This window comes from Centroberyx affinis, unplaced genomic scaffold (genome assembly GCF_046629955.1).
Source record: "Centroberyx affinis isolate AG114_WGS23_722 - 3 ecotype Tasmania unplaced genomic scaffold, CSIRO-AGI_Caff_v1 ptg001486l_1, whole genome shotgun sequence".
NCBI lineage: Eukaryota > Metazoa > Chordata > Actinopteri > Beryciformes > Berycidae > Centroberyx > Centroberyx affinis.
In genome coordinates this window covers 1-561,992 of record NW_027279952.1, presented here as the reverse complement: position 1 = coordinate 561,992, position 561,992 = coordinate 1, and the positions used below count along the sequence as shown (strand labels likewise).

The 561,992-nt window shown below is 44.1% G+C and overlaps 25 protein-coding genes across 39 annotated transcripts; 15 read left to right on the top strand and 10 right to left on the bottom strand.

Annotated features, from left to right (window-relative positions):
* The first annotated feature begins 35,811 nt into the window (after positions 1 to 35,811).
* On the top strand, positions 35,812 to 56,028 carry sema3c (sema domain, immunoglobulin domain (Ig), short basic domain, secreted, (semaphorin) 3C). Its single transcript, XM_071527069.1, has 16 exons — positions 35,812 to 35,916; positions 36,737 to 36,799; positions 39,849 to 39,968; positions 42,413 to 42,503; positions 43,828 to 43,947; positions 44,107 to 44,249; positions 44,350 to 44,464; positions 45,095 to 45,164; positions 46,652 to 46,796; positions 47,017 to 47,239; positions 49,662 to 49,750; positions 50,347 to 50,388; positions 50,639 to 50,796; positions 52,080 to 52,147; positions 52,899 to 53,029; positions 53,834 to 56,028. The coding sequence occupies exons 1-16, from the start codon at positions 35,827 to 35,829 to the stop codon at positions 54,278 to 54,280; spliced, it is 2,115 nt and encodes a 704-aa protein (XP_071383170.1). The 5' UTR covers positions 35,812 to 35,826; the 3' UTR covers positions 54,281 to 56,028.
* Positions 56,029 to 57,177: 1,149 nt separating this feature from the next.
* On the bottom strand, positions 57,178 to 61,361 carry cd36 (CD36 molecule (CD36 blood group)). The gene is made up of 12 exons (XM_071527075.1): positions 61,239 to 61,361; positions 60,724 to 60,884; positions 60,357 to 60,501; positions 59,412 to 59,567; positions 59,196 to 59,287; positions 58,950 to 58,999; positions 58,758 to 58,827; positions 58,163 to 58,350; positions 57,932 to 58,050; positions 57,643 to 57,716; positions 57,513 to 57,567; positions 57,178 to 57,357 (listed from the first exon to the last, which is right to left on the bottom strand). Exons 1-12 carry the CDS (start codon positions 61,359 to 61,361, stop codon positions 57,178 to 57,180), a joined length of 1,413 nt encoding a protein of 470 aa, XP_071383176.1.
* Positions 61,362 to 64,492: 3,131 nt separating this feature from the next.
* On the top strand, positions 64,493 to 81,579 carry gnai1 (guanine nucleotide binding protein (G protein), alpha inhibiting activity polypeptide 1). Its single transcript, XM_071527068.1, has 9 exons — positions 64,493 to 64,943; positions 72,422 to 72,464; positions 74,886 to 75,027; positions 75,666 to 75,823; positions 77,424 to 77,552; positions 78,342 to 78,471; positions 78,693 to 78,846; positions 79,537 to 79,765; positions 80,330 to 81,579. Exons 1-8 carry the CDS (start codon positions 64,826 to 64,828, stop codon positions 79,725 to 79,727), a joined length of 1,065 nt encoding a protein of 354 aa, XP_071383169.1. The 5' UTR covers positions 64,493 to 64,825; the 3' UTR covers positions 79,728 to 79,765; positions 80,330 to 81,579.
* A 30,195-nt stretch (positions 81,580 to 111,774) lies between these two features.
* magi2a (membrane associated guanylate kinase, WW and PDZ domain containing 2a) lies at positions 111,775 to 268,405 on the top strand. The gene is made up of 22 exons (XM_071527040.1): positions 111,775 to 112,075; positions 157,974 to 158,090; positions 213,455 to 213,574; positions 216,932 to 217,147; positions 219,317 to 219,527; positions 221,539 to 221,618; positions 232,122 to 232,179; positions 233,660 to 233,781; positions 235,465 to 235,647; positions 239,542 to 240,222; positions 249,596 to 249,627; positions 252,641 to 252,848; positions 255,262 to 255,353; positions 255,686 to 255,878; positions 257,590 to 257,850; positions 258,363 to 258,548; positions 258,966 to 259,038; positions 259,123 to 259,224; positions 260,586 to 260,805; positions 261,957 to 262,100; positions 264,830 to 264,968; positions 267,651 to 268,405. Exons 1-22 carry the CDS (start codon positions 111,775 to 111,777, stop codon positions 268,403 to 268,405), a joined length of 4,494 nt encoding a protein of 1,497 aa, XP_071383141.1.
* An 8,076-nt stretch (positions 268,406 to 276,481) lies between these two features.
* On the top strand, positions 276,482 to 318,206 carry LOC139650393 (fatty acyl-CoA reductase 1). Of its 2 annotated transcripts, XM_071527045.1 has the most exons (12): positions 276,482 to 276,642; positions 293,277 to 293,567; positions 306,341 to 306,516; positions 310,243 to 310,422; positions 310,907 to 311,084; positions 313,032 to 313,076; positions 313,166 to 313,284; positions 314,361 to 314,428; positions 316,177 to 316,348; positions 316,466 to 316,595; positions 317,093 to 317,220; positions 317,762 to 318,206. In XM_071527045.1, exons 1-12 carry the CDS (start codon positions 276,634 to 276,636, stop codon positions 317,922 to 317,924), a joined length of 1,659 nt encoding a protein of 552 aa, XP_071383146.1. In that variant the 5' UTR covers positions 276,482 to 276,633; the 3' UTR covers positions 317,925 to 318,206. The 2 variants fall into 2 exon arrangements, with proteins under 2 accessions (XP_071383146.1, XP_071383147.1); XM_071527046.1 differs by lacking the exon at positions 317,762 to 318,206 and having other exon boundaries at positions 316,466 to 316,658; positions 317,093 to 317,221.
* Positions 318,207 to 320,312: 2,106 nt separating this feature from the next.
* Positions 320,313 to 326,473, bottom strand: LOC139650394 (endoplasmic reticulum-Golgi intermediate compartment protein 2-like). Of its 2 annotated transcripts, none has more exons than XM_071527047.1 (14): positions 326,340 to 326,473; positions 325,586 to 325,719; positions 325,377 to 325,485; positions 325,199 to 325,245; positions 325,005 to 325,072; positions 324,767 to 324,807; positions 324,378 to 324,479; positions 324,182 to 324,277; positions 323,925 to 323,980; positions 322,900 to 322,998; positions 322,339 to 322,463; positions 321,772 to 321,934; positions 321,209 to 321,288; positions 320,313 to 321,019 (listed from the first exon to the last, which is right to left on the bottom strand). In XM_071527047.1, exons 2-14 carry the CDS (start codon positions 325,701 to 325,703, stop codon positions 320,948 to 320,950), a joined length of 1,176 nt encoding a protein of 391 aa, XP_071383148.1. In that variant the 5' UTR covers positions 325,704 to 325,719; positions 326,340 to 326,473; the 3' UTR covers positions 320,313 to 320,947. The 2 variants fall into 2 exon arrangements, with proteins under 2 accessions (XP_071383148.1, XP_071383149.1); XM_071527048.1 differs by having other exon boundaries at positions 320,318 to 321,019; positions 322,339 to 322,436.
* Positions 326,474 to 328,930: 2,457 nt separating this feature from the next.
* Positions 328,931 to 353,661, top strand: kdm7aa (lysine (K)-specific demethylase 7Aa). 3 transcript variants are annotated; one of them, XM_071527064.1, is made up of 19 exons: positions 328,931 to 329,035; positions 337,600 to 337,685; positions 338,246 to 338,363; positions 338,677 to 338,837; positions 341,115 to 341,256; positions 341,771 to 341,957; positions 342,434 to 342,596; positions 343,923 to 344,010; positions 344,152 to 344,258; positions 345,000 to 345,091; positions 345,302 to 345,388; positions 345,801 to 345,902; positions 346,032 to 346,292; positions 346,897 to 347,024; positions 347,367 to 347,527; positions 348,649 to 348,743; positions 349,072 to 349,253; positions 349,560 to 349,945; positions 350,800 to 353,661. In XM_071527064.1, exons 1-19 carry the CDS (start codon positions 328,938 to 328,940, stop codon positions 350,886 to 350,888), a joined length of 2,733 nt encoding a protein of 910 aa, XP_071383165.1. In that variant the 5' UTR covers positions 328,931 to 328,937; the 3' UTR covers positions 350,889 to 353,661. The 3 variants fall into 3 exon arrangements, with proteins under 3 accessions (XP_071383165.1, XP_071383166.1, XP_071383168.1); XM_071527065.1 differs by lacking the exon at positions 345,801 to 345,902; XM_071527067.1 differs by lacking the exons at positions 328,931 to 329,035; positions 337,600 to 337,685; positions 338,246 to 338,363; positions 338,677 to 338,837 and adding an exon at positions 340,017 to 340,140.
* A 207-nt stretch (positions 353,662 to 353,868) lies between these two features.
* On the bottom strand, positions 353,869 to 356,038 carry ndufb2 (NADH:ubiquinone oxidoreductase subunit B2). Its single transcript, XM_071527078.1, has 4 exons — positions 355,847 to 356,038; positions 355,504 to 355,648; positions 355,066 to 355,141; positions 353,869 to 353,983 (listed from the first exon to the last, which is right to left on the bottom strand). The coding sequence occupies exons 1-3, from the start codon at positions 355,930 to 355,932 to the stop codon at positions 355,067 to 355,069; spliced, it is 306 nt and encodes a 101-aa protein (XP_071383179.1). The 5' UTR covers positions 355,933 to 356,038; the 3' UTR covers positions 353,869 to 353,983; position 355,066.
* Positions 356,039 to 359,567: 3,529 nt separating this feature from the next.
* kmt2e (lysine (K)-specific methyltransferase 2E) lies at positions 359,568 to 392,428 on the top strand. 5 transcript variants are annotated; one of them, XM_071527057.1, is made up of 26 exons: positions 359,568 to 359,861; positions 370,941 to 371,125; positions 375,252 to 375,363; positions 375,886 to 376,115; positions 376,393 to 376,532; positions 377,240 to 377,421; positions 377,536 to 377,574; positions 377,675 to 377,875; positions 378,119 to 378,249; positions 378,418 to 378,535; positions 378,718 to 378,827; positions 378,958 to 379,210; positions 380,421 to 380,519; positions 382,268 to 382,339; positions 383,017 to 383,202; positions 383,886 to 383,945; positions 384,578 to 384,904; positions 385,815 to 386,117; positions 386,522 to 386,672; positions 386,863 to 387,089; positions 387,192 to 387,248; positions 387,713 to 388,261; positions 388,985 to 389,250; positions 389,753 to 389,832; positions 389,932 to 390,011; positions 390,130 to 392,428. In XM_071527057.1, the coding sequence occupies exons 2-26, from the start codon at positions 371,055 to 371,057 to the stop codon at positions 391,183 to 391,185; spliced, it is 5,100 nt and encodes a 1,699-aa protein (XP_071383158.1). In that variant the 5' UTR covers positions 359,568 to 359,861; positions 370,941 to 371,054; the 3' UTR covers positions 391,186 to 392,428. The 5 variants fall into 5 exon arrangements, with proteins under 5 accessions (XP_071383158.1, XP_071383156.1, XP_071383160.1 ...); XM_071527055.1 differs by having other exon boundaries at positions 375,249 to 375,363; XM_071527059.1 differs by lacking the exon at positions 382,268 to 382,339.
* A 5,547-nt stretch (positions 392,429 to 397,975) lies between these two features.
* On the bottom strand, positions 397,976 to 423,225 carry lhfpl3 (LHFPL tetraspan subfamily member 3). The gene is made up of 2 exons (XM_071527071.1): positions 422,793 to 423,225; positions 397,976 to 398,250 (listed from the first exon to the last, which is right to left on the bottom strand). The coding sequence occupies exons 1-2, from the start codon at positions 423,223 to 423,225 to the stop codon at positions 397,976 to 397,978; spliced, it is 708 nt and encodes a 235-aa protein (XP_071383172.1).
* A 1,457-nt stretch (positions 423,226 to 424,682) lies between these two features.
* On the top strand, positions 424,683 to 432,541 carry orc5 (origin recognition complex, subunit 5). Its single transcript, XM_071527042.1, has 14 exons — positions 424,683 to 424,797; positions 424,967 to 425,142; positions 425,730 to 425,822; positions 426,307 to 426,492; positions 426,977 to 427,051; positions 427,894 to 428,005; positions 428,386 to 428,516; positions 428,641 to 428,689; positions 429,067 to 429,157; positions 429,375 to 429,430; positions 429,969 to 430,081; positions 430,190 to 430,348; positions 431,435 to 431,547; positions 431,722 to 432,541. The coding sequence occupies exons 2-14, from the start codon at positions 425,029 to 425,031 to the stop codon at positions 431,765 to 431,767; spliced, it is 1,338 nt and encodes a 445-aa protein (XP_071383143.1). The 5' UTR covers positions 424,683 to 424,797; positions 424,967 to 425,028; the 3' UTR covers positions 431,768 to 432,541.
* Positions 432,542 to 433,859: 1,318 nt separating this feature from the next.
* Positions 433,860 to 436,318, bottom strand: guca1aa (guanylate cyclase activator 1Aa). The gene is made up of 4 exons (XM_071527044.1): positions 436,005 to 436,318; positions 434,515 to 434,664; positions 434,332 to 434,425; positions 433,860 to 433,998 (listed from the first exon to the last, which is right to left on the bottom strand). The coding sequence occupies exons 1-4, from the start codon at positions 436,200 to 436,202 to the stop codon at positions 433,871 to 433,873; spliced, it is 570 nt and encodes a 189-aa protein (XP_071383145.1). The 5' UTR covers positions 436,203 to 436,318; the 3' UTR covers positions 433,860 to 433,870.
* Positions 436,319 to 436,857: 539 nt separating this feature from the next.
* Positions 436,858 to 456,066, top strand: golgb1 (golgin B1). Of its 2 annotated transcripts, none has more exons than XM_071527038.1 (20): positions 436,858 to 439,072; positions 440,411 to 440,471; positions 441,111 to 441,302; positions 441,445 to 441,558; positions 441,776 to 441,940; positions 442,054 to 442,176; positions 442,608 to 442,721; positions 442,978 to 443,701; positions 443,845 to 443,921; positions 444,832 to 444,901; positions 445,703 to 450,818; positions 450,966 to 451,377; positions 451,517 to 451,750; positions 451,903 to 452,757; positions 452,940 to 453,133; positions 453,249 to 453,408; positions 453,652 to 453,752; positions 453,841 to 453,912; positions 454,210 to 454,291; positions 454,411 to 456,066. In XM_071527038.1, exons 3-20 carry the CDS (start codon positions 441,183 to 441,185, stop codon positions 454,546 to 454,548), a joined length of 8,871 nt encoding a protein of 2,956 aa, XP_071383139.1. In that variant the 5' UTR covers positions 436,858 to 439,072; positions 440,411 to 440,471; positions 441,111 to 441,182; the 3' UTR covers positions 454,549 to 456,066. The 2 variants fall into 2 exon arrangements, with proteins under 2 accessions (XP_071383139.1, XP_071383138.1); XM_071527037.1 differs by having other exon boundaries at positions 440,393 to 440,471.
* Positions 456,067 to 457,222: 1,156 nt separating this feature from the next.
* hcls1 (hematopoietic cell-specific Lyn substrate 1) lies at positions 457,223 to 463,089 on the top strand. Its single transcript, XM_071527041.1, has 17 exons — positions 457,223 to 457,492; positions 458,375 to 458,458; positions 458,614 to 458,687; positions 459,655 to 459,784; positions 459,984 to 460,094; positions 460,198 to 460,252; positions 460,374 to 460,484; positions 460,580 to 460,690; positions 460,781 to 460,891; positions 460,982 to 461,092; positions 461,174 to 461,229; positions 461,320 to 461,389; positions 461,549 to 461,697; positions 461,801 to 461,935; positions 462,135 to 462,306; positions 462,390 to 462,458; positions 462,559 to 463,089. The coding sequence occupies exons 2-17, from the start codon at positions 458,375 to 458,377 to the stop codon at positions 462,690 to 462,692; spliced, it is 1,683 nt and encodes a 560-aa protein (XP_071383142.1). The 5' UTR covers positions 457,223 to 457,492; the 3' UTR covers positions 462,693 to 463,089.
* A 73-nt stretch (positions 463,090 to 463,162) lies between these two features.
* On the bottom strand, positions 463,163 to 465,179 carry llph (LLP homolog, long-term synaptic facilitation factor). The gene is made up of 3 exons (XM_071527063.1): positions 465,094 to 465,179; positions 464,490 to 464,712; positions 463,163 to 463,765 (listed from the first exon to the last, which is right to left on the bottom strand). Exons 2-3 carry the CDS (start codon positions 464,698 to 464,700, stop codon positions 463,605 to 463,607), a joined length of 372 nt encoding a protein of 123 aa, XP_071383164.1. The 5' UTR covers positions 464,701 to 464,712; positions 465,094 to 465,179; the 3' UTR covers positions 463,163 to 463,604.
* Positions 465,180 to 465,273: 94 nt separating this feature from the next.
* On the top strand, positions 465,274 to 467,576 carry pex26 (peroxisomal biogenesis factor 26). The gene is made up of 6 exons (XM_071527079.1): positions 465,274 to 465,309; positions 465,542 to 465,756; positions 465,865 to 466,005; positions 466,123 to 466,448; positions 466,538 to 466,678; positions 466,805 to 467,576. Exons 2-6 carry the CDS (start codon positions 465,554 to 465,556, stop codon positions 466,915 to 466,917), a joined length of 924 nt encoding a protein of 307 aa, XP_071383180.1. The 5' UTR covers positions 465,274 to 465,309; positions 465,542 to 465,553; the 3' UTR covers positions 466,918 to 467,576.
* Positions 467,577 to 468,123: 547 nt separating this feature from the next.
* On the top strand, positions 468,124 to 471,915 carry LOC139650407 (ubl carboxyl-terminal hydrolase 18-like). 2 transcript variants are annotated; one of them, XM_071527072.1, is made up of 10 exons: positions 468,124 to 468,358; positions 468,847 to 468,943; positions 469,252 to 469,394; positions 469,516 to 469,595; positions 469,674 to 469,808; positions 469,884 to 469,979; positions 470,053 to 470,217; positions 470,298 to 470,429; positions 470,811 to 470,854; positions 471,243 to 471,915. In XM_071527072.1, the coding sequence occupies exons 1-10, from the start codon at positions 468,226 to 468,228 to the stop codon at positions 471,310 to 471,312; spliced, it is 1,095 nt and encodes a 364-aa protein (XP_071383173.1). In that variant the 5' UTR covers positions 468,124 to 468,225; the 3' UTR covers positions 471,313 to 471,915. The 2 variants fall into 2 exon arrangements, with proteins under 2 accessions (XP_071383173.1, XP_071383174.1); XM_071527073.1 differs by having other exon boundaries at positions 468,125 to 468,458.
* Positions 471,916 to 490,790: 18,875 nt separating this feature from the next.
* On the top strand, positions 490,791 to 502,422 carry LOC139650400 (G1/S-specific cyclin-D2-like). 2 transcript variants are annotated; one of them, XM_071527061.1, is made up of 5 exons: positions 490,791 to 491,142; positions 492,092 to 492,307; positions 495,235 to 495,394; positions 497,454 to 497,602; positions 499,173 to 502,422. In XM_071527061.1, the coding sequence occupies exons 1-5, from the start codon at positions 490,948 to 490,950 to the stop codon at positions 499,335 to 499,337; spliced, it is 885 nt and encodes a 294-aa protein (XP_071383162.1). In that variant the 5' UTR covers positions 490,791 to 490,947; the 3' UTR covers positions 499,338 to 502,422. The 2 variants fall into 2 exon arrangements, with proteins under 2 accessions (XP_071383162.1, XP_071383163.1); XM_071527062.1 differs by lacking the exon at positions 492,092 to 492,307.
* Positions 502,423 to 502,900: 478 nt separating this feature from the next.
* On the top strand, positions 502,901 to 506,238 carry tigarb (TP53 induced glycolysis regulatory phosphatase b). The gene is made up of 6 exons (XM_071527070.1): positions 502,901 to 502,970; positions 503,295 to 503,332; positions 503,651 to 503,772; positions 504,297 to 504,374; positions 504,481 to 504,591; positions 505,248 to 506,238. The coding sequence occupies exons 1-6, from the start codon at positions 502,939 to 502,941 to the stop codon at positions 505,659 to 505,661; spliced, it is 795 nt and encodes a 264-aa protein (XP_071383171.1). The 5' UTR covers positions 502,901 to 502,938; the 3' UTR covers positions 505,662 to 506,238.
* A 1,271-nt stretch (positions 506,239 to 507,509) lies between these two features.
* Positions 507,510 to 511,065, bottom strand: fgf23 (fibroblast growth factor 23). Its single transcript, XM_071527074.1, has 3 exons — positions 510,794 to 511,065; positions 510,590 to 510,693; positions 507,510 to 509,653 (listed from the first exon to the last, which is right to left on the bottom strand). The coding sequence occupies exons 1-3, from the start codon at positions 511,026 to 511,028 to the stop codon at positions 509,213 to 509,215; spliced, it is 780 nt and encodes a 259-aa protein (XP_071383175.1). The 5' UTR covers positions 511,029 to 511,065; the 3' UTR covers positions 507,510 to 509,212.
* Positions 511,066 to 516,166: 5,101 nt separating this feature from the next.
* On the bottom strand, positions 516,167 to 518,759 carry LOC139650411 (fibroblast growth factor 6-like). Its single transcript, XM_071527076.1, has 3 exons — positions 518,417 to 518,759; positions 517,802 to 517,905; positions 516,167 to 516,343 (listed from the first exon to the last, which is right to left on the bottom strand). Exons 1-3 carry the CDS (start codon positions 518,757 to 518,759, stop codon positions 516,167 to 516,169), a joined length of 624 nt encoding a protein of 207 aa, XP_071383177.1.
* An 11,939-nt stretch (positions 518,760 to 530,698) lies between these two features.
* rad51ap1 (RAD51 associated protein 1) lies at positions 530,699 to 534,950 on the top strand. 4 transcript variants are annotated; one of them, XM_071527052.1, is made up of 9 exons: positions 530,699 to 530,991; positions 531,093 to 531,142; positions 531,470 to 531,608; positions 533,056 to 533,162; positions 533,249 to 533,338; positions 533,549 to 533,671; positions 533,775 to 533,960; positions 534,054 to 534,194; positions 534,317 to 534,950. In XM_071527052.1, exons 1-9 carry the CDS (start codon positions 530,975 to 530,977, stop codon positions 534,442 to 534,444), a joined length of 981 nt encoding a protein of 326 aa, XP_071383153.1. In that variant the 5' UTR covers positions 530,699 to 530,974; the 3' UTR covers positions 534,445 to 534,950. The 4 variants fall into 4 exon arrangements, with proteins under 4 accessions (XP_071383153.1, XP_071383152.1, XP_071383154.1 ...); XM_071527051.1 differs by having other exon boundaries at positions 534,051 to 534,194; XM_071527053.1 differs by having other exon boundaries at positions 531,466 to 531,608; positions 534,051 to 534,194.
* Positions 534,951 to 538,009: 3,059 nt separating this feature from the next.
* Positions 538,010 to 542,968, top strand: LOC139650387 (probable polypeptide N-acetylgalactosaminyltransferase 8). Its single transcript, XM_071527039.1, has 11 exons — positions 538,010 to 538,242; positions 538,714 to 538,960; positions 539,169 to 539,335; positions 539,775 to 539,958; positions 540,127 to 540,324; positions 540,428 to 540,542; positions 541,186 to 541,371; positions 541,570 to 541,707; positions 542,000 to 542,095; positions 542,186 to 542,353; positions 542,482 to 542,968. Exons 1-11 carry the CDS (start codon positions 538,050 to 538,052, stop codon positions 542,614 to 542,616), a joined length of 1,827 nt encoding a protein of 608 aa, XP_071383140.1. The 5' UTR covers positions 538,010 to 538,049; the 3' UTR covers positions 542,617 to 542,968.
* A 155-nt stretch (positions 542,969 to 543,123) lies between these two features.
* Positions 543,124 to 547,969, bottom strand: ada2b (adenosine deaminase 2b). The gene is made up of 10 exons (XM_071527050.1): positions 547,862 to 547,969; positions 547,137 to 547,523; positions 546,752 to 546,971; positions 546,451 to 546,661; positions 546,089 to 546,216; positions 544,806 to 544,896; positions 544,506 to 544,614; positions 543,986 to 544,143; positions 543,620 to 543,822; positions 543,124 to 543,522 (listed from the first exon to the last, which is right to left on the bottom strand). The coding sequence occupies exons 2-10, from the start codon at positions 547,429 to 547,431 to the stop codon at positions 543,435 to 543,437; spliced, it is 1,503 nt and encodes a 500-aa protein (XP_071383151.1). The 5' UTR covers positions 547,432 to 547,523; positions 547,862 to 547,969; the 3' UTR covers positions 543,124 to 543,434.
* Positions 547,970 to 548,149: 180 nt separating this feature from the next.
* On the bottom strand, positions 548,150 to 552,015 carry atp6v1e1b (ATPase H+ transporting V1 subunit E1b). The gene is made up of 10 exons (XM_071527049.1): positions 551,913 to 552,015; positions 551,742 to 551,803; positions 550,850 to 550,915; positions 550,196 to 550,305; positions 549,874 to 549,940; positions 549,682 to 549,771; positions 549,511 to 549,579; positions 549,339 to 549,433; positions 549,117 to 549,204; positions 548,150 to 548,955 (listed from the first exon to the last, which is right to left on the bottom strand). Exons 2-10 carry the CDS (start codon positions 551,772 to 551,774, stop codon positions 548,893 to 548,895), a joined length of 681 nt encoding a protein of 226 aa, XP_071383150.1. The 5' UTR covers positions 551,775 to 551,803; positions 551,913 to 552,015; the 3' UTR covers positions 548,150 to 548,892.
* Positions 552,016 to 561,992: the final 9,977 nt, after the last annotated feature.

Sequence of the window (561,992 nt, the reverse complement as noted above, 5' to 3'; positions counted from 1 at the left end):
TACCTTCCTGCATATGTTCTGTCCTTTGTAACCTACAAATTCTGCATGTACCTAACCCCTGTCTGTGCTTACTTAATGACACCAAAGAAGTTAAAAATTATAGAAAATGTTATTTTCTGGCTTTACAGCTGCTAAAGACTATCATTAGAAACTGGTTTACCCCTAATATTTGCATGAAAATGATTTGGATACACTCTTTTCAAAACATTGTAAATCTTGAATGTATGACTGCTAAACCTTCAACTGTGGGTGCATGAAAATGTATTAGATCTAATATTTTTTTCTTTATTGTATCTTCTTCTATGCAATAACATAATATCTGTGATCTGTAATGTTTGTATGTTTGTATGCAGACTGACAAAAAATAATAAAAAATGTTGATCACAAAAAAAAAAAAAAAAGCTGTCCCACACTTAGAACCTGTGTGTTCCAGGTATGTGACCCTGATCACAAAGTGTTTGTAATCACATGTATAAGCCTCATCCTGCTGGTTGGTACTGTTATGCTCCAGTACCTCACAGATGCGCCCACCTCAATTGCCAGAGGATAAAACTACTTTAATATGCAGCAGACATATCCTTGTATCCTTGTAACAAAGTATGAGGTGAGTAGCATGCATAAAATTGCATTTCCAAACAGCTCTTCACATTTGTTTTAACCTGCTTGGAGAACCTCTTAATTTGAGTTTACATCAGGACAAATTAGACTGTCAGCTAAGTTAGAAACCACAGAGAAGTAGGCTATATTATATACTTTCCTGAGATTATGTTATTATTCTGGCACTCATCCCCAATGCTACTGTCTTGCAAATTAATTATTTGCAAATTCTGTTTGATACAGGTCTGACAGCATGATACATCTCAGTTACAGCCTAGGCTTAGTTGTTGCTTCATTAGCCTCCTCTTTATTTTTCTCTTCAAAAAGAGCCCTTGAATATTTTTACAGTATGCCTTTGTAGGCTGAGTTGTACTGTACTCTTCAATTGAAAATTCAGTATAACTTTTCAAAGTCCAAAATCTCAAATGTTAAAAATCCTTCTGTAACTCGTCTGCTTGTCTTCATCTATCTTTAGAAAACTAATGGGGCTCCAAATAAACAATAAACAAGCTACACCTCCTCCTTTGTGATTGGTATTGATTTAATAAGGGAAATCAATAAGGCTTAATGGATTTTACCTGGATTCACCTCATCAAGAGTAACTATGCCTAATATTTTGTACATTCAGAAATGTTGTGTATCACCTTTAGGAGGTTATTGCATGTTGAGAGAGCTCCTCCATGTGGCTGAACACAGAATTGCTTTGTTAGTGTTCTCCATCTGAAGCTGCATGTTCCTGGTTTTCAATTTGATCATATGAATATCCTCCTTCCCATCCTTCTCTTAAATGTGACCTATTGCACCCAGTAATATGAGACAGCTTTTCTCATTCTGGTGTTTTATGTATCGCTTTGTCTCCCTGCCCAGATTCAGTGGTAACCCTGCATTTAAATTCAAAGAAACCCTTTGTGAGATTTACACGTAAGTAAACTAATGAGTGACCTTGGCCCTGTTATAAATAAAAGTAATTTCTACCAAATTCCCATGGAACAATTCTGATCACAATAGATGCCGAGGAATCTGCACAAGGCATATTTTGACAAGAACAATGCTGTATTACATTTAGATGGGTTTGACCTGCCAATCAAATTAAACCAAGGTAGATATGATGGCCTGTGTTAGTAATAGAAACCCACAATAATTATGTCATGTAAAGTATGACATCATGTAATGTAACATGACCTGACCTCTTGCCCAACAGATGGAGAGGTTAAAGGGACGATCGCTGATGACTTTTGGTGAGGATGATCGGTGCTTTTCTAGACTCAGTCCAGGATGGAAGTTGGAAGTTCAGGATTTTCCTGCATTTAGTTTAGTTCATGGACCAGACATGACATGAAAAATGTTAGCATCAATATTCAAGTCAAAGTATTTCAAAGTCAGCCTTTTTCCAGTGTGGTCCAGGCAATCCATGATATATAATTACATCATACTTGATCATGCCCACTTCCCTGCTGTGTGATGCACCCTCCACACCCCCCAATACCCCCCCATACACCCCTCATACAATAATACTGTAACTACAACCTGTATGTTATTAGTTATCAGTCTGTGCTCACTAGGTGGGAGCGTTACCAAGTGTACGACCTGCTTCCCTGCTGGATCCCCTCCAGTTTATTTGATTTATTGTGTTGTGGGGCATCATGGGACAGAGGGAACTGCTGTTAGTTAAAGCCATAGTGCAACATATCTGTAAGTCCTGTCTTGCCTGGGTTTGGTTGATTCGAGTCTTATTACTCTTTGAAATCCAACGTCCTCAGTCCATGTTGAGGCTAGAAGCACACTGTAAAATTTCCCTTAAGATTTCTTGAACTAATTAGGTACATTGTTGTTATGCCAGCCAAAAGTATAGGCTGCCACGAGAGAAGAAAAGCTATGATGTGGCATTTTCACTTTGATTTCTTTTTGTTTGTTTTTGAAAGGGGGGGGGGGGGGGGTTGTGAGGTGGCTTAATTGGAGCTGAATCTTGTCAAAATTGTGTATTGTGTGTCTACGGTTGAAATATTTTGATATCAGCTGAACACCCTGCTGCTTTTACTCAAGCTTATCAGCTGCATATGTTTTCCCCACAGCTGTCAGACATATTTTCATGCCTCAAATCCCATTATTCTGGCAGAAAGAGACCAGTGAGAGAGAGAGAGGGACCAATGAAACATCTCAATGTGTCACAAGTGCACACACTGTACTTTCCTGCAGCAAATTAAACAACTCAATACCTTATCCATGTGGTTTAATAAATGAGCGCATGGCAACCTGCCACGACAAAACCTCTGGAAGACTCTGCGGATTCTCTCCTGTCTGCCAGTCAGATGACTTGCGGTATGACTTGGCGTCTTCTCCTCCGTTATTATGAGAAAATAATTCAGGATCCCTATCGGAGGCATCAAACACACTCCGGACACACCATTAAAAACATTCCTCTGGCAAAAATCAGCAGCAGCCCATACAGGGCCAGATTCCATCCTTTTGAAAAGCCTTTGAAAGAATATGTTCATGTTAAAGCAGGAATGTGGAAAGTGGCGGATTAAAGTGTTTGTTTTTTTTTTATAAGCAAACGTTTTTTATCAGGCTGATCACTGTCATTCCCAGTGGGAGTAAGAGGACAGAACGAAGGCTGTGACTCAAGCACTCCAGATGTAAGCCGAGCATGTTGGGAGGTGATTTATGAGCTGCAGCCGCAAACAGGGTGAGGTCATCAATGTGCGCCCATCAGCACCCTCCTTTGACCATGCCAATGTCAAAGATTTTGTATCAAACAAACTTGACCCTACAAAGTCAATCTGAAATTTCAAATGACTACCTTAAGGTGCTGATAGTATGGCTTCTAAGCATTTTGCATGATAGCGTTTCATCAGTGTAAGGCACCTGGCACAGTAACTCCTTCTCCCCTGTTATTCTGACAGGCTAATGTGGCATGTATAATAGCAGCTGAGCATAGCTTAGAGAGAAGAGAGAGGGTGCCAGCGGGGGGGACTGTGGAGGGGTTGCATGGATGGGGTGGGATGCGTTAGTCAGGGAGTGGGATACCTCACTGTGTCAAAGAGCCAATTACACAGCGTGAGTGAGGACAGAGGAGGTCCGACTCAAAACAGCCTGCCGCGACCTCACGAGAAGATCAACACGGTGTTAGACAAACACACCAGAGCAGCTGGGGGAAAACTCCTGGGGAAATCACAAAACATGAATGAAAGGAAAGAAATAGCGTTATATTTAGTGATTTAGTCTTGTTATTCTGAAGTGGTGTGTGGATCATTTTTGTCATGATTGGATTCAGATCGGTGCTTCACGTTCATTGGAAAACATCACTTTTGTTGTTAACAATAGTCATTTAGCATTCTCCCAAGCACTTTCCCCCTTTCATGTGGTTCCATTTCATCCAAACAGTGCAAGTCAACTCTCACAGTTCTTGGATACCGTTCAACGTTCCCACCAGATGGATTTGTTGGGCATAACAAGGCCTGGAGCTTCCGATAAGCGATGGGAGAGAGTTGGGAGAGAGTTGGGAGAGAGTTGGCAGAGAGCGGTGAAGCTGGGGGCATGGGATGGAAGATAATACTCTCCTCCTCTCCCAAACTCTTATCGGACATTGTTATGAAGAGGTGCAGGGTTCACATGGGAGTTGTGGTATGTTGTGTTTCAACACAGCTCCCTGGGTCCCTAATTTGATTTAGCTCGGTGCAATCCAGCCGCAGGTGGGGAGGTCTGGAAGGGAAGCCTCACACAGCACATGAAAGGCTGATAATGGCAGCGCATGAGTGATTGATAATGGCTCTTCGTGCTGAAGATGTCCTTGGTTATATTAGCATCTCACCCTCTAACAGGCTCTCTTGAGATCGCTTTTTCATTGGGAGGATGAAACTTGTCTTAATCATCCAGCCAGCCTCTAAACAGCCCATTTCCCACACTAGTTTTCGTGATTTAGCTACCGAAAGATGCAGTCATGAGGCCGGTATAGATGAGACCTCTCTTACTTTCTCGGAGTAAACAGCATCGCACCCATTTGGCGGAGGGCCAAAAGGCGGGAGAACCACACGCACACTGCAGTAAATTCACATTTAAACTCGTCACTGTCGCTGGAAACGCTGGCCGTGACAAATGGCATTTTCCATCTCATGTTCTCCTCACAGCCCTTCGCCTCGTCATTTACTTACAGGCACATACGATTAATGGAAGAAATTTAAACAGAAAAAAGAAACGGCTACAGCAGATCTCGTCCTAATTGCGACATGCTTCAGATGAGTCAGAAGTGTGTGTTTGTGTGGGTGTGTGTGTGTTAAGCCGCCCTCTCTAGTGAGGGTCTGTTGATTCAGTCAAATGGCTCTTGTCATACTTAAATCCATTGCCTGCTGATTAAATGTTACAGCAGAGGGTAAGAGGGTGAGACCCAGGATCACTGTGGCATAAAGCCATCTAGAATCCCCCACCCGCCCTGTAATTGAATGCCAGAAGATCTTCAGCAGTGCATCACATAGCCGCTATGCCATTTTTTGCCCATTCCCCGTAATAGAATGCCTGTGTGCTATTTCCATATGGTCACATTGGCAGGCCTGCTTTTGATATAAAGTCTCATAGACACATCATATAGCAGAATTGTGGGCTTCATGCAGAGAAACCTTGGCCAGGATTCCTCCCGTTGTACCTTGGCAACTTTGAGAATAGCTCTTATTCTAGCAGTGATTTCTGAACTGGTTGTGGTCCAAAGATAGGTCCTGGCGGAACTCCGTGGAAACAGATACAGCATGTGTGAGTAATGTGTAAACAGCCAAGGCGTGCGAGGCGGACTCGTGGGTAGTAATCCGCCGTATAAACAGAACAAAACGTTTGATTTCCTCCTAGATTTGAGCAAACGTAGGCGTAACGAATGTTTGTTGATACTCGGTCTCGCTGCTCTCGCATCCGCTGAACTCTGTGATCAATGGTAAGTGATACAGCAGCAGCAGGTGGCCGGGACTCAAACACTTGACTGTAAATGAATTCAAGTCAACGGCGCTCGGCTCCCTGGCAGATTTCCATGTTTAGAGAAGAATTAATCATTAAGTGACTCAGAGGGTCTGCGGTCGGCGGGCTTTGTTTTCACGGCGGCCACCTTAGTTCGGTTTTAATGGACGTTGCGCTCTAGTGTAAACACGCTCAGGAAACGAAGCGTTAGGCCTTCAGCATATGGGGAATAGACGTGTTTGTTTCTCACTGAGCAAACCGTGAAATGTGCCGTGTTTGTCTATGTCTGTGTGTGTGTCTCTCCGAGTGTGTGCGCATACGTTTCGCTTTGTTTTCTCTGTGTGAGGACTGATCCCCCTAGACTTGTCCCCAGCGAGTCAGCAGAGGCCGCCTGCCCGCTCCATTCTGTGTTTGGTGTCAAACTGACTGTGAAGAAGTATAGGGGGCCCCTGGGAGTCATATACCTACCGTTAACTCGCACTCTGCTTATCCTCTCATTTCAACACGCAGTCTGATTTGTATATCATCTGTATACACGCCTAAAGTAAAACAAACCGTGTCACCAGAAGTCTTTATCCTCATGCTGACCTTATCGCTTCAGGACGCGTCATCGCTTCCCCAGAAGGCTCGGCAGCTTATTGAGAATTACGTCGAAAAAAAAAGGTTTAATTGCACCTTTTCTGTCTGGACCTCATATGTCTTTGTTTTCCTCCACAGTGAGGAAACATGTTTACGACATAAAAAATGATAGAAAACAAATAAAAAAAGATTTGTTGGCTTGGTGACTCCCCACCCCCCCACCACCCCCCTCCCCCTCCCCCTCCAGTTACATTTTATGACGGTCTAATTGGAAGAAGCAGATGTTGGTGTAGTCACAGAGCGGCTCTGCAGATGCTTTCAGTTTGGAAGTTGGACTGCTGTCTCCTGAAGCAAAGTGAAGCTCCACGCACCACACAGCATAAACAGACATGTGGAGACTGACTGAACATTGTCTTGCTTCACAATTCAGCTGCATTCAACTCGGATCTACTGAACTTTTAACATCAGTGTCAAAATGTGTGAACAGTCGGATTCTTGCGTTACAGAAGAATCTATGATTGACGTTTCATGAACTAAGGTATGCATAGCTCTGGGCATTCCTGTGAAAATACCAGCGTACAAGACGGAGCTGAACGCTGAACCTGCTCCTGCCCTCCCATCAAACCCAGCCAACTTTACCCAGGAAATCCTTGTCTGGTCGCTGTGCCAAGACTGCCCAGAGTCACAGAGCATGTTCTCCAGCCTCTGCTCTTAGTCCAACATGCGGAATACAACACAAGCCCCTCATCTGCCTTTCAGGTGCCGCAAATCTTTAAAAAAAAAACATGAAACATCATAAAACATTAGATCATCGAATGCTTAACATTACTGTGATAGATGGTTTGTTTTTTGACATGTATTTGACCTTATGGAAAAACTCTATTTGTGCACAGTTTGTGTTTAATTCACATTCTTTTTCAACGATCTCTAATACCAAACAGAACTGCTTTGCTATGCCAAGAACACTGTTTTGAAGTCTGTGCAGAAATGTGCAATCAATACTGAACTGTCAGTGCTGTTACTACTGTCTGCAGATGGATTGTGCTAGTGCTGCATGCCCTAAAAACAGTTATCTCCATAAATAATAGCGCAATCAGTAAGTCAATATTACCAGATACGGCAATTCATCTGACAGTGTAACTTCATAAATCCCTGCATTAAATCTTCGCTGAATCATAATTACATCTGCTAAATAATACTGTGCTATCACAATGCGCTATGACTGACATGAGGCGCTGGATGAGGAGATACAGCAAAGTGACTGGCCTACTTCTGTAGAGATGGCCACACATGCGGCAGATGGACCTCCAACCTATTCTAAAATTGTGACGAAGATGTCCGCCCCTAAGCCCCCTGGGAAAACGAGTCCACAGGTTAATGCTGACCGAATCAATTAGAGCACTGAATGGAATTACCTATGCATAGTTCTGGTTGTTCACTCAGCTAATTAGCACTATTCATCTAGTGGGAGGGGAGACGGTCCCTTGGCACTCACCGGGTCGACCCCAATTAAATATCTCGGCTCTATATGGCCCCTCGCTGCCTCCCTCCTTCTCATTTACTTAAAGTCTGGAGGGCAGTTCTTTCAGGTTATAGATGTATACAGGGTTTGACTATTGATCTGGACCTGATGTCATCCCCTTTCCAATGTTTAGAAGTCTGTAGGAGGGTCACCCTGCAGAAGTAATAATGAAAATTAAGAGTGGCAGGTCCCAGACCTTGTTGTAATTGAATTGTGGCAGACTGAAACAACCAGCAACTCAAAATGATATAGGGGAGGGGAGGGGCTGGCTGGTGTGGATATTGCTGAGAGTAAGGAGTCATTATAGCATGAGTGATATTACCGTACCCCCAATGATTGCTCTTCGATTGGCAAGCAACGATCGGTGCTGAAATCAAAAACAAAATCAAATCAAAAAAGAGGGTTGATGAACTATGTTGTTTGTGTATGGGTGTGTTTGTTTTGTTCCCATTTTTGAATAACCACCAAGTCCTCAATGATACCTTAATAATGCCCCGTCTTGTTCACATATGTTTATAATCCCAGCGATTGCCTGATTGTTTGGTGTAATGAGCCTGTTGCGTATGATGAAGAGCTGACCTTGAACGCAGCAGCAACCCTCCCTGTGAGAGTGAAGTCATATCTGACCTTTTATCACGCAATCTCCTCTCCAAGTGATTCCAGCATCGAACTTAGACGGTATTACCATCAGCAATGTGCTTGCCTGAGTGATTAAAAAAAAAAAAAAAAAAACTTTAAGGAGGTTACGGATAGTTTGATTCCCTCTAGTGCATTCTCTCCCTGTTACACTCAGTTGCTGAAAATGCTGCATTTCCAAGAAGCCTGCAGTATCGCTCTGGCACAGTAAACGAGTGAATATCTAGGCTGGAATGAGAAGAAAAACCTGGTACAAACTGGAAATGATACTTTACCACTTATCTTTCTCAAGCCTTTCTGCTTCATTGGGTCTGTAATTTTTTCTGGAAGCTAGTATGGGACTTTTTGAAATCACCAGAAAATAACTTTAGGCAAAACTGAGTTCATTTTGCTTATCTAAACTGATAGAGGCTCATATATCACTGGAAGGGAAAATAGACTAGGCAATGTTTCAGCTTCCGTTTTAGGTCTGCGGTTTTTATTAAAAAGCACCGTCAGTTCCAGCAAGCAGTAACGTTAATTAAAGGTACCAATTATTCAGAGGACACCGTCTAACTGCTAATCCTGAGGATATTGATTGAACTGTCTGGGCGTCACCCTGACTTTGATTGGCTTGGTCTTTAGGGGCCTCCGGATTGAAAGGTAGGCACAGATAAATAATGGCATACTGAAGCCATGTTAATAAAGCATGTCAGCCACCTGCATGACTTCATTCAGTCCAACCGGCCAAACCCACAGCATAACATGTCAAGCAGCATTTCAGGTTGAGTCTTTGTTGAACACATTCATAAAATAAATTTATGTTGCTTTATTTAAAGAGAGCACTCCAGTTTCATCAGAACAGAACAAACAAGGGGATTTAGAAATGGTTTCATATGGCAGATGAGACGAAAGGAGGAAAAACAGTCACAAGTTAACCTATATTCTAAGAAACATTTGAATTTGAAAAGTGCCAAGCTATGAAGGCACGCAATGTTTGGACACTTTGCACCAAGGGACAGATTTGAAAAAGCTGATGACGTCAACGCAGGCAGAAAGTATACACAAAGTTTATTCAAAAGTGAGCTGGTAATGTAACTCTCCGCAGAAATCAAGTGTCACATTTCTCCACTTTCTGTTAATGCAGCGTCTGCAGAGTGTATGTGTGAGCTCACTGTTAAAAACCTCATCCATCAAGATGAGTAACAACAGAGCCAATCGCAGCTCTTTAAAATGAATTAAAGCTAATTGAATTCTACTATGCCGATGACAGAATGCTCTCAGATGCTGATTTATCTTGTGATTGGTCATGCTCGTCAGCTGACCCCTGACCTCAGGAAGCATATAAAACAGCAGGAAGTTTACACAAGCCCGATTCATAAGTGATGGGAGACACAGGGCCAATATACCCTCCCGGTTCCTGCGGTCCAGGCAGTCCACTTTAATCTGATAAATGGGTCTTTGTTTCACATTAATTTATACAACATGTGGATGTGGGTCTTTCACAATACATAGGCATCTATGCACACTTACTTATGGAGAACAGTCGTAAGGTAAGATGAAATTGTATGACAATATTGATCATGTGAGTCCTGTCCACAGAGGACATAAAACACAAACACTGAAATTCAATTTGTTCAAATTAGAAATACTTTTTCACATCATGCAACAAGACAGCGGTTAGAGGCATTTTCTCAAATTTATTTTGTTCGATTCCAGGAATGGAATTTGCTGGTAAATATAGTTGTGACTAATGCAGTGGAAAAGCAAAACCATAATGTTGCTCTGAAGTGGAAAACAACCCACAATTTTTGGAAAGCGAGTATATCTGGCAACGCAGCGCAGTTTAGATTGGAGGCTCGTTGTGCTTCCAATGTGAAACCAGCTGCATGAAATCAACTTTTATCCAATAACGGTGCAGATAACACACCGTCAAAATCGGAGGTAATATTGTGCAGATGATTTGTGGTGGAGATGTTAACCTTTCTTGAATATCCCATTCAGCCTGAAAGTTGTAACACAAAAACTCAAAGGACTGGCTGCAGAACCATTCGTTACACCTTCTTATAGGTGAAAAGACTGGAGCAGTGCGCTGCTGTTTGAAGCGTGAATGCGTCTAAGACTTACAGGGCCAGGACATATTGAAACTTTGACCTACAAGATGAGAGATAATTTTGAACCTCTCCTTCTATTATGGGTTTCCTTCCACAGGTGAGTGGCTTTGGTGGGTATCTGGGGGGCGGTTGGTAGGGGAGAATGGGGGGGTGAAGGTGAATGGAAGTGAGCTTGTAGCTCCTCTGGGACGGGATAATTCGAGGTGGGTACCTGGGAACGGCTGGGGGTTCATGGTTCACGGTGACTGGTTATTGGGATTGCGGCTCCACGGGGAAGTCTTTGGCGTGTCAAAGGCTTTGCCGCCGTCTCCCGAACCGCTAACGCATGGGAACTGACATCATGCATCTGTGTCTAATGCCGGGGTCGGGTAAGGGATACGACTTGACCCCTGGCCTTTGGTGAAATTCAGCCATTCGTCACGCATCGCTGGATCAGGGGCTCCTGCTCCTGGCACATCTGTTCATAATGCAGGTAGCGTGTGGGGGCCGGGGCTTCTGTGAATCCGAGGCGATCTGCTGATGTATAGAAATTGATGGCAGTTGAGCCTTGTGCTTCGTGAGAGACCCTCAGTCTGCTGATGTTGTATATCTTAGGAGGTTTAACCACTCTAATGACTCAGAGGAAATTGAACTTTGAACTTTGAAAAGTCTCAAAGAACCGTGATAAGATGCTTTGAGAGATAGTCGTCAATGCTTGAGCGATCTAGCTAAACCGAGGGATTTATTTTTGTCTGTTGATGCACTCGGCGTCCATCCATCTTCACACTTCAAATAATGTCATGATTGTTGCGAAGTGTCCCATTTAGCTGTCTACTGGTGTTTAAAGTGATTATGAAAAAGAGTCTTTAGGGAACATCAGGTGTTTACATTTTCCAAGATGGATGGCACTAGCTCTCTTCGGCTTGAAAACTTTGTGTACATGTTACTTTTCTGTTTGGCTTTCTGTAATGCCAGACTTCCATATGCCCACATAGTGCTTTTGATTCACACCATTAACCGTCGCTGTGTTTTGACTTGTTGAAGGAGTTACGGCGACAGCAGAAAAAATCTACATCCTCTCCATTTCTCCAGTCGGTCAGAGAGGTCAACCCTCTGATTGACACTGGGATTGTGACAGGCAGGTGACCCCTGACCTTTAATGAAGGCTCAATCGGAGAACCATGACCATTCAGGATTGACATTGACATGATCTGCTTAGGGGTGGGAACTCCCACAGAATGCATTTTCCTGTTTGCCATCAGCTGCATTGAACAGAACGGCAACTATTGAGTGACCTTGTTGCTCTGAGCCGATTGAGAAGGAAAGCCCTGCGGAGAATCCTCTCTCCATCTGATTGAAATTCTCCTAGAGGGGCTACAAGAAGATCTGAAGTCACCAGCGGTGATCCACAATGACAGTTAAATTACAGGAATTCAGATGAAGAAGATACAACGGGCATCAATCCCCCTCAAGGAGACGCCTGCCTCTGTCTCCGTCCTAAGCTATCTGCTTAAGTCATGTAAATTATGATAAATGGTGCTGGGGTGGAATTTTCGTGCTGCAACAGGCTTTTTCCTCTCCTTTTGAGGAGTGCCTCTGATTGGTTTGCAGGATCTCATCAGCATCCATCACTGAGGGTGTTCACTGTCAAAGTAATCACTGTAGATCTTATCAAAGTTTTGATCCGCTGGCCAAATCGCAACCACACTGCTGATCGGAGAGTTTAGCTGACAAGAGGGAAAGTTGTTTTTCCAGCTCTGGAAACCACCAGGTACCCTAATTTTAAGTGGAAGTCTGGGAAGCTACTTTGATAATAAGGAGGAGGTTGATTTTGCTCTGAAGTCATTTTCTTGACACCATGCACCAACTATGAAGTTAAATTATTTACCAACTATTTAATCATACTCTAGCTTGCAGCAAATAGGAAATAGGAAAGCCTGGCTTATGTAGACCAGTGAACAGTCTTCATATCTAGCTACATTATTTCCATTGGATCAGGTTTATGCATTTATCTCCATATTCCATAAACTGATGAACAGTCCAACCCTCCACCTGTTTCCATCAGAGAGCCAAGCCCTGTCCCTTGCGCTCACTTGGTTTTTCCCTACTTGTGGAGACACCCGGTGCACTTGGGTTCCTGACAGCAGTCATGTTTTGTGTCCATGTCAGATTCTGGGAACTGATAGACGAGGAGAAGTTGTTTTCAAGTGTTTTTTTTTTTTTTTTGGACAAAGGAATAGACTGCAGCTGTGGCAGTTGTAGCGTTCAGGCCTTTGACACTGTTTTGATTCCCACACACAAAGGCAGAACACTGCAGCAATGCGTCAGTGTACACATGCAGGATAAATTGAAAGAGATGGACACAGTCACAATTTGGGGAAATGAGGGATGAAATTCAATAAAACGCAGCAGAAGGCACAGTAACGGAGTTGAAGTTACAAATGGGACTTGGCATGGGAAGTTAATGAGCTGTGGCACGTGCCTGACAAGCCCAAGTGGATTCGGCTCCGTGATAATGATGGTGGATGAGAATGGAGCGGGATGAGCTGAATTGTCTGGCGTGTAGCGTAATGTGCCGTCTTTACAGCGCTCCATCTTCTAGTCTGTCTTTGTCTCGCTGTCTTTCTCTGTCTTTTTGGCACGCTCATCATTTGAATAACTTATTTAGCTGATAGCATCTGCTGAGTAATTCCACACAGCTATTTGTTTGCACTGTGAATAGCCGTCTTTCAGTAAGACAAGCATGGATGGATATGGAGAACTACACGAATTGTCCCCTTATTAGGTAACGCAAAAGTGACAGTGTAAAAGAACATCTGCACTCTAGAGGTGACTTACTGCTGATCCATAAGGATAGATGAGTGTGATTTAAAGCTTTGACATATCTATATTGTTATCATGAATTGAGGTGCATCAATAAATGAAGAAATGATCATCGCAGAACCCTCCTTTGTCCTGATAAAGAGCTTTCTGGTGTCTCTGTCAGACACAAAAAACATGAAGCTTGTATAGCTGTTTCCCAGACAGACATACTGTAATGGTGTTTTAACAGATGATCAATTATTTAGGTTCACATATTCCTTCCAGCTGGTTATTCTTTTGCTCAACATGGCCATATTCCCCATGTGGAAGATGTACTATGAACCTTAAGATTGTAGGTTTGAACTCTGTCCTGCTGCTCATGGAGCTCAGGATCACAGACAGCAAAGTAGCTGGAAGCAGGAAGTGGGATAAATCATAGCCAGACTCTGGTATGTTTTTTTTTTTCTATGGAGGTAAATGCCTAGACTAGAGAAATGTAATTTGATTTATTATTTCCCCCACCCACTGAGATAGAACTGTGTGACAGGAAATAATGGGAGATGGGAGATAAGATGTGCGTGTGTGTGTAGAGAGAGAGTGAGTGTGTGTGCTACTCACCCTGACTGCTATGTTCATAATGAGTAGTAATGCTTCAAATTTAAAACTTAAACCCTACCCACAGAATGGACAAAACATGGTAAAAGAACTAAAATAGTAACTGTACTGCATTAACTCTTCACTTTTATCTTAGAACTTCAATAGCGACTGATTCCACTGCCTGTTTGATCATAGCAAACATTCCACAATTTGGTAAATCCTCTTATGTGGTCCCACCACAATTTAAGTCATTGTGTACGTTTGGTTAATGTAGAGTGTTCCTTTGTTCCTTCGTGCCTCGTTCACGTAACCATTTTGCGCTGGGAAAACAGAATTTTAACATGCCACCTAACAAGTCGTGTTCATTTCACGTATTTGTGTGAGATCAGGTTGACCTGCTTCTTAATGCCTGTGGCTTTACAGATGCTGGTTCCTCCAGCCTCAGGCTATGAATGCCGTTTCATCAAGATGAGTGGCACGTGTTGGGGCGTCACCTTGCCCCAACTGAGGGGCAGGAGGACTGGACTAGCAAACATGTTGTTGCCTCAAGGTCAAAAGTTGCATATGTGTAGCTTTAAACACAAGCTCGTCAATGTCACTTCAAAGACTACCTGATTGTCTCTTTTCCTTCCCCTCGCTTCATCACTCTCTCCTCTCCTCCTCTCCTCTGTTCTTCCCCTCTTCTCTATACCAGGCTGTGTAGCAGTTGTTATTTCTGGACCTGCCGCTTCATCCGCAGCGTGAGATCATGCACCGCTGATGTCCTTCTGTTATGGAAATGGACCTCTCGCTGAGCAAGTCACACTCCGTCTCCTCCTCCGATGCCGAGTCACTCCACATTACAGAGACGGACAGCCTCAGTAGTGCTGACTCCAACGCTGTACTTGTGCAACTATACAGTAATGTATGGATTCCAGTCGACGGTTTCAGAGACTGAGCAAGAGTCTCCAGCTGCTTTGACGTGGAGCGTGACTACGGCAGAATTCCTCACCTCTCTTTTCAGGGGTGGCTAACCCTCTCGATTAATCTCTTGGAGTGAGCTGTTGAAAGTGAAGGAGGGCGCCTATGCGGTTCAGCATTTATCAGATCCGCCCTTTGGTGCCTGGCAGCTTATTAGCAACCCCATTATTCAAGTTTCTGCCTTTTGTTTTTCCTCACTTTCACGGGCTTGTAGAAGTGTCGGCCACAAGCATGCGCTGGGTTCACAGATGTTATGAGTGCACGCAAAATCAGAGCAGCTGCCCCGATGGAAAAATAATATGGTTTTATTTCTAGTGGTAACATGTGCAACACACAAATCAATCAATCGGGGGTTCAATCGTGCATCAGGCTGGAAAATGCCATGCCCATTGTTCGCATGCTATTTCAGTAATGATTGTCAAAAATCTGCAACCAGTTAATTGGGATCTTGTTCCATTACTTTCACTGGAGTGTAGGATATGGCAGCCTGTTGCGCTCTTTGCATGTTTTTTGAATTAGATGATTTCTTCACTTCTTTTTGCCTTCTGTACTAGTTGCTACAAAGAGGTACATTTCAGACAGTATTTCAGACAACCTTGGATACAACCGATCTTCAAGCATTGTTTTTGAGACGTTTATTCCTGTAGTCTTTCAAAACAAAGTTGTAACTGGGAAGCTTTGAATAGCTGCAATCAACTTTTCACCTCTTTTGCAGTTGCCAGGTGGAACTATTGTTCATAGGAAGAAGTCACATCAGTAGGGAAACAAGGAACTCGGATTGGCTGTTGACAGCCAAAAGTTAAGCCGTGGCCAGCTTGTCTTGGCCGCCAAACTTGTTGACTGTCCACACACAGCTCTATACGAAATGAATGGACTTTGATGATTTGTTGATCTTGTTGCTCGCAGTCTAAACGCACAGTTCAACAAACAAGCAAAGAAAGAACAATGTGTTATGGAGACAAAATAAAAAGCTGTGGCAGTAGTGACAGTATATTAGTATGTTAGAGTTGGCTCTGTGAGAAGATCATATCCCATGTATGTGGAATGACGAGAATCACAGGTTAACCACCCTGACCCTGGCCTTTCCCCAGTGCATTTAACATCAGTGTGACAAATGCATAACATCTGCAGCACTAATAAGGGACAGGTTGTTCAGAGGTGTGTGTGTGTGTGTGTGTGTGTGTGTGTGTGTGTGTGTGTGTGTGTGTGTGTGTGTGTGTGTCTGTGTGTGTGTGTGTGTGTGTGAAAGATTGAGTTAGAAAGAGCACACATACACACACACCACCCCAACAAACATACACACACACGCCACAATCCTCGCCACCTGCGTCTTGTATAACAGAGACACTGTATCAGGTGTTGTGTGACAGGATTACAAGTCAAACGCAAGGCAAAGATTGATATATTTTTGGAATGCATCAAATGAACCGGACAAACATTTTATCACCCGTATCTTTATGGAGGATTTACGTGCATCTTAGAACGGGCCAACGCTTACACGGAAACACATTTCCTTTTGACAGCAGGAAGAATTCAAGATTTCTTATACACTTAAGTCCAAGAGAGTTGTAGCTGCAAGATCTATGGTTTTTCACAAGGGCAATCCCTTCCCATGTCCCCTATAATCATGTCTCATGTCAGATATTACGCTTGTCTAGTATTTGTCACCCAATGACGCGCTCTTTGGCTCATCACTCTCATTAAGTTAATTTACTGCTGAAGCTCTGTAGTGGGGATAGTAAGGGATACACCTCATCTCTCTTTCCCTCTCACCCAGCTCTCTCTTTTCTCCCTATTCTCCACCAGTGAGGAGCACAGTGAGGCTTTACAGCTCAATGAAAAGCCTGTAGCGCTCGGCTGGGCCATCGTGACAGTTTAATTGGAGAGGCGTAAATCAGCCCCGCGTGTCAAGGAGAGGGGTAATTATTTCCCTCTGTCTCAGCTACCAGCAATCCCCTCTTTCCCTCCCACATTTTAGACACTTTTTCCTCTCTGTCTCTATCTGACTCATGCATCACAAGACTCACACACTCTTGAGCTGCGATTTTACCAACAGGCCCGGCTCTCGTTTTACCTTTTAGCCCCGGCGCTAAAGTGTGAAATCCTTCACATCCTGTTTCCTACCTACAGTAAAATGTCACGAGCGACAGTCGGCCCCGGAGCAACACAAATGCGTCCATTCATGGAAATGCAAACGGGGCATAATTTACCTCTCTGGAGCTGAGTATGGAAATAGAATACGCACAAAGGCATGTGGCTAGTGGACAACATGCGGTAACACATATCATTAATTTATCCAGGGGCCGAAAAATCTGGCCAAGTTTTTCGAGACCTCCTCTGGTTTGGGTTTGGCACTGCGCTTCAGTTCTAGATGTACAAGCGAAGTGATGGGATAACACACACAACCCATCTTGAGGTTTGTATAAGCTTTTGTGTCCATGCAGGTTTGGCATTGATTAGCCCCTCTACATAGCGCTTTTAACCCCCTTTGCTGAGCAAGCGTTCCCCATTTAAAGAGGCGGTGCGTTCAGTGCAAGGTTTTTTTAAAAGGTCTGAACATGATACACTCTCTACACGGGGGGTTTGCGTGCTCCCGGTTGGAAATGGAGGGAACCTCTCCGACCGAAAGCATATAAACATCTCTGTTAAAGCTGACCGCATTGGATATGAAGCCTCTCCTACAGTATGGCATTTCCTTGCTATGTAAATTGATGATGAAATCCATAACTTCTGGAGCGAGGCTAGCCATGATATTACAAGGAGGAAATTTGAATGTATGAGCAGTTTGGGGAAGAATGCATCCGCAAAGGGAAAACAAATGACTCAGTGAATTTTTCTTAGTCATTTTCAGTATTAAACTTCATATCTGAGCTATAATTTCTTAGCGCAGTTTGAAATATGTTGTTGCGGTTGTTCCAGCACATCGGATTTATCATTGCGGAAAAAATGGCAATAATGATATTTAATATGTGGGTGAAAAGAGAAATGAATGGAAAATGTCTGGTTGATTTAATTCATATCATTTAAGGGAAATTAGATATGACTGGAGCAAGAATTTGAGTGTCCACAGATAAACAGCCTGGACTCTGAAGGTCTGACCTTACTGGTAGCACACTGCCTTGTCTCTGTGTATCTGCCTATGTGAGGTATAAGTCCTCCACCTCGCTGCTGTTTGAGCTGCTCATGTTAAAGTGATCTGTCCGCTGTCTAGTTAGCGAAGGGAGGGAGGGAGGGAGGGAGGTGAGAGAGGGAGATCATGGAAGGGAGGGGTTGTCGAGGAGGAGGAGGAGGAGGGGGACTTCAGAAGGGAGTGTGTAATAGGACACCAGCCCTCTCTCTTTTCGCTCTCCTCCCTCTCTCCTCTCCTCTCTCTCCTTCACTCTCTCAGTCAAGCCTGTCCTGTGGGCAGTTAGATGGACTAGCAGCATTTTTCTTCTGTGGCAGAGTCACTGGAGGACCTGCCTGGAGCCAAAGTGTTTCGAAAGGGGGATAAATAAATAAGAGCTGGGTCTGGTTTGGTACCTTGGGCAGTTGGAGTGGGACCAGCGCCGAGGGAAACCCCCCTATAAGGTGAGTCCTGGACCAGGGACCGGTCTCTATAGGTAGTGAGTCTACTTACTGTAATAGAGGGGATCACACAGCAGATGGAGAGAGGAGCTGGTAGGCAGGAGGCTAACAGGTGCAGGGTGTCTCTGGTGAGAATTGATGAGATCAGAATTGCTGGAAGCATTAAGACTGCTCCAGAGTCTGCCAAAAGACTTCATTTCACTTGCTGCTACTTCCTCTAAATCATGTGTGGTTAATGTTACATTAGACTGCTCTTTGGTGCATTTCCCTTGTGAGGGAGTGGTGACGGGTGGTGTATTATCTATTTTAAATATGAACTAGTGCCTGTTTTTTATGAATGTCTGCCACTGATGTTTTAGCGTTTTCTCGGAGAATATCCAAAGTATGAATCATGACTTTGTTGCAGCTGCTGTGTTGTCCTAAAGCTAAAGCCAAAACACACAGAAGAAGGAAGGTTCTTATTGGGTTATTTGGTTAGGGCAGTGGTTTTCTATCTAACTGTAATGACTCAGAGAACCCTCTTATTTGTGCAAATCAGAATAACCCAGTGCAGTTCTTAAAAAAGTTCCTTTAAAACTGCTGGTTTGCATTCTTAAGGGTTCTTTTAGAATGTTGCTATAAAAACTTTCTAAAACTTTATTGCACCAAAAAGGGTTCTGCTATGGTAGAAACCTAATAAACCTTTTTCTGGTTCTATGTAAAAGCTTTTTTAAGAACCTTAAAAGAGTTGTTTCTAAGAGATCTAAGATTTGAATGCTGGTTAACAGAGGATTCACATCTTATTTCTTACAGTAAGCCAGCTTTTCATGTACTCTTCCAGCTTTTCTTAGCTGCGCCTGTTAGTCATGTGTGTGTTCGGGAACGTGTGGCTGTAACAGAGCTGCTGACCGCTGAGTGACAGGGTGTGGTGTGAACACACTCCGTCCCGTTAGAACCAGGGCAGAGTGTGTACAGACAGCAGTTCCTTTCTCTATATGGGATTAACTTTTTCTACCATCCGTTTTTATTCATGTTGTCCAAGTAACACCTTAACAAAGTTTGACAGAAAGGACTATTAAAAATAATAAATCTATGAAACCTTGATCCAGATGGGATGACCTCAAATTCTCAAGTGTAATCGTACTGAAACAGGGACAGATGGGAACCAAACAATCACATACTCCTTCAGGGATTTGAAGAAAAACAATTTGGCAACGCAGCCATTAAATGTCACACTTTCATCAATATTAGTTTTTGAGCGGTGCCTCTCAAATGGCGAGATGGAAAATTCATTAGGCTGTGCGCCAAGGAACACACAATAAACACAATTATCATTATACCCCTCTGAAAATACATCTCTCCACTCAAGCTGACCTCCTTTGTGGAGACGTTTAATTGTCGTAGCTGAGATTCCTGGCAGCGTCGGCTCTGCTGGTATTTCTGGGCTGTGCAGGGCTCAGCAAGACAAATTAATTGGAGGATTTATTATTTGTGTTCATGGCTGCAAAAAGTATTAATTGGGAGACCAATTAATCCACGCAAGCGTTATGGTTCTTCCACAAGCAGCATCCTAAAGCGAGGAAGCTTGGGGGTTTGGGTTCAGGTCATTCATTGTGGGTCCGCCATAATGAAATTGGGGGAGGGACTATGGATTAGCTACATAATTTGTTCGCTCATCCATGTGTCATGCACAAAATATCAGACACCACAGAGCCGATTTTGACAAAATCTGGGGGAATGATGCATCTCACCACTGCATTCCAGCATTGAAAGTCACGCTGATTGGCCCAAGGAGAAACTACAATTAGATTAGAATCAAAACAAGGTGACATTTGTAACTGATTGGCCCAGAAGGGGACTTCATCATTCATGAGGGACGACATGTTTACTGCCTTGTATCTTTGGTGTAGTGATGGTATCACAGGGCAGCGATCTGTCTGAAGCAGAGGAACCTGGTGGGGTGTCATGGGAAGCCTGTGTGCTATCTCAGCCTACAAACTCCTGACACTCACAAGCAGCCAGCCGGGAGCCCGAATCCCTTCTGCGACGACTTTAGCAGCTGTGAGAGCGATGTTTCCATGCCAGAACGAAGAGCTTCTGCCTGGGAGATCACCCAAGATCTCTCTGGGTGTGGAAGATGAGCAGTTTCAGGATGAGGGCTGAAGCTGAAGAGTAGAACAAGGGGTGAGCCCTGGGAGAGGGTTGGAGGCTGGTTGTGGGTGAGGAAGGAGGGACTTGGGGTGGGTGGGTGTGTGTGTGTGGATGATGCAGGAGGATGAGTGCTGCAGCTGAGGGCCGGGGCGGTCTGCATAAGGAAACCATGCTGTTTTATTTCTCTCAAGTGCAGCCAAAGAGATCTCACTCTGCTGCAGTTTTCCATATGCTATCCTCCTGAACACACACACACACACATGCACTTTTACCACATGATCTGAACAGTAGAATTTCATCTCAGCAATATATCACCCATGCCTTGGTCCACTACACACACAAAACTCAACCTATTTGTACACTACATCCCAAACTGAAAGTTTCATAGTGATCATGCAGCTTTCTTTTTTCTTACCCATCAATCTTTCATCGCTCATCTATAAACCATGAGGGCAGAGATCCATCCTCTTGTACAGACATCGTTTTCTGCTCTCCGTCCTCCATTTTTATATGTAGTTCAATGCAGCATTGTACAACACAGGTAGCATAGCAGCCAATTTAGGTGGTTAAGACAGCAAAGCCTTCCTGTAGCAGAGGAGATTCGCAATGCAGGAGGTAGCGCCCCCGGCAGTACCTGTCCTTATCAATAATTGAGCTGCTCTTGTCCTGTAATGGAAGCAGAGCGAGAGGAGGCAGAGGGGAGTGTTTCTCTGGCAGCTCTTTTGTGCAGATTTATCTCATCCATATTTAAGAGAGATACATCTGCAAGGATATAGTGAGTGACGGAATTTAACCGACATGTTATGCTCTGATCTGTTTCATTCAGCATTGCTTCTATTGCTGAGTTTGCTGTGCTCTTCATTATTGAGTCGGCATTGCTGGACTTATCAGACTGATAATTTAACTGTAAATGTTGATGAATGTGTTGTATATCTATATGTCCATTCTTGGGTATGATGCATACGTTTTTCCCTTGCAAACTGGATTCACTTCAAAACAATGAATGGTATTGTATTTAATTGAAACAAATATAAAGAGTAACATTTTCATATGAATAAATGTCTGTTTTCCTAATCTCTGTTGCTGCAATAGCCACCATGGCTGAGCAGACAAAGAAAAACAGAAACTCCAACTTCATCAACAGAAAATCAAAAGAAAAAGAAAACGACATCACACTGTGTGCCGGCAAGTGATCTCTGGGAAGTGCAGTGCAGAAACACCACAGACGGAGACAAAATAAAAGAAAAAACTAGGAGGATGACCACTTTAAAAGGGGACGGGACATGCCTAAAGGGACTGACTGAATGTCCAAGGAAGGAACTTTCGAAATAGTCTGTTTTCGGTTTATTTGTACAAGGGAAACACTCATCTTCCTTGATGCTCATGCTGTTTGTCTCTGAATAATATCATGTATCCCCCTCCACACACAGGCAGTGGTGACTGGGTGTGGTTCCTGAGCGGTGCAGTCATGGGCAGGCCGGAGGGGTTGGCCAGACCGCCTCTGGTGCCGGTTATGGCGCTGTCCCTCCTGGCTCTCTCTCTCCTCTTCGCCGGCGTCTCCAGCCTCCCTCAGCCCCAGCCAAGAGTCTTCCTTCCCTTCGAAGGTAAAGAGGAAAGCACAAAAACCCCAAGCACACACACACACACACACACACTCACGCAATGCATGCAAAGCATTCAACTGGCCTTCGTCTCGTTGAGTCTTTCTCTGCAGCTGTAATGAGGTTGCAGTGGTGCCTTTTGTTTGGTGCGTTAATGCTGAACAAATGGTTGATAATAAAGAGATGCCAGAGGCTATACTGTGAATATCATTATGGAGTACTATTTGGCTTACCTGGACTTTACAGATATTGTGCAACTATACTTCTTGTGGATCAGATTAAGGTTAGATTGGATTATGGAGAAGTTTCCAAACATGTACGCACTGATTGAATGCACACACACACACACACACACACACAGCTCCTCTCTTACTGTCCTGGGAGCTCCGTGACAAGAAGATCCTTATCCTTCCATTGTCCTGCTGTGTGTGAGCGGTGACGGTCGAACCTGTGTGCGAGGTGGCTCCGCTTGTCGGGACTAGCCCGAGTCTGGTCCTAGTTAAACTTTAATCACACCACTCTGCACTGGAGGCCCGTGGGCATTGTTGCTGCCTCTGGTTTTGATTCTCTTGTTTTATTTAATTTCTTTGACAGAGATGATTATATGAATTTTTGATACTCCCTTGAACTGAGAGTGTGGGGGTAAGCAAGTTTACTTTGTGCGTGTGTGTGTGTGTGTGTGTGTGTGTGTGTGTGTGTGTGTGTGTGTGTGTGTGTGTGTGTGTGAGTGAGTGTGTGCCTGTGTGGATGGGCTGGGGGATCACTCATGCCGCTGCACTGTGAGTTGTGCAGTAACCTTTTAGCAGAGGCTGGATACTGTGCAGGGGCTGAAGGAGATGTTTGATCACCTTTCACTACCTCTAGCTGTGGATTAGGCAGCTGAGTGCAGCTGAGGCTGTCCGTCAGAATGTTTCTGTGGTCAGACAGTTAATAAGCCTCATAGCATGCGGCTGAAGCAGATGTAATTTTATCTATCTTTTATCTATCTCAGACTTTGACTAAATTCGACCTACTCGCCCCACATATTCTTTTCTCCTCATTCTTTCCTTATATCCTTCTGTCTTCCCGTCTGTTTCACTTTTCCTTTCATTCTCTCAGGTTTTTATCTCTGATTTTTCTTTCATTCCAGCTGTCAGAGAGACAGTGATCTGGCCTACAGGCAGGGTGAAGGCTGTCTGAGCTGTGTGGGGTGTGTGGCAGCTCGGAAAAAGCCTGCAGTAATGACTGAATATGAGGAAAAGACTACACCAGCACTATCTTTGGTTTTGAACACTCAAGTCACATTATTCCCCTCACTCTCCTATGTTTCCAAATGGCTGAGTTAAAAGGTCAAAGGTGGCTGTGCTGAAAATGAGCCAATCTCTATAATCCTGGAATGCAATTCCTTTTCCAGGTGTGGATTTGATTTGACTTGTGTTCACTCACTTACTGTAGTCGTGTTTTGCTGCAGGGAGAACCATAAATGGAGTGTTATTAGCAGTAAAACAGTCCTGTTTGACTTTGGTAACTGCAGTGTACTAATTCTTTAATAGGCTAGGGACCTTATACCTAATGAGTGTTTATCATTATGATGATAAAACTGTGTGTATTTAACTGTGTCATAATTACCGTGGGATACATTCAGGTGAATTTATGAGAAAAAGAGCAGCAGAGGAATATGCTGAGTGGGAGGACGTTTCAAGAAGAGAGTTTATTCAGAGCTAAACAGCTGACTTCAGGTGTGGTTTGCATTCCAGCTGTGATTTAGATGGCTGCACTTAGCACCTGAGCTGAAACACCAGGGGAGTCTTGATTGGATTCACCTTTTTTCTCTCTCAGTTAGAAATCATTTTGAATGGGGGAGGATGGGGTTCATATTTCCCCCCTGGTTGGAGGAGGAAGTTCACCAAGGCTGAGCAGCAGATGTAGGGAGCCTGCAGAGACACTTAGGCCCAAGGTGGAGGCTCATCTCTCCCATAAACACTCGTCTGGAAGTCCTCAGTGATGGAAGCATTCGGGGCGCCTGGGCTCCGTCCAAACCGGTCAGGAAGATGAATGAAGAGAGGTGGAAGAGAGACTAGAAGAATGGAGGGGAAGAAGGTGCAGGTGGTTTGGCACCTGCTGGGTGGCCAAAGGGTCAGTCCTGGTCGTCGGATTGTGCTGCTCCCAGATGTAAAGACCTCTTTATTATTAGGGTCTGGAATTAACTAAACCAAGGTCTTGAGAGAAAATAAACCATAGAGCGGGACGCTTGGGTTGTACACGGATTTGGAAGCTGGAATAGCCTCCTCCTCTTTCCCCTTGTATCGCTGCTGAAATCCTATCTAGGGGTAAGGCAGGTTCACGGGACTCCCAGTGTAGCCTCACGTCCCGCAGAGAAGTTGCTGCCTCTGACATTCCTCTCTCCCTCACACTGCTTACTCTTGTCTTCCAGAGGCGAATGCGGCGAGACGACAACTAAAACCGCATAATAAATGCCGCCCGAGAATGCAGCTAACCCAAATAATAAGCACTCAGACACTGCCTTTCTCCTCTGGGCCTCAGATAATAAACACAGGCCTCCTTTCTTACAGCAAAACTGTTTAGGGATTACCAGTGTGATAAAGGATATTTGCACTTGTGGATTTGCTCTGGATATCCCTTTTCCTCTCTGTATTTGTTCTGGCCTCTGTTTTCATGGCTCACATGACATATTTGGTGTCTTAGAATAAGGTTAAACTCCTAATAGCATAGAGCTCTGAAAGAGAAACTTAACTGCAATTAGTATTGCATTAAAGTGTAGCAACTTTCAAGGAGACTGACACCCAAAAAGACAATAGAATGTATCAGAAATCAGGTTGATTTCTCGAGTTTTTTGTTTTCTTTGTTTGTTTTTTACATTTCTGAAAGCCTACAACTTGAATAGACTTTACTATGAATATTTTGATTGATATATGTAAATATTTGATTGATTTTGAAGTGATTTTTATCATTTTCCTTCCTTTTTTTCCTGTAACAGGAATCCACAGCCCTCACCAACCTCAAGCCAAATTAATTGTTAATCAGATGGTAGAAAAACATATTTTTTCTACCAACAGAGATCCACCATATCCACCTGTTTGTAAAAACAAATGTGATGAATTGGTAAGAAACTAATATCAAGTATATAACTGATTTTAGTGGCATCAGATTTTGATTAAACCAAAATGAAAAGTGATACTTGGCTGACTTTTCTTTCGTAAAACGATGCCAACTCTTCCCAGAAGCCTGACTTGTTTAGAAAGATGGGGAAAATGTTTTGACTTGCTTCATAGCATCCATGTCAATGCATTCTTACACTGTCTTCACCCATTTAAGGTATATACTCTCTTTTATGTATGGTACCTCATGCTGAACCTCGTATCAACAGCTAAAAGCTCTAGCCTGTTAGTGAGCTGTGGCTACCTGTGTACAGTGTTTCTCTTTGAGATGACAGACAGGATTAACACACTGCCTGCTGTTCATTTCAGACATTGTCACACAGCTCAGTGTGTTGGTTTAAATACTCAGAGGGGGCATTGTTAGAAATAGTGTTATACATGCTGAGAGATATTGTTTATTGTGTGGTATTACCAAATTACCTGCAGCAAGGCATACACACTGTTGTGCCGCTCACAGTGCTTGTGTTTACTGTAAATTGGGAGGAGGGTATTGCTCAAAACAAGCTAATGAAAGAATAACAGCACATTTAATATGCTACTGATTAAGCGTTGGTGGTGCTACTGTATTAGAGTTTGGCCTTACCGTTGCCAAAATGCCATTCCAGGAATGGTGGGATGAAAAATTGAGCCTCATTCATCCCGCTGGTTGGCAGTGGGGGCAGTGGTCTGTGTTTATGATCTGGATCATTTAACCTCATCAGTGGTCTCACCCTGTTCTGGCAAACCTCCAGCATTCTATACAGTATTAACTTAGAAATATACAGTATGAATGTCAAGCCATGAAGGATGTTTATTTGAAAGTGAGTGCGTGTGCGCGAGTTTGCGTGCATGCTGTGGATTGTGCACACCCACATGCGTTCGCTCACATACTTGCGTGTCTTTTATGTCGGCGTGCGCCTCTGTGTTTGGCCGAGAGCCTGGCCGAGCGGAGCGGCAGTTGAGACGTATGAGAGATTGATTTAGACGATGTCTGTAGTTTAACGAGTGCTCCCTCACGCTGGTATGAGCCACGCGGGCTTTTTTTTCAGCCGGAGCGCCTGAACAGAACCAGCCGTGGAGATCAGGGAGCAGGCATCCCAGCCTCAGCCCCGGCCCCGGCCCAGCCTCAACGCCCCCATCAGAGAGCGGATACACCAGATCCCTCTGCTTCCATAGATTAGTCCTCGCTTTTATCATGCCTCATTACAACCTCCACTCACCCCTCACTATTCATATGGGATGGATGCTGTTCGTGCTCTGTAGGTGGACGTCAAGCTGTTACGGATGTTTACTTAATGGGACTCTGGGAGTGTGTGTCAGTGCTTAATTTGTGCCGGATCCTGCCGGAACAGGACCTCGCGGTTTTGGACTACCTGCATTCTGGTACTTATTTGTGTGGACCCGGCACCTCTGGTGGCATGGAAGTTTTTTGTAAAAGTGTTACAGTTCTCTGCTGGGACAATAACATCTAAGTTCATATTTGCATAGATGAAAACAGAAATTATTTGAGTGCAGACCTGTAAGTCCCGCAGTTAAATATGTGGGCAATTGCGCATGTTATGTTGAGTGCCCAGAAATAATTGGTAATATAATTGGTTGAGTGAAGGGCTGTAAGCCTCACATCAATGTGGGCATTTCAAAACCAGCGTGGTCCAGCTGAGTCTGCGCATTTAGGTCGACTTCTAGCTGCATGGCATGACCATGATACGTTTTATTTCTGTCATTTCATTATTCACTGACATTGTTTCCTACGTTCAAAATAGATATCCTATGAAAGTATTTGTGTTGAATATTAATGCGTAACTACTCGAGCCAGAATTTGTCTGGTAAATGGTTGAAGCCATTGCAGTTTCCTTGATGTGTTTATGTATGATTAGGATATCTCACAGCCAAGTATGTGGGTATTTTTATGTTGTGCACAGCGCAGTTATATCTTTAGTCCACTACTTGAAGGGCAGGTTTGTAAAAACCCATCGTTTTGGACAAAATGAGCATTATGTAGCCTATGTAATAATCAAATATTGTTATAGGTCCCCAGTAGTCGGAGTTCTAAGGTCATATAGTTGGTCATTTCGTAATGTTTAGGCTGTTAGGTCTACAGTAAGCTGTATGGCTGCACTGAGCACCACCGTGTCTCCAATGCGCTTGTTGTCTTGATATGTTCCGGAACCTTTTCCCTCCAGACCGACTCGCGGGAACACCGAGCCCTTGGTGTTCCGGGACCTCATCATTTACAAAATAAGCACTGGTCAAGGAGTATTGTATGTTGCGTGTGTAGGTGGGTCAGAGAAAGAAAGAGTGTGTGTTTGCACGTGGTAAGTGGTTCAATGCGCATTCCTTAGACTTGATTACATTTTGGTGGCAAAACTTTCCGCTGAATCACTGTTAAAACTATGTGGTTTTCCAGCTCTGCGTAACATTATAAAACAGAGTCTACAAGGTATTTGCTGAGTGGATTCTTCAAATACCTGAAAACTGCCAAAACCATTTGACCTTTTTGAGATTTTTATCAATCTAAATAGCACAGTACTTACTGTATTGTGCTTACTAAGACTGGCTTTATATCTGAAGATAAATCACCTAACTTTTCACAGCTCTTTGAGGGATTTTATGGAAACGTCTTTGTATGGCCTTTTAACTGAGCATTCATCCAGTGATACAGACACCAGACCTGGGTGGGCAAAGGCATGCAGTAGCCTTTTGGGGTCAACAAAAGGTCAGAGATCATGGGGTCAAAGGGCAATGCTGACAAGCAGCCAAAAGTGGGCAAGTATGTCTGTGTTTGTGCTTTCAGGTTTCAAAGTGATTTTGTGAATTCTTTTCTAATGTAACAAAGCACCCCATCTCTGTTTTACATTAGACCTGCTTTAGTAGATGCATCTCCATTTTCCAGTGGTAAACATAATAAAGCCTTTGAAGTAAAATCAGTGATGCTCTGTGATCATGGGGAATTCCTGGCAGTGCAAACCAGGGACCTGTCAAGGCTGTCGGCAGGGGAATACAGAGACGTACAAATAGCTGGGCTGACTGTGTGTGTATGTGTGTGTATGCGGGACTGCCTGTGTGTTCTCTGTGCCTGTGTGTATACATGCATTCATGAGAGTGTGCTTGTATTCCTCAGTGCGCATGCGTCTGTGTGTGCAGTTTCCTTGTGTCCTATAGGACTTCCAGCTAATTGACGGCGTTACAGCGCAGACATTCTCTGCCGGAGGTGAGCGGGTGCAGTGAGCGACAGCTTGCGATGCCTCGGGGCGGACAGTGTGCGAGATGTTTGACAGCTCCTCTGTCAGCCTGCCTTTCTCTGCCTGTCTCTGTGTTTTGCCATTCCTGCGTCTGACCTTGCCACCCCTGTTGAATGTTTTATTATTCCTCCTCCACAACATGTTGAAAGGTAATCAATGGACATCAATATGAGCAAAGACAGTATCTTTCCGAGGACGGACAAGGTCAAATGGAAATTCCTTTGGTCAGAGCTTTGCATTATCACAAATCAATTACATTTGCTTATGGAACAGTTTTTGCAGATGTGTTTTTGAAGATTCTTTCCTCTGCAGCGTATTGCAGGTATTTTCCAAGTTTAAGTTGTTGGATTGTTCGACTTCTCTTATACTAGTACTATTAAGCTTTAGAGCTTTTCCATTGGCTGAGCAGCAAGTCAAGAAAAGGAAGAAAAGTCTAGAGCAACACTATAACATTCACTATCACTGGAAGAAGGCTTAAGGCAGATTCCTTTTCCATTATTACAAATATTTAATGGCTTGGATAAATTCTCTTTAAACACCTGGATCAAAAAGAGAATGTAAACATTCTTTTTCAAGAGCCTACGGATGTCTGAGAGACTTTCAGAGAAAAATGCCAGAAAAAAACAGGTGCATTTGGCATTGTCCCCCTCCCCACAAATCCTTACCATTACTCAACACCACAGAAACAACCTCTCGACCCTGGTGATGTCATGATGTCACTGAGGAAATGTAGCTTTTTAACGTGACAAAACGTCTCGGCCTCGAACGCGGCAGAGGAGTCCCACCTGGTGTAGTCTTTCCCCCCTTTCCCTGTGGCTCTCCTCCATGACTAGTAAATCCATCCACTCTGAGAATCCTCTGACCCATATCTCCTGCCAGTCTCCCCCTGGACCTGAGAGTCTCCCTGAGCCTCCATGATCGTAAAAACACTGTGATTTACCGGCCGCTGGAGGTGAGGGGTAACTGGAGGCTCCTGGTGTGGGCAGGTGAGAGGTCATGGCTCGGTTGGCCAAGAGACCGAGGGCTGGGTGGATGAGTGGAGGGGTGGGGGGGTGACTGCCTGTGACAGGTGAAGGAGGGAGGCCAGGTGCTAATTAGGGCATCGGGAACGCAAACTAGCTCGCTGGCGGGCTAGCGTGATGGACAGGTTAGCATCTCGGGTTTCAGGTTTCCTGCAGGGAATATTAGCCAACACCTTAGCGAGTCGGCCGTGCAATCAAGCCCCCAGTTGACGTTGGTACTGGATAACATCACTCTGCCTCAGTCACACACACACACACACGCCAGTGGGGGAAAGTATAGTCTTGGCTCACATGTCGTATTTAGACATCGTGTCTGCTTTGGGAAGTCAATGTGAGAGAAGGCATACATAAGAGCTTAGGCATTCCATGCGGCCATATGATTCCCATTACAAATGTCTGGATATAGAAAATAGGCGACAGACAACAATAGGAAAATTAATGAGACGCAGTAGATATAGAGTGTTTTCCGCTCTGAGCCTAACACTGGCTCCTCTCCATGACAAGCAGTTGCAGTGCAGTGAGTCTGTGGAGTAAGTGCGTGCTGTTGATGTTTGCGCGGTGAGTGAGCGCTCTGTGCAGCCTGCCTGGGAATGCCGAGTATGCCTGTTGGATAGACAATCGGACGACTCTGTCAGCCAGCACAGGACGTCCTGGGTGGTCTGCGGACAGGGGAGCTCCTCGCACTGGCATGACACCTTAACTTCCCCTCTGCCATATCTGAAAATATACCACCAGTCGTTACTGTATTGCATTGGGCATACCAAGTCCCCAAAGAGAAACGGACAGACACCCCCCGCTCGGGCTACTGCCATTTTTTATCTCTAGAGGGGCTCTGTCAGTTGCCAGGATAAAGTCTTTTACTGGCGCAGTATGTGCAAGTGGGCCAACACTGTGTTCGGTAAGTGCAGCCATCCAGAACTCAACTGAGGAGCTCTTGGCATTGTCTGGACAAAGAGCAACGGTATTTGGCAGAGGGTTTGAAGTCAGGCTTCTGTGATGAAACCCACTCCATCTTGTGAGGAGAGATGAATTGCGAGGGGGCGGTCTAAGCCCCTGCTCCAATATTTATCGAGGCGGGTGATTTAGGTCCTCCCACCGGCTGCCCCTGACAACCACAGGACAGGTTCTCCTCAAACTGAATGGAGACCGAGCCTCATTAGCATGGAGTTAATTTATTCATGCTGCCCTTTCAGGTAGCAAGCCAATTGAGGAGGGCTGATTTGCATGGGAGACACAAAGACTGGTTTGTAATTGGCCCGCTGCCCAACCCTGAAGTGTTAATGGGGTGCAGAGACCTTCTGGCTTGTGTTCAGACACTGGTGTTAATCAAAAAGACAGACCACTCCACACACCCAGTCAACTTAGTTGCCCCTGTTGATCTCTGCTTCTCAAGGGCTAAGTCAATGTTCCACACTGAGCGGACAAGATAATCCCATATTGTTTCACTGTGGTTATTTTATCACCTTTTCATGTCAAGCAGTAGTCTCCCCACATGCTAGTAAACTCTGCAGATGGATCTTCATGTGGTCACTGCCTCGTGTGGTAAACAGTAAGGGAAATGTGCAAACTATGTTATTCCGTCTAAACCACTTCTGCCACATTTCCTTTCAAAATAAACCATGATGCTACACAGTCAAATTTCTCGTTCTGCCACCTCTTGCTGTGTCCCGTCAGATACTGTAGGAAAAGGAGACCCAGACAGTTGGCACCAGTCCCTCAACTCAGCCTGGGGTGATCCGAATCTACAGTCCCTCTCATAAAGATCCCCACATACTTTCCAGCCACTGTGAATCTCTAATTTTTACGATCCCGCATTACGATGTACCGCTCCTTGTACGGAGATCCCAAACCAAAACCATGGCAGTGTTGTTTACTGCTGGAAGCGTTGCTGTAAAACTCAGTCATTTGATCACACAAACAATTTTAGGGGCCTAGTCTGTCAGAAAGTGTTATGGGCTGAAAACCTGAGGGACGCTTCCTTGCGGTGTTGCCTTTCCCCTCGTGGCTATATAATCACAAGAGCAAACAGCAACTCCCCTCTCTCATCTCAGAAACGGCAAAGTGAGCACTGCAATCTCCTCTCCACTTTAATTGCTGCCAAACCAACAGGGGTACAATGACAAGTCTCTTCCCAGTGCCCACATTTCTTTCTATTTCCACTTGGCTGTTCACCACAATCACAAAAAAAGAGAATGTTCTTTTTTTACTCTGTGGGACTTGGTAGCTTGTTGCCTCTCTGGGTTATTACCCCAGAGCTTGTGTCCTTGAGCGATCAATTCTCTTACAGTTTACAGAACACTGGATTACACGCCACAGCGATCGCAGCTTGTAGTTGCCTCAGATACCTTTTGTGTAGAGCTGTATTAACAGCGCACACAAAATGTACATCCTGCAGTCTGCGGTCTTGGACCAAAGAGCCATCTGTGTTTTATGTTGGAATGCAGAGAAGGACCTCAGTTAAGCATCCACTGACACAGCATGTAAAGTTGAATGTGCATGTGATATCACTGACTGCTACAAAGCTAATCCTTTAGCTTTCTTTTATGAATTTACATGACATGACTTCCAACATGTCAGGCATGTATTCTGCCTTGAGATTAGATACCACTGCGGCCGCTCTGCAGCAGTGTAGCAAAGACCGCAACCCGCTGTTTAATATTGAATGACCCCTGCGGTCTCCCTGCCCAACAAAAGGCTTTTGTGCTGCTTCCGCTTGACCAGTTCACACAAATAAACCACTTCAAAGGGAGAGAAAGTCTTAGCTCTCCGGTCGCCACCTTGGCCCATCCGCTAACCCCGCTGTCTGGTGCATGGATCAGTATGGATTGTATCACCACCCAACCAATGGGGCACCATGGGTCAAAGCTCAAAGTCAACAGAAAGACGTTGGGGATGCTGTGAGGTCTACAGGGAGCTGTAAGGCCCACCTGCCCACATACATAATAGAAAACCCACCAACTGCCAATGCTCAACCCCTGCTTCCTTGCTCTCTCTCTCTCTCTCTCTCTCTCTCTCCCTCCCATGCCTGCAATGAGGACAGCAGCCCTGTTTCCATCCTCCCAGCTGTGGCAAAACAACACAGAATGAGACATTTCATAGCTGACGTGAACTCAGCTTGTCCGACATGCCAACCCGCCCTCTTCCCTCTCTTACTGTCAAGGGTGGGGTCCTCACATCCGCATTTTTTCAAGGAATGTCACCCCAAAAGGCACAGATCCTCTTGTTTACACAGAGGGGAACAGGTCTAGTTATTCTATCCCTCGGCATCATCGACATGCTGAATTTGCACCCCAAACCACACTGTCCACAACAAGCCGTTTGAGGATGCTTGAGCAATGATGTCCACAAACACTTTTGACACTTCCCCCTCTTAAGTGATCTCAACTAGGAGGAATGTGTATAAACTCATGACTGATGAATCACATGTGGTCAGGTGATTTATTCATCATCAAGATAAAAAAAAGAAAAAATACCAAAGCCCCAATTCCTCTTTTGTATTTCAATAAATTGTTCCACTGTCTTATTGTTACAAAAGCATTGTATTGATTATATTATTATTATGTATAACAGCAGTCAGTATTAGTGTATGACCATAGAGTCCATAGAGTTTTCAATGACATTATAAGATCTTATTTTGAAAATACATGAAAGCTGGTAGGTGTTTGAACAGATGACACTGAGGGAATATATTGGTTAAAGGACACACACACACACACACACACACACACACCCTCCTCACTCACTCGCACACAAAACACTAGTTGCAGCCATATCCCAGTCTACAAAGACCTCATTCGTGGGTTATGAGCTGGCATTGGTTTTGTATACAGTCTGGTATATCCCAGTCCCAATGGATATATTGTATGACTATGAAAAACGTTGACAATTCTTGAGAGCAGCCCCCTCCCTCTGACAGAGCAGGTGCACCATTTGCTAATGTAAACTTTTGATGTTGGTCTGCAATGCTGTTGCAGTGCAGGCATGACTCATAGGTTTGTGTGGGACTGGGGCTGAGCACTGAGAAGATACTGGATCCAATGGTATGTGCAGAGGGTAGGCTTCTCTCTCAGGGAATAAGCTGGGTTGTTGGAGGGGTCCATGTGACACACACACACACCCCTGCTGCGTCCCATCTCAGCACCGGGCTTAGAGGCCTTCCACCCTCACGAGGGAACATGAAAGTCTCCTATTTCCCCCCACTGAGAAAACAATACAAAGTTCACCATAATATTAACAGTTATTTCACCCCATACCACACCCCTCTGAACAAATTGTTCCCCTTGTGGAATGTTCTGGAGGGACGCTGTCAAAAGGAGAGATGGAAAGACAGGAGTGTATCATATATAATGTATAATGTGGAAATGAAACAGTAGGGTTTTAGTTTTGATTCTACAAACATTTCTCAGAGGCAGAGCTGCTCTTGAGGCAGAAAAAAAAATTGTACTGGTTGAGTTAAACCTCAGTGGGGGTGGCAAAACTTGAATGGCAGAGAAGAAACTCTGGTTAAATAACGTTATATATAAAATATAGAAATGACAATGACTTCATTCATTCATGACCATGGCAGTCATGATGTTGGAAGGTCAGTAGGCTAGCTAACTAGCTTACCTAGGTAGCTACAGGCTAGCATGGCTAATTTGAACTTGGAAGGTCAGCTAGGCTAATTAGCTAACCTAGATAACTTATATGGCTAAATTGCATTTTTTTCAGTTAGTAGCAAGAGCACTTCATAATATTAGCTACCTCCTCTTTACCCCTTACCTTTTCCACTGGCTTCAGTCTTACAGAGCCGTTACTTAGCCAGAAAAACGGAGGTTCTTTGGCTCTGCCCACAGAGGTTTAAGTCATGAGACTATCTGCCTCCAGAGTAGCTCTGCCTCCTAGAAATGTTTGTTTAACTAAAACTCCAATCTGCAATTGACAAAGTCAGACCAGCCATTGTAAACAGCCATCATTAATAACTGCATTCTGCTACCGTGCGCTCCAGGAAAAACAGAAGCTAGCTGAAAGGTTGTTAAATCAAGACCTCCAAGCATAAAAATGAAGTATAAAGTGATCCAAAAAGTTTGAATCTCCCTCAACTGCTTATTTTGGTAGGATGTAAGTAATGCGTTTTTTGGCAGGGGTTTAGAGCCCTGTGTTTTTAATTAGCTGTTAGAGAGTCCTTCGCCCTTGGTGGCACGCCTCACTTCCCAGTGCTCTGGCAGAGCTAGGCATGTAACATCTTTAGCCTCTCCAGAGCTGGGATAACACCGCGCCTGCACACAGCTCTGTACGATGCTATCTCCTCGGCTTTGAAGCTCCAGGCTGATGCCATCTCTCTTCTAGACGTTTCTCTTTATTAAACACACACTTGCTCCTCCAGCTTGACAGGACCCTTCACTTTCAATTTCATTTGTGCCGAGTCAGGTGAAAACAAAGCGTCCTTTGTGAGCGTGTTCTTCATTACTCTCCAGAAGATGCTCTGCGATGAAACAATGTTCAAAAATACCGCTGTGCCATATAAGGTGATTTACCTCAACATTGGGGGATGAGAGAGCGGAGAGTCGTGGGAAACGCTCAACTCGCCTGCGACTGGAGTGGTTAACTCGTCTTTGTTTGAAGTTAAACACTTCAGGCTTTACGTGGCAAACGCGCCAAACAAAAGCCTGTGATCAGAGAGAGGGGTGGCACAGAAAAGCCACTTTCCTTCGAGATAAAAGGCCCCAGCCTCAAAAGCGTATGTCGCACAATAATGAAAATGTGACTTTAGCCCGAGGCATTGAGGGAAAGTATAGGCAACCTGTTTGTTGATTAGAGGAGGGAAAACAAAGAGAGCTCGGAGAGGGTCAAAGGAGGGGAGGAAATGGAGGGTGTAGATCTACATTACTCCCCCCCCCCCCCCAAAAGCTCTCAGTACAGATTGAAAAAGTGATAAATATGCATGAGTTTGGCTTCAACAGTGAAGGGCTTTGATGGTATGGTGGAGAGTTCTCTATATCTGGAGCGAACAGGCTCAAAATAACTGTCTGAGGATGTTTACTCCGTATGTGAGAACAATATGCGCTTTTAATGAGTTGGAGAGACTCTGGAGGACGGCTTTTTTTATACAGTATATATCTCCCGCAACATATACTCTGTAGTCTGGGCTTCCCTTGAATCTGCTGGGTGAAAGTGAAATAAACAGGATCTTCATGTAGTAATAAATTCTTGCAAGAGCTGTTTTGATAGTTATTTATTCAGTGACTTTGCATTCAGACTTTCAACACTGAATGTTTGTCTTGAAACCTGAAAATCCCAATTTAACCTAGTCATGCACAACCTTAGTGGCTATGGAGTGTTTTTCTTAGCCTTTTTCTGTGTGTGTCTCTCAGACCTGCAGGCGTCCCAGTCCTTTGAACACTACAGTCTGTCAGACAAAGCCATGGACTACAGGATCCTGCAGATGGACGAGGACCAGGACAGGATGTATGTGGGCTGCAAGGACCATGTCCTCTCCATGGACATCAACAACATCACCCACGGCACACTGAAGGTCAGCACATCCATCTCATTACGGTCTATGACTAAGGGGTTCTTCCTCATACAATTGATTCTCCACACATATATTCTTGTTAACATATGAATATAAATTTCAGGTGGAAAACGTTCTCATGCAGCACTGGCATCTGGCATCTCTTCTCTCCAGCCACAAAAAAGGGGAAAATAAAAATGAAATTGTCTATTCAATTTAGCAGTGTATTTAATGGCTGAAAGCATGACACACATCATAAGACTGCTACAATGATGTTATTATCATCTGTGTGATTTTATGCAAATTACTATATATTTGCCATGATCAGAACCATTTTGGGGTTAGTCAGAAGAGCCTTTAAAATGGTTCAGGTCCCTGAGATGGATTCATAAGCTGTCTGATAACGCAGACTCAGTGTGCAGTGAAGGACTTATCGTCAAAGTAATTGACAGGCATGGAGAGCATAAACAGATGGGAAAGCATTTAGGTTCCCCCAGGGAGTGCTGCGCCACATCCATTTTGCCAAGTAAATTGCTTGATATATTCATTGAGCGAGACCTTAAAGCACCTCTCCCAGGTTTGAGTACGTTGCATTTTCCGCCAACTGTCACAGGCTGTAATCACCGACTGTTCCACTTTGAAACTTCTATCAAGATTTAAAACTTTTTATAACTCATTTTCAAGGTTTTGTTGTGGTTGTTTTGGCTGTTTTGTTAGTTTTCCACACAATTTGACTGTGATTTTCTTTCATTCTAGTCTGATAGAAACCATCTTTCTCAGCTGGCCTCAGCATGTTGTCCACTGGTCCCTTATTAAGCTGCTGTACTGTCTCTCCTACCAGGTGTTTTGGCCTGCGTCCACCAGCAAGATAGAGGAATGTCAAATGGCTGGAAAGGACCCAACGGTAAGGACACTCAGCCTCCCAGAATCCTGATCGTGGATAACTTGGTGCTTTTTGGGGTTTAACCGATATGGGTTTTTGAAGGCTGATACAGGTACCGATACGATACGATACGATACGATACGATACTTAACAATACTGATACTGATACCAGTACCAATACCAGTACCAATATTTTTAGATTTAAGCTGGTAATAGTGGTTATTTTGTGCAATATTCAGTATCTTTAAAGTTGACCATTTCCATGCCCAAAAAAAAAGTGTTTCAGTGTTTTCACCAAAATTCTATTCTTGTAGTGGAAGAGCCTCTGAAGTAGCAACCATGGGACACTAAAACTCTCTGCTGAATTAATAATAATATGAAGAAGTAGCAGCAGAAGAAGAAAACATTCTTGCATATTTGTGTAGAATCAAAATGCATCAGAATCAGTTCAGGTTAAGGGCTTCCCATAGATAACCAGTGTAGTAATTCCACAATAAATATGCAATCAATCTGCATCATATCCACCTTTTTTGCCACAATGGTCTGATTCTAGACTTGAGGTTGTGTCAGCTGTTCCCGGATCAGTTCCTAGAAGTTGGTCTACACCGGAACTCTGTGCTTGCTGCCTCTGGGGATTTCCTCTCCCATCTGCGAGCTTGTGTCAGTATCCTGGGTCCGACCACATGTGTAGCAGGCTGCAGATGTCTAGCGGGTCACCGCCTGGCCCGGCTTGACTGAGTCCTCCTGGCATCGGCCCTGTTTGTCAAGACGAGAGAGAGAGGCGTGGGAGGAGGGCCGCGGACTGCCGTAGAAAAATAAACCAGAATCAAAGCTCACAAATGGGACACAGCTCATCGCTCTTCTGTCTAAGGATTTCATAACCCGGCCTGATTTCCGCACAGAACTGAGCGCCGCTTCTGAGCCGTAACAAGATTTGAGGAAGACGTAAGACTCTGAAGACTGATTCCTCCTCCGCCTCTGTTTTCTGCTAATTGGGCTGCTCTGAAGAAACAACATGCACAGCGGTCTGCAGAGATCGCAGTGCAGAGTGCAGCGGAATATTGAGTGCAGAGGAGTAGAATAGAATAGAATAGACGTTCGGAAATATTACTTCCAAAGAAGAAACTACCGCAAGAAACTGTTTACATGAACTGAAAACCTAACGTGTAAAGTTACAGTGCATGTTACCACAAAAAGCATTACGCTGCCACCAACGCTGCCCATTTTGTTCTTACATGGGCCAACATTTCTCCAGCCTCTGACAGCAACCAAGGTACAGTGCCAGGGATTTATACAACATGGTATTGTGGAAGTAGAGGAGAAGCTGTTTCTAGTCACTGGGTGATTTGTGCCGCTGTGGACAGGCTCCCACAAATATTTGGGTGAGCCATCTCTGTGTGGATCCCCTTCTCTCCTCTCCTCCCTTCTGTCATCCCTTTCTTATTTGCACCCCTGCCAGGCCAGCTCTCTTTCTCCAACAGTTTCTACTTTCTCTTCCTGTCTTACCCCCCCTCTTTCTTTCTCTGTCACTTTTTCCTACTCTGTGCTTTTCTACTCTCTCTCTCTCTGTCTCTCTCTACCTCAGTATGTTCCATTCTCTCTCTTCCGTAATGCCGTTCTCATTCCTCACAGGGTTTCTTTATTTGGGGATCTTGAATCCGAGCCCTCCGTCATTTTGTTATGGTTACCCTCCCGATCTGTATATATTAAGTTCCTCTCCTCCGATAGAATCTGTGGCCACCGGGCCTCCAGAGAGCGACCGCACATTGTTTCCGCCGGAGGGTGGCATGTAAGGAGAAATATAGGCTGAGCCTCTCCATGCAGAAGACCTAACCCAGATTGATTAAGTCTGTTTGCTCCTGGCTCAACAGCCTCCACTTTAAACTCGGTGCGATCGCCACTTGAACTCGGGGCCGTGAGGCGATGCTGCTCATCTGGAACAGTCATAAAGGATGTGTGTGTGGATAGGAAACGCAAGAGGAAAACAAAACAGGACGCGGCTGCATATATATGGCTCTGTAAAACTGACATTAGATATGGGCAGACCCCAGGGTGTGTGAGGGTTGAAGAGTGTGGCGGAGATGGATGGGTGATAAAAGTCAGGAGAAAGGGAGACAGAGCGAGCGATAAAGAAGGTGAAAATAACAGATATGGGTGTGTGATGGCTGGAGATGCAGTTGTTTTTTCGGCGATGGCTCTCGGCGGACTGTGAGCCGCAGCAGCTGCCGTTCCTGCAGCGATGGCCAAGTTCCTGACGGCTCCCTGGATACTTGTTCTTCTCCTCTCCAGCTCTCTTCTCTCCTCTACCCCCTTCTCTCTCTTCTACTTTCGATCCCTCTCCTCTCTATCTGCAGGCTCCGACTTAAATACCCACAAAGCCCAGCACTCCCGCTGCTCCCGGGTTTTGGGAAGTGGAAGCGGAGATGGAGAGAGATCAGTAATCGGCCTCACCTAGAAATGTTGTATACGCCACTGACGCTCTTTTTCCACTGGCCTTAATACCAGGGCAGGGAGAGCTGGACTCGTTTGATTGTGCAGCATGTGATTGTATAACCGTTTCATAACAAGCAAGATAAGTTTGAATTACTTCACTCATGTGGAATAGGATACTTCAGGAGCGATAAACAGGTTCTGGATTTGGCGTACACCCTGGCCCTGGACCAGGAAATAGACCTCATCTACTGCTGTGCCTGCCTCAGGATTACTGATGTGTCATTGCTGAAATTAAAAAAAGATATTGAATGATAACATGAATGACAAATATTTTTTCTTAATTGTACCATGAGAGATAAGTTGAATGGTTTCATTGCAAAATGCTATATATCTATATTGGAATATTATTGTTAGCTATTATTCATTCCTCAATATCTCCAAAAATGCATTTACTGTTCTATAAGAAAATGTCTGAATACATATAAAAAAGATAACATAGAAATAGCCAATAGTGCATTTCAGTTTTAGAGTAGGTGAAACACTGTAGGTTTAACATTTCACTCGAATTAAACATTTTTATTGTGATTTCTCACCCACTTTTTGTATTTACCTCCTCGTTTGCCTGTGTTTTTTCCAGCATGGCTGTGGGAACTTCATCCGGGTGGTGCAGCCTTACAACAGGACCCACCTGTTCATGTGCGGCAGTGGAGCTTACAGTCCCGTCTGTGTCTACATGAACAGGGGCCGGAGACCAGAGGTGGGACACTCAACCTAACTCCTGCTACGGTTTTGGGAGGCCGGCCTGTTGGTCAGCTTAGCAGTTAACTGATAGCATGGAATACTGGAGTATTAATTTACTTGTTACACCCTTGGAGCAGTAATTCATTACTCTACTCGGTATATTACATTTCTGTTACACCCTCAACATTGGCATCGCGTCCTCTCTTACCTTCATAAATCAGGATAACTCTGCTTCAACTCCTGTGGACGATCAGGGAAACCAAACCAGTGTTGGTGTTGAATGCTAATGTGATCCCTTTGCTCAATAAAAGCAAAGTAGTGGGAATACTGCCACCCAGAGCAAGTAAACTTTGCTGCCATTTCTCATCTAAACTCATTTAGTGTGTGAGAGGATGACTAATTACGAAAAAGCACTGGGGGATTTGGGTGGAATATAGTTTTTGGATACGTTCTGGTTATTTAGAGGGGGTGGAAACAAAAGTAGTGAGTTATATTATGATTGGTAATTACAGTATTATGACTGAAATGATGTTATTGGGAGAAGTAAGTAATGTCATTACTGTAATGTGCACCACCCAACACTGGAACTGTATGAATTGGGTGTCCGCCACAGCAGTTCACACCGGATTGCTGTAATCTCATGTTTAGAGAGAGATCATTTCTTACAATAGCACATTCTTTCACAAAACTATTAGGAATTTGTGTGTCATCGTATGGTAAGTTTCAGAATGCACAACTTTATGCAAAAAGTCACTGTCACCTTACTCGTTAGTCTCTCTGATACCAGTTGAGAGCAGATGCTGAGGATAAGAGGGAGAGAAGGGAATGATAGAGGGATGGTTGGGGGGCTTTTTTCTTTCTTCTCTGGGCACTCTGCTCTCATCTCCGGCCACACAGCTCTGGAAGTGAGAGCGAGGAAGCCCTCCAGGAGAAAAGTGCTCACTGAGTGAACAACATTTAGCCACAGACTGCGGACGGCTGCCAAACGCTAATAAGCGGAGAGCTCCCGACCAGGCTCTTTCCGCACTGCGGTGCCTTTTGTCATTCGGGGTTTTTGTTTGAAAGGAAGACTGCTCTGTTTTCAACCTCTGAGCTCTAACATGTCAGTGTCTCAGACAAGGGATCTGTTAAGTATAACAAGCTGCTGTAGCGGGAAAGATGACGGCAAGCTCACCATGTAAACCTTTACCCTGTGAACGTGTGCCAGACCTTTAGCCTGTGAACGTGTTGTCTCTGAACCCACTGGCAGGGCAGGTCAGTGGTGTGTGTTTTTGTGTCTTATAATTATGTCACCACTGCTCAGACACATGATGAATGGCACACTGCAATAAATGTCCATCTAAACAAGTGAAAAATTCTGCCAATGTAGGAGATGCAGTTTCACTTGTTTCAGGAATTTTCTAGAAATAAGTGTCAGTATCTTGAACCAAGACAGAAGAATAAGGCAGATCACTAGTACATATCAAGAAAATGATACTTCATTAAAGAAAACACTTGAAACAAGTTGATTAGAGCTGCAACGGTAAGTCAATTAATCAATTAGTTGTCAACTATTAAATTAATCACCAACTATTTTGATACTCGATTAATCGTTCATAAATTCTATGATTTCAGCTTCTCCAATGTGAATATTTTCTGGTTTCTTTAGTCCTCTATGACAGTAAACTGAATATCTTTGGGTTGTGGACAAAAAAAAAGACATTTGAGGACGTCATCTTGGGGCTTTGGGAAACAGTTATCAACATTTTTCAAAATTTTCTGACATTTTATGGACCAATCAACTAATCCATAATGAAAATAATCGTTAGTTGCAGCCCTAAAGTTGATTATCATTGATGTTGTCTCACCCATCGGAAGATCTTTCACTTGTTTTAAGAAAAATAAGATTTTCAACACTGATCGCTAGTTTAAATGACTTGTTAAGATGAATATTTTTTGCAGTGTAGAGTTTAGCAGCCTACCAGACAGTGCCAGTCCACCTCCAGACCCTCTCAACTCTTAGACACATTTTCCTGGAAGAGTGTTCCTCGGTTGACGTCACTCACATCCCCATTAAAAGAAGCTGCACCGGTCAGGAAGCTCTTCAGTTTACCCAGGTTACTGCAAGAGCCATCCGGACGGTCCAAATCCTCCACAAGGAGGGGGTTGAGGATTTGGCAGCTTCCCCACCTGAGATGGAGAAATGGCTATCCAACACATTAGCAGGGGAATTCCTCCTCCCCTCCCAGATGGAATGTTCTTTTTTAAAGTCCCACATAGGCCAGTTAAGGTAGACTGGCCAGGACTGTCTCTTCTTTTAAACCAAAAGGAAGGGAAAGTTGAGCAGGGCTACCTTGTGGAACATTTGGTATGCTCATAATGACATGTTTATTGTGGTAGATGGCACTGGGCAGAATATCATCGAGTTCTCATATAAAACTATCTATCTCTCTATCTCCCTATCTTTCTCCTCTCTGGCAGGAGCAAATCTTCCACATCGACTCGAGGAGCGAGTCTGGCAAAGGACGCTGCTCCTTCAACCCCCAAGTGAACACTGTCTCCGTCATGCTCAGTAGGTGCCTCCTGCCATCCTCAGTCTGTTTTTCTGTCTCTCCACAAGCCCAACACCCTAATACACTGCAAAAAACGACAAGCTGTCCAGTGATTTTAACTTGTTTCCAGACCTATCAAGGTTATTTTCATGATATTTTTAGTCAGATTATCTCACTGCGCTGGCGGATAATCTTGCTTGTTTCAATAAATTTCACTTGATACATGCTAAAATGACTTCTTTCAAGGAATCATCATAAAAGAATGAAGAAAACAAGAAACTTTCTCCAAGACAATTTCACTTTTACCAAGTAAATGTCCTGAAACAAGTTACATTATCCTGAAAAAGAGTCAGAAACCAGTGCAATATGATGATTTCACGCAAAAAAAAAAAAATCCCAAAATAAGCTTGATAAATCTGGATACAAGATAAAATAACTTAACAAGTTTGTCAGACCATCATGTGGCCGTCCCTATCTCCTTATCAGTGACTTCACAGGCCGGGCCGCACCCCCCTCACCCTCCTTGTCCTTTGATCTCTGATTGGCCGAGGGGTGTCGGGTTGCTGTTGACACGACTTAAGGCGACACGTTGCACGGACAGCTCCGCTTTCCGACACCCGAGCGTCGCCGTGTCAGCAGCAGCCTCGCCCGGCCAATCAACAGGCTCAGGATGTCCCGTTACAAGGCGGATGGGATCCAGAGGGGGAGAGTGGAACAGATAAGATGGGAGGGTCTGCCAAATAGAATCAAGGTCAGTGGCAGCGCTGTGGAGGCAGTGATGCAGCGCTCCAAGCCTTTGTGACTCAGAAGACAATCCGAGCCAGTGTCTGCGCTCGATAAAAAAGGCTAAAAAAAAACAGGCTCTATCTGCTCTGTATCTCCTCATCCTCGAGTACAAGACCCTCTGCGGTGCTGTCGACACTCTCTCCTTAGAGCAGGCCGGCTTGGATGCGGGCCGTATAACCCCCCCCCCCCCTTCCCCTAAATCCCCCTACTTACCCCACATCCTCCAAAACACATGGCCTGGAACTGATGGAATGATGAAGTGAGAGTAAAGGAAAGATAAAAAGCATAGCACGGCTGTGGAGAGCACACAGTCGTTTATTAGCACACTGAGAGAGTCAAACACACAGCTTGTAAATCTAATGGTAATTCTGTTAAAATTTATGGTCATCATTTAAAACAGCCTTAGGCATATTAATCAATCGAGGGATAAAATGCTGCTGGATTTTAATCGATATTCTGTTGAGAGTCTACGAGGCTGTACAGTTTATATATAGGGCCCATAAAATTATGCAAGCATATTTTTGAGTTTGGTGTGTGTGTGTGTGTGTGTGTGTCCAGACCAGGAGCTGTTCTCAGGCATGTACATCGACTTCATGGGGACAGATGCTGCCATCTTCAGGAGCCTGACCAAGAGGAACGCAGTGCGGACAGACCAGCACAACTCCAAGTGGCTGAGTGGTGAGCACACACACACACACACACACACACACACACACACACACACACACACGCCAAAAAATGAGGAACTAAACCTTTTCAATTTACACAATTATCTGAGTTTATTTTGGTGACTTTATTTATGAGAAGTCTGTCCATTTATAACTTTCTTTCATGCAGAGCCAATCTTCATTGACGCCCAGCTGATACCAGATGGAACAGACCCCAATGATGCCAAACTGTATTTCTTCTTCCGTGAGAGGCTAACGGATAACAGTGGAAATACTAAAAATATCCACACCATGGTGGCCAGAGTGTGTCCGGTGAGTGTCTTTGTCTGTGCCCAAATGAATGAATCCTGTATGTACTGTATTGTCGTTTTGAGCTGTTTTGTGCAAGTTTTGTTTTGCTCTTTGTGTGCAGAATGACATCGGAGGACAGCGGAGCCTGGTGAACAAGTGGACCACCTTCCTCAAGGCCAGGATGGTGTGTTCAGTCCTGGAGGAGGACGGCACTGAAACCCACTTTGACGAACTGGGTGAGTAAAATGGAGGAACACGCACTTTACATTTGGACAGTCTGCTCTCATGTGGTGGTTTTGCTTGTGTTGGAAAGCGCACATGATCCTTCTATTTGCTGAGTGACTTCCCTGCCCCTATTTTATTTTCACGGCCCATGTAACAAGTTCAACACAAACTTTGTAATTTCAAAAATACATGGCTGAGAACTGGAGACCGCCCTAATTCCTGAAAGCTTACTTTTTGCACATACACGGTTTTCAGCCATGACTTTCTCCACAAACAATCCATTGCACTTTCTTTATTTGGTCTGGATTAGGATATAAGACTTTTATCAAATTTCATAACACTTTTTGTGTTGTCTTTGGTCAGTTTGTATTGGTGTATGAGCATAACTTCCCAGGGCTTTCTTAACCTGGGCCTCGGAAACTGAAAACATCAGCTCGCAGCACTTTAGTCCAGCTTTCCATTCAGTCCGCCAGACTAAATCTGTCAACATGACCATTTATTAATTCATACATCCATCACTTTGTGGTTGTCTTTGCTCCACGGATGGGGTGATAAGGCATATAATGAATTTGTTGAAGCAAGCGTCTGTTTCTGTGTATGTGTGTTTGTCCATGTGCGCACATGTGTGTTTTCCCTTCCAGAGAGCGTGTTTTTGCTGGAAGCCGATCAGCCCAAGGGCCTGTTGGTGTTTGGAGTCTTCACGTCCACAAGGTAAGACCGGCGCTGACGAGGCCAACCGTAACATTCCTGCGGCCCTCGGCGGTTATGCAAATCACTGACTGGATATCAGCAGGAGCGGTGCGCTTGTCAGAGGGACTATGAGATAGAGCCGTCATGTGTCTCGCTGCGGAACGGCTTATTCAGGTGACGGCCTATCCATTACAGTGTGGTGGCTTCACCATATGGCCATCCCCTTGATGTTCTCTCCTTGTGACCTAGAGGTGCATCAGTACCATTTCACTGGCTGAGTTCAAGCGCTAAATTTAGAGTACACATTGATACGGAATATATTGCGTGCGATGTATTGATGGATTTATTCCACCAATATTGAGTAATGTATCTCAGAGGAATTTTTGGGTGCAGAGTGGATTCATTACAGAATATTCCAGCATAGATGACATTGGAGTACCATTCCTTAGTTTTCAAGGAAGAACGCATCTCTCTCCTGACATTTTATCTTCAAATCTCCTGTCAAATTGTATTCTGTGGTGTTCACTTTGCAACTGAAGAATTTAGACAGAAGATACTCACTGCAAGTGCACTCTCCTTAAAAATAGATTCTCCAAAACCCCTTATTGCAGCCTGAGGATGAGGAAGAGCAGCGTGTTTGAAATATTGATCAAAGTTTTACTTCGGGGTCAATTTAACACAAGCTGAAATAAACAGTGATTATTATTCAAAATTCAACAAACGGTGCCTAACTCTCACCTACCTCACTGAATCCCTCAACATCTAAGTGTGCACACATCTTAGGATTTTCATCTTCACAATCTTTTTTATTATTATGTTCCTTGTGAAATAACAAATTGTGACACCCTTCAAATATTTGGACTCCTTCTGATCCCGTATGTGCTGACCTTCCACATCCAGGTGAAGTAATTCAAGATAACCGCACTGATTAAATTCTACATATTCAACAGAAAGTCATAGCCGGTAAGGTTGCATGGCAAGTTTGGAAGTTTACAGGAATGGTCACTTGATCCATGTGTTCTGATCTGTAATTGGTTTCATCTGGTTAACCCAGGGTGACACAGCCACAGGCCCCTGATCCACTTGTTACCCCCGGATCATATGAAGGCTGCAGTAGTGCAGCCCGGCTCGCCGAACACAGCCAAACCAAACAGCGAGGTCCTTGAGGTCTCCCTGCACTTTGTTATTCCTATCTCCGCGCTGTGTTTCTTCCTCCCTCTCCGCTTTGCGCGATATGCCTCTGTTCCCCTTCAACAAAGCCTCTTTTATGTGTGGTTTTTAAATGACTGGGTCAAACCACATCAGGTCCTTCAGGGGGGGAACGAGGCGAGGTGTCCCCGCTGGAGTGTGGCAATGGTTCCACCCAGATTGTATGGCTTGGACATCCTCAGAAACAGCAGGGTTGATGAAGAGCTGCAGTGTAATGTTTGAGCTGGGTGGGTCTCTAGGTCGTGGATGTTGCTTCTCTCTATTGTGTTTCACGGAAAGTATGCGCTTCATTTCCGCAGCTCCGTGTTTAAAGGCTCGGCGGTGTGTGTGTACAACATGGCCGACATCCTCACCGTCTTCAACGGGCCCTTCGCTCACAGAGAGGGGCCCAACTTCCAGTGGGTGGCGTACCAGGGCCGCATCCCTTATCCACGGCCTGGAACTGTGAGTTCAATGTTAGGTCATTCATGTACTGACATGTATATATATTTCATCTGTTAGACTCTCAATATCATTCCATGAAGTCTCATTGTTCATTGCTCAACTTAATCTGATCGTTGAATTAATGCAATATAATTAAAGCCTGTAATTTCACTGGTCAAAAGTGGAAAATGATATGAGAATGAGTTCATTTTTCACACACACTCCTCCCCTCTTTCTCCAGTGTCCCGGTGGAGCCTTCACCCCCGACATCCAGACGACCAAGGAGTTCCCAGACGACGTGGTGACGTTCGTCAGGAACCACCCAGTCATGTTCAACCCCATCTACCCGGTGGGCAGGAGGCCTCTGGTTGTTCGCACCAACGCCGACTACAAATACACCACCGTGGCTGTGGACCAGGTCATGGCTGCAGACGGCAACTACCAAGTCCTGTTCCTGGGCACAGGTAGGGATTCACACAGACCAGACAGTATCTAGCAGGACACAGCCAACCGTAAGGCTTTCTCTACGCCTGTCAGCATTATAAACTGATCTTTTCTTAATGTATGACAGTCTACTGACCACAGAGACAGGCATAAAGTCATGGCAAATGTTGTGACATGATAACATAAAAGCAAAATACATTTTTACACTGCAAAAATTATCCATCTTAGTAAGTCTTTTGGTCTAACATTGAGTCTTAAAGTCGTATTTTTCCTGAAACAAGTGAAATAATCTGCCATTGGGTCGAGACCAATTTCACTTGATTCCAATGCAAATCAAATTGTTTCAAGAATTTTCATGAATCTTGAATCTTGAATCACACTCAGTGACATTGTCAGGATGGCCGAGTGGTCTAAGGCGCCAGACTCAAGGTGATACCTTCCAGTGTAATGGGGTTTCTGGTCTCTGAATAGAGACACACACTTTCCTGAATTTCCCCAACGGGATCAATAAAGTGCAATCTTATCTTCATATGTGATCTGCCTTCTTTCAAGATATTGGCATTTGTTCCAGGAAAATTCACAAAAAGGTGAAACAGATACAAAAAAAAAAATCCTGCTTAGCTGCCCCACCTCTCTGTGTGTATCTAAACTACATCCAACACTGTACTAAATGAAGTTGTGTAGTGACAGTTGCAGTTTCACTTGTTCCAGGAATTTTCTGTATCACAAAACAATGCAGAATATCACTCCACTAGCATCAAGATATTTTCACTGGATTCAAGAAAATTCATGAAACAAGTTGATTTGCATTGGAAACACCAATTATCTCACTCCAGGGGCAGATTTCACTTTGTTTAAGGCTTTAATATTGGATTAAATGACTTGTTAAGATTAATATTTTTTGCAGCGTAAGCAAATCTAACCATATTGACCACAACCTGCATCTTGGCCTCAGCATGTTAAAACATGGCAGCATTCCCTTTTTTGTAAGGCAGTGGCGCCACCACAATAACCTCAATCACATAATTTTTAATTTAACCAGGCAGGTCAATTAGAAACAAGCTCTAATTTATAACGACATCCTGAAATAGCTGTAATCCACTTTAATAAGTCATGTTAACGCAATCCTTCTCTCTCTTATGAATCATTACTGAGGTGTTTCATAAGCAAATGATTATAGAGGGACGTCCCATCGCCACAGTTGGTTAGTAGAAAAACAGATAACAGAGGGGATTTGACACAGTGGGTGTGTCAGCAAATTCCAAGACTTGACAGATAGCATGGATAGCGTTACAAATAGGTCACAGATAGGGAAAGGTCCTTTGAGAGAGGACTTTGAGCTTGCTAATGCAGTAGTACACACTGGAAAAATATACATATAACAAGTCATTTAAACTAGAAAAAAAATCTAAGATATAAGATAATATAAGATAATTTCACTTGGCAAATAAACTTGTTTCCGGATTTGATTAAGTGATATTATCTTCATACTAGTAATTCAAAGATGTTTTTAGGAAATTCCTGAACCAAGTGAAGCTGCATTGAAAACAAGTGGAATTATGTCACCTCATTGGCAGAATTTTTCACTTATTTTAAGAAAAACACATTTTTTGAGTAGAAGACTCAATGATTTGAAGATGGACATAAACAAATTTCATTCTGGGGGAAACAGAGAATATAAACCTGAAATTGTTTACAGTGAAAATGCTGGGGTTAAACAGAATAAAGGCGAATCCATCTTTGTGTGTGTGCGTGTGTGTGTATGTGTGCGTGTGTGTGTGTGTGTGTGTGTGTGTGCGCCCGCACGCGCGTGAGCACATGTTAGCATTCAGCAAAGCGGCCCAGGGACTCTCTCTCTCCCTCACAGCTGCTTGTGTTTATCAGGCAGCCTCCCCATTCTGTTTCTCCTGCCTGGATTCTTGACGGGGAGCCAGAGCTTGTCTGGCCGCGGCCCGGGCCGGAGACCAGGCTTTGTCTCTGGGACGGGGGGGAGACTCTTATCAGCCGCTTCCAGGAGCCGCTGCTTGCCGTAACTCCCTCTCCCCACGCTGCTGCTCACACTCCCAGGACAAAGCGGTGTTATTGATGATGGTAGCGTTGTGTTTTTGCCCTCTCCGCACCCCTCGTCCTCCCCTGTGCGTCAGTTAAAGCACTTGCATTCCCGGTTCCCGCCGCAGTTGGTTCTGCTGTGGATGCTGGTCATGACTATCATATCCAATTCAAAAGCAAACACGAGCGAGGGAAAACAGACTTGAAGTTTGTTTGTTTTTTCACAGGCGGTTTTTAAATTGTGTTCTAGTTTCACTGACCTCAAGCATTTCTGGGCCTTCTTGGATGAGGGTGTGTGTGTGTATCTCATGTGGTTGTTGAGTGACCGTCCTGTGTGTGTGTGTGTGTGTGTGTGGTTACTGTTTGTGACCCATGTCCGCTCTCTGCCCCCAGACAAAGGAACAGTGCAGAAGGTGATCGTCCTGCCATCCAATCGTTCCCTGGATGAAGATCTGATCCTGGAGGAGCTGGAAGTGTTTAAGGTCTGCCGTCTGTCTTCCTGCCTCTCTCTCTCTCTCTCTCTTTCATTCCTTTTCTTTCCCAGCACACCTCACATCAAAGGCAGGGAGGAGGGCGTGCTTGGCTGCAACACAAAGGCCAGGGGCAGACAGACAGAGACAGGGTGGCGTTGGGGAGATGGATGTTCTGCGTACTGCAGGATAGAGTGATGGGAAACATGCTGACAGACCGCGAGAGCCTGGTCGTTGGCCTGGGTGAACCTTCACACATGCCGCTTTATCTTTGCCCACTGATCCAGCTCAAACCGCTAAAACCTGTGATCACTGAAAAACGAAAGGCCACGGCTGCTTTAATCTTCAAGTGCACCTGGGCCGCGCCGGTCCTTCAATCGGAAGAGCAATTTTGATTTATTCTCAGAAGACAGAATGAAATTCTCCTAGAGAGCTACAGACATCTGGGGAGGGAGTGATGTAATGGGGCTCCCTTTGTTATTCAGGGAAAGCCTGAGAAACTGATGTGTGTCCAAATAAATGAGATAAAAGTGTGAGAAAGAATATTTTGACAGAAATCACAATCAACAGTCTCAGTGCTGAACATGGTGCCTGTATGTGTTTTTCAGAACCAAGCTCCCGTTACAAACTTGAGAATATCCTCGAAAAAAGTAAGTATCCATCTAATTTTGGTTTCTCCATACATCAAGTACAATTTTATTGTTTTAATATGCTATTGATTTGTCTGTGGCTACTATGTAATGCATGAACCAGAAATCTCCTGTGCATTATAAGCCTCCTAAAGGCAGGAGAGGGGACTAATAAGGCATAATTGTTTCGGTGCTTGGCCTCATTTTCCTGTCAGCCGGCCACTTATTAAGACAAACAGGGCGGCTGACATTTGAACTGTTTGCATTTCAGCAACAGCTGTACGTCAGCTCGGAGTTCGGGGTCTCCCAGGTCTCCCTGCACCGTTGTCAGGCTTACGGCTCGGCTTGCGCTGACTGCTGCCTGGCCAGAGACCCCTACTGCGCCTGGGACGGACTCAGCTGCTCCCGCTTCTACCCCACCGGCAAAAGGTACACACACGTTTACACGTTTCTGCCAAAGTTCAATATCTTTAAATTCGACCAGTTTCATGCCAAAATGTGTTTTAAATTGCCTGAGAACTCTATTCTTGGCAGGTTGGAAAATCCTCTGAAAGTGCTTTTAAACCACACAGCAGATTTTCCAGTGTTAATAAGTGTTACATTTACAATGACAATTATTTTGAGTTGACAAGTGTTGATTAGAGAGTTGTTTGCCCACTCATAGAGCTGATGTGGCTTTTGAACGGCTGTTCAAAACTAAACTAAGTGTTAAATTAACTCCGGCATAGTAATTAACACTGACAATTTTGCAATGCTGAGACATTAAAACTCTCATTTGAAACCCAGGATAATAATAATAATAATAATAAAAGTATATTCAGGTACATAATCTGATCGACATGTTGAATCAGAATTAAGTCAGGTTAAGGGCTTTCCATAGATAACTAGTGGTAATATTTGTCAATATTGGTCAATATTGGTCAATTATACAATAAGTATGTAATCAAGCAAACTGCATCATATCCATCATATCGGAGGTGGGTGGCCAATTTCAAATTTTTAATTAAAGGCCAATAAATTGTCAAACTGATATATCAGTCTCAGCATTAGTTTACACCAATGCACTGATTGGCTCTATTGCAACCAGTGAATAATTTATATACATCAAAGTATTTCTCATACGTATATAGGTAAGATGCATGAACTTGGCACAACAGCTCTGAATACTGTTAGGGCAGAAAGGTCACAGCATTGGAACCCTTCAGCATACACTTTGATGTTAATGTCACTAATTCTGCGTTTGTTGTATCCCCTCCGTCTAGACATAACACAGACAAGGAGGTATGAGTGGCACCTCTCCTCTAAACCGATCCCTCTCTGGTTTCTTTTAGGACCAGCTGTGTGTCTCAGCATTCCAGTCAGACGCAGGTCAAGTTTAGTTTGGTCGCAGAACAAACGCGCAGCCCCCGTTTTCCTGCAGAAAATGTGTCTGAAATGTGTCAGCTGTTTACGTCCCCTTTTCCTCTGGCTGTTATATACGAGCGTTGCACCGCGGAGTGGAATAACACAGTCAAATGTTACTCATACTGTTTTGGCACGGGCTACTCCTTCTCCAGTGGCTGACAGTATCACATTAACATTTGAGGAGGAGGGTTGGGATAAAAGTATTTGTAAAAATCTGCGCGTTAGAGTGTAAAAAGCTGCATTTAGCTATTTAGTGTATCCCATGCAATTGTATTTATTCTTTTCAACTGTGAATTCTTCCTTTTCAGGAGAAGCAGGAGGCAAGATATTATGCATGGAAATCCACTCACACAGTGCAGAGGATTCAATCTGAAAGGTAATTTAGCACTTAAGTACCTAAGATATATATGTATGAAGTGGCATTTTTTGTGTGGCATCGGCATGTCATTATGCATACTGCCAGTGCAGATTCACATTAGCTCCAAGACACATATGTCCTCTCATTGTAAACACTGCACATCTGATGGGATTAACTGTCAAGAAAAAGGGATTATAGTGGTTTATGTAGAAGCTGTATCTGCAGGTGTGTGTGTGTGTCTGCATGTGTCTCTGCACGTGTGTTCGAGCCTGTTTGTGAGCACAGGTACTACATACTTCACTCTGAATATTCACCCAGTCGACTGGCAGGGTGCAGCTTAATGAGAGGAGAGGCTTCGCTCCCCAGAGTCCTCCATTTCCGCCAACGGTTTACATCTCTAAATTAACATGAGCTTGTGGGACCAACCATATGGCCATTACCACTAATTAGTCTCTACCCTGTCATTCATCCAGCTGAGTGATGAACCATTCCGCTGTAACAAAAATAACAAATGACGGCTAAAAAGACAAAACTGAGTTAGTCCGATGCATGAAAGCTTACATTACTTCATGATCCGTAGAAACTAAAGTGCGGCGGGTGGAGTTTGGTTGTGCTGCAGGTGTTAGCCTAAGCCCTTAAGTCAACGCTCCACCCTCACTGCTGGGACTTGAGACAGATATGCATCCATCTGTGGGGTTTGTGTCTGTCAGCAAATGACGTGTGATGTGCCTCCCTTGGCTGTGTGTGTGTGTGTGTGTGTGTGTGTTAGCTTACAGGAACGCGGTGGAGATGACGCAGTACGGCGTGAAAAACAACACCACCTTCCTGGAGTGTCTGCCTAAGTCTCCCCAGGCCTCTATCCGCTGGCTCATCCAGCGGGACAACGACAGGAGGAAAGAGGTCAGTTCACGGTCAGAGAGGTCAAAGGTCAACATCGCAGCCTGCCTGAGCTCTGAGACATCACAAACTAATGAGGAGCCAAGAATGACATGAAAAAATCCCTAGAGATCTACATGAATAGATGTCTTTTCTTCTCTCCGTCACAGGGGGTTGCTTTGGTGTCTCAAGGCTGTTCACATGCTTAAATATTGCATCAAACATTAAACATGTCATAGCAATCAAATGAGCTCACATGCTTGATCAAGGCTTGTATTGCCTGAGGAATGACATTGTGAGCGTTTATTGGCAGCGGAGCATTACAATGGGTGGTGATACAGATCAAACATGATACGGACCTTGACTAATGAGTGGATTCCCAGCGGGGAGACATTTTACAAATATTTGACACCCCTTAAACAGTTAGAACACCTCGGAAGGCTGTGACAGATTAAACAGAGCAGTGCAAGAGAGCGCCTGCATGATAAAGGCACATCTTTTATAGATTTAGCTTTCAGTTCTGTGGAGTAGGTTCAGGATAACAACTATTTTATAGCCATTTCTCCTCAAGAATTGAATTTGGCCTTGAAATAAATCATTATAGCTCTCTGGTGTATTATCACTGCAGATTTTATAGTCTACAGAAGAGGAGTAATCAGTGCATGTAGTTTTGGGTCCAAGTTTAATCTGAGGGTTGTTTTAAATCCCAAAATAGGTTTAGTATGTGCTGTGAAAATCAGTCTTTACTCAGAATGGATCTCTGGTCTAGTTCACTTCTACAAGCCATGTGGATGGGGTTATGACACTACCTCATTGTGCCCTTCCCAGGTGAAGCTAAGCGACCGCGTCGTCTCCACCGAGCACGGCCTCCTCATCCGCTCCGTCCAGCTGTCGGACCAGGGCCTCTACTACTGCCTGACCACCGAGAACGGCTTCAAGCGCACCGTGGCCAAGATCCGCCTGCGGGTGCTGAGCGAGGCCATGGTGAGCGTGCTGACGGACAAGCAGCAGTCGCCCTGGGCGTGGGCCAGCTCGCTGCACCCCAAGGCCCTGTTAGCGGCCTTCAGCCCCGCGGAGAGCCTGGCCGTGCAGCAGTACTGCAAGGAGAGGAGGGAGCTGCAGAGCCTCCAGCTCCGGCAGCAGCAGCAGCAGAAGCCTCAGCAGCCTCAGCAGCCTCAGCAGCCCGGGCCGCTCAGGGGCGACCTGGCCAAACTGAAGCCCCTGCTGGACCGCAGGAAGAGCCGCAACCGCCGCAACCACCTTCCAGAGGTGTGACGGGGTAGGAGGGGCGTTCGCGGCGTGCTGCACAAACTGATACACACGTCTTCCTCTGACTCTGTACCCTACCCAGAATTTACGGCTGCTGCAGATGTTACCAACTCTCAGCTCAACCCGCAGAGCCGCACTGTGTGATGTGAGAAGAGGATGTGGGTGTGGGAGATGAGGGCGTTATTCGGGGGATATTTCTTTTCTTATACAGAATGCATGAGGAACTGTGACCAGATGACTGTGAGATACACACACACACACACACACACACACACATCCACTCACACACACACACACACACACACACACGGCATTTGTTTCCCATCACAGTCACTCCACAAGCTGAAATGGCCCTGTTGGTTTATGAGCCACTTATAAACGGCGGTCTCAGCTGATAGTGCTTATGATAATACACCTTGAGACGCAGCTATAGGCAATGATCTTATCATATTGTAGATATTAGAGGGGAAATTGGGCTGGCCGGATATTAGCTCGCTATGGACATTTGTTCTATGTCAAAAACAAAAGGGAGGTAAGTTGAAACCTTGCTAATATAGAGAGGAGATTGAGAAGGGAAGTAAGAGAGAGAGATAAATCTGCATGTTTGACAGTGACTGCCCTTTCTCTTTATGCTAAGTGTTCTAATAGTATTTTATTAGATTCTACTCACATTTCTACATTAACTTTTAACTAATAAACTATTTATGCTCAGCAAAAACGACAGGGCCGTTCTGGCTCTCTGTGGGCACATGTTAGTTAATATTAAACCCACTCCAGAGAAACAGCTGTCATTGTAGCCCTCCCAGCATAATATAATATACTGTGTTATAAGCACTGTCCGTACAAAGCACAGATGGTAAGTGGTCCCAATAAAAAATATTACAAGGCTATAAATTTAACTTTATTAGTGGATGGGCCAAACTTACCCAAATAGACACTGTAGTAGAATACTGACTAGAATAATGAAACTCTGTGTGTGCCGTTGCAAACATCTTACATGATCTCTCTTGTATTTATTCATACTACTCCGACGTTGTACATTTACCTCGCAGTACATCGACTCTCTGTTCTCTGCATATTGTATTATACTTTCCTCGTTTCCAGCACAGAAGCATGTTTATGTGTATGTAGAGTGGCATAATCCTTAACAGACACGCACATTTTAGTTTCTGTCTTCAGGTAAATGGATGCTAGTGTCATACCTGGAAATGAGAGTCCTTATCATCGATGCTGAAAAAGGAAAATGTTCCTTCTTCGAGTCCATGTTGTCCACCTCCTGTACAGCAAGGTGGACGTGCTTTTAATTCTGAAATAATAACCGTGAGTGAGATAGCTTGTGAGATAGTCCGCTTGACTTTCTCCTTTTACATATGTGAATAGCCTCTTTTTTTTTTTGCATAGTAAATGTAGATAGAGATTATTTGTTGTTTGTGTACAGAGTTTTTTTTTTTTGTTTCATCCTTTTAACTTAATGTCGTGCCAATTTTTGTGGAAATGTGTTTTCATTGTGACCCTTGTGTATATAATTTCAACATATTTCACCAACTAACTATGAGCGTATCTGCAAATTGCAGAGATACAATATATATTTTCATTTGGAAACAACACACCCTTTCTAGTCTAACCTTCCCTCCTCCAGCCCCCTGCTCCCCTTTTAATAAAAATGTGTGACCAGCATCATGTCAAAGTTCAACTCAGTGTAATTTCAGTGTTATTATGAAACCTATGTATTTCTATTTATTAATGTAATGACAGCCCGAATAAATCTGTTTAAATGAATTTTAATTTCACACAGTGATCACAGAATCCATTGTCAGACATTGTTATCAGTATCATTTCTCAAAATGTCAGCACACTCTTTCTGTTAACAGTCATGACCTCATCCCTGTGTCAGCTCAGTAGATTCATTGGTGTGGCACATAATGCTACATGATAACAGGCACATTATATTGCTTTAAGATACATGATGGGCGGAATTTTGGCAGCCTGGAAAATGTATGGGTTTTATATGCGGTAGCTCAAGTGGGTTTGGGTTTTGCCATCCAATCCAATACATTTAAAAGGGAAATGTGCGGCCTACAGTATACCTGGGATACCCCAAGGTTGCAAATAGCCCAATCCCAGAGAGACGAGTAAGAGCTGTCTCAATGAAACACTTCCTTGTATGTGAGACTTGCATGCTCCAGACTGAACAGTGGAATCAAAGCAAGCCAGGAGGCTGCAGAGGGTCATTTAAAACCCATAAAACTAGAGAGGGGGCTCCTGCTGGGCAGAAATACTGCTTTCTCACCAAACAAACCCAAGCACCACACATAACCACAGCATAATCATCCCCTAGCACTTCGTATTTTGATTTATGGGCCACTCAAGTTGAAAAGGAAACTGAATCATTTTGCTTCAACATGCACAATAGAGAGGTTTGTTTCAGCCAGCCTCAGACCGGAACAATCCTTTGAGACCGACAGTAGGAGTATGGCACCCAATGAAAATCTCCTTTTCACCTTTTATTCATTCTGAAGGCGCCACTTCAGCACAGGATATTAATATTTCAGTTATGCAATTAAAGTTTAGCTATCATGTAGAGGTTTATTATTAGATTAATAACCTTACAGTTCAGAGGAGTCTCCACTTGCTCTCGAAATCCCTGATTGAGATTTAATGTTACAGTGATTATTGCAATTAAATGAATAATATATGAAATAATAATTGCCAAAGGAATTAATCTCTCGAACCTTACAAAATCACAGTATTCCCCCCCACTTGGTAAGAAAGAAAGAAACATTATAAATAACGCTGACGTTACAAAAAGTGCAAGTCAATATCAAAAGGTCAAAGGTCCGATAGCAGCGTGAGCGCACTGTGCTCCACACCTCCCACATTAAAGGCAACTCGGCCTGATTCACTCACACCGTCTTGCTTTGGTTTTTGTTTACACAGCTCAGTACCCAGAAGGAGATAGCACTGAGCAAGAAGACGGCCACACCCACGCCGATCAGTGTGTGCTGTACTGTCTCCAGCAGCTCGATGCGGCCGATGAGCTCCTTCTTAAACATGTCCGCTGTCGCTTCATCCAAAACAGCCGTCTGGTTCCACAGATGGAGAAAGAGGGAGAGAGAGAGAGAGAGAGAGAGAGAGAGAGTGAGAGAGAGAGAGAGAGAGACTGAGTAACATGCACTCCCCAGATAAATCTGCTGACCATAAATTATTGCAGGGCTTCATTTTTTTTTAAATATCTTACCTCATTCAGCCAGGCAACAGGGAATATGGTGTAATTCTTTACTTGCTTAAGCACCCTGGATGGAAAGAGTTGGTTATTTGTGCATTCAGTGCATGATTCTGCCTCGAACGTTGCTGAAAACTGAACTTACGTGATGACGTCTGATGGTCCATACATCATATTCACTTGCAGTCTCTTGGCGAACCCCAGGGTGAACCCAGTTGTCTGATGGAAAAACACCAACAAAATCAGGTTAGCATCGTGACTGCTGGAGCCGAAAGCCGAGGCAGCCATCCGCATGGAGAAAATGTACACTAGGGCCAAAGTAACTTATTAAAGCTGCTTTAAAGCTTTAAAACGTGAACATTTTGTGTGTCACAATCTGATAATTCACTTCATCAAATATATCTACATTAAGGTAAATGGTCATAGGCTCTTACAGGTTCCACATCCAGGTAGGTGACATGGTGCTCCTCACTGGGACTGAGGCCCAACACATCCTCTATCAGGTAGGAGCTGCCATGAAGGAAGTGGGGCAGAGAGATGTAGACGGGGGCCCCTGTTTAGACGACGAGGGAACAGTGAGGGTTCAAAATGCACAAACCAAATGCAAACACCTTCTCTTCCCCAATAGCAGCTCAGGTTCAGCAGTTGAACCTGCAGGTACTGACCGTCTCGACAGCTGCTGACGGGCAGGACTCCAGCCATGGCGCAATCCCTGGAGACCACTGGGTCTGTGCAGAAACACTGGTTGTCAGGGTTTTCCTTAGGGGAGGCCAGTGTGGAGCGAGGCAGGGTGTAGCGATACACCTCGATCCCCTTCAGATCTGCGCGTCCCTCAAATGTGGCTGACACAGACCTGAGGACCGTGCAACAGAGAGGTTAGTTCAAGAATCTTCCACCAACCATCATGATGTGGATCAACCAACCTAATGTACCCATGAATACCATGTTTTCCTGATCCAAACGCATGTGGTGTTGCACAGCTTGAGGGCTACTTCTCTAGTACATTTCTAATAGATAATATACATATACATACTTTATATACATTGGATCAGACTGACTCATTTCAGTAGAATGGAAGTCCATCGCTATGGTTTTGTTATTGGCCAGCTCTGACCTCTAGTGGTTACTGAGAGTAAGATGTCCAAAGGGTTACAGTGCTCAACATTAACATTACCAAAACACAGTTCATAAGGCTCAGGTAATAGAGCCATAATTACATATCAAATCACATTACTCCCACAGAATGAAACTCCTCATCACCTGCAGATGTCTGAAACGAAGAAATAGAGAGGCTTCTTCTCGTTCAAAAAGGGAGGGAAGAATGAAGCATCTGAGAGAGAGAGAGAAGTCTGTCAGAAAGGTAGTGCGTCTTTGTACAGAGCTATAAAAGCATGTTATAATTGTCATCTTTTCTATAATCCCAAACAGTAAGCACTGCTGCATGAACCGCACCTGTTCCGTTGATCATGTTACAGTATGTGTTGTTCCAGAAATCTACGCTCCTGTTGGACAAAAGTAGACTTGTCAGACAACCTTATCAATTTTTATCATTTGACATGACATGGCCTCATTTGCCTGAAGAGCAATGCTTCCTGGATACTCACTTGTCGAAATCTATACAACCTGATCGAGAGATTGTTGGGTCAACAGGCTAACTCTGCTCATTATCTCCTTAACTTGATCCATAATGAGACTCACCTCTTTCCCTGCCACCTGTCAATAATTCCCACTTTTGAGATGTCATCCTTTCCAGTGTAGACATTGTAGAAGCCATCAAAGGTACCATTGTACTAGAGAAAACACACAGGTATGTATGTATGGCAAGTGATTTCATTATTATTGTGCACATGGGTAGACTTTGTCTCTTCTATGTTGCATTATGGAAGTATAAGGCTATAATATTTGCTTGCTTACAGGTACAAAAAGGCCCACACTTCCTTTCAGTATGGGGTCTGGGTAACCCCACAGGAGTTCCTTGACTGTGCGGTGCTGGAACAAGGAGGAATTGCTTGACTTGATTAAACCCTCCAGAAGAAAGTGCAGCACTTTGGGAACCAGCTTATACGCACCCTGAGGAGACCAGAAACATCGATCTTTATCTTGGAAGACATTGAAAATCAGCAAATTATAACAACTTTATTGGTGATGTCAAATAAAAAAGCAACATTATTGTAGTGTAATGATACACATTACTGTAAAACTGCTGTGCACACAATTACTGCTGCTGTTGTATCAGGGGCCAAAAAACGAATCTTCTTTTATGACTACAGATACTACATAATTACTTGGAAATAGAGAGAGGCTCGTGTTGCAATTGCTTACACTCATCATTTGAGCCTTATCAATTTCTGAAGAACGTACACTGTACCCATGAACAAACACTGCAATTATTAGCAATGACTAGACTCCAGCACAGCAGCCTTTAACCACCTTTATGTCAATCTTATCACCAGCATCTAGTGTTGTTACACCACCAGTCACCATCAACCTTGTTCTGTTGAAACCTTTTTACAGTCTATGGTTGAAACATACTAAATATGGCCGACTGCAATTTGCATAACCCCTTTTTCACGTTTTTTTTTTTTTTTTGCCAATTTGAGCTGAACTGTGCTGGCACAGCTAATCCTTCTCTCACACTTTTTTCTCACTTCAACTTGCTATAGTGAATGGTTGCAGGCCCAAGCTGCCTACTGCAATGCAGCCCAGCTTGACTTGGCATAGCTTGGCTTGGCTGACAAAAGGTAACTATTAACAGTACAGCTAAGTGCATGGTAGTATGGAGTGGAGTGAACTAGAACCCCCTCAGGTTCAGGTATAGAAGATGAGCCATCGCCACACAGTGGGGTGACACTCACTTACAGCCACAGCCAGGTTCAGGGAGGTGATATTGTCTTCTTCTGGTCCCACAGACATGGATGGCTCAAAGATGGCACCCGCGGGCAGCAGGAAGGACACAGTGTGATTGGGGTAGGCTGTGATGTTACTTCTGGGTAGGTACCTTGTCCTGAAGGAGGAGGAGAGGGACACACTTATCACACAAACACAGACTTTTCTTAGATCATATGAAATCAGATTTGATGAACCAAATGACTTGAAAATGATTGGTTTTACAGCTGCCAAATGAGGAAGTGGACAACATTTGTGTGTATATGGTTCAAATCAAATTTAGAACACATGAGAAGCAAGAGTACATGCAAGACAAAGGGGGTAAATGAATCAACCTTACCTGTATGTGTAAGGACCTTTCTCCATCACCACTGGTTTAGCACCATGGTGCACAACATCCAGGGGGTTTTTCACGTCAAAGAGCCAGAACTGCCTGTACACCAATGCCTCATCAGACACCCAGTTGTCATAAGCTATCGTTCCGGGCTCGATGACAGCTTCCTGCACCCCACAGACACACAGACAATCTATTTTTAAACAAGCTTCAAAATTGCCAGCAGGCCAGCAGCCCCACTGCTGATACATCTGAACGATTTTGGCTCTTTTACCAAAGACACGAATGCCCTATAATTTACACAAAAAAAAAGGTCTTAACCATTCAAGTTTTTCTCTGTCGTGTTTTTAGCCTTGCTGTATCCTTGAAAATCACAGATGCTGCTTTCTGGAGCTTCTTGTTTACCAGTTGGAACGCCTCTCGCTCCATTTCTCCTGGTTCACCTTGATCATCGCACATACACACACGCACTCTCGCTGCCACTCCTCTGTACCGACCCAGGGTGAAACTGAGCACCATACCTTCTCCAGTGTCCCCTTAATGATGCTGTTCCCCACTGGGATCAGGATGCCTCCCAGGATGGCTGCCACCGACCCAAGCACCATTCCGGCGATCAGCCCACACCTTATGTTACAGCAGCCCATGGCGGTGTGCGTTTCCCTCCGTCCGACAGTCCGTCTGGGCACCCGGCAGTCTGTTCTCCGTCTGTCTCTGTGTTGGTGGTGTGTGCCTGTGTGTGTGTGTGTGTGTGTGTGTGTGTGTAGCCTGTCTGTGTTTGAGTCCCGGCTGCAGCGGCAGCAGCAGAGGCAGCAGTACCGTCAGAGGAGATGCCGGACCAGACAAGGCCAGGTAAAGGTACATACACCTTTGAAACTCGCCCAAGGGACTCCTTATATTGGGAGTTACATAATAGCTGGAAAAGGTTGAAGGTTCAAAAGAGAGATGATGCTGCCCCCCCGCCCCAGGTATCAGTAAGCACTATCTGAGAGTTGATAACAGCCACATTGGCTAACAGTGTAAGGCTGCAGGGGGGGGGGGGTTGGCTGAGAGGTGGAGCACAGGGAGGTAGTGGGTAAAACAAAGGTCTGGCATTTCTAATCCCAGCCACATGCAATTTTTCCATTTTATTTTGCTCAATTTTATTTTATTCTGCTCCTTCCTGTTCTGTTCTTCTATTGTATTCTCTTTATTCTTCCCTCCTCTCCTCTATTCTCCTCTCCTCTCCCATTTATGGCTCATGCCGCTCGTGTGCCTTGGTGGGCAAGATGTAATAGTTCAGCCATCAGAGAGAGATTAAAAGAAATCTGATAAAAACCAATTCTACTCAGGGAATTGCTAAATTTATTATCAGCACCAGCACACAATTCCAAAAGCATATCTATACTCGTGCTTATGAAGTTTCATGTGGGATAATAAAGTGAATTGCTCTCTGCCTCGTGCAGATTTTTTTCTCCAGGCTTATCTTGATATATCACTGCGACATGAATGAGATTTGACTGAGCGCTGGCACTTTATTGGGCAAAGTCCTCCTTCGCACTCTAAGAAAAAAAAGTCAATACATGTGTTGTGCACTATTTCCAGTTGGTTTTGAGTGATATTGTTCAATCATCATTTTCCCTCAAATCTATCCTTTCTGCTCTCTATCCCTTCCCCGAAATAATAATTGCATAGACTGGCATAGCATGCAGTTGGTAGCTTCATATGGTTTTGCCAGTGTGCAATACAAGACTGGGTGTCCCTTGTGATGGCTGAGCCTTTCTGGCCACACCTCCAGGCATACTCACTTTAAAATGGTAATGTAATGTTAAACCCCGGGCAATACAGTGCCATGCCTGTGGCCCAGCCCAAATACTGGCACCCCCCCCCCCCCCCACCCACCTCTGCAGCACTGTCAGTCTACTTTTTACCACTCGAGGGCAGCACCACCATTCCTTCACCTCATGTTGCAAGTCAGGCAGGTCTGGTTTGAATGTTTCATCTCACTCAGTCTCAGCCCAGTCTCAGTCTGTCTGTTTTAAAGCAGATTCTTGACGAAACAGAAAGCGTCTCACCTGACAGACTTCATCTTGTAGTTCTTGGAAGTGCAACTGCATCTGAATTGGATTCCACTGTGTGTGGGCATAGGCTATGGACTTTCTGTTCCTCTTCCAGCTGCTAAATGTGTTAATGTCTTTCAGTGAAAACTCATCATTGAAGTGTTTCCTGGTTTCCATTATAGGATCAACGAGAACCAATGTATTATTCATGTGACTCGGTTATTCCCAAAACAGAATTTGTGATTATGTCTGCATCTGTCTAAAAATAATTTTGCTTATGGCCATGCTAAAGATTTTGAATGGGTTGTTGTCTTGGAAAGGCCCAGTCTGCCTGCACTTCTTTCCTGTAATGCCAAGGAACATACTCCCTACTGAGGACCTAGTTGACATATCACTCATTTGACCATTTCTGGAGTATGGCAGTGCGCTACTGGTGGGGAGCACAAGAAAAAGAGTAGTGAAAATATCCCAAAACTGCAAGAGTATCTCACTGTAAGTCCCTGCCCTCCTTCCACAGGACGTGCAGGCCACTATTAGACTACTGACAACAGACTTTTTAACAAGGAATCATTTAAATTGATTTATTGTTAACTATTATTTTTAGTCATATGACTCAGTGAAGGAAATCTTGTGCATGAATAGGCAGCCATATGTCGATTTTACTGAAATGTGAAATGCATCCCCCTTGTCACAGTTGCTCCTGCCAGCAGTATACTGTGAGCCAGCTAATGCATCCCTGCACCTACAGATTAAATGTGTTACAAACCACTTTTTCTCAATCATCCAAAACGAACACTCTATATACATAAAAGGCAGTGTGCAAGGTTTTGATAACTGGGAAAACTGTCCATTTCCAAGAACATGCATAATCATCATAGTCCATATCTATGGTGTTTTCTATGCTAAATAAAATGACATAACCTTTTTTGCCTAGGGAATGCACTCTTGGTCTCTCCCCGCCGCACCTGGACAGGGCCTGGATGACAAAGAGGGAAATCTACAGGCAGCATAGGAGGATTAGAATGGAAAGGTTGCCACCACTAATTTGCATGTACTCTAAACACTAGCCTACACTAAACACTAAAAAGCCACATTTGAAAAGAAAATTGTATGGAAAGGCAATAAGAGATCATGTTTACACCGTAGGAGTTTATGTGGATCATTTAGCAGTTTACACCACCAACCTACAGAATGTCAGTTATAGGCTGAGTTAGGGGTTTGAGTCCCATGGATTGAGCAATCCATAATATCTATCAAATGTTGAATGCCAAGCTTCTTTTGTTCCATCTTTCTTTTTGTTTCACAATCAACATCTTTTGTTCAAACCATGCTGATTGTAGCCTGTGAACAACTATACTTAAATTAAAAAAAATACCAGTATAGAATGCTATGACCTCCAGTCGGGGATCATCAAAAGGCAATTCAATCACCAATAAAAACAAAAATCAATTATATTCTCAGAAAAGCGTAAATTTATGTCTTTCACTCTTAAAATGTCCTATGTCCGTATCACTTTACATCATTGTGATGCTATTTACTATGGTGTATAACCATAGTAAACCAACTGGTTTACCCTCCACCACATCTCTGGTTCTAGGCTATCCACTAAATTAACCTTTTCCATACGGATTGAGCTCTCTGGTGTGTCAAAATAAAAGTCTCCAGATCAATTAAGTAACATGGGAGCTTTTATTGTGTTAACAGGAAGTGAAGGTACGGGTTTGTAATTGTAGTCTGTGGGAGCAGCTCACACAACACAAGTCGCCGCTGCAGCGAATGGAGGCGAACGGGTGGAAGAGACATCGCCAAGGAATTGTTTTGCTATCGAAATATCGCTCCGGTGTAACGAGGAAATTGACAGTAACATTTTTCAGCGGATAGAAGAAACGCCACATCTTTCTGTAAAATTTAAATCGCTTCCTTTTTTTCCCCCTGAAAAGATCCATTGCCTGTCATAAAAAAAAGGGCGTGTGTGCGGGGTGAAAGCAGTTTTAACCCTTGAATGTGGGTATTGTATATAGGCTATTTTATATATTTTTTACACCATCTGGGTCTGAAGGACACACTCGAAGATGGGATGCACACTAAGCACAGAGGACAAGGCGGCGGTGGAGCGCAGTAAAATGATCGACAGGAATCTGCGGGACGACGGGGAGAAGGCAGCCAGGGAGGTCAAGCTGCTGCTGCTCGGTAAGGAGGAAGAAGAAGATGGGTGGAGGGGGGGGGGCTCGGTCGATGAACTTCGCTGTGATATCCACACAGCAGTGGTAGGATATGGAGAAACCCTGCCTGCTTTCGAAACCAGACACTCTTGGCTAATTTTTTACTTGATACAAAAAATTAATAGTCAGTGTTTAGGTGGTGCCAGTTTGAACTCTGAACTATTACAGAGTTTCAATTCCGCATAGCACACTCCCTACTAGCTATAACAGTCAACTGTCAACTTCGGTAACGTTAGCTAACCTATTCCCTTACCAATAACAAAATTATTGATTTAATGGCCAAACCTATCAACAATGTGACGTTAAGCTGCGTTTAATTAGATTTGTTTGAATACGTTTTCTGTTCTGTAGACAACTAAATGAAAGGCAAGTTATTTTTGCCATTGACTTTAGCTCCATCCAGCCATTGGACAACAGCAGCATTACATTGTAGCTCCGTTGTGTCTCTGTGGACCATTTGTATTGACTAAATCCTTTCAACAATGGCACATTTCCTCTCGTCTAGTCCAGTGCAATGCAGTGAAAATAGGCCTATGCCTCATTAGGGACCCAGACTTAACTGAAATGGGGAATGATGTGACCCATCAAAAGTCCTAAAAAGTTAATGTTGTGGCATTTGAGGCTGCTTGAAGGTTAATTCCGTGTTATTTTCATATACACCACTGGTGTGCATCATGTCAACATTTCACAATTAGCTGAGGGGCTGATGGAAAACTTTGGTTTCCCACTTGTATTGTCTGTATTGACAAGGGAACAGTTTTTTTCCTCCCAGTCTATATAAGCCCAAATTTTCATCTCACATGACAAACTTCATATGCAGTAACAAAAAAGTATCATTTGGTTTTCTGGTAGTAGCCACACAAACATCAGCAAAAAGTAGCTACCATTAAAGCGAAATAACCTGTTATAACATGTTATGCAATTCTGTGTGAAATTACAACATCAATGACATCAGCTTGTTTGATGTTAAATGCTGATGTTGTGGTTGCCCCATGACTCCCATTCATTTAGCATTAGCAATAGCCAGTAGTTTTTTGTGGCTACTACTGGAGGACCACCAAATCATTCCAGTGTCACTAGGTTCTTTGACTGCTATTAGGCCCAAAGAACTGTCTGAAAATTTGCATTTGGATTTTGTCAAAGGATTTTTACTTAAACAAAACTATCTTGGAAATGGGTTATGCAGGGTGCAGTACACCACCAATGTCTTCTTTGGCTTTCTACTTCCTGCACATTCATTGCACTTGAGGTTTGTCACTTTCTGGGTCGATCTGACAACTCTGTAAGTGCTGTGATGTTATAGTCCTGAGCTTAGATTGCTTGTATTTAGAGGCCATCCATGTGTAAAATAATGGCTTTACTTACTTGGTTTGGGGGGGGGGGGGGGGCACTGTTTTCCTTGTCAATACAGACTGTTGTTGAAAAACTTTTCCATCAACCCCTTAGGAGACTAGCTTTGGGAAATGTTGATATGCACACACATGGTATGTGGGTTACCAGGGCAAGTAGTACGAATACGATGCCATTAGGAAGCAAACACCTGACAGAAAGCCACTGAACAATAGCCGCCGATGGCTTTTCTGAACAACTTCTAACCCAGAGCGAGTTAATCAGCATTTCTTAATGTTCTTCTTTCCATAATTCAACAGCAAAATTGCATTACACTGACGTTTTATTGCTGTTCATTGGATTCTTGTTCTGGAGGCTCTGGAAATAACACACTCTTAACATTTCTTTGGAACTAAATCACATTTAGTATGAAGTTAGTATTGTTGGGTTTGGGCAAGCATATACATATTTTCTTGTTAAAGGTAGACTGCATTCCTCAGGTGTTTGTAGTCCAGATGGGGCTTGCTGATTCAAAGCAAGCAAGTTGGGTCAAGTTTCTGCTACGTTGCTGCAGGGTGGAACACGGGTTATCATCAACCGTTCTCCTGACACACCATATTGCATTAGTGAGCAATAAATGCTTCCCACTGTTATCTCAATTAACCATTCATATTGTTTTTGGTAGTATTCTGTTGTGTGATTACGGACCCCAACATCAAAGCACTTAATTTCCGAGACCTGTTGTTCTCCTTTTAGTGGTGTGCCAGGACGTGTGGCTTTATGGATGGATATTTTGGCACCATTACATGCCGTTTGTGTTTGATCCATTCATTTTGGTAGCCAGGTAACGCACACAGCCTCTTCAGGTTACTGCCAGAAGTGATATGTAACAGACAGACAGCCAGGGAGTCCGGGAGAAAGGAACAGAGGGCCCGTAAGCTGAGTATACTGCTAATGACTGAAGCATTAAAAATGGAAAAGCTCCACTGCAGTGAAGCAGGGGCCAGAGTAGGAGTTTGGTTTGTTTACCTTGAGAATAAACAGTCGGTGAAAAGATACCATTTCAAAAGTTCTTGATTTGTAAGCACTATCTCAGCAATTCTGAGGTATTCTCTTTTCAAAAAACTTGTCCACAAAGACAAAAACTCAATGATATCAGTGGTTTGGCAGTAACATAGGGCAGGGCTGTATAAATGTGTTGTATGCTACTAGTAGAGAACCACTCGTCTTGTGTTTATCTCACGGAGTCAACCCCCACCAGATGTTGCAGTGTTGGTGTGTATACACGGTACATGGCACAGGCTTGGTGATTTGGTGGGTGGCAGGGTGCTATTTTATATGGTGACTACCTAGTTATACAGCACTATCCTAAATGTTGGTTCCAGGCATAATAAGGTGTGTGAGCTGTCAGTGTCAGCGCCATGAAGTCATTACACTGACGTAGAGACCTTCATTTGCATGAAAAATGATTTGAATCTTTGCGAGTCTGTGTGCACACTTTCAAGTTCGAACAAGCTGGCAGGCTCAGGTGTCTTGTGCAGATAGTGAAGGTGATCTTTTCGCTGAAAAGCGAACATATTTCTTATTCAGCTCTTACTCTCTACTTGGCCCTCATTTTATTTCCATCATCTCCAGGCTCCAATTACTCTACTATTCATATCTACATGCTAAAATAGATTACAATCTCCTCAGCCTAATTACTCTTGCTATAGTTGTCTTACGACTGTGCAGAAAGGTTTTTATTAATAATCTTTGGCCTTTGCCTAGCTTTTGTCACTGCCTTTTCCTCTTTGTTAATCTTTTCTGATCAAATCCATATATTTTTTTTAGATTCTATAAGTGGCATTGACAAACATTTTACAGTGTAGCATGAGGGGCCTTCACATTAAACATGGACAATCAAAGCAGGTCAATTGCTCGTATTCCTTCATCACTGTCACCATCACTAGACATCTTGCTGAATAGTTTGGCTCGTGCCAGTGTGTGTGGGGAAACAATCTTTTACCCATTGATCTGCTTGTTGGCAGATCGATTCCAGTGATTTAGCTTGGTCATTTCTCCCAGTGGGTAACACTGCTTGGAGGCTTCTGGAATCCTTCATGAGTGACTCATACTTAAATCCCCCCAGAGGGAGAGGGAAAGAAAAAAAAAAAGGAATTGAATAGTGAGTGAGAGGGAACAATAAATCGTAATGGGAAAATGAAAGTGACAGAGAGAGAGAATGTAAGGGAATGTAAAAGAGGAAGAGTAATATATGTCCCTGAATGAGAGTGTGAAACTGAGAGAGAAATGGGGATTGACGAAGGAAGAGAGTGGGGTGGACGGTGCCAGCTTATGCTCCTAATGTGGCATCACTAATGTGGTTATCACACTGTTGGGCCAAACCTCATAAGCCATCGTCAGTCCTTATACTGCTCAGTAAACCAGAGTGGACACTGTGTTAGCCTGGCAGCCCCCCTCCAACCCCAGCCCCTAAATCTGCTGACCCAGACAGATGAGCCCTCATGCCATAGATCCGACCCCAAAGCCAGCATGAGCTGCAGTGAACGTGGGGCCTCAAAAGGAGAAATCCCTACTACCTTTAATTGTGTTTGACATGCAAGCTAGCATTACATAAAATTTCCAAGAGAATAGCATTGACATATGGCCAATCTATAAATGGAGAGGGCCCAGGCATGGTAGCCATTTTAATCACATTTGTCTCCATACTAGCATACTGCTATTGTCATCGCACATTCCTTATCCTCCCTCCCTTTGTACTCAGGGGAAAATCACCCAGGGGAAGTTCCAAGAGGAAAGATGCGTTGGTGGCTGCTTGATAGAAGAGTCTCTGTTCTCTGTAAAAACCCTCCATTTTCACTGGGAGGGTTGGCTTGGATTGTCTTAAAAATAGTTTCAACCACTAGGAACAGAAAACAGCTGCTCCAGTGGTTTTTAGGCTGTAGCTGTTTTGGGGTGGGTGTATCAAAGCAGTGGGTGTGTAACATGACTCTGCATGAAGGCCAGCAGGTCACGCCTGGGGTTCCATATATCCTTAAAGGTCTGTGTGTGTCAAATCAGGCGACTGCGCTTTGTGCTCCCCAGGCCTAGAGGCTTTGAACAGACACGGGCCACACCCCTATGATATCACTGCAGTTGAGAGGACAGAGCCAGGTCACTTACATAAACACATACCTCAAGCCCCATTGATTACAATGTAGACTTGGACACTGAATTTATGGGATTTGTCCAATTTGAACTGTTGGAACAGTTAATATTAGTAGGCGCTACTAATCCATTACCAAACTTGCTCAGCTGCTGTTTTAGATTTCTGTGAGCTGGTACTGTGTTCCTATGAAGGCTTTATACTAAGAACTTAAATGTTAGAAATTATTTTGAGTCTCACAGCAGAATAGAAGTTGTATTTCTCTGAAACTACCCTGGAAACATTTGCACTGTTAGAGTATGATTCATCAAACACCAATGGTATTCAGTCTGTGTGACACAAGATGATTACAATAACCCAGTATTTCTCAACACATCTTTTATGTCCACTGAATTTGCTGTGTGTGAAACACTTTTGTTTCAGCTTCAAATACGAGCGCGCAGTTGGAAACTAGACAACCTATTTTGTTGACTGTGCTTACAGGAAATTTGTAAAATAATTATATTTTCATGAAATTGTTGATGTGTGAGCTGCACTGGGCGACACTTTGATTGATATGGGGTCTCTCTTGCTTGGCAGCAAGCATTGCTCAGAGCACCCTATCATAAAAGAGCACAGCATTTAGAAAAAGAAGCCTTAGTGAAAGCCCTAGTTCCTACTGAAAAATCAAGTTAGGATCAGTTAGCTAAACGTTTCCTCTGGAGGGAGGGGCCTCTGAACTGCAGTGAGCTCATAGTATGCCTGAAGTGGATTTTCATGCGTTCCATATGAAAGGCACTGTGTCGGTATGTGAAGTGGCTGTGGCACTGTGAAAAAATGCTCTTGGGAAGGCCTAGGGATACAACTGTGCCTGCCAGCTCAGTGCCCAGCCAGTGCCCAGTGAAGCAGTGTATCTGCCGTCTGTCTGCGGGTCCCACAGGGATTCACACAGCTGAGTGTTTGGCCCCAGAGCACAGGGAGTTGCCACTGTACTGCCCCCCCCCCCCCCCCCTATGGCGCTCCGGCACCAGAGTGGTGACACGTAATTAAAATAATGTGTCCTCAGGTGAATCGCATCCAATTATACTGAAGGTTAGGTGCCAAGACTGTAGTATCAGCATGCAGTTATTTCTCAGAAAAAACGAAGTGTAAGAATTCAGACAGATACTATGCACACTGAAATAGGCTACATAGGTTTTTGTTATTTCTTTATGTTCAAATCTTTAGAAATAAAATTCTGTTGGCGTTATTAATTATGGCAGTTATTACTTATACTTATATATTACTTATTAAGCAGGCTTGACAGTGAGTGTTTTTGTGTCAAACACGCACTGTGTCACCACGTTTGTTTTGCGACATAAAGAAAAGTGGAACTAGATTAGAGAGATTTTTTACGGTATTGTGCAAGACCCTGCTGACAGTATCACGAGGTAACAGATAGTGCTAGATTTCATGATATGATCCTACTTCCCCTTTTTCTGTTTCTATTGCTGAGAGAAGCTGGGGGGTGTTTACTTGGGGAATAGCCATTCTCCAGTGGTTTGAAAACTCTCCCCTGGTGGGAGAGCTTTACGTCAATGAGGAACGGCCAATTGCCTTGTTATGGCCAAGTCTGCGCTGCTGTAATATGAGGACATTGAGTGCACATTAGCAGATCTAATATAGGTTATGGTAATATCCATTAGTGCACAGCAGTATGAGGGTAATGTATGTGGTTCATAAGACATCACAGATGGCTAAAACTGGTTCGGGGAACATTTCAATAAAACGGCTCATCCAAGTAACTGGTTATGGAGATATTCGGTGCAGTAGCTGAAAAAGTGTAGCAGATGCATAATACATGCTCCTGCTGGAAGCCAAAATGTTACACACACACACACAACCCCAAACCCTCCTCAGGTGACTGTGGCCTCACGCTAGAGATGTCCTGGGTATAACGAGAGCAGTTGCCATGACACTGTGACGTTTGAGAGAGAGCACCCTCGCTGGTCGCCAAGCAAAAGCCATGCCGTCTGTATGATCCCCCCCTTTACACTCTCTCTTTCTCTCCGCTGCTCTCGTTGCAGTATTGTCACGTCAGTCAGCTACACTTTCGTCAATCTAATTAGCTGGCAGCGATAAGTGCCTTCCCTTCCTGAAGTGACATGATGATAGTTTTTTGCACTTCACAACATTGTCAATAGTAATCTATTTTATCGTTGGTCATGTTCCATGTTAAGGCCAAAGCCCTTCATGCAAATAGGTGTGCTTGTGCTTGTGCTTGTTCATAAAATTCTAAAGACACATTGTGCTTGTACATGGGCAGATTGTACAAGCGCACACACACACACCCTCTCTTGCTGACCCTAGAACGCGTCAGAACCCATCAACACTGAATCATCAATACATTAGACGGGAGCTGACTGTTAAATGCCCGGAGCTGAGACCACATCAGAGCTTTAATGACTGCTAAAGCCTCTCATGACTTAAACACTCAAGTCATACTTGGCCTCTTATACACATGCTCACACACATACACTCACACACTTGTCTCTCAGTTTTCTCCTGACTGGGCTAGTTATGCTCAGACTAAAGTTGTATGGTTCCTGGACAGATTGTTTGGTCACATTACATCATTATATAAATCCTTTGTAAGTGCTGTTGTTGAAATGTGGAGATAAAGTGAGAGGGCTTGTTGTGCTACTGGCTGGTTAGCATCAGAGTTGCAATCTCCGGGTCAGAGGAGTAGAATCTCAGGCAGAGAAATCGTCAGGCCGCCAACTGACCACCATTGTTTTGTCTCTCTGTCATTAGCTTTATCTTTGTTTCACAGCGTCTTCCTCAATGCAGTGAAAATCTGACGATGTCTATCATAGGTTGGATAATTAAACAGCAGGCGTCTTAAAGGCAACATAAACTAATTGAAACATTTCCATTTTCTCATACTTCTCTCTTCCTCTTCACTCACTCTCTACCTCCCTCTCTCTCTCTCTCTTTCTGTCTCTCTTCCCCAGGTGCTGGCGAATCGGGGAAAAGTACAATTGTCAAGCAGATGAAGTGAGTTCATTTCGCTATTATCTCATCTAATCATTCTACACGCTGAACAATCAAAATAAACTTTTTTTTTTTTTTTTTCAATGAATCCACAAGGACTGGTCTCAGCAGATATGATTAATGGCACTGCACTAGATGTCATTTTCAAAGGGTATTATTCATTTACCACAAGATAAACAGTGTCAAACACCAGTTGTGCTTTTATACTGTATTTCTTAGTAATGTTGTGCTCTGTGAATCATGATACAAACAAGCATGATGCTTCATGGATCATAAGTAATATAGGGCAGACCACCCAGCAGAATACATTAGGATAGACAATGCTCTGTGTGAAAGCCCATACATCATCCACACTCTGTGTGTCACGCATATGAATGTGTGAATATGAATTATATTATTCGTAAACACCTTTTGGATAGACTCATCAATCAACAGACTTACAAATGTTCATATCACAGCTTTTGCTATTTTTTAGCAGCTGTTGAGCCGTCATATTGCTTTTTCTATTGGTTCTTCACTTATGAAAGACGGACATAGCAGTAAAAACACTATCCATGTAGAAATGTTATTTCCGGACAGTAGGCAGTGACAAATTGACTGGAACACCAGTGTGTCGAGTGGTAACATGGTGTCTGCCTGATTTTTAGGGGATAATTTGCAATATAGTGCGTGCTCATGTGTAGCATAATACAGCAGACAGATTTACATTTACATTTTGTGAGCTTAGACTTTATAAGGCTCTATCAGGGTAGATTGCAGCATATCAAAGATTTGATATGCCAGCTGGCAAAACGGTTAAGTACTTTCTATCTTTTTAAATATTTAAATCCAAATGATTCTTTTTTTTTTTTAAATAACACCAAACAAACATAAAGTAACATTGAAAGCTAATGAATGTGGATAACTGAATTTTGATTTAAATAATTAAAAAAGTCAGATAGAACCTTTCCAAATTCCAAACTCACGATTTTATATTTTATGCATTTAGCTGGCACTCTTATTCAGAGTATTTTACACCGAATGCAACAGTAGAATAAGCTTCAGCTTGGCGTGACACTATTTGTGCCTCCCGACCCGGGACAGCTGTTCCCCCAGAGCGTGTGTTTCAGCGGATGGACTGAACATGGACTGTCACCAGGCTGCACACTGGACTCATCCCTGACCATGCAGATACGCTCTTATTCTTAAACAAACCAGCAGATTGTCGTGCCATTGTTTCCAGTACATAAACTGTGGCAGCGCCACAATATCGACACGGCCGGCACAACATAAACAGTTGATCAATGTATAGAAAATTGTTTCGCCCTAGCAATTAAGTCAATTAAGTGTGGCCTGTAGGAAAATCCTTGCTTATTCTCTGACCACTTTCTTGTAGGCTTGTATAAAGAATGTATAAGAAATGAAAACCTGTCGAATGTTGTTGCGGGCTCTGGGTGTCACCCTTGCATCTCCCCCCCCCCTCCCCTGTGTTATTTCTGTTGTTGTTTTTGTTTTTTTGTTTTGTTTTGTTTTATTTTGTTTTGTTTTGGTTTTTTTATGCAGTGTTGTCTTTTGAATTTCCTTGTCTATTGTGTGTTTTGTATAATGGTAAAAATGAACAATAAAACTCTTAATATAAAAAAAAAAAAATGTATAGAAAATGATCTAAATCGCTCTGTAATGCGTCTAATGTGCGCATCACGTCATGTCTGTCATTTGGCGATGCAGTAGCTCTGTACTCAACCTGACAGTCCGTCTCTTGTTCTGAAAACGTTCGTAAAAAAAATATAAAATTCCACAATTTCTCAGAACTCGCATGTGTTGTAACGGTAAAGAGTAATTTCAATCGGACAATTGTAACGCTGCTCAACACTCAACATGAGTGCAGTGCAGAGACTTCACTGCATATTCCGCCAGTTGGGTTCCGTTGGACACAATGTAAAGACAATTTAAAGTAATGAACCCTAAAGAAAGAACATTTTCAGCCTGTGGGAAACACTGACGTCCATTGGTGGGGGGTCCCGACTCTTTTGAATTATGCTTGGTTGAGTAACTTGTTGAGTAGGCCTAAAGACAGGTGTAAAAACACGCATTTTGTATTTTGTATTTTCTATGCCAAAATCTGTTTTTTACACAATGATTAATCGATTAATTGGTCATTAACGTGACCGACGGTTGATTAAAGAAATTTCTGAAAATTTGCATCCCTAGGTAGAAGGGATTTTTTTTTTCAAGAAAACAAGTAGTCTACAATGATTAGAGAGGGAACATCATTCAGTGGTTAGAGGGTGACGTGAGGTGCTTCGTGAAAGGATGAGTTTTCAGTCTATGACAGTTAGCAAGATTTATAATTTTGGAACAATGTGGTTGAATTTCACTGTAAGACTCAAGTTCATTCAATCCAGGAAAATCTCTTGACCGCTGGCCACCTTTTTCCCTTTGCAGGATCATCCATGAGGCGGGCTACTCAGAGGAGGAGTGCAAGCAGTACAAGGCTGTGGTCTACAGCAACACTATCCAGTCCATCATCGCCATCATCAGAGCCATGGGGCGCCTTAAGATTGACTTCGGTGATGCTGCGAGAGCTGTGAGTGACTGAGAGGGAAATGGGATTTGGTCAACAAAGTAGAAACTTGAAGTGAATTTGTGGTCTTGGAATACAAGTGGATGACATCCCCAAACGTTTGATTGCCCCCTTGGAAAAAATTACTTTTGAATGCAATAACAGCAGTGTTATTTCAGGGTGTCTGCAGGTCCTTCAAAGCGTCTAAACGCGGACAGTAGGCACTAAATGTTTCTAATCTTTTTTTTTTAATTAGAGGCCTTAAAACTGTTAAATAAGGTGAAATGTTGCCTTTTGAGGCTTTTCCCAGTGAGAAAAAGTCTCTAGTGAGAAATCTCTGGCATTACAGATGTGTACTGTTAACTGTTTTGTTTTTTTTTGTTTTTTAAGTACTAATTTAAATTGGGATTAAAAAGGCCTTAGAAATAAGTTTAACTTAACAGAAACCTGTAGTCACGCTGTATTTTCTCTGTCCCCTCTGCCTCTCAGCCACAAGGAAATTAGGGAACAAATGATTTATTTGACGCCATATGTCTCCAGCTGTCTCCAAAATATATTTATAAACATGTTGGCATTTTGACTATTAATGTTGATTATGATGTGGATGTAGTGACTTTGATAGTTAATTCATGATGTTGACACTGACCCAACTCCTCTCTCAGGACGATGCGCGGCAGCTGTTTGTGCTGGCGGGCTCGGCGGAGGAAGGCTTCATGACGGCAGAGCTGGCCGGGGTCATTAAGCGTCTGTGGAAGGACGGGGGTGTTCAAGCCTGCTTCAGCCGCTCCCGGGAATACCAGCTCAACGACTCGGCGGCATAGTGAGTCATACACACAGACACAGACAACAGAAGCAACAGTTGCAGGACTCACCAAAATTGTGAGTCATCCACATATAAGACTCAATCAGCAGTGGTCCTACACACACAGGTCTATGTCAACAGCTTCTAATGACGTACTTGAACTACTTGTACTCGTACTTGTACTTTCCAGGTCCATTTGCAGCACATCAAATGAACCAAAAGTCCCAGCTAGAGCCATTCTATTGCAGACGCACACAAAGCTTCTACCACAACTAGCCAAACACAAGCTAGTCCGGCCTCCAGCCAAGCTCAGTAGGCAGAAAGCTACCATACCTCTGTCTGGACTTTGAGTTTTAGACTGTCAATATTTGCCCTCTCCTACCAAGCCGGCAGTGTGGCGGCTGGAGAGAGTATTTAATCTCTGACCTTACACTTAAGGCTAGGAGCATTTTGCTACACGGTTACCTGCCTGGAAATAAATAGAAATCACATCAAAACAAAAGATCAGCGAAATCCTTTGGAGCATTTTCTCTCTCCTACTGAACTATTCAGTTATTTTTCTTGAGCAGTTTGTATTGTGTACATATTGTGCAAGAGGCCTTCTCACTGGAACAAGTGATGTCATCACAAGGCAGCTCCTGTGTTTTGTTGGTAGAAACCCCATTTTCCTTGTTTTGCTGTTGCAGAACAAACATCACCAGTTACCTCGCTGGCCAAGAGAGCTGCAGTTGTTGGCCATTTTCTAATTGGTTCTTCTAATCCTGCTGTCTGGGAGCTTTTCATGAATAGGAAACACCATTACTAAACCTTTTTGTATTTTTTTTAGTTCACTAATACCTTGGAAGACAAACAAAAGGCTTGTTTGAGTGAAGGGGAGATTACTTGTGTGTGTGTGTGTGTGTGTGTGTGTGTGTGTGTGTGTGTGTGTGTGTGTGTGTGTGTTCTACATGCACACAGAGGTCACTAATCTCCTTCCATGGCATTTCATATGCAATAACCTTGAGGTTTCAGTGAGTCATAGTGCATCCAGAGTGTGTGAACATGTAGGCTTATGTGTGATGTGGGGTAACCTGTGTGAGCACAGCAATGTGGTCAAAACAATGAGGCACCCACCAGCTTGGTTCTCAGGGTGTCTGCAGGTCCTCGAAACTGTTTTAGATTGAATTATCTCAAAACAGTACAGTAGAATACTGCATTTGAGTCTTAAATACAATTTCAGAGTTCACATACCTTACTTTTTTGTATTCTTCAGCCTGATTTTTAGGGGAGATCGGTCTTAAAATTCTACTGCCATTAAAAAGGTGTAAAAAAAATCGTAAACTTAACTTGCAGAAACATGTAGTTATCCTGGTTATGGTGTTAAGTAGTATAAACTACAGCTGAAAGATGAAACATCACTTGTTTTCAGTCTGAAATATGAAATGGTTTTATCTGACGTCTGAGTCCCTATTGTCTTGTCATCCTTGAGAATATGTTGGGAGCTGTTTGTTTGACTGGCAGTTACATGCTTGACCTTGACATTCTTGACACTCTTTCTCCCACTCGCTTCTTCTCCTGCTCTCTATCTCGCTCCCCTTCTCTCTCCGCTGCTTTTCTTTCCTCGTGTCCCTCTCCTCAGCTACTTGAACGATTTGGACAGGATATCCCAGGCAACCTATATCCCGACTCAGCAGGATGTCCTGAGGACCCGAGTCAAGACCACAGGCATCGTGGAGACGCACTTCACATTCAAGGACCTGCACTTCAAGTGAGAACTTCCTCCCAGTAACCGCTGGGTTTGCTTAAAAGCGTCTGAGTGTTTTACAGGATGACTTAATTAGTTTTCCTTCCTGTTATTGACTCATGCACTCCCATAGAAATTCCCTTTGTACATGTACAGCTGTAAGGTATTGTGACACAACTTGTGGAGGTGCTGTGCACATCAGCGCTGACTCATTTCATTTCTGGCCCTCCATTGGCCAACGCAGACAGGAAGTGGAAGCAGTTAGGTCACAGCTCCATGCCTTTTTTGGCTATTCATTCATACACTGTCCTTGAGGGTATCTGATTTGAAAATGCTCTTGCGCAATAGTTTGAGTTGCCAGCTTAGAATGCACCCCACAATATGAGAAACCCATCTAGATGTACATCATGTCTGGCTGCATTATAGTCTATTCCACTTCAGTGCACCTTTAGTTAGAACGGCTCTACATCAAGCATTTCAAAGCAGGCGATAAAATACCCCACATTTAAGCCTTTTGGCTGAGCAAATAGGAAATATAGTGCATAGGGTGAAATTCTGCCCCATCTGTTCTGAATCTTGTGTTCTCTGCCATTACTCAGTCATCTGTGTGCGCAATGCACAAGCATTGGCCAGCCACTGTGTGCTAACACCGTTTTTCACTCATTAACACCACAACAAGACCAGAAACCCCCTTAACAGCCGCAGTCATGTTTCCAACCGTTTATTTTCGCCCTTGGGGCTAATAAAGGCTGCTTATATGCACACTGAGGAACGTGCTGTGTTTACATTGTGCTGCTGCTTTCCTCCCCGCAGAATGTTTGATGTTGGGGGTCAGCGGTCTGAGAGGAAGAAGTGGATCCACTGCTTTGAGGGCGTCACCGCCATCATCTTCTGTGTGGCCCTCAGTGACTATGACCTGGTGCTGGCTGAGGACGAGGAGATGGTGAGTGGTTCAGTCACTGAGATGTGAAGAGTGATGATAGCAGGCTTTTTATTTTGTCTTTGAGCACATTGCATTCGCCTGAAATGGAGATTGGTAAGAGTAGGAATATAGGAGAAGTCCAGTTCAAGCATCATTCCAAATTCATGAATCCGTGTTCACGCATGACTTGGCCGTTCCAGTGAGAAGCGCAGTGACCGATGTTGCCTTGCTCTCTCCTCCAGAACCGGATGCACGAGAGTATGAAGCTGTTCGACAGCATCTGCAACAACAAGTGGTTCACAGACACCTCCATCATCCTCTTCCTCAACAAGAAGGACCTGTTTGAGGAGAAGATCAAGAAGAGCCCTCTCACCATCTGCTACCCAGAGTACGCTGGTAAGACTGGCAGCACTTGACAGGAGATTTTCTGAAGATGGCAGATGGAAATTGGTCGAAATTCTCCCATCAAACTCAAGCAGTAAGCCACGAGAGGCTTTGCAGTGATTTTAGAACAGCGACGAGGGGTTATTAAGCATGACTCAAACTGCATCAAATGGCTTATTGGTTTCAGGAAATGGCAGTAATAAACTGTTGCATTAAAAAAGAAAGAACGCAAATGTTGCATAAATGTTATTTTATATTGATAACTGAAACTTACTTAAGCAACACATAAGTACTGATATGAGTGGTGATTTCTGATTAGTACATTAATGTTTACATTAAAAGTTATGCAGTCAAAGGTTCAGCCAATCAGACCTGAGGACCTGAACTATGTGTTTTATACATGAAAATTAATCACTGAAACTCGTAGATATGTTTGATTGAAATTGATGTAAAATGGCAACCTGTCTTAGAATCTCTTAAGCATATAGGTTTGCTAAGTAAACATGATGAAAGGAAAGCATCGAAATTTCACACAATTGTTAATTCTACCTTTTTTATCAAAACAAAGAGCGGAAAGCCCAGTTGGCAGGAAGCAGTCTACCCATGTCTACCCATAAATCCACAAGATTATCCCTTTTCAATGCCTTTTCCTATGTTGTGACTTCCCGACAATTCCGCTTCCTGCCCCCCCTTCTCCTCCAGGCTCGAACACGTACGAGGAAGCGGCCGCCTACATTCAGTGTCAGTTTGAGGACCTGAACAAGAGGAAGGACACCAAGGAGATTTACACCCACTTCACCTGCGCCACAGACACCAAGAATGTGCAGTTTGTCTTTGATGCCGTCACCGACGTCATCATCAAGAACAACCTGAAGGACTGCGGTCTCTTCTAAAGCCGTCGACGATGCCGACGGCGACAACTTTTTTCTTGGTGAGGAAACCTTTACAACCCCTGCTCAATCTTTCCACTGAGATATAACTGTCAAAACACACCCACGCCCACACCCCCTCACCCCTGGCCTGGCACACATGCGGCGGACATGTGTGAAGAGCCACGATCAATGTTTCTATCATGGATGAGGGCACTTGAAGTTCACCATAGTATCAGGACTTGCTGAGGAAAATGTGCCTTAGTTTCTAGCCCTAGGAAGAGTCTGTTTTCTTTTTTTTTCAACGCGTTTAAAGCTTCAAATGATTGTGTTTCCACTGCTTCAGCGTTTGAAATTATGGAGAGTTGTGGCATAGCTGGAGTTGGCCACAAAGATGCAGCATAATCCATCATAATCAAATGCTTGCATAATTTAATCACTGAATCACTGAAATCACTGCCTTCTTTTATTGGAGGCTTAATTAGATTTTCTGCTCCATTTAGATGTTTGTGAAATGATAGTGGCAAGGTCGAGCTCTCCAAAACCTCTCATTAAAATGACCCCCCCCCCCCCTTTTTCCCTTTCTTCCTTTTTCTCTCTCTCTCTCTCCCCTCTCCTCTCCTCAGGCAGCAGAGCCAGCGTATTGAGCATCTTTTGGTGGGGAAGATGAGAAGAGTCGGGAGGATCAGTCACGGACCAGTGCTGTACTATATGCCACTTTTAACAGCTTTATTTATGTTTTTTGTCTTGGAACATTTTGAACTAGCGTTACGACATTTGTGTAGGATGTTTGTATCATTGTAAAAGCGTCACTGCAATTTTTCACACACTTTTTTGTCCTTTTTTCCTTTTTTTTTGAGGAGAAGAAGGAGATCTTTTTTTTTTTTTTTTTTGCTGTTCCTTTTGCCGCCATCTCTGGAAAAGGAAACTTTGCTGTTGGTGGAAATACGCCTTTTCCTCCTTCCCTACAGCTAGGGGGAAAAGGGGTAGACTTTGAGTCCAGTTTGTTGGTACTTGTGCCTTCGCATGCCTTTTACTGCGGTCGTAGTCCAAAATGCTTGTTCTTTTGCCTGCTGAATTGTTCCAAACATAAAAGAGGTAAAAAACGTTTTCATATGTTGGTGTCCCCGCTATCTTCTATGTGCACACCACTGAGCTATAGTGGGAGGAGGAAGATTCCCTCTGGTCTAAAGGTACATGGGTCTCCATGGTGACCGACATGTAGCCCCCCCACAATCCCCTACCCCATCCCCCCGCCCGCCATGACGACGGAAGGCCACGCAGGCCGATCACGCAGTACAATACTGAGGTGTATATTGTTACATTTACCCCGCCAATATGGGGTTCTGGTTTTTAAACAGTGTACAAAATATCCATTCTCAACCATTCGGAAAATGGTTAGCTGAGGCGCTGAGCTTATATTACGCTCAAGTGTTGAAAAGAACTACAAAGACCAGAGTAGGCACATTTTACTGTATATTTTAATGTATTCGGAGGAGAGTTACGGAGCCTTTGGTGTCAGAGAGAAAGACTGAACCGCAGATGAGACGGTTGTAAAGATGAGGAGGAGGAGGTGTGAAATGTTCGGGGGGTTCAAACACCTTTCTTGGATCCTATTTATCGCGAATTTCCGAGTAGAAGTGCTGCTCTAGGATCAGGCGCGTCTTTCTGGTGATTATAACAAAGATGGTCAAAAGGGGGGGCCTGGTCTGTGATTCTGGATCAGCACTGCTATGCCAAGAAATGTGATAAATACGGTCTTGGGTCTGTTCACATAAAGAAACTGCCACAACTGTCAATGTATGTGTATGTTCTCCGCGGATGGAGAATCTTTGTAGACTCATCTCCCTTATTTTGCTAATAAAAACCATTTACAAACCACATGAAGTCGCTGTATCATTATGCATTTTCGACAAATACGTGATGTAGGTTTATGCCGATGAAAGCTAAATGATTATCCCATTAGTTTAATTAGCTGCTACAGCACAGGGCTGGGTATATGAATATCTTCATTCTGCTCTCCATCTCAATCTCTTGGGTCTTTTATTGTCATGCTGGTATCACATGCTCTAAATACCTCAGAGTGGTTGGTAGCGTCACGCCTGTGAATGGGTTGAGAGGGTTTCCTTTTAAACATTACAGAAGAGTCCTGTTTTCTTTCCCCATACATCTCAAGAACAAAATCCACTTTATTAGGAGCCACTTTGATCAGTAATAACTCCTTTAAGCATGGCTTTAAGCTGCTTTAGAATACACATTTTTATTTGTGTATGCCAGTTCACATGCCTGTGAACATGGATGTGAACGGCATTTCTCATGTGGAACAAGGAATCTTGTTCTCTCCAAACAGGGATTTTCAAGTCAAATCTGTTCCCACAGAGACAATTAGAGACATCGCTGTCAGGTCTACACACAACATCCCTCATTTGTTTTCCCCTGGTGTCTATAAAGCCAAATTGCTTGCAGTATTACCCAATGCATTGACTTGGTGAGAGAGAAATCAAGTTTGGCCACGCTGGAATGTTTGGCCACACAGAAAACGCTGACCTGAAGGGACTGATACATAAATCACCTATCTTTTTTTTTTTCTTCTTTGCTTATGACAGTGAGGCAAAGCGCTCATACAGGCTGACGTGAGGCTGTCTCCATACGTGTATTTGAGATGTTTATCCCCCTTATATAATTTGCAATGTAAATGTGCAATGCAATGACATTAACTGCGCATATCATCAGTGACGGCCTCCCTTGTGACAATACGTCATTTGACTCGAGGGATGCCTTTCTTTATGAGTTGTATGTTAAGCGATTTGGGGCGCCATGAATACTTTGCATGTGTTTGGACACACACACACATGAACGCGCTGATTTGCATCAGTGTGTGTGTGTGTGTGTGTGTGCTGGCAAGCACCTGTGAGGCAGTGTTATATATCCTGACATTTACACGTTTGAGCTGCTATTACCATTTGGCAGAGAGGTGGAAAGAGAGTGAGAGAGACAAAAGAGGAGAAGAAGAGTGTTATGCTGTATTTATGTGAAGCTGGGCTGGGGGGATTTGGCTCCCATGGGTGCTGCCAATTGGAGTTGGGCGTGTGTGTGTGTGTGTGTGTGTGTGTGTGTTGGGGCAGCGGAGGGGTGTTTATGCTGTATTTTTAGCACCTTCAAAGATGAGAGAAGAGAGGGAAAATAAGACAGAGTGAACGGGGGCGGCCATGATGTTGCAGTGTAAAAGCAACACGAGCGACACTGTTGAGGTTTCTCTCCGCACTAAGCAGAGGGTGGGGAACGTTTGAAGTGTGTGTGTGTGTGTGTGTATGTGTGTGAGAGAGAGAGAGAGGGAAAGAGGGTGTAAAGAGATGGAACAATAGAGGCATTATTTCCGTGTTGCTCCACTGCTGTGTTTACGGTCTGCTTTCCCCTCAGCTGGTTTCTCTGGGGGCAGCAGTTGGCAACAGAGATAAGACAGGCTTATCAGCTCTGCAGCCATGTTGGACAGGACGCATTGTAACACTGAACTAGACACACTTTCAGTCTGTGCTGCACATTTTTCCACTGCACACACACACTATTAGGCACACAGAAGCTCATTCATACAGTACACAGGCCTACAGTAGACGTACAGAAAAGCACAGCAGGATGTCAAATCATGTAATGTGTTGGCATGCTGGCTCTGACACCGGCATGCATGTAGGTTATTTATGGTCCAACAAACACTTTTTTTTTTTCTCTCTTCTCGCCTTATCCTTCGCTCTTGCACTTCAACCCAGTTGCTATTTTCTGCAGTACACGTTAAGTCAAATTAGCAGCGAGAGGCCAGCAGGTTCACTGTACACGCAACAGGCCTCCTCCTCCTCTTCCTCCTCCTTCTTACTGATATGCAAGACGCATGTTCAAGACACTCGTGCGTAATTTCCCGTCTTTCATCTGTGGAGAGTTGTGTAAGTCGTCACGGCTGAACCCGGCGCGACCAAGCCTAGAGGCATTTGAAACACTCTTTTTTTTTATTATTATTATTATTATCTGCCCTGTGTAATTACCAATCAGAATTCTGTTTGATGTTGTGCACGGATATTTATCTCGTGACATAACAGCAACTTCAGTCATCATCATTAACCCAATTAGCTTTTTCATGCATTTTGTGTGTGCCAGTGCTTGACAGATTGTGTGTGTGTGTGTGTGTGTGTGTGTGTGTGTGTGTGTGTGTGTGTGTGTGTGTGTGTGGGTGGTTTGTGTGGTTTGGGTGGCTGTACGAGCTGGATGTGTTTACGTCTGTTTGCCATGTACAGGCTATGCTTAAATGTGTCGTCTGTGTGTGTATGTGCATGAGTGTGTGTGTGTATGTGTGTGTGTGTGAGTGTGTGTATGTGTGTGTGATGCTGTGCGCTCCAGCTGGATGCCTGCTGTCTCTGCTCCTGCTCGTCACCTGATCTTTGTCGGCTGTGTTCTTTCAGTCCGCAGAATCCAGCTTTTATCTCCACACACATGCTCACACACACACACACACACACACACACGTACACCTCCCCGTGATGTCATTGATTCCGGGCTCCATGGCAACAGTGAGCGAGGAAGCGAGAGAGGAGGGAGAAGGAAACAGAGAGATATTCTTTTAGACTGGCGTTGCCTTCAGTGGAGGGGATGAAGTTGTTATAAATAGCTCCTGATGTTTCGAGGTGTCCGGGTGGGTGCTGGGTGGGTGCTGGGTGGGTGCTGGGTGGGGAGGGGGGCGAGACAGGGTCGAGGTATTTCATAGGGAACATTGTGTCTTTGTCAAGTGGCAATCTCAGCGCTTTCAGGGCAATCAAAAAATGACGCCAGTCGTCCGTGGCCTTTAGAGAGGCTGTTTGTCAGGAATAGGCATGTTATTTCAGGGCTCTATCAATGCGGTAGGTTGAGCAGAAAGCAGAAAGAAAGTGCTGTCAATGAAGTATAAAAAGTGCTTAGGACTAAAAATGTCCCGCAGCTGGCATGGGCTCCGCTCGGCTCCGTTCAATTGATACGTTTCTCTTTCTTGTCTGTGCTCGATTATTCCGTTTTTATCCATGTGATTAGTTTAATTCCTTCCAGCGCTCTAATTTGTTCTGCCTCGTCCTTGGTTTCTCTGATCCTGCTGCTGCCCGTGTTAAATTTAGTGTGGATTCTGCCTCAAAGAATTCCTTTCTGCACTGTAGTTCGGGAGGCAGTTTGTGTGTGTGTGTGTGTGTGTAATTGTGTATGCCTGTGTTGTATGTTTATATGAAATGAAGCCTGTCCTAACAAAAGCCTTGTTTAATAACTAGTAAAGGCCCGACTGAGTTCGGAGTTGAGTTTCAAAGCTCTCTCTCTCTCTCTCTCTCTCTCTCTCTCTCTCTCTCTCTCTCTCCCTCCCTCCCTGCACAGTCTGAACAATAGTCCAGTGAGAGCAGCACTGCGGACTTTGATGAGGACTGTTTGGGATTAAACAGCCCATTTCCACCCTCTTAACATTCCTGTGTGCCCACTGCTGAGGAGCACCAGTGGTCCAGCCCAGTCACATGAGCTTCCACCAGCAAGGCCGACGACTCCAGTTACAGTAGTGACACACTTTTCCCCCGGTATTGAGGAGTCTAACTGTACTATTTCATTTTCAAGTTACAGAGAAGCTCTGAGTTATTCTGATTTATGAAGGTAAGAGAGGATGCAATGCCAATTTTGGGCGTGTAACAGAAAAGTAATATACAGAGTAGTGTAACATATTACTGCTCTCAGGGAGTGATACGTTTTGAAATGAGTAATAATAGTTATCATGAGTTTTTTGAGCCAAACAAGGTCAGTGGCCTTTGTGTTCATTGCAGAGGGACGCAGGCCTTGTCCACATCAGAGTTAAGATAATTCCTGTCATGTTCCTATGCGACTCTGCTGTCTGTTCAGCAGGGCTCTGCTGAGAGGACCCCCCCCCCCCTCCAACACACACACACACACACACACACACACACACACACACACATAACTCCCCCCGCTGACTCAGTCTGTCCGTGGGCAGGCTTCTGCTGCTTTTCCCTGTGAATGAATCACTCCTTTGCAGGATCATGGCACAAATTATTGTTTTGTCCTACTTTTTTTTACAATCGGGACAAACGCGCAAACCTCCATTCATTTGCATGCCAATCGTCATTCCAGCGTGGCGACGCCTTCTCGCAGCATTATCCAGTCCACCTCCTCTGTCCACCTGCACCGGGTCAGTGGAACAGAGGCGCCCACTCAAATGTGCATAAATGTTATCTACGTACAGTAGATATGCTAATGGCAGCGCCGGTGCTTTCAGCTGAATACATGTTGTCATCTGTATTCATCAGCTCGTGATGTGGAGCATAAAGAGATATAGTTGTTAATGGAATGGGGAAGTGGGGGGGGGGGGGGGGGGGGGGCATGCAAGGTTCAGGCCAGCACTCATCTATATTTAATCCAGTAATTGGTCATTTAGAGGCACTTCCACTGGAATCCAATGCCTAATTACAAAGGGAAAAAATCTCCTAGGCAAAGCACAAAATCAATAGGAACCGTAATTATCAGCCTCTCTCTCTCTCTGTCTTTCTGTAACATTTTAGTTGCCACATCTGTGTTGTGCCAGAAAATTGGGTTTAATTATTCATCACTCTATGATTGCCCACCCGCACGCCCACACACCCAACACCCATCACCCCACCCCACCCACACACACACACACGCACGCACACTGCCTCAGCTCTGTATCCGGAAATTGCTGTCAGGGGCGTCAGGGCGAAGCAGTCTGTGGTCTGGGAGGGAGGAGGGGAGGGGAGGGGAGGGAGGAGGGGGGGTGGGGGAGAGGGGGCTGACTGTCAACAGTAAACAGTGCCAGAGTGAATGCACCATGCCCGCTGTCCACTTAATGGCTTTATGTGGTGCCACAGCACATTAGCAGGCTGCACTGCAAAAACACCCATCTTAACCAGTCATGTAATCTGCCTCTGAGGCTTCACATCGCTCCTCTCTGAGAACAAGGGGAAAGTCCTGCCAAAGGGATCAGATCATTTCACTTGTTTCCAATGCAAATTAACTTTCTTGGCTCAAGTGTTGTTTTACCTACTAGTGAAGTGAGCCATTTACATTCTGCCTTGTTTTTAGATACTTCCACTTATAGAAAATCCCTCAAACAAGTGAAACTACACTGGAAACAACTACACTTGGGCGGAGTTCTTCACTTCTTTTAAGAAGAAAAGAGAAAAAGATTATAGGACTGAATATGAGACTATATGACTTGAATGAATTGAGATGGATATGTATGGAGTGTATAGAAAGGGGAGTACAGCAGGGTTGGCTGGTGTTCTGTCCAAACTCTAATGTGTCTAAACAGTTTGGTAATGGACGCTGTGTCATATTTCTGGCTCATGCAGCACCAGACTCAACAATGGCTTCCTTCCTCATAGCTCCCTCTAGAGATTGTCCTGCTGCACTGCATCTGTGCAAATTACGACGTCACACTGTGGCTCCCAATTAGTGCAGTGTCCCTGAGCAATAACATCATAACTGTAGCGACATCATGGGGGCGTTCACATTCTGTTGGATTGCACTATGGTGACCTCCTACATTCGCGATTGCTGGAAGACGCATCTCTGCAACCAGTGATGTAACACCTCAATGTTGACACATCTCCGATTGATGTTTCCCACAACCGTGACTCAACCCCCACCCACCACTCACAGATAATCTCATCTGTGACTAAGCAGTGTAGCAGAGATTATATGTTTCCGTGGGGGGTTGTATGTGTGTGTGTGTGCGTGTGTGTATGTCTGTCCCATACAGTAAAAAAAAAATAAACAAACTTGTCATTCTTCGCAAATCTGTTTCCCTTGTTCAGAGTTAATCTTATCTGTTATCCCTAAATTATTCATCCATCTCAATCAAACACCCAGTCGTTTCCTCTGAATTCTGACATTTTCTAGATTACAGCAATTCTTTTTTTCTGAGTCAAAAGTATTTTTACAATCCTGTGAGCCCAGAAAAGGTTGGAAATCGACCCAAAAGACGAGCCACTATGTTTCGGTTTCAAAGGAGGTAAAGATCAGATTAATTTATACACCTGAAAAACACATACACACACATACACATACACACACTTGAGAGATGCAGGGTCAAAACAGGAGAAAAACAAGCTAACCAAGGGAAAAAAGAGGAAAGTGTCATGGGTCTGCATAAAAAGAAAACTGTCTAATCAAACTGCAAATGATGCTGGTATAAATAGTCTGAGTTGCAAGTGTGTTATTTGACTGGAGGAGCCGTAAAACCTCATTAACACACTTGACACCCTAACCTTACCTGGAATAATTTCTGAGGGTTTTTTGTTTTTGTTTTTGAAGAGGGAAGTAAGCTATTTATAGAACCTGTTGAGGTGTGTAAAATGCATTCGGGCTCGTCTGGTTTTAGATGTTTTCCCCTGTATCTGGGCGAAGGTCTGTGCAAGAAAATGACTTTAAAAAGTGGATTTTTAAAGTCGCATTTTAGATTTTGCAAGCTGAACGAGGAATTTGGAAGCCATGGTGTGAGCGCAAAATTAATCCTCAAACAGCTGCCATCCAGCGTTTCACCAAAAAATAAAGAATAAAAAGATGATGGCTCCAAAACAGGCCGGCTAAACGCTCTGCCGAGCAATTAACCTGTAGCGTTGCTTTGTCCCATGTGGGAGGGAGAGAACTCACAATTAGGGAATATGACTCAAACCCTTACATAAAAATGACTACTGAAGCGGAAACTTGTTTGAAAAAAGGCCCTTTTTTTAGTGCATTTGGTGAATGTTTGTGATGCTTGTGACATCCTTCTCTTGGTATTTTGCCTTGCAATCCATCATATGGTTAGGGGAGGAATGGCATAACAGTCCGGATAACATAATGATAGAAGGTATCAATTTATTATTCATATCCTCTTGAGAAAACTAATTCAGCATATCTACACTCCCATCACCTTCACTAATGAAAATTAGGCTACTAAACCCTACTATAACTGCAGTTTCTCATCCTGCCAGTGACTAATACAAAGTTCCGTTAAACTCCTTTCCTGGAAAACAGAGCATTGATTCATCATCCTTTATAGACTTTCTGCTTTGTTTACTCATTCCTACAGGTTGAAATCCTCTTCTTCCTCCGATGAAGGTGATCTGGGTTCTTGGAGGTTGGCCTAATCATGTACAGGGTCAGGGTGGAGTGCAGCTGTGGTAATCTGCTGATGGCTATTTAAAGCCTGCTGGCATTACCCAGCTCTCCGTGTGATGACGATAAAGACCCCGTGTTGCTGTGGAAACAGCACATCAACCAAGGACATGTGTGGTTGGCATCCATCAGAGGATGCGTCTGTGTGTGTGTGTGTGTGTGTGTGTGTGTGTGTGTGCGTGCGTGTGTTCTCGAAGCCCACTCCACCTGCTTTCCCACAGTATCATTTCATCACAGTGAAAGCAGGCGCCGGCCAATCATGTTTTCCGAGGCCCAGCGTGCTTCAGAGCAGAGAAAAGAGGCAGGGGAAACGAACAGATGTCCCCTTGAAGTAGAACACTGTTTTTTGATGTTCCACCATAAGCTGCTAGATTTTTTTCCCAGAACCCCCTCAGTGGGTCCTCGGGTTTGGAACGAGCGGTTTCGGCCCGTACCGAGCTGGAAAAGCGGGGTCAGCCCGTGAAATGAAATCAGCGAGTCAATATTCTGAAATCAATATGTCATCTAGTGGCTCTCGTCCCGCCGTGCAGCAGCAGTGTGGTCCCACCCGACGAGGGCCGAATGTGTGAGAGAGACAGCGAGGGAGAGACTAAGTGACTGATTGAATAAGTGAGGAGTGGGAAATAGAGTTTGCTTCTGACTGCCTGCTGTCCATCTCTCTTTCTCTCTCTCTCTCTCTCTCTCCCTTTCTCTGCCTGTGTGTGTGAGGATGTCAGATAAGCTGCAGCATAAGCCATCGATCTGTGCTGTGGGGTATGTTTGTTTTACTCCCCCCTCCCTCCCCGCAACGCCCCGCTGTTTGCCCACAGAGGGGATCATGCCTGCTGTAGCATAATCAAACCGCCGCCTCCCACATCCCGAACGATCGCCCTTGAACCTTGTCAGACAGAGAAACTCATTGCAAGTCATATCACAGGTTTTGCCCACAGGCGGCGGGGTGGGGGGTGGGGGGCGGGGTTTGCGGGCCTGAGTTATTCGTTATTTCGGCGTGCTGTGCACATCTGAGAAAACGGGAATTAAATTCTGCTACGTCCCGTTTTCTGACGCACGCCAGTAATTAGGGAGGCATAAGTGGACTAAGCTGTGGCCGGCCCGGGGCGGTGATATGGCTGTGAAATGTATCTTCAATCAGTCGGCTGATAGGTCGATCTCCGGGACGCTGTGAGGAGGTTAGGGATCAATAGGAGAAACTAACTAAGGCGTGAATCGCAGGCAGAGCTGAGGAGAAGCTTCTGGATCGATATGACAGTCACTCAGCTACGGCCTGCAGCCCTTCACCATGTCAATGATGAATTCTGTGTGTACTGTAGTGTGTGTGTGTGTGTGTGTGTGTGTGTTTCTAACCTTTGTTTATCCAGGGAAAGCTGACTGAGTTCGCATGCTCTTTTCCAGCAACATCCTGTTTCATATTTATACAGTGAAATGGAAGAATATCAGTGAACGGTGAATTTGAACCTCCCAGCTAATATTTATACAGTCACACACACACACACACACACACACACACACACACACACACTCACACCTGGCAGCTCCACATGGGCAGCTGGGGGTTCGGTGCCTTGCTCAAGGGTACATCAGCAGGTGTGTATGTGTGTGTGTGTGTGTGTGTGTGTGTGGATTCAAACCGGCAATCTTCAGGTCAAAAGCCCACTTATCTAATCTCTAAATCACTGCCGTGTATCTGTGAATTTATGTGCGTGTGTGCGTGTGTGTGAAACTCCTACTTATTGGTTTTCGCTGTGTTGTGTGTGTTTGTTTCTCCCCCTGCTACAGATTACAGAAGCAGTCACAGGGGGTCACTGCATCACAAGTTCCTTCCTGGCACGCCACTGGACTTTTCCACCAGCAGATGGCAGCATGGCTGCTTCGCTCCTCTGGAGGCGCTGGAGGAATTTCTACCGGAGCAGAAAACACATCAATCCCCTGAAACTTCCTCTTGTTAGCCTTTGAATCATTAATTTATAGGATTCTGGGAGTCTGTCTGTTTTTCGGCTTTGAAGAGAATAAGTTTGGGAGGCGGCGTTTGGGCATCGGTCAGTTTCAAACTCAAGGATGCCCAGTGCCCATGTTCAAACCTTAAAGACAACAGGTTTAACATCCAGCAGCACAGATCTTACAGCAGAACAGACACAGAGTGAATTGATTTCCTCTGCTGAGTTTCCAGCAGTACTTAGAGGTCCCGTATTAGGGAGGAAGAGGTTAAAACCTCCGTCTGGCCGACAGAGTGTGTTGGTTTAGCTGCCAGCCTGCTAGTCGACAGTGTTTTTCATGCTTCAGCGGAGTGGGAGGAGAACATGCGTTCTCCTCATCGGAGGAGCTCGCTCACACACTCGCCCATTATCTGACACACAAACACACGACAGAAGTCAATGACAAACTCACACTAATGCGCAGCGAGACCAGTTTGCTGCTCCCTGCACTCAGAACACACACTTTGTTGTTTGGGTAATGCTTCATTTTATAATCCGCCTTAGGCTGTAATGACTTGGTGATAAGTGGGAGCAACTTGTGTAAACAATATGGATTGCCCTCTGGAAGCAATTTAGACACTGCAGTGCCTCTCTGCTCTCTTTCTGCAGCAGATAATATGGGGTGAGTGAGGGCTGGAGGTTGCCAGTTTGAAACCTTTAGATTAGAGATTGGGAATGAGTGAATGAATGCTCTCCCCTCCTGCAGCAACTACCATGGAGGCACTCTTGAGCAAGGCACTTAACCCCTAAACTGATCCAGTGCGGTGGTACTGTGCAGCTCCTAGGTGTGAAGGAGTGTAAATGTATAGAAAGGATCATATGTGCTCAACAAAACCTTTCCTGGATAAGTAAAAGTTTACATTCCCTACTAAAGAACTCCCTGCTAAACCTCTACACTTCCTCACTTCATGCACATTGGGTATGAAAAGAATGGTTCATATACTCTATAATCTTCCAATGTAAGAATGAGCCCAGTGTGAACTACAGTAGCTGGGAGCGAGACCACGTGACCACGATAAAGATCAGTAATGAGTTTCAGAGAGGGACAAAGAGTTTTCAAGAGCAGGGGTGAGCAGAGTGGGAGATGAAAGAAAAATGGATACGGAGACGATAGCATTGCAAAGTTCCACCTCTCCTTGTGGCCCGGGATGAGGATCGTTCATCCAATCCTATCAGCGCAGGCCGCTCCAAAGTCGGATTGAGCCGCGGCTCTGATACTGATTCTCTCTGTGACTCTCCATAATCTCTGTGGATTACAGAGCCGCGCCTCGCTCCGATGAACCGCTGGCTGTTTCTCCTGGGGAGGCGAGGGAAGAGGCAGCCTGAGATTTAGAAACATTTGTAGATGGTAGATGTACACAAGCTCTTGATGCCTATTTGCATTATTCACAAGTGCAAATTACTTATTTCATCCGGCATATACAGTATGTCAGATGTTTGGTATATTTGCATATCATGCATATTCCAATTCATTTTTTCTTTATCTCAGTCTGTTATTTTGCACACCCTCCTACATTACTGCTGTTTTCATTCATGTAATTCTACTTAATACATTCCACTGTTGTAATCGTTGGTTCTGTTATCTTTAAATGCCCCCCACTGACTCTATTCTTTTTTTTTTTATTATTTCAATGCTGTATCCTATTACTGTTGGCTGCAATAATTGGGTGAGATTATTCCACTTGTTTCCAATGCAGTTTGACAGTAATTTTTTAGACACAAATGTCAGTATTTTGAAGCAAGGCAGAAAAAGAGAAAGAAAATAACACTTGATTCAAGAAAATTAAAAAGGTAATTCGCATTGCTTTTAGAAAAATGAGATCTTAAGGCTATCCTACCAACATATTTAACAGGACTACTGACTGGGGTCCCTGGGGACCCCAAGAATAAACTACTGTAAGAAACAACATCATAGCAAAATATTAACTTATTTATTCTCAAAACATTATTAGTTATGTACATAATTAATGTCAATACATTGGACTAGCACTAATTAAAACAGAAATAGAAAACAATGATATGAAGTCATTAGGAACAAATTGATTGACAAAGTCATGAAAAATTGGAATGATAGAATATGCACCTGTGAGATATGACAAAAGTATACCTCTGGGGTCTGTGGGTACCCCAGTCGGTAGGATGAGGGTTAAATGAAAAGATGGATATTTTTGCAGTGTAGATAGCTAGGGTCAAGTCTACCATTTCCTCTGTTATTTCTTGTCTCTTGGAGTATTATAGGGGCCCTCTAGAGGCCCGCTGCTTGAACACTAAACCTGACCCACTTGGCTCCCAACTACCAAGAGCACTACCTTGATTGCACCATCAAACATGAAAAAACGATCAATTTCAATTCATCATGTGTTCTCCTGCTTCAGGAGAATAAGTCACGCTCCCCACACACCTCTTCTAGCTGGTAGATGCTAGATTGGTGTAAAAACAAAATAAAATATTCCGAGCCTGACAAATGAGTAGTTTGCCTCCGAGTGCAATGACAGGAATATTTATTTTCCAGGTTAATGAAAGAAGAAAATTGAGCTTGGAGCTTCCGATGGCAGGGGTAAAGGAATTAATCTCAATTCAGTCATCACTATGTATAAAATGGTGTGGATTTAGCTTGTGACAGATGAGCGATGGGTAGAGGTGGAGTGTGTGTGTGTGTGTGTGTGTGTGTGTAGGGGAGGGGGGGGGTGCAACCTAATCACCAAGGCACATCAAACAGTATCACAAGATAGTGCAAAACAAGATTGGCCCAGAGCAATAATTCTCCCTTTACAGCCGTTTATTACCAGCTGGATGATGATGAGAAAGATTTTATTCTAAATGATCTTGGCAGTCTGTCCTCCAGCATGAAGCCGGTGGCCAGAAACTTCTGGGGCGAATTTTGACCCCCAAGTGACTTGAGTTTCAAAGAGCAGGTAAAGGCAATTGAGGAACATATCAAACATCAAGTCGTTTTTATCCTCTGCAGATTTAGAGAAGGTTGTCCGCGCTTTTATCTCATCTCCTCCCTCTCCTCCTTCCTCAGACAAAGTGGCTCTCATGTCGCCAGCTCATTAAGAATGCAGCCGCGAGGGTTTAATTGGTGCCATATATCCCCACTTTTAGTATCTCTACTCGCTACCAGTTAGAGCAAGATTTAGAGTTGCTTTTAAGATTTTACTGATCACGTCTAAAGCACAGGTAGTTCTGGTCCCTAGCTACATTGCAGACCTCATGCAGGACTCTTCTGACTGTTCAAGACGAAAGGTGGTTTTGTTTTTGGCATCAGGGCCGCTGGACTGCAGAACCTGTGGAACTTATTGGCTAAATAATTCAGTATAAACTTTTAAAGGCATGTTGCATTTTGTGTTTCTCAAAACACATTTTCCATTAAAGGATAAGTTTGGTGATATTTTTGGTGGAGATATTTTGACAAACCCCATTTGGACTCATTTTTAGCAGCAAGAGTTCCCCATTTCAACCCACAGCTGACTCAGGAGTGAATATTCTCTGCGGGTTCAAGTACTACAGGTATGGAAGAGACAAATTATATATAGGAACTTGTCCTTTAACCCTGTTGGCTCCTGTGGCAGCGAGGATGTTGCAACACCCCCCCAGGATTTAAGCTAACATGAAGTTGAAACTATGCAGTTAGAATAGTGGAACTGGAATGAAGTTGTGTATATTATTTGCAAAGTGAAAACTGTTTTGTGCAGTAAAGCAATCCAGCAGATTTCCCATGAAATCCAACCTGCTGGCACCTGCTGGCACTCAATGTAATAACGCAGTGTAGAGGCTGACAGGCTTAGCGATGGTCTCATTTGTTTATGGTAATTATACCATAATTATACTAATGTCTCAGAATTAATGCAGTAATGATTTATTGATGTTAAAATGCTACACGTAGCACCTTTTTTAAAACATAGACCTCAAGTAATGGTTTCGATTTTACCCACATTTTCATCTTTTCTTGTAAACCCCATTTTCTTTTGAACATGTTTCCCAATCCCACTCCTTTTAATTTAGCGCTGCCTTTTTGTAACATTATCATCATCATCATCATCATAAGGGGTTATATCTTATTTCAGCAGGAAGGGGCTGACTTTGTCTCCAGAGGGGACAACGGAGCTGAGTGTCTGCAAGGTATCAGTCTCTCTGTCCTGCCCCCCCACCCACCCCCCTCACCCTCCATCCACCCTCCATCCACCCTGAAGGCCATGGGTGTTTGACTGTTATGAATGCTTTGCACCGGACGATAAATGCGTCTCCGGGTAATTAATTAGCGGGGCCTGTGTTATCAGCGCACGCAGAGACCAGAAACACTGACAGTCAAGGGGAGAGAGATCTGTCATCCCTTCCCCTCCTCTGTGTGCTGCAGGGAGCTGCAGATGCATTTGGCACACACACACACACATACACACACACACACACACACACACACAGAGGACAGTCCTGTGTAGTTTGTGTGTGTGTGCATGACTTCTTTTGAGTTTGCCATATCTCATCTCCTGTTCACCTTGTCTGTACTTTCACCTCAGTTCCCTCTGAGAAAAAAGAAAGGAAAAAAAAAAAAAAAAAAATTCTCCAAAAAACTTGAGGTGAGTTTCGGCTGTCTCCCTCCCATAACACTCAAAGCCTCGGCTGGCCTTTTATGGAGCCGCCGCACAACCTATCCACCTTTGAAATATGACGAGATTGAGAGAGGAAGTCACCGGATTTATTTCCCTTTCATTTAATTTCTTTCTTTCTATGCTTTTATCCCTGGGAGATAATTGATTACATTTTACATTTATATAGTGCTTTTCTAGGTACTCACAGCGCTTCACATATCGGGGGGGGACTCAACTCATCCACCACCGATGTGTAGCACCCACCTGGGTGATGCACGGCAGCCAGTTTGCGCCAGAACGCTCACCACACATCAGCTATCTCAGTGGAGAGTAGAGGACTGAAAGAGCCAATTAGGTAACAAGGGATGATTAGGTGGCCATGATGGAAGGAAGGCCTGTTTTGGGGAATTCTGCCAGGGCGCCGGGGTTACACCCCTACTCTTGCGATGAGAGCCGATGGGATCTTTATTGACCACAGAGTCAGGACCTCGGTTTAACGTCTCATCCGAAGGACGGTGCTCACTCACAGGACAGAGTCCCTCTCTCTGCCCTGGGACATTGGGGATATTATTCATGAGACCAGAGGGAAGAGCACCTCCTACTGGTCCCCCCAACACCACTTCCAGCACCAGGTGGTCTCCCATCCAAGGACTAACCACAGCCAACCCTGCTTAGCTTCCCAGGCAGGCTAGCAATGTGATGCAGGAGCTATGGTGCTGGCGGAGATACAGGGAAAGAGACAGAGACAGAGAGACAAAGGGAGTTGGGAGTTGTTTTTTTCTTCCTCCCCCCCTCTGAATCCAGAGAGAGGAATGAGGCAGCGGGTGTGTCTCTATCCTGTCCATTGCAACACTTGTTAGACAGATGCACACTTTCACATTGACTCATCTTTCTGCATCGCCCTGTTCCTGATTTGCTCTTCATCTCTACTCCACTCCCTAGACGAGAGTGGAGTGGCACCGGGTGAAGATTGGAAACATGGCGTATGTTGCGCCCGGCACCCTGAGGCGGACCGAAGTGAAAGCCAGCGGTCCAGGCAGACAATTTGCGCCCCCGGCTGCGAGCGCGGCGTCTCGAGTCAGGACCTTTTACAGTCAGTGCTCTCGCTGACCTTTTCGCAGGCCAGCTAGGGGCTTATAGGATCCTGGCAATTTCCCACTGTTGTGTTGAATTTGTTTCCCTGACCTTCTGCCGGGGGGAGGATCCACCGTGGCTCCGCACTGGACGACTATTAGAAATCCGTGGAAGATAAAGAGACAGAGATAGCACCGAAATGCACCCACATGGTTAATGGTGAATAGGAGTAGGAATGTCAGCGTTACCTCAGGATCGTATCTCGCCACTGGCAACAATTCAGAAATCCTCCCGCTCCTCAAGCCTTATCTTATATCACTCACACTGATAAGCCGGTATCCACAAGGAGAAAAGAGGAGGAAAGGGTAGAAAACAGATATGTAAGGGAGTGTGAGCAAAACAAGCGCTGTAGAGGAGAGAGAGGGAGAGAGAGAGAGAGAGAGAGGGCAGGAGGGGTCAAGCGAGGCGTGAAAAGATGTGGGAGCAAGGTGACACTGCAGACACTCTAGGAGGCAATGCAGCTCCTTTCAAGTGAGCAGTGAACAAACAAAGCTCTCCAGCTTTTCCTTGATGATGAATTGTGCGCGAGTAAGAGGCTGTGCATTTGTGCTCTCTCTCTCTCTCTCTCTCTCTCTCGCTCTCCCTCCCTTTCTTTCTGTCTCTCTCCCCATCCACTTTTGCAGGCGGAGTGACACCCGCTCAGAGTGCTGTTTGCCTAGAAATGCCTTGTTCCTGATGCTTGACTAGAGAGCAGCAAAGTGCACCTCGCCGCTCTCCGCCGCTCTCTGAGCACGCATTAGCGCCCGGGCAAGATGCCGTGACGAGTAATGTGCATGACAAAAAAAAAAAAAAAAAAAAGGGGGACGGGGGACGGGGGACGGCTGAGCCTGCAGTCAAGGACAAGTTCAGGCATCTGTGTGTCGTTGTGACCCTGCCCTCTGGAGGGCGACATCACACACTGCAGCTCCACTTCAGTGACGAGCTCTGTTGCTGTTCGCACCGGGTTTCATCTCCCTCTCACTCTGCCCACATGGAAGAAGCGGAGGCGCTGGTGTTTACTTAAGATACTGTTTAACTGTAACTTTTTGTCGGGACTGCTGAAAACAAGCAAGATCGATTAAGTCTACCTCACTCTGTGCGGCAATAATGACTGTTTACAATAATTCACATTGCCAAGGAGCGTTTTTTAGACTCGAGTGTAACTTCACAGCATAATCATTTCTTTGATCTTTGGCTAATGTGCCCACTTAACCCCCTATCTACAGTCAGTGAGAGAAATGCAAAGAGGCCCTTCTACACTGCAAATTCATATCGCTCAGCCTCAGTACTTAATTCCAGCTTCTTATTACCGCACCAAGCGGGGACATCAGAGCCCATTTAGAAGGAGGCTTTGAGAGCTTGTTTTTGGCTGCAGTCCTAGTTATGCATTTCTCATTGGTATTCCTGCTCTACAGTTGTTGTTGACTGAAGTAAAAGCCATTCCCCGCAGAGTGCCTGCCTCTATCCTGTAACACTGCGAACTAACAGCAAGGGATCTCGCCTCTATTAGCTACAGCCACGATTCCTTCATTTGTTTATTCCGTTTTAAAATCGACGTTTCGTGCGAGCCGGTTGTCCCTCAAGGCGCTATTGTGGGACCCCAACAATTTCCCGTCTGCGCCCATGTTTTCCACCATGGCTGTTGATTCGTGTTTATCTAGCTCTTAATGTTGTCCCAGTCTGTTTTTAATCAGGAGCTGTGTTTGTCCGAATCTAATTCAATTATTCATCATGTTTGCTCACCAAGCTGCTCTGCCGCAATGACACTATTGATGTGAGTAAAACTCCATCAAACTAAGAAACAAGAATCATCTATTCATCAGACTTTTGGTTTTGGAGAGTTGTATTGTAGTATCGCTCAGGGTTTCATGTGTCACACACAAGATCAAGGCTCATGAAAATGAGATTAATAAGGCAGATTTTTTAAGCCAAAGTTTGTCTTGTGGGGGTTTAAGAGAGAAGCAGGAAGGAAAGACAGACCAAAAGAAACATAATGAGAGTAGGAACTATCTAGCAACTGGAGAAAAGGTAAAAATAGCCTATACACTTAACATATATATGTGAGTAAGTATATATATATATACGTATATATATGTACTGAGAGGGATGAGAGATGGGCAAAATTTGGCCTTGTCACTGCCTCTGTTCCATCTTCACATGAGATGTCAGTCATGCATTTTTCCATCTCCTGACAGCTTTTTCTCTGCAACTAGGTCACTTCAAATACGGCTGTAATGAGAGAGGTACAGTTTTATCATGGCTTGCCACACTTCTCCTCCCTAATTGACAAAATGACAGCATGAGTGACAAAAGGACATGCTTCTGTCTGTGTGTGTGTGTGCGCGTGTGCATGTCTGTCTGTGTTCCCAAACTAGTGATGCATTACAGCTCCGTGCAGTATGTCATTTCTCCCGAGGGCTTTCAGCCTCAATCTTCCTCATTCTCTGTGGGTCTAAATTGTCATGATTCTGGCTGTTATTTAATAAAAGATGCAATCCTGCACAGCACACAGCCAGACAAAGGCACTTTCATAATGATATATTCAGCCAACTAATAATAAGGCCCATGGGGGGGGGGGGGGGGGGGGGGGGGGGGTTAATGCTCTGAAAACCCAAAAATCCTTCTCATCTGTTTGCTGCATTGAGTACCATTGGGGAGAACACGCAGCCTCTACTTACTCTACACTCTACATTACTTTCCTTTTCTCTGTGTAGATACACCATTAACGCTGTGGGCCCAATTATACATAACACTAGAGCTGCCAAAACATCATTTCAAATATAGCATTCAAATATATACACTTTGTGAAAATACCCCGCTGCATCACAGACCATGACCTTTTCTTTAAATACGGTGTTATTCATCATGACAAAAGATGAAAACAAAAAAAATTGTTAAAAATATATATATATATTTTAGCCAAAAGGGCAAATTTAGTATTAAGTATTGACTGACCTATAAATCTTTAAAATGGGCTTTATTGTCTTTTACATAATAATGAGCAAAATGGGCACTCATCTCTCATTGTAATTATACAATGATTTATCATGTTGGTGAGTTTTTTTTGTGTATTACATGGTGAATTCTAATTCTTTTAAACATACGGTGATGAAACAAGCGCATAATTGTTGTAATTGTTCAGATTTTGTGTCAAAATAGAATAAAAAGTGGGAGGTAAAGCTGAGCTTTTGAGGTATGTGTATGTATGTGTGTGTATGCGTGTGTGTGTGTGTGTGTCTGTCTGTGTGCATTTTCATGTGTGGTTGTTGTGTGTTTGGTTGGATTTTTGCTGTTTACCATGAGAACCAGCATCAGTTTCAGCTCTAATGTCAGACTATGGGGCTTTTCATTTCTCTGTGAGGCGGAGGGGAGGAGAGGGGGAGCGCCCGCGTCTCCACAAGTGTGTGACGTCCGAGGGAATTAGAGATGGAGCTTTGAGGGCCATCGTTCCTGGTGTGGAAAGCAATCTGTCAGCACGGTATTAGGACAGGATATTTCCCTCATAACTGAGACTGGTGCGCGCTCGGTATTCTTTTATGGAGTCAGTGCAAATAAGGGGAAGGGGAGAGTGTGTGTGTGTGTGAGAGGAAGAGACAGAGAGAGAGAAAGAACCTGTGAAACAGAGATATAAAAATGAATAAACGGAAGCTTTTTACATTTGACCGAAATAAAGCCTGGATCAATTTAACAAATTTCAAAACACTATTTGCCTTATCCTCTGAAATTTATATTGACATAAGAGACAAACAAAATCTGTTTGTTCCTTTTCCAACTGTTCTTAGCATTGCTGCCCTGATCTGAGGTAAAACCTCCGGTGCCCTGGGTTGCTCTGATAAGAGCTACCGCTGTTCACCGGCTCTCTGCCATTTAGCCCATAATGCCTTTCTTTATTCCACAAAACAATTTGGTTCTGTGGCACTAAATGCTTGGACCTCCGCTTGAGATAAAACACAAAGACCCCCTAAGGTGTCATCTGAGCCCTTGTATGAGACCGGCTGGCTATGAGCTGGATGAGAGCATAATCAGTGTTGTGGCACCTGTCGGAGACGAGGATATGAGCCACAGGCTGTCAGGTCAGCTCAGGTGAAAAGATGCTGAACGGAAACAATTCTTATTCTCCTGCACTGGCGGTATATCAAGGAGAACTGACCTTTTTTTTAAGGATAACAGAATCAAACAATTAACAATCTTTTTTGCCAAGACATTACACAGACACTAAAAACTGCCAACACTTTACGCCACACATTAACAAAATGATTCTCAAGTGTTAAAAGCTGTAAATGAAGAGAGGATGTGTTGGATATATTGCTGCCTGCCTCACTACGGCTTTAACCTGAGAGAAGACTACATGGACACACAGTTCTTCTTTTAGGCTTATTTACAGGATATTTGTAATACCAGAATGAGACAGAATTTACCTTTTTAGTCAAATTTGTGGCGATTTCCTCCTAAAAAAATTTAATGTTATTTTGAGTACTTTGTGAGTAGATTCACTCTGCCTTATCAGGGTACGGCTGTAGTAGTAGTAGCAGTAGTAGTAATAGCTGTAGTAGTACATTAGATCAGATTAGATTAGATTAGATTAGATTAGATTAGATTAGATTAGAGTATATTAGATTAAACTTCAGTGATACCCGTGGGAACATTGATACAGATCTCCATTCACACGTTTGAATGAATCTGCAGTATTGGATTTATAGGTTGGAAGCGGATGTGCGTGTGCATATCACTAGCTATTCACATTATTAGGTGTACAGACGCGAGAACACATATACAGAAATGTGTGCAAATGTGCATGTATATATCCTACAGTGGGAACTTAAGCAAGATACAGACTGCAATAAATAGTGAAGCCACATAACAAGGCAGGTCAGGTCCAACAGGTGCAGGCAGTGTCCCAAACAATTTTATAACTTCTTGGTCCCATCCCAATCCCCCTCTCAATTCACGGCGGTGAAATGGGGAGGACAGACACAAACCGACAGGCTTGCGGTGCACGTCACCCTTACCTGTCGCCCTGAATGACGCCAGCTCCCGGGCGAGCTCATTGGTAAACATAAGGTGTGTGTCGGTAGCCAGATGGAGAGCAGGGGAGGCTATCTGCTCTCTCGCTCACTCACTCTCATATCGGCCTGACTGGATAAGAGCGGATCCAGACAGTCAGCACAGGAGTCCATTTAAAGAAGGTGATGGGACTGAAGTAATGAGGGTCCTTGTAGAAAATCTGGCTCTGTCCCCGCTACACCCTCCCTCCCTCTGTCCTCCTCATCCAGTGTAGCACCCACCCACCCCCAAACCTCGCCCCTGATCCCTGATCCCAGCTTCCAACCACCTGTGACATCCGAGTCGTCCCAAAACTGCAACAAAGTCTCGTATCGACCGTCTCTATCTGTTCCGCCAGTGCCCACATCCTCCTGTTTGAGTTTTCCTTCCTTCCTTCCTTGCAAGAAAAGTTTCTCTTGTTTTATATCCTCTCGTCTGAGCGGAATTTTAATTCGGTTGACACTCAAGGCTCGGGCGAGACAAGGCTATAACTCATCCTGTCTGAATGCTGATGGCAGAATTTAGCCTTGAATGAAAACATTGGGGTTCAACTCTATCGAATGTTCAAATTATCTACTAAGCTTTAACAACCTTCAGTCCCAGGTCATATGTAAATTTAATGAGATACTTTTAATGGACTTTGTAAAAGTCTGACATCTGTCTCACTCCAACATTTCCCGCCTGTGTCAATTGGTAAAGTCATTTTATACTGTAGCTGTTTCACATGCAACCAGTGATGTAGTGGCAAAACAAAGAGTGGCTAAATTATGACCTCCAGCCGGTCGTCATCATGAGGCAAACAAACTCAAATATAAACAAAAATCAAATGTACTTTCAGAGAAGCAATTTACATTTCATTTACATTTATTTACAATTTTGTTTCTTTAAAAGACCCTGTCCTTACATCAGTTTGATACTGCTCAGTATGATGTCTGCTATGAATTTACCTCATAACGACTTATGTCGGCCTATAAAGGTGCGGAAACTGAGTTCAGGTGGTTTACCCTCCACTGCATCCCTGTATATAACATATGCCTTTAGTACTGAGTACAGTTATTGCCTTAGATTTGAATAGCAGTTGAGGCAGCAGTAGACTAGACTGATATAGGCCCAAGAACATTAACACAATACAGGAGTCGCAGCAGTCAATACATGTAGTTGCGGACACATGTAGAGCCGTTTGAAGGTTATAGAAAAAGAATACAATGAAAAAGAGAAAATTAATTTCACACATTGGAGTGGCAAAAGTAAAAGTGTTAAAATGCAAATGTGAATATGTAGCAAATCTAACGCTTGAATGGAGAAGTAGGTTGGCAACTCAAAATTACTAGAAAGAAATATGAGAAATGCAGAGAAGTGATAATAAGGGTTTGTTAAGAATGAAACGCCTCGATTTTTTCATTCTTTTTTCTCACTTTTCTTTTTTGTTCGTCAGATAGTTTAGGGTGCTCCAATGGGAAAAAAAAAAGGTTGGAAAGGTTGTTTTGTTTTGAGAAGCAGGGTTGTGACCAGAAGGCTAAATTCCATGGATAAATACAATATGGATGACTGTAAACTCGCCTACATTACACAGGTTCAGGGTAAAGCAGTTTGCAGAGCAGAGTTTGCTCAGTTTTATCTGTCTGACATAGCTTTTAGAAAATCTTCCTTCAGCTTTAGGGCTTTTTTCCTAAATACATTGGAGCCTGGAGGAGTTAGCCAAATCTCTGTAACCCTCCTCCACCTGCAGCCATGTCTCCCCGCAAGCCCCCGGTGTCTGTTTAAACCAACATCCTTATCATTTAGCAAATTCATCACTGAGCAAACACCATGATGTATTTCCCTGCGTTTACACAGCTCAGTGAGAGCTCTGCCTGCGCTTTACTGTGGGGAAACCCTTTGATCTTAGCATTCCTTGTGATAAATATTCATCGCGATGGTAATCTTGTCAGCTCCTGTGTTTACGGTTGATGGATCTCTTAGTTATTTTAATTGCCTTTCAGGAATATTTCCCATTGACACATCGATTCATAAGCCATAATAGAGGTTAGCAGTGGGAGGGGATATGATAGGTGGATGATGTATACTTCCGCTGGCAGCCTCCAGGCAGCTGCTCCATTCTGAGTGACTGACGGCTCCGGCTGAAGGTAAGAGGACTGCTAAATCTTCACCGCTGCTGTGGAATCAGTGATTATTCTTTCCTGCAACAGGGAAGCATAAAGCATGCTGCCGGCGCTGACAAGGCTGGGGCTATATGGGTTTGGACTGGGGCTAGGCTCCGGGGAAACTGTCCCCTCTGGCACGGCATGGACACAAGGATTACATCTGTCGCTCACACGGATGGTCAAGGTGAGGATTAGGGCCCAGATTAAGTGTCCTGGATGAGCGGGCTTTGGGGCACGCTGCATTCCTTACATGCTGCAAGAGCTGACCACACGGACAGGCGGTGGCAGATAAGGGCCGGGCGCAGGCAGGCACTTGCAAATGAACGGTCACGCACCGAGTCACATCGGAGGAGATGTACTTGGGAAACAAGTCGGTGTATCTCGGCGTGGAGAGCGGCTCGCCACTCTGACGGCAAGCTGTCCTCGCTCCCCTGAACCGACACGCCTTCACACATGCTGTAGCTCTCTGCCCAGAGGCAAGCGAAAGCAGGGTGCAGTCTACAGCAGGGGTCACTGTTGAACTGAAGCACTCATCTGAGTTAACATTCATCCTTCTCTCTGTCTCTCTCTCTCCCCTTCCTTTCCCTCCACTGTCAGAGAAAATTTAGCATGACAGAGCAGGAACAATAACTTGATTTAATATCTGGGTCATGAGAAATCGTCTAATCTTAGCAAAGAGAATATTTATTGACTGGAGGGTGAGTGACTTGCAGTGTAAGCTGCTGTTAAAGGATAGATTGGGGATGAATAATTAAGTTGTGGGATGCATCTGCATGACACATGAGTACAGTACAGCACAGTGAGCTAGGTGCTACCTTGTCAAAAACGCTTGAGGGAGGATGGGAGCACAGTGATGAATAAAAATAAGGCAGGTGATTAATGTGGCAGGTTTGGAGAGGATCAGGTTTGGAGTTTTCAGGTTGTGCTAGTTAGTGAAAAGCTGATATGAGGGGCCTGGTTGATATCAGAGGTGGAAGATTCTCGCTTTTTAGCACAAATGCCTTCATTCGAGTTCATAAAGCAGCAAAGGTCTTCAGAATGCACAACTCATCTCCTTTTATTTTGAAAATCTAGTAAAAAATCATCCTTTTAAAACATGTTTGAAAACTGAGAAGTTGTAAAAATACTGCACAGTGCAGAAATCCATCTTAGCAAGTTACTGCGCTTAGTATTGAGTCTTACTTTTTTTAATACAAGTGACTAATGGGGTGAAATAATTGCTCTTGTTTCAAATGTCAATTGAATTTTTTATTGAATTTATTTTATTTTTTATTGAATTTTGATACTAGTGGAGCGATTCAAGATACTGTCACTTGTTTCGAGAATATTCCTGAGACAGGTGAAACTGCATTGGACACAAGTGAAACAATCTCACTCCATCGGCAATTTTTTTTTCACTCGAGGAAAACAAGACTCAATACTAGACTACATGATTTGTTAAGGTGGACCTTTTTTTTTTTGCAGTGTAAGACTTTTATTTACAAAATGCAATTATTTTTTTGACGATTGAATCTAATTTTTATTAAAATGAGCACATAGCATTCTGGAAAATAACCATTCAGTTACTGATAACGAGAGTCACCAAAAAAATGCCTTAAAGCCTCTAGTGACAATAGATAAGTGGAGTCACTGCTGACGGTAGACTGTTCATGAATTCATGGAGGTGTGCAGGCTGAAAATTGAAAATGTTCCACCAAATTGAAAGAGCTCTTTACCTTGAATATTGAGTTATAGTCTTTCAGTGAGTTATTTAGGTCTCTGAAACACAAATCTGTACCGCTTTATTTGCATAACACAATGTATAATGAAGTGCATCACATTTGATCACCTAACCCTTCAAAGTGACCAGTTCCTCGTAAATCAGACGACCTTTTAACCATTTTTGTGCGACAGTGATGTAACAGTTACTCCTCGCTGCATGAGAAGAGAGGCTCCTGGGGAGCTGATCAATGAGGGTCTTCAGACGGGCCACTGTGAGCAGAATACAGAAAAGGCCTCTGGGAAAACTGGCCTGGGGTCGCCTAATCATTCAGCGGCAGACTGAGGCTCAGTCAGTCCGCTAGCTGGAAGCGAGAGATCTGTCTTTTAAACACAAACTCCTTCGCTCCGGACAAACAAGGACTAGGGAGGGCGAGGGAGCACTACCATGCGCAGGAGTTACACGGCCTGAATATTAATCGGAAGGCGTTTGAAAGCCCCGCTAACCTCTTAAGCCCCTGCTCTCGCTGCTCTCAGTATTTTCTGAACTTCAAGATCAACTCTGCTCTCATAATGCCCTTGCATTCGCAGACGTGGCAGCCGGTGTTGTCGGTGCCACTGGCTGCAGGCGATACCCGAACTCTCAGCCTGCTGCATGAACTTTGGATGCCTCCTCTGTCTGTAGCAGTCGTTGGGGTACTTTCACTTCTAGACCCTGCCGCTCTGGTGTTTGCATGGTGTTTAACACAGGGATTAAAGAGTACTGCTTATCGCCCGACGTAATTGAAGATTACGTAAGGCTGTGATGAAACACCCACAGTGGAATGTATCTGTAAAAGAAGAGATGCTCCCATGTCATCTGAATAAGATGAATGCTCCCATGAATGTTTTCATGGCTGTTCTCTGTGCAGCCATGAATGTCTGCACAGAGAGCTGCCTCTCTATGGAGACGCTGGGGAATGTGGATGTGCATTCATCTAGGCCAAAAAACAAACACCTCCAACCATAAATAGCAAGATAGAGTGTATTCTTGCATTTGGAGAATATTCAGTGAATGAATGCATGGATGAATTTTAGTGTCATGCCACCTAAGTGTCACATTATATGAACCACAAATGAACCAAGCCCTGTGGGAAAGGCCCTGACTAATATGTCCTGGCAATGTCTCACGAACTGGCCAACCTGTGTATTCACCCAGCCAAATCCCAAAAACAAACCCAAATAGCCACTCAAAATGCAACTTCTGTAATAGTCCTACTCATTTACACAGACAAATAAAGGCACTTGCATTTAACCGCTGATACGATTTTATGAGAACATATAGCTGTATATTATTACTACAAAAGCTGGGTAAAGAGCAAACAAATTCTGTTTTACAAAATATTGGCATTGTGCATGGACATAATCTGTAAAGGATTGAAAGCCTGTATCTTCTAGTTTGATGACCTGTCTCGCCGGTTTGTCAGATATGCTTTGTGACGGGATATGAGGGGCAGCTTGTGAAAGTCTATCAAACTGTCAGGCTGCTGATTGCATGGCGATAGTGTCATTGCTCCACACTGATGGATGAGGGACCCTGTGAAGACCGACTGCCTAAGACAGATGACTGACTGTGATTGCGCAAATGTAACTTCCCCCCCCCCCCCTCCTCCCAGTGAAAGGGGAATAGAAGCTCCATGAGCAGTGGGACTCTTTCCACGCTTAAAAGCCGCTAAAAGCCCTCGGCGTGGGAATGGTACTTATCGCTCTGAGCTGGTAGGGAGGGAGGGATGAAGGACAGAGAGAGAGAGAGAGAGAGGGGAGAGAGAGGGGGGGAGGGTGAGGGGGGTAGAGAGACCAGCACCTGTGAAGTAGTGGTCTCCTGAGTGCCGGGCCCAAACTACACCGGGATGCTGACTAAATCGTCCTCTGTAAAAGCCCCAAATATATCCCCCAGTCACCACAGAATTGGGCTGCACTATGGAGCGAGGAGAGGGAGAAAAAAAAACATAATAGAGGGAGGAAGGGGATGGGGAGGAGTGTGAGGCAGAGGAGAGGAGAGGAGAGGAGAGGAGAGGAGAGGAGAGGGCAGCTGAGTAGAGAGAACACAATCAAAACAGTGGTCATGTTAAAAGGTAAACCAGTGTTATAATGGTACACTGTTATAGTGGGCAATTAAATCAAAACCATTACAGTGGTAGCCCCATAGACATGGATAATATCACTCTGGGGTGTTTTGTTGCTACTGGTAGTACTATTAGGTGCATACACTCTAATTCATCAGTGAATAGAGGGCAGGCTGCTCTGCTGTGGAGCTGCAGCTCCTAGTGTAACTTTATATATGTTATGCACACTGTTTTGAGGCTGGTTAATAATTGCTCTCACACTGCAAAAACACATCCATCTTAACAAGTCATGTAGCATTAACCAATACATAGGATTTGCAATCCTTTGTGCCATAATCCAAGGTGAGCATTCATACAGCAGCCCAATTCAGATGTTAAAAGAATGATGTACTAATCCTGAGATGGTGACCATACACCATAGTCTCAAAATCATATTCTTATTAAACCAAATGAAAAATTCTGCCAATGTGGTGGAATTTTGCAGTTTCACTTGTTTGAGGAAATACGTCTGAAGAGTTTGAAACAAGGTAGAATAAGGCAGATCACTCAAGCTGATTTGCATTGGAAATAAATACAATTATCTCACTCCATTGGGAGATTTGTTCACTTGTTTGAAGAAAAATAACATTTTAAAACTCAATACTAGAGTAAATGACTTAAGATGGCTACTTTCCGCAGTGCATTATCTATCACTCTGTCTCACTTTCTCACTCTGTACAGTATGTCTCTCTCCAACAGAGTCCCTCTATCCCTTTCTCTGCCAATTCCTGCAAAGCCAGAAATGATGTTGGCAGCTACATCAGGTTGAAACACACATCTCCTGGCTCCCCTTTATCCTTCGGGGGGGGGGGGAGCGAGGGGGGAGAGAGGGACGGGCCGGACCTTTCCTGGGCTGCAAGGTCGAGCAGATGGCAGCAAAGTAAACAAGTCAAATGCCTCCGACGCAATCCGCCTGATTAATACAACCAGACCACACCAAAGGCCTGGAACGAGCAGATTCTGCCATTCGGTCATTCTGCGCTGTATCAAGCGGGACCAACAATGACTCTGCTGGAGCTAGAATGGCCATATTCGCTCAGGCAAAGTGGATAATAACTTCCTCTTTCATTGGCAGTGGAAGCCATCACCAGGCAATTTTGCTTTATTCCTGACCGGCTTTAATTACCCCGCAATGAGGCCTGTCATAACCATTACATCATGTAGCAGCACAGTGTAGCAATCCCAGGGGCAGCATCACTGGCTGAGCCAATGAACTCCCATCTGGTGGCGAAGATGTGACTGATGGGCGAATAGAGTGATTTCCTGGAATATGAAACTCCAGAAACCAACGGCACCCGCTGTCGGTCCACTGTGTGTGTGTGTGTGTGTGTGTGTGTGTCACACTTCCAAGCAAATATGACAGCTATGTGGGCGGAGCAATTACAAAAATCTGGGTGCTCTAAAACATACACATGTCACATAGTCATACAACATATTCTAATCATCCCACGCTTGTGGCCTCACTGTCCCGGGACCAAAGCCCACCCAGTGTATCTCCCTCCGCTCGGTCCCACTCTGTTATTCCAGGCCTTTTGTTGATGCTGCCTTCTCCTCCTCAGCACCGATTCTGCCACGCGCAGAGCATTCCTCGCCTTGTTCAAACACTGCCTCCAGAATTCCTGTCCTTGTTAAAATACTCCCTTCTCTCTCTCTCTCTCTCTCTCTCTCTCTCAATCTCCTCTGCACGTCTGCGGTGCTCCCACCTCTGGAATGCAAAGGCACTTCTCCAAATCCCAGGGAGGAGAAAATGATGCATTGTCTGTCGCTTTATTGTCGTCACTGCTCAAGGAGAGCAAATTTGATTCCGGGGGGGGGGGGAGATAATAATTTGAATGCAGTATTGAATATGGCTTCATGAATAAAATCACCACGTTTACTGTTTTGTTTTTCTCCAGGGGACGAGACAGGAGGACTTTTAATTTGGATTTTTAATTCCCAGGTTCGACACGGCAAAAAGGTTCAGCAATTTAGTCTCATGTTCAGTCTTAATATCTTCCTTTTTTTCATATTATTCATCTCATATAGATGAATTAACGAGATAATTGCACCTGTTTCCAAGTGTGTTTCAAATTTTATAGAAACAACAGTAATTATCTTGAAACAAGGCGTAATAAATGACTCTATTCAAGAAAATTCTTTGAAACAAGTCTCCTTGCGTTGGAAACAAATGCATATTATCTCACCCCATTGGTAGAAATTTTCACTTGTTATAAGAAAAATATGATTTCAAGACTCAGTACTAGATTAAGGCAAACAAGCATCACTGTATCACACTTGATGACTTGAGCGCTTGAATAACTGAGTAAGACATTGTAAGAGGTTTCCTCACAAAGCGGATAGTAAGTGTTAAGGATGTCACTCCGATGAAGGAGAAGAAGCCACAGCACACTTTGTTTGAAGATGGATTATACCCAGTGAAATAATAACTCCAAACTCCATTTGCTTTTTGTCCCTTTTTCTCTCGCTGTAGATAAACGCAAGGGGATTTAGGTCTTAGAAGAAATTCACTGTAATATTTTTGTCATAAGAAATTGCTCTTGCTTTCTCTCTCCCTCTCTCTCTCTGTGATATTTGCATTAATGTGCATCACTAATGCGTTTTGAGCTATTTGGGAAATGCAGGGAGCGAGATGCCTCTGAAACTTGAATATCCTGAATGGGTAGAAATAAGTCGACTGTTAAATATTGAATGTCAACATTGGTGCCCTTGAAAGTGTCATAAAATACAAACACTTTGTTCACCAAAGAACGACAGTGTGAATGGAAAGAGAAATCTTTATTTTGTCAAGTTCACCTGGGGCTAGATGTTCAAACAATTAGTCAGAAAGGGATTTTTTTTAAAGACTGCTTTGGCAACAAACTATTTGAATAAAGTGACCTTTTGTAGCTCCTTGTCCAGCCAGAAATAGACTGTAATTGATGTAGTCCCACTTTCAAGGGGAAAGGAATGACACTGCGGCTGGAAAAAACAGTAATTTGAGTAGAGTCACATCTAACTTCCTAAAGCCTACACTTAATATTACATGTTACACTAGGGGAAGAGTTATACGCTGATACACCCTGATGGGCAAGTAGTTTGTTGCTCACTTCTTTCAGAAACTGAAGCATTTGAACTGTACTCTTTTAAAGCAGTGTCAAAAAGAAGAGACGTTTTTGTGGTATGAAAAACCCCTATTATTGCTGCTCCGCTGCCATGCCAGTGGAAATACCGCTACTTTCTCTCTTTTTTTTTTCCATGGAAAGCTGGATTTGGGAAAGCCTTGCTTCTCTCCTCCTCCAGCCTTCACATCCGGGTCAGTTGAGTTGGCCGGAGCTTGATGCTGCCTTCATGTGCACCTCGTAAACCCCGGTACTTCAGAGTTTGGAAGTTGTAATTGCTAATATCAGCGCATTTAATTACTTTTGGTCGAAAATAATATTAATAATAATGATAAAAGTAGTTTTTTGTGGCTGTTTATTTTAGAACTCGACATGTCTAGAACTGTTTTGTGCTGCAGTGGCGGACTGAAGAGGAGAAAATGCATGATAATGTAATTATCTTTTAATTAAACGAATAGCCAAAAGTTGTTGTGCACATTTTACTACTTAGTCTCAGAAACGTGTTATAGACAGTTATCAATGTTAGGCTACTATTGTTCCACTTTATTGTTTTGCTGATATAACCTTACCCGCTCCCCATCACCCCTCACCCTTACCTGGGTCTGTCTCTCACCCCCACCCTAACGGCTATATCATTGTTTTTTCTTGTTTCTCCATCTTTTGTTTGTCTTGATTGTGAAGCACATTGAAAACTCTGTATCAGAAAAAATCCATTAAATAGGTATTATTAAAATAATAATATTGTTTCCATGCTCTCTGCCACAAAAATCTCACATATTGGCAACTCGGGCAATGTCGGAAATGTCCGACTTTCTAAGTCGTATTTACCACTTTATGGGGTCGTTCACGTGAGCTGAACTTGTCAACTCCGATATTTCCGACAGCACGTGAAGGCAGCACAAGTTGAGCAGCTCTCAGTATTGCAAAGGCAGGCTGATCCAGCTGCTGTGTGTGTGAGTGTGTGTGCTGACATGGATACAACTGGCGTTTACTATTGAAACTGGATACGATACAGGGATACTGGGGGACTTACAAGAGCGATAAAACTTCTTCCATGGCCGCCCTCATGTGAATTTTCCTTGTTTCAGCCATGTCCAAAAGCCTGAAGAAGAGGAAAAACCACTGGACTAACAAAGTCCATGAGAGTGTCCTTTGCAGGAATGAGGAGGGGGAGCTGGGGCTGGAGTTGAAGGGCGGCGCAGAGAATGGACAGTTCCCGGTTATCGGTGAGGTTCTCCCGGGCGGAGCGGTCTGCCACAGCGGTAAACTCTTCCAGGATGAACTCCTGCTGGAAGTCAATGATACCCCGGTGGCTGGACTCACCACCAGGGACGTCCATGCTGTGGTCAAACACTGCAAGGACCCCGTCCGACTAAAGTGTGTCAAACAAGGTGAGGTTTTTGGATAGAATTATCACGTCAACTTGGCGAAATTTGGCTAATTTTTAGGGCAGTCCTTGGAAAACCGTTAATTTTGAAACACCCTTTTGTGTGTTGACAGCATGGCTATTGTTTCCCAAAACTGAAGGAGTCTCCTCTAAGCTCGATGCTAAAAGCAAAAGACGGCGAACTTGAAAAGGAAAATAAACTTTCCTGGGTGTTTTTCTGTTGTTATAAGTCTTCTGGGGTTTCGGTGTGCGCGGATGGTTATTTTGCTGCACAGCTGTTGTTAGAAAAAGGTGTTTTGGTTGTGTTTGGGTCGTGTTGGTAAGTTGCTGTTGCTATGTGTATGTACTGGTATCTGGTGCTATGGCTTTTAAGGGGGTGTGTTATGTTTGTGGCAGTCAGAAAATACACATTCCGAAGTGTAACACATTGTTGACAAATAATAATTGAGCTTGTATTGTGTTTTCTGAACACCCATCGCGAAAAAGAACTATAATCATATATTTTAGAGGGATGCTATGCTCACTGCAAAATGTCAAAATGACATGCAGCTGTCATAGCTCAACAAATTATACAACAGAATATCCAATAGCGCTATTACCATACGTGATTTAAAAAAAAATGCCATGAAGTAGCCTACTATATGGTCAGTACCACAGACACACAATTAGTCCTTTTAACAAGGTAGTGATACCATAGGAGATAAAGATGCCATAAAGTACCAGAAGATCTCTATAAACTCAATAGAGAGCACTGCAGACACTCATTAAGTGTCTATAGAAATATTAGTGATTTTTCATTAAGGATCAATTAATGTTAAATATGTGGGTGTGGCATCTAGTTGTAACCTATGAGCTTTTGTGGTTGCCAGTTGCTTTTGTGGTTGCTATTTTTCATGAAGGAGAAGAGTACACTACACTTGCTGTTTAAACTTCAAAATACAAATACTACTACTACTAAATTTGAAACCCAGGAATTAAATTAGACTATATTGTCCAATTGGTGCAGCTTTGGGTAGATTAATTTAAATGTGGGTGATTTATCTATCACCCAACCCTAACAAAAAATAACTATAATCCATTAATAGATTTTGAAAGGATGCTACAATTATAAGCAAATCCCCAAGTCCCCACATGAACATTATATTGATGCCGTACAAAATCAAAACACCATCAAGTATGATAAGGTCACTATAAACTTCAGTACCATAGACACAGCATAAATCACGTCAGGAACATTAGGTGTTCGATAGGGAACTATCGACTGTGCAACTACACCATGCAAGTCCTAGTGCGTCTCGATAAAGCCATATAATAATTTTGAAGATAAAGAGGGCAGAGATTCTCAAGCCTCCGACCTACAACACACACACACACACACTGCAGCTTATGATATCCACCAAAATAGCCCAAGCCATGTAAATTGCTAGCCGTAAGTCATGTAAGGCGCTAACCCCAAACCCCATCCGATGAAGTTTCTGCTTGTCAACTTGTCCAGTGGATGTAAAGCTTTTATGTATGTCACGGACACACTTCTCTGGCCTTCCGTCTGTTTGATCCTCTCAACTAATGACATCGGATGTCTTGCATTGGTAGCTGGGAGAAAGATCTGTGCGCTCTCATTTTGGGGTGAAAAATCAGCAAAACCCTGTAAGGAGCTTTGGATCAAAGTCTTGGCCTGTGTGTGTGTGTGTGTGTGTGTGTGTGTGTGTGTGTGTGTGTGTGCATGTATGTGATTTTGCATCGCACCAAGGATTTATTCAAAAGGCAGAAAGGCAGCTAGGCCTATATCAAACTAATGTGTTCGATTTTTTCCCCAAGAAACACTTATATCCTCTAGTGATTGCTGAAGTGATTGACATTCTCTCGTTGCTCTGCTTGTGTTCCTTGGATTGGTTGTTTACAGTGTCAAGTAGAGTTTAATTGATTGATGAGCAATAAAGACTAGTTAACAGATTCTCCTTGCATTTTGCTAGGGCAGTTTCCTAATGTATCCATACTCACAGTGGTGTGTACAATCACAGATTTTGTAAAAAAATTTTGTGGCATTGTAAAGCCCCTTGCAGTAACCGTGAACTCTTTTGATGCCATGGATCCCTTATCCAACAAGGAGCAGTAGTAGCAATATTATCACAGACAGCCAGGCCTGCAAGAGGCTACATAAGTCCACCCGCTCTGCTCTAATATAGTCTCAGAAGATTTTGTGAAATGAGCACAAACTGAAATGCAGATTATGTGTTGTGGACACAAATTATGTGAATATTACGTTCCTCCACTACAAAAGGATTATGTTACAATACCACAACTTGAACACACCATTTTCTTCTGTTTGTCACATGAAAAGGTTAGCTTACGATTATGTTTAGGCAACCAAAACAATTTGGTTAAGGTTAGGGTAAGGTTTTGGTTATAGTTACATGAGAAAAACTTGAGCTGAAAATAAAAACTTGACTCTCAGTGGAAAGCTTCTTTGCACAAGTTGAGAATTGATCCTGGGTCACTGCTGAAGGCAATTATATACACCCATCCACCACCCTGACCACAACACCCTTACTTTGCACCGTACTATTTCAATGTCAAACTTTTCTAGTTGCGTCACCTTCACGTAATCATTTTGTGGTGGGAAAATGTAATTCTCTCACTATTCGTGTACAGAGCTCATTTCACAAAATTTTGTGAGACCAGGCTGTCCCATTGCATATGTGTTGCATTCCTAATTCTGGCTTCCCATAAGGATATTTTCCTCTTTTGTCCATTATTGACAATAGCCACTACAACAAGTAGGTCTAGACAAAGTGCCAGCCATCACACTAAAAATCTCAGATCTTGGATAACAATAGAGCAGCCATGTCTCACTAAAACAGTCATAAATTCTCCCTTGGTTTCCCTCTCTTTTAGCCTCCAGCTAAGGAACAGGGTCGCTGACCAGTTTACATGCATGGTTGATCTCCAAAGGTTGTTCATGGCCTTTTTGAATAATACATCAAGTCTCTTTTTCAGTGGTCCACTGCTTTAGTAACATCACGATTCAAAGCAACAGTGCTCTCCCCTTCTTTTGGGATATCTTGTCTGGATTGCCAACTTTCCTTACGGCCCTCTGTAATTAAAAAGGCCAGGTCCCGATTTACACGCTTTATCACTTTTCTGTTATGGTGACTGTGAATCGTATTTATGAGAAAGATGAAGTGCGCTTAAGCATTCAATTTCCTACGCACTGTAATATGGCTTGAATTTTTCATGACATATGAAATCTAAGTGTCTTATCCCATTTTGTCCACGCGCACACACACACACACACACACACACATACACAATATTAGGTCTTTTATTAGTCCCCGGGGCGAGGATTAGATTAGATTGCCACCAGCAATCAAGTCTGCCCTGCAGGACATAATTAAGATCTCCACACCACACTGATGGGTACATTAGAGAACATAGGGCACAATTACAGTCCCAGAGACAGCCACTGGATTACACTGAATTCTCATTGGAGAAAGGCCTTATGGGTAATGCAAGGATAGGACTTCCTTCTTCCTGTCACTCGTGTGGCTATTGTGGCTACTGCGGAGTCGATGCCAGTGAAGGGTAAACTTGTATTTGTTAACCCTCTTTGCTAAATCCATCCACTCTTCCCTCAGGCTTGCCCTGGATAATCTGCGCGAAGGGTAAACATGACAGCTCTCCCTCTCTCTCCCTCCCGCTCTCTCTCACACACACACATACACATACACAGAAATGCCCAGCTCAGTTTCCTATCTCAGTCACAGTAAAGGATTAATGCAACCAGCTATGGAGACTGGCGCTGCATCGTTCACTGCCACTATAGTGAGAGGCTCCTACTGTAGCTCGCTCTGATAGAGCTGAGAACCATATGCTGATGGAGCTGAGAGGCGCCGGGCGCAGGTAAGAGGAGACATTTCCAGGTCAGCCGGAGGCGTTCGGTGTGCTCGCTGGGTGCCCACTTGGCATTGGCTGGTGTTGGGGAAAGTCGTTTTAGCAGCCTGGGAATGGGTGGATTTAGCAAGGCAGGAACAATTAGCGACCGTGGCAGCACCTTCCCAACATCTTAACACTTTGTTTTTTTGTTTTTTAAGAATGCATGCTGACTGCCTTTCTCATTTATCACAGTGTCTTCTCATTTAATGTGACGAGAAATTAAGGGTAAGGAGAGACTGTGGAGTTGGGAGGAATGGTGTGCAACTTGCTGTGACATAAATAGTGAAACTACTTGTCTATTATTAAGCATTCTCACCTGAAACTCCCACAGCCTTACAGATGTTAAAGCTGCACTAGGCAGGTTCGCACTTTGGGCGCCCCCAACTGGCAGTGAGAGACTTCATTACCCAGAAATCATGTAAAAATCTTTTCAGCAGGTTCAGCCATCTTTCTTGAGTTCAGCTTTCTCTTGGCCTAGCGCTTGATTGCTGCAGTTCAAGACAAAGTTTTGTATTTTGTTTCCAAGTTTCACTTAGCCACTTCTTGTACAGCGAGAAAATTTCCGGCCAGTGCCCATACCCGATTTCAGAATTTCATTTTGGCAAATCGGATGAATCTATGGCATCTTAGGTAGGGGAGACAGAATGGTCTTCTCAGTCGTTGCCTCATTTTGTGATTTAGGCTGATAAGGCAGATGTATTTTTACAGAAAAATCTTGCTTAGTGCAGCTTTAACGGTCCTCCGACAGACATATGAAGGGTAGCCTATACGACTCCCAAATTCTCTTTCTCTCCTATGCTCTGCTCATCACGAGAGTCCACTTGCAGCAAAACTCTACTCCACTAACAACAGTAGAAATGCATGGCCCCAACACTTGCATTATAGTATACTGTTACAGCAACACTAAATGTCAAAGCATCCTAATTATGCACATAGATGCATGTACAGTGAGTTTACTGTCTTGTGAAGTGCATGCTGTACAGCTGGAGGCTCTGTCTCAGAACCAATATGTAGGATAAAGTTATTTATACACCATCAGCTGAAACTGAAGATGTATCGTAAAGTAGGCTATCCGGACCGGCTCGGGGGAAAACCAGCGTGTTATGACACTATCAAGTCAATGGCCCATGCCCAAGTAATGGAATGATTGATGTGAGCGATGATGAGCTTGGACTGGTCACTGGTCTGCTGGGGGTTTAAAAGATGGGATGGGGCAATTCCTGAGAAGTTGTGTTGGAGAGTCGGCTATACTGTTGCGTTGGAGTGTGGTAATGATTCTCAGTGCAGTCAGACCCATCTATCTTCATGTCAGGGTCCCACTGAGAGTGTTAAGTTGCATCAGCAAGCGCAACACAGAAAGTGTTGATACACACACACACACACACATAGATACATAGAGAGCTGCTATACTCTAGTGCGTGTGTGTGTATATCAGCCGGTCCCCAAGGCCACGGCACCACTTACCACTTGCTGTTCAATCATGCTTGACGGAGGTTGGGTGGGGAGATGCTGCTGTCGTTGCTTCTGTTACACTGTCTGACTGCCAGGCTCACCTCTGGGGACAGGTAATGATAAGGCACACACACACACATACAAACATACACACACACAGACACACACACACATACACACTTAACTGTCTTTCCCTCCCTGTCAACCTCAGCCATCTGCTGAAGTAGGAAGGTTGCAAACTGCTGTGTGTGTGTATACACTCACCGAGCACTTTATTACACCATACTAATACTGGGTAGGTATCAGCTTTCAGCTCAATGTCAACCGGCTACCAAAGTGACATCCGCCTCAAGGATCGACGTGTTGCCTTCTGAGACGCTTTTCTGCTCACCACAGTTGTAAAGAAATTATCTGAGTTACTGAAGCCTTTCAGTCAGCTCTAACCAGTCTGGCCATTCTCCTCTGACCTCTCTCATCAACAAGGTGTTTCCATTCGCAGAACTGCCGCTCACTGGATGTTTTGTGTTTTCCGCGCCATTCTGTGTAAACTATTTCTGAAACTCAGTTTCAGAAATACTCAAAGCAGCCCGTCTGGCACCAACAACCACGCCACGGCCAAAGTCATTGAGATCACATTTTTTCCCCATTCTGATGTTTGATGTGAACATGAACTGAAGCTGCTGACCTGTATTTGCATGATCTTATGCATTATATTGGTGCCACATGATTGTCTGAATGGATAATTGCATGAATAAGCAGGTGTACAGGTGTTCCCAAGTGCTCAGTGAGTGTATGTGTATAGTTTTTCGTGAGAGCATGTGTACACTTGAATGCCTAACTACATTGGTGTGTGTGTGTGTGTGTGTCTTCTGCCTCTGTAACAGTGAATTAACATTACTTGAATGTCTCAAGCAATCATTCTCCTCATTGAAAGCCGTGGAGTTTCTCTCAGTCATTGCAGTGAATGGTGAAAAGAGCGAGACGGACTCTATGCATTCTTTATAGCGTGATCCTCTCCATTATCTGAGCTCTACAAGTGGCTGGAGCCAAGGAGCGTAGAAATTTATAAAGAAGCCCTTCACCTTTTCTTTATAACGAATTGTATGTGAGTGAGAGACTGTGTGTGTGTGTACCTATTTGTTCAGGAGTCCATTTCTGTTTCTCTCGGTCTCACAAGCCTTCTGGCTCTCTCTGCCTCTATTTTCTGCGTGCACGCTCAGGTTTATGTAAGTGCATGCATGTCTTTCCGGTTACCATGCAAGCCAAGTAGGCTACGCAGCTGTCATTTGTGCTTGACAGCAAAAATACTGAAGTGTTTTTGTCCCTTTAGACAACAGTAATCAGTCATTTACACTGACAGTGTCTTTGTGAGAGAAGGCCTGCAGGGATGTTAGGAATCCACTGGAACCCATCAGATGTTAAAAGCTCTGTAAATGGACCAGTTGCAGTGTGTTATATATGAGAACAAGATGTCTAACCTTTATTATGCATTGATGTGTAATATACTCAGAATGGCCTTTTTTCAAAGGTTTATCAGGTTTATCTTTAAGCCAGTAACAGTTAGATTCTGTGATTATGAAATTGTGTGATATTGTTTTGTGTGAGAGTCTCTCCAGATGGGCTAACATATTCCACTCAATAACTTGAATCTAAATTTGCATCGTACATTACAGCAATCTGGGTGTACTAAACGCAGGAGGATGCTATGCACTGGGATTTCAACTTCTCATTTATGATTAGAGGGATGCTGAGAGCGGTAGCAAACACCCACACATCAAACGCACCCACACACTGGCTTAACAGCACCACTATTCGCATCTCAACCACAGTTCAAGTCTAAGCAGGAGGATGTTTAGATGTACAGTGGTGGGAGAGGGAGCTTTGCTAGCTGCTTGGACATTGGACGAGCAGAAGCGCAAGAAATTTGAATGCCGATCCAGCGGGACATTAACAAAGCTGAGATTGCACACAGGCAGTGAATTTTAATGAGTTTAGGAGAAACCAGTGTAACCAGTGTTTACTTGAGAGTTTGCATCCACTTATGAAACAGGGCTGCTTATTTTCTTTTGACATTGACATTGACACTTAAGCTGGCAGTGTGCACATACTGTATTTTGAGCACTAGATGGACTAGCTGTGTGTATTTACAAATGTATCATTGACTGCCACAAGGGACGTTTGATTTGTCATGGTAAGGAAAGCACATTTGTCATAAAATAATGTCTGTTCCTGATGCTTGCCATCAAGTTTTGTGACATTTCTTCTGTCCAAAAGATAAGGAGATTCTCATCTTTGCAACCAATCAAAGCCGTCAGCTCTAGTAGAGTGTTTTTTTTCTTACATGTAAAAACACTGTGTATTCAGCCTCCTTTGGGCAGCCTCCTCACTATCAAAACCCAATCAAAGTCACCTAGAGGAACAGTGCAGACCCAGCACTCAATGCTGCTGTTGTGGGCAGATGATGAAGCAAGAGTAAACATCAGATTCTGGCTGTGAAGCAATGATGAATCACAAAGTGACTATGGATTGCTGTTTTCTAACCTGTAACAATTTAGCAATGCCCCTCTGGATAACACAGGATTTATGTAGTGGGAGATACTGTAAAAAATCATATTCCATGGACGTAGAAGTTAATATTTGTACATCCTGAAACTACCAGTGGTTTTAGAATGGTATGAATATAAATGAGATATAAATGGGATATTTTGGAGTGAAGGCATTGGGGAGGGTGAAATAAGCTGACCCGCTCACAGAGGGACAGAATATTCAGCAAACTCCTCGGCCCACGCTAGTTGTTGCTGAATCACCAAAAAAGGGAACAATCAATACGGAGCGATTCAAGCCTTTTTGAGGGCCTGGGGGGTTTAATGTCTGTCCATCCCTGCCTGTTTGACTCTCAACAAGGATGGGGTAGTGGCTTGTCTTTTTATTGTGTGTGTGTGTGTGTGTGTGTGTGTGTGTGTGTGATCCCTTAAAACTTCTAAATAATTTCAAGTATTCAGTGTTTCCCCTAGAAGTTTATTATCTTTAGAAAAGCCTCTGCAATAGCATTTAGACCAATGAAACCCAGGATACTACAACTGCTAATAATAAAAATGTGGAAAAGTGTGGAATATGATCAAAATAGACAGCCAGTGTAATATCGATCAATTGTACAATACTGAATCATATCCATCATTATCAGCAGTGGACGACACAGATTGACCGATATCTAATTTTTAATAGAAGGCCAATATAAAGCCTGATATATTCATCTAACCGTGTGTGTGTGATCTACAGTGTTGCAAGCAAAGATTTCAATACAGCACTGACAGAGCAGCGGTTCTGAGAAGATAAAGAACCTGCAATAAGAATGCAAGCAAGACATTGATTTAGTGCTGGGCAGCATAGATCCTACAAGGACCTATGGGACACATCATTAGCAACTCTGTTCAATAAAACTTGTAACTATCTCTGTGTTGTAACAAGTCAATAAACAAGTCCATAGATTGACCACATTTTTCTTCTCCTGCACTCCTGCAGAATTTATTGAACCCTAGTGAGGATTCAAATGTCCTTTAAGGCCATCCACTGTCTGTGCTTGGCTTTCACTTGTTTTGGGATTCTTGTCAAGTATCATACTTGGCTTTTATTTTCCTTCAGCAACCTCCCACCACCCACCCTGTTAGTTTTGCCTGCAGCGAGGTCACCTCCAGCTGCTTCAAGCCAACTCGCATTAACGCTCCTGGGAGGTTCACATATGCATCTATCTCTCTCTCTCTCTTCCTTTCTGCCTCTCTGTCTCTGTCTCTCTCCCGTTCACACACTCATTTCATCCCTTTTTTCCATCGGGAATCGAGAGAGGCACAGCATTAAATGGGTCCAGTGAGGGAGGGAGATGAAGAGGCCGACTGCTCAGCTCGGCCCGTCTGTCCTCGGCTCATAGACATTATTCATGCCTTCCTAATAGTCAGTGGGAGAGCGACCTTCCCAAAGACAGCCATGAGAGATAGAGAGACACACCTGATCCTCAATGGATGGAGAGAAAGGGAGGCAGGGAGGGAGGGAAGGAGAGAGTTGATGGACAGCGAGAGGAGAGGGCTTGGCAGTCTGCTTTTCACACCATTCTGGGTTTAATTCTATCGACAGCCATAGCAGTGCCATTTCCCGTGTTCTTTCTCGGTCCGTCGGATGGAGGACACATCAACTTCGGCTGTCAGCTTATGCTTGCTTTAACGCTACATCCCCCGACAAGTCATTTCTAACCTTTTCTGTGTGTTCAGTTGTATAGAATTCAAATTAAACTCACAGGACCCTCATTCCACTTCACTTTTAATTGGTTATTCATCATTTCATAAAGCTCTTCTTAGACAATGTGCTTTAAAAATAGTGATTAATCCAATGTTTAAAAAGATATCTCAAAGAGTAACCAACAGATTTGGATGGAATTTGGTGGACAGATAGCCCTTGGCCCGAGGATCAGCTGATATGTGTTTTCCTATGTGTTTCTGGGATATAAACAAGAGTAACATATATATTGATTTTCAGAATATTGAGAATATTGGCTACGCTGGGCACTATGTTACTACACAATGATTGATCAAGTTGATAGTAGTAGCGATATATGTGATATATGTTTTATCAACTGTTGTAATTCTTCACAGCTTTGTGGGTGTCTGGACTGTCCTAACGCCGAAGTGAAGAAGCTTCTTTGGGGCTTTGGCCATACTGTGCTGTGGCCATGCAATGTTCTAAATAACCCGTGGCTCTTGGCTATTATTTTCTCCCCTTTGCTTGGATTCTTTAAACATTGATTTTATGCTTCAGGAGCTCGGCGCACACCGAAAATATGCTGTCCAAAATATGCCCTCTCTGGCTTTACCCTCCCAGTGCGGTTGAGTCAGAGGCTCCAAGCTTGTGTTTGTACTAGAAAGCAAGACTTAGACCTCATGGCTGATTGAAATCTCTCTCCACTCAAGGCTACTGAGAGCAGATTTGTGCAGAAGTTCAGATTTCTATTGAATTTTAAAACTCATAGTTCTACTTTATGGGCCGGGCAAGATGAGCTAGTGATAAAGAGTGAGAGGAGCATCTAGCAGGCACACACACACCCGTCCCCCACGCCTTCTCCTTGCCCCAGGGCCGTAGAGCCACACAGTGATGCCTCTGAGCCGTAGGGAGTCAGAGGTAGGAGAGGGACCAGGCAGCCGTCTGGCACCGCAGCATCCACGCCTCTTCCAACCGGAGTCTCTGCAGAACCGCTGTTATTCACCACAAGGTATGCAGTAATTAGACTGAGGTCAAGGGAGTGTGTGCCCCCTCTCCCTCTGTCCCAACGCGGCATCCTGTCAGAAGTGGGATGGCAAGTGTTGCTTCGCTTCCTCCAACAATTAAAAAACACACTCCGGTTCTGTACTCCCCTCCCTCCAGTCCCGCTGTCTGCACTCCGCCTTCATTAATATCCCTCTCCCACCCCTCCCTCCCTCATCTCATTCCCTTTTTCTGCTCTTCATTTTGATTATTTTCCCTGTGCCTCCATTTCTCTTTCACTCTCTTCATTTCACTTAACTCTGTTTTTTTCCACTGCCTTTATACTCAATCCGCCTCTCTCTCTCTCTCTCTCTCTCTGACTTAAAGCCCACTCTTTGGTCATAACTATGGAATGTGTGCCTCTTCATCTTTTCAATGGAACAACAGTGAAAGGCCACTGTTTACAACTCTCATGTTGCTTGTCTAGAATTAATGCTATCTCACCATTCACACTCGCCATTTACACACACATATAGATACACACAGCTGAAAATGACTTTACACACTGACCACAGAGGACACTATAGTTCATGCACTGAATTACAAGCTTTTCCCATTATCTACCCAGGAAAATAATTGTGCCAACTTTGTTTGAGGAGCCTTTTGTTCACATTCTCAGTACGCTCAATTTCTTTCAGATTCTTGTGCCACTTGGGTCAAACAGCAAACATGACATTTGTTTTTACCTCGCAGGATGACTGTTGTGTATATATATCTACACATACTTGTTCCCTCTGTGCTCTTTGCATACTTCATCCATATGCCTGCTGCATATCCTCAGGGTAACTGATCCTGTGTAACCTATTGGTTCCAAAAAGCTTTCTTTTTTTACTGTAAGCTGTTGTTTTCATTTGTTTGATGTGTTTACAAAAGGTTTAGAATAATGCATTGTAAAATGTAAAAAAAAAATGGATGTCAGTGGGAAAATCACTAACACTCCCCTCAGTTCTTGAGAGATATAAAAAAACCCAAAACAAAACAAACGTTTTTTCTTGGGATCGGGTGCTTGTCAAAAAGGCTCAATAACATGAGAAGATTCTCACTCAGTGAGGACAGCAACTCCCAAAGACAGAGTGCAACATTTTTTCTCTTAAAATCCCTCTCTTCATTGTTGACATGTTTCTTCATATTGTCTTTTACAATATGTTGAAAGTGACGTGACACATTGTGTTTTACAATATGTCAAAATGCGCTAGATCTTAACACTTGCACTCTGTCTTTGGGAGTTGTTGTCCTTACTGAATGAGATTCTTCTTCATGTTATTGACTTTTTGCACCCCTATCCCAAGAAAAAACATTTTGTTGCGCCCGGCACAATACTAGATATTTTTTGTTGGAGAGGTTTTCTGTGTGCCGACAGCCAACAGTGTCGTCGTCATGTCTGCTCCCCTACTATCCTTGGTGTCAAACAGGGTGGGAAATTCACACCAGCCGCCAGACAAGTTCTGACAAATTTAGCCAGTGGTATGTTAGTTTGTCTACTCAACCTTGGCAGGTAACCAAGAATTGTTTCAAGTTTCTATCTTTTCTAAAAAAATCTATTTGACTGCTAAAATAATAAAAGGCAGCTGGTGAACTTTGGAATCTGCCAGCCACAGTGGCTGGTGGAGATAAAAGTTACTTCTCTGGTGTCAGCTGTTAATGTAAGGGCCTGACTGTTGTTGCTGGCATAAGATGCATTGACACTCCATTGTAATACCGGCTTCTCTAAGCTCTTTAAACTGTCCAGTAGCCCTGGGCTTCGATCCAGTGGCCCAGACCAGTGTCTCTATTAGTCATGTTAGCATGTGATCCAGAGGCTGACTCGGCTCCAGGTCCCCGTGGCAGACTGACTGTACGCTACATGGGTTCAGCCCTGGCCCAGCCCTGCAGCCATTATGATGACTGATGGGCCTCCATTGTTCTAACTTGAAAGGGGCCATAGTTATTCTAATGAGGCGTGGGAAATCAGGGCCGCATTGCTGGGCTTCCTTTCTATCTCTCCACTCATTTCTCTCTTTTCTCTGTCTGCTCTCTCTCTCTTGCTTTCCCATCTTCTCTCCGCTTCCCTCTCTCTCTTCCTGTGCCAGCGTGCTATGCGGGTGTTGTCATCCTGTCCCCGCAACACCCGGACCCCATGCAGAGTGGAGTTATATGGCGCTTTGCTGTATCTGTGAGTGAGCACTGCAGGGAAAACCTTGGCACGGAGTTGGCCGGTCCCGACTCGGAGCTCACTGCCAGTCACAGCATTACCTCTCCTGAAAAGGCGCTTAGCTAAATAAGTGGAAAGCCCCCCTCGCTGTATGGGACACAAAGCAAAGTAGTTCTGCATCTGCATGGCAAAGAAAGTGTCCACTGGCACCTAATGCTTCTTATTTTTCCAAGCAGGATGGGAGTAAACACAGCAGTTTGACTTGCTAGATACACTGTAAATCAACTGTGTTTTGATCAAAGCTGCTTACATCATACTTGCATCCAGGTGCACCATATAATCTACCTGCCTGTGTATGTGTGTGTGTGTGTGTGTGTGTGTGTGTGTTGTAGTCCGGGCTGAGTGGGGCAACATTCTGGTTGAATGCCAGTGACTTAACTGGGTCCCAAGGTTTAATTAGATCCTTGTTTATTGAAAGGTGGCCCCAAGCCCAGACCTGGGGCCTGCGAAGGAGAATGTAAATGTTAAACTAATTTGGAGAACACCATCAGACAGCAGTTCCCCAAATAAATCCAATCAGTGGCGCATTACCCAGTTGACTGCCATACACCAGAATGCCAGCAGAGAGTGATACTATTGAGAGCGCGGCCCTGTTGCAGTGGCTTTCGGCCCAGGATCACTTGACTATTAAACATCTCCCTATTCCTCTTATCGCACATATTGAAATAGACACAATGCCACACACAGGGCCTTTGATGCGGTTCCAGGCTCTTTAGCAACATTAACATTCACCCCTGGATGAATCGGTGTTGTTAATGACTCAATATGTCAGTTTCAAAGATGCGCCTTTCAGACTGCTAATAATAGACAGTAAATCACCACTGCGTTGTTGGCCATACCACTACCCAGATTTCCACCTCTTCTAGATTGTCAGAACCAATTTGGGCTTCTCCACTACACCTACCTGCATCTACCTGACTGGTACACACTGAATGTGCCCTCTCCAGTTAAGTTATACAATGGCTGTCTGTGCACAGAGGCATAGAGACATCTCTAAATGCTCTGAAACAGAACGCTCTTTCTCTCCTCTCCACTGAATGTCTCTCTTGAGAGCTGGAGGAAGAATATGAGCCTTGGCCTCCTGTCATCACACATTACAGTCTTAGTTGATTTTGCACTGTGCCCCTTGCAGTTTCACACTGGTTTGTGAGGGAGATGAGGTGTGTATGTGTGTGTGTCTGCATGCACATGGCAGCTATTGGGATTGTGTGTTTGTGTGAAAGAAATAAAAAAAAAAGAGAGAAAGCGTATTCCCTAAAATAATTTGCCAGACCTTAGAAGAACCTGACAAGTGTGTATTTCCTGCTAACACACAGCACACCTCGTCTGAGCAAAGGCATGGTTATTATGTCTACAACATGTTATTAGTATGTCAGGGATGCTGTGTGTGTGCGTGCGTGTGAGTGTGTTATTTGTTGTGACACTTACTTGTTCACTCTCTAGCCCTAACATCCAAATCCTCTCATCTTACAACGGTGGTGTATCAACATGCCAACAGAGTAAGGAGTTAATCCATGTGGAAATACAGGCATACAAGCTCCTCTCTCCTCTCTCTCTCTCTCTCCCTCCCTCTCTCCCTCTCTCTCCATCCCTCGTGTTGTTGTAGAGTAGTAAACGAGCTTCCTACCACTGACGTGTGTAAAGTAGCAGGGAGAGTACAGACTTGGCACATGGACGGTGCAGCCTTAGCCCTCGCTACTAATGAGGTCAAACAGATATACTCAGTTCCCTAAACAGCCCTGTCCAAGACATTCCAGCACGGCCTGAGCGCAGCGCTATACACCGGAGCAGCCAGCCCCGAAGGCATGAAGGGATTTCTGCTTGTCGGAGAAAGCCATGTTTACTGTAGTGCGGCAATTTATCACAGTACACAGGCCTAAGGCGAGGGAGTTTCATGCCTAAACACTGTTGAAGAAAGAGTGGAATTTACTGTCGTGATCCTGTAACTTATCATAGCCGGCTACGAAACGGCCACTTAAATGCATGAGAAAATGTTTTTTATTCAAGATTAGTACTAAGCAGTTTATAGCCAACTGATGTTGACTGCCAAACAGCGTAGCTTCCGGTCACAGTGCTTGATATGCACCTGAATATCTGGGAAAGCTTGCTGGTTGGCTGCAAAACAAGATGCTGTTTGTTGTTGTATCTACATAACATCTACATTCCCAGGCTTTCATTGTAAACAAGAATTGATTCTTCATTGGCCTGCTTGGTTAAATGATGGTTACATAAATGTGATTTGTTAAAATATTAGACCATATATTATTTACAAGGCAGCAGAACAAGTTGACTAACCATTTGTGAAGTTTTCCAAAATGCTGTGTAGCTTCCTAAAAGCTATAATCTAGTGAAAAACATTATTTACTCAGATTTGCTAATTTTCTTTGATTTTTGCCTTGCACTATTTAATGAGAGAATTATCCAGGGAGTGTAGATTTGAGTGAGCTTAACTCTAAAGGAAACAGAGTGTAGACTGCGGCACACACAGGCAAGCACCCTTGCTAATATTTATTTAACATTTTATTTAAGAATTATGCAATTCAGTGAGAGCACATTCTGATTCAAAGCAGTGGGCTGTAGAGTTACAGGAGGAGGGAGGGTTGATACCTTTGCCACTATTAATTCAAATTCTTTATCAACCATTTTAGTCGTGATCAAGCTTTCAGATAATATGTCCAGTGCAATGTGAGATCCTCCTTGCTAGAATGACACCTTACAGTGAGCCGTATAAGAAGTTTACTGAGTCTATCCAGAGGAGTGTCTTGTCCCCTCCTCCTCCCTCTCTGAAGTCAAAGGGAGTCACAGCCACTGGAATGTGAAGAATGCAGCCGGAGCAAAACAATGGAAAGTGAGCGCTTATGACAGATGTGCAACCTCATCTAAGCTTTAGAGAAACCATCCAGGCAGTATATTGTTTCCCTTCTTTTTCCAACGAGTAATAATAGGACTGAGGAGAATTTACATGACAGCAGTCAGTGCCTGCAGCAAAGATATCTTGAGGTTAAACGACAATTGCTCTGTGAGATGGTTCTTTGAGGAAAAACTCTACGGTTTTATTTGCTCCCTTTCTCAGAAAGCAAAACGCCTCTTTCTGCTCATTATACAGTTTTATCATTTTACAGGGTTTTTTTTGCCTCCTTGTATCTTAAGTCATCACGTAATGAATGCCTTAAATCAGGTCTGTGATCCAGAAGTGAACGCTGAGTCATTTGTACCAGACTGTTGAGATTTAATCAAGCTCAACATTTGCCCATGGAATGAAAGTTTGTCTGCACAAACTTGGCTGTGTCTGTCACATCAATAACTTGGCCCGGAACATGAGGGAATCACCAGCCCCTGTGGGATATGTGAGTCATGTGGTGGGTGGGCCGATGTTCGGATGAGATCCAAACGGCTCCGGAGTGAGACCTCAGGAAGCACCCTGACAGTGAGTAGCCATAGGGCGAGCAGGGCCACCCGCAGTGCCGTAAGGGAGGGACGAATGGGTAACATGTCCTGAACTGGGAGAAATATGATGGTCTATGGTCTGTCGTTTGTATGGCACTGTGGGTGAGGTGCTGATGTGTGCCACAATATTCTGTGTTTCTATGTAAGTTGCCCATATGTTTCTGCACGAGTGCCACCAAGACAAATTCCTGCACATTTATTGTACTTGGTGAAGAAAGTGATTCTGATCCGCATTTGGATTCTGATGGTTGACTGGTCGACCACATGGGGAACAAGCTTGCCGCTCGCCTATGAGTGATCAGCTCTCTTTTAGCCCAGATGGCCCCACCAGGACAGCAAAACGGCAAGAGGCTCTGGGACCCAAGGATGATCCATCCTCTTTCCAGCTCCCCCCAGATGGACAGATTCATCACCAGTCCGACAACAGAGAACTACGGGCTATGAACTCATTAATAAGTGCTCAGCAGCCGGGATGAGCCGAGAACAACAAGGCAGTCGTTTTATTTCACATTGCCTTATTTATTGCCTCCGCTGTTGATTTATTCATATATTTTTTTATCTCTGGTATTATTAACTCGGTTATGGAGTCTCAAGGCTCTAAACATTCAGGAACGATTGCATTGATTCGGGCTGAGGAATGGGAGTCCTGGGAGCAACTGAGCCCGAATAAAATCTGCTCACTCAACTTATCTCTCCTCTCATTCTTCATGCTGTGACCTCGCTATCTCCCGGTCTCACTCCGGAGAAAAACAATGAGACGGTCCGTGGGATTTAGCCATGAGGAACTCTGTGTGAACAGGAGGGTTTGTTGTGCTGGTGTTTTGCGCGCCTGTTTCGCCTGGTAAGCACATGAGCCATCCACTCCCTGCCTTGTGTTTTCTTATTGGCTTAAAGCAATTAAAATCCCTTGGTGGTAGCGAGGGCTCACCCGGAATCAAGTTGAGAGAATAGAGAAAAGGGACTGTCTGTCTGCTTATTGTGGAGGGATTACAGCCTGGTGGCTAATAAGGAGACCTACCTACAGTCAGGCAGATAGTTTGAGGCACTGCATTGATTATGTTCTACCAACTTTACTTTCACTTTGTGGAATGGCACTATTGGTCGCTGAGAAAATGCTCTTTTTTTTCCTTAATAGATGCTTATTTTGCTATACTGAGCTTTATATCAATACAGCTTTAGAAGCAGCAGAACAGCCTATATACACTTTGGGCTCGGTTCTACAAGTATCTAAACTATTTGAAGAAACTATTTGAAAGATGCTGCGCTATTCCTCCGCAAGAAATGTAATCCTTTGGTGTTGTGTTGATGATGATTGAACATGCCGTCTCTGTTGACTGGGTTAGCCATGGCATATGGTTTACATCATATTGTATCATTATTATTTTTGTGCTCATTAAATCATTCAGTGACATACAGTATCATGCCCTTCAGATGGGACATTTTCATCTTGGAAGAGAGGAGCCTGCTCCCGTCAGGATGAATCTGCTTCATCACGGGATGAGGGCAATCTGTCAGAATGTGTTTGTATTAATGGGCGTTTACCATTCCCTCCAAGGGCTTGTACAGGCCAAAAACTTGCAGTTTTAAAAATGCTGTTTTATTTCGGTGGTGAGTGGGGTAGAGACTGACATTAGAGCTGCAACGAGAGTTAAATGTTTGAAAAATGTGAACTTCAGTACCCTGAAATCATATAAGGTGACCTCAGTAATCTGCACGCTCATGTTTACCAGTCTGGCTGGTCTTTGATGCTTTATACCAAAGGGATGGAAAAAGGGAGAAAAAGAGAAGAAAAAGATCTAACGTTGGTGAGTCCAGCTTTCTCTGGACGGAGCACTCACTGCTGTTTAGGAGACAGTTTGCATTTCACTCTTTCGAATTGTCACTTCTTGTTCCACCAACATTTAATTTTAGCAAATAGGGCAAATCTATGGCATCTCAATTAGGGAGGATGGGGCACTCTTCTCTATTGCAGCACCACTCTGTGATATAGGCTGATGAGACAGGTGTATTTTTACATTGAAATCTTGCCTAGTTCAGCTTTAATAAACTTTTAGCAAGACAGATTTGTTTTTTTAACCTTTATTTATCCAGGGAATGTCAGCTGAGCTTGCTTTGCTCTTTTTCAGCAATGCCCTGTTTCACATTCACACAGTTCCACACATTCACACCTGGGAGCTGGCCAGTGCAACCAGAGACTTCTCCTGTTAGGCAGGCACTGTGTGTCTGTGGCCCAGTTCTTTCCCGCGGAGCTGAAATTTGGGTTGGGATTCAATCAGGTAGAGGTGCTGTTCTCAGCAGATCGGATTTGGAGAAAGCAGTTCATCCCAAATTTCATCTGACAGAGAGAGGCGGGCAGGCTGCGGCTCTAAAGAAAGTGAAAATGAAGGTAGACATTTTTCAGAGGGCCGTAGAGGAGAACAAAGTGTTCTGCATAATGTCAAACGGCTGCAGGCTGTTATCTTTCCATGAATACTGCATCTCTGTAACCTTTTCTGGGGCTACTGTCTTGTAGGGCTGAAGGAAGGTCAGAGTGAAAAAGCTGTGTTTCTGTAGACAGCACCGGCTTTCTTACCACACACATTTACAAACACTTTCTTTTTCTCCAGTTGAGACCCTGTGTCTGGTTGCTGTCTTCATGGAGAGGTGGCCACACACCTCAGGCTGTCCAGGTCACTTCTAATGTATTGACGTCTCTCTGCTTCTCTCTCTCCCTCTCTGTTGCTCTCTCCCTCTTTTTGATAAAAATGGTTCTTCAACACTGTGACTCCATTCTCACACAACCTTGACGTGGAATGAATAGTTAGCTACACTGTGTTGCACATCTCAAGTTACATTTTTCTCTCTATCTCCCCCTTCTCCTTTCTCTGTAGTAGAAGATTTCAAGGTTTCTGTTGTGCCCGTCTGTCAAGTTAATTTATGGCAATGTAGGCAAGTGACTGCTTCACTCAAAACTCAGCACAGTGGCCAATACAGTGGTGACTCAACCCTACTTGTCCATTTTTCAGGTGACACAGGTGGCACAGGCTCTTCATGCATCGTGGCAGCTTTCCTCATGATGTATGGCAACACCTGGGCAGTGTATAGAGTTTATACTGCAACACATGGCGAGTGTATAGTATTTATATTGAGACAGGGGAGCATTTAGTGTTTATAGTCTAATGTATGGGGAGTGTTGAGGTTTTAGCATCAGTAGAACACTCTTAGTCACTAAGCAGCTGGCACTGTTACTCAACAGCTCCCAGCCCATGTCAAGGCATAGCAGATCCCTTTAACACGCTGCTGGAACTGCTGTTTTAGTGTTGTCGAAACAGATGGGTGTAAGACACACACACACACGCATGCACATATATAAACCGTGCAAATTATGCAAGCTCACACCCACCCACTCTGATTCTCTGCGGGGATTCAGATGGCAGACCTGGGACTGCAACCTTAGCCCGACCCCCTCTTGACATCGGCGAACAGCAGCTTGCCTTAGCCTGTGGCAGAGTAACCTCTAGTCTGTTTCACCGTAAGGCCAAAAGACCACCAGAAGTGATTTTTCCCTCGGCCTTACACTCATTCCACCATCTGCTATTGCAAGAAACTCTGAAAGCTTTCACTCCGTTTGTGCTGGAAGAACAGCGGCCCTCTGCCTGTTTTGTGCCGTAAAGCAATATCTCTTTGTGCCGTAAAGCAATGCAGCAGGTTTTCCTGTGAAATTCCAAATTCGACCAGTTACCACACAATGTAAAATGCAGTGTAGAAGCATGTAGAGGCTGCTTATCAGGAATGGTCTCTGTTTATGGTAACTGCACTAATGTCTCAAAATTAATGTGGTAATTTAAAATTAATTGTTTGGGCTCTTGGCTTTGTCTTGGATCATAAAAAACATACATGCAATACAAGAAATAATGTCAAAATCAACAGTTACGAAAACAGACATCTGTATTAAAATTCTGAGCTAAGTTGCTCTTTACAATTCAAATCCACACCCCCAAACACTGTCTCTGTGCCTGCTGTGATGCACGCATCTGGTGAATAACTGTATGGTTTCAGCAAAATGACTGGTAATGGTTTGTTGCAAACCAAACACTTCAATATTTGCCTTTCACTCCCTCCGCTCCCTGAGACCCCCTGAGGCATCTGAATCTAAATGCATATGCCTCACTCTCTGCTGCTGCCTCCTGCATATAGTGTGGCAATTCATCGCGATTCATTTCCATAATCTTTAGGCTGGGTTTGTGTGTGTGTGCGTGTGTATCTGCATGTCAAAACATCATCTGTTTGAGCTGCGGGGGTCAGAGCAAGTGATAGGAAGCTCTCATCGCATCTCCACTCCATAGGTAGTTTCCTGTGAAGTTGTGATAGGATGCCACTCATGAATCTCCATCTGCTAGTCATGTGTGTTGGTGTGTGGGTGTGTGTGATGAATGGTGACATAGTCCACAGGTTGGCATTTGCATAGCTGCTAATGGCCTGTTATAGCTTGGCATTTGGGTAACAACAAGAGGCTTTTAGCCTGTGCCCATTTATGAAGTGACACACACATTTTATATTCACGGATGCACCGCACATACAATGGACTCTATCCAAGTGCCTATTTGTGTAGGTGCACAGGTTGTGTGTGTGTGTGTGTGTGTGTGTGTGTGTGTGTGTGTGTGTGTGTGTGTGTGTGTGTGTGTGTGTGTGTGTGTGTGTGTGTGTGTGTGTGTGTGTGTGTGTGTGTGTGTGTGTGTGTGTGTGTGTGTGTGTGTGTGTGTGTGTGTGTGTGTATCTGACGTCTCCTCCTTCAGACAAGTGCTTACACCATTCTCATTACCGTGGTTACTACCTGGGGGGGTCATCTTTGTGAGTAATTAATCACCCAGTAGCATGAATCCTGGTCATGTAATTACAGATAAATTAGACGGAAGTAATGTCTGAGAGGGAGATGAAGACTGTGACTGGCTAATATGAATCCCTACAATCTCTATTCCAGTGTGTGTCTGTCTGTGGCTCCATGCTGTAACTGTTCAGAGGTACTATAGCGTGGAAATGGGAGTCTCTCTCACCATCTTCCTGTTGCCTTTTCTTGCTTTCTCCTCTCGCTTGCCTCCCTGTGTGTCCCATACTCCCAGTGTGTCGAAAATACTTACAGGAAAAATCCACACTTAAACACTATTAAAAAAAACAGTTGGTGATGTATCTTCCATTCCTGGATCCATTTTGTTTGTTGGTGTATTTTTCTTATTCCCATGGATAACGTGGGCAAACATGGTCTAGATATTTCCAGTGCAGCTACAATGAAATTTAATAGAAGAAAAATCTTCAGCGTTCTAAAACATCAATGGTAAATGTCAGGTTTTGGTGTCAGTGCCTAAGAATCAAAGAGTGAGGGCTTCTTTCTAGACTCATGATTTTGCACTGACTTTAAACTTTCATACAGGGAGAAATCCATTGTAGAAGAGGCAGCAGTCTCAACAGACCAGAATGCAACACAGCCGCAAAACATTGCTTGTTTCATAGCGTGTTTCCCATATGAACAGGAGGTTGCATAAGAAAAATAGCTTCTCAAATATTAATGTGCTTTTTACTTGTTTGCTTTACAAGTTATTTAAGGTGGAAAAATAAATATCCACAGAATATCCAATATCAAGATAACTTAACTCTGTCATGTACACACATACTCCAGTCACAGCTAAAGTTCACATCCGTTCTCTGGGGGTTGTCGAAAGGCATTCTGGGAAATGTAGGAAATCACTAACTGAAGCAGAAGTAAACAAGGCAGGTTGAGGGCAAGCAGATACGACAAAATTGTAAATTATAACACTACATCACAAAATAATTCCTGGAATGCATTGAACCTCACAGATTGTTGATGGATATCAGTGTAAGAGTATCTGAGGGTGGAATTTCCCTTTTAATGTGATACCTCTCCCCACACACACACACACACACACACACACACACACACGCACACAGGGTGAGAGAGTGTTTCAACTCGGTGGGTACATGGTTGGAGCCCTTGCTGTGTAAGCCTCATAAGCTTTGGTTGCTGGGTAACGCTGGCTGGCTTTCCATCCAAGTATTTTTATGCAAATTATAATGTATGAGATTACAAAAGCTGAATAGAGACGGCAAAATTTGATACAAACTTCCCTGATATCGGCAAAAAAAGTTTTTACTTTTGCTTGAGGCGGAGAGGCTTTTGACGATAACGAAATTATCTGATAAAGAGAGATGGAAATGCATTTGAAGAATAATGACGTAGACTTGGCACGATTGCTCCAACGAATGGTTCAATCTCATTGCAGAGCAGTTCAAAAGTGGCTTTGGGCAGTCTGAAATGTGAAATATCTGCCCAGCATGATGCCTCAGAATGGTCTCTATCATGTGTAAGGTGCTCATTGTGGTCGTATGGCCATTAATGGTGAATTAGCCAAGTGCATTTATTTGTTTTCGTCTTCAGGCAGCACGGAATATGACCAACATTACCTGACACCGAAGAACAATAACAGCTTTTTACTAATCAATTCTTGAACGAGGCTTTCTATTCTTCTCATGGATGTGTTTTCTCTAGTTCTATATTCAGGAAGTCTATTTATTTGCTTCAACTCGGCTGGTAGGAATGCAGGTAATTTGTGTTTAATTTTTTGCGACATTTCAAAAGTTTGCCTTAAATTAGCTTGACAGCTAGATGGAAACACAGCTACTGTTGGTGAAATAAGTTCACTCCCAGCCTCCAGGTGCTTTGCAGCCGCTCTCTGTCTAGCTCACACACTCTGTCACACACACACACACACACGCACACACACACTACCATTATAACACTTAATCTATATCCTTCTCTAATGTTTCTTTCCTCTTACTCCCTTTCTGTGTTGTTGCTCTCCCCCGCACCCTACATTTCTCTCCGTTTCAGCTCTCGTGGAATTTTATTTTCAACCTTCTCTCTTTCTCTGTTAATTTCTCAGCTTAACCTCCTGTCTGCACGTGTGCCTCGTTCTGTCCCTCTCTGCCAGTGTGGCAGCATTACTGAGAGGAGAGGAGAGGAGGAGGGCTCGCCTGTTGCCAGTGTTTAATAAGCAGGTTTGCGCGGCACTGGGACTGTCAAAGGCTCTGCTGGTGTAGCAGCGCCACTGGCAATTATGGCACAAGGCATCCAGGGCCAGGGCTTGTCCTGGTGGAGAGAGTGTGTGCAAAGAATTGTGTGTATATTTGTGTTTTTGGTTGTAGATGTTTGTGAGATTGTATGAATAGGACTGTGTGTGTGAGCATTCAACATACCAGACACTCATCTACGCTCATCCCATTATGAAAGCCCTGCAGAAACAGGGCAAGACGCCCACTCTCTGACTAAGAATAGTTTGCAGCTTCAACAATATACCATGCATTCGATTGTTTTTCAATGCCTTCTCTGTCCAGAGAGGGCATAAAACATATTGCTTGATGGTTTTGCATCGGGATCCATTATGCAAAGGGATGTTGATGCTGTTGGCCGCACTGCATCTTGTTCTGTGTGTGGTTCTGGCTGTTAGCATGGCTCTTAGTTATGGCTTTGCTACTGTGGTTGCCCCCAGTGTTGGGAGACACACAAGACACTCTCTCTCTCTCTCTATCTCTCTCTCTATCTCTATCTCTATCTCTATCTCATCTCTATCTCATCTCTATCTCTATCTCTATCTCCATCTCTCTATCTTCATCTCTGTCTCTCTCTCTCTCTCTCTCTCTCTCTCTCTCTGTCTCTCTCTCTCTCTCTCTCTCTCTCTCTCTCTCTCTCTCTCTCTCTCTCTCTCTCTCTCTCTCTCTCTCTCATACACACTCACACAAACATGACATAGTACACCTGTGGTGCTGTGTATGCGCTGCCTGGCATTCCCAAAAGCACAGCAGGTGCTAAAAGTTGGATGTAATTATTTGACATTCACTTTTTCTGACACATATAATCTTTCACTTCTCATGCACAAACACACACACATACACACACTCACTGTCATATACAGTGGATAACAAAAAGTCTACACACCCTTTCAAATGTCTTAGCTTTTATTGCCTTATAGTAAGCAGCAAAATCAAGGTAAAAACAAGAGACTACTTATTTCTGAGTCTGACAGTGTATTAGACATGGAAATACGAAAGAAACTTGACAGGCTCTGTAGACTTTTGATATCCACAGCGGATATCAAAAGTCTACAGAGCCTGTCAAGTTTCACATAATCTCTCTCATACACACACTCTCTGTCTCTGTCACACACAAACACACACAGTCACACACATTTCACTCTCATTTAAACTAAAACAACATAATCTCATCAACATGTCTGTTGTTGTGAGCCTATGTGTACCTTTCCTCTGGCGCAGTGTATTGGGGCAAGGCTTCTCTTATCCAACCCGATCATCATTCTGGCACTATAACATGACCTCAGTGAATCGCAGTGAAAAAAAATGTCATTATGCCTCTAATGCTCAAATTGAAATCACTGGGAAAGATTGTGAATGTGGAGAATTATCTCACTGTGAAGACTGATGCATGCACATCAATGTGTCCCAGTGCTCAGGTTCATGTTTTTTTTTTTTTTTCATAAGCATATCTTAATGGGATTGTTGCTGATTTGTATGTGCTCGCTCGCTACTGAACGAGCATGCTTTTATGTTAAGCAAGCGTCGGGATATGAAGCACTGTCGAGTGCCATTTGTCTGGAACAGACACACTGCCTACCTCACCGGTGATAAACAATACAGCCATAACAGAGAGCACAGTGTATCTGCTCCATCCAAGTCTTTCAGGTGGAGGATTACGGGCCTAAAGGGGCTCTGTATTGTTCCTAGACAGTTGGCCTGCGTCTGAATTAAAGCCTCGAGGCGCATCAGTGCTGAAGGTGACCTGAGGAACAGACTTACTTAGTAAGAACTGCTGTTGCTGCTGCTGCTGCTGCTGCTGTGTGATGCATCAAAGCTGAAGCTCTGCCCAAAGGACGAGTTCATCTAGCTGCAACAGCAGAGGCAGCAAAACACACACACTTGTAGTGAATTTTACATATTTGTTTGTGTTTTGTAGGTGCATGTGTGTTTCTGTAAATCCATATAGTAATGAGCATGTATGTGTACAGCCTCCTCTAATCATGTGTTTCCATGAATCCATGTATGAATTACATGTGTAAGTGTGTGTGTGCATGAATTATTGCTTGTGTCTACAGTTGTCCAATTGTGTGTTTCCCTTAAAAAAAATACCTATATGAATGAGAATGTGTGTAGGTGCATGTGTCTGCAGTCTTCCAGTTGTGCGTATAAACCCATATATGTCATGAGCATGTGTGTGCATCAGTGTGTGCGCGTGTGTGTGTGCGTGCACGCGTGTCAGATATGACATCCCCATCCATAACAGCATGACTTCCAGTGAACCGGCGTGTGTTTGGGGAGTTCAGAGGTTGAGGACACCCGGGGACAGCTGGGGGAGTCTGCTGAGCCAGCGTCTGGTCGCGGCACCGTCTACCGGGAGGTGAATAATATCAGTGTGGTGAGGCTACGAATATAAGCTGCTCATTTGCGAGCTAATTGCGCTGCCGCCGCCGAAAACGAAGCCTCCGAGCGGCGGGCACCGACTGATTAGGAGCGATTAGGATTGTGATGTCACACGAGCCAAGGAAAAAGTTTGACACAAAAGGAAAGGGAGATGGTTTCTGGGATCAGGGAGTTGGATTGAGCTGTACTGCCTTTCGCTCCGTAACATAACATAACTCACTGTTTTATAGGTGTCTGTCATTTTCCAGTGGAGGGATTTTATGTCGGATTGACTATGCAGCCCATTGACTTTGAAAGGAGGACACCTGAGATGTGTTGCCTGGAGCTAGAAGGAGAGGGAGGAGAGGTGGGGGGGTATTACCTGGAGTGGGTCCACTGGGCTTTCTCTCTGTCTCTATATATGTCTCTCTCTCTGTGTCTCTCTCTCTCTCTCACTCACATATGTATGCCCACGCACAGTCGGTTTGATGTGGCAGAGAAAATGAGCGTGGAAAGTGATGATAAAGCTCGGCAGGGGAAGCCAGTGGAAGGCCAATGAGAGGATGGAGTCTATTTTTATCAGAAGTGATTATTTCACTATTTGAAATTCAGGTTCTTTTTTTTTCCCCGCAGACATCAGTTTTTTCTTCTTCTAGGTTGAGAAAAAGACATCAAAGTCTTTTTTGGGGGGGATGGAGAGAGCTCTGCATTATCACGTCCACTCTGTTTTACTCTATAAAGACATCCCATTCAGAGCTCCTGAATAATTAAGGATATCTAAGAGTAGCTCTCTAATAAAAGGTAAAAGTCTTCTCTGCTTGAGTGGAAATGGCCACAACAGCCTCTCCACTCTATCTCTATCTTGGAGGGAGCTAAAAAGGTCATCCTAATGGATACGCTCAACCTTTTGTTAAGTTATTACAATTCTGCTGTCACTGCCTATTTCCAGTGCAGGTAGTCAAATTGTTTTGCAATGTGAGTGGATAGTGCGGACAAAAGAGTAGGAATTCTGTGTTTGGAGTATGAGCCATTACTCCCCCTGCTGTGTTTGCCAGACTGTGATTACCGTCCCCAGCGCTGGCCTTATTATAAAGGACTCTAGAGGTAATCCACAAGTAATGAGAAAAGGACACAGGGCGGCTAAATAAAATGGCCTCCTCAACAACACTCCGGCGCAAATTTACTCATATAAAATCAAGTCACAACTTTGTTTTGCTTGCTCATGGACTTGGATAAAAAAGAAACTTGGATAAATAAAGTCAGTTTTTTCAGGGAGTTGAGTTTTTGGAGAGCCTTTGGTTTCTTTGCCTGTGTTCTTCCAAGCAGTCTGGCTGCCGTAAGACCTGTGACTTTCGAAGTCTGGACTTTGATGTTTGCCTTGAAAGAAAGAGCCGTACTGCTTGTTCTCGTCTGAAGGCGCCCATGATTACATACTGAAGACTGTATTTGAAATCATGGATCTTGGTAAATCCTACCAGCAAAATGCCAAACTGACTGCCTTTGCCGATAGTAGTTATATCGTGAAATGATTTCCTTCAATTCAGGGTGGTCAGGGTGAGTTTGTGGGTGTTAAAGTGCTTCCTGTTTAATATACTTCATATTGTAATGTCTGAAATATTAAAATATAACTGTATAACTCCTATACATCTTCAGTGCCGGAGCTTTCACCCTACATTCCTCTGTCACCTTAGTAAGAAAATAAATGCACACAAATTCATTTCAAATCTTTGGTCACATTCCCAAAAAGTGTAGCGCCGGAGGGTCTATCAACCTAAGCCGAGTGATAGGGAGAATGTAAATAATTTAGAATAGATAGATAGATAGATTGTTTATTAGCCACACGACCAAGGCCGGTGGAATTTGTTTTTGGTACAGTGTATTAAACTCTGCAGCACAATACATACATGGACAACAACAGCAGACACTCCACATATTATCGTGAAACAATACAGCAATAGCAGAAACAATAGCAGAAACATATTACACACAGCCACATACATTAGGTGAATGGTATGCATGCCAGTAGTGTGTGAGGAGGGGACTAAAGGGAGGAGTTCAGAGTTGAATCAGGCTGAAAAATGCTGCACGACAACGTTGTTTTAACACCTAAAGAAGAACTGATGAAGCACATATAGAGGACGGCACCCATCTCACCCGCTGTCCATTCTCTCTCCCTCTCTTTCCATCTGGTGTGTGTGCATCAGAGAGGAACTGATGGTCTCGTATGCAGAATGAAGCGGAGGCCGAACCAACAGCGAAGGCCAGGCCTGGCCCTCGCTGGCCAATAACGGCACTCTTATTATGGAAGTAGTACTGGCCCCTCTCCAGAATATGTGCGGGCACGAAAGTGTGCCGTGTTCCTGGCAGTTGCAGTCGCATTTACAGTCTGTTTTTACCGAGCTGCATCTCAGTCATTTGAGCCTGTCAGTCCCCATAGATGGCAGTCTCGAGCCACAGTCGGATGCAGCCACCCCTCCTGCAATGGGAAGAGACAGACATGATGTAAACGTTGAACACACACACACACACACACACACATTCCCTCTCTGTCTCTTACTATCATACTTGCACAACCCCCTTTTACACAAACGCACGCTTGCATGCAAATTTAGCCTTTGCCTAAAAACGGATAGAAGTGGGACAGGAGACATGAGGCAGAGGAATTGTTTTGCGTCTCTGCCAAGTCAGTGGACAGAGTACAAATAAGAGCTGAGAAGTGGTCTGGGTCTTAAACAGGCTCTCAGCCTCACATAATTCTTTCATCTTGTGTGCTCAGCTGTTCAACAGATAATAACAACTCTGTGTGTGTTTTTTTTTTTTAAATCTGCTTGTCTTGAGCATGAATTAAGAGAGTTAACCAGCGAGGGGCTTGGGTGTTTCTCTGCAACCTGGTTGGTCAGTATAATAGGAAAGGATGGTGACAAGCGTAATCGATCCCTGTGAAAGTGGGTCTGACTCTGGAAGATACTTCAGTGCTATATCCCCATGACAGCAAGCATCTTCCCTGCTGATTAGTCCTTGAGCAAGACACCGAATCCCTACCGGCTCCTGGGTGCTGTTCTGTCACTGATCCTGTGCTGTGGAGCGAGGCACACAAAACAAAAACGACAAATTTCTCCCTCGAAGGATCAGAAGCTTGAAACGATGACAATTGTGAAAAAGGGCCATGGTAAAGAGGCATAATCACATAAGATGTGAAAGTGCTGTGAAGGAGGGCATATCAATATTATACTGCACTGTACATTTACAGTTAAGCAAAAAGCCTTCATTATGCCCTGACCTTTCCATTACTTTCTTGTGAGTGTGAAACGCCACTGTAATTTCATTCCATTTGAGAAAGCTTTTTAGCTGAACAGAACAAACTTAGTCTTTGAAAAGATGTGTTGCATGTGTATTGGAGAGAGAGAGAGACATAGTTAAAGAGAGCAAGGGAAAGAGTGAGAATGTTGAAAAAAGACTGAAAAAAAAAACGTTTTCTCAATCTTGAAATGTTGAAAAATCTTAAAGAGAGCAAGGGAAAGAGTGAGAATGTTCCAGATATATATGTGAGTGGGTGCAAGTTAAACATCCGAGCCAATCACATATTGCTTTCAACTAGTGGGTGTTCCTCTGTTCAGTGTCAGTTGTTGATGCTGCAGCCCCTGGAGGCCCCTTGTATGCCCACCATGCCATCATTACAGGCATGTGTCAATTGCACTGACACTAATTCATTGTGATTGGTTCCTTCTAATGAGGTGAAATGGGCTGACATTTCACTTGACAATCAATCATGAGCCAATTACCCATTTGTAAGCCTGCCTGGGAGTTCATGTGTCGTTGGTGAACAGTAGGCTAGTTGATGGTGCACTAGGGTGGGGAATCCCCCGATGACGCCTTTTTGATGGGGTTTAACAATCAATTACGGGTAAATGGTGGGCTAGTTGAACAGATGGATACAATGAGGTGTTAATACACCTAATAATAATACAACTGTCATGCATCTAAATTAACTGTTGACTTTGAAATTACTGCTGAAATAACATTTTAACCGGTAAGACAGATATTTGTTTTTACCCATTTAATTCTCATTGTCTTATTCTTCTGTAATCTTTAATTCATTTCTAACATTGTCACTGTTTGTATTATTGGCTTTTATTTGCTGTGTAATGCACTTTGTAACTATTTTAAAGAAGTGCTCCACAAAGCATACTCATGCGTGTTGAAGCTGTTGTCTTCATCCATCTCCCCATACCCCTCCTCCAATTCCTGTAATGCATTTGACCTTGTGCCTGAATGATGCTGGCCTGAGCGAGTCTGTGCGTGTGCGTGCTTGCGTGTGTGTGTAGTGGAGTGTGTAGGGTTAAACGGGGCTGGGGTTGATCCTGTCTGCCCTGGGTTGGCCCAGCTCTCTCCTCTCCTCTGTCCACTGAAGCTGAAAATAGGACTGGGGCTGCAGGCTCTCTCTCTCTGTTTCTCTGTTTCTCTCTCTGTCTCTCTCTCTCTCTCTCTCTCTCTCTCGCTCTCTCTCTCACCGTCTCCCTCTGCACAGCTCACTGCTGGAGCACAGCGCTGGACAACATTGGACTCTCCACATAACAAACCATATTTTCACAACCGATACAAGCACTGAGTACTTTATTTCGTTGACCATTACAGGAACTAGCATATCAATTTGTTTGATCAAATTATGCCCTGACTGTTGAATAACAATCTTTAATCAAATTATAAATGGTAGTAAAATAGATATAATAGATTACATAACATAGACAAGAGGATATACCTACTCTCTTTTTTTTCCCATTGGTTGAACACAGCTCTCTACCTCTCTTTCTCTTTCTCTCGCTTGTCTCTATGGCACTTGACTATATGTTAAACCTCTTGATGTGAGTTGAAGTGAGAGCATAATCTCTCCCACTTGTCACCCTGAACTTGAAATGTATTTACTGCATTTGTACCTACGCTGAAGCCACTCAGAGTCAAAGTAATTAATGTTTTTTCCTTAATTGCTGTGAGCTTGACAACGTTCCTTCTGGTCCTTTAGCTAATGATAGTCACCTGCAGATCGGTAGTGATTTGATCACACGCCTGATAGCCAGCTGCATTAAACCACAGCAGACACAATCCATCGGAAAATTAGATGGGTGGCTCAATTTGAGTAAGACGGCAATCAAATAGATCTGCTGAGATGAGGAACAATGTATGATATGAAAGTCATTGATTCCTCTTAACCTATCCAAGAAAAGGTTTTAATGAAAAGAACTTTGGAATCGGTGCATTGCAAGCTATCATGTGTGTACGTTCTTCACTCAGCTATTCCCTTTTACATACAGCACAAGTCTTTTGGAATTCATCCATGTCTGATGACGGGGCTTTGAGATATTTTAAAACTTTTAATATCTGTATTCTCCACACAGACACCCACCAGTGAATCATCTCCGGCAGTCTCTCTAATGTCTGTGTGTCACTTCAGTTCATTTGTTTTCTTTGTTTCAGGGGGCTGTGCTGTGTGCCGTCTGTCTTCACTTTTTAGTGCTTTCTCTGTCTTTGTTTTGTACGAGACAAGTCACATCACCAGGCGAGCCTCTTGCCAATAGTAATACCAAGCGCAAGTGATACAACAGCGCTGGCATCAATTAGGCAAAACACGATGAGAGCGCGGCAGCACATCAATATTTATTTCATCTGCATATAGATGAGATTGGGTTTTAGGGAGCCATTTGCTGATGAACCTCTCCCTCCCTCCCTCTCTCCCCAGACACTCACTACTGAGACCGCTCTTGTTATGACAGGGAGGGGAGGCGGAGGGCGTGGGGAGAGAGCTGGAAGGGGAGAAAAGAGCCAAGGTATAATAAGATAGAAATTCCAGGGCCAAAGGTGTTCACTCTCAATGAGGTGGTTCAATTTGCTATCTGACGGCTTAGGCTCCATTTCATTTCTCTGTTGCATCGCGGTAACTGGAACTGACGCCCCACCCTGTGCACAAACATTTATGAAGAAGAGGCTAATTCAGAAAGGTCAAAGGTCATCTCCCGGCAGCTCGCCGGTCCAGGCACTGGGAGCGGTATCAGGGGGTTTTGACATTGATGCTGATGGACTGTGGACCGAGAAGCCATGGCTGCAGAAGGGCCGGGGGGCTGGAGACTCAATCGCATGTCATGCTGCCTGTTTTCCATTGGCCTCGGGGCGACTGGGCCGCGCTCGCAGCCAGCATGGCGTCTCACTGGGAGACTGCGCGAATTTCTGCCCCGGCCCGAGACGGCGAGGGGAGAGCGAGTTGCTTGTTCAGGGAGAGACGTTAGTAAACCAGTCGATGGAGCTGTCTCTGGAAGTTTGAGTCCTCGGCAGCCCTCAGCTACTTGAACTACGTGAACCAGCATGCAACAGTGATGGGACATGACAGGTGGAATTTCCCCTTGTGGTGCCTAGAAAAAGAACATGAAAACAGAACTACTACTACAAAAAAAACACACAAACACGCTCTCGTGTCATGTATACACCTGCAGTTATTCCCTCTTCTTGTACACAACACACGCACTCTCGCTCACACACTCAGAGATTTTCAGTGCATCTACAAATAGGTCAAGAGAGTTATGTCGATTAATAGGGAGCGAGATTGAGAACACAAGAGAAAGATCCGGGGCTAAGTCAAAGATGAGCTACGAGAACCGCTCCTCAGAGAGGCTCATTCTCCTCTGCTCTTGAAGCCGGGGAAGCTTTTATGTCAAGTGCTCTTTCTCCAAAATGCCCTCCCCGCAGCTGGAATAAGGATCGAGCGCTTTAGGGAGCCCTAGACAGTAAATGGGCAGTATAGATCAGTGGTGGAAAAACACAGTGTTTCTCTTTTCATCAGCTGCATTGCCGCAGCAGATGAAAACAACTGAGGTCAATTTGCTCCCGGCCCGCCCTCAGCGGAACAGAAACCGGCCTCAACTTTTGCGGAATGGAAACTTGTGTGTTGTCTTCTGTTCTCCGCACTTACGCGGAGGGAGACGGAGAATGGTGTCGCGTCTTTTGTAATTACCTCCAGACGAATGGATGGCACTGACCGCTGCTGAGTAATTAACCTCTTCTCAGACGCTGAAAATCAATGCGGTGCTTTGTGCGATCATTATTGTGAAAATAGACAGTGCAGCATTGGCTTGTTTAATTGTTGATTTTCTTTTGTCACTGTCTCTCTATTTGATGGCTTTCCAGGTAGTGATTTTCCCTCAGAATTTAAGAGCCTTAGCTGATCAATTAGTTGATGTTTGCTCGCCTGAATTTTCGGAGATAAATCTACTGCACTTCTGTCTCTGTCATTCGCCTGGATCCGGCCCCATGAATTGCTCATTTTTTGTTTTCGCTCATATTCGCTACATGACATTTTAAATTTTGCGATTCGTGGGACACACACAGCTGGATTTGAGGCTGCTTTTCTGCATTCATTGTTGCCTGGGATATTTCAGTCCTCAGTCAGGGTCACTACTGACTTATCAGGCTGTAAAGATTTTACATTTACATTTTAGCCGTTCAGCTAAAATTCTAACCAGAGTGACTTAAAATGATAAGCAACCAGTAGTAGGGAGTGCAAGGGTCCCTGACAACAACATACTTCTGAGTCAAGGACGATCATGTAAGAGGCAAGCGCTAGGAAAAGAGATAAGAAAACAGAAATGATTTTTCAAGACAAGGGTGATTAGTTGGGGAGACTGGCTTGTGAAGCGTGTGACAGAAGATGGGGAGTGACTCTGCTGTCCTGATTGGACTGCAGGGCATAGGCTAGAATGTAGAGCTGGACCATGGCTTAGAGGTATGGGGATGCAGCTATTTTAGCAGCCTTGTTCCTATGCAAATTCAGTGCAAGCAGCCACAGGCAGCCACTGATGGGAATGTTTGAGGGGGGTGACATGGGAGAATTTAGGGGGAATGAAGATGAGACAGGCTGCAGTGTTGACCTGGATGAGCCGGGAGAGTAAGTAGTTGCTTTACTCACGTGGGTACATGTCAGTGTAAGCTAGCAGCATCCAGTGACAAATTGGTGAGTCCAGTCAGAGTGTCTCCAAAGGAACTACCAGTCCTATAAAATCTAAAAAACAAAATCAAATGGTTACTCGGTTAACAAGCAAATGTGAGCGATTCATGGGGCTGGAGCTTGTCTGTTGAAGCTGATTTTAAGTCTTCTTTAGAATGGTCAAAGCATTGCAGGCTTAAAAAGCAGCTTCAGGATTTTCATGGTTTTACTTTTTGTAGACCCTGTGTGAAAGTACATCCACAACAAATCTTCAGAGTCAAGCTAAGACCAAAAGCGGACACACATCTTCATTCCTATGCAAATGCGAAGCAGTTGAATGTACATTTGCATGATGCATCTTCAAACTATGCAGATGACCTTTTACTTAGGACTGTGTCCCAGATACTCTGCGTTTAATAACGCACTGTAGGCACTGAGGCTTCTGAATGCATATCCCTTCCAGAACTTCCCAAATGGCTGCTCGGTGAGTGGTTCCTGTACAGCGGCGGAGAGCTTTAGATGGATTCATGTTGAAATCCTGTTGAAATCTGACCTGACAAGGGTCCCTCTTGGAGTTTGATTACCTCAGATGATCTGCACACACTACAGCATCTAGTCCGCGCTGCACTCCAAACATCCTCAGCCAGAGGGTTGGAGGCGAGGGGGTTTTGTGTTGGCTGTTTGTGTGTGTGTGAGTGTGTGTGTGAGTGTGTGTGTGTGTGTGTGTGTGTGTGTGTGTGTGTGTGTGTGTGTGTGTGATCTCTCTAGTGCATGATAGTTTCCTTGCAATGTATGGGTTTATCCATGAAAGGCATTCTACTGGGGGATGTTAACTTAGAAACATGACTGAGGAGTTCTCTGCTTTGCTCAGTAAGCTGTGATCTGGAGTCGGGCTGCCAGATGCAATTGGGTGAAAAGGCCTTTGAAGTGTGCTGTGATTGGCTGTGTGTGGTGGCTATTTTGACAGCGCAGGTTGTGTGTGTGTTGAGGGGGGGGGGGGCAGTTGGTGAAGCAATAGTAACTCTTTTGGTCACACCAGCCTAGCTTTCCATAAATGTCAGATGTAAATTTGTGTGTGTTTGTGTGTGAGTGAGTGAGCAAGAGAAAGAGAGAACTGGTAAATCACTTCAGACCTATATATGTGTGTGTGTGTGTGTATAAACAGAGAAAGACTAGGCACTTGGCAGATTACTGTCAGCCCTTGCGAGTGTGATGCGTGTGTTTGTTGGTGTTTCTCTGTGTGTTTGCAGTTGTTCCCGTGTGTTTGCATGTGTGTGACAGAAAACGCATCACATCACAAAGCCAGTATCTGTGTACATTAGCCCTCTCACAGCTTCCTCTTTTCGAAATTAAATTTCAAGCAAATATTTCATCAACGTTTCCCCTCTGAGCCTCACAATGTCACAGTTCATTAAAATGTAATTGAAAAGGAATATTCAACAGCTTACTTTGCACATACACCACTTTACCCCATTACACTTGCTAAAAAAACATTTACATAGAATATCATCTCAGCTCTATTTGCTCCCAGGAAGCTACATGAGCTGCTTACACGGCTGCCTTATCATTTCCCATAATTCATCTCTGCCACCACAAATAAACATAACAGGGAACGTGGGATATGCAAAGCGTGATTCAGCAGCAGCGTTTTTAATCTTTCTTCCATCAGCCTCCATTACCAGTGCTGCCAAGCTCAGCGGACCAGAGCACTCCTGGGCTCTGATTGGGTTAGTTCAATTAGATTGTCCCAGCAAGGTGTAATAAGAACTGTGCTATATCAGTGACAAAGCGTAGGAGTAAGCCCAGTGGCAGCCATTACGGCTTGGCTATTAGCTAGCGACCGACCCATTAATATCAATAAGCCCCAATTTCCTGGTCTTGCAACTGTGTTGGAGTCCTCATGACTCATCCATCACTCAGTTCAACCTGACACCTCACGCCGATGGCCAGGCTTGAAAAAACAAACTGTAATGTCCCATAGCCAGCCCACAACCAAAATGGATCACGTCTGATCATCCTAGAAAAATAAATTGTCATGGTCTGTTAGCATTAAAGTAAACGACAATCATTGGTGGGGATGAGCTGTGTATATCAGAGGTTTCTCCCCTCCCACTTCTCTACTCTCCTTTCTTTTCCTCTCCTCTCCCCCAAGCATTCTGTGGACCAGTATGGATTTTTACACAGTTCAATAGACGTAAATGGCTCTATCATGGGACATCAGTGATTACTGGATGTGGGCCCCGCCTTTAAATGAAAGCCCAATTAAGAAGTAAAATATTGATCCTCCCCGGTCCTTTCCCTTCCACCCCTCTCCTTCTCTCTCAGAGGGAGCGATGGATCTGTCTGGGTCCCGTCCATGTCATCGTCTCTTTGTCTGGATTTTCTTGTCTCGATCCAGGTTTTCTTTGTGTTTGATCATGAGTTAATTGATGCAAGTGTTGCTAACTGCTTGATTATTCCACCTTCTTTATAAACCTGGGGCATGCCTGTATTACCAACCGGGCATGCAGGGCACATGCCCCGGGGCCCTAGACCACCAGGGCCCCAAAATATTCCCCGCGTCCGTGTTCAATGCATTTTGCAACATTTCACTAATTTCAATTGAAATGTGCAGCCAAGTGGGACCCTGACACACACTTACCTGCCTCAGGCCCGTAGGCCACAGTTTAAAATGATTATTGGGGCCAAAGTCACAGCCTCTATTGACATTGGGGGCCCTAAACATGATTTTTTTATACAGAGGCCCCAACCACAATTATTAAACTGCCACCTATTGATTGTATGTTTATGGGCACATTTAGTGAATATCATCCAACTAAGATACAGAGCACTAATTATATACACAGGTGGAGCAAGGGGGTCTAGGTAAAGACATAGTCAAACCTTTTCAGTAAATTTCAACATTTAACTTTTTTTTTTTGGTGCTTCATTCTCGCCACCTGTCACCTCATATCCTTAAAGCCACAACCTGTAATCCAAATGTAAACAAATAAAAAGGGAATAAAAGGAATAAAAGGGAAGCCCCACCACCTAAAACTAGAATCTAAAGCTTGCCTTGGGGTTGGACAAATGTTATCACTCTCAAATTGAATGAGCAAGCTCTAGATAGAAGGAATGGCAGTTTGTAATAGCTAAATCTGAGTTTCAGATTACTTTGAACCTGTAAAAGGTTTACGTTTGTATTGTTTGTGCTTACCGAGAGGTGGGGGGCCCAATAGGACATGTGTGCCCAGGGGCCCTGTGGTTGGTTAATCCGGCCCTGACCAGGGGTTTTACTGTTAAGGGGGTGAGTGCCTTTTTGCACTCTGCTTTCCAATCAATTCTTTGTTTTACTGCTTTGTTCTTTGGTATATTTAAGCAGTTTGCCCTGAGAGGTCATGCTTTACAGTGATTTTAGAGCAGCTTAGAGGCGTTGAGGCCCCATGTGAGAAAGAGAGAATGCTATATTTTTAAGACAATTTAAGGCAGTTCTAATGAAATATTCTTCCACCAAGCAATTCTTGAACAGTAGCTGAACAAAGTGGGCACAGCATGTCCTTGTGGTCAAAAATAAACATCTAAACATCTAAATATCAGTGTAATAAAATCTCAGTCTTTACTTCATTTTAGAATTTTAACTAATCATTTAAATTATATGATTCAGAAGCACATGTGCATACTGATTATAGGCCTAATTAATTGTGTCCAAAAATGTGTGTTCAAGAGCACTACATCATCAAAGAATGTAGAATTGCAGGAAGTGTGATTAAAAAATGTCACATTTTTCTGGAGGAGGACCAGACCCCCTGCCAATTTGTGTCCTCACCACCTCCCAAACCAAACTTACAGCCGTGAGTCCAGTGAATTAAAGTCAGCCAATAATCAAAAGAATGCGCTGCTGCCAAGTATAACACATGAGAAAAGTCTTGTAACTGTGAAAATTAAGTTATACTTCACCTCTCCTTACCTCCACTTTTAATTCTAGAAATGTCTAATGTCTGTGTGGCGTCTTTGCCTTTTAGGCATAGACGTACCCAGATAGACAAATGGGAGTACATGAAAAGGGATAACAGTGTGTGAGAATTGTCTCTGAGTGCTGTCTTTACTGTGTGATGGAAGTAATATTGTTGTCAAGGCAACCAAATTGTTAAGCACTGAGTTTGTCTGCATGGCCTTTTTACCGCTCTGTCCACTGCATATGCCTTTGGAGAGCTCCAGTGCCTTGGTGGGGATGAATTTCTTTGTCTTCCTCAAGCTTTGAAATCTTTCAAACAAATGATGTGTTTTTGGAGAGACACTTTGACATGTCGTCTGTTCACTGGCTCATCGTTTGGCAGGATACGGATCCTCATCATGAAAAATGTAGTTTTTCTCCTGAATGAGCCGCTGGCACAGTGACATTAGCATGTTCAGTCCGGATGCACTGCTCCAGTCGGCTAGGGTGAGGCTATTTCATCCTCTCTTGAACTTCACAGCCTTCATATGGGAGCAGCGACGTGTTCACTATGTATGGCGTGTCTGCCCATCGTTGGTTCCTTACTGGGACAGCGCTCCCATGTCAGTATTAGAGGTGAACAATTACACCTCCTCCATCTTCCTCCCCACCGTTTTCACATCTTCACAATTCACATCTTCTGGATAGCTGTATTATGTGCTGAGATGAGCGGCCTAGTGTCAGACATGCATTGTACATGATGGCAGGTCTTTGATAGGCCCATCTGTCTCGTCAATCCATCTAACCTCGTTCCCACCGGCTTTATCAGGCACACGAAGCCCTTCCACTTGCTCCTTTGATCTGCTGACACTACAAATGAATAAATAAATACCCACTTCTGTGGATAATGCCGCTCTGCCTCTGCGAACCAAGAAACAAGGAGAACGAGAGAGAGAGGGGGGGGGGGAAGGGAGGTGGGAAGAGAAAGAGCCTGATAGAAGAGAATGTGAAAGAGGGCGGGAGAGACGGATGGAGAAAGAGAATAGCAGAGAGGATTGAAAGGAAGGAGATAGAAGAGACAAGTTGGGTGAAAGTCATTACACAGCCACATTCGAGCAGTGGCTGGTTTTGAAGTTTAATTCTATTTGATGTATTATTGGTTGGCCATGCAACAGCGGTTTTTACCGTGCTGTATGGGTTGACATTTTAATGCCTGTCTCCCTTGAAGTATGCACCCTTGAGCACTGAAAAAAAATTTGTTTTTTGCATACTGCAAACCGTAAGCTTTCCTTCGGCCCATTTGCACATGATGCATAAGGAGTCATACTGTGAACGACAGATCCAGTATTCTACCAGAGTGCTACCACCAAGAACCCATCTGTGACCCCCTTTATACATAAACATGTGTCCCCGTTGATCAGATTGTGACTGGATGGTGCAACAACACGCAATATCCAGGTGTAAATGCACCCAAGATGCATTGAAGATCTGATCACCCAAACCAGCTCTGGAGATGTGCAGAGATGCAATATAGTATAAATACTGTGTGTCTCTAATACACATACAGCAACTATGTAAATGGAAATAAACTTCAGCACTTCAGATCTATCAAAGAATTGCATGCAAAATCGAACAGGCGGCGGGCAGCTTGGATAGCAAAGAACTTGTCAATAATGGATTATCAAGATACTAGTACCAACAAGATGAGGCTTTCACTGTTTTAATTTATAAGAATATTGTGAGGAAAGTGATGTGTGTGATGAAGTGATGTGTGAAGCAAAGAGTGTTTCAATGCGTATACTGGAGACGCATTTTAATGTCAGGTGTAAAATCTAGGTGCAGTCTGGATGCAAGACGCTGTCACTTGTACCCCATTTACACCTGGTGTTAATCCCTACAGTTTCTTCGCATTTGTGAGAAAGTACCGCCTACGCAGTGGAAACGCCACGACTCTTTCTGAGGTTTGCCATCCACTCAGCTTCACCGAAGGACTCCGGCACAATCTGCTCCTACCAGTCATCGCTCCTTTCCCGCAGCCGTAGTGAAGGAGTCACTGTAGTCGCGTTCACAGCAGCAAACACTATTTGGGCAGAACCGACCTGCTGTCATTTCTGTTGCCTCCTATGAAAGAGTCGTGAAGCCGTTTCCACTTCCACTAAAACGTAAATACAGGCTGTGTCACATACAGTGTCACATCTATTGACCATACCTGCCAGGTTTGTTTTTGTTGATGCCACCTCCTTATCTACTCGCCTGCAACAAATGAGACCAATTACAATACGGACAAAATTCAGGCAGTGAGCGCCAACTGTAAATGCAAAAGGTGTGATAGGATTGATCATTATCCAGATAGCGTATCCGCATTTTGCCTTTTAATACCAGGTGTAAATAGGGCTGTATTTGTCTGAGTGTGTGAGGCAGGGTCTGTAATATGTGAGCCAGGTAACAGCCTGCTCTGCCATGCTGTTCCCCATCGATCCGCTGCGCAGTGCGGCCATTGGAAGGCACAGCGGCATGTGAAGGACATATTCCATTTCCTACTCCAGCAGCACTATCATTGCAGGAGATAGCCTGTCTCATTCCCAGGCTAAAATGGACCAGGGCTCCCCCCGCTAGGAGACAAATGCTGCACACACACACACACACACACACACACACACACACACACACAAACACACACAAACACACACATTACAGACACACGCAGGTCGACAACGGGTGGGCTGAGTGAATTTCCATGGCAATGGGTGAGCTGAGACTGGTCAGCATAAAGCAACAGCAGGAAGGTGTGCTAAGAAATCACCTGTGGGGGTTGGAGGGATGGAGAGACTGTGTGGGTGTGTGTTTTCGCATGTGTGTCGGTGTGTAGAGGTAAACCGTCATGAAAGCCAGTTGGTATCAGTGAATTCCAGTGCTTTCACCACAGCACTGGCATCATACATGTCTATTGACAGACTAATCAACAGAGCGCAGTGTGTGTCTGGTGGAATTGGCAAGGTTTTAAGCCCACCCTGATCTTCTAATTAGTCTGATTATCCAAACAGCTGTCTGCTAGTGCCCCCTCTCTCTTAAACATGCGCGCACACACACACACACAGTCAATATGTTACATATGTGGGTACCCAGGGGTGCCCTCAGAGCAGGGTGTGATAAATATTGTCAGTGAGGCTCTAATGACGGCGCTCCAAGCGCTGACTGACTGTCGGCAGACCCTTGATGCTGCATTTTGCTGCATAGAATAGAAAGTTCTCTGGCTTTAGTAGGAGGCTTTGAAGAGGTGATTATCACAATACTGCTGAAATCTTTATTCAATACTGTGTGTTTGTTGGTGTGTGTGTGTGTGTGTGTGTGTGTGTATTTTCCATGCACATGCGTACCCTGCATTTATGCCCGTCTTAATGACCTTGCGGGTTTGTTCTGAATGGCTATTCAGCACAGAGCCACTTTTGAGCATAGAATTCGACATAGAAAGCTGAATTTTATTGTGCCAGTGTTGAACTGTGGGATGCATTGTGCTTTTAGCTGGGTTCAATAGACTCGTACATTTCAATTTACTTTAGTTTAGTGTATTGCCTCTTTTAAAGCACCGCTCTGTAACTGCAGTACATTATCCCCCATTGAAACATTGTTCCCTCAGAAGTGATTTATTGTTTTGAAAAATTTTTTCACTCTGAAGTTCAGTGTCTGATCCAAGGATTGATGGGATGCGACAGCTAAGCATAAGCACACAATTTGAGGCTGTTAAAGGCTTGTTTGCATTTGTTTATTTCTAATCACTTTTTGACTTTCACAAATCATGTTCATCTGCAAATCAAACATATGTGAATAAACCAAGAATGATCAAATAAGATCCCCAATGCTTCTTTACACGTGCCATCTTACTTTCCGATGTTAAAAGAAAAGGAAGCTGGCGATTTGTGCGGAGCTGCCGTCTCCGTGGGGATGAAGGCTGTTTCCGAGGGCTTCACCTGAGTTCACATCTGCAGCGCAGCAGCTCCACTAGGCTGGGCTGGGCTAAGGCAGTTAGCTGGTGTAGCACCTCTATCCCCAGGAGGAGCCAGCTGTTCTCTTGTTTTTTGACTCTCCACAGGCTGTTCTCTCTCTCCCTCTCGCCCTCCCCGGGGATTTTCGTGACACCTGCTGAGCTTAAATGGCGTATTCTCCTCCTCTGCCGAGCAACAACGGAGATTTTCGTTCACCCATCTGGTTAGGAAACTGTTATCATGCCTGCTTGTGGCTCAGAGCGTGCTGAAAATGCTACCTAGACTGCAAAGAATTTCCATTTTAACAAGTAATTTAATCTTGTACTGAATATGAAAATATATGTAGTATATGGTTCCAATGCAAATTTACTTGTTTCAGGAATTTTCTTTGTGTCTTGATTGAAGTGATCTGCCTTATTTCAAGACATAAAATTTCTGAAACAAATGAAACTGCATTGGAAGCAAGTGGAATTATCTCACCCCCATTTGCAGAATCTGTAATGTTTAAAAAAAAAAATCAGATTTTAAGACTGAATATGAGCCTGAATGTCGTGCTAAGACGTTTTTTGTGGTGTAGATGATGTCTTCTCTGCATGCCACCGTTTCTGTTGTGTGACTTCCTTCAAGGTCAGACTTGAAAGAGGCGGATCATTTTATATGAAAAGAGAAACTCGTTGGTATTCCTATGCATGGATGGTCCACAGGGATTGAGATTATTGTCTTGTTCAGCTGACACACTGTTCTGAAGTGCTGTCAGTCCCTAGCCCGTATTGGCTCTCGTCACCTCCTCTTCCTCCTCTTTCTCCCTCCTTCCCTCCGTTGCTCCTGCCTTCCCCCACCGGCAGCGTCACTTATCAGTCGTGTAATGATAGCCGCACTGTCAAGCTGTAAGAAGTGATGAAAAACAATCTGGAGAGAAGAAAAAAAAAAAAGAGAGAGGGAGAGAGCATCACATGTGTTGGGATGACCCCCCTCCAGCCTCATACACCTCGCTGACTCCAGACCCAGGGAGCCGCTGCTGGAATTGGCCTCTCTCACGCTGTCTCACACACACACACACACACACACACACACACACAGAATCTATTCCTGGATGCATGGCACCATATTGTGCCATACTGAAGCAAGCGCACAGTCACCAGTGTGTCCTAGCCGTTGCTCAGGGCCAGGGAGAGGACACTCATTCTGACTTATTATTACAGCTCACCTCCTCTGAGGGTCACATACAGTATTTGACAAAACACACAAATGTCAAAGAACACATCTTTGATTCATATGTAGCTGTGTGTGTGTGTCAGTGGATATCAAAAGTCTGCTCACCCTTTCAGATTTTCTATTTTTTATTGCCTTGGGGCCTGAAATGAAAACCCATTAAATCACACTTTGTTCACTTCCATTTGGATATAGCAGGCGGCAAAATCAAGCTGTGTTTGTGCGCTTGCAAATGTACATACGTAAATATAGAAAAAAAGATATACAACCAAAGGAAAAGGGGGAGCGGAGAGGGAGATGACTGGAAAGATTGCATGACCAGAATGGCTAATATCGGAGACACAGGAGAGTCACCAGACTCCAGAGAAACTGCTGACGCTCCTGTTATGATAGAAGTCAGCTGTGTTTTCTGATGGTGCAGCAAGCAGAATAAACAAACAACAATCTAATTAGCAGGCATACGGTTTTGAGGGAATAAGACAGCAGCTGTCGGCGTCGCCCCGTTCGGCTGAAGCGTTACGGCATTTAGTCTCGCCACGTGGTCGACGGCGGCGGTAGAAGGTCAGCGCCGGGCCATGTGGTCCCGCTGAGCCAAGGGGAGGGGTGGGGGGGGGCATCTGGTGTGGCAGGGGACGGCTTGTTATCTAGCAGAGGCACATAAAACGGCCGTAGTGCCTTTTGCTGCAGACGGGGGGCGCTGTAGGACCTGAGAACGCAGGGAACCAATAGAAAGAGGGCTCTCGGTGTGATAGGTCCCCACCGCCAGAGCTGCACTTCAGCGGTCGCTCTCCCTCTCTCGCTCACACACACGCACACACACGCACACAGTCTCACACTCACACACACACACACTTCCCCCTCCCCTCCTCTCCTCTTTCCCACTCACTCTCTCTCTCACACACACACACACGCTCTCTCTTCCCCTCGCTCTCTGGCTGTCGCTCGTTCTCCCGCGCTCTCCCGTTTCATCTCCCCTCTCTCTCCATCGTGGAGTGCAGAGAGAGGTGATTGTGCTCCCAGGCTGCCTCAGAGTGAGTGGCTAGACCAGGGCAAACAGAGACAGAGAGTTGGGGACCTGAGGAACGGAACAGGACAGGACAGGACAGGACAGGAGAGGGGATCCTAGTGGAAGATCCAGCAGAAGATTTCCTTCAGTGGAGATTATATGCAGCACGGTACCTGTGGAGAGAGGACACTGACACTACTGCCACTGGCTGCCAGGCTGCACAACCGCTGTCCGTGCAAGAGGTGCCATTTAGTGTGTCACTGTCTAAATGCATGTGTGTGTGTGTGTGTGTGTGTGTGTGTGTGTGTGTGTGCGTGCGTGCGTGTGCGTGCATGTCCCTCTGTTCACCTTTTCAGTATGCAGATTTATTGGCTTGGGTTCTTTTCTCATGCAAATGTGAATTGGCTGGTCGTGCTGCTCCGTGTCTTTGACAGAGACGCAGATGCAGCCAGGTCTCTGTGATTCAGGTTTGCATGATTATACCGAAACGCTCCGTCAATTAGTTCAGCTGTGATGGATTTGTGTATGCTGTTTGTGTATTTTTGCGTGTGTGTGTGTGTGTGTGTGAGACCTCTCTTGTGCACACACACGCGCACACAGTGAGTGACGGTGAAGGAACCAGAATGTGCTAAATAATACATCTGCCCAATATGCCAGAAAACTTGTACTCTCAAAACTAGGTTATCTTTGAATCAATCAGATTATGCTAGCCTCATTATACACATTTTCCTACAATTATATGTACAATTTCATCTACCTGCTGTATGTGCGGTTTAGGTTTTGATTGCATGTGTATTAATGTATGTACGCATCTGTCTGTACATGTGTGGTGACATGCATGCTCTCCAACATATCATGCTTGGATGTCATCGCCTTGAGATGTGTATGTGTGTGTGTGTGTGTGTGTGTGTGTGTGTTGGGGGGATGGGGGGGGGGTAGGCTAAATGCTATCTGGCATTGTGCCAAATCACTGCTTTAATGAGGATGTTGAAGGTTAGAGGAATGTCTCTTCAGTCTCCGTACTTTCTCTGTCCATCTCTGTCCATCTCTCTCCTTCCTCACCTACAGTATATGCAGAGTAACAACAATGAGTGCGTTTGTTAATATGGCACCATGAGGAATCCCTTAAGTAATGTCAGTGGCGCTACCTTTCCCTTGGCTGTCCTGTCCTGCCTCCATTTGAAATGTGATTATATGAGTGTGTGGCAGAGTAGATGGATGGAGTATCAGGGGGGGAGGTGGGGGTCGATGCTTGTTTTAGCTCTCTCTCTCCCTCTCTCTCTTCTCCCCCATGGGATTTGCCCTTGCCTTCCCTCTCTCTTCCTCCCGCCCTCCATTTCTCCAGCGTTCCCTTCCGTCACTTTTTTCCCTCTGTCCTGCTGAGCAAGCAGGATGGAGGACGGTTACTGGTGGAGAATGATGGTCCATTCACAGAACTGGGACTGGTGGTGGAGCGAGAGTGGGAAGGAGGGATTGGGGTGAGGAGGGGAGGAGGTGAGAGGAGAAGAGGAGGGAGGTAAAAACGGCCCCCTGGGGGACTCTCTGGGTGATTTATGTGTAGACATTTCTCCACACGTGTTTGGCCACCGCTCCAATTAACACCTCCACCAATCCGTGGCTGCGCTTGACAGATGCTGAATCCAAGAGAGGCCAAAGTGTATTCATTAGTGTTTGCTGTTTGTTTATAAAATTTAGTAAATGCAAATCGTTTGTGCGCCATGCTTTTCTGTGATTTCTGGGTCATTTGCCGCTGCAGTATTTTGTGCCACCTCTGCTTGCTCTTAAAGTTAGGGATTTGCAAAATTTCTCGTGCACGGAAAATAGTGTGAGTCAAGCATTTTTTTTTTCTGGATAACTTATGAACATGTCCAGGTGTCCCCATTTTCTGTTCAAGGGCTGAATAGGTTTACCTCAAGCCATTTTTTTTTCTCCCACAAGAAAAAAAAAATGGTTCTACATCTACACAGCAGCCTTTAAGAATGTACAGCCATCCAGGTGGGAGTGATGGATTTGATGGAGTGTTGTTGTCCCATGTGTTCCTCCAGGGGGCGTGATAGACAAGGACCTGCGCCACTACCTCAACCTGCGCTTCCAGAAAGGCTCGGTGGACCACGAGCTGCAGCAGATCATCCGGGACAACCTCTACCTCCGCACCGTCCCCTGTGAGTTACCTTGTCCTCCCCCTCACCCATCCCTCCCCTCCCTCATGCCCTTGTCACCACTGGCACCTCCCCTCTCCCTTGTCATCAACTCTTCCGAGTCACTTGAAGTAGTTTGTGTTGGGAAGTGGCTGACTTACAAGAGGAAACCTGAGACCTTCCTGTTTGAACCTGAACATGAATATTCCAGCTGAAATAACCATGACATATGCATGTTCATTATAATAGATTGTGATGGGTTACTCCGCTTCCCTTCCTGCCGCCATGCCCCATTAACTTCAGTCCCGAATCTCCCTAACGATCTGGCTGTGGTTGTAATCGATTAGCTGCTGCAGTGTTGGTTTAGCTGGAGTCAAGCTTGGGCAGTGTGTCTCCGGCCGAGGGGCCTTTTAAAATTGGGAGTCGACTCCAGCCTTCTGTTTCTAATTAGCATAACTGCATCACAACAGCACACGCTATTAAGGCATTTTTAAACGTAATCAATGTCAGTTGGGCAGCTGAGCTTCGGTGTTATGCAGACAATCTGAGATAAGGTTTGAATTGACAATGGGTGTTTTTAGTTGATGACAACATGTAGAAGGAATATCTGAATGGTAATCTGGGTCTTGTGTGTGATGCTGGAATGCAATATAACCCGACATGCAGGCCTTTATCAGGCTTATTAAGCCCCACTGCTTATATGGGCTTAGACTTAGTGATGCTTAATCCATATTGGATTCTTCTAATGATTCTTTTATGCCATTTGTCCACACAACATATGCTCATTGCCGTCAGTCAATGGGCTGTGATATTAAAGTGCATGTGTGCTTATCTGGGTGTACTGTGTTGTGTGTGTGTGTGTGAGAGAGAGAGAGAGAGAGACTGTGTGTGTGTATGTGTTAGCGCTGCATTAGCCTAGCCGTGCCATTAGGCCCAGCTGTCTGCTGGCTAACTCTCCCCTGAATCCTTAATGGAGGTGCATTCTTCAAGGCAGATTTCACTGGAACCACTTTTCCCTTTTCCTCCTCCGAGCAGAAGACATAGGAGGAACAAAAAGAGCTATTTGTTTGCACCAGCAGCGCAATTTTCTCTGATAACCGCACACAGAGCCGCTGTCAGACAGACACTGGAGATAGAGGAAGAGGTGAGCGGCAAAGACTGAGAACAAATGGCAGAACAAATAGAGGGAGAGAGACTCAAAAGGGAGTGGGAAGAGAAGAGGAGAGGCATGATGGGACATAGGCTATGATAACCGCAGAGTTAAATGGACGTTAGATAAACTGTGGCAGACACAGAGAGAGGCAGAGAGAGGTTAACTGGGCCATTTAATGAAGCCTCAACAATGGGCCTCACTCAGTGCTGTTTGCTGCTGCTGAGAGGAAGTGGCTTAGTCATGACTGAGCTGGGCCTTTTATATGTGAACGACCAGACAGCATACAGACATGTGGATAGATGGATGGTGGTTACTTTTAAGTGGGGTATACAGGAAGACATCAAGCAACCTTCAGTTTAAGTTGACAGACAGACCGATGGACAGATAGATACAGTAGATTGCTAGACACACTGATAGATGGTTAGATAGGCAGATAAATTGACCAATAGACAGAAGGGGGGTGGGAGTCAAGACAAGACGCAGCCTTTATGGACAGATGATGTGGAGGCTCAGGAAGAAGGGATGACACCAGACCAGGGCAGGAGAGAGAGAGAGAGGAGAAAAGCGATCTAAAATTGAGAGACAGGGTTAGATAGGAGCCTGGTGAGATCTAGGATAACTGATGAAGCTAAGGGAGACCAAGGGGAGAGAGAGAGAAAGAGAATTGCAAGTGATAGATCTGAGGTAGTTCATCACAGCAATTTAAACATAACCCTTGAGTGGTGAAGAGAAGACATTTGCAGGGGGACGCAGGCTGACAGGCAGACAGTAGGAGAGTTACTGCCACTCATACCAATAGTATTGTGGAGCTTGGATGGAGCCGGGGAGGGCAGCTAAGGCTGTGCCAGCTCTTAGACAAATTGCCTGGTTGAAATCCAAGGTCAGAGCGTTAATAGCCTGAGCCCATGTGAAATCAGGCCTATCGCCTGGTAATCCACATAGATTTGATGGGGGAGATAGAGAGGGGAGAGGAATAAGTGTGCGTAGATTAGTCGTGATGCCTAAGTGGGCTACAGTGAGGCAATGAGAATGCTTTTTCAGTGAAAATTGAATTGGAAAACAGGGGGAAATTGCAATGTATGCATTCGCAATGTATTTGACTTTCATACGAATTCACACCTGAACCCACACTTATTTCTAGACAGTGTGTGTACTTTATTCTGAAGACTCCCAAGCTGGGCAGAGCTATATTTGAAAGCGGTTTTAAATATTTGAACTAATTTCAGAACGCTTGACTTAATGTACTTAGTGTAAACTAGTCAGACATTTAGAGTAAATAACTTCAAAGTTGGGCACATCACTTGAAAGATAAAAAAAACAAGTGTCTCATGTTTTTCTCAAATGCTTAATAGATTCATCTGGTATTTTGGCTGCCATATTCTCCGTCTCACACGTACGCGTTTAACCCACGTTCACACAATCTTTCCTTTTCGCTTGTGTGCAGAGCAGCTGTTGCAAGGGAAATGAATGACTTGAGATTAAAAAATGTGAAGGTCATCAGGATTATGCTTCTCTTTTTCTCCAGTTGCCAGCCACTGTCTCTTCCGTGGCCTCATTATCTGTCTTTCTCCGTCTTTCTATTTTTCTTTTTTCAGGTTTTCTTGCCTTCTTTCTTGCTTGCTTCCTTCTTTCCTTCCTTTTCTTCACACTAATGCACGCATAGTTGACGTTCTCGTCTCTGCCTTTACCGCTCTATTCTTGGCTCCATCTCACGTTGATACATTGTGTGTGTGTGTGTGTGTGTGGAAGGTGGACACAGTAAAGCACTTAGTGGGCAGCAGGCTTGGTGTCTATCTTTGACTGTCTCTGAATAACAGAGCTGATGATCAAGAGGGTAGGTGGAGGTAGAGAGGTGGAGAGGCGGTTAAAGAGAGTGTTGTTCGTAGAGAAGCTCTCTCGGTTTCTGTTTGCCCTCTCAGCTCTCCTTCCCTGACATGGCACTGGCATTGACTGGCGCTCATGGTGTGTGTGGAAAAACAGTGATGGCTAGTATTAGCCATACATCATGATCCGCTCGGGGATCCGCTCGGCCCCATTGATTCTTAATGGGCGATGCTAGCTCGGCTAACCTAGCATGTCAGTAAGGCGGGCGGCTAGCAGCCAGTGGTTTGATAACAGAGGAGGGAGGGGTGCTTACGGATCAGCCCAGTGAACATCCGCTAATGGAGAGTTAAGTTTTATGAAGGGTGTGATTGGAGATTCCCACATCTGTCTTTAAAGCGTTTGAGTGTGCACGCTTTTGTGTGTGTGTGTGTCTGTGTCTGTGAGTGTGTGTTAGCGCTGTGTGGCATCGCAGTGCTTGCCTGCGTGAGTGAATGTCTACTGTATTGTGCATGGATGGGCTTACGTTCATTCATATATGCATGTGTGTTTGTGTTGTATTTACATGCGTGCACAAACAGCATATGTTTTCATAGCAGGAACTAGTGCGTGAGCCTGAGAGTTAATGGGGAGTTTGATGCCCACAGCGACATTGAGTTTGTGGTAATGGCGGGGGCAACTGTGCAATACTGATGGTGTTTACTAATGAGAGAGAGAGAGAGAGAGAGAGAGACTGCCAGTTTGCGTGTCTATCCAGAACCATTGGTTTGATCATCCTGGACTCTTGCATCATAGCAGGAAATATGAATCTCTCCCTCTCCTCCACTTTGTCTCCTGTCCCTATCTTTACCTCCTTCATTTCTTGTCGCTTTCTGTTCCCGTGACTCTCTCTCTTTCCATCGCTCCCCTCCTCTGTGCTTTGACGTGTGCATTAAGTTACCAGCCAGATATCTGATGAGGATGTGTGGATTGAGTTACCAAGCTCATTAATTTTCACTGTGCTCAAATTGGTGCTCACCAGTCCAGAATTGATTCCATAAGTGTGAATTCTGCGTGAAGTTATTGGCCAGGTATCTGTGATGCCCCCCCCCCCCCCCTTTACTCTGTCACATGTCTGTATATCCGTTTAATAGCCTGATGTCTGATGGATGACAGTAATAATCAGGATAATAACAAGAATAACGGCTCCCCAGTGCCCCTTCGTTCATTATTTAGCGTCTCTGTGAGAAACCTAATAAACGTCGGGAGGGTGACACTGTGAGCCTCACAGTGGAGCTGGGACAGAGCAGCGGAGCTCCGAGTTGGGGCTCAGCATGGAGATGAAAAAGGAGCAGATTGAGGCATCTAAGACAGAGGTGGATTTGAGGTGATGTTGCAGTGTAGCTTTTTGTATTTTGCTATTTGTATTGTTGAGAGGGTGAGAATAGCACCTGCCATTTGTTTTGCTTATGCTCTTTTGTGTATTAATTTCTCTCCATCTCTCTCTCTCATCCTTCTCACTTTTGCTCTATTTCTCTCTTTATTTCTCTCTCTCTCTGACAAAGGTTAGGGAGATCAGACAGATGCCCTTAGTCACGAAAAGCTCACTTTCTTTCATCCCTCCATTTACTCTCTCTTTCTCTCTCTCTCTCTCTCTCTCTCTCTCTTTTCTCTCTTTCTCTTCTCACTTACTCATTGACTCATTGGAGGCAGGGTGGGGTTTCCATGGCAACTGTTTCCACTCCCCGTCTGCGTCAAAGGCTCGACTCCTCTTAAACTCTCAACCCGCTTTCTTTTTTTTCCTCATCACCCCTCCTCTCGCTATCCCTCTTTCCCCTCTGTTTCTCTATTTCCCACTCTTAGCAAGCAGCGACTGCATGCCTGGAAGGAACAGCAGAGTGTCAGAAAAGTCTGGAAACATATGGAAACTGCCAAGTAAATGAGCATCAAAACTGCTCGTCAGAAGTGGGATTTGAACCCACACCTCCGCTGGGACGCCAGAAACCGGCGAAAACAAGCGCAACAAATTATTTCTATGATTCCTGACTTTTTGGAAACCCTGTGCTGTGACAGGTCTATGAAGCCATACATGATCTGAGCTGTCTGCTGCAGGGCTCCAGACTAACTTTTCCTCATGCGCCAACAACTTAAAATATTAGTGGCAATCACATAATATAGTGGCGCACTGGCACCAAACCTATGTCAGCATAAATGTACAATAAATTCAAATTTTTTCACCTCAATTGCATTTACAGATCTCCTAATTGTTTTGGTAATGAAATACAAACCTACATGTGCGGAAGAAGATACTTTGTTTTATACTTTAAATATTTTTATCCATTCTTTTCTTTCTGTTTTGGTGATTCGCCTACCTGTTTAGCAAAACCCTCAATAGTATTGCACATGCTGGCCACTCTCAAATTTCCCAAATTATCAATGTTATTATACCCGGCATTCAGTGTCATTGAATATCTATCAATAAATAATTACCCATAAGTAACCCATCAAAATGCTGCTTTTGATTGGAATTCTTAACTTCTTTAACGGCTTTTCAAATTATCCAGTAGTGATGTAGATCTATATATAATTAGTGCAACTTCTATGAAAATTAAAATTAAAAATGAATACCTATCAATCTCACTATCAATTTTACCCCTTACTCCATGAATTATTATTATAAAAATTCAGTGAGACTAAATCATGCAAAGAAATCACAACTCACAGCCTCTGAAAACCAGCAGAGATGTGATTTCAATATATTTTGCATCACTTTTTGAATCTTTGTTTTCCAGCCGACTGTTATTTTACGTTGACAACAGCAAGCTATTGAAGTACGTGTGATGTCACATAATCACTTCCTGGTCTTTGGTGGCAGCGATGGGCAGGTGAATTGTGTGCAGTATTGACAGTTGAAAAGAAGTCCTTTGTAATCGTTCTGCATGCATTAGGTAAGTGGAGACATGTCTGTTTTTTCCCCTATTTTGCTTATAGCGGCAAGTGTGCGTTTCACAAGACAGACAAGAATAGGCGCTGAGATGCTATAGAATTACAGGGTGAAGGAAGGCAGTGTAAACAATTAACAATAACAAAAATTGTCCTGAACTTGCAAGTCGCACAGGTGCGACCTGTCACTTTTTTCCCCCTCACAAAGTCTAGAAATAATCTAAAAAATGTGACCAAATGGTCGGACGCTGGAGCCCTGTGCTGTCACTCATCCTAGCTGTGTGTTAGAAGGCGGGCTCTGTGTGTGTGTGTGTCTGTGTGTCTGAAGTTTGACTGACAGGGCGGGACACAGATGTGGATGCGCCGGGTGGTGAGCATGAGATGATGCCTGATGCTCGTCAGCAGCTGTGGCCAAGAGAGAGATGAGGGAGAAGTGTGAAATGTGCTCCTTAATTGGCCTTTATCACGCAAAGACCCCCGACCCTCCCCCAATCCCCCTCCATTTTATTTGTGTGTCTGTGCGTGTCAGTACAGTAATCAAGTAGGATACAGTACAGTTTGAATCCATTGGATGCTCTGCCCACAGCGACTCCTCCATGATGCTGTCATGTGAGCTGTCTGCACGCTCCTGTGTCCTCTTCAGTATAATGATCTGAAGTCATTGGGGGAATGAGAGAGAGACAGAGACAGAAAGATGTGAAACCTTGATCCTTCTCAAGGGATTTGTGCTGCATTCTGCCTCTAACCCCTGTTGAGTCCAACTCATCTGGGATTTGACATGAACCAAGACACCTGCAATGCAGTCACTCGCAAACTTTTAGTAATGTAATATTTCTACTTGCAAACTTTTTTTGTACGAAAGCATTCGTGACACCTGGAGTGTCTATCTATCTGGACTTTGGGCGTGCCAAAGCATTCATTCTGTAACTTATTCACCCAATTTGAATGAGAGCTCAGGCATCCGCGGCTCAGCACTGGGATCTTAAATGGAGCCCAGTTGCTCTTTGCCTCCTCGCTCCTATGACATGTGACGGCGCGCTGGATTTTTCCTGGCATGCGTCTGTGAGGTAGCAGTGATCGAAAATGACAGCTCCTTTATGTCCGAAGCTGGAGATGATCAAAACTGGTGTCATCAGTCAGCGGGAGAGAGTGCGAGAGATGGACCTTGGCTTACTTAATTGTGTCCACAAGGAGTAAGTATGTCTTATTTGCACAGTGCCATCGCCACAGAGCCGTGGGCATAAAGAGATAAAATTCAGCTCAGTCAGTCAGAGATGCATTCACTTTTTTATGCCTCTATATCAGACTTTGTCAGTGCGCAGCACTTGAGAATCGCACTACAAATCACGTCTGTTCTTTATTGAGCCGTATCGAATTAATAAAAGAAAGTGTTATTTTGTATTTGTATTGTGAAAATTTAACTTGATCTATGAATCCTCGCACCTTAGCTGCCAATTTTCACACAATCTTCTCATATTTAGAAAGAGCAATACATGCTGTGGGAGTGTACTGAGAGTCTGTGCTTATTTTGGACACCCAAACCCTCCATTCCCTCCTGTGGTAGAGACTGCAGTTATTGCCTGCAGCCTTATTACCCACCTGTCGAAAAAACTCACTGAACTAGCGGGTGGAGAAATCCCTTTCATTAAGTGTTCCTACAGCGTTGTTTTTTTAATCAGTCGTCGGCCCGCCCCAAAAAAAATTCAAGTCCCAGCTGCGTTTTTTCAACCCGCCCTCACAGCTCTGCCTTCGCTCTAAATGCCTCCATATCCGTTTTGGCAGGGCGGCGCAGCGCAGCGCAAATCCACAGTTCACCGCCGGGCCGAGAGTCTGCCGGCCTTATCTCCGGAAAGGTAAATGGAATTCCAAACCTCGAACCATCGCTTTAAAGCCGGCCTTATCTTGACAAAAGAGTTTTCCCTCCTTTAAACAATGACACAGAAGAGATTAGGATCGAGGTCGTTCTATCAAAAAACAGCTTGCAAGTCCTGGTACATTGTGACCAGTCATCTCACGTACCTGCAAAGAGAAAAGCAACAGAAGTGTGTGTGTGTGTGTGTGTGTGTGTGTGTGTGTGATTGTTTGCAAGCTACTGTTGGGGACCTGGCATTGGATTGTGTTTGGTGGTGTTGTTGGCTCTGGAAAATATAAATTGCAGAGAGTTTTTGAGTCTCAGGTACGCTGCTGTAGAGGGGAGGTGAGCTATATTTTATGTGTTGGGCAGGAAAAAGAGTATATTGCAGGAGAGATGGATGAAGAGGGAACTTCTGCACACTAAACAGTATGGGTTTATGTGTGTGCGTGTTTGCATTTGTGTCGGTCATCTGTGCCGTAAGCAGGGTGAATTCAGAGGGAGAATCAGATGAGTGGTGCAGAGACAGACTGTGTGTGTGTGTGTGTGTGTGTGTGTGTGTTTGTGTGTTTGTGTGTGTATTTGTATGAGGGCGTAACAGGTTGCTGCGCATGCACATGGCACAGTATAGCCCCACACACTAAGATACCATCCTTGCCCGCCGCTTTCCATCCCTCTGTGAACGGCGGCCCAGGTCTCTCCCTGTAGAGCGAGGACAGAGTGGGGTGTTTGATTTGGTTCACAGAGCAGCTCGGGGCCACAGGGACCCGGGGACCCGGGGCACTGCAGCATTAATATTCATGGACGGAGCCTCCGTGGCTGAGAGGGGCGTTTCGTGGCGAACTGCGGACCGAACCCTCCCTCCTGAGTGGAACCGCCCGCACACAACCACACAGGCAGATATCTATATTCAGCCCTGCTGGAGCCACTGATGCACACCCCCACAGACACAAATACACTCAGCAATACACCACATCTCCCCATCATCTGTTGCATGATTTCTGCTTATTTGTGTGTAAGTATGTGTGTGCTTGTGCGTTTGTGTGTTGTGTGTACGCCTGTGTGTGAGACATGAAGATGAAAGCGTGACAACGTGATCGCCATTACTCTGAATTGAAATATTTTTACTCCTCTCGTCGTCCCCCTCAGCATGTTTTCCTCTCCCCTGGAAATTCCCTTCATGAAAGTATGGACTCTGTCACTCCCTCCCATCTGCCTCCCCACTGATCTCAGAGCATGCGATGGGCCTCAACCTGAAGCAGAAACCAGTTTGAATCTCAATGATTAGCGCCATCCACTATAGAGACGGAAACAATCAGCAAGGCCACGGAGGAGAGGAAGAGGATCCCCAGGGTCTGTCTCATTAGAGAGAGTTTTACTGTCGCAATTCTGTAGTTTTCGCAGCATTAGCTTCTCCATCCCTCATGTTAATTACTGGGGCTGCATGAGTAATTGGCTCTTTCCTGGATGCTACCCCTAAGGGAGAGGAAGGGACTGAGGAAGAGGGGGAACGGGGCAGGACAGGGAAGAGGGCGGTCCGGTGGAAAAAAGGGTATGAGAATTTCGCCAAGAGCAGCAGGACTCTCATTTTTGGGACTTTACACAGGTATTAAGTTTCAATATTTGCGGGTAAGATTAAAGGGATCATTCTCTCCCCAATCGGCCTCTCACCAAACTTCCTCCACCCACCGTTTCCAATCCTTTGCGGAGATAATATTTGTTCTTTTCCTGATCCCTCCTCCCTGGTGTTTTTCCATCGACTCTGGTCAAATGAGCGGGAGACTCCAGTTGACAGAAAGGCGCGCCGTCGCCCCGGCTGAACCGCAGATGATGAACCGGAGGGGGGTGGAGGAGAGACTTGACTGAAGCCCTGCAGCTCGGGCTGATTTTCGCCATCATGTCCCCATAATATTGAAGCAATAATCTAGTCGGCGAGGCCTCCGCAATCAGAGATCCAATCTGTCTAGCCGGTGCTCTCTGTGGCTTTGGGTAATAACAAGACACCGCTTGGTCCGCTTAGCCACCGTGCCCACACAGACTATCACGGCTCTGAGTCTGTTTATCCAAGCCTCTAATGAAATATTCCATCTCCGCCACATCAGTGGGACGGGGAATTGAATGTGCAGGGGCCGCGACGCTGTCTCAAACTGTGACCCGCTGAATGAGGAAAAGCTATCAGAGTGTCAGATTGTCTATGATAGCATTACGCGCAGCGATCAGCGCAAATAAGCTTGACACTACCAGTATTCAATTTGGAAGGTAATGATATTACGCTGGTAAGTATATGCACTTATCTCAAATAGCATTACTATGCATGACACCAGCGTGAATTGAATAGATTGAAGCTCACCGCACCTTATTTGATGTCATGTTTTTATGTGTGTAGGTCTCTATTGGCGCAGGTGAAGTGGGTGGTTCAGGAAGAAACCCGCACGCTGTCAAAAGTGAAGGATGGGAGATTTCTTATGTGAGATATGAGTCTGTTTTATTCCAGAGAGCTGGTGCAAACCAGGTGTTTCAGTCAAGCAGCCATCTTCAGTGCGTAGAGAAAAATCCTAAACCAGAAAATATGTACACAAGTCACTTGTTAAGGTCACAGGTCAACGCCATACAGCCAACCAATACGTTCAGTTGATGTGTTTCCTTTTTATCTTCAGTACTCTCTATTTGTCTTATTCTTATCTATATCCTGTTTTCTGCTGCTGAGACGACCCAATTTCCCCACGGGGATCATTAACGTTTCATCCCATCTAATCTTAAAACACGATTACAGCATAGCTCTCCCACAGGTTAAAGTGACAAAATAGGTAGAGCATGGTGCCTGTATATGAAGTGCCTGGCTATTGGTGAATGGGGATCTGACCTTCTTACCCATAACACAATGTTTTTTTTTAATCCTTTATTAGCAAAACTTTTGTAGACACCCACATCTCCTCCATGGATTACGTTACTACGCTCTTTAGGTTTGGTTTTGATATCGTTTGGAGTTAAATGAAAGCGAATGGCATCCAGAGGTAGGGGAATAAGTCGCACGATAACTGTTTCTGTGATAATGTAAGAATCCACAGTAGGAAATGGACATTAACTGTGGCTGAAATTATTATCTTATTGATATAATCCACCACCAACCTGAGACATTCCCATTACGGGACAGGATTTCTAATCATTAGTCTTCCCTGCTGCCTCAGGTCCTGGTGGTTGCAGTCATTGCAAACAAGTAACTTGGCCAGCAGTAACTGACAAATGTAATGATATTCTGCCTGTAACTATAAGCTCCTAACTCAAACGGCTCATGGTTATTTCATAGTTTACAATACACCATGCGAGCGGTGAATTGAACAGCGAATACCAAATAAGCAGCACAGAGCTGAACGGTCAACTTTTATCACTATGTGCAGCAACTTATCTCTCAATACTGCTTTGTTTATCTTTTAGTTTTTTTCTCTTTCTGTTTCACTCTGTTATCCCTCCTTGGCCTAGAATGTTTCCACTGTGCAATATTAGATGGGGAAAACGGTGAGTTGTTCAATTTTCATGTAATCATCCAATTCCACAAAATGCATGCCAGTGCTTGTTTTGATTCCTGCACACACAAGAGAAAATTTGCGGTGTCTTTTTTTTTTTTGGTTTTTGATACTCTGCACATTCTCCTACCAAGGAAAAACTTTCTCCTCTTTTCTCATATTCTGCTGCTACCTAGAATATCGGTTTATTGAAGAAATAAAGGATGGCAATTTACTTCTCTCTGCTCTCCTTTACCTCCCTCCTCTGCTCTCCTCTCTTCAATTTTGTTTGCTTTGTTTTGCAATTCGCTTCAGTGCACAGGAAGATGCTTTTGTTGCTCAAGGTTAGATTGTTATACTGATCAACAAAGAGCAAGTCCTTGTTTTCTTTTGTTTGACATGAGCAGCACACCTCCCAAGACAAACACATACAGTACACTCGCTCACAAACACACGCGTAAACATGCAAGCAAACACAAACGCGCACACACACAAACACAATTACTGCTTCAGGGCTGGAATTGAATGTGCTGTCCAGGCCCAGGAACAGAGTGTTAAGTGGCTAACATGTCTGGATCAGCTGTGAGGAGCCATGTTTCTGCTCATAAGATGGAAGGAAAGGCAAAATCCCTTGAGCAACACACACACATCTGTGCTGGAGTGAGGTGCACACATCTCATCACAGTCTCTTGTCACACACGCCCACACGCTCATACACACCCACACACACAGGCATGCGTTCATACACATCCCTAAACATTGAATTCTGTCAGCCCTAGTGTTACACCTTGCGCCTCCTGCGTTTGGATGTGTGGGCAGGCGTTTGTTTCTGCAAGTTTGCTGCAAGTGTACGTTTCAGTGGATTATTTACTCATGGCCTGTTTACTGGATAATAGCATGACTTTCAGTGTGCGCTTGTATGTATGTGTGTGTTGGCGGGCGCGCTCTCGCACATGTGCACCTAAGTGTCTGCATGTGTGTGTGAACTCAGCTGAGATATCAAAGCTTAATCTACTGTGTGCGCTCCCTCCGCAGACAGACCTATTCCTCTACCGAGGCAGCTGAGATAAGAAAGCGAGCCAATGTTTGTATCTGAGATGCGTGGGAATAATGTTGTGGCTTGAGTGATGGCATCTGTAGGGAGTTGATGAGAGCCAATTATGGGCCAATTATGCTGATTAATGGGATTATAGCTGGTGCCTCTCTTGATTGATACTTGCATATGTAAATGGCTTCTTTCCTCCTCAAACCGGTGCAGGGAAATCCAAGTGTGCATGAGTAAGCCTTACACTTTCCCTAAGTGCTGAACAGTATATACACTGCTAATGGAGAATAATTGTCGTGTGTATGAAACAAACATTTATGGCTTTTTGAAACTGAGCTAGCCACTTTTTTGCAGTGGAGAGGTTTGCTTTGAACAGGAAACTCCACACAAGACCAGAATGATCAGTAAAGCCCTTCCGGCTGTTCTCCACCGGGCCGTTTGACTTTGCTCCACCTCGTCTCGTATTTTAAAAACCTTAAAGGTAGAGTCGGGCATTAGAGGCTCCGCTCACGTACAGAAGTGGAGCTCTCTCCCAGAGAAACAAGGACAGCAGAGAGCGGCCCTGTCCTCACATCTTCTCTCCTCTCTCCGCTCCCGACGAAAGTGATACCTCGCTCATACAGAGAGACCTCTAGTGGTGTTTTCCCCATGCTGGCTGTGCATACATGTTGGTCAGGTGTGTGTGTGTCAGCGCTCACGTATGTTTGAGTCAGTGAGAGTCAAAGCGGTGATATCTGCCTCCTTCCCCTGCCAAGCCACAGCAGCTCTGCCAACAGTCATGTGTCTGTCAACCAACAAACACTGTTCTGCTTGCACTGGCTCCTCCAATATTTATGACAAAAGAAAAACAAGACATACACTCCTATTGGAGAATAATACAATTGAATGGGGAAAATGGGAAGGGCCACCTGTGTGTCTGTGTTTGTGCGTTGTATGCACATGTCCATATGTTTTATGCGTGTCTATGGCTGTATTCAGTGTGCATGTTTATCCTCATACACATACATGTATACAGCAGTTGACAGATGTCTCCCATCATGCATCTATGCTGCAGCCTTTTCTTTTTTCAAATGTTAAGAATTGCATTATAACAGAACCATGAAACATCTGTCTCTTAAAGCAGCTGATTGGTAGATCATTCCTTGTACCTTCTGGCAGATGACAAGAAAGACAATTCAACAAAAATACAAAAAATAAATAAATAGTCCCATCAATTGAAGGTGACAAGAGAGCATCAGTTGGTAAGCATCTTTATATGTGCATTATGAGCCTACAGCAGTGCTGGTAGTAATGTGTGGAGCAGCATGGCTGACCCTGAGTATTGTGTACAGTGCAACAGGGAGTTTGGCTCCAGGCTACATTCATTATTGATGCCCACATCAGGGCTGGACGCCTTTCACCAGGAGTCAGGTAGACCCAGGTGAGCTAGCCTCTGTAACTCACACCAACTCTCCCAAAATATGTGTGAGTGTGTGCGAGTGTGTGACATGAGACAGATCAAAAAGCGGCAGCATCCGCCACTGTATACGTTTAATGTCATCACAGAAAAAGTGCGTCTCAGAGTTGATCCTGGCACATTAGCTCTCTAGTGGTGTACAGCTTTCTTGGAGACAACTTCTCTCATCCGTTTGTGTGTGTGTGTGTGTGTGTGTATGCGTGGGCGCTGTACCTTGCTCCTCTGCTCTATCTATCCCTCTGAGAGGCATTGTACCCACAGCGTGACTCATTTGGGCGCTGGGCAGCTCAGAGCACACACTCCCTCTAATCTCCATGCTCCCCGGAGCAGAGAAAATGGCTGCACTTAGCCAATTAGAGCACTGGGACTGGATTAGGTGGACAAGCATTAGGCCTGTGGGAGGAACAACACTGATGGAGGATGCGCGCACGTGTACAAGAAGGCAAACACGCACACAGACACATATAACACGAACATCTATCAAGACATGGACATTCTCTCATTCGCTCTCACAGTAAATAGCATGCACCCACACACAAAAATGCTTACGCACAAAAAAACACACAAACAGCTACCTGGGAATTATCTAAAGTGCAACCACGCAAAGACACTCTCGAGCGAAGGAGGAGTTGTTTGTATAGAGGAAGGCGTAAGGTAACAAACCAGCAGAATCAATACCTCGATGCTTCTAAAAGGGAACGAGAAGAGGATGAGGGCCTGCGGAGGACACTTTGATGAACCACCAAAGTGTTTGGTGCGGTAAACAGGTACAACACAACCTTCATCTGCTCAAGTCAACGCTCCCTCCCTCCTCCGACCAGAAATGGAAACATAACGCTCCATACTTCAGAGGCCGTTAGCAGCCCACTGCTATCTGGAGCAAAAAAAAACAAACACAATGAGAATGTGAAAAAAACAACTGGAAGCAGCGAGAACATTATCGAATTGTATGTGACACCAAGCAGGCCGACGCTTTCTGTTTGCTTTGCTTTCTCAGCCTGATCTATGTCTCAGCTAATTTTCTGTTCCTTTCCCCCCGTTTTTCCCTGCTTTCTCACATTCCGTCTTTCTCCGCCCCTCTTTTTCTTTTTTCTGCAGAAGAAGTGGATTTAATTCAAACTGAGCCAAACCAGAAAGAGCTTTGATAATTCTTGCCTCTTCCTCTTCCTCTCCTCCCTGTCTCTTTCTATCCCGATGCCTCTATATTTAGACGGGTGACTTTACTAAGCAAATAGGTCAAAGCTGTTGAGAAATACAAGAACGTCACATTGTGCGGGATTCCTCACGACTCTTCCTGGGGCTTAAGTCGAGGCTGAATGGCTGGCCTCGTTTTGCTGTACAGCATGTGTCACGGCTCGCGTATGGGTGGATTCAGGTTGAATCTCGAATGTGGGCCCAAATATAAATCTCCTTGAATCTCAGTGTATCACTAACCCAATCTCTGTGGTTAAATCCTCTCAACAGTTGCCAAGATGCACAGCCAAATCAACCAAGAAATGGCTGAAAAAAGGGAAGATGAGTATCCCGGAATGGCCTAGACCTTAATCCTGTACAAAATCTGCACACTGTAGAGGAGATTGCCTAGAAAAGCCTGTTGCAATTTGAGTGAGCTTGAACTCCTCTGCAAAGACAAATGTGAGAAAATTTCTAAATCCAGATGTGCTCAGTTTGCAGACAGACTTACCGCTGTTATCAAAGTAAAAGGTGCTTCTACAAAGTACTGATTGAAGGGTGCGCTCACTCACAAAACCAGAAATGAATACCCTTTTGTTTTTACAGTCAAAGTGAAAGAATGTCTGATTAATAGGTTTTCATTTCAAGCCTCAAGGCAATAAAAAACCAGACAGTTTTTGAAAGGGCGTGCAGACTTCTGATGCTCGCTGTGTGTGCGGGACAGAATGACCACAAGCTCTCCATCGACCGTTTTCCCCTCGCTGGGAAATTGAGGCGCGGCACCGTGCGCTCGTACCGCGGTTCTGGGACAGATCTGTGCAGAGGTTATCGTTCGTATTCATCTGTTTTCCCCCTTCCCTCCCCTCTGTCCTCCTCTTCCCTCTCTCCTCCCGCAGCTGTCTGCTCTCTGTGGAGGGAGCAGTCCAAAGCTTTAGTCCAATAGGCTTTAATGTCACCATTGGCTCCTGTGACATTTGTGCTCAAAGGCTATTTTTCACTTGATACCGACTGACTGTTGACAAAACTGAGAGAGACACCGGCAACGAGCGCGGCAGCGGCTGGTGTGTGTGTGTGTGTGTGTGTGTGTGTGTGTGCGCGTGCACGTGCTTGTCCATCCAGCTATAGAGTCTCCATTATTAGTATTCAGAGCCGGTAGCTTCCTGACACTATGTTCCTTCACGCCTCTCCTAGAGGATTTCCGACACTGTCTCTCTCTCTCTCTCTCTCTCTCTCTCTCTCTCTCTCTCTCTCTCTCCCTCTCTCCCTCTCTCTCTCTCTCTCTCTCTCTCTCTCTCTCTCTCTCTCTCTCCCTCTCTCCTCGTACGCCCTGCTTCCAGACACCAGCCTACGTTTCCTCCACATTGCCATGGAGACAGACGTGATGTCAGTGCTGGTCTGCGGAGGTTTGTCAGACTATAAACTCATTTCCATCCCCCCCCCCACAATCACCGTAAAGATTGTGGAAGCACACATTACCTGTTTGGCCTAACTGGCTCAAAAATCTCCTGTTTTCACAGAGCCCAGGCAATCGATGATGTCCCAGATGCAACGAGACATCTTATTTGGCAGTAAAGGGAGCCAGGGATTGGTCATTTGGTATGATTCTGTACTCAGTGGAATAGACACAGGTGGTAGAGTGCTACTATGTGCTATTATGAGAGAGGTTAGGCTGGAGAGACACTACACGACTAAACAGACTTCTTTCATTCATTCATTCTTTCATCGTAAGGGAAACACACTTGACAAGGAGTTGGACTCTGGTGAAAACATGATCGCTAATGCTACTACAACACTGAAGCAAAACAAACATGAAAGCGGAGCATTTCTCTTTCCATTCTTCCTGTATTTATTCTGTTTCTCACACTTACCGGCGCATTTGCTTTTGGTCTCGGTTCAGGTTTCAATCACTGACCTGTTCACACTACAGGAGCACGGCCAGATGCCCAGATGCGAGTCGCAAAAATCAAACATGATTGAAATGATTGCGACGGTCCCGACACAATCGGCAGGCGTCATGTCGTGCGTCCCCAGCCTCAGAGAAGGTAATTGTGCTCTACTGCAGGGTCTCGGGTGTCGAGGTAAAGATGTTACCTGAAACAAATGGCAAAAACACTGCGCTCAAGACTGAATTAGGTGCCTGCCATCGTATGTAGAATGAAAATCGTGGAAAAAAGAAAGGCTTTGCACACTGGGAGATGACTGGCACACAGGTTAGGGTTGAATGAGGAATTGCTTCTCAACTTCTTGTAATTTCGAGACTGATTTATGAACGGTTCATGGTCTGATGTTTGCAGTATCGAATTGTGAGAGATTCAATAGTATGTTTTTATATTTAAGATTTCTTTATTATTATACTGTTTAAAAGTGTTTTTGGCAGTGATTGAGATCCCTTTTGTTTGGATGGCGATGTGGTTTTGTTATCTCCAATGTTATTTATTCATCTAGTCTTAGTCATATGTCCTTAGTTGATCTAATTGTTCTTCACCCGATTGCCACCACCTGTGAGAAATGCATTAATTATCATATATGGAGGTTGTTGCCTATTCTCACTTTTACACTGATGACAGCTTTATGCTGTCTTCTACTGCTGGTTTGTTAGAAGTACAAAACCCCACTCAAAAGAAGAGTGGGGATGCAGTCTTTTTTAACTACGCTCCTAAACTGTGGAACACGCTGCCAAAGAATATTAGAGCGGCGGGCTCTGTCAGCATTTTCAAGCAACTGCTTATATTTTCAGCTTACTTTTTAATCAGCCTTCACTTTACCAGTTTAATTTGATTGTGTTCTTTTATCCTTCTATTTTACTTGATTTGATTCTTTTAATGCAATCGCTTGTGCTTTTATTTATATTTTATCTTTTTATCTGTTTTTTACCTGCCTTCTATTGATGTAAAGCACATTGCATGTTGCGTATGAAAGGTGCTATACAAATAAAGGTTATTATTATTATGATGAAGCATGTGTATCCTCATGCTGATCAATTAAATGGTTTTCAGAGACGCTACCTCAGCCAAATTGACTTTCAGAGACCTATTTGTTTCAAATAGCCTAGATCTTCTATTCTGCTTTGTACTGGTCTTTGCTCTTGTGCTAATACAATGTTTATCCCCCATGCCTTCATGTATTTAAACTGATTAAACCCGCGCGCTGTGTGAAGTCAGCCTCTGTCTGCTTTGTGTCAGACACCTTTTGCATCAAGCCCCACGCAACATTTCAGCACACTTTGTAAATGTTTCTAAGGCTTAATTTTCCCAGGTGAATCAATGAGTCAACAAATGGTGTTTTCAGCACGGAGGATTGAATATTGGAATTGTAAATCTGCCTCCTAGGCACACTTTAATCGTGCATAATTTCTAAATGCACTTCAGCGGCAATCGATATTAATGCTGTTAACATGCATAGCTAACCTGGCCATCAGCAGTCACAGGGATGCTGCCGTTACTTCTGCTAGTGCTTAATGGGATCATGGGATTAAAGCAGCCATAGCACAGTCAACAAAACAAGACACGTAACACGCACTACACACACACACAGTGCACACTGTACATACATGCATACTCACTACACACACAGTAAACTACTCACACATCCACACACACACACACACACACACACACACACACTATGTACAGACACATTCTTCTTATTGACACACATGGTACACACACAAACTATACAAATGAAATATAAGAACACTTTTCTGACACACATAATCATGACACGCACATAAACTACGCACACACAATACACGCATACGTGCATACACACACACACACACTGAGGATTAATTTAGGCCATTGCCATAGTGATGTAGACAGCTGAGAGGAAGAAGATGAACTCTATAGGGTTCATGTAGATTAGTGCTCAGGGGGAGGTTTCATTGACGACTGGGTGTGTGTGGGGCAGACGTCGTATGCATTGGATATGTGTATGTGCGTGTGTGTGTGTGTGTGTGTGTGTGTGTGTGTGTGTGTGCGTGTGTGTGCGTGTGCTGTTCCGAATGAGAAGCTAATGATGAATATATGCTGCTCTCCAGGGCTCCTGTGAGTCGATTCAGCCTGCTGCTGTTCTTTGATGAGCCCACACACACACACACGCTGTCTCTCGCTGTCTCTCTCTCTCTCTCTCTCTCTCTCTCTCTCTCCCTCTCCCTCTCTCTCTCTTTATCTCACATATTGCACAAACTTGAAGGGTTTGCAATCGCGCGCACACAACCGCACACCTACGAACACACAATAAAGGTGAATACAGACAGGTGAGTACGCAGGCAGGCGGAAACCCTCACAAGTGAATGTGAATACGCAAACAAATCCACACATCCTGAACAGTGCTGGGCTTGTTACTCATTACTCATTACTCAGTTACTGCCTCAGAGCCGTAATTCATTACTTTTCCATTGCAGCCCCACAATTGGCATTGCATCCTCCCTTATCTTCAAAAATCAGGAAAACTCAAGTTTCTGTTCCTGTGGATGGATCGGGGAACCAAACATGACCTTGATGTCCAATGTTCTTGTCAGCCTTTCGCTCGATAAAATCAAAGTAGCGGTAACACTTTTATCCACAGAAAATAAACTCTTCTGCTGCCATTTCTCATCTAAACCAGTTTAGTGTGTACCCACAAGAGAATGATTTATGAGGAAAACAAACCGGGGGATGAGGGTGGGATGTGATATACACTCACGGAGCACTTTATTAGGAACACCTGTACACCTGCTTACTCATGCAATTATCCAGTCAGCCAATCATGTGGCAGCAGTGTAATGCATAAGATCATGCAGATACAGGTCAGCAGCTTCAGTTCATGTTCACATCAAACATCAGAATCGGGAAAAATTGTGATCTCAATGACTTTGACTGTGGCATGGCCGTTGGTGCCAGACGGGTTGGTTTGAGTATTTCTGAAACTGCTGATCTCCTGGGATTTTCACGCACAGCAGTCTCTAGAGTTTACACAGAATGGTGCGAAAAACAAAAAACATCCAGTGAGCAGCAGTTCTGCGAACGGAAACACCTTGTTGATGAGAGAGGTCAGAGGAGAATGGCCAGACCGGTTGGAGCTGACAGAAAGGCTTCAGTAACTCAGATAATCAGCAGAAATGTGTCTCAGAATGCACAACACGTCCAACCTGGAGGCGGATGTCACTTTGCTAGCTGATACCTATCCAGTATTAGTACCGAGCACTTTATTAGGAACACCGTGTTCCTAATAAAGTGCTCAGTGAGTGTATATTGATATTTAGAGCGGGTGACAATACAAGCAACAACTTATTTTTTGCTTGGTAACTGTAATATCACTGAATTTAAAATAGTAATTTGTTACAGTACTCGTTGCCATAATGCACCCAACAGCGCACCTGAATGCCTCAGTCGGGCGATTACTGAAGTTAGCCTCGGGGCTGAAACTCAGCCAAACTCTCCCATAGGCAATATATTATATATTCACCATAATTCATGCGGTGAGATTCCCTATTATTCCATCTCCCTCTGCGTTTCTTCACAGAGATGGGCCTATTTATGGCCGAGGCGAAGAAGATGGTCCTTAAATCTATCTCCAATTAAAAACCAGGCTAGCCCCACAGTAGCAGGAATTGCGTAACGCCCGGGTTCTGCCATTATGTAATACAATGCAGACCAAACAGAGAGGACTACAGTATGTGGCATGATTACTGGCACAGATGTCCCACTGTATCATGCATGGCCAGGAAGCCAAAACCACTCCAGCTTTGTGTCTCTTTTATACAATATAGTTTATACAGTCTGTAAAACAATCTGTCACAGTTGTTATACTGAATGAAATCAGAGTTATCCAGTGGAAAACCTACACTAAAATTAGAAAGTACCAGGGACATCTTCTTGATACTGAGCTGCAGCCGTTTTGCACAATCCACATCTAATTAATCTGCTTCTCTTTATCTACATCTCCTCCTTTGTGATTGGTATAGATTTAATAAGGGAAATCAGTAAGTGATAATGGCTTTTACCTGGATTCACCTCATCAGTGTCCCTAACATTTTGTATAATCAGTGTATATTTTTCTGGATATGAAACAAACACTTACAGCTTTTTGAAACTGAGCTAGCCACTTTTTTTTGCAGTGGAGAGGTTTGCTTTGAACAGGAAACTCCACACAAGACCAGAATGATCAGTAAAGCCCTTCTGGCTGTTCTCCACCGGGCCGTTTGACTTTGCTCCACCTCGTCTCGTATTTTAAAAACCTTAAAGGTAGAGTCGGGCATTAGAGGCTCCGCTCACGTACAGAAGTGGAGCTCTCTCCCAGAGAAACAAGGACAGCAGAGAGCGGCCCTGTCCTCACATCTTCTCTCCTCTCTCCACTCCCTCTCCCCGGGGTTTGCTTGTGAGAAATGAGACAAAGTGAAACCTCGCTCATACAGAGAGACCTCTAGTGGTGTTTTCCCCATGCTGGCTGTGCATACATGTTGGTCAGGTGTGTGTGTGTCAGCGCTCACGTATGTTTGAGTCAGTGTGAGTCAAAGCGGTGATATCTGCCTCCTTCCCCTGCCAAGCCACAGCAGCTCTGCCAACAGTCATGTGTCTGTCAACCAACAAACACTGTTCTGCTTGCACTGGCTCCTCCAATATTTATGACAAAAGAAAACTTTGTACAATCTGTGTATATTTGCTTTGGCTCACGTGCCCTACAAAACTAAGCACTGGATTGCAAATGCTTATAGTTTGTCCTATAAAACTAAGCACAGGAGTGCAAACGTGCATAGTTTATCTGTACTGCCAAGAGTTATTAAGCTTTATATTTTCCTCTATCTTTCTTTCACATGCAACCGTCAACTGAAATGCTGTTTGAGTTTGTTCTCCAGCGGATTTACTCGTACCATAGTTTCCCCTTTTAGGCATTTTTTTCACCAGATGTGAATTGGACATGATGGAACGGGGAAAGAGCACAAATTGCGCGTGGCTTGATCAGATTTTCAACCAAAAGAGCCACTGAAGCACAAAACTGTCACAGTCGCTGTCATTCACTCTGTCCCTTTTTTGCATTTGAAACATGCAGCCGTAGCCTGAAGGAAGGGACGAATCAAATAGGAGAAAAATACTCCCATTAGTGTGTTCACTGTTCAGCCTAAAATGTCAGCATTCTTCTCGGAAATATTTAGCAAACTGAAAAACACATCCGCACAACTTCACCTGTCAGAAGCCTCCTCTTCCTCAAGTCCCAGAGTGTGTGCTGTTCATCTGCAGGAGGGATAGTGACCCCTTCAAGTTGCACTGGAAAATAAAATATCCACTGATGGAAATGTGACACCCTCTCTTACAAAATGATTCAAAGCACAACATGAAAGCAAAATCTGGTTCTTTTTAAATTACAATAAATGTAATATATTACACTAATAGCTGATGTATCTATAATGACACAACATCTTTCTTAAATTTTTTTATTAAAGATAGAGCCTACAGCAGTTGTATTTACCACTTTGTTGGCTCGTTTATGTGCGCTCTACTCGTAATTCTGATATTTCCAACATGACTTGAAGGCAGGATAAGACTAGAGGAATCTTTCCAAATATAGTACGCCAATGAAGAGAGTAAAAAGGCAACAACCTACCTGTTCAGTCAGTAACTGTAAAGTGATTACTGAAATTGGAAGAGTAATGCCTTACTTTACTCTGTTACAGGAAAAAGTAGTGTGATTACAGTACTTCTTATTTTGTAATGCGTTACCCCCAACACAGATAGTAGGAAGACAAAATGATGGATCCTCTATATGTTAGAAATGTGAAATTATTAAATCCAGGTAATGATATTGTTGTAAAATAGATATTAAGCATTTTGGAAATTAACTAATTTCTTTAACCTTTGTTCAACTCCCTAAAGTCACCCATCGCAATAGATTTCTCAACTGGCAAACTGGACCCACTATGTGTTCCAGGTCAGCAGGCACCAATGTTAAAGGTGTCATTAATGCTATAGCAAAAACTAGAGTCACCTTCCCCGACTCCAACCCCCGGTTTTGTGCTTACCTGCTACCAGCCGAGCCAAATCAAAAGCCAATTTAATCTCCAGCTCACTTTCATTAGTGAGGTTGTCGATATATAGCAGCGCAGACACAATGTTCCCTGCCTTCATCATCGGCTCCCTCACAACCTGCTGTTCATTCAAACTTCAAACTTTCCTGTTTTCTGCTTTGTTTTGTTTTGTTTTGTTTTTAAGAGGGGGGGGGAATGGAACGAGACTTAAAAGCTTCCTCTCAAGCATTGATTGTGTTTTGGGTTTTTTTGGGGTTTTTTTTGCCTAGCTGAAGGTAGTTTTTGCGTGTGTGTGTGTGTGTGTGTGTGTGTGTGTGTGTGTGTGTGTGGGTGCATCACAGCTAAAAGCGGGCTGAGAGTTGAGTCCTTGTTGCCGAGTGCAGTAATGGTTCACGTGTGTGTTTCTGCTGAGAGCCACTTGAGGAGAGGGAAAAGCAGCGATGGCCTGGTGGAGCAGGTAATAACGGCAATGGCGGTGAGATGCGCTGTTGTTTCGCCTCCTCTAATCATTAGACATTCTGCTCAGAGGCATCCAGACTTTGCTCAATGACTCTCAAGGTTGGAGCGACGAGGGGAAGGGACACCACAGCAAGGGCTGCAAATCCATCCTGATACATTTTCTAGGAATAGCCACTCCTGGTTCTCTGAATCTGTGTGTCTCTCTCTCTCTTTTTTCCTCTCATTCCTCCTCTTAGTCTGCCTCTCTGTATTTCTCCCACCATGCCCCTCCCCACCTCTCTCTCGCTGTCTTTATTCTTCTCCCTGTCAAATACTAATGAAAAGAGCTCCTCGGCTGTTAGGGACTCTGTGGACAAGGTGCAACATGAACATGTGTTCCTGTCCTACACACACACACACACACACAAACACTCACACACACACACACACACACACACACACACACACACAGCCTCTAACCCTCTGTTCCTGGCAAACAGATCTATCTAATAGCAGTTCCCAATAGAAATGCAAGCAGTGGCTCATTTGTCCGAGGCCCAGGTCTGTTCCCACAAGGTCAGCCGCTGCGTGTAAACCAATACTGGCTCTGTTAAGGGACAAACAGCACAGAGACAGGAACGCCACCTAGATTCCCTGCTGGGGCTCAGAGCTGATAAGCTGCTTCTCAAGATGTATGGGAGCATTACGACCGCATCTGGTCGAAGTAAAGGAGTTCAGTTTGTTTGTTCCATTGGCTGCTTTAGCAAAGTGTGTGTTTGTGTGTGTGTATCTATTTATGCAGTTGTGTGTTGGTGTCTCATTCTCTTGTTCTGTCTCTGTGCTTGTGTGTGTGTGTGTGTGTCTGTGTGTGTGTGTGCGTGTTTAGATTCTTTGATTAATCCGTTTATTTTGGCAAGGGAATCTTCCTGAGAACAGTGCTTTTGTTTTCAAGAGAGCCCTATGAAGATGAAATGCTACATAATGCAAAGTACCTGTCAGTAAGTAGGAAAGAGAAAACAAGGCGCAAGCAGAAATTCAGCAGAATAGTCATATCAGTCCAAAAGAATCAGAAAGGAGATGACACGTTTACCTTAAACAGGGGGCGTTCCTATGGCAGTCCATCAGCTATTGCCGAGGTGAACTGTGAAAACTGAATGAGTAAATTTCATTTTCTAGTTTCCTACAGTTAGGTGCATAAAATATTTGTTAGGTGCATAAAATATGAAAGCTGATTTTTATCTTTGTTCTAGTGGTGACAAGTTCTGTGGTGACGAGCTTGCATTTCCATAACTAGATAAAATATATTCCTGACTGAATATGGGAAGAGAGAGGTAAGGTGGTATGGTAATTTCTGCCGCAGTGCTTAATAGATAAATAAAATAATAGACAGTGCCGGTCTCTCTCCTCATCATAAAAGATGGCCATAGCAAAGAATGACCTAACTTATGATACTAGTACAATGTCCATCAGCCAAAATGATCCGAAATACACTATTTTATACGGGATCCAGATGTTTTAAAGCAGAAGATGCTGCATGTATGGTGTGCTTTATGGTCCCATTGTGTAAACCAAAAAGGTGTGAAATAGAAGCACAGCTGTATTATTCATATGAAAGATATTGCAGTTTTTCACACTGTATCATATACTACAGGTAAATAGAAGCAGACCCAAAACTGAGCCCTTTGGTACTGACTATTGGGAATTATTGGTTTAAAGTATTAACTACTAAAGACTCACTGAGATAATTATGAAGCCACACAGGCCATTTTGTCTAGTCCTATGTTGTCTGATTTATTCAACAAGATTGTCGAAAGCCTTAGAAAGGGCAATACATTTTTGCTTTTGTTTTTTTACTCAGGGTGGTAGTTATGCCATCAGTTTCCGTGGAGGCAACAGTTTCAGTGTTGTGCCCAGGCCTGAAGCGTGTATCTGCCTGCATGCCTACATTTATATGTGCACATGCATGTACAGAAGTGATGTGCCTTGTATATGCATGATGCTCTGCTCTCCTGTATCTGCCTGTCCTCTGTAACGTTAATAAGAACATCGGTCACACAGATCAGAGACCACTCTGCTCGCCACTCTCCAATAACTCTCTGACTGACTGACTACTGAGGAGGGTGTGTGTGCGTGTGTGTGTGTCCATGTGAATCAGTGTGTCAGAGAGAAGAGGAAAAGAGCTAAAAGAGGCATGCGAGAGAGCTGAATGAAGCCAGGAAGGCAACGAGGGAGAAACTCGACAGCAAATGAAGCGAGTGAGGAGGCAGGTTAGTTGGCAGGAGAGGAGAGGTAAAAGGCCGGGCGTCGATTGAAGAGCTGGATGAAGGAAAAGTAAGATGCTTTTAGGAGCTAAAGAGAGAAGAAAAGAAGACCAGAGATATAAACTATAGAGTTTGGACTGAGTTGTGGTAGAAGGGGAACCACGGTTAGAGGCTCCAGTCTCCTCCATGAGGGTTCACATCGCTTCTTTATTGCTCTTTCATCTGCATCCCATAGAGGAGTTTGGACCAGGCGGGGAGGGGGAGACTGGGGAGGAGAGAGATGGGAAATGGGAGGCAATAAAGGTGCCATTGATGTAGAGACATCACAGAGAGAAAGAAGCTCCATGAAGACCGGTGAAAATATGGCTCGTTACCATTATCATTATTATTATCTGAGTTGGTACACTGCGACTGGAGAGTGATACTTTTGTAGTGTAAATGGACCTTTAACACAGTTTTAGTCCATCTACAGAGAGAGCAGTTAGAGGTAGAGGTCTATTCAGTATTTTGTCTCTTTAAAAAAAATCTCTCTTTGGTTTGGTCTCATTGAACCTATACGTATAAAGCCGTATTTTTCACTACAGCAAATACAGCCACACTAAACTTATACGTGCGCGTGTCGTTTTCATGTCTGTTTGTCTGTGCAGAGGGAGTATATGTGCTGCATGGAGGGAAATAGCTGGGCAAAAGAAGAACAGGACAGGGGTCCTTGCATTATTCATGGTGAGAGCCCGGGGAACTAGGAACAGCGCGTGAAACGATGTCTAGACGTCCCACACTATAAACTAGTCTGGGTTAGACTAAGCTAGTGCTGTCTCATGATTGGCCCAGATATAGGAAGAAGATTAACACCAGCAGACAGCCGTGGATCAGTCGCCAGTGTCGAACACAGAGCTGGGAGCCGAGGGCTCTGTTCGGATATATACCATTACCAGCAATTTTTATTGTACTGGCTAAGAGATAAGAGGGGGAGCAGAATGGAGCAGACTTTACCAGAATACGGCTGATTCCTCTCTGTTTTTTGCACTTGAATGGAGCCGAAAATAGAACGAAAACAGTCACAGGAAGAGAGTAATCCTGCGAGTTACCTGTTTTTCAATCACATCTGGTCTACACCAGGGCGAAATACAAGCAGACTATTAAAGGTACTCTATATATGCAGTGCCTTCTATTGGCAATTCTCCTATAATGCATACATCCTGTACAGTGTACATACAGTATATGCTTCATTCCTCTCCCCAGCACCACGTTAGCCAACACTACCTGCCTATTCAATGAGTGCCATGTTATTTTCTCACATTAGGTTTTCTCATATTGGTTAGTGCAGTCGGTTTTCTACCAGTCAGGCCTTTGCAGAACAGGACTATTCTAGGGAAAAGGCCTGTGAAGTCCTCACAAGTACTGTATGAAATATTATCTGAGCGTGTCCATCAGCAAGATAGAGCGGGATGGAAGCGAGAATTAGACAAGAATGAGAAGGGACAGAAAATAGAAAAAGAGATGAGAAAGTGAGTGAACAAGATAGAGGAATCGGAATGAGCGAGAGAAGGAGGGGGAGGAAGGATATTGCACTTGGCTCCTCACCCCGTCAGGAACCGTCTTAAGATAGAGAGTCATCTGATAGGCGAAGGAGGGCGTGAGAGAAAAAGAACAATTGGCGGATGAACAATGTGTGAGGGGAAGAAAGGCGCCCATAATGCAGTCAACCTGTCAGGACATCTGCCAATCACCAACCTCTAGCAGCTATTTTCACAGCGAACAGGTGTATTTAAGGATGAGTCACATCGAGACGTAAACAAAACCCAACTCTCGTTTTTGGCTGTTTGTTCCTACCAATATAAGTCGATACCGACCTGCGAGGTAGAGGCTGCAAAATCAGTGTGTTTATAAGCAGCGGTGTGTGGTGTGAAGGAGCTGTGTTAAACAGAGAGGAAGCCTTCATTACCATGGTGTTTGAGCCTCCACCCCCCCCCCAGTGCCACGCTCTGATTGCACCCAGGATTGGATCATTTAGGCTGGGCTGCACACAGCCTCACCCGTGCTCCCCTGCAACAGCCTCCATCCCTCTCTGCCAGTGCGAAAGTGACATGCTCCCGTGCTCTTTCCTGTTTGCCCACATCAGGGGAAAAAAGGCAGCGAGGAGGAAAGGTCCATCCAAATGTCAAGTAGTTTGTGCTTCTGTGAAAAATGCATGTCGGGCCACGTCTCTGCTGAATGCTGCCTTGGCATCGGCCTCTGTTATGTCTCTTGACAACTAAGTCGGCCTCTCTCTAACACTCTCTGACTCACACTCTTTTTCGCTTTGCCAATGACAGGCCCAAGTGCTCCGCCGTGGAGAGCGGGACTGGTGGTTATTCAACTTTTTTTCTTTTTTTTTTGTTTGAATCGAGCACCGAAACACAGGGTCTTTGAGATGGCTGCGCCATAAAAGAAAGGTGAAAGAGGTGGGAAGGAGAGGTACTTGAAGAGGTGGAGAGGAGAGAGGAGGTGGAGTGAGGTGGATAGCGTTGAAATCTATTTCTTTTCCAAAATTCCATTTCGTTTTGTCTGGGTTAAGGTCTCTTCATTTTTAGAAGAGGTCAAAACTTGTGATGACATCATTTTTCTACACTGGCAGTAGTCACAATATGTATGTACAAGATTTTTTGTTTGCTTAATTATTTGATAAATGTGAGCAGTGCTATTGAGTGTTATACAGCACTCAATAATTGTTTTTTGTTAACTTGTCCTTTAATCAAAAGTGGTTTGGCCTTGTCTGTGATTCTGCCCTTTGGAATAATGAATGGCTTGTCTTTCAGAGTTCACTCTGAAAAGACGACAAAGCTCTTTGATCTGTAGCCTTGATGGTGTGCATGGCAGCCATGTTCAGCAGACCGTCTCACAACAGTTATGAAAACATGGCTTATTTGATCAACACTGTGGGAAGTGAGTGAACTGATATTCACGAGCTAACTGTTTCAGTTTGTGCAGCTTTTAGTGTTTGCTCACGTGGAAATAACTGTCTGCAGAAGAGTAATTGTGATATTAGTTTAACAAGCACTTTTGGCTTTCATCCATTTTGACCTCGGTATTTGAAGGATAGAGAAGTGAAGGGGAAATGGAGAGGGAAACGGTCTTTGGAGGCTGCACTTCATCAAAAGAAACACATTTTGTTTCGTTTTTTTCAGGCCCTTCTGCTCAACTAGAACTGATTGTTTTGTTTGTCTTTTTAACAGAACATTACGTCTGCTCTCCTAGTGTCTGCTATTCAGGAAGTTCATCCATTGCTTTGTTTCAACACAACATTTTGTGGCTCTTTATCTGTAAGCTACATGCTCTCCATAGTTATGTGTACATGGCTTTACCTGCATGAGACCATGAGCAGTATCAAGCAGGTTGAATTCTTTCTCTCCCTAACTTCTGACTCAGGTCTCTATGCTTTAGCACTGGGATTTGACCAATATGGGTTTTTGAAGGCTGGTAGCGATACCAATATTGCTAAGTTGGTAATATTTTGCACCAAGAGTCAATTTTACCATTTTCATACCAAAAAAATACAAGTATTCAGTGTTTCCATGGAAAAGCCTCCGAAATAGCATATAAACTATGGGACACTAAAAATCTCCATTGAAAACCAGGATGATGATAATACTGAGAAGAACAATATTCATGCATGTGGAATCGAATTAAAATGTCATATTAGAATCAATTCAGGTTCAGGGCTACCCATAAACAACCAGTGTGTAGTATTGATCACTTCTACAATAATCAGTCACACTGCATCATATTGGAGGTGGATGATGGTGACTGGCCGATATCTGATTTTTAATAAAAGCCCAATATTTTGACCTAATTGACCTAATCCTATTTAGCACATTATCATAGATCAGCATGCTCATTGGCGATTTACCTAATTGTATTGCCCATCCAGTGAAGTATGTTAGTTAAGTATTATGGCACCAGGAAAGGACTCTATCTATATCCCAGAGCTCCCAATCATGATGATCAGTGTTGGGTGTATCTTGTAACTTACGAGTAGTGTAACAAATTACCATTTGCATTTTAGTCACCAATCAAGCAGTTATTTTTGTAATCAACCCCCGCTAAATATCAAATTGTATTTTAATTATCCTATATCCCACCCCCAGAAAAGTGTACTTTGTTGAGGTGGGAGTCTTCCCACTACATTGGACATTAATGCTACTTGGCTTCTCTTATCATTAACATGAGGGGTAATTGTGTTATCCTGATTGTTGAAGATGACAGAGCATGCATTTGGAGTTGTAATGGAAAAGTAATATTACTGCTCCCAGAGAGCTAAGTAAGTACTATGAATAAGTACTAATGATGCTATGTTTGTAATGACTAACATAAATAATACATTACTTTTTTGAGTAAGAAGCCGAGCACTGACAATGATGAGGCGGGTGCAGCGGCTGCCACAGAGCCAGGCTGTATCACGCTGAGGGCGAAGGGTGAATCAGTAGCCCAGCAGGTAAATTATTCAGGTGATGAGATGTAGACCCTCAGCTCTGAGACCTGGCCAAGGCTAACATTCATTTAGACCTGCCAGGCTCTATTCGGCTCTGCAGCCCTCTCACATGCTGCTCCCTGCCTCTTTTTGCTGTCTCTTTTTTTTTCCTGGGGTGTGAGCTTATTAAATTGTTATTTTTCGTTTTCTTGCCCTCTGATCCTCCACCTTCCCTCCTGCTTTCTCCTTCCCTTGCTCAAGATCTGTATAGTAGAAACTCTGCCAATCTCTCCCCTTGTTTTCTTCCCTCTAAATTGGGCTCGGACTCCAACTTGATGGGTGATCAACATGCAGAGGGGAATGTAAGTGTCCTACAAAGCTCGTTCTCCTTTTTACCCTCAGGTGATATCTAATGCTGTTTTCACATTGTGACTTAAAAAACATAGCCTTTCCAGTTGATACTGTGGGATGTCAGTCAACTGTGACAGCAAACTGCCTTCTGCTTGCCAAGGTGATTCTGACAAACAAGAAGTTTATCATAAAAACTCCTAAATAGTATTGCGTGACTCTTCATTTTAAATGTCATTTAATTTCAAAGGGTCTAATAGGTTGTGGTTTGCTTAAGTTATTAAATATGATTCCCACTGTAAAAGAACTGAAAGATAAGCAGGGAATTGGAATAGCTCAGCCAAACCAACATTTGGCAGTAGATCTAAGCTTTTCCAGCCTCCAGAATGAGCAGTCAGAAGAAGAAAACTCCTACTCCTTCACCAATTTATCATTAAAAGAAGAGGAGACAAGAGCAGGTGCACAAATGCATATGGCCACAAATATTTTGCTAGATATTTCAACATCTGGATTGTCTTCACTGCCACGCTAGGATCAAAGTTTGGGAAAATTTAACTTTTGACACCAAGTTCTGTCTGCAGATGCAGTAGGCGGCACTTTAAGCCAGCAATGACAAGGTTCACCATTGTTCTTCAGTTGAAATCAATGAACATTAGTGATGTAATCAAAGTCTGTGTCACCAATTTTGCCAAATAATAATTTAATATTTGCTGGATGTTTAATCAATCAAATATGATCTAACACTACACAGTAGATAAAGAGATAGTGTAAGCCACTACGTGTCATCATAGAAATACAGTTCAAATTCAGATAGGATTATGATGATAATATGCCTATTTCTTATGATTTGATTGATGTGTCAATCCAGGTCATATTGCATGGCTCATGTTTTTCTTTACTTGTGCCTGGAGATCATAGCGCTTGCGAGTGAGTTCTAATGGTTGATTTAAAACTATACGGTAGACTATACCATCTGTATAAAATTCATCACCACGGACTGCAATAACTAGACAACACTAAAAGTTGGCTACAGTAAACACAGTAAATTGAAGTCATCAGAGCTACCGCACATCTCCTCAAAACAATATCCTGCTGCAGTAACTGCTGATCAGAGAGGAGTCAGTTCAGTTTCAGTGTTTTATCTAGAGGATGGAAATATAGCAGGGTGGGAAACAAGCACCAGCCAAATGCAGGCCTAAACTTCTCCACTATACTTGACACTTCAGCTGATTAACATCCATTGTTTTGATTCCAATGACCACTGTGACTGAAAAAGTTAAGACGCTACCCTGAAATTAGGACACATCCTGATCTTTTGTTTTCACTTACTATTCAAGTTGTTTATGCTCATTATTTCACATTAGTTTCACATTATGGTACCACAGTCTAAAAGTCTGGTTCTGTCCATGGTGCCAAAACTGTGTACCAATGGCAAAATATAAATATTATAATTTGGCTAGACACAGTCCAACAGCAAATGAGAACATAAACACTAAAATAATCCATGTGTCCCCAGTAGATTGCTTGCTCTGGTGCTCCATGCTGACTCTTTAGCATACACTATGCTGAGTGATATAGGTCGCTAGCATTGCTTCAACAATGAGGAATGGTAAGTATTCTTAAATGATATGTGGCCAAGTCTGGCAGTTTTGTGTGGGAAATTGGTCAAATTTACACAAAATATGATAACAAATAAAAATAAATAAATAAATAAATAAAAAATAACCTATTTTTAACAACTATTTTGAACTACCAGCGACTAGTTTCCCTGTTTACAGGAAGTGAAGGTGGTGGGCGATGGGAGACTGTGTGGGAGAGTGTGTGTGCAGCTAAAAATAACTACGGAGCAGGTGAATACATGGTTGCTCACCTGAAATAGGCCCAAAAATAAACCTGACTGCATCGGCTGTACTGAATGAATGATATTTCATTTTTAAACAGGCCTTATAATAAAAAACACAAACAACTTTTAATGAATAAAAGAATGATCAACCGGGGACATGATGATTTTGGTGTCTTATGTTCTCATCACTTAATGGGTAAATTGACCAACTGGCTGAAACTCTGTGTATTGCTTTAAGCATATAGCCATTTCCAAAGTAATTTTCAGTAAGCTTTCATTTGCTTGACATTGTGCAAGCTGAACAAGCAGTTCAGTGGAACTGTGACTGTGCGTAGTTATGAAAACAAGAAATCTATTCCCATTATAACTGCTGTACTATTGTTGGTGTGGAAGGCAAGCCATACTTTCCTTGAAATTTTTATAGTCTGTCATTTTTTACATTATTCGATGCAGTTCTCTCTCTCATTGAATCTCAATTTTCCAAGCCTCTCTGTATATATTTCTCCCTCTCTGTATCTCTCCCTGTCTTTGTCTCTCTCTCTCTTTTCCTCTCTTCTCTCTGACATATTTCCTGCAGGGATCTGAGAGGCTCAGATTGATCTACAGCTCACAGTGTGCGGTCAGCCCCATAGGAAATGTTTGTGTAATGGGTTCTATACGAGTGCTGTCATAGCAGATGAGGATCCAGCGCACTCGCGGCCAGTGTGAACGCGGTGTCGACAGACAGTAGCAAAGCCCTAGCAGGAACCGCTAAGCCCCTTTTTAATCCCTGCCATTTTGTCACTCCCATTGGGTCTTCTCATTAATTCAGCATGATTGTGTGCTTTTCCTATGGTGAATCATGAGCGTCAAGTGGGCAAACAAGGTAGTCCCTGATTTAAGCATGGCTGTAAAATATGAAATATGCATATGAAGGCATTTAGGCCATGGCTTATGTATGAGTACAATGTTTGCAACAGCGGCTTCACGTGCGTACAGCATGAAAGATTTAAATGTTAAGCTAATAAAGTTTCTGAGCAGCCAGCCTCTCCACAAAGATTTATTTTCTCTTAAGGCTCTCCTCTTCCTTCCTCCTCTCTTTCCCTCCCTTTAATGCCCGCCATGTCTTCAGACGCCTACAACACACTTCCCTCTCTCTTTCCCTCACGTCCCGCATTCAGACGCAGAAATCTTCAGTGCCTGCCTCCTTGCGTAGACCGCGAATTGTCTTTGCTGAGACAAGAGACTGAAAGCGCAGACATAAAAATACTTAAAACAACCCATGTTTGCCTCCATCATGCTCTCACCTCTCCTGTTCCTCCAACTCATCCGCTACACATCTGTCTCTAGTCCTCCCCTCTCCTCCATAATTCCCTCCCCTATATTTATTTTCTTCATCTCGCTTCCTTCCTCCTCCTCCCTCCCGCTCGCTTTCCTTTTCCTGCCTATTCTAAGTCTATGGTAATATGCCAGTGTAGTCTTGCCTTGGCCCCTCCGTCACTCCACATCAAAGCCTCGCTTGTTCTCTCGCTCTCTCTTCTTCATGGTCTATTACTCTACCCTCTCTTGTTGACAGAGAGATGCTGTTTAGTGTGTGTGCCTGTGTGTGCGGCGCGTGTGTGCGCTTGTGCGGGCATAGTTAAAGGGACTTCTCTGTCTTCATTTGCATCCCCCGAAGGTCTGGTCCCCAGACTCTCGAGATGTTTTACTTCCATAGTTGACAGTGGACCCGCCTCACAGTATACAGGCAAAGAGGCAATCAGTCAACTGCGCTTTTCACGGGATGATGCTTTCAGAGACCCTAGTAGCTCATTTGGTTGAGAGGGAGAGAGAAAATGTGTGTGTGTATGTGTGCGCGCGCGTGCAGGAGCTCTGAGGCTTTCATTAGCTTTCCCAGAGCTCATTCACACCAAACAAAAATGAAAAAAGAGCGTCTGGTAAGGAAGAGGCAGCCCGGGTAAAAACGGGCCGAGCAGCGTTTGTGCTTTGTTGATGTCGTCCTCCCAGCATAATTCATGCTTAGTGAAATCTAGGACATAATCTTCCTCTCTTTTCAGCCTCAGCAGTCCAGATAGCGGCGGATTTACAGCGTTACAAAGCGGGAATTACAATAACACGCTGCCTCTCTGTCTCTGTCCAAGTTGGAGTTAGGAGAGAACATCAGGAAGGTTCCTCTGTCGCCGGCTGGAAGAAAGATATTACGATATTACGTCGACAGGAGACAGCACTACTCCTCATGGCAGGGACTGTAATGTCCTACGGTCCAATAGACCAGTTCAGACAGCCAAGTCACCACAGCTATATGAATTGTGACCACAGATCCATTTCAGAAACTAAGCTAGATGTCCCAATATATATTATGCTGTACGCTGCAAAAAAAGTCCATCTTATCAAGGCTTGTTTCACAGGAATTTTCTAGAAGCGAGTGTCAAATCTTGAAATAAGGCAAATCACTCCACTACCAGCAAGAAGATAAAGTCACTTGATTCTAGAAATTGCTGAAACAAGTGAAACTGCACTGGAATCATGTGAAATTATCTCATCCCTTCGACAGATTTTGTCACTTCTTTTAAATGTACTATGATTTTAAGACTCAAAACTGGATAACATTGACTTTTTTATTTTTTCAGAGTGTTTATGTGTGTGTGCCTCGGTGTAAGATCTATTTATTTTCAGCCGTGGCAGGTTAGGGCTCATGCTGCACCTATAACTGTATGAAATTACCCCTCCTTGACAAATGAAGCCAAAAAGCAGATAATGGTGATCCATCTGTCAGACCTCGGCTCTGCTCCAACCCCCTCTGAGCTAATGACTGCTCTGTATAGCATCCTGGGAGGCTAAAATAGATAGGTACACATTAAACACCACACCTTTAGAAAATAACCCCAGATGTCATCGTCCCCTGTTGTCAACCAGTGGAAGTTAATTGGCTAATACGGGTCTATTTGCCGCTGAGGCCCATTTCTCTCCTTTAGCGTCTAATGTAATGTAACTGTCTGTCCCCCTCTCTCTGGATAGCCTGACCCATGTGTGCCGAGTGGGGATGCTGCTCCGTAATCGCTACTCGCTGGAGCATCAAAGATGGCCTATCAGGACCGTTAAAGTGTTATGCCGTTTGTGACGGAGCACAAATAGCCGAAACATCTCGCCCATCTCCCCACTCTCACTTAATGCCACTTCAGCCGCGCAGACATTTTGCCCAGAGGACGTTCAGCCCACCGTGACTTTGAGCAAAACTCTCCACCGCCACTCGACGCCGCCGACGGCGCCCCGGCGCTTTCATTTTAAAGGGGTGACATGCACGCGTCAAATTTGTCCAAGGAGAGGCACTCTGCAGAACGATTCGCCGGCCCCTTTAGCAAAGACGATGGCTCGTCGTGCTTTTGCATAATTTGCCATTTGATTCTTACCCGGCTCTTTTCTTTTAAAGCAGATACCCATCAAAGGGAGGCAGATAATGAACAATGGCCTTGTCAAGCAGTGAAGCCCAAGTCCACCCCCTCTTTGATTCCTATGTCTTATTTAATACAGCACAGCAGGATGGCGGTATTATAAGGACAGAACAAAGCTTCCAACTATTTCTTCCCGCCCTTCTCTGTCTTCCATCCGTCTTGGATCTGTTACTTCCTTCCTCTGTCTCTGTGTGTGTGTGAGACTGTGTGAGCTTGCATTTGTTTGGCGTGTGTGTGTGTGCACATGCAGGCTTGTGTGCGTGCATGTGCGGCTGTGAGCAGAGGTAGTTAACCTTCGCTGCTTACACTCCCCCTCAATCTGTGGCTGATTTGTCATGCGATGGCCGCCTGTGAAATAGCACCATATTTCAGCGTCTTTAATGAGACACGAGCAGAGCGGGCAGTGGCCGCCCAGGCAAATGAAGGGCTTACTGGCACCAGGGCTCCAAAACAGATGGATTAGAAAGAAAGGATAAAGGCTTATTTCGTCATTTTAATCTTTGGGTTGAATGGCGCATACCTGCTTTTCTTATGGAAATTGACCCAAGGGGGTATGCTGTGTGTATTCTCTCTTTTTTCCCACACTGCAGAATCTAAAGAATTTCTTTTTTCATTAACAACTGTAGCTCATTGGTCTGGTGAAAGTGACTGCTGCCAAGATGTTCCCAAATGCATTCTCTGCATTCTGTTATTTCTTTCTTGCTCGCTAAATCACATACTGTACACACAAACTCATAGACACACTCTGCACACACACACACACACACACACACGCACAGGCATATTCTAACAAAGCTGGAGCCTGGCACATCCATGCTGGCACCCTTGAAAGCGGAAGCACAGCGATATAAAACCCTTCTGATATTTCCCACATAAAGCCGCGTAGTGTCTGTTTGAAGCTGACACTTGACATGTACATGCTTGTATCATGCTTAAACAGGCACCGACACACACTTACGTGCACATACACACGGAGCACTAAATTATCACGGCAGCAAGCAAGCCCACACAGGCAAATCAGGCGCACCGTGGTAAAATGCGGGTGACAGATGCTCTCAGTGGAGTAGATAGTGTGGTACAAATGGAGAAAGTCTTGAAAGTACAGCGATGGTCCCATCACTCGGTGGATGCTGGAATAGAATGAGAGGTTTATCGTGGTTGTAGGGAGGATTAGACTGTAATGAAATTGGGATGGGAGAGATGTGTGATAGGTTTGGAACGGATATGGAGAGAACGGTGCGATGGGTGCAATCTCTCTGTCTCTCTCTCTCTCTCTCTTTCTCTCTCTCTCTCTCTCTCTCTCTTTCTGTGACTCGCTCGCTGTCTCTCAGTCTCCCTTGTCTGCACTTGCTGCTCGTTCTTTCTCTCTCTCAAGCACACGCAAATTCATACACACATCCTCTGCCTGAACATACTGCTCAATAAGAGATCAGGAGGAGGGAAGCGATGGTAAACCAGTTCTCCTCCCCTCTTCCTCTATCTCTCTCTCTCTCTCTCTCTCTCTCTCTCTCTCTCTCTCTTTCTCTCTCTCCCTCTCTCTCCCTCCAAGGTTGTTTGTGTATCTTTCCTTGGCAGCGTTTGTGAGCAGCCTCTCCCATGACACAGGATGTCTATTACAAAGCCTTTAGCCTGCTGTAGATTAATGGGAAATAATGAGAAGGGGGGCATAAATATGCATTGCCACCCTGTTGGGATAAGCATAATGCTTTTCCCACTTCATTTTGCTGCTTCACTCATACTCACACACACACACACGCATGTGCCTATACTCTATACGCTGCCCCATTTGGATCTTGTCACTATGAACCCCCCCATGAATCTGGGTTAATAGTAGTGGGGGGTGGGTATGAGGAGGTGGAGGGAGGACTGGAGGGAATGAAGGGACCCAAGGCTGATAAGGAGACCAAGATTCAGTGTGTCAATTCAAGCCAAATGTGACAGATTTGAAATTCCCTCTTGCCGCCTGAGTGATGTGCTCCAGCAGCTCGTCTCACTGGATGCATTCCCGTACCCGCACCTCATTCTTTTCATTCACAAAGACAAGGCTTTCTCTCGGTGTTCGCAGAGGATAAGGTTTCTGTTAGATCTCAGTGTTGCTGGTCAACCGGGTGGCTTGTTGGAAAGGCTCCGTGCCAGAGCAAAAACGCTGTGGTGGCGCGATACTGTCTGGAAACTAACGGTGATAAATGGAAACCTTCATTTGGGCCAAACTGTGTGCACTACCCTCTCTGAATTTAGTCTAAATGGAAGGTCTTGCTGTAAAGCTTCAAGGTGTGGACAGATGGAGATGTATTTCATGTATTGGCAATAAAGGTGAAATGCTGTTATAGCGGTCAGTGTGTGTCCACCTCTTAACTCATCTTAAATTTGGGTGTACAGATGGTACTGAAGGAAAAGCATGTGATGTATTGGCGATAAAGCTGAAATACTGTCACTTTATACCTGCATCCTTTGCTTAATACCGGAATACTGTGATTCTGATATGCTGAAAAAGTTGCAGTGATTCGTTTTATTGTCTCTGAACGCACCGTGACCCCAAGAAAAAGTTTTTGTTTCACTGTGCACTCGTATAAATGACAATGAAGTTGAGTCGAATTGAATGGAACTGAATTGAAAGCGCACTTCAGCCTCACTTGAGCTCTCACTTGTTTCTCCTCTCTCTTCTCTTCTCTCTTCTCTTTCATCTTCCATGTATATCCCAGGATTCGGCCTAATTAGTTTCCCGTGTTATTCTGGCCTTTTGTCTGACTTTTGTGCTGCAGAGAGTTTGGCACATTACAGAGCTCAGGAGTAGCCGCAGAAATAAAAAAATAAAATACACATCAAGGGTACAATTAGAACATCAAGGGCACAAGATGCTTCTGTGTGGGCACAAAATAGACCTCATGCACTTGTTTCGATTAATTTGAGTGCTCAATATGCATAGTGTTTCCTGGTTTTGCTTTATTCATACCTTTATTCATATTTTTGTCTTTTTTTTGTACGCACAATTTTGTAATTGAACAAATGGCCACAATTTAAGAAGACCTGCGTATGTTATTTTAAAAGCGTCTACTCGAGTTGCTTATTCACCATGTTTCAAACTGATTTTACCTACTTGCAGTAATTAGTCGAATTGGGTTGAGTATGTTAACTTATTTTGTTTAATTAGCCTGACATTTTGTACTTGAGTCAGGCTTTTAGGGCACAGAGATTTGTGACTCAAGTTTAACTTAAGGGAAAAACCTCAAGGGATGAGTTTTCAAGGCACTACCTACCAACAACACTCACCATGCAAGGCAGTATTGTTAGTAGGAAGCAATTGACAAGGACATTGAGAGCTAATGGGCTGTACTGTCTGCAGCATGCAGACTTGAAGGACTTTATACTTTATAGTCAATCAGCTGCAAGGATTTGTACCGGCGAACACTTACTATGTGCATGTGTTTTATATCTATTATGCCTATATCTATTGCAGCTTCACCTCCAAGCTTTCAATTCAGCCAGCGTCTCTGTGCTTGTCAGCCCGGTCTCCGGGGGGCGACCGTTCCACCATTACTCTCTCTTTCTCTCTCTCTCTCTTTCCACCTATCCATCACTTTTTTTTTTGGGCCATTCCCACCTGTCAATCAAAGGGACGTCCACCCATCACGATGCCCTGTCAAACCACCTCCGTCCCGGTTTATATTCTCTGGGTAATCAGCCTGGGTGTGGGGTGTGTGTTGTATTTCCGTGCCCTCCCCTCCCTCCCCATCACCTCGCTTCGCTCATCATCATAGATTTGTCAGGAAGGAAGACCGCTTTGGCATATACTGAAGTGATGCGACAGTCGGAGCGATTATTTGTCATGATATCGCCGTGGTTCAGTTTATTCCCAGTCCAACACCATTTTCTGGGTATTTTATGTGTATGCTGGGCATGGACTGTTGAGCGAATGGTCTGGGAAAAGCTTGAAACCTATTTATTTATTTATTTTCTGCTCGCATCACTCATGATTGAATGTAATGAATAGGACTCGCAGACAGTTTCAGAGAGAACACTGAACTTTTCCATTTTTATTCACTGAATGATGGAAGTTTCAGCGTGCTTTCTCTCTCCTCTCGCCTCTCTTTTTTTCTTTATCTCTTAAAAACACAAAATCTCCATCCCTCAACCTGTGTCTGCCTTTTGTTCTGTCAGTCTGTCAGTGATATTCATGGTATCTACTGGAGGGACACCATCATGTCTAACATTGCCCACTCCATTGATCAGTCTGACATCATCTCTCCTTGTTAGCATCCTTGTCTTTCGTTTCTCTGTGATATGAGGCTAGGGAGTATCTCTTTCTCTCTCTCTCTCTCCCCGTCTCTCTCACTCGCTCTCTCTCTCACTCTCTCTCTCTCTCTCTCTCTCTCTCTCTCTCTCTCTCTCTCTCTCTCTCTCTCTCTCTCTCTCTCTCTCTCTCTCTCCTCTTCTTCTGGACGTGGCAGGCAAGTCTAGGCGTGATTCACCCGGCACTGAAGTGGGAATGAGCTGTCCTGTCGCTGGGGACCGGAGAGGACATGTCCCATGATGCTCAGCTCTATACCACCCCCACGGGATTATGGGCGAAAAAAGAAAATGCCTGGCTGACCTCTCTCTCTCTCTCTCTCTCTCTCTCTCTCTCTCTGACACTCACACACACAAGCACATGGCAGTTTCGTCGCTGCGTGTTATTTATTATTTCAAACCAAATTCTTACATAAGGGCGGTTCATTCGTCCTCTCCCAAGACATGCTGCCCTCTTTCTCCCTCCCTCTCTCTCTCTCTCTCTCTCTCTCCCTGTTTCCTCTCTGTCTCTCTCTCCCTTTCTCTCTCTCTCTCACAAGCACTCGCCTTTTTTTTTTTCCCTGTGCTTTTTGAAGTTTCGTGCTCCTCGGCTTCCAAGCATCATCCATCACCAGCTGGTAATAACTTCATTCTGCATCAGAAGCCGAGACTTATATTATTCTCCTGATTATTTCACTTCCTCCTCCCTTCATCCTCCTTCCATCTCTCTCTAACCCTCTTTCATTTTACCCATCCAGGACATTAATGTCTGCGCAGACACACTCGTAAACAAACAAGCGTGCGCGCTGCATTTCCCAAGGCCAAATATCAGTTTCTGGGTGGTGTTTTTTTATTTTTTTCTCTCTTTCTCTCTCTCTCTCTCTCTCTCTTTCCTGCATATTTTATTTATTTTTGCCTTTTTTTTCTGCGGGCGTTTTGAGTTAAGGGATGTGGGGCTCTGAGGGTCCGTGATAAGGGGCTTCCATCGGCTGCATGCAGGGACTGGTGGGGTAGGTGAAGACTAAGCTTCACGCTGCGTGGTTATCTCCCAGTGTGCGCGCACGCACACACACACACACACACACGCACACAGAGACCTCCTTGCATACACACACAGATCTATATGCATAAACACACTTTAATACATATGCATCAAGGAGGTTTTATAGTAGATCATACAAATGCACACTTTTGAAACCCCCCATACACACACATGCATATATACATATATACTATACACACACATCTACATACAGTACATACTATATATACACACCTACATACACACATATATGCACACACACACCTACTTACTGTATACACACTCTGACTTTGATATATATACATACAACTGCACACTTGAAGCCTTTCCTCCACACACACACGCAGACAGATACATGTCACACACCCACACATACCCAACAGCTGTACACACATTGACACACACCAACACACACGCATGCCTACTGTACATACATACATACTCACACACCTGGATATTGTCCACACACTCAGACTTAAACATGTCCACAAGCAATCCACAGCAATTTTGAAGCCCACCTCCACACACACACACACACACACACACACAAACACACACACGCCTCAGCCGTACGTACATTCGTTCTGCTCACCTGCCATTCAGGAATGTGTGTTCCGCTGCCTCGGCGTGTGTGCGGCCCACGCGCTCCATTCAGCCGTCATTAGCGCTAACACAAGGAGGCAGATTAATGCGTGAGGCTTGCAGCAGGTGGGAGAGGGAGAAAGGTTAGCATAACAGGAGTGATGAATGAATCACTTTGAGCGTTTTTCGTTTTGTTATACTCCGCCGTTGTAGCCGTAATGACGTCTCTCCCGCCGCTGAGAAATTGCCTTTTAGTCTCAGTCAACGTGTTTAGATTTTTTTCCCCGTCATACTTGCCAAATTGGTGTGGCGCATGAATGTGTAGCATATGTCTGAATGTGATTAAGTGTATTAAATTAAGCCGTGGCCAGATGGGTGTGCTGGTAATATGACGCTACCTCATGCTTTATGGTATGCATTATAACCATAATGCATTTCAGCGTTATGGCAGCGGGGTGAATGTGAATGCTTTGGCGTCATGGAAGCGATGTAGAAAATTGAGAAAAGCACTGCCCTCTCTCCCGTACCGCACACCGCCATTTTTTTCTATCCTTCCTCTCTCATATTTCCTCTCCAGTCACCTCATCTTTTACCTCTTTTATGAGTTCTTGTTCATGTTCCACTTCCGCCTCTTTTTCTCCTTTCCTCCTTATGTCTCCCCCTCTCTTCCAGACATCATTTAGCATCCCCGAGGGCGGTGGAAATATACAGGTGATGGAGAAATTCGGCAGTCTAACTCCCAGAGAAACAGACGTGTCCTAATGGAGTCACCGCACACTCCCTCTCCCTCAGCTATATGCATCAACAGCTGTGCGCCGTCTTATTTTGAAGCATTTCTGCTATTTCGTGTTTGGAGCCGAGCGGTGTTTTTAACGGGCACGGGAGCTCGCACACCTTCTGGAGGAATAAATGCGTCGCCTAATCGCTTGGCCTTGTAGGTCGTGATGGAGCGGCCCGCATGCTCGTTTCAGCGCTGGTCATTTTTAAGGGCAAGATGATCCGTCTTCATGATAGAGCTTGGCAATGCAGTTTGGAATTGACTTAGGGGAGCAAACAAATGCGCACATTCTCTCTCTTTTTTGGCTGCAGAAGTATGAACTGTCGAAACGGTCAACTATATATAAAGAATGTCCTTCTTTACTTGGACAGGTGAGTGACCCCACCATCTGTGTCCTTGGTGTCATAGCTCTCTCTTTCTTCCTCACCCTCTCTCTCTTTCACTCTCTCCCCTTCTCCCCCTCTCTCTCTCTATCCCTCGGGGGTGTGTCTCTTCGTATTTATTGTTATTAAGCTGCTTAGTGTTCTCCCGTCATCCATTCATCCATTCAGCCCCGTGACCGTGCCGCTGCCTTTTGATAGAGTGCTTATACATATATTATTCATTTGATTGACTTCCCCTAATCGCCTCAAAAGTGCCGGAAATTAATCATTCCAGAAATCCCGTCATTTGCATTCTATCAGGGGAGTTTTGGTGGCGGTGTTCAGGGAATCACTTTTTTTTTTTTTTTTTTTTTTTCCTCCATGTGGCTAGGAGGATGTGGAGCTTAGCATTAGCCAGAAAGGTGTGGGCCACAAGGGAGACACACCGAGAGCCGGCAAGGCCCCCCTTTTTCACAGGCAAAAAAAAATCAATGAGGCTGGATATTCAGCACTACTCAATGGCTTTTATGGTGGCCCATAAAAACCCCCATTGAAAAAGTATATATGGCATGAGACGATTTCTCTGTGGGTGAAATTGGATTAAGCCTGGTGTAAAACGGAGAGTGTCTTGCCTTTATTTCTCTACGAGCGCTTCCTCTCCCCCCGTGCTCGACTTGCCCAACCCACAGCCATTAAACTCTATAGGAAGAGAAACCTAATTACATGGCTGAAAGTGGCCATAGTGAGCACTATTAAAAGGATCCAATTAAAGTTTGTGCAGAGCTGGCAGTGGCATGCTGGTGGGGGATTATTTGTGGAGGTGGAAGTTGATCTGTCGCACGCAGTCATCTATTGGCTGAGCTAACGTGGATGGATGGCGAGTGGGAGGGGCTTCAGAGTAGCCCGGGTAATTGGATCCTGTATTAATGGATGCTTCTATCAAACAGGGAATGAAATGGTGTAACGGTGAGGGAGTGGGGGAAAAAAAGAAATGGAGAGAGGAAAAGAGAAAGGGGATCATGCAAGCAGGACTTATATGTGACATATATGTGAATTCTTAATGAGATAATACCTTATAATATCATTTTAAGTCCATTTATGTACTTTTAATGTCTATTTATTGAGGAGACATTGTTTCACCCCTGTTTGTTTGTTAGCCTGCTGCCAGACAGATAATCTAAAAAAACTATGAACAGATTTTGAAAGATTTTGGTGGTGATCCGGATCTGGGATTTCTGCCATTAGACGTTTTTTATCAATAACTATGACACTAACAAAGATAGTGACTCAGTATCAAAGCCTAAGGGCATTTTTTCAGGATCAAAAAATCTATTTAACCTGTCATGTCATGTAGAAATCATTTCTTTGGGTCTAACCGCAAGTTGGAAAATTGTTCAGCGTTGGTGGAGTGCCTTCTAGTTGCATGATTTGTATGAGTCATCAGAAACGATTGCTGCTAATTACTTGTCTAGCATTTAATATACCAAATTACCTTTGTTATATCAGAATTCCCTCTCCATATTTCCCTCTCAATCCTTTCCACTGTGGCAATTAATGGCAATATTTATAAAAGAAAAATTGTCTCCTCATAGCTAATAGACTTGTCTAGTTCAAAGAAAACACAGTGCGCAGTAATTCTTACACACACAGTTAGGAATATAGTAGTTCACCCCTCTTCCGGCAAACCGCCTCATCATATGTTGCCCTCACCGCCACCTAGGCACCTTTTCACTCCGCTCCACCCTTCAGTCCACCTTCAGAGGAGTGCACCTATCTAAACACAGCCTTCATTATTATTTATAGAAACATTTTCCTCAAACCATTATTTACTCCGAGCATAGCACGTTACTCTGGAAGCTTCCAGGAACATGTTTTTTTTTTTTTTGTTGCCCTGAGCAAGTAACAGGAAGGAAGAGGGAACTCATGAATAATTTACGTGGTGATTTTTTTTTATTATTATTCATTATTCATAGTTTTCTATTAGCTTGGATACTTTGAAAATCCTTTGGACAACTTTTTGAGCAAATTTCAGTCCGGGCTTGAAAGGCCACTGATGCCCAGAATGCGACACTGACAAGAAAATCCATGGCTGTTTTGTTTTGTCTTTTTTTTGGGTGTCATCTTCCCGTTTTCATTTACCTTTCAACGCAAGAGCCGTCATTAGAGCCCTCTCAAGTCACCGTACAGTACCTCAGCACAGTGTACACAAACACCACTTCCAGTCTAAAGGGAGCTTGCAGCGAAAAAGCTTTTCCAGCGGCTGAGGTCATCCTCTTCACTGTCACTGTGTAATTGCTGTGCTGGGGGAAGCTCCTCGCGACAGGAGAGGGCTTGAGGGAGAGCTAGCTTTCTGCCTCTTTACTCACTGCTCCCACTCAGATTTATGTGCCCTTAATTGGAGTCACCGTTAAACAAATGGCATGGGAGGGGGTGTGGGTCGGGCAGAGGGGGGGGGTTAGAAAGGGGGTTTGAAAAGATAGGCACGTTAACACCACCAGCTCTCAAAGGCACAGCTGCTAAATCCACACTGCAGGCGTGATGGCGTATCCCTGAACTTGTAATCGGGGTCTGCTGTCTATCTAACTGAAGAGGTAAGACTTGCAAAGCTTACACACACACACACACACACACACACACACACACACATACACACACACACACAGCTGCTGTCGGTCCAATAGCGGAGAACGGCGGCTGGAGCGACGGCACTGCCAGATAGCTTAACCTCTGGTATTAAAGGGCCAATAGGCCTCAGTATGAGATGATTACCACCATGCGGACTCTGATGATTATTCTAGCCTCGCTGACCCGCAGGACTGTCCGAGAGGTTTAACTCTCATGGAAACACAAATTGGCCCTCCTGACACGGCAGCTGTTGTTGTCGACGGACTGGAAGGGCGGATGGTGTTGCTTTAGCGAGCGGAGGAGGAGTTGAACGGGGCTTGATATGATACGTGTCGGTCTGTTGTTCTGGTAGAGTGGCCAGGCGGAGGCTAACCAGCGGTGACGGGGCGTTATAAATGAATAAAAGCAGCGCGAGCCGTCCTGACAAACAGATTGTGTCATTGGGTGGTAATGTGCTCCAGCCAGCGTGGCCCTGGCTGGGGGATTAGGCTGACACAGCAGCACGTTCACATCCCCTGATCACTGCACACACACACGCACATGCACATAAACACACACCCTGAAAAGCACCCACCCCAGGGCCACATATCCAAATGGATGACATCAGCTTCCCCTTAATCTCTCTGTATCTCTGCCCCCTGTCTCTCTCTCTCTCTCTCTCTCTCTCTCTCTCTCGTTCTCTCCCCGGCTCTTCCTCTCCTCTCTCCATACCTGCCCGTTGTTGCTGGTGTGTGAGCGCGTGTGTGTGAATGTGTGCGATGATTCACCGGTACTCCCATGGATTCAAAGCAAAAGAGGAATAGCTGCAGAGAAAATGAAACAGGCTTCTTGTGTTTTCTCTGATTTTCCTTTTTGGATCTCTCCAGATTAAAGTTGGTCGGTGGGAACGCTCGCCCGCACCGCATTCTCTGTCAAGTGTCTCCACAGCTCTGAATTATTAGGGTGGGTGACTTTTTTTTGTCTTCTTGGTTCTCCTCCCCTGCAACATCAGGACTTTGATTCCCATGGAAGTTCAGATGCAGAGCAAGACCAAAGGCGATCTGTTTTAGTGGCATGCTGGAGGAGCAAGAAGAAAGAGAGGGAGTTTGAGATGCGATGAAAGGAGCCATTCACACCTTCCCATGGGAGAGACAGAAACAAGGAGGGAAGGAGGATAGAGGAGCTAACTGTGATTTGTTTCTCAACAATAAGAGAAATCATGATGACATCTCTCTGTAGGGGTACGTTTTTTTTTTTACAGTGTGTATATTTATCTTGGCCGGCTCGGCTGCGTACTGTATTACGTTTGCCGGGTACATATGCTGGCATATGTCAGTTTGATCCGGAATTGTCAGGCTTACTTTGTGACAGTCTTGGTGGTTTCAGCAAATTTGGGATTCACTAGCGCGTGTTGTCCAAAATGGATTTGATATAGCACTTAATCAATACTGAGGGCTCTTTACGATGAGAGCCGCTCTGTCACTGTCACAGACTCTGCAATGCTTTATCACTCACTGCTTGACTGCTGTGCTTGGGCTCTGGTCCTCTCACTAGTCCACCTTTAGGGTAATATCTGCATTTAGTTGGGACTTACTACTCACCTTGTACTAGCAGGTTAACATGAAGGCCTCATTATTGACATTTTACATTTTTCATACTTCTAACCCATCAGCTGCATCTGACATGTACTTGTTGGTATCAGGAATCAAACCAGCAGCCTTCATGTTCTTGGTCGGTGTCCCTCCAACCTCAAGGATGTGAGAGATTAAGCTTACATTTATTTATTTATTTATTTGTTTATTTGATAGGGACAGAGCACGTTAATGAACATCAGCATAAAAATACAAGATATAAACATGCCGGAGTTAGCAAAAATGCTAATTTACATCCGTAGTCCCTAGGCAGCTAGCAAAAACAGTAACATTACAAGTGACAAAATACAAATATACAAGTAGAAATAGACAAAATACACTGAACAACATGTGAGGTTAAAAGTGATCACAGTTCTGGTCTGCCTTGAGCCATTGTTTTAGATGGGTCTTAAAAGTGGGATATGTAGGGCACTCCCGTATTGCAAGTGGTAGGCCATTCCAAATTTTACTTCCCTTTACTGAGAGCACAGTTTGTGCAAATGTGGTGCGCCTATGTGGCACCTCGCAGTCCCCTCTAGTGGTGGCCCTGGTGCCAATGCCGCTGTTAGCCCTCTGTTTTATGAATTCATTTAAAGGAGGTGGGGCAAGCCCATGCAAAGCCTTGTACATAAAACAAGCATATTTGAAATTTTTGAAATTCTCAAAGCTCAACAAATTATATTTTTCCAGAATGTTACAATGATGAAATGAAAGTGTTTTTTTATCAAAAACTTTTATGGCTTTCTGGAAAAGTAATTCTATTGTTTTAAGTGTCGTTACACCTGTAAGTGACCAGTTAGTGAAACAGTACTCGATGTGTGAAAAAATCATTGAGTGTAAGAACATCCTGGCAGCATTAACTGTCAGAAATGGCCTGATTTGCTTAAAATTCTGTAAATTAAATTTTACGGTGTTTGACACCTTTTTCACATGACTTTTAAAGGTTAATGTAGAGTCCAATGTGACCCCAAGATACTTGAACTCATTTACAATGTCAAGCTCCTCCCCTCTCATGAACACATTAGAATGTGTCACCTCTACTGGTTGTTTTGTAAACATCATACACACCGTTTTTTTGGTATTCAATAAGAGACATGATTTAGTAAGCCAGTCCTGAACATGGGTCATTGAAGATGTAAGAATTAAGGAGGCTTCTTGGGTGTCTTTTGCACGTGTAAAAATTACTGCATCATCTGCATACATTTGAATATTGATGTTTTGACATGCATTAATACTATCCTCATGTTAAAGAGATTGTTGAAGTTCAATACATAATATCCTTCAAAGAACATTTCTGTACTCCCAGTAGAGGTTTCCTTTCTAGTGAAAAGAAAGCTCTTGAAGGGAAATTGCTCAGAGAGCCTCAACTGCACTCTTGAGTTTTATATACCTTAGCCTCGGTGACTCTTAGCCTCTGATTGGCTAGAGTGTGTCATTATTTTTGTATGACCAGAAAACCTGTCTTTCTTCCGGATAATGTAATAACTTGTCAAAATGTAATAAAATGTCCCTCTAAATGGGTTGAAAATGTAATAAAACCTGTTAATATAATAAGTTTCTGGATAATGTAATGCAACTTATTTTTGCATATTCAACTGATGATGTAACAATTACATGAATAACTCAAATGATTGCATTCCTCTTATTCATACGGGTTATCAATAGTATTATTACATAATCAGTGAGAAATATGTTACACCCCTTTATGAAATCAAAATTGCCAGTTAATGTAATATGATATTGTGTGTGATATTGCATTACCCGTGAATTTATTTAATGAACAGGTTTTATTACATTTTCAACCAATTCAGAGGGATGTTTTATTACATTTTGACAAGTTATTACATTATCAGTAGCTACATCCTATTCTAATTACTCCTGTTACAATGTGACCATGCAACCTTGATCTTACATCAGCTTTTTTTTTTTACCTTACCTACAATAGGATTCAGTAGAAAGTCTTTTGGATATGTGAGCAGTATTGATTCAGTTTGGAAATGCCTATTGAGGATTTGGTGGAACACAAAGTGTTATTGTTACAGTAGTTGTTAGCCAGCAGGCGTTGGGCATTGTGAGCTGACAAGCAACAAGAAAAGGTTGCAAAGGGAATATCATGCAAAATGTTAGCAGTGAACAAAGCCCAAGTGACCTTTTACTCTGAGAAAAGATGAATAAAAACTATTTATTTCATCTTTGGGAAGGCCATGGTGTAAGCAGGATAATACACAGCAAGGAGCAAACAATTTCTCCAGCTCATTTCAAGTGTTTCACTGTCTCTGTAATGACCATTAAAATTATCTTATTTAAAGGACACCTTGTTAACTTGATGCTGTGGCATTTGTAGATTACAAACACAGAATGGATGTCTTTCAGTCAACTTTTTTGTGTTGTAGTATATGAGGTCAGCAATCTGTGGTTTCTTTTTTCGTTTTTGTCTTTTGTGAATAAGGAATGTGACTGAAGTGGCAGGCCAGGAGATTAACACCTCTAACTCGGCACTCGCTATGTCATTGTTGAAATAACCGCTAGCCTTCATGGTGATTCTCTCAATGCATTTTGCCTTTCACCATCTCTTTATCTCTTTAGCTTTATCAGTCCTCTCCGCTTGGTTCTCCCTCCTCTCTCCCTGTCCCGGGGGGGAGGGGGCAGTCATCAATATCTCTGGCTGTGTTACAGGCGGCCCGACCAGCACCTCCTGGAGGGCAGAGCTATTAATGGAATTCAGGGGAGGGCGGCAGAGGGCCAACAGGCACGGGAGTATGGTTCAATGCCTGGCTTTCTCCAATCTATCCCACATTACCAGCTGTCAATAAGCAGGGGAGAGACACAGAGTCGGTCTCACTGAACTTCACTGAACTTGAATGAACCTGGAATCTCAGTAAGTGTGGAGAAAAAAATCACTGGGTTTGGTGGAAAACCAAGAGTGAGATTGTGTGTCTTTGCCAAGGTGCAAAAACATTCCTAGTCAATATGATTAGATTGTAAAGCAGCTATATTAACTTTTATCATCAGCTCAATGAAAACAGCAGCCATGCCCACACTCCCTGCTCAATAAACTTTATTACGGCTTAACAGATATCTAATCACAGCTGATTAAGGCCCTATACTACATCATTTGTGAAAACAGTGAATAAGCACATTGCATCACCACACTTGCTGCCTATGAAGCCAAAGTGCGGTGAAAGCAGCTTTCGGTGGTGTGGTACGGCGGTTCAATGTCCTCCCTCAGTCCAGTGCTCTGTCTGTCCCATTTGCCCAGGGGCAGTAGGCAGGCGCTGAATGGCAAGCTAATCCATCCCTCTAATGCTAGGGCATTAGGAAGGCCCGCCACTTCCTAATTGGCTAATGGTTAGATTAGGGCGGTTACAATAGGCCATGCTGACACCGCCTTGGCCAGTCACAACAGAGGGATTAGGGTGTGAATGGGCAGACCTGCCTTACACCTCCGGCCTGAGGCTATTGCCCACACTGGCCTGTCATAACAACACACACAGGGATGATGTCCTCTGCTGCAGGCTAGAAGCTAGCTGATCCTGTCTCCAACCCCTGTCCCCCCGTTCTCCATGCTGTTAACACTGTGCTACACACTCACACACACAGACAGTTCTGATTCACCTGAGCCAGGGATTCATATTTTTCAATGGATTGAGTGGTTTATCTACAACATAACATTAAAGCTAGACCTCTTACAGACCTCCCTCTGGTCATATAGCAACAACAGCCGCTGCTGCTGCAATCAGACCTACACTGAATGTGCAAACTATTAAAGACACTTACCCTTTTCATGAAGTGCACTGATAAGGTGAATCCAGGTCAAAGCCATTATCCCTTATTGATTTTCCTTATTAAATCTATACCAAGCACAAAGGATGAGATGTAGATAAATAGAGCTGATGAGTTAGAGAAGGATGTTTAAGCTTTGAGACGACTGAGATGTAGATTGTGCAAACGAGGCTGCAACTCAATATCAGGAATCTTTCCCTAACATTTAGTAAATTCAGTGTATAGTAATGTAGCTGGCATAGAGAAGAGGAAAGACGGAGAGGAGAGGGAGGATAGATGAGGCTGGGGCAAAGATGATTGACTGCAAGAAAGAACTAGAGTCCATCCATCTGCCACCTCACTGCGGCTGGGATCTAGACCACATATTTCAATATACACCACATACAAACTCCACAACACATCCCTACACAGTGTACAGTCAGACCAACACACACACAAGGACATAGACTATAGGCACTGCATTTTCCACAGATAAGGGCAAAAGCATAAATAGGCTTCTTTTGAACTGCTTGAGCAGCCTTTGATTTATCTTGCCAGACACTTTAACTGCTTCAAAGGTAGACACGTAACTTGCTTAAAGTATTCAAATGTATTCAGGTACTATTTTGGCCAGGTCTGCCTGCTCCAGGCTCCGAGAACGAGAAAGAGCTCAGAGGAAAGGCCTTGACTGGCAGCCAGAGAGCAGCAAGGTGTCATGTAGTACCGAGCCTCAGGACAGGAGGACCCGAGAGAGACCAGGCACATTCTGTCCCATTTCTCTCTCTCTCAGACTCTCTCTCTTTTTCTCTCCCTAACATGCACACACACACACACACACACACACACTTACCTTGCTTTCAGCCCGTTATAGTGCACTTACAGTTTCACATCTCTCTCCCTCTCTCTCTCTCGCTCAGACTCACATTATGTCCCTCGCTTTCTCTGCCTCTCTTTCTCTCTGTCTATATTTACTGAAGGGGCGTTTAGAGTTTTATTATGATCCTCATTAGCTCACACCTCGGCGAGCGCTAGTCTGCCTATGTTTCGCACGCCGCATAAAACGAGTACGTTACAGACAAAAGTTTCCATAAAGTGCCTTTTGTTGTGACATTTTTTACATCTTGCTATGTAACTCTGTGGAGATGATTAGCGTGGATGCTCGTGGTATAATCAGTTCCTCGGGGTACAGAATGGGCCTTTACACACGAATTGACTCTGTCATGAACACACAATACAATCTCTTCCCCGAGGCCTGAGGATATTCTCTGGATATAAAGCCTTTGTTTGAAATGGAGGCCAGTGTTTCTGCTTTCCAGAGATTGTCTGGGTCCCCACTGAGCGCATTGATATAGCCCACAGTTATCATAGGTTCAAATTGTTGTGCTCAAGTTATAGCCTAGTGTTTTTACAGGGCAATGTGCAAACATGCAAACGGATATAGAAGTCATACCTTTATCTAATGCAGTGTGTTTTATTGGAATACAGAGATTGCTTAGAGCAGAGCTATGCTAATGTATTCTGTAGGAGAATGTCGAATGGTTCCAGTATGAAACCACTACCTGTGACCGGGACGTCCAGTAATGGTGCTTAGTTGTACAGATGAGAGCTGGACCTAAGGCCTGCGGTTGTGGAGTTGAAGCTGGCTCCAAGATAGCTATGAGCTAAAAGAGTCTCAACCCATGCTGCACCTTAATCTGTTCTCTCATCCATCACATTCCTGTTTCTATCCATCCCCACTTCCCATTTCCAGCCTGCCCACTCCCACCGCAATCTCAGTCACCATTACCATTCCTCCCCTTCTCTCTTTGCGTTCTTCCTCTGCCTCGTTCGCTCCCTCTCGCATCCTTGGGAGTTCCCGAGAATATTCCCCACACGGAAGATGTGGTGGCTTCTGAATTATTACCGGCCACACCGAGGGACAAATGACTACAGTCATCAGCGGTGATCTGTTTGTGTTTTTCATTGCTCCGTTTGCAGACTGCAAAAAGCATCAGGAAAAGCCTCGCTAATCTTCTGATATATCATCTAGTTTTTCTCCTCCCATATCTCTCTCTCTCTCTTCTCTCTCTCTCTCTCTCTCTCTGTCTCTCTCTCTCTCTCTCTCTCCTAACAGAACAGGGACTTGATGGATAGGCAGGATGTCTCTGCAAAAAACAACAATGCTCATTTTTAGTATTTTTAGTGAGAGTTTACCACACTCCTGAAATGGCCCAAATCCAGAAACACACCTGAGGGAATTTGAGGACCCAATCCCCAGTAGCCTGAAGCCACAATGATGAATGCAGTGTTTAACCTTAATGTGTTTCCCAATGTGCTGTAATCAGGGCATTGTAAATTACAAATATATAGCTTCCTAAGAATAGCCATAAAGAAGGAAGAATCTCTCAGTTGAGCTTTATGGGTTTTTTTCACTTGCTTTATCATACCTATAGCCAAGATCATTATTTTTGCATTTCAGAGAGCCAGCTATACTTTGAGAATCACTGATTTGCAGTACAAGATCATGACCCACATACAAAGGACTGAAAACGGAGAGGCATTGTGGTTGCCTCCTTTTTAGAAACTGTCACCCTAGAGAAGTCCCCACCACAAGATGCAGCTAAATATAGGTCTGCAACATCAAAGGTCCTCTTTGAAGTGTGTGTGTGTGTGTGTGTGTGTGTGTGTGTGTGTGTGGGTGTGTGTGGGTGTGTGTGTACAGCTCATTCAGTAGCTCTGCCTGTGAGGAAGGGTAATCTGTGACGGCTACACAGGCCCCCGTGCAGACAGACACAATCAAGAACCTCACCACTGGAGGTGTCACACACACAGAAATACACACACACACACACACACTCACTCACATACACATTTACACTACAGGTTCTCCGGCAAATAACTGCTGCTCATTTGCTAAGCCCTTACAAAGCACTCAGTCAGCAGGTTCCAGTTTGATGTTTCAGCTTCAAGGGTTGTTGTTGACGCTGAATTTCTACCGAGAGTTCGGGACTGAAGAAATGCACAAAGGGTGACACTTCATTGCATGTGATAGTCATACATGACAGCTTGATTGCTGGAAGAGGAAAATGACTCCGCTGTACTCACATACAGAACATTACTGTACTCTGCTGTACCACTTTATTACAGTGCAGTCTCAACAAGACGAGTTGATCATAACGTCATTTGTGGGTTTGCTTTCTCCATTTAAGGACTGATTAATCAACAAATTGAGCCTTAAGACAACTTTTGGCAAGGCTTGGCAAGCGGCTTAATGGCCTTAGTGGATTCATTTTCTTTTCATTACACTGTTTCATGCTCGGATAGCCAGAGGCATCAAGAGATGATGGCAGCATTGTCCAAAAATCGGCACGCCAGAGAAAAAAAACACTGGAGTGCGTGCCAGATTGAATTGAGGCATTCAATTTACACCTTTCCAGATGCCCCGTGTCGCTATTGTCACATCAGAATAATATATGCCAGGTGATAAGAGTTAAGTGCAGCTAGTTGAAGAGGGACTGGCGACCACAGGGTTTCTGCAACACACCTCACCTTGTGGAAGAAACCCTTTTTTGATTCAGGAGGAAAAAATAATAATACTTTAATTAGTGTAGGCCACCACTAGTTCTCCCTCTCTAGTTGAAGGTGTGGTAATCAGTGGTCCAGTCAGTGTTTGGTTTGGAATGAAAACCTGCATACCCTTGGCCATCCATTTCACATGGCTGCCCACCACTGCCCTAGAGAGTGACTATTAGAACCGTTACAGGCATTTTTGAATTGGCAGACCTTGTGCAGTGAGGTAGGAGGGACATCAGTTGGCCTTTGAAAGGCAAGCCACCCCATGCCACATACCAGGTGTGATCAGTAGTATAGTTGTATCCCTGCTAACATCAAAACACACAGATGGGATCATTCAAAGCACTTCACATGCTGTAGTGAGGGTCTAACAACTGTGTTCGCTGGCTCCTTTTCCAGTATGAACAACCCTCGCTCAAATGTGGAAACCTCTTCAGCATCTCGGGGGTAGAGTACCTCTGTGCTATCACAGCCGGCGTCAGTTTTAACAAGTCTAATTAGCACACCGCGATGAGGAAGTATTTAGGAAGTCATTTGTACCTCAATTTGGCATCATAACCACTTTCACACACACTGGCGCATGCTCTTTCAGTGACTGGAGGAAAGAGGAAAGATGATTGTCATGTCAGTGGAGCTTGTCTTAAAGATGCTCTTATTACTGGGCAAAATATTTTCATCACTCCTGTAGCTTCTTGCCATCGCAATTGCAGCCAGTTGGAAGAACTGCAGCTCTTGTCAGACGGTCCTCGACATGCTGTCAGCTCCATGCAAATTGATTTGATTTCTCTTCTTCCTGTCCAAGTTGCATCACTTAGCTCCTGAAATGGCACCTAGGCACTCCCCTCCACCAAAAGCACACTGCTCAAATATTCAGTTTAGCCCGCATGAGAAGAAAAGGACAGAAAGGAATAAAGAGGCCAGTTAATGAGACGAGCTGGGTCGGGGTCACTGTGTTTCCGTTGACTGCTCCGTTATGTTCTGATCCTTCCTGAAACACTGACAATGACTCAGACCCGTCTTTGAGTTCTCTGTTCATTCAGCGGCTGTGAGGTGTTCACAGCCCCTGCAGCTCTAACTGTGCTCCCCTCCTCTCCTCGCTTATCTCCTGCAGGCACAACCAGGCAGCCCAAGGAGGGAGAGGTCCCCGGGGTGGATTATAATTTTGTGACCGTTGACCGGTTTATGGAATTGGAGAAAAGTGGAGCCTTACTAGAGAGCGGAACATATGAAGGTAAGGATTTTATGAAGTCACACTCCTCTGCATGTTGTTGTGGTCATCCCTGTTTGTAATATTTCTAATTGGGGAAGAGACTATAGATTGGCCCCAGTCCATCCGTCCATCACACACAAAATCATCATGCACAATATCCTAGATGCCACTGATTGGATTTTGATTTCCGGAATTTTCATAATTACACTGATTGGCCTTAGGGGGGCGCTACAACATTTCTTTACTTGTTACTGATTGGCGCCAGGGGTTCCTGCATCATTTGTGGGAGATGACATGTCAACTTGTTTTTCTTTGATTCAGTGGGGTACGTTAGGTATTTTCTCTTGGGTATGAGTGACAGGTTTTAAAATGAATGTTGAGGTTTGCCATTGCCCTATCACTCCGTATCCATATACTACACACACAGAAATACTCACACATACACACTCACAGGTATGGATCATCCATCTTTTGGCTTTTCAAAACCTCAGCACCATCACTCATGACAGACATTGAAAAAGCCTCTTTGTTGTGAATGAGGAGAAGCCAGAGCATACGTGCAGACACACACACAAACACACACATACACACACACCTCCCACATCACCTTTATGCTGGCTCTCTCTTGGCTCTCTGCTTGAGCCTTAATGGCTCTTCAGCTGCTAATCAAAACAAACAGACACTCTCCATCCTCTCTCTGCTGTGGTCAGACCGGCCTGAAGCTCGGACTCTACACCACTCTAAAACACCGCCCCTGGTCTGCCCCGCCGCCTCCAGCTCTCTGGGGACCTCTGTCTTTATACAGATAACACACAGCGGCTAACTTTCTTCTCTCCCACCTGACTGGAGTTGCTGTCGTCCTGCCACTGCTGCAGGAAAAAAAAAAACGAAATTGCAGATGGCCAATTTAACGGTCGGTTGCCAGAAGCGATGTTAGATCCTCTCGGCGATGGGAGCCGTGCATCACTTTCAGAGGACGGCTTCGGCAGGGAGAGGGAGATAGAGCTTCTTCTGCGCGGTTGCTCTGCCATCATTCAGCATTTTATATATTTTAATAATTTAATGGCCAATTAGACTGGAGAGAAAGGGAGAAGGGGCGAGATTGAAAGGGAGCGAAAGAGAAGGCTGTAGGGGGGATTGGTTGGCCGTGAGGAGCGCAAGCTAAATGCTTTGTTAAGTTGTAAAACAAAGCATTTAATAGAATAAAAATATCAGACATTTGGCTGATCATGGGTCTATAAATGCTTGAAAAATGGTCTCTATATAGAGGAGGTGGAGATTTTGATCATGTTATACAGCATTTCTTTTAAATTTTTAATAATAATTATAATTAATTTTTAATTAATTTTTTCAGGTTTTTCATTATGAATCTGTTTCTTTATCTAGTTTTATCAGCATGTAGGTGGGGCTCTTGGGTGAAGTCATTGAAGTTTTTAGATGCAACAGCAATTCTACCACTTTGACTTCAAAGTCAGGGTGTTCGGTGATCCTGCGGGTTGTTTCAGTTCACATGATCACACCACTCGCTTTCTTTTCGGAGGCGAATCTTCAGCTCTTTAAGTCTCCAGGATTTGAGTCTGTGGTTCGTGGTTCTAATCCCGACAGTCCCCGTAATGTTTTTACAGCTACTCTCTTCCATTTTTCATTGCAGCCTTCATGTTTTCCAGAACGTGAACAAGATGTTTCAGTGGGTCGTTCCTATCCGGAGAGAAACACACAACTGATGTTTTTTAAACTCTCTCCGGCTACTCCTCCTGCTCCCCGAACTGTCTGCAGCACGCAGTCAGTGTTGGAGTTTGTCTCTAATGCTCAGGCCCTGTACATTAGAATAATCTCTGTGGATTTTCACACACATCTCCTTCTCGTGTCTGAGAACCACTGCAGACCTCTTCGGCTTTCTATCATGCACTGGGATTAAAAAGAAACTTCAGAGGCACACAGTGGTTGATCTCCTGAAACAGGACACCCTCTCAGACTTTAGACCAACATGGTACTACAATTCAAGACCAGTATCTGTGTCTGTGTATGTCAGTGTCCTCGAGCAAACCATATCGCTGTTGTCGGGTGAACACTCTCCAAAATGTCAATTTTTCAGGAACTAAGAAAAATGGCTTTGTTTTTAGCTCGATGCCCATGCATTTTTCAGTTTATCCAATGGGTTTTGAAAGGGTTTCATAAGCCAGAGGGTTGTACAACTCTCTCAACCCATAGAGGAGCATGTAATTCTTCAATTTCCAGCAAGTTAAAGTACAAAAAAATCACCAAAATTGGAGTTAGGAGGAGGTTTTCACCCGCCAACGACAACATGTATCCTCCGTTTGATGGAGAGTGTTGGAGGGACAGTGTTGCTGCCAGCAGACTGACCCAAGGACAGTAAACAAAGTGTGAAACCGATATAGAAGCTGGGTGGGAAGGGGTCGTTGAGTCAGAGCCAGCTAAAAAAATGCAAGTTCCCAGAGGAGGGCAGCTGGCTCTGACCGGAGACTGGAGCGGAGAGAGAGACACGGTTATTCACTTAGTCCAAACCTCCAAACCACGCACACAAACACACAATCGTACGCGAGAGGAATCCCTGCATGCTCTGATAAGTGATTGATGTGCACAGTAGAAGAAGGAAGAAGTCGGCAATAATAAACAAGCCCTAACAAGGGTGAAATTGGCTCAGGAGGTGGTGTTTGCGAGTGTGTGTGTGTTTGTGTGTGTGTGTGTGTGCGCGCGTGCATGTCAGAGTGTTTTTGTTAGCGGATGCACGTCGCCCTGCGCAGATCTCGGAGCTGCTGTGAGATTGTAGGACATGATGTGAACTTGAGCCCCCAGCTTGTATGTTCACGGATCAACTGGCTTCAACATAGAACAGCATGTCAGCTGGCAGCACACCTCATCCTCCCAGCGGATGGTGCAGCGGCGTCACGAGCCTCCATCTCTCCGTCCCACCTTCCTCTTTCTCATTTTTCTTTCACCCCTGGGTCTCTTTTCTGCTTTTACATTCCAGCAATTTAACTTGTGTCCTTTTCCAGAGCGGCTTATGATTGCAACAGTTTGTGTTTTTTTCAGGAGCAACAGGGAGCGATAAAGCGACCATCTCCTTATCGCTCTCCTTTTTCTGTCTTAATATTTAATGGAAATGGAAATGTATTCAAAGGTCTTTAATGTCCTCGTTCTCTCTTGGGACCGCCATATGCTTGAGTATTGACTTGTTACAAGCTAGAGGAAACACACCATCAAAGGAAACAGAACATGTACAAGATGCAAACATGTAGCCTATTAAACATGTAGCAAATTAAACTCTTTTGTGTGTGTGTGTGTGTGTGTGTGTGTTTGTGTGTGTGTGTGTGTGTGTGTGTGTGTGTGTGTGCTTGTATGTGCGTGTGTGTCCAGATAACTTTTACGGCACCCCGAAGCCTCCGGCCGAGCCCAGCGCTCTGCTGCTAAATGTAACAGACCAGCTGCTGCCGGGCGCCAGACCCAGCTCCGAGGGCAAGAGGAAGCGTAACAAGTCAGTCAGCAACATGGAGAAGGCCAGCATCGAGCCCCCTGAGGAGGAAGAGGAGGAGAGACCCGTCGTCAACGGCAATGGCGTCGCCGTCACCCCAGGTCAGCCCCGACAACGACCCCCGCAGGCGCCGAGGCTGGGGTTGGAGGCCTCTGCACGACAGCTAGGTCCGAGGTCACGCGCCGGGTCAGGCTGATCTGCAGAAGTCTATAGTCTTGCTTAAGTCATAGCAACCATCTCCCCTAGGGTGGTTGCCTAGCAACAGAGAAGCAACAGATTGCTATTACATGGATTTCTTGGAAAATTAGTTTATGGCAGATTAACACCTTTGACTGGTTACATAACTGTCTGAATATGTAGTCTAATGAAGGGATGGGATGATATGTAAAATGTAAATGATAATTCACTCTCATAATTACCAATTAACCTGTGCAGTGCAAACAGTTTATGAAGATAAGCATTGATGCCATTCCTCCCCGCAATAACATTTTATTTCGTTCATTAGGTGTCATTTTAGAGTATACTGTTTCAGACCCAGATAGCCTGAGGGGACACAGATAGAGTGTATTCCAATTCAACAGTAGCCTGTGGGCTCTTTAAAAAATCAAGTAGGACATTTTATTAAGCATATTCACTGTGTCGAATCAGCCCGTCCAAATCACTGTCATCCTCTCGCCAAACTCTGAAAACACTGCAGACAGAACTGGCATTTCATATGCTGAGCACCAACTTCATTCAGTAGCTTTTGTTTATAAAGTAATACACAAACAAAGACATTTCTTTGTGCAGACATTTCTTTCAAAATGTGCAGCGTTTCATTATCTCAGAATAGAACTCATCTCATTCAGAGCAAGATGATGAGTAAGCCACATCTGAATGTTATCTTGTGTGTAACAATCTATAGAAATATGAATGTGCACTCATACAGTACACACACACACACACACACACACACATACACACACAGTGAAACCTTGTAGAATGCAGTAGGATTGTGCCATGATCACATGAATAGATGATCACAAAGGAGGCATTATGAGTTTGATTTTGTGAATCCAAATCCATGCTTGGGTCCTGTGACTTTCTAAGCTGGGGTTTTATGGCCTGAGGACAGCCTTTGTATTTATCAAGCCTCTCGCAGTAGGACATCAGTCAGACTCGCATGACAATTCGGAGACTTCGGAAACTATGTTTACTCATATGCATTAAAGCCATTTTTCAATATTAGTACAAAAAAAAAGTGCTCACACCGTATCTCTGCAAAGATTTAGGAGACGTTGTGACCTGTTAGGAGTTGTAAAAAGGTGTTTTAAGGAAATAATTGGGGTAAAAGGATGAGATTTTGGTTTTCCTACCACAAGGAGCTCAAGCAAGGTAGGCGACTTTATTTGTGAAGAGAGTTTTCTCAGACAGAGTTCTCTAGATATGTCGTATTGTGTCCTGTAAATAACCCGGTGTGTGATTGTTATCTGCTTCTCAAATGATGTGGGTGACTCCGAATTCACCACTGCGAGCTGCACGAACATTCAGGCGCAGGAAAGATTTTCAGCTGATTCCTATCGGTAGCGCCGCGGTGCTCCATAACTGAAGGCTCCGGGTGTGAGAGTGGGCTGCTGCGCTCAACTCAGCTCAGGAGGAGTTTTGTCTCTGTAGATGGGCAGTGTGGGCTGACCAGGAGAGCTGAAGGGGAATCGATAGAGCACACCAGCCTCTGTGATCTGAGCAGATAGCTACCTCGCTCTTTCCCTCCCATAGATTATCTTTCAATCCCCTGCTCTCGCGTTTTTTTGCCCCCCCCCTTTGCTCCTTCTCGACGTCCCTCCGCTAGCCGTCCTCTGGGATGCACACACACGCACATACACATACTCACCATCTTCCCTCTCTACACACAATGCCACAACTCAAACTAGGGCACCCCAGCCAGCTCCTCTCTCTCCATCTCTATTCTCGCCTCCGCTTTCTGTCTCTCTTCCTCGTTACCTCAATCATTCTCTCTCTTTTCCGCTCACCTTTCTCCTCTCTATCCCCTGTGTCACTGCTTCCCTCTACCCATTTCTAATCTTCTTCTCCTTCTTTTTTCTGCTGCGTTACCTTCCGACGTTCCCCCGACACGCAATCAGTCTGTTCCCCTCGCTACAGCTCTCCCAGCCCTCTACCTCTCTCTCTCTCTCTCCTCGCTTCGCTTCCTTCGTCTTTCATTCATCTCATCCCTCTCTCCTGCCTGAGTGATAATGTCATTCCTGACTCATCGTGCCCTCCTGTGCCCTCAGAGTCGAGCGAACATGAAGACAAGAGCACAGACGCTTCGGGGGACATCGCCCCGCAGGGCGGCCCACCGGAGGCCCCCGCAGAGGGGCCCAAAGATGAGGGACAGTCCCCCAAGATGGTGGCCCCCAAGCTGGAGGAGAACGACGAGCTGGGGCCCCTGCCAGATAACTGGGAGATGGCGTACACAGAGAAGGGAGAGGTGTACTTCATAGAGTAAGTGTCATGGTACCGCAGCGCAACAGCGGACATCTGCATTCACTTATACACACACACGCACACACACACACACACACACACACCATATAGCTGGTGGTTTAATGAGATTTAGAGGTCCCCTGAAATACATTGTTTTGGCAGGGGAGAGAAAGGGTGAAGTTGGCCAAGCATTTAAGAACCTTTCAAAGCAACAAGCGCCTGCACACACACACACACACACACACACACACTTTTGCATTGCTGTAATGAATTCTGTTGGTTGGTCTCACTGGCTGTACCAGAGCTACGTTATACAAGCTCTGAGGTGCAATTCATTGGAGCTGTTAGTTTTTTACAGCCGCAGTAAAGCTGTGGAGGTGAGTCTTCATTACATCTGAATAATGGAGTTGCTGTGTGTCTCGTCATGGTGGGGTGGGGGAGGGGATTGTTGTATATGTAGATATGCATGTGCGTGGGCATGACTATCAGCGAATAAAGCTGTAAAAAGGAATGATTTTTCTTTTACTAAAGCTTTTATTGAATCATTTAATCATTTAAGTCATTAGACTAAATTTCTCCGCAGAATCGTCTGAATCCCAGTGCGTTTTGCCGCATCATAAACTGCGAGAAACTGCACAGCGATGCCAGACTAAGAAATGAGGCGCGGCCTTAATGCCGTTGTCAGCCAGCCAGGCGCACGTTGCCTCTTCATGTGTATTTGCCACAGAGGCAGACTTTTAATTCCCTCCACTACAGACAACTCGCCATATGTCTCCTCCTCCAAACAGCGAAACCTCATGCTCCCACATCCATCAGGCACATTATGGAGCTAATGCAGTTAGCCCGCCGAATTTGTAGCTTCAAGTTTTTCCGCGGGTGAACTGATGTGGTGCCAAAGTGATGCCGGTTGCCAAGAGGACGCTCGCCTTTGATTGGCCTCCATAGGAGATCAATTTATTTACCCACAATCCTTGAAGAGAGAGGCAGCGACAGAGAGGAAGAGGAGGAGGGAGGAAAGAAAGTGATGATGATAAAGAGTAAAGATGAAGAAAGAAAGGGAGGACATGAAAGAGAGGCAAGGCAGGAGAAGTAGTAGTAGATATTTATATTAACAAATAGTAATAGAGGGTAATGGAAGAGAGGAAGGAGGAGCAAAGCAAAGAGTGAAATGCATTGGTGTAAGAGAGGAAGGAAAAAGGGAGGAGGGCAAAGAAAATAGTAAAAAAAAAAAGAGAATGGGACAGGCAAAAGAATCACAATGAGAGCGAAAGAGCCAATACCTTGGAAAGAAAAGAGATCGAAGGAGGAGGTGTTCAAGCCAGCATCTTCCTGTGGTATCACTCTTTTTTTTTCACTTTTTCACCTCAGTCATACTGTAGGCACTTTGTACAACCCCCCCCTCCCCCTCCTCTCTCTCTCTCTCTCTCTCTCCTCCTCCTCCCTCCTGTTGTGCGGTCGCCGTGAAGGGAGGCCATTGTGCCTCCGCTGCCTCAGATGAGCTGAGGAGATGCATCAAGTTTCCCTGGCACATCATCATATCTGATCTAGATCCAGCTCTCTCTCTCTCTCTCTCTCTTACTCTCTCTCTCTCTCTTTCTCTCTCCCTCTCCCTCTCTCTCTCTGCCCGAGGCTCTGGATGAATCTGCCAAGCCCACAGCTGTTCCCCTCCATCACTCCCCCAGTCACCCCTCTATCTCTTTTCCTACCCCTCCCCCTCCTCCCCTCCTCTGCCTCGCTTCTCTCCCCGCTAATGAGAAACAGTGAGCAAATTAAAAGTATCGATTGGCATTTTGTTAACCTAAAGCTTTTTTTTTCTCTGTCTCCCTCTCTCTCGTCACCTTTTAGAGGCGGGCAAGCAAAGGGAGTCTCTACTTTCCTCTCTGAAATGATTCTCTGGCTGAATTAAGAATCCGCCACCCTCTTTCTCTCTTTCTGCCAAACCTCCTCTCTCTCGCCATCTATCACACTCTCTCTCTCTCTCTCTCTCTCCCTCTCTCTCTCTCTCTCTCTGTGTGTCGTGTCTTCACAGCCACAACACCAAGACAACATCGTGGCTGGACCCGAGGCTAGCCAAGAAGGCAAAGCCGCCTGAGGAATGCAAAGAGGATGGTGAGTACTGTGTCTCTATCTCCTATCTTCCTCCTCTTCCATGTTCTTTCTCGTCGCGTTCATTCATTTTAATCACACAAGTTGCCTCCAAGCAATCCTTTTTACAACATATAAACCTCGCGTGTGTCTTGATAGTGATATATTTTCTTTCCAAGTCTCATCACATGCTGGACTTCAGTAAGTCAATGCCAGGAAAGTAGATCTGCTGACTTGTATTGTGTGCAATGTGGATGGGTGTAATGACGGTGCCGGTGTTGGAAAATTTTGTTTTTTTAAGGATTTGTGTGCCACCTGAGTTGTGTGGTGAGCGATGCTGGTGTGTGTCGCTGCGGATAGGAAGCCCTGTAGTGTGTGTGTGTGTGTGTGTGTGTGTGTGTGTGTGTTAGTTAAAACACAGGTCCGGAGGGGCTGGGGTTTACAGAGAGCTCTTTATCCTCAGCTGAGAGAGGAGGGAGACGTGGAGTGTCCTTCACCCAGCCACCCACACACACGCGACAAACACACACATGCACACATAAAGCGCAAAAAGGGAGAGGGATGAATGTCATCGCAGTGAGTGTTTGCGGACGAGCGTACATATATAGGAGTGTGTCATCTATCTCTTTCCCTCACTCTCCCTCTTCCCATCCTTCTTTGTTGTTTCTGTGTGCGGCCGGGAAGAGATTTATAGCCTGAGTAATAGACAGGGAGGCAGTGGAGCTGGGTAGAGGGACTGGAGTGTGAGATGGACAGAGACAACGGTTGAGAAATGACAGCTTCGTTTGTGTGTGTGTGTGTGTGTGTGTGTTTCTTAATATATGTTCCTGGCGGGGGAGTATTTGTATGCGTGTTCCTGGTAAACAGCATAGTCACACAGCTAGAGTTTCTCCAAAAATACATTTGGCCCACACGCATGCACACAGACACGGATATGCGTGCACAAACAGAGTGAGCGAGTGCCAGAGAAGTGCAGTCCCGGGTCAGATAGTATTTGCAAATAACTCTTGGTGTTTGTTTTAACCTGCCTGGTGTGCCAGATGAGTGGGCTCTGCCACATTGGACAGTATGGAGAGAAGCAGAAAGTTCAGATGTTACCACAGGAAAGTAGTTCACAGTCAAGAATACTTTGCGTGATTGACGACTTACCTCACACTCTCTGAACTGTCCTGACTCAGTAAACCTCTCCCATTTGCTACTTAAAACAAATGTTAAGAATTATTTGCACATATTATTTGACTCAGGCCAGATAGAGTGTTGATAGAGGGGGAAATGGCAGCTGGTCTGAAAACATTTGCACTGTGTGTGGCATTAAACATGGGAACTGTTTCGTGTTGACACATTGCCCCTTTAATCCTTCGAATAGAATTACCATCGCAATCTTCTGCTTAATTCAAAAACTCTGCCTCCACCGTAGTCACTTAAACTCCCCTTTCCCTCTCAATCTTCAGACATGAAAGGCGCAAAGATCTCGCAGATGATGAAATGACACAGAAACAAAGGCAGGGAGGCCTTTGAGGAATTAGTCGAAATGTAATTGCGGCTTTATCTCCGCCGCTTCCAATCCTATTTATCCACCAAGGACGTTCCACGCGAGGAGATGCGCTGATGTTTGTGAAGATTGTTATTGATCTCGTTGGGTGCCTCATCCAGTTTGTCCCAAGCTCGGAGAATCGGGGCGAAGCAGGAGAATCCGGTGTGGAGTGACATGGTGGCTCTGGGTCTGTATAAGCAAGGTCTCAGTGGGTTGGCTTGCTGTTGGCTGTCTGATGAGATAGCCATATGAGGTGTGTGTGTGTGTGTGTGTGTGTGTGTGTGTGTGTGTGCGTGTGTGTACTGTAAGTGTGGGTGTTTTGTGTACTCCAAACTTCGGCAGCCTTGTGACACTAGCTACCCCCGAGAGCTGAGTTAGGGAGAGAAAAGCTGCCTCGGTATATTTGGTATTGATTGGTGGGTGAATAGGTGTGTGTGTGTGTGTGTGTGTGTGTGTGTGTGTGTGTGTGTGTGTGTCCATATTTGGGCCTGAGCCATGCTCTGATAAGCGCTAACAGGATCACAGGGTGGGGTCTGTGAGCTGTGACGGGACAACAGCCTGAGAGGAGGAGGAGGAGGAAGGGGGAGGTGGGGGGTGGGGGGGGGGATGCTAGACCGCTAACTGGAGCTTTGAGTGTGGAGGGAACACCACACACACACACACACACACACACACACACACAGCAAAGACAACTTGTTTCCTCTTATGTTTAAAGCCATTCGCAACATATACAACCAGGTTCTGTCAAGCTATGCAGGGAAGTGTCTGTTGGATTTGGCGTGCCGATTCCTGCCTGTTCAAAGGAACGCCGGCGCCAGCGGAGAGAGCAGTCGACATCACAGGCGCCTTGTAGTTACATAACGAACTCTATATTTCTCTCTCAGCCTCCATCTTTCTCACCTCCTCTCTCTCTCTCTACCTCCATATCCATCTCTGTCCCTCTTGCTCCCTCCCATCCTCCTATCTCCTATCTGCTTTGTTTTGGTAGAGGAAAAGAAATAGGACAGGCTCCATACGGACGCTCGCTGTTTGCTTTAATTCCCCTCATTCTCACCCTCTTTTTAAAGTCAGCTTGTGTTTTCTGCGTTGCCAAATATTTGTTGGCCGGGAAAAGGAAACCAGGCAGTCCCACTGTTGTCTCACTTGATTCTTTAGTTATTCAATGTGCCTGCCTGTTTTTCGCCTCAGGTACACCAGAGCAGGTAGGGAGAATCCCCCTGATAAATGAATTAAAAGCAGAGAAAAGCTGTAATCTGCAGTTCGTCACTATTTCCATGTGTTTCATCAGACGACAGCGTGTCCTATCTGGAGAAGCTGAGCACATACAACACAGAATGTATATTGATGAACGATTTGAAGGTTGAGACGGAGAGGGATTTAGTCTTTGATGGCGCTAAGGTTGTTAAGCATTTTACAATGGCTCTTTGTCTCTCGCCTGCCAGACTCTGCCTCTCCGGCTCCCGGCAGACGGCCCTCACGTGCATACAGAGAGCGCCGGAGCTCGACGTGTAATTACATTCTGGTCATGTGAAGCGCTGCCCGGGCAAAGAGACAAAGTTATCATCGTCTCTCGCAGGCCGGCCTCGGCCCCGCGCTCCCTTCTCCTCCCCTCTCCTGGGGAAATAGCAGAGGCCTTGTCACCTCTACGGGGGAAAAAAAAAACGCTGTCCTGTTGTGTTTGCAAGTTTCCTGCAATATATCATCTGTTACATTAGAAGGATGCTACAAGGCAAAGATGCTCCGGCCGGGGAAATGTCGTCTCTCCTGTTCACTCAGTTGTCCTTTTAGCTGGCTCGCCGGGGACTCGCAGATAGATGCGGTGGCGGCAGGGTGCAAGGAGTTATTCGGGGACACTGAACGGGTGTGTTTCTGCGTGCACGGTGTGTGTGTGTGTGTGTGCAGTCCTACAGGTGAGTTATTATGGAAGGAGAGACGCAGCGCCCTCCTTCACCTTGAGACTCCTGCAGCAGTCGGAGTGGAGTAGCGGGGGGAGGGGCCGGCGTGGCTGTCGGCAGAGTGATTGATGGGTATATTTTGAGAACATCCCCACCAGAGCAAGCCTGAGGCCTGGAGATTGGGAAGAGGATTCAAAAGACTCTGGTGTGTGGTGTGATGTGTGTGTGTATCTGTGTGTGTGCTGATTTAGCTGTCAGTGTGTGCATATCGGCTGTAATGTATTTTTTAACTGTTATATTTGCTGTAGCTGCAGTCTTATGTAGGGCTCTCCCTGTTGAGGATTACTTCAAGGCGTCTGTGCTTTATTAGAGTGACAGTAAGATGGGAGCAAGAGGGAGGCGGGACATGCAACCATAAGTCGGATTCAAACCTGCAATGTTGGGAGTACATGGTAAATATCATAGCTGTCTGATCCACTAAGTTTCTCCTGGGCTGTGTATCTCTCCCTGTCAGACTAATTTGATGCAATTAAACATGTAAAAATTCGATCAACTTCAAATTAGCTCTGCCAAACAATCTGACATTAAGCAATTCAGAGAAATGCAGAATTATGTAATTGCATTTTACACTGCTGGTCCCAGTTTTGACTCACATTTCAGTCCTTTTTACATTTTTATTTGTCTGTTTTGACTCTAATTGAGTTAGGAATTAGTTGAATCTAATTAACCTTAATACATAATTTATAATTTTATCTAATGAACGGCATCCGGGAGGCTATTATAAAACAAGCTACTTTACATAATTATCCTATTTAACACATAACAAAAGATTCTCGCGAAATAGGACTTTCTCTTCGCTACTCCTGACCCCATAGGGATCAGTGGAGGTTGTAGCGGAGTAATGTTGCAAATGAGAGAAAGGAAAGCAGAGGGGCGGGGGAGTTTCTCCGAGTGTGTGTGCATGCGTTACTGCATGTACCTGGGTAAGTGTTTCGCCTAGAGCTAGCCAAATAAACCAGAACATTGGAGGCAAAAGAGGGGAGAATTCCAACCAAGTGCCAAGTCACAGTTCAGTAAAGTCCATTCCTGTCTCTGGTGCGTCTGGATAAGCGACAAGCTTTGTGAATTCAGTTGGGCTCATTTGAATTCTGGCATTTAACTGTTCTGTTCTCACTCTGCGACAGGTAGACGACGGGCATGTGGGACTTTCCGGTAGAGGGACTGTAAGGACACAGATTTCTCCACACAGCGTAGACGCATTTAACAGGAGGAAAACGAGTCGCGGAAAAACAACAGCAGCTAATTGAAATAGAGTCTAATACACAAGAGGAAAACACTGCTGCTTGAAAGTGATGCAATGAACTGATTTGTTGTTGAATCTATGGCTGTTGCATTGACATTCCCTGTCACAGTGGAGGCGTATTGTTTTCTGAATCATCCTGGAATAGACTTAGATCAAGCAGCAAATATTTCTTAGCATTTGTTTTGACCTGCTTTGAGTACCAGATGGGTGGAGTTTAGTGCATCAGGACAGTTTAGGGAATGTTCAGTATGATGTTAATCAGCGGCAGCCATTAGTGTGACTGTGCTTCTGTACTTGTCCCTAGGGATGTGTTGCGTTTTGACTATGGAGTTAGCATATGTTTACGCATATACTGAACGTGTGCACCTCATGTTAACTCATATGCACTACACCCCGTCTCATTAGTCTGGACCACACTTGCCGACGAGGGGGGTGACATTCATCCGGCAGCCCAGTCACGCTCACCTCCGCTCTGCACACACAAGATAATCGTCCCCTGCTGGCCCAGCCTCTGTCCCTTAAACAGCCCATTATTCTCCACCACCACCCTCTGTTTAACCCCCCTCCACTCCTCGCCCCCCTCCCAAACTGAAACCGAGACAGCTAAATTGCCCTTCCTCTATGCCAAGCCACTGCATTATGTGTTTATCCATCAACAGGCTTGGCGAGCCTTAGAAAAATATTGCTTCTGACAACGCTAATGCGCCTGCCTCAAAGGACGCGGCCTCCCTTTCTTTGCAACTTTGATTGTGCTTTTGATTGTGACAGGCAGGATAGTGATTATCATTACAAAAACAGGAAAATGTTTCTCTTGTTGATTGGAGAGGGAGCTGAGTTTATGAATTATAGGTTGTACCGGTTGAGGAAATATTGATGCTGACTTGTGTTCATGAATGCTTTCACATCCTCTGCGAATACCATGTCTGAGTCACAATCAGTTATTTTTGGTTTGTTTAGTATGCTGAAGCTAGGTCCCAGAAAAAAAATGAGAGTATCGTCAAGCGCTGTGTTGTGTTCCCTTTTTATGCAGTGGGGGTTGCTAGATTTGATGATCTGACAGGTCAGCCCTTACCTATCTATCAGAAGCTAAGATGAGGGTTATGCCAGTGAAATTCCTCCTGATCTGCACAGTGAACTTCTTTTCTGAAAGGAGCAAACAACCCAGTCTAATCTTAAAATGAATGGCTTCAGATTTCTGCAAACGTCAATATGTACCACTTTGAACTTCACAGGTAGTATAGCTGTATGAATACTCAGTTTGGCCGGCAGGCAGAATATTCTCTGTATGTTAGAGAGACACATAATGATATAATGCCTCTGTGTATTACTTTATATTACATAGCAAGGCCTGCCAACTAGTCTATATCGCAACAACTCCACAATAAAATGATAAAAGCAAACAAATAGTAGCCTAGAGAAAATAAACAAAGTGGTAATGGGCAGGCTTAATCCCCTGTATAAACAGTGTTTTTGTAATTTTCTTTAGATTCTTTCAATTTTTTGTGGGATTTCTTTCTTTCCAAGTTTGTTTTGCTTTGAGGAATAGAATATGGCAAGGGTAGAATAGAACTGTTTATCGAACAAAAATGTTTTTAACACTGAAATGTTTAAGGTATTGGACTAAAGCTTATACAAATAAGAAACACCTACATGCACACAACACAAGTACGCTGGCTAATTAGAGCAGAGAGTCTAGTGAAGAGGTAATATATCACCCTACAAAAACACTGTAATAAGAATTCTGCTTTGTCATTTGCCTTTTTGGCTTGAGAATGAAACGTGTTGCAATGCCAGTCGCTCACAGTTGAAAATGGCCATACTCTGTGTTGTTCCAAAACAGAGTGTGGGCTTCAAATCAAGTTTTGAAAGCCAGAAATCTTAGCAGTAATTGTTCCGTCACTGGCACTGATCAACAACGCTGTCACACCCCTGCAGATAAACAAGTATTATGGTAATTGTGTGCTGTGGGACAGTAAAAATATTAGTTGTTGCACTTTTAGATGCTTTTACATTTTAGGTTGGTGCATCAACAAGGTATTTTCACTTCGGCACATTTTGTGTACACTCAGAAGTGTGAGGTTTGGATAATTGAGGTTGTACTGTACTTGTAGTTGCTATGAGAAATGAGAGCCACAGCAGTTGGCTCTGGAGCAGTGCTCACCTCAGCGAACAACAGACCGTGCATCGCTCTAAACTCCATTTATTTGATTGGAAGCCTATGTATTGTGCTGCCGATGCACGCTCAAATTGCTGTTCTTACAATAACACACCTTGGCCATTGGACTTTGTGCTCGTATTGACCGGTGCAAACTTTCATAAATCAGTCGAGAGAAGTTTTTCACAGTTACCGCAGTGCTTGAATTTGCACCGCGTTCAACGGTGACATGATAAATGGAGGCCAAAATATCCAGTGGTAAAAGGACTTTCATTTTTGGTGACTACAATTGGCTCAAGGCTCCGTGCTGAAGATGATTCAGTTCAGCCCGCTACCTCCTCAAAAGACGAGAGAAACGAAAAGAATGGAAAAAGGGGAGGAGATGGAAGGAAATGGAACATGGGTAAATCCCCGTGCCGTCTGAGGGCTGCGTGGCCGCCACCCTGTTCCTCAGACCAAATTAGAAAAGGCGGGATGAAATATGCATGAGCTTGTGAGCATGAAACTTTACTTCAAAAAACGGCCCTTTCTGTGAGGCCGCATAAGAAAACGTTTTTTTTATTTTTTTTTTTTTTGTATTTCATGGTCTTTAAATGCCGTGACTGAGGACGAGAGGACACTTGAGAGAGCAGAACATAGAGAAGAGGCGCAGATGGAGAGAGAGAGAGAGAGAGAGAAAGAGAAGAGGGGGGAGAGAAGGTGGAGCAAAAAAAGAGATGGATGTTGAGTGCTAGGGAGGAGGAGAAGCGGGAAGGGGAAACGGGGTGAGGATGCCAGGACGCCTCCTGCTGGTCTTGAGCGGACCCACACGCTTGATTGCAGGCAAGACTAGAGGTCACACACATTTTTTTTCTCAGGCTTTGGGGATCCTTCATAAAGGTTCCTACCTGAAAATTGCACTGCAGCTTGACAGTTCCTCCCAGGACGCATGCAGCATGACAGTGATAAGCAGTGCTGGCCTTATATGGCACTCACACACTCTCACACACACACACTCAGGGAGTTAGCACTCCATTGCTAGCTGCTGACAGAGTGGTTATAGACGGTACTCAGTGGAGCTAGACAAAAGCGAGCAGAGAGACAGTCCTCCTAAGTTCAGCATTTATCAGCACACTGCTCAATGGAAGTAACAGCATTTCCGCGGGTGTGAGTGTGTGAGTGTGTGTGTGTGTGTGTGTTCTGCTCCAGCCATTACACCGCATGAGCACCTAAAGTGGCTGGAGAGAGTGAAGCGTCAGGTGGTGTGTGTGCAGTGTGGATGTACAGTGCGTCTTCCCCTCCACCTGCGACTGAAAGCTGAGACATTTCTCCCTGCCTGCAGCTCCTCCTGTGGACGCTTTAATAGAAAAGGCTTTTCATTAGACGAAGTGCACTGCTGGGATACATGACAGCACTTTGATCTCCTGTGTGTGTGTGTGTGTGTGCGTGTGTGTGTAAAGTACGGTAAGTAATAGTGTGCGTGTGTGTGTAAACTAAGTAATATAATGTGTGTGTGTGTGTTTGTGTGTGTTTGTGTGTGGAGCTCGGTGAAGGTGAGAACATGAAACGCTCTCTTTCATATTTAATGAGTGGAGATGGGGCTAAGGAATGTTGCAGTGTTCACAGGAGGAATTCCCCTGGGCTGTCAACCTGCTTGCAGCGCTCTGTTACATCAATCACAGCCACGTGTGTGTGTGTGTGTTAGTGAGAGTGGGCAAAAAATAGAGTGTCCTACTGAAAGTTTAATAATTTGTATTGAGGGGGTGGGGGCAGGGGTTCAGGGAGGCATGTGGCACGTGCGTGCAGCATTGTTTAGATATTCCTCCTCCGCGTGGGAAGACAGGGGGGATGGGGATATGCCGAGCAATCTATTGAGTCTATTTAACTGGGCCAAACAATAACATTTTTAATATTGTATGCCATGACTATGCAGCATTACCCAGCATACTCTGTGTATGTGTGTGAGTGAGTGTGTGCCCCTGCAGTGCGAGCGTTTCTCAGAAACAGCAGCCTCACTCTGGACTAGCCACAGGGTCCTCTGGAGCCCGAGGTGCTTTAGCGCTCCCGCTGGTTGCTACTGTTTCTGATTAAGCAGCATTATCTCCCCTATTATCTCTGCTCTCATCCTGATTAGCTTAGCATAGGCACTAATCAAAGCTGGTCTTATTCTAAGCTGAGCTGCACTGGAACACGCTGTCCCCGGGCTTCGCGCCGGATTCAGCTGAGATGCTAATTAAGCAGGAGCCTTGCACCACACCATCATGGGTTTGAATGATCACGCTAAGATGCTAATATGCTAAGCTACTGGATTCTCCATGTGGGAATTAGCTCAAAATACTAATTGCTCACATCCTGGAAAGCGAAGCAGATGGGGAAGTCCTCCCAGACATACTTTTGAAGAGCCGTGTTGGGTCAGTGAGGCGTGGGCAGCGGAGAGGGGGAAGAGGGCAGCGGTGAAAATCCTGTCCAGTGCGATGAGGACTGGGTCAGGGTTTTGAAGAAAGATCTGCTTTGATCACTGAGAACAAAAGCAGCACACTCTGCAGCACGCTCCCCATAGAGAGGGAGGTTGAGAGAGCAAAAATGTGTATGATTGTGTGTGTGTGTGTGTGTCTGTGCCTTTGTTTTGTTTGAAGGTGGGTGGCAGTTTGGGGCTTCAAAGTGTGGCTGTTGTTTTTGGTTAGAGGAAGGGGGAAGGATTACTGACCTCCCAAGAAGGATGTATCCAATGGAAAGCCTCTTCCTCAACAAGCATGCCAATCCCATGGTGGTGGAGATCAGTGATAGCTTGAAGTATTATTAAATATATATTGCTCAACACATTATTCATTTACATATAACGTGTTCTAATGGTTCAATCCATCCCTTACACTTTAAAAATTTGTTTTTTAAATAATGAATCTAAAGTTATAATATTGACATTCATACTCTGATATGTGTCACTCCTATTCTGATACACAATACACACTACTGTTTCTTTTGACTACTGTGCTTTAAAATGAGATGAGCATATGTCATTTGTCAGTAATTGCATGCAGTCTTCAGTATGTAATATTTTGAGCCAAACTGTAGTACACCGATAGAAATGTGTTCCAGTTGATATTGAACACCCTCAGGGTTTGTGCTTGCTCTAGTTGAAGCTGGTAATCTATGCAAAGTTCTTGCATCAAAACACAATATTTACAACATGGAAAAGATGCAGGGCATAAATATTTTACAAATTCAAATTCAGCCACTAGATCCATCAATATTTAGTGTTATGTTGCGACTCTTTCATGGAGAGGGATGCATTTGATGCACAGCTTTAGACAGACAGTAGCCTCTTTAAATCAATCAATGTGACAAGATGTTGAGAATATACAGGGTTGTGTTTTATCTCATGTCTTGTCTCCATCAAATTTTTATAAAAGACGAGATTTCAGCCGAACGCATCCAGAACATTCGCAAGCCTTGGGGTAAAACACGAACATTAAGCCTGCTCAGAAAGAACAACGATCCATCCAATTAACATGTTATGGCGCCATCAAATCCCTGGCAATTAACAGCAGTACAATGATGTAAACTAATTCTGCCACAAAGATTTTTTTCATGGAAGATCAATATGTTTTTGCAAGCTCGTTGAATAAACAAGCCCTTCATTATTGTTGTCTTGCTTTTACAGAGCTTCCGTACGGCTGGGAGAAAATCGATGACCCCATTTACGGCAGCTACTATGTTGAGTAAGTCGGATACATCTTTAATATGTAATGGCGTGCTTTTGATTTCCAATGTAGCCCAGTGGTGCTGTATTAATCATATTCATTACGAGCGTGCTGGCGCTGCGGCCAGGATGCAGCTGCTCCCTTTGTCTGGCCACTAATGGCTTACTGTTTGCGGGCAAAGGGAAGTTTATTTGTGTGTGTGTGTGTGTGTGTGTGTGTGTGTGTGTGTGTGTGTGTGTGTGTGTGTGTGTGTGTGTGTGTGTGTGTGTGTGCGCTTATCCATGTTTCTATCTTATCTGTCTGTCTGAAACACTCCCTGTGTATCTATATCTGTAGATTGGATCATGAGCAGAAATCAATGTAAACATTCTCTGCGTGTGTGTGTGTGTGTGTGTGTGTGTGTGTGTGTGTGTGTGTGTGTGTGTGTGTGTGTGTGTGTGCGCTTATCCATGTTTCTATCTTATCTGTCTGTCTGAAACACTCCCTGTGTATCTATATCTGTAGATTGGATCATGAGCAGAAATCAATGTAAACATTCTCTGCGTGTGTGTGTGTGTGTGTGTGTGAGTGTGTGTGTGAGTGTGTGAGTGTGCATCCTCATCCGTGTGCATCTACCTACATAGTGGCTGCCGCAGTAGCTTGTCAATGCAGTAGCCTGTCCTCTCTATTGAACTGAACGTCCCTCCGCTGTTCGGAGGTGTCATTTCTCTGGCTGGATGCGCTCCACTCCGGGGCGTAGGGACGAGGGTCTATTTTTAGACAGGCAGGGGGAGTTGTTTGGCTCGCCTCCTCTTAAGAAAACCTTCAACACGCCACCTGGCTACACACCGGCTGATATTCTGCGCTGCCCTCTTGCTGCCCAGATACTCACCCTGTGCCATCATATGCCAACATCATGAATGAAGTTGCCAGACCTTGAAATGATGTAACCATATAAAATGTAGTCAAGCTTTATTGTAATTTGCACCGTGTTACTGTGACATTCATTAAAAGATAAGTTGGGAGGAGAGAGAGAGATAGTGATAGTGTGTGTGTGTGTGTGTGTGTGTTTGTTGGGTGCTTGTGTACAATGCAGTTTCAAAGAATGAAGGAAGTATCTAATGATGACTAATTATTTCACACTGGCAAATTAACAGTATTTGTAGTCATTGACTTTCTCCCCCATACAAACTAAATTAAGAACGACGGGGGACGTTAAAGGAAATTGCTACTTCCCATCCAGGTTTCAGGAAACCTCCCAGTTAATGATTCACATAATGTTGGTTATAAGACCGGCTGACTTTCAGAAGAAAAGCCCCTAATCAGTCGCTTGTTCATTTTACCCGGCAAAACCATTCTGCGGCTCTATTGCATAATCTGGGGATTGGCCATTTAATTAATCATCATAGCAAAAGCCACTGTAGCGCGAGGGTTTCAGATCTGTGCCGAGAGGGGGACTAAGTTAAGTGTAGCGGGATGGTGAGAAATCTGAACGCTCTCTTGTTTTGTAATCACGTAGCCATATAAACCGAAGGACCCAGTTTGAGAACCCAGTCCTGGAGGCTAAGAGGAGACTCCAGCAGCAGCAGCAGATGCAAAGCCAGGGTCTGTCTTCACTGCCCCTCCCCACCATCTACAGAGGTAAGAGCACCGCTCAGTCGCGTATTTATGTTTCTATATATGTATGCTGATTATCTGTATATGGAGAGACTATTCTTGCATGATAGCAAAATCAATTTAAATCAGTGATGAAGAGTATTTTGTTAATAGTAATACTTTTTGTCATATAGATAGTGCTCTAAATGAGTGTGTGTGTTTAAATGTGATTCACTGTCAGCTTTCACTAATCACTGCTCTGATACTCACTGCCTTGCTCCTCTCCGCCTACCATTGTTTTAGTAGCAGTAGGAGGTACCTCTAGAAAAACTGTCTGGACCGGTGAAGTGGAGGTTTGTTTCCGTAGTAACGTAGTAGTCGACCGCTCTGAGTTGAGAGCCTGTCTCCGTGGTTACACTCCCTGTGTACAGTCCAGTGAGGCTCTCTCTCTCCTTCCCTTCTCCACCTCCTCCTCCTTGTTCCTTCCCCGCCCGACCCCGATGCCAGTGGAGGATGGCAGCCACTGCTCCTCCCTCCCCAGATCGCCCCTCGCCCACGTCGCCCCGGCGCCGGAGCGCTGCCACAGCCTCGGCGACCTCTCCCGCTCGCCGACTCCGGGTCGCAGGGCGGCCGTGTACGGTACGTCCTCCTCGGCCGACGTCTCCCCGCTCCGGCGTGTTCTGACTCGGCGGATGAACACGTGCCTGCACCACCAACTACAACAACAGCAGCAGCAGCAGCAGCAGCAGCAGCAGCCGCTTCACACCTCCGCCTGCACTGTGGTGCTAGAGCAGCCTGTCTGTAGCCCCTTCTCCTTGTGGCACTTTGTCAGTAAGTAGGCCAGGAGAGAAGGGAAGGAGGTTCGCTCTCGCTGCCTGCGCTCGTTTGACTTACTGTAAGCATGCTAGCTAGCAAGCAAGCTCTCCCCTTGAGGCAAATGCGGGATTTGTGTGGCGAGCGTGCAGCGTGACATGTCTTAGTGCGTCCCTTATCGCCTGGCGTAAGCAGGCGGAGAATGTAATCACTCGGTCTATGTCTGGACCAGTGACGGCAAACAAAGGATGTAAACTAACACACTAGCCACGTCTCCTTGCGAGGTGAAAGGATGGGAGACTCGGTTGAGTGTGACTAAGCTTGTTGGCTGAGATCCCCTCATTCCTACAACAGAAGCCCTCCTCCAGAAATCTCCCAGCTCTCCCTCCTCCTTTGATTCAACCCCCTCAAGCATCTTCTCTTGGACCTGATCCCTGCGTGATTCCTGACAGCATGTCATTTGCAGAATTTCGCGATTGCTTCTTCCTTGGTAACCTTGGGATGGGACAGACGTACTGCACCGTGGATGCCCCCTGCCCCTTTTCTGCCCACTGTATATTTTGCTCTGATATTCTAAAGTGTTTCCAGCTACCAAAACACCCGGCATGGGACGAGAGGAACAGATGATATTTTTACATGTTTGAGTGTGCCAGGGAAGGATTTTGCATTTGCAACGATTGTACCATACCTGCATCTTTCAGCACCACAGCCCCACCACTGTCTCTGTTCTCTGTTTTACAATAAAATCACACCCTGCCAGTTTCCCCATCTCAGTTGATAAGCCTTACCCCTACCCCTACCCCATGAAATGTACCAGAATTGAGGTTCATTGTATCCCTACTGTGAAGCATATACAATTTGACGGTTGTATTTGGTTCATCAATATGTGTGTGTGTCCGCACATGTCCTTTACAGAGAAGCCCCTGTTCACGCGGGACCCCACCCAGCTGAAGGGCAGCTTCCTGTCCACGGCTCTGCAGAAGAGCAACATGGGCTTTGGCTTCACTATCATCGGAGGGGACGAGCCTGACGAATTCCTCCAGGTCAAGAGTGTCATCCCCGACGGGCCGGCCGCAGCCGACGGCAAGATGGCCACAGGTAAAACTTCAGACACGACACACAAACACACGCTCACAAACAGAAAATGTACACAGAGAGACAAAGCTTTGCCTGATAAAATGGCTACAAGTACAGTTCTACACTCAAACACACATGCAAAATATACATATTTTATTTTCTATTTTCTATTTATGTATGTATGCATATGTGTGTGCGTTTGCAGGTGCAACTTGCCAAGGTTGCATTGTTCCTCTGTGTGTGTGTGTGTGTGTGTGTATGTGTGTGTGTGTGTGTGTGTGTGTATGTGTGTGTGTGTGTGTGTATGTGTGTATGCGCCATCTGCAGAGCTTTGTTCTTCCATTAATCATGACGGGGACTTTATGAACACCATAACTCCTGGCTGTGGCCACATGGGGGAGGAACTGCGGCACATCACAAGCGCATACATGCACAGATACACACACGCACGCGGACGAACACACACACACACACACACACACAGAGCAGCTGTAGTAAAGGTCAAGGGAATAGAACTAGCAGGTTTGTCAATGCTCTCAGCATGCACTGAAGCGTCTATCTACTTCTGTAGGCTGGAGCAGAAACAGAGCTTACACCGCTCATTTATCAGAATACTAGTCTGAGAGTTGTCTCTGTATTTACGCCAGTACTGTCCATGTGCTTTGGACTGTTTTATTAAATTGTAGTTGCGTTAACAGACTTCTTTCAGAACGTTGGGTCATAAATTTCATGTTTTTGTTTTTTTATATGTATGTGGGCGCAGCAACGCTTGCATGTCCACGATAAAGTTCCCCTCAGCGACTAATAAAGCTTATCTCGACGATACCGCTTATGGAGCGTTTTGGGTCTCTCCCTCTGTCTTCTCATCCCCTCCTCCCACTTTCACCTTTTTTAATTTCCCTCGCTCTTCCCTCTGTTCTCTCCCCAGAAATAATTACGAGATTCCTCCCACTTTTCCCACCTCCGGTCCCCTCTCCTCTGTCCTCTCTCGTCGCCTCTATCCCTCCCTCGGCTCGTCTCCACTCCATCTCCCTCTTACCGTCCACTCCCCCCCTCCGCCACCCCCCCACCCCCACCCCCTCTCCCCAGACTCTGTGTCCTACTTCTGCGATTGCAGAGCTAGCTCTATCACAGAACTCAGAAGTCAGTGCCCACACAGAGGAAACCCAGGCCTGCAGAGGTGTGAAATTCCCAATTCCAGATGGATGATTTGTGCCACTTTCTCCTCATGACCCCTCTTGCCTGTCTCCACTACGTGATTCCACAGCCAGGCAGGCGTGTTCAAGCACAAACATCTTATACAAGTGTTTTTTTATCTGATGGACTACTGCTAGACCACATATGGCCATGTCCTGGAACAAGATTTTAGTGTGTTTTGTAGAATATTTAACATATTGCCTTTGAATTCATTTTTGTTCATGTAACTGGGGTTTCATAGCAATGATATTTTTGTGGTTTTGGGGGTATATAGCTATGGAATGAGATAGGCTTAATTTGAATGCTAGAGGCAGTTCTTAATACAAAATCTAGGGGGTTTGTTGGTGTGTTTCAAACTTGGGAGTCTAATTGCTGCACCACACATTCAGCACCAGAGGGAATTCTGCAGAACTGTATCCATATACTATGTGGTCTATTTGCATAAGCTCATATACAAAAAAAAATGAGAACATTTTAGCTGATTCAACATAATATACTGTAAGTCATAATGCATTATACATAGTATATCATAATCGCCCACACAAACACACAATTCAAAGAACAAAGACCTCAACTTGCGTAAATTCCTGAAGGTTCAACTTCAAGCCTCAGCTGTAGCATGGGAGAGGCTTGAGGATTAAAATTGAGGTGTCAAAAAATTTTGGCTTAGTGGGATGACTGCAATGTCTTAAATTATATTATCTAAACTCAGGGTTTGGTGGAGAGTTAAATAAAACATTTCAAGTTTTTAATTCAGTTTTAGAATGGTGAGTTTTCTTGCTGCGCTGTTTTTCTGGTGACAAGTCAGCCCAGTCACGGAGACTTATATTCTACTGCGTCTACAATTTTCATGCTTATGTCAATTGCAAAATGGATCTTAACTTTAATTCTAACTAGTATTAAAAAGGTCTCAAAGTCTCAACGTTCAAAACGTGCACATCCTGTCATTATTGCAATTACATCTGCAAGTTTAACTCTCCAATGATGCAGATAGTGACTTTGGCCTGCACATCACCCCATTTGGACTGCACTACACACAGACACACACACACAGACCCACACATAAAAAGCCCACAGACTCTCACAAACGCGCCCCCCCCCCCGCTGAGACTCTAAACTGCACTGTTATGATGGCCTCGTGTTGGCAGGGCCAGAGAGACCTCGCGTTATGTCGACAGACTCTTGAACACACCATTAGCCTGAGATGAATATGTCATAAGGAAAATGTGAGGGTTGGACAATGAAAGATGGAGGAGCTGGAGGCATGGGCCTTGGTCCCATAGTGCATGGGGTTTATAGTTAAGGTCAGTGTGATTTAGAATATGCTGGGGAATAGTGCGTTTTTATGATGGATGCAGAGAGGGCTGTTATTCATGCAAGGGTCAAACGCTGTGTGTACCTTGTGTGTCTGAATGAGCAAGAGTGTGGGTCTATGTCTCGGTTTTCTATCTTTTTGAGTTTGTGTTCATGTTTGTAGCTTTGTGTGCCTGTAAGAGTGAGTTGATGCTCTCCGTCTCCCTGCATTTCCTCCCTGGTCTTACAGAATGAGATCTCTGGGCATGGCGAGGGCACCGTGAGGTCACGGCACCATCATTTGTTTTCTGCCAGTGTGCAAAACTATTGATTCTGACACCGGGGCTCAAGGCAAATGTCGGCTGCGTTTACCCGGATTAATTAAAAAGTCCCTCACGTCACGTTGCCTCGAGGTGTGAGCTTGCTCTGTCAATACCAGCGGAGCATTAAAACTTGGAAAGCATTTCTCCACGTAAATGGGACATAGTCTACGCCGAGAGAGAGAGAGAGAGAGAGAGAGCATTTCTTTGATATCTTAACTTCAACTTCCATTTAACTATGCCTCTGTCATTCAGAGGGGTCAGCGGTGTGGTCAGCAGCTGGACTACAGGTTCGATTCCACTTCAAGAGTCAATCCAGGAAATCAATATGAATTGCCAAGTTCATTTAGAAAAAGTGGCATTGAGCCAACCATTAGCACCAATATAGTCTCCTGCTCACGTTTGCAATGGAGAATTGGACAGGATTGAGGTTGCGGTTAGCAAGGTGAGGGGCAATCAGTTAACACATGCCTTGCTTTGTAATCATGAAGGATCTTTATCTTTCTCTCTCTCGTTCTCTCTCTCCGCTTCCCACCCGTACTCTCTCCCCCTCCTCTCTCTAATTAGCATGACAATTATGCCTATAATTGGAAAATAATTGTTTTCATTATCAACCTAGGTAGTACTGGTTGTCAGACTTTAATATGGATCACCTTGTGTTCCCGCTCACCCAGTGTTTTAAAGAATGTGGTACCTGCCTGCGCACAACGCAATATTCAATAATCTGGTTGAGACAAAGATAAGGCACAAGGCAGGGTGGAGAGCGCTTTTGTGCCGGGACATTAATTGTCTCCCAGGCTTTATCTACAGTTTATTGCAGCAAGCAAATAACAGCTGTTGCCCCTGTAAGTGGTGAACATTTTAGCCATTTGTCAACTACAATATTTTACACTTGAAAAGCAGGTAATGACATTATCTGCGGTGACATTATCTGTAGTACAGGAAATGTTTATGGCTCTGAAGGGAGTCCAATAAGAGTCCAGTGCTGATATACTGTTGATCGAGGAAGAGCTGTAGTCCAGTGTTGTTAGTTGAGGTTTTCCCCAGTGGTTCAGCTGTTATTTCTCACCATGATGTTTCTACCTGTTCGTTCTCTCCCCTGCAGGTGATGTCATTGTCTACATTAATGACGTGTGCGTCCTGGGCACCACCCACGCTGACGTGGTCAAGCTCTTCCAGTCGGTGCCCATCGGCCAAAGCGTGACCCTGGTGTTGTGTCGCGGCTACCCTTTGCCCTACGACCCGGAGGACCCCGCCAACGCCAACAACACCACCACCACCATCATCTCCCCGCTAGGCATCATGGAGCAGCGGCCCATCATGGTCAATGGCAGGACGGGCTACGACAATTACCTGGACTACATCTCCCGCACGGCGCGCTTCGTGGCCGACCCCGGCCAGGACCAGGTCAACGCCCAGCAGCAGCTGCTCGCCCCTCACCCGGGCGACACCCACTTGGACGGCTCGCTCCCGCCCACCACCGGCACCACGCCGCCCGACAGCGTCTCCATGGCGTCGTCGGGGGCCACCCAGGGGGAGCTGCTGACCCTGACCATGGTGAAGGGCGTGGACGGCTTCGGCTTCACCATCGCCGACAGCGCCACGGGCCAGCGGGTCAAGCAGGTGCTGGAGCCGCTGGGCTGCCCCGGCCTGTGCGAGGGTGACCTGATCGTGGAGATCAACCAGCAGCCCGTCCAGGGATTCACACACACCCAGGTGGTGGAGCTGCTCAAGGAGTGCGGCGTGGGAGCCGAGACCAGCCTGGTGATCCAGAGAGGCGGGGCAGGTAAGAGAGACGGCTGCGGGTAGGGATGGGGTGGAAGATTGTTGGCTCAGCAGATGAGCCCGCATTTCTCCTCATCTACTCTATATCTGTCTTTCTAGCTTCCTATCTGCCTATTCATCTATTTCATCTTTTGTCGTTGTAGCCAGGTGTGTGTGAGTGTGTGTATACATGTGTGTTTCTAGTCCAAAGACCACAGAAACCTATTATACAGTCCAACTGACTGGCTGACGCACATGACGCACTCTCACATGCCCTTCTTAGTTTCCTTTCTGTACTCGGGGACAAAAGTGCTTACCTTCAGTTTACTTGCAAGAATAGATGCCACTCCCCAGCATACTTAGCAATATTTCCTAGCATACCAATATCCATTGATTGGAGTTCATGCTTTGTTCAGTGCTGAGTCACTTTCAATGGGGGTTTCACATGTATGACAACCTTTCTTTTCTGTTGGATACAGATAAAAAGCCCAAGATTAAAAAAAAGTAGCAGCAGTTTGTGCCTGGTTTTTCACTAAATTCTGCACTCCAAGTTTTCTGAAGTGCTTTTTACCCTATGTTTTTCTGAATGTGTGGCCCGCTGACAATTGTAATTATGCACTCATGTTGTGAGTCACAGACAGGGTTATTATTTGCAGAATCAACAGGTAGCAGACTATATTCTAGTGTGTGTGTCTGTGTGTGTGTGTGTGTGTGTTAGGGGAGTTATTCTAGAAAATTCTGTGCTCCCTAGCTCAAAAAGGCAGAAAACTTAGAACACCTCACTGTTTTAAAATGGCGATATCCCTGACATTGTAAGGGAGAGAGGCAAGATTCACCGCTGTGTTCTCGGAGTCTGTGTAAGGCTCTAAGAACAGAACATAAGTAGTGTTTAAGCCTGCTGTGATCTGCAGCCCTACGCCTAAGCTTGCCTCCTTATTGAATTGTGGAGCTAGTACATCTTTGCCAGTGATGACTCAGCCAATAGACTGGGGTTGAAGATTAAAACACTAGATTTTAATTAAACTAGAAACACACACAGTAGTTCTTTGTCAACCGAGAGGGTAGGATCTGCGGTTGGAACCTTGCAGGCCGTGTTGTGAAATTACTTTTCTCTTGTAGTTTACTTGTCCTTGATTTAGCTTGGCATGCTGCAAGTGACGGCACATGGATTTTAGTGCTTATAGGTGTTCATAATGCTGGCTGGAAGCTAAGCCAACTAGAGTGGAAAACCAATACTGCTGTTGGAACCAATTTATAGTTCTGAATTTTGCCTCTTGGTGTTGTGTAATGTCACATACCAATCATAATGCCAACTGCCTGGTGCCACAGACACCATGGAGACTTGCACACAAAGGTCAGCAGCGTCCTCTGAATTGATTTATTGCCATTTATTTCTTTATTAGGCTACCCATGTCTCTGTCAGCAAGCCAACAAACAAGAGGAGAATCAAAAAGAAGATGGTGGCTTGGAGGAGAGAGGAAAAGGAGGATTTCCCTCTACAGTAGTCCAAAAAATAGAAGGGTCCAAAATTTTGAGCCTCAGTATCTCAGTATCAACACACACACACACACACAGACACACACAGACACACACAGGAAGGGTCAGAAGTTTTGAGCCACCATCTCAAAAATCTCCAATCTGTCAACACACACACACACAAACGCACAATCACACACACACACACACACACACAGTCTCCCATCTGTGCAGGAAGCTAACTGTGAAGCGCTGCTGCCATCTGTCCGGGTTCCTCACTCGCAGCAGAGCGTTAGAAGGTCGAAACAGGCGCTCCCATCTAAAAGCCGCCTGTTGGCCTGTGGAAAAAATGGCAAACTTATTTACATGCTGTATTTCATCTCATTATTCCAAATCTGGATGCGGCTTAGCTCCACTACACAACAATACGCCAGGGTGCAGTGTCACATCTGTTTCTGTTGATATCCGGTGACATGACAAGCTGTAGGAGCTAGAGGTGAAAACACCCAGTACCGCCCAGTCTGCTCTTACAGAAGCATGGTGTTTTGACTGCGTGTGGTGCATGTGAGCAGAATTGAGTGGGGCTAAGAAATAGAGCCATAACACCAATATGCCTTCAGGGTGGGGGACAAAGATTAATCTTCATCTTCATCTTCATGGAATGTGTAAATTGAGTTGTGTTTTGATTGTGAATTGAACAGTGCACTACCATGAGCGGAACAAATAAATAAATAAATAAATAAATAAATGATAGAGATGAACAAGGAGGGGTGGAGCTAAGCAGGAACATGCTCGCATACTCATCCACTGCTCATAGATTCCCACACAAGACTGCATATATTTAGATTGTTGGTGAGGCAATGTTGTCTCTGCCATTCACAGACTCCAAAATAGTAAGAGCTAATTACTTTGTAATGCTAACAAGGATAAAAAGACAATGGTAGATCCTGCAAGTACCCAGATGGCCCATGTGTTTGTCTTCTCTGGCTGGGATCACACTTAATGCACTGAATACATTCTTCTCCAATGGAGGCTCATTGATTTCAGTCAATGCGTTGTGATAATGGTGTCACATTTATTGGATTTATTGTACTTATTTTTTGATTATGCACTAAAACCAATGTTTGTTTTTTTGCCCTGTTTTTTGCTAGCTCTCCATGAAGTTTTTTGTGATTAACACATTTTTGTCAGTGAATCAGAGCTGCACTGAAAGTTCACGTTAATACTACAATCGATACCCACATCTAATCAGTTTCAACTCAGTACATTTGAGCCAGGAGATCCTTGCTATGAACATTTGTGTTGCCGCACACCGTTCTCAGCAACACAAATGCATTGTTGATTAAGTGTGATCTCGGCGTAAGACTCCAGTAGCTCACATCCCCAGCACCCAGCACCCAGGCCTTAACCCCATGTCCTGTCTGATTTGAGGTGCAGCTGATTCTCCCCTCCCATCCAAGCTCGTCAGAGAGGCCAGCTTCCAGCGTTTAGCCAAGCTATTACCCGTCGTAATAAAACTGTCACCATTCTGCTGAAATGATGTTCCACCTCTCAACGCAGCACAATTTGGCCCTCTCCTTAGGACCACTGGACACTGGCCACACAGTCTAATTGAACTGGCTGTTTCTCTTTCTAAGGCCTTGCGCCACTAGCCGGTGTAATAGAGAGAGAGGTGATCGCTGATATCCGTCACCAAACAACTGTCACACTTGTCTCTCTGACAGACTGTCCAAATATTTGCCTGTTCAGGGACGAACACACAGCTCATCACTTACTTTCAAAACACAATCTGAAGCGGAAGGTTGAATGAGCACAGGGGACTGACCCAGTGTATGCTGTGTGTGTGTGTGTGTGTGTGTGACTGCATTTCTTTTAATGACTGTCTGAGTACTCCAGACATGGCTACCACCTCCTGGCAGCTTTTCCTAGACAGAGAGCCCTCTGCTGGCCATGTAGGCCATAAATACACACACACATACACACACACACACACACACATACACACACACATACACACACAGTCGAATAGAGGAGGGTTTGACAGCACTTTTAAACCTTCTTAACTCCCACACATTTCACATACTCCCACAAGGCTTACACACACACACGCCACCCACAACCAGAACCCAGTGGCACTGTTATGGTTATTTTATGGCGCCGTTGCTATGACGACACACTCCTGATGGCCGGCATCAGAGATCATAAATGATCAGCAAGGCGGAGAAGGTCCACAGACCGAGCGTCACCTGCAACCACAGGCACCAGTCAATCTCTCTCTCTCACACACACACACACACACACACACACACACACACACTTCTCTTATCTTTGTCTCAGCTGTTGAGTTGTACAAATATTCAGAGAAAGCGGGGTAAGGAAGGAGGGAGGGAGGAAGTGAGGGGAGAGAGTATAATTCAAAGAGGCAGAAAAGGAGAAGGGAGGTGAGCAGAGAAAGAATGAGAAGGGAGTAAAACTGGGGGAGAGCGAGAATTAAAACGGGACACAGCTGGCGTGTGGATGAATTGTAGCCCACAGTGCTACGCTCTCTGCTCAGCGAGGCTCGTCTTGCTCGGCTTGGTGTTGTCATGGACACGGTACTCAGCCAAAGAGCGTTGCGGCGAGCTGCTGTTGTAATGCAGAGTTTAACGTCCTGGATTTAAAGGTGCTGCGTGTAGCATTTCAACATCAATAAATCATCGCCACATTAATTTTGAGAGAGTAGTATAATTATCGTAAACAAAAGAGACCACCGGCGAGAAGATTGGCAGCTTCTACACTGCATTTACATTGTGTTCCACCATCTGGAAATCTGCTGGATTGCTTTACAGCACAAAGGGATATTACTCTATGGCATGGTTTGTTGCAATGGCAGATGGTGGAAGGAGTAAACAGGTGCGTGTGTGTGTGTGTTTGAGAGTGAAATAGTAGAGTGAAACCTGTGTGTGTTGTTTATGTGGCCCCATGAAATGTGTCGCCACTCCCACAGCACTCGGCATCAGAAGCGAGACGGTAGAGCCGATTTGACCGCCACTTCACCATCCAGATATGAAGCCACTTATGATCAAACCATCCAGTCAATTAAGCTTCATCACCTTGAAACAGCCCACGCTCATAATATAGTTATGGTATTTAGCCATCCCTTAAATCTGAGTTTGACTCCCGAGCCGTTTTGCCTAACAAATGGGCGCTCTGTCTCTCATCAGCAGTAATTATTGTGTCTGTGTGTGTGTGTGTGTGTGTGTGTGCGTGCATGCATGGCAGAAGGCCTCATTAGCGGCTATCTAGACCATTAACAGGCTGCGTCCTCATTGCCACACCAGCAGAGACGCAGGACTGTAATTAGTTGTGGAGACTTTCGGCTCGTTCACCTAGACACATGCCCATTTAGCATTCCCTAACATGCCGCATTCTCCCACACTGCTGTACGCCCACACACTCACACACACGCTGAGCCACATGGTTTGATTTGTATAGGCTGTACACAAATACACACACGACAGGCAGGCAGGCAGGCAGGCCAGCATGCACACACTTTACCCATTTCTGTCTTATTCACACGTATCCCAAGGCAGCCTTATGCACACAAGCTTCCACACACTTGGATAACTCCCTTTTCTGTTAAATGTGGGCTATTATGAATCTGCTGTCTGGTTGGACCTTTCTCCCAGCCTTGGTCATGTACACAAGCATAACCAGAGGCCACTTGTATTAGCAAGCAGACCTCAGGTGAGGATCTCCTTTGTAGAGAAAGAAAAGAAGGAGGGTTTGATTCAGTGAGCCTCCCTCAGTAACCTAGGGAATCAGTGTGGAACTAGACAGTGATTCATTGGCTGTGTGTGTGTGTGTGTGTGTGTGTGTGTGTGTGTATGTGTGGTGTTTGTGTGTGTGCGCATATGTGCATGCAAGAGAGAATAGTTGGAAACAAAGAGACAGAGCGGGAAGAGAGAGCAGGGAGAGAGATGAGTTCGGCATTCTGCCAGTAGACCACTGAGTGTCAGCCATGTTCACACTCACAGCTCTGTTCCCACCATGCACCTCTCCAAGCCCGGAGGAGCTGCCCGCCAGGGATCAATAGCCAATCGGATTGGGCCCGGGAAGACAGCCAAGGGTTGTGTGCGTAAAGAGCTAAGCCAGATCGGAGCAGAAATGGAAGGGGTTAAACAAGGCCAGTGACGCTTGGACTCACTGCCATCAGAATTAGATCACAGAACCAAAGGTTAGGCTCTTCATCGCTTCACTGTGTGTGGGAGGACTGGAATTGCTAACCTTGGTTGCCTCTTAAACAAATCAAGCACTCTTATTTGGGTTACATTGAGCTGGAGTGATTACACAGTGAGTGCGGATGAATAAATTGTGTTGTTTTGAGCTTTAATGTCATGCATACTCAACCATGTACCCCACAAATCATTTCATTTGTTGCACACAGCTACATTCAGGTTGCTATTGAGCACATCAGGGCAACATGGAACGGGCTTTCGGATAGAATGGATATTATGTAAAGTTGCCAGCCTCCCTCATGGGATGGAGATACATATTCATACAGTGCTGAAAGATTTACACACGCTGCCATCGGATCTGGCGTTATCAGAATCTTATTTAAATAATTGAAAGGACTGCTGTTAGCCTCTCGGTGTGAAATTATCAAGAGCTTTGTGCCTGTGTCTATGTATGTATGTATGTGTGTATGTAGGAGTCTATACTTATGTGTGTCAAATGGATGGGTTTGTGTGTAATTTTGACGATTACATGTCTCATAGTGTTTTCTGTTGCCTTGTATCAACGCACATTGGATTCTTATTCAACCAAATCTGCAAAATCATGGTTGCAGTAGAAAGTGCTTTTATTGATCTTATGGTGTTTGAAATAATGGATAGGAACATTTTTACAACTAATCTGATCCTTGTACAATGGATAGAAAGTGGGAACTCATCTGGCTGTTGTAGAGAGTCTACATACTGTTTGAGCATCTTCTTTTCACCTTACAAATTTTGAGACTTACTTTGTCTTCATGCGCTAAAATCTAATGGAAGTGGGGTTGTTTTTGAGCTGTGTTTGTATCATTACTGCCTTCCTTCGCATGGAGCGTGTCTTCTTGGTCTAATTTTGAATTACTTGATACGGATCCTACCCCAACACTAACCCTTGCTTCAGCCTCAGAACCAGCCCTACATGAACCACTTCTTGGTTGTCACATTTTGAAGATTTTGTGAGTTGTTGGCGCCGAGGCTGAATAGCGCGGCTGTTGCCAGAGGGACCAGTCGGCTCTCTGAAGACTCTTCCCAGTTCAGAACTCTCTAATTGGAGTTGAAAACGAGGCATGACTCCAATCTCATTCATCACTACCTAGAGCTGTCCCAGGGCTTAGATGAAGGAAACACGCACTTATTGATACACACACACACACTCCCATACTGTAGTTTTCTGGAGACTGTCGCTTTCCCACTGGGAACCGTGTGGAGAGGTGAGAAGTTGTGCCCTCATTAACAGTGTTCTACTGCTCTTAGGTGCATCGGGAGGGTGACACTTAAGATGGGATACTGGAGGTCAGAACCTTGGATAGAGCCTAAAAGTGCAAGTTGGACACCGCAAGTGTGCATGTAGCTCAGTGTAGCAGAGCTGACAAGTCTGATTAGCATTCAGTCTCAGAGCTTTCAGCACCATGGACAGCTCCCTTTACCCATTCTCTCTCTCTCTCTCTCTCTCTCTCTCTCTCTCTCTCTCTCCCTCTCCCTGTCTCTCTCTCTCCCTCTCTCCCTCCCCTGTCTCTCCTCAACATTTAGCCACGGGGCATACTGACACCCACGTCCAACTAAATGTCTGGTACGCCTGAGTTAACAGTGACTCTACCCCGAGGATTACCTCGGTCAGTGATGCCTAGTAGTGCCCCACCCCCACCCCTCCACCACCCCCCCCCCCCCCTCTGTCTGTCTAGCTCAGGTTCTCTGGACTGTTCTGTTCTGGTCGCTGTGTCCTTCACACCGGCTCAGCTGTAGATATTCTGGAAAGAGAGAGACTCGTATTGATTGACCTTCTTTGGGGACGAGAACACAGTTTTCATAGTAAAAGGGCTCTCTATCTGTCCCTAGCTGCGGTTCTACTTTTCAATATATAGGCTATTTTCTTGTTTGGGCTGATAGAATAGCGCCATGTGCATTGAAATTGGTATTGAATTCTAGATAAGCTATCGCCATCGCTTTGTCTCTAAAAATCTTAATTCCCTTGAACGATCAGCCTGGCCGATTATGACCTAGTGACAAAATGACGGTCTGAAAGAATATTCTTCGCTGGATTTCTTTGTCTGGTTTTTGTTATTTTCCATGTTGTCACCATTCTACTGGCAAAATGTTTTTACAATGTAATTGGAGTCTCGCCAGGCCAAGGCTGGGAAGGCTGGCACATAATTCGAGCAGTCACCCCTTAATTCGATCCTTCCCATTTGCATACGCTTGTAGCTTCCCGGAGGGGAATCTGTGGCAGCACTTGAAAGACAGGAAGGAGGGAAATTGAATCAGGAAGATGGAGCATGAATTTTTTTTTTACATGCTCCTCTGAATTTCACTGTGGAAATGGTTCTGGAGCATATGTTCCATTACTCTGTGTGTGTGTGCACATATGCATGTATGCACGCACTGATGTTAGCTGCCACTGTTGTGCTCTTCCATATAACTACAGAGAGACTGTTGCTTTCCATCATCGAAGAAAGACTATACATTGTGCTTGAAGAATGTTGTTGTAAACAGCAAAAAAATTGCCAACCTTTTTAAAGGTCAAATTGAGATGAATGGGGAAGTCGCAGGGAAACGTATGCCCTATACCTTGCCGCACTGTATTGCAAACTAAAAATGCTTTATAGTGAGGTTCAGTCATCCACTCCCAGTTTTCCATTGCAGTGAAAATCACAGCATTCTCTAATCCCACTGCCTCCTCATTATCACTGCTGTGCCCCCTGGCTAAAGCAACACAACACCATGATAGATTCACAAACCTCTGGTAACACTGGTTATTTAAAACCAGTCCTAATGGGCGCCGGTGTTTGAAAACAAGACAATTAAACACATTAAATATTTACCGAAGACATATGGAATTGTCTTAAGGCGCCCATGTGTGTGGTCAGGCCACATAACTTTTTGAGGTGCTGTGACCTTACCTTACCTTACTTGTGAAATCATGAATCACAATTCATGAATCAAAATTTTGTATTTGCCTTTTTTCCTTAATTGACAGCAAACCCTTTTCTCCACATTGAAAATGTTAGATGATATTATTGATTTTTTATTTTTTGTTAATTTGTGAAAAGACGACTTTTTTGAGATGCAAGGGTTTCTGCAGGGTATTGGTAAATTCTATTTAAAGAGTAAGGACTGAGACTAACGCTAATGCTGTGGTTGATTTGTGTTGCTAATGTAGCTAATGGAATAGATGAATTCATTACAGCTCTTCAAGTCATTTTGGTTTACACCGTGTGAGAGTGTTTTTGCAGCCTGTTGATTACTATCATGTTTTATCAAGTCCACCAATTAAATATGAAGTCACCCCACATTACCGAGGGCGCTTGTTAAAAAGAACGCCTTTTCGGAGGTCTTATGCTAATCTCTCTTTCTGCATTCCACTAAACTCATGCCTCTCATATATTGATTTGCCACACTCTGTTTGCTTTTTCTTTTATCTCCTTTGAGTTAATTCTTCATTTATCCTCGCTACTGTTCATAAACATTTTTTTGTCTTGTTTTTAATTCTCATTTGGTTTACCTGTAAATCAGTGGATAAATATTGTAGGTAGATTTTTTTTTTCTGATTTCAACATCCTTTAAAATCTTATGGAATTGGCTTTCAAAGCAAAAAAACTAAATCTGAAATCTCATGCTCTACTTCTACCATCTTTTTAGGCTAAACCATTTTTTGTTCTCTCAACATTGCAGGTCACTATTCACCCTGGAAGACCCCTAAGCAGGTAACATGCATCGGCTCCCAAAACCTGGACTGTCCTCATGTCTGCTTCTTAATCATTAATATAGATTTTTCCTTTACGTACCAATGGCTGCAGTGTGCATATGTGCTTATCGGAATGACTATAATCTTGGTTTTTAAACTGTGGCTGCTGGTGTACTTTGTAGGATTTAGGAATGACTCTTCTATTCCCCCTTCCCCGTACTAACGCTACTGATGATTTAGCATTTGTATACCCCGGTCATTTCTGCAATAACCAGCCCTTGATATTTGACCCCTCTTTATTGTTTTATGACGGCAAAAAGGTCAAGTAGCCCACTCACGGATATAGCATCACTAGACTTCAACCTGCGAGTCAGACCTGACTCATAGCCTGACTCACTGCCATGAGGGCTGTCTGCACTCACAGTGTCTGAAATACACCGCTCCTCTAGTGATGCTGTGTCTGTGATCTAACTGGGTTGGCATGGTCTAGATGCATTTTCATCCCTCTTCTTAAATTACTGATGGGAATTAGTTAATTACAATAATCTCATATCATTCATCCATTCTTTCTTTTTTTTTTCTCAGAGCTTTTTGCGATTTCACACTAACCTAGATTTGCTTCCTGATTGTTCAGCTTTTTTTCCTTTTTATTTACAGTCTGTATTTTCAAATGTGCATTTTTTTTGGTGGGGGCGCAAGGGCCATCATATGCTGTATCTCTGCACTCCTAGCCTGCGCACAGCTTCTCAGCCTGCTTCCACTGTCCCTGAAAATAATAATACGCTACTCTAGTATTATCCACTGTCCCCAGAAACACTCAAAACACTATACATTCATTCTCTCAGCACAGATTCACTTTAGTCTGTCTGTATCTATCTCTGTTTCTTTTTGTGTGTATGTGTAACCCATTCCATGCCAGGACGTCCCCCCCAGCACCGCTCTGACCAACGCCTAACCCCAGCTCATTGGTCCAGTCGCTGCCCCCATGCCAGATCATGCTGACAATACACACAACAGAGGAAAACCTCCGTTGTGCTCAGTTAACATAACAGCGGCTTCCAAGACGCTCGTCCCCTGGAATCCCCCTCATTGTTCATCGTTTCTGTTCAATCAATCTCTTCAGTCTCCCGCAGATTAATTGTAATTCCAAGCTCCGAGGGAAATGCTGCGAGCGTCGCAGAGTAGCAGACAGCATGCAGGGTCTCCCCCCCCCGCACCCCGCCCCCGCCCTAGTGCTTGTTTTTTCACCATTTCTCTCTTTTTACCCCCTAGTGCTCATTTGTTCACTGCCTCCACCCCCACCTTCTCTGCCAACAGCTGCTAAACCCCCTGCACACCAGAGTTCAGTCTAGGTTTAATTGGATATCAGTTGTTACAGAAAGATTTCTGAAGCCCAGAGAATGAAATATGGAGGAATACAACTAATAAGGGAAGAATGGGGAATAGCCTAATTGTCATATTGACCTGAAGTCTTGTGATGGCTCAGCCTGCAGCCCCCCAAGAGTTCTGTCAGTAAATGAGCTTATCAAGATTTGCCTGTCAGATTCAGCCATTACTGTAGGTAACGGCTATATAATATTGGACTATGTGCAGGTGCGTTTGGTTTATAAATGGCTTCAGTAGTTCCTGTGTAGTGCCTTCAAAAGCCAAACTGCCTGCAGTATGCTCCATTCATCTGGTCAACTAGCTTATAGCCGTAGTGTGCTTGCTTGAGCAGTCTTAATCATAGACAGAGGGAAAGAGAAAGGGAGAGAGGGAGAGAGGGAGAGAGAGATCATGGTGCAGTAGTCTAGTCCCAGCCTTAATAAGGTCCCCTGTCTCGGCAGCCTGGCCTGTGCAGACGTGCTTCAGATCAATAGCAGACATGACTGAAACCACAAAGACAGGAAACACTTTGATTCTGGCCCGGTGCTTTTATGGAGCTGAGATTTATTCTCGGTACATCTTGAACCAGACGCCCTGTAATTCTCAATATTAAAGCATGCCATATGCAGCCAGTCTCACCATCTCAATATCAAAAGCTTGTCATTCCCTCTGGATCCGTCTCTCACACTTTCTGACATGTCAACATGTCATCTTGGCTATCTGCTTAGTGTCATGCCGTGACTCAAGCAGCCCAGCTATCTGACACATCAAGGTTGACACTCCGACTGGCTGGTGTTGTCAAAACTGCCTGTGTCACCTCAAACACTTGACAGCACACTCACAACTCGGCATGTGCTTTGGATGCAACATATGCAAATTGGGCATCTCATACAATATGTCAGTATACTAAGTTGTACATTGTAAAAATTAAGAGTAGCCTGTGCGCTGGCCGTGTTGCAGATTTTTGGAATAAGATAATTTGACACATTTTTCACACAATAATTAGTCGTTCAGAAGAAGTGCTGCCCTCCTGAGAGTGACTGACTACCTCTATGTGCACACATCCTTGATACATATATACAGTGATCTAAGTGTTATTTCTTTTCTGCAGCCATATTTAGAGCAGGATTGATCATTTCTCACAGAGTATAAAGCTACATGCGGTCCCTGCACCCCCAAATTGCCTGTCCCCCCTTCTTTGTCATGGGGCAAAAGTCAGACTGAGACACAGCGATATTCTTAGCCTGCTCCTGCCTTCTTCCACTTCCTAGAGCTGTTGTTCCTGTGAGTTTTGAATAATAATAATAATAATAACACCATTACCCAGACCTTGTGCCTTGACATCTAATTGTCTCTCTCATCTATGCTTTGAATAACACCAGCGCTCACATGGTTTAGCTGCACAGAAAGTCCACTCACACTATGATCTCAATAATGAAAGACAGAGATTAGAAATGTTTCACTTGTGTTTACTACTAACCTCACTACTAACCGCTTGGCTGCCTGCCTGCCTAGCTTGAATCCATATGAGGCCTCAGAAACACATCAAAGCCAAACTCCTGGCTTTACTTCGGAGGGTTACCGCAGCAGCTAGCGGGCTATGTGCGAACATCAGGAGTGGGCGAGGTGGGAGGGCAGTACTGACCCCGTGCCGCTGTGCTTTGCAGGTGCTGGAGCAGTGGGAGTCCCAGCAGGGCCAGGGCAGCCCCGCTCAGACCAGCCTGTCGGCCCCCGTTGTCCCCCACAGCGCCCCCTTCCCAACCCACCACCTCCACAGGGCCTCGGTCCCAGACTCAGCCGCCGAGGCCCTGGCCCTGGCCAAACCAGACCCTTATGACCTTTATGAGAAGTCCAGGGCAATCTATGAGAGTAGGCGTAAGTACCAGACCTCGTACTGCAGGAATAGCACTGTGCAAACACTCATTTCTAACACTGGTAAAGAGGAGAAGAAGAGGGGCGGACTCCTCATTCACAGGTGGAGTAGTGAAGTTTCATATCATTCTTTCTCTCTCTCTCTCTCTCTCTCTCTCACACACACACACAAACTCAGTCACAGATTCACGGTCTTAGATCACCTTCTGCTACTGCACACAAAACTTATTGAAATGAACTGACCTCTTTCTATCAAACTGAAAGATCCGTTGCTGAATGTAAGCAGAATTTGGGCATGAGTAGCTCAGCATTGCACAATCATCAGAAACTTTGCGGACGCACTCCCTCAGAGTGATTACGTTAGCGTTTGCAGCTACTTACCCTCGTATTATCTCGTCTGACAATCTTCCCTCCTTAAGTGCCCACAGATGAATCCAACTCAATACATTTGTACTTGGGGCCCAACGCCCTCCTCCCCTCAGCTGACAGCCTCTTTGAGCGGCTGGAAGGATCTTTGCATCCAGACGTTGACTTTCCGCCAGCCCACATCATGAGAAGAGATGTGTTCATGAGTAAACACTTCACACAGCAGCCAATCGTCTCACTGTTGGCACAATGCTTTGCACAATGCGTTTTTCGTGGGTATGATTTCATCAGGATCATGATTTGAGTTTTAGGGGATAAAGGCTAAAAATGCACATGTGCTTTTTATGTACGTATGTGTATGCATCGTCAAAAGTGCTTGACTCACGCTATACCAGAATGTTAATAGATGGTATCAGTATGAATGTAGTCTTGTTACTCATGTATGGGGTGTCAGGGCAAGTGCCGGTTTCTGCCAGGTTGCTCTGGGTCTCCTCACGCTGTTCTTTGAGGTGGCCATGACTGACATGAGATAGCAAAGTTTGCACAGGTCTCCACTGAAGAAGAGAGGAGTGATGTGCAGTCTTATGTAAGGCACCTGTTATTCAAGAGGACGTGGCTGTCGGAAAGGCTCCTTATCAAAACCTCTCAGGCTCTCTCTCCTTCTCTCTGTCTTTCTTTGTCTCTCCCTCTCTCCCTCTCCTTCTTCAGTGGTGGGTACCGTGATCAGTGTAGCATTCAGCGTTGCCATCCATTCATTAAAGGTCAGGAGTCGGGTTTGTTGAGACGCGGCAGGGAATCGGCACAGACAACTTTTCAGGAATGCTCCATTTGCCTGTCTCGCTGTTGTGGGTGAAGTGGGCCGTAACCTTTTTTTTTTTTTTCCCAGCATCGCAACCTCAGGCCACTTTCACTCAGACTCCTGCTAGGCACTGTGAGCAGACACTTGTAATAGTGATTCATGTTAATTCTCTTGAGTCAGCATTTATGTAAATCTATTGGATTAATGTTGCCCCTGATTGGAGGAAAGGCATGTGAGAGAGCTGGCCAAAGCAGTGATTCACTCTATTCCTACAGTACCAAACATGGCTAATAGTTCAAAGCTTTTCGTTTTCCTTTCATTTTCTTTTGCACCAAGTTTAATCAATTAATCCGATCAAAATGATTTCAGGTAATGTTTGTTTGTAAGTACCTGTACTTACAATACATGGGCCAGTGAAGTGGATGAAATCTCCTTGAGAAACACTGTATATGGTTTCTGTGGTGAGAGCTGTGCCACTTCTCTTTGTAGTCCTCTGTGTAGTCATGTATACTGTGGTTTTCTTTTTCCCATCATTCCCACTGAGTCCCAGCAGAGCGCTCTATGTGTGATTAAAACAGTTACAATAGGAATCAATTTTTCATTCGCAGTCACTTTTCTGCGGTTGAGTTCACTCCTCTGCTTTGCAGATCATGGAATTTTGTGAAGCCCCTGATTGCAGATCAGTGCTTGCATCCCACCTCACCCTGTAAATAAAGGGATGGGCATATTACACGCTGTAAGCACTTCCTGACTTTTATGGATGATGCTGAGATTTTGCAGCGACATTAATGCTGAGGCAGAGGCTTTTGGTCTTGTTCTAGTCTTTATGTGAGCCTGTGTGTGTGTTCTGGTATACTGTCTGTGTCTGTGTATGTGTGCGCATTCATCAACGGTGTGTGCATTTGTATGTGTCTGTGAAATACGTTTGTGTGTGTGTTATTGTTTATGGGTGCTTCCTGCATCTTCCCCCCATCTAGAGCCTGGCCAACCGCGGACTGTTTTTCCTGTGGACCCCTCAGGTAAATATGTAGTCTCTGAAGGGACGCTTTCAAGAGACATTACACTTACGCACTGAATTCCATTATGTTTAGCAGTGTAAAACCTTCGGGCAGAAACTGAAGAGTACAGTATATGAAAGGAAAATGTTGGCGCATGTTCCATATTTAAATGCCCTGTTCTCAAACTCGAAACATTGTGCGTACGAGGCGGGCTAACAGGATTGTTGTGCTGTGTGTGGTCGCGATGCTTCAGCAGCGGAGTACCAGGACATCGAGGTCCACCTCCGCAGACAGAAGTCCGGCTTCGGTTTCCGGATCCTGGGCGGGGACGAGGCGGGGCAGCCTGTGAGTCCGGAGACGTGTGAGAAGGCTCGTATGGCGATGGGCGTGGAACCCTGTCATTTTCTCCTCTCTAACCCACTATACACACTACACACACCTAACCCTTGACCTTTGACCCCTGAGAGAGTGATGGCTCTGGCTGCTTTGGTGTCGTTCACTGTCTGTTAAAGTAACAAACATTTAAACCATGTTATTCAGCCATTTACTTCAATATAACAACCACCTTAACAGTCTGTTCACATAAAGCCACTGCATGTGACACTCACACACTGTTGCAGTAAACCCATCGCACGCTGCTTCCTGCACACATAGTGACAGTGGCTGTCTAACAACAGATTCTGATCGGGGCGATCATCGAGAAGAGTCCGGCGGACAGAGACGGACGCTTGCGGCCCGGTGATGAGCTGCTGTTTGTGGATGGGATCCCAGTAGTAGGGAAGCCCCACAGATACGTCATCGACTTGATGCACGGGGCGGCGCGCAATGGCCAGGTCAACCTGGTCATCAGGAGGAGGCTACAGGCAGCAGGTGAGAAGACGTGAATGGAGTTAACTAGTGGTCTTGCTCTGTTTTGTTCTAAACCAAATCCCTGCGACAAAGGTGTTTCCTCCAAATGAGATATCCACTGACATTCACTCCTACAAAATGACTGCTAACATGAGACCAAAGCTCATTATAATAGCATGAGGCTTTTAGCTATTTTATGGCTTTTTCTACAAAATATTGATTTTTGAGAATAGAATCTATTTGAAATATTTAGTCATATTTATTTGTGGTAAGTTAGTCTGCACAGAACGGCTTTAAGGTACTGGGTTATTAAGTGAATTGATCTCACAGTCTTACCTCTCATGCCTTTGTCCTCTATTTCGTCTTGCACGTCCTCCTCTTGTCTCCCTCATGCCTCTCTCCTCTCCAGCTCAGTGCTAGCTTCATGTCCTTTAATGATTCAGGAAAACAGGATTTAATCAGTCAGAAAACCGAAGCACTAATCTCTCTGAGTAATTATACTGAAGCCTCCCTACAAAAACACTCTCTCTCTCTCTCTCTCTCTCTCTCTCTCTCTCACACTCTCTCTCTCTCTCTCTCGCTCTCTCTCTCTCTCTCTCTCTCATACACACATTGCTTTCTGATCCCCCTCATTCCCTTATGCAAGCCACTTGCCTTTGTACCTTTGAGCCTGGGGACCTGGGGACTGGGACGGCACTGCCTCTTGTGAACTCCAGTCTCCCCTGCTCCTATCATTACCACCTCCCAACACACACACACACACAACACACAAACACACACTCTTCTCACCAATCCTCTTCTTCCCACTCTCTTCCGCCCTCTCTGTCAATTTCTTCTCACCAAAGGCTACTGTCTGACTCATGCCTGGCCTCCTCTGCGGCCCTTACTTCCATCCTAATTGTCTGACTCCCACTGGCACTTTGCGAGGTGTCAGACTGCGCTCTCTACTCCCAGCTCCCAGTTCTGCCTGCACCTCATGCCCCACTTCAGGATTTACACAATCCATTGTCTTTTTGTGTATTTTGCATATTTTTCTCATAGGATAACTATTTGTACATTTGTTGCTGCAAGGACATATGTGTGTATATATCTTTACTCATATAGTTGCAAGGCATAGAGTGTGCAGCAAGACTAAACCACCAAAAGTCTTCTAAGGATAGAGAAGTATGATCACCCAGCATGCCGGGACGCACACACGCACACACACACACACACACACACACCACTGGGAAGTGCAAGAAGCCCCCATCACTGTGGGTGGATTGACAAGATGTTGTGTTTTAATGATGTGTTTTACCACATTGTGAATGTTCTTTTCCTCTTCTGTTTCGAATTGCTGTGTTGTGGTTGATTCTTGATTCTTCACAGGGATGAGATTCAATGCCGACATGTTTTTCACCCAGTTTTTTTTGGGGGGGGGGCGTGGGGAGAACAAAGCGCTGATGCACTGCCTGCCTGTAAAATTGATTGTTTTTGCACATGCAGGATTATCCTCGGATTCTTCCCAAGCAATTATGTAGCACACTGTTATTTTTCAAAGTAACAAATAGCAGTACCAAGAGTGTCAAGAATCTTAATTTTACTTGATTTAAACATGAAAAGATTTAGGGGCTGTGTGAGCCGGCCAGAGCAGTATTGGAGCTCCTGAAAATGGAGCCTGTGTTTGTCCATGGATGAGTTCAGTATGCAGATGAGCGCAGCCGCCTGCTCAGCTCTCTACCTCCCTCTACAGGTGAGTCCTGTCCAGAGAACGGCCGCAGCCCAGGCTCTGTCTCCACGCAGCACAGCTCCCCACGCAGTGACTTCACCTATGGCAACAACACCGGTACCACCGCGGCACCCGGCGCCGGCATGGGCAACGCCGCCACTTCAGACGGGACGTCGACCCCTAACACACAACCCAGCGATGTCATCATCAATCGAAAGGAGAGCGAAGGCTTCGGCTTCGTCATCATCAGCTCGCTCAACAGGCCCGAGACGGCCGCCGCCAACAGTGAGTCCTCTGATTGGTTCAGTGGGAGTCAAGTAGATCCTAATGCATTATCAGTCATTCTCTATTCTGTATAACAACCACTTGAAGTGCAAAGGCTCGTATGAAAGCTCTTAGACGCATGCAAAGCCTAACAGATAATCTTTATATAGCTTCAAGATAAGTGCCAGACCTTGAACTAAAGTTAGCCGGTGGAAGAGGTCAAGGCTCAATAAAAAATGAAGCACCTCTCCCACTATCATCTAACCCTCCATCTCAATTATATATGCCCTCCCACGGTACGTCAGTCACACAGATCTGTGCTATGCCGCCGTGAGCTTCGCTGCTTCGCCCACACACACACATGCCAAACCCCGGCTGGCTTACGTAAGCCCGGGGTGAAGAGCAAAATGAGAGAGACGGAGAGAATAGTCAGTCAGTCAGCGGTGCCTGAGCACAGGAAAGCATAATCTTCCAATCTGCATGCGTGTGTGTGTGTTTTTACCTGCGGTGTTTGTGTTCGGATCCTCCACCAGCTGTGCCCCATAAGATCGGGCGTATCATCGAGGGCAGCCCGGCAGACCGCTGCGGGAAGCTGAAAGTGGGAGACAGGATACTGGCAGTGAACAGCCAGTCCATCGTCAACATGCCGCACGCAGACATCGTTAAGCTGATCAAGGACGCGGGCCTCAGCGTCACCCTGAGGATCATACCGCAGGAAGGTGAGAGAACACGTGGACACACACACACGGACACACAGAATACACACACAGATCACACAAGCACTTTAAACTGCAATGCTTTGGATAGATCATGATTTATGGCAGCAATTGAATCGGCTTTGCTAAATGAAAGTTCTAATACAAATTCTGCAAAATGTGATTGTGTAAAGATTAGCGGGCACTTGCCATATGCAGGAGTTGTGTATTCCCAGGCTCTTCATTGAATCAACACTCAGCATCCAAACACTCTTGCATGCAAATGCTTGAACAGAGCTGCTGTCTCTCTCTCTCTCTAGATATCTATCTGTCTGCATGCATGTTGTGGTACACACAGGATAAAACACACTATTAATGGAACTTAAAAGTAACTGTTCTACGATTCTTGTGATTTGAGCTGTCCGACTTTCTGAATCCCAGAGCTCAGCAACCCCCCGTCGGCCCCCAACTCAGAGAAGCAGAGCCCCATGGCCCAGCAGCACAGCCCCCAGACGCAGCCAGGCACGGGGGCGTCCCAGCCCAGCCCCGGAGCCCCGCAGCCCAGCCCGGCCGCATCGGAGCCCGGCCCCGCCGTCAGCCAGCCCAGCCCCATGGTGACCCAGCCCAGCCCCATGACCCACCAGAGCCCCGTGACCCAGCTGCCCGCCCCGCCGCCACAAACCTACGTCCACGAAAGCAGGTAAGGCAAATGTCCAAACTTCTCATCCACATGCATACCTTTTTCAGTCTTAGTTATAAACAGGCACCTCACAATATACACTACCAGTAAAACGTTTGGACACACCTGAAGCCATTTTGATCTAAAAGCTTATGCTTAAATGCTTGAAATTTGTTTCTTAGTCAAATATAAATAGTGAAGTTGATGTCTATGTGTGAATTTCTTTCCAAAGCCTTTGTCTTTCCATCAAGACAAAGGGCGGCTACTTTAAAGAATCTAAAATATAAGATAGTTTTGATTTGTTTGTCACTTTTTTGGTCACTGCATCATTCCATTTGTGTTATTTCACAGTCTTGATGTCTTTACTATTATTCTAAATTGTGAAAAATAGTACAAATAAAGAGAAATGCGTGTGTTCAAACTTTTGACTGGTAGTGTATGTGGGAAATACTTTGTAAGGATGCCATTTAAAGTCATGGTAACTTTCCTATCAAAGTGGCAGTAAACATGTCAGTGTATTTTGCTTATAATGAAAGAGCTTTCATCATTATGCTGCTTTACAGTGTTAAAGCTGCAGCTGTCTTGATTCTGGGATGCAGTGAAGCATTTTTTTATAGACTAGCCCTCTATCTGTCTCTGGGGCAAAACACTTTCCCTCTGACAATACAGGTACGAGTGAGTCATACTCTCCCATTCCCCCTCTCTCTTTCTCTCTGCCTCCCTCTCACTCTCTTTCATTCTCTTAATCTCTTGTTTTAGTTTCCTCCCCTTCTCCTCCTCCATCTGTTTCACTGTTTTTCTCTCTCACACTCTCTCTCTCTCGCTCACATTGTCTCTTTCAGCCTTCTCTCTCACTATTTTGTCTCTGCTCTCTATTCGTCTCTCACCCTTCTCTCTCTCTCCAGTTTGTTGTATAACATCACTTAACTCTTATGGACTGCTAAATTATTTACATAAATTGCTTCTTTATAGAGGTATGTTGAATATTTTAACAAGAACTACAGGGGGGCAAAATCTACAGTGTCATTGCCTTTTCCCTCTGCTTTACAGAATTTCCAAATCTCTTTGTACTCAGCCAAACGCATTGGCAGTCTCTGAAAGAACTTGTTTTTATTATAAACATTTTATGTGATGTGTGAGAAAAAACTTTAATTTCCCCACTTGCGTCGTGTTTAAAGGTTGTCAGTACAAACCAAAACAAGCCGTTGCTGTCAGCTAGTACTGGGTGACCCAACAGTTTGTCAAAAAGCATTATGCTCACAGCGCGCTAAGTGCACTCAAACATAAAAGTAATGTACCGTGTCCAAATGTAATGACAACAGTAATAGAAATCCGACTTGCTCCCCCCTCGATGCGTTCCTTCACTCTGACTGGTCTGTTAGTTACAGGTCGGAGGTGAAGGCGAGGCAGGACGTTAAACCAGACATCCGACAGCCGCCGTTCACGGACTACCGACAGCCGCCGGTAGACTACCGGCACCCTCCGGTCGCAGACTACCGGCAGCCGCCCACGTTGGACTACAGACACCCGCCGCTGCTGGACTACAGGCAGCTAGCCAGCGACGCCAGGCAGTTCACCATCCCAGACTACCGGATCCCACCGGTTCAAGTAAGGAGGTTTTCTACAGCAAAAGATTGTTTTAAGTGCTGCGCAGTTCATCCCAGCACAAGCTCTCATGTTGCAAATTGGACTATCAATCCTCAGTGCCAACCACATTTTCTGTTGGCAAGCTTCAGCATGTTGCCATGTATTTCTACTCATGGAGTCGCTATTTATAAGCCAAAAGTGCTATAAATTTTCAGATCCAATGGAGAGTGCTACAATTAACTTCATCACTGATGTCATATGATGAGTTTACCTTCTATGAACCAATTTCTTCAAATTCTCATATATATAGTCATTTGTTATATTGCATATACTGTATTTTGCTAATCTTTTTTTTCCACTTCCTTCAGAGTGCATATATTTCATATTTTTGGTGTATTTTCATATCATATTTTTCTTTTTTTCCACAGTATGTTCTATTGATGTTATTTTACACACACTCATACATGATGTAATTATATTTTTTGAGTACTTTTCATTCATATATTTCTACTTAAAGCTGCACTAGGCAAGATTTTGATGTAGTTGGGCTGCAGTAGACAAGAGCATCCCATCCCACCTAATTGAGATGCCATAGATTCACGCTATTTGCCCAAAATGAAATATCGGAACTTCCCCTCCCACTGGAAGTGACGAATTGAAACTTCCTCTAAAGCATGAAGTATAACCTGTCTCCTAAACAGCAGTGAGCAGCGCTCCGTCCAGAGAAAGCTGGACTCAACGTTAGATCTTTTTCCTATTTTGTCTCTTTGGTATTCTTTGCATCACATAAAGCATCACAGACCGGCCGGGCTGGTAAACATGAGTGCGCTGTCTGCAGTTTACTGGCGTTGCGTCACATGATTTCTGGTGTTGAAGTCAAATAATTAAATTTCAGTTCAATTCAGCTGCCTCTTGCTGCCATTTGAGGCCGCCAGCATGTGAAGCAGCCTCAGCTTTAATATTTTATAGTGTTGTTATTGTTGGTTGTGTCATGTTTAAATAGCCCCACTTGCTCTATTCTTACTGATTTATTTTTCCTTGCTGTGTCCTAGTACAATTTACTGCTGCAGTGACCCAGTTTCTCCACAGAGATCATTAAAGTTCCATGTTATGTAATCTTATCTAATCTCGCTGTATCTTATCTGCAGCTGCCTCAGCTTCCCCAGGACTTCGACTTCTTCACGGTGGAGCTGGAGAAGAGCGTGAAAGGCTTCGGCTTCAGCATCCGCGGAGGACGGGAGTACAAGATGGACCTGTTTGTCCTGCGCCTAGCGGAGGACGGACCGGCCATCCGCAATGGGAGGATGAGGGTAGGCGTGGTGATGTCACTTCCCGTACAGAAGCTATTACATCCCCCAAAGCGTTAAGATGCTCTTTATCGCTCCGGATTACAGGGCAGAAGCTCTCTGTAATTGTCTGATGTTATCAAGGCAGCAACTATCATTTTCAGGCCCGGTTCCAAAATAATCTGTCAAAATAAGATGGATCCTCCTTTGAGTGGAGCGGAGAGTTTTGCAGAAGTTTGACTCCTCCCAAATTAGTCCCTGAAACTCATCTCTCCTCTGTATTTAGTAACACATAATATTCAAAAAGATAAAGATAGATAAGCTAGATAAAACATTTAAGTGGGCCAGCGTAAATTGTACTTTCATGTTTGCTCAGCTGCATAATTCTCCCTCTAGGTATTGTTGCTACTGTACTAGGTCATCATCGGTTAAGGAAGATCCATGTTTTCTGAATTAATATCGATATCATAAAAATATAATATGAATTAGAATGGAGTAGGTGGCTCCCACTTTCCCAAGGGTCCCCAATTCCTCTACTATTGTGTAAGTTCCCTATACTAAAGCATGAGTCATTTGCTCCATTTGCTCTGCTGCCTTCAGAATATATGGAGATGTGGCTTGGCTCCCTACCACCAGCAAGTACACCGCAACCTTCACAGCAGTTTTTCTGTATTTGCCGATGGAGATTATCTTGCGACCATCACTTCTCTCTCTTGATCTCCTTCTCTTTTTCTCCTTCTCCCTCTCTCTTGCATGTTCTCCAGTCTTTGCATCTGGAGCTGATAGCCTGCGCCTGCTGTACATTCCTTATCTGTAATGAACCTGTCAAAGATAATGTGTGCAAAATGCCCCCGGGGAGGTATTACTCTCCCTCCTTGGTGATGAGGTCGATGGAGTCCGGTGGGCCGGGACGTAGGGCCCTGGGTGGAAAGGAAGGAGGGATGGCTGCAGACCAATCTCTCCTCCACCACCCTGATTTATGATATTTTTGATTATGAGTTCCACGCGCCGCTCAAAGTCGGCATACATGCTGGCATGAACTCTCTCTTAGATGAATGGCCGGAGAGACAGCAGTATTATTGTAGGTAGGATAATCAAAGGCAATCAGTGAAATAAACTTGGGCTGGATTTAAAAATGTGTTTGTCAATGCTGTTTAGTAGCAATGTAGTATTCAGCGCTGACTCCGTCAGACTCCAACACTGCTAGAGAACAGGGTGCAGGCTTGTCTTTTCTATGTGAAGACTTTGATCTGTCTTCCAACAGTGCACCTTGATGCAGACTGTTGGATGTACAGAGGACTCATTAATCTATGCTTAACTGTAGCAAATGTGATACATTTGTTAAAAGTACTTTACACCCCTATCACCTTGCATTTGAGTGGAATTTCGCACATACTGAGGTGCAGAAACCTCACTTGCCCACTTGCACTGTAACTACCTGCAGTTACTTTTTGAGTTTAAGCCTGTTATTTTTGCTGTTGTGAAAGAAGACAAAAAACTCACTTAAGTGCCAGTGTGTCAAGTGCCTGGTTAGAAATATTACAGACTATCATTGAAAACATTTAAGTGTCTCTTCAAGCTGTAAGATCTCAATAAAAGACTGCTGTAGTAGAGACTCAACCGCAGTAGAGGCAACTCGAGGCCAACTTCATCTCCACCGCAGCCTCCACACATGGCACAGTGTTCACATGCCCTCCATTCAACTCTTGCTCCGTCTCTCCCTCCTTATTAAACATGAAGATGGAGATCGCTCTCCTCTGCTGTCAGGAGGTGAGGATTAATGAGCGAGTCGTCTTGCCTTCCACCTCTCTTCAGACCGCTGTAATGACACCTAATGACTCCCCCTCTCTTGGTCTGGACTCCGCTCCTGACTTTCAAATTAGCCCGGCCATTACCAGAGGACTCCTCCATTTGTTAGCGTAATTGGCCGGCACGTTCTGTCCCGCTGCCGGTGAATCCTCCCCATTAGTCAGCCCCGGATCCATCATTTTGAAGGGCTGAGCGGTGAGAGCCTTGAAGGAGGGAGGTTGACCTTTGACCTCTCCCCGTGTACTTCAGAGAGAGGTCGCGACCTCAGTGTAGCGCTGAAAAGGAGAGGTTGTCTAGTTAATGTGTACATTGGCTGACTGCGTTAACTGAGCTGCTGCAGGTGTGTTGGAGGCTGTATTGTCGTAGATGAGCAGGACATTGGTATTCATCAGGGTGTTGTAATGAGTTCCTTAGCCGCCCTACAGGAAAGCGTCTGCCATAATTCCATCGAAATGACATGTCAAAATTACTGCGGAATTAATTAGAACTGACACCAATTCATGGCTGGTAATGCTTATTAACGCTTACAGAAGCTCATGGGAAAGCCAATGAATTATAGATCCATATTGATCCTTATAAATCACCGCCATCCACAATAAATGAAGCTTATTAATATTCTACTTAATATGTACTGTGCACATCTCCAAACCTGCCGAGAGATAATTGCCTCGGTTTCCAGGCGTGCAAACACCTTAGATAATTTGCTCATCTATTTGCGTGGTTGTGAACTCCGGCGGGTTTATGCAACATGGTGGCACACAGTATATTTTTAATTTAGCGGCTCTGTCATTCACCTATTGTTCGTCGTTATTTACAGTGTGCGCCTCGTAGCACGATACATCGTTAAACAATACAACTCATGCATATCCTCTCACTCACTCTTGTGTTATTTCTCCCTTTTCTCCAACTCCCTCATTCGTTCACAAACACACGCTTCACTTCAGGTTGGGGACCAGATCATTGAGATCAACGGAGAGACCACCAGGGAGATGACCCACGCCAGGGCCATCGAGCTGATCAAGTCCGGAGGCAGGCGTGTTCGTCTCCTCCTCAAGAGGGGTACAGGGCAAGTCCCCGAGTATGGTGAGCACCAACACTTTCCTCTGTAACACCCCCCCTCTTTGTCTCCAGGACCATTTCTTACCTAACTCTTACAGTGTATTCTCTTCACTGTCTAACCTAATATCACTCTTGATAACAATTCAGATTAATATTACTCTGGCATGCATCTGTATTCATGTTATATCTTCTGTCTGTAAACTTTGTAATCTTTATACTCTTTATGCTGTATTTCTCTTAAACTTTACTGTTACAAACTAATTCTTTTATGTCCTCTATCTTGACTAACAGTAGTGTAACTTCTGTCCATTTCAATGGTCTAACCCTAATGATTGGTCTAGGTTGTTACTTCCCCTTCTATAGGAATGGTATCTTCCAGTCTCTCCATGTGCATGAAAAGTGACAAGCATGGCTCCCCCTATTTCTTCCTAATGGGCCACTCTAAAGACACGGTTTGTGACCATCAGAATGTTTTCTTCTCTCTGCCACTTAACCCTGGCTTTGTGTGCTGTGTGGTTTTGAGTGCAGTGTGGTGTTTGGCTATGACTGATCAGAGGGATTTGTTCTATACATTTGGATAGGTGGAGGTTTTGCCTTTTGGTTTATGGAATAATCCAGAAAAAGTCATGCGAGCCGTGTGAGGCTGTAGAATTAGCGAACATAACTCCCCACCTAGAAAGACACCTACAGATAAATCAGCAGCCAACAGCTACCTACAGGCCCTAAAATATAGCAGTATGAATGTGCACCCTGAGTCAGCCAGAGGAGATGAATCTGAAATATTGCGGCAGATTATTTACTCAGTGAAATCTCGGCGCGTCACGAATCGAGCCGGGGAGGGGCGGGGGGGACATTTATTTGTGTGACACCACGGGTAATAAAGCTCCGATGCGTCACTCACTCCCATGGCCTCTGCGCCGGCGTGCCGCTCACTCTTCCGTATCCTCTCACCGGAGCGCCGGGAGAGAAAAGCCGTTTTAGGAGAACACCCCGGCACTAAAGCCCCCGGTGACATACATTCATCAGCCGTTTGGCTTTGGCAGGCGCCCCGCAGCCTTTAAACACAGGAAATAGTGGGCGATGTAGTTTCCCGTGTCTGTCGCTCAGCCGCCTTTTCTGCCGGACCCTTCATGACAGGAATTTAATTTCTCTGTGTGGAGGGGTTTTTGTATTACTTGCCCTGGGGGGGGGGGATATAAAGCCTTGAAATACGCACACAGGGAGTATTACAGTGGTCAGCCAGAAGACACTGCGCTCAATCACTGGAGATATTCCTGTGTTCCAGGCGTCACAGCAGCCTAAAAGTAGAAGAGGCGTTTAACCCGCATGTTCTGTGTGGGCTTAATTCAGCGTTTTACAGCTAGCACTTTATTTGCATACTGGGAGGTTATGCAAATTAGCCACGGTGATCAATTTGGCTATTTTAAAACATTAGCATGCTAATGTTCAAAGGAGCAAGATGTTTATTTTTGTTTGAGGCTCTTGTGTGCTTTTTAGGAACAAGTAAATGCAAAAAAACAGATAAACAAAAAGCAAGAATGTAAGAGTGTGATTGTGGCATAAAACAATATGATTGTGGGCATGTGCATGAATACTACTGTGTATGTGTGTATGTCTTTGTGTCTGTTGTGATTATGCCCGTGTGTGTGTGTGTGTGTGTGTGTGTGTGTGTGTGTGTGTGTGAGTGTGAGATGAGGACTGCACCTCCAGTTCTTTTTATGCTGCTTTGCAACAGTACGACTGGAACAAACATACATAGTTTGTAATGTTTGGGTCACTCAGCGGAAATCTGAGGAGACCAGAGCCATAAGTGAGCTGACAGCAGGCATTAGCACAGCGTGTGATAATCACAGGTTTCACGCACGCACACACACACACACACACACACACAAACGCATATCCTTTCACAATCCCATCGGGCCACACAGCGGTCACAGGGAAGCGGATGTCACTTCAATGTGCCAGGCAGTGGGTGAAAGCTGTCTGTGATGAGCGAGTGTGAAATTCCAGCGTACTCAGAAATCACCAGGTACTTTCTCTAAACTCTCAGCTCTGATCCAAATATGCTCCAGAGCTGCGTGAGAGTCTCGTTATAATTGGGCCTCACGGTGCTAGTGTAGCCAGCCCAGCCTCTGCCCCCTGCCTCGCCCATTGAAAATGACTGATGGCCCAGAGACCAAGACTCATCAGTGCAGAAACAGAAGCTAACAGTCCGTGAGAGTGGAGGGTTCTGGAGAAGCGGGCTGTAGATTCACTGCGCTGGCTGCTGAGCTCTTAAGGCTTGAGAGAGAGAGGCACTTGGCCCCTTAGGTTTTCATTCTCACTAAAGCACCACCCTATTGGGCACATCATCCATTTCATTAAACCTGTTTTCGATTTTCCGCCAAGGTTTTAGATTGGCCGGGGCTTTAAAGGGAGCTAGAGGAGGCAGATTGATGTTGTCTAAAAGTAGAGTTGCCCTGTGACACGTTCGGAAGTAGGTTGTAGTGCTGCTTTGATTTTTACTCAAGTGCTTTAAGCTTTGTAGAATAGCCGTGATTGCTGTGAGCGATTTTTGTTTTGATTTGGTGTTAATTTTGCATTTGAGTGTGTGGGGTGGTTTGTGTGCATGCTTGTATGGAGGGTGTGTGCTTGTGTGTTTTCCCATTATTAACTCTCTCTTTGTGTGTATGTGTGTGCGTGTGTGTGTGTGTGTGTGTGTTCCAGACAATGCCGCCCCATGGGATGCTCGCCCTTCAGCCTCCCCAAGCCTGTCGGAAGTAGCCCCTCCCATCGACAGCCTGTCCATGTCATCACCCTCATCTCATCTGGCCCCGGCCCCCGACCCACCTCACCTGTCGCCCCTGGACGTCCCGCGAGACCCGGTGGCGCGAGACAGCAGGACGGAGCGTTCCCAGAGCCCCCAGGCGGCCGAGCCTCTAAATCCGGATCCGATCGGCATGGGAAGGAGGGCGGCTACGCCCAGCGGGAGCGGCAGAGCCAAGAAAGAGGGTGGCAGGTCCACCCGCAAGGGCAGCGGGCACAGGGGGCAGCCCACCACCGAGGGGGAAGGGGGCAAGGAGGAGCAGATCGGGGAGCCCAAACCTTCCAGAAGCTCCAGAGGGAGGTCCAAGGAGAGGAAGGCTGGGGAGAGCAGCGTACCCAGCGGGAAAAGAGAATCCACCCAGTCCCCTAGAGGATCCAAGCTCCCGCACACAAACTCTAACGGGAACAGCAGGGAGGACGGGGAGCGTAACGGCGGCGGGCAACAGGGGGAGCCGGAGCAGAGCAAGCCCAGGCCCAGGGAGCTGGAGCGGGGCCTGGGAGAGAGCCGGCCCAGCCACCCCAACAAGAGCACCAGCAGCGGCGGCGGCAGCGCGGCAGGGAGGAAGGCCACGGTCTCTCCCGGGCCTTGGAAGATCCCCGGATCGGACAAGCTGCCCAGCACCCTGCGGTCAGGCACGTCCACGTTGAGCAGATAACCCCGCGGCCCCTTCACGCTGGTCCAGACCGGGCCGAACTGGAGCAGGCAACGCTCGTCTGAACTAACCGCCGCATCTGGACCGAACCGCCCCATCCGAACCCATCGTCACCCCTCCCCCTGCCCTCGCTCCTCCCCTTTCGCCCTTGTCCCCCTCTCTCCCCGTCTCTCCCATAGACCTCAGAGGCAAAACCAGGGGGGGGGCAGGGTGATCTGGACCATGTGGGGTTTTTTTTTTTCTTTTTAATTTATGAAGCTGTACTCTAAATTATTTTGAGAAATATTTTACACCCACCACCTTAAGAACTGGAAAAATCATCCACTTTTGAAAATCAAAGAGAGAGAGAGAACCAAGCGGAATGTGTGTGTAGCGTGGCGGGGGAATCATCTGGGGGTACAAACTTTGAAGAACTCGATTTGGAAGGATGTATGAATCCCCGCTCCCCACTTCCCCAGCAGCAGAACTGGGGAACACACATGCAAATGTAAACCACTGACAGGAAGCCACTGTTGGTTGCCATTGCAGTTTTTTTTATACATATATATATATCTACACAATGGAGTCTATTTTATGAAATGGAATGTTAAAGAAGGCTTGCCTGTTTTTGACGAAAGAGAATGAAACAAAGATCGACCGCAGAGATGAAACTTACTCATCAACAGAACTTTGCCTTAACAAAGACTGTATGGGCCTGAATCTGTCTTGAATAATCTATCAGATGATTATAGACATAGATATATTATAATGAATATGAATATGTGGGATCATTTTGTAAATAAGATCATCTTTAAGCGTACAGTACCTTGGTTGAGCCGGTGGGAATTCCAGCCCGAGCAGCGACAGAGCGGGCTGAGGAACGCAACCCGGACCGGTATTTTCCAGCACTCCAGCTTCTCTCCACACGCTCCCGTTCAGCCCTGTGATCACGGCCGCGGGTCTCAGCAGGCCCCGCTGCGGCGGACTGCACGGTCTATTTGTGCTTGAATCGTCCCGAGGTCAGCGGGAGTGTCACCCACCACGGTCGATCCATTCCCCTCATTTCTGTGCTTGACAAACAAAGCGGTCTGCGGAGGTGCTGTCCAGCCGGACGCCGAGGAGAGGGAGCTCATGGGATACCAATGGGCAGAGTGCCTTAGACTGACACAGAGGTTGGCTTTGAAGTCAGAGTTTCAACTCCAAAACACTTGAGAGGGTTCAAAATAGGCTGCTATACACCATCGGTTTCACCAATATAGATATTAAACAGTATTTTTTCAGATATGAGTGCGATGTTATCTCACAAACCAGTGGAATATCATTTATTTCACAAGATTATCTATGAAAATTAGTCCATTACCGGAGATATTGACGGTCCTTGTTTGTGCAAGTGGTTCACTTTGGGTCATAATAATTTTCATTACCGAGTTCCTAATGAGGTCTGACACTAATAATTTCCGTGAAGAATCTCTTAGATGAGACGGTGTAATCAAATGTCGGTACACAGCGAAGCTTTTCACCCAAACGAAACTAAATGAGTAATTCTGATGCAGTCTTTAGAGAATCAATCTCAGTTGTCAAAGACTCGCTCTATATTTGCCTAACAGTCTGTAACCTAACTTCATTTGAAGATGAAACATTTCTATCATTCCCAGACCCACTGAGAAGAGATTGCACCTGACACAGCTTTTGTCAAACTTCACCTCCTGAATTTGATTTGTTTTAAGTGATTCTGTGTCTATAATTTGTGACATTAAAATGTATATTTCCGCTCCATCAAAGCTCTATCAAAGTTAGTCTTTCTCTTGCACATATTTGTCCAATAACCAGACTATTATGAGATCTACAAATTGTTTAATTGACAATTAACAATCCCACCCTTCTGTATCTTCTTTGCAAATGTCAATTTCCCAGTGGTAATTTTCCTCAAATTGAGCCAACATTAACAGAAAAGAGAATGACAATAACAGAACAAAAGTCCCCTCTCCTCCCACTGGTGAGGGAAATGCAAACAGCGTTTAAAGAATAAGAGTAAGGGAGGCAAGTCATTCTGTTTGCCATTGTAATCCATAATTACACGAGGAATAAGCTGAATGACTTTAAAGCACAATCTCGCACTGAGGGTTTGGAATATAAATTATTGTGCCGGGGAAAGGAGGAAATTGCTGCGGCCGGGCACAAACGGCTCAGTCCTTCAATCATCTGCAGATGGTCCTGAAACAGCCCCAAACCAAATTTCTCACATTTTTCCGACTAAAGGTGGCTGCTGCTGCCTACATGTTATCATGCACACTTGACCGGACTGCTCCTTTTATTTTGTGACTTACGTTTGAAGTATAGAGTCAAAAAATATCTGTGTACTCTCACTCTGTCTTTGCACAAATCACCGCTTTTCACATCTGAGCTGTCTCCATTGAGCCAAATTGTAAGTAGTTTTCTATGGAAAAATTAAAAGCAAAATAAAAAAGATCTAGAGCTATATCTGCAAAGTGGGTGTGTTGGAAGAACGGCACGTACATGGCACCCCCCTCCTCCCCCAAACGGCTCAGTATCACTGTGTAGTGTTATAGCGGTGTGTAGACCCTGAACAGATATCTCTATAAATATGACTCAATGTACTATTGATGGTCACAAAGACTGTAAGTGAGCAACTATTTTTATGAAATGCAACACTATGGATATATTAACTTTTGCAAAAATCTTGTTTACTTGTATGATATTCTGAAACGCTGTCAAAATAAAAGAAAATCTTGACACAACATGAAAGATTCAATTAGGAGATGCTGCTGTGTGTTTATTATGGCCGTTGGTTTTTATGACAGTATGTAATTGATATACTCACTGTATGACATATGAACTGGGAATGGGTGAAATGTAAGTTTATACATATAAACAAAAACTGACCACCTCGGCCCCAGAATCTCTGTAAATAGGCACATAGAAATGCTAAATGCAACTGGATGCAATGTAAAATTCAGTCTTCAGAGGCTAATATGTCACATAAAACATTTTTTGTGTTTTTATTAACATCTGTTGTCAGGTCATGTCAGGTCAAAAATGAAAACTCTGATGTCACTCCTGCAGCCTCTTTTTGAGGTGATGTTGCTGTTGCAGTGCCTCCATTTGGCCACATGGAGGCATTGCAATCCAAGAGAGAGGCAAATCTGCATATAATACTATTAGAAAATGGTTCCAGGCATTGCCTTTACTGATTTTTAGTGCTCAAGTGGATATTTACTGTAAATGCATGTAATTACTGACAGTTTGCTATCTAGGTTGAGCAGATACATTTCCATGAATCCACGAATAGAATAATCCATGGTTTTGTAACCTGTGTGCACATTATCCATGTTTCCACTAGAGGTCCTTCTAGACCAGACCTGTTTCTATGCTGTTTAGTTTCATAATCATTCTACTTACATAAACTCATTAGTGAGATGTTTCTAGTTTGAAAATGTTGTAGGGGGTTTTACAGGCCAGTGTGATGTTATGATTTCATAAACTACATCACATTGTGTTGTATTTAGGGCTTTGTGCCACTGTAATGCATATAGTCAGTGAAAACCAGTAGGCCTACTTTCATCTATTTTCTGCTCTCTTGCCTCAGGTCACCATTTTCATCATCTTCAACCTCTAAAGCAGCTTGTAAAAATTCAAATCAATATGGCGGAATCCTCAATTGGATATCACTGTGTTAACATATCACTGTGTAATAAACATACAATTGCTGTCATTAATTAATAATTTAAGACAAGATTTAACAGATTTTAACAAGCCTTAAAGTTGTTTTGCTGCATCAGCCACATTTTCCCTACACCTGTCTTGTATCTAATTTTTTGATTTCGCTGTGATCTTAAAGGAATAGTTCTGTCAATTCTGAAAATTCTGTCATCATCTCCTCCCCCTCATGCCAGTTGAAACACAGGTGAAGTTTGTCCATATAACACACAGGGAGGCTGCCAGCACAACTCCATAGCAGCCTTCTCCAAAACAACTGAAGTCAGTGGGGACCTGTTCTTCAGAGTTCCAAAAAGACCTACAGTATATTTACACCATCATTTAGTGCAAATCTTAACTACAGCTGATTGATTTGCAACAAATCATGGTGTATAGGTCTTTCTATTCACAGTGTGATTGTTTGGCTGTTTTTGTTTTGGAACTCTAAAGAACAGGTCCCCATTGACTTCAGTTGTTTTGGAGAAGGCTGCTATGAAGTTGTGCTGGCAGCCTCCCTGTGTGTTATATGGACTAACAAATTTCACCTGTGTTTCATTTGGCATGAGGGTGAGCAGATGATGACAGAATTTTCATTTTTGGGTGAACTATTCCTTTAACACCAGGTCCAATTCTTTCAACATAATTTCCATGGTGTTTCACATGTGTTGCTTATTTCAACAAGAATTTTGTTTTGTGTGAGCATCATAATGTGTGTTCTCACCTATATGCATAATCCTATGATCCTCATATATGACACACAATATAATCCAGTAATACCAGTTAAAATGGCAAACAGGCGTCGTGCTCCTGTTCCGGGCCTTAATATGGTATCTGTGTGTGTGTGTGTGTGTGTGTGTGTGTGTGTGTGTGTGTGTGGAGAGGCCTGTTCCTCCAGCAGAGCGGGAGGTGAGACAACAGAAAGCCTGAGTGAGAGATGAAGCGCCACAGGAGCGGGACTGCCAGCTTTCCTGCAGAGGCGGCGCAGGGCGCGGCCGCTCGCTGCCGGCTGGAGGCTGCCGCCTGCCGCCTGAGTTCTCCTCAGGAGGAAATCAATCCCGAGCCGAACTCACGTCTCCGCTGGGAGAATGACACACTGAGCACAGGCTTTAACAGACCCGCATGCACTTTCCAATGAGATAATAAGGACATTAGAGTGGAGGATGCTGATGAAGACCTGTAATAACCACCATCAACAACATGCTTTATACAACATCACATGCTTTATATACTGACTTGAAGCCATTAGTAATGTTTATCAGGAAGATGCTGAACCTTGTACCACCTAGTTTTGTCAGTTAAAACTGTTTAAGTAACCAAGACAAATGACTGTTTACTGTTAGTTCACATCCTGGATCTGGGTCTCAGCTCTGCTTCACAGCACCGGATACTTCCTTAATGTATCCCCCAAACACACACACACACACACACACAAAGATAATTGACTGTGGGCAATAACTCTGACTTTCACAACACTGTGTTTGATGGATGGCTTCACCCTCTGTGCCAGAGTCTTTGCTGCTCTCCATCACTTTATTGCTCAATTCTTTAGCGTCTGATCAACACTGAACATAATTTATGCCAGTAAAATAAGCGCAGTGGAGACATAAAACACAAGTCACAGCGTGCAGTAAAAGTAATGTCTTTTCCTGCAACAATACTTCTCTGCATGATGGATGTATCCTTTATTCTTGACTTTTGCGCACAAATTCTGCAACAGAATCTCCAATGAATAAGTGGCTCAATATCTAGGTCTCCCACCTTAGCCTACAGCAACATAGCTGAGGCTGCTGTCTAAGGTGAGGCTGAGTTTTCTGTGCTGCATAAAAGCAGATGTGTATTCTTCTTTCCTTCCTTCCATCATTTCATTTGCTGTGCCATGTTTTGGGGGAGAGGTGATGCAGGTTTACAAAGTGGGGCAGTGTCTATTGGCTGGACAAAGATTCTCCTCAAATCTCCTCGATGCAACATTAAACCAAACCTTTCATGCAATAAATAGTCTCCAGTAACTCCAGAATGTTTATTCTACCTATCAAGATCTTAACAATAGGTGGATTAGTGGAGAAATATAATCAACGTTTAGGAGTTGATCACATGGCAGCACTCTGGGTGGTCTAATAGGACTACAGCTATTAAACATATAATCTATCAGCCACCACTAGCAATGCTAAACATTCTATCAACCATTAGTTACAGTACAACCTGAATCGTGGTTGAATGGTTACACACAAAGGCTTTTGATGGAAACAGATATAACGGAGGAGCAAGTAATGTGTTGCACACAAAGGATTACCTGCAGAGGAGAGGTAGGTATGTGGTTTGGATGGTGGCCTGTTGCTGTCTGATTTCCATTAAGGGAAGAGATTGTCTTGTTATTTCTCTGGTGACAGAGTAACCACATGATAGCTGCACTTTACGGGATGCAGACGCAACAAAAGTGGATCATATTCGCATGTGAGGGTCATTGTTGAGTTTGTGAGTCAAAGCCCAGTTTGCAGTTTGTATTATCTTTGAATAATACACACACACACACACACACACACACCTTTAACTCCTCTGTCCAGTACTGTTGGTTAAACCTGTTCTGCCATGTGTGATGTTGTATCATCCAGTCATGTGTTCATATTTTCACAGTTGCATGGAGATGCACCCTGTGACTTGTGATGGAGGAATACTGTGTCAGTAATATTGTGTAATTATTGCACAGTTGTACCTGAAAGCAAAGCCTGTGCCCTTCAGCTTGGAGCTGTGAAACTGTCAAGGTGATGATGCAGATGAATACTGACGCAGGACAGACTGAGTCACATCATCAAAGGAAATGATTTACTTTAAGCTGCTGGCACCTACTGGAATACTCCCATTGATTAAATGACTCACAGTGTAAGTCCTCAATAGGCCACTGGCAAGTAAGCATTATTTAATACATGATACTTGATAACTTTATTCATACGCCAGTGTTTTGCAGCCAGTGACGCAAAAGATAAGCCTTGCATATTTTTATGCAGGTATGAATAGAAAGGCCTTTTCATGACATGATGTTTGAGCTGCTTGGTGAACAATAGGATCAGTGTAAGAGCAACTAACAGACAAACACAATGTGAGGAAAGAAATCTGCTACTGTTCCAAAGAAATCAGAGACACTTATGAGAAGTTCATCACAGTTATGTCACTGAAACCTGACTGTTTGGGTTTGAGATGATCAATTTGATCTTTACCTGATTCTATTGATCGTTTATGAACAAATTCCAACCCTTTAAGAAATAAATGGTGGATGATTCCAAGTGCTGGATACTGCAGTTGAATGTTTTGTTGCTATATTACAACAAATGTGTAAGAACATGATATAACCTGTGGTCTGGATCTGCCCTTACAAAAAATAAGTATTATAATTCTACAACAATTTTTTGAAGTATACTATGCAATATCACGGCAAACCTATGAACTATATACACTATAATATCCTAAAATAATATTAGGCCTATAATACCATAAAAGATTAAAAAATACCATTAAGTATGATAAGGTCACTATAAACTCACTATTGAGTATCACAGACACACTTATAGGAATATTATGGTGATTTTGTCCTAAGGAATCCCATCTGAGAAGATTTTTGTTGTCAGATATGACTTAGGACAGAATTATATCACTGTCTATACTGAACTGAGTGAAACCTCTGATTAAAAACAGCCATCCTTATACATTCTGTCATTTCTTGCTCTAGTGAATTAAATAATACTGTAGTTTAACTATACTACTCCCCATTTTATTGGCCTGGAACCCACCATCAAGGACCTGCAGGTTGCCGGACACTACTTTGGGGAACATAGCAAAGGTACGCCAAATTCCATTAAAATATGGTAATTTAAAGTGTCCTTGCATTTCGGCAAGTAGTACCTTGGAGAACATGACCTAAGACCCTTTACCAATCAATGGGAGCCAGTCTTCAGTTCGGCATACATTCAACACACCAAACAGCACTTATTCCAATAAAATTTCACCTTTTATGATTGGTTCGCCCTTCATTCCCACAAACGTCTTCCACCAAAATACATCTTGGTCGGTAGCGAGCGGTGTGAACCAAATCTAAAAGGTGATGTTAGTGAAATAAAGTGCTGCTTGGTGTGTTGGGTGTGTGCCGAATTGAAGAGTGGATCCTAACAATTCATAATAGATCTTAATTCATGTTTTACATGTAGTATAGATTACCGACGAGGAAAGCCACATTAGCTTGACAGATTTTTGAATGGACTTTGGCGTGACGTTCCCTCCACAGACAGAACGGGGCTAGTGAGGAAGCAGTGGTGTTGGAGAACACGCCCTGCCCACTCTGTATCCCATATCATGTGTAGCAGGCTGTCTAGCTGCTGTAGTCTGCAGAGAGACAGGCAGGCAGCCGGTAGGGCAGAACCGGGGGTCTGACAGGGAAGTATCCCAGCAGCCAGAGCCCAGGGGCGGCCGGTGGGAGGAGGCAGAGAGTCTGCAGCTGCCGCACAGCCTCGTTGACAGCCGCAAGAGCAGGGAGCCGCTATAAGCCCATGGTAGAGGTGAGAGGACTGATTTTTATTATTCTGAATGTCTGACGTGATGGTTATCAAGGTTTGAATTGTGGAATGCCGAGGTGTGCTGCTACCGGAGCATCTTTCATGGGTTTTGTCGGCTGTGGCCGGAGCCAACGGAGTGAGCATCTAGACGCCGGGGCTCAAAAGCTGAAAATATTTCCCAGCACACCCACTCGTTTGGGTTCGGAATATTGGTGTGTTTGTCGTTTCTTGCTATTAACACGCAGTATCTGTGTAGGAAGAGTGCATGTTGATTAGCATGAAGCTAGCCGTTCCCGACTGAAGGGGCGGCCAGCGGGGCAGTTCAGCCGCAATCAGCGTGGATGGAACAGCTGCGTCAAGCTAGCTGGAGTTAGCACGCACAATACAGGAAGTAAGGCATGTGGCCTTCAAGGTAAAAGCCTAAAATTGACAAGGCCAAAAGAACAGAATTGCATTTACATTTTAGGCAGTTAAAGGATGCCTTCATCTAAAATGACTTACAATGAGTGCACTGGTAAAACCAAAAACAAGGTAGCCTGTATGTCCTGCATGTATGATTCTGTCGCCCTTTGGGCCAGTAAGCAAAAATGAAAATGCTTACGGGAAAACTGCTTTTCCAGACACCCAAGATGGTGGGAATTCCAATATAGCATATAGTGAGCAAGGGTAGCTAGCTAGATATCTTGGGCCATTCAGTGTAATTATGAAATTGTTTGAATGCAGTGGTGAGCTGCATCATGCACCCACGTTTTGTCAAAAGTGATGTTTGAGAGGTCATGTATGAAGAATGAATAAATTAATGAACAGAGGCTAGTAGGCATTCCTCCAAATTGTCTGGAATATAATTTGTAATTAAATTTTCATTTGAGTAGCCTATGTATGAGCTCTTGCATGAATCTATGAATATATGCTGTAGAAAGTAAGGTTAGATAGATATCAGTTTTCCAACAGAAATATCAGCCAGTCAATGTCGTCCACCTCCTATATCAGAGAGGTCAGGATATGATTTGCCTCAACAGCTTCAGGCCTCCCTCATCCTGTCTTAAAGACCTGCCACTTTCAAGGATTTAATTTGTAACTTTAGGGGGAACACTGAGTAGGCCTACATGTAATTGTTTGGCATGGAAATGGTCAAATTCCAAGATATAGTAGGCCTATCAGCTATCAAAAGTTTATGACAAAAATATCACTATTGGCCTTCAAAAACCCATAGGCCTATTGGTCAAACTCATAGGTCAAACCATATCAGAAATGACATTTTTGGAAAGTAACATCAATCACATTTTTATCTACTACAGATTCAACCTATAAATACATTTATTTTGCCTTTGGTACCCTTTCTTCTTAAAAAAAAAAAAAAAAAAAGTCCCCACAAATATGAATCAATAGTTTTATTTTGAAAAGCGTGAGCGGAAGTGGTATTAAACCAGTGACGCTGCTTTATGGAGAATGTTGTTCGGGATCTGTGAAAATATTCATCTCGGTAAATTATGGCCAAACCGCAGCAGCGACAAACAGCTGAGGCTGTTTAAAATAAACATCTGTGCTGATTCCGTATTTACACAGCGGGAACCCGGGAAGCTCCGCACCATCGTTTTCACTGTGCAGTGGTTTCCCATGTGTGGAGGCGGGTTCATTGAATTACCTCTTGGTGGTGTGGTCTTGTACAGCGGTCTGAATGAGATGTGATATGTGGAAATGAGACGATGGAGCGCCACTGGATTCTCCTGACCGTCGGAGTGCAACAGCGGCACGTAGAGTTTAGGCCTTGGCTGTTGTTTCTGTGAAGGGAGTCGAGGCCCCCCACATAGACCACACTTACAATTTGGTAAGATTTTTCTCCCAGGGACTCCCATCTGAGAAGATTTGTGTTGTTAGACATGATTGAGTGCAGAACTATCCAACTGTTTCTACTGTAGACAGGGAAATAACAGCTGGGGAGAATTGAACTGTCATTCCTATATCATTCCCTCACTGCCTTATCCTCTTATTAAAATTAAAGTGGTGCTCATTTTGCTGGAAGACACCCCCCACCCACCCCTCAAGGGCTGCCTGGGGGTCCCCGAACCCCACTTTGGGAACCGCTGGCCTGGCCTACTGTACTGTCTGCATGCTGTCCACTCATTGTGTCCTGTGTACTGCTGTCGCCCAATGATACAACATTACAAGTGCTCATTGTTTCATTCGGCTGTAGTGGTACATTAAAGAAAAACAAAACGCTCCCATTGTGTTAGAGGCCCGGCTGCATCCCTCATCATCTGTTATGTGACCTTATTTAGGCATAGGTCAATGCATTGGTGAGAGAGGGACAATGTGTGCTTCTTTACATGGTATATCAAGTATAACCACCCATCAGTCTATATACTATTGACTGTATATGGAAGTGGGAGTGAAGTATACTTCCCTCCTCAAATACCACCATTCCTCTGTTATGAAGAGTAAGCCTAATCTGAAATGTCAGTATCATATGGTGCAAACTATGAGCGGATTTTCCTCTGGGAAGGTGTTCCGACGTTCCGGCGCCTTATCCTTATCCTAAACGTTGCTCGTCATCAGTTTAAAACGAGGATGCGGCGGAGTGATGGAAGTGTCTTGGCGGTGATTTCTGAATCAGGGTCACCAAAAGGCCTCTAATTATTATCAGGAGATGACCTATATGTTGTTTTTAGATAAGTGTTAGGTAAGTGTCGTAATGTGCGCGTGCACGTCCGTGAATGTGTGCTCATTTGTGTATTAATAGCGCCGCTAAGTCTGATCAGAATTGCTGGCGGCCTGATAGCATTGTATTCCTAACTAAAGTCACACGTATAGCTGTTGCTGTAGCGCATGAGGTGGCACTGGAATTTTTTTAAACATTCGAAGTTGATGTCAAAAGTTGCTGCCGTTTGATTTCCTAATATTAACAAAGCATTGGGCAAGCCTGACCTAGAGGCTCAGTTTCCTTTTTTTTTATCTTCCAGGGTCATAACTTTCTTTCGCTATTCTTTCTTTCTTTCTCTGATGTCTACAGTGTCTTGTCCTCTCTGTTGCCTCTCCTCCTTCCTCTCTTTCCTCTCACATGGCAGTGAGGCAGAGCCACATTGTCTCTCTCTCTCTTCTTCATCCCACCATTCTTTCTACCTCCACATGTACTGTGCTTCCTCTCTCTCTCTCTGTCTCTCTCTCGCTGCAGCTCTCGAGCAGGGCATCATAAATCTTTTAGCAAATGTGTTTTTGCTCTTTCCAATCCTCCTCCTCTCCTCCACGCACTTCCATACCGCAGAGAGCAGTATGGCAACTGCCGAGGCATGATGGGAGAGCAGCATGGGAGCGCCAGGCATCAGCATCCGTCTCCAGTTCAGCTTTCATCCTTTCTTCTCTCCTTTTCATCTGGGTGTCGACTGCTTCAGCTGCTTGGGAAGGCCGTGATATAAAGAAAGGGTGTGAGGTGACTGCAACATGCTTCCTCTAGAGCGTTTTGCCAGTGGATCAACCGCCACCACAAGCATGTAAATCTCTCAGCAGCTCAGTGTTGTCAGTTAGGGCAGGTATGGGGTGAGTGGGGAAAGTGAAATGCCACATTGAGCACCTTTTGCTGTGTTTTTCATGTAAACAGTCTACATTCTTAGCATTTGCAGCTGACTTACTGTGGGGAATCCAAGGAATGATGCTCTTTCTAAGCAGATGCCACTTTGTAGCTTTAAAGATCAACATATCATCACCTTTTAAAATTCTCGCCGAGATATTTAAGGCGATGGGTGGGAAATGTCATCAAGAGGTGTCGCCAAGGTAAAAACTTTGACTGGAGGCTAAATGCAGTGCAGTGTCAGGAATAGAGTGCTCAGTGGCCATTAGGAGAATGAATAATGCAGACCAATGTAAAGAGGAGAAGTAATGTCACGGTGCTTCCTGTGATTAGCCCAGTGGGAGGAAATACTGGCGATTTAATGGTTTTTGTGCAGAACCAACGAGAAAGAATCATCTGATGTTTTTAGGAAGTTTTCTCTATTTGTGTTCTTTTTAAAATAGTCATGTATTATTTTCACGCTCATAGCAATGTTCTCTCCAGCCTCAAGCTCTTCCTTGATTGCTTGTACCGTCGTCTCACCACCAGCACGGTTCTGTTTGTTGGGATTTACCTTGTACTCGTGCCAGACTTGCCAGTGAGAGAGTTGGCATAGGGCTAAAGGCCCTCAACATAAATCACTGTAAATGTCTCATGATGAAGAAATGGATGCCAACACATAAATGATAAATGCCGCGATTCAGGAGCAAAGCATCGATGAATAGCCTTGTAAAGTGAATGGCGAATATAAAAGAGAAGCCTTTAATGGAAACGACCCTGCTGAATGGGAGGGGAAGGCTAAAACTAGCACACAGTGTGAGGTGTTGGCTGTGCCATTTCTTCAGCACCAGGCCCAGTCGGGCGGTAAGGAAAGGAATGGTGTCCCTGCACCTGCGGCTGGTCGTCCCTCATGGGAGGCCCCAGATAGGCCTGCAGCAGCATTTAGTGCCATGGGAGTGGATGGAGAGGATGAGTAGGAGAAAGGGGCCAGGGCACCGTGAGGGAGGGGGCCTGTAGGTCCCAAAGCCACCCGAGGGTTAATGGTAGGGCTGGGTGATAATATCGTATAATATAGGTATCATGATGTGAGACTAGATATTGTGTGTTGTCTGGGAAGTGTTACTTCTTACTGGTCTTTAAGGCTGCATTACAGTAAAGTGATACAATTTTCTGAAGAGTAAAATGAACAATGATTGGCTTTAACTGCTCATCATATCCACATTACTTATTACTGACTACTAATGATCATTACTAATTTTAAAAATGTTCCCGTGTGTAAATATCTTATGAAAGCACAAATACTCATTCCCAAAATAGCGTCACATTATCGATGTTGAGGTATTCGGTCTAAAATATCACCCAGTTTTAGTACATGGTCCTCTAAGGAAAGTCATATTCTGTTATGATTGGGCTAAATGTGTCAAGATATTATCCGCTAAGTTGAAGGCTCAGGCAGATGCTGTAAATCAACATGTCACCTTGCTCCAGGGGCCTCTTGGTTGTTAATAACCAAAGGGATACTGTAGAAGAGGGTGAGCATGGGTGCCTGACATTGAACCCCGCAAGGACATGGGTGCTCGGTTAACAGCACGTCATCCGAGGGTAATTGAGAGGATTTAGAGGTGCTGTCTGGCAGCGACTCCTCGGTGTGACGAGATGGAGCCAATGACGACCACATAGCCTGGCTGGACACACACACACACATTAAGATAATGTCCTACAGGATGCAGATTATTGTTAACTGAATGTAACTGAAATAATTCCTTAAGTATTCTTTTACTATTGAGTCTTGTTTAAGCTTCCAGATGAAGGCAAGAGTTAGTTTTTGACCGTGTTCTGTATTTAGACCTTGCCAGTACAATAATTTTTCTCAGTTCAAGATGAGTGCCTTGGCGTCTCGTATCGTCCCAAGCTAAACATGGACTTCAAATGCTGATAGTACTGTACGGGAATTTTGAACGTTTCCTATTGACACTAATTCCTGGTCCAGAACAGTCAATATTAGTTCACCCAAAGCTAGATTAGACTATATTTCTCTACCACTATTGGTTCATACTCAAGCCTGTTCGACCTTGTGCGCTGGTAGCTTGGGCGGAGGGAGAAAGTCACACCCTCTCTCTCTCTTTGTCTGTGCGTCGTCCGGTGGAAGTTCCCCACTGACGACAAATCAAACATGCGTCCTGGCTCATAAGTCGTTATGCAACATTCCTTTCATGGTTACTTTAATCTGAGTGGTTGAGTACGGTGGCCGAGACATGTCGAACAAACTGCATATCCAAAACGCTTTGCAAATTCGAAAAACACAAGCGCATTAACAGAAAACACAAATGCAAAAATCACAACACAAATGCAAAAGCCACAACACATTTACCACTACTTAATTTAATCACCAGGTAAGATAGTAAGTTGACTGAATAATTTCACTTCATATTTAAAAATTGGAAATACAGCTAGGCTATGATTTTCAGACTATATGCGCAACGCTGACACGACTTGTTATTAAAGTGGATTGTTGCTAAGTTAACTATCTTATGTTAGCTAACAAGTCAGTGAGATTTCACATTACTTTTGCACCCTGGACTGACAGTCAATATAGAGCAAACTATCCTGAGACCCTCACATGAACACAACTCATTTTAACATTCAGGTTATCTTACAAGAATATAACTAGATAAGTACTGGTAAGTTACTGACCAGTGACAAAATGCTGGCCACATTATAAGTGTACTTAGTCTCAGGGTCCCAAAGTTTCCACCCTTTTCTACCATGTACCACTGTCAGCACCTCTCTCCTTACAGCCTAGATCCCCATTTTTCTTCTCACCGGCTCCCTTATTTTACTCAGGAGCCCAAAAAACTGTAATTCATGGTTTTTAAGTTTGTTGGCTGTGAAGCCCACCACACAACAGCTTTTAGGCATGTTTAATTTGGGGATAATGGGAGGAATAATGACAATGATGTACATTCAGTCACACAAGGTGAATGGAAAGCGGTGCAGTGGTTTCCCCCGCGATGGGCGTGGCCTATTTTATGCACTGTCTCTATAAGAGACAGGAGTCATCTATTATTGAGTAATCGATCACCAAGTAGCTTATATGGAGTGCAGTGCAGGAAGCATGGGTTGCTGAGCCCTGGAAGTGACACTCCAATCCATCCAGCAAACTCCTCCACACTGACAAAATAATCTGTAAATTCAGTCAGACATTGTAAGACAGCTGACAAAGACGATCTTAAAGCTATTTCTTCCCCAAACTGTGCATTTGCACACAGTTTGGGAACTATTTTTGGCAGTGCAAGACACATTCTGTCAGCCATGTTACTCCTTTTTATATCCTGCCACTATGGTGCATGGTATGTGGGACATTGTCATGGTGGCATCTGTCTGTTTGTCTGTCAATAACTCAAGAACAATACATGATAGACACTTCATACTTACACCACAGGTTCCCATTATAGAGCAAATGATCTGATTAGATTTTGAAGCACATCATGGGATAAATTTGCACATAACAAGGAAAAACTACTTAGCTAGATACATAGTTCACCACACAGGTGTTATGTGAAGACAAGTATGTGTTGACATAGAAATATTTGCTAATTAATGCATGAATTGGCTTAATTAATGACCTCATTAGCAGAGCTGATCATGTTGAATATATCATGGTGATTATGGCGGGACATTAATGCCAGTGCCTCTTGTTATTAAGTTGATGTGTTGTGAGCCCCTGGTAAGTGTGACACCAAGAAATGTTTCATTTCTAAATACCAAGGCTCCTCAATGTGAGATGTAGAAATTTTGAATTGCACTAATAAGACTGTCCTCATCCATTTCTCCCTGGATGAACAAGACTCTCCATCACAGGTACTCAGGACTGAATTCACACACTGACTGAATGACTGGACTGGCAGAGCGCTCATGCCTGAGGCCATCGCACCATATAGTTGCTTATCAATGTACAAGTGAAATATACCCTTTTTCATTTTTTACTGACTGCATAGATGTCCTCTGTCACAACCTGGTGTGGTGTCTTTTTAAGGCAGTAAATGGATTGGTCCTGTGGGGCTAATTTGGAGTGATGTTTGTCTCAGACCCCATTAGGGATGTCGGTGGCAGGGTGGCCCAACCTGGCTGGCTCTGTCTGGCTCTGTCTGGGACTTTTGGATGAGCGCCCAGGCTCCTATGCATGGACAGTATGGCTGGCAGCCAAGGCCATGCACAGCTCCCTCTTATCCTTTTCAGTCCATTATTTCCCTGAGACCTGAAATATCACCTCACGCTTTCCTCTCACTTGCCTGCTGATTGGCCGACTCTTGTGCTTTCACAAGAGCTTATTGTGATTACATCCTCTACACAGGCGCCGCAGGGTGTCACAGTATTGGTTGGGTGCAGAGTGGGTGAAAGCAACCACTCCCTGGGCCGCTTTGAAGTGAACCTGGAGTGGTTTGTTTAAAGTGAGAATGCAGTCACATCAAAGACAGTAAAATAGCCCAGGGGATCATTTAATAAAGCCCATTAGCCAGTTTTCATTGACAGTATGGTCTTTTTATTCCCTCCAAATGCATTTTCTGTGCATGTCGTGACCATCTCTTTCTGCTTTTATTTTGATGGAAATATTTGAGAATGTAAATAAGATGTGCTTAGCAGCTTGCATGCATTGATAATCAATCACTGACAGGATTGGAGAACTTCATAAACTGTGGGTGGTGATGGAAATGACAAGATTCCACTTGCCACAGCTGCCTGTTAGCATCCGAAATCTAAATCTTTCCAATAAATGGCCAATCTGCACAACCACAAGTCTTTAATCACACACTATGGTTCACTAGTCTAATAGCAGTGAGAAATCACACTTTACCTCTGTTCTGGACCACATCATACACACTGGAGGTAAGAAAAGGCCCTAAGTGGCCCCTCAGAGACCACATCCTCTAGTTCTACTCCCAGGAAGAAAGCAGCCTCTCCTTTAATCTTTTCACCCAGCCTTGTACCCAGCAGACAACCAAAGCTGATTGCATCCTCTTTTCCCTCCACACACACACACACACAGACACACACCAACAACTCTATCCTTCTGGCCCAGATTCATTTCTCTTCGATCCACCGTTGAGCGAAAAAAAGAGAAACAACCATCCCTCTAGCGCCTGTGTTTATGTTTTAATGGTTTCTCTGTCTTGATTTATAGAAAAGTAATGATATTTTCATGTATGCTGCAGCTATTATCACCGCCGTATTGGATTGGTGGAGGCAGTGTGTGTGTGTGTGTCCGCCGCCGCTCCAATCTGCATATGGGGTTGATAGATGGATGAGATGCCCAGACAGGTCACCAATGATGCCAGATCTCCCCCTCATTAATTATAGATTCAGTCCTGGGGGCAAAACAAGGCGAAGGTATCGAGTACATGCATAAAGTAGTACATTACTCTGAATTGTGCATGTGTCTCTCCATCTCTTGTTCGCCGTAATCTATCTTCATCACCTGATACTTGATCAGACCAATCTGTCACAGATATAGGTTTCGAGGCTGGCGGGTTCTGTGTTGCTCCCAAGCACGCTCACGTCATGAAGTAGAGGATTTGGTATAGCCATGCCGTGGCCTTGAGGCTGCACTCTTGGCAAGGAGGTTGACTTGAGAGACAAGAGTCCTCTTTTATCAAGTAATCGATCGGCCCAGATCAAACAGCAGACGGGCAGCATAGGAGAATCAGCTGCTGAGCCCCGCAAGTGATATCCCTATCCATCCCTCTTTCCACATTAACAAAATGAGCCTGCGGGATAAGTGACAGAGCCGCTGTGCTCTAATGCCCCAGCCTGTTTCTGTCTATGATAAGGGGCTTGAAACAGAGTCGCCAATTAAAGCCTGTGCCCATCTCCGCCACATGTGTACATATGTATGCCTATCAGGCTGCTGAAAGGAGTGGCCTTTGCCAGCCACGGTTTTGTGTCCCTTAAAATATTTTATTGGTTGACAGCTACAGCTATAGACCAAAGTTGTCACTTTATTGCATATCACTTCACGACAGTTTCAGGCATTTCTCACGCTCACACCTTTGTTCTTGAGTGTCATAATGTCATGTTTCAAAATCTGCGCAGTTTTACAATGCCATATATGTGACATCTTTCCAGGAAGTGTCATGTTTATTTAAAAGTTTGGGAAATCAAGTACCTCAGGACTTAAAGGCGTATGTTCTGAATGTCATGTTACTATTGTGAATATGTTTTAAATCATATACCAAACAGACAAACTTCCTTCTACTTTATCCCTAGGGTAAGACTATTGCCAATGTAGGAAGCCAGTGAGATTTGTTACTCAATGGAGGTGCTTGAGATTCATACCATGACGATGGTGCAGGTTTCTGACCTCTTGACCCCACCACAGTGCTTTGAGTACTGTTCCTGGTCTGGGTTTGAGCCAGGCGTAAACTGACACCACAGCACCAAGAGGCCCTCGTCACTCAGAGGCATTCTGTAATTACAGAATCCCTCTACCATCAGGCATAATGTAGACGATGCACATGTGCCTGCACACACACACATCCAATCTCCTGTGGCCAGATATCTGATAGTGAGCAACGACCTTCATTTGTATAGGAAACTTTGAAAGTGACTCCGGTTAAAAGGGGGGAAAAAACAAAAGAATTCTCTTAGATTAAATTAAAGAGACTTGAGCTTAAATCTTTGAAGCCCACAGCTAATATAATTAATTCTAATTAGATTCGCTTTTAGCTGCCCACAAAAAAATGACGTGGAATAAAGAATCTGCCTGACTTGTTTTTGTGTGGTAATGCAATCATGGACAAGGGCCCTTTAAAAGTGCAGTGTAATGAAGAGGGTTTGTGTCTAGTGTCTCAACCTTACATACTGTAGCGGAGGAGTTGAGATGGAGGATGCAGGAAATGATGTTTAATGGTGATGCATCATGGAAGGAGTGCATGGACAGTGTGTGTGTGTGTGTGTGTCATGCGTTGGGATTTGACTGTTTGAACTTTTTCAAACATACAGTATGCGAGTGCTTTAAACCAACTCATCTGGACGAGCGCTCTCATTTTTCCAGCTATTTCTCCTCCCACTGCTAGTCGTAATAAAGTCACTCAAGTTTATAATATCTTTTTCTTTTTTTCCAAGAGCTAATTCATTAATAATCTAATCCAATGAGCAGGTCATTAGCCCACCCTCGTCCACTCCCTCAGGGTAAAGGCAAACACACACAGTAGATAGCGGAGAACTCATTTCCTCTACACTCATATCCTGTACTTGAGATTCTCACAGAGACCAGGACCGGCGGATGCCTTCACGCCGCGTCGAGCCTGACAGAGCCATACTTGGTGTTGAGACTGGATGCATAATCATTTACATTCAGCAGTTTACCGTGCTCATCCCGCCATAGTTGGAGTTCCCTCTCATCTGCTGATGACCAACACGCCTTCCTCGCCGATTGTCATCAGTCTCTCTCGCCGATGGCTAGACTGATTGTGTCTAGGGAACTTGTACAAGCAGGTCCTGCCGGCTCCTGCGTTACTGCTGGGATCCTGAAACGGGACTCGCTTGGCAACTGGCAACCCTTTAAACCCGAGTGTCTCCTGGCTTGTGTTTACCATTTGGATGTGGCCCCGTTGTCTGAGAGGCCTCCGTGTTGGCATGGGCAAATGATGTCCCGCAGTTGCTGCAGACTTTAACTGTGCCTTTCAGTTTTTTTTTCCCGCTGTTGGCACTGTGTTATTCAGCAAAAGGGACTGACTTATCTTTTGTGTTGCCTGGCACTGGTATTCAAGTTGACTAATGTTGCCTTAATTATTGGCTGCCTCTCGCAGATCTCTGTCTTTCTATTTCTCCCACACTCCCTCCCTCCCCTCTTGGCTCGGCCGGCTTTTGTCCGTTTATAATGTTCTTAGCCAGTCTGCAGCTGTAGAGCTCGACTCTCCCTGTGTCTCCAGCCGCACTCGACTGACCCACTAATGGAGGGGTTGTGTGAGGAAAGGCCCGAGGCAGCAGAAGGACTGTAGAGCTGCGGCTTAAAACAACCCGCCGCCGACAAACAGCGCGGACCTCCCGGGGAGAACAGCTTTGAGGAAAAGCACCAAAAAACCCTCAGTCAAAGGAAAAAGGAAACACGGAATAAGGCCAGAGTGCGACAGCATTAGCCGAGCATGGCGGTAAACCTCTGCGGCTGAGGTACATTCCTATGCCCTAAGCATCTCCAAACTTTATTTTGGAAATGACCCTGAGTGACTTTGGACATGATGCGGTACTTTGTCAAGATGCCATCATAATCTGAGAAGCTGCTCCTTTGAGGTTTTTAATGCTGTCCTTGCTGCCCGCTACTTTGACCTTTCCTTTCAAGTGATAGTACAGAGTCTAAAAAAGGATGCTACCTTATACGTCAGTGACAACACAACGAGGCTAATGCAGACAGACACAGTCTAAGCTTTATTCTGCTTGTCCTTTGCTATCCGTATGATTGACAATTATGAGTTTAGGGATTTATTTTAGGCCATAGGTTTTCTGTTTTGCATAAAAAATTGTCAGATTATAGGTCTGAGTTAGAGGTTTAACGTGTTTATTTGTAACGTGACAAAAACGAACAGAAACCATAAACACATTGGCAGCCTCTGGGAAGCGGAGCTGTGAGAGAGCATCCGTGCATGCCTGGATGTGTCTGATGCTTCCCTGAATGTTGTCTCCTCTAAACCCGAGCGGTGCTTTTCCTGTTTCTGACGTCTGAAATGTTTCGGCCACGGTGCAAAATCAAGTTTCAGCTTGCACCAACCACAACTCCAAAACTATTTTACCTCGGCCTTTAATCCCTTTGTGTGTCTTTGTAAGAAGTGACAAAGTGGACTCTCCTTGACATAACCAGTGTGGCTTCTGTGTCCATGTTGGCTTGCAGCAGAATGTGGCTGCACACCATCAGCCTAACTGACGGGCGGAGGAGAGCGTGGGTATGACCTGAGAAGAATGCCCTGGTGTGTGTGTGTGTGTGTGTGTGTGTGTGTGTGTATGTATGTGTTTGAGGATCAGGGAGCAGGGGTGTGCGTGTCCACCCCAACACTTTTCTAGTTGCAGGAACATTTCCATTGTCAGGCGTTAATCCACAGTGACTTCCCGCCCCCCCTCTGCCCTTGTCCCAGCGTCCCCAGGGAATCTCTCTGATGTGCTCTCTCTGAAGCACAGTGCTGGTATGCCGGCCGGGGGCCTCAGCAGAGGACCTTGGCTGTGACCTCCAGTTTGGTGGGTGCACATACAGGGCGGCAAACCTGTAGATATTAATCTGTGAGTCACGGTGCCAGGAGGAAAACGGATGCAAATCATCTCCATAAGAAATCTGTCCATATCATGCTTAATAGGTATTGGATGAGTTTTGTGCACTGATGTGAAACTGTTGGTAGTTTTGCTTTCACCTGGGTATTGAACTCTTTGGTTCGAGTCTATGCTTTAGTTTCAACCTGTGACACCTACTGCTCTACTGCAGAACATGATGCAGGCCGGTGGAAAAGAGTAAATCAAAGGGATACACACATCCACCTCTTTCATGGTTGATGTACTGTATGTTGAATTTATCATAAAGAGTGTGTGTACATCGGTGTGTGCATTTATGAGCATGTGATGTGATTCCGTACTGCATGTGCAGAGAGACGAATGGACAGAAAGTAAGTAAATACAAGAAGAAACTGGAGGAAGAAGGTTGTGTGCACTGTTTTGTTATCTGGGCCACGTTCGGCTCTGGGGGGTTCGGTTCCTGTCTTCTGTCCTTCAGCAGACACTGCTGGGAATCTGCAGCCCAGGAGAGAGCATGAAAGAACCGCAGCAGAGGGAAAGACACACATACGTCTTGTCTTGTGTACAAATCATAGCTCCACTGAACCAATAAAAGCACTGATCAAGAGTCGGTTTTTCGCTTGTTGCTGCCAAGTGCCAACTTTTACAAGTAGGCATCCCATTAGTTGCAGCATTTCAACAGGCTAGTTGGCAGAGGCCAGACGAGACCGAAAGAGCTGTGACACCCGGCCCGCATCCCCGATTGCCTACAAAAGAGGATGATGCTAACCGGAGACAGGAAGCTTGTCATCCATTCCTAACAGGCCTGTGATATATCGGTGCGTTGTTGTCCTGGTGACACACAAATGCACATCAACATTGGCAGCGTGGCTGTGAGCTTTTAGCCCACACATCCAACACAATGCTTTGATCAGAGAGACACAGCGCTGCAGCTAGCCTCACTCTGAGTTATAGGGAAACCATCGCTGAAGTCACATGACAGCATGAATTGCTTTCCATTCTTACCATTCTTTCCGTTTATTTTCTGAGGGAAATGAGGGCAAAGTCTCAGACAATAAAATGTTACACTTGTCAACCAGAAACGAGGGTAGGTCCGATTTGTCTCAATACAGGCTAGAGACAATGTTCCTGGAGGAGCACTGATAACTCATATATATGACTGACAAGTACATTTTCTACTACTTCAGCAAAAGACATTGAAATCCATAATAATACTGTTCTACTCCTGTTTGTGGATTATATATAAAGCTTAGAGGTTAAACAAAGGGCTAAATTGCTTGTTACATTTTTTTCTGCACACACCGCTACTGTTATGTTGCATGCATAACCACAAACCACAGTGGCTTGCTGATTTCGAAGTTCACCATTCACTTTCAATTTCCACTTGCACAAATTGTTTCTCGAATCGTATTACAGATCATAAAATTGTTGGTTTGCACCCCTACTAAAGAGGCTGGTAGAATTACAAATTTAGGAATAAATGAAGTTAATAAAGATTAATTAAAGAATGGGTTTCATTTTATTTCTGTGATCTGAGTAAAACATTTTACTGTGTCTTTGTATGCAGCCCAGGCTACAGTTTGAGAGCACAATGGTGTGCATGATAAGCCAGCTACACACTCATATCTTTCAGTACATGTGAATGCTATGTACATTTACACTGACCTTTTCTATTGTCTAGGCTTGATAAACTTCCAGTGCACTCACTCATTTCCTAAAGTGCCAACAAAGGCCCACTGTGGCATTTTTATCTCAGTGTGGTTTTGACAGGCTTCATATGCGCGATGCACTCCGCCTCACCCTCACACTGCAGCGCTCCCCGCCGCCCGCCCGCCTGCCTGGTTGTGACTCATCTCTGGGGTCGTGGCATCCCTTCCCCCTGGGAAGCCGCTGTCCTCCAAGACCTTGGGAGGAGATGATGAGTGCAGTTGGAAATAGCACATTACATTTAACTGTAGCTAACCAACCAACCAACACACCAATAGCAACAACAAGTAGAACATCACATATACTGTACATTGTAAGCCAACCAGAATCACATGTTCAATGTAACTGGAGCTCAGTTGTGTACATTAATTTAACCCACAGATGCCCCAAAAGCATTTAGACCGATCAAGCTGAGCAATCATTGTGGAGAAATCCCTGACTTGACGGGAAAATGAAGTGCACTTACAGCCTACTGTATGTGAACATCCACTGCTCCTTCCAGCTAATAGTTCACTGGGGCAAGCCAGTACCTGAGCTATTGACCACACTGAGCCCCCTGACTGCCAGCAGCCACATCAGCCTCTGTCTTGTGTCTGTGTTGTAATCAGGACTTTCCCCCCATAGGACCTGGCCGCCTGCCACCATTACAGCAGAAGACACAGCGCCTGATTTATTGTATTGAGTTGGCCCAAATAAGCAGACACAGTCCATTACACTAGTGCCATTAGAGTAGGAATTGATCCAATTTGATCAATTAGGTCCCCAAAGAAGAGAAGGGGGGGGGGGGGGGCTGGACATCCAATAACACGTCAAAATTCTTCGAAAGAATGAAGTGGAGGGCAAGTCTGGGTTATTTTATCTTGGGTAAATGTCTGTCTTTTGTGAGCCAGGTGCGCTAGCCTTTGTGTAGAGGCATTGTTCATTTTGCCCGCCTTTCAATGCATAGAGATTGTTGTGTAAATGTTGCGGCTTGCCGAGGCTACTGGGTAACGCGGGGTTGGATCAGTCCCATGCAAATCTCATCAAGCAAGGATAACCCTGAGTTGACACGCCAAGCCACGTTCTGAGAAACCCCCTCACACACAACTAAGACCTTGTGCAGAACAGTGGAGATTACACAAACAAAAACCCTATGCAGCGATGGCTGGGATGTCATGCAATGTCTCCAAAACAAGGTTAAAGTGTGTCTAATCCTCTGGTTTTATCTTTGGTAACAGCACAGTGGAATGCAGTGATGTGAATTAGTTGTATGCACTGTGCTGCTGTGGTTTGAGAGAGGCGGAGCAATAGGGTCACACCTCAGAGGAGTGTGTGTGTGTGTTTTCCCTTGTGGTTGGTTCAGAGGGTGAGGGTTCAGTGATTACTCATATCTTTGTTCCTCATTCACTCTGTTTCTCACTCTCACACGCTTTCTATCACATACACACACACACACACAGACACACATCTCCTCACTAAGAGCCCAAGCCGCGTCGATCGATTAATCTGAAACCTTAATGCTGTTGGTTTAAATGAGATGTATGTAGCCTGTCATTGCACCTTTCACCCCCCCCCCCCCTTCTCCCCAGGGGCCCAGACCTTGACTTGGGTCAGCCTGGCCCTGTACATGCTTGTGGAGACAGCCATCACCCCACACACACACACACACACACACACACACACACACACACACACACACAGACACACACACACACAAGCTACATCTAATTGCCCCTGAACGTTGGCCTATCTCTGGTATGAATATTCATCTCATTTGCATACCAGTTGCAAGCTTCTTGCAGCACTCTGAAGGTCAGGACAGAGAAGCAGCAGCATTCAACATTTTGAATTTGTTGAAGTGTGTGTTTAAGGTCTGCCAAAAAATGTCAGGCTGAAGCAATTAAAGGCTATACCCTCACCCATAACTTTCTCCTTCTCCTTGTAACCTTGTCATCACATTAGTGTGATTCACAGCCCAGTTTTGGCCTCCTCTGCACCGCCTCACCACATGGATTCACACACATTATATAAGCCTCACAAGTGCTTCCTGATACGGTCCCTAAACTATGTGGCTGCCTGCCCTCATATTCATCGTCTCTTCTCTCTCGCTCCCCTCCCTCCCTCCCCTCCGTAGAAGCCGTCTGGCGAAGGCCGGGACCTTGACGAGCCGGGAGAGCAGACGACAGACGGACGGACCAGACTGACAAACGTCTGCGGCGGCACAGCGGGCAGCAGCATGGCGTCGGTAGTGGACTACTACGCCGGCAAGAACGTGCTGATCACGGGAGCCACGGGCTTCATGGGCAAGGTGCTGGTGGAGAAGCTGCTGAGGTCCTGCCCCGAGGTCAAAGCCCTCTACATCCTGGTCAGACCCAAGGCCGGCCAGTCCATGCAGCAGAGGGTCAGCGACATGATGAAGTGCAAGGTAAGGGACAAATGTGCACTCGGGCGTAATGTGTCATAGAGGTTTTACTATATTTGTCTGGATTTAATGCAATAGCTGATTGTGTGAGGGGTAATTGCTTCTAATTTTAAGTGTTGTTGTCTCTGAGTATCCTGCTAAGATCGGTAGCGGACTTTGAAACACTATTGTCAATAAGTAGGAAAAGGAAGCAATAAGAAAAGAACAACTCTAAGAGAAAGTGGCAAACCTGCTTCTATCAAACCATTACAACAGCAAACTTAAGGTCTTCAGCCCAGGTGTTATGTATTTTGACATATTGTCTAGTGGGCTATTTATTCAAATTATCATTCAAAAGTTGGTGTTGCGGTATATATTACAGAGCCATAGAAATTTGCCTGTGAATTATAACAGCAGCAGCTGTTGCCATGGTGAAATGAACTTATTGACCTCAGAAGAGTCCAATTGCTCATCGATAAACTTTAGGAGAGAGAGAGAGAGACAGACAGAGACAGAGCGAGAGAAAACAGGGGTTTGATCTGGAAAACTAAGTCGGGGAAACTGAATGGGAGGTTGAAAATGACTGGAATGAGAATAAGAGGATGGATCAGAGATGAGGAAGAAGATGAGAGGGATTGGTAGGAGAGGGGTTGGAATGAAAGAGACGGATAAGGGAGAGAGGAAGAATTGGGGGCAGGGTGAGAAGATGAGAGAGAGAGAGAGAAGGTGAGGAGGGAGGAGGAGGACAGGACAAAGTCAGAGCACAGGCAGAGGAAGATGAGAGAAAGAGGAAAGGTAGAGGGGGAAGGGGGATGAGAGGAGCTCCAAATACAGTGGTGTCAGCTATATCAGGCGGAGCGGTAAAGCATGACTCAACAAAAACCTCCAAACTATGTTGGGCTTAATGAGGACTGAAGGATTGACACTGGACACGTATTGATGTGCTCAGAAACAGCTGCTGCAAGCCTGTGGTTCTGTTCTGTTTGGGTGTTATTGGCCTCAAACTGTCAGAAAACCCAACAAAATAACACTGTATTCCCCTCTCTTTTTCTATCTCTCTAATAGCATCTATTTTTACTGGTCTCACAGAATCATTGTGCTGCATTCATTATTTTACACATTGCTATGACACCGGCAGAGCAGCTGTTTTTGTTTCTGCCCGATATGGCCGTTTTTTAAAATTTGCCCCCTAATTTAGCCCCGCGCTTGTGTTTCTTAGTGTTTCTTTTATTTCCCCCTCCATCTGTCAAGGTGAACCCGATGCCTCAGCCATCCCCATGTTACACAATACATCTCTCAGCACTTAATTAGCTCGCTCCGGCACAACAGTAGAAGCGCCAGTTAACAGCACCCTGTAATTTCTCCACGGCAGAAACGGGGAGAGAGTGGGCGAGAGAGAGAGGAGCAAGCAGGCTGATTTTTAATTCAAACGCCTTTTCGAATGCACGTTCCCTCCTCTGCTGTGGCTTGTGAGGAAGAATAGAATAACTAACAGTGATAATCAAACGGTTCTCTCCCTCCCGCTTCTGTATCCGCTAACATGTTAGCAACAGAGCAGAAAATGGGAAGCCTAACGAGGCCAAAACAGAGGAGAGAGCACAGACTCAAGGTAATTAAGTAGAAAAAAGGTGGTGTCAAAAGTTGCCGTATCCCAGAATTCTTTGCATTTCGTTCAGAAGGTGTCCTCCACATGGGGAATGATTAGAAATCAGTGAACCTGACATGGTCAGTCTTACAAAATATTAAAATCTCAACATTCCTATTGCATATAAACTGACTGACTATCTAATGTAATTTAGCTACTATTCAAGTATATAAACCACTTCATCTTCAACCACTTTCCCACTTCATTTATCAACTGTAAATTTGTAAATGTAAATTTGTAATATTTCTCTCTCTCATCATATAATCCTAATTTATCAGTGTATTTGCCAACACTCTAAAAGCATCCACTATTAGGACACTGCTTTGATGCTGCTCCTGGTACAGACTCACTTGTGCTCGGTCTGCATTCAAAAGCGATGCCATTAAATTTCCATGACCAAGCCTCAAGTGCCAATTGGTATTCATGCCAGCCCTCAGGTCAGCATTATTCTATTCAGAATCAGGATATTTCATCAAGGAGAATAGTGGTTTTGCCTCTCTGCCCCTTTCCGCCTCTTTTCATGCGGCATGCCCAAATGGCCTCTCTTCTCTTCCTTCTAGCCACGGCGGTATCATTCAGACCACCTGTTGCTAGGTAACGGCCAACGACCTGTCCCCACCGTGTTTTAAAAGGATGCTATCAGGGGAGCTGCCCCGAGCAGGAAAAGGACAAGCGGATAGGAATCTCATTGTTCCCTATGCATCTCCGCAGCTCCGACTTTTAAAGCACCGTCTGAAGTACAGAGCGATTCGGTGGCTGCTTTTATTCTGCGGGAATGTTTAGACGCCCGCAGCCCCTTCCGTGGTGCCGGGCGCTGAATGGCATGTCAGGCACTCGGTAGATGTAGGCCTATGGGGCAGGCAGGGCCTCTCTCCTGCTCCTCGGCATGCCTTTCCCGCCCACCACCGGACTGTTGAACCCAGCAACAGTCTTATGCTCGGTCTCTCTGGCTGCAAAGCGTCTTCATATGCGAAGGCCGGCTCTGTAGCTGCAAGGGGATGGGCTCGGGGATGGGCTCGGATCTGGGTGGGAGAGGTGGGAAGAGGAATGCTTTAGGTAGGAAGGGGAATTGTGTGGAATTTTGGCTACAGGGCAGGATGCTGGATGGGGGACGGTTTGGTCAGTGTTACTGTAGAATGGCTGTATTGATGATTGCTTCGGAAGCTATTCCACACATGCTGATCAGTGGGTTACGGCAGCTTGGACCCAGAAGGCTCTGTCTGATGCTGAGTTTTGTGTTTGTGTGTGTGTGCTGACTGCTGCAGGATCATCTGAGACATTCCTTTGCCACAGTGCACCTCAGCCCAGATTCTGCCCCACCCAGCTCTCCCTCATCAGCCTCCTTCCACCCATCCCGCCTCCTATCACAGCCTCCTCTGATTAAACTATGGCTACCTGCCTTACGCTGTTCTACAAATGCACTGTCAATGGTTGCCAAAGGGGAATGTGGCTGAGTGTTTGCTCACAGTATTTGTTCAAACATGTCATCTAATGGGTTGGAGAGCAGTTGGGCAGGCCGGGTGCCGAACAAGTCGCCTATTGAACAGATGCTGTGTTGTTGTTTCTTTGGCAAATACGAGTCATCTCCGCTTTTGTCCTCTTTCTTTCTTCTTGCCCCTGCTCCTTCGGTCACCCCTGTTTGAAATAAAGGGTCAGTTTGTGTGAAGACAGAGCGAGAGACAATGTGCGCTGTGGTTGTTTTGTTTCAGTTTGTGTGTGTGTACAAGAAAAATGCAGCCACAGGCAATGTTTACTCCATACCTCTGAGAATTGTTCATTGTGAATCATAAAGATTATGAATTGCTTGTATCCCCTGTGATCTAGCTTGAGCCTTTCCCGTCTTGCCTCACCAAAAACTCCAGTGAGAGTCAGTATTTCTTCAACAGTGTTGACTCATGCTGGTGTGGTCCGCTTCCTTCCCATTTCATCTCCCCTATCTTGGCATGTCAAGTCATGACACGCCCGCCATTGACTCACTAAAGATGAAGGGCAGGGCAGAGTTGAAATAGACTGTAGGACAGAATGAGGCATGGGTGTTTGTTACTGTGTTAAACATACGCCTATCATTGTAAGTGAGTTCTTGTATCACAGTAATAAACAGTTCATGCCTGGAATACCAGTGTCTACTTCAGTTCAAGCTGTAGTATGGTGATGTCACTGTCGATGCAAAGCAATTAGGCCCCGCCCCCGCACATATTTTCCCTGTGCACTGTGGCTTGGTATGGGAACAAGAGGGTAGGTTATGAATTGAGGGAGTGTTAGTAAATGTGTTTCTACTCAAATAGGCCAGGACATGGGAACTTAACTTAGCTGGCTTTCAGCTTATATATAGATATTCATCATCAGCTGTACAACTTCAATGAAGATTACTATTTTGGGGAACTGTGGCACCAAAGAAGTCTCACTACTCTACTGAATTTGATGCTGATGAAATATTGGTGAAAGTGCAGATCATCTTCGTTAAGCTTGTCAGTCACTTCTGACTTGTGCAATGTCTTCCTTTTCTGCTGGAGATCATATGTGTTTCTAGGAGACTTGGTATTGCAGTTATAAATTATTGGTCCTGGTGCATATTAGAGCCCCTCGGATGCACAGTAACATACAGTGCAAGGGGTTCATGCATTTATATGGATAGTTGCAATTACCTGACTTTGAATTTTCTTGCTCTACTGTGGTCTTTGCTATATGAGCAGATCAAAAGTAAACCCTAGAGAGAAAACTGCCCGCTCTGCTCCTCCCATCATTATGGCTGATGTGTGTGTTCACAGATAATGTTTGTCGGTGTGAGACTAGCATAATGAGAGGATGTTTGTGCCAGACAATGACGTATGCTCTGTGTGCAGTGCATCTCAACCCCCTCATGCCCCGTGCTTTGTGGTTTGCAGCCCTCTGCCCATATCAAGCACTGATCCAACATGACTACATCGTTGTATTGATTTCCTCTTGTTTGCAACCAGAGAGAGGTGATCTTTCCAACAATATAAATATTCAAGATGTATTGATTCCTGGCCCTAACAGGCGGTGCTGTGTTTCCACTTGTGGAGCTGATGAAATCCTTGCCTGAATTGTTAATGTCAGCGCAGGCACACCTGAAGCATCTTCCTTTCAATCCTGATGAAAGAACGGGGCCGTCCTTGACCTGCTCCGCTCCCATCCTGCCCCGCGCTCCTGATTCAGGCCCAAAAGCTAAATCCTGCAGTTAGCGTGTGGCGGTGTGCATGGCAGCGTGTCTAAGGCGTGCCGAGCTCTGTTTAAACAGCAACTTTTACAGATGAGAGGGAGCGGGCTGACTTTGGGCATTTGTTACGCCTGAGTCCCACCCAGAGATGGGGACTTGGAGAGGGAGAGGTTGCCGCTGCCAGCCTGGCACAGTGCTGCTCCTCATTTGCGGCTGGTTGGCATGCGGTACAGGAGGCGAGCAGGCTGAGAGGCAACCAATAGGCCTCCCGAGTCTCCCCAGAGAGAGGGGCAAGGGGGAACCAATGCTTTTGCGTATAATTAGGTCGCAAATTAACTCCAGTTTGCGAAACAAATTAGCACATTAAACGTTGCTGGTTGAGTCATTAAGGCAGGGCTGACACATGCGTAGTGAAGAGCCTGTTCTTCAGGGGGCCACTGTAGCCCAGTGAAGTGTCCCCACAGTGTATGGAGAGCCTGCCAACCACGTTTCTCTCTCCGCATCCAGATGGTCCCGCAGCCATCTGTGGGAGATGCCCCTCTGCTGATCTGGTGTGATAGTTTTTACCACAGCGCCATTGTTATCAAGAGGTGTATTCAGGTCCATCAGTCAGGGGTGAGACACTTCACTCCTCTACTGTGTGCTATCAGACTTCATCATGGTGTACAGAAAATCATTTTGTACAATGTATGACTGTTCTTTATTGAGCACTATCTACTTAATTTAAGAAGGTTAAAAATTCTATTGTGAAAATGTAGCTTTCACTATGAACCTTCACACCATAGCTGTGAATTTTCACATTACTCCCACAATCCCCTCCAACATATTCAGAAAGAGTCATATGCCATTGCAGTGAATGTGCCATGGGACTGTACAGAATGCGTATTAAATCAGAATCTGTAATAAAAATGCACGAGAAATTTTTTTTGACTGTCCATGTTTGTGAGGACTCACTGTGTCGCCTTGTGAATCACTTTCATAGAAGCAAAAACTACTAGATCAACTATGGAGCCTTGGGGAAAGACCTTATGGCAATTTGTCAAACTCTGATAACCTGCATGACTAAACTTGAAGAGAAGGGGCAACTTTGAAGGACCCATAATTTAATTTCTCTGGAATTCTGGTATTGGGTTTAGTTTGATAAATGGTGAACACTGCATAAACAGCTGGAGGAAAGGCAAAGGAAGTCAACAAATGTATCTTCATGAAATATGGAAGCTTGGACCCTTAGGGCTTTACTATGGGGTTCGGAATCGACTTGTCCCTGTATTATCATTATTATTATTTGGCCCTTTAGATGTGTGGGTGTGTGTTTGCGTGTATGTGGGTGTTATTGATCTGGTCAGGATGAATGAGGCCCTGCTTCATTTCCGCACAGGGGGCCGAAGGTTGGCAGAGGCTCCAGGGCCCGGTGGCAGGACAGATGAGAAGCTGCTCTCCATATCAGAGAGGATCATGTTCATCAAGATTACAACAGCCCTGCAGTATCTCTGCCTTCAGATAAACCCTGAAACCAATCTGATAGAGAACACACACATTATGCACCATGCACAGCAGCATCAGCCTGCTCACAGGGTGTTGCCTTTCAGACATAAGTGAAAAGGGATGCTTTTGCACATTCTGGTGTGTTCTGTTTGTGTTGCACGCACGCTGGCAGATGGACAGCACATGATTGATTTGCTCTGCTCTATCACGATGCCATGTGTCTGTACGGTTGCTGCAGTGTGAGAGGAGCTTTCCGTGTAATCTCTGGGTTTGATGGCAGCAGCACTCTGACCTAGGCTCTTATATTATGCTCGCCTTTGCATAGCATTCCTCAGCCTGAGCTTCGGTCTACAGAAGAGCCTGAACACCTCACCAATTATCTTCATGGCCCCGAATGGTCGATACAACTAGCTGTTAGTCTTGGCATCAAGCTCAAAGAAGCAAAACGCAGATTTCACTTTTCTTTACTGATTCCTTGCAGTTTTTTATGTGAACGCATGGGCCATACATATCATAAACTGTCTCATTTCTGTCCGTTTGCTCTTGGAGGGCAATAAAATTCTCCTTGGCTCAGCAAGAGGTCACTGTCTCTAAAAGGCTGGAATGCGATGCCATCGGCATACCGAATGCCGAGCACAGAAATTCTGCATTTGCTGTCACCGTAAACCTTATTACTCTGTTGATATTGATCGTCTCAATTGAGTTGTGTACAATGATAGCCCAGAGCCTGGCACGAGAAAACCCTCCATTTTCATTAGTTTGCTTTGATGAGCTGCGCCCTGCATCCTTAAAGACTCCCCTAAGCTCTTAAGAAGCTGTGGGATTCAGGGTTGGATAATTTTGAAGAGAGCTGGCATCGTCTCTCTTAAGGGGGATTGTTCCTTGAATGTAACTCTAATTTATCTGTAATCAAAGTTTACCTCGCAATAAAATCTATACAAAGATATATAAAACAGATCACTGAGTGCAAATCAATTTGCGCATTTTAATTTTTTTAGAATAAGAATCCTACATCTTCTTGCCAGAGCTTGCTTGGCATCCAGATGCGTCCCAACGGACATGCAAGACTCAGCATTTCAAAGACAATTATATTTAAGTGTAAAGTTTATGAGACTGTCTCATACAATTCATCTGCCAGCTCAGACCGTAAAGGTTTTGGATTTGTGCCCGGGTGCAATTTGGAAATGTGTAGTGACACGGGCTGATTAACTCTGTTTTTGAACCACCGGAAGACCGCAAGGGAGGCGAGGACAGCGAGTGAAGAGGAGCGCGGACGAATCCTTTTTCTCCTTAGCAAACGTACTGACAGCCCCAGGGATTCGTCATGTCTGTCCTTCTCCAGAGCTTCCCATGGGACTCCTCATGTCTCTGTCTTCTCCCCAGGGTTAGCATCTCATCCTCAGCCTGAACATGCCGCCCCCCCTCCCTCCCTCCCTCCCTCCCTCCCTCCCTGGAGCTCTTGTCAGTTCAGCAGAGGGAAAAGGAAACCTCGGCCTGGTATCTGAGATGTAATGATGGCTCCTGCCATCCTCTGCCATTTAGGGCCTTTACTGCTAATGCTCATTGTCGACGGTGCTGGAGGAGTTTTAGTCATTATAATATCCTTAGTAAAACTGATTTTTTTCCCCCTTTTTTTTTGGCAGTAATCCTACCCACTTCCTATTATTCAACTAATTTAGACAGTGCATGTCAGGAAATGGAGGTCAGCGCTGAGGGTGCAGCCGTTAATTGCTTCTGTCTGACATACTTTGGCAGACCTTACCTAGCTACTGTAAATTTTCCGGCCTGCTCGTCCCCGATTGGCTGTGTCCGGCTGACTCAGCAGGGAGAGGACCAATGGTGGCGCAGACCCAGCTACCTGTCAGACTCCAACCGATGTTGCCACAAGAGCAGGAAGACGGAAAATTTGCGGAATGTGTTTTGTGTTTTTCAAACCCAAGCACTTAAAGCTGTGTCCCACCAAAATCTGACAGTGGTTAACTCCACTCCGCAGCACACAAGTCCTGCTTGGACCCACCATTTATGAGGACCACCTCCAAAAAGATGAGGCAGAGTGGGCTTTATGGTACCACTACCCTCAGGGACAATAGCAAAGGGAGAGAACACACAACAAACTTGTTCTTGTTGCTTTGCCCTCGCTGTTTCTCACTGTATTTGTTCCTCTTCTACTTAGCCTTTCTCGCTTTCTCGGTCTCTGTCATCCCTTTGCTCCGGGGTGCAGCTCTCTGTGAAGGGGGCTGTGAAAGAACGGAGCCCAGTTAAAGGGCAGTTAGTGAGAAGAGAGGCTGTTTAAATGGCATCTCGGGTTGCTGGGCTGAAAGGAAAGTGCCATTAGTGTTGGGTTTCTGTGCAAGTCCACAGAGCGGCTGCTTGGAGCACTCTGGACGAGGATTTATTGCCCCCGGGGTCCTTACAATGGTGGTGTCTCTCGCGCGGGGAAACAACAACTGGCAACCACATGTACAAACCAGCTCCACCACTGAGGCAAAGGAGAAGTCATTCAGCGGACCTGATATCTTATAGATGGCCTATATTGTGTATGCTCGTGTTCTGGGTTGGCCATCTTGGCTCTGTGGCCGTGGGTGAAGTATGGCTGTATTTGACAGACCACAAGATCTACCACTAGTCCTGCTGTGGCTGCCATATTCAGGAATGGCTGTGGTGACATTTTTTTTTTCTGTCACCAAAGGGCAAGGAAATTCAAACTGGTGGGGTATTGTCCTCCTGCACAAGGCCGTTTGCTCACTTATGCCCGTGGGCTGCGGTGGTAAATGAGAGCAGTGGTAGGCTGGCACAGCACCACAGATCATCCAAAGAGCCTCTTGACAAAAGGACACCACAATCCCACAATGCCATTCTCCCCCGTGTCCATAACAAAGAGCGCTCTGAGGCCCACAGTCTCCGGCCTCATCCACCCCTCTGACCCTAATGCACTCTCCTCGCTTTCCCTCCTCCTTTCTGTGTCTTTCCCTCATGTAACTTTGGCTTAGAGGTACTTCCCAAATATCTTTTGACGGGGTTATCAGCCAGGCTAGTAATAGGAGTAGCCATAGTAGTAGTAGTAGAGTGAGAATGTACACTGGAAGGTTGTGTTTGATTTCATCCTGTAAGTGTACAGTAAGTGATAGCATTGTACATAGTGAATGAGCAGCGTATTTCTGTGTGTATCAGCAGGAACAGTTTTGCCATGACCTAGCAGTCCTGATAAGAGTGAAGTGAGCAGCCGGGAAAGAAACTGATCCCTTGCTCTCTCTCTCTCACTTACTCTGCCTCCCCTTCCAGTATAGCCTTGACAGTATAGCCTCAGTCAGTAAAGCCCCTGACCTTAAAAAGAAAGTCAGAGTTTCATTTGTTTCCATCCCCATACATGTCACACCACCGCTGTGACAACCACAGTCATTTTTCCAATCGCTTTGCTTTTTCCCCAAAGCTTGAGTGATGCAACAGTTTGTGTTTAGATTGCCTCAGTCAACCCAAGTCTTCTCAATGCAGCCTTGAGGTGGTTTTCTAAAAGTTATTTCTAGTTGTGAATTGCTAATGTGGCTTCTGTCTCCGCAGCAGCTGCAAGCCTCGAGGATGTGACAGTCAGACTACCAAAGTGATGTTGGGCTGTGACTGTATTTCTACATGAAAGGGCAGCATGTGTGTAAAAAAAAAAAAGGAATAGCCTTTTGTTTTTCTGGGCAATTCAAGATTGATGAGACACATCGACCTGCTGATCCAAAAGCGGCCTTGGCAAAGCCATTCCAGATTGAAAACGAAATGCCACTCTTCCTTTTGTGATTGACAGTGTTCTCAGTTGGTATCTGTATAATCTCTCACACTGCATTCTCTCTCACCGGGGTTTGTAGCCTAGCTGATAGCTGCATGGCAGGGAACGATCGTCAGCACTGTGAGAGATGAGTTTAGTTTTGTTTTTACAGTGAACTCTTACTAAGGACTTCCTGGTCAAACTACGTTTTTGTGGGTAATGGGACGCTGCCAAAATCTGGGTGTGTTATTTGTGTTGCCTAGTTACACACCCTCAAAAGGAAGTTTGACTGAGATCATTACATGCCATCAACAGCTCCGTGAACAGTCCTGCAAAAAAGAAGAAAACGTTTGTGCAGTTACATGCATACTTTTTTGCAGACATTTTTGTGACAAAGCTCCACACTGAAACTCTTCTGTGTGTGTGTGTGTGTGTGTGTGTGTGTGTGCGTGCGCGCGCGTGTGTGTGTGTGTGTATGTGTGTGTGTGTGTGTGTTACCTCATACCACTATCTACAGACATAGACCTACAGTATACGTGTTACTGCCAGCTGTGTGCTTAGAGCAGAGGGAGGGGAGACATTTGAATCCAGGTTTCCAGCGCTCTATGATTTTTGCATTACATAATGATTGCAATACTACAATATCTACAGAAATCAAGTCAGTGCTGTAGAGGAGAGCCACAGAGCTGCTGTGATGCCTGATTTCCCCCCCCCCCCCCTTTCCATTAGACATGGTTTTGGGTTATGGCATTACGTACATCAGGACTTGTCCTCAGTTGTCCATAATCTGGACAACATAGGCAAGTCGGAAAAGGGAGGGATAGAAATACAAAGAGGAAGATGGCTAGAGATGGAGAACATGAATCTAAACAGCTGTTTGAAGCTGTTTAACTCAACATCTGTCCCCTTCAGCAAGAGTGCTCCGCTTACTAGGACAGCTGATACACACACACACGCAGAATGCCAATTTCATAACCGAGAGAGCACGCACTTACATGCCAATCCCTTCGCATCCCCTCTCTCTCTCACCCTCTTTCTCTTGTTTTCCCCCCTCATGCCATCATTCACTAGCTATCTGTAAACTGTCTGTGTGCAGCTGCCAGACGGTGAAATGCGAGCCCCGTTGATTGGAATGCGACACTGCTCTGCGACACCTGACCTGAACTGCATGGGGAGATGCGTGACATGATATGACATCTGACTGACTTCTTCTGTTGCCTTTGATTAGCGTCTCCCAGAGCTGCTCAAACAGCTTAAAGAGAGCACAACAATATACACACGCATTCATTTCATTTACAGCCTGATGTACAGCATGCGCTCCACAGGGAGCGCTGTGGCGTCGGGGTTGTTTCAGACACACGCTTGTAAATCTAGACCAGAGTTCACTTAATCCCCCCTCTATGTTGGAATGTTGTCTGTGGCCCTCAGTGAGCAAGCAGCAGTGTGAACAGGTGGAATAATATCACACACGCTGGGCTTTGTAATGGTTATGTGTGATGTATTGTGCAGAAAATATAGTGCATGATTAGAGTGTATGATTGACCCCACACACACACACACTCCCACTCCCACTCCCACACCCCACTTGTCATCATCAGTCAGGCTGTTTTTGTGCAGTCATTGGGTTTTTGACAAGAGGTATGAACTTTTTGTCAATTCAAACACAGGGTTTTTAATCTTTTCGTCAAATTCTGCTGCACAGAAGGACAAATATTCAATCTGAAGTGGTGGGGTGTATGAACAGTATGTACCGGGCGTGGAGAGGACATTTGTGTGTACAACAGGGAGTCCGTTAAATGGTTTGTTTTCTGGGCTGGGCCGCTGGCCGGTGTGTGCCGTTTCCAGGGTTGGGCGTCCGACAGGGAAAACACCTCAGTCTGAGTCATTGGACTGACAAACATCATTCACAAAAGCTCATTGGACCATGGCAGCACCACATCACTTGACCTGACCATCAGTCAGTTTTGTACTGTAGGTGCCGACCCAAGCCTTCTGCCGCACCTTCCGCCCACCTGGACCAAGCAGCCATCAGGTGACAATGCAAATATTGACACTGTCACAACTCCTTATTTGAATTGGGTGATTTAATGAGCAGCCACCGATGTGGCCAGGTGAGCAGGCTGGTGGTCAGAGACACGGGTCTGATTCCTGTTAAGTGTCTTTGAGCAAGACCTGGGCAGCGCTGTTGGCTGTTCATCTCATGACATCCATCCATCCATTTATTATTACTGTTTTTTTAACAAAACAGGACAGACACTCAGATAAATGCGTAACAGAAGCAAGCCCGGTTATGATACCCAAATTTTAAGGGATATACACGTGCGTGTGTGTGTGTGTGTGTGTGTGTGTGTTAGGGGATTATGCAAACTAACATATTTGCTGCCTTTGCTGACTTGAGACTATTTACATTGCTGAAGCTTGTTTTGTGATGCTGTTCGTTTGCTGTCAAAGCTACAGTCACTTGTGCAGACGAGCTGCCCTACAGCTAGTCAGCCATGTGCAATATGAACATAATTATTACTGCCATTAAAGTAGGCCACTGTATTCGTCATGCAGACTTGAACGCTGCTGATGACTAAACTAGCATGTGATCTTATGTTTCCATCTCTCTCTCTCTCTCTCTCTCTCTCTCTCTCTCTCTCTCTCTCTCTCTCTCTCTCTCTCTCTCTCTCTCTCTCTCTCTCTCTCTCTCTCTCTCTCTCTCTCTCTCTGTGTGTGTGTTGTCACATGACCGGCAGCTGTTTGACCGAGTGCGGGAGGACAACCCCGACTTCCACCAGAAAATCATCCCCATCAGCAGCGAGCTGATGCAGCCCGGCCTGGCCATCAGCCCGGAGGACGTGGAGAAGCTCACCGCCTGCATCAACATCGTCTTCCACTGCGCCGCCACCATCCGCTTCGACGAGCCGCTCAAGTGAGGCCCGCATCCGTGGATTCACGCACACAAGCACACAAGCACGCTCTCATCTGCTCTTTGCTACCCCTCTTTTAAACACAAAACACACACACACACTCTCTCTCGACACACTCTGACTCATCACTGCCTTCTACTGCCGTCTCCTGTCACTATCCCTCTATGAATCCTTTTTGGAAGCATATTACTTACAACCTACAGTAAAGCCTTTGGTTCAGAGAAATGTAAGAAAGCGGTAGAAGCTACAATGGCATCCGTCTCGTTCCTGTTGGGTAATTGTGCTTTGTTGCAGAAAGTTCCCATTTTGGAGCGTCACCCCAGAGGATGTGCTATACGCTGCACTGGCTTCAGTGTTTTATTGATTCAGAGCAAAGAGGAAGCTGGGGCGTTTACAGTGGGGTGAGGATGCTGAGAAAGCAGCGGCGCCATCATGGGTTTATTTTTGTTTTGATCATCTGTCGAACAATAGATTGTTCCGTCTTTATTCGAAGAGAGACGTTGCTTGGAAATACTGTAGTTTGTGTAATCAGCCCAGAAGATATTGAATTTGGGAAGTTGCTGACATAATAACGGATGGAACACAAAATAATGTTCACCAAAACCAAACAAATGGTTTAAAAATACAATAGCAGTTTCAATAGCATTGTTTGTACTTTCTGCACAATATAGCTTCTAGCCAGCCAACATGATGCCAGTTAGGCTGAACCCATTGATGAAATGCAGCTTGTTATCAGACTAAGACGGTGGACATCGTGTCATCTCTCTGCCACAGCCCCAGTCTGCTGCACTGTTATTGAATCCTGGTGGGGACAGTGCTTCATCGATATGTTATGGTGGCATAGTTAATGATTTCTTCTGCAGGTGACGGGCATTAAGCTGTGCTTTAGCTGGTGTGCTGGTCTCTGATCTGCTCACCAGGCTCTATAACTTACGTGGTCTTATGACTCACCTGTGGAGAATTGCACTTGTATGGCCTCCTCCTCTTCCTTGATTTTGAATGTGAATGAGTGACTGAAATTATATCAGTTGGTCTGTGTAAGATTAATCATCAACACAGGAAATAGTTTAGCCATAGTTCAAAAAAAGAGATCACACTGCTTTCTGCAAAACACTTTGTTTTATAAGGAATGAATGATCATCAGTAGCCACAATAAACCGTATCTCTGTGATTTATAGCTTTAGGACTGGCTCTAGCAATGGACAACACAAGCGATCCATTTTGATCATTTGTATCTCTTGAAAAATAAACAAGGACACACAGTGTCATAGATGCAAAGCAAGCAGCTGCTGTTGCTCATTGCCATAAATAAATGTTTTCAGGTCTGTACATTTCCATAAATTGTTCAAATGTGTAAATCATGGAGATGTACCGAGTTATCCTACCTTACTCTCTCTGGTTCAGTTGAGAAAAGAAAAGTGTTGTTTTGTATCCTGTGTGTCCTGTGCTTCATGAACCAAATCCAAAATTTCCAAACAGTGATTCTCAGCATCCTGTGTGCCATGGCTGCTAATGGCCTCTAGGGGCAGATAGGCTAACGGTGAGTGAGTGAATGAGTGAATACAGTATATGAGTGAATTACTTTCTGGATCCATGAGGTGGTTTCACGTCGGAAAATGGTGTACAACTCTTTGAACAGCAAGTCCATATGGTCAGCTACAGGTGCATAAAGTCTAAAATAAGAAGCACTTTAACAGAAAGGGAAATGGAATCAATGCACTATCAGGAAAAAGGAGATTGCCCAACCAGGCTTATGATGGCAAAAAGAAGATGTTAGTATGTAAAGTGAATAAAAAATTGTGATTTAAAAAAAAAAAAGCGTGCTTTGGAAATACTACTTTCCCCCCCGATAATGTACGGATTCTGTTTCTCATCCTGATATATTTGCTGAAAAAGACATGTAGAGGAATTAGCCTTGGTACAAAAAGTGACTTGTTTGAATTCTAGTAGTAACGTGTCCTGGGGGATGAGGCTATTAATCCACTGTGGGCGGTGCGTGTCTCTCTGTGCTTGGTGTGTATATGCGTGCGTGGAGGTAGATTAGTCATGTCTGGGGCGGCGCTGGACAACCGTCATGGTTGGGCTCCCTGAAGATGGGTGTTGGGAGGCGGGACACCTATTAGCTATGAGTGACAGCTCAGTTAGGGTAAAGCTATCGGGCTGCACTCCACACAGCTTTATATTGATCCGTTACTGCTTTCACCATCTCTCTCTCTATCCTACTGACTGGCTTTCCTCTCTCTCTATCGCTTCACCTTTCCATCTTTCTTTAGGAGTGGCCTTCACCTCTTGCTTTTTCTTTCCACCCCTCTTCATCTAGCTTTCGCTCTCGTGTTCACTCTCTTTCTGCCTGGCTGTCTCCCTTCCCCTCCCATCTCTCTGTCATCTCTCGGAGCCATTACTCTGTAGCGGCCGGCAGCCTTGTAAAGCGGTGCCGGGGCATAAATCAGACGTCGGCGTCCCTGTTTAAGAGTCGAGACTCGGGCCGGGGCTTTTCAGACTGACACCTGGGGCCGTTCCTGTGCAAGTCTTCATCCGCACTCGGTACTGAGTGCGCCCGCTGAAGCTGCGCTAGGCGCCAGGCCCCGCATCCAAATTAAGATACCAAAAACAGTTGGGTGATGAGTCAGAGGCAGGAAGGGACACAGCGGTGCCTCCGGCTTTCCATGACTGTCCTGCCGGCGCAACACACTGCATATGGTTCCAGACGGTGGTGGGAGGATGGGACGCCCACACAGTGCTCGTCCTCCCCTAACCCCTCCCGCATTCCCCCATCCCCCCATCCCTCCCTCCCCACCCCAACGCCGACTGTCACCGCCTCGCTCGCTAACAAGCTGGCACTGCCTGACCACATCTGATTTATGCCGGTGGACCCATCGCCCACCACACACAGACACACACACGCACCCTCTCACTCTCTCTCCATCTCTCTCTGCATCTCTGTCACACACACACACACACACCTTCCCAAGCATGCAGGCACCACCCACACAGCGCCAGAGAAGCACTCTATCTCGCAGTGTCTGGTTGAGCTGACCCACAGTCGCTCTCGCAGTCCCCTCTGGGCAAAATGGACTCTGCACACTGTTCCATTACCACTGCAGGAGTTGTCATTGGTCCTCTACAGACTGGTGTTGATGCCAAGTGATGGGAAGACGAGTGAGGTGGTGTGTGGGCCACAGTGGAAGCGCCTCGTACGGGCGTAAAGCCAAGCAAATGTTTGCTGATAGATGTACTTATGGCCGGATGAGAGGTAGTATAAGCTGAAAATGGTGTTAAGTGAAAATGATGAGACTAACACCTTTTACGAAGAGAGGAGCAGATGCTTGCTCTTTTTTTCCTCCTCTCTGTCTCTTCCTCTCTCCCTCCTCTGTGTGTGTGTGTTCATGTCTCACCGTCCCTTTGTGCCGTTCTGCTGTGGCTTTATAATCATGCATTAATATTCCTAGTCTGCAAATTCCCCCCTTTGAATGGAACGCTCAGCGAACGTCAGCGAGCACAATCATTCTTGCATGCAAATACCTAAGCAGAGATGCTAGTGCTCTCTCTCTCTCTCACACACACACACAGACGCACACTCGCACACCCTTTTTTCCCACACGCAAAGACACACTTGCGCAACCTTTCCTCCCACGCATACACTCGCGCACTCTCTCCTCCCACGCACACACACACACACACACACACACACACACTTGTTGACACTGTATCTCTCCTCTTTCTGACAGACACGCCCTGCAGCTGAATGTGATCGCCACACAGCAGCTCCTCAGCCTGGCCCAGCAGATGCACCACCTCGAGGCCTTCATCCACATCTCCACCGCCTATGCAAACTGCAACCGCAGGCACATCGACGAGATCATCTACCCGCCGCCTGTAGAGCCCAAGAAGCTCATCGAATCCCTCGAGTGAGTGGATGGGTTGTTGGTTTTGGTTATGCGATCGATTCCAATTTAGGTCGGTTCATGCCAGGAAGGATGTTGAATTTGAACCGTGTTTCCAATCATCAGTGTTTTTTCTCAACACCTAATGGTGTGTCAGACTGGGTAAGATGCATGCCAGTTGATAAATGGATATGCCATCTAGAAAACGCTACAGCTACTTAGATAAATGATAAATTCACCGCAATACCCAGTAGCTGCAAATCCGAATGGTTTCATACACCAGTAGATTCAAGATTGAATATTTTATTGCCATATCAACCAAGGTTGCTAGGGATTTGTCTCAGTCTGAACATTCGGAAAAACACATACATGCACCCCCCATACAATACCCATTATTTATAACAGCAATAAACACACAAATCAGTCACAAATCAGTATAAAATGGTAACAGAGTATATTGGTAAAATACCACACTGCTCCCTGACTGACTCCTATTTCCTGGCTCCAGCTGGATGGATGACAGCATTGTGCGTGACATCACACCGCGGCTTATCGGCGACAGGCCCAACACCTACACCTACACCAAAGCCCTGGCCGAATGCGTGGTGCAGCAGGAGCAAGGCAAGCTCAACATCGGCATCATCAGACCTTCCATAGTGGGAGCCAGCTGGCAGGAGCCTTTCCCTGTGAGTCGCCCTCCTTCCAGTATCCCTCCATCCATCCATCCATCCCTCTTTACCTCCCCTCCATCACAGACTGTCTGTTAGCCCAACCAGCCAAACCAGTTCTATACGTGTTGTAACATCTTACTCTATGTGCATCTACTGCCAATGTGCCACAGCATGTTCAGTGATGAAATACCCGAGAATAGACTCACATCTTGTCCTCACACCAATGAAACACGCTCAGTGTGGCGTCAGCAGCAATACTTTGCTCATTCTGCTGCCCGCGGTAAACGTTAACCAACACGTTAGGAGCTCACAAACAACTCGGTCACCGCTGCCAGACCCCACACTCATTACATCCCGCTGTGACAGTAAAATGAATGGAAATAAGATATTGATCGATGTAATCCCACACCGGTCGATGCCTCTCCCCCGTGGGCTTTATCTTAAGTGGCCCAGGATTAGAGCAAATTGGTTGGCTGAGCGCAGGTTTGTATCGGGGGTTGAGGGCCTTGTGCGATGCCGCGGTTCACATGGTGTCCTCGTGAAACGGGATCTAACCCAAACAGCTGTTGCGACGGGACGGGTGGGGTGATCAGGAGGGCAGAAATGGGACAAGCAGGGGACAGTTGACAGGCTGATATTCGAGAGCCCACGTTAGAAGTGCAGGAAAGTTCATGTGAAGGCTATCTTGAACGTTCAGAGAAGGATTTTGATGCCATAAGTTCAACAGTGCAGTATTTCCATGATTAAGTCGCTTTTCTGACTAGCGGCTGCTGCAGGCGTCCCAAAATCTTCAGCATTCGGATTCCACCGAGTTGAGCGTTTAAGTCGCACTTCACATAAACTGCCTGGGGGACACTTCAAACCTCTGTTTTTAAAATGCTGAATATCTGCCACTATTTGTACTTGAAGGTGGAATGAGGGAAAATATGTAGACTTAATGGTGCATTTTATTGGTCTGCACAATTATACTTAATAGCAATTATACGTTATATATTTGGTATCACCACTTTTTAGTTAAGTTTGGTATTAACTTAATTAGAGCTCATTTACTGTGGTATGTGGTCAGGTGAGGACTATGCTTAGATGCTTATGATTGCTCAGAACATTCCCATATAATAATCAAAGGAACTTGAATCCACTTAAAAATGATATTACATTAGTAAAATCACAGAAAAAATGCAGGAAATCCTTGTTTTTATCTGGTATCAGGAGCTGTAGGCGTTGTGTTTGAGGACTGGGAATGCGATAGTTCCTGGCTCTGTGTACAGCCTTCAGCTGTAAGCCTGGCCTAGCAGCGACACTTCAAAAGGCCTCACTCACGCTTGGCCAGGCAATCGCCTTGGCAGCTCGCGCCAGTAGGAACTGTGCGGCAAGGGGGATGGGACTGCTTATGTATGTGTGTGTGTATGTGTGGTCTGTTTACAACCACACACAATGTAATACGCATATAAGTTCCTCTGTTTTCCAAGTCTAGCATTTGAGTGACATATCAGTGGTAAAATCCCAGTTTCAGGTCAAAGATGCATCTCCTCCTTTAGACTGGCTGGAAGCCATCAACAGATTGCGGTGCTAAAAACGCCATTGGTCTGTTCACCTTCTGTGCGCTTATCAGCAGCAGAGCATATTATTAGACCCAGGATAAGCCTCGACCTGGGCCACATAATGGGCTCCAGTCCCACACAGGAGGAACTGCAGCAGTCTATAACCAGTGGTTTCATCCATTTTTAATGGAGTCTAATTGAAGTCGACAATCACAGTGTTACCCATCCTCCCAATGCAGGAAGTAGCACATCCCCGAATCGACGATTCAGCACACACACATACACAATCGCATCAGCGTTGCCGTTAGGATCTATAACATGATGGCGTCGTTTCAGTGTTATGGCAGTTATCCACAGAGCACTTAAGACAGAGCTCTCCCTTTTCACTAACACTCTTCCTCTCTCTGTTCTCACGCCTTAGGGTTGGATCGACAACTTCAACGGGCCAAGCGGGGTCTTCATAGCTGTAAGTAAAAGTATTTTTGCGGTTTCTTATTCTTGAATCTGACACAAAGGCTAGTTTCGGTGTCCTAACCCAGGGTTCTCCTGTATCAGGCTGGCAAGGGCATCTTGCGCACCATGAGGGCCAACAACGATGCGGTGGCCGACCTGATCCCCGTGGACGTGGTCATCAACCTCACCCTGGCTGCTGGCTGGTACACTGCAGTACACAGGTTAGTGCTGCTTCCAGGGTAAATACCATTTAGGTAGATCACAGCCGAGTGGTAGCTAGTTAGCTAGTAGCACCCTCCTCAAATGTTGAAATGCCTGCCTTATCACACATGACGTCATATCCTTTTTTTCAACGAAGATAAATCAAATCAGATGTGACTAAGCCTGACATGTTTTCTATGACTGTCATGGATACAGACAACACCTCTTATCTTTTAACCACACATTCTATTGAGATGGCAAAGGGTTTTTCAATCGCTGCCTTATTCAAGTGCAAATCTCATCAAATAGTCGACCAAATGGGCTTACAATACATACAATCCAAAACACAGTCACGCTATGTCGCTAGGAATGGCAACACAAGAAGCTAATCCCAAAGTGTTTCTCTACATAACACTACCCATGATTCTTTGCAAACATCAAGTACATGGAATATAGATAACTCCTCTTTATTGCATGGAAATCAATGGAATCATGCAAATAAAATGGCCCACTTTTATTATCAAGAGACACACAATCCATTGTCATAGTTTTACATTACTATCTTAATCTTAAGAGAGCTCTAAAGCTTTCTACCACAGTCAACACTGACTTAACTCAAAGTCCCACATCACTTACGCGATGTCGGAGCACGTAGATGCATGCCAGCACTGGCACTAAGCATAAAAATAGTCCGTTGACTCTTATGAAATATGAAAGTGTGAATTATGGACTCAGGCATTGAAAAGTGTGTCAAGGGCCAAGATGAATTTCACTCACCCTGATTCTGTTTCTCAGAGCATAGGTATATATCTTGTCAGCACACTGTTTTGAAGGTCTGCATGAACTCCATAGGTTGTCTCAGTGCAATATGCAGACAGAGACTCATAAATTAACTGTGTTTACCCAGGTTTTGAATTTATGATCAACTTTGTATAGCACCATTGTCACATTGCTTACACAGACTGTCACATTGCTTGCACAGACTGTGCACTGACTGCAGTGTTACCAGGAAATTTATGTTTATGTATTTTTATGACTGGTGGCCTCGGCTTGCTCGAGGCGTTCTGCTGACCTTCTACTCCCACACACCTTGCAGACCTAAATCAGCACTGGTCTACAACTGCACGACCGGCAGCATCAACCCTTTCCACTGGGGAGAGATCGGTAGGTACATTATTCGTGTCTTGCTTAAGGGGAACGGAAGCCTGTCACTACGGTGGCATATTATTGTTTTGTCTGTGCCTGCTGGCCTGCAACAATATTGTCGCACCGGTTTGCTTTTCATCATCACAAATCAATACTCCAATGTTTTGACATGTTGTTGGCCCTGTGCTGTAGTTAAGTTGTGCTGTGTGGTTGGGAGTCGTACGGAGAGTGTCTGCCACCTGGTGGAAACTGGCAGAAGATGAATTTAACAAATGGAGGGAATTAGTGGGACACTACCCAAAAACATATTTCATTACTGTAAGAAAACAAATCTGGTTCTGTATATGTTAGAGCTTATATATAGAATTTATATTATATTATCTAATGTGTCTAAAATTTAGAAACAGTATGTCTCTTTCTAAATTTTAGGACACTAAACTAACTAATGATTTAACTAATAATGTATTTCAGTAGTGTTTGTGTTGATGTGTTAGTGGCGGGAGCCTTCATGATCTGTCATCTGTTCTTATTTGAGCGCATGATAAATACAAGTGGTGAAAACGCACAAGGAGAATGAAAACTGTGATTGTTTCCATCCCAGCGGTCATCAGGGGCGTTGAGATTAGAGGGCTGTGGGTGTCGGCTGGCAGAGACTTAAACACAGCAGGGTGACAGGGGACCCTCCTCTCTCTCTCTCTCCTGCTCTCTCTCTCTCTCAGATTAGCAAATATGCTCCCTTCACCGTGGAAATTGCTACCAGATGGCTTGTAGCGGGATTAAGCCTCATCACTGCAATTCACTGTTATGAAAGAGGGATAGTGCACACTAATCTCACTGGCCCAAATAAGAGCTAGGAATGAAGCTAATCAAAAACAAAAGGATCAGCGGAGACCAAATAACAATAGATGCACTCACGGAAAAAAAATATGCATGCATAGCCTAGTTGCTTCCTGGATGTGTAATTACAGAGACGGGTCAGGAGGAGTATCCAGGCCATTTGTGTGCTAGAGTGGTTCTGAGTCCCACCAGCTGCCGGCACCTTGTCGCTGGCATCTCTGGCAAAGTATTGTGGGTACTCCAGCACAGCATAGCCCTAGTGGGCCATCTCCATGGCAACTGTCCTGGAGCTTGGAGGGCAGCTGAAGGTTAGCGGTGATACTCGCAGCCGGGCTGAATGGAGCCAGGCCACATCTGGCTGTCACCTTGGATCTGGTCAACTTGGCCCCTGCAACCACTACATATCGGTTGCCATGGCAACTTGCAGTACGGGCTTTGTGTGATGTAATGTGTGAAGTCACATGGCTCCCTCCTTTTATCTGTGGATGGCTGCTGCCGAATGCTGGGAGGAGGGGCCTGCTGTGCTGCCTAGCGGGTAAAATCATTCTGTGACTGCGTCTGCCTGATAATCCATAGGGAACTGGAGCTAAAAGTCACATTATTATGAATGCCAGCCACGGTTCCTGGAAGTCATGGAATCTGCCTGATGTTCACCTATTTCACTGTTTCTGGTGACTGATTCTGGGAAATAAACCTGTGAACTATGAACGACTATTCACATTCTGCCATTTGTTATGAATGACCATCTTTTATTTCAGTGCATCTTGTGACATCCTCTAGTATTCCACTGGCATTTATAGTATGGCTAGCCTTTTACCAGAAATCCTTCAAAAGTTAGATGGTGTATTGTCTTTTCCATTGTCTGAAAATCAAGTGAAAACACCAGTTTATTGTCTAATCCATCCCCTTCAACCATGCACCCTTTGCAGAGCACCATGTGATGTCAACCTTCAAGAGGAACCCCCTGGAGCAGGCCTTCCGCAGGCCCAATGCCAACATCACCTCCAACTACCTGATCAACCAGTACTGGATCCTGGTCAGCCACAAGTTCCCTGCCCTCATCTACGACCTCTACCTGCGTCTCTCTGGACAGAAGCCCCAGTAAGACTTGCAGCCTCCTGTCGTGCCGAAAATCTAAAGCGGATTACCACAAGTTCCACTGTGGTGTAACCTCCAGCCTCTCTCTCCCTCTCTCTCTCTCTCTCTCTCTCTCTCTAGGATGATGCGTATCTTTAACCGTCTGCACAAGGCCATCGGCCTGCTGGAGTATTTCAGCAGCCAGGACTGGGAGTGGAATTCTGACAATATGAACATGCTGATGAGCCAGCTCACCCCAGAGGACAGGAAGGTAGGCTCGTCCACACACAGGCCTCCAACGTGGGCCACATAGTGCTGACAGATACCTCTTAAGGTTTGTTTTCCAGCTTACTTATGTGATCCCTGTAGTCTGTTACATAAGACAATTCAGGGAGTGTTTGAAAGTTGAGAGAATTACAGGAAAGTATTAGTATTAGTATTATTAGCGAGTAGACTTTTCCTGCAACTGTCCACTCACCTGACACTATCTGAATGGTCCTGATGGGATAACTCACCCCACTCATCCGATACTCTAAGCAGATTAAAGCAAACACTGAGAAATATTTGCATCTACTATTTGACTCTGGTATGGTTGAGAAAGCAGCCAGCTTGGGGAATATGCCTGCTGCTCACTGGGAATATACTGCATTATAATACCAGTAGAAAGCCTATTGCTCCCTCTACAGACTGAGAGTGGAATTCCAGGCATTGAGTAATACCACAAGACATTGTCTCAACAGCCTCCCATCTATCCTTCCTGTCTTGCAGACGTTTAACTTTGATGTGCGCCAGCTGAACTGGCCGGAGTACATTGAGAATTACTGTATCGGCACCAAGAAGTACGTCCTGAATGAAGACATGTCTGACATTCCTGCTGCCAGGCAGCACCTAAGGAAGTAAGTAGCCAAGAGAAAGCAAAATAAATCCAGAACTAGCACTGGGATGATCAAGTTTACTGCAAGGGGGGATGTTGTTTAAAAAAAACTCTCTATTTATGTCTACATATTCACTACCAGTCAAAAGTTTGGTCACACCTGATTGAATGTACTATGATTTTCATTGTCTTAAAGCCATTTTGATCTAAAGGCTTATGCTTAAATGCTTGAAATTTGTTTCTTAGACAAATATAACTAGTGAAGTTGATGTCTATGTGTGAATTTCTTTCCAAAGCCTTTGCCTTTCCATCAAGGCAAAGGGCGGCTACTTTAAAGAATCAAAAATATAAGATAGTTTTGATTTGTTTAACACTTTCTTGGTCACTGAATAATTCCATTTGTGTTATTTCATAGTTTTGATGTCTTTACTATTATTCTAAAATGTGGAAAATAGTAAAAATAAAGAAAAATGTGGTGTGTCCAAACGTTTGGCTGGTAGTGTAAGCTGGTGCATCAGATTTCTTACCCCTTATGTTACCTCCCTCTGTCTCCCTCCCCCCAGGCTGAGGAACATCCGCTACACCTTCAACACGCTGCTGCTGGTCTTCATCTGGAGGGTGTTCATCGCCCGCTCCCAGATGGCCAGAAACATCTGGTACTTCGTGGTCAGCCTCTGCTTCAAGTTCCTCTCCTACTTCAGAGCGTCCAGCACACTGACCAACTGAGTCCCCTCGCCGCCTCGCGCCAGAGACAACGGCCCTCGCCCCTCGGCCCTCAGCGGGACACCGAAAACTGACCGTCCACGAAGGGACACTGCAGGTCCTCCTTTTAGTCTGGACAAGCAGGCGGGGGCTGCGGTGGGGCGAAGCACTCGAAAGGGAGAATGAGGTCTACTAGCCATGAAATGTATTTGTTTAGTTTGGAAAATCTCTCGTCAGAGCCCGCACCGACCCCAACACCAAATTGTGTCCACATCCAAGTGTCGTCATTCGGTTTCTACCCACCGTCTTCTTCTCAAAGTGGCCGATTATATATGCAACAATAAGCCTTTTGTGTAACTTTTCCCTATTTTTTTCCAGCTCATAGATTCCATCCTCTTGAATCCGGGTACATTGCCTTGAAAATTGTGATGATTTTGTTTGCATACTTGAAATACGTCAGTGCTTCATTGGAGGATAATTTCTGTCATTTCCTTTTTCTTTTTTTTTTTTATCTGGTGATATCCAAATCCTCTCTTTAATACACAGGTGATCTGGATATCTGTATGTCTTCATTGCATTATATTGTATGTACTCCCTGTTGACGATGACACACACAAACTAACTGGTGGTTCTGTTTCAAGGCCAATCCAGAGATGATTGAGAGAAAACTCGGCTATTAAATTCTGACCACACAAGACAACTGTATTACTAGAAATATCCGACCATACAGATCTACCACCTTTCCTACTGTTGAGGTTCATTGAGTTACTATCACAAACGATATATATCAGTGTGTCTTTGAACATAAACCTTGTTTGTTTTAATGCTCATCCACTTTTTGCCTGTTTGTACAGCAGTTTGTACTGAAACTAAGTTTACTACTTTTACATCTTTATAAATACTTGCGTCAAAGGCTAGTCTGATGTACGTGGTAGACCTTGGCAGTGTATTATATATAAATAAGAATACATCAGAGTTTGGAAGATCTGTAAATAGTTGAACTTATATATTATTCTTATAGACTACCAAAAAAAAAAAATTGTATTTGACTGTTGATTTTGCTTGGTGGGCGTCTTCACAAGATCCCACCACAGAGCTTCCCATAGAATCTACCAAAAGTGTTACGTGTGACAGGCAAGTCTGATTTTTACTAAAACAAATAAGAGATCTGTGTACAGTATTGTATATGTTACAAGTCTTGACTCTTAACAGAATACAAGTACATACAATGATGAGCCTTTATGGGAGAAAAAGGGACAAAAACCGATTAAATGTGTTTATGCAAAAAGCCTGTATCTGTGGTGTAACCATGGTGACTGTCCTCTTGATTTCAGAAAGGGACGATGAACCAAAATGTCTGCAGTCGTACGAAACCTATTAGGTCTGTGTGATGAAGAGGTTTCATCATAATCGTTCTTACAGAGCTACAGGGCTATTGTAATGCTGTCCTTGTTGTGGAGTTCGCTCTTCTGTGTGTCCGTTTGACAACAAAGTGCTGTCTCTGCTGTTTGATGCACTGTTGGTAAACCCCAGGCTGGAGCTACTGTCATGTCTCTAATGAACGGCGACACTTACGCCATTTCATCTCATCTCTACTTTCTAGTGTCATTTGCAAAATGTTGGACCACCTTTTTTTTTTTCTTTTTTTTTCCCTGCTCTGAAAACACTTCATTCAAGTCTGCTTGGCAAAACTGAAATAAACTAGAAGAGAACAAATGTGCCAGTGTGCTGCAGTCCGTTAAACTTAACAATCTTCTACCTCACCATGTAGAGTTCTTTCCATAAAAATGAACACAAAAAAAATGATCTGACGCGTTCTACTGAGGCATTTGGTCTTTCGATAAATAAAGGTTTCAATGAGGACAAAAGGTTGTTGGCATTTCTGATCCTGTTGCATATAGAGGAAAAGTACTGCATCTAAATTTGGAGTGTTACATTGTAGAGAGGCTTGATTTCCTGTTTTAACTGTAGAAGAAGTCCTGGTTTGAACTTGGTGTTGCACTGTGTACTTTGATGTTTGCAGTCTTCAGATGATCTCTTCATCTATCTCTTCAGTCCCAAGCTACTCATAAACTTTCCACCCAAGACATCCAGACAGACTTGCTGAAAGTGAATGCCAGTAAATCAAAAAGCCTAAATATAAAATATACAGTATGTATCTGTAGACACATGACTATATGAACCTAGCCATATAGCCAGTTTTATATTGGCTGAGATTCATGATCATCCAATTCAAATTTGACTTTTGATCCATTGCACGCTTTGAATTTACAAGATTGACTAATCGAGTATCATTTTGTTTTTCTTCCTAAAGGCCATTCATATGCTCTTGTAACTTCATTGTCTACTCAGACTTCTTTTTTGCACAAGTACATGCTTTGAAACAAAATGGTACTCCTTCTTCGGCTTCTCACATTTATGGGTATTTAAACTTTAATGGATTGGGAATTAAATGATAACCAAACGTTCAACATCATCTGTTGCTATAGCAAATGGAACAGAAAGCCTGAGATATTTCCAACACACAAACACCATCACATGGCATCCAAAGGAAATAATGTACAAAAAGATGCATGTGTGACTGCAGTAATAGGGCACGCATGATGCATTATTATTTTCCAAAAGTCTGTAGTGAAATATACAATAATGTCTCTATCTCTACAGCACCAAATATGAACAGATATGAAGTCCACTATCAGTTAAGTGAATGGTACAGTGTACAAACCATAAAACAATCTTTAACATGTTGTAATATATTGTAAGTCAGCTTTACCTTTTGCAGTAGAAAAAAACACATTACATGACATGTAGTAGAGTTGGCATTTAGCAAAACGGTTCACAATACTTCTGAAAATGGAAGAATAATAAATAACATGGAATTCCCACTGGAATGACAAAGCAGTGAAACTCAGTATTCATTCATTCATTCATTCATTCATTCATTCATTCAGTCAGTCATTCATTCATTCATATGGTTTAACAGGTCACCTCCTCAACATAAAACTATGGAGAAGCCAGAATGCGCAGAGTGAAGGAACAAGGTCCAGCTACTCCTGAGGGGCGTCGTCAACCTGCAGAGGGGTTTGGTGATTGTTCATCTGGTTGTGTGGCTGCACAGCCTGGAAACAGAGAGATGCAGTGCAGTAATACCACTGTTAATTTAATCGTGGTACAGGTTAGCATGCTTTAATACACTCTGTGACATAATTTATTCTGATGTTTAGCAGAAATATTGCTCAAAGTAATGCAGATAGCGTGATTACTGTGCAGGATGGGAGTTGGTGTTGTGGATACCGGTCAGGACTCACCTCTCTGGGCCTGTAGGCTCCCAGCTTGAAGCGACAGCAGACGACATCAAAACAGAAGCCAACAAAGCCATGGAGCATGCCTTGGGAGAGAGGGGAAACAACAGGGATGGATGGATTGGATGAATTTTAATCCAGGACACCTTTCTCTTATGTAAATTATTAATTGGATAAATTGGGTGCATTCTGATTTGGCAAAGCACACTGCAAAAAATGCTAAATCTTAAATCATTTGGTCTCATATTCAATCCGAAAATGAAGTAAAGCTTCTGCCAATGAGGTGAGATTCCGCTTGTTTCCAGTGCAGTTTCACTTGTTTCAGGAATTTTCTGGAAACAAGTGTCTTGAAAGAAGGCAGAACATGCCATATCACTCCACTATTATCAAGAAAATGACACAAACCTTGAAATAAGTTGTAAACAAGCAAAATTATCTCACCCCATTGGCAGTTAATTTTCACTTGTTTAAAGAAAAACCACCTTTTGAGAGTCGAAACGAATTAATTAAACGGCTTGTTAAGATGGATATTTTTTGCAGGGTGCGATTTGAGTGGAAAGCAGACTTGCCTGTTGTGGAGAAAATGCCCCCGATAATGCCGCACAGCCGCACCAGGAACTGCCACAGCGGCATATGCTGCTCCCTGACCGTCACCATCAGAGAGCTGGTGTCGTACTTGACGAAGATGCCGGAGACGCCGTGGCTGCCTGCTGCGTGGTTTATCACCCGCTCCTGAGGAACAGACAGGATGGTGGTTAGGTTTTTGTCTTTCAGTCAGCCAGTTAGTCAATCTCTCTCATTCTCCATTTGGTATGGATTTGTGTTTAAGAAGTTATATTGTCAACATTATTAATGTTTGGGAGATGCAGAACGCGATATGTAAAGTGGGAAAAGAGAGTCTGGCTGTATTGAATTATCAATCATGTGAGGGATTTTTGGTGTCTTCAGTTTTGCTGTTGTTGCTGGTGTGTGTGAAAGTGTGTGTGTGGGATTGGGTGAAGTTTTACAGTGTTTTTAGTTACTTTTTCCTCTGTTTCATTACAGAACATCAAAAACCTCTCTCTCAGTCTCTCTCTCCCTCACAGGCTCATGTGTCAGCATGTGCTCAGATCTGGACAGCCAGTGTGCACACTCACCCGCTCAGTCACAGCAAACTGGTGTGTGTCTGCAGATATCTTGTATGTGTGCAGCCTGGTGGGCACCACTGTGATGAAGTACTGGAACATCTGATTGTCTGGAATGGCAACACACACAGCAAGGACTGTTATGTGAAGAAAAATGTGAATATTTCAGTTTTTTTTAAATATTGATGTAAACTGCAGCTGCAGAAATTCTAAATAAAACATTTGCCACAAATGTTGCCTCCACAATAAAACTGAGTTCCATTCAGCCCTTTACAGTGCTTTGTGTAAAGGGAAATTATTTACCCTAATGCCTAATTAGCTGATGTACCATTACACAATACATCAAACCAGCAACATCAAAGGGCAGCTAAGGAAAGTTTTTAAGGTCAACTCCTGATGCCATATCACTTAGGGAATTGTTGCATTTCAGCAAAAAAACTAAAAAAAACTCAACTCAAAAAAAGACTCAAAACCTCAATAATCTTGCGGTGATTTCTGCCTAAATGTTCTTTGGTAGGAAACCAATCCATCATATGTTTTTCTCTGGCATCTGTGGGAGGAGCAGTAACTTACTGTTATTGGTGATTTTCTCGGTGCCGTCCAGAGGATTGATGATGCCTGGTATCTCCTCCCCAAAAGACAAATGGTCTATTCGATGGGAGAAGTTGTACGCTGTAATGCAATGATGAGAGCCAGCTCAGATTCAGTCAAGGCAGTGGAGGCTCACTAAAAGCCCTCTGCATGGAAGTGGAAAAAACTGGGCCTGAATCAAGTGCTGTTTGCAGTAGATCAATGTGAAAAACACATTGGTCTCTCGCAGGATATCTATTGATCAATCAAACCAATTTCGACCATTGCTGAGGAAGGAAACTGTCTTTTATATCAGTTAACATTTGACCTTCTGCAGCTGAGGAGCATCAGGACACAAGTTGGGCCTTGTGATGTGATCAGAGGAAACTGACACAGCTCTATTCTAACTATCCGTCCTTAAATGTAAGCATAAAATGTTTCACAGTAACAGTCCTATTAGTTTTCCTGTTAAAATTCTGTTGCTGTGTGCCATACTTTATTGATCCCTGTAGAGAGATACTCTTTTTCACTTGCCCCCGCTATAGGGAGGTCAGAGGTCATCTCACACCTTCCATATCCTGTACATGAAATGCTCTAAAAGAGTAGTTTTAAAAAATACTACTTTGGCTGCTAAAAACATTCTTGTGGAGTCTTTTTACCTCTGCCAAGGAGGTTATGTTTTCGGTGCCGTTTGTTTGTTTGTTTGTCTGTTAGCAGGATTATGGCCCGATTTTCATGAAACTTCGTGGAAGGGTGTAGCATGGGCCAAGGAAGAACCCATTAAATTTTGGAGTGGATCTGGATCCGACTCACAAACAATAATAGCATGAACCTTGGCGGAGGTCTGCGCTCTCCAAGTGCAATTCTAGTTTTTATTTATTTACCAGTCCCCCTGGAAGGAGAGACAAGTTAATTTTGCCTATTTATAATGAGTATATTGCAGCATACAAAACAAGCTGAAGAAAAAATGATGCAAGTGTGATTATAAAAGCAGTATTATTATTATTTAATTAAGAAAATGGACATACTTTCATGGCTTACAAAAGCTGCAATGTGTGCATGGCCCCGTGGATGATGAATAGGCCTGAAAAACACAATATGTCAGAATTAGAGGATTGATGTCAACGATACGGCAGTCTAGTTATGTCGATTTTTTATATTTACACAAATTCTACACATGGACTACTGCAGTCCCATGGCATAAACCTTGCACATTCTTTATGTGGATCTGATGAACCTCTAGCTAGCTGACAGTGGCAAGTTGACAAATCAAACGGTGTCTTACTTTCCCACAGTGATGTGGAAGTTTCCTGCCACCTTGTTGACGTAGACATGCCCATGTATCCTGCAAGCACTGTGGGGATCCAGAGAGGCACCCTCCCTGCACGCACACACACACACACACAGTTCACTAGCTGTACATCTTTACATGTTATCCACAGCTGTCTTATGAATCATTTATTTGGACGACTGCAGCTGACCGTGGGGGCAGGGCAGTAGGCGCTCCCTTCAGGACAGTTTTGTAGAGGACCTCCTGGAGGGCATGTTCCTCTCTCAGCCTGTTCTGTATGAGAAGCAGCGTCCTGCACAACAAGTAACAGGTTCAGAAACTCCAGCGCTGTCAGACTCACTCAAAGCCACAGTTGTACACAGAAACTACATCTGGAATGCAGTTACACAAGATTCCCCGACTGCTGCCAAGTCCTAAGTGCTTCAGAAACTACTTAAGAATCTGGATGGACCAAAAACTGCATTTCCCCATTCCAGTGGCTCTACCTTGTTTTACAGTCTAAAGAGCTTTCTGTTTATAGCAAGAAAAAGTCAATACAGAAATTGTTTTATCTCCCGGAGTAATTTGATAAAAGCTTACCTGTGCCACAGTCTCTGTTGCGGGGACAGTTCAAAGACAACCTGACCCAAGATACAAAGAAAAGACATGCAGTTGTGAAATCTGAATCTTTTTGGATGCCCCGAGTGATAATATCGGCTGCAACAAAACGCTTGTCTAATTCCTCAGCTGTTCCTCTTTTGTCACTGCTACATTCCACTAATCAGCAGTTAAAAAAGGTAACTAGAAGATCGTATTTTTCAAGACAGGCTTCACTCACAGGCTCATACTGAAGGCCATTGGATGTGATCATGGTCTCGGCCAGGTCCAGAATGTCTGCTCCAACATCTGCAACCACAGACAATTCATTCATGTCATCAGTATATTACTCTACACTCATACATACATACATACATTTGGGCTGCACTTCAATGAATAGTGTCCATATTTGAATGACAAAGGTTGGACACTTACGCTGGCATTTCATGGCAACTGTGATGTCAATGTTTATTCTCAATTTGCTGTAAAAATTAAAAAAAAGTGAGAGTTATGTCAGGTTCTGCAATCGTAATCTACCATATAGCTCTAAGCATTCAATGAACAGATCGACAGAAAGTCACACAATTCATTCATTCTTTGAACATAAGCTTACCTGGAGAAATCCTTGTCCACTTCATATTCATACTTCATCCAAGTGTCCCGATAAACAAAGAACTCTAAAATAGCCAGAAGGGCCATGGCACTAAACGCTATCAGTGACACTGTGGAGGAGACAGAGGAATAAACAGGTAGGTTATTGTTCAACATGGTATGATATATTGCAATGGGAATGATGGCTTTTTTTTTCTTTTTTTTTTTTACCTGTCCCTCCTGTGGCTGAGGTCTCTACATAGCTGTCTGGGACCTTGGGGAAGGCATCCAGTTCCTTCACCAGGCCCAGGGCTTTCTTCCTGGACAGACGCCTCATCTTCAGGTTCATGGCAGCTCTCCACCTCCTGCATCACAGAATGTGGAACAGCACATCAGTATTAGATTCAGCACCGGTCTACAGTCTTCAGCTTCAATGGGTTTATGGGCAAACAGACTTTGATGACGATTACAATGTGGGCCAAACAAATGGTAAGAGCACAACTAGCACAATAAGCTAAGTGTGTAAGTAAATAAAAATATTAAAACACCTAAACAAAAAAAAAACCTATAGAATCCTATAATTAATTTTAGAAGGACACTATACAAATATTCAGTGACACAGTAACGTCCCTACAGTTTACTATAGGAATATTACAGTGATATCATAGGAGATAAAAAATATCATTAAGTACAATAGGTTCACTATAAACTCACTATTAACTACCACAGACACACCAGGTCCCGATATGAATGAACACTATATTACATAACAGTAAGACGATAGGAGATATATATTTTAAAAAAAAAACATGTATGATACGGTTACTATAAAGATAATATTGAGTACCACAGTCATACTATAAGTTCCTATGAGAATATTATAGTAATTTTTCATAATGGTACTACTGACAGCTAGCCGCCTAGCTAACGTTAACAGGAACACACATATCAATGCTCTTTCTTAACATCACTCATTATCTCTCACCTCTGTTCTCGTCCAGAAAGTGAATCATGGTGTCCATATTCAAGTATTAACAGACATATTGACTAATTTGTTACTGTATGATATGCGGCTGTAGACCAGTAAACCATGCAAACTAAACGCTGTCTCGTTTCCTTGTTTGGGTAAATCATGACGTCATTTAGCGTGCAGCGTGCGCGCTCCGCACCTGTGAACGCGCAGTGAACAGTGTTGCCATTCAGCATTCACTCACCAGGTGGCGCTTTAACACAAAAATGTTGCCCTTTGTCAGACCCACTGAAAGCAGGTACTTTGATAAGAGGAATAGAATAGAATAGAATAGAATAGAATAGAATAGAATAGAATAGAATAGTCTGTTTGGTTCCTTATAGCATTAAGATGGATATTCTTTCCGGGCTTTAGAAAAGACTAATTATTGTTTTTGCATTTTTTCTTGGGGAAGGTTATTGACAAAGTGCAATGCTGCAGCAAAGGTACTGGCTGCATAGTGAAAACAGAGTTGGGATTGTCTGCTGAGTTTTGATGTGTTATAATCTGGTAACATGGACACAAACTATAAACTTCAGTGTACTGACTCCAATCATTTAACACTCAGGTTGGTATATCAATAATTAGATGTGTGTTAAAGGGTTATCTGGAAGTGTATAAGCTCTTACACCAAAAAGTAATACTCGACTGGTTGTTTGCCCTCCTTGCAGTGGTTCTTTCTCTCTGGGTTTGCTTCCTATTCTGTCATGCTTTACATCAGAAATATCATCATGTTAAAATACTCACAGTTACACGCACCTTCATGCTATTTAGCAACACTCAAATAACTGTCATGCTTCTGGACTTGCACTGGATTGTTTGCATACTCAACTCTCAACCTACAGTTTATGTATTGCAGTCATCCAATTTTAAGGCTAGGATTTCCATTTCACCTTTAACAGATGGCTAAGGTAACTATGGATAATGCTGCAAAAGTTTTTTTTTTCTGTAGGTTATTACCTGCACAATAAAACCCATAGCAAACTATGGAGATACACTTACTCTTTGCATGTTAATACACCTTTAATACATTCCATTTATACTTCATACACTTTTTAAACTTGCTAACAAGTTCTTCCTTTCCAAAGTCTGTAACTGTGCTGCATCTGTGATGATAAACTTTGTTTTTTGCATGGTCAATACATATAACAACATTAACTACTCCATAAACCAGCCCCAAAAATGTAATAATATTTACTATTAATATATATTTTTTTTTTAAATACTAATACATTCATTATTTGATATTGTAATTGATGTTGAACACATTCAGATGAATTAAACCTGTCAAGTCTAAGGTCATTGATCAGGTGTTTTAGGACTATGGGAATCATGTAAGAAGTAGAGAAGTTGTTTATGACCATCCATCAACAGTGACACTAACCCATCATAAGGAGCACTGACATCCATTTACAAGGGATAATTAACTTCAAGGAGGGGTATTTATAGGCATGTAATGTTTTTTTTCTTGTGGTGGATCTTTCCTTCCCTGCACACCATAAATAAAGTTCTATACTGCTCAGACCAGGCTGAAAATAGAGACAACCTAACGTGAAGAGATGATAATGATCTGCTCCAACCCTATAGTGCAGACCACTATAATCAGTGTGCAAAGAATATGTTTTCCCCTCACTGCAGTTGAGCATGCACAAGAACAACAAAACAATTCAGAGAGCTGCAGATTAACCAATTGAATCACATGTGTCTCCTGTGCGGTGAGTGCTACTGAGTCCCTGCATGCAGCAAGCCTGCTTGCCTATGCAGAGCAGCACAGATGGGCGTGTGGGGGGATGGGTGCTGTCAGCTCACAGATCAAGCTGTGGGTCGGTGGTCCCATTGCTATTCACCACACAAGCACGTAGGGCATGTCAGACATGCTCCATGGAGACATACCAGGGGTGAATTTTTGAGTTTTGGTTTTTGTCCTATTCTGCAATGTCTAAGGCCATAGAGGAAGAATGCTAACTGTTTTCTGAAAGCATTATGAAAATTACCTCCTAGATTGCTTTACTTTTTTCTGATGAGAGGGCAGCTTTGGGCTGTGTGACGCATTTATGCTACTTTTTACTTCATATCAGCTGTGTTTATAGGTCACTGATAAGTCAGTGGTGAGGCTGCATGTTTGGAACTAGATATCTTAAATGAACATACCCTCTGAAACTCACAAGAAATCATGTTTAAAGTAAATCTTTAATTTTACAGCTCTGAATTCACATATTGCTAATTGTAATATTCATATAATTTAGTCCCTCTTAAGGCCTACCAGGCCCACCATGCTCCCTGGTTTAACTTACTATTATCAGTCTGGGTTGATCACAAGATTCAGACTTTAACCATGACAAAGTGCCCAAAACAAGAGCATTATGTCATTCCTTTGTTGGAAAAAGTTTGGGTCTTTTGTTGGTGTGCCTACACAACCAGATGGAAACGAATAATTTGGAAATTGACGTCAGAGGTGGGATTGCCTAGACCGGTGGGTTTCGTGTGTGTTCGGCTCTTTCCTCGGGTGTTTCCGGGCGGTGGGTTAAATCCCCGCCCCGCTTCATTCCTGCGTTGTTTGGGGACAGTAGGAAGATGGCGGCGGCCCCGCTGTACTGTGTCTGCCGGCAGCCCTACGATGTGAGCCGGTTTATGATCGAATGCGACATCTGTAAAGACTGGTTCCACGGCAGGTATGTAGATTATATTCTCCTTTAGGGACGTAGTCCATCTGACGGGACAAACACTCAACGTTTATTTAAGAAAGGCGACGGTTCCTTAGCGGTGTTGACTGCTAGCTAACTTAGCTTGCTAACGAGCTAGCGGTGGGCGACGGGGGTTTTAAAGCGTCTATTGACACGACTTAACGAAAGAAAGTGGCTTTTCATTTTCTGAGATAGTCTTGAATTTATTTCACTGTGCGGTCAATACGTTAAATGTGTGACTCGGACCCGATCTTTGTAACTATGTTGACAATTATTGACTTAAATAGAGCCTCGGGGCAAGTAGTTTTTACCTAGAAATATGCGGATCTATCCAGGATTGTCGAGCTGTGTCAGTCAATCTCAGTGATTAAAAGCTTGGCTGAATCAAGATCTGCAAAGACTGCATTTTGGTCACTTTCCTATAGAGACTTCGGAGTGAAGACGCATTTTGGTCTAACTTTGATTTGACGGATTAACAGCCACTTTAGCACTCGTAGTATACCAGTGTGTGCTACAAGCTGAAAGTATGGCTGATAACATTAGGCTATTCAAGGTAAAGGCAAGCAGCCAACCTGGACAGTTGTTCATTAAACTTGTTAGCGTTACATTTCACCAGGAAATGTCAATTGTTTGGCCACCATATACGAGCTATTTTGGGAACAGGTCTGGTTATATCCTAATTTAAAAGAGTTCACGTATTTCAAGTTGTTCATATAGTTATAGCTTTTTGTATTTTGTCGTGTTTTTTCGTGGTTATATTATTGGAAAGTGAGTGGGAGGGAACAAGGAGCTTGTTATGGTCGGTCATTTGATTGACAGCTTGAGAAATTTAAATCCCCCTTTCAAGCAGAAGAGGCACATGGCAGGAGACCCCTAGTGGCGGACAGGGGAATTATTTAAAGGTACCAGGCACATGTCCCTGGAAAGCTCAGGGCTTTTTGTGTCCCATTTTCTAGTTTGGTAATTATGTGTCCTCATGACCTGTTTACAAGTGGACTGGTGGTGCTGTAGATTCTTTTTGATTCATGGTGTATGTGTGGGTAGTGGCTGCCAATATAACAGTTGGAATTTTTTGGTTGTGTAATGTAGGGATGGGCAACCATGTGTCATGTAGGGCCAATAGTCTGCAGGTTTTCATTCCAGCCAAAGACTACAGCAGGAGATTACACTGATTAGCATACCATCAACCAGAAAGGAGAAACTAATCAGCGAAATCACCTTAGGTTGGAACGAAAACCTACATCCACTCGGCCCTTCATGGCACCTGGCTGCCTATTCCTGGTGTAATGCAACCTTACTGTGTGTGTGTGTGTGTGTGTGTGTGTGTACATGTGTACACATCAATTGAAATGTCTCTTGTAAGTCATACTTGCTCTACTTGACACCCAATAGCTGCAGTGACCACCCCAGGCATGTGTTCAAGACTGCAGTATATAGGGTCATTCCGTGTCAAATCAATCAAATTCCAGAAAGTTCGCCGGCTCGAACTTTTGATTTTGATAATTTTTCTACTGGTGGAAGATATACATAAATGATGAAGAAAGCCCAAATATTAAAGCTCGCTGATCATTATTTACTGAGTTTCGCCCAATTTTGTAGAGTGAGGGTCAAAGCGATAACTTTCGCCTATGATTTGGAGCAAGTTTAGGGGTCTAAAAGCGACACTGAGAAAGGTATCAGCTCCACTATTTTTCTTTTACAGAGAGACTTGGAGGTAAACTACAAGATTCTGGCAGTTTCAGCACTTGACTTTGTGATGTGTGCCTATGTGTGCCTATGGCAGTAGCTGCCTAGTTGTTAAAGAGACTATCCTTCATGTAGAGCACCCGGGTTCAAGCCCCATGTCAGACACCATGAAGCCTGGCTGGCTGCTGAAGTGCTTTTGAGCAAGACAGTGAACCTTCCTGCTGTTCTGTAGCTCACCCTGTGCTCTGATCCTGGGAAGGGGGAAAGCGAATACAGAATTTCCCTTTGGGGATCAATAAAATAGGCCATCACATTATTATTATCAAATTATATGTTGCATGACCAGCCTAGATAACCAACGAGATCTGAGTTCATGTTATTGTCACCTCCATCAATGTGCACCCAATAAGTCCAAGGTAGTGCTGAACGATTTTGAAAAAATATCTAATTGCGATTATTTTGACTGATATTGCAATTGCGATATGATTTGCGATATTAGAGGGAATGATAATTTTTACATCATTATTCTCATTTTCATTGAAAAACATTTTAAAATGATTATGGTGTGATTTTTGCGGGGATCTGTACCAAACAAAGACGTTTTCTTAAGTCTGTAGAATATGATGTGTAGGCCAGGACATCTCTGCAGCACGACAGTATTTAATTTAAAATGGTATTTTGAGACACATTTCGCCTCTAACAAATATTGCGCCTCCTGCGATTTGAAAATTGCAGTAGGCCATATTGCGATTTCAATAAAATTTCGATTCATTGTTCAGTCCTAGTCCAAGGCCATAGGCTGTCTTACACGTGTGTTTCTCATGACCCTTTCTTTGATCCTTTGAGTCAGCCTGTGTGGGCGCATCTCCACGGCAACTGTTTATGAATACAATAAGCCGTTTTGCTCGTGTTGAAATGACGGAAGCCATTGCGTAACCACATTAACCGGGCTGCCAAAAACTTGGCGCCCAGAATTTGTGGCGTATCTGAGCCAAGAAAGACTGGCTGTGTGTCTTGTGCCAGAAAGAATAGGAACAAATGTTGGAGCTTCCCCCATTGATGACTAATAAGCAAACACACACATACACACCACCGCAGAGCTCCAAAAACAGCCTCATTTCCAGCCTCTTTCCCACGAGGCTGGCCAGAAGGAAAGGGATATTCTCTGGCTGTGGATGATGGCTCGCCGATGGAGTGGAAAGTGGAGGAACTGAACCTCCTGCTGCCTGTTTGTCAGCATTGCTCAGCTGCCATGTGTGTTTCTGTTTGTGTGAGGGACTTTGTCTCGCTGCCTCAGTTCTTGGAGAATGTCCCTGTTTTCCATCACCTGTCTCTATCAACATCTCGCTACACAATACAGCCTGCCACTATAATGGGATGAGGACCCAGGCATGGTAATCAGAATGCTGTGTGCTTTATCAGTTTGGGACAAGTGACCAGTAAAGGAACTGGGAAGCAGAATGTGGCTGTATTTGTTAGATAAGGGGTTCTCAAATGTTTAATGTCACAGACCCCGACATGGATAAGATTTTGTTCCAGGGACCCCATATGGGAAGATTTGTTGTTGTTGGCTTAGTATTGAATGGTAGTGGTGCATGGGGAGGTAATGATGGTGAGAGTGAACTATGATCAGAATTGTAATTGTTATACATTCTGTAATTGTCATAATTTGTAGTGAATTCAATTATAGTGAAATTGGGAGCCACCTAAAACCGTCTCAAGGACCCCTGTGGGCCCCCAGATCCCACTATTCCAGCCCCAGGTTTAGATTACAAATCTTAGTGCGAAGGCCGTTGTTTACCATAGAGAGCCTCAGCTTTAGAAGACCTGCCTCTGTAAAAGGGCATGTTATCTTTAAAAAGAGAAACTAGTAATTTGTGTCATCACTGTGGATGTCAGTGAACTGGAGATCGTCAGCGGGTCAATTCAGATCACAGACTTTACCTCGGTCTAGGTGTCAGGCACTCAGCCCAGCTTGTGTCTGGTTTAGGCATGGGCTGTGGGGGTGTTGATAGACCAGTGGGTAGATGGGACAGAGGGAATGGGGGAATGATTGATGGGCGCTCCACCAAGCCAAGTTCAATGCATGATCCGTCAATGTCGTACAGAGGGAGAGCGCTCTAAAGAGAGATGGATAGCCTCTACAGAGTGTCTTTTTAGTGTTTACACCAAGTAGATGGATGGATGAGCGGAAGGATTCTGCTTTTTGCCGTTTTCATTCATGAAGGAGACATTTTAGATTATCTGTTTAGCTGACTGATAGGTTAATGAGCCAAAGTAAAGAGCTGCTTCATAGCTCCTGTTAAAAGCTGTGTTTACATTCATTAGCAAGTCTGTCTCTAGGGCCCTGGGAAACTGCATTAGTTTTAGTTTGATCAATGTTGATTAGGTGGTCAACAGCATCATGTATTGATTGGCAGTCAGTTTGAGTTAAGGTATGTGGATATATAGCAGCTCTGCTAATAATGATTCAAAACTTGGTCCAGATTTGGCTTGATTGAAGAACAAAACTACCACTCCATTTATATAATTTTACTCTATTTGGGGAATAGGTTTGGAACTCAAAGAGGGATTCAATAAACGACTGCTAAGGCAGGATAAAACATAATTTGGATAGTTCAGTGTTGCTGCCATAGGAAACTCACAACTGTTTACTTCTGAGTCCATGCTATGTTAAGAAAAAAATCATGTATTTCATTATGATTCAATCATAATGCATGCTGAGTGTAATGCATCGACACGCCAGCTAGTCTTTAGGTCAGTTGGGAGTGGATTTGTTGACTGATGTATTTCAGTAGAAAGACAGAAGACCGATGACTTTGTAGGTTTTACAGGGGCCTTTAGTGTCTTGAGACGAGCATGTTGAAGACATGTGAAGGCAGAGCCCCAGTGCTAGGTACCTCAAGGCACCGCAACCTGCACCAAAAACAATTAAGTTGTTAAAACTCCCTGGGGCTCTCTCACACCCCATAAACAACAAAGTGATCCTCTTTTGTTGTTTTCCAGCTGACTACAGAGGCCCCGGCCTCCCTCAAGCTGTGGCCACTGCAGGGATGTTGTCGCTGTTATGGTCAGCTAACCAAGATGATTTAACCAGTAAGGCCAAAATGACAGATCCTTATCCATCTGTCAGGGCTCAGTGGCTCGAACTGCTGTCCGCTGAGTCCAGCACTGTTTATGTAAGCATTCGCTGAGTGCATTAGGAAAAGGGCTTGAGGGAGTCAGGTGCCCCTCTGGGGTAGATAAAGATAGCCAGGTGTGTTTAACTGCCCCCATCTCCTCTCTATCTCTACCACCCATCCATTAGGGATCTGCCAGCTCCCTAATGTAGGCGTGTCGGCGCCCCATGCAGTGCGGTTATTTAGAGCTTAAAATAATGGCGATGCCCGCCTCCAGCCATTGTGTTTCCTCACTGATCATTGAGGACAATGAACCCCTCACAGTGCATGGACTAATGAATAAGCCCTCTCAGTAACACAGGAAGGAGGCCCTTGATGAGAGGAAGTGGAGGGAGAGGGGCTGTTGATGGCAGGGGTTTAGCAAGTAGACAGATCTCCTCTCATTCAGGAGGGGATGTTTGGCTTGGTGATCTCTGCGGTGCTGTCACAGTCTCTGTGAAGCAATGACGCTCCACTCTGAATTAGGCATGGTTTTGTTCTTATCTTTATGGGACATACTGACTGTGCTCTTATATCACAATTTGTTGTATTTTCACAATAACGTTTGTTATTGTCCTACAACAGATTATAGCAGTATCCTATCTAGTGTTTGATTTGCTGTGTTCAGTTGTCTCCAATCTGAACATCCCAATCATTGCTTTCCAAGGCTGTGAGACTCAAGTAGATACAAGAATCTGTTTGCACACTCACCAGCTTTGCGATGATGCAATACATCATCATGCCTGCGCAAGGCAGGAAATACTTAGCCCTCTCTCCTTTTCAGCTGAGTTTCCTCCCTCCCTCGCATACAGTATCTTCAGACCCGACTGTTTCACGAGCTTTGGGCGCCTAGTTAAGCAGTTAATCATTGGCGCAGGTGACGCTGTAAGCTGAGTCAGGCCAGTGTATGTGGCACAGTGCCCTGATTTCCCACTGTGGCATTACATAAGGAAAGTAGGAAGGAAGAGGAGGACAACGAGGCCACCTCAACTCTTTGGCTTGCATCAGCTGAGCGCACACAGCTCTCGCACGTCTCAACAAACCCGCCGGCAGCGAGCTGTGACTCATGCTTTCCCCCAGCGAATAGCCGCACGGCCCAGCCAAGATTCCAGATACATGAGATAGGCTTAATACCACAGCCAGCACTGTACAGTATTGTTGTTGGTTATTCCCCTGCTCACGTGCAGGGGCAGGACTGCTATTTTTTAGCTATTCTGCTGTTTTGTTTTGTTTTTTAAACTGTCATTGACATTTGACATTGTGATCTTACAAAAAAGAAAAATAGCCTAGTTATGATGTAAATGGGCCCCCTTAATGGCAAAACAAAGTATGCCACATTTGTTACTATACAAGTACAACTCATTGTAAGTTGCTCTGGATAAGGCCGGCAGCTAAAGGTCTAAAATTAAGAAGTGTTAACAGTTTTATACTTGCCTACGTTAAGAAGGATACCTTTGGAAACTATGTAGCCTAAATGTTTTCCTGCTGTGCAACCAATAATAGCACCTGGTTGTATGTAGTAAGTTAGGGAGAGGGAACTACTGTTGACATCCTGTTAGTACAGCGATGCTAAGGGGGCCAGCAGTCGCTGGAGCTCACCACTTCCTGATTAGTTAATGGCCCCCGGCTTTGTTTCCTTTACAGTTTCCTGCAATTCCTCTTAGATCAAAGCTGATAGTGGGCCGTGGTCAGCTCCGTCCCTCCTGCAGGCTGTCCTCTTTGAAAACAGAGGTTGTATCAGCGACTGAAACCTGATGTGTATGCCCCGTGCCTCTATGCTAGGTGTCGCCTTGGAGCTAACCCCTGGAGCCTGAAGGAAGGAGTTGATGATGGTTTGATGAGGACAAGTGCCCTAAGTCACATTCAAACCATGGTGCTTGTATGTTTTGTATTGGATATGCAGGATAGTGTAATTAATGTGTCATTACAAGTTCCTAAGACCATTAGAATGGTATTAGGGTTTATTGCGATTTTCTTAACTAGCCTAACTGAAAACATGTAAGTTGCATAATTAAATTGGCCTCAGTCATGTGAGAAGTCAGAACAGTGTTGTTAATTGTTGTCTGGTGAGTTGGTTAGATGAAGATTTGTTGAAGTGATCTGAATTGTCCATGGTTGTTATTATAATGTTGATTCAATGTAATTTTTATCTGATCACACCAGGATTAAGTGACAAGTCTGGAGGCACAAAGCATGATTGATTGCTAAATCAGGTTTTCCAAACCACATATGGAAATTGTTGGGCACTGTGATCATAACTCTACATAGTCTGGACACAGTCCTAGCAGTATGCATATAAGCAATGTAAAGAGGTAGAGAGGAAGAGTGGGGGGAAAAGTATTAGGGACAGGCATTTAAGTAAATACAGCCACAGGCATTTTCAGGTCAAGTGGGGACAACAGCACTATGATTTTATAAAATCCAATCTTCATGATCAGATCTCAAAAATCAAATTGAACTGACAAGCATAACTGTAGCCTGTGGTGCAGAGGTTATGCACAAAGGATCCTGTCTTTGTTCACTTAAGCTTTAAAAAGTGCTAGCTGAACAGTGCACATGCAAACATGCAGCCTGCATTTTTTCTAGCTCTAAACAGCCATTTGTATCCATTCAGGCAGAATGGCAACTCTCAGTGGCTGGTCAACCCATGCTGCTCTGGAATGGGGCTCTGGTATGCAACAGTGGAATGTGTGCATCTGTGTGTGTGTGTGTGTGTTTGTGGGTGGGTGTGTGTGTGTTGCTGCCTGTGGTTTGGCTGTTGCAGGGCAGTCGGGGGTAGCGGTATGAGTGATGCTGACACTGTTGTAGATCCGTGGGAGAAAAATGCAAGGCTGTGTGACAAGGCGTGCTCTTTGTAACTAGCAAACAGTAGATGCCCAACCCAGGTTTTGCCTGCAGCAACATGGCCAGCCTTGCTAGAGTCCTTGCATTGTTGTTGTGCAAAGGCTATGAAATGCACTGCAGGCCACAGCTGAGGGAATGTTCCTAGAACCTGCTCTTTTCTCAAATGTCAATGATGCTGTAGTTTTAGAACATTTGTTGAAAAAAGGAGTTGGGGCAAAAGTCATCCTCCACACACAAACTGTACTCTGCTATTTCTCACAGTTTGCTTATCTCAAACCTGTACGTCACTCCTGACATCTCCTCCCATAACACACACAGGGTTTGTTTGGGTGCGACTTTAGCTTGGGTGTGATATATCTGTCGAGGCCAGACAAAGACCTAGTGTGAAAGGACTTGAGGGTCACCTCAGGTTCCTCAACACTGTAAATCATGGACCATTCTGGTGCTCTTTTTCCTGATGTGTCCACCTGAAATGCACTCTTGTTGCTTGATAGTATTTTGTAGGGAATTCAAGATTTTAAGAAGCTTGTCCTGTCACTACCTATTTTCACAACATCCAAAAAGATTTCATCAGATTGCCTTCCATAAGCCTTAGTAGTAGGAGCAAATAAAAATGTTGTTTGAAAGGACTTGCGTGTGATTTTTGGTGAAATTCTTAAGATCTTCAATCACTTTCACTAGTATTGCAAACAAGAGGCTAGAAACAATTTCTTCAAAACAAAACCGCTGGCATGAAAATGAGCTAAGAGAGAGTTTAGCTAGTGATCATTTAGGATAGACTTCCAAACATCCTGAACCTTGTTTGAACATGTTCCAGGAAGTGTAACCCCCTGTCCTAATTCTGTGTCTCCTGTCCATTTCCAGCTGTGTGCAGGTAGAGGAGCATCATGCAGTGGATATTGACGTTTACCACTGTCCCAACTGTGATGTTGTACATGGACCCTCCCTGAGTGAGTAACTCAGTGTCATGCTTCCTCTTCTCTCTCTCTCTCTCTCTCTCTCTCTCTCTCTCTCTCTGTTTGTCTCTCGTCCTCACTCGCAGTCCTAATGTATTCCATCCATCAAACACTATCCTCTGTCTCTCGCTCTTTACATATCTGCATCACCTTCTCCATTCATTATTTCCCCTCTCACCCCCCTCTGTATGGTATGACTAGCCACAGGGGAACAAGGCCACTCTCCACAGCAGTACTCTAGTCTGATTTTTAGGGGGGTGGGGGGTGGGTTAACCCCTGAGAGCCCCGGGGGCAGACATTAACAGGCTAATTGAATGGTGTTGTAAGCCCTCCACTTGATTGGACCTGCACCCCTACTCCAGCCCTTAGCACAGGGGTTGAGTGGTGAATTAATATCCTTATGAAGACTGGTGGTAATATACATTATTACCGCAACTTGGGGAGAACAAGCTTCATAGGGGCGACAACGCAAGGAAATCAGAATGAAATAACCCTATAAAACTTTGATATCATCACGTCAATCGCTGGAGCTAATGGTGTGGTGTTTGTTGCAGTGAAAAAGCGCAACAACTGGCATAGACACGACTACACCGAGCCAGATGATGGAACCAAGCCAGTGCAGGCTGGCACCCCAATGTTTATCAAGGAGCTCCAGAACAGGACCTTCGCCAGGTAGATATCAAGTGGGACACATGCACACACACACACAACCACCTACCCAACAATTACCCTACCTGTCAACCCAACCACCAAGGGTAATGCCTCTTTGATACCAGTCAAGGTATGCCCTCATTCATACCTGAATAGAGGTTTCCTCTTAGGTCATGAACTGCTATTCCTCAACAGTCTGCTCACCCCAAAAAATTATCTCGACAACAGCCCGCCATATTAAAATTTTACCTTTTGTGAACTGTACAAGACATCCTGACGTTCATAACATGGCAATAGATCTTATTCACTGAACTTGCTGTACTGTTTCTTTCAGTGGGGAGGAGATTATGATGCAGATGAAGGGTGAGCAGGTGACACCTAGGTACCTGGAGAGGCATGGTTTCAGCTATCCCATAGCTGTCACCGAGATGGAAGGCCTGGGTCTCAAACTACCACCACCTACCTTCTCAGTCAAAGATGTGGAGCAGTATGTAGGTAAGGACACTAAAGAATAATCAATAGGTGTGATGGGGCAGCGTCAAGCAGTTGCCATCAGAAGAATCAAATTCATAATAATGCATAGTCTGAACTTTGAGAAGGGTATGGGCTATTTGTTTGGAATATACAGTACTTGGAATATACAGTAGCCACATTCTGCTCAGTGGGTAATGAAACCACCCACCACCAGCCAGCAAAGTGTCCATCATCGAGCAGGCGCCATCTGTGTGTCAATATGAACAGGTTGCCAGGTTCATGGGGTTTTAACCCACTTATCAGGCATCAGGCGATGGCTGAATGAGTTCTAAATGAGTGACGGCTAAGCTTTCACTGCCCTCTCTATGACCACTAGGCTTCCTTATTGAAAGGGCCTGGTACTTCCCGGCTCCTATTACAAGCCCATTACCAAGCCCACCGGTGTTTTTATCATTAAGTTCAGATTACAGACTCCCTCTCTCACTTTATCTTTCTCTCCCATGCCCTATTGAGCATTAAGCCAAGGCACAGGTGTTGTGACCAGGGACTGAGTCTAGGGTTACATTTCTTACAGTTGGGAGACAATGGGACAACAGGAGTGGACGCTGATGTCTCCTGTGTCTCACTAGCATCCAAGCCCAGCCCACTTCAGCACACAGCCACCCTCAGTCGCCTCACCAGGAGCAACCCGCCTGCCTAGCTACTGTCTGAAGCTTGGCTGTCCGAATTTTAGGCACAGTGCTAGAGAGTCGATTAATATGCAGTGGTAGTTTTATGATGAGATTTACTATAACTACTTAATGCTTTAAGATACAGAGTTCATATTAATACTACCCATGTGCTATGTGAAGACAAGAGTGTTGACAGAAATATTTGCTTGTTAATGCATTAATTAGCTTAATTAATTACCTTGTTAGCATAACTTGTAATGTTTAATATATCATGGTGATTGTGGTGGGACATTAGGCAGCTCAAGTAGAGCTGCAACGATTAATCGATTAATCGATTAGTTGTCAACTATTAAATTAATCGTCAACTATTTTGATAATCGATTAATCGGTTTGAGTAATTTTTTAAGAAAAATAAGTCAAAATTCTCTGATTCCAGCTTCTTAAATGTGAATATTTTCTGGTTTCTTTACTCCTCTATGACAGTAAACTGAATATCTTTGGGTTGTGGACAAAACAAGACATTTGAGGACGTCATCTTGGGCTTTGGGAAACACTGATCGACATTTTTCACGATTTCTGACATTTTATAGACCAAACAACTAATCGATTAATGGAGAGAATAATCGACAGATTAATCGACAATGAAAATAATCGTAAGTTGCAGCCCTAAGCTCAAGTGCCTCTTGTTGAACTGTAGTTCAGCAGAGCCATGGAGTATGGACATTATAAAGGCTCTTACTCATGCGGCTTTCTGCTGTGGGAGTTGGATGCTGGTGCTTTGGTCTGTCGTCGTGTGGTTTGCAGGCGGCTTTGTCCCTCACTGTGTGACTGACTGCCCTTACTCCAGCTGTTCTCTGTCATCAGACGCTGGCCAGCTGGGCCCATAGAGGTGTGTGTGTGTGTGTGTGTGTGTGTGTGAGAGAGAGAGAGAGAGCAAGGGGGTAATAAAAAAGGTGTGTGGGAGGGGTGTGGGGAAAACACAACAGCCAGCTGTCTTGCTACACACACTGCACACCGGCCCCACTTCCGGCCCCTTGTGTCAGGCTCGCTTCAGCCCTGCCAGACGAGTGTGATTTGTAGCCTCCCAACTGTTGGGTGGTGTTCAGGTCTTTCATTTTGACTCCTTCCTTCTCTTTCTTTTTTGCACGCCTTTTCTCTCTCTCACACATAAACACACCACACGTAGCCTACACCCTCTCTCACATCTATAGGCATATTTTTTCTCTCGGCCTCTCGCTCAGGCAGACATACGCATTAAAAGCAGCGACCCTATCACCTCCACCCACTTCCCCTCCTCAGGGACTGGTGGTCTGGACAGATTGACAGATTGTCTAGCTTGCCTCTGTGCAGCCCCTCCCCACGCTGCCATATTGGTGCCAGTTTCCCTGAGGGCTTGTTCTAAAGACACATGGAGTTGCCAGCAGGCCTCTGACCCCAGCGATCCCCACACCCACTCTGCAGCCAATTAAAGTTGAAGATGTTTTTTTTTTATACAGTCACTATTCAATCCTTGTTTGTTGTCAGGCAGTGCCAAATATGAAATGGTGACTACGAGACTGCTGCTTCTCATATTATGGGGACTGAGCAGTAGGATGTTATGATGTCTCATTGCTCATCTCCAATCCAGGTGGCGACAAAATCATCGATGTGATAGACGTGGCGCGGCAGGCGGACAGCAAGATGAAGCTCAGCGAGTTTATCAAGTATTTCTCCAAGCCCCATCGACCCAAGGTCCTCAACCTCATCAGCCTGGAGTTCTCTGACACTAAGTAAGCTATGCTATGGTCTTTATCGGCCTGTTGGCCAGAGGAATAGCCAACCATGTAGATGGCATTACTTACAAACACTAGCTGTCAGAGCCGGTCATGTCAAAATTCTGAAAATGCGTATAGAAGTCAACATGAGCTTTATGGTAACTGTATCCATGGTTACTTTCTGTAGCAATCTTGGCTGTCTCACAAAGTACCAAGTAGGAGTAGAGTGTAATGTTGTTTTTACAAAACCCTTGTGAATTATGAAATGTATTGAAATTCCCATGTACATGCATTCTACTGTAAAACCAAAAGTGCAGTGGTTTAGTGAAATGCAAGCTTAGTTACTTCCAGCAAATGGAATATATTTTCCCATCTCCTCATTGAGGGTCATATGAGTCCACTATATGTGCAAGACTTACAGCCAATAGGGTCATCTTTATCTGACTATATGATAGCAGCATTGATAACTGTGTTGAACCCAATCCCTCCTTTCTCTTTCTTTCCTTCTTTGCCTTTGCTCCACCTCCAGGATGTCAGAGCTGGTGGTGGTTCCTGACGTGGCGCAGAAGATGTCCTGGGTGGAGAACTACTGGCCAGATGACTCCTTCTTCCCCAAGCCCTTTGTCCAGAAGTACTGCCTGATGGGGGTCAAGGACAGCTACACTGATTTCCACATAGATTTTGGAGGCACCTCTGTCTGGTACCATGTTCTCTGGGTAAGTGTGTGTGTGTTAATGTGTTTTGAAATTAGCTAAATGTGTTTGGAAGCTAGTGAATCAGGATAGGGTTAGATCACAAGTCCCACAAAAACAGTGCAGTAGAACTGCATTGTTTTTTGTACCAGGCCCTCCTTACCATTCGTCAAGCTCACTGATTTTTAATTAAGTGTGTTTGTACATTCAGAGATATTTAGGGCAATCACAGCTGATTGGCTAGCGCTTGCTGAAAGGTCACCTCGCTTCTCGCATCACATCTCTTCATCAGGCAGCTCCAGGGGCAGCACTGCTGTACCCATGGTGATCATCTTGCGCTCCCACTGTCCCAAGCTAGAGATGACAATCAGAATGGGGGTGGTGGTGAATGGGTGGGTCTGGGTGTTTACATACAGTAACGTTACTACAGTTGCTCAGAGACTCAAACATTAACGTTAGAGAGGACCGCTCACCCAAACTCCTCCTCTTCTGCCCTGCAGGGTGAGAAGATCTTCTACTTGATCAAGCCCACTCCGACCAACCTTGCACTATATGAGGCATGGAGCTCCTCGCCCAATCAGAGTGAGGTGTTCTTTGGGGACAAAGTGGAGAAGTGTTACAAGTGTGTTGTGCCCCAAGGAACCACCCTGCTCATCCCTACAGGTCTGTGTTTATGCATCTGTAAGATTCTCTGTGCGCTTGTAGGCTATATGTTTGCATGTGACACTGTTACTTTTTATAGCCATTGTCCCCAAAGGACCTCTACCACTGGCTTCTAACAGTCTTGGATGATCGCCCACTTTGTGGTTCCCAAGCAAAAATTACACGCGCACACAGTTGATTCCTGGCTGGCTGTACTGCAGCAGCTCAGCTGACCGGTTGTCTAGAAGCCTGTAGTCTTGTTTGTCTTTTCACAGAAAGACTCCAGTCCATACACACACAAACACACACACACACACACACTGAAAAGTAAAAATAAAATCATGCTTCCCATGGCTCCTGCCAGGAAAATACAGACTTCTTGAAAGACCTCTCTCATTGCCAAGGGAAAATAACAGAGAGAATTTCTTGCTGAGCAACAACCTAAACAGTGTTTAATGATCATAATTTCAATGGAAAAATGAGAGGTCTTATGTAATATGATGAAAGTAGCAATGTGGCTGTTGCTCACAACTTTCACTTTTTGCTAGATCTCCTGCATGTGACTTCAAGTTCTTACATTCCTTTGCAGGGATATAGCTACTTTAGTGTAGTGGTGAATTGGAGATTATGGTGAGATGGGAAAAATATGTTTATCTCAATATGTTTGTTATGAATAGAATATGACTTTCATTCACTTAAGTGATGGTTAAACCATCGCTAATGTCAGTTATTACGGGGATCCATCCATCACTCTCCCAATGGATTTGTAAAGCCCACAGTGCTCAGTCGCTCTCCCCCTGCACCCAGTCAGTTCAGCCTGTCAACTGTTGGATGTCCTCAATCAGCCTTCCAGCCGGGCTTTCTCCAGAGGCTGAAGCAGGGTTGTAAAAGAAAGCTTTGGGTAGAGAGGGTGTGGAGAGGTGGGATTTAAAAGAGGTCAGAGAGCACACTAGGCCAGTCAACCACGGCATTATCAGGCCTGTCTATCAGGCTTCTCCCAACCCCCCAGACTCTGTTTTCTCTCACTTTGGGCCGTATAAAGAGCACTGTTTATCTGAGAGGGCACACATCATTGTAATAGCTCTTAAGTCAGACAGCCTTATCTCTCGTTAGGTCTGACTGTAGGAGGATAAGAAGTGTATGTGGGTACGTGCATATGTGGGTGTGAGTGTTAGGTGCATGCATGCATGTTCAGCGTATGGGTGAGGTATTTCTGCTGTAAATATCTACATATTTTCATGCATATATCTCTCTCTCTAACCCACACACTCACACATATAGTTCACAATCATCACATCAATCAGTGGGTCAGTGGTTTAAACCTGTGTGCTGTGGTGCCCCCTACAGGATGGATCCATGCCGTTCTCACCTCTCAGGATTGCATGGCGTTCGGAGGGAACTTCCTCCACAACCTCAATATTGGCATGCAGCTCAGGTAAAAAGCTCAGACAACTAGAGAATGGTTTGATTGTGTACATTTTTATTTCATTTATAAACTAAATTCCTGCTGTCTTTTTTCTTTCTTTCTTTATACCTCAACTATATTGTATCCCGTTGTCTATGTGTCGGTTCCCAGGTGTTATGAAATGGAGCGTCGTCTGAAAACCCCTGACCTCTTCAAGTTCCCGTACTTTGAGGCCATCTGCTGGTATGTGGCCAAGAATCTCCTGGAAACCCTAAAAGGTGAGAGTCAAATGTTTAGTTTATGTATTTGCACAGTGATAAAACACAGAAGTAATAAAACACAATGATAAACACAGAAAGAAGAGAGTAATTGGGGGTGGTAGCCTAGGAGTTAAAGGCGCAAGCTTGACACCAGAAGTTAGCTGGTTTGCATCTCAGACCAGCTGGAAAAATAAAGGGAATGTGTGTGAATGTGAAGCAGGGTGTTGTTGAAGAAGAGCATGTGTGCTCAGTCAGTGTTCTCTGAATAAACAAAGGTACAAAAACAATTGTACAGGTGAAATATTGGACTTATAAATGTATCAGTGTAACCTAGTGATTAGAGAGACCATCCTATAGTTGTAAGGTCCCAGGTTTAATCTCCCACAACAGCCATGCTAATGTCCTTGAGCAAGACACGTAACCCCTGCTTGTGTGAATGGCAGGTATTCAGGCAATGGCTGTCAGAAAGTTCCCACTGCACACTAACTACTAACTATGCAATGGTAATACACAAACTAGTTGACGAGTTTGTTGATCGCAAAACTTGTCTCAATGCAGAATCCCACAACGTGTGTTTTCAAGTGCTTCTGATTTGGATCGTATAGATTTCAGTGCTCTCAGCTAGTATGCACAATATGCCTAATATACAAGATCGTCAGCTGTATGAACGTTCAGACATAGCCAGTGATTGTCTTTCTCTGATTTTTATCTGGTATAACCCTTGTATTAACCTCCTACTTTTTTTTTTTCCTCTCTCAGAGCTACGAGAGGACAACTGTCCGCCCCCAACCTACCTAGTAGAGGGAGTCAAGGCTTTAATCAGTGCACTGAAGACCTGGTTGAAAAGAGAGGTGAGGGGCCAGCCACAGTGTCCTGGGCGCAGGTCTAGGGCACCTGACTTGAATATCTATCTATCCAAATGGTTTTCTCCATAGCTGAGCTCCAGTAGTGGACGTCACCACTGTTGGCTCCTTATCCTCTGGTTGCACGTCAGTGGCCAACAACACACTTCTCTCTGTTCTAACTCTCTTGTCTCAATGTGGCCTGTTGTGGCTTTGCAGGTGACTGAGCCCACCAGTGAGGTACCGGACCATATCAGGCCCAACCATCTCATTAAAGAGCTGACCAAGGAAATCCGCTACCTGGAGGTAAGGAAGGACAAGGAGGAAGGACTTGAAGAGAGGACTAGACCTTTGAACTTAACGCAGGTGCTGAAGGCAGCTCTGACAAGTATTGTGGTCCTGGTACTGATTTAGCAGTTAAATAGAGTTGAGATGCTTCAGTCCTTTTATTTATGGGTGCTATCAAATTTCATCAAGGTGTATCTGAGGTCAAGGTGTAATCTGATATTTAAGAGCATTTGGGTCCTTTGTGTGGCCAATTTTATAGAACTCTGCCCCTCGATTGCAGAGGTTTTATGATATTGGTTGTTGTATTTTTGTTTACGCAGTGGTTTGTGAGGAGTCGGCATTTTCTCCTGCTGGTGCCAACATTTTCTACTGATTCAGGCTGCATGCTGTTGTTGTCTGATCAAAAACCCACTCCATTTTTCTTGCCCAGAATACTGGACAGAATTGTCCAGTTATAGGCTCCCTTGAATCACTTACGGAGGCCCATGGGGGCAGTAATCACATTCAACTCAATGGATCAAATGTGAACAGGGTGAACATTTTAAATTTCACAGGCATTTTATGAACTTGGAAGGGCTTTTTGTCCTGAGGCCCATTAATTTCTGACCCTGGTAGACACTTTCTTTTGACTGGGTGTTATGTTTTCTGTGTCTATCTATAGGAGGAGCCAGGCAGCGGTTGCAAGCCAGTGAAATCTCAGGGAAGTGGGTGTGGAGTAGGATCTGGATCTGGATCAAATGGATGCCCCGCCACCCGCTCCACACTGGAGAGGTTGTGCCAGGCCCGGCGGGCGAGGAGAGCTGCCAGGCGGTTGAGGGAGCAGCAGCAGCGACAGGACCCCAAGGTGCCCTCCAACTTGGACATCTTGGAGCAGCACACCAGGGAGGTGCTGAGGAGGCTGGAGGTGGGACCGCTGGACGAGGTGAGCACCAAGGAGCAAATGGCAAACAATAGCAGAATATCTGAAATGTCTTCTCATACCAATTAGGATTTACTTGTTTGTGAAATGACTGTGGGATTTCAAACCTGGTGTAGTGTTTGTTACAAAATGACATTAATACATGCCACTGTCCAGTATAGTGTAAGGGCATTTTTACACTGTACAGCTTTTCATAAACTGCCAGCAGATTTTTTACATCAATGGGGAGTGGCCGGTTTTAGAAAAGTGCTGCGCCTGGCTTCTTTTTAGGCAGAGTGGAGTGCTTTCTAAAGGAGGAAGAGACAGAATTACACGCTTCATAGGCAGCTGACAGTTAAAGACGACAATAACCAGAGTGAAAATGGAGAAAGTAGCAGTAGAAAAGTTGGTAGGAGTTGTTACTCCTGATTATTTGCTGATAGTGGCACCTGCTACAGCTCGTCATTATGGAAACAAAGTGCTTGTCGGACAACCTGCTTTTCATTATTGGCATACTTTTTTCTACAAAAAAGGAACGTAGTGTAAACACACCCTAAGTGTATATGTGTGGACTAAAAGATTGAATATGCGCTGCCTGTACTGACTGTTCATGGCCTGTACCACCCAGGACCCAGCGTTCTGTGCCAAGGTTCATGGGAAGCTCAACAAGGTGTCAACCGCATCGGCGGCTGCTGCTGCAGAGTGTCTAGACGACAACCACCTACGGCTAATGCTGGTCAACGGCAGGATCATCCGGTGAGAGCTCACTTCTCTTTTGTCAACATGCCTACATTTGTGCCTCCCATTAATTAAGGCTGCAGTGTTCATTTCCCAGTAACCCAGCATTTGGGGAAAATTTGTTGAATCTATTTGCATAATAATAAAATATAAAAGTGTAGTGGTTAACTGATTTTAAAAAAAAAAAAAAAAAAACCCTGCTGATTTAAATTTAAAAAAAAAGACGAAAAGAAGAAATTAATTTAGCAACATGATTGTTACTAGTCTACAGTCGAGATCCTCTATATGTTATGGAGAACTGACGGTGAGTAGTGCGGAATGTTATTCAGTATTCACCCGTGTATATTTGTGTGTGTGCAGAGATGTGAGGCGGCCAGGCACGGGGAGCAGTCCGGTGAAGACGGAAGTTGAAAGGTCATCGGTTGGCCAAGGCCCACCAAAGAGTTGTGTGGATATGAAGTCGGAGAGAACGCAGGCCGGCCAGGAGCAGCACAGCACAGTAGAGAAGGCCACACTCCTCAGTAAGTCACCAATGGCAGGGATCATGGAAGCCATAATATGTGACCTGCTCTATCATTTCCAGTCACATTGATCCCTCAAAGCATTTTGAGTTTAATACACTGTTGGAAAGAGGAGAATTTAAGCTTTCTGGTGATATCAAAATTATCTTTGTACTCCAAAGATTGAGTGAGATGCACCTCTTGATGTCTTGACTGTTTCCAAACTATGTTTTTGAGAAAAAGGGCCTCAAAGTTTAAAGTCAATTAAGTGTCAAAAAGTAGTCTGATATTATATCAGTCCATTGCGCGATATTTAATAATATCAATTAAATTCAATCTCTCTCTCTCTCTCTCTCTCTCTCTCTCTCTCTCTCTCTCTCACTCACTCACTCACTCACTCACTCACTCACTCACACACACACACACACACACACACACACACACACACACACACCTTGGTAAGGGGAGAGAGGGACGGGGAGAAGTGTTGCCAGGTTCGTAGCGACAAAACCCTCCCAGTGTCAATTAAACCCAACCCATAAACAGTCAAATGATCAATGAAACTAGTCCAAAATAACAAACCAATAACAAAACTCCAAAATACAACCCTGGCAAACTTTATAAACAGCGTTTTAAGTCCTACAGCATTTAGAACATTTCCAAGTACATTGAAAACCGCAAACCTGGCAACATGAGGAATGCGAGCTTTGTTGACAAACTAGCGTTAAGCTAGTAGTTCTGCTTGTCACCCTACCTTTACGAGCTTCAAAACTACATTTACCGGTTGAATTTCACAATAATTTTTACACAGAAAGAAAGCCAAGGCTTTATTTTATTAAAATGTGTTGAAACCCCAAAACAGCCAAAAATCGATCTTTTCTCATAAAATCACGTTTATCCACAAATGCGCCGTTGCGACTTCCGACTGAAAACGATAGAACGCGTCACATATATTGCGGAAATTGTGGCCACGTGCATTCATACACAGACTCAGATTGTCCAATATGGCATTAGACCTGCGGCATGGCATGGTTTCAAAATAGTCCAGTGCAGGCCCAGTGCAGACAGGCTGGGGGCTTTCATCAGTAAGTGGATTCATTGTCAACACCTTTAGCTGATGGTTTTCTTCCTGTGTTCCCCAGGGGGTCTGGAGAGGGTGAAGACTGAACTCAGGGAAGAAGCCTCAGGACACTCCAGTGTGTCAGACGTGGAGTCAGACAGTGACTCTCAGACAGAGGTAACTCACTCATGACCTCACACCGGCTTTAGTTTATATATGCATTATCAACACATAGGGGGGAAAATCCAATGCATGTGACAACTACATTGCAACACAATGCCTCTGCACCATAATGCTGCAGTGATAACAGATTTTCTCAGATGAATTTCCATTGGAGAGCCACAGATTGAATGCATTATGTATGATGCCAGCATCAGAAATATGACATGCATAATGTACTGTAATGACACACAAACATTTTTCTGCTATTGAGCTTTGTGTTGACATTTCATGTTATGATACTAAGGCATCCTTCTTTCTAACTTTCAACCCTTTGTGAATGTAGCACAAAGCGTCATCGTCGTCGTGCTCTTCAGAGGAGGATTCAGAGAGTTCCCAGGAAGAGGAGGAAGAGGAGGAAGATGAGGAGGAGGAGGGGGGCTTGTCTCGGCAGAAAGGCTCAGGGCACACCATAGAGCTGGACCAGTCTGGCCAGAAACTCAGGCACAAACACAAACCACTCAAACGGTGAGGAACACTTGCGAAGATGTTGAAAAGGCTCCTGTTAAGACATCACTTAGCAGTATGACTACATGCTAAACAAGTTCCAGAGCTCATAAAAGATTATGCAAATACATGTTATTTGAACCAAAAAATGGATATTAGTTTTATGTTACAGAAGTAAGTTTTGCTTTTTTCTGACATAATGCCATCGGCTCAAGTTATGGAATCATCAAGTCGATCAGGAGCACAGTGGCACCATTCATTCATTGAGTATACAAGCTGTGCGCTGAGTGGCAGTAAATGAGCGTGTCCTTTCTGTGCTTCCTGCAGAGAACGTCCTACCTCACCCAGCACAGAAGAGGCCATTCAGGGGATGCTGTCTATGGCTGGCCTGCTGTGCCCCTCCAAGCCAGAGAAGGGAGCCTCCTCCCAGGAGCCCTGGTGGTCCAGCCCCGGCCAGCGCTCGCCGTCGGAGCAGATGGAGCCGGCACAGCACCAGCGCCGCCTCCAGGGGGACAAGAGCCCCATGGACAGCCAGGGCAACAGCAGCAGCGAGGCCTGGGACAATCAGGGGGTCCCCAGCCCTCTCAGCCGATGCCACGCCACCAGCCCAGAGACAGACTACCAGTACTGTGACCCCTCCATGTCTCCCCCGCTGCACCCCTCCAAGAGGCACGCCCCCAACCCCCCACCTATCAGCAATCAGGCCACAAAAGGTTTGGAGATCAATATTTTCTTCACTCTTATCCAGTGTTTAAATGTATAAACAAGAGGCACTTGAGCTACCTGTAGTCGTACCATAACAACCATGATTTATTAAACATAACCAGCTATGCTAATGAGGTCATTAATTAAGCAAATTGGTACATTCATTAGCAAATATTTCTGTCAACATACTTGCCTTGTATTAATATGTACAGTAGTTTCAAGAAAATCAGTTAATAATTAATATCCAAATTTATGCAGCAAGATGCTCCAAATTGAAATCAAATTGGATCATCATCTCTATAGAGGGAACCTGTGGTGTAAGTTTGAAGTTTCTATACACAGATGGCACCATGATGACATAATGCCCATGTACCATGGTGGCAGGACATAATAAAACTAGAAAAAATGGGGGTTATATAAACATCTGCAACTGACAATTTCAATACTAGAACATGTTGGGTAGAAAGTCTGGGGAAAAGCAGGGAAGACAGCATTATTAGGCTGTGCAACATAACTTACTGCAACAGAGAAAAGAATGAATACAGAATTTATACAATATGGAAAAGTCAAAATCTTAAATATATGCAGTATGAAATGGGAATAGTGTGTAAATATAGGCAATATATAACACTGAGAAGAATATGGGCATGAATAAAATGTGAATTTCCAGCAAATACACAAGATGTGCAAAATGTGAGTTGTATTTGCATTAACAAGACTGAAGAGGCCATACATATGTACAGACAATGTCTAGGCTTGTAGACATGTGTTGTAAAAACCATACACTTGTTGCTTAATTCTAATGCTGTTGTCTGCTGATTTATCACAGCCATTGATATGGGCTCTCTTTTGTATTTTTCAGGCAAGCGGCCCAAAAAAGGGATGGCCACTGCCAAGCAGAGACTGGGGAAGATCCTGAAGCTCAACAGACACAGTCGGGTCTTTGTGTAGCACTCCAAAACATCACAGGCAAATGTGTGTGGGGGGGGGGGGTCCTAAATGGGCACAGCCCCTATTCGGGAAACATCTGTACATTTGTTCCCAGACACTTTTGTGCTGTAGAAAGGAAAAGAAAAAAAACACTGCCTGGAGACGACCCTAACTGAAAGACTCTTGACACGCAAAACACACTCACTGTGCATGCTTAGGAGACAGGGTATTGGATTCACAATAAGCGAGTGCACGGCTTCACTACAAGCACACTAAAAACAAACAAAACAAAAGGGAGCTAGAAGCAGCGACGAAGACGAGCATGTTACGGACTTTTCTGCTGCAGGGAAACGTGGACTAAAAGCTCCTGTGGGCATTCAAACGGTTAAGGAGATGTAGCAAGTGTACCAGATGACAATTATGCTTGCTTCGCCAGGGAGACAGCCAGACATCTACTGCTTTGGATGCCAAAACATCTGCATCACATTTACTAATACTTCCTCTCTCCATTTAAAGCATTTTTTTCCCTTCCCTCCCACTTCCTCCATGGCTATCTGCTACAAACTGAATAGGATGGAGCGGCAGGTGAAATGGAGTCTGAGAGGTTGGTTTCCTGGAGTTTGAGACGCTGGTATTGAAGCAGCTGGCTCTCCGAATGGTGTCTGTATTTCTAGTCGGGGCCTCCTTTGGCCCCGGTGGGGAAAAACTTGAGGTGCTAAGGAGGAGGAGATGAACTGAAATTTCAAAATGGTGCTTATCGTTTGTACTTTTCTCCACTCATGCTTCCCCCTTCCACCACCGCCCCTCCCCACCCATCCCACTCCCCCAACTCCCTTTATCTCAATCACACCAGCAATAATGACTTTGTGGAGAGAGGAAAGAGTGAGAGAGGCAGCACTTTGGTGCATCCTTCCCTCATTCTTTGTTTTTTTACCAAGTAGGAATTATTCATTTTGTGGGAAAAGCCCACTCTCGCCAGTGCTAAATAATTGCATTATGATCTTCTGTGTTCCTACGCATTACTAAGTTGCACAACTGAGTGCATAAACAAATACTCTCATATCTGCACTATATTATTATGGAATTAAAGAGGGGGCTCTCTTGCTGACAAGCTCTGGCTGAAGGGAAGCTGACCCCCAAAGTGCTGCCTCTCAGTGAAATTTGTTTAGAATAGGAATATGAGAGTCGTTCACTTGGTCTAAAAAAAAAAAATGATGGTGAGAAACGACTCGCATGATATCCTGCTTAATTTATTTCTCGTTTTATCTGTGATGTTGATTTCTTTTTTTTTTAATGTTATTTTTTATGGATTCTGAATGATGTATTTATTAATTGAAAGAGATGAATAATGATTTTATTATATTTTGACCCTAAACCTCGGCTATTCTGAGGACGTTCCTTTATAGGGGTTTCTCTTTTTTATCTTTAACACATACTTATTGTAAATGTGGACGTTTTAGACTTCATGTGATCATCATCTATTGTGTAGCAATTTGCCTACAGATCTTTTCTTACCTTCTATTCTGTCATAACTCTTTACCCCCCCCCCCCCCCCAGCCCCAGTTAAGTAGATCCTGTGTTGCTTCTCGTCTGTTCCGGTTCCCTCTTCTCCCTGTAGCCAGAGGTTTTGGGCTACGTGCGAATAGAGAGTAGGTTAGGTTGTGCATTTTGAATTCTGAGAAATGTCAACTTCCATATCTACACCTGAGCTCTTTCAACTAGTGCCACTTTTCATTTAGCAAAAAAAAAAAAAGTATTCTGAGCCACTGTGGTCAATCCAAAGTAGTCATTGTAATCAGAAGAGATGAACGTTTGAGGAACTTCAATGGGATGAGTGAGTATTTTTTTAAATGATTCCGGTGAGGCAGTGCTGATGTGAAGTGTGTGTTTTGCTCGGGGTGCGCAGTTCTTCACTCTCAGGGAATGATGCCACGGACATAACCTTCGATTAACCACCAGCCACATCATGGACGCAGACAGGATGTTCTTCCCAGTAGACTCACTCAAAACTTATTGATATCATGTGTTGGAGTTGCTGAGGGTTTTCTTCTTTCCTTTTTTTTGATTGGTCAAGAAATTATTTTGTGGTTGTGGTCTTCAAGTCGATCAGTCCATAGGATAAGCTGTGCTTAACTTTGACCTGTCATTGTACATTTAGGCTAACTCTTGTATCAACTTTTGTTCAAATGAATTTGGTGTCGTCCCCCACCACTCGACACATTTCTAATTGTTCAGCTCAGTGTTATCCTTTAACACCCTAGTTGAGGTGATGCTAAAAGAGGTATTTCACCCAATGACACCCAAGCTAGCTGTTGCCAAGTAGCTTTAAGACCACTCTTTGAACAGTGTCAGACTTCTAAAGCTTTGCTCAGGTTGACTTGTAGTGCACATGACCTGCGAGTGACTGTGTGATCTATCACTCAGCCCTAATGAGGTATTTCACATGATCCTGACACAAAGAACCCACTTACAAAACAAGTGTTAATCACATTGCCAGACTGATTTCCTCCTTTACTTACACTACACTTTAACCTTTCAACTCTTTGCATGTCAAGTCATTGAAATCACGAGAGCTGGCCCGCAGGCAGGGTTTGTTTTAAGCTGTAGTATTCATCGTACACGATCTGTTCCCTTTTGCTTTTATATGCAGATCTCTTGGCATTTGTGTTATGTGCGTTGATTCTTGCAATGGTTTGTTTTTCAGATTTAGATGGCTTATGATTTAAAGTATACAAACACTGGCTAACTGTGACACTGTTAATGCATTGCATTTTGTTTCTGCATTTCAAAAATTGCCTGTAAATAAAACTAATGAAATAATCTACTTGTCTTTTCTGTGGAGCCCAATCTAACTGCTGACTAATTTAGCCCCATAATAGCCCTCCTTTTTATAATAGCTCCACCTTTTACAGTTAATATTTATATGTTGTGTGGTAAGTTTTAGGACAGGCACTAATATTTATACCATATACTGCAACATTTACACATAAAATTAAGACAATTTAGTTATTTGTAAGATAATTTTATTACTCTATGTACAACAATGCCATTCAGCTCGTTCTGATGACTTCCAGGAAAACTTGCCCAGTGGCCTGACACACTCACAACGGGATGATCTACAAAGAAAACAGATAATGATGTTTACAACAACAGATACATTTACCAATACACACAATCTTAAACCTTCAACAACCCCCTTGCCATTTTGGGTGTGCACTCATGTAGAAACCTGGCAGGATGCTGCAGAGCAGGTACGTAAGAGGGCTCCCTCTATCAGAGGTTTGGTTGAATTGGGACCACAACATCATGACATCCCAGAACCGCCCACTCACCACTGATCGGAAACATACTTTTCTGCTACCTCATACCTACAGTGAGGCTTGCACCTAGTTCACAACATTACACCCAATCAATTCTGACCTCACTAGTGCAACAACAACAGGCCAATGGGAAGGCTAAACTGCACAGGTGAAATTGCCCATTCAGCAGTTCAGAAGCCCTTTACACCTGACATTAATGTGTGTCCCAGGTTATCGAATTGTAGGGGTAAACGCATACAAGACACACAGAAGATTTGATTGCCCACACCACCTCTGGAGGTGATAGAGTTTTTGGCCACATTAACAACAAAGTGTAAATGCAACACAATTCCAATCCACATATAGCAGCTATGGAACTGGAGGGTTAATTCCTCAGATGGATAGAAATATTAAAAAGGGAAAGTGATGTGCGAGGCAAACCTTCATTTTCAACATGAATCCAATTTCAGAGTGCATACCAGAGACTCATGTTAGGTAAATCATAACTAGACGCAATCAGCATAAGAGACACATGTCAATGCCAGATGTAACGGAGGCCCCGGGTTTACTGTGCAACAAGGAATTTAAAAAGCTTTTGAAATTTAAAAAGCTTTTGATGCAAGTGAGTTGGTCCATATACTGAGCTATTCATAAATGGTATATGGTGATTTAATTAAAACTGTAGTGGTAAATTGTCTTTATGTTGCATAAGACTCAAATTGCTCTATTCTGTCAGAACAAATAAAATGGCTTTTGTGATTGCCAGAATTTACTGATAGACTACATCACTGTAGTCTATCAGACCTCTGTGCATACTGGTAAGACATCTATTTACAATATGTATTGGTAATGGAGGATGTACCAGTATTTATTTGAGTGGAGCACGTTGCATATGTTACCTCATTCCTCATCATCTGGTGGGATCCCGAGCTCCTCATCTGTCCATTCGGAGGCATTAGGCCATGGGAAGTGACCCTGGAAAAGAAAAACGTGAGGATGTTACCATACAGCAATGTCCCCATTTACACCTGGAATTAAAATCCCAGGTCATATACATGAATCATGCTTCTGTCAAGTCTGGCCAACAAGACATATTCAATCACCAGTGTAAGATCTGATTTTTGCAGGTATAGTGACACGTTTTACCAGATATTAAACTACCAGTATAGGCAGAATAGGATAGATTTTTATAGGGTAAGCAAGTCAAAGTAAAATAAAGGGTATAAATAGGTATATTTACACTCATTCTTCATACATCTACCTGCATTTTAGCCAAGTGTACATGGAGCTGGAACTGACTATGAGAGTAATATCTGTTCATTTGCAGGTCCACTTACCAGCACTGCGTCGGGATCATGCCAGCAGTGCCAAAGGATCCAAAACCACATGGCACCACTAAGAAGCTCTGACTGAAACTTCTGACTCTTCGTTAGTTGGGGGTATTGCCTGTACTGTGGCTCAATGTGCGGCCCACCACCAGCCCTGATATAAAAAACATTACAAAAAAAACATTTGAGTCAGGATTAGAACATAATGGAATACATACTAACAAAGGTGAAATTCATTCACATGTGACAGTCTAAGATGTATGAACTTGCAGCTGTAAGTTATATTTAAACTTAAGAGCTAAGACAGCTAGCTTAGATGCTAACTTAGGCTCGCTGGCTTCACACTACTCACTTTCTAGTCATTATCCTCTGAGGACCCCGTCTTACAAGCTGTGTCCCAGCTCGAAGGACTCCCAGCGTCCTCCCTAAAGAAGACATGGCTGCTTATTTGGCTAACTAACGTTATAATCTTCTTATAGACGTTGTTATTGTAAGAAATAACGCTCTGGCCGTCGAGATGTCACCTTCCCCTTGTCAATAAACGACATCCCAACAACGACAGCTGTGATTGGACAATCAGTGATGACCGTCGGTATTCCTCTGTGCTGATTGGTTGCGATGGACGGCATAGAAACTACATTTGTGAGAAACTATGCCCCCTTCTGGTCAGTTTATGGAACTGCTTGGACTGAATTTTCCTGTTGGTTGTCAGAACTGAGGACTTTCTTCGGTTACCCCTGACAAATTAAAACTAAAATATAACCAATGGTAGCTGCTTCAGATTACACACTAGATTTCGTTTTAAAGAGGCCCACACATTTAGCCTCATCACTAAAGTTGTGTCAAAGAACCCTGTTCCTTTCTATGGAACACTATGGCACCTCTGAGGCTGAGTGAACCTTCTTTAGCCACCCGTCTACTGCTCGGTCAAAAGACTGATTTATATTTCACACGAGATAGTTAATGTCATTACTGTATTTTCATATCATTGGCTCGTGTAAATGTATACACATGGGGCTGGAAAGGTCTCTCACTGGGCATAGTTTATATAACGCCATGTGAATTACCTGATTGTCCCACTAGATGGGGTTAAAGGCTAAACAATCGGTTCGTGCGAGAGGAACTTGGGACAGTGTGTTGACTTCATTGTGTGCTACATGAAATGTTCATCCCCTTGACGAGTTAAGCTGTGTAACATCGCAGTGAAATGTAGCAGAGGGAAATTAAGTGCTTATGCAACTGGGACGGATACAGATTGACAATCAGTGCTTCATATCTCAAAGACAAGTGAAATGGCTCGGGTTTACTTCGTGGGCACTGAAGAATTTACTGGGTTCAGAGAGTTCGTTGAAATTTTCCATGGTAAAAATGTCTTGTAGCCGGGCAGCAGGGCCCGACAGCTGTAAAAACACATAAATGCAAAATCATGAATGTACAAGTCACCTCTCAGGCTGCTGTGGTTGCGAATTAAATATGAACGTTACATTCTCTGTATATCTTAACAGGAAATGAGCGGAAAAGATATTCAGCCGAGAACGCGCACGGCGCCGCCGCCCATGACTGCTCGCTCCGTGCACGAACGGCAAACCCTCGACGCCATCTTGTTCCCAGTCGGCAACGCTTTAACAATTTCGTCTAGCGTAAAGATGTCACGTTTTCGCGCAACGCAAGCGGTCCTAATCCTTTACAGTGATCAGAAAATAATCTCTCCTGTCCGCCAACCTAGCTATTATCCAGCGGGATGCGTCATTTTAAAATGACACACACACTACTGTATCACAATGTTATCTAATGGCGTCTGGGCTCCGTAGATCTCCGGTTGCGCCCCTCTCCCCTCACAGCTCAGAACCCGCCCACAAATACTATCTACATGATGTCATCAGAAGCCAACCATTTCTCAAAAAAATGACTAATTCATGCATCAATTGGCTTAGGACGATGTCCATAGTGAAGAACGACAAATATTCATCTCCCACCACCTTTGCCCCACAATTTCGACCAAGACCTAAATACAGACGGATCATCTTCAGCCCAAGACGCGCTAGGCAACAAAAAAACGACTGGCAGTGTCACAAGTGGCCATGGATCATGTATCCTCTCCGGGAAAATGACAGTGACCTTTTCGCTGCATCCTCTGATTTCCACAACCGTTTACGATCATTGCCGTTGACGTGAACGGGAACGGCTCGGTCGCCCCAAATCTAATCTCCGTCCAAGTTATTTCAAACAAACCTGTCGGACAGCAGCAGTGTAGCGGAGCCGTCTCAGTGCGCATGCGCGAGGGGCTGCGGTTCAGACTGATCAGTGTGTGAGAGTGGGGGAGGGTCAATAAATGGAAACGGTGATGTGAACAGGCAGCAGCCAGCCTATCTCAACATATGATGTCAAAGGGATTTCTACAGACATATTTATAGACAGATATGACAGTAATCGATTTACCACGGAACAATAAAACTGTCACGAAAATAGCTAGAATTGTTTTTTCAATGTCAACTGTCTGTGAAATCATGTCCAGTGATATATTAGTAAATAAATCAAAAAGGTGGGTAAACTACGACCATCAGTTAAAAAAAACGACCATTCTACAGAGAAAAATCAATGACATTTTCAAACAAGCATTGATTTAGGGTTTTTTTTCCCCTTAAAAGAGCCTATACTATGATGTACTGTGATTTCATTTCATTCAGATTCGTGTCAGCCTAAAAGATGGGTAACCTGAGTTAAGGTGGATTTATCCTCGAATAGACTACATCCATTAAATCAGTGTAGTTTGCATGCTTTCATTTTGACTCCAAGCCAAAACCGGACTGTTCACAATTCAGCCACAGGAACATAGTTCAATAATGATGTGCGGAATATTTCCCCGTGTTTTGTAGCCCGTGCTCTCCGTTTTCTTTGTCCGTGTTTAATCTCGCTGGTCAATGTTTCATAGGCTATCCCTCCCGAGCGTCAGTTCAATAAAGAAAAACACTGCTCTTGTGTAAGGGGTTACATAACAGCTTAGTTGCCTCCTACCGCGTTGGGTAGCGGATTTAGGTGCTCATTTTCAGCCATGCCAGTGGGCTCCGGGTGAATTAAAGGGATATTTAGCCTAACACAACATTTTACTTTTTTATTTTAGGCTCATTATGAGCTCAACACCCCATGATAGGCCTACTTTATGTTCAGGGTAATGATGTACTAAGCATAAACTACCACACTGTCACGACTGGCCTACATTCAACTTCTTGGTCTTCAGTGTCTACTTTAAGGAAGCCAGGGAGAAGTCAGGTGTATTTTGGGTGTATTGTCCCTTTATGTCTATTTATAGATCTGAACTAAAATGAGTGATCCAATCAAATGTAAGACAGTATGCTATATATACATTTATAACTGTATATACGTTTAATACCAGTAAGAAGCTTTGTAGTGATTAAGTGTAATATATATAGACCTATGTGATTTATAGGCCTATATGCACTGTGGTAAGTTTACTGTACTGCCTCCCAGTAAACTAGTTCATTAACAGGCAAAGATTGTCCTAGGATTTTCCACCGTGAGAGGAAAAGGATGAAACACAGGAGGGAAATTAACTAACAAACAAAATTTCCTGGTGAGAACATTCGAAACGCTGACTTAATTTTCACAAAACAGTGAGGATAACATGAGCATAACGTCATCAAAAACAGCACATTGTGTATGCATTTCACAGTCTGCTGCACGATTTGTTATTAAAAAACCCCCCACAGTGAAGCAACTCAATACGACAATGGCTTTCTTATGAATTACATTACGTGTGTTTAGTTCGACACATAAAATTCAAGTTTTCTACTGTCCTGCATCCGAATTGTCTGCATGAAACATCATCTGAATAGTCCAGAGCGAGAGCAGAGCGTCGCTGACAGAAGCCTGGAGGAACGACTTTCGTGAACGCGCATTTCGAACGGCCACGGCGCCCCTGTAAAGTCGGGCTTGTAGCCCCGCAGGATGTGGAGGCGGAGCTCAGGTTAGTGGTTGGGAGGGGGGGCTCGTGGAGGAGGCGGAGTCTCGGCAGTCCTGCCAGGGCCGCCATTTTTGCAAAGGGAAAAGAGACTGGTTAGAGGGGATCTAATTTCTAACAGTCGGCGTAGGTAGGGCACAGTTTTAACGGTTCCGAACTGACTTCAAGTCAAAATTGAGTCCATATTTACCACCGGAGGCAAGGATTTTTGACAGGAAAGGACTCTTTATAGGGCAACAACAAATACAAACATTTTAAAGCGTTGCTAGTGATCCGCAGTGTGTGGACAGAAGTATTGTTTTGGTTGTGGAGGCTCTGTGGATAGCGACGGGGGTCTCACCCAGGTCCCCTTATTCGTTATTCAAGTTTTCTAGAGTGGACATAAACGGTAAGTAAACTGCATTAGACGCTAGTTGGAGGGTGAATCAAAATGCGACCTGAAATGCTATTGTTGGCTTAGGTAGCTGCTTGGTTACTTGGCTAGGCACATCATGCTGATGCTGGCTAGTTGTAGTACCAGCTGAGTTTAGCCTGCTAGCTAGCTGATTAAGTTAACACCGTTAGCTCGTGGTGTACATGTAGTTATGTCCATTTTCGTTTAAATATAACATAACTAAAATGTTACAACAGCTAGCCATGTGACGTTAGTTCTCAATGTGAGTTTGAAGTTGGCTAGCGTAACACCAAGAGAAACATCACTTGCTAGCTAGCGCATGCTACTAGCTCAGATTAGCTTGACATACTGAATAGGGCTCTGACTTTTTGCTGATAGTGTGGCAATACACGAGACGTCACACGCTAACAGTTAGGGGGTAAATAATATAATAGTGAATATTCTTACTTGACCATACAGTTAGAGTAGCGTTGGAACTAATTATACGTTATGAGTCGACGAAAACGCTGCAATTAGGTTAATTTATCTCTTCTAAAGCTATCGTAACGAAAAGTGTGTTTTGTTCCAGCATATAGACAGTCATCAACAGTTACCAGCACAGTTAGCCAGCCCATAGAAATGTAGCATCAATAAACGTTATTCCTACGATGAGTTTGTATGATAATCATATAAAGGGGGCATTTGGGGTTTAGATTATCCAGCTGGTTTGACACAGTGACACCGCAGGCCATATTGCGCACGGTTTCATGCGTTTGTTTAGTTTTGGTGAAAATAACTCGCTTGTCGGTTATCTACCCGCTCTATTTCCAACCAATTCAGTATAAGCCTACCATTTTAGTGTATATTCGACCCCTTGCACACAATAGCGGTTAGCAAACGTGCTAGGTCTGTTTGGCTAGCTTACATTACTTAAATACCATGTTTGTAACACCATGTCACCCAGCGTGAAAACATTAGATTTTAGTTACACACTTGAATCTGTCTTCTTGGACCCCGTCCTGCTCACCCCGAGCAGACAGCATTATTTCCGTTCAGAGAAATGTCATACAATGCCACTGTTCAAAGCCAGAGGACAAGGAGCTCTTGTATGCATGTAAACAGAAATGTGAAGATATTTGATCTATTATCTCCTCGTCATAGTCAAGTTCAAAGCAAGAGCAGCTGTTGAAATAAATGCCTAACGTTAGTTAACAGCGGAGCTTTTGCCAAATCGCAATTGTGTTAAAATGAAATACGGCTGGACCTATCTAATGTTAGTTGAGAAGCTGGCGACTTGTGAGTCGACCCTCTTATTTTGTTATCATCGGGCTTAAAACGCATTTCGTGATCACTTAATTTAGATTCAGGGTGTATGTGGTTCAAATGCTGCAAGCGTGGGGGAGGGGATACTCAATTTGGGTATAGCTAACTCGCCCCAGTCATACATTTTTTTAACTTCAAGTCGATGAGCGAATTATATTGTTAGCAACGCTAGCCAACACAAACTACCCTGTCGCAGTCAACTATTTTACCTACCATAAATATGAATGTAAAGGCAGGTTGGTTTGCTCAGAGCACTGAGCTCACTACACTGATGTTGCTCGCTCTTGTCTGTGACGAGCCATGTAATCCACTTCATTCGTGTCGGTTCTAGCTTACTTGGCTAACTTTAACCTACCACGCATTATGTTGTTAGCTTGCGCTTGCTACTGTTAGCTTCGTAGTTTCCACTGTTGGTAATTACAGGCCAAAATCAATTGAATGTGATGTCTACTATCCTCGTGTCTGACGTTGCCGGTTTCGCGACTAGTATTGCTTTCTTGCGATCGGTTACAAAGTTAGATTTAACTGGTGATTACTTAGTACTTAGCTAGTTGCCTGGATAATCTGAATGGATGGTGTTATATCTAGCATGCGCTACATCTCGAGAGGCCATTGCCGAGCATAATTGCTAGCCCATTAGCTTACTGGCTTACTTTCGACGAGTTCACAAAAAATCCTAATGATAACAACACAGAGACTGTACCGACAGAGTGATACTTAAGGTAGAATGTGTGAAAGAGACGATTGATAGCATTCTTGGGGATTTTCTTCTCATGGCGAGGCTCCCCTGGCTACACGATTGTCTCGCTGTCCTTAGAAAAGCGCTATGAAAATGGCGACTGGACTAGGGTGTTGTGGTAACATAATAGCAACGTTATACCCTCCACACCCCTATCGGTAGAACTGACTGCAGCGCCGACATACTCACTGGAAAGCAACTACACAACACATGATTTTTATTTTAGTTCAAGTCAGGCATAACAATAACGCCACTAACTTAAAACAATAGATCATGCTTCGCTCGCCACAAACTGTGCTCTTTTGACTATTTAACATTAAGAATCACTGACCCTATTGTGCCCTTTATCAAAACGGATAGCATGGTAGCCCTCTAATATGCGTCACGTCATATGCCATTGCTTGCATTCTGTGTTGTAGTATTGGCTGTTGGGACGTGTGGGTTATTGTCAACGAAGATTAGCCATAGTGTTGGCATATTAGGCAACATCAGCCCTGCTGATTTTTGAATCTGACAGCATTATTGTCAGAATTTATTGTATTGCACAAACACATACAAATACAGCTCTTGGTTACAAAAACAGTTTATTGTAACCCCACTCTTGCCACATACCACGTTTCTGAAATAATTTTAAACATTCATTCTTAACAGTAAAATATTTTGACTCCATCCCTCATACCCATGGCTAGCATTTACTCTTAACTGATTTCCTTGCATCCCTTCCGGTGTTATAGAATTGCACCGAATGTTTTATTGAAACATTTCGGGTTGGGGGGGGGGGGGGGGGGGGGGGGGTAAGCCATCAGTTCTGGTGGGTAATAATTAGTGGTTGTTTAATTTAAATGTCAGTTCAGCTGGTTGTTTTGATCCATGTAGTGAAGTAGGGGGTGGAACAAGAAGGTCACAGACAGGGATAGGTTGGATGATTTCTTTACATTCTTCTTAATGACTATTGGCTGCGACTTAATCCACATAATGAATAACCCAGCTTGTGCACTCTATTTTCATGGCAAGTGAGTTTCAGTGGAGAAGTTTAGTCACTTTATTCAATTCCAGTAGTAAATTCTCATTAAATTAATAAATTTAGAACTTTTGTTGATTGTGTGGCATGGCTGGCTGCTTACCTGAGTCCTGTAATGAGTGTTTGGGGGTTGGGCCCAACGGGGTCAGTTGGAAACAACAGCTGTGACTCTGTTACTCTCCATCGACATTGACAAAGACCCCCTACAGTCTGTATGCCCTTCCCCCTTGAGGTCCTCACAAGCCCACAGCAAAGGCCTGTCAGGAAAGCAGTCCTCAAACGTTGGGTGCGAAAACGAATGGTCACCTTTGTTTGGTTTCTCTGCTCCTAGATGAGATGGTATAAGTCGTTCGAGGCCAGGGATCACATTTGAACTTTCCCACCTTTGACACACTATGTTGCATGTCCTTAATGGGAATGTCCTCATGTTGTAGGCCATGAATGTACAATTTGTCACTGCTACCATTAAATGTCATGTAACCATAGCACCAACTAATAATGAGAATATAAACATTTAAATATGCAGGGAACCAAATCGAGGCTAGGTTCCAGCCTACCATTGTCAAGCACTTGGGCTCTCACAAGCCCTGCGGCGGTGTGACACAGCTCTGTCCTTTCCTCACAGTCGGCCTGTGGGACAAGCTGGAGACATATCCATGGTGCAAACTTTGGCACTTTCCTCTGCTCAAATGCCTGTTCATGACTGTTGCCAAGCATGCCTTTTCCTTCTTCCTTTCCCTCCTCAGTGTTTGTGTTAGATGAATCGAGAGAAGAAAGATTTCAAGACTAGTGAATCTAATCGTTGTGTTCAGTGTGTCTTTTGAGTCCTCTTCAGTTGCATTGTGGACCAAATTATCAAAGGCAAATATGTGATTTTAATATAAGTGAAGCTGTGCAGCTGTTCTGTGAGGAAGTGTATCATCGCCCTCACAGCTGACTGGTACTCTTAGACTGATGGATCTGCCACACACAGGTGCTAGTTAGGCTAAAGCATCTGTCAGCAGCAGGAGCATACCATAGGATCCTTCCTGCTGCATGACATAGGCCTCCAAAACTCCTCCCTCTCTCTTCTCTGTGGAATAGGCTACCAGGAGTCATCCAATCCCAGGTGGCTATATGATTAATTTTTGATATTTTCCCATATCATATACACACTCACCTAGGTCAGAGCCGCTTGGAGGGTCTTCACAGCTTCAGCTTCTCTCGGGACGCAGCCTAGAATTGGTCCATTGTCAGAACAAGTGTTGACAGGAACTTTGTGATAAGAAAAGTTACTTGTTACTCATGGACATGGCTCGGGTAGCAACAGCAGAACAGCAAAGGGTCTCCATCTTGTGTGGAGGGGTTATGAATACTAGATGAGTGAGGGCCCTACTGTGCCTAATCAGAGGCTGCTACATAATACACAAAATCCCCAGCCACCTAGCTCTTCCTCTTAAAGGAACAGAGGCCTCTGCCCTGAAACTGATTAAGTATTCTAGCTTTCTTTCATGCATATTAGGTATTTATGCTTGTTATTTAATGGAAAATGGCTTGATTCCAACAACATTTCTACATTGCTATGTTGTTGTGGCCATTTGAAGTCTTTGCCTCTCCTCAGTCCATACCTATCTCTGTCTCCAGGATAATACAGCTGACACCTGTAAATACCTGACTGTCTGTATGTGTGCCTGGTTGCATTAAGCGGCAAAGTGTGTGTGTGTTAGCTTGCTGTGTTGACAGAGATGGAAGGGAGGTGAGCTGCCCCCCCTCCCATAGGGATAGAGCAGTGTGTGGCAGGTGGCAGGGAGACATGGCAGTCTCTGATGACACACCTTTCCTTTCACCCTAACCCCTAGACAGACACACAGAAAACTAGTAGGTGTGATAAGTGCAAAACTTTCAGTGTGTTCAGTGGAGAGAGAGCCACAATAAAGAAGTCAAGCAAGTGCACAGGATATCTATTGCTGTATTGACAGATTGATAGGGCAGATGAAGGCCACAGTCGCATCGACTTTCTCTGTGCCGCTCTCCTCCTTCCCTTGGAAGAGCACCCCTTGTTTTTGTGTTCCTCCCCATCCTCAGACAATAGACTCAACCCTGAAACAGTAGCATCTCTGTTTAGGTAGTGGAGCCTCACCCTATAGGGCTACGCTGTGTGGCTGTGGCCGTGTCTCCAGTGCTCTCACTTGTGTGGTGCCCAGACCCTGAGAGACCCACAGACAAAGCCGCCTGGCTCTGAGGCCCAGCACAGTCACGTGGCATCCCAGCTGGGAGGAGGAGAAGCCAGGGCTCAGGTGACCTGTTTTTGTGCTGCTAGCTGGGCCGTAACGGATCCCTCTTTAAACTAGCAAGCTACCTCCCCAACAGGTGGCCTTAGGACTGAGGCTGCTGAAGCTGCAGCCCTGCTACTTCTCCCTAACCTGCTTCCTGTTGCTGTGCTTTTGCTGCAGCTATGTTACACTAGTGCTCATTGGTAGTGGCGCAAGGCAGGCTGGGAGTTGGAGCAGGATGGGAGGAGAAAAAGGGGATGTGGCGTCAATGATGGTATTGTAACGTCACTGTGAGCCATGCGTGAAATCGATCATGGAGCGCTGCCTGAGTGGCTCTTACTGTAGAGCCCTTATTGCCCTGCAGATGATTATTAACCCCTCCCCATTTTTTCTGGACATATGCATACGCATAGCTCACATTTTAGTTAGCTGCACAATGCATTCTCAAAGTGCTGTAATTAGCGGCCAGCTGCGTATGCGCCTGCCTGGCGCTGTCCAGTGATCAGGGTAGTTCTCCAGATCCAAGGGACAACATCATGTATATCGGCCTTCACAAGGCTCAGTCACACAGAAATAGACAGAGAATCAGCTTGATGTGAATTAGACAGTTTGATGTTGTCAGTCATCCCTGTCTAATTTAAAAATGTTGAGTGGAGCTCTCTTGACCACACATAGCCAGGCTGTGATACTCAGTGAGCAGGAGAGAGAGGGAGACAGAGAGATGGTGCCCCAGGGGTTCTCCTGAACAGACATTACTCAGACTACAGGAGGGCTGCCCCAGCTCTGTTGCCAGACCCCAGTCTTACTGACTTTAACTCACTCACTCCCTGGCTGTTTGAACTGAGCACATAGGATACTGAGGGGTTTGACTCTTACCTTGTTTGTTTTATTGGGATGATGGCTCCTGCAGCTTTTCACTTTAATAATCTAATATCATAACCATATTAAAAATTGTGAAGCTGCAAAACTATATAGTAGGCTCTATCTTTACAGTTTGCTAATGCAGTCCAGTGCAGCATGTGACAAACTGCTTGTGCCGCTGTTTTTAGTGACTTCATCCCCTGTGTGTAATGGCCATGTAGTGGAGACTTGAGGGCCTCCTGTACTTCCTCTCTTTCTGTCAGCTGGCTGTGCTGCTGGCCCTCGGCCATTATTGTTTACTGGTTGCTGGTTAGGGTGTTCTGCAACACCACTGTCTCCTAATCATCTGCCTTTAAGTGTACCCTAGACACTGGTCTTTACAGTCTGTTGAGCCGTTGGTTTTCACTAGCAACATCACAGTTCCTCTTTTGAATCCACTCTCCGCTCTCAATGGCCACTAGTGTTTCTCGCACGGACACACACATCCATATCCCCTGCTGTATTGATGTATGACTTCACCTTCAGTGCTGGAGTGCAGAGGGAGAGCTGGCAGGCATGGGCACAGTGATTTATGAAGGACAGGGCAGATGCGATGTGTCCCACTGTGGGTACTGTGAAAAAGAGGGCTAGGCCTACATTCCATCTGGGTCGCGCTTCCTGTGTACATGACTATATTAGTTTGAGTTTGTTTTATTTGTGTATTCATAGGCTGAGTCATTGCAGCCAGCTATGAGGATGGTGTGAAGTCATGTCAGCTTGGCAGGGGGGCAGTGGGATTCAGTTGGAATCCCTTACTCTCTCTTGCTCCTCCTATTTACCGAAAAACGTAATCTGCCGAGACTTCGCTGCGAAAACGAGAATGAAAACACTGTTACACATACAGCAGTGGTAATAAACTGGGGAGAGAGGGAAGCTGTTGTGTGTAGCTGTATGGTGTGTGTTATGGTGTGGGTTTTCCCTCACCGACTTCAGTGCGGTTCTGTCTTAAAAGGAGAGTTATTCCCCACACAATGACGTGACTGTGTCCCCTCGCTGAGGAGGGAGGAGAAAGGAGAGACTGGGTTACGCTATGTGCTCCACTCCGCCACCCAGAGTCCACCCAGGTCCAGGCTGTGTAGCGTCACTGTCAGACAGACCCCATGTACACCTCCCCCACACTGCTGCCTTCTGAATTCAAGGGGCGGTGGATGATTTCTAAAGCTCCCTACAGTGCAAGGAAATCTGTTCAGAGAGAGGACATGAAAGGTGGAGACCGTTTTAGAGGAAGAACTAGAGAGCCACAGCAAACCTAGCAAACCACTTCCATCTTGTGGCTTGTGTTTTGCTATTATCAATTTTTGCTGCGTGTCTCCTTCAGTCTTAGTCCTCTTCTACTCACCCTCCCCTACGCATATTCCCCATTTTCCCCACCCCTCGCTCCTCTCTTCGGTTTCCATAACGGCTGTGGATGTGGCCAAAGGTGGCTTTAAATGGTCTCTCCCGGCCTACTTGTAATTAGGAGCTGTTTCTGCGGCACTCCCCTTCCCCTCCGCTCTGCTTTACTCTCTCAGGTTTATTTAGGAAGTGCACAGAGGAGGGAGAGAAATCCGGCTGGGCGGGGTGACTGGGCGCAGGAAGGGGGGGAGGTGTTTTTTTTTTCTCCTCCTTTTCTTCTTTTCCTTTTTTTGGCTGCGTTTCTCTGGTGTAACGGACAGCTCTGCTAAAGGAAGTGGGAGGAGCCGGCAGAGGCAGTCACAGCGCAGCTCAGATTTAGTCAGGAATGCTGCTGTACTGTACTTGTTTTCTTTTTTTTTCACCCCCCTTTTGTCAGTCTTGACTGTGTCTGGCCGCAGCGCAGTGCCTGTGTGTGTTTGCACGCTGCTGCTCTGAGAGCCTCCTTGTAGAGGAATGTTTGTATGGACAGGGCGGGGGGTTATCTGTCTGTTTGGTGGTGGGGGTTATGTATGTGTGAATGTGAGCTTGTGTGTGCATTCCTTAGCAGTGACAGCAGGATTCCCTGGATGAAGCGGAGACGGACCTATTGGATGTAGGAACAGACGGCCCGCTTCAGAGGGAAGCTATTTACCAGCACTAAAACATACTGGGCCTTTCAGATAATACAAAAGCGAGGATCTGTCATCTCAGTGTTTTTTGGCCACCTGCCCCATCCTTGTTTAAGGAAAGTGTTCTGGTTACAGTCAGCTACCATCGTGAATTGTCCCTGCTTGTGATAAAGCCCTGCTATTTAACCAAAACATTTTACACCCAGAATCAGACTTGTAAATAAGTCCCCCAGAATACTGCTGAAAATGTATATGAGAGTTGGTGAGCTAATGGTCCCAATAGAAACCTTGGATGACATACATAGACACACAGGGGTCTTCACTCTCCTATTAATTAGGCCTGGAGCTGACAGCTGTCGTGTCTGTGAGCTTCTGACCAGTCCTGCTGGCTCTACTCTCCATGGCATGGACATGTTGGTGACTCTAACTTCAGTTTGTGCTGTTGGCAAATCACTGTAAAAAGTGCAATAAATTCTAACCCTAACCCTAAAAACATCTTTGCCTTCATTTTAACAAAATATACAGTTTTTATGCACCCACATTTTCACTGCATCTAGCGTCTGTCTTAACTGTTTGGTAATCCGTTTACAATCCGTAACGAATCACACACCGGAGGTGACCATGTGTGTAAATTGTGTTGGACAGAAGCTAGCATATAAGACACTAGCATATGAAAGCTAACATTACCTGTGAATAAAAAGCGATGGCCTCTCGCAGATTGTTGCTTATTTGAATTGATTGGAGGAATGGCATCAGGTGTCAACATAGCAAATTTGGTGAACCCCACATAGTGCTGAGTTAAAATTCAGAATGCAGTCCACTGCATAGGTATGAATGTGATTGTAAACAGAGCAGTCCGATACATGGCAATGATATAGCCAGGCTCACTGTAAATTTTCCTCTTTGTGCAGGTTGACACCCAGGTATTATACAACAATGACTGTCTGCCGTGTTTGATTAGTGATTTTGGCAGTACTCAATCATTAGCTTCTCAGAAGTAACTATCTAGCTTGCAGTCATAACAGACGGTTACACTCCCATAGTGAGAACAAGGCAACCAATGCAACCAATGATATTTACTGTAATTCTTTACGTAAGATACACAAGTATTTCACCCATTTCTAAGCTGATTTTGAAACCACTAGGAGTAAGTCAAGGTTTCATAACCATGCTGAAAAAGCTGGAAAACTGCATTTTTCAATGGAATGGGCTTTCACTTTGAGGCCTAACTGGTTATAAAGCATGATACATAACATTATTGTCATAATGTCAATTTACAATTCAGGTGGAGATTACATAGTAGGTTGTAAAGCCCAGTTGTGTCGCAGTGCACTGATCAATTGTTCACTTGGTTGAAACAGTATGTGAAAAAATTACTATGGTAGCCGTTTTACCGCTTAAGAAAAAAAACATTTAAAGCGTTACTGTAGCATGTTTCTGAACAATGAGAGTTCCCCTGACAGAAGCAGTGCAGTCAGGGTTGACGGCTTGCCCTGTGATGAAATATAGCTTTCCTAGAGGGAGACTGCTGTGTGTGTGTGTGTGTGTGTGTGTGTGTGCGCGCACGCACGTGCTTCAGTCTGTATGTGTGTGAGGGGTTCAGAGGACATGCTCAGGCCAGAGAGGGTTGATACCTTGTGGGCATGCATAGACAGATCTTTGTGTGACTGTGTGTTATTGCTTGCTTAGGGTGTAAATTATGCCCCCACTCTATACATCACATATCCCTGCTCTGTAGCCCCTCTCCATCCATATCCTGAGCTGTGATCTGAGCCTTTGTTTGGCCCCAGTGTGCATGGGCAGGCGGAGGTGTGACCTCCAGCCTATTTTGTCTCGACATCTGTCCCTCCCACTAATCCCGCTTATCAACAGAGCTCTCTGTATCAGGGGCAGCCACACTGACACATATGCTCCAGTCTGGATGCACATCAGACACAAATACATAGCTTAATATTCCCATCATTGCCCTACTGTGGATGTGTGTCCTGGTTTTAATAAATATGTTTTGCTATTGCCAGTGTATAGCTAGTCGCCCACACAACCTCCTACGAAGGGAGCAGACTACTTTCATTGCCTGACACCTAATGTAGTTAATTATTGACAACTTCATCTTTCAGTGCATTTTGTCCATCTGCATTGCTTGAGACTCACACAATGGCAATGTTAATGCTTAAGCTCTCGCGTAAATAAATTGTGCATGGTTCTAATTACATTGTTGAAGGATATTGTGTGCGTCTTTCATTGGGAAGAGTGCATGTGCGAGTGTTCAGAATAGAGCAGTCCTCTTCAGTGGAAGGGGGGAAAAATGGCTTCTGTGTGTTGTTGCGTTTTTCTCCCTCCTTTCATGGCGGCTGGCTGCTCTATGTTCTCGTGCTCCCCTCTGTGGGAGCTTTCTTGCACTGCAGCTTCCTGCATTCCTGACAGACAGTGTGTAGAGGTCGCGTTTGCGCAGTTCACAGCAGCAGTTCAGGCTTCACCTTACAATATCACATCCTCTCCCTTTCACCAATCAATACCTCGGCTAGCTAAGGTAGACTAGATTTGTCAGAGGGAAATTCCTGTCAGACACTTTTCAGTGTGTTAATTCACTGGTCTGAAAGTCTGAATCATGCAATAACTTGTACTGGAAATACCCTGTTTTCATTATGACTATGTAATTTCGGGTTTGCTGGATATTGCATTCTGGCAAGGGCTTTGTTCTTGGTATGAAAGAAATGACACATTGTTGAACTGATCTATTTATGCTACCACTGATGCCACTACACACTGCTAACTGATTCTCTTTGTTTGTCCCCCTCTCTCTATTGTCTGTCTTCCTCCATCTCCTTTTTTCCTTGTCTCCTACTGTATTTTCAGGCCTTGTGGATGCACTTAGATGTCTGCAATGAGTGCTGTGGCTGGCATGCCTCAGTGTTTTGGACTCCTATGCTCTGGACTCAGTAGGACAAGAACCGATCAGCAGAGAACGTCATGAGCATAGTCATCCCAGTAGGGGTGGACACGGCAGACACCTCATACCTGGACATGGCTGCAGGCTCAGAGTGAGTAACACTGATGCACACACTTAAAAGTCCCACTAAGCCTTCTCTATTCACACCCGCTACTCCCCCTCGCGCCCTGCTTTCCTCCCCTCATTCATTCTTATTTTCACGCTCTCACCACCTGCCCCTAGCTTCTTTCCTGTTCTCTCTTTCTCGCCAACAGTTCATTCTCACTTTCACTCTTTTTTTTTTCCTTTCTCATCTCTCCCCAACGCATCCCTCCCTGCCTCTGCTCTCATCTCTCACCCCTCTCTAGTTTTATTCACAAGTATTGAACCCACACTCTTATTCATTGTAATGTAATTTGCCTGTCATCCCTCCGCATCTGCCTTAGCATGCCCCCTGCTCCCCCTGTCATCTTTTTCACTTTAACTTGCTTAATTTCTCTGTCTGTGTGCCACATTGATGTCCTCTTATGGATGATAACTCTTAATGGGAAAGGAATTTGCGGTCAATCCATGGAGGCAGGGCCCAACACTGGCTCCATAACACTGGTGTCTGCTCTAATGGACAGTTCAGCTCTGCCATTGATTATACACACACACACACACACACACACACACACACACACACACACACACACACACACACACACACATACTCTCACCCATTGCTCATCACATAGACATTGTCAGTGCTCAGCTATTAACTACTAACTACATCTTCCCATGTGAAGCTGGCAGTGAGCCCAGAATGTAGATTATATGTTGTCTATATGTTCAGTGTGTGTGTAGTAAAACACAAAATATCATTTGCCGTGATTCCTCTCTGATGGTAAAGCGTGTGTAGCTATTCACACATGTGTACACTGCATTCAGTTGGCAAAGCAGAGTGGTGCATGGAGCCATGGCAACAAGCCTCCCCATGCCCCTCCTCGCTCACACACTTTCCTATAGTCTTGTCAAGGACATTGCCATGGCTTTTTCTGGTCAAATAAATGAAGCGAGAGGTTCTCCTATGACTAAAGAATAACACAAATACGTCATTGGCTTATGGAGGGGCTCCTGTCTCTTTAAAAGGGGGAGAACCCTCCCCTCTGCCTTCATCAGAGCTGTTGCAGCGACAGCTTGTGTTGCCATGGTATCTGCCCCTCGCACCCCTCCTTCCCCTCCGCACTGCGCAGGGCCTGTTGCCATGGTCACCACCCTGAGTGACAGGTGGCCCTCACACAGTTAAGGCGTCTTAAATGGTCCCATCACGTCCCCCTGCCCCCTCCTCTCCTCTGGGCTCTTTCAGGGCTGCCTCTCTGCCCTGTGCTCTTCTGCTCCCGGGGGCAGGCGTAAGCCCTCGCCTTTCCTCTCTCACTCACTCTTCCTCTCTGCCTGCCCTGTGTCTGCTTGCCCGCTGCAGATTTATTTAAAAGCAGATAACAAGCTTGAAAAGGGCCTCCACCTGCTGCTGTGCAGGTTCCATGCAGACCAGAGGGACAGAGCCTAGCTAGATGCGCACACTGTTGTTTGGGGGTATTGTTGGTGTGCCAGCCGAGTCTGGAACAGCAGGGCTGGCTACTCACCAGAGGAGCAGCATCACGTCCTTTCCACATCCCCCTGAAGCCTGCAGCAGCCTGACCAGCTGTTGGCTAATGCAGTGTGTGTGTGTGTGTGTGTGTGTGTGTGTCCACAGTGACACACAGAGCCCAGCGTGCGCGCACACGCTGACAGAACACAGAGTGTTGCCATGGCAGCGAGTGGGAGCTCTTTGGGAGAGAAGGCGTTGCCTCTGGCTGTTCACTGCTGCTCTTTTTCTCTCCTTCTGTTGATCTCTCCATTCTCTGCACTCGTCCACTCTGCCACTTCATCCTCTCTCAGCAGGTGTGTGTGTTGCACGCATGCCTTTTGAGTGACACCCCATCCCTAATAAGCACTCTCTTGAGCTGTACAAGCTATGATTAGAACATACCTATCTAGCTGTCACTTTAATTGAAACTTCCATTCCAAAACTGTCTTTCTTTTCATGACACCCTCTCTCCTATCCTCCTCTCTCTTTCCTGTCTTTCGTTTGCATGACGCCGGCCATAGCTGTTTGTCTGATCATGACTGGCTGTAACATCTGCAGCCCTCCCACTGTGTAATGGATTGTATGTACTCTGACTCTCTAGTCTCCTTTCCGCTTCCCTGTAGTGGAGACATGAATGATACAATCCCTCTAGCGACACACACATAGATTCAAACACGATCACTCGCTACCCATTAAACAGGCTTGCTTACTTATTTGCCTTCTGTCTGTCTTTGCCTCTCTCTGTGTCTCTCTCTGTCTCTCATTCATTCACTGGTGGGGCCAAAGTATAAAGACCAATCTAGATTCATTCACTTGACCTATAAAAAGATTTATTTTTGATAAAGGAATGAATTTCCCCCCTTAGCCACTAAATGATGCATGACTCCACCAGATCTCAAATCCCTTTATTATGAAGTGTAGATTTAAGTCTGGTTAATCATTCATGGCAGAAAGTTACTGAGCATACGGCATGCGCTCAAGTAGTTCAGAAATTCTCCCTCCCTCTTTTGAGTCAGACTGAGTTCTCTCTTTACCCTTGAGGGTTTAGATAAGTTTGTCTGTGTGGCAGTTAAACTATTGTACATACACACACACACCTTTCCCCGGGCCCGCCTCCAAACCTCATGCATGCACTTACGTTTTCACTTTGACAGTGAATACTTGAGCGGCAACACACACAGGAAGTGTTGCACAGTGCTCTTAGAGCATGCAACAAGAGCAATAGGGCTGAGAACGGCCGTCACAGGTACCGTATCACCACTTTACCTCGGGACACACTTTAGGAGGGGGAGAGTTAGGGAGGAGAAAGACGGAAGGAAGGAAAAGGTGTTTCTTTGTATTTAAAATGCCACCCTCTTTAATACTAGCTCCAGCTACCTGATTACTTTCTGTTTCTCCTCATGGTGTTGGTGGTGCGCACTGTACTACTTTTCCTTCATGCTGTGTGCTTCAAAATATGTCTGTTATAGTCTCAGGGTAAGGAAAGGAGAACGGTGTTACATTGAACAGGCCCTATGGTTTTTTGTACCCATCTCACTCAGTGTACCTGAGAGGCTGACCAGTATGCTTAGTAAGCTTTTCTCTTCATATACTTTGCCTTGTTCACGAGCCCTTATGGAGGTTTGAGTTAGTCGCTGGGAGGTGTGTGTGACTTAGTATTAGAGAAAGTAGAGTGGGAAACAAGCCCGTCAACAGTCACACATGCACACCCTGAGGGGTTCTCTGTCTCTTTGACCTTGGAGCAGTTTTCTGGACAGGACTCGATAAGAAGGGGAGGATTTAGTGATGTTTTCACATGACTTAACCGCTAATGTGTGTGGATGTCTGACTATCACATGAATAACTACTGCAGCTTACCTCAATCTCTGCTCACTCCCTTTTTTTCTCAAATGCACCATGCTTGTTTTGTAGCGCCAAATCTCTCCTCTGAGTCCTTCTCTTCCCTTTCTTCTTCCCTCTTAAATACCTCACTATCATGTCTCCTGCTATCCGTTTTTGCCACTTCCCTCTTCCTCTACAGCCACCCCCTCACTGCCACCGAAGAATAGATTAATCATGTCACAATAAGGGTGGGTTGGTCTCAAACGGCCAAACAGGCTCTCTCCTACATTGCTCTGTCATCTGAGGAAAGTGGATTTACCGGTTTGGTATGAATAACCTCACAGAAATGATTGCCAGATTGTTGTTTTGTGTGAGAGTGGGAGAGGGAGACAGAGCACATGTTTGTGAGTGAATGTCCGCCTTCTAGATACGGGGCTCAGGGGTAAAAACAACATTTATAGTGGAGCGGATAAGGCCTTTTTATTCTGTTATTCGCCTGGCTCTCAGGCCTGAGCAGTCCAGCTAAGGTGATATGACAGCAGGCAGGGCATTGCTGGATGTGCGAAGGCCTTTGACTGCCCCTGGCCCCTAACAGTCTGACTCTCATAGCCGTAGCACGCATACTCATCCTCATGCCACTCTTAATTTTTGTCACCAACAGTAGCTGCTCTGCTTCCTTGCTAAGTTGGAAGGGAACAATCCATGAGTTATTCACAGTTTTATCTTATCATGTAGGCCTACGTTTTTCAGTTTATAGTAATATCTCTCCATATAACTGTGTGCTCTTTGTTTTTGTTGCTCCCAGCAGACCAGAATCGGTGGAGGCCAGCCCTGTGGCGGTGGAAAAGTCCAGCTACCCACACCAGATCTACAGCAGTAGCTCCCACCATTCCCACAGTTACATTGGCCTGCCTTACGCCGTGAGTACACCCAAACACACACTTGGCTTCATCTCACCATCTTATACATGACCTACATACCTTGAGCCCTCCCTCCCTGTTAATCATCGGCCGAGTCGGCTAGTGGCTAGCTCACATTTAGGCTGAAATAGAACACTGACCTGTAATGTGCTGCCTTTCTCAATCCTTTTGTGTATACAGGATATTTATACTTTCTCCCTCCCCTTCTGCTCAATTTGAATGCTATGACCTGTGAAATCAGTAGTCTATATCACCTTAAGCACCTATTGATCACCCCATTAGCCATCTAGGTTAGCTAACTTACAAAAGAGTTTTTTTTCTTTTCTAATTCAATGTAAGAAAATAGGTAATTGCGAGTCAGTAGGTCACTACCATCACAAACAAGTACATGCCAAGCATGCAAAACTTTAATTTCCTAATGTAAAGCCAATCTGACTAGACTGCTTTGTGATTTATCACTACAGTAAACCCTACACACAGCATGTGACCCTTATCCTCTGTCTTCTGTCCATCTTCCATCAGGACCATAACTATGGGGCGCGGCCCCCACCTACGCCACCGGCCTCCCCTCCCCCTTCCATGGTGATCCGACCGGGAGAGGGGGGGTTGTTTGTTCCAGGGGGCCAGGACGAGGCGTCCAGGGGCACCACGCTCAGCACCTCGGAGGACGGCAGCTACGGGGCCGACATCACCCGCTGCATCTGCGGCTTCACCCACGACGACGGCTACATGATCTGCTGCGACAAGTGCAGGTAAGAGCCTCGTCTACTGTCGATTCTTGCCTTTTTCATGGCTTTTGAGTTGTTGTACTTCCTGTGATAAACCATAAGGTAAGGTGTGATAAACCAGGTACTTCTTGTATTTGGACTTAACTCTTCATTAGGACCCAATTAGTGGACGTCTCAACAACCGCTAGTCCTCCTGGGGTCCAAACTCGTTGTTAAGGTTACAGCAAACTACTCTTCACAGAGATTGAATAATTTATTAAAAAGCCCTTTGCTGTGCTCTTTCGTCTTTCTTCCTCTTCAGTGCATGGCAGCATATAGACTGCATGGGCATCGACAGGCAGAACATTCCTGAGACCTACCTGTGTGAGCGCTGCCAACCACGGCACCTGGACAGAGAAAGGGCCATCCTGCTGCAGACCAGGAAGAGAGAATGCCTGTCCGGTAAGCAAGACCACAGTGATGGATATGCAGGCCCTAGTTTCCTCAAACATCACTTCAGACCCTAATGTTTTATTTCACTTTTGTAAATTTGAATAAAGTTGTATCGACATGAACAAAATGGTAAAAATTCCTGAGATCATGTTGTTAGTATGCTACCAAATCCCACCCACTTTTGAGAGCTGCATGACCTGCCTAGAGTTTCTATCCAAGACCATAGATAGATCTCTCAGTTCTGCTATTACTGGCTTTCTTGCCGCAGTAAATGGCCAGCTTGTTAGTGAGCAGAGCAGGATGTAGGCTGTGTCAGGCCACAGCCTCCTCCCCCTGCAGGCCACGCCAGGTCTAGTTCAGCCTCATCCTGGGACACACTGACACCTGCTGGACAAGTAACAAACTGTCCATTCCAAAGCTGTGCAAACTGCCAAGACCTTGTATAGACAAATATGCTATTGGAAAGTCATTGCTTCAAGTCTGTTCTTCAACTTGTGGTTGTGGTTGTGCCTGAGCACCTGTATGAGGAACAGTTGTTTAATGTCAAAGCAAATTACCCTTTGGGAACAGTAAAGTGTCTTGTCTTTCCTTTTCCTCCCTGGCCAGCTTTGATTTTGCCTGCAGCAATTGAAACTTTATATGTGAGGCATCTGGTGATAATTTGTTAGTTCAGTGCTCCTCCATGATAACTAACATGTATTTGTTTGTTTATCTAGACGGGGACACCAGTGCTACAGAGAGTGGAGATGAGGTGCCGCTAGAGCTCTACTCTGCCTTCCAACACACACCCACCACCATCACCCTGACTACCGGGCGCCTTGGCAATAAGCAGGCTGATAAAAAACGCAAGAGGAGTGGTGATAAAGACCCTCCGGCAGCCTCCGCCCGAGCTAAGAAGGTCTGCTTTGAGTCATATTAATTTATAATGGAACCAGTCAAAGCACATTATGTATTATATACTGGAACGTTCAATTGGTCATTAAAGATTTACTTTCTTTTACTTCTCTGGCAGGCCTTCCGAGAGGGGTCCAGAAAATCCTCCAGAGTAAAGGTAATCTCACAGGAGCAATACACAACAAGTCTATAGAGTCCTCTATTAAAACTCAAGCCATACCTAACCATTCTACTGTTCCTTCTTAATGCCCTCCTAGGGTGCAGCTCCAGAGCAGGAGCCGACGGAGCACCCATCTCTGTGGGAGAACAAGATCAAGACGTGGATGGAGCGTTACGAGGAGGCCAGCAGCAATCAGTACAGTGAGGACGTCCAGATCCTGCTGCGCGTCAAAGAGCAAGGCGACGGCAAGAGCCTGGCTTACAACACGCATCCGGCCTCTTTCAAGCCACCCGTGGAGGTAAAGCACAGATGAATGCAGTTGTACACACACATTCACGCAAACATGGTGATGATCAAACACACGTACGCTAAAATTACCTGTGACCATAACGCGCGCACACACACACCTTGCCACACAAACACTTTCACATACTTTAACACACAACCAGCCTATAGCACAAACTTTCTCTTTGGATTTGGCATAATTTGATCAGTGCCTGTCCAGGGTGTTTGCTCATGTTCTGATGTCTCTCCCCTCCAGAGTCAGGTTCAGAAGAACAAGAAGATCCTGAAGGCAGTGAGAGACCTGGCTCCAGACTCGCTCATCATCGAGTACAGGGGCAAGTTCATGCTCCGACAGCAGTTTGAGGCCAACGGATACTTCTTCAAGAGGTTAGGATGCTTCACCAGTCAACAAGATTCCCCTATGGATTTGGTTCTTTATGCGTTTGGCTCCATGGTCTGAGCGTTTATTTAATGTAGGTGGTTACATTGTGGTGCCTGTTTGTGAATTATTACCATTCTGTTTCACGCGTTTGCCTCCCTTGTTTTGCTTCTTAGGCCGTACCCATTTGTGTTGTTTTACTCCAAGTTTGATGGGCTGGAGATGTGTGTGGATGCTCGCAGCTTCGGCAACGAGGCACGCTTCATCCGACGCTCCTGCACCCCTAACTCTGAAGTAAGCAGACAGCCCAGAAAATTAGAATGGAAGAATCTGTGTTGTTCCCTATTTGTTTATTTATTTCCATTTTTGAGCCAGCTAATTGTATCCCTTATGCAATATTTAACATTCTGCCCACACCCTCTGTGTTCACCAACCATTACCTTGTTTTCACTCATATTTTGCTCAATCTCCCTCAGGTGCGGCACGTCATTGAGGATGGTATGCTGCATTTATACATTTATTCATTGAGGCCTATCACCAAGGGCACAGAGATCACCATTGGCTTTGATTTCGACTATGGCAGCTGGTGAGTTGTCAGGAGTAAACTTGACAGGCAACGCGCAGAACCACATTAGCAAGGCAAGAAAATTTCACCATCAAACTTGTCCTTCTCTTCCTTGCTTTGTCTCCCTTCCTCTTCCTCCAATTTCCTGTAGTAAATACAAGGTGGACTGTGCCTGTGTGAAGGGGAACCAGGAGTGCCCGGTGCTGAAGCACAACCTTGAGCCCATAGAGAACCTGGGCTCAGGAAGCCGGCGCAGAGGGAGCCGCAAGGACAAGGAGACGGTGCGAGATGACCAGGGCCAGAACCAGAATATGGGCTTGGATGGCGAGGGAAAGGGCAAGAGCATAGTCGACGGCAAGCAGAGGAAACTCTCTCCACTCCGCCTCTCCATCTCAAACAACCAGGCAAGGCTACACCTTCCACCTGCTATGTACATTGCACTAAATGCACCCAATCTCCCCATCTTTACTGCTATACCACTCATGTGTTACCTGTTTAGACTTTGTTTTCTATTGTAACATAGTTTTCCTTGATATACATTTACCTAAGATTCATGGTGCTATGCATGTCATTTTTGTTTGTTTGATCTTGGTGAAGTGTCTTTTCTCTGCATGTTTTCCATTGTTAGTCATCTTTTGTTACTGTACGTCCTTTTTAGTTCCCTCTTTTCCCCAGCCAACAGCCCTTTATGCATCCATCATTTGCCCCACCGCTGAGGTTTTTTACATCATAGCTCAGTTTACAGGCATTTTGGTTTGGCACTTGTCTGGCAGAGGAAGTGTGTTGCACTGTATTCCTCTGTTGTACAGAGGTATCATCATGTTCAACAACAGCACAGAAATGCCTCTTTGTCGGAAATGTCTCTATTTCTCCTCTATTCCAGAATAGCCACATGAGCTTGTCTTGGCCCAGTCAGATTTTTTTACTTTATAACTTGGGATCAAAATCAGAATATGACTATTTGAAATTAAAAGAAAATAGCAAACCCTTGCTAGTCCTGTTTGGCCGTGTAGAAATCATGCCAGCGTGTCAGATAGTTTTGACCTATGCTAGCAGTTTCAGAAGGAATATGAAGACCTATGAAGTGAGGCTGTGGTTTAGTCAGCAAGACAGCTGGGTGCTTTATGGAGACAGCGCAGAGTGCTGTCACAGCTACAATGAGGAAAGGTAAGGCGAGATGTCCCAGCAGAGAAGATAAAGTGAAAGGCATTGCTATCACAAACATGCTCACTTATAAAGCAGGGCACATAGTATGTCAGCTGTACACAGGATTCATTCTGTAAGAGAGTGCTTGGACAGCTTTGGATACCCTGAAAACGGAACAGTTAGCAGGAGAAGCACATGCAAGTTCCCTCAAACATAATTTTGATACAGTATGGTACTATATGACCAAAGACAGTCTCTGAGCAGGTGTGTTTGCACACAGATCGACCACTAGGCTAAATCACCCAACCGATGCTCAGTCCAGTTAGTTTCCCCTATCCTTCAGATTACTCCCCCTGCCCTTCCTTCTCTCCCCCACCTCCCCTCTTGCCTATCTCCCTCTAGTCTGTAGCCAGACTGAATGATGAGCCTTGATAAAGCGCCACCCCCCCCTCTCCCCTCCTCTTACAGGATCCTGAGTTATATGAGGATCTAGAAGACAAAACCTCCGTTAGCAATGAAGTAGAGATGGAGTCAGAGGAGCAGATTGCAGAGAGGAGGAGGAAGATGGTAAGTGTGCCAAGCTAGGGGCTACAGCTTTTTTTTTCCCGCCATGCAGCCACCCAGCAGAAATACCCAAAACAAAACTAAAGCTGTCTCCTGTTGCTCTGGGTGTGGACTTGCCATTTGTCTGCTTACGGGGCTGTGGCTTACATAGGGGCAGCTGTCCTCTTTTCGTTTCCATAAAACTACCCTCCACTCCATCACTCACCCCTTGCTAGCACTTCCACTGCTGTCAATGCCCCTGTTGCTGTTTTGCACAGTCCTATTTCTGTTTTTTTTGTTTTTTTTCCCTCTCTCCCTCACTCTCGGCATCCGTCTTCTTCCAGAGGCACTTCTTTCCTCTGTTAAGGCTCTTACAGGACTGTCTGTCATTATTCAGTGGCTATTTTTTTCTCATTTATTTGCCTTCTTTTTTTCTCCAAAACATCATATGACACATAATAGGCCTCCAGAGCCACGGGTCCTGTTTACAGCACCATCTCTTGTCAGTGGGAACAAAACCAGTGCATTGGGCCTCGTGCATCCTGGAACTATCCCCAGTGTGCATTATATTTTGAGTATACCTCTCACCTTCAATACAGCCAGGAGTTTGAAATAGCCAATTACTGGTTCGACCTCTCTCTCCACTCTACTCTGTCCCCCTGCCAAAGAGCCCCATGTCCCTGAGAGATGGGATCACACACACACAGGTTGGCGCGCTACACATTGACACACACACACTCTCTGGAAATTACCCTGCAGTCAGCTCCATTTCACACGGTGGACCCAAGGTGTAAAGTGCTGACTCATCTTTGGCCAACGTACAGTTCTGCTAATGGGCCAGAGAGAGAGAGGGATGGATGGATGGATAGAGGGAGAGAGGAGGGGCTGCAGAGGGTAGGGCCTTGTTGCCAGGGCCATATCGACTCTGAGAGATCCAATAGGCTGCCTTCTATGCAATGTGGCCCAGGAGAAACCCCTGTAGCTGAAGCGAGACTGGTACATTCACACACTGACGATTACAAATGTGTGTGTGAGTGGATGCATGTGGGTGTTGTAAATCCTAACCATGCTACAACAAGGTGCAGGGGAGATAACAAGGGTGAAGGAGGGTGTTAGGTATGATATCATGCCTACTTAAACAAAGGCCTCTGTTGGTTGAAAAGGGATCCTGCCATGGCGTGTAATGTCCCCCTAACTGAATGTATCCCAGTTGCTCTGTCTTAGACTACATTGTGGTTCACTAGTGGCATAGAGGGCTTGCAATTTGCATCGTGGTTGGTGACTGGACAAGATAGTTATAGGTGAAGCAATACAGTTTTAATTAAAGTCTGTAAGAAGTCTGTAATGCAATGTAGACAAAGAGGGGTTACCATAAGGATGGAAAACCCTTGGAATGGTTTGGCAGGTATGAAAGGCAAAGACCTAAGAACATCAGCCATCATGTCCCCATGTGAGAAAATATCCCTTTTCTTAGCTAGATGTCATTAGGAATGACCTCCAGTATTTGACAATGAGCAAAGTCTTGCTGTGTTACATTCTTGTCACAAAGTGCATCCCTGAAGTAGCACCATGGTCGCCAGGTTTTCCGTCCTGTGCGCTAGGATGTAGCTATTTCAACCACTGCCCAACACCTACGGTACCTGACACAGGCGTATCCATTAGCACCAGAAGTTCAGGCATCCCCCAGTCCAGACCAGTCCAATTTTTGTGTATCCATGTGCAGGGGGGACATGTGTCTTCTAAACCGGGCTGTCTCTTTATTGAACATTCAGGCCAACCCAGCGGAGCAGTCCCATCTGCCTGTCGGGGGGGCCTCCAGCTGGAAGGGACTGAGACACAAGGAGGTAAACTTGACCCATACAAAACCAACCCCACTCCACCCACCTATCAGCCTCCCTACCTGCCCCCACCTCCTAGAGGCCCCACTGACTTACAAGCATACTAACTGTCTCCTCTTATAGACCCCACATCTTCAGCCTGACCAATGCAGCAATATGCGTGTTGTCTCAATATGTGTTATGGTACGAGTCTCTTAAGTATTTCAAAGGGGTGTTCTGACTGAAGGTGGTGCTCTTTATGTTTTTTTGGTGGAGGCAGCCTTGGCTTCCAAGGAGGGAGCTGGGCAAAATTGTCTTTGTGGCACAAACACACACATATATACACACGATCACATTAGATGAGCTATACACTACAACCTCCTGGTTTGTCAGGGTATGTATCTCAGTCAACCTTTGGCATATCCTCACAACATGTTTCTTGTTTTTCGTTTCTGTCTTTCTCCCTTTTTTTGTTTCGCTTATTGCGGAAATGACAGGTCTTTTTTCCCCACTTGTCTCGGCACTGCATTTTTTATCCTGCCAGCTAGACCGGCTTTTTTGCCTTTTCCGTGTAACACACATTAACTGGTTGCATCCCTACCTCTGGGCCCTGTGGGAGAGTAGTACTCCATGGACTAATGCTTCTGCTCTCTCCTCCTCTCCACCCCCCGCCCCCCCCAAACCCCACCTCTAACTCTCTGCAGACACGAGAGGAGAGGAAGATGGAGGCCATCCTGCAAGCCTTTGCCCGGATGGAGAAGAGGGAGAAACGCAGGGAGCAGGCCCTGGAGAGAATTGGTAGCAACAAGTCAGAGGTCGGGTGCCGCAGTGACATCAAGGAAGAACCCCCAGCCACACCTGAGACGGCAGATTCCCCAGCTGCCATGCAGGTGAGAGCTCAGAAAATGACATAATAAACCTCTTGTTCTGTGTGTTTGATGAATGCAGGTAGAGTGACATAAATAGTTGTACCATACCACCATACCAGATCTGGCTAGGTTGTAATAACATGTAATTGTCCCCTCATGATGAAATGTGTGGTGAGGGCAGGGATGTTGGGTATGTTAGGATGTTAGGTCCAATTGTCCCAGTACTCCTCTTTTATCTTTCTATCTATTTCTGTTTTTCGATGTCTATCTATTGATTCAAGGTAGGAGGTTCTTTTACAAACCAATGTCTTGTAATTGCCTTCTTATTTGCTGCCATAAGAATTTTCTAATAAATATTTATCTCTCATCCATTTCCATGCTTATTTTACCTAGGTAGAAAGAGAGACAAATGAATTCAATGTCAAAACCTAATATAGTAGTAATGACATTATGAACATCAAACCACAAAGTCTTTTATAAGGGGATGAGTCCAGAAAATGTGGGATCTGCCATACAATGTCTACACTGTATCTTAAGTCTTTGCTGGCACGAAGTTTGGATCATCTTATTAGTCTGTCTTTTTTTTATCATAAATTGCCTTTGGATGTCATGATCTTTGACTGTGAATAGACAGACCAACAGAGATTGTAAAGGTCTGTCGAGCAGTGATGGTTCAATATCTTTCCATTTGGCTTCATATTCAGGGTTACACGAAAGGACCAGAGGCATCATCTGTGCTGCTACATAGTAGTCCTTCAAACATGGTAGGGCCATCCCTCCCCCTTGGCAACTGCAATGTTTTGTATCTTATTCTTGGACTTTTACTGTTCCTTATAAATCTTGTTATCCGCTTATCCCACTGTCGGGGGTTGGCACTGGTAGTGGTATCTTGGTAGGATGTTCATTTTGATTATCATTATTCTGTTGCCGAGATCAAGCATAAATTAACCTCACCTATCAAGGTCATCATTAATCTTTTGGTTAATATGTGTTATTTACATTATAAAGGTGAGATGTCAGTTTAACATCTGACTATTTGATGCTTGTAGAGTGTCAAAGTTGTATTTGTTTTCAAGCTCAATATTAAGGGCATAACCTGAAAATTCACTGATCCAATTTTGATGAAACTTGGGAAAATTGTTAATCTCACTAAGCTTTCTAGCAATTAAAAATTACTTTGACCAATGGGTACATTACAATTACAGGTCAAAACAAGGGGACACATTTGTTACTCATTAGCCCAGAGGGGGACTGCATAATTTCTGGGGAAGACATGTTTACTGTTGCCTTGTTTTAAAAAATGTAATGATGAATGCATTGACATCTTGATTACTTAACATAATGACAAATCCTTATCATAAACTCTATTGTAATGACACCATTTCGTCTCTCTTAGCCACTGCTGGAGGTGAAAGAGGAGCCAGGACTGAAGCCAGCCAAAGTCAAAGGCTCAAGGAACAGGAAGAGTTTCTCCAGGAACCGCACACACATCGGCCAGCAGCGTCGGCGAGCTCGCACCATCAGCACCTGTTCTGACTTGCCACCTGGCTCTCCAGTAGAGTGCGTTGAGCCCCTTGCCAATGAGGCCCCCGAAGGAGAGATGCCCATCGCTCCGGAGCCTGAGGTCATCTCCTCCCAAGCCCCGGACGCCAGCCCTCCACACAGTAGCTCACCCGCACCTGACAGAAACCGCTCTGGGCACAAGAACTTCAAAACTAAAAAGGTACAGCTGCATTTCTATTTCTGCCTGGGCAACAATAATGTCACCACTACTAGGCAATTTTGTGATTGTCAGACACTTTGCTAAATGTCACATATTCACTAAAGCATCTTCTACAGTGTTTCCCACAGGTTGCCAATTTACTTGGGTGGCTTTGAGCCCAGTATCTCAAATTGTCAGGCACTTAAGTCTCTCACTTTAGTAGAAGCTAATCAGACTAGCACCATTTGATACTGCAACAGTAGCGGACTATTGTACTTGCATCTGATTATTGTTAGTTTTGTGAGGCAAATATAACATTCATCTAATTACTAATAGCTTATAGGCTTCTTAACATACAATATCGGGTCCATCATTAGGCTACGTTTCAGACTGCTTTTCTATTCAGTTCATGCTTGCCCAGACAGTGTGACTTCTGAAGGAGCACACAATGTCTGACCAATACCATGTGCTGTGTAGGCACAATAGATTCTGGTCATTGGAGTTCACCAACATGCTTCCAGTGCTTGACAGCATTAAAATGTTTTTTTTTTTTTTTTTAAACTACATTGATGAGAAACACCAGGTTTGAACCCCAGCTAAGTGCATCTTACAAAAAACTGATTTAATTCTATGAAGTACGGAAAGCTAGTTGTGTAGCTAGTTATATTGACCATAATTCACTGAGCTTATGACACAGCACCTGCTCTTGCTCGAGTAGTCCATGCTTTTTCAAGTCCCGCTGTTTCTATGCTGACACTAAATTTGAAACAAAGCCTGTGAAATAAACCTAAAATAAAAATTGTCTTGGGCAGGTGTTAATTTATCTGGGCGGACTGCCCAAATATAATCAATATATGGGAAACCCTGATGATTGTCAGACACTTTGTAAATGTGATATCTTCACTAAAGCATCTTCTATCTCTTTCTGCAGCAGCACTTTGTGAGTGAGTGGGTGGGTGAAAAGCAGCAGGAGCGGGTGGCGGTGCGAACCCCAGAGCCGACTCCGGAGAGGCCACTGAGAATCAGCAGCGACCCTGAAGTCCTCGCCACCCAGCTTAACGCCCTACCGGGCATGGCCTGCTCGCCACAGGTCTACAGCACACCCAAACACTACGTCCGCTTCTCCTCCCCATTCCTGGCCAACCGCAGTCCCACCACCCCCGGGGTGCCCACTGGGCGACGGCGCTCCAGAGAGCTGCCAGAGACGCCACCGACCACCGGCTCCTGCAAGAAGGTACCGTGTTTTACTTCAGCAATTTGTGGCACCCAGTTAGCTTTCACAAGGCATGTCTGTTTACTCCTGAAAAAGTGTAAGTTACACTCATTATTTTTTTTCTCCCCCATGATTAACTGAAACAACATCTTAAGGTTTAAAGAGTTATGTGGGTCCGTCCTTAAATTTGATATGAAGCTAGAAATGGTCTCCTTTTTTTTTTTTTTTCTTCCATCCATCCTGTTGACCCCCAAGTTGATGCCTTAAAATCATTGGATCATCTGTATTGGTGGCTACTATGGTGAACGACATGTCACTAGAATCAAGAGGGACAGGCCTACCAGGATTTAGCTGCTTTGAAGAGATGTGTTGGAATTTTTCATTCAAATGTGTCAAAGGTGTACTGAACCTGTCCTCTCTTACAGCGATGGTTGAAGCAGGCTCTAGAGGAGGAGGGCTCTACCAGCCCGGCCAGACGACCAAGCCTCCTCATGCCCAGTGAGGGCCCTCTAAGCCCCTCCATCAACGGAGACTCTGACAGCCCTCTACCCTACAATGGCAACTGCTCACTACCAGGTAAACTAGTTATAAGTATGTCTCTGTGAGAATTATCCTTTTAATGGGTGAAAACCTTGGTTATATGCATGCGCTTTCTAGTGGTAAGATATATTCAGCCTCAATTTTAGGAGTCGCACAAAGTTCACTTCACAATAAAAGCACTTGCAGAAATACCCAGCTACAGCACACACTATTTTCCTTCTTACAGAGTTGCCCACGCCTCTGAAAAAGCGGCGGTTGAGTCCATTAGATGCCTGCATGTCTGAGAGCTCAACACCCTACGGCTCCCCTTGTGCCACGCCCACCAGGATGGACCAATCGGAGGCACCCATAACTCCCCTCTTGTTGGCCACCCCACCACGTCCCCGTACTGAGGAGCCCAGTGCAGAGCCCTTGCCTACTACCCCAACACAGACACTTAGTGCCCCTCAGGAGGTAAGAATGTCTATATTGAAATACCATGGTTCTCACACATTCTCACACTTGCACACAGGAAGAAAGGGAGTCAGGTGTTTACATCTGTCCTTGTGTGTGCAGAGTGAATCTTCAGTGGACAGCTCCCCAGAAGGCAGCCGCAGACCCAGTACCCAAGAGGTGAGTGGAAGAGACGCCAAGAGTTACCATTTCTCATGAGGGTTAGGGCTGCAGTGACTATTTGACATCATTGATAATGTTAACAACTCAATTTGTGTTTGTTTTGGGTTATTTTGGGTTTTTTTTCAAAATGACCCAATAACTCTAGATGCAATATTGTTATGACATAAGAAAACATTTCAAATGTTCAAGCAAAACACTGCAGAGGTCTCAATTAGTAGTAGCACAGCGCTATCTTAACCTAACGTTGGCTGTAGTGCAGTAGTAGTAAAGATAATGTTTCAGTTCCTATCACCTGGCATGATGCTGATGATGCAAGGGCACACGTAACTTAATTACTAGAATCATTCTCAGAAAAATCGATCATAATAATTGTTTGTTGCAGCCCTAACATTGGAAAATAATGCATTTTCATCCATTGTGACATGCAGTCACGTAATGATGATCCCTCTCTCCTTTCCTAGGCCGATCGCCCCCCTTTACTGCTCTCCTCCCCCTGTGTCAGGGCTCCCAGTTCAGACGGGCTCCCAACAGAGGGCAAGGTGTCGGTGCCTGTGAGTCCCCAGCCTCCCACTGCTGAGTCCATGGACTGTGGTGGAGAGGACAGGGCCGATGTTGGGGTCGTGGAAGGCAGTAGTGAGGCCTCCTCCTCCACAGAACCAGCTTCTTCCTCCTATACTGGCTGGATAAAAAGCCCAGAGAGAGGCCCTGCTGGACCAGCTGGCCTGAACTTCTCTCCAGTCAACTCCAACTTGAGGGACCTAACCCCCTCACACACCCTGGAGCCCCTGGCAGCTCCCTTCAGGCCTGAGGCTGCAGCTGGTGCTGCAGGAGGGGCCACTGCGGGGACGGGGCCAGTGGTTGGCTCCTCAGCCCCCTTCAGTGAAAGCCAGGGGCAGCTCTTCTACCCCTGCTCAGAGGAGGGGAGTTCCCTGGGTTTCTCTCGCTCACTGAGTGGGGACGGCACCGGAGAGGGAGGGGGTTCGTCGCAGAACCCCCCACAGAAGAAAAAGGTGAGCTGCAGCAGTCTAATTATTGTAAGCCTCTTTCAGTTGTCTTTTACTGCTTTCCTTCCTTGGAGTGTTGCATATATGGCATGATGAGACAAAACTTTAATGATCCTTTAATGGGAAAAAATTGTTGCAGAAGCAAATGGTTAAAGGAAAAGAAAAAATTAATAAAAATTTAAAGAAAAATAGATAAAATCGGAGTTACATAAAGACACTCATGGATAATTCCACACTAGGAACATATGAATTTATGGATGAGAGTAGCTAAAAAAGTATGGATTACAGCACTAAGCAGGTGCTCAAAATAGCAGTAGTATTTCTTGGGACAACAAAGAAGGGGAAATATGTACCGCATAGTGAAAGAGTGAAAAACGATATATGCACATTTCTGCACATAACATTACGTGCAGAAAATGTGCTCATGTCCACATTAAAGGGTCTGCAGAGGGTCACATATGTACATAGAAAAAGTTTGTAGGGAAGTAGGAATCCATGAGCAGACCCTGTTATGTTACGAATTGTTCTTACTGGCTCACATTTTGCATCGCTCACACCACTAGACAATGCGGATCAGATGATCTCAAGTCAGGATGAAAGGAAATGACTGCATGCCACAAAGTGCCCTTTTGTGTCCACTGCAGACTGTCCAAATGCTGCCCTCTGCTGGTGTTACAGTAGACTTGCTGTTTTATTCGTAAATGACGTCATGGTACTGCATCTTCCCAGGTGTCCCTGCTAGAGTACAGGAAGCGTCAGCGTGAGGCTCGTCGCAGCGGCTCCAAGACCGAGTGCAGCTCTCCCATTTCCACCGTGCCGCCTTTGACCGTGGACGCCTTCCCTGTTGCCGTAGAGACCACCAGTGAACCTTCTCTACCCCCTGCTCCCACAGCTCCCAGCAACACCAACAACGCCCCTCTAAAGGACCCCCAGAACAATGAGGAGGCAGAGGCTCCTGGAGAGAAAGGAGAGAAGGAGGGGGGAGAAGGACAGTGGTACGCGCTCTAAAACATACACTGAGTGTAGAAGACATTACGGACACTTTGCTGTTAACGATTTGCACCCCATTTTGTGCAATCAATCTGTCATGTATATCAAAGCTTTAAAAATCCTTTCATCTTTCTACTCCGCCTTATCTGTATCTCCATCTCCACTTTATGATTGAAGTGGATTTAATAGATTAAGGATCATAGCTTTCACATGTATTTAACCACTAATTTTATTTTATTGAAAGAGCAGGTATTCTTAATATGTTGTTTAGTAATGTATAGTATTTTTCATCTTGGGAAAGAGCAAAATTGGCCTCTTAAGCAGAATTTGAATGTGGGTCAGTGGCAACCAGATAGATCTTTTGTCAATAGTGCCCCAAGTGTCCATCCTTCTGCATAATTCATACTGTGTTCATATTGTGCTATGCAGTGTATATGTACTTTAGCTTATGTGGTCTTGCTGTCCTACTGGGAACAAGGTTGTGATGTTACTGATGTTTCTCCTCAGGACGTCATCCACCTCTGTGGAGCAGGCCCGAGAACGCAGCTACCACAGAGCTCTGCTGCTTAGCAAGGATAAAGAAACAGGTGGGAATAATGACAATGACACACAGCCATCCACATTAAAAGTCTTTTCTAATTTCAGACATTTTCACTCCTTTGTAATATTGTTCAACCTTGTTCTAGATGGAGAGACAGAGGGTGGTGATACGCCAGCAGTGAGGGATTGTCCATCTCCGAGTCTTCAGAAGACCCCAACACATGCAGTAAGAAAACACAATCTGTTCCTTCATACCCACATGATGTAAATCCCACTCATCTCTACTAGTCATCACAACAAAGTGGTAACACTGTGTGACTTGGCCTGTTTCTCTCCCCCTCCAGCCTTGCTCTCCTGGCCCTGCTGGCACCGGCCAGCCTCCCAGTCGGCCAGCTAAGGAAGAAGAGAGCGACGGTCAGCCTCGGACGCCCAATCCGACCAGCCAGCCGCCAAGCAAGCCCACAGGTCCCAAGCCAGCCCCTCTGACCCCCACCAAGCTGCATGCCTCCCCCCTACCCTCCTCCCCTGTCCACTACCCTGGTCCCTCCCTTCTCCACTCTCCCAAGCCCCAGCCTCAGGGCTCGCCCTTCCGCAGCCAGAGGGCGCTGTTCTCTGCCCAGCCTCAGACCCAACCCCAGCCCCAGGCTCAGACTGGCCCTGCCCCTTTCCCCCAGTACAATGCCCAGAGCGCTCCCCCGCCACCCCCCCCTCCTCCACCAGCACCGCCAGCCTCGGCAGCCTATTTCCCCAGCCAGAGCGCCTCAGCCGCTGGGCCCTTCCCTGGGTTCAAGCCTGCCGTCACGTCCCCCTATCCTCCTGGTTCCCAGCCCCTGATGCAGACTCTTCCCCACAGCGTGCACTACCAGAGCTCAGCTGCCCCGCCTCCTCCTCCCCCTCCACCCCCACACCCGATCCCCGGCCCCACCCTGCTACACGTCAACCTGCAGCCTCCTCCCATCCAGCAGCACCAGCTCATGCTGACGGCTGCCCCTCCTCCGCCTCCTCCCCCGCAGGGCCAAACCTCCCAACAGCAGCAGCAGCCTCCCGCTGGCAGCACCCTGCTGTCGCTCACCCCTCCACCTCCTCCTCCGCCACCTCCCCCTGCCCCCTCGACCGGCGCCCCCATGCAGCCCCACCACTTTCAGAACTTAGGGGGTTTCCAACCGGCCTTGCTGCACCCCGGTGCCGCCGCCAACCCTTCGGTGCCCCCATCCACCTACCCTCCGCCCCACCAGCAGACGGGACTGCCTCCCCCTCCCCCTCCACCCCCCCAACAGACTCAGCCAGGCCCGGTCCAGGCGCAGCCCTCAGCCTCCCAGATGCCTAGTGGGACTCGTGGAGCCCCTGCGTCCTCGACCCCCTTCCACAGTTCGGGGTACCTGGGCACGGGGTGGCACTGACCGCCCTCCCTGCCGTGGGGCCTGGCCGCCCCTTACAAACTCTGAGAGGGGCGTGTAACATAAGCTGTAGATATATTTTCTATGTACCTGAACACATGGCCAATGGAAAAACAGCTGAACGTGGGAAGAAAGGGTACTTTTTAAAAAAGGACGGGAAAATTAAAAAAAAAGGACCGTGAAATAATCTTCAAAGCAGACTTTGTATAAAAATGAAGATGGACGATCCCCCGGTGCTCATAACCCTCTCTCTGGCCTCCTTTTGTTTTTATATATCCTTCCTGTGATGGAGTGGAAAGCTCTCTGTCCTGTGTCTTGTTTGGACTCCTGTTGTAAGGCCCCGCACTTTGTTTATCAATGGACATTCCAGCCTATATCCCCCCCCTCCTCCTTTGTCAGTTATTCCTTTCACTTCCTCTTCCTCTCTTGTCTGTTGTCTGCTCTCTACACCATTTATTTGTTTAATCTAGTGGCTCATTATAGCGAAGAGAAAGCTTTTTGTATAGAGAAAAAAACACAGAATTATTTTTTTTATTCCTCTGTCTAACAACAAATATCTGTGCACCGCTGCAGAGATTCAGAAAAGACCCTTCTGGGAGCCCGCTTCACTGCCCCAGGAGGCTGCACTCATACGCACGTGTGTGTTTGTCTGTATGTGTGAGTGTGTGTGTTTGTGTGTGTGTGTGCGTGCGTGCATACACCTGCGTGCATGCACACTGAGTGTTTGTGGGATAGGGTGTGAAGGAGTATGCCTGCCTGTCTAGTGTGAGAGTCAGAGGTGGAAAGCACGAGAGAAAGAGTCGTAGTGTAACGAGTGCTTGTAGTCTTCTGAGGTAGCCAGAGTGGTCTCGCTCATAGGTAGGACGTTAGCGGTTTATTTTTGAATATCAATGGTTATTTGTAGAAAGTGTAATTTAATGTATAGGTGGTTACTCCAGCTTTCACCAGGAACAGGTTGTAAATATTTGCTTCTTTTCTTTTCTATGCTTGTACAATTCGCTCCCATCCCATTTTGGAATATGGTTGTAAATATGAATGCTCTCTTGGCAAAGCTGAATGTTTCTGTGACAGTAGCATTATTTTTATTTTATTTTTTTCCTCTATGGACTCTTCAACTTTGTCTTTTTTTATTATTTGTGTGTGTGAGTGTATGTTTGTGCGGAGGGGAGAGACTCACAGACACTGCACTGGTTGGCTATTTTCATGGTTCATTATAATAAATCACTGTAATGACAGTTTTATACCACTCGTCGTGTCATGTGTCTCTGTCTGGGTAAACGCTGCGCTGCCATCTCCACTGCCAGCCTTGTTGACAGGTGTCCACTGCGCTTTCTGCCTCCAGGACGGAAGACGGAAAGCATTGAAGGACAGCAACAAGCTGCTGCTGAGAGGCTGAGATATACCTGTGAGAAAGGCTTGTTCAAGCCTGTTGTGTGTTTGGCCACAGCACGTTTGTCTGCCTTTGGTTTGTTTGGACTCTGGCAAAAATTGTCTTGAAGATGATATTTTAATGAGCAAATAATAGGATACAGCAAAGTAAATAGAATATAAATGAGAATATAGTGAAGGGAGATTTATACATAGCATAACTGACAGTTACAATGCTAGAAAAGTATTAAGTAGAAATAATTAATGTACTATAATGTGGAGTAACTCCAGAAGCTACATTTGTGCAGCACTTTTCTAGACAAAATGCCAAATTGCTGCTTTTTAACTTAGTGTGACTATCATTCCTTCCTCTATTAGAGATGCGTATTACAGGGGGTGTCAACATTCATGTGAGCAGATGGCCTTGCACACCTCTCCCTTTGATCCAGGAGGCTGTGTGCATATCAAAGCTGATGCTTCCATCTCAGCCTTCGTGAATACGAGGGCTCTCCTGCCCTTTTGTTTCACTAAAGGGAACAAATAAGCATCCCAGCTCCCACTCAGCATGTGGAATGCCTTGTCTCTTTTTCTACTCTCAGGCCTCTCCCTTATTGTTAGTAGCCCTTGAATTATTTATTATTTCCAAAAGAGCCAAGTTTGGTCCACAAACTTTTAGACTTGACAGCTTCAATGTAAGACGAAAGATCATTCCCAAAGTCATTCACAAAACTTCCATTTAACTGTCCTATTTATATTTCACAAGGTTTTTGACGTCCTGTGTGAACTGCGGAGCTACGAGAAACTCACTAAGCTGAAAAAGTAGAAGGGTTAAAATGCCAGGTTGTGCTTGCTGAAGGATTGGGAACGGCTGGCGTTGTCAGCACTTTAAGTCCTCAGAGACACTTGTCTCTGAAAAGGCAACGGAAGGGTAAGTCCCACATTTTTATCACTACTGCTGCTTTCTAAAGGAACGGGAACAGTAGAAGGGAGAATAATGTGACACCTGCACTTCATGATCTGGGACCTGATGATCTAATATTGCCATCAACATTCAATTTATTCACTGTTGAATATTAGATATAATTCCCCCAAAAAACTTCTCCTTGTTTTAAGACAGTTTGTTTTAATAAGTTAATTTTAGTCAACAGATGTAAGTACACAAATTCTTCAGGAAAATTGGCAGTTTTCATGTTTATTTTGTTTCATACGACGTGTTGCAATGTCAAATGTACATGATAGATATGGATAAGAGTCAGTTGCTGTGATTCCATATTATTACTGGCTCATCTGGACACACCCCAATAAAAAGGGTTCAACATGTCTGTCGATGTCTGGTCTTTTGAGTTACGAGGAGAAAAATATTACCTTTTGTGACCAGAAACAGTAGAATGTGTCCTTCTCCTCTTATGTTCTCTTATGTTTGAGCTTGGCGGGACAAACACACAGGACTCCCTCAGTTACACGTGGCCACAGCTAAAGGAACAGATGGTGGAGAAAAGGTGCAGAGGGAGGAGGCACGTCGTTCACAAGGATAATGTTGAAAACCAAGCTCTTTTACAGCTGTGTGGCAGTGGAAACAACTAATTCTTTATTAGGAGGTTGCTGCTGTTGTCTTTTGACTCTTATCATACATTAACATCCAGTTTTTCTCCATGACAATAAATCAGAATTGTAGTCGGCAGGTAAGGATATCCAGTGAACAGCAGTGTTGTACACCAAGGTAAGACCCACTGTTCCTTCGGTGTGTATTTTTTTAGATAGGAGACAGTGAAGAAAGACAAGAAACAAAGAGATACAACAGTTAGTTTCAAGCCTAGTCACAGTTCATGCTGTTGCTTAGCACAGCACACTGGACGGTTGAATCACTGGGGTATGCTACAACCGCTTTCCTTATGCCCTTTAGTACTGCACAATACTGTATGGCACACACTAATAATGGACCAATAGCTTGTAAACACTGCATCATCAATTGTGTACATTTCAAAGTCAAGACAAAGTACAGGGACGTATTCAACATGTAGCTATACACAGAATATAGATTTGATACATTTGACATATTCGCCTATTCAATGCACTTCAATTTTTTTTTTTTCTCTTTTCATCAGATTTCTCACCAGCAAAACCTCTAATCTCTACCTTCTGATTCTATCACACCAAACATTTGTTAATCATTAAATACATCCAACTTTCTGTTCGCTCTGTTGCTTCTGCTGTTAAAGGAACTCCATCCCAGGCCAAATGCTTGTATACTTGTATTTTCTTTAGCCAACACTCCTGCGTAGAAGCCTCTACCTTCTGAATCAGCCGCAGGTCACACACTATGTCAAACCCAAGTCCAGACCTGTGCATCGAGTAGTTATTCAGTGTTATGGTATACTACACTGTTGACGTGACGACTTGATAACAAAGAGAAGATCTGACAGCTTTGACCTGAAGTCTTTTTAGTCCTCATTTGTGTCGGTCAAAGTCTGCTTAATTTGTTGTGATTTAATTCGATCTGATCGGCCGTCTCTCCGTGGCTTTAATCCAGCGAGAGTCCCGGAGCTGAATTACTGCAAGAAGAGTCCTTTAATTTTGGAACGACAGCCTGGATGTTTCAGTTGAACCTGTGAACTGACATCCCGCCCCTCTAATCAACATGGAGAAAAGTCTGAACTGAAGACGATGCAGTGGCACTGCGTCAACACAGGTGAACTCAGAGCAAGACGTGTCGTTTGCCGTGGCGGTGAGACAAATAAGAAGGCTATTTTACAGGGGGGTCCGCTCAGAGAGGGGGGGGGGGGAGGCATCCTCCTTTGCCCCCTTCCTTTTCTTCCTCTTTGATCTGTTCATCATGCCCCAAAACATCAGCTGTGCATCCCAGCCGCAGGCCAGACTGGGAGAGGGAAGCTGGATCCTGAAGTAACGGCACGTCTAGGCAGCGATGTGGAGTCTGCTGGAATTAATGTGGTTTACAATAATGAATGAGTGCAGATCAGATATTCCCTCTGATGTACGCTGCAGCAAGCATACAAATTCATCTAATTGATTAGGCCTGGTAAATAGCCTGCCACTTCTTTGTTTTGCATTTCATTTTCTTTCTTGCGGTGTTTCACCTGATCTTAATTAAATCCCTTTTTTCTTTGAGAGTAGCTTTTAATGAAAAAAACAACACTATTAATAAAATGTGTTATTATATCTATTAGTAGTAGCAGTAGTAGCTGTAGATGTTATGATATTTGTTAATGTTCTCACATCTGTTACTATATGCTTAGGCTACATTGCTACAAATAAGATCCTTACCTGTGTGTGTGACTGCTTTGCCTTTGCCAGGCATTATATGGCATTATTACCACTTTCTGTGGGAAGAGAGAAACTAGTTAGAGTTCAGCATGGAAAAGATATAGATATAGACATAGAAGAATCTCTGCTGCTCCATGTAGGCTACTCTCAACCAGCAGGTGGCAGTATTATAAAACTAATAGAGAACCCCAGTCACTAGTCCAGTGTTACAAGATAGCCTTCACCTCCAAAGAGACTTTATATGCAAGGACAGTTGACCAGATCAGGTATGGATACACAGTACACCCCTCCAGTGTGTGTGTGTGTGTGTGTGTGTGTGTGCGCGCGTACATATGAGAGATAAAACAATATGAGATGTATTATTAATGAGTGAGGGAGTCTCTAAATTGGACAGGTGCCACTGTTTTCTTCATCCTGCTGAGTGAAGAGATAACAAAAACATCCTTCACTTACACTCAATACAATTCCATTCCCTCTGATATTTGACAAATTGCCTATTTTCACTTTCCCCCTCATATTTCATCTGCATCTCTCTCTCTCGCCCTCTCTCTTTCTTCACACTGTTTCGGCTCATTATCGCTCCGTTCTCCGTCTTGTCCTCTCTCTCTGGTCCCTTGGTTGATAATGGCTTCTTCCTCCCAGTCACTTTGCTTATATGTGCTAACAGGCAACTGTGGCCCGGCTGATAGCGTGGCTGTGATTCATTTAGACAGGCTGGCAGCAAGCTGTGTAAACAGCCATTAGTAATTCATGACTCTGTCCAGCATCCCCGGGCTTCAATTAACCCTTGCTATTGCTGCATTCTTTCTCTCTGTCACCCATCGTTCTCTCCCTCTCTGTCTCTCTCTCTCTCCTCCCTCATTGCCTTTCATCTCCCTCTTTCTTCTTCTGCATCGTCCTCTCCTTCTCGCCTCCTCACCCTTTCAGTCATTCTCTTTGAATCTTAATGTGGTTCTCGTCTTTCCTCTCTCCCTTTCTCCTTCTTGCTCTATGCCACTACCCAATCCAAAATCCCACTGGTGATGGAGGCAAGCGCAGTAGCTGAGCAGGTGCCATGTAACACCTATCTAATGCATGCAAATTCACTTGTGTGTGTGAAATTATGCGAGGAAAACTTGCAGAGAACAAGGTGCATTTTGAATTCCAACTGCTCCTTGTTGTCAAGCTGCTGGTTGGGATTTGCGGCATGGCAGCAGGATACAGGTGCTGTCTTTGATGTGTGCTGCTCATTACTGTATAGTGCTTTGGTGGAAAGGCCATCATCATAATGTTTTGCATTTGTTATCTGGAGGGAAAACCCGTAATGGATGACAGAGGGCGTTACAGAGAGGAACAAAGAACTGACTGAAGACAGGAATTGCTTACCCAAACTGGCTCAGACACTTGGTCAGGTCCCCCACCTCAGGTACAGGTACTGTATATCCCACCTGTCAGAGCTTGTCTACCTCTCTACTTACACACTATCTAAATAGCAGATTGGTGTTTTAGTTCTACAAACATTTCTCAGAGGATGAACTGCTCAGGAGGCAGAAATAATCTCATTGGTCGAGTTAAACCTCAGTGGGCGGAGCCAACGAACCGCAGTTTATCAGAGCGCAAGTTGGCTAACTGGCAAACTTGAATGTAAAGAAGGAACTCGGGTCAAAATATAAACAAAAATATAAATGCAATGACTTATTTTTTTCATTCATTCATGACCATGGAAGGTCTTGGAAGGTCAGCAGGCTACTTAACTAGCTTACCTAGCTAGCTATAGGCTAGCATGTATAGTTTTAACTTCAGCTACACTTGTTAACCTAGATAACGTGTTTGCATTGTTTCAGTTAGTAGCAAGAGCGCTAGGCTTCATAACATTAGCTATCTTCTCTCTTTCCTTTTTCACTGGGCTTCAGAAAAATATCATGAGGAAAGCTGTGGTTCTGTGGCTCCGCCCATGAGGTTTAACTCAACCAGATTATTTCTGCTTCTGAGAAATGTTTGTAGAATGAAACCTTCAATTGGCATCAAATAAAGATTACAAAAATACTAAAAGTTGAGTTGACTCCCCCCACCCCCATCTCCCCTTTAAAATGATTCAGCGTCCATGGAATAATGACACCAACTGGATTATCCCAAACCCCAGTCTGCCATGCCCTGCCTGTGTCTAGCCACTATCTGAACCATGCGGTGAAGCGACCGGTCTCTTACTGTCTCCCAGCAGCTCCTCAGACATCAGACTGTCCTGGCGGTTGCCCAGGACGAAGGCCAGGAAGGAGAGGATGAGCGCGTCCATGATGCCCATGATGGCCAGGATGTAGGCCCAGCGCACCGAGCAGGCCCCCAGTGTGTACTTGTCCGTCTGCTCGCCGCACATCCGCTTCACCTCGTCACTGTCCCAGCCATCTGGGTAAATCATGCAGCCCAGAATCAGACATGTACCTGGGGGACAGACAGAGAGAGAGGGGTGGGGGGAGAGGAGGAGGGAACAGGGTTTAAGGTTTGCGGTGTGCTTAATTGTCCACCAAGGGAGGACTTAAAGTTGGATTCAGGATACTGTGTATTATAAAAACACCTCCCTCTTTATAAAAAACGTAAAAGCGCACAACATAAGAAATGTGCAATATACAGTGTACTCATGGGATGTAGTGGAGTGTAAACCCAGCTCAACGCTTTACACACGCTTTTATTTGCAGAATAGAGTTTACCCGCCCTTTGAGGCTGGCAAAAATCTTTATGATGTAAATTCACGGCGTACATATCAGTAAGCAGAATCAGACTGATGTGAGTTATATGAGGATGGGGTCTTTTAAGGGGAAAAGGATAAAATAATGCTTTATATTGGTGGTTGTTAAAGAAGGTCACAGTTTACCCGCCTTTTTATTTTCCCCTATGTCACTGAGTGTGCTCAATATAAAGACAAATAAAAACATATATCCACTTTCATTCATTTGTTCATTCATACATTGTGTACATTTTCTGACAGTGGAAGGAAGAGACAGTTATGTCCAGACATAAGAGAAGGAAGGAAAGTGGAAATAAGAGAAGAGAGGAAAGAGAGGTGACACTGCGATGCAGAGATGGGGGATGAAGAGGTGAGGATGGAGAGAGAGAGAGAGAGAGAAAGAGAGAGAGAGAGAGAGAGAGAGAATATGTTTCCACATGTCATAACACTCTCTGGCTGCCTTCATTAGCCTTCTGCTGCATGGCTGACAATGACAGACTGGGCTGTTAGAGAGGAGAGTCATCTAACAACAGTGCTGCTGTCAGTAGGGAGCTGTGTTCGCACACACACACACACACACACACACACACACACACACAGGTCAGGCCAATCAAATCAGATGCAGGTCTAGAGGTCTGTGTTTCTGTGTTGACAGTGCTGCCAAAAGCTAAGTCAGAATGTCAGAGGTTGTGTGTGTGTGTGTGTGTGTGTGTGTGTGTGTGTGTGTGTGTGTGTGTGTGTGTGTGTGTGTGTGTGTGTGTGTGTGTGTGTGTGTGTGTGTGTGTGTGTGTGTGTGTGTGTCGGGTTAGCACACACTGAAGGGAGCTGCCAGCAGATTAAGCAGATGGATAATCTCCGGATATGACGAGCCTTGGTGTCCCCCCTTCCATTGCTCCCTCTCTTTTTTTTTATTTTTTTTTATCTACCTTTAGGTTTCCCTCTACCTCCCCCTCCCTTCCTGTCCTTTCTCATCTCATCTACCTCTCCCTCCCCCTCTCTCTCTCTCTCTCTGGCCACTGTAATGAGAAAGGATGGAGAGAGTGGGACAGGAGCAGAGACAGTAGAGGCAGAGAATGAGCAAGAGAGTAGAGAGCGTCTCGGTGAGTCACGGCTCCCCGCTGCGCTCTCCCTTTCCTCTAATCTCTGTTTTTCTGTTAGTCAGGAGTTAAACTGCAACCGGCCATCCTGCTCGTGATTGTACCAATAACGGCGGCAACAAGCTACCGTAATAATAACCAGTATTGATGTAAAAGCGCTCTAATCCATATCCCACGCCTACATTTCCCAAGAGGCAGCGAGTCTATTGACTTTTCCGGCAGCCTCCCTGAGTTTGGAGATCAATGTTCTCGGAGCAGCAAAAAAAAAGGAATCCAACCTAAAACAGCATTTGCTATGTTGTTCCTGCTGCTGCCTTCATGTGCTCCTTTTAAGCTCCTACTTTTGAGTTTTGAAGTCACAAATATCTTCCCATTTTTGAAGAAATGATAATTGTACCCTGTGTAGTTTTTTTTTTGGTGGTGGTTGTTTTATTTTAGAAATCACAGCACAAAGCTGCGTTCTGCTGCAGGGGCAGAATAATGAGAAAATGCACACCAGGCATGTCGTTTTAATTTATTAAAAACTTCTTGTATTGATCACTTCTATCATCGGGTGTTGACACAGCTTCCATGCTCTCCGCCTCCTGAACGTCACATCTCAGCAACTCTGGTATCATAAAACATTCACACGTTCCCAGTCGTATTTACCGCTTTGTTGGGTCGCTCAGGTGCGCTCAGCTTGTAATTACTATATTCCTGACAGCAGCTGAAAGCAGCATTTGATCTTTGGTACAAACATTTTTTGTCAAAATTTGCATACAAGAAAAATTCTCTGCCAAAGCCTGAAAGACAGGAACCAAGGATCTAATCTGTGATGCCTTCAAGCAAACATTTGGAGCTGTTATAGGAGATTTGTGGACTGGCACAGGTTTACTATTTTGGGATATGGGTACATTTGCTCAACTGCAGTATGATTTTGTTTTTGGTGTAAAGCTCAAACAAACAATACCTTCCATAATGCAAATAGAGCAGTTTAAGAAGTGTCATTAGAGGATCTCACATGTTGAAGGCCTGACTCTCCCGATTTTGGGTTTTTCATGTTCATAGGCTTCACTGACTGAACTTTTGAAATACCATATACGAGTGTCTTTTTAGGGTGGATTTTCTCTTATTTATATTAGACGATTTGGCACAGTGTGTACACTTCTCTCCTGTGTAAACAACTTGCTCCTGCAGGCTTAAAGCTGTAATAATAATAGACTGGGTTCAACTGCATGCTGCCTCCACTGCAAATCTTTACAGAGCTTAACTGGAAGAGGGAAATGTCAGATCAAAGAAACACTATAGGTTGTCTTCCTCCGTCTCAGCTGGTTGCCTCATGATGTCTTTGTCTGTGCTGTGGCGGTGTCTAAGGTCTAAAGATTAGAGCCGGCTTCTCATGCCAGGGAAGTCCCAGGTTTGATGTAGGCTAGGTCTACCTACAGCCATGTTTCCTCTTGAAGTGTACACTCACTCACTGTATGTCCCTCCGGAGCATCAGCTAAATGACATAAACGTAAATAATCTAAATCCCACCTAATCCCACTGACTGATCTCATCATCATCCCAGCAGCTGTTACCTTCAATACCTAAAAATCAAAGCCAAAACGATTCCAAACGAAAAAAGACTTTGTTCCCATCTGCAAAAATGTACTGAAACGTAGTATCTAAAGTAGACGGAGTGTAGCCTAATCTTTCATCTTTAGCAGACGTGTAATTTATCCTCCAGGGCTAAAATCAAAGCTAAAATGATTCAAACAAAAGGAGTGTGTTCCCTTTACCCCCCCCCCCCCCCCCCCCCCAAAAAAAAAAAAAAAAAAAAAAAATTTGATTCAAATGTACTATCTAAGGCAATCTTTCGGCTGTAGCTATTTTTTCCCTCTTCTGAACAACACACAGCAACATTATACAGAATCCTACAAATAATGTGTGGCCTGCCATAACAGGACCAGGCCAGCGCAGATGGATAGATTTCCCCTCATCTCAGCTTCCCCGCAGCTCTCTTCGGGAAAGCGGCAAACTGCGCGCTATCCTCATCCCTGTCATGAATAATTAAACATATCATGAAACCCTCCGACGAGGAATCGTGTCAGTTCATTTCGAGTCTTCAGATGAGTGATGTTTTCAAAAACCCTCCGCAACCTAAAGGCTCAGGGTAACATTCATAGTTAAAGACAGACGAGAGTTGTGTTCCTTTGAGCGGGTCTCGGTTTATAACGTTCAACCACTTCAAACGATCTAGGTCGGCTGCGAAATCGAGCGCGCGGCGGCTGTTCAGAAATGTAAAAAAAAACAAAAAACGGACTGGTGGTGGTGGAGGAGGTTCTTCTCGCGTCCCGTTCAGCGCGAGGCGGCTGGAGGTGCGAGTAACGAGCCGGAGTTCACACCGAATCCCTCCGAGCAACTTTCGGACCCGGAGGGAGAGGAAGGCGCACCGCATCTCTTCTCCACGTGCTTATTATGAGACTTATTTGTCGAGCATATTTCTCTCCATGGGCGAGCCTGTGCATTCCTGATTCCTCACTGGAATGGACATTTATGCAGTGGTAGGGGGCTGCAGGACGATCAAAAGGAACTACAGAGCCCTATAGTCTCCCTTGGGTGCTCTCTCACCAGCTCATCGACTCTACACACTGCTGCCTGTGCTGAGGGGATTGATTAAGGAGACAGGATGGTATACGTAGCCTATATAGCATACAACTTACTGTATTATATATGTTATTATTTAATAATACATAATATGATACGTCATTGATCCCCTTAAGAAAAAACTCAGAAATTGATTTTTTTCTCGCAAATTTCTGACTTTAATCTCAGAAATTCTGAGTTTTTTCTTGCAAATTTCTGATTTTTTTCCCCACAAATGTCAATCAAACAATTCACCCACAATGGCCCTAATACTCTTCCATAGAGGTCAGAGGTCAGGGCGTTATCTCGACTCACTACTACACCAAAAAGTTTCTCAAACATCCCTTTGTTGATTTTGAATGCCCTTGATTTCTCTTTCTCTCTTTCTCAAACACACACACACACACGTACACAACAACATGTTGAACACACTCATCTCCCTCTCTCCTCGAAGGCTTCCCAGCTGACAGCTGTTGGTGGCAGGCAGGTTGGCAGCGGCCCTGGGGGCAATCAGCGGAGGAGGTGTCACAATCTAGACCTCGCAGTCTCCTCTGTCCAATCGCCACATGCTATTGAACGCACGTACACACACACACACACACACATCAAGCCATTGATTACGTTGCATTTCACAGGCCCAGCTGTCTGCTCCACGCGATTCATGTTGCTTTAAATGTCATGGTTATTGAGTGTGTGTAATTTGTTTGTGTGTTTGTGTGTGTGTGTGCGGGGGGATAGGATGAAGTGGGTGGTGCTGGGGTTTTGGAATAATGGCAGAGAGAGAGAGAGAGAGAGGAAGAGAGCATGTTTGTGGACACATATGCGCTCTGCATCAAGGTGGACCGTGGCAAATGATATAAATGGGAGTTAATTGGGGCAGAAACCGACAGATGCGAGGAGGTATGAGGACACTCTACGTCCTCCTCTTTCACACTCCCTTCTCTCTCTTTCTCTCTCTCTCCTCCCCCCTGCCCTGATCCCTTCTGCTCTATGGAGAGAAGCCTACATGTGTGTGTGTTTCAACTGAAAGATAATAAGGGTGGGGGTGGGATGATTTGCAACATGAATCCTGTGCAGTCTGCCACACTGCTCCCATCCTCATTAACACCTCTTGTGTTCGGTCCACTAACTCACACGGTTTGTCCCTGCCGCCGACCGCTGGCTCGGCAGATGAATGAAGCCACAGCGGCTCCCGGCCGTACGGTTCAGAGGATCAGCTGGCACACGATGCATTGTGGGAAGCACAATATGGAGAAATCAATATGTATGAACAACCAGGGTATAAACGAAAAACACTTCAATTGCAGTTTCTCCTTAACTGCATTCAGCAGTGTAGTTGATGGTGTGTGTGAGTGTATAAAATAGACCAGGGTTGGGGTCAATTCATTCAATTTAATTCCAATGCAACTGAGGAATTGGAAAAAACCTACAGGAAACCGAATTGAATTGGAATTTCAGGAAGTTTAATTTAATTCAATGAAATTCAGTGAAATTCCATGTTTTTATTTGGGTTTTTTCTTACCACATATCTGAGATTACATGTAGTGTTATATATTATCAATACTGAATATCATAAAATGTTAAAGGTTCCTTTCAGGTGGTATTTGATGCATGGCATGTAATTGTAATACATGCATTATGATTGAATGTATTTGATTTCTTTAACTGTCTTTTATTTGATTCATAATGTTGGATTTATAATGTTTAGTAAGTCAAGACAGAGTCCTGTCATTCCAATTCAATTCCAATTCTGTTTCCTTAGAGCTGGGTGACATTCCAATTCTCTCCAGGAATTGAATTGGAATTTACCATGCAGTAAACCCGTCTTCGGAACAGTTGCCATTGAAATATATAGGCTAGTGTGATCCCAGTATATTCTACCCTTCTCATTAACTGCCATAACACTACTGTATTCAATTTATATTTTGACAATCTGACAAACTTGCCCTGTTAGAGTGGTAATTCTCACAGGGAGCTGTCCATGCACAGTGGTGCTGAAATGTACACCAGGTCCCAGCTGTATTCAGCAGGACTATTCTGCACTATACTGGTGCAACAATACTGTGTGCTTTAGATACCAGCTAGGTCGCTCCGGTCCGCTCTGTATGCAAGCCAGCACACAGCGGCAACAAAAGGCCATTTGCATGCTCTTTTTTTCTTCCCTACCTCCACCACAACACCATGTTTCTCTTGTCATTGTGGCTGATAAGGAGGGAGATGGGGAAGGAGAGGTGAAGAGATAAAGCAAAGAGCTATAAAGGAGGAGACAAGAATGAAAAGGAAGGGTGAGGGGAAGGAGAGATGGAGAGAGTGGGCGGTAGAGAGAGAGTGAAAGAAAGAAAGAGAGAGCAAGAGGAAATGAGAGAGAATAGTAGAGGAGAAAGCGGCTCTTTCTATCAGCTTGTGCTTAAAATAACATGAATGGTTGCATGGTGTTGGCTTGTCAGCTGGGAGGACAGACAGACAACAGTGACTGTCGGATTAGGATGCCTGGCATGACAAGGGGAAACAATACGATGTCAGGAATGAGGATGAGCTTATTAGAGTTATTAGGTATATCGGGTCAGAATCTGAAAGTGTTATTATCGTAAGAGATGTGAGCGTATGTGTGCCCGTGATTCGTGTGTCGTTTTCAGGTAAGGAATGAAATGGAAGAGAGAGGGGAAGAGAGGATTGGAGAGTGACGGCTGGAGGAATATGGCAGGAACAAGGGTTACAAGATTGGAATCCCAATGCACCTCATCTGAGACATGGAGGGGGAAAAAAAGGGGGGGCCTGTTTAAAAATGCAGCGGCAGACAGCGAGCGCTCCACCATCAGAGAATGGCACACTGCGAAAACACACTTCAAAGACTTAAACAGAGACTTCAGTCAAGTCGGGGCAATACTGGCTAATCCACTCCTTATTTTACTCGCTGGGACGACTTCAGCTGACTATCATCATTCAATTTCTTGAAAAAGAAATCGGCTCTGTGTCTAAGAGAAGGTAGTTTGGGGATGGTCCCTTGAAAAGAGTGTGCCATAAAATTGATTGAGGATCAAATTTACAATCCAATCATCCCTGTGCTGAAGCAGGCGCAAGCAGCTTGGGCCTCTATCAAGTACAGGCCAAACAGAGCTGTGAGAGTTATCGTATTGTTAGCGCTTCATCATTTCTCAGTTGAAAAAACAACTGACCTTGGTTCAAGGTTATGAACACCTTTATTTCACCTAAATTTAGTTGTCGAAACACAGTGGCCAGCTGCATTGCTACAATTTTATAGATTCTCAATCTCGGTCAGAAAATGTGTAAATAATGTAAACTGATGTAATGAAAGCGTCTGTCAGCCAGTCAAGCTGATGTTGAGTGTCAGAACAACAGGCTCACCCAGCGCTAACTCAATGCTCACAATTGTGTTAGTAATTTAAGATTATTTATAGATACTTCAAATGGCCCATTTAACAACCCATGGCAAGGCAAAACCAAACAAAGGAAGCGTTCCTCTTTAGTGATAATCTGCATAAAAGTTATTATGATAATCCTCCTGGGCAGAGGTATTGTTTTCCTTCTTCAGATCCCTCCTCTAATGCACAAGGACCCCTGCTGACTACAGTAGATTTGAGAGGATTTCAGAAGTTGCAGCCAAACTCCGATTTTGCTGCCTGAGTTGACTGAAGTTAGTTCTAGTTGGAATAGTCTGATCTGTGTTTCCAAGCAAACTGTGATCAAAGCTTCCTGTGATCTCCACAAACACATTCGGGGGCGCAAGGTCGCTCCCTACACCAATCATCCAATCAGCAGTTGGAAGCAGGGCGGATGAGGTAGATGCTGCATCGCCATGGTGACAGGCTGCCTGCTGTCGCCGCTCCAGTGATACGTGGAATTGTATGGATGACTACAAGTGGCAGCAGTAAACCAACACCTCAGTACTGTGGTGTGAACATGACTCATGGAAGCCTCTCTCATCTTCCCCCTCCACCTATTTCTCTTTCATCTCCTCTGATGCAAGACCTGCCATATGTCCCAACCCTCCAGAGGAGCCGGCTCGCTCATACGAGCCGCATATCCTCACATATGAGCTCCGCAGCCTTAATCCAAAGCAGCTTTTGTTCTCTACAGTACAAGAGGACCCCGTTTCCCATGAACCTCTTGGGTGGGGGAACATAGGACGTGATTTGGAACAGGTGTTCTCATTAATTACTGGCTCCCACCAGCGAACCTGAGGAGTAAACAAGCATCTGCCAAGGAGGATCCATGCTGCCTCCCAGACAGAAGAAGAACATGTGTTAAGCCTTGTATACTCACTGTCAGCAAAGCTAAAATCCCCCTACAGCGATAATGTTTTTGAAGCATTTCCATGAGCGGGATAAGCCCAATATTGTCATGGCAAGCCTATTTGGACGGGGACCAGTGCAGCTATGGGCATATGGGGTGAGAAGCAAGAAGCAAGAGGAACACTATTTCATTTTCTCAGTTGGAGAGCGAGAAAAAGCCGGAGGGTCAAATTTTATTTGCAACAATCAATTCAATGAATGATCTATTCCTAATTAGCCCAAAGGAGGCCTGTTTGTGCTGTCCAACACGCAGACGCAGCCCAGGTACTTTACACATTTCGCTGCAGATCAATCACCACTTCATCTAAGCGCTCCCTCTCCCTGCACTGCTCTCTCTCTCTCTCTCTCTCTCTCTCGCTCGGCTTCCTCAGATGTGGTGACAGTGTTCTTGAAGTGGCAGACAACTTTGGCAGTTCTTCTGAATGTTTTACGGCTGTCCTTATTTTCTCTCCAAAACCATTTGCCTTTGAAGTTGGGCTGAGGGGATTGCTCCACTCCACTTCAGTAACTCTAACGTGTCTCTGATCTGCGCTGATGGCAGAGTACATGTTCTCCTCTCTTTCTTCCGAGCATTCCCTCTCTCTCTCTCTCTTTCTCTCTCTCTCTCTCTCTCTCACTCTCTCTCTCTCTGTAATACTCAGCACTAATGACTAATGTTGTGAGGAGAGAGAGAGAATCCAGAGCAGTGTCTCGCTAAGGAAAATCCACCTGGCATGAATAGAGAGATGCAAGCTGGCAATAATGGGGCACCGGAGAGACATTAACAATGGAGAGACATGGCGATACTTTGATAGCCAGTGGTTATATAACAGTGGAGTCTTTGAAGGGAGGGTTGGGTTCCTGGAGCACAAAGCTGAAGCTGCATGAAGTGTTGACACCCTCGCGTTTGATGTGAGAGCGCGAAGCCACATCTCCTCACTTATCATGCAGCTGTGGTGCTGCAGTGCCACAGACGCTCTCCTGACCTGCGTTGTGACCCCCGAAGGAAGGGGCTGGGCTTTAGGGAACGGCCAAACAGGGCTCCAATCCAAGCACGTTGCCATGGAGACACCTTGAACTCCGCCGTGGCGCATTAATTCCCAGAGTGCATCCCTCCGTCCGGCAGACAGCTCCTGAGCACCCACTGATCCCGGCCGACAACTCCTGCCGATCGCGCGGGGAGGAAAGCGATACGACGCTGCCAGCAGAGTGCCGTTTCTATGGCAACCGCAGCCGGCTCGCTCACCGGCAAGCTCGGGGAGGAAGAGCATTAACCGGCGAGGTGGCTGCAAACATCGCTGAAACAACACACGTCCGCTCTCTCTCTCTCTGTCTCCACACACACAGCCCGTGTTCTCTGATCCGTGACCTTCAGAAAATGGTGACTGTAAACAAGTGGGGCCTCGCAGAGCAACACATTGCAGAGTAGATGCAATTGTTATCACACACACACACACACGCACACATACACACATGAGAAAACACTCAGACCCAAAAGAGCAGCCTCTGAATACATGGAAGAGTTGTTCTTTTGCGACTCCCCAGTGTGATCATCTGAGTCCGCCGGGATGCAAACCCTCCCGCAGCTCGCAGTTCCTCCCTCCCCCTGCTAAGTTTTTCAAATAACAACCCTCGCTGCGCCGCTACACGCGTGCTGCAGCCTTTTGATGTCCTCGCAAGCTCGGGCCTCATTTGTATTCTATTTATGCCCAGAGTCTTCGCTAAGCTTTCTTTGATACAATCCCCCCGTCAACATGTTTTTCATGTTAACATTGTTAGTCATGTTTTCCACGCAGCATGGTGCACTTCCTCATTTGCAGCTCAATACCTCCCTTATAATCATAGATGGATGATCAGTGTAATTAAAGCCTCCACCTCGGAGGATGCGAGCAGCGACGTAAGCCTGTGGCTTTGCAAACTGATTCTTCAACAGCTCATAATGGGTTTACGTTGGGTTTATCCCGCTCACTCTGGCTATGTAAGGGGGAATTTCTGCTGATAAGTAAGTATGACGGGCGACAGGAACGCATCAGTTAGACATTTATTAGGCCGCTTCACCGGGACGTAGGCGCTTTGACTCGCTGACAATAGCTGTCATGTTTCCCTAAACTCGGGTCAGCGCAGACTTAAATCTTCTTCCGAGGCACTTCTCCAGGCCACAGACAAGCCGGGAGGGTAATATATTCTGGAAGTCATGTCTGTATGATTGCTAATAGCCTCCAACCCGGCCCTCGTCAAGCATCTTCCACATCCACGATAGAGATATTGATTGATGAGAGGATGGAATGGTGCGGATGAAAGGCCGTCATGTTTATGGCCTGCTGAGAAAGCTATTCGAGGGGAAGTAGATAATTGTCCTCCGTGGAGGCATCTAATGGATTTGAGTTTTGCTTTGCCTCTTGCAGCATGAAACGCGGTTCTGCTCAGAACTATAGGGATGGCCAGGCCTAGAGGGGATTTCGTAAGCCATATATCAAAGATGGAGGAAACCAAGAGAGAGGGAGAGACATAAAAGAGGTATAGGCTTTGAACACAGGGGTCCGGCCCATGCATGGTGGCCTCATTATCAGCTCTACTGGAAATTGAAGATGAATGCCATACAGAATGGGTGTGGTAAAACCTGCTGCAGCGGCAAAGTGACTTCTCTAAAGTTTATACCTCTCTGCTGTCATCGAAAATGAAAGTTTACAGCTGTTTTTCAGACTTGGTGGAAATTGGGCTGTGTGGCGCAACCTTCGCCAAAGTGCCTCCACCATAAATCAGCGGGCACCCGGGCATTATTCACCCTCAAACAATGACAGCCAAGTGTCATAACCGGCCTCTCGCAGAGTCTGATATATGAGGAAAACCCGGGCCTGTGCGTCAGTCTCCCCGACACAAGCAGACACCAACATCACTCATTAGCTCAAACACACGCTCACACACACACACACACAGACACACACACAAGCTTATCCGACACGGCTTCTCTGCCCATTTTCAAATGGGTCACTGTGCCCTTGTCCCGCTCCCTCACTGTGGAAGAGGAGAATAAATCAAGCGGCCGTCTCCTCCACCCCGGCCCGGTGATCAAGAAGATAAACCCCGATGGGAAATCTATAAACCCTGCCCCTCCTCTGGGCTCGCAGACATGTGAAGGCTGGCGGCAGCAGAGGAGACGTGTTGACAACATTTAGAGCGCGCTGTGGAGGACACAACAACAACAACAACAACAACAACAACAGCAACAATGTCCAATGGATCAAAAAGCAGCTTGATGTAGCTGCTGTCTGTTGGATGCTCATTTGTTTGCAAAAAAAAAAGCAGCAAAGCAGGTTCCAGTGTCAAGCATGGAGGTGAAGACTGTTTGTTTCTTCCTCTTATTATTTTTCAGATAATACATGGTGGAGAATGACAGGAGAGAGAAAGAGGGAGAGGATGTGTTGTAAGCGCAGCGTTCGCGCCTTAGCTCTAATGTACCAGACTGACCTTGTTCAGAGCTGTTATGTAACTGGTAGCTTGGTGTTTGTTGTGTTTTCCAGTTAAGTTCATAATTAAAGTGGTAATCCTCAAGATACTTGTTTTGTTTTTATTATTTTGTTGCCATCTTTCATTGCTGTGGTGTTTCAGCACTGCACTTCCCAGAGATCACCTGTCAATCAAACAGTGCGGGTGGGACTTTTTTTCATGGACCTTCTGTTGATGAAGTTTGAGTTTCTGTCGGTGGCGCTCTTTTCTTTGTCTGTTCAGCCATGGTGGCTATCGCTAGTTCTTCTTCTAGTATTTATTCCAAACAAACTGGAAAAACAAAATGCATCACTTCCATCAAATCCAAGAATGCCAAGAAGTCAATACTTTGTGTGTCCTTGTGGAGAAATTTCTCCCTAAATTGTCTCGAGAGAACGATCGTCTTATAAAAGTGACCAGAGAAGCTTCTTTACAGTTTTAGATGGGTTGTGTGCTTCAGTCGTCGTGCGTGCAATCAGTTAAGAGACACAGCTGTTCATTTTCCCAGCTGTTTCAACCGGCTCTGTACTGTAGACGCAATGCTGCTCGGACCTGATGCGTCTCCTTGCAGTGAACCTTGGGGCTTTGCATTCATTCTCAATGGTCAAGTCTCCATCCAATGCATCCTCAACTGGTAAGTAAACTCTTGCCAGGATCTTTATCCATCCTCCGTCCTTGTGTTCTTTTGTTTTGGAATCATGCTTCGGCAGTTAGATATTACGTAAAATGTGTCATGGAGGACAAGAACACACAAGAACCCATATTGAGAAAGAGGCTGGGTGTTTAGAATGACAAATATAAATGCTTTCATGAAGTAGCAAGTAGCAAAACAGACATTTATTTGTATGAAAATCCAGCAGATTATCACTTAAAATACAAAAAGTTAAGACTAAGAGCTGGGAAGAGGGGTTCAATATTGAGCGGTTGTAGTATGCCAGGTGCTAAAGTGTTTTTTGTCCAGCATACCAAACATGTTCATGACAACATGATGGCTTGTTGTTGGTATATATCTCCTCTGCCCTATCCCTATCTACCCTATCCCTATCTGCCCTCTCATCGCCCGCAGGGCTCAGATTATTTGTGTGGAGGATCGCTCTCCTTCTGCCCTCAGGTCCTAATTAAGTGCAGTTCAACTTGCTTCTTCTCATAATTATGAAGTCTGGGAGAGAAGAGCTCGTTCAGGGCCAAGTGAGAAGACAAACAGACTGAGGAGGAGGGAGAGAGGGAGAGACGGTGGGCAGGATGGGGGTCGTTTTTTACTGCAGTTTGCAGGTACGTGGTCTTACCAAACAAGCCACATAGACTCATTTGCATTCTCAAGCTTCTCTGAGAGTAAATCCACCACAGAGAAGCAGGATAGTTATTGCCGCTATCCCCTGATTACAATCAAAATGAGGATATTTACTTTAAAAGCAAGATGCGTGATTGAATTTCACACAAAAAAACTGCACCCCCAAGAGAGACTCGCAACACAAAACACACTCTGAGGCTTTCATTCAAGTCTAAGAAAATAATGATTTATTCACAAAGCGGCAGTTATGTTGATATGTATAATTCATACTGAAATGACTCGAGCGGGCACGCACAGAAACAACAACAACAAGCGTTTAATCCGCAAGGTCATTCGAATTGGCTGCAGCGTCCAAAATATCTCAACTGTGAAGTGTTTTTGTGCTCAGACCGAAAGCCCCGAGGGATCGAGAAGCAACAAAGTCATTCAACTGTCTGTCTGCCATACTGTTGGTTCGGGGTCTCGTTCCTTGCGTTCACCCTGTCACATTCCATCAAGGCAAGGCAAGCCTCAGAGCCCGCTCTTGTTTTTAGCTCTGACGGTAAACTTTTACACAGTTCCCGGTCGTTTGAGGTTATGAGGAGCCGTTGGCGGACGGCGAGAGGTGCTTCCCCACTGAGGATTCAGTTGATTCAGTATGTAGGTCTCTAAGCACACAGGGGATGAGCGGCACAGGCCGGGGCAGTAGGGCAGGGCTGCAATCAGGCTCGCCGTCCTCCGCCTCCTCCACCGTCCTGGCAACACTAATTACATTACTTCTGGGGAGACGGGATAATCAAATCTTAATGAGGCATGGAAGACTTTCAGCGCGGCGCCTGACATGGCAGCCTGGACCAGCAGAGGTGGGGCGAACCGCCACCTTTTTCGAATGCAGGAAACCTCTGTCGAGTTGCGGGATGTGTACGTGCTGCACCAGCTGTACAAAAAGCATCTGACAGACCTTTCACAGCGGAGTACTGACCCAGGAAATACACCGGTCGCCTGTCAGTGTGACACTGTCCACCCGGGTAAAGCGGTCAAACTCTGCTTGGTGTGAAAGTTCAGTGCTTAAAGGTCCTAAATTATTCTGTTTTCATGATTTTGAATGAGTATACTATGGCTCAGGATAAGAATAATGTTCTTTGTGATGTTTTGCAAAAAAATGTAGTCTAGTTAAAAGGGTTTTTATTGAATAAATGTTAAGACTCTGATTGGCCGACAATACCAGCTCATCAAATTCAAATGAGGTAAATCTGCTGAGTGAAGGCTTTCCAGTTCAAATGCTGGAAACTTGCCTGATAGGATGGATTTCAGTAATTCTATAGTGGGGACCAATCAGGACCAAGTCCATTTGTGATGCGTTGACTATGCGTTAGTCTGACACTATGTCACTGAAGCAAAATTCCATTTTAACAGTGTCTTCATTAAACATCTTTGATCACATATGTATATAAATAGAGGAACATTTAAATTCTACAATATGGCTTCTTTAATCCATTTTCAATTATGATGTCCGCCATGTTGAACACAATGAAAAATTACATTATGTGATGACATTATAAGGTGGGACATTCCTGTGTACAAGACCCAGGAAGAGGCAAAGTTAGATAAATCTGAATCTAAACCACTGTACATCCACATTTATGGCTAGCCTATGATTAAGGAGGAATAGATTGATAACTGAAAGTCTTAAGAATAAGTTCGTTAGCGTTAGCGGCTTCCCACAAGACTCAAAGGGAGCAGGAAAAAACGCGAGGCAGAGTGTTTTGTTCTCCTCTGGGACAAGCTTATGCTCCTCGAGATTATCACTTTCCCCTGCTGGGGGATTTGTCACTGATCCCTCGTGCAGTGGGGAGCAGGCAAGCTATTTAGTGACGCTCCCTTAGGGATGCATAATACAATAGGATAATACAACAGCAGATTGAGAACATTTTCTTTTGCAGAGAGAAAAATATCATAACATCAACGGCTGCTCGCATCAATGATACTCCTACTCAGCCGAAACGCATTCATGCGCACATGCACTCCAAGACACACACACACACACACACACACACACACACACACACAGAAGATGAATGCACCTATGATAGTCTCTCTAGTCTCTCTTCCTCTCATACACACACACACACACACACACACAGTCACTCCAGACTGTTCAACAACACTCTGCGAATGTCAAACCGGGAGATGTCAATCATGCCTGTTCATTCCCTCATGCCATTCGGCGCTCTCATTTCCTCCCATATCCCCTGCTGCTTGCTCTCCTACAGCTCCATAACTAGCACCTGATTAGGAGTGTAAGCGCTGTAACATCAGGTACACAGCAGCATAACACATCCACATCCTGCAGAGACTCCCGGAAAGACCTTGTTATCTCCCCATCAGCTCTGTCTGGCAACTGGACACAATGCCATCATTTCCCACCAATTTAAAGGGCAACGCAGCACTGGAGAATGCCAACAGAGCTCCAAAGCAGGCGCAGTCCCTTCCTCTCGCCTTCAACGCAACATGAGAGAAGCGCGGCGCGTCTCATGAAACATGGATGAAGCACCTCCAGGCAAACATGGAGGTGCCCCGGAGAGAGACACACTGCTCTTTAAGAAATTGCGTTTTTGTGTGTATCTTCACCCAAGCACGACTGTGGGTGCAATTAGCGGTTCAGCTGTGCCGGTGTTTAATAGCACTGATGCGGAGGAATTGCCCTCAGCATCTCGTAACAGCATTTAAATAAACCCGCTTCCTCAAAGTTGTCTTAATGACTAGGTAATGGAGCCTGTGAGGTCTCCGGTGCTTGTCCCTATAAAGTATCTGTCCTGAGCTGGCCGATAATCGATGGCATTAAAACTGCCATTCAGTGTATACAGTTTGGGCTGCTGCCACAACAGACATTCAAAACAATAAGGTAGCTGTTTCCCCCGACTCGGTCCAACAACATACTCTGTGTTTGCATGCTTAAAGCAAAGCGGCCCTGGAGCTGTTATGTTAAGCTTTGTTTGTGCATGTATATTATGTCAATAAGCGCCCTATCATCGACATTCATCTCTTTGCAATTTTACCCTTAATGGAGGAGTATCCATTTAGAGTCCATCAGCACTTTGAAGAATAAGGAATTTGGATGTCACTTTCATCTGTTTGGCAGCGCCGACAATCTCCTCTACGTCTCCCATAATCTCCATCTCTCTCTTCATTCCACCTCCTAACTGTGGCGCAATCAAAACTGTCAGTCACACTTATGTCTCTAAATACCTTGCGACTCCCCAATCAGACACGCCACTCTTGCTTTACCTCAAACGGGCCTGAGCCGGTCCCACGTCCCATCTGTCCATCACGCTTCAGCTCAATTTTGAAGCCACTTTAGCTCATGAGAAATTGACAAACTTATTATCACCTCGCGATGACAAGTTATTCATCAACGGGCTCAGGAATATGACCTTGACAAATCCAGTGCATCAGCATCGTGGTTGTTTATCTACACAAGCACAGGGTCAAAACCAAGACCTGGTGATCCTTATTCGAGGAAGCACCCATACTGCAGAAACCGCTTCACTGTTATGGTATCCAGTAATTGGTTGGCGCACATTAAGGGCAAATTCCTCCCCTTGCCGCAGCAGATTTGTGGGCAGCTGACGAGTAGAAATGACTACATCTAGTCTGGCTGAGAGTGCGGCGTCTCGTCTCGGACACAATGTTCATCTCACATCACCGTTCCGCCGGACCACACACGCCACATAAAACACCTCGCCCTCTGTGACACCCTTTACATCGCCTCGCCCACGTCGCCTTTGGATTTACTCACAGCCTGACAGCTCTGTTAAGTAGATCGCTGATCATCTGGGAGTCCGACTTGAAAAGACACATTTTCAAGCCTTTTTTGTTTTGAGCACGCAACACGACTTCCTGATGGAGCCGTGAAGCGGGACAAAGATGCTTTGTGCTGCTCTATTGTGCCGCCATTAAATGGAGCTCTTGGGTGCAAAGTCTCTTTCGATTTTATTTGTTTGTGTAATGCTTAAAGGGGAAATAAGATTTTTTACTGCTCCACGGGGGAGGGGAGGGTTTGTTGATCAATACCAATGACTCAACGAATACTCCTCCAGTCTTTAAAATGAGATCCTAATTCTCTGTGAGTTTCAACTGACTCGACTGGGCTTTCAGCTGCCTGCATCACAGTCTGTGCTTTTGTTTTTACTCGGCGTAAAACCGCTGTCCATCTGCTGTGACCTCTCCTATAGGCTTAAAGCAGAATTTGCCTGCTCCCCCTCCAGGCGGCACCTGTAGGGCGGGCAGCCAGCGATGGAGCCGTAACCTCTCCTGTAGTACATTGAAGCATAATAAGAGTATAGCTGCTGGGGCGGGGAGGGGGGGTGGGGGGTGGGGGGCTACCAGCTGGGCACTTTGCTGAATGGAGAGAGGGAGGTGAGTAAGAGAGCAGAAGGTGTTTCCCCCCTCTGTCTGCAGGCTGTAGCATGAGCTGAACAGTGGGCTCACAGTGGGGAGCGGGCCGACTTTCATCTCAGCACCTTCAGATCAACACATCACTCACTGGGTTCTCTCAAGCTTTGGCTAATGGCCTTTTCGGTATGTATGTGTGTGTGTGTGTGTGTGTGTGTGTGTGCGCATGGCTGAGTGTGTGTGTGCCCATGTCTGCGTCTCAGGCTCTTGTGTGGTCATGTTACATCACCCTAAGCCTCTCAGACACTTCCTGTCCGTCATGATACTTGTGAGAGGATAAGACCTGGCTGATGTCATTAGCTGCCGGCTTTAAATGACTATCTCAACTAGCCAGGAAACACACTCGCAGCTCTCGCTAATGTCACTTGCGATGTCTAAATTAGGGATGCGTCAAGCAACCGGCCGCCAATCGGCAGCAGCAGACACTCGCTCTAGATGTGAGAGCGGCGATCGGCCTGCTGGTGATTGTTCCCGTCTGATGCTCAAATGTGAGTAAGAACATTTGAGCAGATTGAATCGTCTTAGCCACACAGAAGTGTGTTGCCTGGCGTTCCCATCAGTGTGGGATCTTACTCATTTCTTACACAATATCTGACAAAGATGTGTCACTCTCAGCACTTCAACACGTGTTTGGTGGTGGGTTAACACATGCTTGCGTTTCATCATAACACGTTAATTATAGAGTTCGACTGATACGGGTGTTTGAAGGCCGATACCAATACTGATATTTTTAGACTGAGGTCGTTGATATGAGATATCTCGCAATTTGACCTTTTTCATGTCAAAACATTACAAGTAGTCAGTGTTTCCCCCAGATTTGTATTCTTGTGAGGGTGGAAAAGCCTCTGAAACAGCATTTAAAACATGGGACACGAAAATTCTCCATGCTAATATAATTCTTTTAGATTGGTTAGCAGTTCTTTAAGTCAAGGTAACACACCCCTATTCAACAGGGAAACTCTGGGATACATCAGGCCTTTAAATGAAGAATTAATTTGCCAAGTCATTATTGAACAATTAAATGAATAAATAAAATGTGGAAAGAAAATAACATTTAATTGCAGGTTTTACAGCCTGTTTTTATGTAGCTGGGGTCAAGGAGGAACCTCCATCATATCTGCAGTGGTCAACAAGACTGGTTAATATTTGACATAAATAAAAGGCCAATGTCAGCACAATATATTAGCACACCGATATATTGGTCTAACCCCAGTTAATAACAACATATGTGTCATGCGTGTTATTATTTATTTATATATTTTTTTAAACTTTTTATTTATGAACATTTTTCACAGTATAAGGACAAGCAAAAAGAAAACAAGAAACAAAAAAGAAAAAAAAAAAGCAAACAAATATGAGGTCATGGGGTGATCAAGGCAACTACTACTTTAACAACTGCCTACTTTAAAATAAAATATTGCACGATACATAGAATAATTATGAAAGATCTGTCTCATTGGCTAAATAAACACACCATTTTTCCCACCGTTTTTCACCCACTTCTTTTTGGAGCCGTATGGAGTAGGTCATCTGTTCTAGAAGATGTAGGTGTTTAACAATGTTGACAAAGAGGCCAGCAGTAGGGCAGTTTTTCTGAAGCCAATATTTTGTAATGGCCTTTTTACTTGCTGACAGCAAGATCTTTAGGAGGTAGGCATCATCTTTACTTAACCCGTCAGGAATATGTCCAAGATAGAGGGATGTAAATGTTGTACTGATACTACAACCCAGGGTTTTTGAGATGATTGTTGTTACTTCCTTCATGCGTGTTATTATTGACCCATATTGAGATGAAAAATAACTCAAATGTATGTAATGACACATGTTTTTTAGTGTGTACTCACATTTTTATTCAGACCATCTGGAAGATGTCTTCTGAATTGAAACTACTATTATGAAACATTCTTTACTATCACTACATTATTATCAGTATAAGCCTATCTTGTTATTTAAAAACTCAGTGATTGATATCAGCTAAAAAACACTCCCAATCAGAACATCCCTAAACGAAATTACACCTAAACTTAGAATATGATGTGAAATGGATTTCTAACTTCAGATTAGAATAAAGGTATTAACATGGCTGTTTAGAAAAGTGAATGGGATAAGTGTGTGTACAGAAATAACATGCTGTACTTCAATTTCAGCTTCTTGAACATTCACTGCGTTACTTTTTGTTATCTAGCCAGACACACTGCGATAGCGTCTCCCCGTATCTTCCCCTCCTCTTTCCAAGACACGATGTGATTGTGATAAGTATGTCCCAGTTCCACTTGCCATCCTTCTGAAGAGGTGTAAAATTGAATGCCACACAACGCACCGTGCGCTCACATAATAATATCAGCGTTCACAGTCAGTCACACACTATATCAAATCATGTTATCATGCATCAAACATAAGAGCAGAGATGACGGGCTGTGGAATTGATATGAGAAATGCATTCAGACATCGAGAGGCTTTGTGGCACGTCACGCGCGCACAGCCACGGAAAAAAAACACACACACACACACAGCCTCACTCTCTCTGTCACTCACACACACCCACAGCTAAACATTTACACATAACTACACCCAGGTACAAGCGAAAAGGCCATACAGTGACAGCGGCTGTCCCCTATTAGAGCTGTGGTACTATTCTGGAGAGAAGCACATGGATCAATAAACCTCCAGCAACCAAATGGACCTTTTATTGTTGCCTGCTAATGCCAGCTTCCCTCTCTAGAGGACCACTTAGTAGGCACAGAGTGCAGCACGAGGCGAGCCACTTACTGTGCGGGGAGTTGCTAGTCAAACAACCAGGAAATGGACTGTGTACTGTAAATGCTTCCACAACACTCTGAGTAACCCATCTTGGTTTCTGCCGATTTCTATGGATCGACAACTCCAGAAAATGGGGCAGCTGTTCACTCCGTGCCAATCTTAATGTGTGCACTGGCTAGGTGGTGTGTGCACGTGTGCATGTGTGTGTGTGTGTGTGTGTCAGTGAGATCCAGATGGTCATCAGAGCTCTGGAGGCCGTCCAGGTCATTGAGCAACAATGTGCAGCCTCCCATCAGAGGCGGCCAGGCGTTGTCTGGCCGCTCCACACTGTCCCCGCTCACCTCACACAGCCGCCACTGCTGCTTGGTTTTCAGCAGCCAAAAGCCATAATCATTGACCTTGAGGGTGACTGTCAGTGTCGGTTTAGGGGGTAACTGGTATCTTATAGTGGGAAGGGGGTTCAGGTAGAAAGGTGGAGGTGAGAGACGGAAGGGAGGAGAGAGAGAGAAGTAAAAGATGGCTATTTTCAACTGTGCAAAGCTATGCAAAAGACATTCTGGGAATAAAAGAAATCAAAGCAGCCCACTGAGCACTAGATGTGATTTCAACGTTGCATATAGCTCTCATATAGCCCAGGATCTTTTTGCCAATGTATAGTCTAGTGTTAGACCAAGCAGTAAATGCATTATTACATATTTAAACAATGCAAACACAACTGTAAATAACACAAATATGCACCAGAGAAACCCATATGTGCAAGTTAATGCTTTAATTTTGTCATATACCCCAGAAAGCGTAGTCCAAGATGTAGACCTCTACTAAACATTCACTTTTAAACTGTGCTGCCTCTTTTATGCCTCAACACTATAATGCATTAAGGTCTTTTAAATGGCTAATCAATGTAAACTTGCTAATTGGGAGGATATGGTTCTGCACATCTGTAAAGAGACTATAGGAATATAGTGCGCCTCATCATTGTTAGTTATTATCTTGAGATCCTGCTCTTATCTGCTAGTGGGCTGCGCTCATCAAACATTCAGGCTATCCCATCAGTGAAGAAGAAGGGTGCCTCTCAGCTGTATGTTCAGTCTTTTTGATGGCACATCACAGCAGCCCATAACCACCTGAAATGACATCTGACAGCATTAAGCCACGGGAGGATTTTTTCACAATCACATTGGGATTTCAGACTGCTTAGAGAGAGAAAACTCCTCGATATTGCCAATTACAGTTCCCTGGAAATCTCTTAATAGCCAATTTCACAGTGGCCTCAACGTGGCATTTTTTTTGAGCGAATGAGACGGAGGAGGAGAGGCGATATGAAGGGAGGCATATAGGGCTGAGTGAGGGAGCGGCCGCAGGGGCGAACGCCGACACGGATCGCGCCTGCGAGCGAGGGAAGCGCTGCGATGATCAATAGGAGACAGGGAGCAACGAGCCGCCAACAAACTCAGAACCCCCCGCTGTCATTGCCAGTGTTGACTCCCTCTCACATCACTGACAACACCCATTCCACAGTGTGTACCCACTCTCATCAGACACAAGGCAGATGACTGTATCAACTCTGGCATTTAGAAATAGTTTTTTTTTTTCACCTGACTGTGTTGCATATGCTCAGATCTGCTCCCTCGATACGGTGGGAAAACTGGGGAAAGCGAAACACGTGACTCAGAGGAATAAGAAGTAGCTTTGATCTGTGAGGAGGAAAAAAAATTGCGAAGACACAAACTGGCAGGCTGTGCCGCTCATTAGACCGACTTGTGATAGAGCTCAGCGCAACATGACGCAGTGCTGTGTGCTTTTTCTCCAACATAATCCACCGCACAGCTGCTGGGGTTTGGGCTGCGGAGGATACATTTGCAGCGGAGGGTGTTTGCATGAAATCTGAACATAGTGTATAGATTAGGCCTAACATCTGGCCAGTGGTGCTACTAACCTCTGTCTCTGTCAAAGGTTAGTGAGTTAGGTGGAATACCTTTGGGTAAAAGGTTCATCACTGATGGGATTCAGTGGTTGTTTATGACAGTGGACTTTTGAGACACATCTTGACTTAGAATAAGGATAGATGTTTACAAGCTGTGTTGTTCTAAAGGCAAGAATACAAGTGCAATATACATGAATGTGATTCTTATTGCTTATGACATTTTAATTCCCATCTGTGAACATGAGCAGCCAGCGCTTAGCAAACACAGCATCATCAAGATGTACAGCATGATGCTGGGAGACTGACTCTGTGGATGCATTTTTTTTTTAGTTTATACACACAAATTTGATTTATCTCAATAAGGTGCAAACAATTCTGAACCACAAAGTGTGCTCAGAATCATCCTGGTTTTTGTATCAGTCACCTTTACAATCCTTTCCTATGTGTTTTTCAATGGAGCTGCACACTGGTGTGATTATTTTATTACAGGAAAAACCCTTCTTTCTTGCTTCTGGCTGAACAGGAAAAACTAAACTGTCATAGGAGATTTAAAAAAACAACCCTTTAAATTACAGCTCCTTCATCTGCATACTTAGTCTATTATCTCTATTAACAACACTTCTTTTCCCAAGGTGTAGCCTAACAAAATCCAGTAATCTCACCAGTGCAATTTTGGCCAAGGTCATATCAATGACAGGCCTACTGATAGTAGATAGATTTTCTTACATTTGTGCAAATGTCTAATTGCAAGATAACAAAAAAAGTTGATAAATTCTGACATTCAGTGTAATTTTCCTTTAAGCATTGTCAAACTGGAGACAGGCCAATAGTTGGCTAAGATATGGAGCTCAGTTACATCAGATATTTGAAAATGTCATTTTGGATGGGAATCAAAATCTGTGCACAAGCAAATTTTCTGTCTGTTCCAAACAGGATCTTGGAAATTCAACTGAAAATCATTAAAGGCAGTAAGCAGCACATCAGCCGGCGCTACAGTATATAAATGTCTCTGGTCCTTTGATTTTTGTTTCCCCTTATTCTTTTCATATGGTGTGACTGGGTATAGTGTATTTAACCCTAACCCTAACCCTGTTAGAGAGATCACTTGCATATTTCCAATTTAACTCCCTAGTTATAAGGAAAGTATTATTGTAATGTAGCCTAGTTTTTTCCTCTGCACATGGAATACCACTGGAGACTTACCTGGTTCAAGGATATAAATAAATAAAGCAAACCCACCAGTTTACCCACCTTGTTTATTTGTGGGATACAGTTTACCACCTTTTAGGCTGAATCTGGACATATGACATAAATTTAGGATATACATCATAGTAAGTGGTATGATGGGTTGGCATGAGGATAATATTACATTAATATATTTTAAGGAAAAACATGCATAAATGTAAATGCTTTTCTGAAAATATAATTGTTTTTGGTTTGTATTGGTGGCAGCTGAGCACTCATGATGATCACCAACTGGTCTGGAGATCATAGTTTACCCACATCTTATTTACACCACTGCCTGGTTCTGAGGAGCTGACTAACCTGTAGGCCAGGGCTTCCCAAAGTGGGGTCCGGGGACCTACAGGTATCAGTGAAGGTGCTCCATGGGTCCCAAGAAAATGAGGAATACGTTTTTTTTTTATATTTCTTTATAATTTCACTCTTTAGAAGTTAGCACAATGAGAGTACACATATGACTGAGTTTTTGATCAGAGGTCTCACTCATCCCACTGCTGCTCTGTTCTCACCCCACCTAAACTACAGACAGTTGCATAATCTTGTAATCATCATCAATAATCATAAGTAACCAGAGAAATCTCACATTTGGGACAAAAGCTTGTCGAATGGGGATCCGTGGTAAAATGTGTGTCTTTTTGGGGTCCTTGACATGAAAAAGTTGGGAGACCTCTAGGCCATAGGTGCAGTCTGTCTGACTGTGTGCATATAAACAAACTTATTTGCTTTTAACTTCCGGCTATAGGTGTACTCAACTGTTTTTAAGTCAAAGACCCCCAAATAGACACACATTAAGACACCAAGCACCATTTGATAAAATTTTGTCCCATGGACCCCATACAGGAAGACTGATGAACTGTATAACTGTCTACACTGTGGGTGGGGAGTTAATAGTGAGAGTGAAACCTATAATTAGAGCAGTCATTCATACTATAATTAGGATAATGTCCAATGAATTAACTGATAATGGAATTAAACGATTCCTCATTTTGCTGCATGGGAGCCCCGTGGAACCCCACTAGATGACCTCTGAGGGCCCCCGGACCCCACTTTGAGAACCACTGAACTGTTTTATGAACTTCCACCTGTAGTGAACAACAACATTAGCAGCAGCAGTAGAGTCTCCTACCTGCAGCCAGCTGCATCCAGCCGCAGATCTTATACACGGTGCCGGTGCTGCAGAAGAAGAACAGCGCAAAGCAGCCGATGCAGGTGAGCACCAGCACCATGGACATGCCGATGAAGAAGGAGGCGGCCTTGAACGCACCGGAGGGGATGGTGCTGAACTCGGTGAAGCTGCCCTGGCAGGTCAAGTCCCGGGACAGCCCGTTGCCGATGCAGTAGTGGAACAGACCGAAGTAGCCCGCCTGCGGCGTGTCCACACCGTCCCCGATCCAGTAGGGCTGGATGAAGCACACCACGTTGACGATGGCGAAGAGGATGGTGAAGATGGCCCACAGGACGCCGATGGCCCGGGAGTTGCGGACGTAGTTGGTCTGGTAGATCTTGGCAGCCTCGGAGGCAGGGAGCATGGTGGTGGCGGCGGGGGCCCCGGGGACCATCCTCCGGTCTCTACGGGCGGTGTTTACTCTGTCCTCAGGATCTACTAACCTGCCTTCACCAAACTAACATCTGTCGCATCGGATCCTTTAAAAGGCATGGTCAGTACACAACTTCTACTTGTCTAGCTGTCTTTGAAAATCTCTGCTTTTGCTCAAGTCCAGCCTATGTGGTCCCAGATGCACCCACAACATCACTGCGCTCTCGCATCCGCGGCACGGTCTGGTTTTGGGTTTTTTTCTCTTGGATTTTCATTCATTAGGCTACACTACAATAACGAAACGTGCGCTCAGGAAAACAAGCCGTAGGCTAGGAGACCCATCCTCCATTCAGAAGCACAGAGGTTTATCCTACAGCCTTCACATTTAAAATGCCCCTACCTGAGCCGTGGCCAGAGCCAGAGATTGTTATTCCGACAAACCGGGCAGTTTATCCGAGGGAGGTTCAGTTCCGCAAATCACTATGAGGCACTATGAGATCTTGCTCAAACAAATCTAAATGGTCTATCTGTGCTCGACGCCGACAGACCATCAACAACCGCAGCTTAGATCCTATTGAATTAGAGTTGGAGGGTAGCCTCGGATATTATAGAGCCAACCCACATCCCTTAATCCCGGTCTGACGTGTTGTTTCTGTATCAGACGCGCGAAATCTTAAACAGCCTCCAGTTCTATAATTAAAGATAATATTATAGAGCACATGAAATTACTGTTCATATAACCCCCCTCTCTTCACTGCATTTAATATTCAGATGACGCTGGGACAAATGCATCAGAGGGGAAGTATCCTACTTACTGGGTTAGAAATTACCAGCCCTAACGAAAAAACACTAGGCTATAATATCAGTAGACTCTGTATAGTGTGCCTGTAATAACTGACCTTATAGTACTTGATGATATTTCATGTGATATCACTATAATAGGCTATTCATATAATATCCATGTAGGGACTTATAGCCTACTGTTGCTGTTAGGCTATATCCTGCAAAAATATAGGATTACTATAGGCTAGGCATGGTATTTCAGTAAGGTTTTTTGTCAGTAAAATAGCCTAACCTATTTTACAGTTTTCTGTGAGCCAATAGCCAACCAATTTTACATTTGCATAATATTTTCTTCGACATTCTTTTCCATTTTTTATGTCAAAGCTACAAAGTGCAATCCCTAAACGTGTGCACAGCCTGTAGGCTATATTCTGGCTTTTGTAAAAGGTCTATAAGGAAAGTTGGGTGTTTTGGCACCAGCGAGGACAGCCACATGACAGCGTACAGGACAAAATATCCTTCAGTACAACATTAACCGTCCCTGCAATTAAATCTTACCTAAACAGATTCAAACACTTTAATTCATCTCCCACTATTCCTTCAGAGTAGCTAGTTAGTCCATAGTTCAAAACTACATTACCCATAGTTCTATTCCTGGCGGTGATTGGCTAATGACCAAAGACAATCCTGTGACGTAATCTGAAGGCGCGCGCGAAACTCCTGTCTTCTATCTGCGTTTTCAGCTGCTTGTGCTGCAACGTTAACTTACTTGTTACTTCAGTTTAACTTTGTTACACAGTTTATTTTTCAGGTATGGATATTTTTTAACATAAACCTTTCTTATTTACAGTAAATACATATCTGTAACATCTCCTGTTTGTGTCGCTTTTTCACTGAGTAGCTGCCGTCATTCCTAGCTCTCTAACGTTACCATTTAATGTGCAGGAACGCTAAGCTAACGTTTGCTTATTTGTTTTTAGCCGCATGGCACTGATCTCGTCAAAGCTTACATACTGCAGTGGTTGGTAGTAGGAAGAGCAGAATGACAGCACTGCTTCAGCATTCAGGCTATGAGGAGGAGACGCTGCACAGGGTCGCAGAGAAGTTGCCTTGCAGAGATGTTCAAGCTGGGATGCTGCTGTCGGTTATGGGAGAGGTAACGTTACGTTTGTATTACTCACTTTATGGATAAGAGTGTGTCGATGTGTCCAGATGAAGACCTAACCTAGCTTGAGGTAGTAGTGTCAATGTCATGTGGCTTTTGTCCGTTTGTAGATAGTTTTCTCTTATACTACACTTTGGCTTTGACTGAAAGACTCAACCTATAATAAGTATTATTTACATCTTTCTATTTTATTTCATTTTAATTAGTTTTGTTGGAAGCAATTACAGTTGTAATTGAGTGTCATTTTTTCAAGCTCTCCGGTGTTTATTTTATTTCAGTTTACTAAAATGTATTTTTCCTGCTCAGTTTTAGTAATCTACAATAAACTTCACAATACCTGTTTGCAACACAGTACTATTCACAAAAACACTGGCCTCAAAGTTTCATATGATCATGAAAGCATGGTTGACATTAGTTAGCAACATTGTAAAGTTAATGCAGGTAGTGGGAGAACTTGTTTATATAGGTTTTTGTTTATCGTGATGAAATGTAGGCGGTGGCAAGAGTTTCGTCTATTGTTACAGTAAAAAAAAAATTCAAGGTGCTGATTTTTGTTTTGTTTGTTTTTGCTCCTACAGCCAGAGCAATATAGCTACCCCTCCATCTTCATTTATGGTCATCGTGCCTCAGGGAAGAGTCATGTGATACACACTTTGTTGAAGGAACTGGAGGTAAGAGAACTTGGGTCCAGGGACCCCCAGGGGGCCTTGAGGTGTAAAGTTTATGTTTAGTTTAGGTGTGCCTGCTTGGCAGGGTGGATTAGTGCTTAGAAATCTCTTCTGTTGCATAAATGTCACAGATTTGATCCCCACAACAACGAATGTGTCCATCAACACCCATGCGTCCTTTAGCAAGACACTGAACCCCTACCTGCTTATTCGCTGTAAATCTCTCTGGATAGGACCATCATATATATGCTTAATATGGAAATGCTTTACTGTCTCACTACAGGTTTTATAGCTGTTTCATGCGCACCGTTTTGATCCCATTGCTTACAAGAAGTGACACCAAATAGCAGCACAGGGGAGCTGTGACATGATGTAAAAGCGCAGGATAACTCATGAATTTCACAGAGCTGACTCAATGTAAACATGTGTATTAACTGCACACACGGATCACACTAATCTTCTTTCATCATTCCTCCCCTCTCTCCAGCTGCCTCATGCCACAGTCAGCTGTGTTGAATGCGTCTCCGTTGCGCTGCTGTTTGAACAAGCGCTGCTGTCCCTGTTTGGCTGTGATGCCGCCTCCCTGCTCCCCCGCAGCCCCTCCCTGTCTGACTTTGTACGCATCTACAGGCAACAGTGTTCCCAGTCCCCTGCCAAGCAGACACGATACATTGTGAGTACAATGCACTTTACCCTCAACCAAAAATTCCCCCTCTTTCAGTTGTCTTGTAATAACTGGATTCTAGTAAAGCAGCTGTCATTATTTATTTATTGAGAAATGCTCACTGGTATTTGACCTTTTCAGGATGACACGCTTTGGCAAACCACAATAATCCACAGCGCATCAAATTATTTATTGTTTGGATTACGTTACTTAAATGCTTGTATGATCATATTAATAGTGGGAGCATATGCAAATAGATGCTAAAAAAAGGCTCCAAATGCATTACCCTGGAGGAAATATGTGTGATCTTCTGCCAATACAGTAATTGGTTTAATTTAATAATTTTGTTTGATCATTTTTTCACATATGAAAATGAGCTCACTCCAAGGCACACTAATGTGCCACGATAAAACGCCCATTCACAACCTCTGGCTTATTGATTATGCATGTTACAAAACAGCAGCAACATAAGCGCAGCCATGTGTCTTTCCAGGTAATGGAAAAGGCCGAGCTTCTGAGAGACATGGATGCCAATCTCCTCCCTGCTCTTCTGCGTCTGCAGGAATTGGTGAGAATGTGCTGTGTGCACTTTGCATCATCTACTGAGTGAACCGCTTCATTGTTTTTACACTGGGTAATGGATGATAAACAGGACTAGAAGAGCTCCTTTCATAATGAATGACCTTGAGCTGAGCGTGTTGAGGATGTCTTTCACAGGGCTCCTACGAGGAAAGATGGCAGTCACTCACAGCATTTTAATTTAAGACATTAGAAGTAAAATGACTTATTTAGTTATTTATTTATCTGGGTGTCATAATGTGAAAGCTGATTGTTTCCTGATGGAGTGGTATCTTGTTAGGGATGGATTGTGAGAGTGTTAAGAGAGATGTGTCACTGCGTGTCAGGCAGCCTCAGTGCCGCCACACAGGCTTTTGAAGTGATAATTAGGATGCAGATTTATATGTGTGTGATGGATGACAGGATGATTAACGTTTGCTCTGCCAATTACATGGCTCTCTTGTAAAAAGGTTAACAGGCCGGATCTACTGACTAGGTTAAGGGCTTGAACTAAAGATTCTTTTGTTATCGATTAAGCTAATGATTGTTATTGGGTCCAGACCCAAATAAGGTAAATCTTTATGGTAATTGCCAGCTAAATTTATGTTAGATTTCAGTTTATAGACCTATTCAATTATTGTACCACACCTGTAATGGCCACAGAGCCATTTCCTTGCAGTATGATGAAAGCAAACTAGATATCAGTCTAGATAGCACATAATAGATAACACATGAATAAATGACAAATTGACATAGTCAACGATGTAATCAATGTCGTTGCCTCGACTTCATCATGTGTGTTTCATGTGTTTTGTATATAAATTCTGTAACAGTTAGACTTGTTCTTTACAGGTGGAGGACAATGTTACCGTCATCCTGCTCAGTGAAATTGTCTGGGACAAGTTCAGACCCAACACTGGCTCTTTTGAACCCCTTCTGCTTCATTTCCCTGACTACAGTAAAGGTACTATTATTCACAGACAAACACTACATCATCCAGTGTCATGAATGTCCCTCACCACGCTGCATAATGAGACACTTGTGGATGCGGTGTGAGATGCCATTGTACCTGCGATTTTGTTCTAACACTTTTAGCAGCGACTGGAGGAATATTGCATTCCAAAACACCACTGTGTAAATTGAACGCTTAAATGTGAGAGTGATTGAATCATTATACTTGATTTGTGAGGGACAAACAGCCTCCAACTAGCTTTGGAGAGACATTTCTTTTTGTAATTCTCTTTTTGTGTGTGCCTGAGCAAGGATGACCGTAAGACTGCTTCCATATACTGTATGTTCCATGTGTTTCTGTGTTTCTGTCCGTCCGTCTGTTCGTCCATCTAGGAGAGCTGCAGCAGATCCTGTCCCAGGACAGCCATCCATCTTATTCTGCAGAGCTTTACTCCTCATACATCAACATCCTGCTGGGAGTCTTCTACTCGGTCTGTCGGGACCTCCGAGAGCTCCGTCACCTGGTCAGACACACACACACACACACACACACACACACTACGACACATTCATCAGTCCGAGTGGAGACTTTTCATTGTGGTTTTGATTTTCTTTCGATCTAATATTTATTTTATTTTCTTCAACTAGGCTGCGCTTAACTTTTCAAAGTTCTGTGAGCCTTTGGAGGACGGAAAAGGTAATGCTTAAGGAAATTTATTCATTCATTTGACAGTTACTTCATACATTTTTAAAATGCCATCTTTTACCCTTTTCTCTTAGTTTTCATTTGAAGATGGATTTTCCTTTTATGTTCAGATACACTGTTCAGGGGTTTAAATTTATTCATTTTTTTTATTTTATATGTATATGTGTTTTTTCTTTTTTTTTTCCTGTTTTTTCTTTTTTTTCCTTAGACATAGAACATCCATTTATTTCTATTGGGAAATTAATTATTTTTTCCTGTTTTTTGCATTCCTGATCACCTCCCTAACTATTATAGTGCAAACGAGTGTGGACTTTTTCTGTGGCTTAATCATCTTTTTCAGTAAAGTTCATTTATTTTTTTGTGTTCAGTGAAAGAGAGCGATACGCACAAGCTGTGGAGAAACATTGAGCCTCATTTGAAAAAAGCCATGCAGACAGTGTACCTTCGGGAGGTGTCCAGGTCTGTGTTTCTGTCCTCCTTAAGTGAATCTGCTCCAGGCAAAAATAATCAAACCCTGTCAATTTTCATCTAATGACTCAGCCCAGTAATATGCCTGTTTTGATGCCTTTGATAACATGGGCCAAAAGCAGTGCAGCAGTCCATAGTGCCATTAGCTGTGGTCTCCACTGTGGTTCCTTCTCACCACAGTGTGTGTTGTCTCTCTTCCCCTGTTTAGTGTTCAGTGGGAGCAGCTGCAGCAAATGGAGGAGAAGGAAACTGGAGCCATGAGAGGTACCGACACACATATCAATATAAGGGCTGTTGCACTTAATAAAGATGGCATGATACGATTTCAGAACAAACGTTTCAGTGTAAAGCCATTAAGAGTACAGTGACCTGGTGGATTCATGCTGAAATGGATGTTCCTTGTTTGGTGTGAAGTGTACCTGCTTAGCTTTGAATACAGTGGACACAGTCCTACATAGTTCTTCAAGTATCTGAACACACATGTGTTTGTATGACTGTACTTGGGACCTTCCATTGACTGCATTCATTCTCTACATCCCCAACCCTAACCCCCACTGCTACATGCCAAACGTTACCCCAGACTAAACCTAATCCTAATTCTAACCCAAGTCCTTGAACAAGTGAATGCCAGCAAAATGTTAATTCTCTAGACAATAAAAAAGAGTTGCCATTGCTGTTTTGGTGTCCTTATCACCAGTTGACCTATAGATGGCTCTACACTACATGTTAATAAATGTTTGCTGTAACTGACTTGATATAGGTATGTGTCCAACACATTGTATTTATTTCTCCACTTACCAAGGGCTGTCTGCTCATGCTCATGTTGAACTTCCTTATTACTCCAAGTTCCTGTTGATTGCTGCCTACCTGGCATCCTATAACCCGGCCCGCACAGACAAACGCTTCTTCCTCAAGGTAATGGAAAACGCTCTTCAATGATTGTCACCAGTGCGACTAGCAGTGAGGCTCTTGTTTAAATCATGCTTCAGTTTGCGTAACGTCCCTCTTTTTTTCCCCCTACAGCACCACGGTAAAATAAGAAAAACAAACTTCTTGAAGAAGCATGAAAAGACGAGTAACCACCTACTGGGGCCCAAGCCCTTCCCTCTGGACCGCCTGCTGGCCATTTTCTACAGCGTGGTGGACAGCAGAGTCGCCCCCACTGCCAGCATCTTCTCCCAGGTCAGATCCCAGCAGGCTTTCGCAGTTATTATTTAGTCACCACTCATTTGACTGTTTGCATAATTTGTGCGGTATTTCCCCAGACACTCAGGGCAGGTTGTACAGACACAGTTCAGATTAACCTAACAAGGCCTTCATCTGTAGAGGCTTTCATTAACAATTCTTAATTGTTTTAATTAACTGGACTAATTCTTGACTAATACAAGATGATATATAAGATGTGCTTCATTAACTTAAACATACAATATATTTGATCTTAGTTCAGTACAACTGGAGTGAGATATTAAAATTAACCCAGTCACAGAATGTAGACAGTATTAGAAAGATGTTAACGCACAATGTAGACAGTATTAGAAAGATGTTAAGTCATACAAATCATCATAAAATGGGAACCAGTTGCAATTATGTAAAAATATTCTGTCATTCATAAACATTTATTGGCTTAATTAGCATTCTGGACTATCTGCATATACACTCTTTGACCTCTTTTGGTGCTAAATAGTTATCATTGCCATAGCATTTTGCATAGTCCTTTCTTCTACATTACCATTGTTGTTGCCATTGTCCTAAGTTAAACCTGCCTCCATAGTGGTTTCATTTTGACTCTTTAGTCCTAAAGTGGTTAAAATCATTCTCCATGACTGCGACTCCCAAATTAGGTTCCAGGAATCCTCAAGGGTCCTCGAAGTGGTCTGCACAAAATAAGAAAATAATTTAATTTCACCCTTTTTCCATTTGCCAGATAAGCAAATGAGAGTGTATAATGATCAGAGGTTTCTAAATTACAATTTTTCAATCTCTCAATTTTAACATTCCCATTTCTAGATGCAAATAGTATATTATTTGGTGTTAAATCAAGCCTAATGACCAGGATTTCTCAGATGAGAGAGTTTCTACCCATATGGTTATGTGTTTGGGGATCCTTGGCCGATTGCCTATCTATTTTTGGTCCTCGGCACGAAAAGGCTTGAGGAAATTAGGCTCGACCCACATCTGCGCAACTGGCTCTCATAATTTTGTGTGAAAAAGTTGTGGTTAAAGAAGTGGAGCAGAGAGTAATGTCTTTTCCCCTGTGTCCCTATTTAGATCTCCTCCCTGGTGACCCTGCAGCTGTTGACTCAGGTCGGTCACGATGACCAGCTGGATGCCCCCAAGTACAAATGTGCCATTTCTCTGGACTTCATCCGCGCCATTTCCAGGTGTGTGTGTGTGTGTGTGTGTGGGTGTGTGTGTGGGTGTGTGGGTGGGTGGGGGTGATTATACATGATTGAGACTGAGTGAATTGTTTTAGGGCATTGACATTTTACTTAGAATTTTTTTTTAGATACAGCTTTTTGATGCTGAGAATATGCTCTGTGTGTTTTTTCTTCCAGGACGGTGAATTTTGATATTGTGAAGTACCTGTATGACTTCCTATAAGTGACAGTAAGAGCTGATTTCTACAGGAATGCACTTAAGGACAAGCATTTGGCAAAATGAGGAGATCTGTCGGACTATTGGGGAGGATTTTGCGGCACCAAAGGATTCCAGTTGTGTGCCGCTGCCCCCCTGTGGCTGACCAATGACTGAATCAATCTCTGCCTCAGAATGTGGGATTTTAGTGGGAAGGACCTGCTTTCAACACATCCTGCAGAAATCATCATTTTGTCAAATATCATTAGTCATTATGGAAAAACTGATGACTGGCCATATTGACATTTATAAAAAAAAAAAAATGTATAAAATAAAATAAACGCCACATTTGCTAATCCACCTTATCTTTGTTTCAGTATTATAACAAGGATCTGGGGCACCCGGTGGCAAATGAAGATTAATACAATGCAGCTGTAGTATTTAGCTTGTATCAGTGTATTTGATAAAAGGGACCATTGTTGCTGTAGTGTATTCTTCTTTATCCTGGTGTATGAATGGTCTAAACTCACAGGATGCTATTACTATGAGAGGGAAAAATGCACAAGCTTGTATTAGCAGTTAGTCTAAAAAAAGAAGTGCTGCTTCCTTAGTGAGGCTCCAGTTTACCAATCCTCCTTCAGCGGCCTTTGAACAGTAAAGTAGACAAAGCCCTCCTCTTTGAACGGCTGTGTGATCTTCATGAGACTGTGTTTTAAAGATGATTAAATTCAGCTTTAAAACTTTCATCCTGTCAGCAATCGATTGAACCAGGCCAGCATAATTTGAGCTGTGTTTTCTGCACAGGGTGCAAGGTGCTGTATTGAAAAACAGGCAAGACTGGCCTTTGGGTGATTTTGATGTTTTCAGGCTCGAGTCTAAGTGTCACGACTTAATAGTTTCTTCTGACTTTGAAATTAATTAGATTAGTTCCTGTTATAAACCCTTTGTTCCTATGCACCCCAGACGATTCAGATTGGAATTTTTTGCCTTTGAACTTTTTTTGGGGAGTGGGGGGGAGAACCAAAATCATTTGCAGTTGTTATGGCAACCAGGAGGCTGGACTGTGACTGATCGTTAACTGCAACACACTTGTATTGATCCGGTAGTTTTGACCAGGTTTTGATTAGTATGCACAGAAACATTACACAGTAGACTTCAACTGTTAATTTTTTTATTTTACAAATAGTAAGCAAAAGCATTTAAAAAAACATTCTGTAGTCTTCCAACAGAAGGCACCAGTTGAGCAAAGCCATGGAACATAATAAAGGTCATCTACTTGTGCCCACTAGAGAGAGAATCATTCAGGCAGAACATACACCCACACACACACTGAAATACTAGACTAGTCTGTCTGGCTTACAAAATGCTACAATACAGTATGTCAGTATTGCCTCTCCTCTTAGAATATACTTTCAAAAGAGTTGAGATAAAAAAATAAAAGGTAAACTTTCCCAAATTTTACCTGCATGCCTGACTAAATCTTTCAGCATCTTGGAGTTCATGGAATCCAGCAATGTCGGGTCCCCGAGTGAATCTTGGATTAATACTCTTAAAGAGAAATTCACCCGTTCCCTTATTAGACCCACTGACTTAAAATTGAAACTGAAATTAGCATGATTGTCAAGCACAACAGAAATACATAGATTCCTCTTGTAGACCTCACAGGCAGGAACAGCTCAGCGGAGGTTTGAGAATTTGATGATCAGAAAAAAGACAAATATCTGGGGAGCACAGTTTAGTGCATATAGTTACCACTGCTCCTGTCTCCCTCCTTAATCCTTAAAGACCTTAACCGTTGTCTGGGTTTTGAGCGGATGGGATCTCAAGTTAAGACGACCGTCTGAGAGATAATCTCATATCAAGGTGGCATTGGAGAGCTCAAGATAATTAAACAAGGACAATACAGCTTGCAAAGGTTGACTGAGTCATACCAGTGCATTTAAAGTGCGTTTGTGTCAATCTTTTAGAGATTCAAAAAGAGATGTCAATGTTTACTTGCAACATATTGCCATCATATCAAACCGGATTCAATCTTAATAGAAATCTCAGTCTATTTGTGACCTTTTTCCAGAGGAGATGCAGCTTGAGGGTAAATTATTGATGGGGTGATGTAGTCTGCATGGACAGATCCTAGATGCTGTGCCTCCGGTTGTGGATCATGGCCACTATGTGGGAAAGGTCCAGACTTTTCATCATCACCTCCATGAAATCTTCATCACTGCGTGCACCGGCCACAAACTCCTCCAAGGACAGCTCCCCTATTGGATGAAGAATTAGGCTCATATTTAGATTTAATGAAATAAAAGTACATAGCAAATGCATTCTCTCAGTAGTATTCTTACAAATCATCTCTGGTCTCAGATCTTATTTGTGCAAACCTGGGATTCGGATCTTTTGTCAGTGGTTTTGGCATTATTAGTGTTTAACAACCACCTGCATTTCCTCTCCTTTTCTATGCTTATCACATCCTCTCACTTAAGACAGCAGTGGAGCTGATAAATGTCTAAGCGCTGTCCGCCAGAGTGATTAGCTGTTCAAAGATGGATTTGTTCCTTAATGTTAGACTCCCCATAGAGCCAGAACACACTCACCATCTCCATTTATATCAATCCTGTCAAACACACGGTTGGTGAAATCCTCAGCGGTGGTTTCCTGACTTTCATTCCCGTTGATTGCGCGGATGGCCTAAAGGAACAGAGAAAGAATAAAATCAGCCTATCATGTTGGGGCCCAGAGAATGCTAAACACTGCGATGTGGCCAGCACATTACATACCTTAATGATGTTGAGGAGCTCATGGCGGTCAATGCAGCCGTTGCCATCCACATCATACAGCTTGAAATACCAGCGCAGCTTATGCTCCATCTTCCCCCGCATCACCAGACTCAGGGCAGCCACATACTCCATGAAGTCTATGTAGCCGTCCTTCAAAAACAAGTAAAGAACAGTTACTCACTCATGAATATGAATGCTGGATTCAATATGATACACATATGGAATAGAACAGACGAGATTTGGAGTCAGTTTGGCAGCATTACTTAAACCATATCACCTCATCTGATCGTTTAAATTTATAGCTTCATAGCTTTTCTTATAAGAGTATCTTGTCTAAAAAGCATGAAACAATTGATGTGCTTCAATTCCATTAAATTATTTAGAATTACAAATCTTTAGACAACCATCTACTTATTAAACATAGTTTTCAGTCATCCAATGCACAACCAATCATCCAATGCTCTATTCTATTCATGAAAGGAAACTCCCTGGTCTTTACTCAAAAAGTTATTAGAATGAAGCGGAGCATGCCAGGACCAAGGATTATCCAGAGGGACTATCTGTGTGCATGAACACATGCAGCAATCCTGGCATCAATGCATTGTCCCAAAGAGATAATCTCACAATTAAATCATGCATAAAGATTACCACAGCCTTTTGTAATTGAAGCTGACGGGGTTACTAAATATAGCAATGCAGATTCTCAGCCACACAGATCCTGCGATGACCCTTTCTCTTGTTCTGAGTTGGCAGGTCACCTCATGACATGAGTACCAGTGTGTTTTAATGAGCCTGGGTCCCAGAGTGACACAGAATCGACATAATTTGGGCGTCAAGCTGAAAAGGTTCAAGAACTTGTGGCCTCGCCTCATCTAAAGGGCCAGCCCTGACAAACCCCTGGAAAGTCAGGCAACAGACCATTTTACTGCTTAGTGATTGTCTTTGTTTTCCAGAATACAGCCTCTCAGATGGGCTGGCAAATTACTATTTTATTCATATTTATGTGATATTTCTGAAAATTCACCCAAATTGTAAAATTTAGTAAAGCCTATAACTAAAACTAACTTACACTCCCCTAGTTAGAGACTTTGTTTGTAACCTATTTCATGTAACCTGCATACATTTTAAGTATGAATGAAAATCAGTTTCTAGTATATTTAGTAACAGCAGCTCTAGGTAAAGAGCAAAACCACCAAGGGGGGAATCTGATATTAGTCACAGGGCATTTTGCTATAGATTTGGAGGATGATAAAAACCTGAGGAGCCACGATTTAAAAATGAAAGTGCAATGCCCCCTGATGCACCTTCATGGAAGAAGAGCCAGGTAGGCAGATCCCACATTGCATCCCTCATTTTGAAACATGCCCCAAGCTAGTAAGATGCAGCAATCATCCCATCCCACCACGCTTAGAAAGTTCCAGCCTTGAGGTACAAGCATTAATGCATGGTTTACTTGAATACAGCTCAGTGGTTGAAATGCAGCATCTTACCTTGTTCATGTCAAAGGTGCGGAACATCTGCTCTATGTAGGCGTTGGCCTCTGGGTCCAAGCCTCGCAGACCGAAGAACTGCTTGAACTCGTGCAGGGTGAGCTGACCGGAGGGACACTCTGTCATGAACTTCTTGTACCAGAGGTGCATCTCCACCGCCTGCAGGTCGTCCACAGTGCATCCTGTAGAGTTACCCATTTCTTTATAGCACCTTAGCGAGTGAGCGAGCGTTCGTGTGTGTGTTAAAGCTGGTACACAAAGCTTACAGCCCAATTGGTCTACTGTGAAGCGGAGGATATCCCTCTTCACAGTCACACAAAGATGGGAGCTGTGGTGAGCCTGGGTGCCGGCAGGGGCTTTTGTAGCGACTGGAGTTGGGGTTGAGGCGGACCACGCCCCTCTGTGTCCTGTGTCTGGGTCTAATCACTGGCTTTAATCCAGGTGTACCTGCAGATGATCCGCTTAAGCACCCCCATTAGGAAGGAAGGTTGACTGTCCCATCCCTGTACAAATGTTTACTCTGGGACATGCTGACAAACACCTTGGTGTTCCCATCCCCTCCCCTCACGTGGAAATGTATACAGGAGAGTTAGTCATACATCTGAACTGATGCAGTACACCTTGCTCAGCATGTGCTCTTAAGTATGAGTGGTGCAGTTTCATATTGCCATAATGTTCTTGCTGAAGACTGCGCTCTTAAAATAATGTTTTAAACCCATGAGGCTTTTCCAAGAGATGTGGGATACAACTTGAGAACGTGGCAAACTGTGCTATCTCTCAGTGGAGTTCTGGTTTATATCCTCTGTGCTCATGCTTAGCTTTGAGACTAAAAACTGCACAAAATAAACAGGATTATAAAAAATTTATTTGGTAACAGGGTTTATTTAGATACCACATTCCTAAACCAGGAAGGCATGAGTCACTGGGAAGTTGGTACACTAACTGAACAGCCATTACAATATAAGTCAAAGTGGATCAAAGTAACATCAGTACTGCTGCAGAAAGCTTTCTGATCTCAATGTCAATAACAGAAAAAGGATAATAATACCACAATCCTCTGTAAGTGCTTTTGTATGATGTGGAATGTCGCTTCCTAAAGCTAGCTACTTTGTTACTAAATAATACTGTAATCATATTTAAAGCAGTGTTGTATTTAGCAGCTCTGAATGTAATTAATGTCTTCCAACAGTTCTTATTCACAACTTGCTGATGTGACATCATTCATATTCACATAAAAGACAAATAACATTGATATACATGTCAGAAATTACTATTATAGATGAGACACAAGTTAGTGCTAAGCTTGCAATCTGTTGAAATTACACTACAAAAATGATCACAATTAAAAATATATCCAAATACAAAAGTAAAAAAAAAACTAAAAAAAAACTTAATGCAGTTGTGGGCAATTTTAAAGCAGTATTTAACTTTAGTAGTTTTTTAGTGTATACTTCTTCAGATATTAGCTGCCCCTGGAATATAATAATATTAATATAATATTAATGGTGCTCAAGTTCATTTCTGACTCTGAACATTCATAATTGCAAACAGGCAAGATTACCTCTTGGGAAAGGCGACAAAGAACACTAATATTATTGCAGGCATCCTGCTTTAGTTTGTATGTCTTAGAACTTGAAGTGTGGGTTTTAGACAAACAGGCAAAAGAAAGTAGGCGGCATCACCACAGGTAACTGGGCGATCCAATATTGGTAGCTCACTGTTCATGGACACACACAGGGCTGTTTGCCAGAGACTACAAATGTTGTCCAAAGTGAAATATTGTGTCAAGCACTTCTGTGTCAGTTTTATAGGGCCATCTTAAAGGAGGACAAGAAATAACCTTCAGACCGGACATAGATATAAAAAATACATTTGGCTCCTAATGGCATGGTGAATTCTTCATGTAGCCTTCCATCAAAATAGCAGTCCACCCCTGCTGTAGTGTAAGAGAGTAATGCTGAAAACGCATGTCTACACTTCCAACGCATGTACTCTGCGTTTAACCCTGGAATACATTTGCATCAATAGTCACATGTTCTGGTACAAAGGATGACTGGCAATACCAGGAACTTTCCAGTGTGTCTAACATAGTTTCCCATTTTTTGGAATAGCTTTCCTGATGGAGGTTGCATAATGACTACAACAATGCAAGGAATACACAGATTGCGTGATAGAAAAAGAAAACGGCACCTAAAAATATAACACTAAACACTATGTAACATATATAGCTATGTTATAAGAGCTTTAAAAAAGTAAAAAGCTAAAAAGTGTGTGACTTCAGTAAGGCCTCATTGCCTTTCTCCATCCAACATTTTTTGAATCTTCACATTCAGCTTTAGGTTCAGCCAACACCAGTTAGCTCCTTCAACTTTCACCGGTTTCAGGCAGTCTCCACCATGGGCATACTTTGGTGTTGTCTTGATTTGGCTGCCAAGATAATGCTGCTAGATCAAATCATCATAAACGCCTGAATAAGATGCAGTCACTCTGGCTCCGTGCCAGGGGCCGGGCAGATCTCCTTGGCACCACCGGCGAAACCTTTTCTCTTCCCCCAGTGCAGATGTCTGTAGATGGAGTCAAACACTGACACTGTGTAGCGTGCAAACAGCGTGGTCCACTTAACTGCCTCCACCATCCACTGCACAGTGCGACCCACAAAGGCCACAAACACTGTGGTGTAGTGAGCAAGCAGCAGCAGACTCCTTCCCAGCTGTCTGCCATGGTTGATGATCAGATTGACTCTTTGCTCATGTCCTCCCATCATTATAATGTTAGCTGTGTGATTCCAGATGTAGAGGGATCAAATTATATGTATATTTAGCTCAAGGGCACATTTTGCGTTTTGTAAATGTTTATATCATGTAGATGCTCCCTAGCAGGGAGTAGTGACCGTAAACTGTGTGGGAATTTGACGACAGTCCCTGACATGCGCAGATCCCGACTGGCCAATCACTGCAGAGCAAGTTTTGTTTCCGGAATGTTTGGTGATGTGGCTATGCTCTGAAATCCATCCGAGGAAATATACCAAATAAAAGGCAGAAACATTTACCTGGGAAGCACTCGCACAGGTTAGTTAAACGTCCTTTCTTTCAAAACCACACCATTCCCCGGGCTGCACCTGAGAGCTGTCATGCAATGAGCAAAGAAAAACAACAGAACAAAGGTTTTAAATCAGCTGTCCTTATTTGCGAGCTGCTGCTTAGCAAGAATTGAGAGGCTAACCAGGGTTAGCTAGCAACTGTACCTTGCAAACTACGGTAATGCAGCCACAGCTGTCAGCTGATGTTTACACACGACGCATCCTGTTCATACCAGTGTTTCTAAATCTTCAAATATGCCTACTATATTTGAAGACAACATGTCCAGTCGCTCGGAAAGTTAACCATCCATTTCGCTTAACGTTAGCTATAATCTTTGCTGTTCGGAAGGAGTGACGCAGCCGCAGTCGAGTGTCCGGCCGGTTCGGGAGAACTCGGCATTGTCCGGTCCTACTCGGACCAATTGGATTTGGGGGTCACAGCCAAAATGTTGCGTTCGTTTTGATGGAAGTTGGGCGTGTTTAATAAGTCGGACCCCACTCCTTCCAGCACACAAGACTCTCAAACGGGCCATGTTCGTACATATTTTACTAATGCTTTATTTGCTCTAAAAGATCATTCATAATGGTTTTGTAAATCTTCCCAGTTTGGGGTATTTGGCATGAAACTGTTTGAGAGCCCCTGCAGTAAGCTACTCCAAGGTGCCTACACGTCCTTAAAAAGCCTCTATGTCTTAAATAAATAAAGTCTTTAATCTAGACTCAACATCTACTGTGAAAACAAGTTCGTTAAAAAATATTCTATAATAAAGGTTTCAGAAGTCTAAAAAAAATTGCATTATACTTTACTTTTCTCACAAGAAATCAACTCTTTAACACAGACATCTATTTTATTTTTATTTTTACTTTTTTGGTTTATTTTTGTAGGGAAATTTGTCTTACATTCTTACATCAAAAAGTGCACAATCAGGATAGCTTGGGAAGATGGGAATATTGTGTCAAGCAGCAGCCCAAGCTGTTCTTGGCAGAGACATGGTGAAAGGAGAATATGTTATGAACGTAAAGTTTTTAACTGTAGGCTGCATTTATGCTACTGTAAATTTCAAAAAATATCAGTTCAAGCAAACAGATGAAATTATACTGAGACTAAACTAAACACTGCATGGACATTTAAGGAGGTCGTCAACAGCTTAAAGGTTTTGAAAAATAGGTTTGGCATTACTCTTTGAATACTTCATCCATAACAAACAGAATAGGGTTTGTTCAGCTGCAGCAAAGGAATGATTTGTGTCCAACATACTAATGCTAGCCCACGCTGAAGCCTCAAACCTCTTCTCTTTTTCACTCACAGTGCCATCTTTATGTTTAGCCGTCTGGCCACAGTCCTCCAGGAGCTTTCTGGAGAGGAGGCACCAGATGGAGACCCACAGGTGAAAGAGCAAGACACAAATACCCTGTCTTCCACCATTATAACAAACATTGAACCAGAATATCGCAATGTCATGGGTATTGCCAGTGGCGTTTCCAAGATTTGAATGTATAGATCTGATATCTGGTCTAGTTGGAAAGTCAATAATGCTGGTCATCCTCCATCTGGAGCAAACATTGAATGACAAGTGGATGGGAAGTTCTTCTTTCTTTAAATGGCTAACCTGTGTGTGTTAGGGTCCTGATACTTCTCCAACTTTTAACGTTAATGAATAGCACGCCCTCAAGTAGTGGAATGAAATAGATAAGACTTTTATTCCAGTCTGCAAGGAGAGTGACACAGTGTCAGTCTGAGAGAAAGAACAGCCTCAAAGAAGCAGCGGCTATTGTCTCTGCGCAGCTTATGTTCATCATTCATGCAGTTGTTGACAGGAACTCAACTGTATGTTGGCAGTACTCATGGAGAATTAGGTGAGAGTTTAATGAAGTGGAAAAATACATAGTCATGCCTCATACCAAAGGATAGAAAACTATGGAAAAATACTGGGTTAACATAGTCAGCATAGGCACAGCCTGCATTCTATGTAATATGCATGAAGCTTTGTTTATCCCCTATCGTGTTTGTGTGTTTCTTTGTGCAGGACAGGCTGGTGCCTCAGCTACCCCCCGGAGAGGACCAGGCTCCAGTGGAGTCTGAGGTGCCTGAGGAGGCCATGGAGAGGCTGGCCCACCTGGAACAACTGGTGGTCCAGTTGAAGGAGCTCATCAGAGATAAAGACACTGAGCTGGTCCACAAGGACACTGAGCTGGCTAACAAAGATGTACAGCTCAAGGTAAGTACTCTGTCTGTGTGTGTTTCTGTGTGTGTGTACATGTTTGCTATCAAGATTTCCCTTCAAAAGTCTGTTCACTACATTTCTTGCTAACATCTTTGATGGCATCAATTTTTAATGCTTTTTTGCTCTGTATCCACAGAATGAAAGGGAAGCAGGTGAGGCTCGCTTCACCAAACTCAAACTGCAGGCGAAAGCCAAGATGGCTTCACTCAGCAAACAGATCACTGATTTGAAAGGGCAAGAAGGAACAGCTGTGAGTTTGAAAGAGGCTGAATTTTGTCTGTGTTTTTATTGTTTTGAGCAGAGCTTGTAGCATTATTTTAGTTTTATAACACACAAATCACCCCCCACTTCACTTTTACAACAAAGATGTTGTGAAGACTTACATATACCACACATGTTTATTACAAACTAACCATAAAAGGCACCTCCTTTTTTTCTGATTTGAATATCTGTTACATCAACAACAGAGCCCAGAAAGCTCCTTTACAGGAGCTGGAGCCGCAGTGGAGGAGGAGCTTCAAGAACTGAAGAACAAACTGAGTGAGGAGGAGGCCAACAGCAGGGAGCTTAGCGAGCAACTCCAGACCACCCAACAGCTCCTCCAAGAGAAGGAAACCGCACACGCTGAACAGGTGACATAGTTGTTACCTTCATAATTAAACATAGTCCTACTCTGTTAATAAATGATGATGTTGAATGTCCTGAGAAGTTCTGACTGAATGATGTGTCCTGGTTGTGTTATCAGCTGCAAGTACTGCAGGCTGTGGTCTGTGAGAAGGATGTGCGTTTCCAGGAACAGATCCAGAAACACGAAGAAGAACTGCTGAAGATCGCAGCACAGTCTCAGAACGACACCGAGCTTCAGCAGGTACAAGATCCAGCAACTCTTCAGTTTGTAATTCACCCATTCAAAGACTAATGTATGCTCAATAGTTTGTAGTTCAGTAGTTTATAGCTCACCCAATCAAGCCTTATGTGTGTTTGCGTGTGTGTGTTCGAGTTAAGCAATAAACTCAAACTCTGCTTCGTGTTGTGTCTAACAAAGCCTGTTGGCTAAAATCTCTGTAAACCACAGCCTCTTGTAGCTCTTTTTTTTTTTTAAATCAATAATAGTTAAATGTTATTTTCCCACCTAGCAACATAGTCCTTGAACTGTAGCTTAACAGTGTGTTTTTGTGCACAACTCACACAGAAATAAGCACAGAAACAGCAGACAATTGTCACGCTTTCACTATAGACGCACTCATACGAACGTACACACAGTCATATTTGGTCTCTCGTTTGTTTGTCCTTCCCTAGGCTCTGCATTCATCCCAGCGGCGGTGCGAGGAGCTGGAGGAGGCCATGCGCTCTCGGTCCCAAGTGCTGGAAATGCTGCAGCAGGAAGTCAACAGCGCTGATCAGCAAAAGCAGGTACTGGTCCTGTCTTACTGGATGCCATTTGTGCAGCTAAATATGTTGAGTTTGTGACTGTAGTACAGATTCACAGATATTTATAGACAGTTGACACTTGAATACTGCTACTGCCTGATGAAAAGAAGACTATTCAAACACACACCCCACTTCTAGATGGCAGGTCATGATTATGCATTGTTTGGCTCAGCCACACAACTTACACCCACTCACTCTCTCTCTTTCTCTCGCTCTCTCTCTTTATTTTTCTATTCAGATCCTAACCGCTCAGTTCCGGCAGATGGAGCAGGAGCTGGCTGAGACTGTCAGGCAGAGGGAGGAGGAGAAGCAGCAGTGGACCCAGCAGGCCAGCAGGGCCGATGCAGAGCTGACGGCCCTCAGAGCCAGCCAGGAGGCCTTGGAAAGAGAGAGAACGGAGGTGGTGAGGCTGGAGAGGGAGCTGGCCTCCCTGAGAGAGGCAGAGCATGGAGCACTCGATGTTAGCCAGGAGGCTTTGGAGAAAGAAAAGATGGAAGTTGCCAGATTGGAGAGAGAACTGGCTTTGGTGAAAGAGGCTGAGCTTGCAGCCATTCAAGCAAGCCATGATGCCTCAGAGAGAGACGGGGCGGAAATTGCTCGGCTTGAAAGAGAACTGGTATCTATGAAGGAGGCAGAGTCTGCAGCCGTCCATGCCAGCCAGGAAGCCTTGGAGAGGGAGAGGGTAGAAGTTGATAAACTGGAGAAAGAACTGGTTTCACTTAGAGAGGAGCAGGGAGAGAACCAGAGGAGGGGTGAGACCTTGGCGGAGGTGTGGCAAAATCTACGCTCCCTGGCTTTAGGGGATGGGCATGCAGCAGACGAAAGTCCCATCCCCACTGACCATTCCCTGTTCCTGGGCACTCTGCAGTCCCTGGAGGCCCAACTGACAAAGCTGAAGGAAGAGCGGAGTGAGAGTGAGGAACGCTGTGCCCAGGCCACCCACACCATGGAAACCCTTCAGGGTAAGAGCACCATAGAGAATTCAGACATGTTATGTAGGCCATTTGCCTTTGATTTGTTATGGAATTCAACAAATTTATGTCAACCCCTAAGCTGTATGTCAGGGTCTATTTCATCAAATTTTAATAATCTTTCTGATTTTCAGAGCAACTAGACAGAAAAACCTCAGAGCAAGAGGAGGCTGTTGCCAAGATACAGCAGCTGGAGCAGCAAATTGGAATGGTCAGTATTGAGCAATTAAACACCGAAGCCAATTCTGGGAATCATTAGATGTTTAAATTAATTAAGACACCAGATGTTCGCAGCTTGTTTTGCTAGAGATATAAACTTCAAAAAGCATCTCTAACTTTGCTCTGTGAAACACTACAAGAGTTAGCATCTCTGCAAAGCTTAAATTTTAGTTTAAAGTTCCCCAATGCCCCTGTAATAAGTTTCTGTTATGCTGTCTCTCTATGTCTATCTATTATGTGATTAAACAAGGTGCCGGAGTGCAAGGTGTAGAATCAGAAGATAATTTTCTGCTGCCATAGGCTCGGTGTAAACTGAAGAACAAGAAGCTAATTTAGTTCATAATAGTCAGTGTCTGTAAAGTCCTAGCATTAGACAGCCCTGTACTTTCCCTGCACCCATGTGTTCTATATAGACAGTATTCCCCATTCGTTTGCAGAAGCCACAATCTGCGCAGTCAACCGTTTTATTGTGAGCATGGCAGTTCTCACCCTTGGCACCTGGGCCAGGGTCAGAACCTTTGTCTGTCCATCTGATCCCTCTGCCAGTCTCAGACGGGACAGAAACAGGGTCACAGACAGTGCTTTAGCTCAGTGCTGATGAAGTGTCTCCTCTTGACGGTCAAGGGAGACGTTAATCTCTTCTGCACTGATCCACTGTTATGACTGGCTGTTCTCTCAGCCGACCTTCATCTCACCAGCTGACAACAGTTACAGCTATGTATGCTGTTGTCATAGGCTTACATAGTAATAGCAACAATAGAGGCCTATAGCGCTTTGTAAAACTGTTGTGTCACTCCTTATACAAGAATGTTTCACTGTGGGGAACTATCAGTCATGAGATCACAAAGTTACCTTCCTGCATATTCTCAAAAGAAGCTCACATTTTTGTTTCTCTCTCTTAGACGTCTGAGGAATCGTTGGTCCAACATGTGATTGAACCATCGGTACAGGATTCATCTGAAGCTGAAAAAGGTAAGAAAATTGTTTTTGTTGGTGAACTCACCCAAAACAGAATTCATATATATTGTTTTTATGATCTTGGACAGTTTAATGTACTCTCTGCCAAAACTAGACGAGACTTGGGAGTGTGATGTCATGAAATCATACTCTCTGGAGTTGCTTTGTTGACACTGAATGGGAGACCTAGTTTGTGGACTGATTGAATGTTAGTGTGAGCAATTGTCCAAAACCATCATCATTATATAATTATTTAATTGTACTGTCAAATTGTCCAGAATTTTAACCTTTCATTCAGTGTCAATGGAACAGCTCAGACGTTGCTTTACGATACATAGTCTTGCCTATCCCATCTATGGCTTTGGTAAAACATGTTGATGTACCCAAATCTTGATAATAGAAATGGTGAATTCTGTTTCGGGATGGATTTTCCCGAGTTAAGTATTAATTTTCTGTAATCCAACCATATGAACTTTGAACAGTAATGTATCCTGCCAGCAGCACACACCCTCTACTGATGTATTTGTTTTGGCTGAGACATTATGTGCTGTCAAGGCCTATCTTACAATTAGACGTAAGGGCACATAAAGGCATGTGAACAGAACAGATGATTTTCTGTGAATTTATTTTAAACGGAGAGTGATGCTACCAAACCTATCTCATATATATGTTATTACTTAACCTGAAGGACTAGTTGATTTTTTGCCATTATTTGTTCAGTGAAGTCTTTGTCAAAACTACTAATTATTTGCTGATGATATAAAAGAAACATTTGATTTGTTTTCTCATTATTTCCATCTTTGCTGACTTCCCCAGCACACATCCTGACTTTGGAGCAGCAGCTGTTAGAGAAAGATAATGAGCTGGTTGCCTTGCGAGAGTGCCTCACGCTGGCTAAGGAGCACAGCTCCAGGGGGGTTGCATCAAGTGAAAGCTATGATCAGACTCCAGACCAGGGGCAGGATACTATCACACTCCCCCATGACAGTCCTACAACCCTTCCTGACCTCATGGAGGATACACCAGAAGAGGAGACCACCTTAGTTGCTGAGGACACCTCTGTCCTGTCTGTCTCTGCTGATAATGAGAGTAGCCCAGAGCTCATTGGACCCCAGTCTGATTCCCCAGGAGAATCCAAAGGGGCCTCCTCAGATGAGATGGTTGCCAGTAGTGATTCAGAGGTGGCCCACAGCAGCTGGACCCTCCTTGAAGCCGTGAATCAAGATGGAGGCCAGGAGTGGCCCTCCATTCTGCAAGACTTTGGACAGTTACAGCTGCAGTCATGGGAGGAGACCAGCATGCAGCAGGAAACCTCCACAGTCCAAGTCGAGTCCTCCTCTGTCATTATCCGAGAGACAGTACAGGTTCAACTCACTCACCAGGGTGCTCCCCCCACTGACTCTGACTTGACTTCTGGTCAGGTCTTTGCCCAGGTCCTAGCTGAGGAACTCCAGAAGAGATATAGTGAGCTCATGGCTGAGCTCCAGAGGCTCAGAGAGACATCTACAGAATCACAGGAGAAAATCCAGTGCCTGGAAGAAGAAAGGCAGTTGCTGGCAGCTGGCAAAGAAGAAGCCGAGTCCCAAGTCCATACCTTTGCAGAGGAGCTCATGTCAGCCAGAGATGAGTTGGGCAAGCTCTCCCAGAAAGGTAGCTCTGTCATGGAGAAGCAAAGTGTTGAAATGCACCTTTTAGAGGAACAGATAGATATCCTGCACACTGAAAGCAAAACTAAGGAGCAGAAGATCCAGGCCCTGCAGACAGACTTAGAAAAGGTCCAGCAAGCTCTCTCTGAGCAGGAGGGCCAGGCCAGGATGCTGAGTGCTCAGCTGGAGGACAGAGAGCTCCTCTCCTCTGAGTTGGAAAGGAGGCTCCAAGATATGGAGAATAGCTTGTTGGAATACTCCCAGACGACTGACCTGAACAATGCTTCATTGTCAGAGAAGGACTCCGAGATCAGTGAGCTACAGCTCCGTCTCACCCAAAAAGAGCAAGAGATGATGGAGGTGACTGACAGTATGTCTGCCAAACTTCTCCAGGCAGGAGAAGAGAAGTTCCTGATAAGCAGTGAGGTCAAGAAACTAAAGGAGCAGATACTTGAACTTGAGAAAGTCAGAGAAGAGAAACAGAAAGTGAATGATGAAGGCTCAACAGTTGATTTAGATGAAGCTGCTAGTTTGCGAAAGCAGAAAGAGGTGCTGGAAACCCAACTGGCAACCACGAAGAAGAAGTTTCAGGTGGCACTTGTGCAACGCAAAGAGCTTATGAAGAAAGTCGCTGATTTTGAGGAAGAAGCAAAAAAATGGAAAGAGCAAGACAGCAAAGCAACAGTGGAGATTCCTACAAATATGCCAGAGATAGAAAAACATGGAGGACAGGAGATTCAGGAAATGGAGGCCATGCTCAAGGAAGTCAAGCAAGCCTTGAGATCCAAAGAAGAGGCAGTTGAGGCTCTTGAGCAGAAAATTAGCCAACAGGATCAAGTTCTTGCCGAGACCCTTGCTCTGAATAGAAAGCTAAGCGAGGAAGCGGAACACTCTCAGCAGACTGACATTTCTACTGAAACAACTGAGTTACACTCTCAGGTGACATCTCTTGAGGCAGAGTGTGAAACACTTCAGAAGAAACTTCTGGAGGCTCAAGATGCTCGTAAAGACACCATTCGCAAAGCCAAAGAGAAAGACAGACACCACCGTGAACAACTGAAGCAGCAGAAGGAAGAATACAATCAGCTTTTGGAAAGTTTTGAGGTACAGAGTGGTGAGCGGGAAGTTCTTCTTGCTAAACTGAGAGACTTAGAGGAATTGCAGGCACATAAAAAGGAGAACACAGTGAAGGAAGACCTGCTTTGTCAGCAGACCAAGCCTCTGGTCGAAACACTGGAGAAGCCAGCAGCAGGTGATTGGGTCCAAGAGGACTGGGTAGATTTTGCTACACCTGAGACTGATTCCGCACAACCACAATGCAATAACCCCATTCAGCATCCCGAGGAGCAGTCTAAAGTCCCCTCTGCAGAAATGGAGGTGTCTCTGAAAACTCTTAGAGAAGAGATGCAGGCTGTGCAGGTAGCTCACACAGAGCTAGAGAAGCAGCTGCTGGAAACCCAGGCCAGTCTTTCACTAAAGGAGACTGAACTGCTGGAATTAGGCAAAGAGCTAGAAGCCCTGCGAGAAAAGGAAAGGCAGATTGATGTGCTTTTAGAGGAAATGGATGCTCTTAGAGAAAAATATCTCCAAGCTGAGTCTTACGCTGAAAACCTGAAAGCAGAGGTGGAGGCTGCAGCCAAAGCAGCATCTGCAGATTCTGAATCCTCTATTGTAACTCTGCAGGCTGAAGTGGAGGAGTTCAAGCAGTTCCTCAACAATAAGAATGAGGAGATCACAGAGCTAAGTCAGCAGCTTAGTGAGCAGAGCTCACTTCTACACTCCATGCAGGACACCGTGTCTGAGAAGGACCAGCTGATAGCTTCCTTACAGGAAGAATTGAAGGCTGAGCAAGAGAAGACCCAGAGGTTAGAGGTTGAGGTTCCACAGAAGCAAGAAGAAGAAAAAGACAGTGAGGCCAAGATCCAGCAGCTTCAACGGAAGCTCCAGGCTGCTTTGATCTCTCGCAAAGAGGCCCTCAAAGAAAACAAAACCCATAAAGAGGAACTAGCTTCCACTGAGAAGGTCATAGCTGAGTTGCAGCAGAACTTGGAATCTAAGGAGGGTGAGCTGGAGAAGCTAAGAGCAGAAAGAGTTAGACTAATTGAGGAGGTTGACCGGACGTTACTGGAGAACCAAAGCCTAGGGTCATCCTGTGAAAGCCTCAAGCTGGCTATGGAAGGCATACTGAATGAGAAAGACTCTTGTAAGAGAGAAGCTGAGTTTGCCAAAGAAGAGGCTGCCAGGGCGTGCAGAGAATGGGAGGAAAGGGTTCAAGGCATGAAGGATGAGTATGAGACTCTGCTGAAGTCCTATGAAAATGTGAGTGATGAAGCAGAGCGTGTAAGACGTGTCCTTGAAGCTGCCAGGCAGGAGAGACAGGAGATAGCAGCCAGAGTAAGGACTCATGAGGCTGCTAGGCAGGAAGCTGAAAGGCAGGCAGAGGAAGCACAGAAAGAAGTGGATTTAGTTAAAGACAAGATGAGAAAGTTTGCCAAAACAAAGCAGCAAAAAATAATGGAGTTAGAGGAGGAGAATGAGAGACTTAGAGAGATTGAGGAAAAGAAGGTAATAAAACGGGAGGACAAGGCGCTTAAAGCTGAACTTGAAAGACTTCAAGAAGAGCTTGGGATTTTGAAAGCTGATTTGGATGCTACAACAGCAGAAAAAGACTCTTTAGGGCAGCAGATTGAAGAGTTGAGGGGTCAACTTTCCCAAAAGGAAGAGAAAGACAACAGTCAAATTCCAGCTACATCCTTTAACTCTGCAGCCATTGTGGAAGAGTTTGTCATTGCCCAGCAATCAGGCATCGTCATGGCTGAAACTGCCCAAAGAGATCCTGTTGAAAGTCAAGGTAAAGATGAAGAACAGACCGTAACCACAGAGGAAGCTCCAGCTGATGAAGTAGCTCCGATATCTGCACCAGAAACACACTCACAGCCTACTGAAGAGAGAGTAAAAATGGAAATGACTGAAAGTGCTCAGATTTTACTAGAGAATAAAATAAGGGAGATGGAGGCAGCTCTTAGCTCAGAGAGGGAGCTGAGGCAGGAAAGGGAGGCTGAACTCAAGGCTGAACTGGCCTCTCTTGAGCACCACCTACAGGAGAATAAAGAGAAGGAGAGCCTTATGGCCTCTCTACAGCAGTGCCTCCAAGAGAGCAACGAGAGAGAAAAGAGCCTAATAGAAGAGGGTTCTAAAAGGGAAGCCCAGTTCAAAGAACTCCGCAGAAGCCTTGAAATGGAGAAAGATGACTTGGAGGAACGTCTGATGAACCAGTTGGCCCAACTCAATGGCAGCATTGCTGGCTACCAGCAAGAGGCAGCAGACACCCGGGAGCACCTGGCGGAACTACAGCGAGAAGTGGAGAGGTTGGAGAGGGAACTAGCTGAGCTTGAGGCCCAGGCTCAGAGTGAGAGGGACCGGGCAGCTAGACTGGAAGAGGACAAGAGGCAGGCCCAGAGAGAGAGAGCTGAGGCTGAGGCAGAGTCTGGCAAGCAAAGAGAGCTGGAGCAACAGCTGAGGTCTGCCCAGAGGGTAAGAGAAGGCAGCCAGAGCAGAGCACGTCAGCTGGAAGAGCTACTGAGGGAAAAGCAGCTGGAGGTCCGTCAGTTGCAGAAGGACTGCATTCAGTACCAGGAGAAGATCAGTGAACTAGGCAGGGAGGGTAAGGCACTGCAGCTGGGCCGCGATGAGCTCCACACTGAACTGGAACAAGCTCGTTCGGAGACTTCTAAAACCCTAGAGGAGATGAAGAGGACTGAAGCTCAGCTGGTTAGCTGTAAATCTCAGTTGGATGAAGCTGAGAAACAGGCGAGCCAGGCCTTAGCTGAGAAGTCAACCTCCGAACAGGCAGCTCTACAGAGGGAGGCTTCAATGAAAGCTGAGGCAGAGCAAACTTTGGACTCTGTGAGGTTCAGGCTCGGAGCTGAACTGAAGCAGATGGAGCTGAGGCTGGAAGACGCTTATAGAGAAAGGGAGAAGGAAGAGGAGGCCACACTGGAGGCCAGGGAGATGGCAGAGGGAGCTGAGAGACGGGCCCAAGAGATGCAGTCCCGTCTTGATGAGTCTCTTGCCAGGTTAGCTGCCTTCTCACGCTGCATGTCCTCACTACAAGACGACCGGGACAGAGTTTTGGACGAGGCCCGGCAGTGGGAGACTCGCTTTAATAGTACTCTCCAGGGGAAGGAGTCTGAAGTGCGTGAGGCTGAGACACGGGCTAAGGAACTGACTGAACAGCTTCAGAAAGAAACTGCTCAGAAAGAGGAGCTTCAGCTTTCAGTGAACAGGTAAGAATTCTTCCCTTCTCTTTATGTCTCTGTTGTTTCCCTGTTTCCTTAGATTGTTTATCTCTAACTTTCTAGCACAAAGAGATTTTGTAAGTGTCATGATGAAATGAGACATGAAGTGGACATTGACTGACATATTTCTTTCAGACTAGAGAAAGCAGACAAAGATTGGCAGCTGAGATTGGAAGAGGAGGAAAAGAAAGCCAGAGAGAGCCAGGTTGTCCTGGAGGAGGAGAGGGGCAAGCTTCAGCAAACCACAGCTCAGATGCAGCTGACCCTAAATGAAGCCCATGCCCTGGAAAATGAGGTGGAGGGTCTCCGTCACAGGGCCCGGGCTCTGGAGGAGGCTGTTGGGAAGCTACAGGGTGAAGTCGACCAAGCCAGGGCTGAGCTGAGGGAGAGGGAGGCTGAAGAGAGGAGGCTGTGTCTAAACGTGGAGCAGCTAGAGACAGACCTGCGCTCCTCCAAGGCCTTGACAGAGAGCCTGCAGACTGAGTTGAGTGAGAAGGAGAGGAGAGAAGTGGAACTGCTGGGGGAGAAGGAGCAAGCTGTCACTCAGGTATTAACATTAAATTCTCTACAGTCTGTACTATGCTATTTTGTCCTAGCGTTACTGATTTGATGGAGAAGTCAACTTGGAGAAATTAGAGAATTGTTCTTTACATATTCCTTACAATTTATGTGTTTCATCCTCCCAGGCTGCTGAGGAGGCTAGAAGGGAGGCTGACAGCAGGGCACAAGAAGCAGAGAGGGAGCTAGAGCAGAGGAGAGAGGAATTGCGGGATCTGGAAGATAAACTGCGGAAGGCAGAGGAAGAGAGCAACAACAGAAAAGCCAGACTGGACTCCTTTATGAAGGCCATGGGCTCCTTGCAGGATGACAGAGACCGAGTCCTCAACATGTACAAGCAGCTAGAGGAGAAACACCTGCAGGTAATTTACAGAAACCAAAAGGTTATAATATATAGTTATAATATACGTATATTGTATTTGTTTTAATGTCCAATATGTACGGCATGATCTAGTGTATCACAGAAGTTTAGGTTCCCCAGTGGTGTAACTCCTTTTGTACTGTTGTGTCCCAGGTAATGATGGAGAAGGATGGCCTGATCCAGGAGGCCGCAGGTGAGAACAACAGCCTGAAGGAGGAGCTGCGCTCTCTGCTAGTCCAAAGAGACGACCTATATGCCGAAAAGGCCAAACTGTCCGCCCAGCTCCACGGCTACCGGGATGAACTCAACCAAGTCCTCAGCATGAAGGACTCCCAGCACAAACAGCTTCTGGCTGCCCAGCGAGAGCGCATTGCCTCTCTGGAAAGGGAACGTGAGGATTTAGAAGCTCAGCTAAAGAGCCTTGGCAGAGACAGAGAGACAGAGGTGGAGGCTGGGGCTGTGGCTGTGGCAGGCATGGTGGAGAGGGAGACTCTTAGTGGGGCTGGTGAGAGTGGGAAAGTGTTACAGGTAAGAGACGCCCCTGGTGCAGAGGTTGAGAAGTTGAGGGAGCAGCTGCAGGCGGCAAGGGAGCAGGTGGAGGCCCTGGAGGAGAGCCTACACAAGGAAAGGCAAGAGCAGGCCGCCAAGGGCCAAGAACTAGCTGAGCTGCGCTGGGAGGGAGGTGTGATGCGAACCGAGTCGGAGAGTGCTCAGGAGAGGGTGGCAGAGCTGGCCCGGGACTTGATGGTTATTGAGCAGAAGCTGCTGGAGGAAAAAGAAGTGACAACCCAGCTGAAAGCAGAGAACCAGTCATTTGCGAAGTCCATGGCCTCCCTCCAGGACAGCAGGGACCAAGCAGTAATCAGAGCCCAGGAATTGAGCCTTCGGGTGGAAGAGATAAGCAAGACAGGGGGCCAGCCAGCACACAGTAGCCCCGGAGGCTCCACTGGAGAAGTGTGGGGCCTGAAGAATGCACTACAAGCCCTGCAGAATGACAGGGAGAGACTGGTATGTAACTTGTTTGAAAATAAATGTAAATTAATGTTTTAGATAGTCATGAACACAACACTCACATTACAACTCTACTAGCGCAAGTAATGGATCCTGATGCAGTTGCTTATATTATTTTGTAGATTTTCATAGACATCTACTAACAATATACTTTTTTCTTCCCTTCTCTTGACTTGCAGCTAGAACAGGTAGAGAAACAGACATCTGAGCTCCAGAAGCAGAAGTCAGATCTGGCTCGGCTTGGAGCAGGAGAATTGATTAAAGTCAGCCAGGACCTGTTTGAGGAGAAGAGGAAGACTGAGGAGACACTGGGTGTCATTAAGCAGCTAGAGAATATGGTGGAAATGGGCAAGCAGGAAATTGAAACACTCCGGTGAGGCACAGTGCCAGCATGATGCCAGTTGTAATATTCGACTTAACCAAAGCAAAATGGTATAAGGAGCATTTGATTTATTGTGTGTGTGTGTGTGTGTGTGTCCTCTTTTGAGGCTGGAGCGTATTGACTGGATGGCTCAAGCTGAGCAGCTGAAGCAGCAGACCCTCGCCACACTCTCAGACCGGGACCAACATCTGCGCCAGCTCACCGCCATGCTGGAGGAAGCCCGCGCTCCTAAACCCAAACTCGTGCAGGAGCACTATCAGAGAGAGGTAAGGGTCTCGAAATGGAACTCCGAATCTAGAGCTAAAAACATGTTATGGAAATAATTTATGCAATATTTGCATAATGCAATTCTTAAAATCACTTGTATTGCTTGTGATATTCGTATCATCCGGCTGTCAGTGCCATACTTTATAATGCACTGGGAATATTGGGCTTGAATGGTATTAAAAATATTTCTTAATGTTAGATTTAATGTGGAGGATTTTTAGACTGCTATAATTTACCCACAGGGTACAGAGGAAGTGGACAGTGCTCCCGGAGCCCCACAGGAGCGCAGCAGTCCGCTAGAGAGCCACACCTACATAGCTGAGGTCAAAGAGCTACAGCGGAGGTACAGTGTCAGTAAAATCTCTTCAGAGACAGGGAATTAGCAGCACCACAAGGCATTTAGAAACTGATTTTCAACTTTTCTACATCAGGCTGGATGAAGAGATGGAACAGCGGATGGCAATTGAGGAGCAGCTAATAGCTGCACAGGATCGACTAAAACGGTATGAAATATGTGATGTAGGCTATAATTTCAGGTCCTAGTCAGTTTGTATACCATGGCAGGTGTGTTGGTGTGTTATTGAGTGTTTATCAGAAACTAATTATTAGATTAGCCTTGATTAGATGTTTTTATTGTCCGTTGTAAGCAGAATGTCATCTTGCATGTGATATAGTAAGTGTATGACACTGAGGACCATGTTTGGGGTATGATCATGTTTATAACCCAGATAAATTAATTAAATCAACAACATATGACAAATAACATCCGTGACATCTGTGTGCCTCTTTAATGTTACCAGTCACACCCAGGCTGAATGGCATGAAGCGCAACACTCAGAAACTGCCGTCCTGATCGAACCGTCAGACGGAGCCGTCACTCGAGTAAGGGCCAGCTAATGTTTTATACTACCTGAGCTGTCATCTTAATAACACTATGAGTTGTTATACTGACTTATGAGTTGATCGTTTCCTGTATTGTACTTCCTTCTCTCCTATCCCAGAGTCGGAGAGGCAGCCCGGGCCTGATGCGGATGCTACGCGTGGCCTTCTGCTCCCGCCAGCGCACCCCTCTGCTGTTGTCCCTGTATCTGCTCACTGTGCACGCCCTGCTGCTGCTGTGCCTGGGGGGATACCTCTGAAACCACCGCCCGTCTAGAAAGAGACAGACGCGGGAGAGAGAGGAAGGGAAAGAACATGGAAACGTGACACAGACTAAACCCAAGCCATCGCCACATTTTATTATTTTACACGTAATAAATTAAAGATAGGGAAGACCGTCTACACACTAACAATGCACTTTTGATACACACTACAGGAAATGTGTCTTAAACTTATAGCCAAAGTATATAGATTTATATTGGGCTATCTGAAAGCATTCATCGTTGATTTTAACCATGTTGATGTTGTATGACATTGAGAGTGTATGACTGAAAGTTTTTCAAAACCAAGCTGGACACAAAGCAGAGAAGACACTTGTAGCAAGTGGCTTCAAACGCTTATTTTGTTTAAATGCTGTAGATTAGATATAATTTTGATTCATAATGAAGTGTTTTGGCAGATAGTGTTTTTCACGTGCCTTTAGACATGGATATAAAAGGGTCACTTTACGTTTGGATGGCTTGAGGTTCAGGATGTGTTGATGTTCTCCTGTCTCTTCCTCTCCTACCCAAGTGTCATGCACAAAAACGGAGCACAGTGCAATTTTTGTTCTAATACATTCCGATCATGAGTTTTTCTTTTCTTTTACTTTCCTCCTCGTATATAAATCACATTTAAAACGAAGGGTTGACATTTTGGACTTGTGTGTAGAACTCCCTCTGTTCTATAGAAATGTACAGTTTCTATTATGTATGTTGGCTGGATGTGGGTTTTCCTCTATGTATCCAATAAGGCTCCCTCCATGCTTTTGTTGCACAGATTTAGATTTTATGGTTTGCTCTATAGGTTTTATGGCAGAATAAGTTGCCATTTGGGTGCAATGTTACCACAGTGTGGATCCATTCCAGCTGAGAAAGACTGCTGTTTTTTCTGATTACGTCCATCACACCTAGATTACTCTGATGTAGCATAATTTATTGCCCATGTGTCAAAATGGTTAAATATGTCTTCTATCTGTCTATTGACACCGTCCTCTCCACATTTTTTCTTTAATACCTCACTGTTGGTAAAATGACTACTCTATCCTTGTCTTCGTTTAACAAATCTTGTTCTTCTACACATCTTACATAATAATTTGGGTTCACTGAAATACACTTCTACTGTAAATAACCTTTTAAAGGGCTGTATAGAAAAATAAAATGTAATGAAAGTGTCTGTGGTTTAGATCTGTGACCAATAACTTTAAAATGCAGCTCACTGGGGACAATTGTGATTTAATATCTGGTCTTGTCTAAACAGTAGTTATTTCTTATTTGCTTACTTGTGTGTCTGTTGCTACAAAATACATGGTGGGATAGTTTTGACTAGTTTTTGAACTTTTGTTTCAACAAACATCAGTTGACTTTCAGTTCAATTCAGTCCATGCAGACACTCAAGTTTCTTGTACCTAATCGATAGGAAAAAATTGAGAACAAATGATTTATGATCACTAATCAGTGATCATAAATTCATAATGCAGAGAGCTCTGACTCACCACATCCTCCTATTCTACAATAATTGAAAACTCAGGTTCAGACCAACACTTTGCTGTTATGAAAGTGGTATCATTCTGATGCCTACTTGTGACATTTCAAAATGCACAAAAATAAAGTTAACAGTGTGTGTGTGTGTGTGTGTGTGTGTGTGCCGCTCTTTATGACAGGTGTGAAGAAGAATGACATCAACACATTGTTTCTGCTGATAAAAGGATATTTTCATGTGCAAGTGAAGACTGTGGATATCATACAGATACCCAGTTGTTGTGAAACAAGTGGGAGAGGTGTAGTCCAAACTGTCAAGGTGTTTGCCTGAAGCCCCGATCTTGATTTTGCCATATATATTTTGGGTATAAACACATTCAACACACTCAAGATTTTAGTTTACACATGGAAAACAAGCTTTTTGGGGCATCAAAAACATATAAGGCTTGTATAAATGTATTAATGCCGGTCCTTGTGCCAATAGCTTAGTCAATGATCATGAGAAAAGACGTGAAAACACACCTTCAGACCAGTGAATCAGTAGCTAAACAAAGCCAGAGGGTACCAATTACACATTGGCGCTTTTAACACTTACATGTAGAATTTTCAATAACCAGGAGGGAGATGACTTGAGGAGGTTGTTTGTAATTGAAGTAAATAGTTTGCTTACATGTACCTGAATCTGCTAGAATCAGTCCTTCACATTATTGTAACCAAACCATAAACATCAGTTATGTTGTTGCTCATACTTGTGTCTCATTAGAACAAACCTGAAGCCTCAGTGTTCAACTGTCTCATATCATTTACTTGTGCCAGTATGGTTTATGCTTTGTGAGCCTGCCCCCAAGTGTTGAAACTACACTACAGATAAATCAGAGTTGTAGCTTATGCTACATTCAAGGTCTGCTGGTAAAGTCGTCTTTCCAACTGTGCATTCAAGTGCTTTTAGTCTGAAATAGTTGTTTTGGTAGCTGTTGATCTATTCCATGCTCTTCACCCCCTAAACGTCGCAACTCGGGTATGATAAAAAAAAAAGAAAAAAAAAGATATACCACTCTCCAGTCCTATTTACCACTTTCTTGGTTCGTTCATGTTTTGTCATGAAATTACAAGATTTCGGATAATGCTTGAAGGCAGCATTAATGTTCTCATTTTTGAAATAAAATGTATTCAAAGGAGGAAACACACGGCAGGGAACCTCATAGTATTATGTTCCTCAAAAAATACACAGTGAATTAAATATATTATTAGTATATCGAGGTTGTATAACTAGCCTAAATGTCATTTATAAATTAAAGAGGAATATTGATGATAAATTATTTACATAAATGCTCGTTCACGTGCGCTGGATCCTCGTCCACTTGTCGCCCATCTTCCTCCTGCAGACTGTCACAACTTGTCTATGAAGAACGCATTGTTGTCTAATATCGGCCAGACACGGATATATTGCGTTTACAAATAAAAGGTAGGCTAATGTTATTTTTCTTCAAACTAGGCAACTTTTTTTCTGGTTTTATTTTATTCATCTGTCATCTATGTTTCAGGAAGTAGCCTAGGTCTATTCAGAAGTTGTCTTAACTATTGTATTGTAAAGCAGCTATTGTGATTTTTAAGACTTGTATTTTCAGACTCAACAGCACTACTGGGTGACTTGACAAGTCCTTTAAATAATATAACATGGGTAGGGCTAATATTATGAAGCATTTATAATAAAATGCAACATGAAGTGGACATGTCTATCCAATATTACTACTAGTACTTCTACTAGTACTACTACTACTACTACAATTATTACTTCTACATCTTGTAATAGTAAAAATAATCATAATCATAATCGTAATACATGAATTCTTACATGTATGTTATACCTGCCTCAAGAAAAAAAGAATGATATTCTCAATGTTTTACAGAGGAGTGGAAGGTCCATGTTGCTAAATGACCACATGATTTTGTTAGGATCATATTTCTGTTGTATTTTATTGTTAGTTTATAATATATGGCCCTAAAGTATGTTTCGTTATGGGGAAATGAAGCTTGGTGCTGCAAATAACTCAACTTCCTTTTTGTGACTTCAACAAAAGGTTGTCAGGGCTTGTGGTTTTATATTATTATTTTTTTTCATTATCATAACAAATGACTATTAGACAAAGTCTGTAACAGTTAACAGATCACATACAGTATATATACATATAGGAATATACAGTAAGAGTTCTAATTGTGTCCAATATGAGCACACAGGCCCTACACTAAAGTAATCACATACCTTTCTTATCTAAGTCATTAATTATACTTATAGACTCTATAGTGTATAGCTGTCTTGTGTGGCTCATAGTGTTTGTTTCTCCAGATGTGGAAGTCAGTCGTGGGCCACAATGTGAACATGAAGGTGGCTTCAGAGGGGGACGACTGGGAGACGGACCCTGACTTTGAGGTATGCTTCTAGGAGTGTGGATCACTAGATGACATGTTTATTGGTGCTAACACTCCTCAGTCAGCACTTCCTCTCTGTGGAGTTTGTATTCTCTGTATTGTACTTGCCACCGTTTCCAAAGGTGATTCATTTTCAGCAGAGACTTTGCGTTTCAGAATGATGTGACGGAGCAGGAGCAGAGGTGGGGAGCCAAGACCATCGAGGGTTCGGGGCGCAAAGAGCACATCAGGTAACCAGTCAAGATGCAGAGTGTGTGTACTTCTGTGCTGCTGCTTCTGTAAATGAATGATTGAACTTGTTAAGCTGATGGAGACTGATGGAGCAGAATGCAAGTACAGAGTGCAGGTCAGAGAGAGCAGAGACGCTGCTGTGTAGCAACAGGAAAAGGAAGTGAGAGCAGAGCGCAGGCTGTCAGGCAGTTAGTCTCTCCTAATATGGATAACATGGGGTGATGACAGTGAGACTTAAACCACCCTGCTGCTCACCGCTGACATGTGAGCATGCACTTCAGCGGTAGTGCTGATTATAAGAATAGGACTGGAGATAGCTAGTAGATTTTGAGACTCTCTATATGGTGTGTGTGTGTGTGTGTGTGTGTGTGTGGTGCGACTGGTACATGCGACCATTTTCTGCAGGCCAAATATGAGTACTAACTTTGAGCACTGAGTATTGAAATTACAGTAGTACTTATTTTGATATTTACAACTTTAGCCATGCTCCATTATTGCTTTGAAAAATGTAAAACTAAATCTTAAATGTTAATCTAATCAGACAGCCTCTTCCCATCTAATTCATGATCAAATAGTACTTTAGGTATCACTGATATCTAGTATGAGTACATTAGGTATCACTGTTACCTATTAGTCGGTACTTTAGATATCATTGATACCTACTATGAGTACTTTAGATATCACTGATACCTACTACAAGTACTTTAGATATCACAGATAAATAGTATGAGTACTTTAGGAATCATTGTTACCAAGTATGAGTACTTTAGGTATCACTGATACCTGCAATGAGTACTTAAGATATAACTGAGACATAGTGTGAGTACTTCAGTGTTCAGGTATCACTGATACCTAATATGAGTACTTAAGGCCCATTAGTGTGAGTATGTATTGAGTGTATATGTGTGCGTCTGTGTACACAAACATGCAGATTCCTGTATACTTGACCCCTGCATGACCTTCCAGTGTTGCAGAACTCAGGCAGAATGTCTCCAAAGAACATGAGCAGGTGAAGCAGAAGGAACAAGCCCAGGCTCCCAAAGCCTCCTACGGCTACGGAGGGAAGTTTGGAGTGGAGAGAGACCGCATGGACAAGGTTTGATCCGTCATAATCATTAATATTCTAAATATTAGGTGATGTTCCTCTCACAAACCTGTTTTTTATTTACTGCCATGTCCCAGAGGAGTTTGTGCAGGTCGTCTCTTTTTACTGTTTACCTGTTATTCTGGATCCACTGCTTATATAGTCCATACAGGCTTAGTGTGTTCATCATGAATATGTCTCCACTACCCAGGTGGCCAAGGGGCACGACTATGTGGCACAGGTTGATCAGCATTCTTCCCAGACGGATGCTGCACAAGGGTTCGGTGGGAAATTTGGTGTTCAGAAAGACCGAGTTGATAAGGTGCGAAGCCAAATCTACTGCTTTACTAATCATTAATTCTTAAAGCGCTGATGGAGTACTAGTCCTCAAACCTTCTACTCAATGCACTGTGTTGTTTTTGCAGTCTGCCATGGGTTTTGAATACAAGGGGGAGGTGGCACAGCATACATCCCAGAAAGGTAGGCCAACAGTTCAGCTTCAAAAACGTCACTCACAATGCCATCTTCCTTTCTTGCAAGTTGCTACCCAACAAAATGGTCTCACCCTCTTCTATGTTTCTTACAATGCGTGTGGTTTTAGATTACTCCAAGGGATTTGGAGGAAAGTATGGGGTGGAGAAGGAAAAGGTGGACAAGGCTGCCTTGGGCTACGACTATAAAGGAGAGACAGAGAAGCACCAGTCACAGAAAGGTGAGTTAAGGTCACAGCATCAGTCAGTTTTGACACTATTCGCCTTGTGACATAAATGCATGTTTTATTTTTTCATTCTCACGTGTTTTTACCAGATTACTCAAAGGGATTTGGGGGGAAGTTTGGTGTTGAGAAGGAGAAAGTAGATAAAGCTGCCTTGGGCTACGACTATAAAGGAGAGACAGAGAAACATCAGTCACAGAAAGGTGAGTTAAGGTCGTAGCATTAGTCGGGATTGACGCTGTTCACCTTGTAAATGCATGTTGTTATTATTTATTCTCACTCATTTTCACCAGATTACTCAAAGGGATTTGGCGGGAAGTTTGGTGTTGAGAAGGAGAAAGTAGATAAAGCTGCCTTGGGCTACGACTATAAAGGAGAGACAGAGAAACATCAGTCACAGAAAGGTGAGTTAAGGTCGTAGCATTAGTCGGGATCGACGCTGTTCACCTTGTAAATGCATGTTGTTATTATTCATTCTCACTCATTTTCACCAGATTACTCAAAGGGATTTGGCGGGAAGTTTGGTGTTGAGAAGGAAAAAGTCGATAAAGCTGCCTTGGGCTACGACTATAAAGGAGAGACAGAGAAACATGAGTCACAAAAAGGTGAGGTAACACCCACAAGTTCATACCTCAATGTATTACAAGATTTATGTTAAACTGATCCTATTGGTCTCTTTCTTTAAGATTATTCAAAGGGTTTTGGAGGTCGTTATGGAGTACAGGAAGACCGCATGGATAAGGTGAGTGTTGTAACTGATAATAGTGAATGAAAATTGCCTCTCTTGACTTTTCTGAATTAACACATTTCCCCTCCTGTTGATGACTGCTAGAGTGCGGCTGCCTTCACAGACATGGACTCCCCTACCTCTGCTTATGAAAAGACACAGCCACTGGAGGCTTGTAAGTTTACATTTTCTTTCCGCCTCATCACACTCAAGGCTGCTATGCCAGCTTGCTGTGGAACAATTTAATTCACGAGAGTTGAAATCTTTCCTGTGATCGGCAATGGGCTGGAAGACACTGCAAATGTACTGTTATCATTTCTATCTGTGCATGCAGCAAGTGCAGGTGCAGGGAAACTGAAGGCGCGTTTTGAGAACATGGCCAAGGCTTCAGATGAAGAGAACAGGAAGAGAGCAGAAGAGGAGAGAGCGAGGAGACTGGCCAGAGAGAAGAGAGAGCAGGAGGAGGCCAGATGCAGACAGCAGGTATGTAAATATGTAGTGTGTATAGACGTGTAATGCAGATTGCTGGAGGTTCTGAACTCATTTCCATGCAGATTAACAAATTTATTCTATTGTTTCCCTGCAGGAGGAGAACAACAGAGAAGAAGAGGTTTATCCCCCACCTGTTCCAGATGTGGCTCTGGAGTCTAACACACCACCACCAGAAATCCACCGGCCCTTGCCTGAGATACCACAAGAAATACCTGAGCCGCAGGCAGAGGTGCACCACTCAAAATGTCAATGGAATGATTTCTGAAGAGTCGGTACGACTGTTAAAATCAGAAATCATTCCATTCACTATATTGCAGTTCTTCCCTGGGCGAGGGGCTTATGTTGAAATCATCTCAGATCATCTCCAAGGAGTTTGAGAAGAAAATGTGGAGAGGTCATGTAACCAGAGATTTTGTGTGTGATGTCAGGAGGAGGAACCAGAATATGAGGAGGAACCAGAATATGAGGAGCCCCCCTGCTTGCCCCCGCGCTCCGATGAGTTCCTGGACCTGGAGGAAGCCCAGGCACCGCAGCTACCTGGGAGACCAGCAGAGGAGGAGGAGGATGGAGAGTACGAGGACATCGATGTACCACCGCCTGGTCAGTCAGAGCAGGACTTGACGAGCAAGACTCTGGCCTGTCGCATATGGAACACTCATTAATGTCAGTGTTTTCTTCTACAGTTGTGGATAATGACTATGAAGACCTGACGTGCGGCCAGACGGCGGTAGCAATTTACGACTACCAGGGAGGTATGTAAAAACACTTTTTCATTTTATGTTACAGAAATCAATATTGTGATCGTTTCTCAACACTTGTGAGGACAAATCCTTTGGTCTCCTCTTGATACAGAGGCAGATGACGAGATCTCCTTCAACCCGGACGATGTCATCACCAACGTAGAGATGGTGGACGAGGGCTGGTGGAAGGGACAGTGTCACGGACGCATCGGTCTGTTCCCCGCTTCCTTCGTTCAGCTGCAGTGAGCGCCACAGTCAGGCTTTTCTTGTAATAGCTCAAATAGGCGAGAGGCCTCTTTTGACCCAGGAACTCTTTGCACATTTATACAGTATCAGGTCACATATCTTGGGTCTTTTCGCCGGAGAAAGAAGAATGGAATATAATGGGAGAATAAATCACAGCTATTTTTGTGCCAAATGGTTTCTGATCAGCTGATTCAAATCTTTTATTTCACTGTGTGACGCCATGCTTAGGGTAGATATCTGTGGTAATTAATATCTGAGAGTAATATCAAACTGAAAATGTTATGCTGGCAATTTTCTATCACATTTTTGTGCAATCATCATTGACAAATTCATATTGGCAGCAAGGGTATATGCCTTATGTCTGCAATGAACTGATCGGTCAATAAAAGACTCTACTATCAAGCTTTTTTTGTATCATTTGTATGCTTACAAATTTTATTACTGTCTGTTATTCATCACTGACAACTTATGATGGAAAGCAACAAAATACCTAAAAAACAGACCAAAAAATAATGGAATAGAACAAACAATGGAATTGGAAATGTTGATTTTCTTCTGAATACCCACTGATTTAATTTGTAGCAAAGAATACACATGAATCGCCTCCACTGCCATGATGCAGTAACCCAGGCCACACATATTTTTGCACAAGTCTGATGTCCTTAAGACTCATACCACCATCAAAATAGGATCCCTGTTCCATAAGAACAAACCTTTTCCTGCAGTGAACTACTGTACAATGATACTGTGACACAACCATGAATAAATCTGATCATCCACTAACCATAAAGTGATCAAGAGCAGCAAGTCCACAATTAGCATGTATACACTCAAAGGAATACATGACATGATGCCAGGCCCCTGTGTCACAAGTTTTGAAGGCAAAGCAAAAGTCCTTTGGTTTTTTCTGTTTTACCAGGCAATGCCCTTCTTCTTGGCATTTCCTCCTTTCTTCCCCATCCGTTTGCCTTTCAGTTTCTTGGCCTGCCGTTGGTTCATCCACTGAGGGTATTGTCCGTGTTCATCCAACTGAGTTTTCTTGCTGCGCTTGCTGTCCATGTCCATTTTCACATCTGCAACACAAAAGGAAAAATTTGTTGAAATCAGACTCTATAGTAAACACACTGTGTCCCAAAACTAAAAGGTAATCTGTTTTTGTTAATTATTTAGTTGCCTTTGTAGTTAACAGGCCTTGTCATGTGATGCTAGTGGGCCAATAGGAGCAGCAATGTACTCATCGCTGTAAAATTATGTGCTTCCTGTAAAGAAATGTGATTCTGTCTTAGAGGTTCTGCCCGTTCTTTGAAGCTTAATGTCATTTTTGAGTAGCCCAGGCTGCCCTCACAAACAGTACACCCTCTTTCTTTGGTCATACAGAGTATTACCAACCAATCAGCCTGCTCTGGCTCCCTATGCCCAACTGGCAAATCTACAGAATGGATTGTGGTGGTCATCTCAATATATTTACTTCCTCAGCAGGATACCAAATCCCCTAAATTACTTACCTACTAGTTACATTTATCCCTGAAACACATTATTGCATCTACCTTACTGATTTCACAGTGCAAGGTTATAATCCAATTCTAGGGGAAAGTAGACTTAAATAAACTCTGATGGGCTACTGACTTGATTAAAAGTACAATAAGTAATTCTAACTGATGAGTATAATTAGGTATCCTCATGCTGCTGTCAGTAGCAGTTCAGAATCAACTACTGGTAAGAAAGTTTCAAAATAAAAGACTATTTTGAACCTTTATGACTGTAGTCTGCTGTGTTATGGGCTGAGTTCTCACTCACCATCAACCCCCCCCTCCATGTCAACATCCTGCTTCTTGATCTTGTCAGCTGGCACCACTGTGGCAATCTCCTGCATGTCACTCATGATGGCCTCTCCTTTCCCATCCAGACTCAGAGCTTGTTTCAGACGGGCCAGCTCCTTAGGAGCGTTTTTCTTCCTCTTCTCCGCGCGCATCTTTCGCTTCCATTTGCTCCGTTGACTTTTGGCCATTTTAGGGATATGCTGAAAAAACGCACCAATCACAGTTTCAGGAATATACACTACGTAGCGTAGGTAGTTATAGATAAAGTATTACACTACTCCACGTTATATAAACCAGCATAACTGGTATATATGAAAACTGTGTCAATTGTCACTTTACCTTTATTGCTAAATATATTCACTACCTTCTAATAATAACACCAAAGTACTTGATCGTTATTAAAGCAGCAGCAACATTTCTAGCAAGCTATCAGGTAGCTACCGTTAGCTTGTTAGCTTTCCAACTGCTATGCCATGGAACAACTGTCTTCAAAACAATCACTTCTAATCTAGTTTAGCCTGCTGAATAGCAATCGACTGATAGTAAAATTCACCAATAAAAACCAAAGGGCTGTAACTTACAAACAACTACGTTCCTTGTTGAAACTTCCCCGTGGACAGACAGAAACACACACCGCACACGTGTTTACAAGAAGAAACACTCGATGACGCACTTTCGAAGAAAGAGGAAGCTGATTGGCTGCCTCAGTCAATCCCTAAGATCGCAGCGTCTGATTGGTTTCCACTCCAGATCCAGGAAGGACGAGGGATCGTAAACAAGACACCGAAGAGAGGAAAGTGAGCAAACCAAACCCTCAAATACATGTATTTTACATTTATTTGTAACGGTAAATGCATATGGTTATAGACTAGAATTTCTGTGCTTTTCATGATACAAAATATGGTGGTAATTCAGCATTAGAGCCGGATGCCAGCTGCGTTAAACTTAACGAAGAATAAGAACAGTCGATCAAACTGCTGAAGGTGAAGCAGCGTCGTTGTTTGAGCTTTCTATTGGTGTCTTTAAAAGAAACAGACAGCGATGAGGAGCAGCTCTTCGGCCTCTCTGGCTCCTGCTCGCAGCTTCGGCTCAGTCCGCCACAGCCCCCCGCTGTCTTCAGGTTTAGCACAGACACTCAGCCTGTTGGACGCCGCTGCAGAACAACTGATGGTGCACAGAGACTTCCAGGCGGCTTTCGACACATGTGACAGAGGCTTGGCGACTCTCGAGCAAGAGGACAGCAGGTAAGTGGCCCTACTTCTAATGTCACCGTGTTATGTGATGTTTACTTCCCAGACTGCACTTCGTATCACTTGAGGGCTGAATGTTTCTGTGTTATTTTATCTCCCTAGGTGTGGAGAGTTTAAGGCAAGCTTCTGCATTTTAGGGATTCAAGCACTGGCTGAACTGAATCAGTGGCATGGCGTGCTCTCTTGGATCCTTCAGCATTATGAGTACCAGGAGAAAATACCTGCCAAGATAATGCAGATGTGGTGAGGATCTTTGTTATGGTTCTCATATTTTGCACAGCAGACATTACTATCTGATTTCCTTTTCAACATCATACTAACAAACTAACCCCCGGTATTCATGTTCTCTTGTTTTGGCAGCATACTTCTCTACACCAAAGTGGGTGAGCAGGCCACGATGCAGGAGGCAGCCAGACTCTGGCTCCACTGCCCGTCCAACAGCAGATTAGCAGGGTTTGGGACGGTGGCAGAGCTGTACCTGTTGCATGTCCTCGTGCCTCTCGGACATGTGGAAGAGGCCCGGGAGTTAGTTCTGGGCGAGGTTGGGAGTGGGGCGTTCACAGAGGACCAGAGGCAGACGGGGCTGGATGTTGTAGAGGAAAAAGAACGGGAAAACCAAGAACCGCCTCCGGATCCCAGCCGCAGCCCGAGTCCTGAAACCTCTGGACATACTGTTTCACCTCAAGGTCACAGATTTTACTTCATATCCTTACGACAAGTCACATAATTAACAATAAATGAATGAAGTGTGTGAGTGTATTTGTTTGTTCTACAGCTGCTGTGATCCAGAAGCTTGAAGCCATGCTAAGGTTTATCTACAGAAGAGTGTTGGTGAGCAGCACCGGCTCATTCCCTCTCCGCAGAGTCTTTCTGGCTGTCGTCCTTCTCTACATGCTTCTTGTCCGAATGGATCCAGGTTGGCCAAACTATTCTTTGCGTCCTAGCCTAGGCATGCTGGTTCAATCACCAGGCTTGTTTTAACCATGAAAAAATTAGATTGGAAACGAATCAATACATTTTTTGTCCTGTTCTTTGCCCACAGCTCTTCCCTCTTCATTCATCTGGATTTCCAAACTTCTCCAGCTGCTGAAACAGATGTGGAACACCATGTTTGCACCGTACTATCAAGCACTCGCTCACAGCAAAAGACTGTAAATTCATGAAAATCACAGTGTGTTTTGTCCATCTTATTGTTTGATTCTGTATTAATTATATTTAATTGTAAGTGAAGTGTTCATGGTTTATGTATGGTTCTGTTTTGAACTTAACTTTGACTTTTTGAAAATGTCAATCATATTAATAATGCATATGCTATTCCACTCATCAAGGACAGTCCAAACAATATTTGTATTTATTAACGTGCATAATTCTCTTCCCAAGCTAGAAACCATAGACTCACAGGTGATGTCTTCAAGATGTAAGTATGGACTTGCCCCACAGACAGTAAATGGGAAACTGATTTCATTGCCCGTCACAATGTTTGAGTCTTAACACATCAATAAGCTTTACTGCAGTGTTATCAGCTCTGAATCAGAACATTCAGCTCCTCCCATAGTAACATTTTCCTTTTCCTTAACTCCTCCTTTATGTTGCAAGTCCAGACTGTACATCATTTTGCAACACCCAGTTCAAGTTTAGGTTTCAGGTTTCTGGTTTCTGGCTTTGTGAGAGTTAGGCTATTCATAATAATTGGACTGTCCTATACCACTGGAAAATCATTAAATTGCTTAATTGAGTTGTACTGTCCTGTCACATGATGCTGAAATTTAGTTTTGATGCATCAGCTTTTCACTTACATCTTGCATTAAAAATACATGGACATTTGAAACAAGAGTGCACTATATCCTATGCAAAATGTGCTACTACTATATGTATATTTGCATGAGTGGTATAGAGAGAAAAATAGAGGGGGGAATTCATTAGCCTATATCAAACTGATCATGGTTGATAATTTGCCATCATACTGCCTAGTCTATCGAAAAACAAATATGGTAATCCAATAATAAATTTTAACTAAACTAGAAGACACTATTTTAAATAAATATATAAGTCCCTATAGGAATATTAGAATGATGCCATAGGCGATAACAATACCATAAAGTACAATAGGTTGACTATAAACTCACTATTGAATACCATAGACACACTCCAAGTCCCTATAGAAATATTATAATGATACCATATAGGAGGGGGGGGAAACCATAAACGCAATATTGAGAAGACACCACAGAAGTATAAGTCCTAATATCAATATTAAGCTATAGTATTTTTTGTTAGGGTAGTGTCAGATATTTTATAGGCTATATCTGTTTTGTTTATGTCTTTTTATTATTATTACTAAACATTGTCTGCGCCTGCGACTCGTTCAGTTTCGATTCCAGCAAAGCTCCGCGAAGAGGCAGAAACACTGGAAAACGAAAGTGAAGTTGAAGTTGTTTATACGGCGGAGATGTTCGGTCGGGGATGTGCAGAGTGCTGTTTTACTTACGCATTATTATAAAATACGGGAAGTGTTTGATTAGTACAATGTCGTTTAACCTGAACATGCCAAGATGCTTCTCCTGGTTTGACCGTCTCCACTCCTTCACACCGTCAGGTAGTTTATTGATTTTGCAACATACAGTATGAAGTTATGTTTGTGCTGATGTCTAGAACAAGGATCCTCAAACGGTTTCACGTCATGGAACCCCAGATGGGTAAGTGTTAGACCACTGACACCCATTTCATAAGATATTGCTCCGAGGAACCCCATTTGAGAGGATTTTTGTTGTTAGATATGATACTTTGTACAGAATTATGTACCACATATGGCTTAACAGTGGAGAGAGGGAAAGCTCTGATAATAGGCTACAGCCATCTAGACGTTGTTTCATTGCGTTAATCTTTAGGGAGTGAAATAACAGTGAAATTAAATGATTCCTCATTTTGCTGTAACCCCTTTAAGGACCCCTGTTTGTCCCTGGACCACTGGTCTAGATGTTATTCAGCACCAAGAGCAATTTACTAAAATAATATGCTGCTTTTTGAAATGGTTCAAGGTGTCACAGACAAAAGATTGACTTGTGTTGATGTGGTCTGCTACAGGCGTGAGAGGACTCAGGAACTATGGTTTGTCCTGCTGTGTGAACACTTTACTGCAGGCCTTCTCTGCTACCTGGGAACTGGCAGACCTACTGGAGAGGTAAGCCTGTCCATGCTGTCTCACTATCCATGTTGTATGATCCTGAATTATAAGACAATGTTGTTGTGTGAAAACCTCAAAACTCCAGCTTATATTTAAAGTTTTAACTTCAACTGAAGGATTACACGGTTCTCTATGGGTTGAGAAAGTTCTGCACCCTTTGGGCTTCTGAAAACCCTTTCAAACCCCATTGGATAAACTCAAAAATGCATGAGATTGACATGAGATTTTTTGGGAGGTTTTCACCCGACAGCGGCTATAAATTACCATGGAGATTAATGAGGTGTATGAACATCATATTCTACAAGGTGGGCACCAGTTGGTACTGGAGACGGCAGTCGTAACATCCCTCTGCAGCTAAAGAAAGCTCTTATGGCCATGAGGAGTGACCAGCCTCAGCCTGCTCCTCATCACAACTTCCTGCAGTGTCTGGATAGAAACTACATTCGACGTATGAGTAGTCAACTGTCCACATGCACCATAAATTATACTGATGTTCATTGTCACCTAGCGTGGTTTCACTTTACCCAGGTTTACCCCACAGTCCCTGACATCGATATGTTGTTTTACAGTTAGTATACAACATGATGCCGATGAGGTGTTCCTCTCCATTCTGAACTTCATGCAGCAGCAGATGGATGACAAACAACTGGTTCGTCTTTAATCACAAATGCCCAAATTTGTCTTTAATTGCATCATCTACATTAACCTGTATTTTGTTCTCCGCTAGGCTCTTGAAATCCAGAATCTGTACAAGATTTCAGTGGAGACACACCTTCATTGTTCAGTGTGCAGCTCCGTCCAGTGCTGGACCAGCTACCTACTCAACCTGCCTCTACATATAAGGGAGGACCGCAATTCCCTGGTGAGCTTTCTGTCTGTTCAAATGAGAATTTGAATCTCTGCTTCAGGGCTATTCCTAAAGTGTTCACTGTTTCAGGAAGGCTGCATGACGTCCTTCTTCCAGCTTCAGGAGCTGAAGGGCAGGGACTGTTGCTTTTGTGCACAATGTGGAAGCAAAACTCCATCCAAACAGGTGAGGTTTGGTTTTAATGCTACCCCAAAAAATACTCTACCTAACATACTCAAACATCTCTTTTCTCTTTCAGGGTTTCAAACTGCTCTCCCTGCCCCATATTTTGTGTGTGCACGTGAACCGATTCCGCAGTTATCGTGGTTTCACTGAAAAACTGGATTGCGCAGTTACTTTTCCAGAAACCTTTGACTTGTGGGAGAACCTGGGAGAAGAGGCATTCTCAAAGGACTACGTCAAGGTACTTGATACAGAATTTACAGAAGAGTATCTAGAGATTGTATCTGTTGTCATCTAAAAAGTTATTGTGTGTTCTTCCAGAATGACTGCAAGTACGTATTGTTTGCAGTAGTGGTGCACTCTGGTAGTGCAATGTTTGGACACTACACTGCCTACGTTCGTCACAAGGGGAACCATCAGTGGTACTTTGCAAATGACAGCTATGTAGAGCAGGTGAGTCTGGAGCAAACTGACTTAAAAACGCGTTTTTTTTGTCTGTGTAGTCCATAAAAATTGTTAGACATGAGAACCTGTATGTAAATCCCTTTACCAAAGCTTTGCAAAGGTTCTGCATAAATTATTCATATCTAATCACGCATGTTGTGACGTTAGCATGTGAAATGTCTGAAACCATTTCTTAGGTTTATCCTTTAAGCTCCCTAAAAATAATGTTCTACCAAAGTGAAATAATGCCCTAAGGCTTTCTAACAGAGACAAAATATTTGCTAATTAAAAAAATACGTTAAAGAGGTATTTTTATCTGAATGTAGCTCTCTTTTTGTATGTAATTGTGTGATTCATTTGGTGATTTGTGATTTGCGTGACAACATCCAGGCCACCTGGAAAGACGTACAGAGAACATATGGAGGAGATTACAGGTAAAATGATCAACATCAAATATTTGAATTCCTAGTATTTTGAAAATATGACATAATGTTATTACATCCAAACAGAGCTGGAGCTCACCCCGTCAGCCAACACTGACTATGCCATGGTTCACTTTTATAAACTAGCTTTTACCTAATAACTAGTTGGTTGACTATAACTGTTTATTGCACTGTTTTTTACATATAAGATATATCAGATGTATATATAGATATATATCTGTATATATATTATATATTAATTATAATTGTCTTCTTGCTGTCTTTTTATCCTTTTTTCTTTCCTAACTCTGTGAAGTATATTGTTTAACTTTAACATTGTTTTGAAAAGTGCAATATAAGTAACGTTTATTATTATTATTATTATTATTATTGTTTACAGAGATACAGCATACATGTTAATGTACAGAAGTACAAAAGAAGAGGAAGAACAGCCCCAGTGTTCAGGCTGATTGGATGGATGGAGACACTATAATCGTAATTTGGGGATAAAGTGCACTACAGCTTCAACATGGAGACTAGATTAATTCATAGGAAATATAAAGGCTTGAATTGATTCATTATAATTTTTTTTATTATTTTATTGAATGATGAATGATGATGATACATGATGAATTGTTTTAGATTTTACATTTTAAAAGTTTTATCTTTCTACTTTTTATTGAATGATGAATGATGATACACGATGAATTGTTTTGGATTTTAAGTTTTAAAGGTTTTATCTTTCTGCTCATGTAGAGACTTGATGCACCAGCACAACTGTGATGGAGGGTTTAATATGTGTTTTTGTACCAAAGACCACTAGGTGGTGATAAAGACTCAAACCACTGATGAGTATTTCTTTCAGACCACACACATTGTGAACGCAGTGAATGATACTGGGGGTTGGTTTTAAGAGAATGCTTAGCTTAGATATTCACTGTTTGGGGGGAAATACCTGCAAATGGCCTCACTGTTCATTTTCCTGACACTGATTTGTAATATATGACTCACTTTTGCAGAACAATGAACTCATTTTTTCACTGGGGCTCCCAAAAACAATAAAAAATACCTCTTCCTGCATCTGACACTGCTTTTATGTATTGCATTTTCTCACTCTCTGCAAGCCCATTAACTGTTCTTACAGAATTGCGTTGGAATTACACACTTTTTTTTTCATGTTGCTTTTGTTGATAACCACCCTTTCTCTCGCATCAGTGCACCAGCAGCAGCATGGCACCCATCACCTGTGCTCAAAACGTGCACGCTCACGCTACTGTAAAGTGCCTGTAAGCTATGCTTGTCACGAGCATGCACTGCAGTGAGAAAACCACCCTGAGATACTGGCTGAGGGACAGATGCCTAGACTGCTCTGCCTCCAGTCACAGCCACAGTGGATGCATGCTTGCTAGGCTGTTTGTAGAGCCTCAGAAGTTCCCACTCCCTTCGCCAAGAGTTGGGGGACCATGTGAAATGGTGCCTATGTGCTGCTGGGCGCTGACAGAATGGAACATGTCTGCACAGTGCCACAGGCAGTGGGCCTCATGCTTAGTCATCCCGCTGCCATGTAGCACAAGCACAGCTTTCTGTATAGAGGTATCTCCCTCCCAGTGTCAGAGTGGAGAGCCAGCTTCATGTATACATTATGTGCACTGGTGTAACTGGAGGGGGGGTTGGACCTGGCAACGCTAGATTCAACTGTCTACATTTGAGTCAGTGTGGTATGATGATCAGGCTAGGCTTCACATTTAGCCTGTGACATGACATCACTTTATTCCTCTTTTATTAGTTTAGCTCTGACTAGTATAAGTGACAAATTGACACTGGAAACAGTAACACTATGCTTGATATACAGTGTGTTTTTAAAATGAAAGTGTTCAGATGGATTGGATACTTGTATGGATCACAGACAGTATTGTGTATTGTTGTCTGTTATATAATACTCAGTATTTGTGTAAAAGGCACATTTGGTATATGCATCCACAAGAACCAGATGATTACCCTGATAGTGCATAAGTTGAAATTTTAGATGATTCTCTTAACACAAAGCACAACGCAGGGACCTGAACGGAATTTGATGACTCCGTTTCTAAAGAACTGATTCTTCCCTTTGTAGGTGCTAATTAATTATTCATGTTCTAGGACAATGTGTCAAACACTATGCAGGTGTTGTGGTGTGATTTTTTTTCTTGGCAGGTGGCCACGTTAGATGAGCACCTGTCCAGCCCCACCCCGCCCTTGACCACATTACAGGCTCCCACAATGCAACAATACGATATAGGTAGCACACCCCGAGGCCACGCTTAAAGTCTGACTAAAGGGACGTCTAGGTTTCCATTCAAGCACGTGCCGCACTTGCCGGATGTCTGCGTGTCTATTGTTTGAACCTGAGCTCTGGCCCCTGGACGTGGTTTCTCGGACACCTTATGGGGAGATCACAATCTCTGCTAGTCTTTAGTCTTGGTTTAGTGTTAGCCACTTAGCCAAAGGTGCCTTGTGTGTCTTATTGCTGGGACATACCATTTCTCCAACAGTGACAGTGATTGACGCAGCAAATCAAGGCAGACGAAACCACATTCCAAGTGGCCGTGTGGTGTCCCAGTGTGAACACAGTCCCAGTAGGCATGTAGACGAGCAGCCTGGATGATATTGCACAGACTTTGCAGTGTGGCAACACTTAAGTACCCCTACTGTTTTCTTTGGAGAAAATATCGAGGTTCATTAATGCTTTTTAGCCTTTGTTGATGTGTGTTTACCAGTTACTAGGTGAGCACACCACCGTGATGCGTCTAGGAGAAAATGGGATTTGGCTATTTGAGACCCACTCTTAAATTTTCCCTTTTTTGTATGTGGAGGATTTCACAGGCTTAGATCAATGCCTGTGTCTGACTTTGTAAGATCAGAATCCTCTGGATCTGAGTGACAACCAGCCAGTGTTCCAGCCCCTGTCTATCTGATTATGTTCAGGCATAACGTCACTTCATTTGTCCCTTCATTTTTTGCCAAGGAATAGTCAGAGAGGCCTCATGTTACCGGAGTTGCCTATCTCATTCAAAATTACGGCTTGCATATTCTTATGGTATTTTTACAGCAATAGAAAGGAACTAAATATGTGCTCTGTCTCTACACAATTCCCCTTTTCTGCTGGGAACAGTGACTGTGAATGGTGGGTGGATGTGTGTTATTTGATGAATGCTTTACCATACAGTTGCAGTTATGAGATCAGTGTGGAAGGGAAGATGTTCCCCCCCTAATGTCAAAACTACCTTACCTCAGAGATCCACTCACAGGTCCCATCATGACTGCCCCTAATCTACTTAATCCTACATAACCTATCTAGCAGCAGATCTCTGGATGCTTCAGGGGTGGCAACCCAGTTCGTACGGCCCTCCTGTGGTTACATAATGGGGTTTCGAATAGGAAATGATTCTCTTTCGCTCTCTCACCATGTCGAGTGTGCAGGCCCGGTGACCATGGTGAAGTCTGCTTTTGTAAATAGCAAACAAGAACTGAAGGCAAATGTCTGCTGCATGACTTAGATTTTTCCTTCCGTATTAAAAAAAAAAACTGGTAAATCAGATAATGGAACATAGCACTGAAAACTATCTGGCTGTTTGTTCATAAAAAGAAAATCCTTCATGATTTAAGTGACCTATCTCTATAAGGTCTGGTGGTAAACACAGGCCAATTATACATTTCCCTTTCATATTTTTATCCCCCTATAAGCTGCTCATTCATCTGTTGCAGCCATCTGGTGATATAGGAAGGAATGCCTGTGATATACTTTGATTGGTGACCTGTGACACTTCAACCGCAGCTTTCAAGATGGCCACTCTTGGCTCATATTCAGGCCAGCACTGGCTGTGAATGCCGGCATGTGTTTCTGCAACAGTCTGGGTAGATTGGTTTCTCAGCTTCAGGTGTTCACACATACCACTGTATGAATATATTGCGATGAATTCAGTGGAATTCATAGAATGGGCTGTCGTGTCGAGGAAGATGCCTTATCTTCCCCCTGTGAGTTCATAAAATTTCCTCTCTGGAGGGAGGAAGGGAGTCTGGACAACAGAAAGTTTGCCTCTCTTCACTTGTTCAGCTCTCCTCCCCAGGATTCTTGGCGGCCTGAGGGCAATAAATAGCACATCTGCTGCGTTTTCTAGGAAAGAGGATGTTATACAGTCAAAGTGCTATAACTAAACACCGGAGAAAAAGTGCGGTTTGAATTCGGTTCGGTTTGGTTTGGACTGGAACCAGGGTTGGGGTCACTCCACTTTCATTTCGGTTTACTCAAAGTGCCACTGCTATTCAGTGGCTAATAATAGGCATTCATTCTCAATTATTTTTCAAGTTGTTCATTTTTTGAAATTGAAGAATATCCAACTTCATGGATTGGTTGAATTGAAAGTTAGTTGACTTCCAACCCACAACAGTTGGCAAACAAGTAGTAGATTAATACATGCTGCTTCTCCCAGGAGGTGAGCCTAGGCCCCTTGGTAATTGCAGTCATGACATGTAGGGATATACGACCTGATGTCCCACCCTTGTCTTCTTAGCTCTGTCGTTACCCCTCAGTTAGCACCTTATCTCGGCTCCTTATCATCAGACTCAGGATCCAGGAAAGAAATCAGCCATAGTCTCGGAGGTAAGGCTGCTCAGGTTACTGGTGAAATGGCTTTACTGACGGGCCCAGGTACCTGTCTGTCTGTCTGTCTGTGCATCCCACCACAAAACTCTGCTCTGACACGCACACCTCCATGTTTGTTCCCACGCTTACAGTGAATCGGTTTTGTGCGGTGCTCAAGCGGTGCAAATGTCTTTTTATTTGGTAGAATGTTTTCGGATTCCTGGTTTGTTGTCAGTTCATTTTATAACCTCACACTTGTAATAATCTGGCAAAATCACGTAATGCTTTACATCACATCCAAGCTCAAGAAATTAGTGTCGCTCAAAAAACACAAGTGAGTTTATATTCTCATTATGCCTGAGATAGTAATGGTATAAGTCTACTGAAACAAGTCCTGATCAGTGTCATAAGAAATCCACGCTGTGCACATGGCATCCTTTAATTTGAAGATGAACGCCTTCCTCGCCAGTCTGTCAGTATAAAGGAACGACTGGAATTGCACCTTGAGGCTAACCGCTGCCTTAACCGTTCCAGCTCTCAGCCAGTGATAAGCTCGCGACAACCTGTTAACTGCCGCAGACGCACATTTCAACTGTGCTAGCGTATGCATGCCAATCAGTTGCTACATCAGTGCGCCAGTTAATGATTTGTACATTGGGAGAAAGTCTTGTGACAGGGAGAGAACTCATAGTGAAACTGGCCTAGTTGCAAACAATGTGCTTTTTTTGCTTCTCCTTGGTGCACCTTGCCATGTTTAAGAGACTTGACCCGGGTTGTGCTGTTCATTTGCTCAGTAATGTGGGCTGGGCACCTTGAGAGTGAGCTATCCATTGTCAAACCTCTTTGACCTGTTCTCTCCTTCAGCCTCTCCTATTTCCGGACAAAGACTCTCTAATGCCAGGTAGCTGGCGCTGGCATTCCTGTTGCATTCCACCATGGGGAAGTTGCTGGGATCAGGATGAAAAATGCCTGAAACAAAGGCCCACTCTCATTCACAGGGTTTAGGGTTCTGTGGGAAAGTCCAGGCAGGACAGAGGTTGGATGGCAGAGGAATGCGAAGCGGGGCATAGCTCACACAGTCTCTATGACACAGGCCCAAAGACACATTAACAAGGTGGAGGTCCTCTTAGAGAAAGGAGATAACCCTCGTGAAAGAGCGTGATAGAACACAGACGTGATTGGGATGGCTATATTCTTCCTTTATGGTGTTTACAAGCAGACAGTTAAGTCATGCATTCAGCAGCTATGATGGATAGAGGTTGGGTGTGCTCGAATCCCAGGCTCTCTTCAGGGTCTGCTCCGTCATGTCAGCGCTCCGAGCTGAAAATGAATGGCATAAAAAGTACAGCTGTGCTTACCTTGCATTAATCACACATCTTTTTACTACTCATTCTGTTATTTGTAAGGGAATGAAGTCCATTCCTATACTCATGCCACATGCTGAGGTTAAGTGCCTGACCCGGCTTCACCCAGCCTCCCCTGAGCCGTATCTCATCCGTGGCTTGTGAAGATTTAGAGAGGAATTTACCGTCAAAGCTCTTCACTCTCCCACAACAGATACCAACAGATACTCTCGATAATGCATCTGCAACTAAAGAGAAAGAGGAGAAAGAGAAAGAGGAAGAGAAATGATCTGGAGTGCAGTGAGATAGAATGAGATACACACCTACTCTTTTAAAATGACTGATAGCACAAAATTAAAACACATTAAGGTACTATATGAAAAGGACAGTAGGTAACAAAATTCCTTGGTTGTGACAATATTTTTTTCCCAAAATGAATATATTGCGATTTGGAATTGACCTCTTCATTTCCTCTCATTGTCATATTGTCGCTGTCGGGTGAAAACCTCATATTGGCAAAAGTTCGACTTTCAGGAACTAAGAAAAACAGCCTTGTTTTCAGCTTGAGGACAATCCATTTTTGATGTTATCCAACAGGTTTTGAAAGGCTTTCATAAGCCCATGAGGTCAGAGAATTGTTTTCAACCCATAGAGGAGCATGTGATCCTTCAAAAATAATAAAAATGGCTAAAATTGGAGTTATGTTTTCAGACGACAACAGCGATATCCTCCACAGAGAATAAAGTATTATTTCTGATTCAGCACAGACGATACAAACCATAGTGAACTGTATTGGACTGCATATACGCAACCACGAAACACAGCAGCTTGCAGAGCAGACTGAGCAACCAAAGCGCTGCTGTCACCTTGGAAGACTTCTGCTCAACATCCTGAGCATGAATACCATCAACTATGACCCTGTAATTTCCAGATGTCACACATAGCTTGTAGTTCTCTTCTCCTTTCCCATGCTTTACCTGTATACAGTCTATCTCTACAGTTGAATGAATGCTGGCAGTTGGCGATGCCCTTTTTCTCAGAGGCTTTGGCTTGATTCATATCATGTAAAGATAAAATCACGGCCTAGTGCGCCTAAACATTTAAGGCTGTGATTTGTTCTCGCTCTGAGCTATACTAACAATGCAGGCAATATGTCTTCTCCAGAAGGCTAGTCTATATGAAGTGTGTGGTTGTGGGGCGTTTGAGATCGAGTACGTCGGGAAATGAGAGGAGATCTGCTGCAGCCCACAGGCCCCTTCAGATTCTCTGATGTGGCTTCAACACACATTTCCTAGAAAATGCAAGGCCTTCTGGGATAGCACTTAAGCAGTGTGTGTTTGTGTCAGCGAGTGTATGCATGTGCATGTATCTCTGTGTCTCAGCGTCGTTGTTACGCACTCCCCTTTGATATGTGAGGACACAGTTGGCTGGCTGTGGCTTTCCACACAATGGAGGAGTGTGTGGCCGATGTAGGAGGCCAAGAGGGCACAGCACACTACATCACACAGGTGATTTGTCCTCATGGGTGTGGCTCATCGACAACATATGGAGGTCCTGCCTCAGAAACCTCACTTTTGTCTCGCAGCTATGACATACACAGGCCTTCAAAGCCATTCAGCGATGACACTCCCATTGTTTCCTCTTGGGCTGTTATCAGTCTTATTCAAACAAGGTGTTTTCTCTCATGAGATGAATATAGCATGCTATTACCCACACTGTCTCTAGGCTGTTACGCTCCTAACAGGCTGTGATGCATGAGGGACCACTCTAATGGACAATAACTGAGTGTAGATTGAGAAAAAATGTTAATGTTCTTAGACATTCAATACCATTTCGTTTTTTTTAAGCTTTTCCTGCTTTGTGTTAAGCGAATATGGCTGAGAGACCCAGCCCTCTCATCTGCAGCCTGTTATGGCGGAGCGGGAGGATGACATCATGTTGGTCTCGGAGCAGCGGCTGGTAATTGGCCCGCTCTCCTCCTCCAGCGGCACGGGCCAAACAGAACACACAAGTGGAGCCAGGCAATGCAAGTCAGATGCACTGGGTTTTTCCAGAGAGGCTGGTGGGGCCTCAGTGCAGAACGAGAGCCAAGAGGCCTCGAAGAGGGGCGCACCGATCCAACTGTAAATGTCAGAAATGAATGAAGGGCCTCAACCCAAAATGAAATCTGATATAATGTGCCCCAGGCCTGTCTGTTTGATCTGCTGCACAATCCGCTGCTGTAGTCGATGGGATAGAACTGCGCATATTCTCTATGTTATGACATTGCAAAAAGCATTTTCATGTGTTCTTGGAAGTTTTCTGCGAGCCGACGTCAATGAGCCCTCAGCCCACACAATGTTCCATTACTGTTAGACTGAACCGCTGCACCTCTGGGCTGCTGAGGAGCCATAGCCAGTGATTGTTTGCAATATTAAAATCAGCTCTCAATTTCTCAGTTTTGAAGTGGTTCACATGCCTCGCAACACGGATGCGTTTCCTATGTTAGATGATGTAAAGCTCCGCAAGGCATTCTCTTATTCTGAAACTCTTAGCACATGTGAATAATGGTCAGAGGATGAAACATCTGGAGAGACGATTAAACCTCTGCAGGTTCCGATGTGCGTCTCGTAGACCCAAATCACATCAGCAGGACAATAGCATGCAAAAACAACTAATCCCATTAGCTTTGTCAGCAGCCATTTGATGTGGCAACGCGAGTAAAGCCTAATTGGCTGCAGTGGATCTGTGAATTAAACTGTTGTACCCTGTGGCCAGTCATACACACCGCATATGGGCTGTGCAGAGATGCTGGATACCTCTGTTCCCATAAAGCACAGCGTTTATCTTTTATAGAGAGGCTGCTCAGTCATGCCACCATGTTTCCCGCTATGTGGTTGTTGTACACAAAAACCAGCAGTGTGATGATTTTCTGATAGACCTTTTCTCCCTGAGAGACAGATTACGTAAACCGCCATATCTCTGTTATCATCTAAAGGAACAGTTGTAAGAACACGTTTGGCGTCTAAAGCCTGTGTGGGAAACATGCTTTGCTTGCTGTATTGAAAGAGGGTGCAGTGCTCAGCGTGTTGGCACGTGCCCGTCAGCCTGTCTGTTGGGGAGCAGTGTCTCCCCACATCAGAGACAGACAAATGAGCCTCAGCGGTGCACGGAGGTCAAAAGTGAACTTGTAGATGGTGAGAATATTGGAGTTCCTGTCAAGACCAAAATGCAACTCAGCGTCTGTGGGCAAAACGCTGAGCATGCACAACTCTCACAGGAGCAGCCTCGCTCCTTATCGGACTGGTATCTTCTTTTAATACTTTCACTATCATTATCTGTCTATCTGCTGCGTAGAGCTGTGACCTTGTGTAGCATGTATAAACTCAACCTAGACCTTGTGACTGTGAAGTTCACTATGAAGTAAATAGATGAAGATAATTAAACAATTTATCTGATTTCTGGAGTATCTTTATTAAAGTGACCTGTGAGAAAGGATACAGATTGGTGACAAATGTTACGAGCTGAACTCACTCACTGCGTACACAAAGCCCTAATTTCCATTCATTTTCTGACAGCAGGTAGAGTGAGTCATACAGGTTGTGTTTGAAGTCCACTGTAAGTGTATTGCTGATAAGCCTCGTTGTTGAGTATGTCGGTGTGTGTGGTGTTGGTGCATTAGCTACGGTTTTGTTGGTGTGAAATCAGTTGCTGTGATGATAATGACTCAGCCTCTTCACTTCCTATCATAAGTCATCTGGGGACAGAAAGCTCAGTTTGAATGGGCAGGTGACTCTGAATGTAAGGTTAGAGGAAAAAATTCCGGCATATCTTTCATTTTTGCTGCTGCCGAGGCACATTTCCCTGCACATCCTCTCTCCCTCTCTCTCAGCTGGTGAGCTAGCTGTCGAGGCAGAAACTGTGCCCGAGGGAGGAAATGATTATAGCATGAGGGAATGTGTTATCACTTTCTCTCTCTTGTACATACTCACTCCGCCGCTGAATGTCAGATATTTGTGCTTCTTATCTGTAAGATGAGAAGAAGCACATTTCACAACTCGGACGAGGATGACACGTGTCCTCTGTCCGTGCCGAGCCGAACGCTTCCGGGTGTCACGTCAAGACGATTAGCCCGGACCGGTCATGTGCATTGAAATATCAAATGTCATGTAGGCTGTTGTGTGGCTGCACAGTGGAAGAGTGTGTATCGTGTTCCCCATACATCAACCACACACTCTTGAGGAAGCAGACCCAGCTGTTGTTGGCCATTGATACCTTTGTTGTTCCTCTCTGTGGAACCGCAGTAGTGGCTGCATTCACGACCCTTCAGCTGCCAGCTCTTTACCAGCCTGTTAGTTCACTTCATATTGCTTGACACAGCCTCTATCTGTCTGCCTTGTGCCTCTGTCTTTCTGCCTGTCATCCTGTCTGTCTGTGTGTGTGTGTGTGTGTGTGTGTGTGTGTGTGTGTGTGTGTGTGTGTGTGTGTGAGTGCTTGCAAAGTTGCACTTGAGCCTAGCTGGTTGCCTTCTGATCATCATCCTGTGTGAGTTTAGTTTGCAGCTGGTACAGACAGTGATATAGTTGTTGCATGCAGCCATGTTGTTGAATGTAAGCTGTGGTGAGGTTCTGTGGGAACTAGACACTTCCACCGGCCCCTCACTATCGCTGTATCTGCACGCCCTGGAGGCACAGACTGAACTTGGGAAACCCTGCAGAAAACAAACACACGCCGTCCCCTCACATCTGAGAACACATATCAGATTGACAGCCACGACTGCAAAGGGTGGAGAGAGGAGCCGCACCTTGAAAGCCCTGGCTGTTTTTCATGTCTAGCAAACAGCCACATGTGTCAAACCACTCCTCCCACGCTACACATTTCACAGATTCCTCAAGAATGTTTGCTTTTTTACCAGGTCATGAGCACAATTGCAGGAGAATAAATTCGACACTGCATTGTGTCTTGCAGGCTTTTGGAGCCTGTTCTATCAAGCTATTTTATCTTGTGCAATTCGTTCTTTGCCCAGTCATCAGTTTTCAGCGCTCCTATTGAAAGTCTTGCTTCTCCCAGTGAGTATTTATGTCTTCATGGGCTAACCATAAAGAGAGCCTCCCTGTGCTTTCATTTCCTCAGTCAGTGACAGTGGGAATCCTGACCAAGGGCTTGAGCCCCGGCTGTGGCTCCAACCATAACATATGCCTCACTACTTCCTGTTATCAATGATTACATAACGATCGGAAACAAAGACATCCAAGGTTGTCAGGGAATCAGCCTGACCCCTTAATTTCCATGAGAATGGAATCATTGTGAGTTTTAATAGATAGTGACACTGAAGAGGTTTTTGCACAATACCAGGACTCTCTTATAGGTAGTTATTGAAGGATATAAGTGTTTACAGTATGCAAACCTATATGCATGTATGCCATCAAAACAATTATTACAGGTGGGTGACATCCCTCTTTGTGTGCACTCTGACCAGATTATATAGTAGCTGTGTGGCATAAAGTTAACTCACAAGCATTAAAAGGTATCTAATGTACAGTCTGTTGTTAATGTAGGCCTGCTGTATGCATCCGATCCGTATACATCCGGAAGGTCCTGACTACAAGCTCAGACTAAATCCGCTGAACTATATGCTTGATATCTTAGATGCACATCCTCTGGGTGGGTGCAGTATGTAGGTCACTCTAATGGGATGTGTTCCCATTGTGGAGAGTGCTGAGGATCCAGAGTGATATGGCTGGAACTGCAAGAGCGTTCCCCAGGGACGAGGCCTCGGGCCTGGGAAGCTGCGGTCTAGGATCAGCCGGAGCATCGCAGCTCCGGACCGCAGCAGCACTGTGAACCTCGCTCTCTCCCGTCTCACACAAGTGGACCGGTGTGGGCCGGCCCAGGGCTGACATCTGAATGATAACTATTAGAATAGAGCAGAAGGAGCCCTGGTCCTCCCAGAGTTTCGGTGGGAAGAATTGATGACTTCCTCTTCGTTGACCCTAGGCAAGAGGAAAAACGTTTCTTCTGGGCGGTTTCTGTTATTAATAGGCCTGATAGACTGCTGAACAAGGCCATCCTTGTGGGAATGTTTAGTTGGATCAAATGTCATGTTTTCAAGAGTGTGAAATGATTTTTTTTTGTGTAGCATGTTGTGTCATGATCACCCTGATCCACCTCTCATAGCCTGTGGGGCTTATTAGCTAGGTGACAAAGCCCAAGTATCTGGTCCTTCAAGATTATTATTTGATTGAGACTAATCTCCAGGTTTTGATTTCAACTGGCTTTGTCTAGGGTGGAAGTACTTTTTGCTCTCTTTCTGTGTCTAAACTAAGGCTCAGCCTGTTGAACTGGATTTTAAGCTCTCTGAGCTAAAAAGGGCTGCACCCAAAGTAATGTATCATGGGGGGAAAAAAAGACATGGGAAAGTGGTGACCATGTTGTTTTTAAGGGACAGGGAATCAGGAGAGAAAAATTAAAGCCCATTTCCAGTCTCTTTAACTGCGTAATTTGTAGGAGGAGGATTTGGGATGAACACAGAGAACGCAGACTTAATCTTTATATCAGAGGATGGGGCAATTACTATCTAGGACTGGCTCCATACCAGGCATGTTTTGTCTCATATTCCTCCTCTTAAGTTAGAGATGAGTTGATTTCAGTAATGGTGGGCAGTATGTGAAATCCCTTGGCTTGGTCAGAGGGAGGAACGCCCTGGTGGATACAGAACAGTACTGACATACCAGGCTGATGGTCCCGGCGCCCTGCGGAGGCCTCCGAGCTGCAGGTCAGCCCCTCTGCTCCGCTGGACCTCCACAGTGTCCCACCAGCCTTGACAGGATCAAAGCCAGGCAGTGTGCCAGGGGACTGGAGGAGAATGATGTGGTCACACCGTCACCACTCTAACATATCATGGCATTTCCTGCAGATAGGCCTGGTATGCCCCTGTTTGTCTTGGGTTTTTCGTCCGGCGCTCTTTGGAAAGCCAGATTACACAATAGGCGAGGGAAAATGTTTGATTTCGCCATCACCCAGAGTGTTTGTTTGTTTGCCTTGCTGGCTGCGGTGGTGAGGTCAGTGCGGTCCAGAGAGCTGGTTTGTGGTCGAACTGAAGTGGTCGGTGCAGGACCATATCATGCAGACTAGGCTCTGCTGCTTACATTTCAGACGCTCTTGTCCTCTCTGCGCTTGATTGGATAAATGTAGTCTGTTCTGCAACGCGATACCATATTCAGCCAAGATTCCTAGAATGGTTCCAATTTTAAGACAATGTCATTAGGAAAAGACTTTCCTCACAGAAACAATATTTCCCACTCCCACTTAGGCTTATTGGATTTACAATACTTTTCAGTGTGCATCAACATGTCGGGTCCGGCTAAAGTTCACGGTTAGTTTCTCTAATTGCCCTACATGAGGACCATTACTGTGACAGACTTCAACTCCCATACTGATGACATGATGACTTCCATCATTCTGTCTGAATACATGAGGGGGAATAGGGGCCTTCTGAGTCTTCCCTCTGAATTTAATCAAGCAATGAGACCAATGAGGTGAATTAAGGCTGGAGCTGACTCAGCCTCACAGAGGCCTCTTTATGCCGCTGTTCAAGTTGAGGAGGCCCAGGGTGAGCATGCACCACACACAGGAAAGCACCAGGCAGCTCCCAGACAGTCCAGGCCCCAGCAGTCTGCCCCTGAATCCCTCCCTGCTCGCCATTTACAAGGAGCATATCACCTCACTAGAGCAACTTTCAAAGCACTTTCGTTCACATTGCGAGGGCCCCCATTTCCTCCTCTCTCTCAGGAGGGAAATGTAAGTGTGCTGGAGAGGAAATGTTGCAGAGTCTAAGGGAAGTCAGGAGACGAAGAAAGCAATGTTATTTGTGGAGCTGTGAGGCCCATTGCCTTAAAATAAACCTACAGAAAATGACTTACTGGAAACTGCTCAGCTCTCTGCTGCTGATTAACGGCTCATTTTTCTATAGGCACAGAGAGCAGAGAGAGGGACAGACAGAGAGAGAGAGAGGGACAGAGGGGAGAAAGACTAACTTTTGTTTCATCCAAGGTCACCGAGTGGCCAGCTGCAAGGCCCTCTATCTACCCCTGGGATCTATCTCCCTATTGGACATCCTGTCCCTGATGAATTGCCACTCTTCTCATTTAAAACTTCACAGAGGAAGCTGGCCATCGCCGGGACACGCCCGCTCGGCCTCGGCGGCCAATCAGGACGCTCCAGCTGTCCAGCATCCTTCCCACCCACAAAACCACAGCTGCCACAGGAGCTCCTTCACCGGAATTTTTGTTTGTGTCCTTCCTTCCCTAATCTCTGACCACACACACTTGTTCACTTGTGACAGGCAGCCGCTGCCTCTTGGCCCCGGCCCAGTCCCCTGCCTTCTGCGCCGCCTTGAGACGTCTGTGTGCTGCGAGGCAAACGAGGAGAAAAGCTTGGGGAACTTCAGAGCTGACTGCTGGAGCAGAACAGGGGGCCCCCTCACTCAGCAGAGTTATATAACATTCAGAAAACTAGCTGTATGCTCACATGAAGAACATCAGTCTCTCAACAGACTGTGAACATGGGCGTACTTTTCATGCATGCTCTATTTTCTGCAATGAATGGCATACACCGATCAAAAAGACAAAGACACAAAGCTCATCTGTATTGTCAGACTGATCTCTTCTGGATGTGAAGCGAAGATGAGTTTGTTCACTGTTTAATGGAGAGGATGTGATCTCACCCACTTAAAATCCAACCTATGTCGCTTGCCGCTCATGACTTAATCCAGGCTTCCCCTTTGTGCTAAGTGTCCTACCCCACCCCCTACACACAGAAAAAGGAGAGTTCTTCAAGGTTTCTTCAAGGTTTCCTTGGTTAGTGGTTCTATATGGAACTGTAATGACCCAAAAAATCTTCTGATTTTGTAAAAGCAAAGACTTTTAAATGACTTAGTGTGGTTCTTGAAAATGCCTTTTAATACTGTGAATCTGTAACATTTCTCATGTTCTTAGAAGTTTCTTTACAGCACCATAAAGGATTCTGCTACAGTACAAGCCTAAGGAACCATGCTCTAGTACTATATAGAACCCTTTTTGTTTAGAGTGTACCCTCTTCCCCTCCCCTCCTCTCTCTGGGTCCCTGCTTCTATCACTCCTGAGTGCGTGGTGGAGAATAGGGCAATGTTCTCTGAGGCTCTGGTAGGAGTGAGGGATGCAAGCTGCCGGACGTCAGAGTTGTATACAGACTTAATGGAGGAGGGGGGAGACACAGCAGTGACCCGGGCCCAAGCCGCGGAAAAGAAACCCTCTTGTGTTCTAACCCAGACTAAAGACCAGGCCCGGATGTTGCTATCTGTCCCGTCATTGTCTCTTCAAATGTTGGCATTTGGGTTTGAATGATGGCTTTCAGTTTAGCCAAAACATTCCAAAGGCACAGTGTGGGAAACACCCTCTTTTTCCTGTGCTGATTTGATAACTTTCCATTTGCTTTCCGATCTGGCTGGGTAGTTGACTGAAAATTAACTGGTTGCACCGCAGCACTTCCAATCACATTCCAAGCACTGATGGTGGGGGTTACTCAACTATAAAGGCAGTAGGATTTGCACATCCCAAAAAATCTAATTATCAGATGCTGGGGAGAGAGGCGGCAACTTGAGCAAAAGGCAATAGTCTTCGTACTAGCGTACTACTTCCAGCAGTTAATTTTTTGCCTATAATATGTCGGACGATGTTTGCTGAAGGTGTGAGATACTGTACATGTATACATAATCCTGCTGGTTCTTTTAATCCTCATGTCACTCATAAAACTCAGTGCTATATTTGTTGTGTAGTTAACCCAATTATTCATTATCAAATTATCAGATGATGAACAGGACTTCAAGAGGATTATGGGAGAGCATTTTCTCTGTCTGACTCTACATATGAGTCGCCTAACTTCTCTTGGAAAACACCTTCTTTCCCCACTGTCCTGTAGCCATTCTGCGGTGAGTGGCAGTGACAGGACGGCTTTGATGTGTGACACTTGCGATAGAGGCGCGCTCCACAGCGCTGATAGCATGACAAGAATAGCATGTGAAAGAGCAAGAACATGCAACTATCCATGAACATTTATGCAGCAGCCTACTTTTCATGTTTGGGAACGGGCAGCAGGGTGTAATCAGTTGATGTGGAAGCATATAGTATGCAACCATGTGACAGACAGAAGCCACTTTATCTGCTCCCTGGCTGAACTACGCCAGCTATCACTCAGCGCTGGGAGGAGTGTTCACCACTGTTCACACCACAGCATTCCAGCCATAGCATCCTCTTCTCTACTGTCAGTAAACCCAAACAGGCAGCTTGACTCATAGCACATGGGCAACCTGTAATCAAGCTTGGCCCTGAAACTGGCATGTCAAAGTAAATCCTGTGTTTATATCCTAGAGAGGCCTCCCTCATGGAATGATTTACTTGCTCTAGCACAGGAAGTGCATAAAATGATGTTAAACTTCAGGCCAATCCCTGGGATTACAGATCTTGACTATCACCCCCCATTCCCTTCTCTCTCTCCCTTCTTTGTCTCATTGTCTGTCTCTCTCTCTTTCTCCTGATCTGCGGCCCTGTGGTGTGCAGTCTGCCCATCTCAGGGCCCCTGTGCTCTGGTGGGTTCAGTGGACTGGTATGCAGCAGGAATCTTTGGATCAAGGTGATTTCACGCTCCTCCACGTTTTCCCAGGGCTCCGGGCGCTCTCTGTTACCTCTGTGCGACTCGGACTGTGTGATAGCGGCTGACATGTGTTATCATAGGACACATGCACAAACAGCAGCAACAGGGTAAGGGAGCTTTATCTGTCTAACACCTCTGATTCCCTCAAGTGTCGGACTTTGCCTGTCTGGTATGGCAGGCTCCCTTGGTCTCTAGCGGAGAGACCCCCTCTGGACACTCACAACGACCTGGGGATTTGTCCGCTTCTCTATGCAGGGGCAAAGCGAGAACGCTGTGACATGAAAACTCAATTCTAAAATGAATGCTCTCAAACATTCCCCCTTTGAAGTAGAACTAATCTGGCTAACCTTGACATTCCCTCGGAGACAGTTCCCACTCTCACTTCACAGTCTGCTCTCATAACAACTCAACAGTGTTCTTTTTTTCTCAATGAAACTCCATATCTCATTCAGCTCTTTGGTGGCGACTGTGAAAGGGGGAAGTTTTGAAGTCGTTCCAGCGAGAAGTGGCTCAGTTCAGGCCCCCGTCATTCAGTTCCATTTAAAACACTTGAGAGACTGTCGTGTAAGCTTGTAAGTAGGCTACACGTGACTAAAATCTAATTTTGATGTGTGTGAATACTTTCAGATTTTTTGTTTACGTTTTCACATCTTTATTTTGAGAAGGAAGTCAGCAGAGACCGAGCGTGATAGGGAGTTGACAGCATCATGGCTTCCTCTTCCATTCTAATCCTACCGTTTCACAGATTAAGTCCTGTCTTGGAAGGACAAAGACACAAACACTTTCAGACATCCTGGACAGATCACAAATACTAAGTACTCTCTGCAGAGTTGCGTGTCCATCCTCATGGAAGGTGGTGGGATGCCAAAGGACATCCTTTATGGAAAGCTTTCCTCTGGAAAAGGATCAACAGGCCATCCACACCTAAGGATGTCTGAAAACATCACACTGTGTCCCATGGCTATCTGGCAGCATTGTGATCTGATGAAAAGAACCAATGGTGTGCTGAATCTCAGCAATGGTCATCACAAAGTAGGCTAATAGATCTTATTCCCATATGGTGGCCATTTTGAGCTCACATCACACGCAGGTGGGAAACTGCAGCCGTTACAGGAGATAGCCGCTATCTCCTGTATCAAGATTCATACAGACATCGGGAATCAGACAAACATTTATCATTTCAGATTCCTCACTGAAAATGTATTAGAAACAAATGGATCTAAAGAATCCAGAGGGATATAGGTTCATATTGTAATATATTTTGCCCACAATAGTTTGCTATCGGAATATATCGGAGCCTATAGCAAGCTAGTAGCTAACTATAGGCAGTGAGCTAGCTAACATCCCTGCTTAATTCAAACATTCGTTGTCGTTGTTCCTGAGATTGCTGTTTCTTGTGATAACTGTTAGGTCTATCTGAAATTCTCACTTTGCCTGTGTTGAAGTAACATAAGTTTTATGCTAATCTCAGATTTTCTCCTTCCTGAGTGTTAAAAATGGCCGCTGCGGCATGCAAAACAGAGCACATGCACCAACAGTCACTGTTTTTTTTTTTACACATTTGCAGTTGTGAAGAAATGAAAAAGATACTCCAGTCCTATCAGTGAAACATAAATCAATTACGTAATTACACACTTCTGAATAATTTCTCAGTGTTAGGCCTACATTTACTTTAAGTTATATTTAAAATATATGATGCTATTAAAATAAATTAGTAACATCATCATACATTTTTTCTATAACCTTGATGCCAGGGTAGCCAATAGAAAGAGTAAATGATTATGAGAACTGCACCTTTGTGTTAATGTCTGCTAGTAGTCTACTGAACTTTTGAGCAATAGCCTTGGTTGTTAGCCAAAGCTTGACAGCTTTTTGAATAAGATCATTGATCAGAAGTTCTGTCGCTTTTCTACTGTCAGCCTCTATTTCATTGCATTGTCTGCACACAGTGGGGCCAGCTGGGTTGGAGATAAGCCTACTACAGTACAAAGGGCTGATTTGTACACAAGTGAAGTGGCATTCATCCAGTTTTTGGTGCATATGGCAGCATTCTCGTTGATAGTCCAACTAATGCTGCTTTAAAGTAGGCTATAATATATGACATTTTCATATAAATAAATAGGCCTATCAGTTTTGCTATTCTCTATCACTGATTGCTATAAAACAGCAATATTCAACCCATAGCCAGTTCATGAAAGCTTTTACATTTGCTGTTCCAAACACCTGGTGTTAGGTAGGCCTAGGTGTTTCCCGGGAAAAATCATCCACTGCACAGGAAGTGTGCAACCGGTAGCAGCAACATTGGTTTGTTTGGAATAAACAGAAGAACTGGGTAGTTAGCATGAGCAGTGATAGTCACCATGACTGAACAGACAAAGAAAAATGTGACACCATCAGAAACTCAAAATTCATCAACAGAATATCCAAGAAAAATAGGCTACTGCACACACTGTTTGACTGACAAGTGATTTTTGGGAACCAGTACAGAAACACCACAGTGATGGCTGCTCAGTGCTTAGCACCAAAAACATTGCCAAAATAATGGTAAATGATGATGGTAAATGTAGCTAATGCATTTTACAGGCTATGTTATTGTTGGATATTTCATGTAGACTAGAATTAGTATTGTTGTATGTTTCTATTTTTAAGTCTTTGTTTAACCTGTAGACCTAGTTGTTTGGGTGTTCACAAATGCCTAAATAGCCTAAATGAAAAAATTATTTTAGGTTACATTCCTGATGTGCATTTTCTCTTCCTCATTATGCCGCTGCAGCACAATGTAGCTCTGTGGCTGATTTCTAAAATAAAACAACAGCCACTAAAAATCTACTTTCATCACCAGGTAGGCTACATTTTGTTATAATTTCTGACCAAAGCAGATGAATGCGCTGACAAGCCGTAGCCTATTTACGGGCTTACCAGGAGCACCTGAAGGCAGCATGGAAGTATAAACCAACTGTGGAACAGGGAAGGCCTGCATTATAGGCTATATTAGGCTATTATAGCTACATTAGCCTACATTATACATAGGCTATAGCCTACATTATACATATTATTACAGGCTATATTAGGCTATTAGCCTACACTTTGAAGTAGTCAACTAATGATAGGAAAATAGAGCTTTATTAAGCGATGTAAAGTAGGCCAGGATAAGGCCGGAAACGAGGCGGCTTTGCCTTCGAAATATTCTTATCAGAAAACCGATTCAACACGTTCGTCAATAACAGCTTTTATTTTGAAAGTTCTGACCGAACGTCCTGTTTTTTAATGTGTCTGACTTGACAAGTGCCTGACTTGACACAGAGGAAGAGGCAAACCGAGAGGCAGGACTTTAGTGGATCGAACCCTGCAGTCTCAGCCTCATGCTTCGTCCTGGCCACTTCTCCTCCTGCCCACTGTCCCCAGTCCTGTCGACATTATTGTGACAATATATTTATTTTTTATTTTGCAAAAGGGGGAAGAAGAGCCGAGCCATGGAGCTTCTTTGCCTCGAGTCGGACACAGCCGTGAGAGCCCAGCATGACCCAAACATCCTCTGTGATGAAAGAGTGTTGCAAAGTTTATTAACAATTGAGGACAGGTTTTTACCGCAATGCTCCTATTTCCAGCGTGTCCAGAAGGATATTCAGCCTTACATGAGACGAATGGTTGCAGGTTGGATGCACGAGGTTTGTGGGCTTTTTCGGCATTGATAGCCTATTGAGGGTTTATAACTCTGCTGTCATAGGGCGTTTTAAAGAGTGTTTTGCACGTTTTGCATGTTGAGCTACATCCATAATGTGGGCTCATAAATGGAGTAGCCAGGCCTATTTTCGCTTATAGAGAGTTGTCACGGCTGTTATTTGACAATTGAATGAGAATGACTCACCAAAGGCGTGGGAGCCTCGGAAATTCCACCACGAAGAAAATTCAGCTTCAAAGAAATAGCCTAGCTAGATAGCCTATTTACCTTGGATAACAGCTAAAAAGTTGGTATTTTTTGATAATTGGATAGTCCAGACGATATACAAGGGTTTAATCTTAATTTACGTAAACGAAGCATCAATATTTTCCTTTCCTAGTAATTATAATAATTTTTTAAAAAGGTCCTATAAGGCTCGTTGCTTTTTGTCGAACAACGTGCATGCAAACAACTCTCATTTCTAAAGATAATATTTCCCTTTCATGTGGGCAAATTGTGTTTTGCAATTTTCGGAAACGATTCTAGAATAAGATGGGGACATTTTGCACACAATATAAAGCCTGTAGATAATTTATTTTTATTTTTAATTATTTTTTGAAAAGATGACGGATAGCCCAACAAGGAAGACGAGTTGCAAGGCGTGGGTTTTGTTGAACGACTTCCTATTGCACTAAGCCTAATGAATTTGTGCCTTGCCTGACTTTGCAGTCAATTTGACTGACCAAAGACATGTGAAAAATTGTGATTTAACCTTTAACCTAACACTACAGCCTAGAAAAAACACAGGCCTGTAGCAAAAACCCCCCATCTGTAAGTGCTCTTCTGCTTTTAGGCCTAACTACCTCTGGCTTTAGTTTTGCTTTTGTTTTGTTAAATTAAGCACCAATATATAGCCTAATACTTTCTTCCTAACACACTTTCTTTCTATTTTCTAGGTGTGTGAAGAGGAAAAGAGCGACGGAGATGTCTTCCCTTTAGCCATTAATTATTTGGACAGATTTTTAGCAGTGATGCCCACCAGAAAGTGTTACTTGCAGCTCCTGGGAGCTGTGTGCATGTTCCTGGCCTCCAAGTTAAAGGACAGTCGGCCACTATCAGCAGAAAAGCTCTGCATGTACACAGACAACTCCATCACAGCACGGGAACTGCTGGTAAGAATCAATGGCAGCTTATAGCCTGTCTTTCAAGAGCCTCATTCATCAGCCTGTAAAGTGCAATGTCACATTTTAGCTATCATTCCTATAGATTATGCCCTAATAGCTGAATTGGTTTCACAGGAAGCGTCCCATTTTCTCTATTAAGTTAAGCTGCATATATTCAATACAGGCTGCTGGATCCAGAGAGGGGATCTCTTTGGATCCATGTGGACTGAAGTGGCGTGTGATGCCATCTAGTGCCAGTTATGCAGTATAGAATTTGGATTTATCATACAGTATGCATGGGCCTAAGTGTCTCAGTTAGACATTTAAGGGCATGTGGTCTGGTTACATTGTAACGCAGTAACACCTTTACCTGCCTGTACCTGTGAGCCCAAACCAGACCAACACATCTCCTTATGCCTCTCTTCATGGAATTCACCACATTACTTTTGGTTTCTACCAACATACACTGCTTGTCAAACAAACCACAAGATCAGTCAACCAGGAGACCATAAGGTTTTATTTGGAGAGTGTCTAAGAGTAGGACTACTGACCATATTGCCATAAACATCACTATGACATAGGAGGTTAACCTAAACCTGCCTCTTATTGGTTCCAGAGGCAGTTTATACATCCTCTCCTGCCCACAGCAGTTGAAGGAAATGACATGCGGCCCATTTGATGCTATATATTGTCGCGAGGCTCCAGATTCCTGGATATCCTCACAGGATGCACAGAAAAGTGGATGGGAGCCTATGGGAAGATGTCGTAGCTCTTCCTTTATAACGAAGACACCGCTGCCGGTGCTTCAGCTGGACCAGCGAGGTCCAAGGGGAGATTGTGTCGGGGCAGCTGGCCAGGAAGTGAGCGCAGCAACAGCAGACCTCCGCCCCGCTCATCCACAGGCAAACATTCTCCACGGGGGCTAGCGTAGGTTAAACGTTTGCATGTGTGTGGCAGGTTAGGTAAGTAGGAAGCCAGCGTGAACTCCTGACATTTCGACACGGCGTCCCGGGCTGCCCCGCGTCACATATGAGCATAGGGGGGACTGTCCCTGTCAGCGTTGGGGTTTGGGTGTTCACTACGTTTGCTTTTTAGGTGACACATCTCCGGAGAGGAAGCGGATGAGAAGTTGAATTTGTCAGCATTTATCCTTCACAGTGTAAAAAAAAATACTGATCGGTACATCTCATGTAGCTCAGGCGACCAACTCAGTTGCTTTTGCATACGATTCCCTTGGTTTGTTTTGATAACTGCCTCCTTTGTTGGAAGAAAAATGCAAAATGCACCTCTTGTCCAATAGTTTTTAGTGGCTTGTAATCCACCTTATTTGGAATTGATTATAGTCCTAACTTAAAAAAATAACTTGAAATGATAATTGTTGACATTTGTGTCAGTGACGTCATTCAATGCCCTTGAGTCACAGATCTAGCTATGTAACATTCTGGGATTTCTTATACTGATTGACATGTTGCCTAACAAATATTGTGCTTCAATTAAACTTGTACTAACCACTTCTTTCTCTTGATTATATGCTACTGCCTGTGTATGGGTATAGGCAAAGTAAAGGAAGTACAAGCATACAGACTTCCCTCTGTAATGGTGTAGGGTTCAGTCGTGTCTTAGAAGGCAAGATCTGTGCTAATGATGAGGAACACAGTGATTCTGGGCTATCCGTCCTCATAACGATGAAATGAAATCTCGGACACGGCTTAAGAATCGCCCATAAATGTCACATCTGGTGACTGAGCAGTCACGTGCGTGAGGCTTACATCATGGTCATGCTCCTCATAGCATTAGGTGACAATTGACGCCTTGATAGGGGACACCACTCCCATAGAGAAAGAAGAAATGCATGATGAGATGAGATCATGTCTCAGAACTGTTATGTTAGTTGTGATTCGATTAGAAATAGTCTGGCGCTCTAATGGGTGACTGGGCCGAGAAATGCATCCTACTGCAAACCGGTGCAGAACTACCAGCCTGCTTCACTTTAGCAGGGTTATAATGATGGTGACCTCAATTTGGTCTATGTCCTATATGTTGTTTAGGTGTGGTGTTTAATACATTTTTTGATTTTGAAAAAAGGATGCTAACCCAACCATCAATGACACTGGTATGCATTTTAATCCAAGCTGATGTTTTATTATTGTCTGATAAAACACTAACAGGGACAATATTAGAACTCAAATTAAGTCTAAACCATGATAGTCACTGCAGTAATGTGTAAAAACAATCAGAAATAATCAGTGCCTAGTCATTCCTAGGCTGTTATGACTGTTTAGTGAGTTTGACTGCACTTGTGTCACCTCTCTTACTGTTATTCATTGAAGATATTGTAAAAAAAAAAACAATGAGATGTCGGTCTTGCACTGTAACACATGCTAGTAACTTGGTGGTATGTTGACATTGAGTGAACACAGCTAGATTTCTTATAATGATAAATTGAAATCATCAATCTTTACACCTTTTCTTCCTGGGGCGAGGGCTGCTGTGCAGAGGCAGCTCCCCTCGGCTGACTGTAGAGCAAACCCAGTCTAGCTGTTTGAGGCTTGTGACAGGAAGGAAGTGGCTAGCTGTCTCATTGGCAGGGCCTCTAAGCAGGGCAAAGCCTGTCACATGCCGGCGATATGAAGACAAAGGATGAGAGGAATGAGAAAGGCATGCAGATAATAAGATACAGCGAGGAGAGATAAAGAGAAGAAATGTTACTCTTATTACAGAGCCATTTCCTCTGGGAATAAGGATGGACTGTGATCTTTTTCACGGTCAGCGGAAGTGTGGCATCATGCCATTTAACCCTCTGACTGGGTAGATACCGCCAAGCAGCAGAACTCGCGCTGACCGCTCGGTTTTAACCTACTTGACACATGCATAGTTTGCCTTTGATAATACTGTGACATATTTTCCATCAAAGCACTCTCTCCTCTGTCTTCCAGGAGTGGGAGCTGGTGGTGCTGGGCAAGTTGAAGTGGAACATGGCCTCGGTCATTCCCAATGATTTCATAGAGCACATCATCCGCAGGCTGCCCCTGCCCAAAGACAAACTGGCTATGGTCCGCAAGCACACACAGACGTTCATTGCCCTCTGTGCCACAGGTAACGCAGCTGCATATCATCTCATGTGCTTTTTTTTACTGCTTTTTACTTGCGTGTTTGCTCGCTCGCACGCTCACTCTTTTGCTCCGTTGCTGTTATTCCCACATCCACCAGAATATTCCCACACACACAAACATTCTCCCACCGTGAGTCATCTGTGACTATGCCTCTGACCTCTTTCTTCTCTCAGCATAGACTTCTGGCTGCGTTTCCCTTATCCACTCTTTAGTCTCCACAGCTTGTAGTGGGGCTTGTCCCAGCAGCGGACCAGCTGCTAAAAGCTGTGTTGGAGCGCCCAGAGCGGACAAGGCAGGTTTTCTCTCCTAAGAGTACAGGAGAATCCTATCAGTGCTGTGTTTAGATTAGCCGCCCACACGGGTGATGATAGCGATTGTATCATATGATGTACTGCCGCACGCACACGCACTGTCCGGTATGACTCAAGTGCAGCTGAAGCACTGGGCTGCTCTCTCTGTATTGTTTGTTGACAGGGAAGCTTCCAGGTTTAAAAAGTCAGGGCACTGGGCCAGCGATCTTCCTTCCTCCTCCTGTCCCTGCCCCAAAATAAACTGCGGTGGCTCTGGAGAAGCACAAACTCAAACAGCTTCTCCCTAGGTGAATCCCATGGCATTCCTTTGCCCATACTAGGAATCCCATTAATATTTTCATATCCTGGAGATAAATTGAATTGCAGGATCACCTAATTTACTTAATACAGCACTCCCACTATCACAATGGCGCCTTTCATCTGCTGCCTCTCCTAGCCAATTCTATGAAGGAAATAGAACAAAAGAAAGGAGGCCACATCAGTATAATGACATCCTTTGCATACGCCAGTGTGGTCAGATCTGGCCAATAAGCGCTTGTTTACTAGAGGCACTTATTGGGACTGTAGGCTCCTTCAATGAGTTTCATGCCCCGCTTAGCGCAGTTTTAGTGTCACACTCTTTCTTTTTTATTTGGGTGTGTTTCAGTGGTCGCCTCTGCTATTCATAAGCAGCTGGTTATATCCAAGCACAAAACAGCCGCAGTGGAGAAAAAAAGGAGGCCTGCTGTGGTCGTGCAGTAATGTAAATGTTTGGAGTTTTATATGGAGTCACGATGTTATTCTTATGATGGAGGAGCTCCTCCTATGGACAGCTGGGCTCTGGAGGAGAGGATAGGCGTAGTGCAGCGGGCTTCTCTCCAGGGGTTAGCCAAAGCTATCAGTCACATCCTCTTTGCAGAAACAAGTAAGCCAGGACCGGTCTGCACTGGGCTAGGACTATGCTCTGGGTTGGGCTTGCTAATTCCAGTAATAACAGCACTTACCAAATGTGTGTATCGAGTATCTGACTTGTGAAATAGTGTTGGTCATGTACATGTGCTAAGCTGGGCTTGTGTGTGCTGGAATGGGCCTGTGTATCGTACAGTAAGTGCACAAAACATTCGGACCACCTGCTCTTCCCATGAAATTAAATGGACTGGTCAGGTGAGAGCTGCGGTCACTTAGGGAAGATCCCATGTACAACCACCCCAATCATGAAGGGGTGAACGGGAGAAACACATGCCAGATTAAAGAAGGATTTTTAACCTTTGAGGCAATTGAGACACGGGTTGTCCAAAAGTGGGCTCAACTCGATACTCGCAAGGTGTGTCATACACTCCGTTGTCCTCTCCATGGCTGCCTCCTCCGTCCAGGCCTGTTGTCGCTTAAGCCTCTAGACTGGGAGAGGGACCGGAGGGAGTAATTCCTGGATCTCGTTGCTCAGCGAGTAGGAGGATCCCTGCTCTGTTTTTCTAATCAGAGCTTAGGCTTCTTTGAAGGAAACCACACAGGTTCCACCGCACAGCTATGTTGAAACTCAGGCTCAGCTGGGAAGGATGCATATTGGGGATGATTCAGATGTTTGCGTCTCTTATGCATCTCTCATACCTCCTGTGGGCTGAGCAAAGTCTTACTGTGCCATGTGTCACTGTTGAAAATGTGATTACCGTCCTTCACTATTGCTTCGAGCTGCTGTCTGACAGAGTGAAGATCAATACACTTCTCTCACTTCTCTTTCTCTCTCTCCACCAGATGACCGCCTCGCCATGAACCCTCCTTCCATGATTGCCACCGGCAGCGTGGGAGCAGCTGTCTGTGGCCTGCAGCTGGACCACACTGACCAGATGCTGAGTCGAGACAACCTGACAGACCTGCTGGCCAAGATCACCAACACAGAGGTGGTGAGTACCACAGGGGAGGCACCGCTTGGAAAGCCGTGCCTGTTGAAGTAATTGGTTATCATCAGTTTTGAGTATTACATGACAATACATTGTTAATAGTTGTTAGTATTACAGCATCTCAGGACAGGAGCATAGAGAACTTTCTAGTAAACAACAGCGATGACTGCAGTAGTGGCAGATTGAAGCTATTTACTTTTCATGGAGAGAGAGCTTGTGGCTCTTGGCTCGGGAGCCAGACTGCTGCTATAAAGAGCAACGGCAGAGGGAATGTCTTCTTAAAACCCAGGGCCCACATTCTTGTGGTAGGACACAGGCAGTTCCTTCGCATGGCTCCCACTTTAGCTGTGTGCCCCTCCTGGTAGAGGAATATGTTCGTAATGCTTCGAAGCCAAGGACCGTCTTTCCAGGGGAAAGGCCAGCCGAGAAACAAACACAGATCTCCAGGCTACCCTCATACCTGCAGACTGCTCACTCCCTCGCAGTTAGTGTGAACTTAAAATGTGTGTGCAAAATCAAACATCATTGCATTGCATGTATTATACATACACTATATTTATCACGAGACAGCTGTGTGAGCATTCCCCGTCACAACACCTTTTGATACAAAGACCAGAGGTGACTCCAGAAGCCTAGAAATCCAAAAAGGCCACAGCCAATGAGCCAGAGGAACAACACCGTCCCCTCTTAGCTTGTGGTTATGTTGCCATGGCAACGTGGGCCCCGCAACCCAGCCGTCACAACAGGCGCTCCGACTGCGGCCCATCGGGTTCCAATTATCCGTACATTTCAAAGGAATGCTGGCCTCTTTGCGAGCCCCGGTGCATTCTTTAAGGTCCCTGCAGTCGGCTCGCTGAGGCAGACCTCCCACATCTCCCACAGACCTGCTGGGAGGAGAAGAGAGGGACAGAGAGAGAGAGGATCCCCTTTCATGAGGGTAGCAGGGTAACGACATAGAGAAGTCATCCAAAACATCCGGTCCCACTGTCCTATATTCTGTTTTACACCCAAACTCTGAGGGTCAGGGTGCAGTGGGTCAAAGCCATTTCCTCTAGGCCTCTACGTAGGACTCATTGCACTGTATGGCCCGAGGGATGGAGACTGGGAGTCCAGAGTTTCAGATCTGCTTCTCCTTTCCCTAATAAACCTCAGAGCCCTGGTGACCATCAACCCCCACTCCACCCCCCCCAGCCCCCACCCCCACCCTCGTACCCCAGACGCACACGGCTCTCGTGTCAGAGAGGATTCCGGTGCCCACCGTGTAGCTCGCTGCACCGTGTTGTTGGTATCGGAGTGTGCTGGTACCCATTGTTCTGGTCATGATGCAGACGGGACCACCTACCTTAAGACGCGTAATTCCCTGCTGGTATGCCGTGAATGTGACCAAAGCTGTTCCACAACTCGCACGTCGGATGTGCTAGATCGTCCGTGTAACTGCACGCAACAGTGTCTAGCGTCCGTGCACGTTAGCGTGTGTGTGTACAGTTGTTGCGTGTATGCGTTTGAATACTTGCAAGGGTGTATGTGAAGTGTGTGTACGTGCCTAATGACTGCTGACCCCTTTTTGTTGCAGGATTGTTTGAGGGAGTGCCAGGAGCAAATAGAGCGTGTGCTGGCCAGCAGCCTGCAGCGGGGCCAGCAGCACAGGCAGGACGCCGGTCTCCGAGCGGGCAGCAAGGCGATGGAGCAGCAAGACCAGGCCAGCACCCCCACAGATGTGCGCGATGTCAACCTATGAACTCCCAATATGCCAGTCATTCCTGCCTACCGATGAGCTAATGGGAGCAAATGGCATAAAGGTCAACCAATGAGCTGCCAGTATCCACGTCAAATCACCCAATGAGCTCCTGTGATTTCGCAATATGTCAGAGTCGGCTCCCACAAAGGATGGTGTGACAATCTATGAGCTTCCCTCGCCCACTTGCTGAGATGTCAAGTATAATGAACTTGTAGAAATTACAAGTTTTTAGTTTTTCTCCTTTTTCCCCTTTTCATACCCGGTTGGTTATATTTTGACCTATTGTATGGGCCACATGTAATCAAACAAGCTATTTAAAACCGTAAATTCTTGAAAACTTGATAGTGCCTTAGGTTCCCAGAATGGAAACCTGAATATATTTTCATACTTGAAAAAAATAGCATAATTATATGAAATATACATATTTCTTTTGAGAAAATCTAGCAAAAAGAAACGTATTATTATCAATAATGTCTATTTGGTTATTATTATTTAGCTAGTATTTAGTTGCATTACTCTTCTTTTATCATCTTTAGCAAACAGTTAGCAGTTTCACAGTTATTGGGTTTCCCTCATCTGTGATTCGTATTAATTTGCAGTGTGCAGGAAACCCGTGTAGTAGTAGTGTGATTGATATGCTGATCATACATGGCATTTAAACCAAGCTGATATCCAGCAGGAGGAGCACTAGCTAGCTGCTCTCTCCATCTATTATACTGTGCACCTGTAGCACTGCTTACTATTTATGCTGAGATGTGCTGGCCAGGAGTGGGCTGGGCCCACTCAGAGAGGGGGAGAGAAGGTCTGGGGTCTGGAGCAGTGGCTGCTGTCCTAAAGGTTAATACAGAGGACAAGGTCAGTTGTTAAGGTCTTGATTTCACTGCCAAGTCCACAGGACAGTATGTCAGATGGACAATATGTACCTTTTATTTGAATTCAACAAGTCTACATTTGACCAATAGACTCTTGCAATGATTGTTCTTTGTCTAGCTCCTTCATGCTATTTAGACAGTAATTAGGAGCATCCAGTAGTGTTGCAGGGATTGGGACAATTTTAGTCTAGGTCGAGTAGTGTTGATGTCATGTTAGCTGTATTAGAGAAAGGACAGTTGGCATGTTGAAGGTTTGGAAACGGAAAGAGGAAATGGATGCAGGTTGAAATGTTGTGAGAGGTGTCAGGTTTTTGGAGAAAGAACGCATGTGGAAAGTGGAACAAAATGGAAGACGTCTAGTGTTGGATGATGAACGACAGTTAAATGGTGGGGAAAGGTAACTTAAGCTAAATAATGTTTCAACAACAGCATGATACTTGAGTGGCACAGCAACAAGCCTGCCTGGTTTCTGCCATGTGTCTGATAGGAGTTGATGTCCAGGGAACAGTTTGGGTGGACTGCAGTTTTGCCCATCGGTTTCTCCTGTATCAATGTAACCATTGAATTTTGATTTTTGAGTAGTTGTTTGGGGGGAGGGGGGCTCGGATCAAGATGAATGCACTTTTAAAACACACTCCTTAAGAATGGAAAGGGGATGGTGGTTGAGGAGAGTTAGGTGGGTTATAGGGGTCATTTTTATTTTTAGTTTTTTTGTTTCCTTTAAGTTATTTGATCTTTTCTGGGCTGGATTCCCATGGGGTGATGCAAGTTGTCTTGAAAGCTATCCCCCGACAGGTGAGTAGACGTAGGATTTACCATTTTATAGTTGTGTTGAAATATGGAACCAAATCAGTTGCAATGCAAACTTAGGAAAGCCAAGTCACGTGTAGACTTAGATTTTTTTTGATTAAGTACATTCATTTAACCTTACTTGAATTTTTGTTTTGCCTAATTCATAGCCAAACTTTCTGATGGTTCTTTGAAAGAGTTACACACATACTGTTTCCTAAATATTGTGTTGTGGTTAATGTTTTGCTCTTTTTTTTATGTAAATTACTCTCTGAACTGAGTTTTAAAAAATGCCATTTTGTGAGGTTTCTCCATCTTTATAGACTTGGGTAGGGGTTTATATGGTGCGAAAGTGTGTTGACAGTATATACTGTTTTTTAACAGTTATGCTAGAAATACACCTTAAATTTTAGGACAGAAGTTTAGTTTCTAAATTCTATTATTGCATGTTCTGTTGTGCAAAAAGCCAAAAAATGTTTGTCTTCCAAAAAAAAAAAAAGCTTTAAACAGGAAAATTGTTGATGTTTTTAAAGTTTTGTTATTGTGAATAATTTGAAAGAGATAATTCCAAAGTGACAAAAATAGATTGTTTATATTAAAGACCTCTTTCTCTTGCTGCTATGAAGCTTTTCTTTTCTAGTCTTACACAAAGATGACATTGCCTTATTGTGATTCACTTGAGTGTGCTGCTATATTATGAAATGTTGTATATGTAACGGTCTTCTTGCTTTTCTGTTGTTTGTGTACTGGAGGGAAAGTAACAGGTTTGGTGCGGGACTGGAAGTACTCGTGTTTGCAGATCTTTTGAATAGCATGTTTATTCTCTTCATGTGTATCTTATATTCTATCATATTCTTGCTGCTTCCTGTAATGTTTGTGTACCTCAGGTTAATTGGACAGATCAAGTGAGATCCCATCTTGCATTACCTCATCACAACTCTCACATCACATGTCTTTTTACTCTGAATTTTTTGGACGGGTTACACTTTTCTGGATGAGAGGAAGGACAGTACCTCCTCTACATCAAGAAAACTCAGCCACCAGATTCCACTGAGCAGTTACAACTAACTGTCATTGAAAATCATTTATTTCATACATCTGGTGCTAAATCAAAACGGGCTATATAGTCAAATACAAAAAAACATCTTTAGATTTTTTTTTTTCCTACTTGGAGTTTAATTGGCAGGTTTGAGACCAGTTGGTTGGATTAAGTGGAATATTGACTTTGTGAGGTACCCATTTAGAAGTTTTAGCCACCAGACTGTTCATTTATCATTGTTCACTGTGTGGGAAAAAAAAAAAAAGACGTGGGACTACCAGCTTGTTATTCCATATGTGCTTCCCACTGTCACTATGTACAACCATACAATGTACCTCAGAGGTGTCTGATCCACAATTTCTGCTCAATAAATTGGCTAAAATCACTTGTTTTGTGTATTTTGTTATTCCTCTGTTCATTCTGCATTCTGCCTTCCTGCACCATTTTACTAATATGGGGAAATTTCTAAACTTCAATGAGCCCTTACTTCTCCTCACCACAAGAGGGCAACTAAGCCATGAAAAACAGGGATATTGAGGCCAAAGAGCTAGTATCAGTTGGTACTGCAGGCCATGACAAAATCAAATTTCACCCAAACATGTTAATATATTAACATTAACACATAGGTTTATATCTGAAGAGCCAAAGTTCCAAGTGTTTTTCTGTTTGCTGTAGACAAACCATTTTGTTACTACTCAAAGAAAATTAAAAAATATTTATGGCTTTTCACATGTAGTTTCTAAACTTATTTCCTGTTGTGGTGGAACCAATTTGTTAACTTCTAGGAATAAAATGAGGCTTCTGCAATGTAATTGGTTTACGTCACGACGCAGCGTGCTGCGTCACGCAACGTTGCAGATGTACCAACCAGGAAGTACCACAGCCAAGTCCGCAGCTGAAAATGTTTACATTTAGCTTGACATTTATCCGACAGTAAGTGAAGAACAGTATTGTTTTATTGTTATTTTATTTAGACCTGGATGTGTATGACTTCGACATTTGTATGTTCGGCATATTCTCAAGAATGGGAACAACGTTGTCTGCCTCTAATGACGCATGGCGGCTGTAATGTTAAGCTTTGACTGTGTCGCTATTTGACTTTGAAACGATGCATGAATTACAGGTTGAAGTAGTAGTATGTTCATTCTATTTAAGCATAGCTGTACGGGTTAATCTAGTAAATAACAGAGATTCTGCCTTGCTCTTGCTGGTCAAATAGATGCACATGGCTTATAACCTGGTTGTATTTTCATACAGTGGGGAAACACAATACAACAGAGACAAGTTGCTGCAAGGTATGTTGACTAAAATATGAAGGCCGCATTCCACTGAGGACCCTCACTTTTCCTGTCCAGCCACACTGTTCAGCTGTGGTTAAACATGTGGGTGTGACACTGCATATCTTTACATTTTAATGTGAACTAACACTGGAGTTGACCTGACTAACACTGTCATACAACCTGTGTTTTTCTATACAAATAGTAAATGAAGACTATTTGAAACTCGTGTCCAACAGTTCTAAGATGCTGCTCTTTTGAACTCAGTACAAAACCCATTATTACACAGACTGTAACAGGTAGAAACCCTGACAGCAGCTTGTGTCGTGTTGGCAGGTCAAGGCGTGGACACGGTCCTGTCAGAGACGGGGCTGCGGCAGGCCGAGGCGGTCGGCCTGTACCTCAGAGACCTCACATTCAACAATGTGTTTGTCAGTAACCTGCAGCGGGCCTGCCAGGTGAGACAGACCCATTCATTTTTCATTTGTATTTTTTTAACACTTGCCTGTCATCGGTTAATTAATATGTAGTAAACCTGTGCAGCTGGACAGTGGATTGAAGATTGCTGGTTCTTAACTGGCTTAAGTGATACAGCTGTGGTTGGTACAGATTTTATGTGATTCATTCATGGCTAAATATTACAGATATAATACAGATTTACATATGAGGCCTCCATACCTGTCTGTAAACACATTTGTAAATCTGATAAGCAGTGAGAATGTTTTGCTACTTTCATGCACTTTCTGGTAAATATGACCCTATACTGTTTCCCATGATGGACAAATAACTCAAAATAATAAAGGAAAACAGGATGTAAAAAACTTGCAGATATTGAATAGCTGGGTTACAGTCATCTCTCCATGGTCTTTGACGCACTGACAAAATTTGAATGACTAGGTAGTTTCTCCATGACAAGCTGCTTCTCTTGGGGAATTCTGAGTGTATTGAGTCAGTAATTTCCAGATGTCATTTCCTTTTTCAGACTGCTGAACTAATTCTGAGGAACAACACTCACTGTTCTGGCACGGAGATGGTTTTGGACTCATTACTCAGAGAGAGGGTACGAACTCTTCAAACCATACAGACAAATATCAAAGCTTTATATTCTATACTCCTCCTGAAGTTGTTTTTCCTCGGAGTCCTAATTGTGGTTGTTCATCATGCAGAGTTTTGGCGTGGCTGAAGGACGGCCCAAAGAGCACCTGAAGAACATGGCCAACGCTGCTGGCCAGTCGAGTCGTGACTACACCCCTCCAGGAGGAGAGACCTTGGACCAGGTGAGTCTGATACTGTCCAGAATCAGCTTTGGAAACTGATTCAGTCAATATTATTTTACTGTAGGAAAGTTGAAAATAGCCTCTTGGAAACTCAAGGTCAAGAGATTATTGCTTGTACAACAGCGCCATGCAGTGGCCTTGTTGGGGACATTACATTTTTTAAAACTCCAGAGAACTCATGTTTGTGGGTTTTTTTTTTTTTTTTGAGTTGACTGTGACTTTGTTTGCAGTTGTGGGAATCACTGGAATCGATTTCTTGACTCCTATAGATTCCATATCAGCTTCATCTGAGACCGCTGTGTATGTGACACCCAGAAAAACGGGAAACAGCCTAAAGCTAATTAACACAAATTAAGAAATCTGGGTAATGTTATAAGTTTGTACCAATTGAGTTTGAATGCTTGAATTGATCTTTGATTGATCTATCATTCTAATGATCATTCTAATTCTCAGGACAGTATCCCGGGCTGAAGGTTTGCCTACCTCTACCCTGTTTCTAATTTGCCTCAAATTTTTTCTAATTGACTCCTGACCAATTAGCTTTGTTTAACTCCCTCAATCATTGGCTGAGAATCGACTCTGACTCTCAGGCGTAGGAGTGGAGGAATCAACTCTTTTGTGTTCCACCTTCACCACTAGCTCTGTCTCACTTCCAGGTGAGGCTACGATTCAAAAAATTCCTGAAAGTCCTTTTCCAGCGAATGTTAGATGACCACTCGTCAGGACGGAGCTGCGCTGCAGGGGCGATAGAAGCCGGGGCAGCTGGGACCTCCGCCGCCGCCGCTGCCGGTTTACCTGACGACGGTCTCCAGGGAGTGTCGTTCCACGCCCTGGTGGTGAGCCATGGAGCCTACATCCGTGTAGCCATCAGACACCTGGTGGAGGACTTGGAGTGCTCCCTGCCCCCGGGGGCCAAGATGTCCCAGGTGTTTTCGCCCTGCCCCAACACCGGCATCAGCCGCTTCGTCCTCACCCTGAGCCAGGCGCGGTCCGGGCCAGTCCTCTCTGCCGCTCGCTGTGTTTTTACCAACAGAAAGGACCATCTGGAAAACCTCAAAGCTGCTGAATAGTATTGTGTGAAAGAAAAGGGAGACGGGTTTTATGGTAGGGAAGTGTATGTTTAATTGAAAACTGAGAACTGAAAACTGACTGAACTCTAAAGCTAAAGGCCTCAAACTTAGTACAGACCTACTGCACCTTGTGAGTAATTGAACACCCACAATGCGCAACAACCCCATGCACAGGGTAAATGATTTCTTCCCAACATTCAATAGACTAGACATTTTACTGTGGATCATTACTCAAAACCATAACTACTGAATGTTCAGTACTGTATTATAGAGGAAGCCAGTAAGGACTTGTGCATCATACTATAATAATGTATTGTTTGGACTTGCCCTGCACTTTTTCAGATACTGTGTGTCATATCTTTTATTTTTTCAGCACAGAGTTTATAATATTTTCATTGTATTGTTGCTTCTTTTATGATGTTATACCAAAGTCCGAAAAACATGCTATTGAGCATTGTGATCATTTCAAGTTGATGTGTCCTCCAGTGTTGTGTTTGTAGTGCTGCTCATATTTTACTTTACATAAATATTACATGACAACAAAACAGAATTGTCTTTGAGTTTGTATTGAAGCAAAATGAAAAACATTGAAAATAAAGATTATAAATTTGCCAATAGGTTTGCCATCACTCATTACTTAATTTTAAGAAAAAAATCATCCAATCAAAACATGATCAGGAAAAATGATGCCTGTGACCTATGAACCTGGCAAATTTAAGAGGAGGCATGAATAATCACAGCAAGAATAATTCAACCACAGCTTAATCTATTGATGTTAATGCTTCAAAAGTAAAATAAGAAAACTGAGGACATTACATTGAAGATAAATGTATTTTTACTATACTACTGATACATAAATACATGTAACAGGAAATAATGGAAGGAGGACTTTCTCCAGATTGCTGTTCTTCCATGGTATTTCCACTTTGGGGGAAACAATTGTTTATTTCTTTCATCACTTGGCATTAGATGTCTATTAATTGCCACAAACTGATATTGATATAGGTACAGACGTTTAGTATTTTGTAGATGAATTAAATCCAACAATATCTCATTTAGGAAAGTGATTTTTTAAAAGTCTGGGGAATTACAAATTCAGAGGGCAAGAATTGCACCAAACAACACATTTTGGGATGATGGGGAAATGTTTTCAGGTAAAATCCATGTTCAGTAAACCGGATGAAATCCCTGACCTGAAAGGCTCCCTGGGTATAATGGAGAGGAAAGGAGGGGTCAGTTTCTCCTATCGGACGTCATTAAGAGCAGATAGAGATCCGTTTCTTCTCTGCTCATACTGAGCGTGACTTGAAAATGTTTAAGCACCCTAAGGCTCAGCTACAACTCTTACTATTACTACTGATCTGTGCAGAGCTCTAGTAGAAAGAAAGCAAAAAGCTGTAGCATACTCTAAATCATCTCTGATTATGATTTAAAACATAAAAACAATCTCTGGATCTTCATCTGAGATTCAAGTTTAACGACTAACCCCAACAGGTCAAAGGTTAATAATGTATTACTTTGACCAAAATAGCACTGCAGTTACTTAGTGAGAGTAAAAATAGCATTGCAGTGTTTATTCTTAGACTGGCATGACTCAGCTGAAGCTTGTGTACCTGCAAGCTAATTGAGTGGAAGAGGAGGGAAAGCGTGGGATATTCAACTAATGAGAGGAACTGGGTCAATGTTAAACCTGCTTACGCATTCGCTGTGAAATAGATGACTTCCTTCCACATAGTACAGGTTGTCTTTGCCAAATGACGCATGCAGGGCCTCACAATACCAAAGTTAAGAAAATATAATTATATTAGTTTGCATAAAATAAAACAACACCCAACCACGTTTCCTTTATGAGTTTATTTCTTCCCAAATTCAAGCAACACTCCATCAACAACTCCAACTCACACATTCAAAGACAAACCACATTTTCTTATATGTACATTTAACTATAAAGCATCCATATAAATACTATAAATAACAATAAAGGAATGGATTTAAATAAATAAATACTCTTTGGGACTGGTTTTCTTGTTTGCTGGTGGTGGCCAGCACCTGTAACTTCTTGTCTAAAATCACAGAACAAGAGTTCAGATTTGAGATCAGGATTACTGCACCATGAAGTTCTGGTCCAGCTCTTTACCCTGTAGTTATATAGCATTCCTTCAAGTCATGAATTAGATTACACAAATAAAGAAACAATATCAAAACACACAAGTGATTGGATTCTGTAGTTTTGAAAGGTTTTCGGTTGTTGGAATAATGTTTTAGGTTGGACATCTAAGAATGAACAAACTTTTGCCCTCATCTTATTCCTTATTTCTGGTTATTCTCAGAATCTCCTATATCCAACTCAGTAAACTTTGGACTTTAAAACATAGGCATGTAAAACAAAACTTATCTCTGCTGCACTAAATACAACTCTAAAGCATATTCATACAAAAATTTGGTTTCTTTACATTTTCGTTTTTCATCACGCCTGCCTACTTTCAGATCAATGGATAGGGCCTGAAGTCCTCCAGAGGTAGGCTGAGGCAGGCTTCTGTCTTCAGATCGCATCAATATCTGCTTTTAAATGTGGGTTTCTCAGACCAGCTGTAGAAAACCTCAGAGAACAGAGTACAAAAAACAAAAAATTTTGCCTATCATCCCAGTGTTGGGCTCTTTACTCATTCCTCGTTACTCATTTTAAAAGCACTGTAATTGCTTTACTGATTACTCCCTGGGAGCAGTAATTCATTACACTACTGGTCGCATTACTTTTCTGCTACATCCCCAAAATTGGTATTGCATCCTCTCTTACCTTCAAACATCAGAACAACCTTTCTTGTGAACGATCAGGGAAACCAAAAAGGGTTGACGTCCAATATTCTTGTCATCCGTTCACACAATAAAATCAAAGTAGTGAGAATATTTCCACCCAGAGAAAGTACATTTTACTGCCATTTCTCATCTGAACTAGCTCAGTGTGAGATGATGGATGGGGGTGGGATATAGATTTAGATCATTCAACTTCAATCTGATATTTAGAGTGGATGATACTAAAAGTAACAACTTATATTTTGATTGGTAACTGATAATATTGTTGCTGTAATTTAAATAGTAATTGATTATTATTTGTTAGTGAGGGGAAAGCAATCAGGGGCATCAACTAACTAAATCCTTAGATATGATAAAGTTTCTGTATCCACTTGCAACCAACACTTCCAAACCTGCTTATATAAACACAGTAAATTTCTGAGGACAAGTGGAGCAATGACTGATGATTAACAAGATATTGTTATTTGGTCTATGTGATAAATTATTAAATGTAAGTCACCAAACTCTTAGCTTAGAGGGAACATTGGTCCTGAATGCTCCCTGATTTTTTGTTTAGGAATATGGCTTTTCAAAAATATTTCTGGCATTTTTTTTTTGCTTGATCTTTGCTTTTCTTATAATGATCAACACTACAAGGTTAAAGTTGGACTTGTAAGGTATGGGGAATGCCAACACCTTGCCACACCCAACACGACACGCCACGCCCGACACGCCCATTCCACCCAAGCCTGGACGGATCAGCCCATGGTGCCGGTGATCCGGGGGCTGCTGGGATGGGACGAGTGCACGTTCCAGGGGTCGTGGGTGGACGGGGCCACCGGCGTCTCCCGGGACACGTTGCGCCCTTCCTCCCCGGCCTCGGCCTCCAGGTCGGCGTCGTCCTCCGGCACGGCGCGGGAGTCGGAGCCCTCCTCGGTCTGACCCAGGTACACGTTGTGCGGGTCGGAGGGATCCACCACCTGGTTCCGCTTCTCGCGGTGCAGCAGGAGACGCTCCAGGGGCACCGTGTTCTTCTTGGGCAGAAACAGCGAGGTCTGCGGCAGGTTCTGGCCCGCAGAGTACACCTGCCGGGACCCCTCCAGGTTGAACAGGATGCCCGTCCTGCAGGAGTAGTACACGTCCCTGTTGTTCTCCAGAAGCTTGTGGTTGAACAGACAGTCATCCCTGAGGCAGATGGGCTGAGAGAGAGAGAGAGAGAGAGAGAGAGAGAGAGAGAGAGAGAGAGAGAGAGAGAGAGAGAGAGAGAGATGAAATGTGATGCAAGATGAAACCGCCGCACATTTGTTTGTTTGGAAATGTCTTGTTTTGTTCCCAAATGCAACGCATAAAACACAAAACATCACCTTGGTTTGTGCTGATTTTAACAGTCAAACCAAAACCAAAAAACAATCTCCAAATAGTAGGCTATATATAAGCTACTGTTCTGATATTTTATGTCATAATCATATGATTACAGTTGATGACTACTAATGAATAGACTATTGATTATTTCCCTTTTAGATATGAGCAATTAGACCAAAATTTTGCATTTCACACTTATATTTTGTGAATCCTAAAATAAAATCCTATAGGATTCCACTGGAGAGGAAAGAAATCCAATAGGATTGTCACAATTTTCACAGGATTGTGATAGGATCCTATTGTGAAAAGAAGAAATCCCTTTTGGGCTTTTTGGCTGTAGACTAAACTGGCCAAAAAAAAAAGAAAAAAAAAAAAGAAAAAAAAAGGATCCACCTAAGTCATTTAATCTAGTATTGAACCTTGAAGTCTTGAAACAAATGAAAGAAAACTTGAGATAATTTCAGTTGTTTCCAATGCAGATCAACTTGTCAATTCGTGTCATTTGGAGTGATCTGCTAATTTCAGGATATTGTCCTTGTTTCAATGACCTTGATGACCCTGATGTCTTCATTTCTTTCTTTCTTTCTTTTTCATTTTAAGGAAAACAAGAAGACGATTCCTTCTTGGGGAAAGCGATGTAAAAAAATAAAATAGCATAAAACCCCACGTAGGTGCCAATACAAGAATTAGAATCAGAATTAAAAGTTAATTTAGTGTGTCCATTAAATTAATAATAACAAAAGAATCAACAGGTAAAGTGAGTGTTGACTTACAGAGCTGAACGGGTTGCCCTCCGCATCCATACACAGGTAGCGGTTACTTTTGACGCCAAGGATGGCGACGCGCTCCCTGGTTTCAGCTTTCAGTAAAATCACACCTGTAGGGAAGAAACAACACTGATGTATTAGTACATTAAACATACATACTAGGCCACATTTGATCAAATCGAATTGAAAAAAAAGGGAAAAGGCGCTTACTATATGAACTCCTGGCTGTAGTTTTGCGCACAGTGCCATTGAACCGGATCTCCAAGTAGAAGTTGTTGAGGTCTGTGGATGTCTGCAGGTGGACGTATCTCCTCGGGTTCCCCCAGTTGGACCCGACCAGCGGTGAGGGGTTGGGGACCGCTTCCCCCAGTCGAAATCCCTGGAGCAGAGCAAGCAGGAGCGCAAGCACAGTGTCCCTCATGCCTACTTTCTTGTTTACGTCCATCCTGGCGCAAATCGGTGGTTTCCTCTGCGAGCTGCTGTTAGACTTCAGACGGTCTGTTGTCCCAAAGTTTGGAGACGGCTCCTATTTAAAGCCCCCCAAAGTGCCACTCCTGCTGCTCACATCCTTTTACGCAAAAAAAAAAAAAAAAATCGCCCCCAAAGCAGATGTGCGGCTTTCCTGCAGCGGAAGGGCCACTTCCACCTCTGTCTGTCTATTTATCCCGATGCTCTTGGTCAATCAGAGAGCTCCTATTTTGCAATCTGGTTTTGGTGACGCATCTTGACTCATCCACCTTAAACATTATTCTAAGATAATGATACAAGGTCAATTTGTTACACACTTGTTTGGACTGGAAACATGCTGCGCTAGGAAAGAAACAAGTTACAACCGAAGAGCAGATATCAAGTAAGATTTTTTTTTAAAAATGATTTGTCATTGAAACCATGCAGGGATAGAATATCATGTTAGTATGAGTTAACTCCATGACGTTTCCAATTCGTTGACAAATTAATTGACATTTTGCCTAATTAAAGAGATGGTTAGTCCCATATTATTAAATATTTTCTATCATTATTTTAGTATGGTTCTCCAACGGTTTGTTGAACCACAATGGACTGCACCATAGAAATGAACACAGTGTGAAATTAGTTCAGTGGAAAGTTTCTATTGCTGCTCTGCTCCTTTTACGCACCTGTCCAACTCAACACTTCCACTACTCCCCCAGCAGAGGGAGCCGCTGTCTAAGCTAGAGTATGGCTTCCTTTCATCTAGTGGAGTTTTCCTCGGAGATGCTGGCAAATTATATTTGAATGACAAACTGCATGTTGGCAAGGACAAAAGGAAAACAATGGACTGTGCGTGATCTGGAGTTAAAGTGCCTGGATTTTCACTAGCAGCTCATCTATTTTCACCAGGGGACACATTACATTTCTGTACAAACATGAGGAAATCAGCTGGAAGATGATCTGCTGTTAGGGCAGCAATGAAAAGATCTCAACAGTATCTCTTGAAAAAAGTAACAACAAAACAAGACAAAACAATTATTCTCCTGAGAATTGAACCCACAACCGCCTCCAAGTATCAGAGCAAAAACATAAAGCACCGAGCCACTGAAGTGGATAAATCTAGATATTTTAGTGGAATGTAATTTTGCCTTGGGGGAGAAAACAGTCCAACTCAAGATCTACACACACATACACACACACACACACACAAACCCAACCAACGCAGCAAAGAGGATGACACCATACCAGCAACCAGTAAAAAAACAAACTTTTATTGGTATCTCAGGAATACAGTAGACTGCTGTGCACAGCACATACGTACAAAAATAAAAGGAAAAACTTTTTTATATCCTTACTTAGCATCGTCAGTTTTCAGAAACAAATGATTGAAGAAGTTTTGTCATTTCTTCTTATTTTACAATCATCTTAGCAAACCCAAACTAAGGCAGAAGGTGAGGTATATGAGAACAGAGATGAGAGGAATAGGGTGGAAGCTCACTCCCCTTTGAGCAGGGATTAAAAAAAAAACCCCCAAAAAAACAAGAGATAGTTCGTCTGACACACTGATCACATGTGAAGATTGCAAACGCACACGCCTAATCAAGCTTGGGGCTCAGGCAGACTCTCAAAAAAGAAGATATTCCTCACCTTAAATTAACATAAATTGTAAGCTGTGGAAGGGAAAAATAAAAGAGATAACAGATATTTTTGGATAATATTTTTTGGTCAAAGCTGAAAGGGGAGCTTTTTGTTTTTACAGACAAACCTGCACTCTTGTTTCAATATTTTAAAAGATGTCTTTCATAAGGTGCTACTAGAGACATTAAACATCTTGATTTGGAGAGAAGTACTCATCATTGTGCACTGCACACATGCACAAAGACCACTCCCACACCTTCCTCAGCTCAATATGTGGACTGTGTTTTGTTCACTAATTCAATCAAAAATGATGATGGCATACCTCAAGTTGGTTCAAACACCCCGGACAAATAATTTACATCAATGGTACCGCATGCAGCCTCATCTACATCAGCAACAAGTCTTTTTTTTTTTCTTTTTTTCAACGAGAGAAACTTTGAGCTAAACTCCCATTACATTTGCTCTGCTTTATGGCATCATGACCGCCTTGGCATTTATGAAATAACAGGACTTTATCTTTCGATTGCAGATTCTTCCTCAGAACGGCGAGAAAAGAGCGAGAAAACGGAGTTGTGAGAAGAATACCGCTGTGAATCAATGTTTGTGCCTCATACGTAGCAGTTGACTACTATGTGTTGTTCCAGTTTGTGGTGAAAGGGGGGGGTATGGGTGTGTGTGTTGGGGGTGGGGGGGTGGGGGGGTGGGGGGGTGGGGGGGTGGGGTACTGGGAGCAAGGGCACATCCTGAAGCGCTGTCCTAGGATATGGGTGCAGCGGGGAGGAGAGAAGCTCTGCGTGACTCCGCTCTCTCTCTCTCTCTCTCTCGCTCTCTCTCTCTGCCTGCTCCTCACGCACTGCACTAACTCTGCAGATGTCCCCTCCCCAGAAATATCTCCAACACACACAGTACTTGGAAAGGGGAAGGAGGGAGGGAGGAGGAGGGGATGGGGGGAGTGGGGGTGGCGTGTTGTGGAGCTGCATTTCAAAGAGGCGGAGCACCAAAATTCACAGAGGGAAGTGAGATTGTTTCAAAACATTGCAGCTCGCCAGCTGACACACACTCTCTCTGACAGAAAACTAGAAGCTCAGGATTTGTATTCCGGCCCGGGACGGAGGCCTTGGGGACCGGGAGGGAGAGAGCCAGCCCAGTCCAGCAAACCGTCTTGGGTTTAGGCGTGAGATGTACTGGGTTTCCGCATCAAAAAGATACTTCAAATTCATGGAAACAGTGCGGCCTATATTAGCAGACCACCCTGGACACCGGGGTCGGGGCCAAGGCCGGTCCATGACTCTGACCTTGAACTAAAAAAGGCTGAAAGGAGAGGAGGAAGCTCCTGGGTTACAGCTGGAATCCCAAGGTCCCTGCAGTGAGTGGGTGGGGGTGGGTAAGTGACTGGCAGAGGTGGGTGGGTGTGTGTGTATGGGGTGGGGGGTGGGGGCGGTCAGCTCAGAGGGGGGCTGCTCAGGTATGCGGGAGGCTGCCTGTCATCCCGGCAGATCCACATTCTTGCATGGGGTTTTGACGAACAACAAAGACGGCGGGCCGGCTCTCTCCCATAAGTCTTTCCTGGATTAAAATAGTCCCGCTTCCTCTCTAGTCCGACAGAACAGAACGACGGATGGGGTTTGTTGTTTCAAGTAAACAGCTGCAGAAATTAAAAACCGCAGTCTTTAAAGGGTGGATGCACACTACAAGATTTTGGCACAATTTCCCATGCAAATTCAGAGTGAAGCAAGGAGAGCAACCTTGCAATATGTAATAGGATATTTACTGTAGTATTGGTCCACATGAAGACAATAAGTCTACAAAGCATGGTACATCTTCAACTTTGTAAACAAACTGTTATCATACATACCAATACTCATAAATATCTTATTGTACACTACAAGGATGCTCTCTTGCTTTCATTTTAGTAATTCTCAGGCCCTCCGAGCCTCCTTTTGGGCCAAACCAAATGTATCAAATCAAGTTGAAAACCCATGCTGTAGCTTTTTAGGCCTTTTCGCAGCACATCAATCTAGAACAATTGGTTGGAATGACAATATAGATCTTAGTTCAAGAAATCTTCCAGAAATCTTCCAGTGTGCTTCCAATTCTGCGAACTGCACTGTCCTTCGGGCCTTCAGGCGCATGATCGACTCTTCCATAATTGCATTTAAAAGTATCTGCCTATAGCTCCCAACAGCTCCCCGCCACTGCAGTGCTGCTGCAGAGCACAACTGACAAGCGGGGAAATGGCCCATGGCACACACACACTCCATCAAACGCACTAACACACAGATAAATAAAACAAACACGCGTATGGGAACGATTCTTACCAAAACATTTAGGCACCATCATCGATGGTCACTGTGCAACCTGAACTCTTTTCGCCTCGTCCAGGCAATTGCGATAAAGCAGCGTAAAAAAAGCTCCTGTTTTTTTCTTTTACATTTGTTTCACATTGCAACTATTTACATCATTTTCATTGGCTTCGCGGACAGTAGACATCATTTTCCGCAGCAGTTGCTGACACGCTGAAGCTCGCAATTTTTGCAATTCAAAAACAGCAACCCAAAGCCAAACACTTCAGGTGCGGTGTCCAGGACAATGTGCAGATTCATTTCTACTGTGCGCTTGTACTTGTACTATCCGCTCAGTCGACTCTTGCGCAGACACAGGTCCGAACAAGAATTCTCTCAAGAGTTTTAAGCATTCCACCCTGTTTATTTGCTGACGCCGCCACACAATCAAACGTATGGGCTCACGCCAGGCTCTCCCTCTCCACATCTATGGCTGACCGCTCTCTGGTCTCGACCACAGACTGTATATTACTTAATCGATCTAATTACAGAAAAGAAAATAAACCAGAGATAGTCGGCCCCCCCTCTGAGGCCCTCTCCAGAGTGTCAGCCCTATTTCTGACTCCAGTGGGTGTCTCTTACATGCAGGTTTAAGGGGGCCACAAGTGGGAACACCAAGGCACCTTTAAATCGTGCAGCAAAGGAAGTGCATTTAAGTAAGTCTCATTTCCCCCACTGCTGGACATCTACAGTTGAGCAGGGAACCGTCAAGCGCTCAAAGGTTTTCGAGAAATCATAAACTTAGCAGATATTTGAGCAGAAGTCCATGCATCCCTTAATCCAGTAAAGTGGTTCTTTGAGGTAATAAAAAGTATTCATTTCACTCTTTAAAAGCACAGGATATAGCTTATCCTCCATCTCAAAAAAGGAAGTGACACATAGTTCAGTTACAGCAAGCACCAAGGTAAAGTGAGACAGGCAAAGGCTTCAACTCTCCCCGTCAACAACCATAAAAACAATAAGCAGCACAGTATGGCATATATATAAGTCGTAATACAAAGATAGCTATCCAAATATACATATATAAAGAGAATAAATATTTGTGTTATTTTTTTTTCTGCAGTCCATTGGTGTGTATATCATGAATATGCATTTCTATATTACCTGGAAGAACATCCACATGTGCAAATTAGTGAGTTATTGCCGGTTTTGCTCATAGTCGGGGGAGGAAGTGTGTGACAGTCATGGCGGTGGTGGCCTTGTTGCCTCTCTTTACGCGGCCATGCTTGCTGAGGGCGATGTAGGAGCCCTTGTAAACAAAAGACTCGTAGGCGTTGTAGTTGTTGGGCAGCAAAGTCTCCTTGAACTTGCACTCATCCCGAAAGACTCTCTAAAAATGCCGAAAGAGGGACAAGGTCAATAAATCTCATGAGAGCCACAGGATGAACATCACAGTATATGCATGGATTCCATGTGACCTTTACTTTGGCAAATAGCCTACTTAGAAAGCATACTTTGAGGGAAATTGGAGGAGGTGGCATTTCGTAACAAAAGAATTGCCCTTTTCAAAGGCAGATAGCAGCCTCCTGCTGTCTGTTTCACTGATATTCAGTAAAGCCATAGACAAGCATCAGCAATAGAGCTGCTGATTAAAAACTGTTTATTCCTGGCAGCCTAACTAGGAAACTAACCAGGTGTGTGAATGGTAATATTCAGGGGAAAGTGTTGAAGCAATAGATACAACATTGGAGCACATACACACGTTATGGCTCAATAGAAGCTAATACATGAAATGTCTGATAACAGTCAGACATATTGTATTTAATAGTCATGTTTGTCACTTTTAGACATACGATATATGTAAATATATTTCTACTGTCTCCATAAAAACATAAAGCTGCTTGATCTTTCAATGTAGGTAGAACTGAATTAGAATCTAAGTTATACTATGATAAATGTAGGTATTGTGTACAAATTGTTCCCCTCATGTGTTTTACTTACTTGCCTTAACTAAGTCTACTGTTTCTATCAATGGCAGATGAAAGCAACTTATAGACTCATTACAAATCAATTTTAATACTGTACCAAACCATTCTGAAGATATAATGATCTGATGATTTATAGGTTTCATGGGAATACCTGTGTGTACATTTGTGCAGTTAACCCCCCTCCCACCCCCCTAATATTTCACTATCAATGATTTCCACCTGTCACACAGGTGAATGATAAGCATGCTGTCCACAAAAGACACAGTTGAACTGAAAAGAATGCTGCTGTCTAGTCATTAATAGAAGCATTCTCTCACTTTTTCTTCAGTTCGCTCTCTGAGGCAGTACAGCACAGCAGGCTTGATGCAGTTAATGTATCTACTACTGTACATAATGTGTAAGGCAGGAGTTCTCAAACGATGTGTCATGTCACTGGCCCCCAAATAGACACACATAAGGCCAGAAACCCCACTTGATAAGATTTTAATCCATATGGGAAGATTTTTGTTGTTGCTGATTTCATATTTAATCGTATAACTGTAACACTGTAAGTGGGGAGATAATAGTGGTGAGTGAAACCTGTGATTAATCATTCTTAAGCATTCTCCAGCTGGGTTTATTTCCAGTGAATTAAATTATACTGAAAACAAACTATTCCTCATTTTGCTGGGGACCCCCTGGACCCCCCCCCCCCCCCCTCATGGCCTGCTGGTGGTCCCCGGACCCCATTTTGAGACCCTCTGATATCAGGGCATATTAATACCACAACAGTGCTCATAAACCCATGGGTGCAGCTAACTTGCCCTAATTTAACTCCTCTTGTAATGTGCAAGAAAGACCCTACAATTGCGCACACGTACCGTTCCGTATAACCTTCCCCTGCTGTTCATTGCGACAAACAGCTCACTTCTCACTCCGAACAAGCTGATCACTCCTCGGTCCACGGTAGAGATTTCTATTAGACCTAAACGAAACATAATGTTAGGGAGCCCAGGCAAGCAAGACAGTGTCACTGCGACTGGGGACAAAGACGAGTGCCGGCCTATGCAGCAGTGGGTGTAACCTTGCAGGTGCATTGCGACTGAATGGGATCTCTCTCTGCTGAATTAGCCCGTGGCAATATCCACTTTCTGGCATTTTAAACATTGTGATGTCCTATAAGCGGACTTTATAGCGTGCTGCATGGGAATCTGCGTGTGTCCTGCAGCGGGACGCAGGGTAAAAATAAGTTAGCGTCTATATCGGGTCCAAGCATTCATGTCATGTTTTTGGCCTGGGAAGATATTTCGCACTGCACGTATGTAAGGTTTTTTAATAGAATTGTGTCTTTGCTTTCGGAAACTTTCAACCATGCCGACACCGCTTATTAAATATCATGCAAGACAAGTGACCAGCTCTAACTTTTACACAGAGGGCTGCCTTCGCATAGGGTTACACTCTTTTTTAGACACAGTGCATTGCCGGATGCAACTCACTGTATTGGTTCTCATTGTGTGCACCGCTTATCCTGCCATCCGGGAGGACCTGCAGGTGAAACCCAATGCCCACGTTGCAGTAGAGTCGCCGCACTCTTTTGATGCCCAGCAAATAGTCGCTCTCCCAGTTCAGCTCCGATTTGTCCCCAGTTATACCGAGATAGGAGCGGGAGAAGAGCGTCTCCCATCTCTTTTCCAATAAAGTCGCATTAGTCCTGCTCGGAATCGGATAGGATGACACGATCCCCAAAAGAGAAGTCGACAGGACAATAATTGCTGGCAGCGTCCAGTGCGTCCTGGGCCCGTTGGACATACTGTAGAGGCACCTTTGCGCAATGGCCATCCGGTTTACCTTTGGGGCACGTGGTCAAAGTTACCGGCCCTAAAAATACAGCTCTTCTTATTTTTCGTCCTTTGGCATGGTGGTAAAGGCTTATTTTGGGAAGGCAGATCAAGGCCCCATAGCCCGAGATCTGAGCAGGAGCAGAGGGACAGAGCGCGTCGGAGCTTGAGGTGGTGCTGGTGGCGATGACCATCTTTCGCCGCTCCGCGCCTCTGGATAGGCAAAGCTGGCCGTGGAGGGACACCACTCACCGAAAAAGCAGCTCACCTTGCCCAGGCTCTTGCATCCTCACATGACATCACTCTGACTTCACCGCTGCACCCCCATCAAAAGTAGGAGATGGGAGGAGGAGGAGGAGGAGGAGGAGAGAGGGAGAGAGAAAGAGAGAGAGAAAGAGAGAGAGAAAGTTGCAGCGGCCCCAGAGCAGCAGAAAGTCCTGATGGGAATGATGGGGGGTCCAACTCCGGTCCTCCGCCTTCACACCAGCGTCAAGCCAGACAGAATATTAAAGAGGACTTCCTGTCATACCTTTCAAAATAAAAACATCATCGGTGCGCATGTTTTGCAGCATTTTTGAGCAATAAAAAGTACCAAATAGGGGCTTAATAGCCTAATGACTAAATTTCAGGGGAAAAGTGAGGCAATGACTAATGACTGACAAGACGTTTGGTCAGTGTCATAAATTATTCGAGCACATAGGTCACCAAAATATCAGCTAAGGGGATATAAGGATTAAAACTACAAAAAAACAAAATCTCAAATTTAGACTCAGGCTGAGGTATAGTGAGCACCACACCTTACCATGCCTATGATACCAAAGTGAAAATAAAGAATGTATTTAAGGAGGAGTAAATAGTTAATGAAAGTATTAAATGAAATGAAAACAGTAAATACAAGTAGTAGCAAATAAAAACATGTCCTTTTCGCAGCATAGTCATAAAGGCCTATAGCCTGCAAAATGCAATATATCGTATGTAGCGCTGCTAATCACTCAAACAAAAAACTCATACCACACTGTCATTTGAGTTATTCGATATGATTTGTGTTGTCTTGTACACCCCGATACATTGTTTCCCCGAACAACCATTATACGCTTTTATTTTGAAGGCCATATTGCTTAAGTTTCTGTCTCCTTCTGGTTAATTCTGGCTGGCTTGATGCAGCTCTCCTTCACAGGGGAGACTTGGAGGGGAGAGGGGGATGGGAGGGGGTCGACTTTCATTGGATAGCGTTGAGCAATCATGGGATGGATGGATGGATACTGTGACCAGAACCCAAATCGGGACGGTGGTCATATGTCCTGACAGCCTGCTGCCTTATTTAGAAGGAAGGTGTAAAAACAGTCCGCCAGTCACCGGAGAGCAAATGGCAATCCTGTCTGACACTTCCTTAGCTGTTTGTTCAGGAAGTTTACACAACCAAATATTTTGCCTGGTCAGATTGCGCATTATTATTGTAAGAACGCAGCCTGGCACTCACAGAATAATATAGCCAGCATAGCCTGAATCGAATGCCATGCATTGTTAGGGTGACGTGTTTCTCCTGATGGGTTAAGTCCAGTCAGTGATACAGTGGTAAATTAAATGTGGGTAAACTATGACCTCCAGTCTGTGATTATCAGACAAACAGCCACAAATATAACCAAAATCAATTATATTACACTCATTTATGCTTTTCCCCTTAAAAGATCCTATAATTCTAGATTTGTGTCAGCCTAAAAAAAGGTGGGTAAACTATTCTGCACATGAAAAGGGGTGTGGACTGAGTTTGCTGGGTTTACCTCCTCTACATCCCTGTTTGCATCCTGAGGATACACACAGCCTGGGGAATTCCCCTGTGTCACAGAGCACCGAGCTGTGGGGCCCAAAGGTGCTGTTGGCTGCCAGGGAGCCGAAGTCCCACCTTAGCAACAAGAGAGGTCCTGACTCTGATAAACAGCGGTGACAAGACAACCATAGTGAAAACAACAACAAACAAACAAAACAACATTTCACATATAGCTCAGAAAAGAGATATGTTTAAATAAATTGCCCCAAAAAATGTATTTGTACATGTAGATGACATTCACGAGCATGTATTTTCAGTGGTCAAAATATATTTTGGATATGCTTGCAGATATATGCCGTTAACAACACTGCACAGGAAAAATATATTTCCAGAGTTGATAGTATATTTTGAATGAATGTCATCTACATGGCCAATTTTTGTATATTTAAAAAAATATAAATTGGCTAGCATAGCAGAAAATAATGAATACTTGATTTTGAACATGACCATGCAATTCTGGAACTAGCTCAGAGAAAACTCCCCATTAAAGGAATAGTTCACCCAAAAATGAAAATTCTGTCGTCATCTACTCACCCTCATGCCAAATGAAACACAGGTGAAATTTGTTAGTCCATATAACACACAGGGAGGCTGCCAGCACAACTTCATAGCAGCCTTCTCCAAAACAACTGAAGTCAATGGGGACCTGTTCTTTAGAGTTCCAAAACAAAAACAGCCAAACAATCACACTGTGAATAGAAAGACCTATACACAAGCTGTAGTTAAGATTTGCACTAAATGATGGTGTAAATATACTGTAGGTCTTTTTGGAACTCTGAAGAACTGGTCCCCACTGACTTCAGTTGTTTTGGAGAAGGCTGCTATGGAGTTGTGCTGGCAGCCTCCCTGTGTGTTATATGGACAAACTTCACCTGTGTTTCAACTGGCATGAGGGGGAGGAGATGATGACAGAATTTTCATTTTTGGGTGAACTATTCCTTTAAGACTGATTCTAGAAACATCCAGGATTAATTAAACCTTCAGCATTAAAAGCTCTTTATGCAGCTACTCAGGATTATAAAGTGCAAGTAGACAAAACGGCACAAGAGGGAAATTAAGAAAGCATTAGTATGGACTGAATTCTTTCTTTATTTCCAAGACCTTTCATGTCTTATCTCTTTGCAGGCCTGTAGTACCACTGATGGGTTAGAAATGTGATTTTGTTACACATGCCATTTTCCTTCAGAACTAGCAGCCTTCCTCCTAAACGACGAGTCATGGAATGAAATGAGGGAGGAGAGAAGTAGGCCTTCAGTCCCAGTGGGGCAGACAGACTAGACCTAGCTGCATAGCAAATTAATCTGAGACAGCCTCGATTTGCTGCGTAAGCACATGGCCATGCAAACAGGCAACCAATAGCCTGAATAGACAAAACTACTGGGCTATTGATGAAGTAAACCGTAAATCAATTGTGAGTGGGCACTGTTAATGAGGGCCATGTTGAGACAGTGCTGAGCTCTGAGGCAAATTCAGCTAATACTGTTATATTGGCTTGAGGCTGAGGCTCCTTTTTTGGCAGTGATGGATTTCTATAATGCAATTATCCCGAGCAAATTGTCTTTTTTCATTTTAGGGAATGTGTGAGTGATTTGTGTATTGTGATGCACAGGGATAAAATGGAAGCAGTTATTCTCCACCTGAAACTCAACCATGCTCTCGCTTCTCTCCTCCCTCATTTCAGCTTATACCACAGGGAGCAAGAGAGGTCAAGCTATAAAAAATTGAACAACCTCTACAACTGCAACTGAGTCATAGAGGGGCAACATGAGGGCAGAGAGGCGAGTAAATGGAATCTCGGCCACATAACACAGCAAATTGATCCCGCCTGTAGACTCGCCTTGAGCGAATATATTAGGCCTAAAGTAGATGACACAGAAATGAGAGACACAAGCAAGGGAAACATGTCTGCACTTTACTATTGTCAGGTCAGCTGTCTTTGTCGCAATTATAGGATCTATTTAGTGCACGTACACGCACACATGCGCACACATCAATCAGAACGGACTGAAGGGTATAGCCATACAAACGGGTTTTGTGCGTATTACGCAAGTGTAAGTAACTGGATACGCGAGGATACAAAGCTCTTTCAATTAGTCTTTTATTAACGTGGGGTTTAAAAGATGATATTGAAACAACAGCTGGGAAGACCCTGCAGCGGAGGGGGATTTCTCTGGAATGACATCAGGATCGCTGGCATAGACGGGCAATAATACTCAGTCCAACTGCGCCTGGGTCTGGCCAACTATATATCTCTAACACATAAAGGCTGCACAGGCCTATACATAAAGACACAGAATCACATTATTCTAAAATCATGGCAGTAATAGTGAGTGAGTAGTTTTCATATCAATAAAAAGTACACCCATAAATGCCTTTAAATGACATACAGTCAACTTTTTGCTTTTGTCAGGACAGGAGATAAACTTTGAAATCATTTAGGTTCACTGCTCTATGGCTTTGTAAAGCAGAACTGACCAGCCACTTGTTTAGCTCTGACCCCCTGATGCACAACATTTCACAGACTGATGATATAACCATCGATCTCCAACTCTAAACCATTGAACAACAAGGAGATCCCTCGCTCAGAGCGATTAGACCGTCTCAATGTGAGGGTGGGAATAATTGAGCAGATAGCATAACAGCGATGCAGTGATCGATGAGAAACAATTGGATTTCAATCTCATAGAATATGGGCTTGTAAAATAAAAAGCTACCACCCCGGATGGAGCTTGGGGTCCACATTCTTGCTGAATCAGCTGATGTATTATTCAGCAGCCAAAAATGGACTATGTTATGCGTTTTCCACTGCTGCCTCGTACATTCCAGATACAGGGGAAACAGCGCGTCCTCTGGGAGCATGAAACTAACCTACTTGCACTGTTACTGGGACATGTGCAATAGCTGACATCTCAAGGCAACGAGTCAGAGCAGCAGTTTCCAAATTCAAACGAAAGAGATCTGTCCTGCTCCTGCCGTCAGTATTGTGTGGAGCTTTGAATTGCACCAAGAAGACAGAGAACAGCTTGTCAGATCGGAGTGTTCCCAGTAAAAATACCTTTTCAAGGGTACAGCCTGTGCACCTTGCAGAGAAAGATGTGTCTGCTGCTAAATTGGGCAGAGAGTGACTAAGGGGAAATCAAGCAAGCTAGGGGTGACTTTTACGCTGGTTCATCATCTGAACCAAAAGTAGCTCATGACGCAGCAATTTCAATGACCAAATCAGTAAGATATTCTTTTTAAAACAACAGGAAGCCATCTATCATCAGACTGTATAGATGACTATCAGCCAAGCATTCAGCAAAATGCTTCCGGGAGTTATAGCAAGGAAATAGATGTTCCTTGGCACTTCTAAATGTGTACTTTATCTATGACACCGGCCAAAGTAACAAAATACCACAGTTATGCCCATAAATCCACAACCCAAGTGATCCAACTTTGGTCAAAATCTTAACTTAAAGCATACAAAAGCCATGTAATTCCAACTTGGAAACAATCTTGCATCCTATAGCTTCTTGGAACAAAAACATATGGTCAGATCACAAACTTCACGAGGACATATAAAGTCTTCAGTTCATGACAGTATGAATACAGATAAAATGTTTGGGCTTCACGGTGGAACGAGTAGTAAAAGCAATTCCAGTCATCAGTGAAGCTATACTATAGATTGCCTTTCACATTGAATGATGGAGAACACCTCACATCATGGCCATCGATCTCCCTTTCAGCCCGATGATCACATTCTCACCCCAAGAGAGCTGAAAGACATGGAAGCATGTTTGTGCAAAGTGTGTGAGCTCAGCAGGGCCGTCAGTTCACTGGACCCTAAGCTATGGCAGATCCCACCAATGACTGATGACTGACAAGATATTATTTGGTCAATGTGATGAATTACTGGACACACAGCTTAGAGGGAACATTGGTCCTGAATGCTCACCTGAAGTTCGTTTTCTAGAAACGTCTTCCAAGTGAACTTATGGCAATTTTGCTTGATCTTTGCTCTCCATTACAGTGATAAAAACCACAAGATCAAATATAGACTCATAGAGGCTGAGGTTTGGTTAGTGCCACACCTTGCCATGACCAGTTGACGCCCCTGTGTCACTGTTCCTCTGGGTCAAAAGCCGTCAGATTTACTCGAGGCATTCCTGGCCACGATGAAAGGTTCATTTATGTGGCTGCCACGCTGGAAAGTCAGAGGATTTGGTTTACGGCTGTAGGAAGGGATAGAGATCAGAGGAGGTGTCAGCTGCTGAGTCGGCAGCCGATTCCCCTGGCTCCTCTTCCCTCGCTCCCAGGAACCCAACACCGAGCCGGGCCACCAGGACCGAGCACAGGAATGTGAGGAATTCTGTCACACATTTGCTCACCGCTTCGCACGTTCTCGCCCCCACAGGACGTAAACTGTGCCGCCCGGCTCTGAGGATGTGACCACCTTGCTCAGCAGGGCAATCCGTGTAAGAGCGTGAGGGCAGGCCAGAGGCGGCAATAAGCAGAGGATCAAGGCAAATTGGCTGATGGGTAAAAAAAAGAGACTGTCAGCCATGGCACACTGCTGGGAGTGTGAGTCATCCTAGATAGGACTACTGTCATTCTGCCAGCACAACAAAGATCAGATCGTTCGTTTTTGTCACGGCCTCAGCAGGATAAAATCTATATCCACAAGGAGGTGATCAAAGATGTTGGCACGCCGCCTGTCTTGGGAGGACCACAGATAAATATATTCAAGAACGAGGCCTGTTGTTAAGACCCCAAAGGAGCAGTTGCAAGTTCAAATTTTCTTACAAAAAAAAACAACAACTAAATTCTAACTTACTGATAAAACCCTGCGTATAAAATTGACATAATCAAACAAACTGATTCAAGTGAGTGTAGACTAGACTTATCATATTGGCCAACATATTGGCACGTTAGAATTTCAGAAATTCTACGTAAGTGATACTGATTAGAGTAAGCACTGCCCAGAAAGCAAGGTTGGATCACAGTCAAAGGCCAATGCTTGACATTGTAGAAAAGTGCTTGAGTAGCGCCTCAGCTGAGTTCCCATGCTGGGTCTCCTTCACTCATGTAAATATCGCCCTCTGGTGCGCAACAGATGTAAGGACACCCGTCCCTGGTTGGGGATAATAATTCACTGCATTGCAGCATATCATTGGAACACTGGCATGTGGGTTGGCTGGGCTCGCGTCACTTTCCTTTGAAAACCAAAAACTTGTGAGGAGTACTCTCTCAAATATGAGTTCTCTACATAGCATCTAACCACAAACATTTACTTCATGAGCGTTTACAAAAGCACATTAGCCTCACCAAATGCTTAGTGTGCTGCCCGAGTACTCAGCTAAACTTAGTAAAGAAAACTGTGTCATCCCCTGCATTGCAGGTAGTGTGTCTCAGTGGAATATCAAAATAACATGGAAGAACCTGCAGACATCATTTGCTTACTAATGGCTCAGTGAGCTAGAGCTGTAGCATACAGTGAGTTTCTTGACTATTTTTTGGTGTCCTTTGGCTTCCTTCCCTGAAGCAGATCAGTGAAAAATTACTGATGCGTTCTGAATGATTTTACAATGAAAAGTTGCAATTATTTCAAAGTAACTGTTGAAGATTATATGTGAGCGTTCACTGAGTAATGTGTATTGTGTATGTGTCATGTATTTCTTGTGGAGTAACTAAAATCACTGGTCACTATGTGCATTGGGAACTGGGTGCTATGAAAGCATGTTTGTGGACACTGATTATTGGCTATTGAAGCTGGGTGTTCAGTATCTCTGTGTGTGTGTGTGTGTGTGTGTGTGTGTGTGTGTGCGCGCGCGTGCGTGTGTGTGTGTGTTTGTGTATGGCACAAGGGAGAAGTGGCCTGTCAGGAAAAAGCAGACCTAGAGGATCTGATACAGCTGATTTATCAACCAGTGAACACTCCAGTCAGATCACAGCACACATCTAAAGGAGCTTGACAGAGACAGTGTGACTATAAACAAGTGCTGTTTGTCTTCTTAGAGATATTTTAACATTTTTGTGAGTAGGAATTCACAATGAAACACAGAAAAGAAGCTCAAACACCACAGACAGCAATGAGTGCAGTACTCCCTAAGGAAGACTAGACATAAGCCTTTGAGATTTGATGTGCTTGTGTCTTTCAGCCTGTGACTTCCCCGTTAAGAGGTCACCCTAATGAGACGGCTCCCTGGGTGCCCTTCAAGAGCCACGCGCAGGAAACAATGCTGTTTTACAGATGCTATTTTGAATGGTGTCAGAGTGTAAGACTGGCAGCGCTGCATTGTTGCCGGCCCTTTGATGCTGTTTATATCCCCGCTGTCTGTCAACACATATAATCATACTGCAGATTCCTGACCCGGGGCCTGATATTGCCAATAACCCTGTCCAACAACTCCAGCACCCACGTCCTGTCACGGTGATTCAGCATATATGAATTAGTCAACTGCCTTGATGTTTTATTCATATGATTTCTGCTCTCTTCTCCAGGACAGTCAATGTGTTACCGCTTTGCTCAATTTGAGACACTCTACTTTGTCACTGTAGCCTGTGAGTCTAACAGACTGGAGAAAAGTCACTCTGTCTGTCTGTCACCTTCAACCCACTGCCTGAAACAATCATAAACAATCGTGCAACGGTCAAACTCGAAACGACACTCGACTTCAGAAAAGCACTTGTCAACCAGAGTTCGTGCAGTGGCGAGCCCACACTTCCTTCAAGTCTCTTTGTGATTGTTCCTCTACAGCCTCGCATCCCCCTAGCAATTAGCTCTGTGGCTGCCGCGTGTGTACGCCAAAAAAATGTCCTCAAAAGCATACACTTAAGAAGAAGAGGTCTTAGAAAACAAACTCCGGAAGCCGCTGATTGAGCGACCTGTCTGCCCACTCTGGTTCCCTGGCTAAAGCCGTGGCTGCTGTGGCTGTGCTGCGGTTGCCACTGGTCTGTGCCTAAAGACATCTGACCCAGGGCCATTTCTAGGTTACAACAACAACACCACACTGACACAACTGCAACACCGGATATCCGAAACACTTAGTAACTCATCAATCCATATTTAGTTTGGGGCTTGTAAATAACCGGTGCCCCCTACAGAGCACCGGTGACTGAACTGTGCCATTGACAAATTGAGGATTTTGTCTCCCGAAAAAGCTAAAAATATATCCAGCATGCCGCATAATGACACAGCTTTGTGAGCAGGAAAATGGAACAAATGATCTCTTTTGGTACAATTGTATTACATGATCAGCACTTCCGACTCTTAGGCATTTATGCAAAGCCTGGCAGCCTCTATTACATTTTGCCTTTATCGTAAAAATATCTCTATAGTAAAGCACCCATCTATTTTTTCTTGCCCCTATCTGGAATGTAAATAACAACATTACAGTCTCCGCCTGCGGAACATCCATACAAGGGCAACTGAGCTGGCCTGAGCGAGCCCCACACAAACTACTACCCAGTGATGCTATACATAATGACGGTATTCACATCAGTGGTTGAGGGGGAAAACTGCCTCCTGACCACTTCCAACTAACAAGTTCAAATTAAGACTGATGACCTCACGACTGCCAAGTAGGCTAGTAAATCAAGCAGGATGTCTAATTCCAAAATAGTCTGGTAATACTGCCTGCTGGTGCTATGGATAGATATTTATGAGTCTGTTTCATATCTTGGCCTACAACAGGTTTTAACAATTAAATTCTAATTCAAGGCTAATTTAATATGTGGAATAAACAAGCCAATTTATAGAATGCACAGACTGGGCATTTACTTACTTGACATTCTCACCTGTTAATAATGCAAACATACCTACCTGTAATGGTTGTGCCACTTGCAATGTTGGATGTGTATCTTCTTCTGCCTGTACAGTTAGTAACAACAGAAAGTAAATCCATATATGTAAGAAATCCATACTCTTTCCCATACTTCCCACCCATACAAACTACTTAACGTGTTGAAATTGTGGGCTGCATATGTATATATAACCCCATAATTATTTATATTCTATTTTATTGTTTTTATTGCTGATTTTATATTCTATTTTTGTGCTAATATTCTATTTTCTTTTTTCCCTGCTCTTTCCTATTACTTCCCAATTTCCCCATGGGGATCAATACAGTTTCATCTTTTCTTATTTTATCTAAGCTGTGCATGTGTATACCTGCTTAGTTGTACATCTGTTCCATGTACTCTGGTTTATCAGAACTTACATACCTGCAGCTGAGTACAGCTTTGAGTTACTTATATTTAGCTTGAATATTTCCATTTCTGGAGACTTTGAGTGGAAGCAACCAGACCCAGCTTCAGTCAACTACCAATCCTTAGAAGTTCATATACTGAGAATTGTACACTAGTGAGCACAGAGGAACAAGTTTACAATGTGCAGTTTTAGTTAGATATGAAAGAACACACATATTCTAGGAGGGCATTTCTACTTATATTTAAGTGAAGCATTTGTTCTTCCACCAGTGGTCATGTGACTTTGTTTTGGGAATATATAGGGGTGGAGACAGTGCAATTTTTACTCCAACAACATAATGTTCCAAATCACTTCCTGTACTAGGTTAAAAAGAGATGTATAGTGGGTAAGAGCCAAATAAATTGGATTCCCTTCTCATGATTAGCTGAAGTGCAGTGACATTTCTCAGATGGTTAACAAGTCACCTATCACCACGCTACTTGCGACATAGTCTGGAGTACAATGTAAACATCTATACGTGTGAATGGAAACGTGATGTTGTGACCGCAGTGTTTGCATGACTGGATCTGATATTTTGGTCGTGGCTGTAGGCAGCGCTGTAGGAGTTGAGGAATGTGCGACCACAGGGCCCTTTGGCCCCGCGGCTGCACGTCCTCCTCCCTCGTCTGGGTCCGAAGACACGGACCGTCGCGTCCCTGCACGTCTGCTCCAGGTCCACTGTGTGACAAACCACAGCCGACAGCCACCCACTCACACGCTGGAAAATGACAACCCTTGGGAAGGCTGCTGCTCCCTCAGAAGTGCAGTAAAAGGGAAATCGAGGGAGCCGTGATTGCTTCCGGCCTGAGTGTGGGCGACTGGGCGGGCTGAGGACATGTCAGGCTCATGTCACTCACCGGGTCAGACTTGGCAGACTGCTTGTGTCATCTGGGGGCCCTGAAGCACCGGGCTCCTGCTGCCATCTGCTGGACTGCTGGGCACTTGGGTGAAGGGACACTGCAAAAGAGGAAACCGAAAAGATTCAAACAGTATAGGACACTGCCATGAGCTGTGAGGTGTTACAAGAGAGCAGTCAGTTTTAATATTCATGATAAGCTATGCAAAGTGCAAAAGAATGGCTGTCAGACTCCATGGTAACCATTGATGGACTCTGATATTCAATCCAATGATCAAATTCACAACCTGTTAGACCCCACTGCAAGTACCAACACTGCAAAAATACATTTCACATATATTTCAGAGTATGGTTAGACATATGTTTAAAAAATATACAAAAATTGGCCAAAAAGAATGGATTTATAGGTCTACATGTAGATGGCATTGATTCAAAATATGGACACAGGAAAGACATGCTTCTTATGTGCTGTTTATATCTGCAAGTATATCCAAAATATTTTGGCCACTCAAATAGGCCTAAATGTCATATAGCCTACATATAAACATGCACGTTTTGGACTATTAAAACATATCTCTAAACATATTTACAAGTCGAAGTGAAATGTATTATATTCAGTCATGCAAACTTGGGTTTTGTAAAAAGCATTCCTAAACATAAAGCCAGATGCTAGTTTTGTGTGCACACGCCGCACGGGACGCAACTCTGACTTTTTTTTTTAAAGAAGCAGATTCGGCACATTTCTTTTTAGAAAAATAAAATAGGTAGCTTGCAAATAAATTGATTTCAGCGATCCATATATCTATATTCATCTATTTAGCTATCTACTAAATAAGTTCTTACTTTTTTTTTTACCGTAACAAAAGAGATGGTACAGATTTCTTAACAAACGAATCACGCACAGTAACAGTCAGATTAGTCAACAAAACGTCACCTTTCGGGCGGGCTCGTTGAAAGTTAACAACCTCCTTGGTTGAAAGCAGTGGGAGAGAGCTTCAGTTGAGTGTGTATTGTATCAGTAGTGAGACAATTTAACGTGTTAATTAACTTAGCTAACTTTAGCAAGTCACATTTCACACGTTGAATGTTCGGACGCAAGTTAATTTTGAGACTGACTATCGACGACTGATAACTAAAACTTGGTTAGCTGGCAGACTCACATATCCTCCTCTTTCTGCAGCTAACGTAGCTAACATTAGCTTCGGTCTTGTACCAGAAGCTGGTATTGTGGACGAAACAGCAAGCTTGAAGCTAATGTTAGCTGAATAAACAACGTTAAGTTCAATATCTTCAATCTTACAAGCTATGGACCGACCATCAAGGTTTGTAAACCTTCGTCAAACCTGTTTTATCCCAATTCCTGGTCTCTTTGTCCATCTCACTACTCACCAGCTGTTGTTAACACGTTATTTATTGTTGACAGGAAGACAAAGGTTGTGAATTATTGTGATTCCCAAGACCTTAATGATGATGGTGAGTTATAGCCTCTTAATCTATTAATGCTACTTTAACAACTGTATTTCTCTAGTCCACTTTGGTAGTTGTGTAACAAGGGGAGTGATGGAGGAAAGGGCTGTTTCACCCGTAGCATTTCACCAAAATATGTAGTTAACAAGGGATGGGGCATTTATTTATTTGTAAGTAAATTTGGCTTTATCCCTTTCTAATCGGCCATTGCATAACAGGGATATCACCCCCACCCTCCACTCCCCTTTCAGCTGAAGTAGCCTAACTACCTTAACCCTCAACCTGCCATGTACACACCACACTCTTGCACACTTGTGTCATCATTTGAGACAGATGAGGATTTTGCCTGTGTGAAGGCACCACCCAGCAAAAAAGCCAGGGAGGATGTGAAACAACAGGAACGCAAGAAGTCATCAAGCAAGTCCTCCAGTCAAGAGACAGATTCACTGTCCACAGTGAGCCAAAAGAGCAGGTGGGTGACAAGTGAATATTACACAGTGAACCATGTGCATAACATGGCAGACCTCAGATTTGAATGACTTTCCCATACCCATCCATCAGATCAAGGCATCTGTGGGTCAGCCTCTATTTTTGTCAGTTCAAACTGAGAGAAAAATGCAGAACAACTTCTAGTGTGCATTGCAGGTGCATAGATAGACCTGGGAATACAGAATGATGTGCATCCAGACGGCCATCTTTTTGGACTAAAGGTTCTTTGATCACATCTCAGTGTTGAGGCAGCGGTATAGTAACATGTCACACTTGCCCGAAATAGAAATGGAGTTGAACGCAGTACTGCATACAAATTTGTGTAAACTCGCTGTAGCTCTGTATTGTTTGTTTATTTACACGATTAAAGAGGTAACTCTAACCTAGGGAAACCAGAAATAGCGGTGACAAAAGCTCAGAGCTGCAACAACGGCTGCAGTGAAAGAATGAGAGAGGCAGCTGAGGGAATATGAGGATTTAGAAGCCGTTTGATCAGTCATAAAGTTGCAGATATCCTCTAACAAGTTCAGCAAGTGGAGCCTCTAAAACATTCATTTTGAAGAATTGATGACCAGATGTTAGCACAGACAAAGGCAATGAACCAGAAAAGGAAATGTAAACGCTTTTCCACAGGCAACACAACCAATTGTGTGATATTTTAAACCAGTTGTGGTTACACAGTGGAGGCTGGTGTGAGAAGAATTGGATTAGCAGCGCTTAAGTTTTTCCACAAATGTGTCCTTTCACCCACATCAACCTGCTGAAATACATTTTCACAGCAATGTTACCATGGCCATTAATCAATATATCTTCTGTTACCAGTCTTAAAATGTTTCTGGTGCCTAAAGCATACTTTGTCATAATTGAATTCATCGTGTCCTCTCTGCCCTCACTCTGTAGGTAAACAGCAGCACCTAGCCAGTCACAAGACAATGTCAAGGCCTGGACATCAGGCTGATCATTGGCCCAGAACGGGGCAACAGCTGTGACTCTAATTGGCACATACAAAATACACAGTCTTGTCAGCCACCATGCGTCACATTCCAAAGAACAACATAATGTGGTGAAACATTGACAATCCCTCATCAACTCTGGTAAAGGGCAGGTTTTGATGTGTCACTGTTATGTTTTCATATACATTTTGGAATGAATCCTCATGCAAAACTATAGCATAATATAAGTAGATCCATTTGTAGTTGTTGAAAAAAATTTTCTGAGAAGTATACTAAAAAGTAGAAAACTTTATAAAGCACTAACATTATGCAGGTGACATGGCTTGAAATCAACCTCCTCTTAAATGTTTTGTCAACATAGGCTTAAATTATGGCAATAACTAACATTATGCAGGTGACATGGCTTGAAATCAACCTCCTCTTAAATGTTTTATCAACATAGGTTTAAATTATGGCAATCTTGTGTGTTTTTCACAGAAAACCGTTGGATGAGAAGTTGTATGCACGAGATCTAGAAGCAGCCCTTACACTTTCCTTGCTCCATGCTGCAGATGGGAAAGAGGACCAGTTTCCCATCATCAAAGGTTTGCTTTGCTCACTAAAACATAGATATGATTGCATACTGCTAAATAGTTGTTACTCTATAGTTTTTACTCTTATATTTCTTTAGAAGATGTCAAGGATCAACTTCCAGTAGATGAAAACACAGATCCATCTTCACTTCGCATTTCCAACTGCAGCGTGAATATCACTGATTTGGGTAATTTCCCTTAATCTTGTCATACACATTCCACGCTTTCATCACACATTTAATATCTCCATGCTTGACAAATACTTTTTGCTGCACATACATCATGTCCTTTTTGGTACTTTGAACCTTCATAGAATAATGAGTTAATTTGATCTTAGTCTATAAGGATAGAAATGCTATGAAAGGTGTCTGTGACTGCTGAATATTCCTTTTCCTTAGGCCTTGACAGGATCACAGAGTCGCCTTGTGCCCCGTCCAGACAGAGAAAGGCTGCTTCCTGCGAGCAGCAGAGGAGCAAGCTGAAGGACGAGGATGATGACTATCAGCCCAAAGCGACACCAGGTTGTCGTCCCACCATAAATAATTTGTTTATGATTTTGTACTGATGTACTGCATGCTTTTTTTTTTTTCATTTTGTGTCAGGGTAATATCAATGCCTTTCCAGATTCAGAAAGTGACGAAGATTTCAGTGAACAAGGCGAGAGTGAGGATGAAGAATTCACAGTGAAGAAAGTAAAAAAAACAACTAAGAAGGAAAAAAGAGCCAAGAATGAGAAGACCAGACAGCCTCTTGTCCCAAAGAAAGAAAAGCAAACACCCAAGCCTTCAAAGGCCAAACCACAGGCAACAGGTCTGTTTAAAATGTATCTTAGAAACACAGCCTTTAGTTATAATTTTGATTTTAAATGGTCATTTTTATGAGAATTACTCTATTTCCCAGCAGCCTCCACACCAGTGATACGTCCTCCTCCAGCCAAGCTCACATCAGAACCTCGAAGGCCTGCTGCCTCCACAGCTGCCACATCTAAACCTGCAGTCTCTCTCAGCCCAGCAGGGGGCAGAATACCCAAGTGGACTCCACCAGGTATGAGTGAAAGAGCAAGGGCCATACTTGGGCTTAACTTGTTTAATATCTGCATAGACAATCATGTTTAAATAGATTGAACACTGCGTTTAATAATGTTATTTTTGAAAAATCCTCCCCAGGTCAGGTTGGCAGAAGTCCCGGCTCATCGCAGGGTGCAGTGGTGAAGTCTCCAGGTCAGGGTCTGCGACTGGGACTGTCCCGTCTCGTTCGAGTCAAACCCCTCCACCCCAGTGTTGCAAGTCACTGAGAGGTGGTCACCTCTCTGAGGCTGCGTCTGTGTGTGTGTGTGTGGCAGTGAACTCTTGACCTCTTATGTTTGACATTCTATTTTTTGAAAATGATGCATGTAAATATTCCTTTAATATTTTTGTTTTTACTACTACAGATAAAAAGTGACTCCAGAATGTTTTGACATGATGCTTGATGCCTAATGCCTTCAGCTGGGCTCAAAACCTAGAAGCACATAGGCCACTTGCTCCTTGAAATATATTTTCCTCAGGCAAACTAAAAGGTCCTTGTCATGTGGTTTGTTGACTCTGGTGGCTAAAATCTTAGATGAATGCTTCTGTCTCGTGGTTGTTGCTACAGCAATTGTGTTAATTGTGTCTCTAGTTTTTTGCTTCACTTTATTCTTCCCAGCAGTTCACATCTCATACTCAACGCAAAACTGTTGATCATGGTGTTAATGCACCTGGTATTTGGCTAAATGAGTATCGTCCCAGTTTTTTTCAGTTTGCCTACCTTAATGTTATTATCCACTTCTTTCTCAATTTGTGTGCAAAACATTGTATATTGTGTACATATATAAAAAATAAAGATTTAAAACCAATTCAAAATTTTATGAAGCATGTCACCAAACCAGATATCAGATCTTTATGAAAATTCCCAGTTGGAGCTCCAGATAAAATGGATTATGAATTATATATTGATCTTGTCTATTGATGAAAGAGATTAGTTGAGCAATAATCCATTTTCCCATCTATTTTCAAGTAGATCCCAAAGTAGACACTGTACTTTAGGGGCATATTGTACCTCTTTCTACGCTATAGTAAGCTTGATAGGCTCTCTTGAGATGCACCCTGAAACCTATTTTCTGATTTTACACATAATTGTGTGATAAATGTCAAGGACTTCCCAAACAGATACACATCAGGCCATGGCCCCCCACTTAATAAGCTTTTGTTCCAGATATCAACTATTTGAGAAGATTTGTATGACTTGGATACTACTAAAAATCTAAAAATCACTAAAACCCTAAATCACTATAATATTCCTATAGAGACTTCTAATGTGTCTGTGGTACTCAACAGTGAGTTCATAGTGAACTTATTGTACTTTATGGTATTTTTTTTTAATCTCTTCTGGCATGACTGATAGGAACCTTTCTGTTTCTCACCTTTTCATTTGTGAAATACAGTTTTGCTCAGCAGATACAGAGAACAAGATTAAGAGACATCTTATGCAATCATATATGCAATAGTGTGACCAAGATTTGACCCTGGCTGTGTTGCATATCATATTTCAGAGATTTATATATTTATTTTTGTATGTTTTGGTAGTGATAATGAAGTGTAGGGGAATCTGGGATTAGATGTTACACTTTTGACTCGCAGCCAGGGATAAAACCACATCAATTTACCCACCTTTTTATTTGGGGAGTTCGGTTTGTACACCATATGAGCCTAAGTTCATATCATACATTATAGTGAGTAGTTTCAAACTAATAGCATGTTTTGAGGAAGTTAAAGCATGAATGAAAATATAATTAATTTTTATTCATATTGGTGGTTGTTTGCCTTATCATTATCACTGACAGGTCAAAGTTTACCCACCTTTTTATTTAACACTATGACTCAGGCCTATGGTTAGGTTGCAGCCTAGTTCCTTAGTTAAGTGTGAGTATGTGAGGATAAGTAATATGTGTATGATTATTATATTGTATTTCATTATTATTCTGTTCATGGCAGTTTGAATCTTGTTTCACAATTTAGATGCAGTCACAAATTGTCAAGATGTGTTGAAACAGTGTTCATTTTTTTTGCAATAAGTTATGAAGGTAATATTGCTAAGAAAAACTTAAGGTCAACAATACGGTAACTGATATCAAAAGACGGACACTAGACCTGCTGCACCATTGTTAATGTTTGGTAGTCTCATATTTGGGTACAGAGTTATTGTAATTCCTATCCCCTATAATAGCCTAAATTTCCTTTGTGTCCTTTCCACACGCCTTGTGCCTGAACTGTAACACTGTAAAGTGTAAACAAACTCCCGACTCCTGATTCCTGTCTCTGAAAAACACCCTGCAGGGACAACAAAGCCTCCGCAGTCGCCACATTAGACCCCTCACCCTCCCCTACCTTTACAATAATGTTTATCTTTTGAATTAAGAACACAATAGAATCCTTGTATAGCATATTGCAGCTTGAGAAGCAGGAGGGGTTTCTGGGGAATATTGACTAAAGCAGAAATATCAGGCAGAACAGGTTATATCGGCAGGTGGGTAAACAGTTACTGTGGTTCTGCACCTGAACTAGACTGACCGTCCAACATATTAGTGACTCTGATGAGGTGAATCCAGGTATTTCCCTTATTAAATCTATATCAACCACAAAGGAGCAGATGGAGATACAGAGAAGCAGTTAGAGGAGGATTTTGAAGCTTTGAGACAATTGAGATGTGGATTGTGCAAAAGAGGCTGCAACTCAACATCAGGAAGATTTCCCTGTACATTCACTTTATATCTATTGGGCTTAGTGACCAGCTGCTGCACAGTAGTAAAGTTAAACAAGTGTCTCTGATTTCTGTTAGCAGATAAGGCATAAGAAACATGTGGTAGGCTGTAATCTTTTTTTATTTCATCTTGGCTGGACAATCAGTGAGTCAGGCTCCATTGTGTTTGATGAGACTCTGAGCACGCCCAAGTGTACAGTGTAAATTGAGCAACATCCTTGATTACAGTCTGGCACAGATGAAATAATAATGAGGAAAATAATTTCTACATTTTTATGGCACTTTTCTTTCACTTAACGCTACAAAATGCTCAAGTATTTCAGTAAGTCATTTGTCTCCTCTGACAACCAAGACAGACATATGGGTTGCGGTGTCGGAGCTCAGGAGGATGCAGGGCCATTACACCAATAAAGCAGATGCCGCTGGTCTGTATTCCAACAGCTGATATGTGGATGGTGCATTTGTTGCCCAGATGTCTGTAGCACAAAGGCAATTCAATTACATTATATGGATTAGACAGAGCCAAAGAATTTTGTCTAACAATCGTAATAGAAATCATGTTCTCAACATAATAGAACTTAGAAAAAAAGACTTGCCAGACATGAGCAGTGAGGCTCAGCAGTATCTGTGTAATGTTCTACCTGGCAGAGGCTGTCAGGACTAACTGCTTGTTTTCTATCCTACCAGCTAGGTAATTGCATTCACCTGCTGTCCAAGGTGTAAACCAGCTCCTGATTAGAGACTAGAAAGAAAACAGGCAGGGTTCTGGGTGCTGAGGACCAGGACTGAAAACCACTGTTGTACTAATAAATTGAATAAATCGAATAATTCCAAAAACAAATTCAAGACATCAAATGAAGTCAGCTAAAACAGGATGTCTACGTGGAGAGAGAGAGAAAGAGAGAGAGAGGGAAGGAGGGAGGGAGAGATGTGTGGAAAGAGAGGAGGGAGGAGGAGAAATGTGGAGAGAGAGAGAGAGAGAGAGAGAGAGAGAGAGAGAGAGAGAGAGAGAGAGAGAGAGACCTAAATAAGAGGCAAGGGACACCTTTCTCCCTCCCTTTTTTACCTTGCCAGGTTTCTAATGCGAGACAAAACGTGCCACACAGAGGCAGCAGCAGGATGAGACTTGGCTGGCTTAGAGGAATAGTTCCTGCTCTTGCCATGGCTGCAGCCATACTCTACCTTGGCTCCATTAAGCGGGAGGTCCATACCCACTCGGAGAGGCTCCAGAGGGCCCACTACAACGACTCACTCAGGGGCCAGGGCTTCCTGAAGAGGATGGACAAGATGGAAGCAGACATCAACAAGCTGGGTAAGTCCAAATCTCAACCCAGCAGCTGATTCTGTGTTAAAGACAGAAAGTATAATGTGAGATTTTAACAAAACAAACACACAATTTGCAGATACTTAGCCTATTATTTATGCTTAATAAATTTTAAATAATTGTAAATAGCTTAACAAAATGCACATACACTCATTCATTCATCTTGAACACAGAATACCAAACACATTTTTTACATAAATGTCTGTAATATTCTAACCTTACAGTTATAGTATCAGTTCACTGATCTTCATTTGCTAATGGAGTGTAAATGCAAAGGCAAACATTGACTAGTGTTTGGTAGTGTTATAGGGAATGCTATGTTTACATTTCAGGGAGGAGCAACTTATGCTTCAGCCATCTGCCAACCTTAAATTGACTTAGTATAGAAGCTATTACAAGGTAGTGAGATATCCGTCTTGATAACGGTGACGAGTGCTCAGCTGCTCACTTTGCCCACAGTCAAACTGATGAATAATATGGACAAGAAAGAAGCACCAGCGGCACCAGCGGCTCCAGAGGTGAAGAAGGAGAGCAAGGTGGTGAGGAAACTGTACCCCAACTCTGCACTGTTCAGAAAGTGGGGTGATGGGCTGTCAGAGGAGGAGCAGAAAGAGGCTGAGAGCCTGTTTCAGAGATATGGCTACAATGCCTTCCTCAGTGACAGGCTGCCCCTCAACAGGGAGATCCCCGACACCAGGAATCCCAAGTGAGAACCGTTTTCCTACTCAAATCCAGTCAAAATCAAATCAAACAGTCCTTACTAATGAATCACAGCTAACACATGCTCCAATATAGGCAGAACGGGTTGTTTAATGTTAACCTATTCAGTATGAGATCCAGGTAATTTAAAACGAGCACATAAACCCTTTGAAATCATTGAAATTCTTGTTAACACTGTTGTTTTCCATTCCAAGGTGTGCTGAGAAAAAATACCCGCAAGATCTGCCTACTATCAGCGTCGTGTTAATCTACCTGGATGAAGCCCTCTCCATCATCAAGAGGGCCATCCGCAGCATCATTGACAAGACTCCAGCTCGGCTGCTGAAGGAAATCGTACTGGTGGATGATCACAGCACTAATGGTAGGTCTGCCACACACGGCTCTGCTAGTTTCTGGCTCTTTAAATAATTACTACGGTGGATATTTGTCTCTTTGTGATCTATAGGTGATATTTGGGCTCTTAAAGTTTCAGTCAGGGCTTTTATAGTGAGAGGCGTGAGCCAAGCTACCTCTGCTAACACATGAACAGTTTTTTTTTTGTGGGGTTTGATTGAGGAGAGGACAACAAGAGATTGGTTGGTTGGTTGATTGATTGATATACTTTATTAATTGCCAGAGGGGAACTAGATTTGTCTCTCACACAGCAGAGACAGGGAAACAACAGACAAGGGGGAAAATACAATCAGCAGCACAAGTTAAAACATCCAACACATGGAAATGCATGGTCATAAAAATAGAAACACAGGGCCCACTGACTTCCACAGCCACACTTCATATAACCCCCATTCCTCTTTCTCTAGAGGATCTAAAGGAGAAGCTGGATGAATACATCATGTCCATCCACGAGGAGCGTCCTGGCTTGGTGAAGAGGATCAGACACTCTGAGCAGCTCGGCCTCACCCAGGCCAGACTGTCAGGGTGGAGGGCTGCTGAAGGGGACGTGGTGGCCATCTTGGACGCTCACATAGAAGTCCACGTTGACTGGTTGGTCAAGGGCTGCGGCTCTCCCTTACTGAGTAATCTGAGTTGGTTAAACCCTCTGCCTATGTTTTCTTTAGTTGCTAACTTATTGATCCGGTGATGATTTTCTGTGTCTTTTGCTGTCACTGATGTAACCTGAGGTTAAACTGTCGCTGTGTTTTGTGTGCCCAGGGCAGAGCCACTGTTAGCTCGCATCAAGGAGGACCGCACCTTGATATTAACACCTGTGTTTGACAGAGTCAACTATGACGACTTGACAGTGACTCGCTACACCCCTGCAGCCGATGCCTTTGACTGGGCTCTGTGGTGCATGTATGAGTCCTTCAGACCCGAGTGGTACGCACTGAAGGACGAGTCTCTGCCTGGCAAGTAAGTCACACGGTCTCACAGTCTCACTTCCCTCCCCCCCATGGAAAACACTCATAACCAAGTGGACTTCTTTGGACTTTTATTTGTCTAATCCTGTCACCAGGAGCCCTTCTATCATGGGAATACTTGTAGCTGATCGCAAGTTCTTTGGAGAGATCGGAAGCCTTGATGGTGGAATGAAAATATACGGTGGTGAAAATGTGGAACTAGGCATCCGGGTGAGCTAATCAAGGGAATTTTTTTTTCAGTTGGTTGCAGAATGACTAACACACTGTAATTAAAGCTCCAAATACACAGAGGAGCAGCATACTGATAATAGATAGCATGGTGGCTCAGTGGTTAGCACTGCTGTGTCGCCTCACAGCAAGAAGGTCCTGGGTTCAAATCTCTGTCCTTTTTGTGTGGAGTGTGCCTGTTCTCCCCACATCTGCCTTGGTGTCCTCCCAAAGTCCAAAGACATGGTGGATTGGAGACTCTAAATTGCCCGTAGGTGTGACTGTAAGTGTGTATGATTGTTTTTTCTGAGTTATGGACTTGCAACCTGTCCAGGGTGTTTCCCTGCCCAATGCATGCTGGGATAGCCCCCCCCCCCCCCCATGACTCTCAATAGGAATACGCAGGTAAAGAGACTGAATGGATGAATGAATGAGTGGTGTTGCGTATTTGGGACTGTAATTGCAGTACCCATGTTACTCTTCTTAACTGCCTGTGACTTCTTTGCAGTCCCACACCTGCTAAAAACTATTCTTTGGACTGTATGTTTCCTGCAGTGCAATTTTATTTTTCTACATTAGCCTTTTCCAAGATACTTATTTTTAAATAATTCATATCAGCTCATTCTTTGTGTGTGTTTTGTGGCAGGTGTGGCTGTGCGGAGGGAGTGTAGAGGTTATACCTTGCTCTAAAATTGCCCACATTGAACGGGCCATCAAGCCTTACCTCCCAGACCTGAGTGTAATGGTGAAGCGCAATGCACTGAGGGTGGCTGAGGTATGGATGGATGAATACAAAAACAACGTCAACATTGCCTGGAATCTTCCACTCAAGGTAATGTCTATCAGACAATAGATTTTTGCATACAGTACACCACCATCCATTTACATCAAACTGCATAAGTAGCCAAAATGGAAATACTTTGTGGCTTATGACAAACAGTGTAAACACAGAGTGGCCTTTGTAGTTTCTCTTTTTATCAGTCTTACTTGGCCAGAGTCACCGATGGACTGATATGATTTACCCAAACAGGATCATGGCATAGACATTGGGGATGTTTCAGAGAGGAAGAAGCTGAGAGAGAAGCTGAAGTGCAAGCCCTTCCAGTGGTATATTGATAATGTTTACCCTCTCCTGGACCCCCTGCAGGACCTGCTTGCTTATGGAGCTGTGAGTAGAAACATCAAATCCAATTGTACATGAAAGGCCCAAGTTATAATTGGCTAAATGCGAATTTCAAATGTATAATGTGTATTACAAAGCAGCGGTTTATTTCTGTTTTTCTAGAGCTTGGAGTTTTTATTTATTTTTATCAGCATTCATCAAGCTTAAAAAATAACTGGGGCCTCAGAAGTAATATCTCTGAATGATTAAATGTATTCTACCTCTGGTGTGCTACCCAGTACAACACAGTGCTCAGTGTAGTCATTGATAATGGGTCACTATTTGCTTCTCTTGGCAGCTGTCCAATGACCTGAAGCCAGATCTCTGTGTTGACCAAGGCCCAGTGCCTGGGAACACGCCCATTGTGCATGGCTGTCACCACTACTCCCCACAGGTGTGATCAATCATTCAGCGTCTGATAGTATCTACATAGACTAGGATGTATTTGCTTTATTACATGGATATTTATTGTGTTCCTGTGTAGCACTGTTATTATCGAGGCAATGGACAAATCTACATTGGTGGCATCAAATCTCACAAGTACAATAGCAACCGCTGCCTGGTGGACCCCGGTGAAGGAGCCTACCCAGGACTGTACGAGTGCAAACTGGCCAAGCAGAAGAAATTCCACATGCTGTGGGACTTCAAACAAGTAAATATTTAGATTTTAAAATATAAATCTACACCAAGTAGGTCAGTCTATCAATATATTGATGGATGCTTCCCCAAACAGTATCTAGAAAATGCTTTTATCTCAACAGTAAAATCTTTTGTTCACAGGGAGGAACTATCCAGAACAGAGAGACAAAGAGATGTCTGGAGATCGCTATTGGTGCCGACAACTACTACAAACTTATTGTTCAGCAATGCACCAATCAGCACTGGAAGATACAACATGTTATCAAAGCCTTCTGAAAGACTGGTGGCAGGGCTCAGAACACAAGATGATAAATGAGCCATATCTGCACAAAGACTGCATCTTGTGTCAGAGGAAGATCTAAAATGACTATGTGTCTTTGGTCTGAATTTGCATTTTGCATTGGATGACTTGGATCCATGATAGGCAGACAGTGCATAAGCAATGATGATAATATATTGTTGTGGATGAATTGGGACATTGGGGATGATGTGTGCGATTGTTTTTTTTAATTTGTTTTTTTATGTTTTTATTTTCTTTGTTTTTTTATGTTTTTATTTTCACATCATACATTTGTATGATGAATGTATGTTTTTGACTTGGATTTGCAAGACAAAACATGAACTACCACTATGTGACCATTGTTTTGTTTGTTGTAAATACTAGTGCAGTGCCCGTTCAAAATAGGCGTAGGCTATCAGTCGCTTGCTTTGAGCCCCGCTGCTTCACAGAGCGCTGTTCGCTTGTTTATTCAAAGTTTATTAATATTGAATGTGTCGCGTGTCCAATCCGACACTGCACATCCTTGGGTCCCCAGCAATACACCCGCCAAGTGTGAAGTAGATCAGACTAACGGTTCTCGAGATATGCGAAGGACACACATACAGACAGAGATTCCTTGCTTTATAGTATGATAAAAAAAGTCAATACAAACCATCATTTGATATCACAGTATTTGTGAAAAATTTATTTTTGATTGCTACAAAAAATTAGCAGTTAACAACTCTGACATTGGCCTCAAATGGTTTGCTTCAGTTGAAAAGGTAAATATTACCAACATCATTCAAGTCGAACAGGTTCCTTTGAGGTCTGGCTGTCATGAACTGTCAGAGACGAAGATGTCCCACTTGCTCTGCCACATGATGAGGCCCCTGTCCTTCAGATGAGGTGGCAGGGAGCTGTACCTGTCGGTTGAGATGGATTAAAACCACAGAGGGACTGAAGGAACACATCGGCTGACCGTGAAGAGGAAACACACGGGTGAAAACACTGTGATCCCACCTGATGGAGTTGACAGCCAGTTCTTTGAGGGTGGCCAGGTTCGCTTTTAACCCCCCGATGCCCACAAAGGCTTGATAGAAGTCGTAGGAGAGGCCAGTGGTGCCGAAGAGAGATGGGTCATCGGAGCTGATCACCAATGGGTGGCCCTCGGACATCAGCATGGCCGCAGGGTGGTTCCGCAGGTCGGATATCAGCTTCAGCACCTGGAGGTCAAAGGTCAAACACACAGGTACAAACGCGGAATCATCGTGCTGAATCTGAATCATAAGAAAGTGCCAATTTAAAACCTTTGAACTTTATGTGTGGGTTAAGGTTCTGTTCTATTCTATTCTATTCTATTGTTCTGATGACAATAGATGATCTGACCTGGTTTGAGATGGGGCACAGCTCCACAGCCACGTTTCTTTTCCTGGAAAGCTCCTTGGCCAGTGGGTGGTGTGCCAAGGCGTAGCCATGCCCAATGCGAGTGGTGTTGAACAGAAGGGCATCAAGAATGTTTTGATCCACATCGGTGCCTTCTTCATCTACACACACACACACACACACACACACACACACACGGTAAAGTCAAAATACATGAGTCAACAGAGAAGATTCCCTCAATGGCAATGGGTATCTACTTTTTAATCAGTGCTTCTCAGTAGGAGCAGGATGATTTTGAGATGATTTTGATGCGTCATCTTTGTGCTGGCGGCAAAAAATGACCATTTTCTTCCATTTGAGAATCTCATGAATACCAATTTGTGTTTTTTGAGAAGACATGGGACCTCTGTCTTCCTAATTGATGGAGTATATTTCACATGATCTGTAAGGCTATCCCAGCTTTAGTTCCAGCTGAATCTGTAATCAGCAATAATTGTGTATGTTATATTTTTGAGCCACCCACCTGTTTCTCCTGCGTGAAAGAAGTAAGGAAGTGTGACCCCCAGATCAGCTGGCAGCGAGAGCGCCTCCCTGAAGTACCAGAGAGTCCTCCCACTGTCCTCCCTGCCAACCTTCAAACCATAATATTAACTTTACCACTTGCCAGTCATGGATAACCAAACTGCACCCTGATGACAAGCAGAGGAAATTAGCAACAGTAATGTACTTCATTCTGATTTCCGTTGAACAAATCCATTATTGTCACATGGGAAATCTGTAAAAATTAGTCTCCACATTACTGGCTGGTCGAGTGAGTTCTCACCAGGTCAAATCCTGCAACAACTTCTGGGAAATCTCTCTGCATCTGAATGGCCTCCTTCACAGCTGTTTTGACCTCAGATACACCCAGTGCTCTAAATGACGAAGAAAGATGTTCCAAGTGATTAGTTTACAGTTTCAGAACATCATGACCACCGAGTGACCAAATTAATAGGCTGGGTATAGAGAGTAATCACAGGTAATGGTAATCCTGTTTAATATATTGCAGCTAAATATAGAAGTCAATTAGTATAATTATAGTTGGTAGTGAGTTGTGTTGTATATTGTGCCAAAGGTAGCAGATTAAAATATAGTTGTAAGTATTACTGAAGCTGATAAACAGTAATAGAAAAAAATTGGCTAAGAAGACTTCGTAATTTTCAATAAAACTGGTCAGTTTTGTATTTAGTGGTAGTTTTGAATGATTATTAGGCTCCATATCCATTGGTATGTTACAGTATGTCTGTTTATAACAGCTTTGTCATGCAATGTTGGGTCCTAAGTGTGATCTTACATGAGGGCCATCAGCTGGCCTATAAAGGTTATTTTACCACAGGTGTTTCACACATGCACACAGACATGAAGTCACTTAAAGCTGCACTAGGCAGCTTTCCATGTGGGCGGCTCCAAATGGCAGCGAGAGGTCACTGTTTGAGAAATTTGAACTTCAATACCGAGAAATCCTGTAACATGACATCAATAAACACTTAACATAGGCAGAAAAGTGTTCAAACCCGACACCAGAATTTTATTTGGGTAAATAGGGCAAATCTCCGGTGTCTCTTTTCTATTGCAGCCTCACTTTGTGATTTAAGCTGATCAGACAGGTGTATTATTACATTAAAATCTTGCCTAGTGCACAGTGTTACTTTGATTAATAAAAAGACCTTGGAAAGAAAGAAAATCTTGCCTAGTGCAACTTCAGTAGATCTAGAGGGATCTAAATGTCTGCAGATGTTTGCCAAACAAACACAACCTGTTCTCAGATTACTGCTGGAAATAGGTGATAACATGTTGGGTTATGGACACAAAAAATATTTTATACATGCTGAAGCAGTAGATGATAAAAACTGGATGGTGATAATTCAAATTAGAGTTTATAAATTAGGGTAAATTATCCAGCTTTGTATGGATTTTGGAGACAAAATCATTCAACAGCAACTGAAAAACAGTGGATTATGTTAACAATTACAATCTTAAGCATGCAATTAGTCTTCTGTGCTGGATTTCAGTATGAAAGTCCCCCTCTTTTTGTGTTATGTTTATGTGTGTTGATAGATGCAGTACCTGTGGACAGAAATTATGATACGAGCTCCTAGGAAGTCCGTGTGATCTGCTACAAACTTCTGTGTGACCTCTTGAAAAGTTTTCAGAGACCAGACCTTGTCGTGAATGGTTCCATCAAGCTCATAGGTCTAGAACAGAAAAAGAGTTAATTGAAAATATATCAGAACATATTGAATATAATATCAGTTTGCATATTGGCAATCTTGAACTTTTAATTGAATTTGACAACTTTGACAAACTACAAAAAAACAGAAAAAGTTGGGATCATGCAATAAACCACTATCACTTATTTCCATTGTGGCTCTTTAAGAGAGTCTGGAGTTGGGGATGAGGTGGGAATGAATCAACAAGCGAACACAAACCCTTGACAGGCCACTTCTGAGTTCCAAATACATGATGTTGTCCCGGTGCAGCTCTTCCAGGCCCTGGTAGAGGTAATCCCTCAGCACAGGGGCGTGGGTGACGAGCCCAGCAGCTGCCATGAAGGCTTTCTCGAACTTCTCCCACACAATATCTTGACTTGGGTACGCCTTGTCTGGATCCTCAGTGAACAGTGTGAGGTGCCGCATTAAACTGAAAAACACCCAGAAACAGATATCAGCTCTTTATTCAATGTTACGTGGCCTTTAGATCTTGGCAGTCCTTGATGATTTTTAATTCTACCTGTTATCAAAGTCTGTAGGGTCTTTTGCTTTGGCTCTGAGCGTCTCCACCAGCTGCCAGTAGACGCAGTCCCAGCGGGGGAAAGGCTGGCGACTGGAAAACAGGAAGCGGACCGACCTGTCCCATGTGAAGCAGATGTAGCAGTGCGGCCTGTAGGTGACGTTTTTCACCAGCCATTCCACACTGACCAGGGATGAGCTGTGGATGTGGAGGGCTCCACCTGTTACCAAGACAACAGGATATCATCTCAAACTCAGCCTGATGTTACTGTACCTAGACCTTGAAAACATTACAGTGACCTGCTGTGTCATGAAAGTGAAGATAATGACTGAGGGAGTTATTTATGATCCCACACCTCAGTCACTACCAGGTGAGGTCAGATCACCTTTGGGCATCTTTCGCAGCAGGCTGAAGATGGAGCTTTGCTGGATGAGGGGCTTTGCCTTGAAGAAGTGAACAGCAGGGGGAAACGGAGCAGCAGACATCTCCTGCTCCTTCAACCGGTGAAGGTGAGTGTCGAGCCTCTGCTCTGCCGCTGTCAGTATCACTCTGCCTCCCGTCTGTCTGGAAGCCTCCTGACGCATCAGCATTTCCCTCTGAGCAGGGTCAGGCATCCCGTTACACACCGTGCACAGGAGGAGCACGCATGCCACCATGGCCTGGTGGATTGAGATCACCATGTCCTTATGAGCCACAGGAGGGTGCTGTATCCGTGTTCCTCTGTCAACATATCATACACCTTCCACAGTAAGCAGGATTGCTGTGTTTGGTGCTGCGAAGAAAGAAATAATGTATAAGAAACAGATTAATAATCTTTCTCTTCTTTTGCCTCAGAAGACAGCAGGCAGGGTCTCCATGAGTTCTGTGACTTTGAAGGCAAATTTGACAAAACTCATCCGTTTAAGTCCACCAACATACCGACCTACAGCATGTTGCTATTATGGTACATAACATAACCCATTCACTGTCTTTATCTTTATTGCAATCTTCCCATGACTGCTTTGTGAAGCAACTGACCAAGAATGCTCAGATCACTAACAGATATTTTAAGCAATGAAGGAAAAGTTTCAAAGATATTTCTGCCCACATTAAAACATATAAAATACTTACAAATAAGAATGAGCTTGTGGTGTCCCGTCTCAGCTCACCAGTCCTCCAGAAGGATCGGCTTGTTTTCCACAAGATCCTCCGCTCTATCAGTCCAGCATGTCAGCAAAATACTGAGCCATTGGATAATTGGGGCATTTTTCTCTGACAAATGACCATGTGATGAACTAATGGAGGAAGCATGAATGCCCAGTGTTGCAAAATAAATGTTAAGTACTACAAGTTTGTATATCACTAGGCAACGAGCACCCAGAAATACAGAAGTTGTATAAGTCAAAAAGAGCAGAGAAGTGATACTAATGATTTATACTTTATTATGTTAAACATTTCCACAATATAACATTTTCAGATGGAGACACAATCGAAGAAAAGAACAACAAAACCAAAAAAAAAACACAACCACATACAGATAATTTAATTTGGAATCCTCATATACATACAGTGCATCCTTTGGAATGACATCACCCACTCTAATTCAAGACATAAGTATAACGTACAGTAGATGTAACATCAATAAATTAACTTAGTAAGGTCATATATGGTCTTCAGTTTTTTTTGTTTGTTAAATACTTAATTTCTCTGTGATTGGTTGGAGCAGATACCTATTAGCAAGACAATGCTCCATGCAACTTATCATGTGGGGTAGAAGTTAATGGGAAACTGTGAGATAGCGGCTGTATCTGTCATGAGGACTGATCCAATCAGATCCTGGAGTGTTAAACATTGAGCCAATCACATCGTCCCTGACTAAGCAGTGTAAACTGAGACCCTCTGAAGGGAGCAGCAGAGTAAACCGGTCATTGTAATGTGCACAAGTACCTACAATGCACATCTGTAATATTGAGTTGCAGTGTCTATCCTCATCCTGTCCCTTAATGCACAGAAAAATACAGCAATACATCACACAACAACAACGTGTCTCTTTTGAGCTGGAATTGCATCGGAAATTCTTTTCACAGACACAGGAATGAAATATTTTATATGACAAAATAAAAAATAAAAGGAAGAACTCTTCTCTAAGACAGCGGAGCAACTCAGTCCAAAAACTTGCGGTTCGGGTTGGCACCGAAGAGAGCCACTCGGATTTCAGGCATCATCTGGGAACAGAGAGACTCACGGTTAATGTGATGTACAAAATGCAGAAACATGACTAATGTTAGACATGTAAAAGTCAGCAGGAGTCTAGATTATAATATAGATAGTAATAGACCTAATAATAATAATAATAATAACATTATGACCTGTCCCTGTTTCCTACCTGCTGAGCCATGAGGTCCAGTCTGCTCTCCAGGGTGTTGGACACCTTGATCTTCCCATCACCATTATAGATCTCAATGCCTCCAGAGCTGAAGACAGACAAAAAGTAAACACAAAACAAGTCAGATCCACTACAGAAGACACTTCAGTCAATCATCAGGAGTAGTTATGACTTTGTGAAGCTCTATTTGTCTATTTGTCTTTCAAATGTGATGATATGTACATGTCTGGGGCGAGGAAGTTGTCCTGATCGATGCGGACCTCCAGATTGCTCTTCACAGCCGCCTTATATATGGGAATGTTCTTCTGGATGGACGCCTGAGAGAAAAGAACAGTTGTAATGCAATTTGAATCGAGGCACTGACTAACACGCTAATGGAAATGCTGTTACTCACCTGTAATATCTGCAGGTCCTGTTTACGGCAGCGAATGGTCACTTTGGGCTCCAGCAGCTGATAGAATCCCTGATGTAAAGCATAAAGAAAAGGTTATCACACTTCCATCTTCCACTCAACACGGCCGCCGATCTCCTATCTACAGATGGACACTGAGGTAGAGCTGCTAACCTGTAGAATCAGGCCGTCCATCAGAGCTGGGTACCTGGCCGGGTCCTTTGCGACATTAGCGAGCTGCTGACGGGCCTCATTCAACATTTCCTACAGGTACAAATTGACACAAGGTCAGGGTCATTTACATAAGAGGGCCTTGTACACTTTTCTGTGTAAATAAGAGATCACAGTCTGACTGAAGGGGCTTACCGAGATCATGTCATCTCGTGCCTTCAGTACCTTCAGTCGAGCCTGGTTCATCAGGTTTGACATTTGACTATAGGGGAGACAAATAGCACACAGATAGATAGGATAGATAGGATCTGTTTGACTATGTGAGCAGGAGAGTTTGCCTTGGTGAGGAAACTCTGTGGACACTGCAGACAGTTAACAATCGGGACATTGTTGGACGATGCGGCTAAATAAAATTATGGAGACTGTGTGTCATGCGTACAGTTATTCCTCAGTTCAAAAAGACCGGAGAGAGGGCAGACAGGATATGTCCTGTGATGTCTAGGCGTGACTAACTCACATTTTTTTCTGCTGTTCAATCTGCTTCTCTTTCTTCTCATAGTACTCCATTATCTTCAGCCTCTGAGTCTGAACCAGACGGCCCTTCTCAATGTTGAACTCCTCTTCTGCCTGCAGGGGGAGACACAACTCGCTCAGGCAGTGGAAATCTTTACATCGTCCATCCAAGACCATAACCACCAGTGTTTACAAAATTACACCGACTGGCCAAATGGGGGCACTATAATTAAAGGTCAAAATTTTTAACTCAAACACAGTATTTCAGAAACCCACTGGTCCCATTTTGATGAAACTTGGAGGGATGACACATCTTGACAATGTGTTTTGCTATTTAAAAAATTACACTGTTTGGTCTGATAGGGGTGCTGTAACTAAATGTCAATTTTTAAGTTTGATTAACACAGAACTTGCTACACGAATCCAGCTATCCTTACAAATGACATTGATTGGCCAACTGGGGGTGCTATAATTCAGGTCAAATTTTTTGTAACTCAAACATAATATCCCAAACGTTGCTTGTCCAATTTTGATGAAACTCGGAGGGACGATGCATTTCGGCACTGTGTTCTGCTGTTTGAAAACATTACACAATACTATATGGTTAATTATGTGTGCATATGTTTGTGTGTGTGTGTGTGTGTGTATGGTGCTATACCTTGGCATCAATTTCTTCTGCCTTCTCATTGGCCTCCTGCTCAATGAAGGCCATCATGTGCTTGATCTATACACAGGAACGAGAAACATGGATGAGAAACAAGGCTGGAGTGGCTTTACAAACATTAGATTTCATCACTGAGTATTTTCTGTGATTATATATATGCAAAAGTTTATCTCAAAGTGTTATGTATTGTAAAGTATGTTCTAGCCTACAACTGACTGCAACTCATCAGTTCTCCCAGACTGAAAGCTGGGAATGTTTGCTCACCATGCTGCAAATGAAGCATCTCCTGCCTGGTTCTGTCACTATGGTGAGGAATGTTCCTGTCCATTTTGCTTCAGACAATATCCTTACAATAAACCCACTACACTTAAGACTTGTAACCTATGTGTGGATGTTTACTGTAGGCATACATTCGTTTTTCTTAGGTGTAGAGTAGCCTATTTCCAGTATTTGCTGAGGTTTCATATTCACTGAGTGACCAGATAGTGGATCATTGGAAGTTCCTCATGAGGCCTGGCATGTGTTCATCATGTGACCAAGGGGAAATATGGCCCTCATCATCTCAGTCAGAACTTGCATGGCTGCAAAATGGCAGCTTATCTTGCTATAATTGTAACTTCCACAAACATAACCCAATCCTACATAACCTAGAGAGTGTATTGTATTCTATGTTTCTGTTTATTCCAATACTAACCTACAGCAGCTCTCTCAATGTCATCCTCCTCGACACACACCTTGAACATATTCATTACTCAGTGACTAGGAACATTTTCCATTCTTACAATCAGACAACCAGCGATGTAATGCGATGCACATCTACAGTAATAGACAGTAAACATGTGGATGGTGACATTTCGAAGGTTAAAAAGGCTAAAAACTGGCGTACCTGCTTCTGTACATCGGCATCGCTGAGCGCCATGGTTGCAGCTGTCAAAGATCCGCTCGGGCCTGCCGGGAAAATAAAAACAAGAAATAAATTCACAGTGAGGGAGACGCGAGTTTCGTTCACAACCAAGAGATTTCGATCATGCAACTCGACGTCTGGATCAATATTTACCCGAAAATCACAGAGAAGGAGGTATGAATTAATCGCCGCAGTCGTGACTCGTAAAGATGTCTACGGAGGATCAGCTGATTTTCACAGTCACATGATGTTTACTTCCGGCCCAGCAGCCAATCAGGCGTGAGAACAAGGACCGTTTAGTTTATCCTGATATTTATGATAGAAGAAAAGGGCAATATGAATGACAGCAATTCATTCCATTAGTCAGTTATTAGTATAGCCTATTATTTGTAGTGCCTCGTTTAATTATAATTAAAATATATATATATATATTTCAAATGTAAGAATGTATGAATTGTGACACGGATATTCAGTTCTCTTTAAACTAATCAGTTTACAAACTAAAAATCAATATAATATTGCTACAGTGTTCCTATAGGGACTTATAGTGTGCCTAGTGAGTTAATACTTTTTCGTTCTTTATGGTATTTTGCTATGTCTTTTCATTTTAATATTCCTATTATATCCCTATAGGAACTTATAGTGTGTCTATGAACTCATTCATGAGTTTATAGTGACCTTATTGTACTTAATGTATTTTTTTTTATATTTTCTATGGCATCACTATAATATTCCTATTGGGACTTATATTTGTATAGGCCTATACTATCCTCCTAAATTTTGTTATGGTATTGCCCTGGTTCTTTTTTGTGAGAGCAGTGCATTATGAAATCCAAGCTCTACATATGTATGTATATTATGTACAGTATAACAGTATATGTGCTGTACCCCCTGGCACAGTTTCCAGTCTTGTAACATATCTTACCAGTAGAGGGAACTAGAACTTGGAAAGTCCAGCATTAGAAATAGCTCTTCTCTGTGTTTGACATACATTTTCCACTCTGTGTCAAAGACTCACAACTCACTGTGGACGGCTGGTCTGCTGTTTGGACAGCGGACATTAACCTCTGCCAGCTGTGTACTTCCCTACTGATCTCTGTTAACCTTTCACAGACCATTGACAGACAAGTTAACAGTCTAAAGTTTGATTCAAGATTAAAAACTTTATTGTCCATTGATGCAGCCAGGAACATGAATTCTAATCTATTAAAAAGCAAGAAATACCATATAATACAGAGTTTAACTACATTGTTCATGGTCTTGCTCAGTCTGAATAGATAGCAAAGTCACCACTGACTGCTCTCCAGCCAACTGTTATGTCATGGATTTGGGCAGTGGGGAGGGTAGGATAGAGATAGACAGACTGAGAGAGAGAGAGAGGGAGAGGGTGAGAGAGAGAGAGAGAGAGCGAGAGAGAGAGAGAGAGAGAGAGAGAGAGAGAGAGAGAGACCTGTGCCCGACTTGTCCAGCTCGTTACTCCTGTGCCAGCTACAGCATGCATGTCTGCCTCTGTGTTGTTGTTCGGGTCTGAACGCACGTCTCTCCCTGATCTTCAACATCTGTCTCCCGTCTAGCCGCTCACTCAGCCCTGCACAGAGAAGACCCAGGTATGCTCAACACTGCTTTGTGTCTCTTTGCTGCACATTATGGAAAGTTTTACACAAGAGCCTGAAATCTTCCACAGGAATAACAGGGATATCTGTGTGTGTGTGAATAAGAGCAGACACTGTACAGTGACTCAGGAATGTGATTTGATTTAGTGGCTTTTGCATACCATGCTTTGTTAAGAGTGTGATATCTATAAACATCTCAGCAGATGGGTCAGTAATAGGTCACTTAGGTGTAGTGAAGGGCAAAATGTAACCTTGTATAAGAGAGAAAAAGGGGTGTGTGGGACTGATTTGAAAAAAAAGCAGCAGTCCAATCAAGCAGTTCTCTCATACTTCCTGTGTCTGACATTCACACTGACCTTATGTTCATTCTGATTGGCTCATATCACCGTCACACTGTGTGCATGCACTGTCACCCTCGCATATTAGCATAGAAAGAGCAGCTGAGTGGCCTACATCTCACTGATCGTTTACTTTACCATGAGTCTGTTATCGCTGGGATAGGATCAATGTGAATCCAATTACTCAAGTAGGCCAGTGAGTGAAGGAGGATCACACAGTAGAAAAGGTTGATTGTTTTTTTTTTAAGCAGGGGCACAGAGGCACCTTTCTGAATGTGACAGGTTTAAAGTGTTTTACCGGTAATCTTTAATGTTTCAGACGTTCCTCGCAGGTTGGAGCCTCTGCAGGCCTAAAACACAGCAGCTTTGGCACCAGACAGGCAATATGGCAGCTAGTTGGTCATTAAATCACTGACGTCTGGGAGGCGTTTGTTTCACAGCCTGCTACCTCTGGAGTGGGTGTGGTGGAATGACAGGACTTTTCAAGGTCTTGATTCACTGAAGCATGAGTAAAAAAAAAACTTTGAAAATATACAAAATATACAAATAATAAACACACAAAATATGCCCTGAATCAGCCCCAGATTTACAGATTTGAAACACAAAATTGAGGATTTATGATCAGATTATTTAGTTCTATCAAGGCACCACTATGTTCTGGAGATTTTTATTCAAGGGCTAAGGCTTTTTTTTTTTTTAAATTGATTTTGTCCAGCTGCTGGGCTTGGAGTCAGAGGTTTTATTGCACAAAAACTACCAAGCTGTTGCATAACAGGCAGGGAGGGTGTTTGCTTTCCCCTGTGAGGCAACACAATAGAAATAGTGTTTAAAATTTGGAATATATGCACCAACCCATATTGAAATGGAAGGGACCAGTTAAGTTGAGGAAATCCAAATCCCAAACGTCTTATGTGTATTTGCATGATTTTTAAAAGCAGCTTGGTGTCATAACCAGACACAATCTAGATATTTATTCTATCTGCTTTCCATCTTTAATGCCAAGTGTAGATAAAGTCACAGGGATTTTTAGGGACCAATTCAGTCAAACAATTAATACCTTCATATCTTTATATATACATTTTACATACATGTTTACAATCTCTTCTGCCAGATAAATCTTCAGCAGACATGTCTTAATAATCTACTGTTTTTAATGACATGTCTTTTTCATTCAGTGACAAATTCCACTGGTGTTTGATCTCTTCAGTAAACAGCTTATTCAGAATATTCTTCAGTTTACTCACAGTTTATTTTTGGATTATTAGCTAATACCTGGAGCTTAGCAGCAAATCTGTATTGCATTTCGCCTCTTGGTGCCGCTACTCATTACTACAATCAGCGGCACCACTTAAATGTCAGATTTTGGATTCCCTGTCTGATCTCAGGTTAACTGTAAATGTAAACAGATATATAAGCCCTGGAGAGGTTGTTAAGGGGTTTACCCTTATTAAGGGACATATTCTGAAACCAGAGAAAACCTGGTGCCCCATTTCACAGGCACACAGGCAACATGTTGTGAACATGATACTACATTACCCACCGGAGAGCGAGTGTTGAGACTGTCTATTCTGGGGCTGGCAGGGTGGCAAATATTTTCTGCAAGCAAAGCTGAGACGTGGCCTCAGGGGTGAAGCGGGTCACCTTGGAAGAAACAGGCATGTGTGGGCCGAATGCATGCAAACAGACGTGTATCTGTTCAGAAATGGAGACTTCATACTGTTGAGATTATATGTTAATACCTTGGTGTTGGTGAGAATGTTGAGAAATGGAAATGGCAGAAATCTCTACCATGTTGGTGTTTCACACATTGTGAATATCTACTGCAATATCACTTTCCCTTTAAATCCCCACTCTTGTCCGATCTTCACGTCATGTGAAATCTCTGAAATAGCTTCCACTCTCGGGCGACAGATGGAGACGTATATAGCGCCTAAAGATAGTAAGATATGTGGGGACAAGGCTATAGATAGTCTCAGCCACTGCAATACAGAGCAAAGAGTGAGCAACTTTTTCCAAGCAGGGCTTTGCTTGTGTCACTGAGCACGTTCACCTTGCTGTGTCAATATTGCACAGTATTGTATTATTACTTCAGTTTACTGTGCTTGAATATAAAACTTGGAGTGACTCTGTGTCCCCACTAATATTTTCTGTGTCTGTGCAGCAGCCAGGCTTCATTCTGGAGGGAAAGGCCCCAGTCGAGTCCAGCAGGGAGGATGGAGGCGGAGGGGAGCCCAGCACCCTCGGCCCCAGCCCCGCCACTCTGCCTCTGATGCAGGGAGAGAGCCCCGGGCCCTGGCAGAGCGAGAGCCTGCTGGCGGAGTCCTGGTCCACGATGGGCGACATGGACCCCGAGGACACCAAGAGCCTGGACAGCAGCGATGGGGCGGTGCTGGCCGGCGAGGAGAACCATTCCTCCAACTCCGACATGGTCCACCTGGAGCGCGAGGAGGCCGAGATGCTGGAGGAGGCAGAGAAGGCCGGGGAGGAGGACAGGAGGAGGAGGATGGAGGAGGAGGAAGAGGACGAGGAGCTGCAGACCAGCGTGCTGAGCGTGCTGGGCGGGGAGCGGGAGCTGGCGCAGCTCAGGGAGGAGCAGCAGGACCTCCGCGCCCCAGAAACTGAAGGGCTCCTGGTGTCGGCGGAGGAGCCCCGCGCGGAGAGGGGGCCCGCCGAGTTCAGGCAGGTGGTTCCCCCGATGGCACTGCCGCCCCTGCCTATCGTCCAGCTGGAGCCCCCCTCCACCACCTCCACCCCGGTCCCTTCAGCCACGACCTCCGAGATAGAGGAGCTTTATTTCACACAGGAGCTCCGCCCTCCCCCTGTCCTGGCACCAATAGCAGCAGAGCCTTCAGCGGAGAGCCAAACTCTCGACCAATTGAAATTCTCACAGATTCCCCTCCCTGCTGCAGAGGAACCTGCTGTTACAGCGTCTCAGGCAGCACCAGAGAAGCCGGAGCCAGAGCCAACTGGTCCCAAGACTACCAAACCTCCCAGCTCCACTGAGCTACCAGTGCTGCTGTGTGGAGGTGCTGCTTTGGTAGCCGTTGTGGGAGTAGTGGCATATGGTGCTGTGGCCTACTGCCGAAAGTAGACAACCAGTCTCCATGAACCCCAGACACCCTTTCAACCCAGGTCTTTTTTTTTTTTTTTTATCTATTCCAAATGATGTATTCCACTCCCTTCACTCTCCGAATTCTGGATTTTACTGTCTGACGCTCTTTGTATACCTGTTGCAGTTATTATTAAGAACATTAATTTGATTTTTCAGATTCTTTTTGTGCTACCTCAGCTCACAGCGGAGCTCATGGCCTTTGTTTTTCTGTATCTCTCACAGAACTTAGCCAGAAATGTAAAAAAGAATGTTCACACAAGTTAATCAGAAATGTACAAAGATGTAACAAAGGTACAATTTTAAAGAATCCTGAAAATTGAAACTTTGGTTTGATGTTTCTTTGTGTGATTGTCTCTCTCATTATTACACCAGAAAATGACATTATGGAATAAAAATGGATGCAAATGCCTCTTCTAGCTATATCATCTTAATCTCATATAGTACACTTCCATAGAAATGTAATGAAGCTAAGGAAAACTGCATTTATTAATGAGTGGACAGTGCATGAGACATAGAAATTTTAAACATTCAATAGACCTGCAACTGGGATGTTCAGCCAAAAGATACATTTGCTGTTTTACATTTTAGCTTACTGTATCTTCCACCAATGATCATTTCCACAATGGCATGATCAAAAGATTGGTGGCAGCCATCTCGAGTGACACGGCTATAGGGCTGCTGCTCTTTATCTGAGCCTGACCTCTGACCTCCATGCAGAGGAGGGAAGAAAAAAGAGAATTTCCCTGAAAGTATCACCAAAGTATCACATGACAAAGATAATGTGAAAAACAAGTGAACTGAAAAGCAAATAGGTTCACTCACTGTACAACTAGGTCAGCACAGAGCTTTGAACTGTAAAATGTGTCTCATTCCTCAGTGGTCTACAGTGAATTGTAACTGTATGAAAAGACAAGTGTTTTCTTGTACTGGGACCTGGAGTTTGGGAGATACAGTATGTGATATGTATGGGGTTTATGGCCCTGGCCTGCCCACTGCTGGTCAGTAGGCACCACTACAGTCACTTTACATCAAGTAGAAAATGTTACACCTAATAATAATAGGATAGATTATGTATACTTGATTATAGTATTTACTATATAGATACATTATTATATTATTTGTATTGTCTCTCAAACCTCAACAATTGCACTTAAATGTCATCCATAAATTAACCATATATCCCATACTGTGCTTTACTATGCTTATGGAGAACCTAGCCAACACCATAAAACCCCATTAAGTCCCATTAACATCTAGTGAAGGGCAGCTTTGTTAGCAGAAAGAAAATAAAAAAAGTTTGAAAGGAAAACATTGTTCAGAACAAGTTTTTGCTGATATGGCAATTTAGCCTAAAGAAAGCAAAGAGGTTGAATATTTCTGTAATTCTACAATTCTGTTTTCACTTTGATAGAATAGAGTGCTTTGTATAGAACTCATATAAAAAATAATCCCCAAAAAATGCATTTTTAAATAGGATACTAAATGTCAAGAAAACAAGTAGCAGAGACACAGATAATTATTAGGAATAATTATTATTACAGTTACTAGGACCAACTATGTGCATCAATTTGGTTTTCTGATGCTCAAGCAGCGCTCAGCCTGACAAAGACATGCTCTCACAGATAATGATTTTACAACTCTGTGGTCACATCATCATTTGGTCTGATAGACTAATGTGTGCCTGTGGCTTTCACACTTCTTGATTTTCATTGAGTGCCAGTAAATAAAGAAGTACAATAGTTGTTGACTGTGCTGCGGTTACGCTGCCGTTCCCACATTGGTGTCAAAATGCACGCAGCTATTGAATTGAGAAGGGGAAGGAAAGTGCTTCTTTGTTTGGAAAGATAAAGATCCAGCACGTCTGCTCTGCCAGAAAATATAGCACCTTCACAGACACAGATGCACCTCTCTATCTCTCTATCTCTCTATCTATCTCTCTGTGTTTCTCATAACCCTCCCCTCCACCACCACCACAACTAAACACACATTGCACATGGACTCACTGACTAATTTCCAGCTAATCAGAAGAATAAAGCAACTGATAATGTAATAACTTGCAGATAATATAATCATTTGTCACAATGTAATAAAATGTCCCTTTAAATGGGTTGAAAATGTAATAAAACCTGTTAATGTAATAAATTGCTAGTAACTGTAATAATATCACAGCGGTGTCACATATTTTTAGCTGATTTTGTCATAATAGTATTTAGTTATTCCATTCTCCTTACTTGGTTATTACATTACAGTAATAATCAACAGTTAAAATATGTCACACCACTTATGAAGTAATAATGGCTGATTATAATGATGTGATATTGTTACATTTACTTGCAATTTATTTCATTAACAGGCTTATTACACCTTCAACTCATTTAGAAGGACATTTTATCACATTTTGACAAGTTGTTATATTTTCTGTTTTCAGTTATTACATTATCAGTTGCATCATCAATTCAATAGGATTCTAGCAGCACAATCTCTGTGTGTAGGCTGACTATGTTATATATGACATACATAATGAGAACATAGAATAGAATAGAATAGAATAGAATAGAATAGAATAGAATAGAATAGAATAGAATATTGTGGGCTGGCCAAATAGTACAACAACCATGAAGAAAATGGAAAATGCATCCCATATTATTTCCCCCTTCAAATAAGTGCAACCATGCAGAGTGAGCTCTTTAGATCAACTGATTATCAAGAAACAGCACTTATGAATTATTATATAATGCCATACATTTTATCATTTTTGGGAACTTGACACATACATACAGCATGAAAAATCATTACAAACATGTAGGGATTCAATATATCACAATAAAAAAAATGTGACAATACTTATCGTGGGGCAGAAAAATTAACTGCGATATTAGCTCAATTTTATTGTGCTGTAGTAATCACAAATGAGATGACTTGACCATCACAATTTCACAAGCTCTCCATCACTGCACTTTGTAATGACATTTAAAAATTGTTGTTTACATTCTAGCAAGGCAGTGCCATTGTTAGGCAGACAGAATTCTGCACAGTCACACTTTGTTGTCACTGAACTTTCATTTATCACATCATATCGTAGCTGTATTGAATTGTGAACCCCATACTGTGTATTGAATCGTATTGTGAGATAAGCATCGTCCCATCCCTACAAACATGTAATCCTATCTAAACATTAGAAAGCATCTTTGTTAAGACCCTAGAGACCAATTCTTTGGCTTAACGGAGTGGAGAGGGAGCTGCTCTAGAGTCTGCATCCCACGCTCCACACGGTGCCAACATCAGCACACAGCTGTCAGGCTGCAGCTTCAGCCAGGGGGGTTGTGGTCGCTAATTTATGGAGTTCATTTGACAGAAGTTTCACCATGAATGGAAAGAGGGAAAGACGGAGTGGGAGAAAGGACAAGGTTTGTGGTTCTGTGTTTTTATCAGCATGCTGCACAGGCAGGAAACACACACAAACACCCCCACCCCTGTACCCCCACTCCCACACACACCCCTGAACCAAAAATAAAGACAGTCTTTTTCTATACTGATGAAAATAATAAAGAAATGTAGTGATATTGTATAATAATGAAAAAATTTATGAATAATAAAACAATTGAATCAATCATCTCACATTCCATCAGCCAAGCTGCAGTCAGCTGAATGAATCTGTAACCTGAGCAGGTTAATTTTGGCTATAATCTGTGCATCTTTATTATTTCTTTTTCTCTGTAATCTTTCCAGCTCGGCGTTCAGGCATGACCACCGCCGCACTCACACTTAACCGAGCTGAAAGGGGAACTTCAGGAGCAAGTCAGTTGATATTTAAAACTGTAAACCTGCGATAAATGAACTTCTCAAAAAGCCAGTGTTTATTTGAAGAGGGAGTCGGCTGCGTGTGTGAGGCACGGGCAGAGCTGCACAGTGGTCACTACATTATTAACCATTAACCTTTACAAGCACATTTATCTTAACCTGTGTTTATGGCATGCTGGTCAGTGGGGGATACAAATAGTCTATTTCACTACTTTTATTCCAATTCAGCTTCACTTCCATAGTTTGCCCATAGGTTCTGCACCTGTGGCCTGCAGTATACTGTTGCTTTTCACTGACATGATCATTTGATGACATTCTGTAACTGAAAAGAATTTAATGAACTGCAGGCATTTAGCTGATGCTCTTATCTAGAGCAACTTATAAGGAGTGCAACAGTAGAATAAACTTTTACTCTTAAATTGCCAAGACTCCAGGCAATCAGTAATAAGGAATGGAAGGGTCAACACCACCACCTGAATAAATAAGAGGCAAGGAGAGAAGGTAGAAAGCTTTGTTGTTGTTATTGTTGTTGTTGTGGTTTGTATTGTATTGTAATATTTTTCTTTGTGACAGGTTCCTAGAACAGTGCTGATTGAATATGAAAACATATTGTGTTGACAACAGTCTTTATTGGCTACAGTAGCCAACAAATGTCATGCAAACTCTTCCTTAATTAGGTCATTTTAAGTCATAGAATGAAAGTAATAGTAGAATAACTCAATAGAATCACTTTTTTGGATATTAGATTTTAGACAGTAAATATACAAAACACTATAATATAAGAAGGTAATTCCTCAAGAGCAAAAGTTCAATGCTAAAACTATTATAAATTAAAGTGTCGTGCATAAACACTCAACATTTTTATATTTCCATTACCAGTGACAAGTGATTAATTCACTTATGAGCTATTCTGAGGTAAATGGTAACCCATTGTTGTTTACTCTTCATAGAGGATATTGAAATAGTGATCTGCTGAGCCGCTGAGTTATATCACAAGAACTATATATGTAAATGTTCCACACACTGAAAACAAAAGACCAAAGAAGAAATTTCCCCCAATCTATAGGATAACTGTGTTACTAAATCACACCTATTACAGATGTGTATGTTAGATAAATATCTCCCCACCTATGCAAATCTTCAGGGCACTTAATGATATGCCTAGGTTGAGTGGGCAATAAAAGAGGTTTTTGTTGTTCGTAGATTGCTATCTCCACAATGTGTGATGGTCAGATGTCTATCTGATCTGTTCTTCCAAAAAAAGAGAAGTATACGGCTACATTGTGACGTTACACATTTAAATCGACCAGCCTCTTTACCTATTCATCTGGCCAAGCGGTGAACCGGTATTGGATGTCTCCAACATATA

What these genes read in the sequence shown, in the direction of transcription:
- cd36 (XM_071527075.1), bottom strand. Translation starts at nt 61,361, where the DNA reads ATGGGCTGCTGTAACATAAGGTGTGGGCTGATCGCCGGAATGGTGCTT. An exon ending in AAAGGTCCTTACACATACAG is followed by an intron (nt 60,502 to 60,723) that starts GTAAGGTTGATT and finishes CTCCTCCTTCAG; the next exon opens with GACAAGGTACCTACCCAGAA. An exon ending in GGACCATCAGACGTCATCAC is followed by an intron (nt 57,568 to 57,642) that starts GTAAGTTCAGTT and finishes CTTTCCATCCAG; the next exon opens with GGTGCTTAAGCAAGTAAAGA.
- lhfpl3 (XM_071527071.1), bottom strand. Translation starts at nt 423,225, where the DNA reads ATGGTCCCCGGGGCCCCCGCCGCCACCACCATGCTCCCTGCCTCCGAG. An exon ending in CTGGATGCAGCTGGCTGCAG is followed by an intron (nt 398,251 to 422,792) that starts GTAGGAGACTCT and finishes TCTGTCCCCCAG; the next exon opens with GTACATGTCTGATTCTGGGC.
- kdm7aa (XM_071527064.1), top strand. Translation starts at nt 328,938, where the DNA reads ATGGCGGCGGCCCCGCTGTACTGTGTCTGCCGGCAGCCCTACGATGTG. An exon ending in CAGAACAGGACCTTCGCCAG is followed by an intron (nt 338,364 to 338,676) that starts GTAGATATCAAG and finishes TGTTTCTTTCAG; the next exon opens with TGGGGAGGAGATTATGATGC. An exon ending in AGGAAATCCGCTACCTGGAG is followed by an intron (nt 345,389 to 345,800) that starts GTAAGGAAGGAC and finishes TTTCTTGCCCAG; the next exon opens with AATACTGGACAGAATTGTCC.
- LOC139650407 (XM_071527072.1), top strand. Translation starts at nt 468,226, where the DNA reads ATGTGCAGAGTGCTGTTTTACTTACGCATTATTATAAAATACGGGAAG. An exon ending in GGATAGAAACTACATTCGAC is followed by an intron (nt 469,395 to 469,515) that starts GTATGAGTAGTC and finishes GTTGTTTTACAG; the next exon opens with TTAGTATACAACATGATGCC. An exon ending in TCTCAAAGGACTACGTCAAG is followed by an intron (nt 470,218 to 470,297) that starts GTACTTGATACA and finishes GTGTTCTTCCAG; the next exon opens with AATGACTGCAAGTACGTATT.
- fgf23 (XM_071527074.1), bottom strand. Translation starts at nt 511,028, where the DNA reads ATGGACGTAAACAAGAAAGTAGGCATGAGGGACACTGTGCTTGCGCTC. An exon ending in TACAGCCAGGAGTTCATATA is followed by an intron (nt 510,694 to 510,793) that starts GTAAGCGCCTTT and finishes TCTTCCCTACAG; the next exon opens with GTGTGATTTTACTGAAAGCT. An exon ending in AGGGCAACCCGTTCAGCTCT is followed by an intron (nt 509,654 to 510,589) that starts GTAAGTCAACAC and finishes TCTCTCTCTCAG; the next exon opens with CCCATCTGCCTCAGGGATGA.
- tigarb (XM_071527070.1), top strand. Translation starts at nt 502,939, where the DNA reads ATGTTTACATTTAGCTTGACATTTATCCGACA. An exon ending in ACCTGCAGCGGGCCTGCCAG is followed by an intron (nt 503,773 to 504,296) that starts GTGAGACAGACC and finishes TTCCTTTTTCAG; the next exon opens with ACTGCTGAACTAATTCTGAG. An exon ending in ACTCATTACTCAGAGAGAGG is followed by an intron (nt 504,375 to 504,480) that starts GTACGAACTCTT and finishes TTCATCATGCAG; the next exon opens with AGTTTTGGCGTGGCTGAAGG.
- LOC139650400 (XM_071527061.1), top strand. Translation starts at nt 490,948, where the DNA reads ATGGAGCTTCTTTGCCTCGAGTCGGACACAGCCGTGAGAGCCCAGCAT. An exon ending in CATTGCCCTCTGTGCCACAG is followed by an intron (nt 495,395 to 497,453) that starts GTAACGCAGCTG and finishes TCTCTCCACCAG; the next exon opens with ATGACCGCCTCGCCATGAAC. An exon ending in AGATCACCAACACAGAGGTG is followed by an intron (nt 497,603 to 499,172) that starts GTGAGTACCACA and finishes TTTTTGTTGCAG; the next exon opens with GATTGTTTGAGGGAGTGCCA.
- atp6v1e1b (XM_071527049.1), bottom strand. Translation starts at nt 551,774, where the DNA reads ATGGCGCTCAGCGATGCCGATGTACAGAAGCAG. An exon ending in CACGAGATGACATGATCTCG is followed by an intron (nt 549,772 to 549,873) that starts GTAAGCCCCTTC and finishes TTGTACCTGTAG; the next exon opens with GAAATGTTGAATGAGGCCCG. An exon ending in TGGACCTCATGGCTCAGCAG is followed by an intron (nt 548,956 to 549,116) that starts GTAGGAAACAGG and finishes CTCTGTTCCCAG; the next exon opens with ATGATGCCTGAAATCCGAGT.
- orc5 (XM_071527042.1), top strand. Translation starts at nt 425,029, where the DNA reads ATGACAGCACTGCTTCAGCATTCAGGCTATGAGGAGGAGACGCTGCAC. An exon ending in CTTTGTTGAAGGAACTGGAG is followed by an intron (nt 425,823 to 426,306) that starts GTAAGAGAACTT and finishes CCCTCTCTCCAG; the next exon opens with CTGCCTCATGCCACAGTCAG. An exon ending in TACCTTCGGGAGGTGTCCAG is followed by an intron (nt 429,158 to 429,374) that starts GTCTGTGTTTCT and finishes TCCCCTGTTTAG; the next exon opens with TGTTCAGTGGGAGCAGCTGC.
- kmt2e (XM_071527055.1), top strand. Translation starts at nt 371,055, where the DNA reads ATGAGCATAGTCATCCCAGTAGGGGTGGACACGGCAGACACCTCATAC. An exon ending in ATTCCCCAGCTGCCATGCAG is followed by an intron (nt 383,203 to 383,885) that starts GTGAGAGCTCAG and finishes CTTCATATTCAG; the next exon opens with GGTTACACGAAAGGACCAGA. An exon ending in TAGCAAGGATAAAGAAACAG is followed by an intron (nt 389,833 to 389,931) that starts GTGGGAATAATG and finishes ACCTTGTTCTAG; the next exon opens with ATGGAGAGACAGAGGGTGGT.
- LOC139650393 (XM_071527045.1), top strand. An exon ending in CAAGCGGGGTCTTCATAGCT is followed by an intron (nt 313,077 to 313,165) that starts GTAAGTAAAAGT and finishes CTCCTGTATCAG; the next exon opens with GCTGGCAAGGGCATCTTGCG. An exon ending in TCACCCCAGAGGACAGGAAG is followed by an intron (nt 316,596 to 317,092) that starts GTAGGCTCGTCC and finishes CCTGTCTTGCAG; the next exon opens with ACGTTTAACTTTGATGTGCG.
- ada2b (XM_071527050.1), bottom strand. Translation starts at nt 547,431, where the DNA reads ATGGTGATCTCAATCCACCAGGCCATGGTGGCATGCGTGCTCCTCCTG. An exon ending in TTGTTGCAGGATTTGACCTG is followed by an intron (nt 544,615 to 544,805) that starts GTGAGAACTCAC and finishes TATGGTTTGAAG; the next exon opens with GTTGGCAGGGAGGACAGTGG. An exon ending in TGTGCCCCATCTCAAACCAG is followed by an intron (nt 543,823 to 543,985) that starts GTCAGATCATCT and finishes TTTGACCTCCAG; the next exon opens with GTGCTGAAGCTGATATCCGA.
- LOC139650387 (XM_071527039.1), top strand. Translation starts at nt 538,050, where the DNA reads ATGAGACTTGGCTGGCTTAGAGGAATAGTTCCTGCTCTTGCCATGGCT. An exon ending in AGCAGACATCAACAAGCTGG is followed by an intron (nt 538,243 to 538,713) that starts GTAAGTCCAAAT and finishes CTTTGCCCACAG; the next exon opens with TCAAACTGATGAATAATATG. An exon ending in ATAGAAGTCCACGTTGACTG is followed by an intron (nt 539,959 to 540,126) that starts GTTGGTCAAGGG and finishes TTGTGTGCCCAG; the next exon opens with GGCAGAGCCACTGTTAGCTC.
- LOC139650394 (XM_071527047.1), bottom strand. Translation starts at nt 325,703, where the DNA reads ATGAACCTGAAGATGAGGCGTCTGTCCAGGAAGAAAGCCCTGGGCCTG. An exon ending in AGCTTTTGTAAGCCATGAAA is followed by an intron (nt 322,999 to 323,924) that starts GTATGTCCATTT and finishes ATTGCATTACAG; the next exon opens with CGTACAACTTCTCCCATCGA. An exon ending in CGAGAAAATCACCAATAACA is followed by an intron (nt 322,464 to 322,899) that starts GTAAGTTACTGC and finishes TTCACATAACAG; the next exon opens with TCCTTGCTGTGTGTGTTGCC.
- pex26 (XM_071527079.1), top strand. Translation starts at nt 465,554, where the DNA reads ATGAGGAGCAGCTCTTCGGCCTCTCTGGCTCCTGCTCGCAGCTTCGGC. An exon ending in GCCAAGATAATGCAGATGTG is followed by an intron (nt 466,006 to 466,122) that starts GTGAGGATCTTT and finishes TTGTTTTGGCAG; the next exon opens with CATACTTCTCTACACCAAAG. An exon ending in ACATACTGTTTCACCTCAAG is followed by an intron (nt 466,449 to 466,537) that starts GTCACAGATTTT and finishes TTTGTTCTACAG; the next exon opens with CTGCTGTGATCCAGAAGCTT.
- ndufb2 (XM_071527078.1), bottom strand. Translation starts at nt 355,932, where the DNA reads ATGTCTTCTTTAGGGAGGACGCTGGGAGTCCTTCGAGCTGGGACACAG. An exon ending in CAGAGGATAATGACTAGAAA is followed by an intron (nt 355,649 to 355,846) that starts GTGAGTAGTGTG and finishes TTTTTATATCAG; the next exon opens with GGCTGGTGGTGGGCCGCACA. An exon ending in ATGATCCCGACGCAGTGCTG is followed by an intron (nt 355,142 to 355,503) that starts GTAAGTGGACCT and finishes TTTCTTTTCCAG; the next exon opens with GGTCACTTCCCATGGCCTAA.
- hcls1 (XM_071527041.1), top strand. Translation starts at nt 458,375, where the DNA reads ATGTGGAAGTCAGTCGTGGGCCACAATGTGAACATGAAGGTGGCTTCA. An exon ending in AGAGAGACCGCATGGACAAG is followed by an intron (nt 459,785 to 459,983) that starts GTTTGATCCGTC and finishes TCCACTACCCAG; the next exon opens with GTGGCCAAGGGGCACGACTA. An exon ending in GACACAGCCACTGGAGGCTT is followed by an intron (nt 461,390 to 461,548) that starts GTAAGTTTACAT and finishes CTGTGCATGCAG; the next exon opens with CAAGTGCAGGTGCAGGGAAA.
- sema3c (XM_071527069.1), top strand. Translation starts at nt 35,827, where the DNA reads ATGGACGAGGACCAGGACAGGATGTATGTGGGCTGCAAGGACCATGTC. An exon ending in ACAGGGGCCGGAGACCAGAG is followed by an intron (nt 39,969 to 42,412) that starts GTGGGACACTCA and finishes CCTCTCTGGCAG; the next exon opens with GAGCAAATCTTCCACATCGA. An exon ending in AACCCACTTTGACGAACTGG is followed by an intron (nt 44,465 to 45,094) that starts GTGAGTAAAATG and finishes TTTCCCTTCCAG; the next exon opens with AGAGCGTGTTTTTGCTGGAA.
- golgb1 (XM_071527037.1), top strand. Translation starts at nt 440,403, where the DNA reads ATGTTTAGCCGTCTGGCCACAGTCCTCCAGGAGCTTTCTGGAGAGGAG. An exon ending in ACAAAGATGTACAGCTCAAG is followed by an intron (nt 441,303 to 441,444) that starts GTAAGTACTCTG and finishes CTGTATCCACAG; the next exon opens with AATGAAAGGGAAGCAGGTGA. An exon ending in CAGGAAATTGAAACACTCCG is followed by an intron (nt 453,134 to 453,248) that starts GTGAGGCACAGT and finishes TCCTCTTTTGAG; the next exon opens with GCTGGAGCGTATTGACTGGA.
- magi2a (XM_071527040.1), top strand. Translation starts at nt 111,775, where the DNA reads ATGTCCAAAAGCCTGAAGAAGAGGAAAAACCACTGGACTAACAAAGTC. An exon ending in GGAGAGGTGTACTTCATAGA is followed by an intron (nt 219,528 to 221,538) that starts GTAAGTGTCATG and finishes GTGTCTTCACAG; the next exon opens with CCACAACACCAAGACAACAT. An exon ending in GGGACGAGGCGGGGCAGCCT is followed by an intron (nt 255,354 to 255,685) that starts GTGAGTCCGGAG and finishes GTCTAACAACAG; the next exon opens with ATTCTGATCGGGGCGATCAT.
- guca1aa (XM_071527044.1), bottom strand. Translation starts at nt 436,202, where the DNA reads ATGGGTAACTCTACAGGATGCACTGTGGACGACCTGCAGGCGGTGGAG. An exon ending in GCACCTTTGACATGAACAAG is followed by an intron (nt 434,665 to 436,004) that starts GTAAGATGCTGC and finishes TTGTTTTTGAAG; the next exon opens with GACGGCTACATAGACTTCAT. An exon ending in GATTGATATAAATGGAGATG is followed by an intron (nt 433,999 to 434,331) that starts GTGAGTGTGTTC and finishes TTCATCCAATAG; the next exon opens with GGGAGCTGTCCTTGGAGGAG.
- rad51ap1 (XM_071527051.1), top strand. An exon ending in CCAAGACCTTAATGATGATG is followed by an intron (nt 531,143 to 531,469) that starts GTGAGTTATAGC and finishes CATTTGAGACAG; the next exon opens with ATGAGGATTTTGCCTGTGTG. An exon ending in ACCCAAGTGGACTCCACCAG is followed by an intron (nt 534,195 to 534,316) that starts GTATGAGTGAAA and finishes AATCCTCCCCAG; the next exon opens with GTCAGGTTGGCAGAAGTCCC.
- llph (XM_071527063.1), bottom strand. Translation starts at nt 464,700, where the DNA reads ATGGCCAAAAGTCAACGGAGCAAATGGAAGCGAAAGATGCGCGCGGAG. An exon ending in CATGGAGGGGGGGGTTGATG is followed by an intron (nt 463,766 to 464,489) that starts GTGAGTGAGAAC and finishes TTTGTGTTGCAG; the next exon opens with ATGTGAAAATGGACATGGAC.
- gnai1 (XM_071527068.1), top strand. Translation starts at nt 64,826, where the DNA reads ATGGGATGCACACTAAGCACAGAGGACAAGGCGGCGGTGGAGCGCAGT. An exon ending in GGTCAAGCTGCTGCTGCTCG is followed by an intron (nt 64,944 to 72,421) that starts GTAAGGAGGAAG and finishes TCTCTTCCCCAG; the next exon opens with GTGCTGGCGAATCGGGGAAA. An exon ending in CTGCTACCCAGAGTACGCTG is followed by an intron (nt 78,847 to 79,536) that starts GTAAGACTGGCA and finishes CTTCTCCTCCAG; the next exon opens with GCTCGAACACGTACGAGGAA.
- LOC139650411 (XM_071527076.1), bottom strand. Translation starts at nt 518,759, where the DNA reads ATGGCCATTGCGCAAAGGTGCCTCTACAGTATGTCCAACGGGCCCAGG. An exon ending in ACACAATGAGAACCAATACA is followed by an intron (nt 517,906 to 518,416) that starts GTGAGTTGCATC and finishes TGTTTCGTTTAG; the next exon opens with GTCTAATAGAAATCTCTACC. An exon ending in GGGGAAGGTTATACGGAACG is followed by an intron (nt 516,344 to 517,801) that starts GTACGTGTGCGC and finishes CGGCATTTTTAG; the next exon opens with AGAGTCTTTCGGGATGAGTG.